This window comes from Triturus cristatus, chromosome 4_2 (genome assembly GCF_964204655.1).
Source record: "Triturus cristatus chromosome 4_2, aTriCri1.1, whole genome shotgun sequence".
NCBI lineage: Eukaryota > Metazoa > Chordata > Amphibia > Caudata > Salamandridae > Triturus > Triturus cristatus.
In genome coordinates, this window is record NC_140586.1 from 282,288,584 (window position 1) to 282,704,551 (window position 415,968).

At 45.7% G+C, this 415,968-nt stretch overlaps 1 protein-coding gene and 1 long non-coding RNA gene across 2 annotated transcripts; one reads left to right on the forward strand and one right to left on the reverse strand.

Moving 5' to 3' along the window:
* The first annotated feature begins 11,891 nt into the window (after positions 1-11,891).
* LOC146833638 (uncharacterized) lies at positions 11,892-102,839 on the forward strand. Its single transcript, XR_014960260.1, has 3 exons — positions 11,892-11,992; positions 99,432-99,773; positions 101,856-102,839. It is a non-coding gene; the product is annotated as an uncharacterized LOC146833638 (long non-coding RNA).
* An 18,329-nt stretch (positions 102,840-121,168) lies between these two features.
* Positions 121,169-248,810, reverse strand: LRRC52 (leucine rich repeat containing 52). Its single transcript, XM_085600081.1, has 2 exons — positions 247,807-248,810; positions 121,169-121,641 (listed from the first exon to the last, which is right to left on the reverse strand). Exons 1-2 carry the CDS (start codon positions 248,477-248,479, stop codon positions 121,322-121,324), a joined length of 993 nt encoding a protein of 330 aa, XP_085456207.1. The 5' UTR covers positions 248,480-248,810; the 3' UTR covers positions 121,169-121,321.
* Positions 248,811-415,968: the final 167,158 nt, after the last annotated feature.

The following is a 415,968-nucleotide window of genomic DNA, read 5'->3' on the forward strand; positions in this document are numbered from 1 at the left end:
GGTGTGTTTTGGGATTTTAGCGCACAGGATTTGTCGGTGGAGGTGGGAGTCCGACTGTTCATTAATAGATTTGTTACGAACTTGCTTCCTGAGATCGCGACATGGTTGCAGGCTTCGCAGAGTACTTGGACTACCTCCTTCCCTTCTGTAATACTGTGTGTGGCGCAGTACTATGAACACATGGAGAACGAAGAGAAAGAAAAGGTAGAGAAAAAGCATAAGGAGTTGAAGACGAAGGTGTTGTTGCAGCAGGCATCTATGGGGAATGGCAGGGGGACCTGGTACTTGTCCGGCTCGGCAACTTCATCGTACCAGTAGGAACGCTGCACCAGTAGGGCCGAATCAGTGTGCGTACTGTAAGGATGAGGGGCACTGGCTCAGTGAGTGTCCGGTGTCATTGCAGAATGTTGCGGCACCCAGAGGACGGAGTTCTCGTGGACGTGGCCATAGAGCAAGTGATCAGGTTGGGGTTCGAGAGGATGGGAAACAGGAGGGTCGCTCTGACCAGAACTATTTTGATGACCCTCGAGGGAGACAGTATTATCACAATGATTATGATCTGGACGAGGGGACAGGGATGTCTCACAGTTAGGACAGCCATGGACAGGGTGAGGGACCAGTTCAGATACCTGTAGATCAGCGCGGTCCTTATGTCGCCGTGGATTTGCAAGGCTCAGTTAAGAAATTCTTGGTAGATACAGGTGCAATGAATAGCTCTGTTTCTCATTCGCTGGTCCCCGGGGAAGCTCTGTCTGGCCAAAATAATGTTTTGGTAGGCTTTTCAGGCATACCAGTTGTGATCCCCATTTCCAAACCTCTTGCGTTGACTATCGGTCCTTTTACTGTGGATTCACAATTTTTATTGACATCCAATTGTGGTGAAAATGTAATGGGTCTAGATTTATTGAAGAAGTTGCATGCTGCAATTTTTTGTTTTCCGAAATGTGTCTATATGATGATGGGACCAAATGCGACCAGTTCCAAGCAGTGTCTGTCCAAAGATGCACCCCTTCCTGCTGAGTTTAAGGATGTGCCGCTCACTTTGTGGGTGACGGGTGATACGGATGTGGGACTCTTGCAGATCCCCCCTATTTCCATCAAAGTTAAGGACAAAGCTGTTTTACCCCTTATTCCCCAGTGCAAAATTCCTCAGGCAAGGAAGCGAGCTTTGTTACGCATTATTCAAGATCTGATTGAGTCTGGGGTAGTTGAGGAGACAGCTGCGAATGTGTGTAACAGCCCTATTCTTCCTATTCTCAAAAAGGTATCCCCAGCATCCCCCCGATGATACCTCAGCAAATGTTTATCTTTTTGTGATTGATTTGAGTGTATCAAACAAAATAGTGGTTCCTCAGTTACCGGTGGTCCCTGACATTACTGCCCTTCTCACAATGATTCCTTCCTCTGCAAAATGTTTCTCTGTCGTTGATTTGAAAAAGGAGTTCTTCAGTATACCAATTAAAACCGATAGTCGGTATTTATTTGGTTTTACACTAGCTGGCAGAAGTTTTAGATTCTGTCGCGCTCCTCAGGGCTATACTGAGAGCCCCAGTATATACAGTCAAGCCTTGAAAGCCCAATTGGATTCCCTCACGCTTTCTCCAGGTAATGTATTGCTCCAGTACATGGATGACATATTGATTGCTTCTGACACTGAGCAGGGATGCAAGGACCTTACGGTTAAGTTGTTTCTCCATTTGGCTCACCATGGACATAAGCTGTCCCTTTACAAATGTCAATATTGTCGACAGGAGGTCACCTATTTAGGTCACCGACTGTTGAAGGATGGTAGGAGATTGACACCTGAGCGCTTTAGCGCCATTGTTAAAATGCCCATCCCTAAAACCCAGAGGGATGTACGTGGCTTCATTGGCATCACTTCCTACTGTCGACATTGGATCCCAAAATACTCATTACTAATAAAGTGTTTGTTAGCACTAACCACTAAAGATGGGCTTGGGCCTTTGCCGTGGATGCATGAATGTCAGTAGTCTTTTGAGCAATTAAAGATTGCGCTCTGCTCCTGTGCTTGGCACGCCAGATTATGAGAAGCCGTTCGTGTTGTACATACACAAGACAGCTGGTTGTGCACTTTCTGTTTTAACACAGGCCTTTGGAGGTAAGCAACGGCTGTGTGCTTACTTTTCCGCTTTGTTTGACCCAGTCGCCAAGCACTCCCGAGCTGTCTAAGAACGGCCGCAGCAGGGGCCATCCCTATAAGGCAATTGGCTGGGCTCATACTTGATACTGACCTCACAGTCATGGTAACGCATGCTGTGGACACCCTCTTGAATAAGACCAAAATGCAGCACCTTACCAGTGCACGTCTGACCGGTTATGAGCTAACTCTTTTTGCTCCGCATATTACGATCAAAAGATGTGCCACTCTGAACCCTGCCACTTTACTACCACTCCGTTCTGAGAGCATGGAAACAGACATACATGATTGTCTTTTTCGGACAAAAGAAGAGACGAAGGGACGGGTAGACCTGACTGATGTTCCCTTATCTGATGCCCAAGGGGAACCATATGTCGATGGCTCTTGTTTCAAATTACCGGATGGCACTACCACTGCAGCATATGCACTCACTACAGTGCATACAGTAGTTGAGACATCAAGAGTTCCCTATCAGTCGACCCAAGCTGCAGAACTAGTGCCCTTATTAGAGTTTGTGAAATGAGCGAGGGATTGCTGTTAATATTTATACTGACAGCGAGTACTCCTTCGGGTTGCCCATAATTTTGGGCGTCTCTGGGCGGAGAGAGGATTTCTTACATCTCATGGAACACGCATTCAGAACAGGCCTTTTAGACATAGGCTTTTGTCTGCTCTGACACTTCCTAAGAAATTGGGCATAATAAAGTGCAGTGCCCACAAGGCAATTACTGATGATGTTGGAAGGGGAAATGCATTTGCAGATCAGACAGCTAAGGAGACAGCTCGAACAAAGATGAAAAGGATGTTTGTAGCGGGCCATGCCAGGTGGGTACCCAAGGCCACCATGTTTGAAGGCACTCTAGACAATGTGAAGGAGATACAGAGTGAGGCAACGATTGAGGAGTTGGCAGTATGGCAAGAGAGCATAGCACGCTTAGATGAGGATGGGTGTTGGACGGATAAGTCGGGAAAACAGAGATGGACGTTATCAGATGCATATGTCCTCCCTGTGGTCACTATGGCACACGGGCCAGCCCACATTAGTGCGAAGGGTATCTGCAAATTGTTAGATCCTGTATGGCAGAATGATGACATTCCCAAAGTTGCTGCTCACTTAGTAAAGCACTGTATGATATGCATGATGTATAACCCTGGAAAAGGCACCCCTACACCCCTTGGTAATTTTGCACTGCCTTCCTTCCCTTTCGAAGTTCTCCAGATGGATTTCATCAAAATGGAATGGGTCAAGAATCTGAAATATGTGTTAGTAGTCGTGTGTGCATTCAGTAAATGGATTGAGGCTTAAGCCACCAAAGAGAACACAGCCATGGCGACGGCGAAGGCACTCCTAAAGGAGTTCTTCCCACGTTTTGGTTTGCCCTTTTGATTTGGAGTGACAACGGAAGTCACTTCAATTCAAAGGTCATTCAGCTGGTGTACAACGGCCTGCATATCAAGCAGAAATTCCATGCTGCAAACCACCCCAGTCAGCGGCCTGGTTGAGAAGTACAACGGTAACCTCAAACTGAAACTGGTCAAGATCAAAGAGAACACAGGATTGCATTGGCCAGATGCTTTACCATTGGCCCTTTTGTCTACAAGAGCTATGGCACACTCTAGGACAGGATTGTCACCGTACGAGGTCATGTTTGGACACCCAGTGAATGTATGGGGCGTCCCACGACCTCGTCAATTTTCTGAAATAGAATAACCTTTACTTGTGGATTATTTATATGAGTTGACTAAAAATGTGTGCTCTAGTCACTCACAGATTCATGAAGCCTTGCCTCAAGCTCCAGAGGGGCCAGGCCACGACATTCGGCCCGTTGACTAGGTTCTAGTGAAGAACTTTCAAAGGAAGGGCAGTTTGGAGCCGCTTTGGAAGTGGCCTGTTCAGGTCATCCTCGCCACTCGCACGGCAGTGAAGGTGGACGTCCGGAAGAACCGGAACCATTCTAACAACTGCCGAAGAGTGCCCCTCCCGTTCTTGATGGGATTGGCGACTCTGAGACAGAGCAAGTACCTCGTTTTGTTCCCTTCTCAGATGCCCGACTGACATGGGAGCCCACAGAAGAGGAGAGCAACGCAGTTTTGAACGAGGCAGTACCACTTGAGATCAAGGCCATTCAGGAGCCCCAGCATGTTGGCCCATCTGTGCTTGAGCCCCGGTCCCTTGGCCCCTCTGTATCTGATCCCCTTTTTGAAGACCCCTCTGTCCCTGGAGCAGTCAGGTACAATTTGCGACCCGACAGAGAACCAGTGCACCAAAGGAAAAGTCAGATTCGCAGGGATGGACTTGACTAGTTAGGCCACAGTAGAATAGGGAGAGGTGACATTGGTGCATTGTTCGAACATTGAACAGGATTACTTGAGTGTGCTCTTTGTTTTGGAAAAGGAGTTCATCATCCTGTGCAGCGTGGGATTTCTCCAAAGAGTTAGGATCGCCTAGCTCTCCCGCTGGTGCTCAATAGCGCCAATACCTGATGAACAATAGTCTACCAGCGAGGCTCTGACGGACGCTGGGAACAATTGCCCTCTTCCTTGCTTTCTCAATAGTTGGCTCCATTGCATGTCCTTTCCTCAGATGTAAAATGTACCCCTTTGGTCACCTCATTATGGAGGAAGAACACATCTTTGCGACCCCACGTTTTAGGCAAGGTGGTTCTGGTCAGTCTAGCTGGTCTATCAAGAGTAATATGGTTTTGTAGCAATTATCCTGATCTTTTTGGTAACAGTACATGGAATAGTGTGGTTCCTTGAAAAGAAATATCCTGTGCACTCTTTGATTAGTACAACGCCCGCTCCCCCCGAGCACATGTTCGTTACTTTGGCTCCTCACAAGGGCGAGCACAGAAAAAAGAATGTTGATAATGTTTTCTTACAGGTGCTTCACCAGGCCCATGATACATCGAATGTAACTAATTGCTGGTTTGAAGACTGCTCCCTTCTGTGATCCATAAGAATGATATATTACTATCCATGCCATTCTCGTATTTCGGGAGTTGTGAGTCCTGATTTCAACTGTTTACTATAGTGTTTACTATGGTGTATACTCATTACCATTCAGACGCAATGAATATGACCTCTGCTGATTATGACACTGTGTTAGAATATATACAAGTTCATCAAGGGTTTACTCCAGGAGAGCAAGTGTCCCCTGATATATTGTCTCCGACAGCCTGTATGAACGTGTATGAGAACAAGAAAAATATGGCTTTGAAATGTAATTATGGATTTTCAGCACTTTAATGTCTCTGAATATTTTAAGTCTTTCCAGATGCACAATATAATTAAGGATGAAGCAATGCCGGTGACAGTAGTTAACACAACAGCCAGTTATTGTGTTCAAGGCAATGGGAATGTAACGTGGGAAGGAGTAATTCCAATTATACGTATAAGTTGAGCACGATTAATAGCCCACCTTTACTTCCACCCCAAAATGTTTGTTTTGTTTGTGGGTCCCAGGCTTATGTGTGGCTTCCTTGGGGGTGGTCTGGTATATGTTATGTCTCTTTCCTCCTTCCCCCGGTGTATATAGCACTGTCCACCTACCATAGGGATCACCGATTGCGGAGTAGGGTTGTCCATCTATCCCGTGTTAGAAGGGTCATCAATACAGAAGACATTGATCAGACAAACACTACTCTGCAGCAGTTTACTGATGCTATGAAGGGTATCGTTCCCTTGTGGGGCCCTATGTCCAATAGCCTTAATATTCGTCGCCTCACCAGGGGGGTGGAAGGAATAATTAACACTACGGCTGGAATTCTGACTAACATTACAGCTGAGCTCCAGGCTACGAGACTCGCTGCCCTTCAGAACAGGATGGAGTTAGACGTCATCCTTGCTGATCGGGGTATGTTCTGCCTCGTCATCGGCAGTAGTTGCTATGTATACATACCGGGCCACGCTCCAAATGTATATGCTACAATACAAAAGTTGCACAGGCTTGCATCTGACATTCAGCAAGAGAATGGTACCTGGACTTTCTCTGGTTGGTTATGGGGTTTAATAACATCCTGGGGATGGAAAATTCTTCTTGTTCTCATAGCCATAGCGGGTGTTATTTTTACATGTTGTCTATGCATACATTGCCTCCCGGCTTGCTGTGCTTATTGTGTTGGAAAGTTGACCCCCACTCCTAAGGCCTCAATACCTGATGCTAAGTCTTCGTCCATGATGGTGGAGGCTGTCCATGATTTGATGTCCATCGATGAGGGCATCTTTGAATATTAACAATATGGGAATTTTCATATTTTACTAATGCTTCACTTATTATGTGAGTAATGATACGCCTTCTAGCATTAGACAAAATTGTTAGCAAATGCTAACAGGAGATTCTGTTGGACTGAGAATGCGTCTAGCCGACTCCTTCTAGCATTATGCGAGTTAAGTTAGCATTTGCGGCACCATTTTGTATTCAGCTGCCATTTTGTACCATGATCAAAAATAAGCTCCTGTTTCATAATGTTTGCCTCAGCAGAAAAAGCAGTTTTGATTGTTTCTCTTCAGTATTATCCAAGGTTGAGTTCCGCTGCCTTAATGAATAAATTGTTCTCTCTCAGCATACCTTTCCTCTCGAGTAAGCCGTGCTCCACCCTAGAGAGACAACCAGGGGCAAAGTAACCTTGAAACTAAGATAGCATGTACCTGTTCTCAAGATAGTAGCTAGCCTTTCTGTACTCCCTTTGTACGTTAGTGCCCAGGCTGGAAAATTCCAGTCTGGGTGGGGTTTTAGAGGTGTTGGAAATGTATATTTTGTGTTACTCTGTGGACGGGGGTCTGTCCCTTGGCAGCTATCTAAGAAGGCTGGTCAGACTGGACTATGTTCGAGCAAATACTAATAAAATAACTTGGTTTGTATTCTCTACTGTCTGACCGACCCTTCATTTACATGGAAGGCTGAGAGGTGGTCACGAGAGACCTGGGTGGCCCTAATCGCGTCATTTCCTTCAGATGAAGGGTATATTCAGATCTCTGGAGTGATGCTAAATCCACTGATATTGGTAAATTAGTCATTGAATGAAAGTGTAAGTGCTGCTGCCACCCTCACTTAGTCAGCATTCTCTGTCACTGCTCTTGTAGTCACACTCTTTCTTTCATTTACTTAAGATACTAGAGAGAAGGTTCATATCCTGAAACATTTGTCATACGGACTCCTACGCATATATACTGAAGCCTTGCTGTAGTGTCATAATGACCGAGGGCTTTAATGTTGCCCATCTCTGTAACTCCTGCTACTGTCTCTGCAAGTAAGTATTGCTTCGATCGTATCCTACCAGCCCCTTCTGCTGTCACTCTGAGTACTCTGGTCACTGGATGAATCTCATGCTGATCTGCACATCATGTAGAATGCGGTCGTCCATTGCTGATTCAAATGCCAGTCCTTCTGCTGTCACCTTCACCGGGCTTGGCTGGAGCAGATAAACCCCAAAGTGAGTAGATGGAGATGTAAAGAATAAAATCTAATAGAGCAGCAAAGCACCAAAGGTATGGGAGGAGGGATTTCCAGCAGCAGCCTCAGTGCATGCGCAATAATCCTTGGTGTATTGTTTGTAGGCACCACAAATGAAGGGAAGGGCTCCAATCATTGTGCCCTCAGAGGATAAAGACTATACGCATCCTATTACACTTCTACCTTTACCTTCTATCTTCCTGTGAGAGAGTACCAGGCATCTGTTCAGGTGGAGGAACATGAGCTGCACACTGGTTGAGGGTGCAGGCATTGTCACCGGCTGGAGCTACAGGAGGCTGGTGAGAGGGGTGCAGCTTACACATTCATAGGTCTAAACCCAGTTCTATCTCTGGCTATTCTTGCCTCTTAATCGACTCCTGCAGAAGTTTATTGTGCTGCTGATGCTCACCATGTTATGTTGATTTGTATAGCTAACTAATCACCCGAGAGGGTATCCAGGCTCTTTAACAATAACGAATCTAATTTTGCATAACTTCAGCTCCTTTACAAACATGGCTGTAAACACTAATTCCAATGAGGAATTTATGATGCCGCATGGGCACGTTTAAATCTCAGAATCTTTGATCAACCCTCTTTCATTCAGAGAGAAAGAAAATTCGGCTGAGTGCAAGTGTGCATTTTTGTGCTTTCATTGCACAAAAAGCAATGGTATTAAAACTCATGTATCATGAATTATGGAAAATATTTACTGGTTGCCTGTGAAATATGGATTTTGTTTTTTGGTGGCCCCCAACCCACTCTGCATAGCTTTGTCCTTATCTAAGCTAGTAGCTTTATGCAGCATTGAAGTTATCTAAATTATGGAACAAAAATTGAATCATATTTGGCAGTATCATTTCCATCCATGTGAGCTAGAAACAATATTTTCAGTGAAGTATACACATTTTGGAAATTATATGGCAAACTCAGTAAATCCATAATTAAAAGTAGTAAACTTGGCAATCACATAATTGCATACATTTCCTGACCTGACCATTACTTATTGTTTTATTAAGAATTTATTTGTGACAAGTATACAAAACATAAGCATTATCATTCTATCCATTGCCCATTGTTGGCTGCACTTTATGCATACCATGTGTAAAACAGTCCGATATTGCCATCTTGGGGCTCTGGTGACATTTACAAACCACTTGGCCTCGTGGGTTATGATGTAATCAGACCCCCTCATTGGTAATATTGGACTATATTACACAGTTACTCATTTTGCATCCCCCACTCGCTCCCTAAATTTATGCATGACTTTAACCCATTCTGATATGTAAGTAGACAACCCTGAACTTTTTGATATCCAATTTTATTGGCGTTAACCCTGAACTTTAACCCCTTCGCTGCGGCGGGAATTCCGCCGCAGCGCTGGGGGGTGAGGGGGGCAGCGCGGTGGCGCTGTGCTCATGACGGAGCCACTCCGTCATGAGCCACGGTTGAGCTGTGCTCATGACGGAGTGGTTCTGTCATGACTCCGCCCAGTTGCATTGTCCCCCCGCACAGGCGGGGAAACAGCGCCGCGTGGGCGGAGCGGCCGCCAACGGTCGCGGCATGACGGAACCGCTCCGTCATGAGCACACGGCAACCGTGGCTCATGACGGAGTGGTTCCGTCATGAGCGGGGAAGGGGTTAAGGAAACAGTGTAATCAAGGTGCTGTCCTTGCATAATACCTACATGCCAACAATATTTGCATTCGATCTTCTCACTAGATACCGTGAGGAACATGGCCTAAGGTGAAATATCAATTGAATATGAGTGTTTTCAAGGTTTTATGAAGGCCAACATGTTAAGCATGTTCAACTACATTCTGATCTCCTGACCTTTTTGTAATGTTTTATTACATCAACCAAGGAAGGCATGGTCTAGCGGCTAAGCTGTCGATCTGGGGACTTTGGTTTGAATCCAGTATGGCACTTGACTGGAAATTGTGTAGTTCAGGGCAAATGACTTAATCTCAGTGTGCCTAAAATGCAAATGTGTAAGATAGTAGTGGAAATGCACAATAAAAATAGATTTAAACCTCCACTTGATGTAAACAATATTGTATTGTCTTACATTGGCTCCTATAATGTGCAATGCTCTGTTACACTAGGTATATGATATATAAATACCAATACATGCGTGTTTTTACACTGTGACTAGGAATCCCACTTATTATGCTCTGTGGATACCCCTTCCTTTTGAGCTCCTGGTGAACCCCCCTCATTTTGTGACAGCCAGATAGAAGCCTCTCACAATTTTCTTTATTGCAGTACATGCGGCACACCGTTGATGGGCTTCATATAAGTACTTCTCAACATCTGTGGGAGCACTTTCTGGTAATATTTAGGAAATCTCCCACACCCATCTTCTTGTTTACTGCAAGCATTTGTTTATTGGGCATCTTGTGTCACTTTTAGTAAGAAAAAACACCTTTCCAGTATGCATTCAGTGCTTTCTTTTCTCTGTGTCAGACAGACACACCAGGCACAGGACTAGGTTGGTACCAACAACCTCTCAGATAACTGATGCTCGCAAGTCTGATGTATGTTGTCTGAGCTCATGCAGTGCTCATTGTCTCAGGAAATGCTTCGACAAAGCCAATAGTTCTGTCTTTAATGTGCTAAAGCATGGAGATGCAGGATAGTACAAATGCTGTTTGCATGTTTTAGAAAATTAAAGTCAGACTTATTGGTTTTGCCAATGTGTGGTCTGATGCTGGCCTTGAGCAGGTCTCGACCCCATAGCTTGAAGTACAAGACACCCCCCCCCCCCCCCGCCCCCCGAAGTTCGGGCCTAGTTGTGTTGCAGGTGTTCCACTTACATTACAGAAGCCCCTAGAGCTTGAAAAATCTGAGGGAGGGGTTGCCATCACACCATGTATCCATTTTCCATGTCTCTTCTGATATTTCAGCTAAAACTGCTGGCACTGTTACTGTTAATGATAAATAACAATTTCGAGCATGCTGATTTGTTTTTCGAGTGAGTGTTAATATCAGCTTTCTAGTAGTGAGTTGCTGGTATGTCATTTGAAAGGCTGCCCCTCACCTTCTAGGCTGTTTAACCATTGATTGCAAACAGGAAAAAGGCAGTAGGCCATGGGTACATTTTATTTTCCATGTCAGAAGTTTGTCAAGTGGCACTATGACATATCATATTATCAGTCATTCTTAGCTTTTCTGCCATCTTCCTGTTGCATTGTGGGGCATGTAGTTTTGCTTTTAACAATGCCATTATAGACTAAATACTGCAGCATGATGAAGGCTGTTGGCTAAATCGACAGAATTGTACAAAGTTGTCACAAATGTCTTGCCAGCTATGCTTTAAAGTATAACAAAGTTCATTTAAAAAACTGCTTGTTGCACACGTAAAACTAAACTTACACTCTGCTCACATATTTTGTCAGAGTTCAGTGTGTTACTCACATTAAGCATCAAAACAAGCACTGGCAAAGCAAATTGTATTGTATTTTGTGTAGTGGAAAGTTTTATAACAGCCTTCACAACACAGCAAAGGTACAGCATCGGCAGCAGCAGCACAATCTTCTCTAACACAAAGAATAAGTAATGGACAGGTTTTAGTAGCAGTAGTAATATCACACACTGCACTCACACATACAGGATGGTTATAACACAGGTAGATAACACACTAAACAGGGAGTGGGAGGAGCTAGATGACTGCAGTACACCCTCTGTAAACATAAACATACAGAAGCAGTCAAACCTCTTATGGCATAACCAGACATTCATGTACTCATATAGGAAGAGGCGCTCTTACCATCCTAGTGTGGTACGTGTCAACAATGGCTTCCACATCTATCACTGGGAAGTATCTGGGAGTACTACAGCTCACAACTGGTTGTTCATTATCCAAGAGTACTACCGTTCACTACTGGTTGTACAGTCTCCTATATATGAATTCCCCAGTTTGGCTGGGGTTATGTCCCTTTTGTCAATATTTATGTTATTTCTTTGTTACATGGTCAGACCTGTATTAAAATGGTGTGTGGGTCACTTAAAAATGTTTTTTTACTCGTGTCTCTCTAAAACAAGCTTCAAACAGGAGGGTTTAGCTTCAGACTCTGCTTGTCTTTTCCATTGACATGTTACTGCACTCAAATATTGTCCCTAAGGGGTTAGGCGCTTTCCTTAGGACTATAGGTCTCGGTGATGTAGTGACCTGGGTCAGAGGGCACTAGGACCCTGCACCCGAACGTTGCGAGGGGACAGGAACCGGACACCACTTCCGGTCAGGGAGTGGGGAGGGCATTCCTGGACAGTGAGGGCACAGGCAAGGACGTGCATGCGGGCAGCAGCGAGAACAAGGAGAATAAAGTAACGTTTGCATCTGACCTGTCTTTGCGTGAATTTGTGGGCGAAGAACACGAAAGGTATCTCAAATCAAACATTGTGAAGCAGCCTCTGTTTCTGCATAGTCTTGAGTCCACCTTATGCTACTTTCTTCCACCACTAGACAGTCTCTGCCCCTTTATCACACTCTTACAGGTTCCTGCTTTCTGCATTTGTCACGCTTGTTCTATTTTTTCTCTTCCTCCTTCCCCACTTTTTGTATTTTTCACTTTCTTGCTTTGGTTTAAAGTCACATTGGGTCTTAGCATTAGTCCCTCTGACAAATAAAACATCCCTGAGCTCCTCCCTCGCAGCATGGAGGTTGTAGCCTGCACCATGACTAGGTTCATGGTCCGAGGACGCTTCCCAATGATGAAGCATGCCACCTTTGGTCCGTGGGGGAAACCGTCCTTAAAAGGGACGCCTCCTATATAGTCTGCCTTCTCCGTCTCTTTCTTTACCTTTTCCCTTCTTTTGCAGACCTGAGGGTCAACCTGTGTTTAGTGTTTTTCTGGGGAGATCACCCTCACTGGTCTTTAAACCTCCTCCCGCTCTATATTAGTGTATGCACCTTATTAAATCCTGCCACATATCATATTATAGTCGCTTTGCAAGCATACCTGAAAAAAACAACTTTTTTGACTGATTATGTGCAACTTTGTTACATTTTTTTACTTCACATATACATTGTTCTTCTGAGTTTTACGCTGAGGTAAATTGCCTTTCCATGACTTCATATCAATCTCTATTCAATTGACTGACTCTCCAGCTTTTTATTTTCCAAAAATACACAATTTCCCTTTTGTTTTCAGGACTGCTTCTCACAATCTTGTCTGACTTGTACCCTGATGAAGACCTCCTATGTGTAGAGGAACTTCTATCCTCCCTTTAACAGCTCAGAATGGCCTGTGCTTGGCGCCCCTGTGGGCCACATACATGGTTTGTGACACAACACCCAAGAGTAGCTATTAGCTTGTCAAAGTCAACAGTGCTTATCCTGGATCTTCCAATCCAATGTCTTTACCAATTACCTAAATCAGGCTATTAGATCCCAGCTTAGGATCGCTACACCAGACTAAGCAAAGCAGGATCATTGAGGATCTAGCCAACAAAGAGATTGCATCATTGGCCTGTAAACTCACAACCTCCTCCCACTCCCACTTCCTAATACTCAAAGAATCACTTTTGCAGAGGATCTCATACAATTCCAGAAATGTGTCAGCATTTGCATTTTTTAAGGAAGTCTAAAGATGGGCATGCCTAAAATTATGGCAGTCAGTGATGACCATGACAAAAAATGGAATTCAGTAGTTCTGCTTCAACTAGGCGTGGGCGAAATTTTGAATTCCACAGGTGGAATTTGGTAATTCGGCATTACTCTAGTAATGCCGAATTACTAATAAATCCCGCTGCTCTGCCGGTAGAATTAATCTGCAGTGTTTGGTTTTCAAACAGGGCTGGAAGAGGGAGCAGTCCCTCTATTTTTAAAAACCACGACTGTTAGAAATGGGGTCTCTAGTTGGCAGAGGTAGGTACCTTTGTCCAAATAGGGACCCTTGCTTCTAGTCAGGGTAAGGAGGATACACGCCTAAAATAAAGCTGCTCACCCCCTTGGTAGCTTGGCACGAGCAGACAGGCTTATCTCAGAGGCAGTGTGTAAAGCATTTGTGAACACATACAGTAATAAAGTGAAAACACTACAAATGGACACCACACCAGTTTAGAAAAATAAGTAATCTTTATCTAAGCCAAAACAAGACCAAACGACAAAAATCCACAATACAGTAATAAAAAATAAGACTTTCAATTGGCAGAAATAGTTTAGTGCAATACACGTTTTAAATGCGACGCTTTTCTCAAAAGTACCTTAGATGCGTCATGCAAAGCAAACAAAATGGCCGCAGGGAAGGTGATGCATCTGTTCCTTACACTCAGGGGAGGTGATGCGTCTGTTCCTTACTGCGGCGCAGGGGAGGGAATGCATCAGTTCCTTACTGCGTGGGGAGTGGATGCGTCTGTTTCTTACTGCGGACCCCAAATGATGCAACAGTCTTTGGCGCCTCGATGCGATGCGTCTATCCAGTACGATGCGTGTCTTCGTGCAGCCGCACGGCAGGCTTGCATCAGGATCGGTGTGACGCGATTTCTCGAGCTGCGGCAGGCGCTGCGACGGTTTCTTCAGTGATGCGTCAGGAAACCAGTGCGGATGCGACACTCTTCTTCAGTGTTGGATCGATTTCCAAGTTCCCAGCGACAAACAGTCTCCAGAGGTCCTAAACAGCAGCAGGCACCTCTTTGCAGGTTGGAATTCCCAGCAAGGGAATTCAGTGGAGCTGGTGGTGAAGCCTTTGTGTCGCTGAGACTTCAGAACAGGAGGCAAGCTCAATTTCAAGCCCTTGGAGATCTTTTCTACAAGCAGGTGACAAAGCAAACAGCAAAGTCCCTTTCTCCTTTCCTTTGCAGCAAGCAGCCAATGCAGGCCAATCCCAGACAGCAAACATCACTGGGGCAGTATTCCTCCTGCGCTTAACCGGCTCTTCTCCTTGGCAAAGCTTTCCTCTTGATTCCCCAGAAGTGATCTAAAAGTCTGGGGTCTGGGCCCCTCTTTTTATACACCAAAATCCTTTGTTCTCTGAAGGCAGCAAGTGTCTGTACCCAGCCAAAACCAGTTTTGTGGGGCACTTTGCAAGTGCACAACAACCTCCTTTGTCAGTGTGAGCCCTGTCTTCAGAGGAAGAGGTGTGGCGCCACGGCCAGGGCAACTGACTCCGGAATCTGGGGATCACGGTTCGATCCCCAGCGCTGGCAGCAGATTAGCCCAGCATCATGTGACTCTGGGCAATAGCTTGCTTAATCTTCCCGACAGCCCCCAGCGCCTAGAGACCTTTACGGGTGATTGTTCGCGCTTTACAAATGTGGATTATTATTCAGACATACCACAGGGGGTTGGAGCTCTCATTGTGGAAGGCGGGCACAGCCCTATTCAGGTGAAGATGCTACTCCTCCCACCACTCCATATGTAGACCAAGCGTATTCAGCCCAGCCCTGACCCTCAGACTTTTGGAGCCACAGCCCTCCTCCGGCCCCTGTCATCCAAAAGCCAGACATGCAATAAACAAACCTAGCAGAGGCACCCTGGATGGTTAGGCAAGAAAATACCCCTTTCTAAAAGTGGTATTTTCAAATGCAGAATGTAAAAATCACCCTCACTAAAGGCATACTAAACGTTATTTTCCTATCTTGTTCCCAGGGTCAGTTATGTTTATAAGATGTTATAAACAAACTCCTTATTCTGTCCTATGGGAACAGACAGCCTTGCAATAGTGAAAAACAAAATTGACAATATTTGACTATCAGGACATGCCACACACATCAGGGCATGTCCTACCTTTCACATACAATGAACCCTGCCCACAGGGGTACCCTGGGGCTACCTTAGGGGTGACTAATATGTAGAAAAGGGAAGTTTAGGGACTGGCAAGCGTGTTCACTTGCCAAGTCGACATGGCAGTCCTAGACTGCACACAGGCTCTGCAATGGCAGGCCTGGGTCATATTTTACAAGCTGCTACTGTGGGTGGCACAATCAGTGCTGCAAGCCCACCTGTAGAATTTGATTTACTGGCCCTGGGTACACATAGTGCACTGTACTAGGGTCTGACAAGTAAATCAAATATTCCAGTCATGGAATCACTAATCCATAACATCAATTTACAAAGAGAGCATATGCACTTTAGCACTGATCAGCAATAGTAAAGTGCCCAGAGTCATAAAACCACCTACAACAGGTCAGAAAAATACAGGAGTAAGGCAAAAAGTTCTGGGATGACGCTGCAAAAGGGCCAAGTCCAACAACAACAGATTAAACTTTAATCTGAAGTGATTTTTAAACATAGCGAGACAGCTCCGTCTTCTGGTCCTGTTAAAAAACCACTGACTGCATTGCTATGAATACCCCTCGACACCCATAAATACTCATAGTACATAAGGCTGATATACTCTGGGTATGTAAGGGCACTGAGGGGTATGCACATCACTATTCCATACTCTGTATTAATTACTAGAGGGTATGTAAGGGCATGACATGGGATGGTTACCCAGTGGAAAGTACTGTGGTATTTTAATCTCAGGATGTAATGTTCTTGTACGGGAAAGGAGTGAAGTAGGTAGATAATTTAGTGTGTTCCTATGGTATTGAATTAATTCATTTCTGGTGAAATGTAGTTGGCTAGCAAGTCTTTTCTTTGATGTGTCACCCAAGGAACAGATGCAGTCTCATCACCGACACGGAATCAATTTGGTTTTACATGGGAGCATCAAAAAACTAGAAATCAGGGGGCATATTTTTCAGTGTGTTGCATCGCCCTTGTGCCACACAAGTGGGTGGGGGCTGCAAGGGTGACCCAACACTAAAGTAAGATTTATCAAGACATGCAAGGCCACCTTGTGTGGCCCTGCATGGGTTGATAAACCTGGAGTTACGTAACACATCGCAAATAGCTGTGTTCCGTTACTTTGCCCCAGGGAGGCATCCCATGGGTGGAGCGTGGGTGTTACCTCGCATCTACCCATGGATTTTGGCCCATTCCCAGATTTACCAACACTGGTAAACCTGGGAATGCATCAAAATGCTACACCTGCCCAGGTGAGGTGTAACGAGGAGAAATATCTTTATTTTCCCTCGTTTTTTCCACTTTCTAGAAAGAGGAAGATGCTCAAAGAATTGTTTTTGTGCAGGAAGGTTTCCCTTCCTGCACAACAACAAACCTGTCTGCAATGCAGGCACCTGTGCACCATGGCGTAAGGGTGCCTGCACTGGCGCTAGGCAGCACATTGTGCTCCAGCGCAAGGAAAGGACAGGAATGCACTGTGTCATGTTAAATATGGTGCATTCCACAGGGTATGGCTTGCTAGTTAACATGGTGGCAGCGTTTTTACTCAGCTCCTGCCGCCCTGTGATGATTTGCATGCATCTTTGGCCAGACAGCAATCCCGGATGCCTCCTCCATGGCCTTAGGTGTCAAGATTACACCGGCTGCAGATTTGGCTGCAAAACTGGCCTCAGTCACGCTGTAGACTGGAGACAAATGGCAGCCACAACCTAGGTTCTCTGCCACGCTGAACCGTCGGCCCTAAACGGCATATGCCGTGTTGCCTCTTCACCAGTCCCCCTGCTCCTTGATGAGGACTGTCACCTAGCACTTGGACTGGTGCTGAAGCCATCGGGTGGAGACAGAGTCACTGCCCACCTTGAGGCCTAGTTTGCCTATTTGACCCTGCACCCTGCTGATGTGGGTCAGGCACGGCCCATTTGATTGTTGCCTCAGGCCGGAGTATAATTGCAACCGCAGCCCAATACACACTGCCTGCGGCCAAGATGGAGAATCCCTCCCTCCATCTGTTGCTGAATAGAGGTGAGGGAGACATAATTATGGAGGTGTGGGCGCTGCCGCTTTGCTCCACGTGACCTCTCTGAGTCATTCTCGGCGATCACAGACTTTCCTACTGGCGCTGGGGCCTGTTGCTACTGCACTCTTTCCTTGGGGGCCCTCTCTTTCTTCCCTCCCTCTCCTACCTGGCCAGGGTGCTGCGTAGACCTGCCTGATTTGTGCTTCATCGGAGGCGGTGAAACATGGCTCTGTGAGCTGAGGCTTTTCTTCTCCCCCTCTCACTCTTCTAGACTCCTTGCTGGGTGGTCACCTCGACCTGGTGGCACTGCGGCCATTTTCCTGCCCACTCTGCGGAGCACCAGATTCCACCCATGGTGGAGAGGGGCCACGGGGGTGAAGCGAACACGTCATTGATGCACCCCTACCATCGTCATTTTCCCTGTCACGCTGAGCTGGTCTGCAGGAGACTTTCTGTTGGTGTGGCTGCTCGTGCTGCCTGGTGGTGTAAGCGGGCCACCAGAACATTCCCACTGGATTGTGGAGTGCTATAAGATGTGTATTTGTAGATGGGTCGAGAAAAACCCCATCCGTCGACGCAATCCAAAATTGACCAATAGACTAGGTCTACCTCTGGAGCGATTGGGGCCACTGGGTAGCACCCTTCCGTGGGGACACCCACAGTGCAGGCAGACCTGGATATCATCCATAAAGCTATCCAAGACTCGAGAGAGGTGCTTGAGGCCAAGGTAGGTGAAGTCCAAGTAGATATCTCCCTATTCTGCCAAGATCCTCGCAATGTGGCTGGTCCAGTGGCGGAAGCTTAAACCAGGGTCTCCACAGTAGAAGATGAGGTCATGAACCTAAAACTCGAAGTTTCAAAGCTGCTCCCGATGATGGCCTCCCTGGAAAAGCGGGCTGAAGATGCCGAAAACCACTCATGGAGGAATAACCTGTGATTTATTGGCTTCCCTGAGGAGATAGAGACGTCAAGTGCGAATTGTTTGTCAGAAGAGTGGCTGTGGTCCTGGGTCCGCTCCTACAGACTGTCTCGCTGTTTTGTGGTGGAGAGGGCACATAGCTCCTTGGTGACCATCCCCAGGACCCCCTCCTCATCCTGTCATTGTCCGCATCCTTAATTATCTGGACCGCAACACCATTCTCCGCGAGGCCAGACAACACCATGACTTGAGCTTCCAAAACACTAAAATCATGGTTTTCTCAGACTATACATGTGCAGTCCAGCAGCGCTGACTCTCCTTAGAGGTCATCAAACAGAATATCTGTGCTCTTGGCCTCCAATACATTCTCCTCTTCCCCGCTAGGTTAAAATTGATCTACGACTCATCGACTTACTTCTTTGACACTCCGGAACAGGCTTGAAAGTGGGGGACAGAACAGAGAAAACTGCGACATCTCTGTGCCCTGGAGAACACTGGGGCACAGAAGGGAAATACCACCCGTAATCTAGTATCTAAGGGTCATATGTATCAAGCCTTTTTCCCGTTTGCAAACGGGCAGATTCTCAGAATCGGCCCGTTTGCGAATTGGAAAAAGCCTTTTGGGATGTATCATCCCAAAAGGCCATCGCAAAATAGAGAATTGTAAAATTTGCGATTCTCTATTTTGCGAATGTAATTAAGGAATTGTAAATTGTGATTCCTTAAATGCAATTCTGGAAGAACCAGAAATTTGCTATTTGGCCTTAAGGAATTGCAAATTACCACCAAGTTCAAGTTGGTGGTAATTTGCGATTTTCTTTAAAAAAGCACTTTTTTGATTTTTTTAAAGTGCCATATATCGCATATACATGCCCTTAAAGCATGTATGTGCGCAAAATGTGCACACATGCATATTTCAGGGGTGCAACGGGGTGTCCTTTTGGCACCCTTGCAGCCTTGAAATTGCATTCTCAATTTGTGATTCTCTAATTGGTAATCGCCAATTGAGAATGTCTTCCCATTCATTCCTATGTGCCTACAAGCCCATAGGAATGAATGGGAAGGTATTCCTTATTTGCAAAACTCAATTTGCAATTCGCAAATAAGGAATATGTAGGATTCACAATTTTTTTTGCTAATCCTACATACATTGCATTTTGCGATTCTCTAATTGCGATTAGCTAAAAATCACAATTTGAGAATCGCAAAACTCTTTTTTGATACATATGGCCCTAAGCTCCTCTCTCCCGGAAGAGACCCGCTCTCAAAAGGCACAAATTATTCCATGGAGAGGCTGTCCCTCACCGAGTCCGCAATGTGACGCTGGCTCCACCATAGGTCCTACTCCTGCTGCCCTGTTATCTGACACTCCAGACCTATTTAGATCCCTAGATGATGACACTGAGACACTCCTCTGATGCTTGACTTTTGGGAGACAGGGAACTGTTTTAGCAAAGCGACATGGACCAGCACAGTAGCTGTGATGCTTTCCTGATAAGTACATTCACTTGGGACGCTGTAGGGGTTTGTGTTGGGGGGGGAGGCTTTCCTTTTTTCTTACTTGTGTTATATATAATGTAACAACATGCATTGAGATTGTTGTCAGGCACTGTTATCCTTTTGAGGGGTGTTCAGGGACATTTGGATAGCCCCAGGCCATCTTTGACCATCATTATGTTTGGGATTAGGGTGACAGATACGTAAGGGGTGGAAGTGTGGGGTGGGAGGAGCTGGGGGGATGGATTGTTGTATTAGTTGTTTTTTTTTTTTCACACACAGCTACCGCATTCATTGTACACAACGCACAAGCGCTACAATACATTAGCTTTTGTGATTTCACTGCAAATGCCTTACTCCTGACTTCCACACTGTTCTCCCAAGAACTGTCGATCCCATAGACCCCTTTCCCATCCCCAATGGATAAAGCTTTGTTTTGGAATGTTAACGGTCTCCTAGACAGCATCAAATGATCAGCCATCTTGTGATACGTGAAATGCCTCCAGCCGGAGGTAGTTGTGCTTCAGGAAACTCCTTTGCTGGGCACGCAATGCTCCTTTCTTCCTCACTTTGGTTACAACTGGGTGTTACATGCGGGCTTCTCCCGAGGTTCTCAGGGAGTGGCTATTCTGCTGCATAAAGGATTTTTGCTGGTAATTTCTACATCCCATGTTGACCCCCAGGGGCGCTTTGTGGGGATTGAGGAACGGTTTGATGGCAGACCTTATAACTTTCTTTTGGTGTATGTCTCCCAACAGCTGCTCCAGCCCATGCTGCAGACGCAACAGGATTTCTTGCTAGCCTTTCGTCTGGTACTACACTGATGGTGGGAAACTTCAACACTGTTTCCAACCCAGTCTTAAATACGTCCGGGCTTCCCCGACCAGGCCATTGCTCGCGTTCCTCCCAGCTCTCAAGTTGGGCGAATTAACTAGGTCTTTATAATGCATGGAAGACATGACAACCCAGTATTCTGGCGTACACCCACAAATACACAGCGCCAAAATGCTGTTGTGCATTTACCAGATTTGACTCCCAGCCTCTGACATCCTTTGCCTGACACTGGTGCTGATTCTTCCTAGCTGCATGTCAGACCAGGCCCTCCTCCTCCTTGAGATGGGTCCTTTCCAGGAGCACCTGAGACCCACGTAGGGAGTTAACACTTGGTACCTTGGGAACCAGGAATGTATCGACTCTGCCAAAAAAAAAATAAGTCCTTCTTCGCACTAAATTGAAACACGGTTGCTTTTGCTGGAACTTTATCGGCCTCCAGAAAGCCCGCCCTCCGAGGTCTGATTAAGGGCTACATCTGGGGCAAAGAGACACAAACGCTGACACAGGTGACAGAACTGGCAGCCCTGATCTCAACGCATGTACGAACATGGCGATAAGTCTGACAACCTTCTCTATTGACTGGCAACCAAGGCCACGATGTCCAGAACTGTGCGGTCCATCTGCGATGCTGGGAGCCACCTTCACGAGCATACTACGCGGGTGGTGCAGGTTTTTGCGGATTACTACAGTGCCCTATATCTGTATGTGGTAACACCTATCATGCACGCGAACTGGAATCACTGCTACTAGCAGGGATCCAGCTGCCTGAATTCCCCCTTCTCTGGCCCAAGACCTCAATCAACTGATCACGGCAGAGAAGATCAACACAGCTCTGTCGGAGCTAGCCTCCGGTAAGGTACTAGGTCCTGATGGCTTCCCGACTGAATTCCTCAAACGTTTACGGTCTCTTATGCTCCCTCATCTCTTGACGTTATAAACGGAGGTGGCAGATCATTGATCATTTCGTCTGGATCCAGCCACTATTGTGGTGCTGCCCAAGACAGGTCAGTCCTCTGACCAATGATCCTTGTATAGACCAATCTCTCTCATCAACATTGACCTAAAGGTCTTTGTTAATATCAAGCCATTCCCCAGCTGATCCACCTAGACCAGAGTAGCTTTATGCCCCACAGGACTACCCACCTCTACATCGGTAGGGTCCAGTTGTCTCTATCCCAAGTGCATTATATCAGCAGTCCTAGGTCCCTGCTCCTCCTTGACTTTGAGAAGGCCTTTGATATCATTGCATGGAGCATCCTGGAGGCAGTGCTACAGAGAGCAGGCTTCAGGGCCTTTCTTCTGTAGACTTGTTGGCCTCCTCTACGGCAGGCCCACCACCACAGTTCGAATTAACGGTACCCTCTCACTATCCTTTCCGATTCATAGGGGCACCTGCCAGGGCTGCCCTCTCTCCCCATTTTATCCACTTTGGCAATTGAGCCTTTGGTGCGTCTTCTCAGGTGCGACGCCCGGGTTTAAGGGTGGTTCTAGAGAGGAGACCCAGAGGAACCTGTGGCTTTATATGCTGATGATCTTTTGCTATTTATTGCGGACCCACTATCCCCGGGCCCTCGATGCCCAAAGATTCTTCCCCTTTACAAGGGGGCCTTCGGACTTCGGATAAATGAAATTAAATCCCTTTTGGTGCAGGTAAAGGGTGATGCTGGCAGACAATATCTCTCGTCTACCGGAGCTGACGTGGAGTCTCAACCTGCGGCCCCTTATGACTGGACTGAATTGGGATTTACATCTATGGAGCTGACTGCCCTTGAACTCCCTGGGATGTGTAACATTGTTTAAAATGACGTGTCTCCCGCATTTCCTTTATGTCAATATGAATTTCCCTCATTCCATCCCATCCCCAGGTGATGGTATTCAAACACTGGCATTGAAAATTGTGCCCTTTCTCTGGGCGGGAGACCACCACCTTAGTTATGGGCAGATACTCTCCCTATGATGGGGAGCTGGGTATGACCGACCTATACGGTTACTATTTAGCAGCTCAAATCATGAAAATAAATAACTGGTTCAATGGGGGCTGGAACAGCCCTACTTATCGAACAGGACTGAATCTATTGTGCCCCGGTAGTCTCATGGGTCTGCTCTATGGGGACCCAGTCTCCCAGTCAATTCCTGACTGCACACAAGTGACCTTACTGTGTTGGAGGGCTGCGCTTCATCTCATCAAGTGGGACCACAAACTCACATGATTTACCCCGCTTTGGCAGGGAATGTGGTTGGCCCACATGGCAAGCCTTTAATGCTTCACACAATGGGATAAAATAGTTGTTCCTCACCCGGAAGACGTCTGGCATGGCGATACCCTGACATAATTTTGGGAAACACAGGATCATTATCAGCTTTCCCATACACAGTTCTGTCAGTATCGGCAGCTGCACCATGCCATGTATGAACATATACCCATTGGTGTGCACATTCTAGATTTCAACCCTCTTGAGGCCAAGACATTGATGAGGTGATTGAGCAAAGGCGAGATTTTTAGGACTTCCCAAATCCTCAACGCCCCTGACCGATTTCCAGGCTTGCGCCAGAGATGGGAAGTGTGGGTGGGAGAACTTGATGATGATGACTGGCAAGAGGCCGGACTGGCTCCAAGAGAAGTGGCATCTCTGCTCGCCTTCGCATGGTGCAGCTCAATTACCTACACCTCACTTACCTGACGCCCCAGCGGCTGCATCCAGCTGGCAGGGCTCCTCAGGCTTGCTGTGCATGACGTTCTCTACTGCAGGCTGATTGCTTTCACATGGTCTGAGCTTGTCCATCCCTGGTCCCCTTCTGGGAGGGGATAGGAAGAGAGATCTACATGGTTCAAGGTTACCCGATTCACTTCAACCCCAGAGTTGCACTATTGGGCCTTCTGGGAGAGGTTGGAGGGCTGGAGGACGGACACTCCTTTATTGGGGTAACCACACTGGTAGCTAAGTGAGACAACACCTCGTTGCGAGATTTGCGGAGCGGTGTGGATTGGTGTGTTCGCTATGAACGTCCGATTTATGCAGCACGAGGATGCCCGCAGACACATGACCAGATTTGGGGCAATTAGTGGGAGTACCATTGACTGGATGTGTGATCTGGATGTTCGGTATCTGATTTCTGTACTTACATTATGGAAAGGTGGACTTGTTTCTCTGTGTGTTTTATTTTTTTTTAAATCAATAAAATGTGGTTATCAAGAATACAGTGCATTCCTGACATTTCCCTTTTACGCAGCACAGCAAGGTGGTTATTGGCTATTCTTCAGGACCTAGCGAATGTCATTGTTTACTTGGTTCCACTCCTGATATTGTATAATGGGCAAGACAGTAAACGTGCATAGTAAACAAGTATGGGAGTGATCAGTCAGAATCAGTGAAGTGCCATCAGAGGCACACAGGTGACTTGTCTGCACAGTCATGTCCAGGACACAAAGGCCTTTACTTTGGTTTCTTACACAATGCTGATTAATATTGCTGCTGCCTTGCATTTCTTCACTGCTGACTAACTCTACTGCTCATGGCCAGTCCATTTCTCCTGCCTCTCATGATGTCACGTTTGGAGCCATAACATGTTAGAAATGCCATGGCTGAGTGCAATGGTCAAGTGTCTGCTTTACCTGTCTTACCACTTATACTCCCACACCAGCTCTGTGTTTTCCCAATGCAGACCTATCTATTAAATAGTCTCTGCAGAAGGGTTGCAAATGACCATATATATGAGCAGCTTCTGCTGAACTGTGTAGATGGCATTAGTGATGGAGTACACCTGTCACTGCAGCCCCATGGTTGGTCACACAGATACCTGGAGGTGACAAAGGCCTTAATCTGGACAGGATGTGGAGGGCGGATCGAAGCCCAGGTGCTGTCTGATTGACAACCGACATTTACAGGAGAGAAATCACCCAGGTACTCACAATCCTTCTTCAGTTTCAATTTACAGATACAGAACATCCAGCTTGGACAATTGTAAGGAAATCTTCATTCTTCTTCATGATGCAGTATATTTAATGAGCATCCTTTTATCCCAGAAAGCAATCATTTCAAGCCCTGTTTTAAAAGGGATGGATCAAGTGGGGCCATCAGTGTCCAGTCAAAGCATCATGGTCACGGCCTAGGTGAAGGCAGCCGGAGCTTGGAACACTTTTGTCGGTGCTAGGGGCAGATGGTAGCATGCCACAAACCCTAGGGTCAACATGCAATGTGGGTGCTGAAGAACCAGCTGCCTATTTGTCTATCACCACCAAGTGATGTTCAAAGGAGGGTGTACATTTATCATTAGACAATTGTGTCTATTTTTTTCCGGAGATTTATATAGCGCGAACTTGACCTGAAGGTATCCGGTATCATCGCTTTACATGAGCACCAGTTGCCTTACATATGGAAACATTCATTTTTGTTAGGCACAGGGAGATTAAGGGATTTGCCCAGAATCACAGAATGTTGAGCGTCATTGCCGAGACTGGAACCGGGTTCCCTAGATTTGAGCTCCACTACCCTAGCTGTTAGGCCACACCGTCTCTCCCAATTGTGAGCTGGGCTGTACACATAATTGTCCAGTAATGTATGCATTGCTCCCCGTCATGCTTTGGATTTCCAAGCACTTTACATAAACAGTAACTGCCCATCAGGGCGATAGCTGCCATGGCATATGCCTCAGCTGGATGGAGGCTGGCTGGACTCTGCCTGCTGTTCCATTGCCTGGGATGTTCTGTCAGTCTGCAGAGTGCGAGGCTCACTCTGCCCAGTCTGGCGCCTCTAAGATCCTCACTCTCAGTGAAGGGGAGACTGTCTCAATCACCCCTTCCCTTCTGCCTTCCAAAGGGTGTGTGGCTCACTGTACTTTTATTTATTTATTTATTGAGAGTTTTATATAGCACTGGCTCGATCCAGGGGTATCAGAGTGCTTTACAGTACATGGGCACAGAGATCACAGCATTAATACAGGGATTCGAGGTTGACATTGTCTATCTAGAGGGAGTAAAAAACAATGCAAAGTTGTAAAAAGTACAACATTATCCATTGGTGGCATAAGTGATGGAATAAACGCCGGGTCAGCCTGGTGTTTCAGCCTACAGCCGGAAGTGAGGATGTTTTGATTTCAGGTTGGGGCCTCTGCTCGTGTGGTTCTCAGGGGGGTGGAGGCTGGTTGGACCCTCCATGCGGTCCCTGCCCAAGGTAGGGTGTGATGCTCACTGTACCCAGCCAGGACCATTTGTTGTCCTTGCCCAAAGCAAAGGATGAGGTTCTATTGTGCCCATCCTTGTGTCTCTGGTGTCATGGCTCTCAGCAGCATGTGAAGCTGCATGGACCCTCTCTGCTGTCATGGCCCTCATGGGGGTTTGAGGCTCACAGTATCTAGCCTAGGGCCTTTAGTGTCAGGGTGCACAGTAGCGTTTGATGTTCACGCCTCTCTTCAACTTTCATAGGAAAGCCTACGGACTCTTGTGTCTCCTGGCACATATTTCACATGGATTTACTTAAGCACAATAGAACACGACCGGCAGAGCAGAAAGGATTCCACATCTGCTGGGACCTTGAGGTGCTCATCTTGATTTCAAATATAGTCAAGGTATGAATCATTATTTTAAATTGGTCTCCCTTCTGAGGCATGCCGTTTATTGGACAGGTAGGCGGGTGTGCCTATAGTTAATAAGCTACCAGTGATGCAACAGGTCTTGTAAATTCTGTGGGCTTTCTGGTGCAGCAGGCCCCTCAGGGTGTGGGTGCATGAGTTTGTCTTTCTGATTTAACAGGATCATCCATTGTGTGTCAAATGCATTGCATTTTTCAAGTGGTTACCCCTGTGGTTTAATGATGTTCTGAGATGTTCAGGGGTATGTGTATTTTTAGTTGGGGATGCATTGTAGAATGTTCTCATGACTGTTACTAAGGATGTATACCTATCCCTCCCATACATGCCAATCCATTCAGATTCAGGCAGGAGATTACCCATTTCAAGGCTAGTCTCCCGCCTCCCGACTCCTGTATGCAGGAACCCCATTCGGATTGCTGAATCATGATCTGCTGGAACCAACGCAAAAGTGAACTGTTGATGCCTGTCACGCACGCTCTGATCTCCCCCTCCAAGAATTACCTCTAAAGTTAATCGAATGTTAAGGCTTTGTACTTAGTTCTTGGAGCATGTGACAGGCCTCGACATTCGTGCCAACATTTTGGGGAAGGCAAGTGGGAGATTGTAAAAAAATAGTGGGGAGAACATAGCTTCCCCATGATTTATATGGAAACAGAGGCAAACTGTCTGAATCAGGTCTATTGGCATGAATGGTGGCAGATAATCAGCATTTTAATTTTGGCAGTTTTACATAGCGCATACAAAAATAGAGTTCCAAACTATGTTTTTGTTTGTGCTATGTTATGAAGCATCAAAAAATAATGTTGGCATGAGTGCCCTATAAAGTCAACAAAGGCTGGAATTGGGGAATTCAGACCCTCTTTAGCTCTCATGATGTCACAAGAGAGAGTATGAGTATGCACGATCCTTTCTAGCTTTCGCCTGCACAGGGCTTGCGAAATCTCTTGTACATAACCCCCCCTAAAAAAATGGGCTTTGAGTCCAGCCATTATTTTCCTTTGCTTACCATTGGTTCACTCCAACGTCACTCTCTTTTCCTTGCTTCTCATTGGGGGGCAGCTCCTCCTTCCTCTTTCTCTTCAGGTCTTCCATTCTTACACTTCAGTTCTTCCGCTGTTCCTTGGAGGTTGGACGGAGTACAGTTTCTGCCGGCGGCCAGTGTCCTTCCCAGGCCCGGTTCTAGAGGGTGGGCCAGGTGGGCCAGGCCCACCCAAGGGATACCCTGGCCCATCTTAGGCCATTCAGAATGAAAAAAACAAGCGTTTTTCACCCTAATGTTTCACGGGGGTGTGAAGCCCTGTGGGTTGTGCCTCATTGTTTATTTAAATATTAAAACCATTGACATAAGTTAGTTTCAGGCCTGTAGAGTGGTGTGAAATTCTGCAGGGATAGTAGCTGCTTCGATGTAGAAATCAACAGCACAGACATCCTGAACACTTTCACCCACTCACCCTAAAGAGGCTGCAGGCTTCCATCACAAGGTTCCTAGGGGCTGAAAACAGTGACATATCAGAAACGCTTTGCAAAGGATTTATCTTTTTCTCAGAAAAGTGGGTAAAAATGTGTGCACAATTAGGATATAGATTTACCTCGGGTATGTTTTATTTTCTTCCTGCTTTGAGGCTTTTACTAACTTGCAGCATTACATGAAAAATAAATAAATGGAAAAAGTTAGCAAAAGAAAAGTTTTATCTTGTCATTGTCTAAATGAAAGAACATTCTATGCATCAGTACATTTATTCATACAACATTCATATGTGTGTGGATGGTTAATGATTCCTTCTGCTGGGACCTATGGGCAGGGCTACTTGAATCATGTGATTGTGCGGATGCTGTGTTTTTTCTCATAGTTATGGATTTGCCACATAATCCGTTATCTGCTGCATAAACTGCAGATTTATAAAAATGTTTGTAGCTAATTGTTTGAAAATGACGATTCCATAGATATTATTGTATTGCTGATAAATGTACGAGCAACTCATTCTTCCGAGTAATGAGCCAGTTTATGCTAACTGGGTGTGTTCTTAACAGTATCAGTGATATTCTGACCATACCTTTTGTAAATGTACTTGTGAGTACCTATACTTGATGTACTTGAACGCAGTCTTTAATAAAAATAAGTTTAAAAAAATGTTTCTAGCTCAAACGCTACATAAAAAACCCAGCAGCATGTGTTGGCGCACAGGGAAAGGTCCTTTCAAAAGGTTGACTAGTCACCTTTCTGTTGCTTTTTGCAATAGTTAGGTGTTAAACTGCTACCAACGGGGTGCTTTCTATGCCTAGACAGTGTTAAGTGCAAAAATGTCATAATAATAAAATAATACTATCACAAAATGTGCCTCATCACGCCACATAATTTGCCTTTTCTTGCCACACCCTTAACCCCTAATTTAGCTTTCTCCTGACATATTATTCCAGTAGCCCTGCCTATGTGTAGCAGGTAAGACACTTTAAAGATTCTCAGCATGGTCATATCACGATTTCATTCTTACGAGGCCGATAAAATGGGTGTCTCATGGTCGGCTAATAGGAACACTTGTGGCAAAGTATGAGTTAGCAGATTTCACACAAAACACAAGTGGCTTTCAACAGACCTTAAAGTAATAGCTGCTAATGTGCTATAGCTACCAATTAGTTGGATTGGTTGATGGTGATTTAGAACCAGCTAAAACACATTTAAGAGTCAGAATCCTTAATTCTCCTTAATGAAGAACCACAAACCCATAATTTCTGTTAATCAATATTTGTTTATCTAAAATTTCATTGTAATTAATATTAGCATTTGTCTCTTCAAAAGTTTAGAATTTCTAGATCAATTTAGTTAAATCACAGAACATCATATTTACCTATTAGTATTCTGGCTATCTGGGTTTTCTCTAATTCATTTGCTCTGCATAACCGAATTTTGTCGTTAAGTTGTCCAAATAAGCATGACAGAGCTCAGAGTTCGAAAGTTCTTTGCTCAGCACGTTACAGTCCCAAAGATCGTCAAAGGACCAGAAGTCGGGCCAGCATCCGTCATCGCGTGTGGGGTCAAAGAGGGTGTGCAGTCATAGTAACTGCCGAATGTGAGAATACCCCTCCCTATTCTACTCCTCTTTTTATAATAAATTTCGGGATAACATGAAACATTTTTGGGCGGAGAATGATTTCTATTGGTTGGGGGCAAACGTACGATTTTTGGACAGTCCACGTTCACATGGATTTTGCTGATACGTTTCCGGTGATGATCCAATACTGATTGTTGCAAAGTTTCGTCTTCTATTTGTATGAGTCCATTGTTTTTTTATACCAGTTTCTAATGTCCGGGGTCTTGGCAGTCCACCAATATCCTATCCTTGACAGTGACAGGGTGTATAGAGGTCGTTAGGAAGTTCACGGAGCCAGCCGAGTCTACGCAGTAGACTTCACGCTTCACGAGACGGTGGCCACGTCTGAACTCGGTTTCTGCCGCCATTTTCTGATAGGCCCAAATGTCAACTTAAGCGAAACAAACACAAAAGGATAATTAATACAAAGAAATTATGCTTCTAATGTTATACCCTTACTAATCCCTTTATATATTAGTATTTTCCTAGCATATAGCGACATTTAAAGCAATATATTCACCTTTACGGTCCTCCACGAAGATGCAAACGTCACAAAAGCAACATAAATCATGCAATATCTAATTACCACATATATTACTATTAATATGCGTACATATTTTTGTTATTAGAGTTATTTTGCCATGCAAATAGCTAATTCCCACGTGTAATTTGTGTATGCAAATGGTTAATTATAATAAATCACAGCACACCATTAGTAAATTATTATTAGTAGGTTATTCAATTAATACTTTCATGCAAAATAGAGGAGGTATACAAAATTTTGCATTACCTGCTCCATCAATCCCCCCTTTGGTGATTTTTAACATCACCACACTACCTTTAAATTTAGAAAAAATGTAGTAAAAGAAATGAAATCAATTCTCTTAATTATTGTGTTAGTTCACATAACTGTTTCACCTGTCTCTTCTTCTCTTGTTTTTCTATACATATTGTCTTTCCACTCTTCTAATTCTACTTCTTCAAATTCCCTTTCTTTTCTTTCTTTCTCTTTGTTTCTTACAGTTTCTCTTTTTATGTGTTTTCGTAATTTTCTTTTCTTGTTACATAAACATCCTAGACTTAAAATGAATACTAAAATAATCACACATGTTACTGGAAATAATATTTTACCAGTAAAGGTACCACCTAGCTTTAGTAAAAAGTTCTTAATAGTAGAAAACCTTTTCCCAATCCTTTCCCAAATACCTTCAACCTCCTGTGGAATAATTTCCTCATGCAAATCAGTTATATTCTTAATGCATGTCTTCAAATCTTGACGTTCGTCGGGAATGTAAGTACAACAATGTTGAACTTTCAGCATTCCACAGACTCCACCCTCTTTAGCCAAAATTATATCAAGGGCAAGTCGATTTTGCATTACCATGGCACGCATGGCAACCATTTCAGTATTTACCAATAAAAATCCTCCAGCGGTGCTTGTTGACAAGCGATCCGCTACTGTTGATAGTTTTCTAATTTTGTGCGCATTCAGAGATATTCCCACTGCTGGTATCAATGCTCTAAAAATGTCTCCTACAATTTCTGACCAAGATTCTCTTTTTCTACGTGTTAGTTGACTACCTAACTCATGTGCACCATCTTTTCCTCTTCCCACATGGAATATCTTTGGGAAAACCAGGTCTAGATAACATGTGCCATACCAGTGATCTGGCAATCGATAATATGCTTTGTTCCCGCAGATAAAATATAGTCCAGGGAATACTGGATCATTTCCTCCTTTAAATTCCCATCCACCCATGATTCTATAAGTATCATGGCGATCACTTGTGCCTACAAAGTAACTATCATATGCAGTTTGATTCCTTCTAATACACAACTTTCCTTTTTGAGGCCAATCTAAAGACATTGTTGGGCTAGCTTCTCCTTTCAAATGTTTTTCTCTTTCAACATCCCAGACGGTCTTTTCTTCTTTTCCCTCAGGTACTTTCCTTTTTAATCTCCTTTCTTCAACCATATCCAAGAAAACTTTCTCTTCCTTCTTTAAACTGCAAGTTAGATTGTTTCTAAATATTGACTCTAATGTTAATTCTTTAGTTTCTAAGAAAAATTCTCCTAGCACTTTAGCAGGCTTAACTTTATTCAGCTTGTTAATTACAGGTACTTGTGAAAATACATTATCTACATCTGAAAAGTAATATTCTAATTTCCCTATCTTGTAAAACAAACTTGATAGTACACTACATGTTATTCCATATGTTACTGGGAGGTGATGGTAAGTCACTCCCTCAGATAAAGATGCCGGCAACTGCATGCAGATGTAACAATCCCTTACATCCATCGTCTTCACATATTCATATAGTAATTTTGAAAATATATTGTTAGAAAAATCAGTATAGACCTGTCTTTATGTAAATAATTTCCATCTATTTTAGTCGGATATACCTTCTGTATCTTTTCTATATTAGTTTTATTCTCACTATGTCCTTCTATTGTTTCTAGTGTAACCTTAAATGAAACCATTAACGCCAACGCACTCCACAGAAGCATTAGTAATCCTGTACAACAACAACACATTTTGAACCATCTTCTAAGGAACACACATTTAGATTTTCTACTTTCTGTGTTTGCCATTTCGAAAAATGATCAGTGTCTTTTGACTTAGCCTCTTCTACTTCACAACTAGTTTTGTCTAACCCAAGGCTCTAAGCACCTACTTGGTTCTTTTCAGTTTATGTCTTTTCCAGTAATTTATTGTTTCTTCATTTTGAACACTTTTTATCTTTTCAGTTTGGCATTTGATCGTCTTTCACTTTTCTTTCGTAATCTTGTTGCAGAATTTCCTGAACATCCGTCTCTTGTCGGACAAGATATCTCTCAGGATTTCCGATTCTTCGTCTTCCTCAACCACTCCTGGTACAGTCACCTCTAGATCCCCTTGACTGTCTGCCTCTTCTTTTACTTCAGGCAGTGCCACATATGACCATTCCGGCGACTTATACTTCTGGTTAGGTTTTCTTGTTCTCTTATTTTCTTCTGCTGTTGTTTGTTCCACGTCTTTCAATTTCTCTTGGCTAGACACTTCATTCACCTGTTCAGCCCTAGATGAATTTACTCGTGTCAATCTGTATCTTAATCTCTTTATCTTATTGGGCCAAATTTCATCCCTTGCTGGCCTTTTCAACTTACTTCCCTTTTCAGTTTCTCAGTTCTCTATGCTCTCTTTCTCAGGACCCTACCTTCTGGTACTTCTTCATCACTGTCCTCTGATTCAGTTCCAACTTGACTTTTACTTTCAGTAGTTCTTCTTTCCACCACTTCTTTTTTATTACCTACTTCTGTCCCTCCTCGAGGTTCTTCCACACAATCTTCCTGCTGACTAACCATCCCTTCTTCTACCCGGATGTGTGAGTTCCCTACAACTCCTCGGGGGTCTTCCGCAAAAATCTTTCCCTCACTCTCTGTATCTGATACCTTACAATCTAATTTTGTTACTTCAGGTGGAATTTCTCTTGAACTTTCATTCGGGACTGTCTTATCAAGAATTTCTTTTACAGTCCCTTCACTGTTTTTATTCTCATTCTTATGTGCTTGAACAGGTTCGGTGTCTGATTCTGAGCTGGTGTCAGAAATCTGTAACTTTCTTCTAAAAGGAAGGTTCTCTGGTGCAATAACTGGACTTTGTTCTGATTTCCCCCTTTCAGGAATTTGTCTCGTTCTTGTTTCTTCAGTATCTGATTCAGAGCTTGTATCTGATTCTTCAAAGTATTCCCCTTCCTTGTTATCCACTGGGTTTGGAATTCGCAAGGAGTGACTAGCATGAATCCAGTTCTTCACTCCTGCATATTTTACTGCTGTTGTCGTAGTCAAGATCACCTGACGTGGTTTTCCCCAATGTGGGACCAAACAGTTTTGTCTTCTGTGCACTTTTATTCTCACTCAGTCCCCTGGGCTCAAATCATGAGCTGGCTTCTTTTCAAGAGTGGTGGCATCCGATCCAACCTGATGGAACACAGAATGAACGGAATCAGCCAACCCCTTGCAATAATCCAACACCAAGTCATCAGATATAGGCAAAAGCTTGTTGACTGGTATGAAAACATGTTGCATTGTTCTTCCCATGACAATTTCATGGGGACTCAGACCTGTATTCCTATCTGGAATCGATCTAATAGTCATGAGTACCAGAGGCAAGACATCAGGCCATTTCAAACCTGTGGCTAAACACATTTTTCCCAGTCTGTTTTTAATGGTGCCATTTTCTTGTTCCACCACACCAGAAACCTCTGGGCAATAGGCACAATGTAGTTTCTGTTGTACATTCAATGCTTCACAAATTAACTTCATGATTTCATTATGGAAATGTTTAACTCTATCTGACTCGATCGTGACTGGAAAACGAAACCTAGGAATGAACTCTCTCAATAATAGCTTGGCTACTGTAATTCCATCACTTCTTCTTGTTGGGTATGCTTCCACCCATCGAGAGAACAGACAAACCATCACTAAAACATACCTCAACCTGTTACAAGGGGGCATTTCAATGAAGTCAATCTGCATTCTGGTGAAAGGCCCTCCTTCTCGACCTGTCGTTCCCAGACTTACCACTGTTTTTCTTCCAGGATTTAACTGCTGACGTATAAGACATCTCTGACAAAGACTTTCAGCTACAAGTCTAAATTTTGCGTTATACCATGTCTGTTTAAAAAGTCTGATCATTGCATCTCTTCCTACATGTGCTTGTCCATGATACATCCGTGCCATGGCAGACACCATGTTATCAGGCATAACTGGTCTTACATCCCGATAAACCCACACATGATCTGTTTCCCGTGGGGCACATCCTGCTTTTACCCATTGTCTCATTTCCTCATCTCCTGCTTCTTCCTGCAACTGCCTTACTTCTTCCCATGTATTCACAGTGTTAGTAAACAACAAGGGGCATGAATTCATTTCTCTTTCTCTTCTCCCATTAATGTAATTCTGATTTTGTGCGCAATATTGAGCCATATCGTTTGCAAACTGATTGCCAGCAGATACGTAGTCATTGGACTTTGTGTGGGCGGCACACTTCACAACAGCTAACTGCTTAGGCAGCTGTATCGCCTCAAGCAATTTTCCAACCACTTCAGCATTCCTCATAGGAGTTCCACTCAATGTCAAAAATCCTCTTTGGGACCAAATTTGGCCAAAGTCATGCCCTACACCGAAGCCATATTGACTATCGGTTATCACAGTCACTCTCACATTCTTTGCCAACTTACATGCTCTTGTCAAGGCAAATAGTTCAGCAACTTGGGCTGATTTTACTCCTTTCAGACATGATGCTTCTAATACAGCTGCTACTGTGCATACTGCATATGCTGCACTCAGAAATCCCTCATCTGTTCTCAAGCATGATCCATCCACAAACATCACATAGTCACTTTCTGTCAAAGGTACATCTTTTATATCAGGTCGGGGTTTGGTACAGAAGTCAAGCACTTCCAAACAGTCGTGATCCACATCATCTCTGACTTCCACATTCTCAGCATCAGGTAGTAACGTTGAAGGATTCACATTCAGACAACTGACCAGGCTCACATTCATTGCACCTAGGATGACTTTCTCATATTTAGTCAGACGACTATGCGTCATGAACTGAGTGCGGCTCCTTGTTAAAAGAATTGCCACATCGTGAGGTACAAACACTCTCACAGGATATCCCATCACAATTCCTTCACTCTGTTCCAAACTCTTGCAAGTGGCTGCTACAGCTTTCAAACAACCTGGCAATGCTACAGCTACAGGGTCTAATATAGCTGAGAAATATGCAATTGGTCTCCTTAGTTTTCCATGTTTCTGTATTAATACAGAAAGTGCACATCCATTTCTTTCGCTGCAATAGAGTTCAAACTCTTTCTCATAGTCAGGCATACCAAGTGCTGGTGCTTCACACAAACTGTCTCTCAATTGTTTAAATGCCGTTAATTCCTCTTTATTTAATTCAATGGGGTCTTTTACATCACTTCTCATCAAGAGTACCAAAGGTTTTGCAATCAGGGAAAAGTTACTTATCCACTGACGCCAATATCCAACCATTCCAAGAAACATTCTCACTTCTCTTTGCGTCATTGGGGCTCTCATTCCTTTTATTATCTTGATTCTATCTGCAGTTACTTTTCTCAGTCCCTTTTCAATTTTGTGGCCTAAATATTGTACTTCTTTCTGACAGAATTGCAATTTCGATGGGGATACTTTAAGTCCTCCATCTGCCAAATGATTTAGCAGTGCAATGGTATCCACTACACAAGCTTCTCGAGCTCTTGATGCCACAAGCAGGTCGTCTATGTATTGGACCAAAACTGAACTTTCAGGCATTTTTAAATCTTCTAGAGACTTTTTCAATATCTGATTGAATATTGAGGGACTCTCTGTGTACCCCTGTGTGATTCGGCACCATGCCAAAATACGTTCGCCAAACCGGTACGCAAAAATCTGTTGACTGTCAGGATGCAATGGAATGGAAAAGAAAGCATGACACAGATCAATTACGGTGTACCATTCTGCATCGTGAGGAATCTGATACAAAATCAGAGATGGATTTGGTACAATGGGACAACATGACACAACGATTTTGTTAATTTTTCTCAAGTCTTGCACTATTCTAAATGTTCTATTAGGCTTTTTCAGGCCCATAATTGGTGAATTACATGGACAGCTCATTATTTCTCTCAAAATACCTTGTTTGATCATTCTATCGATTATAGGAGTAACTCCTGCAATTATCTCGGGTGTCAACTTGTACTGGGGAATATATGGGTAGCTTACTCCCTCTTTTACAGCAACTTTTACAGGATCTACATTTTTCACTAATCCCACATCTTCTCCTGTGAAATCCCATACCTCCGCCTTTACTGTCTTTTTCAATTCTTGAGGCAGCTCTTCGGGGTTAAATACAGCAAATGCCTCGGTAATCTCAGGTTCCATATTGCCATAGTCATTTTATATAGTACATCTTCATCTGGAGTCTCAAATGCTATACCATCGGGAGTACAAAATATGGTGCAATTCATCTTGCACAGCAAATCTCTCCCTAGTAAATTTACAGGGCTTGAATCGCACACAACAAAGCGGTGCATTTCAGAAAATTTCCCTATGTTAACTTTTACTGGATCAGTGAGATATGTTTTTATCTGTCTGTTGGATACTCCAACTACTTGGATTGTTTCGCCCGAGCGAGGAAGATTTTAACATCAGCTGACCTAACAGTTGAATTTTTTCATCATTTACCTTTCCATCCACAAATGGGCCTGTCTGGTCTACTTCTAGAGTTGCGCCAAGTACACACTCCTCTTCCTCCCCTTTGCACCATCAATAACCTTCTTCTGACTCACTTTCATCGCGTCGTAGCCAATACTGCGAAACAGCACTAGCGCGCAGCAGCTTAGTTACCTGTTCTTCCTTGTAGAATCCTGTCTCATTACTGTATTTCTGATGATTTACGCTCTGTGGAAAAGGCGGTTTTGGCGCCTGATTCTGTTGGGGAACAACCTGCTGCTGTTGCTGCGGTTGACAACTCACCCCTTTCTGCACCTGTGAATTCAACGATGCATTATCACCATTAGCACTCGGGGGAAATTTACACTCGGATTTCCAATGCCCTATTCTTCCGCAATTATGACATGGCCATTCCTTTTTGGCTTTATCTATATTAAATTGTCCTTTACCTTTTCCAATATTCAATTTTGGTTTCATACCCGTACCAGTTGTCTGTTCAATCAATTGAGCTTCCTGTCTTTCTGCCACCTTTATTTGAGCCCACATGGCTTTTTCTTTTAGTTTACGCTGTTTTGCTTCAATTTCATCACTAAAATATTTAGCATGTCTTAGGACTTCATCGATCTTTTTATTTTGCCAATCTACTGTATGCTGTTTAATCATTTCACTTACTTCAGGTCGCAATCTGTACACAAATCGATATACAAAATGACTCAAATCCTTTTCACTCAAGTTTTCATCACCACTGTACTGTTTAAAGGCAAGGATTAACCTTTCATAGTAGGCATGTACTGATTCATTCGCTTCTTGATGAGTTCTATCAATTTTTACCCAATCAGTTTCTTTAGGAGGTACTTTATTTTTCAAAAAGGTAAATTACTTGTTCATATTTTCTCATTACTTCTGGATCAGGGGCACCTGTTTTCGGATCTCTAGGGCATTCTTGTGTTAGGCCAACTAATCATTACCTTACCTTCTGTCCATAAATCTGCTGGTACTATTATGTCAAAAAGACTATTCAAATCAATCCATAGAACTTTTGATAATTTTACGAACTTGTCTACCTGCCTATACCACTCGACTGGCCTTTCGCGCAGTCGTGGAAAATCAATAGTAAATGACAAAATATCTTGTCTAGTCCAGGGGAGATGTACATAGCCTCCACCCGGAATCTCTCTCATGGGACATTCAGTTACTACCTTTTCTTTTTCTCTTACTGGGAAAGCTGCAAACGTTTTATCCGTTGCATCGCCTCGTTTTTGAAACCATCTACTCTTCCATTTGTCTACATTGCCCCATTTTCTCAGTAATATGATTAAATCTTTAATCTGAATCATTTGTCCTGTCGTATTTAAATTTTCAATGTCTTTTTCAGAAAAAGTTTTTGTAATGACTTTACCTTTTCAAAATCAATTCCCATTTCATTTGCCACTTCTTCAAGTCTTTCATGTAAATTCCTGGCTCTCCACGTTATACTTTTGCATAGAAACATTAATTCTTCATCCTGATAGTTCTTTAATTTTTCCGTAGGAATACTTCCAACTATTAATTCCTCTATACTCTTTTTAATTTGGACACATCTAAAGGTCTACGCTCAGCATCTTTTTGTTATAAACTTCTTAGCCATTCACTTAATTCATCAGAAGTAGGACCTACAGGAATCATTTCATTTCATGTCTGTTCTAATCCTTTTGGTGATCCTGGTACTGATTCTGTCGTCATTATTGCTCTATTTACTAAACTCTGATTTACTGTCAAATTTTTAGGAGTACTTTGTTCAGAAATTCCTACCGTTTGTCCCCACTAATTTTCTCTCGTATCTCTTCTTTGTATTTAATTTTCCCTGTTTCCATTATAAGGAATTGTCAGACAATGCTCACTATCCTTTTGTTTATCAAAAATCGGCATTACAGGTCCTATTGTTACAGGAACAGTTACGGCTTCCATATTTTTAATTAATTCTCTAATCTTCTCAGTTAATTCGAAAGTAGTTCTAGCTAATTCAGCTGAATTTTCATTTGCCATTTTACTAACTTGAATATTTTCTGTTTCTCTGAAAGGATTATTTATTCCTACCTCATGTGGTACTGTTTCAAATTTTATATTCTGTGGCGAGTCTTTTACTGGGGCACTCTGTGTCAATGTGGAATTTGGTTGCTACGTGGGTGGATTTTTATAATACATGTCTTCCAGCACATCATCCTCCGACTCATGCACACCATACTTATAACTCTCTGATCCTGTATTATTTCTCTTTTCCGTACACTTTCTACTAGTGGTTTCTTCAACATTTCTAATAGGAAACAACCCATCAGTCATATTTGCACTTCGCCATCTTTTCATTCTATCATCATGATTCTCTTGTCCATATGATCTACCAAACATATATCTATACCTTTCGCCACTTTGTTGCCGTTCTCTGTCATACATCTCATCTTCCCATTCTGTCAATGCTTCAAACTGTGTAGGTCTAGGTCTCGGTTCTAATTTCATCATTCTTTCTCTCAAATTTCTCAAAACCGCTAAATTAAATGAACCAGGTTCTGGAAATGCCAAAACTCCATCTGCTGTATATTTTGCCCAATTGTCTAACCAAATACATGTATGATAACCATATTTCGTAATCATAAAAGATGCAGGTGATTTCGCTGGAGAGAGCAACTGTCCCTCTCTAGTCACAACCGGTTTGTCCTTTTTAAATAAGTTCTTGATTTTACCGAACCAGGACTTTTTCTCCTTCTCTGGTGGATCGTAATACATCATTTTCTCTTTTCTGTATCGCTAGATTGCTTCTACGACTGTTTTGATTGTTTTATCCAATCGTAGCACGACTCACACTAACGCACCAATCCTGAGCGTCTATGTCACTTTTGCAATTCTCCAATCTCAGCGCGACTCTCACTAACGCACCAATTCGGAGCGTCCATGTCACCCTGTAATTCTCCACTCCTAGCGCGGTGCACACTAACGCACCAATCCGGAGCGTCTACGTCTCTTACCGACTGTCAAATCCCAGCGCGGTCTTTCTGACGTCAGCTTTTCTTGCTGCTCCTGCTTTTGCTGACCCCTCCTTTACAAAATTTATCAGCAAACCTTTTACATTCACCTTTACTAAAATTCTGTTAGTAACGACATAAAAATGCCACCATTGTCTGTTTCGCTAACAAAGAATAGTCTTGACCTTTTTCACAAGAATTCCGTCTTTCCCGAGAGCAGCGCTTACCTCTGCCCTACTACGGAATCGTTACATCCGTTGATAAAGTAGCACTTCCCTCTACTTCACCCTTCTAACAAGCATTAGCTAACCGTTTCTCCAGAAATAAAACACCTGTTGGAGACCCAATGCTCCTGAGAATTTAAACCAGAGTTTCACAATTAACCTGAATGCTATTTCATTTACACACATTCATACGGAAAATGTAGTTCATTCACACAGAATCCTGTCTTTCCCGAGAGCAGCGCTTACCTCTGCCCTACTACAGAATTATTTCATTTGTTAATAAAGTAGCACATCCCTCTACTTTACCCTTCTTTCAAGCTTAGAGAACACCTATTACCTTTCCAGTGATAAGCGTAATCAGAGTGCCTTTTGGACTCCTGGTACTTAAGACCAAAATTTCACAGATGACCTTCGCTTCCATACACTTCTCTCATACAGAAAATGTCCCTAATGGCAACACACGACGATGTTACCGAATCGAACCCAGACAATGCGTCGTGCAATTTAAATCGTCACATGTTTTCCCCGTGTACCTACAGGGCAACAACAATCCCGTCTTTCTCGAGAGCAGCACTTACCTCTGCTCTACTACGGAATCATTACAAACTTCCGACTTCCTACATCCCAGAAGTCGTCAAACAACATGGAACGCAACGCGACTCAACATAGAGTGTTAATACATAAACCAATACTTATCCAACATCTGCAATCAAGAATCAATATTCTAAATAGGAAAATCAATAATCAAATCAATAAGCAATAATCACCAAACCAATGCAATAAAACCATCATTCTGCTACCAGAAAAACTGATCCAGCGCGACTGAGAGAGAGACGGAGAAAAAGAGAGCAAATTTACAGCTATCCTTCCTGCGTCGCAGACCCGACGTCACACTAGCTCATTCACACATGCATTCATTGGTGGGGCCCATAACACCAACACTCATACGTTTCCTCTCACAAGTCTGCACACAAGAGGGATGATGATTATGCGCTGGACATGTGGGTGGGGTACCTTATAACCTATAGTGAAAGAAAAGTTACTTTACAAAATATACATTAACATTCGCCACCTATAGATTCCTAATCCTAAACATCAAGGCACTCCGCCCACTTGGTCGACAGACCAATTAGTTGGATTGGTTGATGGTGATTTAGAACCAGCTAAAACACATTTAAGACTCAGAATCCTTAATTCTCTTTAATGAAGAACCACAAACCCATAATTTCTGTTAATCAATATTTGTTTATCTAAATTTCATTGTAATTAATATTAGCATTTGTCTCTTCAAAAGTTTAGAATTTCTAGATCAATTTAGTTAAATCACAGAACATCATATTTACCTATTCTGGCTATCTGGGTTTTCTCTAATTCATTTGCTCTGCATAACCGAATTTTGTCATTAAGTTGTCCAAATAAGCAGGACAGAGCTCAGAGTCCGAAAGTTCTTTGCTCAGCATGTTACAGTCCCAAAGATCGTCAAAGGACCAGAAGTCGTACCAGCATCCGTCATCGCCTGTGGGGTCAAAGAGGGTGTGCAGTCATAGTAACTGCTGAATGTGAGAATACCCCTCCCTATTCTACTACTCTTTTTATAATAAATTTCGGGATAACATGAAACATTTTTGGGGGGAGAATGATTTCTATTGGTTGGGGGCAAATGTCTGATTTTTGGACAGTCCACGTTCACATGTATTTTGCTGATACGTTTCCGGTGATGATCCAATACTGATTGTTGCAAAGTTTTGTCTTCTATTTGTTTGAGTCCATTGTTTTTTTATCCTCTTGAGTGCCCATGACGAGCTGGTCTCGTCATGGGCCGCGGTTGCGCTGTGCCCATGACGAGACCAGCTCGTCATAAACCCCGCCCGCTAATGCAACGGCCGGCACAGGGCGGGGAAAGGGGCGGGCACTCAAGGGGATTTATACCAGTTTCTAACGTCCGGGGTCTTGGCAGTCCACCAATATCCTATCCTTGACAGGGACAGGGTGTATAGAGGTTGTTAGGAAGTTCACGGAGCCAGCCGAGTCTGCGCAGTAGACTTCACGCTTCACGAGACGGTGGCCACGTCTGAACTCGGTTTCTGCCGCCATTTTCTGATAGGCCCAAATGTTAACTTAAGCGAAACAAACACAAAAGGATAATTAATACAAAGAAATGATGCTTCTAATGTTATACCCTTACTAATCCCTTTATATATTAGTATTTTCCTAGCATATAGCGACATTTAAAGCAATATATTCGCCTTTACGGTACTCCACGAAGAGGCAAACGTCTCAAAATCAACATAAATCATGCGATATCTAATTACCACACATATTACTATTAATATGCGTACATATTTTAGCTTTAAGAGTTATTTTGCCATGCAAATAGCTAATTACCACGTGTAATTTGTGTATGCAAATGGTTAATTATGATAAATCACATCACACCATTAGTGAATTATTATTAGTAGGTTATTCAATTAATACTTTCATGCAAAATAGAGGAGGTATACAACATTTTGCATTACCTGCTCCATCACGAGCACGACTTTTTTCAAGACAAGGAGCTCTGATGCTGTGTAAAAACTCCAAGTTAGATGTTTAAAATGCTATTTATCCTAGGGTGACCAGACGTCCCGGAATTGCCCGGACAGTCCCGGGTTTTCACCAGCTGTCCCGCAGATTTCGGCAATTTTGGCTCATGTCCCGATTTTTAGAGGGGGTCGACTGAAAATAGTGAGAGGCACTTTTTTTGGGTGTTCTAAAGCGCTGCTAGTTAGCAGCTGTTATGAGTAAGCAATATATTAGCCATGATGTTGGTTGTAGAAATTACATTTTATTTATTTTCTTAATGCATCTTCTGTTATCCAATGTTGAGGAGAGCTGTCATTCTGCACTATTCCGTGGATTAAAAATTGTAGTCCTTCTTCTGTTTTTAAAAAATGTCCCGGTTTTTGGTTCTCAAGATCTGGTCACCCTAGTTTATCCGTAAGTCCCTGAGATAGTTAACTTGGTCGTCTTCCTTCCGGAGAAGGTTCTGCTGTTGGAACCTAGCATTAGAGGGTTAACGGATGTGAGTGCTGTGTTTTTAAGCGCTTACTGCAGTCTTCTAATATACCGTTAGATGGCAGGCTAAGACTAAACATCACACGAGCCTCTGTTTAGAGTTGGACGTTGCTGAGGGTGACTTTCGAAGATGCCTTTATGCAGCTTCATATCTATTTGGAAGGATAGCTAGGGACAAAGCAAGGGTCATAGCTCGACTGAGAATCAAAGTAGCCCTAGAAAAAATTGTAATACAAATTGTAATTCAAGAGCCACTTTGTACAATCACAGGCAGCAAAGGAAGGCGCGCCTTCTTGCTAGGGTATTTGAAAGTGGAAATCTCCCCGCTCTAATCATTGCTGCCAAGTTCCCCAGTTCTATGCGAAAATACTTAGTCCACTTGTGGTTTATTTAACACACAATAGAACCAGGGCACCGTGTAGTGTTTCATTTGAGCTGTTGGATAGCGATGCGCCCACCAACAATTATTTTTGGTGGATCGGCATTGATTTTTCCTCAACAGATTTAACAGACACCGGAAAAACGCAAAAAGGAGAAAGAGAAAGACAGAAAAGCAGTGCCTAAGGAAGAAACACACACAAGCGCAGGCAGTGTCTGTTTGTGGAGAAAAGAGGCATGACATGGAATAAAGTCTCCCCAGGATATGTACTCAGCAACAGCACACCCTGTTGTGTAACATAAGCACCCGCCGCCCCTAGGGGTTGGTGGGCGCCCGACCACTAGGGGGGTTCCTCAGCAAAAGTGGTAGGTGGTGGGAGAAGGAGGAAGGCCCCATCCATGCACTTTGCAGGGGGCTCCCTCAAGTTTTGTTACGCCACTGAGCATACCTGACATTCCATGGGCTTTTGAGCAAAACATTGTGCCTTGGTACTTAGCGCCACATGTATGAAGCATTTTTGAGGTCGGAAACAGCTGATTGGGCTGTTTCCAAGTGCACATTTTTTTTTTACACATGTACAAAACATAAATTGCAATTCGGTAACACATTAGAAAGGGGCATGTTTAGGGCACCCCTTCCTAATACCGCATCTTAATGGTATGTACAAATGTTTTGCGACCGAAATGCGGTCATAAAACATTCACACTTACCACCAACTCAAAGTCGGTGGTAACCCATTCTCAAATGGGAAGCGGTCCCCAAGGGACCCCTTCTCCCTTTAAGAATGGATGAAAGAATGTTTTTAAGAGCAGGCAGTGGTCCCATTTTCCTTTAAGGAAAACGAGCTGCATCTAAAAATAAAAAAAAGATTACTTTATTTGAAAGCAATCACAGACATTGGGTTTACTGACCGGCAGGCCACTATCCCTGTGATTTTTGTGATTCCCATTGGGTCGCGATCTGAGACCTACCTCATTAATATTCACGAGGTAGGTCTATTTGCAACCCACTGGGAATCGCAAAAAGTGTAAAACACACTTTAGTATGTTAGCGTTTGAGATTATCAAATAGTGATTCGCAAAAATGTGCTAATTGGTAATCGCAAACATTAATGTTAGTACATCGGGACCTTACTCTTTACTAAATTAACCCCTGTCTACGAGTCCCAGAATTTAAAGAAAAAATACGGGACTGGATTAACTAGTCATGCATGGACCTAGGAAATTTTGCAGCTATGAATAATATTCTGAAAAACAGACAACCCAAATGCTAAATTTTTACTTAAGGATCTTTACTACTCAGATGCAATATTTCGTTTTTTTATCCGATACCTACTCCACTACTTGAAAGGATATTTATTGCTGTATACACAGTGTTATTCACTCCTCATAAACTCAACCCACCAACCTCCCTCTCAGGGATTTTTCGATCCACTCTCGTACCTCCTTTAGGGATCCAGGGTACCCCTTATACAATGCCGCTAATTTCGGCCAGGCACCTATATTATTGACCATGAGAGAATGGTTTATACAATTATTGGTGGGGCCGAGGTCACAACATCGAATTTTACCTTAAAAATGGGATGAACTGCAGGTAGGTAGGACAGGAGTGCAGTGAACTTCCCCACTTAGGAAATGTAGGCAATTTTTAGCAATTGCAAGATTGGACAGCACTGTTAATTTCATTGTCAAATCTCTGTCAAACATGCACTGGCCTTTGCTCCTACATTGCTCTCTCTTCTCCCTGCCACTTCTGCACACAGGTGGTGGCTAGTGACCTTTGAAAGAGGTGGAGCATAAAACATGCCTACAGTTTCAACATAGAGTGACGTAGGCAAGCTACGTTTCATCTAGGAGCATTTAGGATATTCTCCCTCTGAGAAAATGTTGGAAGAAATGTTAGATAATGCATTTTAAATCACAGTTTTCACATACAATTGCTAAAACATCATATTCTAGGAAAGGGCACTAGTGAAATAATCCAGCACTGTCAGGGTGTGCCAAGGAACCCTGACCCCTGCTCAAATTAAGAACTACGAGTGGCCACTTGTGGTGTTCTTTGGCTTAAAGATGAATTTTTCATTGGTGGTACAGACAGCATCATGAGTCAGCCACTCTTTTTGCCTCTTGTTCATAAAGAAGCTCAACACTGCGAAAGGCATGTATTAGTCTCTGGCAGAGCCGAACTTCCATGTAGCTGCACGCTTCAGCCACACATTTTGTGGGCGGTGAGTCCATCTGTGCATCCTTCCGGCAGTAGCGGCTGCTGTGCAGGCGTAGTGGGGGGATGGGGGTAGGGTGGGTCTAGGGACGAGAGACGAGGGGAAGGTGGGGGGAGGGAGGGGGAAAGGATAGCAAACATTTAAAAAGAAAACAAACTTACCTTCCACCTGCCTCCCGATGCACAGCACAGGATCCCAGACTCCGCTGCGGCCAATCCTGACGCTGCTTTCAAGTTAGAAAGCAGCGTCAGGATTCGCCTGAGCGCTGGAACTTTGCACTCCCAGGGAGACTGGGAGCCTGTGCTTTGCTGTCTCTAACCCAGCAATACAGCTGGGTTGGAGACAGCTCAGCGCGCATGTGGGTTTGACTGGCCTGAGACTGCCTGCCAAATCCACATGCACACTGACACCAGTGCTCCCCACCACTCCCTCTTTTGACTGCCCTGTGATGGCCCGCCCCCAGGACACAGCAAGTGCAAGTTGAAAAATAAAGTGATAAGCTTGTTTTATTATCGTTTTATATATCTGCTTTTGAGGCTGGCGGAGGGCGACGCTCCTCCGTGGTAGCAGAGGAGCCACCACTGCCTTCCGGAGCATCTAGCACTTAGTGAGCTGGCTGTCTTATGTGGCTTCAGGGAAGTGTCCTATTGTTGCATTTCATCACTTTCATTTGTTATCCTAACAATGACAGTCTCCAAAAGAGGGACCCCAGCTAGACTGAACATAGAAAAGCAAACAGTAATTCCAGCATGAAAGACATTCAAAAGTAGGGTGACAAGATGGCTCTGTATCTCCGGGTCACTGCTTTTTCATTGCTGGACTTTGTACTTCCATATCATGGTTAGAAGGTGTGTTGGTCAAATTGCCTCATTTATAAAGAACCCAGGCCTCAACTGCCAGAATGCATTGATATGTTAAATCAAAACCCAGCACTGGAAACGTTGTGTCTCAGTGACGTGGAGTCATCTGGTCACCCTATTCAAGAGGAAAAATCCTAGTCGGGGAAACAGACCTTTTAGCGGGATGAGAAGACTGCAAGATTTGTGGTCTGTGTTCTGGAACAGGTCCTAAAACAATAAATGGGGGAACTAATCAGCATACACAATACGCAATGCTTCATATAGGGTAATGTAACAGGAAGGTTATAAAAGCCCTATCATACCCTTCACTTTAAGGGGAACTGGCCCATTTTACAGCCAAAGCTGAGATACAAACAGTGTTAAATACATTGGGGATATCAATTTCAGTTGACTTACATGCACTTTCGGACCCACGCACCTCCAGACCATCACCTCACTTCCGGATTTCTGAAGGGCCCTCAAGACCTGGCTGTTTGAATAAGCCTCTGGGACCTGCAAGTGCCTGGATACCCTAACAAGTGATTAGCCGCGCTTTATAAATCCTGATTGATTGATATATACATAGTGTACGTCTACAGACCCAGGAGAAGGTCAGAGTCAGGGTTACAAGCGCATTGTGACCTCCCAAGTTGCACATGCGCTATGTAAATCAAGTGCAGTCTATAATTTCTATATGAATACCCAGAATGTACCCTTTTTTCCAACCCAAAATGCATTGCACTTTTCTGGGGTGTAATAACAGGTGGATGGAAAATGTGTTTTTTGTTTTGGAAATAAGAAGGTATCTAAATGCAAAATGAATTTGTCATGTTTTGTTTTAAAACTATCTAGGGAGAAAAAAGATGCACTAAGCATGTTTTAAATTTGTTTCCAAATTAGTGTTAATGGTAGTGATATATGGAGAATAAAAGCCATCCTCTGGTCGTTTTGATTTTTTTACAGCAGCTTTCAGAAAAGAGTTAGAAACAATTTCGAATCAACTATGCAAACGCAGAAATTCTTCGGAGAAACATGCACTGTTCTGGAAAGACAAGCAGTGACACATGAGTTTCATAGGAGAAACACCTTAAAAAAGGTTAAGAAAATAAAGGTGTTTCCTGTAAATGATATAAAAGGGTGAGATGGATTTTGAATGCTCGGATTTGGAAGATACTCTGGAGCTTCTGAGGAAATCATGCTTTTATAATCATGTAATTACTTGCTAACTTTAATCTAGAATGTCAGGTTTTAGGCTGAACAGGTAAGGGGTGAAGCTCTTGCAGAGTGGAGGTTGTATGCCCTGCACAAGAGTCTCTTTTCAGTATACCAAATGCTCCTTTATGCAGCCTGCTAGGTACATAGGAACCTCAGACTACAAGTCACTTACATCATCAAGGTGTGTCACACAAAAGCAAGGCACAGGCATTCCAGAAGTACTGGTTGCATTCTCCTGTGAACCTTCAAGTAAAACATAAATGCGCTCTGAACAGCGGAATAGGTGAGTGCACCCATTCAGGTTTTGCTCAGAGATGACCGTGACGTTGAGTACCAGGTTCACTAGAAATGGATCCATATAATGAATGCTAGCCTGTGCTGAGGTTTTTGTTCCTTTGCTTTTTGTCTTAGTATTGTGGTAGCACTTTGACAATCTATGTATTATCATTGTAATTGTTTTATATACTTACACTGTTATGAGCTGTGATTCGTATTCATCATGTTTCTATATATTTATAATGCTTTTGCACTGTGCACTTTTATGGTTCATTGAACCGAAATAAAGTTGATTGATGATGGATCGCTAGCCTGTGCTCCTGTGACAATGATATGATGGCTTTGTGAGCTGTGAGATTCAGCTCACGCTGGTTTGAGCTTCTCGCACGGTACAGTTGACTACTTCCACCAGTTCTGAGGTCAGATCATGGTGTCGTCATATCGCTGGATATCACGTCTCCGTATGGTGTCCCTCAGCAGTCTCCTAAATTCATAGACCAAAACAGTATACAACGTAGATCCAGGGAGGCCAGAAAATGGACCACGCGCAAACGCGACATGCATGAGCCTATGGATACCGGCATGGACAGAGCTGAGAGGGGCAACATATTCCACACTCATCAAGCCTGTAGACTGTAATCACCCAACCCTTGGTGCTTGGACCCTGTGAAAGCTGTTGGTAGCTCATTGTCATGTGAGATTATTGCCCCCTCATGCTTGGCAGCTGACCTAAAGAATTAAGGAGTGTTTTGGATCCGATTCCTCCTTGGATAGCAGGCTCCGTGCACTTTCAGTGTGGGTCCCCTTGTAAGTGTTGTTGAAAAGTTCAAGCCACTGAGCTAAGATTTGCTGAGCATTTGCATGCTGAATTTATTTTTGTATTTTATGTACTTATTTAATTTAATGTCTTCATTTGGGCGTGGCCAATAAATGCTTGTACTTTTTTAACCTCTTCAGTGCCACGCCCTTTCCCCGCCCTGTGCCGGGCGTTGCATTAGCGGGCGGGGTTCATGACGAGATAGTCTCGTCATGGGCACAGCGCAACCGCGCTCCATGACGAGACCATCTCGTCATGGGCACTGAAGCGGTTAATAATGAACCAAAACAGAAGCATGTTGAAGAACTAAAGGTACACAACCATAAAGAATCAAGGGCAGAGCAGCCTGAAAATTGTGGTGTTGGGGCCCTGGGGAACCATAGTTTCGGGGAGGGGCTTACAGATATGGTACATGGTTGTGGGGCGCTGGAGATTTATGGACAGAGGGCCTAATTTACAAGCCCATTGCGCCGCTGGTGCATCACTTTTTTTGACGCACCGGCGGCCGAGTGGGCCTGCCTATATTTACAAGGCCACATAAAGTCACCCTGCATGACTTTTCATGGTCTTGTAAATATTGGCCACTTTGCAAACATTACTCTGTGTAAAAGGGGCTTTTCATGGGTGTTGCTGTGGGTGTTCCTACACAACATCTATGGAACCTTTTATGTAACTATGACACCTACCCTGTAAAGCGCTCTGATACCCGCAAGGGTCTGGTTCGCGCGGTGGAGGCATAGGAGTGGTGCAACAAGGAGAAATACTTTTATTTCTCCTCGTTTTTTAGGTCGAGCCTAGCGTAAGACTGCGCACATTCGCAGTCTCGCTGGCGAGATTTAATGATTTAGGGTCAGTGTCAGTATCGGGTTTTAAGCCCCGCCCCTCTTTCCCATTGGCTGGCATCACCGTTTATGCTAAACGGCGGCCTGCCATTGGGAAAGAGCACTTGCACCGGTTCTACAACAACTCTGAGGAGAACCACCCTGTAAGGAAACCGGTATGCGCACCCAGATTAATAGGGGTGTGTGAGAATGGCTACTGGCAAAACGGCAGTCACTCGCAATCCAGGTAGATCTTTTCGTGACGAGGATGGCATGACTGTCTGCCCAGCCCTGCAGTCCTTTCCGAGGCAGAGCGTGGTATCTGTCAGATGCTCTAAGAGAACAACACATTTATATATCGCGCTTATACGAAGGAATGAGTACATCACAACCACGTTGTTTTGTTTATCTCTGTGCAAACCGAGCCTCACGGGTCTTTTAGGTGCGAATAACTTCATGTGTGTGCCGATTTTCGCCACAGATTCAGGTGCCCTGGCATGAAACGGGCTTTTCCGCCGCCTCATGTGGCCTGGCAGAGGCACCGGTCTTTATTTACCCCTCCCCCGCCCCAATTTCTTGTGCCAGTCTTGCCCTCAGTTGAATCAAATTTGTGTTTGCTGGCTGTTGCAACTGTACCTTATGCAGGGCTTTAAGTGGGATGAAAAAACTGGGAAGTCTCTCAAAGGGGCGTGGTCAATGTAATTAAGGGCGTAGCTTAAAAATATGTAAGCTAAAAATCTGTGTTTAGCATAGTGTGCCGCCCAACTTGTATTTTGCTGTTTCTGTCATTGCATCCAGATATATGATACAACAAATAGTGCCTGAAATTAAAAAATCGAAGTGCAGGTTCTTTGTACCAGAGTACCTGCTTGTTTCTGAGAAGTGCCGGTTGGTACTCTCCTATTAAAAGTATTGCATTTCTCTTGAGAAGTGCCCTTACTCACCCTCTCAAAATGAAAAAGTGCAGGTACTACCTACCGGACAGTGCCGGCCCATTTAAAGCACTGACAACAAGTAACATCGTACCTAACAACAAGTCAGGACTATTGGCTTTGTCAATGGTTGTTAGTTCCATACGATAAATAAGCAACAACTATAGCTTGTATATAATATTAAAAAAGCTTCCACTTAAAGCCCTGGTGATACCACAACAATGTTGCTGCACCTGAGTTTCAAAAAGAGAAGGGAAATCCGGAGAGAAAATGACTCTCTTTAAATAATTTCCCTTCCCCCACAACTCTCACCTGGCATGACGTCATGCCGTAACCTCTCCACTAGGAGAAGTAAGCAGTGTGAGCATGTGCACTTCGATATGCCTGATGTCAGTGCAGTCTGGAAAAAACACGGACCGCCTGTGCCAGGGCACAAAACAGAGCCCGATACAGAACCGTTTTGAGGCCTCCTTTAAACAAGCACTGGCATAGCCAATAGGTCTCGCCTTTGGGACCTTATAAGTGTTTAGTTATCCAGCACAATATCCTTGGTGCAACAACATCAAGTGCTGCATGGCTGAACACTTATAAGGTCCCAAAGGCGAGACCTGTTGGCTATGCCAATGCTTGTTGCTCTTTCTATGTGTGCTGTATTCTGTAGCACACATAGAAGTAGCAACATGCCAATAATGATTGTTTTTGTGCAGGAAGGTGATCCTTTCTGCACAAGAACAATCATGCTTGCAACGCAGGCACCTTTGCACCATGGCACAGGGGTGTCTGCATTGGTGCACGGCTGCTGTTTGTGCACCGGCGAGAAGGACAGGAATATGCTGTATCTTGTAGACATGGCACATTCCTGCCCTTTCATTTTTGTGCACAGCAGCACAGCAGGAAGGCTTGCTGCGCTGCCGTGCGTCAAAATAATGAGGCCCAGAGTGTCCAGTAGAGCCAAGCACGATGCACACTGGAAACACAATTTTCAAACTCACTGGAGGAGCATGGTTGCAGGGTCCAGGAGAAGAGCCCAGAATAAAGCCCCCTGGAGAACCAAAGATGGGTCATGCTGGAGAACAAAGGTCAGAGGACTTGTGAGAACAATGGTCAGAGGAGAGTGATGAGCAACTGAAAAAGGACCTGGAGGACTTTGGTCACAGAACATTAACACAGAACATTGGTGGACTTTGGAGAACGAGGTCTGGCCATCCTGAAGGTACCATTTCTAAGAGGGAGCCTACCCCTGCCTGTAATGCACACATCCAGCTAATGCAACACAAATAGACATTTTTAAAATATTTTATTTCATACAAGGCGTGCCTTACCTTACCCCCTCCGCTTCTGCTTGGGACTGTCAGCGCCTTGTCTAATATCACTTCAGCACAGTGTATCATACGGCAGAACTTCTATTAAGAGTAGATGTGGGGCAGCTGCAAGGAGGTGTGCCTAAATCAGGACACTGTGTGTTGCACTGCACAAGCGCGTCCAGTTGGACATAAGAAAATTAATCATATTTCTGCTACTCATGTACAACAAACACATGTGGTACCTCCGAATGGCCAGCTGCAGGGTTTCCTTGTGGTTATTCCAGCTGATAACCTACAAATGGCTCTCCTGGAGCGAGTTGCAGAAATGAGTTGTCGATATTGCTCCATATGGGCACAATTCGCATTGGGTAATACTACATATGGAGCTTTATGATCCTGTAAGGATGCAATTATGTATATTCAGGATTTGCAAAAACCTCCAAGGCTTTTTACCATTTGATACATTTTCTAATTGATCTGTAAAGATTTTATTTTTAGAATTATTAATCTTATTTTACTATATAAATGTGTATTTATATTGTATAACTCTTATTGCAATGGTTTTAAGTAACCTCGCAATTATTTAAATAAAACTTAAACTTAAACTCCAAGGCTACCCCAGAACACAGCTCAGGTTGCAAGCTTCCAAGTGTACATCTTGGAAAGTTCTGTTAATTCCATTTTTTTTGCTCAGGGTTTACTTCCACACTCTAAAATGGCAGCGCCTTTCTGCAAAAGCATAAATATATTATTTTTTCACCGAAGGATAAGAAAAATTCTCGGTTGAGAAATATATTCCTCTATTCCTTCACAAAGATTTAGGGCCGCTCATTCCCCTCCCCACTCTGGAAACGAATTTTGGGGCATATTAACAAGAAACAGGGAAAATTAACGCTAAGGGCGCTTAGCGTTAATGTTTTTAACGCCCGCTATCGCTGGATACTATTGCCGGTTATCGCGTTATTAACAACGCTAACCGCCTAGGCGATAAAAAATCCAGCGATAGCAGCATTTTGGGAGGTTATCGCTGGTAATGCAGCGATAAAACTGCAAGCATAGGGATATCCTTGTTGATAGCCCATGGTGGACTTAGCCAAGTAATCCACCTCCCATTGGATTACATGGCTAAGTCTGAAAATTAGCAGATGTAAAAAAGCAGCGTTAATCGTGGTTAGCGCTGCTTTTTTTGTCTCTAACAGGGTTAGCGTGAAGCTTGATAATAGTAGAAATGTCGCTTCGCGACATTTCTCCTATTATTTTGCTCTAGAACGCCCACTTTGTATCTCATTAGAGATGCAAAGGGAATCGTAGTGAAAAAGGGTGCTAACATGTGATTTTGCATGTTAGCACCCTGTTGTTGATATTTTTATCTCCGCTTCTTTGGCTTTTAAAACCAAAAAAGCGCAGATAAAGCCCTTGTTAATATGCCCCTTCTATTTTAACAATGCACAGTTGCATGCAGGATGCAATTGTGCACTGTCGAGTGCCAGCAACCGTGTGCAATGACAAATTGTTTTTGCGTTTTCTATTTACTGGGAAACCCTTTCTCTGAGGGAATATCTCATCCCCTACGCCTCCATGAGATTTAGGGATTGTTTAGGGCTAACCTCCAAACATTTTCAGGGAGGAAAGTGTCAGAGGGAACTTGTGAATGGCTACAAACTGACCTGTCTGTGGCATCACAAACTTTCAAGGCTGAATGAACCCCCTCGAAATGCTTTGAAACGCTCCTACTATTCACAATTTACTGCAGCTAGATCACCTTTTGTGGTAATACAGCAGCTGTAAATCCTGCCATTTGCAATCGTAAAACTACATTATGAGCGCAAATGTCTTTGTGAGTTGGGCACCGCACTTTATGCACAACAGAAAACATCAAGGTTAAAGAAAAATGTCAACATTAAACACCAGTAGTGCATTCAATAAGTATTTGCAAAGAGACTAGGGGGCAGATTTACTATTTTTTCACGTAGCACATTGCAGCAGCCGCAAATGCTGTGCTGCGCTACATGAAAAGGAGAGAGGGGGAGAGTGCCCTATATACTAAAATAAGGCACTCTCCTCCCCTCTCACTAGCGCTGATGCTGAAATCAGCTGTTGTGCGCCGCGGTGCACCTTTGCGCCATGGTGCAAGTGTGTCTCCGTGTGTCTAACATAGGTTTTGTACTGGAAGGAACCCTTCCAGTACAAAATACTATGTACAGACTCACTTTAACCATTTTCCCACTTTGTACGTGTGCTGTAAAGAGCAGCACACATGCAAAGTCGGAAAAGGGACGAGAAATGAAAGCATTTTTCCTTCCTTGCGGCTACTTGAAAAGGGCGCAGTTTTCTCACGCTAAACCCAATCTACTTTATTTCGTAAATTGGGTTTAGCGTGAGAAACCTTGGGTGGTTGCATGGGAACGCCCATGCACCACCCTTGGTATGCCCCACGGCGCAAAGTAATGCAAAGCAGCACTATGCACTACTTCACATTACTTTTCCGTTATTTCCAGCGCTAAACAAGTTTAGTGCTGGAAAGTAAACGCAAACACAGAACAAAATCTTAGTACATCTCCCCCAAGGGCTTCTTTTATCTTTCAGGTACCACAACCATGCTAATAACCTTAAACCATTACTGCTAACTGGTGTGTGATTTCTTTTTTTTTTCCTACACCACGTCCCCACTTAATATATTATCCGTAGAGAGGACAGTGTAAGGACAACTTTTTCAGGGGGCCTAGGCATGAAGAATGCCCAAGCCCATTAGTGACAGCATGATGGGCAGAAACATGTTTTGTGTGACTTAGGTGGTCATAATTACCCTCATTATTTTTAACATTCTGCTGAGGGGTCTTAATATATTTTTTTGCACTATCCACTAGCCAGTTTTAAATATTAGCCACCCAATCAAATTGCACATAAGCACTTCTGTGCGAGCCAGCATCCTGTCAAATAACCAACGTTTCATTTTTCCACAGCAAAAAGAGCTCCTGATGAGGTAATCTTAGACATTAGTCCGTGACAAGGAGCAGTGCCCTATGATGAAACATGCCACCTTGTTTGGATGAGGGTCCATCATTCTTTTAAAATAAGTTACCTCTGAAAACATCACTGTTTTGGGCTCCTAACATTCCTTGTTTTTTTCAGTCTCACAATACCCTATAGTAATATCACAGGATTCCCTGAATGCCATTCACTGAGCCAAGGTTACCCTGTAAGAGATTCACCAAGCAGAATGGGAAGGAAGGCATGTGTGTCGTTCACAGGGAAAAACAGGCAGGTTGGTTTGAATACTGGCCTTTGGATCACTTACTAGAAAGAGTAAGAATATTGGTCTGTGGAAAATTAACAGAGATGGTGAGGAAGGATCGCCCATGGGTCAATCAATCAGGGAATTGTAAGCGTGCTACTCACCCGTGAGGGTCTCAAGGTGCTGGGGGAGGGGGGCGCAGATCTGTTTAGCCAAAGAGCCAGGTCTTGAGGGTCTTCCTGAAGGTGTTCAGGGAGGGGGCTCGTCTGATGTCTGCCGGTAGCTCGTTCCAGGTCTTGGCTGCAATGTGATAGAAGGATCTTCCGCCTGCTCTGGCTCTGTGGATGCACGGGGTTTCGGCCAGTGCGAGGTTGGGAGGAAGATCGGAGGTTTCTTTTGGGTACGTGAAAGTTGATTCTGTCATTGAGGTATTGGGGTCCGTTGTTGTGTAGGCATTTGTAGGCATGAGTGAGGATTTTGAAAGTGACTCTTTTTTCCACAGGGAGCCAGTGGAGACTTCGTAGGTGTTGGCTGATGTGTTCGTGTTGGGGGAGGCCAAGGATGAGTCTGGCGGTGGTGTTCTGTATTGTCTGGAGTTTGCAAAGTAGGGACTTGTTGGTGCCGGCATAGAGTGCGTTTCCATAGTCCAGTCTGCTGGTGATGAGTGCATGAGTGATTGTCTTCCTTGACTCAGGGGGGACCCACTTGAAGGTCTTGCGGAGGATGCGGAGGGTGTTGAAGCAGTTGGAGGTGACGGCGTTGACCTGTTGGTTCATGGTGAGTGATGAGTCGAGTACAATGCCGAGGTTCTTGGCATGGTCCGAGGGTGTAGGTGGGCTTCCGAGGGTGGTCAGCCACCAGGTGCTGTCCCATGCAGAAGGGGTGGTACAGAGGACAAGGACTAATGTCTTCTCGGCGTTGAGCTTCAGGGCGCTGTTGGTCATCCAGACTGTGACGTCTTGCATTCCTTTCTGGAAGTTGAGTTTGGCAGTGATGGGGTCTTTGGTGAGGGAGAGGATGAGCTGGGTGTCATCGGCGTAGGATACGATGTTGAGGCCGTGTTGTCGGACGATGGATGCGAGGGGGACCATGTAGATGTTGAAGAAGATGGGGCTCAGGGATGAACCCTGTGGGACTCCGCAGGTGATTTTCGTGGGGTCGGAGAGGCAGGGCGGGAGTCTGATCCTTTGGCTTCTTCCGGTGAGGAATGATCGGATCCAGTCCAGGGCTGTTCCTTGTATGCCTGCTTTGTGTAGTCTGGCTACTAGTGTGCGGTGGGAGACGGTGTCGAAGGCCGCTAATAGGTTGAGTAGGATGAGGGCTGTGGAGTGGCCTTGGTCCAGGACGGTGCGGATGTCGTCTGTGGCGGCGAGTAGGGCGGTCTCTGTGCTGTGGTTGCTTCGGAATACGGAATGGGTCGAGGACGACGTTCTCTTCAATGAATCGTGTCAGTTTCCTGTTGACTGTTTTCTCTGCAACTTTGGCTGCGAAGGGGAGGAGCGAGATGGGCCGATAGTTCTTGATGTTGGTGGGGTCAGCTGTAGGCTTCTTGAGCAGGGGTCTGACTTCTGCGCGCTTCCAGTCGTCTGGGAAGGTGCCTATTTTGAAGGTGGTGTTGATGGTGTGTTGTAGTTCAGGTGCAATGGCGGCTGAGGCTCTGTGGTAGATGTGAAGGGGGCAGGGGTTGGTGGGGGCCCCCGAGTGGATGTTTTCCATGGTCGAGGCGGTGTCTTCTGCCGTGCTCGGTGTCCAGTTGGAGATGGTGGGCTGACTGGTGTTTCTGGGGGGCTGGGGGCCATCTGTGGTGCCTAGTGGATGGTCGATGAAGTTGTCGTAGAGGGTTTTCATCTTGAGGTGGAAATAGGTTCCAAGCTTGTCGCAGAGGTCTTGGGATTGGGTGATGTCTGTGGCTTCGCTGCGTGGGTTGGTGAATTCTTGAATGACACTGAAAAGTTCCTTGGAGTTAGCCAGGATTTTGTTGTGGATGAAGTTCCTCTTGGTGGCTCTGATCTGGTTGTGGTAGTCCGTCATGGCGTCCTTGTAGGTGGTGTGGTTTTCGGTTGTCTTGGAGTTTCTCCAGCTCTTCACCAGATGTCTGCAGGTGCCTCTGGCTTCTTCGAGAGCGGTGGTGAACCAGGCGGCTTTCCTGGGGCATTGTCTGTCGGGGTTGCGTAGCGGGGAGAGCTCGTCTGCACAGTTGAAGATCCAGGTGTGGAGTTCTCTGGCTGCGTCGTTTGCGTTGGGTGCCCAGGTGTGGTTGTCTTGGGTGAGGGTGGAGTTAAGTTGCTCGTCGGTAACCTTGCTCCAGTTCCTCCGTGGTGGGTGTGGGGCTGGATTTGGTGCCTTGTGTTAGTTGATGGCGAAGTGTACGCAGTGGTGGTCGGTCCATGGCGGCTGCGTTGTGTGGCTGAATTGGACGCTGTTTCCTGCCACGAAGATGGGGTCGAGGGTGTGTCCTGCTCGGTGGGTCGGTGTGCTGACGAGTTGTTTAAGTCCAATGCTGGCGAGGTTGTCACAAAGGATAGTGGAGTTGGGGTCGCTGGGGTTGTCGAGGTGGAAGTTCAGGTCTCCAATGAGTATGCAGTTTGTTGAGGCAATGGCGTGGGTTGCGATGAAGTTGGTGATGGTGGTGGCGAAGGGTGTTCGGGGGCCGGGGGGTCTGTAGACAAGGGTTCCTCGGAGTGTGGCTTTAGGGGTTGGTCTGGATCTGGAAGTGCAGGTGTTCGGCGGAGGGGAAGGTTTCGCTGGAGGTGGTGAGGCGGAGGGTGCTCTTGTGGGCGATGGTGAGTCCCCCTCCTGGGTTGTTGGGGCGGTCTTTCCTCTGGATCTTGTATGTGTCTGGGATGGCGGTGCTGATGTCAAGGGCAGAGGATGCATTGGTCCAGGTCTCTGTGAAGAAGGCGATGTCGGGCGAGAGAGTCAAGCAGGTTCCAGATTTCCATGGAGTGTTTGTGTATGGAGCGTACGTTGAGGAGGATGCATTTTGGGGTGTCGCCCGTGCTGGCGTCGGCTGTGTTGGAGGCCGGGGTGGCGGTGAGGGCCTGGAGGCAGGAGAATTGGTATTCGGCGAGGCCTGTTGGCATTCTCTAAGTCTTTCAGAGTTGAGTGCGAGGAGGGTGGTAGTGTCATAGTGATGGGTAGTGGGAGGTCTAGGGTTCCTGGCATTGGCCGCGGTCAGGTCACGGACGGGCGCAGACAGGCTTGTCTTTGGTGCGCCTTCGGCAAGCACGCTGCATGCGTCCGAGGCGCGACCGCCATTAAGTAGGGGAGGTGGGAGGGAGGAGAGGCTGGGAGGTGGGAGCGGGGGAATTCTGGGAGGGGAATTCTCGGGGGGATTTCCGGGGGGAGGGGCCGCAAGGGCAGCTGCGGTGAAAGGAACAGGCAGGCACTAGAAAATAAAAACAGTGGTGGAATTAGAGCAAGACACAGATGGGCACAATAACAGTGGCACAACAGGGAAAAATTAAGAAAAGAAACGGCTGAGAAAGGTTACGGTGGTTGCAGGCAGTCTGGTCCCAGTTGCAGCGGGCAGCAGGCGCAGGAGCGGGCAGCAGTCTCGAACCTCCCAAGGAGGAGGTCGGGGTCTGGAGGCAAGAGACGGCACAGCGGAGCTGCGGGGAGAGAATGGACCTAGAACAAGGGTCAATCACAGAGATGATTGGCAAGGGTTTTAATGCACCACGGAACAAACAGAGCGAAAGGTTATCCTGTACATCATTCACTAAGAAGAGCACTCTGGCAAGGGTTCTCATGAGCGATACATTTTGTTGAGGAAGATTTTTATGGAAAGGTTACAGTGGTTGCTGGCAGTCTGGTCCCAGTTGGAGCGGGCAGCAGGCGCAGGAGCGGGCAGCAGTCTCGAACCTCCCAAGGAGGAGGTCGGGGTCTGGAGGCACGAGACGGCACAGCGGAGCTGCGGGGAGAGAGTGGACCTAGAACGAGGGTCAATCACAGAGATGATTGGCAAGGGTTTTAATGCACCACGGAACAAACAGAGCGAAAGGTTATCCTGTACATCATTCACTAAGAAGAGCACTCTGGCAAGGGTTCTCATGAGCGATACATTTTGTTGAGGAAGATTTATATCTTGCTATGCATGCCATAACACGATTGACATATCGGGCAAACCTTGAGTAAGAGTAGACACTATATCTGTAACAGAGAGTAGCAGCTCTCACATCAGCAACTGATCCTTTATCGAAGGATGAGCTCCCCTTCAATCGGAAATCTGATCAGAGATCTTGGGCTGGAGGGTACAAGCAGTAGGTAGAAACATCATGTACCGTCAAGAAGAATCATTTTAACATGAGTAGAGAAGTCCCAGAAGGTTAGGTACAGGATCTGCGGTGGTGGGCAGTAACTGAGGAGGACAAACTGGGGAAGGGTCTACAATGGAACTAACAGCAGTGTTTGCAGTCCCCATATGTGATACATTGTTCTTCAGCATTCAGTTTGGTTGTTTGAGATGGGCAAAGAAGTCCTCATTATTGCTTATAGTTTAAAATAAAACCTTTATGATTTTGCAGTGATTCTTCTGTGCTATTGTATGCAGTGCACACACCAATATTCTAAACAGATACAAATGGATTGTTAAAACAATGAAACATCTCTCATGCCCTACCAGGAATGCAGGGAGTAGTTTACACGTATTCATGCAGCATGCATATTATTAGTTTAATAGTTCGGTTATGCCTGCTCTATAGAGGAAGCAAGCATTGCAGTGTGATTGAATCCCATGTCACAAATCTGCACATAGGGACTTTAACACAGAATGAGCTTGGTTTGGGGCATAATCTTTTGACTGCAGATCTCAATGATCTTGTCCTTTCTCTCTGTTGTCGATGAGCAGACGGTACACTTTTCCCCTCTCCGAGCTGTGTCTAGGTGTTGATTTTGCTAACACCTTCATTAAGTTGTGCTTATTTCCTTTTCGCTTGCATCAAGAGATCTGGGACACCCAACATCTCTGCCAAATGAAGATGAAGATGTGTACTTGATGGACTGTTTAATTATGGGAATTGGAACCGACACTGGCAGGGGTTTGAGCTCTGGGTCCCTCTCTCTCCCCATGGTTCAATTCCTTTTCTAATACCTTTTTTATGTTTGAATCTTTTATTGATTCCTCAAAACAAAAATTAATTAGGAATTGGTTGTGCATCTTATGTTGTGACATAATGATAATAACACAAATGGTATAATAAATTGCCAAAAAAGACAGAAAGAATGAAGAAAATAGAGTAGTAGAAGTAAATCTTTCTTAGCTAAACAAAGTGCTACCTAGGAACACACCGCAGGATGTGTTTTGGCTCTTATACACAATAACTCAGGTATAGGGAACCTTTATCAGCAAGTCCTAAAAAACGTTGAACAATCTCTTCGTTAACGAAAATTGGAATTATTCTACACACTGGCACATTGCATGGATTGGCATATTTGGGTCTAATTTTTGAGGACTGAATGAGGAAGTTTTCCACAAAGAATGTGACATACCACCAACTCCATAAATGCCAGCACTGTGTTTCACTAAGAAAGATTTTGAATAGAGCCCTGAAGAAGTCCATGAGGATGAAACACGTTGGCTATTGTGTTTAAGGAGACTAACAAAAAAAGAAGACTATGAATAAAGAATTTGCTTCAAAAAAATGTATTGGAGATTGTGAATTATATGTAACGTGTGTATGAATCTATAGAACAATTGGGCTGAAGTATCATGAACAAAAAGGGATACACATTGTTGAACAGTGGTGCTGATCCATTTGAATCTATTAATGCTTAAGGAGTGTTTTCTCCATTGAACGTTGAAAGGGGCTGATCTTCCGGTTCTGTGCACCATTTGAAGTATCTGACAACTTTTCCCACTGAGGTGGTAGGTGCGGTAGCATATTGCCTCGGCCCCTTTTTTGCATAAAATTGTTCAAAGAAGCAAGAAGGCTCTGCAATGTGTGGGATTGTAAGAAGACTACACCATTGAAGTCACACAAAATTAGTTCATTGACATTTTTAATATTTGCCATATTGATATGTGTCCTGATGTCATTCTCCCATATTACATCTGTAAATACATTTCAAAACTTTGTTTTAATATTCAGGTCACTTGAACCTCTTTCACAGGAGCCTGACTTAATAATATAGTCATCTAGATTTCTCCAAAAGCGTGCATATTTGAAGTTTACAACTCATAGGCATAAATTGTTCAGTTCCTCACAACGCCTTATGTAGACAATCTTGTCAAAGATAGATAATACCACCAGCCAGAAGTTTTTAATTTCCTCATAGTCGGCTTCACACTTAGTAGATTACCCTCATATTCAGAACAGTAGGACATAACACAACCCATTCTCTGTCAGGCCTGCTTTGGGTAGTTTGTATGGAGTCCTAGGTATATTATGGATTAAATAATCTGGTTTTCATAAGCATAGAAAACACTGTGGCCCAGATTTACTAAGGGCTTGTGTGCAGTAGCGGCTCCTAAGGCGGAAAAGCGTCACCCCACTGCACTTTGAGCAGTGGATAAAGGAAAAAAGTATACTAACACTGTTATTATCGTTTTATTTTTTTCAGTTTATGGGGCTTGGCTGTGTCACAGCCAGCAAGTGAAGGAGAGATGGGCACTTAAGGGCACATGACTGTTTGGCTGGCCGTCTGGGGCCGGCCAAACAGTCATGCTCACTTTGCATGTTCCCCACCAGGCTGTAATACACAGCCTGGTGGGGAACATGCACAGGCTCCCGCTGTCTGTCTGAATGCTGAACCACGACGCTCACCAATCACAATGCTGCATTGCAGTGTTGTGATTGGCTAGAGGAGCCTGTTTGTGCTTCCTGCTTCAAGCAGGAACAGAAGAGGATAACGAGAGGAGAGGCGACAGTCCGGCGGCAAGGTAAGTAATTTGTTTTATTTATTTTTCTATCCCCCGCCTCACCCATGCTACTCGTGGCAGCTGCGACTGCTTTTGTGGTCATTGTGTGATGCAAGTCATTACAAAGCAATGCAAGTCCTTAAATGAGACTTACAAAACTGTGCAAGGGTCTATATGTGCCACGATGCGTGACTTCGTAAATCAAAGTAACGCAACGCAGTAACTTGCGCTGTATTGCAATACATTTCGTTGTGATAGGTGTTCCATGGGTGGAGCATAGGTTTATGAAGCTATTGTAGATTTACTAAAGGAAGTAAACCTGGGATTGTCCCAAAATGGAGCGCCTACCGCAGAGAGGCATAATGAGAAGAAATATCTTTATTTTTCCCTCGTTACTTCCTGTTTCTATATTTGTTTTTGAGCAGAAAAAATCTTTGTGCACAAGAACAAACAATCCTGCTCCCAACGCTAGCACACTTGCAGCATTGTGCAAGGGTGCCTGCACTGGCACGAGGCAGCATACAGTGAGTGCGCCAACACTAGGAAAGAGCATCATATATTGGCCGATATGGTGCAGCTTACACACAACACAACGCAGCAAGTTGCTATGCTACGTGGTGTTGCATGAAGTATCAGTAAACCTACCCCTTTGTTTTTAAAAGTTGAGTGATATATTTCTTTATAATTTGAATGTCCACATATTCTTCGAGCCTTGATCCATTAATATATTTTTTCATTATTATTTTCTACATTTTTGAGGCTACACTATCTGTTTTGATAGTAGTTTCCTTTGTAGGTCTTAGCTGCGTGAGCATGCACCAGCATCATGAGCTCTCGCTTGAGAGACTCTTGTATTCTAAAATGGGCTTGGTACCAGCCCATCACTTACCATTCGTTCACAGCATTGTCACTCTTCGTTGCTTCCTTCTAATTGGTCAGCGTTGCCATGCATCAATCAATGCAATTAGTGTCCCCCCGCTGGCCATCAGCTACTCGCAATGTGATACAGGTACTATTTCTTTTTATTTAAAAAAGCGCTATGACGTGGTGAACACTTGGCCACCTCATAGCCCTTTTGTTTTTTTACTGTTCCCACCTACCCCCATCCTGGTTCTTCTCTCCTCTCCCACTCACCCTCCTATCACTGTTTCTTCTCCCGCTAACACCCTCCCTCCCTCTCTCTCACAGAAGTAAAAAGAAAATGCTATGAAGTGTCCAGCGCTGGCCGCTTCCTAGTTTTTTTTTTACTGTTACGTTACCCATTCGTACCCCCCGTTACCCACCCCCACCGAGTTAAGAAAAAAATAGCTAGACCTATTGGCTTTACCAATGCTTGTTTTATAATGATTTTCATAGTTTAAAAAATTGTCGAATTTAATATCATGTACAACATATCGTGCATGGATTTTAGAAAGGGCTTGCTGCCCTCACCTTCCATAAGGTCCTTTGCCAAATCTATATCTTTTTCTACCAACTGTTCCGAGTACATCTGTTGGTTATCCCTTCTGTTGAGAATATTCTGCCAAATATGAAGATGGTGAGAAGTTATGATTTAAATATTGCCTTTACTATTTAGTCTTCTAAGTAAATATGTAGCAACCCGAGTTATAAGAGTATTATTTTTAGATTGGGTGTTCAAAATGAGCCCCATTCTATAAGCTCTCTCTCAATTATACCCCATGGCGGGTCCAGACAGGGTCCTATGAGGTCTGAAACCACCATCGTTTTTGCTAACAAATTATGCTGTCTGGAAGCAGTTGAAGTCCACTGGTCAGATCCCTCCTCAAGGTTTGCCTTGTTTTAACTTTCATCCGTGTTTTTTTATTACTCCATGAGAATCTAGAGATTAAGTTGCTTTTAAACTTCTCTACAAGTTCGAATATTTGGGGTATCATTTTCAATAAGGCCAGTAATGATTTTGAGCTACTTTTAAAACCTTTTACAACCTGGGTTCAGCAGCGACATGACTCACTGGAAACTATTGAACTGAATTTGTAGTCTGTGCAGGCAGTGTATATCGCAGAGTTTTAGCTGTGCCCACTCCTGGCAGATTTGATTTTTACTGAGGAGAGCTGTGTTAGAGTGTTCAGCTGGGTTGTCCAGTAATATAATGGAAGATCTGACAGTCTGGTCAGGGGCTAACACATCTAAAGACATTTACGTTATTTTGAGCGTGTGCTTTCCATCTTGGGAAGAGTAACTTTGTACTTGGTGACAGCTGGTGCAACATAAAAGAAAACACCCCAAGAGGCTAATCAAGTATAGCTTAATTGTATGAATACTGCATTCTTCTTTTAGGTTTCACCTGCACAGCGCTTGCGCTGTGCTTGTGAAATCTATTGTTTTTAATATAAACTTAAAAGGGTCTTCCACCCCGCCCCCTCTCTTTCCTGGCATTTCATCGGTTCCTGTGCTTGCCACTTACGTTTCCTTCTTTTTCATTGGCTGTAGCCTATTTTCTTGCATTTAACAATGCTTGTTCCTCACCTGCTTCTCTTATTAGTTCCCTATAGCCAAAATACTGTTAACATCCACTTTGGTGTAACTATTTTTTCATAAAGTTTCACCTGTTTCCGCTTTTTCGTCTTTCAGCAGATTTACTTAATACAACTTATCACTGGGAGAGATTATGAGCTGTGCCCAGAATCACAAGATGATGCGCCACTGAGACTCAAACCGAGATCCTCAGCTCCTGGTTCAGCAGCGCTGGCCACTGCGCCACATCCTCTCCACTCTCATGATACTTGTCAGGGAGCTCTTTCCTTCGTCCCCGACAGGGGTTTGATAACAACTCATTATTCTTCACATAGGCAAAACAGATGCATTACCAATGCTTGTCTATCTATGGTAACCGGCCAGCAGATAACCATTTAGCACACCCTAGACCTGGCACTTTCTCTCCATTCCTTCGCTCTAGGTGTCTGTCACCAGCATCAAGCAGTTGCTTCACTACATTTTCTTGTTGATCAGTATGCATATGGAATAACTCTCTCCCTCCTGCCCACTACACTCCAGGTGCTAGGTCTGTGGGCAATCACTCCCTATCCATGATACACCACCAGTCGTTCCTCACGCAAAGCTGGCCTGCAGCCTCGCTGGACAGTGCTTCTTCCTCTACTAGAGCAATGGATAATGTTCAAAGGAACAACGTGCTTCGAAAATCAGCAACCTAGTTCCCCATCTATGCCTCCCTTAAGAGCTCATGACCAACCCAACAAGCATTGCATAGCCATATCCTAGTCCAAAACCTACTCCTATCCAAGAACAAGCTTTCTATCACTATTACAGATCTACCCTATATTTTTTGCGTAATGTCATACAAAATGGCTCTATCATGCACTATGCATTTCCTTGTTTATTTCCTCCTCAGTAGATGTATTCCAATATGCATTGTAGCATTTATGTATGGAGATGAAGCTCTTAAGTGGATAGCAAGCTACACCGTGTAGAGTGTGTGGTTGGGATGGTTTTATTTTTGTTTAAGAGTCTAAATGGAAAGCTTTTTCATGTTGTGTGTAATGACCATCCATGTGCAGGTATCATGTTATGTGATGTAGCGCCTGGCGATGTGATGGTTGAGGGTATATGAGAGACAGTGTGGTGTGGGAATCCGCAGGAAATTATATCCAGAAGTTTAAATTGAAACATTCAACCACAGGTAAGTAGAAAAGGTATTTATTCCAAGTTATATCCAAAATAAAAGGAGTCCACAGTAGCGTGACATCAAGCGCCCAGCAGAAGGCAGTACTGACCTAACTGCCATGTGCTGTACAATAAATAAACCCTTCAGTATTTCAAAGGGAAACATGCATCGGCATGCAGGCAGGAGGCAACTGCGCGCACAAGCATGTTTGAACATCAACAATGGAACCAGAGAAGCAAGTCTGCTCTGGGCCACCAGGGTTGGGGGCCGGTTTGGGGCCCCTGGGGTCCGATTTTGTTACAGGGCCAGTTTTGCAGCATAGCTGTCGGCCACAACAGGTCTTGGCAAACAGCTCAACCGCACCCCCAACCCCTTGGGGGGCCGGCCGAGCCCTTTGCCAGGGCCGGTTTGGGTTCCCAGTCCGGCCCTGGCAGAGGCGCGAGAGCAGTGACAAGACAGAAAGAGAAAGAACCTTGCTGTCGCGCCCGCAAGCCGCAGAGCACGAGATCAATGAAAGCAGGAAGGAGAAAAGACAAGATACATCTTCCCCTTTACAAAAAAAACAAAAAACAAAGAGAAGACCATCCAAGTCGCCAAAATGTGGTTGGAATCCTCAGGAAATTATATCCAGAAGTTTTCATTGAAACATCCAACCACAGATAAGTAGAAAAGGTATTTATTCCAAGTTACATCCCAAATACAAGGAGTCCACAGCAGCGTGACATCAAGCGCACGTCAGAAGGTAAAACTGACCTAACTGCCATGTGCTGTACAATAAATAAACCCTCCAGTATTTCAAAGGCAAGCATGCATCCGCGAGCAGACAGGAGAACGTTGCTGTCGCGCCCACAAGCCGCAGAGCACGAGAGCAATGAAAGTATAGGGAGAGGAGAGAAGACAAATTATGATTATAATAAGGATTGATTTATTTAGCCGCAAGGACAGCAGGTTGCTGTATGCCGTATACCAGGCAAGAATGGGGATTTGTGACGTAAGCAATAGCCATGCATCATTTTATATATGTATTTATTTAAAGGCTGAATGTAAAACACTCTGAACCCCTAATAGGGCTAAGATCGCTCTACATAAAGCAAGTATATATGTAAATAAACCTGGCCCAAATTTGGAGCGAGCTAGGGAAGTGGCTGTCCTCTGGTTCTTATCTCCTTTCAGTTTGGCAGGAGGCTCGGAAAGAGGAGTCTGGCGCGTGCCCGTGAGTGATCTGCCCGCTGGAGTGCATCTCAGCAGCCAGGAGTCAGAGTTCAAGTGTCCCGTCAGGGCGCTGAGAGATCTGGGTAACCGGAGAGGCGTAGTTGGACGAGATGCCCCGCCAATGGCTTCTTTTCCATGCCTCCGTGTCAGCCTTTGACACCTCGGTCGCGGCCTTGCTTTCTTTCAGCTGCGCGTGCCTGGATGATTTTCAGAGAGGCCAAGCTGGCGAGGATCGAATGCCGGGGGCAGGCTCGCGGCGTTCTCAAAGGCCTGCAAATACGGTGGCTGGCAGTGTACAAGAAACGCCTTCTCCGGTTTCCTAAAAGCGAAGACGGGGCTGAATACTACACAATGGTACTGAGCCCTAACAGAAATCATCACTACTTTTTACACATCGCACACGCACCTCAGATTTCTTTTTTCTTCCTGGGGCGTTGTTTTAACAGTGTAGCAAATACAGTAGCGCTAGGGCCCCTTTGCATGAGGGGCGGAATGCCCATCAATTGTATCACTGCCTCCTTTTCTCCACACACTGAGAGAAAGGAAACATTTTCTGGCTTGCAGTCAGGCCTCTAGCACGTCATACCTCTCTTTCCCTCACCCGCTAGCCTTTCCCTTCTCCAACACTGTATCCCCAGCGCTGTGTCCTCCTCCCCTTCATCATCAAGGGCAGGCAGTGCACAAGTCCTAAAAAGGAAATTGAGGGACCAAGTTAAGCAGTATACAAGTGATATCATGGCACATGACATCACAGCGCGTGACATCACGTCACGTGACATCGCACTTGGCATCCCAGGAAATGACATCACAGAAGGTAACTTCAGAACCCATGACCTCAGAGGATGTAACATCACAACAAGTGGAATCAGCTCTCAACTCACACATATGTATAGCTAGTCTATCATGAGTACATTTGAGCGCTATACAAGATTTAACAAATTAGATTTTACACCGGGGTTGTGTTAAAAAAGTGATGCAACCCTGTCGCAAAATCTGGGCCTCAACTTATACTTGTATTTTTTTTTAACTCTGCCACAAAGAAATGGGCAACAAGGAGAAATGTGTCAGTAAATCTGTTCTCCTAAATTGGTTTCAAAGTTTGAATCTTAAAATATCTTATGGGATCAAGGCACCTGCTGCAGAGATCATTGTGTGCCCAGTAAATATTAGGGAATAATAATAATAGTGGTAAGATTGCTCTGGAGGTTAACACAATTGCTGGAGAGATCTGTGTTTTGTATAGTCCCAGTTTTTAATCAAAGTAGCATTAAGGGTTAATGTGTCTCCTGCAGAATACATCATGGAACACGCGGATGACAGATTTTTATTGTATGTAGTAGTGGGTTACTGCTTTTAACACAGAGATCCTTTTATTTCTTGCAGTTCATACATTGTAATCCTTGTAATATAGCACAGTGAGCTATGATGGACATGCAACTGCTAAACCTTGTAACTCTTGCTGTCTTATGTAACATATCCTGTGCATTGATTTACACATTTACATGATTTTTTTAGTGTATAATAACAAGCCGTGCTCCTTTCTTTCCCTACACTTCATTTGCAACTTGGTGTGATGCTCCAGATAGTGCCCAGCCAGGATACTCGAACAACAGAGGGCCTGATGGCCTTGTAGGAGTTGTCATTTTTGCATATTAAATGCATCATAAATTGTGCTTATGCAAACCTAAATTGTGTTTACACTGTTTTCCATCTTGCTTCAACGTCATCGATTGTTACGTGTTAACTGTTGTTGTTCTTCGTGTTCTAGCAGTGGTAGCCGGCATCTACGGGGGAGTGCACACAAAAATATTGTTTAAAAAGACCACTAACACTTACTTGAAGATGAACACAACATCCTCTGCTCTGGACCACTTCTTCCAGGAACTGGATGCTGCAACTCCCTTTACCAGCCCTGGCGCTGCTCTCATTCAGTGCTCTTTGCACTCCACAGCGCTCGGGAAGCCTGCACTTGCTCTAACCCAGCTGTCTTAAGACAGCCGGGTTACAGATATTTAAAGTGTGCATTTGTGGCTGGCCGTAGCAAGACTGCAGGCCAAAAAGACATGTTCACTTTTAAGTGTGCATAGACAGCCCACCCTCCTCCCTGCTGATGTCACTCAGCATGTCCTGCCCCATCCTGATGCTCTTTTCGGGACGGGGGATGAAAAATAAAATGGTAATGAATTATCATTTTGTTTTTGATCTCTGGGGCTTTGGGGGTAATTTAAGTGGGGTGACACTCCTCTGCTCCAACGGAGGAGCCACCCCTGTTTTCTAAATAAAGAATTATGAGATTCACTGTAATAAACAGAGAATGTTCCCAGAAACTTTCTCCCACTGTACCTAGACAAGTACATTTTTACGGTCCCAGGCTAATGCTATAGAATGTAGGAATTGAATTGCTTGAGTAAGCTGTGAGATTGCCTTCAGATCCATTGCATTACTATCATGAGAGAAACTTCAAATGTATTTGGTGGTAAAATGTTTTTTCTTGACAGTTCCCAATTGGTGTAACTCCTGAGAACCCCTTATTGTATGAATGTGGCTGCCCGCGTTCCACGCAGGGGACCCTCATAAGCGGGTGGCCTCCTTAGTGCCACATGATGGCACACGATACAGCCTAGTGCTGAGGGACCCCCTCTGGGTCCACATGCCCCGCGTCATTTCCGGGCATGGGTGGGCGGGGAAATAGATATAAGTACCTCTCCTGCCCACCTGGCGTCCTCTTTTCACAGCGCTGACCTTGTGATCCAACCTCAACTGTGACAAAGCATCACATCAATAAGACAACCGAAACAGCGACTAAAAAACTCAAAAATGAATGTGGAGTAATGAGGCTATCGCCTCGGTATCCAAAAACTCACCGCTGTCAGATGGAATCTGACAGGCGAAAACAAGACACACTGGCGTCCTCTTTAGGCCGCTACTCTTCACGCCGTTCGGACGTGTCTCCCGGGAGCTGTACCTCCTTATGGTGAGTCAATTAAACCCATCTCCCCCCCACTTTGCTAATTAGACATGGCACCCAGCACACGGCCATTGCCGTGGCTGCGGTCCGCCAGGGTGGGGGTTTCGGTACAGCTCCCCGGGTCCACAGTGAGGCGTCTCCATCCCGGGTCACGGGTATCGGCCCTGGAGGACCTCCTGGCACTGACTTGATCGGCCTTGTTCCCCGCTGGAAACGCCATGTCCACCCCCGCCGGGGGGTCGTGTTACTCCCGCCGGGTACCCCGATGCTTGGGAAGTTTCAGGGATCCTGGGCCTCTGCTTGACTGGGGGGGGGCGCTAGTGCTGCTTGACAGATGTAACTGCTGGAAGTTTGTGCATACTTTGGCAGCTAAGGGAGGTGCAAGAGCGGGTAAAACCTTGAGCATATTGCCTGTGCTCAGGATCGTTTTTCTGAGAAAAAGGGGGTGGCGAATTGGTGAGCCTACTAGGGGGCGGGTGGTTGGTCCGGGCCCGTGGTCCGCTGATGGGTGTCCACTGGGGGGCAGCGCGGGGTACTGGGAGAGATGGCAGGCGAGGGTCCCGAACTTCACACTGGGGGCCCTGCTGTCACCAGCAGTATTGCCAGCCCACACATGTTGACTCACTGCCAGTGTTTTCGGGGTAATACTACACGGGCGAGATCAGCCTGCGGTGTCACACCCCTGGGCACAGACCTGTGCAGGCGGCGGTGAGGGTCATCCATGCACCCGGGGCTCCTCCTGGCTCGGTCACGCTGTATATATTGCATATCCTGGGCTCCATTTCGGGTCGGGCCAACGGGTCCTCCAGGCAGGACAGCGTCCCTTGCAGCCGGTTGTTAGACGGGCAACTGGAGGCGCCTGGAGTGCTTTTGAGAGAGGGGGTGGGTGCTTGTGCAGGCCGGCACAATCGAAGGGTGCGACGGGTTCCTACACATATTTGCTTGGGGTGTCCTGTCTATCAGGTTCTCCTAGGCCTTGGATTGATGTGGTTTGAATATGGCCTCACATGTACTCATGGGTCGCCCTGCTGGGAGTAAACGTGTTGAATTCCCCTCAATTGCTAGTCTTCTTTCCAGCTTACGTTTTTCAAGCCACGCCATAATTACACCGACCACACCCCTTTGAGAAAGTTAGTTCGAGGGCAGTTAATGATTGGAAAAAGACCTCAAGCTGGTGGATTCACCACTTTCCACCTTATTCGTCCTTCAGTCGTTTAACAACTCAAGAGTTCGTTCTCCTTCCCCAAGGGTCGAGCACAGCATTGGCGCCTCAAGCTATGTGGGCCATCGGGTGGCACTGCAGCACCCTTTTACCATTACTAAGCCTGAAAGAATATGAAATACTAGGGATATTCTAAGTATTGAATGTCCTTTTTGGGTGGGTGCCCCACGGTTTTACCAAGATCGTGCCAGAGGTGAACAGAATAGACCAATGCCATATTGGTTTCAAACAGTGCTTTCTGGTGGGGGATCATGGGTAAAACTTAAGCAGGTGGTCCACTTTAGTGATGGACAAAATTGTACACGTGTCAGTTTACTTTAAACGACCGGAAATATTGTCGCACCGCAAAGTTGATTATATATCTGGATACAAGGACAAAAGAGCCTTTTAAGCTACGTCAGCTTTCCAGACATGCAGCCCATTATGTCTCCTATAGCTACTGCTGTGCCCATAAGAGGGGCAAAAGGAATGTCAGAAAGAATTCTGTCTTATTCCATCCAGGACAATCTTGTATTAGTGCCCTCTCTTTCTTGATGCTCTTCCTCCACGGTTTGAAGAACCGGAAAAAACAATTGGACTGTGTAGGTTGCACATGCCCCCGGCTCTAAATGGCCAATTTTAAAGTAGAATAGGAGCTATCCACAGACATTCTACCTGCTCGTCTATCTGTCCAGAGGGAGATGGGTGCTCTGTAAGCATAGTTCTACTATATGCCAGGCAAGCTATGAGGAAATCAACCTTTACTGATGACGGGAATTCATCCGGAAAGCATTGCAGGGGATACCACGTGGCCAGAAACCTCTGGAAGTCAGTCTGTGCACAGGGCTGGGTGGTGGTGATATTAGGGTAGAGCACAGATAAGTGGCAGCTCGTAGTGTGGATGCCGCTAGCTAGGCACCCTGCATCCGCTCAGTCTGCCTTATCTTGCTGCCGGCAGGCAGCGCACCAATATTCAGTGGCTCAGACCATTTACGGGCTCTGTGTCCTGGGTGAGCCTCTGCTAGAGAGGAGGGCCCTGGTCACAGGACAAGGCATGTACCAGAATGCCTGTCCACTGGTTTCCCGTGTGTCCATCTATGGTACTTACGGGGAGAGGCCTTCTCTTGTGCGTAGAACCCTGTGCTTCTGGGGACGATCTGGGGCTCTGGAGATGGGGTTCATGGTAAGTGAGAAGTACACAGCGGTTAAGGATCAGTGTTCAGTATCCCCCAAGCTCTCCCTCGGTGCCAACTGATCAATTTTCGTATAACCATGGACTTTCCACAGAATCCTTAATCTCCAGCACGAATTGCAGATTGAAAGTAAATAAAGTCATAGCTGTTTATAGCTCAAACGAATCAACAGTAACTAAAACGCAATGACATGAGTTCATACGCAGTGGGAGGCCCTTTGCAAAGGTTTACTGGTCATTCTTTTGTCCCCTTGCCCAGTATTTATTTATTTAGATGTTAAACATGTTCTAAGGTGGGGAAATCTCTGGCAGTATTTCCATGTGTGAAAGTGCAAAATGACGAAGAAATAGTATCCCAAATTGTGCAATATTATCCAGATTAATGTGCTTTCTTGGGCATAGTTTAGTCAGCACCTATTGCAATAAATACTATTTGCTCCAAAGGCACACGTTGACCAGGGAAAATCAAGAGGGTAGATTTTAAGAATGCTTTAATAGATATTCGACTGTTGTTCACGTTAAGGGGTTGTCAAACGCCAGAGTTGTCCTCAATCACGTGGATGTCCGTACAAATGTGTGTAGTGAACATTAACACTAAGGATGGACTAAAAAATCATAGAATTATAAAAGTATAAATTACAACCTCGGTCGCCTATCCCTTAATTGGATTACATTGTGATATACAAGGATGACTATTACATTCATTCATCTACAGATCATTTAGTTGATATACAATTGGGAACTGAATACTGCAGAGGGAGGGACACAAACATATTTCACCCTGCCACAAAAAGTCACAGTGATACACACTTTACATATTCGACCCAGGCTTTAAATTTACAGCCTCTTTTGTTTTATACCACACTGTGAGAAAGTTACCCATGGACTTTAATAAGGTGCTGCAATGGCCTACTAATGCTATATTACAGCATCTAGTTTACCTGTGCTATATTGGACCGGGTAGTTTCTGGTGCTCGGCACTGTCATCTAATTGTCAACACCGGCGCTTGTGACAGCCTGCCACAAGCCAGCGCTGTCTGTCTATTTTAGAGATGACCACAACAGCAGGCATTGATTAATTCAATATACATTAAAATGACTGTTGCCTGTTGCCCAAACCATTCCTATAGCCTTGGGGGCCTGGAATAGACTGAATCGTCACACTTGCACAAGGTCAGGATTAGTAGTTGTGATGTTACTAGGTTTGACTGCACGGCAGGAGCACTGTGCGGTGCAACCTGAAGTGGCCACCTGTCGTGAGCCCTGGCATCTAGTTGCTCAAGTGTCAGGGTTAGTAGTTGGGATGTTATTATGATCGGCAGCACGGCAGGAGCAATGTGTGGTGCATGTTTGAGTGGCCACCTGACGCCGTCCTGGCATCTAGTTCTCGACAATTTTAGCACTTATCGTTTGCTATCTGTGAGGTCTGTAGGCACAGCTGGGCTGCTGTTAGGTCAACTATATTTGGGGTGTCGCGTGTCCTTTCCTGCCCGGGTCTCAAAATGGGTTGGCTTTTACTGGGCAGTGCTCCCTGCTGTAATCGGCGCGGAACCTAATGCATGTTTTATGAAGCCACGGCATAGCACAAGACCTTAGATTCAGCCTTCTATATACCTGCACGCCCATTTCCCACACTTCCACCCCCCTCCTCCCCAGGTGCTGCACCACAAGATGAGTGCTACCCTTCCCTAGGGTCCGGGTCCTCTTTGTAAGTTGGGGCTGGTTTTGGTGCGGGATATAAGGGGGAAAACTGTTTTTTCCATGAAGCAAACAATTAAGCTGGCATGTGAGCTCATCTTTATGGCAATTAGAGAGTGCACTGCTCATATGTGTCTTTATTTTTCTTGCATGGTACATGTCTGCGATAACTGGGAGTTGAACCATGCTACGATGGTGGCAACTTGGTCGCAGGAAGATGGACCAGACATTCCAGATGGAGTAGGGGCGGCAGCGGCGGCAAGTATGGGGAAAGCGCTAGGAGGATTACGGAGGTGCCAGCATGCAGGGGTTAAAGGCTACCGGGTCACGCATTCTTGCAGTTGGTATTGGTAAGGCAACCGGAATTTTAGGTTAGCAGGAAGCTGTATCTGGCATCTTAGTACATGCAGTTGCGTCTTGGGGAGGCTGCCCCCCAAGGTTCCCCCCAGTCAGGATCCGGAAGCAACGCGGGGAGACACAGCCTATAGGTCGACACAGAACCTACCTGCATTTAACTTGGCTAGCCTCCCCTCCCACTCCAAATAGCGGAGCGGCGTACAGTTCCCAATTTGTTGGCTATTTATTTATTTATTTATTTGCAGGTTTATATAGCGCTGGAATCGACTCCAACTGGAGTATCTCTGCGCTTCTGGCATAAGAATCCTATATCAAGAGTGGAGCATGCGGAAGGCATTAGATTGCATTTGTGAACAGCAGGGTTTTTAGTTGTTTCCTAAACACCAAATGTTCAGAACAGGAACGAATAGCTACAGGAAGACAGTTCCACAATTTAGGTCCCAACACTGAGAGTGCCTTACTTCCGTGCCTGGCTTTCTTAGCACGCGGCACTACCAGTGAGTGCCCATTACTGGATCTGAGCGTTCTAGATGGAATGTATGGGATAAATTTCTTTTCCAAATAAAGTGGGCCTTGTCTATTTAAGCTCTTGTGTATTAAACAGCAAGTTTTAAATTTTATCCTTTGACGGATAGGAAGCCAATGGAGTTCTTCTAACAGAGGCTTAGATGCTGTTCTTGGGGGGGCATTTAGAACAAGGCGAGCCGCGGTGTTTTGTATTACCTGAAGTCTATTCAGTACTCCCTCATTTGCAGAGAGTAAGAGACCATTACAATAGTCAATCCGACTCATGACAAGGGCCTGCACCAGCGTTTTCCTGAATTGTTCAGGCAGCAATGGAAAAACTTTACGCAGCAAGCTAATAGTGTGGAAGCATACGCCAGTGACATAGTTCGTATGTTGTTTCAATGACAAATCCTGGTCAAGGCGAACCCCCAGGTTTTTAACAATCTGTTTGGGCTCAGGTGCTATGCCTAGACCAGGAGGCCACCAGTCAGGGGTCCAAAGTATTTTTGCTTCACCAAACAGCATGACCTCCGTTTTATTTACATTACACTGTAGGTAGTTGGAGGACATCCAACATGCCACAGCTTCCATGCCAGCAGAGAAAGACCTCCTCAATTCCGGGGTAAGAGTCTTAAAAGGGAAGAGGAGCTGCGTATCGTCCGCGTAAGACACGGGGATGAAGCCAAATTTACGCATCACTCTCGCTAGGGGTGCCACGTAGATGTTGAAAAGTGTTGGGCTTAAACAAGAGCCCTGTGGCACCCCTTTCGAGACTTTCATCTCTGCTGAGCGATACGTACCCATGGTGACAGTCTGGGTACGATCAGAGAGGAAGCTTCCCAACCATGCCAGAGCTTTGTTCTTCACCCCCACGTTCGACAACCGGTCAGTAAGAATGTTATGTGACACGGTGTCGAACGCTGCTGACAAGTCCAGTAAGACCAAGATCACTGAGTAACCCTTATCCTGGAACATGTGCAGGTCGTCCATAACAGAAAGTAATGTAGACTCTGTACTGTGTTTCGGCCTAAAGCCAGATTGAGAGTGGTCAAGGCCGCCCACAGTTTCAATAAAGTTGGAAAGGAGTCTGTTGACATACTTTTCTGTAAGTTTCCCAAGAAAAGGTAACAGTGAAATTGGTCTCAGGTTGGATAGTTCAGACCAGGCAATGGTGGTATTTTTCCTGATGGGCCTGACAAGTGCACGTTTCCATTCTTTAGGGACAGACCCTGTACTCAGAGACAGATTAATAAGTTTGATGATAGTGGGACATAATGTGTCAAATAGAGAGGGTATTAATCTAGCTGGAATGGTATCGTCTGGACTACCACTTTTAATCTGTTTAACCAATACAGATAGCTCCTCATCAGTAATGGGGGGAAAGGAGTCCAGAGTGTGAATGCCATGATCAAACTCTGTATTTTGAAAGGCAGAAGCTACGTCTGCAACCATAACAGCATTGGATGCCACAATTTTCTCGTAAATAACATCAATTTTATTAGAGAAAAAAGAGGATATGTTGTTACAGAGCTGCTGAGATACAAGTTCGGTGCTTTCACACGCTACTGGTTTAACAAAAGAGTTAAGTACCTGGTAAAGAACCCTGGAAGAATTCCCTGCTGCCGTGATTTGAGAAGTTATATGTGTTTTCCTCGCACTCCGGATTGCTTTATGATAGCTAGATAGCGAAACCCAATAGAGCTTTCTATCGCTCTCCAAATGGGAGGATCTCCATCTTTTCTCCAGTTTTCTAGCTGCTTGTTTTAATATTTTCAGGTCATTGGAGAACCAAACTTCCTGTTTCTGAGTAGGCCGGGATTTGAAGCTCTTTATGGGGGCTATATTATCTATGGCTGCTCCAGACGCCGCTTCCAATTTACTCAAAACACTTTCCACATTGTCCAAACGAGTAATGGAGGGCTCAATAAAGTTGTTGGAAAAAGCTTCTTTATTAACTTTGTGCCACTGCCGACGGAAACAGGGAAGAGCAGTTGGTCTGTGCAAAGTGTTAGTAGAGTAGGAAGAATAAAATTCGATAATATAGTGGTCAGTCCAACTTACTTGAATGGGCGGAGAGCATGTGACTGCCGGAAATTTGGATAAAATCAAGTCTAATGTGTGTCCTGCCCGGTGAGTTGGTCCAGAGTTCCTTTGGGTTAGCCCAAGTAAGGATAGATCATTTAACACAGATTGTGCCTCTTTACAGTCTATCACATCACTGTGTATATTGAAATCCCCCACCAATAAAAAGTCCCTGTCAATAGCAATATGGGGGGCAAGAGCCTCAATTAACGTGTTGGAAAAATTAGTGCATGGACCTGGGGGGCGATATACTAAAGCACCCGTCTGGATGTTTTTAGGAGAATAGTGAAATTTAAAAACCAATATTTCAATGACTGGTGAGCTCAATTCAGCCAGAATGGTACAGTAGATGTCATGTTTATGTACAATGGCTATCCCCCCTCCTATCTTGCTCGGACGGTCCAGTCTAATTATTTTGTAACCTGAGGGAATTGCTAACGCAATTGCTGGATTAGAATGGGGTTTGAGCCAAGTTTCTGTAAGAAAGCAAAAATCAGGCTCACAGGTAGAAATTAGATCCCATACCTCAGACGTATGTTTAGAAAGGGATCTAATGTTACAGAGTAAGTTTTTCCTTCCGACAAAGGATTTACTTCCATTCATTTTAACGCTTGCAAAATGGGTATTTTTATTAAAACCAGTCTCCTGTGAAACTATACCAAATTGAGCTCGACAAAAGCGGCAAGAAAATGGGCTGTCTAACTGGAGACATCTTCCCATCATACACTCTTGAGGCTGATGTTGAATCTGGCCTATCGCAAGGAGTACCTGTGCTGAGTAGGTCGTCCTAGGAATCGGCGTAGATGGGTGGTCAGTGTTGTTTGGCCCCATAGCCCCTGGCCCCGTCCTGTCGCGGACGGGCGCAGACGGGCAGGTCTTTGGCTGGTCTTCGGCGCCGTCAATGGCGCCCCTCTGCGCGCAACCGCTGCGCGCTTCGACCTCCGAGGGGCTAAATAGCCCTGTGTGGATTGATGTTAGAGCGCTAACCGCTCGACAGTTCCGGTTTTACTGGGCGTGTCTTGCTCTTGTCTGCCCGCCCTCCGCTCAACGGTATTGGCTACCGAGTCGGACCAGGGCGGGTAGGCTGAAACACCGAGTCAAGACAGAAACCGGCCCCCGGAGCCCCACACAGTGCAGAAGGAACAATAGGCTGTCTACTAAATGATGTACAACACAGATGGAAATGTTGTAGCAGTGCGTGTAAGTAAAAACAACGCCGCAAGTGATATTAAAACGATTTTCTAAAAACGTATTAAACAATGCCAATAGCCAATAGCACGCTACACTGTTTGATGCTCAATGCTCCGTTCTGATAAGGGTTTACCTGACGCCAAGCGGGGTCGGGAGACACTGCCACTGTCCTCCCTTACCGCAAATGGCCGGTCCTCCTCGCCGCCTAAATAGCCCTGTGTGGATTGATGTTAGAGCGCTAACCGCTCGACAGTTCCGGTTTTACTGGGCGTGTCTTGCTCTTGTCTGCCCGCCCTCCGCTCAACGGTATTGGCTACCGAGTCGGACCAGGGCGGGTAGGCTGAAACACCGAGTCAAGACAGAAACCGGCCCCCGGAGCCCCACACAGTGCAGAAGGAACAATAGGCTGTCTACTAAATGATGTACAACACAGATGGAAATGTTGTAGCAGTGCGTGTAAGTAAAAACAACGCCGCAAGTGATATTAAAACGATTTTCTAAAAACGTATTAAACAATGCCAATAGCCAATAGCACGCTACACTGTTTGATGCTCAATGCTCCGTTCTGATAAGGGTTTACCTGACGCCAAGCGGGGTCGGGAGACACTGCCACTGTCCTCCCTTACCGCAAATGGCCGGTCCTCCTCGCCGCCTAAATAGCCCTGTGTGGATTGATGTTAGAGCGCTAACCGCTCGACAGTTCCGGTTTTACTGGGCGTGTCTTGCTCTTGTCTGCCCGCCCTCCGCTCAACGGTATTGGCTACCGAGTCGGACCAGGGCGGGTATGAAAGATCTTATGGGACACCCTTTCCAGGCTCATGATTTGTAACTATGCATGATGGGCCGTCAACTACATTATGTCATCTAAATCTATTAGTTTGGTGCAGCTGCAGCTCACCGAGATTTCGGTCAGGCGCAATTTGACTCCATCAACTGAAGGCATTTATTGACTCCTGGTAGTCTGTTGATCTCCTGCATATTCACTCCTAGGCTAGACGAAGGGAGTGCACAAGTTGGTACCGGATTCCCGTAGGGGAGCTGGCCACCAACTGTGCCCTGGCAAACACTTGCAGTACGCTAGTAACCAGTAATTGTTAGTGGTACCGATAACAAGTTCCAGGAACAGCGCTGTACAGGATTACCATCTGACTGGGGAAAGTGTCTAGATGCGGTGTGAGAGGATATCGCCCCTTCCGAGGTATGCTTCTACTACTAATTGATTTATGCATGGTGCAGGACAGAAGGTAAGTCAGAAGTACCTGATAGATCTTCAGTAGAGCGTGCAATGTGTCAGGCAATATTTGGTACCAATCAGTAAAAGGAAAGACCACAGCAGGCTCCAAAGTAGTCCGCACATTCTGACGGCAGCAAATTTATTGACCTGGCATGTAAACGGTCTCCTATTAACCTACATGAGGTAAAGGTCTTATCAAGGGGGGCATGCGCCGTATGGGGCAATGCGGCATTTAGCGTTAGACTCGGCCAGCAACAGTACGTCCAATTGGGGCTGGTGTATTGACTCACAGGCAGGCTGCCAAGCGAGCTGGACTAGGTACCTAGGTCACGCACATTAGGCAGTGGTGTCCAGTGGAATCACAGACATGGGGACTGCACCAGGACATGAAACTGCACATGTTAGATTCTGACGTAATGTTTCTGCACCACTTATATTGTTAACTGTGACAGGAATTCCCTAAAGCCTTTTGTGTAGAAGCACCAGTAGCTGGGCAGGCGCGTACTTTGGAGAGGAGAGCTACAAAGGTATAATAGCCTGTGGTGGCCAAGCTACCAAGACATTTTTACCCTCTCCTACTAACGGGTGCCCCTATGGCGAAACAGTGGTGGTGCTTGCTATTCGGGCAGAGGACGGGAGGTTCAAAGAGCTTTCCGGGGTCCCCATGGCTGCCAAATTATCAATGCACAGGAAGATAGAGGGTGACTACAATGGGCATTCTGTCAGCTTGCTGAATAGAATGTTTCCTATCACCAAGCAGAAGGGTGCCAGGGGGCATACCAGTTAATGGGCAGGCCTTTGTTCCTGGTGGAGGGAATTCATTATGGGGACACACCTTTGAAGTGGGTCCAAATTCTGGTTTAAGGATCCATGGTTACAGCCCAGTAAAGGCCTCGCTGTTGTCATCATTGAATAACTAAAAGGTACTACAGATAGGGAGCATATCAGCTACCCAGCGGATGTGTTTCAGAATAGGAACTGATACACATGATTGTAAGGCCTTATTGACGCATGTCATAGCAGTCCAGAGCACTACACAGAGGGTGAAGAATAGGCCAAGTCCCTTGTCGATTTATGCTTCCTTTTATTCGCCCGGGATTTGTGCTGGCAATGTCATTCAAATTTTGCAGCCAGAAACGGAAAAGGCAAAGAAATATCTGTGATTGTGCGAGGCGCACTCAGCAGTGAAGTAAGCTAAGTTTCAGCATAATCCTGGTATACCTTCAGCGAAAAACTTAGGGTTATGGGCTACACACGAATAGGCCCTTTCAGTCAGCTGGGGCGTGAGTGTGTCATACCTAAAAGGGTGCTGTTGCCTCGATAGTGCTGAAATAGAGGGGTTGGATCACAAATACGGACAAATACCAGAGCACATATTGCATTCATAGTTAAAAGGGTGCAGGAACATTGCTCACAGGTTTACTCCATGTCCTCAGATCCAAAAGCATTGCCTGTTACCAGTTGCTTCAGTTAAGCAAAATATCCTTGGGAGCTGTCAGCTAACAAGGGGGCTACTGTCCCAATTTCTGACCCAGGAAATCTGGACGTTGTGGTACTCCCATACAGGGGTGTAGTGAGAAGATCAAAACTGGCCCAAGCTTGGCAAAGGAGGGTATTCTGGTTGCATCAAACTGGGGGATATGTGGTATGGCCCAGTTGGTCTGGTTGCCTCCTAGCTGGCCCTTTGCCCTTCTGAAGAGGGTTACTTCCAGGTTCATGCTGACAGCACGCCCCTTACCAATTTCGGGTTGAACAGGTAATGAAGGCATGATTAAATATGTCAGGCAATGTGGGTCCTGGCAGGTGCTTTTGCAGTCACGCTTCTTTTGCAGGGGCAGCAAACTCAGCGTTTTGGGCGGGCTTGTCAGCGGAGCGCATCATGCAGGTGGGACGATGGGAATCCCAATGTTTTAAAAGGTATGTCCATCCATAGCCACCCAGGGGTGTGGCCGGAAGACAGGTTAAGTGTATTATGTAAAGGCACATTTTGAGTATACCAAGGGCACCCCTGTGATGCACCAGAGGTTTGATGGGGTGCAGTGTTATTGTGTAAATTACATGCAAGCTTGAGTAGTTGTATAGAATGGTGTGCAGTGCTCAATAAAGGGTGTTAGCAACCTAGCATTTCTTTATTTTTCCAGGATCAAAGGTCTGGAATTCAGGAAATGGAGGCATGGGGTTTTCCTTCACTGAGTTAATTTTGTTTGGCTTCCCAGGCATGCGCTGGAACAGCTTGCTGAAGAAGCTGTGGCACAGACTAGGGGGGGGTGTCTCCCCGCCCAACTTTGTGGTCATACACTTGGGAGGCAATGATTAGACTATCCTGGGTAAGAGGGCACTGCTGTAAGAAATGGAGTCCTCCATGTGTAAGTTAAGCAACCAATTGGGGCATATGAGTTATAGTGGCAGAGATAACCCCACGTTTATTGTGGCTAGGGGCCCGGTCAGGGGATGATGTGGAAACCTCACGCAGCAGAGTTAACAGTGCCATGGGCCTATTTACTGAACAAAAGGGGTTTGGCTTTATTAGGCACGGACTGCTGCATGCCAAGTCCACAGGGGGTTTGGTAGAGGATGGGGACCACCTGTCTAGAGTGGGCAAGGACTGGTCTAACTGTCTAGAGTGGGCATGGACTTGTTTGTGGGACCTGGGCAAGGCCCTAGAATCAGCAGGACGTAGGTAAGAATGCCTGCCTTGGTGGGGGGCCCTGGTTGTGACGGTGGCCACGCCCAGAGCTGTGGCAGAGTTACAGGGCGATCCAGAGGCTGAAAGGTACACAGGGGTACCCGCTTCAGGAGCACAAGGGTGCAAATGCCAAATATCCCCAGGAAGTCCTCGCGGTGGACCCAGGAGGAGTGGCGGCGCCCCACTAATCCTACAGGAACCTGAGCAACCAGGGGTTGCCTGGAACGCTCAGCCCCCTCAGGGGGCGTGAGTAGAGGGGTGGACTGGCAGTCCACCGGTGGGAGGGAGTATCCCCTCCCCCAAAATTGGTAAGCACCGATTGGCTAGGGCCACGATGCAACTTGGCTCATCAGGTGGGCAGGCGGTGGGAGGGGCTGCCTGCCCTTGGATCGCCCGTAAGCTAACCCACCAGGTTGCCATATTTTGGTATTCAAATAAACCTGCAGCAATTTTCTTCACTAAAATGGTGTCTTGTCTGTTTATTTCATCAGGAGATTGCTGTATGTGTGATGGGGAGTGTGTCGACGATATTGGCACTATATAGCTGCCCGTAGTCCATGCAGGGGACCCTCATAAGAGGGCGGCCACCTTAGTGCCACATGAGGGCACACAATACAGCCTAGTGCTGAGGGACCCCCCTCTGGGTCCTCGCGCCCTGTGTCATTTATGTATAAACAAAGAACAATGGTTCTGTCGGGAAATGAACGAAATAACTTAATAGGTACTGAATACACTCTTCAATTATCAAGGACACACACAAACCCAAAGAAACAGGACAGAATCCAAGTCACTTGATAGAATGATATTAATTAATGTATCGAAAGCACCAAAATATTTACAGGGTAAACCAACCAAAATACACATTCATAGTGAAACAATTGGTGAGACAGTGATAATTTGCACAGAACACGTCACATATAACGAATATGTACAATGGACAATACATAAACATAATAGACAAACAGGTCCTGTTTACAGTACATAGACCACTTTAGGGTTCGATTTCCTTGTTACATAAGTGGATTTGCACAGGACGCATAGGACAGGTAACGTCGACGTTTCGACCCAATGAAATTGTGCCAATTAGAATTCGGTCATGTAGCTCACCTGGGGAACCGACTTTATTAATAGGAAATAGATTCCTCTTGTCTCTAATGCAGATGGCCAACATACCTTAATCATTTTATGGGTGTTCGCGCTTCGGCGCCCGGCACGCCTATAATTGAGTATCTCCGTGTAATGAAATGCAATATGCCTCTGGGTTGGCCCGACTCTGTTTAAGAACGACGGGTATTTGATAGTCCTTTACCATAGTTACACTTCTCCTTATATTAAGTTGATGTGTACATAGACACCCCGCTTCTCGATTATTACCTTGTTTAAATTTCCCGGCTACATATATCTTAGTGCCTTTATCTTTTATGTCCACAGTACGTGGCGATTGTTGAGACAGCACCACTTCTCCTTCCAAATCAAATTTACCGTCCAACAGGTACGTGCTTCTTGCTTTCAAACGGGTACGTTACAATTATCCTTACACGCAGCCTGTTTAGTCTTCACAACAGCTCCTCCTCTTTAATTTCTTGCAGGAGTTGAACATTTTTCTCAATATTGATGTTGGCCATCTGCATTAGAGACAAGAGGAATCTATTTCCTATTAATAAAGTCGGTTCCCCAGGTGAGCTACATGACCGCATTTGGGAAATTAATTACTTCCTTTACATGTGACCGACACACTGCCCTGACACCTAAATCTTTGCGCTTACAGGTCCCCAACCTTTCTCGTCCTGATGAAGACCCCCTTTGATGCATACTAATTGGCACAATTTCATTGGGTCGAAACGTCGACGTTACCTGTCCTATGCGTCCTGTGCAAATCCACTTATGTAACAAGGAAATCGAACCCTAAAGTGGTCTATGTACTGTAAACAGGACCTGTTTGTCTATTATGTTTATGTATTGTCCATTGTACATATTCGTTATATGTGACGTGTTCTGTGCAATTATCACTGTCTCACCAATTGTTTCACTATGAATGTGTATTTTGGTTGGTTTACCCTGTAAATATTTTGGTGCTTTCGATACATTAATTAATATCATTCTATCAAGTGACTTGGATTCTGTCCTGTTTCTTTGGGTTTGTGTGTGTCCTTGATAATTGAAGAGTGTATTCAGTACCTATTAAGTTATTTCGTTCATTTCCCGACAGAACCATTGTTCTTTGTTTATACTATTACGCCCAGGTTCTGAGGGTTACTGGGTTGCCCCATTATCGTTAATGGCTGTGTCATTTATGGGCACAGGGGGCGGGAGACAGGTATAAGTACCTTTCCCACCCACCTGGCATCCTTTTTGACACTACCCTTCACGCCGTTTCCCTCCCTACCACTTACCCGGCGTACATTCAGCGGGTGGGGGTGGGAGAGGCATTTAACTTCTAATTTTGTGTTGCAGGCAGAGTTACAGGGCGATCCAGAGGCTGAAAGGTACACAGGGGTACCCTCTTCAGGAGCACAAGGGTGCAAATGCCAAATATCCCCAGGATGTCCTCGTGGTGGACCCGTTAGGAGCGATGGTGCCCCGCTAGTCCTATGGGCGGTTGTAAACCTGAGCAACCGGGGGTTGCCTGGAATGCTTCGCCCCCTCAGGGGGTGTGAGTAGAGGGGTGAACTGGTGGTCCACCGGTGGGAGGGGTTAACCCCTCCCCCCAAATTGGCAAGGACCGATTGGCTAGGGCCTCGGTGCAATTTGGCTCATCAGGTGGGCAGGCGGCGGAGGGGTTGCCTGCCCTTGGATCACCCGTAAGCTTACCCCCCATGTTGGCATATTTTGTTATGCAAATAAACCTGCAACAATTTTCTCCACGAAAAAAGGTGTCTTGTCTGTTTATTTCATCAGGAGATTGCTGTATGTGTGATGGGGAGTGTCTTGCCGATATTGGCACTATGTCTTTGTACAGGAGATAGTCTTCCCCACTTTTAGAGGGAAATCTATGCTGGATTTCACTTAGAACTGTAAGGGAGTTCTTTGTACCTATGATTTGTATTCTTTGCTACTAAAAGCTTCCTATAGCATATTCTATGTAATCTGGTTGTTAATTCTTATATAAAGCATTGAAATGACAATCTTTGCTGTCATTCTTACGAGAATGTTTCTCAACCGCTTCTGTATTTAATTGACTTAATAATTCAATTACCAGTGGTTTTCCAGTCAGGGAGCACCAAAGTCCATATCGGGAGGAGACAGCTCCCAGTCCTAGTCGTTGGCACTTCCCATGAGTCAATTTTTACTTTTTTATTTTTATTTATTTATGAATTTTCTATATTATAACAACCTTGAAAGAAATCATCATTATTTTCAAATCATTACAGAATACATAGCAGCAAGTTGCCACAGCATCATACAGTGCAGGAATGACAGTAAAGCGCGGCTCCTGGTACCAAAAAAATTATTTATGCAATAGGCACATTCGCATCCTACAAGAGATCACTATCCATTAGTTGTGGTTAACATATACGCAGTAAATGGACCCCAAATATCTTGTGGCCTGGACGCACTAGGCAGTTCTTCCGCATAGCAAGTCAGTTGATCACGACAGTATGCTATATCTCTCAACCAGTGTATTGTTTTGGGCGCTGGTCTACCATGCCAATGAAGAGAGACCCTGCGTTTTGCCAATAGACCGCTATGGCTACAAGTTTACGATTGATAGCTTTTAGTTTAAACACGTTTCCTAACAGGCATAATCATAGTACATTCTATTTTGTCACCCCCCATTTCCGTTAATGTCCCCGTGACATTCCACCAAAAGTCAGCTACCTTTTGACAGTACCATGCCAATTGTTGAAAATCAGCATTGTCGGCACCACATCTTTTACAACAGTGTGAGTCTCTCAGGCCATACTTGTGAAGTTGCGCCGGTGTATAGTACATTTGGTGTACATATTTATAGTGTATAAGCCTAAGATTTCCGTTTGCAGCAAGTTGACCCGTTAGTTTACAACATACTGCCCATTCATCCTCTGTCAGCGGTTGCGGCAAAATAGCGTTCCATTTACCGATAGGGCCTACACCAACAGCTACCTCATCCAACTGGGAAGCCTTATACAAACGAGTAACTAATTTACACCGAGTTTGTGCATTATATATAAGTTGCAAGGCATTCAGAGTTGGTGGCTCATCAGGGAAACATGGGTATAACTTCCACATTGCAGCACGTAGTCTGCTGTATATGAATGTCAGCATAACAGACCCTTCCCGGTCCCCTACAATACCTTGGAGGTCAATAAATTTCTCACCAGGATATATGTCACCCATAGTGTGTGTTCCTGCCTTATGCATAGCCTTTAGGGAACCCGTTTCACTCGTTACGGATATCGCCATATGATGAACCAGTGGCATCGCCGGTGCATACAATGGTAGCTTCTGCGCGCGCTTACCCAATTCATGCCATGCATGAGATGTGCATTGCACCGTATCTACTTCATCCTTTTCCAAAACAGTGGTGTTGTTAACAATCATAACTTTGAGTTGTACAGGGTGAACCGCCCCCGCTTCCACCGCAACATGTGGTGTATATGGCAGCGCATTTTGCCAGTAAAAGGCATATTGTGCTTGCGCACACAGATAATATAAATGCATATCTGGCACCGTAAACCCACCCATCTCAGTAACCGAATCCATCTGGATATTTGTTCCTCAAGCTGAGATATTGCTGTGCCATAATTTGTGCGTATAATGATCTGTGGGTCTTTATATATCCAAACACCCAAGTATTTTACTGGGTCTATACTCCATTCTAACGGGTAACCTAACTTCACTTGCATTGTGCTCTCTATGACGGATAGCACAACCGATTTGCTCCAATTAATTCCAAGGCCCGAGTGCCACTCGAATCGAATATATTCTCTAATGAGTTGTTCCAGGTATATTGCCGGCTCACGCACATACAAGACCATGTCGTCTGCGTATATGGATACCGCCAATGGCCTCTGGAGGAACCGCAGTGCCGCTTTCGCATGTTGCTGCCTCAGTATACAAGCTAGCGGCTTCAACACAACCGCAAATAATAACGGCGAGAGAGGACAGCCTTGTCTCGTTCCACGCCGAATAGGAAATATGTTGGATGTCCGCCCATTGATGCACACTCGGGCCACTGGAGCCATGTATAACAACTTGATCCAATTGGTGTAAATGTATGGCACTCCTATACGATGCAACACTGCGAACATATATCGTGATGAAATGGAATCAAAGGCCTTAGTGGCATCCAGTAGGACCGCTGCTGCAGATAGTGTGGGTTCTAGTAGATGCATTACTGCAAAAAGCGTCCTTAAATTATGCGCCGTAGAGCGTGTAGGGATAAACCCCGACTGGTCGGGTAAGACCATGACAGGTAACAGTAATTTCAGCCTGGTTGCTAGCACTTTTGCTAAAATCTTAACATCCATATTCATCAGTGACAACAGCCTATAAGATTCACATTTGTCAGGTGCTTTTCCTGCCTTCAATAAGGCTATAATCTGCGCCTCACAAAGCGAGTCTGGAAGCCGCTGTTGCTCGTAAGCGTCTTCAAACATAGCATGAAGATGCGGCACTAGTATGTTAATGTATTCCTCATAAAACTCAGCTGGGAGCCCGTCTGTGCCTGTAGCCTTGCCGTTAGGCAGAGCAACTATAGCATCACGTATTTCGTCGATCGTCAGTGGGTGCATCAAAAAGTCTTGTTCCCTCTTCGACAACAAAACCAAGGCTATATCGTCTAAGTATTGTGTCATGTCATCTTATTCAGCTGTTTGCCTACTTCTATACATGGATTTATAGTATTGTACAAACGATGCAAGAATGCTTGTTGTATCGCAATAAGTATTATCATCTTCTATAATCGATTGCACCATATAGTTTTTTGCCCTGGGCTCAGTTATCTTGGTGGCTAAGGCCCGTCCCGGTCTACCTCCCTCCCCGTTGTATCCAGCTGTCCAGTGCCTCGACATGTGCTTCATCTCTAGGTCCGCCAGATCATTATATTCAGTGATCTTTAATCGTATTGAAGCCAGTGTAGCACCATTCAACGTACTGTCATAATGTCGTTCTAGGCGTCCCAGTTCTTGTTCGAGCCTGGTCATGGATCTCCGTATTGATTTAAGTACCCCAGCTTGTAGGCCTATGCACGCTCCACGTATCGTTATTTTAAATGCTTCCCATAATGTGCCCAGACTTTGTACTGACCCAACATTTTCAGTAAAATACTTTTCTATGGCTTCCCCCACCCCTTCCCGGAAAACCTGATCTTGTAGGTCTGTGGAGTGCAATCTCCATTGGAACTGTGGTGGCGTATATGTTGGCATGAGCATTGTAAGCAACGTCGGGGAGTGATCGGAAAGTGTGTGAGGCAAGTGGGTAAGCTTAGTGATCCATGAGTTCACATCACTGGTAGTCAGTCAATAGTCGAGTCGTGACCATGACTGATGAGTGTATGAGTAACAGGTGCCCTGCCTCACCTCCGGGTGTCTTAACCTCCATACGTCTAGTAGTAACAAATCTTGCATGCCACTCTTAACGGCCTGTGCTGCTTTCTTCATTGCAGGGTCTGCATTAGAGTGCTGATCCAATGCAGGGTTTAGTATAACATTAAAATCACCCCCACAGATGATCGCAGCTGGTGGTAACCTATGTATTTTACTCCACAGTTCCTCATAGAATCTAGGGTCGTCTATATTAGGCCCATATATATTGATCATGGTCAACAGCATACCACACAGTTTCCCCTGCACTATTATATATTGTCCATTATCATCTATATCTTCATGCAAACACACAAACGGGAGATTTAAAAAAAAATTAAAATCATAACCCCTCTTGCATACGAGGAGTAGGAGGATGTCAATCGTATCTCTGCCCATCTAGTGGCCCCCGCTGCTGCAGTATGTTTAGTAAGGTGAGTTTCCTGCAGGAACGCCACTTGGACATTATGACGGTCCAGATAATTTATCACTTGCCTTGTCTTCTTCGGATTGTTAAGACCTCTGACATTCCACGTTATCCAGGTTATTTTGCCATCCCCAGTCCCCATCATTCCTACAGGATATCCATGTATGCATTATAAACACTGTATCGTATTTCACTCATGCATGCTGTCCTCAGTCCATGTATTCTGCTTTGCACATTCGTATATTTGAACAGTCCCAAAACAAACCCCCCCCTCCCACATCAGCATCCCAATTATGCTAAGGACCCCCATGACAGTAAACACAAAAAACAACCTATACCCACCAGCCTGTTGTGTGCGGCTAGTCCGCTCATAATGTATAGTCCCAACCATGAATTGTGTGGGTCGTACCCTCTTGGAGGACACTAGCCGCCCACCGACCCCCTCAATGTAGTAAGGGGGGGGTCAGGGCAAACACTTAGATTGTCACCCAGCTCATCCCATAACAATGTGTTTAGTTAACTTCACACAATATAGGACCCTGTATAATCACAGTGTCAATTCTATATGTGAACTCTGCATCTGAACTACCATCACATCCATTATGGCTCTCAACCCTGAACCCGTCCGCATATCAAGTATCGGATCCCAAGTGGTTGATACTTCGCATTTTTCAAACAGCTTTGGAAAAACATTGTAAACCGTGCACAAGTGGCCATAAAGGAGTTTTGTCATTGTGTCACCCACGGTATAACAGCTTTCTCAATGCTCACGAAACCCCCATCATGCGACCCTTCATCCGCATGGCCTTACCAATGTTCTGTCGTATGTTCAATCCGAGGTGACCCTGGCCACATAAACATTTCACTGCACCTTATCCCTTATACTGAATTGCTCATCCTTGGATCATGTGGCAATACCTTATATAGGGGTTCCAACAACGCAAGATTACAGAATTATGTTAACTCATGACCTTACATACAGATAAAAAAAAAATTATAAACAATAATACCAGTCTAGATAAGCAGGTAATCTTGCATATTAGTCTTCATTATCCGTGTCGTCCCTAGCCATTCTAGACGTTTCTTGTCGCTCCAGTTGTTTTATAAACTGCATAGCGTCTTTAGCGGTTGTGTAGATCCTGGGCTTACTACCATGTTGTATTTTGAGTCTCGCCAGGTACAGCATGGCGCATTGTCCTTTGATCGCTTGTAGTTTTTCTTGATGTGCTGGAATTCCCGCCGAGCCTGTTGCAACGCTGTCGTGAAATCCGGGAATAGTGCGATCTCCATCCCCTGGTACTTGGTAGCGCCCAATTCCCTTGCAAGGTGGAGCACCATGTCTCTGTCGCAATAATTGAGAAGTTTGGCAAATATCGGGCATGGGCTGCCCCCGGGACAGGGCGCGGAGCAAGGGAGCGATGTGCCCTCTTCACAACCAGCATGTTAGAAAAATGTTCTGCACCCAGCATAGTTTTGAGCATGTCTTCTACATAGAGCTCCATTTTACCCATGTTGGTGGACTCAGGTACCCCTGTAATACGTAGGTTATTACGCCGGGACCTGGCTTCCAGGTCCTTGTTCTTAGCCTGTATCACCGCTAGTAGCTTACCCATCTGTGTACAGAACTCTGTGATATTCTCTACTTTGTCTTCTGTGTTGGATATGCGTTGCTCCCCCTCTGTTATATGCACTCCATGCTTGTCCAGTTTTGCAGTCATAGTATCCATGCGGAAATTGAGATTGTCAATTTTGCTATCAATTGTATGTAGGCTCTGCTGCAAGGCCAGCATCATGCGTTCCAGTTTGTTGCTACTGCCGGCCTCTATATCCGTCTCAGTATCCGATGCGGCCTGCGTTCGTGATGTTTTAAGGCATTTGGATTCAAACGAAAGTTTGGACTGCAGCTTTTTATAAGGCTTGCCCATCTTCCTGTCTGCCACTCAACGCCGAGTGCCGCGTCACTCCCACTGGGTTGCAGGACTGGGACGCCCAACACGATCTCCGCGTCCATGCAGCAGCCAAAGGCTGGGCCGGTGATCTACAGTACTGTCGCCACTTGTTGGGATAGGAGTAACCCTCCACACCTCAGCCAAGCAGGTATAATGCAATTCTCCCAGAGTCACCACATTGATGTTAGTCCCTGTCATTCAGACCAAGGGACGTGTGAGCAGCTGTTCACTCTGCACTTTCTACGATATTAATTCAAGGCTAAATACTAAATAAGACTAATGGATTGCTAGGTCACAGATGCAATGTGCACACCCCTCGTTTTGTCCACCACCAAAAACGATGATTTCTCAGGTCGCTCTCCTGCTCCGTTATGACGTTGAGTGTGCAAGCTATTCCCAGATTTCTGACCCCGGACTCCAGCCGATCAGTTGATCTGCATCTTGCCTTCTCCACCGCGATAGCAGCATCGGAACTCACTCAGCGCCAGTGTCAATGAGAGTCTCCAAAATGACGGGCGCGATTCAAATGCCGAGGATCAAGGCCTCAGTTAAGCCGGCCAGCGGACATCTCCATCAGCAGTCAACATTGTCGACAGTAACGGCCCCGCAGTACCCAAACCATGTAATTTGCAGCAATTGCTCAGCATGGATATCGGGATGCTCCGCTCCGACCTCCCGGGCAGCGTGAGCGCTCAGCCAGCCGATAGTGAAGGCGCGCTGCTTCCCAAAAGCTCTACTACGGGAATCAGTTGTCCGATCTCCGCCTCTGCGCTTCACGCGCTGGGCCGGACCGCTGTCCCGGCTCTACAGTCGCTGGTCCTTGCTGGGAGTCTGTACGGCGGTCTAAGCTCAGCCGCGCCCAGTCCCCCAGCTCCCCGTACCTTTCAGCCTCTTCGTGTAGCACCGCCGATCAATAGCTATCGTACCTGCGGGTGCAGTCGGCCCGTCAGCAAAATTCGCAAAAAAAGAATGATCAACAAACATTGTTTATTAAGTTATATGTTTTGAAGACTTTGGTTCTTTAAACTGTTTATCATGTAATTCAGATTTTGGTGTTCTATAGCAACAGCCGGTTGGATATAGTGCGCAGAGGTCAAGTCGAAATACTTGATATATCTCTAACCAGCTGACCTGCCATTGAGTCTTCGCCTGACAAGCTCCCAAGAAGCAGAAAGGATTAAAACCACCACAAGATCCTCCCCCCCCCCTCTGATGGAAGAGAGAAGAAGATGATGTCTGTCCCTCTGTGACCCCAAGTGACTCATCCCTATTTTCATTTTGCTATGTTTTTAATGGACAAACCATCCTGACATCCTATATTACTTTAATAAAACCCTGTATCACAGTACTCCAGAGTCCTTCTTTGCTTCTCCATCACGCTACACGTGGTGTCAGAAGTGGGATCTGGTTATGCCACCATTATGGAGAATCTGATACAGCAGTTGATACGCGGCCAGGAGAAGCTGGAGTGGGCTGTGGAGAAGCAAATGTCCTCTGCCCAGGCTGACAGAGAGATGTGGAAAGATACCATGAGAAATCAGCCAGAAAATATGCAAAAGGTGGAAGATGACCAGTTACACCTGTCCGCTCACTTGCAAACCAGGGCTGGGACAGGCCCCAACGTGTCCCTTCAGAAATCCCAACCCGGTGAAGACCCGATGCATTCCTACTAAACTTTGAGAGGGCAGCCAGAGCGTCAGGGTGGCCCGAAGCTATCAGGTGGCCAATGCTAACAGGGACACTCCATACCACGAGATTAAGGGCATCATTCTCGACCATTTAGGGCTTGATGCGGAGGCCCACAGGGTGCGCTTCAGGATAGAACAGGGAACACCCATGGACAACACCAAAACCCTGTTCTTCAAACTGAAAACTGCAGCAGATTAATGGTTGAAGCCCCAAACCAGCACCAAAGAGGAGATCATGTCTCTGATTTATCTGGAACAATTTGTGGAAGCCTTACCCTTTCCCATCCAATGATGGCTTAAACAGCATACACATCGGGCTGTCGAACAGGCTGTAGAAATGGCCACGTCTTTTTACAGGGCCCAATCCCGTTCCTTATCCTGGGATTCCGAAAAAAACACACAACCATCAGGAACCCCTGTAAAAATTGAAAAAAAAATCCCGAGACCCGGCTCAGAACCCACGAAGTCCCATCCCTACCACCCGAGCCAGTTTCTGCCAAGGGCCCTCAGTGTTTCGAGTGTGGTGAATGGGGCCATATTGCCAGGACATGTCCCCGCAAAAGAACACAGGACGAGCCTATGGATATAAGCTGTATACCCTGTTCTAGTCTCGATACTGAAGAAATGGAACCCAGCTTTTATGTGAGTGTACTGGTGGAGGGCACAACCGTGAGAGCTTTGTTGGATTCAGGCTGTTGCCAGTATGTTATATTGCAGTCTCTGATCGTTCCCTTAACCATCCCAATTAAAGACACAGTGCCTATCAGATGTGTTCATGGAGACATCCTTGTTCATCCCTTGGTCCAGTTCCCTATTTCTCTACCCGATAGACAGGTCCCACAAGCCAGACTAGGGGTATTACCATTGCTCCCTGAACAAATGATTTTAGGGCAGGAGAATCCAGCTTTCTTGACCTTGTTGCGGGACAAAGTACAAGTCGTGAAACCCCAGGGCCCAGTTCGCCTGACTCTGCTCACCCAAGCCCCCTGGCTCTCAGACAGGAGTTTTAGATATAGCCAACAGCATGACCCTACCCTTCAGGCCGCATGGGGCTATGCCCGACAGACTGAAAACACACAAAACCCTACATACCCTTTTTTTGTATTAAAAATGAACTCCTATACAGAGTTGGGAACCCTGGGGATCCCCCACAACTAGTAGTTCCCCAGGCTTTCCGTGAACAGATCTTGTTCTATGCACACTCACATCTATTGGCAGGACACAGAGGGGCCCACAAGACTACACAAATGTTGCTGCAACACGTCTATTGGCCTGGGATCTTCTCACACGTCACTAAGTTTTGCCATGAGTGTGAGGTGTGACAAAAGAAACACCCTATAATCCCCCAGCTGTCCCCTTACAGCCACTTCCTGTTGTTGGTCAACCGTTCGAAAGGGTGGGCATGGACCTCATAGGGCCCTTGCCCTGAACCAAGCAAGGTAACCTTTATGCCTTAGTCTTTGTGGATTATGCCACACGGTATCTCAAGGCTTTCCCCTTGCGTGCCACCACCACCCTAAACATCAGTAATAAACTACTAGAACTGTTCTCTCAAGTTGGTTTCCCCCGTGAAATCCTCACGGACCAAGGGACCCCCTTTGTTTCAAAGTTAATGACCCAGATTTGCAAATCCCTGGATATATCACACATCAAAACCTGTTTACCACCCACAAACAGACGGCTTATGTGAGCGCTACAACGCCACCCTCAAGCTAACCTTAAAAAAGCTGTTATGTGTGGAAGGCAAAGAATGGGATATGCTCCTCCCTCTGGCCATATATGTTATCAGAAGCCAAACCCAAACCAGTCTGGGGTGCTCCCCTTTCAAGCTCCTTTATGGCCGAGAACCCCGTAGCCTACTAGAAATAACAAAAGAAGTATGGGAACAAGAGAGAGAAGCGGAAACAAGATCTTTCCTTGAATACACCTGAAGCCTACATACCAGGTTACATAAGCTCTGGGAATTTGCAGACGCCAATTTAGAGCAAGCACAAAGGAAGCAACAGGTCCTGTATGATAAGGGAAAGAAGTGGAGGCAACTAAAAGTAGGCGAGTGGGTCCTAGTTCTTTTGCCTTCTGCCCTGACAAAGGTGAAATCAGAATGGCAAGGCCCTTTTAAGATTGTAGAGAAGGTGGGGTTAACCTCATCGCATCCAGATCACACCCCGCCGTACACAACTCTACCATATCAACCTTCTAAAAAAATGGTTAGGTCCCCTCCCCAAAGACCTACACACCGTTTTCCTTGCCAGACTCCCCTTCTACCCTAAAACAGTTAGCGGTCAACCCTGAGCTCACACCAGTGCAGGAAAAATCCCTAATGGAAGCCCTTCATCCTTTTGCTTCCCTGTTTTCCGATCTACCCGGGCGAACCACTATGGCAGAACATTCTATTGACACCCAGCCAGAAAAAAAGATAAAACAAAAGCCCTATCGTATCCCTGCCGACCGGAGGGAGGCGATAAAACAGGAAGTTGAAAACATGCTCGCTCTGGGTATAATAAAACCCTCCCAAAGTGATTGGTCCTCCCCAATTGCGTTGGTACCTAAACCGGATGGTTCCGTCCAGTTTTGTATTGACTTTAGGGTGGTGAGCGCAATGTCCAAATGTGACTCCTATCCACTCCCGCGTGTAGATGAATTGATCGAGAGGCTAGGCGAGGCCCAGTACATTACGACACTCGACCTTACGAAAGGATATTGGCAGGTGCCCCTTAAACCACAGGACCAAGAAGAGACAGCCTTTTCTACCCCCACTGGTTTATATGAGTTTACAGTGTTGCCCTTTGGCCTCCACAGAGCACCTGCCACATTCCAAAGGCTTATGAATAGGCTTTCCTGTTTTCAGTTTCTATTTTTGGTAAATTCTGGTGGTGTTTTTTCAGTGTTTTCCAGTGATTTCAATACCTCAAAAAAACAGTGCTTTTCAGTGGTTACTAATTTTCGCGCCATAAAAAACAACTGAAACGGTGTTTTACCGGTGTTTATGGGACGCTTTGCTTTTATTATTGTTTGCTTTCTTAATTGGTGCATGGAATATAGACAGTCTATGTACAGTGTATATGAGGTTAAAATACATTTTTACAAGTCGAATTTATTGTAGTACACCATACAATATTTCTTCAGTCAATCTTTGGTCATTCGCACTCTCTCTTTCCTACCCATGTACACTTTTTTTTGGGAAAAGGCCCTCTCGACATTGGCACTTGAGACTGGCAACGCCAAAACAGACAGTACACAATTTGCCAACTCTGGCCACTGACGTAGCTTTCCATGCCAATACTGGTGCACCTCAAGGTTGACATTGTCTGGGCCAGGTTCTGAAACATATGAGTTGAACTGGGCGCATATGCCCTCAGAGGTGTTAAAGCGGTCAAAAATGAAGCTGTACTTCGCAAAGTTTGGCGAAAATTCCCCTTTACGGAAGGGATCTAACACTTGCGTAGAGTACCAAAGTGAGGCTTCATTGGCTTCAAACGCCATGGTTGGTGAAGGGACATTTCTATGCATCATAGCTACCCATTTCTCATGCATTCAGGGAGTTGCAACTGGGGGACACTTGTCTCCATATTTACAATATAAACACTGGAGATTAGTATCTCCACACTAACTTCAGTCTCTTGCATTGTCAATCCCAACACCGGGCACTGCCGCCTTAAAACATTATTTCACAATGTGGTCTCCAAGCAACACGCTCTAATGCTGATGCAACATTGGGGGTATAAGACCACAAACCCATTACAAATTATTTCACAAAAGGAGATGCTGCACTCCCAGGGACTTTTGCAAAATCCATTTATTCGATCAACAGTCTTGAAGCTAAAACCCTACGATGTGTGTCGACCGCTGCCATCTTCAAGTAAGTGGGGTTTATAGTAGGGGTGGGCGGAATTTGCGGAATTAACCTTCGCAAATTATCGCGAGAATGTTTAAAATTATCGCAAACAAGCAGAAATATCGCGAAGATGCGGAAGTTTTTTTCCGGCATGTTCGCGCGATTTTCTGCATGGTTGCGGGTCGCCAACTTACCCATGTGGCTGCTTGCGGGCGCGGCCATCTTGTTTTGAGTTGTTCTCGCGGTGCATGATCGCGAGAAGAAAGACGTGATCGCGCGACGCATGACGTCACTGCGGGCGCGAACTGTCGCGAGACAGCGCAAATGGCTAAAAACAATACAACATCTCATGGAGAACGCGACCGGATCAAGAAAACTTGTCGGCGAACGCAGGGATTCAGGTAAGGCGATCGCGCGCGCGCGAGAATGTATCATTTTACAGCGCGAGCAAGAAACAAATTATCGCCAAGCTGCGGAAACCGGAATTTTTGACATTTTCGCGCTCTCCGCGGAACGCAAAAATGTCAAATTATCGCAAATTCCGCGAACGGAACGGAAATTTTGCCCAGGCCTAGTTTATAGTAAGATCAACTTTCATGCTAATAACTTTTAACAGGCATTATTGGAAATGTGTCTTTATAGTTCCAGCACAGTGCTGAGCTATTTTAAACCTTTTCAGTTGTTTCCTTTATAGTAAAATCCTATGACCATTGCACTTTTCTTTGCTGTTCCAATCTGAAAAGATGAGCTGCTGGCCCCTTGACCATTTCTCCCAAAGCAATAATAGACCACATCAATGTCTTTGGTGCAAGGGACTGGTGCCCTCCATATTGCTCGTCAGATAAGGGTGAAGTTGCACTAGGCATATTTAGGGAATTACGACCGCGGAACACTGACTCATACATGCCAACATTTCAGAAGAGCAAAGAGGGAGATTTTTTAGAAAAAATCGGGAGAATGAGGCCTTGAATCGGGTTACTGTCATGTATGGGCTTTGGAAGTGTGCTGCTGCAGCATCGGACATTTGAAACGCAAATGCACGTTTTTTTCTTCATGGAGCGCAATGGCAGGCAGAGAGAGGGTGATGCAAGTATTGTAAACTGGCCTGGCAGGTTGCTGACAGTGCATACACCCCCGGGCACGCACACAGCTGCCCCTGAGTACTTCACAGGTCTTTTAAAGACCATTCGCTTGTTAACGAGGCTTTGTTGGTTTTTCACCCCTTCTAGAGCCCCCGCTTCGCCACTCTGACTATTGCTGGAAGAATTAACACGTTACACTTTATGTTATTACAACAAAAATAACCACAAAACTCACGAACACTAATGCTATGGACGCTCAAGAAATCGAGATAGTGTGGACCATCATGCCTGCAATTATCTTAATTGTCATCGCCCTCCCCGCCTTACGAATTTTATACTTAATAGATGAAATTAGCGACCCACACCTAACAGTCAAAGCAATTGGACATCAATGATACTGAAGCTACGAGTTTACAAACTATGAAGATTTAATATTTGACTCCTACATACTACCAACCCAAGAGCTCACTCCAGGACAATTCCGTCTTCTAGAGGTCGATAACCGAATAGTGGTTCCAATAGAGTCCCCGATTCGAATGCTTATCTCCGCAGAAGACGTGCTTCACTCCTGAGCAGTTCCATCCATGGGGGTAAAAACAGACGCCATCCCAGGACGACTCAATCAAACAACCTTTATTGCATCCCGCCCAGGGGTATTCTACGGGCAATGCTCAGAAATCTAGTATTAACATGCTGACTCCTCCCATTAATAACGCTAGCCAGCCAAAATCACTTAAAAAACAGCCCGCTGCCCCGACAACGGACTTATTTAATCATATTCACCCTCCTGCAAGCCTCCCTAATCATTGCCTTCTCTTCAACAGAGCTCACCCTATTTTACATCGCCTTCGAAGCTACCCTAATCCCAACACTGATTATCATCACACGCTGAGGGAATCAGACCGAACGATTAAATGCCGGCACGTACTTTCTATTTTATACTCTAGCAGGCTCTTTACCTCTATTAGTCGCACTCCTCACCATTCAAAACTCGGCATTATTTGAATTACTATAATCCTATCTCCACTAACAAAAGAAATATCATACCCGTTTATAATTCTAGCCTTATGAGGCGTAGTGCTAACGAGCCTAATCTGCATACGACAAACAGACCTTAAATCACTAATTGCATATTCATCTGTGGGGCCAGACAAAGTCCGGACAGCATTGGGGCTTTGCATCTAACGCTTTGGCTCCATCAAGTGGCCAAGTGGTGCAACAGCAAGGAAAATCAGTGACACTCGGTTTAAACCGAGTGCGCTGATTTTCAGCCGGTAGTGTACTGTCAGTTAGATTCGGTTTAAACCGAATTCCGGACAGCCTACTTATGAACAAGGTCTTATCGTCTCACCAGGCATAGTCCTCTGCCTACCTCGACGACATCATCATCTACAGCCCTACCTGGGAACTACATCTTCAACACTGTTGTGAGGTCCTACAGGCCCTGCAGTCTGCCGGGTTGCACATAAATGAAAAGAAGTCAAAGGCAGGCTTCCAAAAAGTCAAGTATCTGGGGTACATCCTGGGGAACGGGCTCATAGAGCCACAAGAAGAAAAAGTTAAAGTCATCATCCAAGCCCCTTTTCCCACCACCAAGAAAGAGGTCAGGGCATTTTTGGGGCTTCTTGGTTACTATAGGAGGTTCATTCCCCAATGCTCCGAGCTGGCCACTCCCTTTACAAACCTGTTACAAAAGGGAGTCAATATGAAGGACCTAACATATCCACCTCCCGAGGCACTGAGGACTTTTCTTCCACTAAAGGAAGCCATCACTTCCAGTCCCGTTTTGCGATCCCCTGATTTTTCTAGGCCTTTTTTGCTCCATGCAGATGCCTTGGAACATGGGGTCGAGGTGGTATTGTCACAGCTTTCCCCTGACGGGATCGAACACCCTATCCTATTTATAAGTTGTAAGCATTTCCCACAGGAGCAACAACATCCAATAAACGAGAAGGAATGTCTTGCACTGAAATGGGCTATAGACAAATTAAGGGCTCCCACTTCATCCTTTACACAGACCATGCCCCACTTCTCTGGATGAGCCGTAATAAGGGGTACAACCCAAGGATTCTGCGTTGGTTTCTTTCCCTACAACCCTTCTCCTTTGAAGTCCGCCACCGCAAAGGCTCTGACAACGGGAACGCAGACTCCCTTTCTAGTGTTCCACTGTTCCCCGATTGTGAACAGACTGGGGTAGGGGTGTGTGACGAACATCTGCCCTCTTCCCCCCTGTCCCCGGATACTACTACAGAAAGCTACCCCCCCTTACCTGACCCCGTGTCCTCTCCTCTGTTCACAGAATGTGACGCCAAGGACTATCCCTGGAATCGCGCCTGAAGAGTCTTTTTCGGATCCCGTGACTTGGTCAGGTGACCTAGTCATGCACAAAGCGGAAGACGGAGCGTTGTGCGAGCGTTCAGACGGAGGAACCCAATCGTGGAAGGAGCCATGGAGACTACAAGAGAGTGCCCAGACCTTTTTCATTGGCCCGGGACTCCTGGAACCGGAGGGAGAGATTCCGGAGAGGAGACAAAGTCGCTTCAAGAACACCGGACGTACAGACGACCTCGAACGGGAGCCGGACCCTCCCCGGTACCGCTCTGAGACCAGCCACGTCCCTGGAGGGGCGTGGCTTCACAAGGTACTGGGAAGGCTAGAAACTGTGTGGGGAAGGGGGACTAGAGCCGAAAAGGACTGGGCGGGTGGTGGTAGCTGAGAGTCCTGTCCCACTCGCGCTGCGATTTTCATGTTTCTGCGCTGTAGCTCTTACGCGCTGCTTCCCCAGACCTTAGCACTGAGATCGGCATTTAGAGCACACTGGTGATGGCAATTGGTGGCATCTCCCTTCACTCCCTGAACACTAGCACACGAGAATAGGAGACGAAACCATTACTTACGGGGCATATTTCTTTCTTTAATGGGTAACCGGCTGACCTGCCATTGAGTCTTCGCCTGACAAGCTCCAGAGAAGCAGAAAGAATTAAAACCACCACAAGAGCCCCCCCCCCCCGACGGAAGAGAGAAGAAGACGGTGTCTGTCCCTCTGTGACCCCAAGAGACTCATCCCTATTTTCATTTTGCTATGTTTTGAATGGACAAACAATCCTGACATCCTATATTATTTTAATAGAACCCCGTATCACAGTAGTCCAGAGTCCTTATTTGCTTCTCCATCACGCTACATGGTCACATAATCGGCTCCAGTAGAATAGAACATGGTATGGTTGAGAGGTCCTTGGATAGTGGTGGTGGTACATAGACAGAACATATTATAATGGGTTGGCCCTCAAAAGTACCAGTCACCATGACTTATCTTTTCCTATTGTCCATCCCAGTATGAGACAACAACACTGGTAGGTTCTTACACATCAGAATTGCCCCCCCCCCCACACCCCCTCCTCCCAGGAGCCCCATCAGAACCCAGAGTTGGCAGCAGGAATAAATCCATATCTACTTAAACAAGGGCAGTGCTCTCCTATGAGGTGCGTCTCTTGCAAGAAGAATATGTCTGCTGTATATTATTTAGCCGTGCTCAATACTGCCCCGCTTTCAAATATGTTGAAGAGGCTGTTTATGTTCCACGAAATGCAGCTGATTATATCTATTGGTCGCCTTTGAGAGAAATTATCCTCCATGTGTCTCTGGGTGATTAAAGTCTGTCTGCACTCTAGATTTTTACTTCCCTATATTGGGGCTGTGTCTTATCTGTATACCATTAAAAAAAAAATCCCACACTCCCATACTTCCAATTATGTAGCATCTGTTGTACCTTATGACCAAAGGTCAGCCAGCTTACTCAGGAACCAAGGAGAGATTAACCCCCTCCCCACCTTCTTCCTTGCCCGCCCCAAACAACCGACTAAAACCTATTGATCTATACTATGGTAAATTGTGTTACTTAAAATATTGTAATCTATTTGTCTCCTCTGGCAGTTGACTGGGGGTTCTCTTTTCTATTGCTCTGTCTACATCACCATGGATATCTATTGTTAAATCAATTATATTGTCACCCAGGGCTTTGAGTGGGATGAAAAAACTGTGGGGGGGGGTTTCTCAGAGGGGCGCGGCCAATGTAATTAAGGGTGTGGCTTAAAACCACATAAGCTAAAAATCTGTGCTTAGCATAGTGTGTTCCCGACTACATACCTCCCAACTTAAACAAAGATTTCACCGTGTGAAGAGTGTTGGGCCTTGGAGGGGTGGGGCCTCGTGCCGAGAAGTACCTAAGGGGCACTTTTGCCCCTGCCCCGACCTCAGCTCCCTCCTCCAAAAAAACCCCCAAAATACTTGCTGAGGCTGTCGCCGACTGCCTGGGGTGTTTTTGATGGAGCAGAGTACAGAAGATTTTGTGTGTACCCCGTTCAGACCAATCACCCCCCATAACAAAGTAATATATTAATTTTGTTTGCTGTGTATTAACCAAACACACACATTACATGTGGGAAATGCTCTGCATTAACAGGTTTGATTAGCATATTAATTAATGGTGTAAAATGCACGTTTAATCTATTTTGTGCATTTAAATAGTGTAATAGTGCATGTCTATGTTGTAGTGTACATTGTGCATTGCATGCTGCTTTTGCTTCATTTAAATGGCTTGCAGAGTGATGCTTTTCCGCTAGGTAACAGTTTTTAGGGGATAAATATTAGCCCTGGTGTGTGGGGGGACAGAAAACACTTATTTTCTGTGTATTCACATTTTCTTTGTGTGTGTTTATCGTAGTTTGGCTGGTGGCCAGTTTCAAGATGGCTTCGTTTTTCCCGGTTCTGCGCAGTAGAGAATGCTTGCATCATCTGGCTGGAGGAACCTCGTGCATGCACTGTGCTCCACTGAACTTTGCAACTCCGGCTGACTACGTTCGAGGCCATGCGGTAGTGGCTGAGAGCCAGAATGATAGCACGAGAACAGCTGAATGCCTGCCAAAGAGAAACAGTTGAATGCCTGCCAAAGAATGACCACGTGGAAACAGCTGAATCCCTGACACTGAACAGTTGAATCCCTGCCAATGAACCTTTGAATGCCTGCTATTGAACTGTGGACAGTCGAATTTGTATCTATCAGCTTGTCAAACATAAAGTTATTCACGGACATCCTGGGAGCGGAGAACTACATTGTTATTAATGGACATCCTGGGAGCTGAGAAATACATTGTTATGAACAGACATCCTGAGAGCTGAAAACTGCATTGTCATGACCAATCAGAGCAAGGGAAACGACAAGAGTTGAAACATTTGAGGGTAGAGAGCCAGCAAACACAGTATAAATATAAATATCAGACCAAAATTGGGGTTTAGTATCAGAGAAGGCGGAGGAGAAAAAGCTGCTTTGGAGAGATGCTGGGAGCTTGGAATTATGCCAGACTGTGCACTGATGACCCTTGTAGGTTTGAGATCATTGCGGGACACTAGCCTGGGTGAGAGAAGTCGTCGGGGAGGTCAAGGGTTTATTAAGTAAGTTGGGGTTTTAGTGCTGGGTAGGAAGGTTTTAGTGAAGGAAATCTTTAGAATTAAATGCATGTTTTTAACTATGGTTCACTGATCCTTCATTTTGGAACCCTCTGTCAGTTACATGACCATGGATTGATTTTTAACCATTTTGAGAATAATGAAATGAATGCAAACCTACATTTTCTCTTTCTGATTTTATTAAACAGTTTCTTGATTTATGTCCTGAAAAAATGACAATGCTCAAGTGAAAATTAATAGTGAGAGAATAAATGATAATTTCCTTTATGCAAATTAATTACATAAAATCTTTTAAATGATTTCAGGTGTTCGTGATTCTTTTAGAGTCAATTAATTATGCAATTCAATATATTGTTTTAGTGAGGTTAAGCTGGTCTTGACAATCACCATCAACCAATCCAACTAATTGGTCCATCGACCAAGTGGGTGGAGTGCCTTGATGTTAAATGCTAGGATTCTACAGATGCAGATGTACATAATGTATTTAATGTAAATATTTTCCTATAGGTAATAAGGTACCCCCCCACATGTCCAGCGCTTGAATTTCTCATCCCTCCTGTGTGTGCAGACTCATGAAAGGTGACGTGTGGGAGTTGGTGTTATGGGCCCCACCAATGAATGCGTGTATGAATGAGTGTGCGTGACGGCGGGTCTGCAGCGCAGGGAGGATATTGGTGTTGGAGTTGGTCTCGCGCTGAAACAGTTTTTCTGGTAGCAAGACAATGGTTTTTATTGTTTTGGTTTGGTGATTATTGCTTGTAAATAGCTTATTGATTATTGGTTATTGATATTGGTTTATGTACTAACACTCTATGGGGAGTCGTGTTGAGTTGTATGTTGTTTGCACGGCTTCTGGGATGTAGGAAGTCTGTAACGGTTCCGTAGTAGAGCAGAGGTAAGCACTGTTCTCGGGAAAGGCGGAATTGTTGTTATCCTGTAGGTACACAGGAGAAAACGTGTGACGATTGAAGTTGCACGACACATTGTCTGGGTTCAATTCGGTGACATCGCCGTGTGTTGCCATTAGAGACATTTTCTGTGTGAGAGAAGTGTGTATGATAGCTAAGGTTACCTGTGAAATTCTGGTCTTAGGTACCAGGGATCCAACTGGAATTCCGATAACGCTTATCACAGGAAAGGTAATAGGTACTCTCTGAGCTTGTTAGAAGGACAAAGCAGAGGTAAGCGCTGCTTTGTTAACGTATGTCATAATTCTGTAGTAGGACAGACTGTTCGCTGTTCTCGGGAAAGACAGGATTCTGTGTGAATGTACTACCTTTGCTTGTATGAAAGTGCGTGAATGTAAAGGCATTTGGGTTAATTGTGAAACTCTAGTTTTATTTCTCAGGAGCATTGGGTCTCCAACTATGTGTCTTAATTCTGGAGAAACGGTTAGCTAATGCTTGTTAGAAGGGTGAAGTAGAGGGATGTGCTACTTTATCAACGGAAGTAACGATTCCATAGTAGGGCAGAGGTAAGCGCTGCTATCGGGAAAGACGGAATTCTCGTGAGAAAGGTCTATTGCTATTCCTTGGTTAGCGAAGCGGACAATGGAGACGTTTTTATGTTGTTACTAACAGAATTGTAGAAATTGAAACAAAAACTTATCGAGTGGTTTTGTGAAGGAGGACTAGACAGGAGCAGGAGCTGCTGCAGCGGCTGCTGACGTCAGAACGACCGCGCTGGGATTGGACAGTCGGTCAGAAACGTAAAATGCCTCAGATTGGTGCGTTAGTGTGCGCCGCGCTAGGAGTGGAGAAATAGTGTGATGTAGACGCTCCGGATTGGTGCGTTAGTGAGAGTCGCGCTGGGATAGGTGGATGCAGAAGTGATGTAGAGCTTTCTGATTTGTTTATGAGTCAGTTTCCACAGTGGTTTTGGTTGGAAATGAAACAGCACAGAGGAAGCTGATTGGTAGAGATTTTGTGTTGCACTGACGTTTCTAGCTGAACGCGAAAACAAAAGTTAAGCGAAAATTTATTATATTGGTAAAGAGAAGAAGAAAGTTTCGCTGTTTGGAAAGGTATAAAGATTGTTTGTGAAAGACAAGCCTGCAGTAAAGCAGGAGTGGAGACTTTTCTCTCCCCCGGGAACGCATATATTTCACATGCTAACGAAGTATGGCTATCACACCTGCTTGTGGGTAGAGAATTGGGTGCGATATACAAAAGGAGATGGTGCGCTTGCATTTCCTCCAGAAGGTTCTTTTAACATAAAAGAAGCTTGAGCCTAAACCTAGACCTATGCAATTTGAAGCATTCATGGATTGGGAAGATGCAGTGTATGAGAAAGAACACCACAGATCAGGAAGAGGTTATGATTTTGGTTTGGATAAATATCAGAATGAGAATATTGAGGACAGAATATGTACATGGCAACAGGTGGATGTACCAAATGATTTGTTTGCTGTCAGGAGTATGGGAGGATCTACAGGAGGTGAAAAGAAAGAGGAAAAGAAGAATGTTCAAATTTCAGGCTGTAGGTACAGTTATACTAAAGATGAGTTGCTGGATGACATTCTGGGTAACAGACCACCTCCATATCAAGGGGAGCTTGCGACAGTGGTGCCAAAGGCACCGCCAGCAGAGACTACAAAAGTTTTCCAAACTGTTCCAGTCCCCATAGGGAATAGTGCAATAAATAGACAGGAATCTGTTCAAATTAATAGTATAGTAACAAAGCCAGAACTCCTTCCAATGAGCAGTACGATTATTTGGCAAGAAACACAAGTGATAAATAGGTCAAATCATGAAGAAGAAGAAAATGAGTAAGCAGTCAGGACTAGAAAAGTGTCTGAAAAATTTAAAGAACTGCCTATGAATATGGAAGCTTTAACAGTCCCAATGAATATAGATTCTGAAATTTCTGTTTGCAAAAGTGAGGAGAAAAAGGTAAAGCACCAGATGCAGGAGAAGGGAGTTAATGATGACAAGCCTCAAATAAATAATGATTCAGGGGATGAAATAATGGATGCATTGTTAACTGAGTGTCCGCCACTTTATGTGGTTCCCATTAAAAATACTGAAAATAGTGCACCAGTAAGTACTACAGTGGCTACTGCTTCTGTTGAACAGAGAGAAATGCAGAATGAGAGAAATGTGCAGACATTTCAGATTGACCCACTACCTGTTGATTCAGCACTGACAGTGATACCTCCAGGTGTTACTGCTTTAAATGTGACTGATTCAGTGCAAAAACTACCAGCTGCAGATGCACGGACAGTGCCTAGACAAATTATGACTATCCAAATCAATATGGTCCCTACTCAAAAGAGTCAAACAGCTGTAGAAGGAGTAAATATGTCAGGGTTTACTTTGGAATCTCAGAATTCACAGATTATTGAACAGAAACTACCCCAGACAGTCCAAGCATTGAAAGATGGGGGAGAAATTGTGTTTACAGCACTCACAGCCCAGGATAAAATAAATATACTTGGAGATGGGATTTTTCAAACATGGTTTGAGGAAGCAGTGGTAATTAAAAAGATAGAAAGCATGGGGGAACAAATTAACCCAGAGCCCGAAAAAGAGAAACAGCTTACTGGCACATGCATCAACAAAGACTTTTGCGATTCCTTAATTGCGATTTTTAAGGAATCGCAATTAAGGAATTTCAAAAGCCTATGCATGTAGGAATCGCTATAAAAATAGCGATTCCTACAAATTCCTTAATTGCGACTCGCAAATTGCGAGTCGCAATTAAGGAATGCCGTCCCATTCATTCCTATGGGCCTCCAGGCCCATAGGAATGAATTGGAGATTGCATGAGCAAATTGCGAGTACCAGTAGGTACTCGCAAATTGCTCATGCAATTTAAAGGGTGCAAGGGTGTCAAAATGACACCCTATTGCACCCCTGAAATTGATCTGTGCACATATGTTGCACACACACATGCTCTAAGGGCTTGTGTGTGCACAACATGAAACTTTGAAAAATGCACAAAAGTGCATTTTTCAAAGTTTTTGCAAATTACCATGAAGTTCAACTTCATGGTAATTTGCTCCCCCTATTAGCGAAATCGCTAATTTTTTAACTTTAATGCATTGCATTTAAGGAATCTCAATTTGGGATTCCTTAAGTGCAAGCGCAATTTAAGGAATCGCTATTTAGAGATTCCTTAAATTGCGATTTTTGCATTTGGGATGATGCATCCCAAATGCAAAAATACCGGTCGCAAAGGGGCAGATTCTGCTAATCTGCCCGTTTGCGACCAGTTTTCTCGTTGATGCATGTGGCCCTATGTGTTTTAAATTCAACATTTGAGCTTGAGGAAATTAACAGTCCTTGCTATTTAAATAATGAAAATATGAACCAGTGTCAGGAAAAATAATTAATTTCCCTGAGTAAGGAGACAAATACATGTGCAGTAACTACACATAGTAGATTGAATGATTTGGCTCAAAAATATGAAATTAATGTTTCAGGAAGTTTTCCATTTCAGAAAAGTTTCAGCGTACATATGGATGATGAAGCAAATAAGACCATGAGTTCTTCAGGAATACAATTGCACGTTGCAGAAACTAAATATATTTTTTAATGCAATGGGTTTGAGAAATTAGGAGACAAGTGCACAAGAAAACATGAGAAGAAAAAGAAACCACCAGACCTAGCTGGGAAACTGGATAAGAAAAAGAAACCACCAGATTTAGTTAAGGAAAATAATAAGCAGAATGAGGGAGAAGCTTGTGCTTGCCTATTGAGAAAAAGTAGGGATGTTGAGAAATGGAGAAGCAGGTGGAGAAAGAAGAAGAAACGAATAGTTGATAGGGGATCATTAGCATGTCCTGATGCTCACAGATGTGAAACTGACTATATTACCAGAGGGAATTGATTTGCAGATGAATTGGCAAATTATTGCACAAAACAGAACTGTTCTTTGAATCAGGCATGGGCGAAGGAGGACACTTTTTCCCAATATTTCATGCTTACTAACACAGTAGAAACATGGAAAAAAGTGAGGCAGTTGCAGGATCAGGCAAGCGATGAGGAAAAGAAAACATGGGTAAAAGAAGGTTGCACACAAAAAGAAGAGGATGATGTTTGGGTTTACCAAGATGAAAGAGCTGTTATGCCCGACAGTATGTTTGCCCATTTTGCACGCATGTATCATGGACAGGCACACACAGATAGGGAAACTCATTTCACCAACGAAGTTATCAGTCTGATCTGTGAAATACTGAGGACTAAACAGAAACTGCATTGTGCTTATTGTCCAGAAGCTTCTGGAGTTGGTGAGCAGGTGAATGGCACAATGAAAGTCAAATTAGCAAATATGTGTGATTCCACTGACTTGAAATGGCCGAATGTTTTGCCCCTAGTTCCAATCAGCATGAGAAGTACACCTGACAGAAGGACAGGTTTAAATCCCTACAAGATACTAGTGGGACGAGCAATGAGAGAAGCATATGTACCTGATCAACAAGATAGGCCACTGAGAAATAGACTGCAGATTTTGGATACAAGTTCACAATCAGGTGCTGAGCAACCAGAAGCTGTTAACAGAAGAGAAGCAGACTGTGAAACTGGTGATACTAGAATAACAGACTCTGTGAGTGTACAGCAAGGTGTAAGACTCAATGATTTTTCACATGACAACGATTTAGATGGTACTGCCGAACTAGGACAGAAAAAAAGTCAAGAGCAGAGGCAAGTACATGAAAAAGAGAGAACAGAAGACTCAGAAATCATACAGTTCAAGATAAGGGAAAGTGAAATACAAGCAGATACAGAGACTGAAAGCAAGGGAGAAGAAGGTTCAGAAATCCTGAGAGTTATCTTGTCTGACATTAGAGAAGAAACGGATGATCAGGAAATTCTGAACAAAGACTATGAACCTATGGAGAAGGATGATTCACACATGTGGTCCAACGGAGTAAAGAGACTCAAGTAGAAGATAGTGAGAAAAGGAACAACAGCTCTTGAAGATCAGAGCTCTGAAATGACAAACAAGTTAGAACAGGAGAAATTGAACAGGCCACCTGAGTGGACTTACATAGTCCTCCAAAACATAGAAGAAGTAGATTTAAGAAAGGAAAGGGACAGTGACAATGACAGTGAGCAGGACAAAGAAAACGACTTGAGGCCACCCTAACAGTGTTACAGAAAACACTTTTGGGTTTTAGCACACAAGACGAAGACGATTTTTCATGAACCATTTCCAAGTGGTTAAAATAAAAGAAGGGGCAAAGGACAGAAAGTCATTCAAGTGTGAAAACACACTTTGTACATACGGTACATATTTAGTAGATTTCATGTATAGGTTAACTTAGATACCATAGCGGATATGGACAGTCCTAAAAATAGATATAACATTTTTGCTTTGGGTGTAGGATGTGTTTATGTTGTACCATTTTACTAATGGTGCTGTTAACAATGTACCAATAGTTGCACAAGTAGATAGAACTGCACTTCACAAGGCTAAGTAAGTTTTAGATTTAGAACTAAAAATAATACTTTTGTCGAGAACAGGAGAAATGAGAAAGAAATATGCTGAGCTAACAAAATTATTAAGAAGAAGTGTCTGATCGAATAAAATTTAGTGGGATGAATGGGTGGTTTGGGATTTGGTGATGATGAAATCATCAAAGGGGGGATTGATGGAGCAGAGTACAGAAGATTTTGTGTGTACCCCGTTCAGACCAATCACCCCCCATAACAAAGTAATATATTAATTTTGTTTGCTGTGTATTAACCAAACACACACATTACATGTGGGAAATGCTCTGCATTAACAGGTTTGATTAACATATTAATTAATGGTGTAAAACGCATGTTTAATCTATTTTGTGCTTTTAAATAGTGTAATAGTGCATGTCTATGTTGTAGTGTACATTGTGCATTGCATGCTGCTTTTGCTTCATTTAAATGGCTTGCAGAGTGATGCTTTTCCGCTAGGTAACAGTTTTTAGGGGATAAATATTAGCCCTGGTGGGTAGGGGGACAGAAAACACTTATTTTCTGTGTATTCACATTTTCTTTGTGTGTTTATCGTAGTTTGGCTGGTGGCCAGTTTCAAGATGACTTCGTTTTTCCCGGTTCTGCGCAGTAGAGAATGCTTGCATCATCTGGCTGGAGGAACCTCGTGCATGCACTGTGCTCCACTGAACTTTGCAACTCCAGCTGACTATGTTCGAGGCCATGCGGTAGTGGCTGAGCGCCAGAATGATAGCACGAGAACAGCTGAATGCCTGCCAAAGAGAAAGATTCGAATGCCTGCCAAAGAATGACCACGTGGAAACAGCTGAATCCCTGACACTGAACAGTTGAATCCCTGCCAATGAACCTTTGAATGCCTGCTATTGAACTGTGAACAGTCAAATTTTTATCTATCAGCTTGTCAAACATAAAGTTATTCACGGACATCCTGGGAGCGGAGAACTACATTGTTATTAATGGACATCCTGGGAGCTGAGAAATACATTGTTATGAACGGACATCCTGAGAGCTGAAAACTTCATTGTCATGACCAATCAGAGCAAGGGAAACGACAAGAGTTGAAACATTTGAGGGTAGAGAGCCAGCAAACACAGTATAAATATCAGACCAAAATTGGGGTTTAGTATCAGAGATGGCGGAGGAGAAAAAGCTGCTTTGGAGAGATGCTGGGAGCTTGGAATTATGCCAGACTGTGCACTGATGACCCCTGTAGGTTCGAGATCGTTGCAGGACACTAGCCTGGGTGAGAGAAGTCGTCGAGGAGGTCAAGGGTTTATTAAGTAAGTTGGGGTTTTAGTGCTGGGTAGGAAGGTTTTAGTGTAGGAAATCTTTAGAATTAAATGCATGTTTTTAACTATGGTTCACTGATCCTTCATTTTGGAACCCTCTGTCAGTTACATGACCAAGGATTGATTTTTAACCATTTTGAGAATAATGAAATTAATGCAAACCTACATTTTCTCTTCATGATTTTATTAAACAGTTTCTTGATTTATGTCCTGAATAAATGGCAATGCTCAAGTGAAAATTAATAGTGAGAGAATAAATGATAATTTCCTTTATGCAAATTTATTACATAAAATCTTTTAAATGATTTCAGGTGTTCGTGATTCTTTTAGAGTCAATTAATTATGTAATTCAATATATTGTTGTAGTGAGGTTAAGCTGGTCTTGACAATCACCATCAACCAATCCAACTAATTGGTCCAATGACCAAGTGGGTGGAGTGCCTTGATGTTAAAGCTAGGATTCTACAGATGCAGATGTACATGATGTATTTAATGTAAATATTTTCCTATAGGTAAAGGTACCCCCTCCACATGTCCAGCGCTTGAATTTCTCATCCCTCCTATGTGTGCAGACTCGTGAATGGTGACATGTGTGAGTTGGTGTTATGGGCCCCACCAATGAATGCGTGTATGAATGAGTGTGCGTGACGGCGGGTCTGCGGCACAGGGAGGATATTGGTGTTGGAGTTGGTCTCGCGCTGCAACATTTTCACACTCCTTAATGGACGTTGGCACTTCAACGCCTCCAAAAAAGAGCTAAAAATCCAGTTTACAGTGGTTTTCAGCTCGTTTTCTCTGCCACCGTGAGGTATCGGCTCCTCACAGGGTGACTGTGTGAAGGGAGCCTATATCGTGTGTCACACGGTGGCACCACGTGAGTTGACAGGTCTGCAACTGGTATTTTGCTGCTCCTGTCATTGCATCCAGATATACGATACAACAAGTAACATTCCACCTACACCAAGCCAGGACTATTGGCTTTGTCAATGATTGTTAGTTGCATGAAATAAATAGGCAACAACTATGGCTTTGTTGTATATAATATTAAAAATGCTTCCGTTCTAAAATGATGAGACTCTGAAAGAACGAAAACGAGTCTCTATGAAGTTACATCAAATGCTTTCAGCAGTGATCTGCTGGAGAAGTAAGATTCTTTTTTCACCCTGAGGGTGAGGGTAAAAATCAAGTGCCCGATAGAGACCCATCTCAGCACCTGCTTTTTAGGACTGCTGGTGCTGAGCACCGGCAGGACCCGGGCCACTTAAAGCCCTGTTCTCACCTCAGTTTCTGCTATTCTGGTTACTGCAGTACTGTCATCTGTGTTGGGCTGTGCATCACAGGACAGGTCCCCTCTCCTCCATGGACTCACCGGCTGGCTCCAGTCCAGCCGTGGTCCGTGCAGGTAAGAGCGGTGTGGTGGTGGAGCAGGGTTGCTTGGGCATTCAACAGACGACCACGGGTGAAAATTAAATCATTCGTCTGTTGAAATCCTCACCACCTGGCTCTGCTCTTACCTGCATGGGCCGCGGAAGCTCCAGCTTCCCTACCAGTCATCCCGGCAGGATGGAGCTCCCCAGGCACACTGGTTGACGGCATGCGCTCTGCCAAGGCCCGGTCTTTTCTGCATCTGGCCTTGCGTCTGCTCTGGTGTTTAGGCCGCCTGACCAGATAGCATTGACTGCCGCTTGCAAATACTCCGCTTGGCATGGTTTGGCTATCTTGTCATCCTTTGTTAATATTTGCAGGATTTAGAGCCGTTAATGCCTCTAATTAAACACATCCGCCATCATGGCTATTTAACCATGACCCCCAATCTCGGACACTCTTGACTCAGCTTCAAAGGCATGATATCAGAATATTGTGACCAAAAGATCGTCCGACAGATTTATTGTACCATTCACAAAATATTGCCCCATTAGGGATACAAATATAAAATATATCACCAGCGGGACAATATTTTTTAAGTGATGTTTAAGAGATCATATTTTCAGCAGAAAATATTTTTGCTAAATGTGTTCTGAAATACAGTTGCTTTCAAACGATTATTTACTGGAGATAGGTACTGGACCGCCGGTGAGTTGGAACCAAGTAGAATGACAATGCACTATGCTCTGAGGGCTGCACAGAATCTCCAATCATTTGCACCTATTGCCACATTTTAAAAAACATCAACTATGAAAACCAATGCTCTGATCTGATTAGTGTTTCGCAGAAAGTAGACCCTTTCTTAAAAAGACCATGGGGCATATTAACAAGGACAAGCAATAATTATCGCTAAACGCGCTTAGCGTGTTTTCATTATCGCCGTCTATCGCTGGAATACATCGCCGTGTTAGCGGCGTACCAGCAATGCTTAGCTCACAGGCGATGTAAAATCCTGCGATAGACGGCGATAACTGGCAATAACGTTGGAAATGCAGCGATAATTGTACATCGCTACTGAACACCTTGCTAATAGGCAAGTGTGCACTTAATCATTCAATCCACCTCCCATGCAACTGATGGTTAAGTCAAGAATAAAGCAGGTGTTAAAATCCTGCGATAACTCCGCTTAGCTGGACTTTTTTGATCGCGTCGCGGGTCCGGGGCTGCATTGTAAATGGTGAGTAGTTGTGTCTGCGACTGTTTCCATGTAGGTTTAGGGAGGAACGCCCACTTTGCATGTCATTAGCGATATATATCGCTGAAATGGAAAGTGGAGAAGAGACGGCTGCTAACTCAAGGAAACACGCGTTAGCGTGTCCTTGATAATAGAGCGATATTTAAATTCCCGCTTTTCGGCCGAAAACAGCCGCTAAAGCGGCGAAATTGGGCTTGATAATATGCCCCCATATTGGTTGTGGGTCTGGACGGAGAAAGCTAATAGTGTCTATAGCTGACCCTTTACTGGTGAATTTCTTATAAATAAATGCATGCCGAGCTTTGAAGTTTACTTTGCAGCTGCCAAATTTCTCCAACGACCTGACGGAGTAAGGGCCGTCTATATGCCCACCCATCCAATCAGGATGGGCGGACATATAACCATTTTTTTTACTGTCTGTCACAGCCATGCAAACCCCGGCGGTGAAGGCCAGTAAAATGCAAATAATGATCCTCCGCCATGGGAGATGACTCCCATTGTGAGGGGGGCATAGTGTTTGGTGCAGAGGCTGTGTCATGCAGACACAGCTGTGCATCAAAGTGTAAAATGCATTGGCAGGAACTGTGGTGACAGCGGTTCCTCTCAATGCATTCTAAATTAATGCCTGCTTGGCGGTCATTCATAGATTTTGAGGGCCACCCTCCACCATGGAGACAGAGTAATTTAGTATGTCGCCATGGCGGAATGACGGGCTGTCTGTCAAACTATGAATCAGGCCCTAAGTTTCAATATGGCATTCTAACAGTGGCAGCCTTTGCACGCAAATGGTGACACTGAAATCCTGCTTCCAGCTGCTGGCCTAGGTGCACCTATGACTTACTTTGTAAACAAATGGTGTAGGGGGCAGAACTTTTCTTAGGAACCTGCAACCAGCACTACCAAAGGTTGGTTTCGTCAAATACTAAGTTGGCGATCTGCCCGCCATCATAATGACCCCCCTAACTCTGTTTAGTCTTACATCCAGCTCATGCCTCTTTAGTCTACCACTATTCACCTTCTTTCTTTTTGTATGTCACGCTTGCATGTTCTTTTCCATTCATTCTTTCTCTTAGTGTTACTCTTTTCCTGTCTCTGTCTTCCCTCTCCTTTTTCTCTGTTCTGACTTTTTCTGTCTTTCTGTGGTTGATGTCTGACAATGAGAAATAAATTCTGCCTCTAAAATAGAGTTCCGGTGCCCACCACCTGAACAAATGAACCACTGGGTGCACAGTCTCTGAGATGTCAGGAGCCAGGTGTCCACCTAATGCTGCCAATGCAAAAATGTCTGATTCCTCTTTTTAGGACTACGAAAATTAGGGCAGAGCCCATGTGGCATAGAAACCGTCTTCCCTTTTAGTCGTTTTTGCATAGCCAAGATATTTAACTCTTTCAGTGTTTGTTCAACAAAGTGTCTAAAAGTTGAAAAGTGAGCAATATAACTGCGTACTGGATTGATTGTAACATGACCAGGGCCACTGCAAATTATGTGGCAAGAGAGGACCAAATTATGCGTCAGGTTTACTAAATTATGCAGCAAGAAAATGCAAAGTATACGGCATAAAGTATCAGTCCATTATTTTGTCATTTAACACATCAATACTGTCTGGAGAACATTTACACCATATTATTATTAGTTTAACTCCCAAATTAACCAATATGCAACTGAAAGATGAACAGTCAACCTTCGTGAAGTGCCTTTAGCTGCACGGCAACAAGTGTTGCCGCATTTTTTGTAACTTTTTGTCTGTCTGAGCTAGAAGCCATATTTTTTGGGTTAAAATGTGCAAATTATGCAGCAGATGATGGATTATGTGGCAAATCCATTATTGTGTGTGAGACAAGTGGCCTTGAACATTAACCTGTGATTAATATCTTATTTTACTTTCTGTATACAAAAGAGGGTCCTTGTGTCATGAAAAGTAGCATTATCCAATCCCAATTTTTGTGATTTCATCATGTTTTAAAAAAAAATATTTGTCTGGTTTTAATTAACCGCAAATGAACATCGTTCTGATTCTGCAATCTTTATGCGGTATATATTCATTCTTTGGTAAAACAGATTGGGCCAAAAAGCAAAGAGGCCCCGATGGTTTGCAGAGCCCAGTTGAGGGAAGTGTCTGATGCACGTGGGTTTCTGCTTCTTACATGGTTAGTTTTTAAAGAACTGGAATCCATTTTTTAATCAGCTCTTGCAATAAAAATCATGTTCCTCTCACAGGAAGTCACCACTTCTTGCATTACTGCTTTATCTAAAATTAGTCCTATCACCATTGACCATATGCACTTGATTCTATTTTTGCAGGTCTAAAGGTTTCTAAACCTATTGTTTATATTATAAATGTTCTCGATGGTATTAAGAGTGTTTAAAACATTTAGTGTAAAGTTTGTGCACTTGCTTTGGGTGCTTGTAACCGGCAAGAAACTTTGATTGCTTGTGTGAAAAAGAGGGAGTAGGGACATGCAGAACCCCAAAAGCATGTGTCACTGGATGAATGAAGGAGATGTTCTCTAGAGTTTAAACTGTGAAACCTTGAGAGCTGAGTTCTAATCGTAGTTTTCCCATTTGTCTTAGCTGTGTGATCCTGGGCAAATCACTTTATCTCCTTGTGCTGCTGTTCCCCTATCTGCCAATAACTGGCAGCACTTAGAAGCAGGCCGAATCTAGCATTGTGAGTTGTAACAAGCCCAACTTGAGATCTTTGCAGGCTGTGTGTGTGAGTCCCTTAGAGCATGTTACCTACTGCCGCTGGCACAACAATAATATAAGCCATCCTGTGGCATGAAGTGATGCGGCAGAGGGCTGGAGAAGCGTATTTTGTGTCCAGTTCAACACATCGCAAAGTGCTTGCAGTGAAATTTAAAGGCCGCTCAGGGGCCTAAAGAATTCATGAGCCGGCTAGGATTACTGCAAGTTGAGCCCGTTGGCACACGCCAGGGAGTATCCCCGGGTGTTAATGAGAAGGCCTCCGCCAGCCATATTTAAGGCCAATCAGTGAAAATCATCGTGGGTTAAGCTCGCGATCCGTGATCGGATGTCTTCCTACTTCCGCTCTTCCCCTGCTGGCAATCTTGCGTGTGTCTGGGGCGCGTCACCTTTCCTGAGTCACGAGGCGATGTCACGTGACTCACGATCAGGGTTGGACTGTCCTACAGGGCAACCAGGCAGTGCCTGATGGGCTGGTCTGAACAGATCCGTGTGTGGACCGGTTTTTTAGCAGTTTGTGGGCCTGTTTTTATGACCAGTTGGGCCGGTTTTTACTGCTGATTCCCTGTATAGTACCATATTACTATAAACATTTCCTGCAGCAAACGCAAATTCATACAGACGTCCATACCGTGAAAAACAGCTATTCAGGGTGGCTCTACAAGTTTAAAACAGACTTGATTTGCAAATGTGGGACACTTCTTTTAGTTGCCCGGTTCCCTAATGGGTCCACATTTGTTATGGTGCCCCGGGCATATTTTGTGTCCCAGTCCAACCCTGCAGTCGACCTCAGTAATTCTGCTCAATTCAACCTGCCTGTGCCAGCCTACAGTAATTGTGCAGTCTACCAGTGTCAGTGAACTTAAGTTTGTGTATCTGTATGTGCAATACACCCAAGCTAACCCTGCTAGATCCTCGCCAGAGCTGGACTGGCCGTAGCGGGCACCAGGTGTTTCCCCGATGGGTCGCCACGGTGGGGGCCGGTTTTGTACTCCTGGGGGTCCGGTTTTGTTACCGGGGGCCGGTTTTATCAGCCCCCTGTTTCCACGCTCACTGACCCCCCACAACATCTCCCCCTTCGCGGCCCGTCCAACTCAATTGCCATGGCCGGTTTGCGTTCCCAGTCCGGCCCTGATCCTTGCCAGGTAGTCAGGAAAGCCAGAGTTTGTTGAAAGGTCATCTGGTGTTGCAAGCAGGAAGTCATACTAGTTACAGCAATAGATTTTTACCTCAAAGTTTTTAGAAAATGACACTTGAGTGTTCATACAGAATATTGTCTGAAGGGCCTTAATACAAAAGGGGGTGGGGGAGAGTGGTCTAACGAAATGCTGGTCCAGCATACCTAAACACAACAAGCATTGGCATAGCCAATAGGTCTCGCATTTGGGACCTTATAAGTGTTTAGCCATGCAACAGTTGCATAACTAAATACTTATAAGGTCCCAAAAGCGAGACCTATTGGCTATGCCATACGGCCGCAAAAGTGAAAGTGATCGCGATCAAACATCAAAGCGGTCGTGAAAGTGAATGCACTGTAGCTCTAGGCTGGCCTGGTACCACTTTTTGGAGCCCTCTCAATAAGTCTCGCCAGACCAGCGCATGCGCTGGGTCAGGCGAGACCTAAAAAGGGGCCAACAGGTCTCGGAAGAAAGGTTTATTTTGGAACTCAATGAGTCTTTTTGCAAGCTTCCTGAGTCTCCCAACGGATTCTTTATCTCTTTAGATAAAAAAAAATCCTCACCACATTTCGTGGAATGCTTCGTCATAGGGTCAAACGTGTCGTCCCAGGACTCCCTTTTGTGTTTAGGTACTGTCTAGGACCATGCCAAGAAAATAGAAAGTGTTAGGGTCAGCTCAGTAGTCAGTGTAGGAGCGTTTTTAATAAGAGGAAAGTAATGCTTAATATAGATGTGCTTAAGTTAGCATAACTAGGCTGCAGTCGACATCATTAGGCCTCAGCCAGCTTGCATTGACATTCACTCATATTTGCAAAAATAAATGTGCACTTTTATTTTATGTGAACAAGCCTGCTATCCACTTGCATGTCTCTGTGTTCTTTTCCATTTTACCAAACTAAGTCAAACAAAAACTCACTTCACAGTGTCTGTTTATAAAATACAATTGTATTAATTTGCCTCTGTAAAAGGAAGCCATTTTGAGGATGTTCCTGATGTTCCAATATCCCAGGCCCTTTTGCTAGGCTCGAACGAGAGAGCCAATCATGCTCTGAAAGTGTTATTGTCTGCTAAATCACGTAAAAGCACTGACATTTCCTTAAGTTCTTAAACTATTTTAGTATGCACCAAAGTAGATGTTTACTAGATTTAATTTGTTCGATGTATATTGTGTATTTGAACAGTCACTGATTAATTCACTTGTATCTTTGTTAATCCAACCAAATTATGTCATATCGCACCATCTCAAGCTTTTCTGCCTAAAATCCTGTGAAACGTGATGTTTTTGCGAGATGAGTCAGATGGTCTTTGCCTGTCTAAGTGTCCAGACTCTGTACTAGCCTGTTATTTGATCTATAGGCAGAGTCTTTTGGCTTACTTCCTAGGGTGCAGACTCAATGCTAGTCTGTTTAATGACTTTGTACTTAGAGATTTTTGCACATTCTTTGGAAGCAGACTCTATGCAAGTGCTCATGGTAAATTATACTATGGTTCTGGCTGTTAGCCTACTTTGGAGGGCAGCCTTATGTTGATCGTCTTGCATTATCAGATTCTGACTCATAAATTCAAATCACTGATTTGAACAACTTTTTGTCTTATGTAATTAACTTAATTTTGAATAAACCTGTATGGCTTTGACTTGAATTCTTGTATTGTGGACGTTTAATTTCATTGACACTAATACTTAATCTTATAAAGGCATACTAGGTATTACAAAGATTCAAATGGTCTTGATCATACACATCGACCCTTGTAAGGAATTAATTAGAATGTTGACATCAGCACATCTCCTTCAACACGTATTCAAGCACCCCATGCACTCTGCACATTTTGAAGATGGTGGATATCGCCTGCAAACACAACAGATGGTTACCAGGTATCCAAGGTGGAGGACGACCTAAGCTTCCAGGTTCAGAGGTGAACCAAAAGTGATGCCTGCCCTGACTGTATAAAATGACAAGCTAGAAAAGCGTCATTGCTTTTGGAACTTCATGAGCAGGTAGCTAATTATACCAGCATCTATACTTCCCCTTGCTCCTATGTTCTGTTGCTGCTCAAAAATATTTCTCCTTGTGACCAGTGTGAGTGCCAAATTTCAGTTCATCAGGGTTACTTTCGATCTTCAGTCAAGTAGGGGAACGTCTGTTGTGAACATATTAATTATATATCCTCTATGTATTTTTGCAGTCCATTGCACGGCTTCCTCTTTAGTGGTACCCTCACTTAAAGTGGGAATGTTTGGGCAGGCTGTTTAACTTAACACTTGATTCCACCTTAGACACTACCTTCCCCTTTCTCTCGTTCTTGCAGGCTCTTCTTCATCTCTAATTTCTACCTTTGTCAGTGTTTTTCTGTCTTTCGATGCTTCCATCTTTCTTGCTTGCGATTTTTCTCTCTCTCTTGCTCAAAGTCTGATAGGAAAAATAAGTGCCAGTCTGCAAAAATGAGTGCTGGTGAACTCCACCTGCAACCATTGGCTCAAAGCAAGCACTGCTTGTGTGCCAGCAACAAACACAGCTGGAGGCACGTGGTTGAAATTTTTCAGACCCATATCAGTGTACGTGAAGTACTGGAATGCCCAGGCAACAGTAGTTTGGTACGAGGTATTGTTTAACAATGAAATAATAGAAGAGGAATAACAAATACCTGTTGCATGGTCCACTTGATTAATTTAAGAATGGGTTCAAAGGGCTACTCCATGCTATTAAGGTGAAGGAAAAAGGAGAACAACAAGTTGAGAGCGGTTCCTCTCATTCTCACCTGAGAAGCGATGAGTGGGAAGTAGGCCGTCAAAGATCTTTAAATGTAAATCTATATTTACTCTCCCTAACTCCACATCTACTTACCTTGACAGTGTTGTGTAAATAGATATTGCCAATTTATGTAGAGGTGGAATTAAAAACAGCGAGTCTATACTTACCTGTGTATTCCTACCTCGACAATATAGCGATGGGATATTTTCGGTGAACGACAGTTTTGTAGGCTGATGTTTAGGACTTCAATATTCTGACACAGAACAGTTAGCCTGGAGTGGAGTTAAGAATGATGAATCTATACTTATCTATATATATATATATATTTATCTTGACAGTGTAGTGGTAGTTGATATTCTGCAGTCGATATTTTAGTAGTACACTAAGCTAACAAGTCTCACACACCTTAATTCCTGTCCTCTATTTGTAACAGCCTCTGACCCCTTTGGTCCTTACAGTCATCATGAAATGGATTCTTTGGGCTTCAACAAGGAATGTGTTGGTGCTTTTAATGGTTGAGACAGTCAACCCTCTTATTGCCGCATTCTGAGTTTAGAGGTTATAACATTTGCAAAAGCACCTCAATCCAAGCACGGCTTGTGTACAGTTTCAGGTGTGTTTTTACACTCGTTTGCAACTTCAGTGTTAAATTTTGCCAAATAACTTGCACACATTTTTGGTGCCTATTTTTTAACACTACTGCCCCAGCTAAACACTTTTACATGCACAATTTCCTCAGTGTAGGACATGGAGAAAATTGCATGACAAAACTCAAGTTATGAGCTGTATTTGCGCTCATCAATTAATAGGAGGAAAGTGTGAAATTGGGTGTAAAACCATGTGTACCAGATGTTCGACTTTGTGCACTGCTCAGGCTGAGGCTAGAAGTATCACAAGATAGATGTAATGTCTAGGAGTGGGGGATGCTTGTCCTTGTGCCTGGTTGGCTGAGATGTTGCACCGCATGTACTTTTGTTTTTGAAGGACCATGTTTCCAGAGTTTTTGTGAACTGAATACGCCTTAGCAAGGGTCTTATGGATAAGTTAGAGTCAGGTGGAAATGAAAAATCCTCCGATTTCTGGAGAAGTTGCAAAACCGAAAGGATCTCCAGAGGTGGAATTTTCTCCACTATACTATCACTAAGGTGGCATTAATTCCACTCGTGAATCCTCCTACGCATCTAGTTTATCTTCCAGAACACGTTACCACTACACTCTAAATCCAGTCTTTGGTTAGAACATGTTGCGTGGTGCTATGCCCCGCTTCTTAGCCCACCCCCAGCAGCACCAGTCTTTAGCACAGGTTCCGAGTGGGGTTTTAAGGTAAAATGCATTGTTTGGAAGTATGTGAGGGCATTTCCATGCAGGTGTGTGGTGTTTTGGGATAGGTGATTGCCGACCGTAATCTAGGCCTACTGCACTGAGAAATCATTAACACAACTTTTAACAAAACGTCTGGTGAGGTGTATATAAGTGGACAATTCAGGGCGATGCCGTGCCAAACGACACCCCACCGTCTTTGGAGCAAGCTTTCATTATCTTTAGTACGGTTCAAGAGCGACAATAAAAATGTGAAAAACTCGAAACAACCTTGTGGTGTCTTGGCACATGAAAATGTTACTCATTTTTATAGATTTAGTTTAGTTTACAAAAATACATTTATAAAATAGGACTGTGGGGGCAGGAGGGTGTAAAAGAAGGGGAAAGGCACTTAATGGAGACGGGTGGTCCTTCTCATGACGTGGCAGCTACACATAGGCATTGATGTAGACCTCAAAGTCTTCGTCCTTCGCGGTTTGTCGGGGCGGCTGCTGGCACACCTGCGTCTCCTCGTAGTCTTCGTCATCATCCTTCGACTTGCAGAGTCGATTGTAGAGGACGATGCACACCCCAGTGATCCAGGCCACCGCCGTCCCCGTGGAGAAGATGGCGAAGCCTATGAGCATGAGGAAGATGTAGTCCTTCTGGTAGAGGTTGGTGAAGCACATCAGGTCCAGGTTCTCTCCCATGGCGGACACCAGCACCCCCTGCACCTCCTGAGGGGAGCGGCAGGATATGGTGTCGGCATCTATGGATGACAAATGGGGAGGGGGAGGTGGCACCAAAGTGAGAAACGCAGATAATGGCAACGTATAGCATGTCACATTCTACAGACAACGAATTCACCCAACTTGAAACACCAAAATATATACTAACTAAACCTGCATATTTTCTGTTAGTTTTAATCAAATAGAGACATTTGGTTGAAGCCTGAGGTTCCAAACATGACTTCATCGGGCCTCACTGAGCTGCTGGGGCCCACCAGCACTCTTCTTTTGGGGTCTGATGCTTATTTATCTCAACAAACTTTGATGGAGAGCAAGTGAGAGAAAAACCCAGAAGTAGGGAAGAAGGAGGAAGACAAAGATGGAAAAACAGTGACAAAGAGAGAAAGCTGGGACCGGCAAGCATGAGATAAAGAGGCAGGGAGTGTCTGGTGGTGGATTAAAGAGGCATAATGTGAAATCAAGACTACGCATCCTTGGTGTTTGGCACCCTGACTTTCACTAGTGCAGAGGGCAGACTTTTGAACAAAACTTTGGGCTCTGACAAATTAAGCACTGAATCCCCTTCTACTATGCTGGTTTCACATGCATACCGCACGAAATTAAGCACAGGGGAAATTGTATCTTTTGGGAAAGTAATTTGAATATGAAGCCTTGTATTGCTACTGAGGGATGATGTTTATTTCAGCCTGAAAGACTGACGAAGGACCAGGAGAGGGGACAGCAACCAAAGTGCCCTGCTCGTAACTGCAAACAGGGCACCGGGGTAGGTGTGAACACCACAACAACACTTTTTTTTTTATAAACATGTATTGTAAACAGGAGGACCCCCTCTCTGGAGCAAGTCACCCAATTGTGTGCTATCCTAGGTTAAAGACCAGGATTCTCTTTATGAAATGCAGGAGAATTTCGCACTTGCCCCTGGGAAATGCAGGGTTGGGCATGTTTTTGAAGGCCAGGAGGGTGAAGGACATTTTCATTTAATTTCACCTTGGCCTACCATAAAGGCTGGGCAGAGATCTGCTTGTGGGCGTGCCCATGGATGTCATATAGAGGTCGCCAGGGGTTGCAGTTGCAACCGCTAGCTTGCCCCTTTTTGCGACCCCTGTCACTGCCTTTGTTATTCCTGGCCTCAGAGGTGGCAATATCAGCGCCAAGAACACAGGAGTGTCTCGCATTATCAGAGTCAGGCTCTTACCTTGTTTTCTGCTCGTTTTTATTACATTAATAGTGAATAATAGTTTATTGTTCACTATTAGGGAAATACAAAGTAGAGCAGCAAGATCTGGACCATCACAGGCATCTTAGATAAGAAAAATAAAATGGTTTTAATGTATGTTGTGTGTGTGCATGTGGGTGAGAGTGAGTTTGGGTGAGAGAGCGTGTATATGTGTGAGCATGTATGTTTGTTTATGGGATCGTGATGTCTGTGTGTGTGTGTGACAAAATAAGTGAGTGAGTCTAAGTGAGTAAAAGAGTGAGTGAAAGTGCGAATGAGTGATTCAGGGTGAAAGTGAGTTCACAAGAGTAGGTGACAATGAATGAGTGAATGAGTGCAAGTCAGGGCTAATGATAGAATGAGTGTGAATACTTGAATGTAAGTGAGCATATGTTGTTATGCTTGCAGATCTGCTGTTGAACCTGGCATGTTTCTTGGTTCATAGAAGTGCCTTGAAAAATGTTGGCACTGGAGTACTGGAGGCAATACTTGCATACTGGATACCCTGTGCACAGCGCTACTGCTGGCACTCTGTAGGTAAATTTGGGCATGGAGCACCCATGATAAAATGCCAGCGCTGGCCTCCTGGAGGAAATTCTTGGCTTAGTCGGCACTTGTGGCAAATTGCTTGTGATGGCACATTGGAGGAAATTCTTGGCATATGGAAAGACAACTGTGGCAAGGTCTTGGGGCCACCTATGACAAAATATGGTCCATGACATATTAGACATAACCTTTGACATAAGGGACCTCCATTGTGCAAGAGAAGCAGTATTAGGAACATTCTGGCACTGGCATATTGTATGTAATGTTTGGGCAAAAGGGGCAACCATGGCTAAATGCTGGTCCTAGCAATGGAGGTAATTTTTGACATAAGGGAGGACCCATCGGACATCTAAAAAACATAATTGGGTGAACTCATGTGGACTGTCAGATTTCAGTACCTTGGCTCACCGTGAAAGGACTTGAATATTTAGTGAGCGTTTTTTTAGAGCCTATGGCTTTTTAGCAAATGTTTGTGAAAATTGTGCATTAAATGCACTAGCATGGTCAATTTTTTACAAAATTTTCTCAGGGAAGAGAAACCCCTACCCTTTGTTCTCCCCTAGAAGAATATATAATATTAATTATGCAGTTATGTAACTCAAGCAATGTTAATTATTGTAATGTCTTCATGAAAATTAAGCACTGTGAAAAAAGTAACTGCCTAGCATAACTCAATGCGGTCAAGTGGAAGCTGGGATTGAGGCAAGGTTTTGTGCCATTCTCTCACTCCATGGTTATCTCCTTCTCCTGTTTCAGATGAAAGCTTAATGCTTTGTGTTTAATTATTTGAATTGCTAAATCAGTGCACTGTGTTAAATACATCCAGGCTTTACATGTTTCATAGAGATTGGTGATAGTAGTATTTTTGTGATGTTTTAATGCGGAAGCTAAAATGAAAACCTGAGTACCCAGACTTGGCCAGTGCACTGAGATCATTTGCTCCACATAGCTAAAAGTCATTATTCTTTGTCATTTATTTTTGAATTATTTCATCCACCCACTCCTCACCATCCAACTATTCATTCATTGAGCCATGCAGCCCTGTCTCCAATCTCCATCCATCCATTCAATGATTGGACAGGGTTCGATAATGAAAAATGTGTTGTGAAACACACCTTATTGACAATGTTTTCTGAGATTTCTCGGAGAAGGGAACCCCCCAATCCATCCTGCAGTAGTCAGGCTTGCTACATTTACTGCAGGGGCTAGTTGATAACATTTGCAGGTCTGCTTTTGCTTCCCAGTCCATTATTGACCCTGTAGCCAAAATTGGATTGGGACCAGAAATTGGCCCACACACAAAAAAAGTGGCCCTCATATGCGGATCATGACCTTTCAGTAAGCATTGCTCTTTTGGTATGAGGGGACTAATTTGGGGGAAAATCTTATGGTATAGAAAACCTTTTATAGCTTGTACTGCCAGTAACATTGGTCAGGACTGAAAACTCCATTATTCCACTGATTCAGACTCACTGGTCTTCTGACACTTATCTTTAGATTCATGAATCTCAATTAGCTTATGCCTGCCTTCATATCTCTTCCTTTCAATAGGACATATAGGTCCTGATCATTCCGGGGCAAAAGAAAGAGAATCACTGATATCTTTTCATCTTTATTGCTCCATATACCAACATAATCCATAAACATTTCTTACAACTTCATCATGGTTTTCAATCAATAAGATTTATGGACTTTCATATATGGGAAGTCCACTATTAAGGAGATTGGAAAGAGGAAAAAGATGTGAGCCCCATACCCCTTTCAAATGATACTAGAAAAAAATAACACAGAACACAGATAGAAAATGTATTTATCACCAGCTCAATCAAGAAGAAATTAGAGGAAGTGAATAAAAATAACATCTTGAATGGAATATCATATCTGCCCTTGAAAGACAAGAATAACTAATATGCTGATGGGCGATGAAAGGAGTTGGCACACCAGTCACAGGACTAAATGCTACATACTCCACCTATCAGGATAATCTGATATCATTACATGAAGAATCAACCACAGATCGAGGGACTAATTCAATCCCAGCAGACATTTCATACATACATTTAAACACTGCAAAATATATGACATATAATTAATAGTAACCACCAGAATCCATGCATGTCCTGTTAAAGGCAACAAATAATGAGCCAAACCTTTGTGTTCAAAGTCGATACTAGCTGGAAAAGTGACTGGAGAGGAGAGGGGAATACTGGATAAAATTACCGTTCCTCTGCGTTTCTTGTCTTTCCTTTTTTTTTTTTATTTTTTTTTTTTTTATTCATCATCATCAAGAGTAACATTTAATAATACATTTCATTATACAGTTTCATCAAAAAAGAAAAAAAAAATTGCCAAAAAAAAGACATAATTAGACCATGAATTGATGAAAAGCTAGCCAATTGCCCCCAATCAAAGAAGAAAATGTCATTATTTTAATCATTTTCAAGTCTATCTTTCCAATAAGCAATAGGGGCCCATATCCTTTTCCCCATTTGCTTTGTCTTACATCCTTTTTTATCGTACAAGGCTTTTTCTAATATATATACAGCTAATAATCGTGATAACCATTGTTGAAATGTTGGCGGATTAGGGTCTTTCCACATTGTTGCAACACAAAGTCGACTTAAAGTCATCGCTATATATATAAACTCATATTGGGGTATTTCTACACCATCCCTAGTTACCCCCAGAACCATAACTTCATTAGTTAAAATAATTTTAATCCCTAGTGCTCTATCCAAAAATTGCTCTATTGAATTCTTAAATAAATCCAAGGCGGGACATGCAGCAAACATATGTATAGTATCCGCCTGTGTTGCCTGGCATCTGGGGCAAACCACTCCCGTTGTTCCACCCCATTGAGCAATTCTATGTGGCGTGTAATAGAGCTCATACATAGTCTTATATTGCTGGACTTGTAAGGTGGCTACTCTTAGCACTGAATTTAATAGCTTGAGCGCTTTTTCAACCTCGTTCCCAGATAAATTCAATTTAATGTTCCATTTTTCTATAACCTTTGCACAATCGTCCTCCTTATGCCTGGTCAATTCCCCGTATACCTGGGATATTGAACAGCCCTTCTTATCTCTTAGGATTTCCATGATTTCTACTCTCCTATAGTTAGTATCCCCTCCCTGTTTTTTTAACAAAACTGATCTTATTTGAAGGTATTTAAAAAAATCCCTGCGATCTAAGCTATATAACTGTTGTGCTTGATCAAATGTTATGAGACCTGTTATACCCATAAGGTCACCTATCATTTTTACCCCCATCATATCCCAGCTCTTCATAACTTGATCATGAAATACCTCTGGCAACAGCTGGCTATTAAATAACGGGGTGTAATAGTTCATCCTCCCCATTTTCATTTTCTTCTTGACAGTTGACCATACTGCCATTGCCGCACCTAGAGTCTTGAACTTGACTTTTTTATAATAGCTACCTTCATTAAACGAAAGCAGCCACTTATTAGAGTCCTTGATCAATAGCTCATATATATCAGGAACGCTCTCTCCTACTCTCCACCGATCCTCCATACTTCCACCCACTAACCCTCTGATATATTGCAGGACAGTCGCCCAATAATAAACCCTATAATCGGGTGCCACAAGGCCCCCTCGCTCTCTCGGTAACAACAGAAATTTCAATGCTCGCCGCGTTTTGCCTTTAGCCCATATGAAGCGATTTGTCAGTCCTTCTATTTCACTAAACCAGTTATTATTAAATTTTAATGGAATAGTGCGAAACAGATATAGTACTTTAGGCAAAAATATCATTTTTATTAAGTTACATCTGCCTATTGTTGTTAAGTGTAGATTATTTAATCTATCTAAGTCCCCTTTAGCCTTTTTTATTACCGGCCCCAAATTCATTTCCACTACCTTTGAGAGATCTGAAGTTATTATTATCCCTAGGTAGGTAGCTGAGTCTGTAATTCTTTGATCCACCATCGTTACCTTTTTATTGATTACTATTTGAGTTTTGCTCTGGTTTAATTTATACCCCGAGAGCGCCCCGTAGGCCATTGCTTCCCTTTCTATTTCTAATAGCGCTACTGCTGGATCCGTAGATGTTATGGCTAGGTCGTCGGCATACCCTAAAATTTTTGTTTCAAAACAACGGGCAGAATGTTTTCATTTAGCTCTATCTTTCTTATGAAAGCGTCTATATAAAAAGCAAAGAGTAGCGGGGAGCAGGGGCACCCTTGCCTGGTACCCCGTCCAATCTTTATTATCCCGCTCTGCTCACTCATAATCCTTAATCTTATTGTGGGGTTCTTATATAGAGCTCTCAGAGCCCCAATGCAGACATCTCCTATGTTTGCCTTCCCTAAAGCCGCCCAGAGGAAGCCCCACGAGACCCTATCAAACGCTTTTTCAGCATCTAACAAAATTAAAGCAATAGGGTCTCGTGAGGTTGCCGTCCCGTCAAACAATGCACACACTCTTCTAATATGGTCCGCTGTACCCCTGCCTGGGATAAACCCATGTTGTCGGGGAGAAATAATCTTGCCTATAACTGCACTAAGGCGATTAGCTAATATCTTAGAGTAAACCTTAGTGTCACTGTTCATCAAACTTATAGGTCTGTATGACCCGGGATCGGTTGAAATTTTATTCTTTTTTAGGAATACCACCATAGTTGCTTCCCCCCAAGACTCGGGAGGTGTCTCCCCTCTTTGCGTAGCTACCATTAATTGATAGAGATCCTCTTCTATACTAGGGAGGAATCTTTTATAAAATTCAAGCGGTATAAGATCAGGACCCACAGCTTTCCCAGCAGGTAGATCTTTAATTGCTGCCCGTACCTCTTCTAGCGAAAAATTGACTTCCAACTCCGCTCTATCCTCCATTGTCAATTTCTCTACTTGCGCACTTTCTAAGTAATTCTCTATTTCACCACCTGCAGCGCCACTTTCAGGATTATATAGTTTCTGATAAAACTCTTGAAAAATAGAGCATATCCCCCTTGGTGTTGTCGCTGTTATCCCTGCCACAGAGTTAACCTGTAAAATTTCTCCTTTAGTGGCCGCCTGTCGTGTCCTAATAGCTAAAATACGCCCTATCTGTTCGCTAAACTCGTATTGGTCCTGTTTCCACGCCAGATATTTTCCGGCCGCTTTGACTGCGAGCAGCTCGCCCACAGCTGCCTTTGCTATTGCCACCCTTTGTAATATTCCAGCGACCTCTTGTTTGGCCTTAATTGCTTTGATTAATTCCTCTTCGATAGCAGCAACTGATCTCTGCTTGCCCTCCATTTCTTCTTTCTCTAGTTTATTTCGTTTTAATTAAAAGCTGATGGTCTCCCCCCTTATGCCAGCCTTCATAGCATCCCAAACTATTCTGGATGGAGCAGATCCTCTATTTACCTTTAGATATTCTTTTAGCCAGCTTTCCATTTGGGTAACATACTTAGAATCAAGCAGCAGAGCTCTCTCGAAGGTCCAGCTAGATCTCTCTTTTTGTTGATTTGAGATGGCAATATCTAATATCAAAGGACTATGATCTGATACCACCCGCGGTAATTTTCTAACCTTAGAAATCAATATCAATACTGGTGATACCAGAAAATAGTCCAGTCTAGCTAAAGATTTGTGTGGTGCAGAATAATAGGTGCTTCCCACTCCCCCAGTATTTTGCTGTTCCCATATATCCATCAGCCCATTATCCTGCATCATCTGTATTAATGCCCTATGACTTTTCTTTTTTCGACCTGTAAACCTAACTGGATCATTTTTCCACAGACCATGTAAGCCGTTAATATTCAAGTCTCCACAGACTATAATCGGCATAGGCCAGTTTGTCAATTGTGCGTTAATATGATCTAAGGCCTCTGGATCATCAACTGTTGGAGCATAGATAGAGCAAAGTGTAAAGCCAAACTCTTGCACCTTGCATTCTATTATGACCCATCGACCATAGGGATCTGCCTTCTTTTTTTTTACTGTCACCATGCCGCCCGTGCTAATACAGCCACCCCCCGCGTCCTAGACCCTTGCGTTGTACATATTAAAAGTTGATAACCTAATTGCTCTAGCAGGAATTTTTGAGATATCTCAATATGTGTCTCCTGTACACATACGATATCGGCGTGTATTGCCCTAAAATATTCTTTCAGCTCTCTCCGTATTTTAGCATCGTTCAGACCACTTATATTGATTGTGACTATCCGCATAAAGTTTGATTTTTTTTCCCCTTTTCCCACTTAATCCCCTCCTTCCCCCTCCTGTATAATTTCTTAATGATGATGTCGTTTTCTCTCTCTTTTCTCCCCCTAAATCCCCCCCTATTCCACCCTTCCTGCAGGGACTCCCCGTGGGGTAGCCCCTCCCTCCCTCCCCTCCACCCAGTGAGGCAAGCAGACCGATAGGTCTCTGTGATGGAGTCTGACTGTCAGCCTCCCTAAGCCTTAAGTCCTTTAACTTTTTTTTTTCCTTTCCTGGTGCATTATACAACAATATCGTCAGTTTCTTCTTCTGTTATTATACCCCTCCTTCATTTTCTTCCTTATTTGTTTTTTTTTGTTTTTTTGTCCTGCAACATATTCTTTCCCCCTCTTCATACAGTCTCCAAGGTCCATTGTGTTGACATCTTTCCCCCATCGCCAATATCTGCATAGATCTACATAACCATGAGGCCCATAATGTTTCTTATATATCCTGTTTCAGACAGTAGTACTAGTCTTTTTTAATGTATCCATATACGCCTTTGCTTGTACTTCAGAAGTGAATACTCTAACCGTGTTTTTATATATAATCTTCAGCCTGGCAGGGTTCATCAAGTAAGCCTGCAATCCCATTTTGTGGCATGGATCTAGCAACTCTCTCAATCTCCATCTCCTTTCCACTGTTGTATGACAGTAATCTGGGGTTGTAAAGAAGGATTGGCCGTCGAACGAGCATTTAGAGTTGGGACGGGCTTTAGCGTACACTTCCTCCCTTAATAAGAAGTTTCCAAAAAATATCAATATAGCTCTTGGTCTCTGTGGTCTCTGAGTTCCTCCCTGAGCCTGTATCTCTTTCCTCTTCATCATCATTGGGAATCGGTGTACTCTTTGTACTTCCTTCTCCCAGTCCCAGTGGCTCAGTTCTGGAAAGGCTCCTTTCAACATCTTCAATACATAGGCTCTCACATCATTCCCTTCCTTTCCTTCTTCAATACCCAGAACTCTTAGATTATTCCGCCGTTGGCGGTTTTCTAAGTCTTCCAATTTCCATTGGATGTCAGAGAGTTGCTGTTCGTGTCCTTTCGCCTTGGCTGTATCTTCTACATGTTGATCTTCCAGGGTGCTAATACGGTCCTCTAGATGGGATACCTTCGTTTTCGTGTCTGAGCAGATTTTGGCAATTCTTTTAATTGAGCCTTGTAGATTCCTGGTTGCAAGCCGATTTTTCCTCCCCTCAGTCTTCGTTGCCTCTTGGAGTTGTTTTATCGAATTTAATATCAACTGCAGCGGAGGAGCTTCCGTTTCTGACTCTCCGATACCCCCCTGCATCAGTGGCTCCGGATAAACCTCCTGAGTGGCTGAGTAATCCCATTTTAAATTTGTTGCGCTACCCCCTCCGCTAACTCGCCTTTGCCCACTTGACGCTTTTTCCTGTGACTGTGTATCTCTTTGTCGTTTTGAGAGCCTCTTTCTTCTAATGACTATGTCCTTTTCTTTAAGGGAGACTCTGCTGCTCCCCGAGCTAAGACCAAGACTGGCGTCTGTAGAGACCTCCTCATCGCTTCTTTCTAGCTCGGATGGAATATCTTCAGACCCATCAGTCACTGAAAAGAAATTGTCAACTGCATCTAAGTTATCCTCTGTGCCACTGGGGCCGCTGCTTGCGACAATCCCCTGAATCAAATTCTTAGTTAATAATGTTTCTGTATTTGACATGCCTGTTATACTCTCCGCACTAGTTATCTCTGATCCTGCTACTTCAGCTCCAGGGAGGCCTACTCGACCTTGTGCTTGATCTACAGGAACCACTGGGTCCGGCTCTGTACTGCCCTTGTCGTGCTCTTCTTCAATTTCACGAACATCCATAATCTCTCCCCACTGCGTCTCAGAGTTAATATCCCGTGTCTCAGGGACCCTTCGTGAATTTTCTTGTGTGTCTGCTTTACCTTTGCGGGCAGCCGTATTTTTTTCCCTCCTTCTCTTTTCCAGGGCCGGCACGGTTTTGTCATTTGCATTGGCTGCATTGACTATATTAGCTATGTTAACTGTAGTGTCTTGGCTGACAGGGGAGAAATACCCCGTGATGGGTTTAGTGCCTCCTATGTTCCCACCAGGATTTACAACACGGGCCATATGAATAGTACTTGTCAGGGTCCCTGAACCTGAGCCTGGCACCCAAACTTTCTTTCCCCTAGTGTTACTCCAGGTCCCCGTATTAAGTGTTGCACCCCCGCTCTCACCTGGGGTGTTCTCACCATTTTCAACGTCCTCGATAGTCTTGGCTTTCTCCACGTCCTTCTGGGGTGCCGGTGATTTATTATTTATCTGTTCCACATCCGGAGCTCTTCCTTTCCCCCCTCGCGTTACTTTTGGCGCCATCCTAGAAGTACTGCTGGGAGTACCGCAGGCTGTTCTTGGGTTGCTCGGATGGAACGCTGATTTGAAGACAGTGTCCCTGTCGTTAACACTGCCTGCAAGCTCCTCTCCAGGAGATACACTCCATGAGCTGTATTGACGATCTCTTGGTGCTCTGCTTGACCCCCTGGCTCCTACAGCAGTGGCAGCAATCCCGTCTCTCTCACCGTTTTCAACTTTGCTGACTCTGCTCTCTTCACTGCCCGCTACGCTTGCTCCTCTGTCTGCCCCGTCCGATATCAGCCTGACTCCCAGCCCGGCTCTCCAATCTCGGAGCTCTGCAAACAACATCGCTACCGCCGCCAGAAGTTCGTGGATCAGCCCCTTGACTGCAGACACGAGATCACCTGCGCTGAGGGCTGCTTCCATGGGGTATGTAGCCTTAATACACCATTTTAAGCCTCATTTCGTTTTTTTGGCATCGGGAGCGTTCTCTACTGCCGCTAGTCAGACGCCATCTTGCCCTCAGAACCCCGACCTGAAGCTATCCTGTATCGTTTCTTGTCTTTCCTAACCAGGATTTGCTCAGTAGATCTATGTGAATGAGAAGGAATTCCTGGGACAGTATTTTAGTGTTTGTAATATTTGTATAGAAATACTATACTACATTTTACTTGACAGAAAAAGATAATGAAAATGTAAATAACCGGTTACTGTCTTAAATTTATGTGAATTATATTTTTGTATGGAGCAATAAAGATGACAATATCTGAAGGGGTGGTAATCATTACATCGTTGAAATTGTCAGCAATAAATCATCAATTGAGAAGTAATGTCAAGAGAGGTAACAATGTTAAAATAATTTTTCAAGAAGAGTGCTTTTGTATTCTCTCATTTTAAAGGCCTACCCAATATGTATTAAAAAAAAACCCTTAGCATAGTCAAAAGGCTTTAGTGATAGGGTCTAATCACTGGCTCTCTAGTGGAACAAACGAAAAAAACATGCCACCAACATATACACACACACTATATATATATAAATATATATATGTATATATATATATTCACTGAAAAAACCATAGGTTTCACACACGTTATAGTTAGGAATTAGCATTTAAAAAACCTTGCAAATTCAGTGAAAAAACCATAGGTTTCACACATGCTATAGTTAGCTGGAGATTTTACTCATAAAAAACCAATGAAATTCCCCCGTTATAGTTAGTGCAGGCAACTATAACTCACGCGACCGCAATCCTCTGCTGATGCTAATACTGTATTTAGACACTTATTTGCCCATGTCTTCTTCCATTAAATTTTAGCTATACATATATTACAAATATTTTTTTTTCATAAAGACACATATGTCATCAGCAGAGGATTGCGGTCGCGTGAGTTATAGTTGCCTGCACTAACTATAACGGGGGAATTTCATTGGTTTTTTATGAGTAAAATCTCCAGCTAACTATAGCATGTGTGAAACCTATGGTTTTTTCACTGAATTTGCAAGGTTTTTTAAATGCTAATTCCTAACTATAACGTGTGTGAAACCTATGGTTTTTTCAGTGAATTTGTACGTTTTTTTAAATGCTAAGTTACTTTACGCCGTTCGTGGCGTGCGCGCCCACTTAACGCAGTTCGTTCCGTGCACGCACGGTGCGCTTCGCGCACCGCGCGCCCACTTTACGCAGTTAGTGCCGTGCACGCACGGTGGGCACGCGGTGCGCTACGCGCACCGCGTGCCCACGTTACGCTTGATGGGCCATGTACGCACGATGCGCTTCGCGCACCGTCCGCACATGGAGGACATATTATGCTCTTCGTTGTGAAAGGTAATATTTTAAATGTTCCTTATGCTTAATTAGGCATGCACAAAAGGTGCCCTCCGGGCACCTTTTGCACACGGGGTGGGGAAAGTGTGTATAGTTTTTTTTTTTTTTTAAACTTATTTTTACCGTACGCGTACGGTAAGCGTAATCGGCGTTTTTTCGAAAAAAAATAAAATTGAATTTTTTACATTGGGGGTTCTTTTGGGACACCTTAATCAAAGCTAGGTGGTTAGGAGCTGTATAAACAGCCCCTTTACATGTTATTTGCCTTTGTTTTTCCTCCCCCCCCTCAGAGTGCGAGAGAGAAAATGGCGGCCGCCGCTTCCTGGTTTCGACCGATTTGAATGTTTACTAAGAGCTAACAGCCAATCAGAATCGCGCTCGCGCACGGCACCGTACGCGTACGGTAAGCTTACCGTAAGCGCACGGTAAGCGCACCGTAAGCTGGCTCAGATATATATATTGATTTAAATGCTATTTTCTCAGGATCTACTGAACAGATTTACACCAGACCTACAAAAGGCACTTCCTTGACCTGTAGACTACCTCTCTGCCAAATTTCAAGTAACTCTGTTCGGCCGTTCGGGCTGTAGCTGTGTCTAAAGGTCCTATGGAAAAATGCATGGGAAAAACGCGTTTTGGGACCCCCTTTTTTCTCAGCCCCCGCTTGACGAATCCCCCCGAGACTTTCAGGGTAGGAGCGTAGCGTAGCGCCCCACCTATTTTGAAAATTTCGCGAGGATTCGTCGACCGGCGCCAAAGTTATTCCAAATAGAATGTTGCGGATTTCCTATGGAAACAGGGTCCTAACTATAACTATCTACTGGCGACCGCCAGTAGATAAGACACACACACGTATATATATATATATATATATATATATATATATATATATATATGTGTGTGTGTATATGTATGTTCATGTTGGTAGCCTGTTTTTTTCGTTTGTTCCACTACAGAGCCAGTGATTAGACCCTATCACTAAAGTCATCTCTTTACCTTGTTTGTAGGTTCATTTTCAATCCTCCTTTCTCCTTTGTTAGTGCTTTTCTATCACTGTTGTTCCACCTCCTTTTCTGTATTTCTATCACTTGCTCTGGTCACAGTCTCGTGATAAAAAATTAGCCTTTGTCTCCAAAAGTGACTGCTGGTGCCAACCACAGGCAATCAACTGCAGAAATTAAATACTGTGTGTTGGTGTTTTGAACTAAACAATGGTGATGTGTTCGGTGACGAAGAATGAAATGAGTTGCAGGCATTAGTACAACAGAATCAAAAGGGAAAGCGTTGCTGAAATAGTTTTTTTTTAAAGAGAGAAAGGTGCATACAATTTGAGTTGTTACAGCCTGCATTCCCCACCATTGTCTTCCATTTTGTACTGTACTTAACATGTTTTTTTAATTCCATGTTCCATTTTTCTACCTTAGAAAGATGAATACTTGAGTTTTCCCTGTCAAGAATAGAGCTTATAGGTTACACCAAAACACCCCAGCAGACTGCATATAAATCACGGTGCAGTCTTAACTAATACACAGAAGGCCGCAAACACTTCCAGCTTCACTCACTTTGAGTACATAATCAAACATTAGATTTTTCTGGCACATCCTAAATACTTTCTGCGGGGCCCTCGTTTGACTATGGTCACTAAAAGGCTCGTCTGCGTAGCCCTAAGGCCCAAGAGACATGTTGCTGAGGGCATCTGCTGACAAAGCCTGTCCAAAGTGGCAAATCTCCAAGACCCAGGAAAGGCACAGGTTTGCCTTCCTGTTTAATTCTGAATTAGTACATTGGTAGCACAGAAAGGATGCCTTGATTGGCCATGAATGGAAGTGTGTCCATTCACTGTGGGGACAAAAGAGACCTCCCTTGATTGGCTCCACGACTTCCCCTTGCAAGGAAAGTGTGAATCCGGCTGCTCAGAAGCAGCATCTCCCGAGGAGAGGCCCTTCTGTCTGGCTCCATGGCGGACAGGAGGAGGAGCATCACATGCTGTGCCAGTTGGGGCTGGGCCCATTGTGGGGCTGGCCCATTGTCATTCTGTACAGAATACAAATGGGCCTGTCAACAGTCTGTGCCAGCATGGGGAGGGGCTACTGCACCCTCTCAAGTACGGAGGATTAGGTGAGCTGGCCACAACACTGACAGAAGTGGGAGAGGGACCGGTACACATCTGACATCGGGTACCTATAGATGTTGATTCACCAAAATGCCAGGGGTAGCGGAAGTGACATCACACACCCTTTGACATTATTGACATCAAAGGAAGTAGCATCATATTATGACCTTTGGCCCTGAACCTTCCCGAGAGTGATGTGACTTGGCCTTAAACTGGGTGACATCACAATAATTGAGATCACTTAACGTTACATTATAACTTCGTTATTAATATAAAAATACAACGCACATGTCTCTTTTGAATCCACCTATATTAGGATGCTGACACAACATTTGAAAGTAGTGGAGTGTATGTAATACAATACTTGCCCTAAATTGTACTGAGTAAAGCGAAGTACCTAGAGCTCTTTTTAAAGTATCTGGGGTAAGGGGTTCTCGCCACTAGAATGAATTTTTTTAAATGGGTAATATAGTGCATTTTAAAGGAAGTTTTTTGACATAAATCTGCTAAAAAGCCATAGGCTATGAAAGGGAACTCGTAAAATATAGAAGTTCTTTCATGGTATGTCAAACCAATGAAACCTGTCGTATCATGTATCACAGGATTTGACCCCCTTTTTTGTTCAAGATTTGCTATGAGTACCCCATATGCCAAAATTAACCTCCATTTTGCCATGAGTGCCCACTTATGTAAACAATTAGATATATTACCCCAGTCCTGGAATTTTGCTATTAATGTTATCCATGTACCATAGGTGACTGTTATATCAAAATTCACCTCTAGCATGACAGGGCCAGCATTTTGCCATGTTTGTCCCCCTCCTATATGCCACAGCTGTCATATTTTATGCATGCCAAGAATCACCTCCAGCTCGCTAGTGCAAGCATTTTGCCATGCGTTTTCCATACCAAGAATTACCTCCAGTATGCTTTCACCATCCCTTTTCCATGGATGTCCCTCATATCAAGTATTATCTCTAGTGTGCCTGGACCCTGTCTGTTAATGATGTCTCCAGTATGCCTACTACAGTATTTTGCAAGGGCCAGAAGCAGACACACAAGCATACCACATTCTCACTCATGCTTATTTACATTCTCTAACTCACTCATTCTCACCTACTCACTCTGACTCTCAAGTTCCACTCATTCATTCCTACTCTTTTGCGCTCAGTCTTACACTAATTCACACATTGATACTCATTTTTACATGGATTAACTCTTAGCTACTCATTCACACTGACTTGCACTCACTCTTATTCTCACTCCATCATTCTCACTGACAATGAATCACTCAAACTCACTTACTGACACTTAATCTCATTTATTGCCACTCCTATCAATGGCTGCCACTTTCACTCACATATAGATCACACACTTGCACATAAACACTCCCTCTCTCAAACCAAAACTCCTCCACCTGCAAGCATGCAATGCATGTAAAACATTTCTTACTTACCTCATACTCCAGTTTTTATTACGCTAATAGTGAATACTGCCCATTCTCCTCCCTCTAGCTCTCCCTCTCTTCCTCTCTCCCCACACATTCATGGACTGTGTGATCCATTGACAACTAAAAATACCCCAAAAAAAGACAGCCAAAATAAAATCATTGCAGTGGTGAGGGGAAGGAGGCGAAACATCAAAAGGGGAAAGCAGAGGGAAAACAATGAGGACTCGTCGTCCAAATGCATGTTCTAGTAACCAAAAGGAGTCACTCTTTTTTCTGATACACATATTGTCACAACCTCGTATTGGAAAAAAAACATTTTTTTTCTTGAAATAACCCTCACCCACTAGGGTTACCCCTAGGTGGCATGCTTCATCATAGGGTTCTTCCCTAACCCGCTACGGAAATGGACGTGCTGCGACCGACGTGGGAGCACTGGTAGTATCTGTGCCTATCCAGATGGTAAAGGTGTGTAGGAGTGGGGGTTTATTATACATAGAAAAAGAGTTACAAAAAGACCCGGCTAGTGGGAAAAGTATTATATATTAGTACCCCTACTCAATAAGGTTAAAAAATGGGGACGATGAGAGACTTCCGGGGTGATGTCCCTAAATTTCTCTGGTCAACTAGTTTCAAGCCCTACCCCAAGGCTTTTCATCAGGACCTAAGGAAGTTACTCCCTGTTACCACTCCTTTAGTTGTAGAGATACCTTGTTCTCAAATGAATGCAGAAATAGATATAAAATTGTAAATATAAATATACAGCACCTAGTTGGTCTGTTTCTTTGATATCTACGAGGATATGAGAAGAGAGAAAATTGATAGAATACACGTCCCTTAGGCCTTATTACAGTTTTATGTTTTGTACATAGTGCACCATGGTGAGGTGATAGTGAAATAGTTCTCGCTGTTAAACGTGAACAAAATGTGAGGAATAGCGTGAGTAATATACATATAGGACACATACAACAACTAGACTACACACAGTCAATGTTTTATGCCGCACGGGATGGAGCGTGGCTTAGATAGGAAGAGGGCTAGGTCCCAGCTAAAAATGTACCTTCGGACTTATGGTCTGATTATGAGTTTGGCAGTGTGGGAGCGAGCCGCCATGCCACCGCCTCGCTTCCACACTGCTAAACTCGACCGCCAGCCAGATTAAAGGTTTCATCCTGATTTTGCAGGCGTCTTTTGGCGGTTCCACAGCGGTGCGGTGCTAAGGCTCATATGTGAAGCCCTACAGGAAAAGGGCGCCCTTTGTTTCCGCACTGCCACACTTTTTATGGCGGGCTTACCACCATGAAAACGACTTGCCGGTGCCGGAGGGTCACCGCCTGCATATGGGGAGCCTCTGACCGCCGTGCCACCACCAAGGGATCATGGATCCCTGGCGGTTGCGGCATACAGTCCGACCGCCACACTCATAATTAAACCCTTAGTCTTTCTTGGAGCTTTTCTCTTGTCAACGAGCTTGTAGGCTGGTCCTTGGGCTTTTCGGATCCGAAGTTCGCTTCGACAAAGGCAGCCTGCTGCAGTGCAACACCTCGTGAGCCTTTGGAAGTGTTTGTCCTCAACATCGATGGCAAAGAGCTCCAGAGCTTTTAGTGGGACAAACCAATGAGGTCATTCCGATTCGCGAGTCAGCAGCAGTGGCTTGACTCTTGATGTTGAGCTGTTCTCCTCCCGTAGGTTTTCCTGCAAAACTTTGCAGAATGTTTCCAAACTTTTAAATCTTGAAGTTTCTTGGTTTCTTTGGGGAAAATTAGTGTCCACTAGCTAGCTCAGTCCAAGCTTTCAGAGACTCTGGATTGCCTTTTGGAGGCTAGGACTCAATTTCTCATGATGCACCTGCATAGTTAATCGAAACTGCAACTGGTCAGCTGGGGTGATCCTCTCTTTGGACTTGCAGGTGACCTCTTCCAACTCTGCCCTATCTCTTGCTGATTACTGAGTCCACTCCTTTTCCTCTGAATCAGGCACACTCCTTTCTTTGTGGAGCCTTGAGGGTGCAGCAGGTGCAGTCCTTTTGAGTGCAAGCCTTCTGTGGTGCAGTCCTTGGTCCAGCAGGGTAGTCCCTCTTCTTCGTGTGTTCCAGGTAGTGTTCTTAGGAGCTCCTGCAGCTCTCCCATATTTATCCTACATTCTGGGTTGGCAAAAGGGGGCAACACCGCAACCAATAGAAGTGATGTAACCTTACTCTGATATGACCACTTCCTGCGAAGTGTGGCATATTTTGACCCATAACACACTGTTTTGCCAAAAATAAAAATAAAGGAAATCTCTCCTTGGTGTGTGTGTCTGTGTAACCCAATCCAAAGGTGTGACTACCATCTCACTATACTCCCCTTCCAACCCCTCTCCTAATCTAATTAGAGAGCTCCCATCTGGTGGGGATCAAGGAAGTGTGGGCAAGCTTGGGTCCTGTGACATCTATTCTCCTGCCTTTGAAGTCCAAAGTATCTCCTCTGCCCCCTTTCCTCTCCTTGTCTTCTCCAGGAAGGAAATCTCCTTCCACCAAATGGCTGTATTGTTTCAGCCTAGGCCTCTTCACACCTACTCAAGGGGCAGCTTGGCTCAGGCTATCTAAGGCTGACCAATACGAAGAGGCTGCTGCAGGGCTGTTTTAGATAACTCAAGGAAAGTTAAGTTCTAAAACTACTTTCCTGTCTGTAATAGTTACATTTAATCCAACTTTGACAAGTTGTTGTATTTAATGTGACCATTAATTTGATGCTTTGAGTTATATTGCTAGCCAGCTCCAATCAAACTTTAGACATTATTAAGTTTAATAAAGCCTTCCTATGTTAGCCTATGGAGCTAGCAGACCTACAATAGGGTAAACAACTTTGGCTGTTTTTCCTTACTAGGGCATACAAAACATACGCTATACTGTCCCTACTCTTTATGACAATGCACCCTACTCTTGGGGCACCTAGGGCATACCTTAGGGGTGATTTAAAAGTTATAAAAATTTAGTTTTGGACCTTGGAAGTACTTTTAATTCCAAAGTGGAATTTGCACATAGTTTTATTTTAAAATCAGCCTGCAAAGCAGGCCTGGCTTTAAAATGACACCTGACACCACAGCAGTGCCCACTTAAGAGCATTAAGTCCACCGGGATCTCTAAACCTACATGCTATACCATATACTAGGAACTTATGGGTAGGTTGTCTTGACCAATTATAATTATACCAATTACCATGTACCGTTGGAGGTCAGACCACTGCCCCTGGGCCTGGCTAGCAGAACCAAGGCACGTTCAGAGTCAGTAACCACCAGCACCAGTCAAACAAGTCAGGGCAAAAAGGATGACTTTGTTACAGTGAAGAGAATAGGTCACACCTTCGGGACCTATTGGCTTTGCCAATGGTGTTTAGCAAAACTGTCCAGTATGGCAAAAAAAGCATGTGTGTGTCTCCAAAATGATGTAGGCACTTATCTTCAGTTTAGTTACCGATCGATACTGGTTAAGTAATTAAAAAGAAAAAACTGTGGGGAAAAAAAGGGACGGGAGAAGCAACACGGGATAGAAGAAACATGGGGGGTTGAAGCAAAAGCAGCACGGATGGCACAGGTGGGGGAGGAGAGGCAACAGGTGAGAGAGCAACATGGAGCGGCTGGGGGAGAAGCACATGGGCGCGAAAGCAATTGGGGTATACACAGGAAAGCATGCACCATGGCGGCAGGCGAATAGAGAAGCACAGGGACAACGGAAAGCAACACAGAGTGTAGGAGGAGAGAAGTGCAGTGTGAGAGAAGTATCCCAAGAAGTATCCCAGGGAGAAAGCTAGAAAAAATATGCACTCTCATGGAGTGCTTAATTGAAAAACATTTACAGCTTGAAAAGCAAGCAGTGGAAGCATATAAGCCAGCTAATCAAAAGTTATGGTAAAGAGGACATGCTCCATATGAGGGACAAACATGGGATTGGCAAGCTGGGATGTAAATAAGAAGCAGGCTAATGAGAGTGACAGGAAAGCCAACTAATGGTAAGCAATGGCTCCAAGCCCCTGTATGCTCTTGGTAAGCTCACAATATATCTGTTGCACCAGCAACCACTCACGGATGACATTTGCGTGGGTTGACTCTTCCCATAGGAAGGTTGAGGTATTGATGGATTCCCTCTGCAGACTCACAGTACCTGTAGACTCCTGCAATAGTTGGCCTGGTGGCATTGGGGGGTCCACTGTTACCTGCAGGCCAAGGGGGTCGAGGCCTGTTCTGCTTCTAGAGTTCTGGCAGGAGCTTCTTCAATCAGCTCCCTGCCTGCTCCATCGTGGTGTACGGCTTCCCTGGGAGGCTGAGAGGGATGGAGCCGATGCTCACCAGCAGCCACAATGCCTTCCTGGGTAAGGAGGGCTATCACGTCTGAAAGCCTGAAGAAGCCTTTTAAAGACTTATGATCCAGTCCAGGTTTTCCATGTTCCACCCTGTAATTCCAAGATGGAGAAACACAGTTTTCTATAATCCTGTTTCCCATTCTGTTATGGCCAGCTCAAGTGAATCGCTATGTTATTTCCTAACCTCTTGGTACTCTAATTAAGGATGGTCTTTTTCTTTCATTGCGGCGCAGCAGTAATTTTGTGCAAGTTCTACAAAACTTTAGTCATGTATTTTCGTCCTTGATTTTTTCCTTGGAGAACTGGATCAATCTTCATTCTGAGTCTATCTGCAAACTCTCTTCGTTGGCTCTCGAAGCATCTTTCTTTGGCTTCCAACTTCCGAAAGGATTTTATGCCACTGGATTTTCCTTCAGTTTGCGACTCTTCCTGAGGACACATGCCTTCCACATGTTATTCAAATTATGGGAAGGCACAGTGGCTTCTAGAAGGAAGCGTCCTTGCGTTGGTTGGACTGCACCCCAGAAGTGGAACCGATGCCCGCATTCAGCTCCTGACAATGTCTCGCAACACACAGTGCATGAGCTGCCTAGCGGAAGACCTAAAATGGAGACAATGAAAATAAAAGCATAGTAGGAAGATCGAGTAAATAAGTACCTGGCTTGTTACACATAGGTTGCTCTCATGCCCTGGCAACAGTGTGAGATGGTACAAACTAGAAGGGGTTTACCCATCAACCACACTGTCACCATTGCAACTGACAACCTTCCACTACTCTTGCTGCTTAAATAAGGCAACACCAAGCCTTGCACAGACTCTCATGCTGAGGACAAAACCGAACCAATCACCCTCTTCTAGTGAGCAGTTCACGATTCAAACAGACACCTCTAATGAACACCCCAGCATCAGACTTCAGGCATCGAAAGCTGGCATGCATGCACTTTGGCCCCCGAAGTGCATTAGTGATAAGTGGCCTCAGAACTCTTCAAAACAATACAAAGCCTTGGTCAAACTTCCAGAGTAGCGGCCGGCATGGCTCGCGGAGGGGGTGGGATGTTGGATATTCGCAGTGGGAGGGATCCGCGGGTAAGTAGGGGGGTCGCGCGAGGAGGGGAGGATTCGTCATTTAAAAAAACCAAAAAACTTAAGTTTCCGCCGAGTCCCACCATCTTCACTGTTCGTGCTCTCCTGCTTTCCTGCCTCCGACAGGAACAGGAAGCAGGCAGCCAGGCTCCCCCTCCTAAGCCAATCACAACGCATTGGTCAGTATGGCACCCAGCCAGGGGCTAATGGCGTGGGCATGTTCTCCATGCAGACTGCAATGCAGCCTGCGTGGAGAGGGCAGAGTGTGCATGACTGGTTTGGGCGGCCCAACAGGGTCGACAAAACAGTCTTTGCCCACTCAGGAGTGCTGCAAACCACTCCCTCCGTGATCTGGACAAAGAGCAGAGCAGTCCCGGCCACCCGCCCGCCCGCCCCAATGCGCAAATCAAACATAAAATGGTAATAACTAAAAAGTTATTACCATTTTGTTTTGGCTGTCTCGTACTTCGAGAAAGCAGTGGGGCGACACTCCTCCACCCCAGTGAAGGAGCCGCCCCTGAACTTCCATTATAGGCCGCTAGAGCAAGTTAGCTCATTGAAATCTTACAGATAAACATCTGAGGAAGTTTGTTTAAGAAATTATGACAAAGTGAAATTTGTTTGTGTTATTAGTCCAATCCGGTTAGCTTTATCTACTATTAGTGCTTGGTGAAGACCAGATGAGCATGATCTATGTATAGTATAATCTCAAGAAACTTTACATTCTTTTTTGCATCACTGTATGTTAAGGTGGCCAGGGCTGGGCTGGCAGTGTGCTGGAACTCACCCCTGGTTGCTTGGATGTCTGCTCTAGCGAAGGCCTTATGCTCTTGACTCGACAAGGGAATGGCTTTGGTGTTTGCATCAATTCAGGACACATTGAAGGATACAGAGTGCAGAAACCTGCTCGGATTTGAGAATCTTATACGGCTAGAGGAGGCTGAGTACTGAGTGAGTGATGGTCCGTTGTGCGTGTGTGGGACGAGAGTATGCCGGTGTATGAGGGAGAACAGGAGCATTCTAAAAAGGGAGCAGGTAAATTCATGAATATTTTGTGAGAGTGTGAATTTATTTGCTTCTAGACGGAAGCACAGAAAAGCATTTCAAGGCAAAAAGTTCCATCAATACCCTGTTGCACGACTCACTAAAATCAGAAAACATCTGTAGTTGCTTGCAGGTGCCTCTTTGAAGCCTAACAGCTCAGATTGTTGTAATTGGGACTTCTGACCCATGCATGAGGCTTTAGGGCCAGTCCCCTACTGGTTTGTGGCTGTTCCTCTGCTGGGTTTGGGCTGATCCCTTGCTGGTTCAGGTCTGCTTTACCCCCTTTGTATTTACATTCCTCATTATTAGCATCTCTAAAATATGCTTCTAAAATTGCATTTTGCAGGACAACATCAGTGCTGCTGTTCCTCCCTCCCATTTAAATGTAAAAGAATGCTGCCCCTGACAGGTCTTTCAAACCATCCCATGGGCCGCTTGGGACTTCCTAGTTTACCTCTGCATAGGTTGCCTCCAGAGTTGCATCCAAATGAGAAGGGGTTTGTTAACTTCTTGGTCCTCCAAGGGTGTAGTCTCCAAGTTTGTCATTAGGGCAGCCAGTAAGGGTCGTGGAGTTAACTGCATGAGCATGTGGAAGAACCTCTTTTCCACCAGGAGAGCTGCGCTATGCTTCTGATACTGCCACAGTTACACTCCCTAGAGAGAGCGGTGGTGGATAGGGACTCTGAACATCCAGCAAGACTTTTGTAAACACTCTCCCACATTTGCAGCTGAAGGATTCTCTAGCAGTAATAAGCAGAAACAAACTAAAGATGGGAACCCACGGCGAAAAAACAAGACCATTGTTTTTGACTTTGCAACACTGACTTTAAAGTATTTTAACAAACAATAATAACAATTCTCTACATAGCCAAGAGCTATGTTAAGGCTGGGGGCGTCCTTGCAATCAACACTGCATTGCTCACAAGGAATAGCACCGGCAGGGGCGGAATGGCCAATATACGGCAATCAACCAGTGACCAATGGGCTGGTCTGACAGGTCAGTGTGTGGGCGGGTTTTGTGGTCTGGTGGGCCGGTTTTTTCTGAGGATTTCCTTGATATTCTATCTCTCAAAAAAGGACCCCCTGCTTTATAGGGAATCGTTCCTGGGACAGGGCAGCAACTGTAAATCAAAACATTTCCCCCGGCAACTTAGCTATATACAACTCACAGCAAGCATACAACAACGCTACACGCGGAACAGAAAGCAAATAGAAATCTCCTATAGTCACATATGTCTTTATTGATGCTTAATTGTTACACATTATTATGCATATAGCATCGTGAAAAATGATGATACAGTAGACATGATAGAGTTGCTGTCCATTTTTATACAGGCAGCAACTGTTGAAGTGAAGTAAAGTATTCCTGGCAGTTGGTTTGACAAAGTGATCAGCCTCAAGTGATCCTGCATTGTTGCAAATCCAGATGTCCAATAATTCTACCTGATCTTTGGTGTTGGCAATGGTGGTGGGTGAAGTTGTGAAACCATTCCTACTCCTTTTTAGTGACGTGCTCTTTCAGCGTGGTCAAGTTTGTGATCTTCAGGAATAGGGCAAGCAAGTGAAAAAGTGCTGACAGCAGCTTTGTTTTGCAGGAGAAAAACCCAAAAATATTTTAGCAGCAAAATTCTTCTTCTAAAAGGTTTTTGTTGAACTACTTCGGCCCAATACTTCCCCACTCACCATTGACACCAATTCCACAGCGGCAAAGTTGTGTAAAGTGTAGAAGGCCGTGAAGAACATAAGTTATGCACTTCACAAAACTTCCCAGACAAGGGTATAATGTTTATACTCTATTTCGCCTCGGCTCAAGTCCCCTGTGGCCAGAAGTGTATCATTATTAGGACTGAAATCCAAGCATAGCTCGAAAGATCTGTAAAAACCTTCCTTGTTTAATTCTTTTATTTTTGCCTGTCGTATGTTTTTGCACAATCAACTTGTCAAGCTGTGAATGCGCTCCATGTTTGTTTGGTAGGATGCAGGCTCTTCCAGCTAGGAGGCACGCAGAAAGTGAATCCAGAGTCATAGTTGAGCATGGTTACGGCTTCCTTATCCCAATCGTTAGGAAGGTCGACGGATAGAGGCAGTCAAGTATTATTAAGGCCATTATACCAGTTACTCCTGAGGCTAGAGAACTAACAGTCTCTCCCGTGTCAGATATGTGTGGTCACCCATGGCTGTGATCCATGCTTATTGCTTTGTGCAGTGTGTTGTGTCCCAAATTACTTGGTGTATTTGAGCCGATGAGGCAGTGGGCAAAATCAGTGGTATCCATTGAGGACAGTGTGCTGTTCTACACCAAGGGGCAATTCATTGGCAGTTTGCCTTTGTCCTTCTGCCTATGTGCTGGTCTGCTTGCATTTGTGCCCTAGGTTTGTGTTCAAATTGTAGCCGCCTGGTGAGGCTGCTCCCTCTAAAATCAGTGTTATTGCACCGCATGAAAAATCACCATCTACCTTTCCTGTTTTTCTTGAAAACTGACTGACAACCAAGATGTCTTGGCCTAAGAAGTCTGGATCCAATGTACAAAGTACCTTCATTGGTTAGAATGCCTCTCAATCCCCTGCCTCTCAAATCATATCCCCAAAAAGACACACAAGTGCCCAAAAATGCACCACATGCTTAACGGTGAAGAGGTTAGATTTAAAAGAAACGTTGTGCATTGATCAACTCTGATTTCCCATCAGTACCCTCAAAGTAAAACAAAAACTGGCCTCCTTTAGTCAGTAGCTTGTAATTTGTTTGGGCTTCACAGAGGCTCTGTGCATCGACCCAAATAACCATTTTGCTAGAAACAGACCCTTACTGTAACTGTGTCCCTCTTCAAGGTAATGAACAAGCCTACACTCTGGAAGACCTCCTGCTGCTGAGACCTGGCTTAGAGGAAAAGAAAGCAGATCTTGCCTGCAAGAAGAAAGAAAACCTCTGACCGCGAGGACAAACAGCAAGGCCCAGCTGAATAAAACTTGCATAGCGGATGATTAGATGTTGAGAGCCACCCAGGAGCCAACAGAAACTTGTAGCTAGAACAGCCATGAAGCCACTGCGAAACCCAGAGTTTGAAGATCAACAGATACATATTTCAGGATTTTAGGTCCATTGAGCCTTCACTGTCCCTGACCTGCCAGATAACCATGAGGAGTTTTTATCTGCTCAGATCCAGCCCAAAACACAGATTTTAATGTTCTTTTCTTGGGGGTGGTGTTGAATTGGCTGCAGCCAGTCACCCTGATTCTGCCAGCCTTAGCTCTTCTGGAGGCATTTGTGTTCAATATTATGGTTGCCCACTGACTCTAAATCACAGATCCCACTCTTAGCACCCCCACCTTCACACTGTTGTGTGTATATTCTACATCTGACAGTCAGCCTCCCTGCAATACTTTTGGACCAGTTGTGTATGCAACTGACGTCCTTTCACAAATAATTTTCTCAGTGCATTGGAACCCCCATGTTCTTATAGCTCTGTTTAACAGGAAACCAAGACCATTATGTGAACTTGTCATTTACACACTATTTTTGGAGTTGGGTGGGACCCTTGTTTCTCTTTTGACCATTGGTGTTTTTGATTTACTGGTTTAGGACTATTTTTGAAGGAAACTCAGTCATGTGAATTTAAACCCAATAAGTCATCCCACCTTGCACCTAAAGCTGGAAAATAACTAGGGACAGATGCTAGAAACTTCTCCCCCTCTCACTTGCTAGGAGTAAACAAGTTTTAATACAGCCAAGGACTTATGAAGGCTGGCCAGAATACCTGGAATTTCTCCACCTAGAACATTATTGGCCATGGAGGCCATTGTTATAAAAAAAATCTCAAGCAAAGTTAGCAGGTGTCTATTTTTTGTGTTCATCAGATACTGCCTATCTGTAAATTAAATCATGTTTATTTTGGAATCCATATTTCTGACAGGACATTAATTAGGTGTAATTTACTATGTCATGCTATATCTCATTTTCTAGCCCACTACCACCTCCTGCAGTACGCATGAACATCTTGCTCTTGCTACCAATGAAGAATTGATTGCCTGAAAGCATGAACTTGAATATCCAATTGGAGCACAGGTGTACCTGATATTCTGGGGCAAATGTATATCATAATGCTGACAAAAATATATACATGCACTAATATTGAATCCATAATAATGATTACCAGTTTCTTGTCAAAGTATGTACATGGATGTGTAGATTTACTATTCCAACTCCAAGTATACTTACCTTGACACTAAAGTTGAAATTTATACTGTGGAGTCTTAATATTGTGCACATTAGTATTAAACCATCAATAGTGTGACTCCACGCCCACTAGGACGCTGGTGTTAAGCAACACACAGATAAAACCCAGTACTGCATAGATAAAGGCTGGTATCCTCTGGCTGTCCCACAACACAAAAACAACATCACAATGGGAGATGGACATTTTACCATAAGTTACATCTCTGATGACATCATCCAAGCTTCTTTTGTACACCTTACTCTATAAATGGGTATGACATTAGATGTCTGAAAGTAAGTACAAAATAGCTTAGAATAATATGAAGCATCCATAATACCATCACACATACAAACAAGCTTGTGCTATGTGCAACATTGGCCCTATACCATACACTTTATGGGTAGCCGAGTTCATGTTGACTATGAATCACAGATGAAAGGGTAACCTATCCTGCACACGGTGTTCAATCTGTATACGGCTGTGCAGGGAAAACGAATTTCCTCCAGATATTGAAGCCCTGTTACATAACTGAACCTACATTGAGAAATGAAGTGGCTATAAGTAGAAAAGTGGCTACTGTTAACACTGTTTACTCTATGAAAAAAGTTCACTTTGTACCACACTGTTTGCAGAAAGTGATACTCTCATAAGAAATACACCACAGAGTATTAAAAAGTATCTACTAAGAACAGTGTACACTCTATGCAAAACTAGTCCTAAGAGTGACTATTCACTTAAATTAACCAAGGTCTGAAGGTGTAAAGATCAAACTACCTGCAGCCTTCATACTGTTGTGAAAACTCTACAGATAGCACATCACCTGAAGCAAAATAACCTGGTACACACAGTCTTCTTTGTTAAGTAGAAATGGTCATACTGAGACGATTCTGTTTAATAACTCTAGGCTGCTTACAATACTTAGAGGTATATGTACACGAACTGCCGCCAACTAGCGTTAGCGTTAGTTAGCAGCAGTTTTCCTAATGCGGCCTATCACTAAAAACTGTCAGAAATGTATTTGCAATACGTCGCTACATGGCGATAGTAACAGCTAGCCGCTGTGAAAACTGCTGCTAGCACTAGCATCAAGGCGATAAAGATTTTGCTGTTAGCAAGAGAAAAGGCCCAATAGTGGCAAAAACAGTCATGTTAGTCAACCCAACGTGACTTTTTTGCTTCTAGAGGCAAAAATAGCCTATAAGTCCACCTCTAATAAAAAATAGGAAATAAAACCTGTGGAATACAGAATGGAGCAGCCAGGGACAAGTGCAGCACAAATCAACAACCCCCTCAAGCCCCCCAACTGCCAGGACGACCAGCCAGAGTCCCAGGGGAAGAGGAAATGCAGATTCAGGACTACAGTTATGAAACAAGGTGCATCGCTGTGAAAAACCAGTGATGCATCACTTTTTATAGCGCCCTCCTTGCAACACCATGGCAGCCAAAACCTTGAAAACAGGACAGTCCCCGGGCCCCGGAGGTCTCACTGGGCCTGCGTCTGTGACATGGAGTGGGAGGCAAAGGTTCTGTGGAGTTGCTGGGCCGTGGCGGTAGACATTGAGGCGTTGGCGATCACCATTACCTGGTGGTGAAGTCTGGCAGGTCGCACGGAGACAGGTTGCTGACCAGTGTGAGAAGACTGCCTGGCGCACCTTGGAGCTGTGAAAGGTAGAGGCGATACTGTGCACTAACTTAGGGAGGTCTGCATTCCATACCAGGCGCCACCACTACACCGGGGTGCACGGAGGAGATGACCAATGGTGGGCCGCGCCTCTCTGCATCACAGGCTGGAGGATGCTGTGCTGGCCAGATGCTGTGGAGGGTGAAGCCCCTGAGCTGCGCCAAACTTGTGTGGCAGGAGCGCAGCAACTTTCCGCCTAAGAGGGCCCTGTTGCTTCATCTGCATCTGGAGGTTCCCCAGCGGACTTGACGGTGACTGCTGTACCCAGGCTTGTGAAATCCCACCTGGCTGAGGCTCCTGCTGATTGAGTCACAGATTTGGAGAGAGTGCAGCACATTGAGCCCCGGTGTCAATGTCCAGGTGAGGAGAAGGTGGGACGCGTAGCGGAGGAGGTCCAGGGGCGAATCAGGCCCAGGTCTAGCACATGTGGGTGATGCACACCATGCCCTGAGCAATCCCTGCACTGCGTCTGACCTACATCACCCAGGGCACAGCACAAGACTGGTGGGGGACTCCACTAACCAGCAAAAGTCGCTGAGATTGGCCATTGGTGGCGGGAGGTGCCAGGGGCATTGGCCGGTTCTGGCCCAGGCCCTTTGGATATGCAGCTTTATCCACCGTTACTCGCTGGGTAACGTGGAATCTGGTCACCACTGTTAGATCGGAAGAGGCAACCGGGTGGTGCTGCCTTTCCTTGCCCCCTGTTAGTATGCTATTGTGTGTACGGGGAACTAACCCTTAGTGGACTTCCTCTTCCCACAGCGCTGCGCCATCTAGTTGCTGCGGTTGCTGTTCCCATCTTCTGCTGCTGGTTCCTCGGACCCGGAGGTCAGACGTCCGAGTCTCTCCTCCACCCGCCGGCTCCTGCCTGCGGCTCATCCCTGGTGGTCCAGTGGTAGATGGTCGCTGCTCTGCAGCTTGACTGTCCTCCTGTCCATCTTTTCTGTTGTTCCTGTTCATCTTTCTGCTCTTCTCCATTGCTTTTCTACCTTTGTCTTTTTTTTTATCTATGCTTTGTTTGGCTTTGTTTTTCCTGTGCTTTTTTGCAGGTCCCTTTTCCTTATCCTCTCCCTCGTTGCCACTGTGAACCCCTGCATCCCCGTCCCCTCTAGTGTCCTTTCCTACGTGTCCCACCTCCCAGCTGTCCAGCCTGCCTGCAGCACTACCTAATGGCGGATGTTGTATGGCCATGCGCAGCAAGCATGCCACAGGTGCGCCGAAGGCAAGCCCGTCTGTGTCCGTCCGCCACTGTACCGTGCCGAGCACCAGGGACCCTACCTCTCGGACACTCCTCGCCCTCAACCCTGGACGCCATGAATACTCTTGCACCTTGCACCTGCCAAAACTGCAAACGCCCCTCCTGCCACATCCGCACACCAGTGTCTCTTACAGCCCAGCCTACCAACAGTGCACCCTACCGGCTCAACGGCATCATCGTTAACGTACAGTCCCTCCCCAAATACACCACAGAAATCTGGAACCTCCTCAACGCCACCTCTTCAGATAGCACCTTGAGCAACCTCTGCTCTCGACAAGCTATCGCCATCACCATTCCAGATAGCTACAAAATCACCCGCAAAGACCACCCCAACCGTCCAGGAGGAGGCATTGCCATCGTCTACAAAAGCACACTGTGACTGACCAGTTATTCTAATGACCCAACCGCAACAATGGAACACCTCCACTTCCAGATCCAGACCAACCCCAACACCACGTTCCGCGGCACCCTCGTCTACAAGCCCCACATGCCATGAACCCCCATTAACTGATGCCATTATAGACCTCATTGCACCCCAGGCTCTCCCACCTCCCTCATGGGGAACCTCACCAACATCGGACTTAAGCGGTTAGTCACTGCACCAACCCACATAGCCGGACACACACTCAAGCCCGTCTTCTCTGCCAGCGGGAACTTCAACTACAGCCACACTACAGAACTCTCCTGGACCGACCATTGTATACATCACGCCTTCACCACGCCCAATATACACAACCGCCATCATCGCCCCCCTGTCACAGCTGGATCAAGGCCACCTAAGAACTTCTCGTCAACTCCCTCAGCACCACCACTCCGCTAGTGCTTACAGACGCCAACACCGCAGAGCTCAACCTCCACCAATGGATCTCCGACGGCCCCAACACCCTGGCACCCCTCAAGAAAAGACCAGGCAAACAACACTCCAAGAAGGCCAACTGGTTTACTCCTACCCCCCACTAGCCCAGACGCACCTGCAGACGTCTCAAGTAGAGACAGAGCCACAACATCAATGAACTCCGCAGCACAGGGTGCCTGCATTGGCGCATTGCAGCCATTGTGCGCAAACGAAGGGGAAAAAGAGAAGGGGGCTTGATTCGGAGCCTCTAACGGCAGTTTAAGGCCACCAGTGCGTAATTTTCTTGATGTACTTGCAGCGTGAATCTTGCACCACATTGTGTAGTGTTTACAAAGTGACGCATCTAGGCTTATGTGTGACCTTGTGAAGCCATGTGCCACATTATACCTGCGTCTGATATGATGTGTGCAGGGTGGGCGTTCCCACGCAACAAAGCCTTGTAGAATTGGTGCAGTGAAGTCTCTCAGATTTCACTGTGACAATTCTAGGACACCACTGCGTCAAAACCTTGCGCCTGCCTCATGGCAGGCGTAAGGGTGATGCAGTCCCATAGGGTTAGGCTAACTCGATGCATTGCTGGAGTTGCGTCAACACAACTGTAGCAATGCGTGACTTTAGCACTGCCAGATAAGTCAAGTTTCCAGACGTGTCTGTCATTAATTGCAACATGGAGCGTCGTACATGGAATATGGCGCATCCATGGTGTCACAAGGAGGCTACGGTGAAAATTGTCGAAACACTCTTTTGTCGCAGTGATGTAACACTTTTCATGAAAGGGATCCAGGAATGCGCTCTATCTTATTGATAGATGCAAAAACAACAATTGATGGACAGAATGCAGAACAATGTCATACATTCACCCCAGTACAGAGATCTGGGCGTAAATCCATCGTTTTTTTGCTCACCATGCCGTTCCAGTTTGAACCCAGCAATATGCAAATCAGTCTTGACCCTGTGCCTCATGGGAACAGTCCAGCCCGAACTGCCAAGCCAGGTCCTCCCTGGACTGGAAACAAGCATCCTAGGACCGGTTTCGGGGTTTCACCCCTCTTCTGCCAGGATAGCTTGATTCCAGTGGCATGGAGAGCAAGGGACCCACGTCTGGGCATACCCTTCCCACTCGGGGTGACAAATGCAAAAACAACAATTGATGGACAGAATGCAGAACAATGTCATACATTCACCCCAGTACAGAGATCTGGGCCTAAATCCATCGTTTTTTGCTCACCATGCCGTTCCAGTTTGAACCCAGCAATATGCAAATCAGTCTTGACCCTGTGCCTCATGGGAACAGTCCAGCCCGAACTGCCAAGCCAGGTCCTCCCTGGACTGGAAACAAGCATCCTAGGACCGGTTTCGGGGTTTCACCCCTCTTCAGCCAGGATAGCTTGATTCCAGTGGCATGGAGAGCAAGGGACCCACGTCTGGGCATACCCTTCCCACTCTGGGTGACAAATGCAAAAACAACAATTGATGGACAGAATGCAGAACAATGTCACACATTCACCCCAGTACAGAGATCTGGGCCTAAATCCATCGTTTTTTTGCTCACCATGCCGTTCCAGTTTGAACCCAGCAATATGCAAATCAGTCTTGACCCTGTGCCTCATGGGAACAGTCCAGCCCGAACTGCCAAGCCAGGTCCTCCCTGGACTGGAAACAAGCATCCTAGGACCGGTTTCGGGGTTTCACCCCTCTTCAGCCAGGATAGCTTGATTCCAGTGGCATGGAGAGCGAGGGACCCACGTCTGGGCATACCCTTCCCACTCGGGGTGACAAATGCAAAAACAACAATTGATGGACAGAATGCAGAACAATGTCATACATTCACCCCAGTACAGAGATCTGGGCCTAAATTCATCGTTTTTTTACTCACCATGCCGTTCCAGTTTGAACCCAGCAATATGCCATTTAGTCTTGACTCTGTGCCTCATGGGAACAGTCCAGCCTGAACTGCCAAGCCAGGTCCTCCCTGGACTGGAAACAAGCATCCTAGGACCGGTTTCGGGGTTTCACCCCTCTTCAGCCAGGATAGCTTGATTCCAATGGCATGGAGAGCAAGGGACCCACGTCTGGGCATACCCTTCCCACTCGGGGTGACAAATGCAAAAACAACAATTGATGGACAGAATGCAGAACAATGTCATACATTCACCCCAGTACAGAGATCTGGGCCTAAATCCATCGCTTTTTTGCTCACCATGCCGTTACAGTTTGAACCCAGCAATATGCAAATCAGTCTTGACCCTGTGCCTCATGGGAACAGTCCAGCCCGAACTGCCAAGCCAGGTCCTCCCTGGACTGGAAACAAGCATCCTAGGACCGGTTTTGGGGTTTCACCCCTCTTCAGCCAGGATAGCTTGATTCCAGTGGCATGGAGAGCAAGGGACCCACGTCTGGGCATACCCTTCCCACGCGGGGTGACAAATGCAAAAACAACAATTGATGGACAGAATGCAGAACAATGTCATACATTCACCCCAGTACAGAGATCCGGGCCTAAATCCATCGTTTTTTTGCTCACCATGCCGTTCCAGTTTGAACCCAGCAATATGCAAATCAGTCTTGACCCTGTGCCTCATGGGAACAGTTCAGCCCAAACTGCCAAGCCAGGTCCTCCCTGGACTGGAAACAAGCATCCTAGGACCGGTTTCGGGGTTTCACCCCTCTTCAGCCAGGATAGCTTGATTCCAGTGGCATGGAGAGCAAGGGACCCACGTCTGGGCATACCCTTCCCACTTGGGGTGACAAATGCAAAAACAACAATTGATGGACAGAATGCAGAAAAATGTCATACATTCACCCCAGTACAGAGATCTGGGCCTATATCCATCAATTTTTTGCTTATTATCTTATTGATAGGGCGCATCCCTGTCCTTTTGTTTTGGCACAGGGCAGTGCAGCAATGTTCTTTGCAGTGCTGTTCAGCACCCAAACATCTAATATGTGGACCCAAGTGTTTGCACCAATTTCAAGACCAGCTATTTTCTGGTCTGTCTCTAATAGGACTTAGCGGCAGTTTTGGGGGGGTTATCGCCATATGGGAATTTCATTGTAAAAATCGCGAAGTGGGGTTAGCAGCAGTTTTTGCATGGGAATGCCCACCTTGCATCTCATTTTTGTTAAGTCCCACTAACAGAAGTGGTGGTCTTAAAATTTCACGTTTACGCCAGAAAAGTGCCGCTAACTGCAGTTAGCGGCAACTTGTAAATATAACCAAAAAAAGCTGCCATAGTGTCAAAAAATTGACGCTACGGAGGCGTTAAGTTCTTGAACGTATGCCCCTTAGTATGTAGTATGTAGAATATTTGCCCTGCTGTAAACAGTTTTCTGTAGTACTAAAAAAGTTGTGTGGAACATAATGACCACAAGTCATCAACTGTCACCTGCGCACAGAGTTACTCTTCAATACAAAGATTTATAACATGTGCAATACCTCTACACAGCTATTGTCCACTACAAGCACATGTGTTTTGTAACGCTTACACCAATTAGCTGGATACAGTCTGTACAAAATGAGGTAGAAAAGTTATATGGCAGTTACCCGCCACTATGTAAACTATAAAAAAACATACTTATTGAGATGTCATCAGTGATGTCAGAAATGTCAAAAAATTATGTCATAGAACATGTCATAAGTGAAGTAATATGTGAGGCCATAAGCAGTACAAGGCGGGGGCGCAAGTTATAGTTAGCTCTGAATTACTATGTTTTTTTTAGTTCAAAGCATTAAAGTTGTCACTGACATAGTCACCTAACTTAAATGGAACTTTAACCTTTGCTTTTTTACTCTCTCTCTCTCTCTATATATATATATATATGCATGGCCCATTAGAGATGAGATAAACTAAAAAATTTTTTAAAAAAATCATAAAAAAAAAAATTATCCACACTCTCTCCACCCCGTGTGCAAATGGTGCCCGAAGGGCATCATTTGTGCATGGCTTATAACATATACGAAAAATTAAAATATTACCTTTCAAAACGAAGTGCATCATATGTCCTCCATGTGCGCACGGTGCGCGAAGCGCATCGTGCGTACATGGCCCATCTAGCGTAACGTGGGCACGCGGTGCGCGTAGCGCACCGCGTGCCCACCGTGCGTGCACGGCACTAACTGCATAAAGTGGGCGCGCGGTGCGCGAAGCGCACCGTGCGCGCACGGAACGAACTGCGTGAAGTGGGCGCGCACGCCACGAATGGCGTAAAGTAACTTAGCATTTAAAAAACCGTACAAATTCACTGAAAAAACCATAGGTTTCACGCACGTTATAGCTAGGAATTAGCATTTAAAAAACCTTGCAAATTCACTGAAAAAACCATAGGTTTCACACATGTTATAGTTAGCGGAAATTTTACTGATAAAAAACCAATGAAATTCCCCCGTTATAGTTAGTGCAGGCAACTATGCAACTATAACTCACGCGACCGCAATATTCTGCTGATGACATATGTGTCTTTATGAAAAAAAAATATTTGTAATATATGTATAGCTAAAAATGTATGGAAGAAGACATGGGCAAATAAGTGTCTAAATACAGTATTAGCATCAGCAGAGGATTGCGGTCGCGTGAGTTAGAGTTGCCTGCACTAACTATAACGGGGGAATTTCATTGGTTTTTTATCAGTAAAATTTCCGCTAACTATAACATGTGTGAAACCTATGGTTTTTTCAGTGAATATATATATATATATATATATATATGTGTGTGTATATATATTACCTACTGGCATTTAAATCAATATATATATCTGTGGCAGCTTACGGTGCGCTTACCGTGCGCTTACGGTAAGCTTACCGGACGCGTACGGTGCCGTGCGCGAGCGCGATTCTGATTGGCTGTTAGATCTTAGTAAACATTCGAATCGGTCGAAACCAGGAAGCGGCGGCCGCCATTTTCTCTCTCGCACTCTGAGGGGGGGAGGAAAAACAAAGGTAGAAAACATGTAAAGGGGCAGCTTAGACAGCTCCTAACCACCTAGCCTTGATTAAGGTGTCCCAAAAGAACCCCCAAGGCAAAAAATTCAATTTAATTTTTTTTCGAAAAAACGGCGATTACGATTACCGTACGCGTACGGTAAAAATTAATTATAAAAAAAAAATTATCCACATTTTCCCGACCCCGTGTGCAAAAGGTGCTTGTAGGGCACCTTTTGTGCATGGCATTTCACTTATTGGAACATTTAATAGTTTACCTTTCACAACGAAGCGCATAATATGTCCTCCGTGTGCGGACGGTGCGCGAAGCGCATCGTGCATACATGGCCCATCCAGCGTAACGTCGGCACGCGGTGCGCGTAGCGCACCGCGTGCCCACCGTGCGTGCACGGCACTAACTGCGTAGAGTGGGCGCGCGGTGCGCGAAGCGCACCGCATGCTCACTGTGCGCGCACGTTGCGCGAAGCGCACCGTGCGCGCACGGAACGAACTGCGTTAAGTGGGCGCGCACGCCACGAACGGCGTAAGGTAACTTAGCACTTAAAAAAACGTACAAATTCACTCAAAAAACCATAGGTTTCACACTCGTTATAGTTAGGAATTAGCATTTAAAAAACCTTGCAAATTCACTGAAAAAACCATAGGTTTCACACATGTTATAGTTAGCTGGACATTTTACTCATAAAAAACCAATGAAATTCCCCCGTTATAGTTAGTGCAGGCAACTATAACTCACGCGACCGCAATCCTCTGCTGATGACATATGTGTCTTTATGAAAAAAAAATATTTGTAATATATGTATAGCTAAAATTTAATGGAAGAAGACATGGGCAAATAAGTGTCTAAATACAGTATTAGCATCAGCGGAGGATTGCGGTCGCGTGAGTTATAGTTGCCTGCACTAACTATAATGGGGGAATTTCATTGGTTTTTTATGAGTAAAATGTCCAGCTAACTATAACATGTGTGAAACCTATGGTTTTTTCAGTGAATTTGCAAGGTTTTTTAAATGCTAATTCCTAACTATAACGTGTGTGAAACCTATGGTTTTTTCAGTGAATATATATATGTATATATATATATATATATGTATGTATTACCTACTAGCAGTCGCCAGTAGGTAGTTATAGTTAGGACCTATTTTCCATAGGAAATCTGCAACATTCTATTTGGAATAACGTTGGCGTCGATTGATGAATCTTCGCAAAATTTTCCAAACTTTTGGCCAGCTCCGGTCCGCTCCTATCCTGAAAATTTCACGGTGATTCGTCAAGCGGGGGCTGAGAGAAAAGGGGGGTCCCAAAACACGTTTTCCCCATGCATTTTCCCATAGGACCTGTTGACGCAGCTACAGCCCGAAGTGCTGAACGGAATTACACCAAATTTGGCAAAGAGGTAGTCCTCAGTTCAGACTCGTGCCTTTTGCTTAAATGGTGTAAATCCGTTCAGTAGTTCCTGAGAAAATCAAAAGTAAAATCACATATATATCTGGGCGGAGCCTAACCACACATCTCATCGTGAGATCTGATTGGCTGTCAGCACTTCATCCAAGAAGTGTTGGCAGCCATCTTGGGACCAATATACATGATAGCAAGAACCTCATTAAAAAGCATTGCAGTTATTAGAAGGTTTTAAGACTTTAGTTACATTAAAAATCATTTGTTGATGGTACCATACTCATTTTAGGAATTGTGGAGTGTTCTAAGGTGATTTTACCATGTGAAAAAGCCTTCTGCTGTGATATCATGAATCATGTTTGAGAGAAAACTATTTTCTCATGCTTTTCCCACAGAGGTTTGGAAGGTGATCTTTAAGCTAAACTGAGAGCATATTTTCTGTAAATTCACATTATCTTTCTCAGTCATGTGAGAATGAAGTCTGACATTCTCAGTAAAACATGTACATCCAACAAGGGCAGAGACTGTCAGTTGATTCCTTTGTGTTCTACTGCAGCTTCCCAGAGTGTTCTAAAGAACAACTAGAGCGCTAACAGTCCTACTTATGAGAAACGTATGGCACACCTGAAGCCATCTTGGTTGGAATAAAGTGGTAACTCTTAAAACATTTAATTTAAAAAGGAACAAAATGAGGGGTTCATTTTGCTATAGAAAGTATGATTAGTGCTGCAGAAAGAAAAATTAGGGCACATTTTGAGTGACTTCTCAAATCTTCTTCTAATTCATTAAAAAATTCTGACATGCAGACTGAAACATGCACTTTCAATACCAGCAGCAGACTTCACTGGTGAGCAGTAGCTTTACTACAGTGATCTAATAAGCAACTAGAGTGCTAACATTCTGAATCTATGGCAAATGTGTGACACATCTGAATGCCTTCTTGATGGAATCAAAGTAAAAAAGCTGAAAGTATTTCCTACTGAGGAGACTGTAGTAAATGAGGAAATTATGAAACATCATAACAAATAAGTCTCCCAAAATGGCCACCAGAGACAAAAGAGCCCAAATGTAGCCCAAATATCACCCAGATGTAGCCCAAGTATAGCCCAATGACAGAATGTCCCAGAGTGTTCTAACGAACAACTAGAGCGCTAACAGTCTTACTTATGACAAAAGTATGGCACACCTGAAGCCATCTTGATTGGAATAAAGTGGTAAAACTTAAAACATTTAATTTTCAAAGGAACAACATGAGGGAGTTCATTTTGCCATAGAAATTATGAATAGTGCTGCAGAAAGAAAAATTAGGGCACATTTTGACTTCTCAAATCCTCTTCTATTTCATAACAAAAATTCTGACATGCAGACTGAAACATGCACTTTGAATACCAGCAGCAGACTTCCCTGGTGAGCAGTAGCTTTACTGCAGTGATCTAATGAGCAACTAGAGTGCTAACATTCAGAATTTATGGCAAATGTGTGACACATCTGAATGCCTTCTTGATGGAACCAAAGTAAAAAACTGAAAGTATTTCCTACTGAGGAGACTGCAGTAAATGAGGAAATTAGGAAACTTCATAACAAATAAATCTCCCAAGATGGCCACCAGAGACAAAAGAGCCCAAATATAGCCCAAATATCACCCAGATGTAGCCCAAGTATAGCCCAATGACAGAATGTCCCAGAGTGTTCTAACGAACAACTAGAGCGTTAACAGTCTTATTTATGACAAAAGTATGGCACACCTGAAGCCATCTTGATTGGAATAAAGTGGTAACACTTAAAACATTTAATTTACAAAGGAACAAAATGAGGAGGTTCATTTTGCCATAGAAATTATGATTAGTTCTGCAGAAAGAAAAATTAGGGCTCATTTTGACTTCTCAAATCCTCTTCTATTTCATAAAAAGATTCTGACATGCAGACTGAAACATGCACTTTGAATACCAGCAGCAGACTTCCCTGGTGAGCAGTAGTTTTACTACAGTGATCTAATGAGCACCTAGAGTGCTAACATTCAGAATTTATGGCAAATGTGTGACACATCTGAATGCCTTCTTGATGGAACCAAAATAAAAAACTGAAAGTATTCCCACTGAGGAGACTGCAGTAAATGAGGAAATTAGGAAACTTCATAACAAATAAATCTCCCAAGATGGCCACCAGAGACAAAAGAGCCCAAATGTAGCCCAAATATCACCCAGATGTAGCCCAAGTATAGCCCAATGACAGAATGTCCCAGAGTGTTCTTAATAACAACTAGAGCGCTTACTGTCTTACTTATGACAAAAGTATGGCACACCTGAAGCCATCTTGATTGGAATAAACTGGCAACACTTAAAACATTTAATTTAAAAAGGAACACAATGAGGTTCATTTTGCCATAGAAATTATGATTAGTGCTGAAGAAAGAAAAATTAGGGCACATTTTGAGTGACTTCTCAAATTCTCTTCTATTTCATTAAAAAATTCTGATATGCAGACTGAAACATGCACTTTTAATACCAGCAGCAGACTTCCGTGGTGAGCAGTAGCTTTACTACAGTGATCTAATGAGCAACTAGAGTGCTAACATTCAGAATTTATGGCAAATGTGTGACATATCTGAATACCTTCTTGATGGAATCAAAGTAAAAAACTGAAAGCATCTCCTACTGAGGAGACTGCAGTAAATGAGGAAATTAGGAAACTTCATAACAAATAAATCTCCCAAGATGGCCACCAGAGACAAAAGAGCCCACATGCTGCACAAATATCACCCAGATGTAGCCCACATGTAGCCCAATGACAGAAGTGTGGAAAACACTTATTTTTTGTGTATTTGCAGTTTTATATAGTGCAGACTTGTCAGGTATTGGAGTGCTTTACATGAGCATTGGTTACATCACACAAGATCAAATTCATTCTGGTTGTAGACATGGGGAGATTAAGTGATTTGACCAGAATCACAGAATGTTGAGCTGAAGCAGAAACTCCAACCTGGTTCCCCAGTTGCAAAGTCTGCAGCTCTGGAAGTAACACCACATCCTCTCCCCTAGGTGCAACATTTAATCAAGTGGTCAACTGGATAAAAAAACATAAAGATTACAAATAATTTAAAAGTTCTTTGTCGCTATTTGAAAACTCAGAAAATATGTCCTCATTTTAGTTTTTTAGAGCACTAACCATAATTTTGATGCAAATAAGACCCTCTCATATATGTACTTTCTAAAGGAAATACTCTAGGTATTACAGTTTTGATTACATCAAGATGATGTCAGGCGTTCCACACTTTTGTAATAAATATAGAATGTTAGCAATCTAGTTGTTCATTGGGATACTGTTGAGAGGCAGAGGCTAGGGGCACGGACTCTGAAAATTGAAGGCAGGTAGGAGAGTGCAGATGCAACAATTTGACCACACTGGGCAGGCAGGAAGGGCAGTGGCAGCACAACAGACTATGAAGGGCAGTGGAAAGGGGGGCAGGGGCAACAAACCAACAAAACAGGACTGGCAAAAGAGGCAGTGGCAATATAATAGACCATTGTGGGCAGAAGGAAGAGGCAGTGGTAGTACAACCATACATGCCAACAGACCCGTTTCAGCCAGGAAACGTCCAATGTTTTTAAGCTCAAATGGACTTTATTTGATCTGTCTCCTATCTACAATCTCCTCTTTTTCAATGTAACTCAAAGGGGAAAATCAATACCCCAGTTTTTTTTCAAAATCTCCCTCTTACCAAGTTCAAAATGTTCGCAAGTATGGTACATTGGATCATGGTAGGCAGGAGGAATTGGGGAGGGACATGGACTCGGATAACAGAGGACAGGAGGGACATGGAGAGGTGCACCAAACTGACCCTACAGGGCCGGCATCAGGGTTTGCAGCAGCACAATACACCACACAGCGCATGCCGGACGGGAGTGCAGCACAACAATCCATAGAAAGCAATAGGGAGGGGACAGGACCATGCACATGGACAACAGAGAACAGAGGGGAAAGAGGTAATGGTAGCTAGCTGACCATAATGGACAGACAGGAGAGAAAGCTGCAGCATAACAGACCATAAAGGGCAGGAGGGACGGATCAGGGGCATTACAATGGAACAGACAAGCCAGGAGGGAGGGAATAGGGGTCTGCACATGGAAACAGAGGGCTGGGGGCAAGGGGGCAGGGCAGGAGCAGCAAGATGACCATGGAGGTCAGGCAGGATGGGCACTAGAAACAAGACACACCATGGAGAGCAACAATGAGACTATGCTGGCATACACACAGACCATGGAGGGAAGGTGGGAGGGGGTCAGGGGCAGCTAGCTGACCACACAGGGAAGGTGGGAGGGGCCATGGAAGCACAGAAGACCATGCATGGCAAGCGGGAGGGTTAGTGGTAGCACAATGGCTATGATGGGCAAGAAGGAGGGTGCAGGGGTATGCACAAAGGACCATGGAGGATAGAAGGGAGGGTCAGGACCTGGGCACAGACAAGAGAGTTCAGGGGTAGGGGCCTCACAACAGACCGCGTGAGGCAGGCAGGAGGAGCAGTTGCAGCACAACAGACCAGGGAGGGCAGAAGGGTGTGGCAGTAAAATGGACCATCGAGGACAGGAGGAAGGGTATAGGGGCATGGCATGTGGACAGGCAAGGTGGAGGTGGCAGGGACAGGTTACAGTCATCTGACAATGCTAGGCAGGTGGGAGGGGAGTGGCAGCTCAACAGAACACTCAGAGTAGATAGGAGTCCATGGAACATGGTGGGCAAAAAAGATGGAGCAGGGGCATGCACAAAGACATCGGAGGGCAGGGGGGAGGAGAATAGGGGCAGCAAGCTTAGCACAGAGGCTAAGCAGGAGGTCAATGATGGACCATAGAATTGGGCAATGGAGGGCAGGAGGAGTGGACTGGTGCAGTAAAATAAAAAGTATTACACATCCGGCGGTGGATGTGTGTTTTATTAACCGTGAGGGGGGTTTCTTGCATAGTTTGGTCGAAATTTTGTCGAATCCCCTTTGAATGGCTTGGTGTGCGTGTATATTAAATGTGCCCGCCAATAGCTACCCATGTTTGTATAAATAAACGACAATGGTGTCTACTTGGAGAGTACCCACCGGCTGGGGCGCCGGGATTAGGCACGGTAGGGCGTCAGACACGTCAGAGCTTCACTAGCGGTGTAAATACATTCCACGTGGATTCATTGTATGCATAGTCACCTTTTAATGAATATCACGCAAATCGTCATGGTGATAGGTATGTACGATTTGTCCAGCATGTCCTAGGTGTTTCTATAAATATATTTTTTTTTTAAATAATGAAAAACAAAGGCCGGCCCCGGGGGATGGGGTCCCCTGGGCCATAACTGGCCTGAGGAGGGGGGCAACGCAGACCCCCTCCTAAATAATGTTTTGTTAAAAAAGGCCATGTCCCTGGGGTTGGGGTCCCTGGGGCCGATTAAGGCTTGGGGGGCCTCACGGGGCCCCCCTTCCAAATTAAAAAAATAAATAAATTAGGAGGCAGGCCCTGGGGGATGGGGTCCCCAGGGCCAATAAATTAGAAAAATAAGGGGGGCCACACAGCCACCCTTCTTAAAAAAATAAAAAAAATAAAAAACCGGCATCGCGCCGGAGGCCACGCCCCCTCCTTGCAGCACTCGGCAAACGCGCCCCCTGGCGAGTTGTAAGTTGGGCAATTAATTCCCCTTCAATACTGAAGGTCACTGAGGGCCAACTAGCCCAACAGGTATCTCCAATATGCGCCAGGGAGCTGCGTTGCAGGCAGGTGTTCTGAGGCCACGCCCCTTTTTACACCTCTCTGCAAAGCAGCTCTGTGGCTCTTACTGGAGGTACCTAGTGGGCTAGTTTGACCATAGGGGCCCTTAGGATTCAAGGGGACTTAATCTCTCAACTTAGAACGGCCACAGGGCGCGTTTACACAGTGGTGAACGGAGGGGACGGGGCCTGAGGTGACGTATGCAAACACGCCCTGTGGCGCGTTTTAAGTTGGGGAAATAATTCTCTTTCAATCCTTAGGGACCCTGGGGGTCAATTAGCCCACCAGGTGCTTCCAGTAAGTACCACTGTGCTGCGTTGCAGAGAGGTAGCGCAGGCCGTGCCCCTTTTTACACCTCTCTGCAATGACGCTTACTGGACGTACCTAGTGGGCTATTTTGCCCTTAGGGACCCTCAGGATTCAAGGGGACTTAATTTCCCAACTTAAAATGGCCACAGGGCGTGCTTACACAGTGGGGAAGGGAGGGGACGGGGCCTGAGGTGACGTGTGGAAACACGCCCTATGGCACGTTTTAAGTTGGGGATGTAATTCCCCTTTAATCCTGAGGGACCCTGGGGGCTAACTAGCCCACCAGGTGCTTCTAGTAAGTGCCACTGAGCTGCATTGCAGAGAGGTGGTCCAGGCCGTGCCACTTTTTACACCTCTCTGCAACGCAGCTCTGTGGCGCTTACTGGAGGTACCTAGTGGGCTAGTTGGACCCTAGGGACCCTCAGGATTCAAATGAATTTAATCTCCCAACTAAAAACGGCCACAGGGCGTGTTTACACAGTGGTGAAGGGAGGAGACGGGGCCTGAGTTAATGTGTGCAAACACGCCCTGTGGCACGTTTTAAGTTGGGGAAATAATTAACCTTCAATCCTGAGGGACCCTGGGGGCCAACTAGCCCACCAGGTTCTTCCAGTAAGCGCCACTGCGCTGCGTTGCAGAGAGGTGGTCCAGGCCGTGCCCCTTTTTACATCTCTCTGCAACGCAGCTCTGTGGTGCTTACTGGAGGTACCTAGTGGTCTAATTGGACCCTAGGGACCCTCAGGATTCAAGGGGACTTAATCTCCCAACTTAAAACGGCCACAGGGCGTGTTTACACAGTGGGGAAGAGAGGGGACGGGGCCTGAGGTGACGTGTGCAAACACGCCCTGTGGCGTGTTTTAAGAGGTAGTTTTAAACCCCCTGCCCTATTATATACTAGGGGCTTACAGAGGAGGTCATGCTAATCACAGGGGGACCCCAACGCATAGTGTTCCCTAGTGTATGTAGGTGTTTTCACTGTATTCTAAGTATCTTTTAACATAGCACTGGCTCTAGGACTGGTTAGTCAGACTCAGTTACCACCAGTATCCGTCTGAAAAAGTTGAGGGTACAGGATGATTTTGCAACAAGGCTTCTTTCTGCTCTTCTGTTTGTTCTTTCTGCACATTATCCTTCTTCCTGCACTTTTCTTCGTCTTTGAGGACTTCTGTTGCTTCTTTCTGCATTTCTTTTTTTTCTGTCTGAGCATTTTTTCTTCTTTCTATCTCTGCAGGCATAGTTAGAAATTAGCATTTAAAAAACCTTTGAAATTCACTGAAAAAACCATAGGTTTCAGGCACGTTATAGTTAGGAATTAGCATTTAAAAAAACCTTAGAAATTCACTGAAAAAAACATAGGTTTCAGGGGCGTTATAGTTAGCTGGACTTTTCACTCGTACAAAACCATTGAAATTCCCCTGTTATAGTTAGTTCAGTTAACTATAACTTGCGCACCCGCAATGCACTGCTGATGACATCACATATTACATCACTCATGACATGGTCAGTGACATCACTCATGCCATCACTGATGACATCTCAAATGACATCACTGATGACATCACTGATGACATCATCCTTTTAGAGTGGCAGACCTCCTCTCCCCCTAATATAACATGACATGGTCAGTGACATCACTCATGACATCACTGATGACATCTCAAATGTCATCACTGATGACATCACTGATGACATCATCCTTGTGATAGAGTGGCAGACCTCCTCTCACCCTAATATAACATTTGATACACACATTCAAAAATAGAAACTACAATTTTCAAAACAATGGACATAGCAATACCACTTACAACACACCAATTCAGTAATTCCAAGATCTACCCACATATCCACTCATTCACCAACAGTCCTATACAGTCACTCATACATGTACTCACTCATCATATGTACGTCATAGAGGTGTAAAAAGGGGCATGGCCTCAGAACACCTGTCTGCAGCGCAGCTCCCTGGCGCATACTGGAGATACCTATTGGGCTAGTTGGCCCTCAGGGACCCTCAGTATTGAAGGGGAATTAATTCCCCAACTTACAACTGGCCAGGGGGCGCGTTTGCAGAGTGCTGCAAGGAGGGGGTGTGGCCTCCGGCGCGATGCCGGACTTTCATTTATTTTATTTTTTTAAGAAGGAGGGCTGTGTGGCCCCCCTTCTTTTTCTAATTTATTGGCCCTGGGGACCCCATCCCCCAGGGCCTGCACCCTAATTATTTTTGTTAAAAAAATTAATTTGGCAGGGGGCCGTGTGGCCCCCCTCCCAAGGCCTTAATCGGCCCGGGGACCCCAACCCCCGGGTCATGGCCTTTTTTTTTTTTTTATTCTTTAGGAGGGGGGCTGCGTTGCCCCCCTCCTCAGGCCACTTATGGCCCCAGGGACCCCATCCCCCGGGGCCGGCCTTTGTTTTTCATTATTTTAAAAAATATATATTTATAGAAACACCTAGGACATGCTGGACAAACCGTATGTACCTATCACCATGACGATTTGCGTGATATTCATTAAAAGGCGACTATGCATACAATGAATCCATGTGGAATGTATTTACACCGCTAGTGAAGCACTGATGTGTCTGACGCCCTACCGTGCCTAATACCGGCGCCCCCGCCGGTGGGTACTCTCCAAGTAGACACCCTTGTTGTTTATTTATACAAACATGGGTAGCTATTGACGGGCACATTTAATACACACGCACACCAAGCCATTCAAAGGGGATTCGACAAAAATTCGACCAAACTATGCAAGAAACCCCCCTCACGGTTAACAAAACACACATCCACCGCCGGATGTGTAATACTTTTTATTTTACTCTCTGGAAAGGAGACGAACCTCACTTGAGAGTCACAGCGTGCTCCTGGCCGAGCCCAATGCTGTGTTACACCCACCAGTGCCCGCCGAGAGCCACGCACCTCTGAGTTGTATTCCACCAGCTTGTGCGTATGCTATGACACTCTCTAGCCCATGTGCACTGTAACACCACCCCGTGAATATGTCATGCCACACTTGCCTTCGCACGGGTTATATTGCCCCATCTAACGTGCCTTCCTCGAGGCCTATGTTATAACGCACAGCGCTATGCCATACATATTACAATCTGGGATCCATATCTTTGTCACAGTGCATATGCAACGTTACACTCCCCAGCACATATTTTATATTACAACTTTAGAGACTAGTTAGGTTACACAATACTGCCCTGTGCATATTACACTCCAAGGCGCATATCGCATAGCACGCGCTAGTGCCTGTGCTATCTCGTGCTCTCCAATGAATCTGTCGTTGCGCACAATGTATTGCATGTTATATTTCACGCCCCGGTTCATCTTATAACACAATTTTTTGGTGCATAGTTTATACCATATACTATATCTAGTTTTCATTTTCAAACGTGCTCTCAGGACTATGTTCTATATAACACTGCGTCCGCCTACCCTGTTCACGGGCATTACATTTTGCGATGGGGGTGGAGGGTCAGGGGGTGTTTCTGCCAAGTGAGCCCGGAGTCACAGTCACAAACGTCCTCTTCTTCCTGAATAAAAGTGAGATTATGCTGCATACTTGTTCATATTTTAAGTAGTTCGCACAGACACACATTTTAAAAACAATAAAGTTCCTAATACCCACCTTGTCTGAACAGTTAGCTTGCTGCCCCATCCACCTCCTCCCTATCCTCTGTTGTCTGAATCCATGGACTAGCCTCCTCCCTCCTGCCATGCATGGTCTAATGTGCTGCCACTGCCCTCCATTTAGCATGATGTACCAGTCCACTCCTCCTGCCCTCCATTGCCCAATTCTATGGCCCATCATTGACCTCCTGCTTAGCCTCTGTGCTTAGCTTGCTGCCCCTATTCTCCTGCCCCCTGCCCTCCGATGTCTTTGTGCATGCCCCTGCTCCATCCTTTTTGCCCACCATGTTCCATGGACCAGCCACTTCTGTTGAGCTGCCACTCCCCTCCCACCTGCCTAGCATTGTCAGATGACTGTAACCTGTCCCTGCCACCTCCACCCTGCCTGTCCACATGCCATGCCCCTATCCCCTTCCTCCTGTCCTCCATGGTCCATTTTACTGCCACACCCTTCTGCCCTCCCTGGTCTGTTGTGCTGCAACTGCTCCTCCTGCCTGCCCCGCGCGGTCTGTTGTGAGGCCCCTTTTCCTGAACTCTCTTGTCTGTGCCCAGGTCCTGACCCTCCCTTCTATCCTCCATGGTCCTTTGTGCATGCCCCTGCACCCTCCTTCTTGCCCATCATAGCCATTGTGCTGCCACTAACCCTCCCGCTTGCCATGCATGGTCTTCTGTGCTGCCATGGCCCCTCCCACCTTCCCTGTGTGGTCAGCTAGCTGCCCCTGACCCCCTCCCACCTTCCCTCCATGGTCTGTTTGTATGCCATCATAGTCTCACTGTTGCTCTCCATGGTGTGTCTTGTTTCTAGTGCCCATCCTGCCTGATCTCCATGGTCATCTTGCTGCTCCTGCCCTGCCCCCTTGCCCCCAGACCTCTGTTTCCATGTGCAGACACCTATTCCCTCCCTCCTGGCTTGTCTGTTCCATTGTAATGCCCCTGATACGTCCCTCCTACCCTTTATGGTCTGTTATGCTGCAGCTTTCTCTCTCTGTCTGTCCATTATGGTCAGCTAGCTACCATTGCCTCTTTCCCCTCTGTTCTCTGTTGTCCATGTGCATGGTCCTGTCCCCTCCCTATTGCTTTCTATGGATTGTTGTGCTGCACTCCCGTCCCGCATGCCCTGTGTGGTGTATTGTGCTGCTGCAAACCCTGATGCCTGCCCTGTAGGGTCAGTTTGGTGCGATGTCCCTCCTGTCCTCTGTCATCCGAGTCCATGTCCCTACCCCAATTCCTCCTGCCTACCATGATCCAATGTACCATACTTGCGAACATTTTGAACTTGGTAAGAGGGGGAGTTTGAAAACAAACTGGGATATTGATTTTCCCCTTTGAGTTACATTGAAAAAGAGGAGATTGTAGACAGGAGACAGATCAAATAAAGCCCATTTGAGCTTAAAAACATTGGACGTTTCCTGGCTGAAACGGGTCTGTTGGCATGTATGGTTGTACTACCACTGCCTCTTCCTTCTGCCCACAATGGTCTATTATATTGACACAGCCTCTCTTGCGAGTCCTGTATTGTTGGTTTGTTGCCCCTGCCCCCCTTTCCACTGCGCTCCATAGTCTGTTGTGCTGCCACTGCCCTTCCTGCCTGCCCAGTGTGGTCAAATTGTTGCCTCTGCACTCTCCTACCTGCCTTCAATTTTCAGAGTCCGTGCCCCTGGCCTCTGCCTCTCAACAGTATCCCAATGAACAACTAGATTGCTAACATTCTATATTTATTACAAAAGTGTGGAACGCCTGACGTCAACTTGATGTAATCATAACTGTAATACCTAGAGCATTTCCTTTAGAAATACATATATGAGAGGGTCTTATTTGCATCAGAATTATGGTTAGTGCTCTAAAAAACTAAAATGAGGACATATTTTCTGAGTTTTCAAATAGGGACAAAGAACTTTTAAATTATTTGTAATCTTTATGTTTTTTTATCCAGTTGACCACTTGATTAAAATGTTGCACTTAGGGGAGAGGATGTGGTGTTACTTCCAGAGCTGCAGACTTTGCAACTGGGAAACCAGGTTGGAGTTTCTGCTTCAGCTCAACATTCTGTGATTCTGGTCAAATCACTTAATCTCCCCATGTCTACAACCAAAATGAATTTGATCTTGTGTGATGTAACCAATGCTCATGTAAAGCACTCCAATAGTCTGCACTATATAAAACTGCAAATACACAAAAAATAAGTGTTTTGCACACTTCTGTCATTGAGCTACATGTGGGCTACATCTGGGTGATATTTGTTCTGCATTTGGGCTCTTTTGTCTCTGGTGGCCATCTTGGGAGATTTATTTGTTATGAAGTTTCCTAATTTCGTCATTTACTGCAGTCTCCTCAGTAGGAAATGCTTTCAGTTTTTTACTTTGATTCCATCAAGAAGGTATTCAGATATTTCACACATTTGCTGTAAATTCTGAATGTAGCACTCTAGTTGCTCATTAGATCACTGTAGTAAAGCTACTGCTCACCACGGAAGTCTGCTGCTGGTATTAAAAGTGCATGTTTCAGTCTGCATATCAGAATTTTTTAATGAAATAGAAGAGGATTTGAGAAGTCACTCAAAATGTGCCCTAATTTTTGTTTCTTCAGCACTAATCATAATTGCTATGGCAAAATGAACCCCCACATTGTGTTCCTTTTTACATTAAATGTTTTAAGTGTTACCACTTTATTCCAATCAAGATGGCTTCAGGTGTGCCATACTTTTGTCATAAGTAAGACTGTTAGCGCTCTAGTTGTTCGTTACAACACTCTGGAACATTCTGTCATTGGGCTATACTTGGGCTACATCTGGGTGATAATTGTGCTACATTTGGGCTCTTTTGTCTCTGGTGGCCATTTTGGGAGACTTATTTGTTATGAAGTTTCCTAATTTCCTCATTTACTACAGTCTCCTCAGTAGGAAATGCTTTCAGTTTTTTACTTTGATTCCATCAAGAAGGGATTCAGATGTGTCACACATTTGCCATAGATTCAGAATGTTAGCACTCTAGTTGCTTATTAGATCACTGTAGTAAAGCTACTGCTCACCAGGGAAGTCTGCTGCTGGTATTGCAAGTGCATGTCTCAGTCTGCATGTCAGAATATTTTAATGAAATAGAAGAGGATTTGAGAAGTCACTCAAAATGTGCCCTAATTTTTCTATCTGCAGCACTAATCACACTTTCTATGGCAAAATGAACCCCCTCATTTTGTTCCTTTTTTAATTAAATGTTTTAAGAGTTACCACTTTATTCCAATCAAGATGGCTTCAGGTGTGCAATACGTTTGTCATAAGTAGGACTGTTAGCGCTCTAGTTGTTCTTTAGAACACTCTGGGAAGCTGCAGTAGAACACAAAGGAATCAACTGACAGTCTCTGCCCTTGTTGGATGTACATGTTTTACTGAGAATGTCAGACTTTATTCTCACATGACTGAGAAAGATAATGTGAATTTACAGAAAATATGCTCTCAGTTTAGCTTAAAGATCACCTTCCAAACCTCTGTGGGAAAAGCATGAGAAAATAGTTTTCTCTCAAACATGATTCATGATATCACAGCAGAAGGCTTTTTCACATGGTAAAATCACCTTAGAACACACCACAATTCCTAAAATGAGTATTGTACCATCAACAAATGATTTACAATGTAACTAAAGTCTTAAAACCTTCTATTAACTGCAATGCTTTTTAATGAGGTGCTATCATGTATATTGGTCCCAAGATGGCTGCCAACACTTCTTGGATGAAGTACTGACAGCCAATCAGATCTCACGATGAGATGTGTTGTTAGGCTCCGCCCAGATATATCTATCTTTTTAACTCTAATTTTCTCAGGAACTACTGAACAGATTTACACCATTTAAGCAAAAGACACGAGTATGAACTGAGGACTACCTCTTTGCCAAATTTGGTGTAATTCCGTTCAGCAGTTCGGGCTGTAACTGCGTCAACAGGTCCTATGGGAAAATGCATGGGGAAAACGCATTTTGGGACCCCCCTTTTTTCTCAGCCCCCGCTTGACGAATCACCGTGAAATTTTCAGGATAGGAGCGGACCGGAGCTGGCCAAAAGTTTGGAAAATTTTGCGAAGGTTTGTCAATCGGCGCCAACGTTATTCCAAATAGAATGTTGCAGATTTCCTATGGAAAATAGGTCCTAACTATAACTACCTACTGACGACTGCCAGTAGGTAATACATACATATATATATATACATATATATATATATCTACACATTTAATCCAATGTGTCTGTTTGAAAGCGCACTCAGTAGACGATTAAAAAGTATGCCAGCTAAATTGCGTGTGAATGTCTCTTCTTTGCCTAACGCGTTTCAGTGCCCTTGCACCTTGATCACAGGCATTCGAGTTGCAGAGCGGTCATAATGAAAAGAACTGTCTTTGTTTGCATGCTCATTTATAGTAATGCCCTCTAGTGGGCGTCAACACTGGTTCGGTATTGTGTTGCATGCTGGACTTAGTAGTGTCTTTTCATTATGACCGTGCTGCAACTCGAATGCCTGTGATCAAGGTGCAAGGGCACCAACATATATATTCACTGAAAAAACCATAGGTTTCAGGGACGTTATAGTGAGTTGGACATTTCACTCATACAAAACCAGAGAAATTCCACCGTTATAGTTAGTTCAGCTAACTATAACTCGCGCCCCCCGCAATGCACTGCTGATGACGTCACATGCGCGAAGCGCACCGTGCGCGCACGGAACGAACTGCGTTAACTGGGCGCGCACGCCACGAATGGCGTAAAGTAACTTAGCATTTAAAAAACCTTGCAAATTCACTGAAAAAACCATAGGTTTCACACATGTTATAGTTAGCTGGACATTTTACTGATAAAAAACCAATGAAATTCCCCCGTTATAGTTACTGCAGGCAACTATAACTCACGCGACCGCAATCTTCTGCTGATGACATATGTGTCTTTATGAAAAAAAAATATTTGTAATATATGTAAAGCTAAAATTTAATGGAAGAAGACATGGGCAAATAAGTGTCTAAATACAGTATTAGCATCAGCAGAAGATTGCGGTCGCGTGAGTTATAGTTGCCTGCAGTAACTATAACGGGGGAATTTCATTGGTTTTTTATCAGTAAAATGTCCAGCTAACTATAACATGTGTGAAACCTATGGTTTTTTCAGTGAATATATATATATATATATATATATCTATATATAGAGAGAGAGAGAGTTTTGGTAATAATGTTAATATTAGGGGTTTTATATTTGTTCTAAATTAATGTTATGCAAATATGTAGTATGTTTGAAATAAAGTAGTTTCACTACTGTTCCCGCTATTTTGTTATCAGTGTTTTTGCCGCATTTCCACTGAAATCCCATGGGAATCCCATGGGATCACAGCAAAAACGGTTGATTTAAAAAGAAATGTCATGGTGTGGGGAGGAGGGTCCCTCTACAGGGTCCAGGGAGGCAGGATATCGCTAACCTGCCTCCATATATTATTTTAAAACTTCAGGACAGGGGACTAAGGGCCTGATTACGAGGCTGCTGGTATTTCACCACCAGACTCGAAGTGGCGCAGTAGTGGTTGTCCTGCGGCCGTCGTATTGGTATTCAGACAGTATATCAAGTTAGAAATGTTGACTTACACAAATATGGAGTTGGAAATATCATGACACAGAAATATCGACAACAAGAATATTGTGGTAAAGAATATCGAATTTAAGGTAAGAAATATTGTTTTCAAAAATATAGAAGTCATTATCATTTGCAAAAATATAGTTGTTTAAAATATCGATTTTTTAATTAGTGTTATGTATTTTAGGTTATATTTTAAATGGATGTGATATATGTTTTTTGTATAAATATTTTAATTACATTTGGGGGCCGATTCTGATAGCCGGTCGGACAGCTGTGCGTAGCCTTACCGTGCGACCGACACGTCCCCGGAGCCGGTCCAACCTGTAGAGTAAGTACGATGTGCATAACTGCCAAAAACACGACCGACACGTAGGCTGGGATTCAAGCTCCATTCTCCGTCCGAGCCGTAACTCCTAACGCTGAACCGAGTCGGCCGGAAGCAGTATCCATAGCAGTTTCCGGCATGACAAGTACGATGCGTACATCCTACGCGCCGGATGGGTCGTCACGTACAGCACGTCACAGCATCCGGAAAACAAGCATATCAGCTACGATTCGCGCCACAACTCAATACACGGCTATGAGACGGACCAGCTTGCAGCGGGTACAAGACGGAGCAACAAGCAGCGTGCACGACACGAACACATCATGAATCCCATCGCACAGGTCATACCAGTACTCTATATCTACGACCAGATCAGGAACTGACGCCAACAGCGCAGACGGTAAGTCAGACACCTACCACATAAACAAACGACACGTACCCGCAAAATGGCACACACACACAGGGGATCCACATCCTGGCCACTAACAACAGCCCACCATAGGGGTTGCATGGCCAACACCACTAACACCCCCACCCATAGGGCTCATGTTGCCCATCACTACTGCCACCCCCAGCCATAGGGCTTATGTTGCCCATCACTACAGCCACCACCACCCATAGGGGACCTGTTGCTCATCCCCCCTGCCACCCCCAGCCATAGGGCGTATGTTACTCATCACTACAGCCACCCCCAGCCATAGGGCTTATGTTGCCCATCACCCCTGCCACCCCCAGCCATAGGGCTTATGTTGCCCATCACTACAGCCACCCACAGCCATAGGGCTTATGTTGCACATCACTACTGCCACCCCCAGCCATAGGGCTTATGTTGCCCATCACCCCTGCCACCCCCACTCACAGGGGACCTGTTGCCCATCACTACAGCCACCCCCACCCATAGGGCTGATGTTGCCCATCACCCCTGTCACCCCCACTCACAGGGGACATGTTGCCCATCACCCCTGCCACCCCCACCCATATGGCTGATGTTGCCCATCACCCCTGCCACTCCCACTCACAGGGGACCTGTTGCCCATCACCCCTGCCACCCCCACCCATATGGCTGATGTTGCCCATCACCCCTTCCACCCCCACCCATAGGATGGGTGGTGCACAACACATCCAGCATACTCCAACATCAGGTATGTCCGCAAAATACATCCCCCTAACATCATGTCAACAGTGAGTAGTCTGTAACAAATGCCCACAACAGTGAATATGGCTACGAGCATACAATGTAAGTAACAACACATGTGTGACCAACACATGAGTGTGACATACACAAGGCAAGCATCACCATAACACTGTGGCAATGTACAAAGAACACCCCCTCACTGTGTAGAACAGAAGTTAAGTGGGGGCTTCCAAAATGCAGCAGATGTTGAGCATTGTGGTGATGGGGACTAAACCCCCCTCATCACAGTGACCAAAAGGTAAGTGTCATCATGGTCAAAGCTGCAAATTACAAACAGCATATATGATCCCTGCTCCCAACACATCAAACACGTCTGGGGAAAACTAGTGGTTGTGTCCCATACACACAGAGATGTGGTGAGGCCAACAGTGCTGTGAAAACATAACACACTCTCGGCCATGTGCAGACAAGCACCACACATGGGGGCTGACAATGCATACAGCGTACAATGACACAACAGCAAAAGTGACCATCACCAAGCATGCACACATCTCGAAAATAGACACACCAAGCAAAACCACATGTGTAGACTGTAGGTGTCAGATCCCAAACTCACATTCCATGCCAGCAATGGCACCTAACAACCAGGATGAATGTGCACAATGATGTGACATGACTCATAGGGACAACATGCAAAATCACAGAAACAGCATCCAGACAAAGGCCCACAATAGCAATACCAATGCAAACAGGCAAACTCACACTGCACATCTGACACAGCATGTGTGTGTGTGTGTGTGTGTCACAGTATCCCCAGGCAACTACACAACACATGAGGGGGCAGAACCACAGTGACATAGATGTGGGCACAGTGCCACACAAAAGTAAACCATCATTGGGACACCCTCAGTGGGCAATCAGGAATTGGGAGATGAGAGGGTGCACAACAGGCACATGTGACACAGGCTGGAATGAACACCAACTAACACAGCAAGAGTCTGACACACAACAGCACTACCCCCAGGGACCAGACATTGGGGTGACAAGCATGCATGACACCTCCACTGTGATGACAAAGGTAGATGTCGTACAAAGTGGGAAACCCAGACATGTGTCCTGTTCCACAAACGTACATCACACATACACAAACACAAATCACTCAGCATGGCCCCTCATCCATGAACAAACGGGACCTAGGGGACCATCCATGCAAACATTTACATCAGTCCACCCTCAACACCACACACCCTGAACTGCAACAATGTGCATCTGTGAAGCCCACATGGACAGGTGACATTGCACATGCACCCATGACAAACACAGGAATGTTGGGAGGAACTAAGGTGCACAGACTCATCACACAAGGACAGTTCACAACCCTGGGGAATGATAGACATACTGCACAGTATACGGTACATGGCCATGACCTCAAAGCACACGTAATCTTCAGAATACCTGCCACAGTCCCAGGACAATGCAGATGCCAAGGAGAACCACAAGGCACACATGCTGACACCTGCCAACATTACAGCCCTGAACCCGACAAGTGGGAGCAGTCACACACACATACACATGTCTCAACCACTGAAAGGTACCACCTAGGGACAGCTACATGATATTGCGAATAAACAAGTGCCTTTGGGAACCCTGACTGTGTCCCATCTGTGTCTGACAATATCATCACCACTCAGAACTGACAAATCCCAATGATGATACACCAATTAATAGTAGTGTGTCATGTACCCACACATCTGGTAGCCCATGGCAAAGTAGTGGGATGAACACAGTACCACTCAGCAAGCATCAACAACAGGGACATATCAAGGGAACACTGCCTGTGCATGAAAAGGGATGTGGACACACACACATGCTCATACAACACACACCATGGGCCCAGGCTAGGTCACGGGACAACACACTTGAGGGGACCCAACTCCTGTGGAAGCCCAGCTGTGCCAAACATATTCACAGCACGTCTCACTCATGTCAGCAGAACACTTGGTCAGTTAGCCATCAGTTACCACACAATGAAGGCTCTGGTCACAACAGCCTGGGTACGTGAGTTTCCCCTAAGTCATCTGCACATACTCAAAACATATGTCTAGCAAGTTGCACAGAGGACACAGTTGCTCCTATACCAATGATGCCCACACCTGTAGGTCCCGTGGTGATGCGCACAAAGTCTGTGAAATTGACAAATTGGACAATGGGAAACACATCATATGTGCATGGGTGCAAGCCGCAGATGTGACCATGCAAATTAAATGCACACAGAGATGTCCACAAATAGTTGATCATAACACATAGGTAGCTGCAAGGGATGACATGGATACCCACCAGAATAGGATACACATCTCATGGACCACATGGAGTACCTCACATCAACACATCAGTATTCAACATTGGAAACCAAGCATTACAGGTGCAAGGGCATGTAAAACAACATCAACATAATGTACAGCTAAATCAAGTTCACAGAGATAAAGAAAAAAGCTTTATTCAGCATATTAAAAGTTAAAAGTCTGTTCTAACAAAAGGCCAATGGCCAGTCCATGTCCAAATGCCAAGGAGTGAACTAGAGTGACAAATTTAGTATATAAAAATCTAAACGTCTGTTCAGACAAAAGGCCAATGGCCAGTCCATGTCCAAATGCCAAGGAGTGAAATAGAGTGACAAATTCCAGCTTATTAACAGTTAAACGTCTGTTCAAACAAAAGGCCAATGGCCAGTCCATGTCCAAATGCCAAGGATTTAACTAGAGTGACAACTGTCAACCCGTTGCTTGCCTGCACTGCTAAGGACAGGGGTCATTCCCTCGGAGGGGCATACATGGGGGCAGGCCAGGCACCGCAGGGACAGGATCAGGGCGCAGCAGAAGGAGGCAGTGAAGAGGTGGGGGATGCAGCCGAGACACTTGCAACTGCAGTGGAGCTGACTGAAGTGGTGGGTGCTGTCACAACTGTGGGGCACAAGTCAGATGGGTCGGGTGCTGGCACAACTCCAGTGGGCAGGTCAGATGGAGTGGATTGGCTCACCACTGCAGTGCCCAAGTCAGACGGGGTGGTCGTGGACTCCAAAGCAGTGCCTACATCCATGGGAGCAGAATGGGGGACAGGTGAGGTCGGAAGGGCAGGGGGGGTACACAGTCGCCACATCAGTGGCACTAACTGTCTGACCATGTGTGGAGGAGCAAGTGCTAGGGGGGGATGGCCTTAGCATTTTGGGGATGGTGTATCTGTGGGTGGGGGAACCCGGGGCAGGGAGTGGCGGGGGAACCTCTGGAGGGGTGGCCTGGGGGATGGAGGACGGAGACTTTGCCTTGGAGCTGCGTGGTGGCGGGGGGTCATGCTCTTCTGGTGCCGGGGGAATTGCGGGTGGGGGTCTCCGTCTGACTGCACCTGGGGGAGGTAGTCCAGGTGTGAGGGGCACTCCCTTCTGTGTGTGGGGACTTCCTCTTCCCCTTGTAATCAGGATCTGCAGGGTCGGTGGGGAAGAGGCCAAGGTCACAGAGGAAGAGCTTCTGGGGGGATGGGGTAGCAGGTGAGGCAAGGGAAGGGGGCTGGGAGGGAGAGGTCTCGGAGGACTGCGGAGTGGTTGTGGATGACTGTGTGTGTGTCTGCAAAACAGCCTCTGTGAGTGTGGAATCAGTCCCCTGCGCTTGCTTGTGTGCACGGCTAGACCTTGGTTTGGGTGTTTCTGTGCTTGGGACAGGTAGGGTGCTAGGAATCGTGGGTGGGGCAGGGGTAGGAGGGGTGCGGGACTGTTGGAGGAGGGAAACTGCTGCCGTCAGGGAGGAGGCCACGGACTGATTGGTCCTCTGTAGGGCAGACATGCCCGAGGAAATGCCCTCCATGAATGACACCAGTTGTGTCAACAGACCTGTGTGTGCATGGAGGACCTTCAGCATCGACATCTGCCCTACATGGATCTGTCGAAGTAAGTCCACAGACTCCTCACTCAGGGCAGCAGGGGACACAGGGGCAGGGGGTGCAGTGCCTGGCACAAAGGAGACATGCTCACGAACACGGGAGCCCACAGGGACCTCTGGGATAGGAGCCAATGGGAGGGGGGTGGTGGTGGTGGTGGTGGTGGTGGTGGTGGTGGTGGCGGTGGCGGGGCGGGGAAAGCCTCACTAGCTGGGGGTTGGTGGCTGCTGACACCCGCATTCACAAGGGAGTCATCCTCAGAGCTGCTGTGGCCCTCAGCTGGGGGTGATGGTGCTGATGACTCCTCTGTGTTGCTCCACTCGCCCTCCGTGCCACTGGGCCCACCCGACTCCTCTCCTTCTGTCCCTGTATGGCTCTGTGGCTCCTCCTGGTCCGTGGAGCTGTCCCCTCCTGTGGCCGTGGATGTATCTGGATAGGAATAGGAAGTAAGAGAACAACATCAGTCACCTGCACCGACTGCACACACCACAGTGAGTACATCACATCACAGGGCAAGCCCTGGCAACATCAGCTGAACACAGCTCAAAGTGCCAACACTGTTTAGGATCAGACAATTGTCATTCTCCACATCAACCATGGCACACATATCCCCCCTTGACTTTCACACATATGTCCGTTGCATGTTGGATGCTAACACCCCAATGTGCCAACATGCACCACCCACACATTAGTTGTACATGCAAGCGAACATGTAGGAGTATGTCACTATACACACAGCACATCTCTTGCTACTGACTCAGTACAGGTGTCCGGATGAAGGGATGGGCAGAGACTCATTTCACATGCTTGGGATGCATGCCAGCAACACACACTATGATGTACTCATATCCTGATGGACAATGCCACAATGGGGTGCATGGTGCACACTTGAACACAATGCAGGCTCACTCACAGCAAGTTAAATGCCATGGCACTGGGATGCCCTGAAAGTCAGTCAACACTGTCTCCTGTCACAGGGGGAGGGCATCCAGACACCAACAATATGCACTGACTCACAATCCTAGCTCAGGGGTAAAGCTAACTCTGCAGATGACCGGCACACTTGCCCATCCCATGCAAACAACATATCCAGGACCCAGAAGACACCACATCATTGTGCGCTGTCAGATGATCACACACCTATATGTCGCACAGGTCTTGTCTCTCACAGTCACATCGCAGATGTCATGCTGACCCTCTGAATCATGGACACCCCAGTTGTACGTAATAACAAGCCACACCCTAATGACACAGAGGCAGACACCTGAGGGCACATGTCACTAAGCACAACCTGCAATTTCATACACAGTAGTGGGATTACAGAGTGTTCCTAAATGCCCATGAGGGGGCATGACTGGCCAGGACTAAGTGAAACAGTGTTTGGCCCTGGACAGTAGTGAGGTGGCTAAGCAAGTGTGACATACTTGATATACATACTCCTGAGGCCCAAAAATTGGAGTCCCTGCTGCATGGGTTTGTTTGGAATACCCCAGCCACATGTTGCGAGTCAGACCAGCAATCTCAAGGGCACACACAGATCACATGTCAGATCTCAGGCATTGTGTAAACAATTGACCCACCCATGAAACACACAACAGATTCACGGGAACTGATGCTGACCGGTACCTGAAGCATAGCTGACTGCAGGGACACAGTGCCCTTGTGACACAAGCAACAGACTGTAGGGGCCACACCTGTGGAACAGATGATGAGGGTGCATCACACAATTGAGGGACCTGAGGTTTGGACTACAAGACCTACATAATGTGGAAGTGTGACCAGGACAAAAGACTGCTATTTGCATGTCAGACATAGTACACAGATCAGACATGGACTCACCCCCTTCCTGCTGCTGTCTGGCCTTCAGCTGCCTATCCAGGTCCCCGCTAGGATACGGAGCATGTGGGGAGTCAGGGTCCGGTGTCCACCCCTCCTGCATGGAGGTGACAGCTTCAGCTGGACTCTAGCTATCCTCCGGGTCCAGCCCCGAAGGTCCTGCCACCTCTTCTGGCAGTTGCGGATCCGGCGCTTGTAGACCCCCACAGAACGAACAGCATGGGCGATGGTCAGCCAGATCTCCTGCTTCTGGTGGGCATCAACCTGTGAGGAGGACAAAGTGAAAAGTACATTAACACACATGCCCCAGATTTGTGCAGCACACATTTGGATATACATGTCATCATCACAAAGGGAAATAAATTACACAGGTAGTGCAACCATGTGGAAGGAAAAACCACATGCATGTCTGACATGTTAACAATGCCTGGATAGTTTAAGCTTGCAATAATGCACTTTAGCAGCAGGAAAACTATTCATTACATGTATCTACACACTTTGGGAGATGAAAGTAGTCAGTGAGAATGCTTGCCACTGGTGTACACACTGCTAGTACTGCTAATCAGACAACATGCATAATTAGGAAGGCAATGGACTGCACACTCACCTGCTCCCCTGGTTTCCTATAGAGCTTTCTGTACTCTGGAAGGAGCCCGTCCAGCAGGGCCTGGTTCTCCTCCTCAGTAAAGGCTGGGGCCCTCTCCAGAGTACGTGCCATAGCAGGAGCCAGAGGATGCAGCAGTGGTAGCAGGGATGTGGTCCAGTAGCATGTAGTGCAGGCAAGTGAGCTCCCTGGGGGCCAGCCAGCCTTATATCTGTGCTGCAGAGGCAGACTCTGTGCCATGTGTCCCAAGTGATTGGTCCAACACGGTTGCATTCTATGAATCTGGACAATCCATTCAAAAGTACGAGTCGTAAACGCCTTCCACATCTTTCAAATCTTCACCTTCATGGAACAATTGAAATTGCAACATTGTTGTATGCATCCAACTGAATTTCCAGTGCACAACTCGTACAAGTTTAGAATCCGCATCCGTCTCCATGACAGTCCTGAGCCAATGGGTGCGCCCGGCTCGTTCAACTGACTGTACAACGCATATTTTGAATGTACACATGCACCCGTCTCCATACGATTCAATGGCCAAGGCGTACGCCTGTCTCGGACCATGCCTGTCTGACGCGTATGCATGATAGTCACCCGCGTCGGACCTCATTGCAGTCAATGACAAAGCGTACACACGGCTCAGACATGTCCCGTGCAATGTGTACGCATTGTCACCCGCGTCGAACCTCATTGCAGTCAATGACAAAGCGTACGCACGGCTCGGACATGACCCGTGCAATGCATACGCATTGTCACCCGCGTCGGACCTCATTGCAGTCAATGACAAAGCGTACGCAAGGCTCGGACATGACCCGTGCAATGCGTACGCATTGTCACCCGGGTCGGACCTCATTAGTGTGACTATTATACGGATACAACACACATATACTGGCCAGGGACACCTGTGCACACCTACCACACTACAGCATTGGCCACACAGTGTCCCATGGCATGTTAGGCTGCATTCCCTGGGTGTTTGGGGTGGCCACATCTGTTGGCACTTTGTGCAGCCACTCCCAGGCTGTACACGTGTGCATGGGGGCAGAATCCTTTGTGTGTTGTGCACATTACCACTGTGATGTGCAATTGGACAGTAATGGGCATGAGTCACGGACACAGTGTCAGGTCGGATATGTTTAGGACAGGTCACATACATCCTAAGTCCTGGGGGTGATGGCATGTGCGTCACAGTGAGACCTGTAGCCACAGTACTGATGTGCATCCACAGTCTATGCGCATGTTGTGCCTCAGATGTGTCTGATCAAATGTTACCAATGGGTGACTGTCTCCACATCCATGTGGTATATGCATCAACCTTGATGGGGTGTGTGTCCAAGAGACGTACATGTAGGGCCGGCAGGAACAACAGTGGCCACTACCTGTGGGACTTAAGCTTGCCTTGTGGGGTGTACGTGCTACGCCATGTCCATTGCTGTGTTGATGTGGCAATACAGGGAGCCTGGGGTTCTGCCTGGCAAAGATCTGTGATGCCTGGGAGACATGAGGCCTCAATTGTCACTGTGGTGTGTTTTTGGAACATTGCAGCGGCACATAGGTTGGGTGACACAGCCAGATGATTGGCCATTGCACTACATGGGACTCATGTGGACATGTAGAATTGAGATGTGAGGTGGTGGTCTTGTAGGTGACAGATGTGTCCATGTCCAACAGCACACACCTCAGTACAATGTGTAATGTCATGAACTAGCATGTGATAGTGATCGTGGTCATGGCCACATGGGTGGATGAACTGACAATCTTCCTTTGTGCATCTCTGTACTGCAGGGCACCAGCTGTCCATCGTCCATTCCCAGACCTTCCAACCATGCAGGAACGCGACTGCATCAGACGGTACCGCTTCACCAGGCCACTGATTGCGGAGTTGGCGGAGCAGTTGGCGCCACATCTGCTACCTGGCCAGACATACCCTACAGCACTGACCCCAGAGGTGAAGGTGATGGCAGCCCTGCACTTCTTTGCTACTGGTACCTTCCAGTACACTGTGGCTACTGCTGGTGGGATGTCGCAAACGATGTTTAGTCGGGTGCTACGTGATGTCTTGGAGGGGATGTTGCAATTCCTCGACCTGTATATCAAGTTCCCGAGCCCAGCAGAACTCCCTGAAATAAAGGATGCCTTTTATGCACTGGGGAGGATGCCGAATGTCATCGGATCTATTGATGGGACACATGTTGCCAGGATACCACCACAGGCACATGAGCAGGCATACCGGAACAGGAAGCACTACCATTCGATCAATGCTCTGGTGGTCTGTCTTGCTGACATGTGTATCACACATGTGTGTGAACGGTTCCCTGGTTCTGCGCACGATGCCTACATTATGAGGAGTTGTCGCATTGCAACGCTGATGTCACAGCTGCCAGATCAGCATGCCTGGCTTGTCGGTGTGTACTGACTGTTTCTCATTGTGTGTGTTTGTCAATGTTGTATTCCGCACTCCAACAAAACTCAGCTACTTGTTCATTTTTGTGTGTGTAGGTGACTCCGGATACCCCAACATGCCGTGGTTGCTGACACCCTTCAGGAACCCTGCGACACCAGCCGAGCTGCGCTACAATGAGGCACATGGTAGGAGCAGGAGGGTGATTGAGCGGACATTCAGCCTCCTGACAAGCTGCTTTCGATGCCTGGACAAGACCAGAGGGGCCCTCCCATATGAGCCTGCAAAGGTGTGCAAAATAATCCTTGTCTGCTGCATGCTAAACAAAATGTCGGTGCGGAAGGAGGTGCCTCTGATCCAGGATGACGATGACGACGACCAACGTCCGGCACCTGTGGAGGATCCCGGCCTGGGCCAAGATGCCAGTGATGATGAAGATGATGGTGACGTCCGCTCCCAGCTCATCAACAACTTCTTCACCTGAATGTGAGTTTCCAGGGCTGTTATGTGAATGTATGGAGGTAGCTTGGAATGTGTTGTGGCAGCTCTGTTGCGGTCTGAGTGTGTCTGTGTGCCACTTGACTGGATGCGTGCTGTGATGTGTCCATTCAGGTGGTGTGTACTCCACAATAGGGTAGTACTGCTAACTAGTGTTTGTGTAGGTGTCTTGCAACATGTTTTGGGCATGTGTATTGCATTTCTCTCCTGTTCTTCTGTGTTTTTGACTGTATCTTGTCTGTCCTTCCCAGGGTACTTTGCCTGTTGTGTGGTCAACTCTGACCCCCAACACCCAGAAGCCAACACCAGTGTGGAAGTTAACAATTCCCATCAACTGATGTACCACACATCCCTGGACTTCCATTCTCCAACACATTGGGAGCGTGTGTCCACTGTTACGTAGAATTACCGTGCAACTAGTGTGGAATAATATATATATAATAATTCTTTATTCGGTTTGTCACAAAGAAAACCATAAAAGAGAACAATCATGTACAGTAAGAAAGAAGAAACAACTGTCATTTGTTTAAGAAGAAGAGGAATTTTTTGCTTCTGGGAATCAATGTTTTTTCCTAATGCAGTTTGTTAAAGGTTTTTTCTATGGTTCATAATACATTTTAAAAAGTTTAGGACCAGGTAACAGACTTCTTCAGACTCTAAGGTTTGCAGTCTAAGGAAGGCCGGTCGATATTGTCTTAGGCCCCATCGCCTGCATAACGGAAGTATCCAAAATTTTCTGTGGGGTTGGTAAAATTTACAAAAGATAATGACGTGGATATTTGATTGAGTTGATATCACATCACAGGGACACGGAGGCAGATTTGAGTCCCAGGCCTTATTTAGAGGAAAAGCAACCAGTCTGAAAAAGAGGTTCAGTCTGAGCCTGGTGAGCAGCATCCTCTCATATGTTTTGGTATGCAGAGTAAGGTATGGTTGAATGCCAAAAGTTAGCTGGACTGTGTTCGCGTGAACCACTGAGGGTTTTGCAGCCTCAGTTGACAGTCTTAGTGTTTCCAGATGCCGTAGTGTAAGTTCCTTGAGCTCCTTTTTTGGGAGGGCAACAATCGATTCTGGGTGGAGATAGTATTTTTCAAGGCCCATATCTGTAAAAAAGTTTCTGATGTAGCGGAGCCATTTTAATCTAGAGGCGTGATCGAGTGACATTGTGTCAGCCACTATCGACTGTGATAGCGTATTAGCATCCGAAGTCCATATACGCCTCCACAAAAGCAATGGCTGGATTTTAAGGAGATCCTGCAAGTACGGAATTCCCAGTTCCATGTGGGAGGCGTAGGTTGGTGAGCCTTTTGGGGTAGCAAGAAGGAATCTTATAAATTGATTTTCAATTTTTTGTAAGGCTCCAACATCTATATGGCCCCAGACCCCTGCTCCATAGAGAGCAATCGCTTGGCACTTGGCGTTGTAAATTTTTAGCAGTTCTGCTGGCCGCCTCCTTCCCAATTTCCTCGAGAAGGACTGCAGGGCTGCTATTGAGCGCTTAAAAAGGTGGCATCTCGCTTCCACTGCTGGTTTCCAGGTTAGCTTATCATCAATCATGATCCCGAGGTATGGGTATTGTGTGGCGACATCCAATGGTTGGCTATCGAGAAAGATACTTTTTTTTCCTTTCTTCGCCCCCCCGTGATCATGACGAACGTTTTTTTAACATTAACCTTTAGATCCAAGGCGTTCATGAAGGTGGTATATCTATCTAGTGAGAGCTGGAGTTCGCGCGGCGTTCGGGCCAGGATGACAGCGTCATCCGCGTAGAGGAGCGCTGGAATCGGTCTCTGTTTCATTTTTGGGAGGTCCTGAGCCCCCCTCAGCATCTCCTCCTCCAGGCCATTTGTGTAGAGCGAGAAAAGGAAGGGGGCCAGAACACAGCCCTGCCTAACTCCTCGCTCCACGCCAAATGATGCCGTCAGCTCACCGTTCTTTCCGAACCGAACTCTAGCCGAGGCCCCGGAGTAGAGCTCTCTAAGAAGATCCAGCAGTGAGGGGTCCACGTTCATTGCTCTTAGGACTGTCCATAATTTGGAGTGTGCGACGCAGTCAAAAGCGGCAGACAGGTCCACATAGACCATGTATACCGTCGATTTCTTTGCATGCGTGTATTTGGCCATTATAAGGCTAAGGTTAAGTGCCTGCTCTACTGTCCCAAGGCCTTCTCTAAAGCCGAATTGTAGGTCCGAGATGATACCCTTTTCCTCACTCCACTGATGTAGTCTCTCCAGAATGACCCTCCCCACCAGTTTGCCAAGGGAGTCCAGGAGGGATATGGGACGATAGCATTTTGGGTCCTTAGTGTGGAATAAACATGTTGCTGATGTGTAATGAACCTGTGCTACACTTTGTAATGTGCGTTGTCTGTCTTCCCACATCTGCGTGACATCTGCTTACCTCAGCTGTGGACTTGTTACCACTGACTGGTCTTGGTGTTGTGTCTGTGCATGCCAATGTGTTTCAGGTCAACATCATTGTGTGGGATACGTAACATGGCCATGGTGAGTATGTTTTGTGTTGCCATAGTGGTGTGTCTCCCTCACATGTGTCACATCCCCATGACTCCCCTTACGTTGGTCACATTGTTGCAGTATTTGGCATGCACTGTGTTGTGTAGCAGATCGACATCTCCCTGAACATGACAAGTTGGAATCACAACAGAGGCAAGTACGGTGTACTGGTGAGTTTATTTGCAAACATGTGTGAGGGAAGTGCACAGGATGTTGGGTGCTGTACAGTGGTTTGGGAATCCAAAGTTCACATTTGAGTTGGAAGTGCTGGTAGCTGAAATGTCCAGAGTAAAGTCCACAGTCATCTGCTACATTGGCCCAACATGAACCCTCCATGTCATGTGGGCGAATTGTGTGCGATTGGACAAGGTGAACGGGTTGCGCACAAAGAACATTGTCCAGAACAGGCTTAGATGCCCTGGGGGATGTGCTGGGACATCTGCCTCTCACATGTCCTTCTTCCGACAACCCCTCTTCTTCCGGGGGGGGGGGGGATCCTCAGGTGCAGGCCTCTGCGGTGCAGGAGACTCTCCTCCAGTGTCCTCCTCCCTCCCTGTGGTGCTGGCAGATGGTGTTGCGACAGATGTTGTGGGCACACAGGGGGGTGTGGACAGGTTGGTGTTGATCTGGCAGAGGCATTGTAGTATGTCCCGATGCACCGCAGTAAGGGCATCCCACTTGGCCTCCATGCGGGCATGGTGGGCAACCTGCTCCTGTTGCATGTCCTTGAGGATCCCCACTACCTGGCCAAATCCTCCGGTGCTATCCTGGTACGCATTTAAGATGAGTGCCAGGTGGGGGTCATCATGCATCCAGACCCCTCTGCAAGGCGCGCCCTGTACCTCCCATCCCTCCCAGCACCCTTCTACACATGGGCAGGACCAGCGGCAGGACGCACCGGTGACACTGAGACCCCTTGGGTGGTGTTGCTGGTGGTGTTGGCTGTAGCTTCCAGGGGGTCCTGTGTCCCTGTGCTGTGGGTGTTGATTGTCCTTGGTCTGTCCGTGTTGGCGGAGGTGCCCTGTCGGTGTCCAGATGCTGGAGGCGTGGGTACAGGGGGGCAGATGTTGATGCTGCTGGTGCTGCATGATGGCTCACACCGGAGGGGCCAGGTTGGTCGTCGTCATCCGAAGAGGACAGTGAGCGAGTCAGACCAGAGAGCTCAGTGTCCACCAGAGTCTGAGACTGGGTATCCTCATCATTTGGTGCTGGGTGCCCAGCACCACCTGTGTTTGGAAGAGACACACAGTGTGATTTATGTTTCTACATGCATCGTTGGTTCACGAACATGATATTTTCTACTTTTCAAACAGGTGCCTGCCTGTACACTGCTTTTTCCCAGCTTGTCACAGACAGAGTTTGATATTGTTATTGGCCATTTCCCAGCATGGCCTTGTGCTCCCCACAACAGAGCACAGTGTTAGACATCTTGTCAGTCCCTTACCACTCCCTGTGAGGCGAGTATGGTTCAGTTTGATCTTTCTGGGCCATGTGGGTGGGTGTAGGTTGTCTGTGACTGCGACTCCCATCATACTGTTGGCTACACCCCCCTTCCCAGCATGCCCATACTTCCTCCCTCTTGACTCTGCTTCCCTGTGAGGGTGTGTGACAGCAATGGCAAGATGGCTGACTGTGAAATCCGGGTGTTTGTTAGGCTACAATTCCCAAGTGAGCCCCTGTGCTTCACATAGCAGCACCCAGTATGGGGTATCTTTTGCTGATATTTCAATGAGGTGTGTGTCAATGCATTGTACCCGGTGAGTTATGTGGAGTTTGTGTTGAGGGGGGGTGTCTCCCCATGCTGATTAGTATGGTCAGGGCTGTCAGTCCTCCTTCCCATCATGAAACGTGCTTCCATTGTAGGGCGTGCAAGTTGTCTTTCAGGATGTCAGTCAGTGGTGTCCTGCTTCTGATTTGCACACAGGCCCTAGCAGGGCCTTGTGCTCCCCACAGCAGGAGCCAGTGTCAGCCATCTTGTCAGTCATTTTCCACTCCCTGTGATATGGGCATGTTTCTGAGAGGTCTTGATGGGCCAATCAGGAGGGGGAGCATTATCTGTGACTACAGGCCCCGTCATGCTTTTGTCTACACTCACTTTACCTGCATCCCCACTATTCCTTCCTGACAGTCAGCTGCACTATAAGGTGGTGTGTTTGTGGTGTCAAACTGTCTGGCAGGGTGTATTTGGCTTAGTGCCACTGGCTTGCTCTATTTGTTTGTAGGTTGGTGCATGTCATGACACAGTTCCCCGTCACTATGAGGTGGCAGGTATTGTGTTTGTGTGACTGGCATACACATCTTGGGCTGATTATCTATTGGTTAGTGTAGCTTTGCTTGCGGTGCATGGTTTCACTGTCCCCTTGCCACACAATCTTGGGTATGTTGTTTGTGTACTCACCAGGCTCTGGGATGTCTGTTAGGCTATGGACGCTCTCTGGTGGTAGGATGTCCCGCACCTTCTCCTCCCAGGGCCTGAAGTAGACTGGTTTGGCAGGTGGGCCACCGCCGGTGCACTGACTCCGGGCGGATCTTTTTCGATGAGTTTCTTGACCCTCCTGTGCACGTCATACCACCTGTTCTGGATGTCATCCTTTGTGCGCCTTGCTGGTGCTTGTGCGTTCACCTTGTGCTAGGGATGATGGTAGTGATTGTAGTCCTTTATATAGTTGGAGTGGTGGGTGTGTCTTTGTCCCATTTGTTTGTTGGTATTTATTGGCTTTGTCATTGCTTGTTTGGTCCTTTTTTTGTCTTTTTTCCTTTGTGTTTTGTAGGCATGAAGGAGACGTTCATGTGACGGAAATGGACTCTGCTGTTGCCTCGTACGGGCTTCTCCGCCTCGTTCATGCTGCCTGTCTTCTGTGTTTTGGTACGCGTCGTTCGCGGCGGTCTCTATTGCTTGTGTGCCAGGTTGTCTGTTTATTTTGTTTTTAAAATCTTTTTGTTGTTAACATTTTGTTTGTTTTTAATTTTTAACTGACTGAAGTGAGAATAGTAAGTGTTACCCATCCGCAATCCAACACTTTCTCTACTGTTGCACTGATTGGAATGGGAATAGTACATTTTATCCCGCCACTATCCAACACTTTCCCTACTATTGCACTCACTGGAGTGGGAATAGTAGTTTTTACTCTGCCGCTATACAACACTTTCCCTACTGTTACACTTATTGGAGTGGGAATAGTAATTTTTACCCCTCTGCAATCCAATACTTTCCCTACTGTTGCACTTACTGGAGTGGGAATAGTAATGTTTACCCCTCTGCTAACCAACACTTTCCCTACTGTTGCACTCATAAGAGTGAGATTAGTAATTTTTACTCCTCCGCTATCCAACACTTTCCCTACTGTTACACTTATTGGAGTGGGAATAGCTATTTTTACCCCTCTGCTATCTAAAACTTTCCCTATTGTTGCATTCACTGAAGCGGGAAAATTAATTTTTACCCCTCCTCTGTCCAACACTTTCCCTACTGTTGCTCTCACTGGAGTGGGAATATTAATTTTTACCCCTCTGCTATCCAACACTTTCCCTACTGTTGCACTCATTGGAGTGGGAATAGTAATTTTTACCCGTCCGCTATCCAACACTTTCCCTACTGTTACACTCACTGGAGTGGGAATAGTAATTTTTACCCCTCCGCTATCCAACACTTTCCTTATTGTTGCACTCACTGGAGTGGGAATAGTAATTGTTACCATCTGCTATCCAACACTTTCCCTACAGTTGCACTGACTAGAGTGGGAAATTTAAGTTTAAAGATTTTTAAATAGTTTAATGTTTTAACTTATAATATAATGTTTTTTATGTTATGTTATATATACATATATATGTAAATTTTTATATATTTTTTAAATTATAAAATAAATTAAAATTAATAGTTTATTGTTTTAAATGAAATATATATAGCGTCCTGCTGTCGAAACGCGTCATGTTGGGCACTTGCTGTACGAATGTAGCTGAATAAGGATGCAATAAATCTGCACTGGAAACGCACGCTGTGGTCCGTGGCTTTTTAGATTTTTCTTAGGGGTTTTTACTTACATTTGATATCCTTTTCTAATAAGTGATGATTTTTGAGGAAAGGATAAAGTTCGTCATACTTGCACATAGTTGGTGGCACTTTATATTTATTTCAGATGATGTATCAAGACATGTAACAATAACGATCAGGCCATAACCACATCATTACAAGCATTTAGGCTGACATGTATGACTCCCGCTGGCTTATATCTGGATTATGTGGCACTATTTTGACACTGTTTTATTAGCGATATTTTTATCCTATTTATTAACAGTTTTTATAAATGTGTTACATCTTTTATCCATTTCCAGTGTTGATTTGCAAATATATTTATATATATATTTGCATTTATATCATGTTCGATTTTATAATTTGAACTAATTGCTATATGTTCTATATGATGTTTATTTATTTGTATTTATACAGAAATATTGCACACACATTCCAGCAATTTTCGATATATTTAAGAAATTTATGGCGATTGTTCAAGTGATTTCACGAAATCTGTCTTTTTACGAGTCTGTTGCCTGTGTCTATGATCATGTGACACAGGAAGTAAACTCACCTTGTATATTTAAATTGTATTGGCAATCTGTTACCAGTGTGTGATCAAGGTCCGGCTGTGCCCGAAACGTGTCACTAAGTGAAGGAGCAGAATAAAATCTTTCTGCCAGTAATCGGGGTCCGTTTTCCTCTGTTCGCCGCTGCTGCTGCTGCTCCTGTTTTGCAGCGGAGGTTCGAGGAGTTCGAGTAGTTGCTTATATATATAGCGCTGTCGAGTGTGCTCCCGTTGCTTCAGGGCACTTTGGTGACAATATATATATATATATATATATATATATATATATATATATATATATATATATATATATATATCCAAATGCACCTTGACGAAGCGGTATGGTTTGCGTATGGAATATTGAGGCGGTGACGACGCCAAGAATCCCCGACCCGCTTGGAAGGGTGCCTGCTTCGTCAAGGTGCATTTGGATTTATCAGTAAAAGGCACCCGCCGGCTGCATCTACTATGGCCCAGGATGGATGGTTCTTGCGGTGCGACCACCGAAATGGGAGGCTCCGCCACTGAATCGAGGGAAGGACCGCTGGTCCTGAAACCGTGGAACATTTTGGGTTGCAGCCAGGGTTTGTGGAGGGTGACCTCCGCACTTAGGAGAAACAAAAGGCAAAAAGAAAGGACACCAGCGAAGCAAGACACTGACTGAATGGTTCCTGCTATGAGGCTGAGCGCTCATGGAATGAACGGAGGAAGGATTGTTATCATCAAGGGAACTATTCCCTACAAGTAAGAAGGATATGGAAACTTTTTCCTTTCAAATAGATTAACAACTTTTCCTCAGTTATCCAAGATTTTAACATCTTAAATGTCGTAATTAAGGGGAAGGCCACACCGTGACTTGAACACCAAGATGAAGCATTATGGGTAATGGAGTCCGATTACGGATAGCACTGACAATGGAGATGCAAAGTTTGAACTCTGTGTTGAAATAATTGCACGATGCAATAAATATGGGAGTTCAGCTACTATATGTACTCTGATTGCCAAAGTGCGTGTATTTAAACAAAACATTAACATTGATGAAGGTTACTTTAAAACCGAAGGTGTGTGTGGTCCCCCCTCGCTGTTCACTACCACAGCATTCTTAAGGTGGGAACAGCTGAGCCTCTGGACTGCATATGATTAAGAGCGTTGTACGCTCGAAACGCGTAATGCTGCATTCTGTGACTGCTGTCCTTGAAAATTAAAGCTACATTTGACTTAATTCTCCGAATGGTGGGCTTCTACTTGCTGCAACTGCGGTATGGTTTGCGTATGGAATATATATATATATATATATATATATATATATATATATATATATATATATATATAAATTATTATGTATTTGTCTAAAAAATTTTAATTAAGTTTAGTTGTTATATTTGTTAAAATGTATATTGAATCTACTTTATTTTTTAAAATTAATTTTATTATTTAATATATTTAATATTTATTATTTTATTTTATATATATATGTAAACATCGATATTTTGTACAACTATATTTTTGACCTCGATTTTTTTGTTGTTGTTGATATTTTTGTACTGACCTGTTTAAGTATAGGGAGTCGATATTTTTGCATTCTATATTTTTACCTCAATATTTTTCACATCTATATTTTTGACATCGATATTCTGTCTGTGAACCCGTCATATTATGAGAGGCCATTCGGACCGCCACTGCTGTGCCGGCTGTGGCAGGGAACTGCTGTTCCATTGCGGTGGCACAGCAGACAGGGGTATCCCTTATGCAAGGTGGAACATATATATATGTTGTTATGTTATGTTATTGTATTTCTAAAGCGCTTGGTTACTGAGATGTAGTGTCCCCGGTCTAAGATGTCAGACTGCTATGGCTACAAAGATTAGGGTTGTTTAAAACAGCCAAGTTTACATTTTTTTCCAGAAGATCAGTTCAGAATGTTCCTGTCTTAAGTCAGGGGGGAGGGAATTCTACAATCTGGGGGCCAACAGGTTCAATGAGCAGCCTTCTAACCAGGCTCTTTTCACCCTTGGTACCGCGGGTAACCTGGCCTCAGAGGATCTTAGGCACTGATTTGGACGATCTGGCTTGATCACAGTGTGAAGATAACATGGGCCTCTGCTGTGGCAGAAGCAGAGGGCTTTGAATGTTACTCTGTTTTTAATTGGGAGCCAATGCAATTTTTTGAGCACTGGTCCCAAGGAGGAGCATCTGGGGATATTCAGGAGCACTCGAGCTACTACATTATAAAGATATATATATATATATTTATATATATATGTGTGTGTGTGTGTGTGTGTGTGTGTGTGTGTATATATATATATATATATACATATATATATATATATATATATATTCACTGAAAAAACCATAGGTTTCAGGCGCGTTATAGTTAGCTGGACATTTCACTCGTACAAAACCATTGAAATTCCTTGTTATAGTTAGTTCAGCTAACTATAACTCGCGCGCCCGCACTGCACTGCTGATGACGTCACATATTTCATCACTCATGACATGGTCAGTGACATCACTCATGACATCACTGATGACATCTCAAATGACATCACTGATGACATCACTGATGACATCATCCAGTGAATGTGTGTTTTTCTGAAAATTAAATATGTTTTATATATGTATATCTGAAGCTCGATGGAAGAATAAATGGGTAAATAAGTGTGTAAATGGATGATTTTTTTTGTAAAATTGATTGTATACCGGACTGATTAAGTGTATCTTAGTGAATACATGGGTTAGAGTAATGTTTAAATATGTAAATATCTGTATCAGTCTCTCACTTAGTGTATAATTGGCTGCATGGGTTGGTGAGTAGCTACATGAGTGTCTATATGGGTTATTAGTTGGTTTTTTGAGTATTAGTATGAGTGTCTGCATGGTACGGTGGGGGGTATTACTTAGCGCATAGATGCATGAATGAGTGACTCACTGTTTGTATGTGTTTTGAAGACAGCATGTGTGCAGGACTGTATGGGTGGATGAGTGTGTGTATGGATGTGTTAGTAAGTGAATGCCTGTCTCAATAGTGTCTTTATGAGTAACTACATATGTTTTAAACTAGTATATGTGAGTATTGGTGTATATAAGTGAGTATATGTGAGAGTGAGAGATTGGAAGAGTTCCTGTATAAATAAGTATGCGTTTCTATAAGTGATTGTTTAAGAGAGTAAGTATGCGTACGTTTCTGTAGAAGTAAGTGTAGTGGTGTGTGTATAATGGTAAATGCATGTTTGATTCTTTATTAGCATGAGTGACTATGTGTGTGAGTAACTCTATGAATGAGTGGCAGTGTGTAACAGGATGTATAGGTGTATGAGTACATATGATGAGTGAGTACATGTATGAGTGACTATATAGGATTGTTGGTGAATGAGTGAATGTGTATGTAGATCTTGGAATTACTGAATAGGTTGTTGTACCTGGTATTGGTATGTCCATTTGTTTGAAAATGTTAGTTTCTATTTTTAATGTGTGTATCAAAGGTTATATTAGGGTGAGAGGAGGTCTGCCACTCTATCACAAGGATGATGTCATCAGTGATGTCATCAGTGATGTCATTTGAGATGTCATCAGTGATGTCATGAGTGATGTCACTGACCATGTCATGAGTGATGTAATATGTGACGTCATCAGCAGTGCACTGTGGGGGCGCAAGTTATAATTATCTGAACTAACTATAACGGGGGAATTTCAATGGTTTTGTACGAGTGAAATGTCCAGCTAACTATAACACCCCTGAAAACTATGTTTTGTTCAGTGAATTTGTAAGGTTTTTTAAATGCTAATTCCTAACTATAACGTGCCTGAAACCTATGGTTTTTTCAGTGAATTTCAAAGGTTTTTTAAATGCTAATTTCTAACTTTAATGTAACTGAAACCTATGGTTTTTTTAAGTGAATTTCAAAGCTTTTTTAAATGCTAGTTACTAACAATGCCTACAGAGGTAGGACATGTGAAGAAAGAAGAAAAAACACACAGAAAGAAGAAAAAGAAATGCAGACAGAAGCAACAGAAGTCCTCAAAGATGAAGAAAAGTGCAGGAAGAAGGAAGATGTGCAGAAAGAACAAACAGAGGAGTAGAAAGAGGCCTTTGTTGTAAAATCATCCTGTACCCTCAAGTTTTTCAGATGGGTACTGGTGGTAACTGACTTTGATTAACCAGTCCTAGAGCCAGTGCTAAGCTAAAAGACACTTAGAATACAGTTAAAACACCTACATACACTAGGGAACACTATGCGTTGAGGTACCCCTAGTATTAGCATGACCTCCTCTGTAAGCCCCTAGCATATAATAGGGCAGGGGGATTAAAACTACCTCTTAAAACGCGCCACAGGGCAGATTTGCACACTGGTGAAGGGAGGGGGGGGGGGCTGAGCTGACGTGTGCAAACACGCCCTGTGGCCGTTTTAATTTAGAGGATAAAGTCCCCTTGCATCCTGAGTGTCACTTGGGTACAACTAGCCCATCAGGTATCTCTAGTTAGCACCACAGAGCTGCGTTGCATAAAAAATGGGCACGGCCTGGATCACCTCTCTGCAACGCAGTGCAGTAGCGCTTACCGGAAGCACCTGGTGGACTAGTTGGCCCCTCAATATTGAATGGGAATTATTTCCCCAACTTACAACGCACCATACGGCGTGTTTGCACACGACACCTCAGGCCCCGTCCCCTCCCTTCTCCACTGTGTAAACACGCCCTGTGGCCGTTTTAATTTGGGAGATTAACTCCCCTTGAATCCTGAGGGTTCCTTGGGGCAAATTAGCCCACTAGGTACGTCCAGTAAGCACCATTGCAGAGAGCTGTAAAAAGGGGCACAGCCTGCACCACCTTTCTTCACCGCAGCACAGTGGCGCTTACTGGAAGCATCTGGTGGGCTAGTTGGCCCCCAGGGTCCCTCAGGATTGAAGGGGAATTATTTCCCCAACCTAAAACGCGCCCCAGGGCGTGTTTGCACACGTCACCTCACGCCCCGTCCCCTCCCTTCACCATTGTGTAAATGCGTCCTGTGGCCGTTCTAACTTGAGAGATTAAGTCCCCTTGAATCTTAAGGGTCCCTAGGGTCAAACTAGCCCACTAGGTACCTCCAGTAAGCGCCACAGAGCTGTGTTCCAGAAAGGTGTAAAAAGGGGCATGGCCTCTGAACACCTGTCTGCAACGCAGCTCCCTGGCGCATACTGGAGATACCTGCTGGGCTAGTTGGCCCTCAGGGACCCTCAGTATTGAAAGAGAGTTAATCCCCCAACTTAAAACACGCCACGGGCGCGTTTGCACAGTGGTGAAGGAAGGGGGCGTGGCCTGAGGTGACATGTGTGCAAACACACCCTGTGGCGCGGTTTAAGTTGGGGAATTAATTCCTCCTCAATTCTGAGGCTCCCTGGAGGCCAACTAGCCCACCAGGTACCTCCAGTATCCGCCAGAGAGCTGCGTTGCAGACAGGTGTTCAGAGGCCATGCCCCTTTTTACAACACTCTGCAACGTAGCTCCGTGGCGTTTACTGGAGGTACCTGGTGGGCTAGTTGAGCCCCAGGGACCCTCAGGATTGAAGAGGAATTAATTCCCCAACTTAAAGTGCGCCACAGGGTGTGTTTGCACACATGTCACCTCAGGCCACGCCCCCTTCCTTCACCACTGTGCAAACGCGCCCCGTGGCGTGTTTTAAGTTGGGGAATTAACTCCCCTTGAATCCTGAGGGTCCCTGGGGTGCCACTAGCCCACCAGCTACCTTCAGTCAGCGCCACAGAGCTGCGTTGCAAAGAGGTGTAAAAAGGGGCGTGGCCTCAGAACACCTCTCTGCAACGCAGCCCCCTGGCGCATACTGGAGGTTCCTGGTGGGCTAGTTGGCCCCCAGGGACCCCCTGTATTCAAGCGGAATTCTTTCCCCATCTGCAAACGCGCCAGGGGGCGCGTTTGCAGAGTGCTCAAAGGAGGGGGCGTGGCCTCCGGTGCAATGCCAGTCCTTTTTTAAAAAAAATCTTTTAAGAAGGGGGGCTGTGTGGCCCCCCTTCTTTCCCTAATATTCTTGGCCCTGGGGACCCCATCCCCCAGGGCCTGCCCCCAAATTTATTTATTTTTAAAAAAAATTGGGAAGGGGGCTGTGTGGCCCCCCTCGCGAGGCCTTAATCGGCTCCGGGGACCCCATCCCCGGGACATGGCCTTTTAAAAAATATATATTCTTTTGGGGGGGGGGGCTGCGTTGCCCCCCTCCTCGGGCCACTTAAGGCCCCGGGTACCCCATCCCCCGGGGCCGGCATTTGTTTTTTAATTTTTTTTTAATTATTCAAATTTTGGGGAGGGGGCCACTTGTAGCTGGCTGGCCCTCTCCGTTGGGGACTGTGGGGGGGTCCACAATCCCCCCAGGGTCCCTGCGGGAGCCGCGCGTCCCTCAGGAGCCGGCATTGCTTTTCCACATGGGGAGCTGCTAAGATGCAGCTCCCCGTGTGGAAAAGCAATTTGGTTCGAACTTTGAAAGAGAGAGCAGGTTTCCATGCTCTCTCTTTCAAAATTCAAACAAAGTTTGCTATGGCAGGGCGGGAGCCGCGAGGCTCCCGCCCTGCCATAGCAAACTACAGTGTCCCGGGTGTGGGCACCCCGGGACATTGCAGGAGCCGGCCCTGGGGGGTGGCGGTCCCCAGGGCCATCACAGGTTTCAGGAGGGGGGCCGCGCGGCTCACCCTCCCACAAGCTACAGAGCCCCGGGGGTGGTGGTCCCTGGGGCTGGGGGGTCCGTCACGGACCCCCCTATTTAAATATTTGGAGCCCTGGGAAGGTGGCGGTCCCCGGGGCGTGTGGGGGGGCTTGAGCCCCTGTGCCCCCACAGCCGGTCGCTCCTCTCCACTGCTCTGCCTACCTGTCGCTGCCTGGCACCTGCCCACTCTGTAACTACCGCCTGACGCCACTTACCTGGTTCACGCCGCCGCCGCCTCCTGCCTGCTGCCTGCTGCTTCTCAGGTTCCGCCTGTCGCTTTCCTGCCGCTGCTGCCCCTCCTCGCCCGCTGACCTCCGACGCTGCCCCGGTCACTTCAGCTCTGTTTTTCCCGCCGTTTCCGCCGCCGCTGACCCGCTCTCCTCCTTCCTGCTCCCGCCTCCGCCTGCAGTCCCGCCTCCCCTCACTGCCCATTGGACAACCCGCTCCCGCCTCCCAGCTGACCCTCCCTCCCGGCTCCTTATTTATGACGCCCTCTGAGCGACCGCGCTGCGGACGCGCGCAGCGGGAGCGCCGATTGAGCGCCGATGGTGCGCCAAAGGTAAGCCCGTCTGCGCCCGTCCGCGCCTGGACCGCGCCCAGCGCCAGACCCCTGGCCCCCGCCAGCCCCCCCGCAGGACCTACAACTTCGCTACGCTCATCACACTCAAAACCGCCCGAGCCCCCGGATGCTACCGAGCGTCCCCGCGACGCACCCATGGACCCTTCGTCTGCCGATCCTGCAACTTCTCCTGCCTCCAAACAAGCATCACGCCCACCAAGACGGACAACAGCAACCACCTCAAGTGCATCCTGATCAACACCCGCTCCGTCCACAGACACGCCGTGGAACTCTGGAACCTCCTCGACACCGCATCTCCAGACGTCGCCTTCCTCACGGAAACCTGGATGAACGACTCCTCAGCCCCCGACATCGCCATAGCCATCCCGGACGGCTACAAGATCATCAGGTGGGATCGCAACAACCAGACCGGAGGGGGCATCGCCATCACTCACAAAAGCACCATTCGCATCTCGACTGACTCCACCGACGCATTCAACACCGCCGAATACCTGCACTTCCAGATCCACACCGACCCCAAGACTACCCTCAGAGGCACCCTGATCTACAGACCCCCGGGACCACGCGCACAGTTCTGCGAAGACATCACGGACTTCATCAGCCCTCACGCCCTCCCCTCCGCCGACTACATCCTCCTTGGGGACCTCAACTTCCACCTGGAGAACAACAACGACCGCAACACGACCACCCTGCTAGACAACCTCGCCAACCTCGGACTCCAGCAACTGGTCAACACCCCCACCCACTACGCCGGCCATATATATTTTTTAAAATGAAGCCCCGGGGGGTGGCGGTCCCCGGGTCCCCGGGGGGCCATGAGCCCCCCGCCATTCATTTCTTAAAGCCCCGGGGGATGGCGGTCCCCAGGGCTGGGGGGGCCTGAGAGCCCCCCAACTAATTTAAATAAGCCCTGGGGGATGGTGGTCCCGGGGCTGGGGGGCCTGAGAGCACCCCCACACCTAATTTAAAGAAGCCCCGGGGGTGGCGGTCCCCGGGGCTGGGGGGGCCTGAGAGCCCCCCACCTTATTTAAAGAAGCCCCGGGGTGGCGGTCCCCGGGGCTGGGGGGCCTGAGAGCCCCCCTTTACATAATAACTATTGCCCCCGGGATTTGCCCCCCCGGGGGCTAATTTCCAAAGATGGAATTTTGCCGGATTTTGCCGATTTAAAAAAAAAATATGTAAATATATTTTTGGCCTTGGGGGTCCTTGTGGGACCCCCTGAGCAGGCCTAGGGAGTCGGGGTGTTTCTACTCTGCCCCTTTTTTGCGTTTTGAGCATTTTTCCTTCTGTTTTCTTGGCTGCCAACACTTCCTGGTTTGGAGTGTTGAGAGCCAATTAGCATACAGCTCGTGCTCGACACCACCGCGCCCATAGATATATATGTGATTTTACTTTTGATTTTCTCAGGAACTACTGAACGGATTTACACCATTTAACCAAAAGGCACGACTATGAACCAAGGGCTACCTTTTTGCCAAATTTGGTGTAATTCTGTTCAGCAGTTCGGGCTGTAGCTGCGACTAAATGTTCCTATGGAAAACTGCATGGGGAAATCACGTTTTGGGACACCCCTTTTTTCTCGGCCCCCGCTTGATGAATCAATCTGAGACTTTCAGGATAGGAGCGGACCGGAGCTGGCCAAAAGTTTTGAAAATTTCGCGAAGATTCGTCAACCGGCGCCAAAGTTATTGGGAATAAAATGTTGCAGATTTCCTATGGAAAATAGGTCCTAACTATAACTACCTACTGGCGACCGCTAGTAGGTAATATATATATGTGTGTGTGTGTGTGTCTATATATATATATTTTTTTTTTTATGTGTAGCTAAAGTCCATTACATGAAAGCAGGACTCACTATCCAAGTTACCACATGTTAGAACATATTACTATTTTCGAAAGTGACTAACGTTAAAGTGCACCTAATATTTTTTATAGCAAATTATTAGGTGTATATTAGTGTGTTTTAATTTATCACTACAATAATTGTGCCTTACAGCAACTATATTCGTTTATGTAAAGAATGAGGCCAAGGACATAGGCTTTTGGGGAAAGGGTAATTGGGTGACCATATACTGCACTAAACCCTCTGCCAGGGATAATTACCTCGGAATTCCATGACCTCTAAGTGGCTACTGAACATTCCGATGACTTGAAATATGCTTATAATGTAAGACAGACGGTACACTATCCCCATATGTTGTGCAAAGCGGACTCCAACCCCAGATGAGGATCTAGTTTAGGCTATACACAAAACATATAATATAAAATTTAAAAAATCCTCGACATTTCGAGGTAATCCGCGGAAAAGTCAGAGCATTTGAGGGCAATATTGTGTTTAGCCCAACCCGGGATTAACCTGGAGAAGGAGGAGACAGACACATTTGAGTACAGGCAGTTTGAAAGATGAGGTAAGTGACAATCGGCACTCCTTTTCAAGAGCCTGCCGCGTCCAACAGTGCGCGGACGGGCTTTTCCGAGCAACACGTAATGTGTGAAAAGGACACAGGATGTTTTGCATCTCTCTGGGAACGATCTGAGCACAAGAGTTAAACTTTAATGCCGGGTGAAATTGCATCTGACAGACTGAACGGGGACAAATGTGCTGTAAGCTTCAATCACCTGCGGGGATGATGGAATCGGATGGGATTTGTTTTTCAATGGCCGGGACACCCATTGCATAGAATTTCAGGTTGCGGAAGGATTTTCACTGGCAGTCAATTAAGAGTAAAAGGGGCACGATTACAACTTTCCACGCCATCCTAAACAGCTTATGCACCTTCATACCAACATATTTGTTTTGTGCCATAAGAACGTGATAGCGGAAGTATTTTGAGCAGGGCACCAGTCCTATAAAAAGAAGTGGGGGGACTGACCAAGTAAGACAGTATGTAAATCACGCCATGACGTCACGACGTAGCGCTATAAAAGAAATAAAATAGCACTATTTAAATTATTTGTGTTAATACTGGGACAGACCAACCCATCTGACAGTCTTAGGGGCTGATTACGATGGTGTGACGTGAATTACCCACTGCCATATTACAATGGCAGTGGGTATCGTGGCGGACGGAAAGTCCGTCCGCCGCTTTTCCGCCAGTCGGCAATTGTTACAATTGCCAGCCAAGCGGAGCTGGAGCTCAAAAATGGTGGCGGTGACTTAGGATGTTGAGATTCCAGGGCCTTTCCCTGGCAGCGATGCCGCCATGGAAAGGCTGGCGGGGATTTGCTTTAAGGGCCTGTTGCGGGCCCCCGGGAGAGTGGGGGGGGTGCACTTGGGGGTACCTATGGAACTCCCCTACATGTCCATGCACAAGGTGACAGGCACCGCGCGGTGCCTGCCACATTGTGCATGGAAATGCACAACATGGCATTTTACCATTGCGGCGGGTGCTGCAGCCAGCAGTACTCGCCGCAATGTTGAAATTCCAGATGCGACCACCGCCGTGGCGGTCGCTTCAAGATCAAGGGTGCGGGACCGCCGCACGGCAGGCGGGCGGTCCCGTTCCCGCTAGGATGGCAGGTGGACTCAGGTCCGCCCGCCTTCCTAATAGACCCCATAATGTCTACATTTATATACAAGGACAGAACAAAGGCAAAAGCTTGCCTCTCAAGTACCTGTGAAGAGATAGCAAGCTGTGTGCCTTTGTTTACCTCTGTGGCATTTACAATTAAGTGTAGGTTCCAGGCGGCCCCTACTTAGCATATACAAATAGAAGGAGGCCGGATGGCCCCTTAACAGTGGCCCAGCTGGAAGTGAAAAACGGCTCTCTCACTGCTTGCACGTTGCTGCTGGAATGGAAAGCAGACAAGGTACAGGTGCTGCTGAACATGTCCCGGTGTCTTACACTGGGACAAGTTCAACATATTTCTGTGGGGATTAACTTCCTGGCAGGGGGGACGGCATTCACCCTTTGAAAATAGTGGGTGGACGCCATGTACCTGCGTGTACCCCCGACTCGTGCCCTGATTTTGAGGCATCTTATTGTGAATCAGAGACTTGGGCTGCCCTAGAGTAACTCCCACCACCAGTCGACTTATGCAAATCACACCATACCATTAGCACCCTACCTTTTTAGGTCAGCTGTGTGGAGTGCTGAAGACATCTTGGGGACATTCTGAAAGCTTCCCTGGGAATGCATTCTGACCATTGCTTATCATTGGCTTTGAGGTTTGCAACTCACATTTGATAGCTTTCTATTTGCTGGCTTTATATGCTTTAGGCTGTCCATCTTGAGTTTGTCCCCTCTGTGGCTCATACCCTGTTTACCTTATACTTCCACCAGTGTTTCATTTCTGTAAACATGCCTTTAAATCTTGTTCTTATTTTGTCACATTTGCTATGCATTCAAAGACAGAGGTCAGATGTCAGGCTCTGTCTTTTAAGAGAGATTTGTGTTTACTTTTCTTGCTGTGCCTTCAAAGTGAGAGGATTTATGTGAAAATCTTTCCAGGTACTGGGTAAAGAAACGTTTTTTTCTAGCACACAACAAGATGTAAAAGTCTGTAAATTAAGTGTGAAAATATTTCAGAAAATACCGAAATTACGAAAGCACATATGAAGCACATTTTTGGGGAATTGAGAAGTGTGGTGGAAAAAAATATGATGAAAACAAATCAGTACTCTAGATTATGCAATTTTCAGACATTATCATTCAAGCACTCTATAGTTTTATCTGTAAAACAGTATGTGCAAATGTAATTGTCATTTCAATTTAAATTGTGTTGTTTGCAATGGAAGTGATCTACTACACCATGCAGACTCCCCACAACACCACTCCACTCTACACCACTCCACTCTACAACACTCTACTCCACACTATAATCCGCCACTCTAAGCCACTCTACTCTACAACACTCTACTCCTCAACACTCCACTCCATGCCATTTCATACTAGGCCACTTTACCCCACTCTACACCACTCTACTCCACTCTGACACTTTACTTTACTCTATGCTCCTTCGCAATCTGCCTCACCACTCTATGACACTTTACTCAACCCTACTGCACTCCGCTCTAAGACATTGTCCTCCATTCTACGACACTCTACTCCACTCTATATGCTATGCCACTCCACTGTGCACTCTGCAACACTTTACTCCACTCTGCAACCCTTTACAAAACGCCCCTCCGCTCTACTACAAAACACTCTACTTCACTCTACAGCACTGTACTTTATGACACTTTTTGCCACTCTACTCCACAGTTCACCAACCCTCTCTACGCCACACTCTATCAGTGGTGTAACGAAACTTGAGGAGGCATACCTGCACAGTACATGAAGGGGGCCACCTCCGACCACACTCAGGAGCTCTGCTGACAGGGTACTGGGCTGAAGGGGCCCCATGGTGCTCAGGCCCCCTGCACTGCAGGGGCCTTTGTTATGCCCCTGTCCTCTATGCCATTAACTTTTAGCTATGGTAAACAGCAGCCATGCTAGTGTACCACATGGCTAACACATATTGGCAAAGCCAATAGCTCTTGCATTGGCGAGACCTATTATCTTTAACATTGCTTTTTTAACTTTAATTTTGATTTTATTACTCAAATTTCAAAGCTTCCTTATCTTGGCACTCTAGGCGAACGTGTACTGCGCCTCTGTGGACAGACACCCTCATATCTTGATAGGTCAGATACGGCCCTTGCTTAGACAGCACCATGGGCAGAAAGGGTCGTCTTGGCTGCTGCTGATGCATAAAACGATGCAACCGGGGGCCACATTTGTGTTCTCAGGCCATTTCCTGACTTTTCAAATCAGAGCAGTGACTGGCCTCTGAACACAAACACCTCCCCACCCACCCTCCTCCAATTCACCTGAATCACTCACTGGTGAGCTCCATCACACTGCTGCCCAGTTGCTTGTTTTAGGGATGCGGGTGCTGGTGTGTGGCAACAGGAGGTGAGGTAGACGGGAGGGGAAAGAAGGGGCTGATGAGCTGTTATAAGCATCCCCTGCATAATGTTAAACAAAGAATAAAAGCAGTTTGTACTGTGTCAATGGAGAACTTTGAAGATTGGCGGCTTAGGCTTAGGCCCAGCTCTGCCATGCCAAAAGCTGCCATGTTGATATCCCATTCCCTTTCTATGGTGACGTTACATTTTTATTCAAGATAAAACCATATTATTGGGCAGGGCCGGACTGGTAATTTCGGGCACCGGGCAATCCCCCGGTAGGCTGGTTGGGGTGGGGGCCCGTTTTTTCACACAGGCCGGTTTTGTTCTCGGTCCGTGACATGAGTCTGTCTGACTGTGTCTGTCTCAGTCTGACGGAGGTCAGACAGACTACTACTCCTACCTGTGGGGAAAAAGCACAACTGCAGTGGTGCACAGCACCGTCCGTGACCCAGTGCATGCAGCCAGCCTGAGCCAGGTGAATTTAATAATCAGGAGGAGTGCTAGGTACGCAGCGCGGAGATGTCTCCTCCGCGCCGTGTCTGCGCGCCACGCTTCCCTTAGGGTGGGGCTGGTGGGTCATCCCGCATGTGGTTGGGGCTCACGCAAGTGCGCGTGACTGCATCCCAGAGACGACCGGACTGAGTCAGAGAGCAGGGTCACCGTTGCGGCCAAATAATTAAATTATTTCAATTCTAGCCCGGGTAGCCCCCGTGTCAGCTGCCCGCAGCAGGTGAGTTTGTGACCACTAGGCAATCATCATGGGCAGTGGGCACTTGCTGGGCAGACCGGGCGTCGCGACCGGGCCGGGAATAAAGCAAAAGGTATAGGCCCGCCCCGGCCTGGTTCTAATCCCTGTGCTCAGTGGATTTGATTTGTTGTGAGCAGATGGGTGTTGTAGAAAGCACATTAACATAGTAACCTGTTGTAAATTACTGTTGCTCATCCTTTGCTACCTATGTAACATCTTAATATGAGTAGCTACACTGGTGCTACTACATGCTATATTGTTTTAAATATACCATAAGGCTTTGATAGAATGCTGCTAAAGAAGTCGCAGTACTCGCACCAAAGAGGACTGGTTGGAAAATCTAGGGCCCGATTCACAGAACTAACTTAAGACAAAATCCTAAACTTACTACTTTTGGTATTCACAGAAGTTAGGATTTTGTCTTAAGTTTCTCTTAAGACAAACTTAAGACAGACTTAAGACAGACTTAAGACAGACTTAAGATAAACTTAAGACAGACTTAAGACAGACTTAAGACAAACTTAAGACAGACTTAAGACAGACTTAAGACAGACTTAAGTTAGGATTTTGTCTTAAGTCTGTCTTAAGTCTGTCTTAAGTCTGTCTTAAGATTATCTTAAGTTTGTCTTAAGTCTGTCTTAAGTTTGTCTTAAGTTTGTCTTAAGTCTGTCTTAAGTTTGTCTTAAGAGAAACTTAAGACAAAATCCTAACTTCTGTGAATACCAAAAGTAGTAAGTTTAGGATTTAGTCTTAAGTTAGTTCTGTGAATCGGCCCCGAAGTCTGTGCTTGGCCTTCTGCGGCTTTGTGTCTGCCTACAGTCATGTTATTTTCAAGTTGTGTTACATATGCTACAACTAATCTCCGTGCTTTGCATTCCCAAGGCACAGGGAATTTAAGGGCAGATAAGAATTATTATAAACGAACACATGGTTTATTTTTCTCATTAGATGACTGTGTCCCCTTGTGTGTCTCTCCCTTGCTGATATTCCGGGAAGATAGTAAGTAACTTGAAAGAGCAGTGAAAGTAGGTAGGTGTGAACACTGCAGGGGCGACTGGGACCACCTGAAGACGTTGAAGTGGCAGATGGCACAGGGCAGTCAGTGGAGGAAAAGGCTGGCGAAGGGAGGAAGTTGGGACGAGAGGCACACCACCAGCCATATTACCTGGCACAACCCCAGAATAAAATGACATGTTTCTGCTTCCAGCTTTCGGCTTTGAAAGTCAGCATCAGGTAAGTACAGAAAGAAGATGCCTGTTGTCTTTTACTGTTGTATAAGGAATATAAGCTTTGCACCGTGCATTTATTTTCAGGGTTGTGTTAGCACATCCTGCAAGACGAATTGCTACAAAGTTTTCTTTTTATGCTGCTGGATTCAGAGCGGAGTGATTACAGGCGAATTTAGAACTGGGCTACTGTTTGGGTGCTGACCCTGCAGATTCAGGTTGTAGGCTGCCACTGTTTCAGGTGACCTGCCCCCTATGCTTTGTGCCCACCATATCTTCGCAGGCCATGGGCAGTGGGCACTGGCTGGGCAGGCTGGGTGTCGCGACAGGGCCAGGAATGAAGCAAGAGGTATAGGCCTGGTTCTAATCCCTGTGCGCAGTGGATTTGATTTGTTGTGAGTAGGGCGGAGCGAGGTCACGTCAGGTGGCTTGAGTTGCGCACCGTCTAAATCAAAAAATGTAATCATGATGATTGTCACTGTCAGGGACCGTGACAATCATTGTGATTAAAAAATGTTATTTGGTGCGTGCAACGTGGTACTTACGTAGGCAATAAAGTGAAGGCTGGCTGAGCAGGCGGGGTCAGGGAGACCACGATTGCGATGCTGTCCATTTTGAATAAACCCCTTTCCCTTACCCAAATCACAAAAAACAAAAACTCTCCAGCTTCCTTATTCAGTGAGCAGTAAGTGTGCACAGTTGGCACATAAATGAGCAAGAAACAAAACCATGTACCCCCTAAATTGGCCAGAAATAACGCTTGTTTAAAATCCTGATCGGTTGTAGCTGTGTTGCTTTGCGGCAGTACATAGTGCCCACCACTGGGATTTGACCCTCTTACAGTCCTCGTTTATGAATGCTGCAATTGTGTTGAGGGTTGTGTGCTGCCAGGCTTGCGGGCTGACTGATGCGTGAAAGGGCAAATATGTTCACCCCCCTGATTTACAAAAATGCGTTTAGTGGCAGTGGCACTAGCAACCCACCTGTTTCGTTTTGATCATTTTTATTTGTTGTTGTACCATAAAATGTTTTACTTTGATAATCACATCCCAGGGCCCCCATGCATGCTGCTAACCACCCACTTGCATACCGTGTCCAGTGCTTTAGAGGTCGTGCAATATAGATATGTGGACGTCACACCCAAGTGGTGAATGCATGTATATAGGTGTCTGCCTGTTGTGTAGTATAGGTGTGCGCATGTTGTGCACTGTATGTGTGTACATCTCATGTGCAGTATGTGTATGCATGTTGTGCAATATAGGTGTGTGAATGTCATGCACTATAGGTATGTGCATGTTATGTATGGTGGGTGATTGCATGTCATGTATGGTTGGTGTCTGCATGTTGTGTACTACATGAGTGTGCATGTTGTGCACTAAAGGTGTGTGCATGTTGTGCTCTGTAGGTATGTGCCTTTCATGATGTGTTCCCGTCAAGCACTGTAGATATGTGCATTTCGTACAAAATAGGTATGTGCAGCTTGCGCACTATAAGTGTGTAAGTGTCATCTACTGTGGCTTTGTGCACATCGTGTGGTGGAGTGCAAATCGTGGACTATTGATTTGTGCATGTCATGAACAAGTAGAGTCTGGATGTTGATCTATAGTAAGATTTTTATCAGCAGATATCTGACTAATAAGAATCCCCAATAGGAATGCTATGAGCACGGTGGTAACGTGAACTCAGACCTGGCTCGTGATGACCATCTGGGGCAATCGGGCACGCTTTGGTGGGACCTAAAAGCATGCACATGCTGTTTGCTGTGCTAACGCTAGCTCGAGCCACAACAGATCAGACCTGCGCAAAGCAATTTAGGTAGTGCAAACAGAAAGATTTACACAGTGGCAGCAAATGGCTTGTGTCTTTTTTTAGGTGCTCTCTGAAAGAATGTCTATGGGTACATATGACTGGGTGGGAAACCTGGTGCTCTTTAAGGTCATCATCTATTTATTGTGCTTTTAAAGTTGATACAATTGAATATGTAAAGAAAAATGTGCTGTAAAATTCACCATTTCGGTCTGTCTTTTTCCAAACTTTTCTTGGGGGAAGACCCCCCCCCCCCCAAACCCTCCTAGTAGTGGTCGGCCTCCCTCGCTGCGCTCGCTTGCTATGCGACGGACGGGGGCTGGTCTGGAAATATTTGCCAGGGCTGCTTTCAGTTCCCAGTCCGGCCCTGTTCTTGGGGTACAGAAAACTAGAGATACTCCAGAAAAATAGAGAGGGGCTTATTTACAAGCCCCTTGCGCCACCCCTACGCCAATTTTCCCATGTTAAAAATGACTCAAAATTGGCGCAAGGGGCTTGTAAATAAACCCCAGAGTCTTTGTAACGGTCTCACCCTACAAACTTGCATACCGTGTCACTTGTGCCGCAGGTACGTCACTTTTTCCCATTTTAAAAGTGACGCACAAGCGGCGCAAGGGGCTTGTAAATGAGCCAATGAGTGGATAGGCGAGCTGTTGTGAGGCAGATTCAACGTGAACTCATTTTCAAGTTGATCCTAATTGCATGTAACTTCTGATTTCTAATGTTGACTTCTTTTCTGTAGTACAAAAATTAAACAGCATTTCAAAACGCTATGGAGCACATTCACTAAATTTGAGCAACGGTGCTTTCCACTCATAGTATGACAACCTTCAGTGCTACAGTGGGGAAACACCCATTACAACGGCTCTCTTTTCACGCGCTGCCATCGCAACGCGACTTTCACATCGCAGGAGGCTTGACATCGCATGCTTTTAGAACGCATGCTAGTAATGCGCATATAAATTTACATCGCTAGCAATGACAACGCATGCTGCGATGACATGGGAGGTGGCTAGTGATGACGGATGTATGGAATTCAGCATGCACTCGGCAATGCTGAACTTTTAGAATGGGAGATGACGGATTGATTTGGATTCTTGTTTGATGACACGGGGAAAGACGACGGATTCTAGATTTATGGTTTAACTTTCAGGGGAGATGACATGGGGAAAGGAAAGGCAACGGATTTTATGTGACGGGTGACGTCACACTCTCTAGATTTATGGCATTCAGCGTGCACTCTGCAATGCTGAACCTCTGGGGAGTCTGTGGTTTTATGAGACCAAAACAAAACCGTGACAAAGCAAGAATTGCCAGAAGGCTGGCTGCCAAACGCCAGACCTACTGGCATTGCCAATGCTTGTTATCATTTTAGTGCAAAGGGCTCACAGACTCCATACCATGGTGATCTCGTATTATAACACTAACCACGAGAAGCAAGTGATTTCCCTGGGTTGGAACGGCATCTGGCTCCCAGGCTTCTGGAAGGAATCAGATACTCTACTGTTTAACAATCCTTTTTCGCAGAAATGTTATCCAGTGGGCTATTTGCTCCAGAAGATGAATCGATTCAGCATCATATTTTGCGTTATTGGCCACTGCGTAGAAGCGCTGGCACTTCAAATTGAACTCAGTAAATATAGCATATCCTAAATCATTTTGTTGTGGAGGAGAGTCACTACAGAGTGCGCGCATATGCATATACTAATTATTTCTTTATCGAAACTCACCTTAGAAAAAATACAAGCGTGACAAATGCAATTTACAGGAAACAGAACATCTGGAAGCCATCTAATAAATCTTCCCCGTCATTGCTGACAGAGCAGTATGGCCATGCACTGTAATGATTTGAATATACCATGGCATGCATTACCTTTAAATGTATTTAGATGTGTCATCACTTCACCCGCATAATTCTGATCCCTGCGCAACCCGTTGGCATAGGGTTCAGAATTTCTACAGACCTGATTATTCCCAGGAGCAATAAAATTAACCGCGCACCCCCACAATTTTTCCCTGGTACACTTGGTATTTTACAGCTTTCGACACGTGGGTGGGCAAATGCCTGCAAAAATACTGTGACACGCATGTTACGCCCTATTGTGGGCCAAAACTCATAATAGCTGTAGTTTATCACACCTATTACGTGTGGAGCTTAAAGGTATCAGATTTTACGAGGGGTCCATCATTAAATCCTTGAAATAGTTACACCCTATTCCATTTCAATTCCATATTACACCACATCAAACTCGTTTTGCTTCCGTGCCTCATTCTCGTGTCTGGAAGTTCGCACGTAAGCTGACTGTAAATAATTGAGATGAGGGAGTAGTGTTGTTTTTTCTGCCTTGTTTGCAGTGTGCTGATGTTATATTGCATGTAAGAACAACTGGAAGCGCATGCCTTGTGAATTAAAACGATACTCATTCCTAAAGGTTGCATTGCGCCCTCAGCACTTACCACGGTGCTGTGTATAGGTTTATATATATATATATTTATAGTCCACACTTTATTTCACTCTCAGTGACTGGAGCAGGCTGGCTGCCCACTACACCCGTGGGAAATTAGCACTGCCTGTCACATATTACACGACCACAATTTGTTGTATGTGGATTGCTCCTGGAGAACAGGTGGGTTACCTGCAGAAAGTGTGCATTCTCTTGCACATTTTTGTCATTGCTCGGTTGCCGTAGGAAGAAATGATCAGAAAGCTGTGTAATGAGGGGAAACACCCATTACAACGACTCCCTTTAGCTGAAACTGTGGTCGGGCTGGAAAAGCACACAAAAAAACGGGTTAAATAGTACATAAAGAATACATGGAGCGTAGTAATGGCGTGCGCTTTTACTGTGTGCGAAGTAATTGACTTCGCAATAGGTGGCACGGCATTGGCGTTGAAACGTCGTGCGTTGTGAAAACTGCCGGTGTGACAGTCTATGCGACGTGGAAGACGCGTGGTAAAAGCACGCGTTGAAAACGTCTGCGAGGTACGATCATACAACCCTACAGTGTGCGGCTGTTAAAAAACCATGACACAAGGCCATTTTTACAAAGAATTATGTGCAGATGATGTCATTGCCCGTAGTAAAAAAGCTGTTTAGCGCAATGCTAAGCACTGAACAATGACTAATGGTGGATCATTGCTGCCTCGCTCATTATGTGACTAGATGTACAACCTGTTGTAAAAATGTCATCACTATGACAATGCCCACTGGTAGGTCGCGTAAATTGTGTACTTTCAATAAAAAAGACTAACTATGCATAGGAAAATCATGCGATATTTTGCTGGACTCTTAATTGCGCCTAGTTTCATTGGTGCAACGATTTCGTGCAAAGCCAGGCCACAATATATAAATACTAAGGACTTTGCATGGTTCTTGCATTGTTCCTTCTATAATACACGCCCTTCTAAATAGATGACAAGGAGTTTGAGCTTCCGTGGCCTAAAGTTATTTTAGCTCTGTATTTGCACCAACTGTCAGCACAAAATCGCTATAGTGTGCAAAAGTTAATAGCCATGACCTCGTTTTTGCGCCGGCGTGCACCGCACAAACACCCTTGCAAAGTAAATCTGGGCCTATCTGTGTTGCTGAACCCCTGCTCCTAAAGCAGTTTCGTTCCATTTAAAAAGTTTATGGTGACACTTATTAAACTGAGACTCAAAGTAGGTAACATTTGCTCAAAAAACTTAACTAAACCCACATTATGAAGTTCAGAAAACAACACGTTTAGACAAAAAACTTGGGGGCATATTTACAAGCCCTGTGCATTGCCGGAACGTCACTTTTTGTGACGTTCCAGTGGCGCGCAGGGCTTAGCCATATCTACAAGGCCACGTAAAGCCATCCTCCGTGGCTTTTAATGGCCTTCTAGATATGGAGTAAGGCAAGTCGCTGCCTTGCCTTACTTTGCGTCAGAGAGGCTTTCCATGGGTGTTCCTGTGTGGGTGTTCTCACACAACACCCATGGACTTTGATGCTGCCCCAGATTTACAATAGACCGTAAACATGGGGCAACACCAAAAACTTGCACCTCCCTAAAGGAGGTGTAATGAGGAGAAATGCTTACATTTCTCCTTGTGTTTTCCTCTTTCCACATGTGCTGCATTCTGCAGCACACATAGAAAGAGGAAAACACCTCTTGTGAGTATTTTTGTGCAAGAAGGTGTCCCTTCCTGCACAAAAACAATAAAGCCAATAATGCAGCCACCCTTGAACCATGGTGCAAGAGTGCCTGCGTTAGTGCTAATTGTGCGCTGGCTGAAAGGACAGGAATGCATTGTATCATGTAAATACGGTGCATTCCTGCCCTTTCAAAGTGTCATAGGGCAAAATGACTTACAGTGCTACCCTACGCCAATTCTTTGTAAATATGCCTCTTGGGTCTTATTTAGGAGAGGCTTGTGCTGCCAGAGCGTCACTTTTTTCTGACACTCCGGCAGTGCAAGCCTCTCAATCATATCTATGAGGCAAAGCAAAGCGACTCTGCGTAGCTTTGCATGGCCTTATCGATATGGAGTAAGACAGAGCAGCACAGGTCGCTGCCTTGCCCTACTCTGTGCCAGGGAGGTGTTCCTTGGGCATTGAGGTGGGTTTTCCCACGCAACGCCCATGGATTTTGATGCTGCCACAGATTTAATCAAGCACGTAAACCTGGGCAGCAACAAAACCTTACGCCTCGACAGAGAAGGTGTAAGGAGGAGAAATATTTCAATTTCTCCTCATTTTTCCTCTTTTCCATGTGTGCTGCATTCTGCAATGCAGCACACATGGAAAGAGGAAAACCCATCTCGGGATTGTTTTTGTTCAGAAAGGTGCCCCTTCCTGCACAAAAACAATTCTGCATGCAATGCAGACACCCTTACACCATGGTGCAAGGGTGTGCCTGCGTTGGCGCTAGTCAGCAAATTGTGAGCTAGCGCAGAGGAAAAGGACAGGAATGCACTGTATTTCATTAAAACGGTGCCTTCCTGCCCTGACACATTGGCATAGGGCATGGCAGCAAGAAGACTTGCGGTGCTGCCCTACACCAATTCCCCATAAATGAGGCCCTAAGAGTTAGGTGCCTAATCATTTAGCAACAAAATAAAGTCAACCATTTTAACAATATAACACCCCCCCTTACCTCCTCCCCCAGACCGCACTAATACAATATCTTTCTGTGATTGTAACCTCATATAGGCCTACAGGGTTGAATGACTCCCTCTTTCTCCACGACATCTCTACACAGCCTAATGACTGATCTCTCGTAGCTAGTTCGTGAGCAGTGCAAAGCAACCATTATTTTAGGGCCTTGCTTGAGAGGGCAGCCGTCTGCTAGACCTATTGTTACCAAGTATTTAAAATATGTATAGAGTGCGGTTTTGGCATTGTCCAGAATAGCACTACTTTCTTACCCCACGCTGTTGACTGTTTGGTGCATCCTTCCACCACCTATGGAGCCCGTGCCTTGCAATGCGTTAGGAGCTATTTTACATCTCAATATTACTCTATTTTATAACAGATTATATTATAAATTTAATACAGATGTGTTGTTTACAGAAGATAATTATTTTTAATTGTTTCTTTTCACAAACGCAGGTTTTTAAAAATGTTTTAGTGAGGACTGGTGAGTGATGGGAATCCGTCCTTTTAAAAGGATTTTTTCTTTCATTTCTTTCTTTCATTTTTCTGTAATAATCAGATACGTCTAGTTGCTATTTCCTTTGCAGTTTCATTGCTTAGCAGACCCGTGGATATTTGTGTTGTTTATTCATATGTACTTGGGGAATATATCCATGCTAGGTCTATACATTTCTCCCTTAGACCATCCTTCATTTAGTAGTTTTTCTTGACTCAAAATACATGCCAGACTTGTTGGCTTTGCCTGTGCTTTTTGGTTCAGGAGGTGAATAGCTTCGGGTGTAGCACTTTGAGAAGCATTTATCTGTGGGAAAGGGATAGCCTGTACAAGCTACCTGCCTCAGAGAGTTCTCTTGGGTATTACCTCACGGCGGAGGCATCAAGCAGGGGGTAATTGTGGGACATATTATCAAGGGGCCGCAATAAAATTATCGCCGCTTTAGCGTCCGTTTTCTGGCAAAAAGCGGCGATAATTTTATCGCGTTATCATCAAGGACACGCTAGCGCGTGATTCCTTGACTTAGCGCCCGTTTGCCACATGCCTTGCCTCGCATCGATAATGAGATGCAAAGGAGGGGTGGCTGTGAAAACAACATGGGATAATATCGCGAAGGCAGCTTCGCGATATTATCAACGAGGGGTAGCGATATTTGAAATCGTGTTAAGTATGCCTTAACACAGGAATTTAACGTCTGTTAAATTCCTGACTAAGGCATACCTAACATGGGGGGTGGATTGTGTGGCTAAGACCACAGGCCCTATCATCAAGTATATCGCCGTTTTCCATGGAACATCGCTGGAAAACCAGCGATGTGCCATGGAAAACACCGCTATTGCTGGAATAATTATAGCCATTGTGCTATGCGTTGTTAATACAGCGCTAGCATGGCGATAATTTCCAGTGATAGCCGGCGATATAAATCCTCACGCTAAGAGCGGCCAGCGATAATTATCGCTGCCGCTTGATAATATGGCCCTGTGTGAGGGAGGGCGGTGATAGGTGTGAGCAGTCTGGCTTTTAGAAGACTACTTCACTATCACTTTCTCCTTCTTCGACTGGTTGCAGCTCCTGGTCTGCCCTGCTTTTGAGTTTCTTCTCTCCTGTCGGCACTTCGATGCCTGAATGTACAAAACCAAATATTCAGATGAAATAATATTCTAATTGGGCTTGGCCACTCAGTCACACCAGACTAAGAACACCGACGTCCCCACCACCAAGGCTTGGGATTAAAGGAAAATAACAACCAGAGACCGAGGCGGACGTGAAGAATGCTGTAGAATGGACCACGGACCGGACATGCGACATACTTAAAGAGAAGTACAGTGGGCGGATATTGAGCACGGACATTACCATAAAGAGGACAGATGGACAAGGAGAGAGATTCTGAATCCAGAAGAGGAACAATATGAGAAAGTTCAGGAGAGGAGTGCAACATTTCAGCAGCTTTGAGATGATAAATGATCCGATAAGGAACATGTGTAAGCTGCAAATGTGTATTATGTGTTGTGTTTTGTTACAGCATTTACGTAGAACCATGCACAGTCAAGTCTGTCTTGGGACACAGCCTGAAGACTTAGGACACTGGCTGACATTAAAGTGGTCACTGAGGGTGCATTTGGTCTTGTCTCATGGCAGTGCTTGCACAAAACCTGTGGTTCTCTCTCCCCAAAAATAAATATCACAATGGTCATCAGAGCTAGTAGAACTTGAGTAGTGCCAAGAAGAAAGCACTTTCACTGAAGTCTCGGTATTTTGGCAGGAAGAGCCTGAGCACCAGAATCAATACCAAGAAGTTCTGAATGTGAGAGGATTGTGTTGAGAAACCACAGACTTCATGCTAGCAGCTGCTGGTTGGCGTATTTGTTAACAATTCACCAAATCCATCTTTTGCACGCCTACCATCATTGCGGGATGTGGCTCCCATGCCACCCCAGGCGCATACCACAATGAATCAGTTTCTTGTGGGTGTTCAGTTTCTATTTTGCGCTGTATCGGACCTGTGGAGCAGGTGCGGCTTTTCATGGAAAAGATAAGCTCTTAGTTTCTCCAAGCATACAATCCTCAGCAAGCCCATTCAGTCTGCTCTCACGCCATGGCTGGATCCCGCCATTGAAGGTTATCATCTGAGAATTATTTATATCAAATTCTAAAGCTGTAATTCGAGGATCTACTTCTCCTTATTATGAGTGACAGGGTAATTTATTCTATAAACCCTTATTAAATCCCCTCTTTGTTTGCGGCTAGCTTCTGGTTACATACCAAGAAGAGGCTTGATGTTTTGCTCAGCTGTTATTTCCCCATTTGGATTCTGCACAAAATCTAACCTGTTACCCGGTGACTGCACCCATCCCTTGAAGGCAAGTGCTCTTTCTTTACTTACTTGACGGCCAATAGACTGATGTTTAATTGATTGGTGACAGGAACACTGCTTAGACTGTACCTACGGTTGCCACTTGCCCCCGTTTTACCCGCATATGATCCCATTGTGTATTCATGATGTGGATGCTTCCAGGATACAGAGGAGATCGCAGATGATCGGCAGACAGCAAAGTGCAGAAGAAGACACGAGGATCAAAGGCAAAGGAGCCTCTGTGCTCACAAATCTCAAATGGGCATCTAGTTTAAAAACTCTTGCTTGACTTCCAGAAATTGGCCTCAAAATGTTTCCAGAGTCATTGCGTACCCAGAAGATATGGTCTCGTAGTTATGTTGTCCGTTGTGGGAACACAAGATCTGGTCCTGAGTTCTCCACATGATGTAAGGTGTTCCAGTATCTTCTAAAAATTGGGGTTCTGGATAAGATTTAATCCCCAGGATCATGTGGTCCTTATGAATGTGTGAGGTAGGCATGCTAGGGAGTGAACGGAGTAGGTGAATAGCACGCATTATTCTGCTGATAGGTTCTGGTTTACGCTCTTTGGTTTGCACGGCTAGTTAAGGGGACTGTTGAAGGCTTGATGCATCAGCTGTAACTGGGGAGGACCTCAGGCTTGACAGAGCCCACAATCGTCCTGCAGAGCTTAATAGTATCAGAGAGTCTTTCACTACAGGACTATAGAGTCCTTCACTTTGGCTCTGGTGAATGCTTCACAATAACCTTAAGGAGTCCTTACCCACAACTCCAACAAGCCACCCTCTGTTGGGCCCACAATGTTTCACTGTTGTACCATGCCACTGAAAAGCCCATCGCTACTGCACTCAGAGGGTCGTAATAACAGGGCTGAGTTCTTCAGTAGTATAAAGTAGAACTGAAAAGGCCTTCGTTATCAGACAACAGCAGTGCAGTCCTTCAGAACTGTGCATTGCAGTGATGTAAATCTTTCCCGTTCACATCTAACTAAAGAATTATCATTACTAACCAAGGGGTGGAAAAGCCCATCCTGGAATCGGTGGTGGTAGGCCCTGCCTGTGACCCTGGAGAAGCACTGTTTTCTCCTGGCCTCCTGTTCTGTGCCAGGGAAGATACGCGGTTGCATACCGTGTTTCAGGAAGGTGTAAGACATTGTATTTTTAGGGGGAGTCGGGGGAGGTTCAGAAGTAGCAAATTGAAGTTCTTCCCAGAAAGCGTGGTAGATGCATAAAACTGCCTTCTGTCTGGGGTGGTGGTTGCAAAACCAGGAACGATTTTAGTGTGCTGTGGGAAAGAAAAGTGGAATCTACTGTAGCATGACAGGTATGCCAGGAGTGGCCTCTGAGTAGAGACACTGACAGGGCGTCAAGCAGGGGATATGCTGAACGGATGGGCCAAGAGCTCTTTATCTGCCCTCAATCCAGATCTATTAATCCTGGTAGAAAGAAAGGTCTTCTCTCTTGCCACGGCCTTGTGGCAGAGAGCCAGCCGACCATCAGCACCACCTTAATCTTCAAGAGCACCTTTAACTCCTGGGCAGGGCTCAACTACTGCCAGCATCAATGTTTGCTCTTATCGGTGGTGCATTTGCTCCTAACAGGCCCTCCAACTCTTGCGGTGGGTGTCTGCAATGAGCCGCGTCCTTGGTGTGTGTCTACATCAATGGTGCTTCCTGCTCTTGTTGAGGATGCACCAGCTGCGAGCAGCATCTCCATTTCTTGTTGGGCTGTGGCCAGCATCAGCAGCATTCCTGGGCTTGTTTGGGGGCGGTCTACCGTCAAAGGTACCTCTCTCTCAAGGTTCACATGCCACCTGCAGCAGTACCACTCTTGTTTGTAGCACCTGTTCCTGTCGGGATATTTCGTGGTTCTCATCCTGGTGACAGAGAACATTCGGCTGCTTTGACAGAAGGTGGTATGCGTGCGGGATGTGAAGTGAGACGATTCACTGAGGACATAAGTAGGGTGGGTCGCCACTCGGCCATTGTTTCATCAGACTACGTCTCTGGCTCACCGTTGCCCACGAGGTTATTTTTAATGCCAGCGCTGTAGTTATTCTCTGGAAGTTGAAAGGGCAGGTCCCGCCTTGCATTATATCTCCATTCCTTCCTTTTTCAACGTATGCTCAGCTCTTTCACAAAACCTGCTTTTTTTGTGACTAATTGTTCGCATTGCCTTCCTTCTTTTCCATTTGTTATATTGTGTGTTCCTTTGTTCGTAGATACTTGAATGCACAAATATTCTTCATTGTACAAGTCTCTGAGAGAAGGCCTCCAGGCCAGCCAGCCCCCTGCCTATGAAACACTGTACACTCCACTTCGTCTTCAGCTCTGACTTCATACTCACACTGTGCTTACAGGGCTGTCTCTGGTCCAGACCTATTTGTGTTTCGCATCCAGTTGCACAGCTGCTAAGGGGAGCACATTTTGCAGTGGATGTTTGATGACGAGGCTAAAAAAGGCATGGAACTGACACGTTTCAACCCCATCTCCTTCCTTGCCAACTCCACCCTCCCCCTAAAAACGTGTTCCATTGTGGTGTAGTGCTGTAGTCACGGCAGAGTGGTGCTCTTTATGCAGATGACTTGTCTCCTTGGGAGCAGGTTGCAGCACTAAAGCATACTATTTCCCTGCAATGCATTTCCTTCTGTCCCTCAAAGCCTTAATCCACACCACTCTTTGTCTGTGTTCCGGCCACCCTATCATGCTGTAGTATGGCCAACTTCCATAGCCGGTGGTGCAGACCTAGTTGACGCCTATGGACAGTGTGTCACAGTGTAGCCGCTCTCAGTAGGAGCAAGTGGTACCCAGGTGAGTTCTTTATAAATAAGGAAAACTTCCATTGCTCTTGTGTGCATTTATTTACAGAGAAATAACGGTAAAGGTACCTCTTTTGTGTGTACTTGAAGCTTTCAGTGCTGATGTCTTTGTAGACCTGTTCTGTGCGCAGCTGAAGCTTGCAGACTGATGCCCGCATTTTATGTTTTGCGTGCGAAGCTTGCAGCCAGGCCCGGACTGGCGATGCCGGGCACCGGGCAATCCCCCGGTAGGCTGCCAGGGGTGGGGGCCGGTTTTTTGGCCGGGGGCCGGTTTTGTTGCTGGGATGGGCGGGGGGCCTATTTTTGTGCACTCAGTACTGTTCAGTAGTCACTTTACTCACTACTGTACTCTGCTGCATCTCACTCTCTCCTCGGCTCGCTCCGTGGGGAAAAAAGCACAATTTAATCAATCTCTGCAGCAGTGCTGGATAAATAATGCATTGAGCAGCAGTGCCATGATTTTCGGAGGTGGGTCGGGTCTCGCGTGCGCGCGCGATGCGCAGATGTCTCCCTCCCCGCGTCTGCGCGACCTGCTCTTAGGTTTCAGTTCACCCACCTTAGGGGGGTGGGGCGGGCGCCGTGGCTGTTGGTGGTGACACATGCGCATTGGGGCTTGCACAATTAAAAGTGCGCGTGACCCCCTGATTCCAGAGCCCAGAGACTGAGACCGTGACAACGAGAGGCCCTCTCTCGCAGTTGCCACCCCTTAATTTAATTATTAATTATTTCTAGTTCTATCTCCCCCTGGCCCTGCCTGTCCCTGTGTCCCAGTGCTGCCCGCCGCCAGGTGAGCGGTGTTTGCATTTTTGCAAATTGCATTTGTAATCAGATAATGCACAGCAGAAGGTGTGCAGTAGGAGCGTGGGGTCAATGAGTAGGACCGAAGTATATGTAGGCAGGGAGCTGAATAAACATCGGCCATAAAACTGCTTGTTTCGCGCTGACCCGTTTAATAAGATGTTGTGTGTTTTCAACTAGATCAATATTCTTAGAAGCAGTTCCGTGTTACAGTTTGGAGAGGCATTATTCTAGTGCAGCACTTTTGAAGTCAGTACTAGTTTGTTACACTAGGCATTCTTGCCTTTTTTTGTTGTACAGGAATGCAGTTGTGTTGATGACATTACCTCTTTTGGTACAGTATTACCTGTGGGCGTTACTTCGGCTGAAGTTCACTGTTTCAAGTTGAGCCAATTTTTGAAATTACAAAACGTTTTTAAACATGTTTGGGCGGGAGACATACATATTTAGGGACTGCAAAAGAACAGTTCATCCTACTTAATTGATCTAAAAAATTATTGAAAAATATTAAATGATATGACCCGTGATACAGTTTGTAAATTTTAACGCTTCACTACATGTTTCCTAGAAATTACAAATATGGCCCAACTAAGAGACACAGAGTTCCATTTAATGTACCATTCAGTCCGATTACAGTAATGCCTCATTGTCTCCATTTCAAATGATCCATGGAACGTGATTCGACTGTTGTGTGAGTACAAATAATTGATTTTCAATGGCACCTGCGACTCAAGACCGGGCTGGAGCGGGCCAGAAATTTCAAAAGCAAAAGGGGCCTAAGGAAGTAAGGGGCAAGGGGGCTACTACTAGACACAGGCCCGGGTTCCGCAACGTAGTGGCACTGCACCGGCTTTTGTTTGTTGCTGTTGCTTGCCTAATATGAATGTGAGCAGGGAGCGAGGTGGTGGCTGGCCTCAGGCCTGGCACTGCAGCCAGCACGGGTTTATGATTATCGCCTACTGCCTGACACGCGACGCTGCTCCCTGACACTAAAAGCCGCAGGACTGGGTGACTGTCCAGCGCTGATTGACAGTCTAGTTCACGGTGCGATGTGCATCCCCTGTCTCATTCCTCTCCTTTCTTTTATTTGCTCCCCTGTGAAATGGATCCAAAAAAAAAAAAACACTTTTGCTGGAAATGTCGTATTTTTCTGTTATTTTATTTCCAAGGTGCAGCTTCGGGAATAAAAGGTTAAAATATGATAAAATAACTAAATAAAGTAAGACAGAGTGGTAGCAAGCTGGCCAGATTGATTTTATTAACACCCAAACACATTAGCGTCACTTTTACAGAGTTTGCCAGTGAAGCGCTATTTTTGTTTTCTTGTCTTTGTTTTTCCTGGGCTTGCACCTAGTGCACCAATCCTGGAGGTGCTGCAATGTGTGGATTGGAGAAAAGAAATGTGTACTGCGGCTCTGCGTCCAGGGATGTGGTCTTTTTTACCCTACTGCTTACATTTTGTAAGGATATAAGCAATGGACGTTAAAATGGGTCAATTCAGGGCCTTGTTGTCATGTCCTCAACTTTTCAGGCAAAAGCACTCACTGATTTCTGAATAGTGAGTGTAAAAGCGCTAAGCTAACCATTTTGTTCCTGCTTACATTTCACATGGTTTGCTAATTTTGCATTCCCTTTGAGTGTTTGCTTTTCCAGGATGTTGTTACTATTTTTTGTAGGCCACATATTGCTCTTGTGTAGTGCGTCATTTAAATTGAGCCACATCCAGGTGTTTATAGCCGGCAACAATTGGGTTGTAATTGAAGGTAGTGTGAGTTTTTCTCAGTGGGGCAGTATGGTTTTCAGTGGGGGAGAGGATGTGGCACTATGGCCAGAGCTGCTGAATTTGGAACTGGTGAACCAGGTTCAGCCTTAATAACCAGTCCATTAGACCACTCTCCTGAGTGAGCACAACCCATGCTAGACCTTAGAAGGCTTCGCAAGACCTTAGAAGCTCTGGTGTCTTAGCACCAGCAGGCGGATCCTAGCAGTGGCAAGTGTGGTTTAACCTTCAAGGCTTGTCCACCACAATCCATACTGAAGTTCACCTCCAGTCTTGCGGGCAGGCCTATGAAGCAGCACACCCTAGAACAGTGACTGTCATTGAGGTCACAGGACCCTTGAAGGGCCAGCTCTAGGGCAGTGCGACCGGTGTGACCGCACCGGGTGCTGACTTTGGGTGGAGGCATTATGTTTGCAAGTATATTAAGATTTTAAAAGCGCTTGCTGCCTCCTTCCTGGCCTCCAGCAATTTTCGGCATCAATAAAAATGGCATGATGAATCTGGTGTTGAATGTTCTTCCTAGAGAGAGATCTGCATATTGTTTAGTGGAAGTTTTGACTTATGGAAAGGTAGCTCAGAGTGTTAATGTGCCTGCTGCAAAGAACATGTACCATGCAGATCACAAAGTGCACATAATGTAAATAGGTCAGTGGGCTACTGCTTTTGTCAGAGAGATCCTATTGTTACTTGCAGTTAATAAGTTAAAATCCTAACATACAACAGTGAGCTATTAATGCAAAGGGCACCACCAGTGCTAAGGCCGTCCCTGCCCTTGAGGGCAGTCTTCCTCACTGACCTGCCTGTGCCTGAGGCTGCGAGCAAGACTCCGGCTATGCTAGCAGGCTGCACCACTACCTACCAGGCCCGGTTCTAGAGGGTGGGCCAGGCCCACCAAACATGAGCCTCCTTAGCCCTCGCAGTCGCAGTGAATCTGCCACCGATGTACAACAACAATAAAAACTGTTAACTTGTGATTTACAATCCTGCTGCAGAGCAACCATTTGTCGGTTGGTAGTTCGTAAATGCAGATAAACTGAATTTTATGGGAATAGCTCAGTGGGTTACTACCTCTGTCACAGATATCCTTGTGTTACTTGCAGTTCAGAAGTTAACATAAGACAGTGACCAATGAACTGTCATCAAAAAACTGCATACAAACTTCGCTTTTTTTGTGTTGTGATGTAGTTAGAACTTCTCCATTCTTTCATTATTCTAATGTTACTAATAATAGTTTGTTTGGGCAGTTATACATTTTTATCAGTAAAGCCAACCCTGACCACTGGAGTACTCTTTAAATCCTGACGTTGTGCTTCTCCGAGTCCCGACCAAATCCCCGTAAAATATACTGCCCACCAGAATGGATGAAGTGATTTCTACACCTTGTAATCCTCATTAGTTTATGAGACATTTCGCGTAAACTGATTTTGATTTATTGTCTCTGTATAATGTGTGCTGCTGTTATGTAAAGTACTGTGACACCTTACACTGATATGAGTAGTGCTATACAACGAATGGAATGGGTATGAGAGAGGGTCAATGGAGAGATAAGGGGCACTAGTGGAGGGTGGCAGTGAGGGAATACCAGAAAGAGGTCATGGGGTGGGGGGAGCTACGGAGAGATGAAGGGTGTGGGTGGCAGACAGTGAGGGAGGGTGGCAGTGAGGGAGTCAGAGGAGGAGGTCACGGGGTGGGGGGGAAACTACAGACAGATGAGGGGCGCTGGTGGAGGGAGCGGTGAGGGAATCTGAGTAGGTCATGGGGTGGGGGGCTACAGAGAAATGAGGGGCACTAGTGGAGGATGGAAGTGAGGGAATCTGAGGAGGAGGTCATGGGGTGGGGGGGCTACAGAGAAATGAGGGGCACTAGTGGAGGATGGCAGTGAGGGAATCCGATGAGGGGGTCATGGGGTGGGGGGAAACTACGGAGTGATGAGGGGTGCTGGTGAAGGTTGGCAGTGAGGGAATCTGAGGAGGAGGTCATGGGGTGTGGGAGCTACGGAGAGATGAGGGGCACTGGTGGAGGGTGGTAGTTAGGGTGTCTGAGGAGGAGGCCATGAGGGGGAGTGGCTACGGAGAGATGCTTTATTTTAGCACTATTTACAAAACTCAGGATATAAAAATCATTTAATGTTTGCACATTGTCTTGTACACTTTTTACTCTGAACCTTTGCACAATTGTTTGAAGTTAAGTGCGTTTTTAAATGTCTTTATGCTATTTTATATGAAGAATAAATTGGTTATAGTTAAATTCATGTTTTGTGCTCGACATTTCATTTTTTAGTGTTCTCTGTAGGAATGTCTGTGTTTTATGACTGTGTATCTTGGTGCTCCTTAAGGTAATCATTTACTATGCTTTAAAAGTTAATACAATCCAATATGTAATGAAAAATGTGTTGAAAAATACTTTTTTTTTTTGGCCTTTCTGTCTCCCAAATTTCTTGTGTGGGGGGGACAAGTTCAACCCCCCCAAACTCCCCCTAATAGTGGTTGCTCACTGCGCTTGCTCGCTACACACCATGTGGGGGCTGGTCTCACTTTTATTTCTCTCTGATTTACTACTCGTGCCTATTTTTGGTGCTCTCTGAAAGAATGTCTATGGGTACATATGACTGGGTGGGTAACCTGGTGCTCTTGAAGGTCATCATCTACTATTTACTGTGGTTTGAAAGTTGATACAATTGAATATGTAATGAAAAATGTGCTGTAAAATTCACCATTTTGGTCGGTTGTTTTCCAAACCCCCCTAGTAGCGGTCGGGCTCGCTCGCTGCGCTCGCTCGCTACGCGCTGGACGGAGGCTGGTCTGCCAAATTTGACGGGGGCTGGTCTGCCAAATGTTGCCAGGGCTGATTTCAGTTCCCAGTCCGGCCCTGCTTGCAGCCTATGCCCATGACATACATGGGAGGTGTGGGCCAATTAAGTTTGCTGACTAATGTGATGTGGTACTTGTGTGGTATATGTGACTGAAGCTTGCACTGCTCTTGCCCACATGGTACTTGTGATTGACTTCTGCAGTCTGATGCCCATATGATATATTTTCTGTGTGTATTATTGAAGCCTGCATTACTGATGAACACGTGATGCCTGTTCTTTGTGTACTGTTGCACTGCTGATGCTTAAATGGTCCCTCTACTATGTGTCTTAATAAAGCTTGAGAACTTATTTTTTCTATGCAAAACCAAAGCCACTGGAATTTAATTTTACTGGTTTTGCCATTGTTTTACTTAGAGCTAGAGAACAGCACAATTTCTCCTCAGAAAAGTGCCCCGACTCTGACCTTTGGAGGTGATGATAAAAGCCCAAATCTCTCGAAGGTAGAAGCTGAGGGGAAAGTCTCTGCCTTGTTGAAAACTGGAGTCAAATATTTTTGTCTATGTCATATTAAAGTCGTTTTGCCAGTCAACCCTGTCTGGCCCACCATTAGTCTCTCTTACCACAGATACAGCCAGGAAGAGCTCTGTTACACATGCTGGACTGATCTTCCTATGTTCATTTGCAAATCGTGGTTGGCCAGCCACAAGTTCCCTTGGTTTATTTGTAGACTTTGAACCTTCTATATTTTGCATCTTGCGGGACCTAGCAGCATCTCTGTCTTCACCCAATAGACCATGAAGTCTTCTATCTGGACTGTCTGAGGTGCCAAGTGTATGATATGCCATATGGGTCTTGACTCTCAAATCATGTCTAACATATCACACTGAAGAGCCTTAAACATCATGGCATACTTCCCTGTTTATTGGACCCCTTTGAGTGATGCATGTGCTTGGCTGAGAAAGTCATATTTTAATTAACAGTAGGTTTACAATAAATCACTCTGAGCTTTGGTTGAGAAGCAACTGATGCTTACATTTTGTGTACCACAGCGAGAATTTGGTGACCCACAGGTTGTTGATGAACCATGGCTAAAGAGTGAAATTTCTTGATAAAGGGCTCTGGGGCCTTCCTATTATGTTCATATTGCCATAGAGGCCATGAGTTTACGACAACTCAAGAACCAATGAAAGTTGTTAGTAGCTTGGTGTTGCCAGGTTTGCCACTGTTGCTTGATCATCTTCAAACCTCACCTGAGAACAAATGTTATTAGGTTAAAACTGGTCATCAGCTACTGTGCTAGTGTTGATGACACCCAGAAGAATACGAGCTGACAAAGGGATTAAGGGATGAAGTAACCTCGGCCTCACCTCCGCCCAAGACCCACATGAAATATATATGGTATGATGTCCACACACCCAAAATAGAATTTGTAACTGTATCATTACGGTATAGAGGTATTTTTTCCCTCTTACCATGCATGCATCCCGCTGTGGCCATTTGAGAGTCAGTCCAACCTGGAATCAGGAGTCAGGATGTCGACTTTGATGGAGCTGCACTAAAGTAATGGCGCTATTTGAGAAACAGCACCAAATAAGAGTAGCTCATACTAACTTCAGGTGAGGAAAAAAAAGCCATTTCATCCAGCGCTGGGAAGGTGGTGCTCACAGGTGCTGCTAGCAGGAAAGAAATGAAGATACTCACACATAACCCAGTGTAGGAGGGAGAGTGTGGCGCAGTGGCCAGAGCAGGTCACTCCAGCGCGCGGGGCTCACGGTCCGATTCTCCGGCGCCGATGGTAGCTCAGCTCAGCACCATGTGAATCTGGGCAAGAGCTCACTTGATCTCCCCGATGGCCCCCAGCACCTTGAAACCATAAGGGTTGATATGTTTCTGCTGTACAAATATGGATTATTATTATGATTCAAGCACTGAATATACATTGATACTGCTAGGATGGCATACTGAAATCAGCGAACACTGATCTACTTGCTAATGATAGCCAGGATCCAGAGAGAAGAAAGATTGCATCCTGATGATTCTTCTGCTCATCATGCTACATGAATGAGAATTCCTCGTGGCCTCATTTCCATCACTGATTAATCACATGATCTAGTAAAGGAGGATACTGAGATCACCGCACCTCCACCCAAAAGGGAGATCAGGCCACTAAGCCTTTAAGTCAAAAAGCAAACACACACGCGTCAGCCAAATTGGGCCTCAACAGTGCGTTGTACCTTGATTCTAAAGGCACAGAATGTGTGGGAACCACATCTGGGCAAAGTTGCTCAACTTTGGAAGGCTCAGTCGTAAACAAATGGTTGATAAAAAAAATGTTTTAACTAAGGTGCCAATTTAACTGCAACGGAGTATCTATCCTGCCAAGATAATGGTCAGCCCGCCAAGTTTATATGCGGGTGGACCTTAGGTTTAATCATGATGGAGACTACTCCACCTCACCATGATAAAATCCCTCCGACGGCCCTACGGAGTAAGGGCCCTCGGATGCAGACTAGGGGTGGGCGGAATTTGCGAAATTAACTTTCGCAAATTATCGCGAAAATGTTTAAAATTATCGCAAACAAGCGGAAATATCGCGAAGATGCGGAAGTTTTTTTCCCGCATGTTCGCGAGATTTTCTGCATGGTTGCAGGTCGCCAACTTACCCATGTGGTTGCTTGCGGGCGCGGCCATCTTGTTTTGAGTTGTCTCGCGGTGCATGATCGCGAGAAGAAAGACGTGATCGCGCGACGCATGACGTCACTGCGGGCGCGAACTGTCGCGAGACAGCGCAAATGGCTAAAAACAATACAACATCTCATGGAGAACGCGACCGGATCAAGAAAACTTGTCGGCGAACGCAGGGATTCAGGTAAGTCGATCGCCCGCGCGCCAGAATGTATTATTTTACAGCGCGAGCAAGAAACAAATTATCGCCAAGCTGCGGAAACCGGAAATTTTGTCATTTTCGCGCTCTCCGCGGAACGCGAAAATGTCAAATTATCGCAATTTCCGCGAACGGAACAAAATTTTCGCCCAGGCCTAATGCAGACCTCTAATTCCATCCACCAAATTTAGATGGGCAGAATTAGAGGTCAGTTTTCACTGCCTGTCATTGCCAGGAAAATCCAGTCATTAAGTGCAGCGAAACCTGCTAAATGCTCTCCTCGGTGTGGGAGGAGACTCTCACGGTGAGAGGAGCATTTTTATTTTTTTTAAATAAAGGAAACGGTTTGGTGAGCACTCTGTCATGTTAACAGATCCGTGCACCAAAATGTAAATAACATTGTCAGGAACCACCTTGATGGTGGTGCCTGCCAATGCTTTAGAAATGACCACCAGCTTAGCGCTCATTTCTAAATTTGGCGGGTGGCACCTCTGTCAGGCCAACAGAGGGCTGCCTGCCAAAAAATAAATCACGCCCTCAGTCTTATTTCTAAACTGCTTTACATTTTGTGGGCAGCAGTTGTATTTACCTGGACAGCATTCAAATACCTCACTTATAAGTGGATATCAATTTTTTCAATCACCTGAAGTTTAGACACGTTTGGCAAGTGCAGCGCAGGGTTATACAGCCATTTTCCCAGAATTGCCTAATCACATTGAGGGGACTGGAGTTTCCTTCTGTGGACAGCTTCAACACCTCAGCAGATTTCTTGGCCTTACTTGTCCAGTGCGGGAAGTGTGATGGGTGTAAAGGATAACTCTTTTCGCTACTGGGCAGTGGCTCCTTCACACTGTAGAGTTGAGATGGGGCACCTGTTTAAGTCCACTCCCCATGTCCGAAACAGTAGACAACCCAGGTTTCACAAACGAGCATAACTCCACTGGATGGTTACCCTAGGAAAAGACAATTCAAATATTCCCTGATTGCTCGCTTTTCTTCTCTCCATTTGCTTTTCATAAGGATTTTTTCATAGGCATATCAAGTTGATGCTGTTTTTACTTGGAAATACTAGGCCCACATTTTATTACTTAGAGCCTTAATGCAAGTATCTTTGAACTTCTCCCCCTGAGTTAACTTTACCGTGGGCTTCCTTACCTCAGTGAATGATGTTTGTGGATATTCTGAGGAAACCCTGAGGTTCTATTGTGAAATGGGTAAATTATCGGGTGAACTAGCAATTCCGGTTCGGATTCATCTAGTAATTCCTATTGCTCTTTGCAGTTTCCTAGTGAAATTTTTGGCTGTTTTGAACAACTACTAGCTCTGGAAGAACAAGACAGATATGTGGCGTTTTCCATGAGCCCTCGTGATTACGATGGGCCCGGTACCTTATTATAACAGGCCCATCAGATTAAAGGACAAGTAGTATTGAGGACTTTAATATTTTATTTTCCTGAGAATTACTTTAGAAATAACAGTGCCGTCTCTCCATTGAGAGAATGCAGACACGTTCAGAGTATCTTTTTCACCTCCATAGGATGGTGGTGGTAACTTCTACAGAAGTTGTGCCTCAGTCCAAGACAGTATACTCGCTTACTATGGCGTTAACTCTTGGAGAAAACCAGTGTCCCTGGCATGCAGGGAAAGTCAGTGTTTGTGAGCCAGTGGATTCTGAGGGTAGAGATAATATGGATTCTTTAGGCGCAATCCTTGGCCTGCTTCTTCTAGGAACTAAGGGGCAAATCATGATGCCAGTGGGACCTCCACCGACAGGCTGTCCGCGGCAGTCCCACTGACAGACAGCCCTTCGGGTCGATCGCCGCATTAGCGGAATCATGATCCTGAATGGAGGCAGTGCCTGCTCAGGCATCGCCGTCAGGATCACAATCCCGACGGCCTGATTCGGTCCCACCGCCATGAAAAGGTTGTCAGAAAGGGATTTTGGGGGCCCGAGCAGGGCACCCGTTCCCTGTGGGCCTCTGCTAAGTGGCCAGAGGGGCACATATGTTGTGCCCCAAACATCCATGCACCGTGTGCCAGGCACCACATGGCACACGGTGCCTGGCACATGGTGCATGGATGTTTGTAAAATGCCTTTTTCTACTGCAGCCCTTTTCCGGGATGCAGCACCAGCTGCAGTAGAAAAAGGCAGTTTCTGACCGCCTACATGGCAATCTGATCAAAATATGGTGGGTGGAACTGCTGAATCCTTGCCGGCTGGTCTCAATCCTGCATCGATGGCGGTCGGACGTTCATCCGACTGCCATCGTAATGCACGACTAAGTATCGTGCCAGGTCAGAAAGGTTGCTTCTCTCATGCTTGGTGAAGCTAGGCAATGTGGTAATTTGGTTAGACCAATGACATTGTTAGTTGTGAAAGTCTTCCCGGATCATGGTGCCAAAAACATGAGATGCATAATCAGTACTTAATTTGTAAAACAAAATAGGTACAGGGGCCACATTTTTTTCTTAGGACCACTGCTGAATGCCAGGATTGCCAAGGCAGTCTAGTTTTTTATTCCACTCCATTCCACTTTCTTTATGTTTATTTATCTCACTCTTAACCCGTTAACCGCGGCGTAAAATCCGCCGCGGTGCGGGTGAAATCGTGCGAGGGCAGGGCCGCGTCGGCCAACGGACGTGCGCCGCACTACGGAGGTAGTGCTCGCGACGGCCGTTGGCCAACGCACGCATCGAAGGGCTTAAATGTTGTTTTTCATCGCTGTTTACTCTCTTTGTCACTGTTTTCCTTCTTTCGTGTCCCCCTGTGGCTAATGTTACTGTTTTCCTATGTCAATTTTTCCTTCTTTCTCTCTTTTGATCTGGATCAAAGTCTGATGATGAAAAATAAGTCCTGGTCCCCAAAATTGAGTGCTGGTGCCCACCACCTGCACAAATTAAACACAGTCAAAAGATCAGACTTTTTCCTTGTGTATGTGAAATGTTATGTTCTGAAGTCGTCTGCACAAATCAGACCGAAGAACCACTCACATCATCATCCAGTAGCCTGGCACGGAGACAATGCTCCACCATCGGTGGAGCCACTGTCCCCATATACAAACTTCCTAACAGACAAGCCCACCCAATCACTCTCTCTCTCACACACACACACACGCACACTCTCTCTCTCTCACACACAATGTTTCTCTCTCTCGTACACATACACTCTTTTCTCTTACTCCCCCACACAATACCCACTTTCTCCATCACTCTTCCTGTAATGCCGGTCTCTATTTCCCTTCCCCTAGCCTCAACACTTACTTTTTCTGCCTTTCTCGCTATTTTGGGTGATGGCGTGGGAAGACAGCACGGATATTTGCTAATTACAGGATGAACAAACGAAGACCAGCTCTCAAAAGGAGACGCTGTCACCTGAACATCGATGGACTCCTGGTAGTACCACAGAGGTGTCTTGTAAATGTGCGTGCAAGTCAACAAAGAGCGAAACTACTTTTAGAAGTTTTCCGTTTCCAGGTGAGGTAAACAGCAGGTATTGTCTCGATGTTAAATGCAGTGCATTGTGAGCCTTCGATGGTCTTGCTGAAAGAAGCCAGGCCTGTCCCCGGCCTTTCTTCTCATAGCAGTGGTGGGAGATGCTTTGGGAAGGGTAAGAGCCGAAAGAAAGCCTCTGCCCCTGCGTGGCCGGCAAAGATCGAACGACCAACGCGGATCCCTTTTCAAGGCCAGGGTTAGACTAAGACAGAAAATAAAGTGGCCCCATTAGCAAATCAGATAAAATCATGCCCCCACCTGAAAATCGGGACAGTTTTGAACTTATAAAGATGTACTGAACGGGTGTTTTGTATGGCATGGGAGACTGCACGCCTTTGTGCTTTCTGCGTGAATGTTTTTGGAAATTCTAGGGAAATCTACAGTAAAAGACGTCACATCAGATCATAAAAAAGGCCTACACAAACCAAAAAAGATGGCCCGAGCACAGTTCTATAGGACCAGCTCTTCTTGCACAGCCAGATTGCCCTATTGACCAGTCTGCCCCTGATCAAGGCTAATCGCGGCTCTTTCTCTAGGGACCCTATGGGGCAGATTTCAGCGGCGGTCCATGCAGGTAAGCACGGTGAGGCGGGAGGGTGCAGAGTCGACAGACAACTGAATAGGGAAAATTAAATAAATAAAGAATTCCTATTCGGTCATCTGTCAAATCCCGCCCCCGCCCGCTCCCCCGCGCTTACCTGCACCGACCGCTGCTGGCAGATTTGTTACTTTTTTGCACAGTGCAGCACCCGCAAATGTTGCACTGCATGAAAAGGAGATAGACAAATTTACTGAAATATGGAACTCTCCTCCCCTTTCCCTAGTGCCGGCACTGAAATCAGCTGCAGTGCACCATGGAGACACCTTTGTGCCACGGTGCAATGATGTCTCCGTGAGTCTAGCATAGGTTTTGTACTGGAAGGGTACCCTGCCAGTACAAAATACTATGCATAGACTTAAACCATTTTCCTTCTTTGTATGCCTGCTGTACAGTGCAGCACAGGTACAAAATCGGAAAATGAATGAGAAATAAAAGCATTTCTCCTTCCTTGCACCTACTTCAAAAGGGCGCAGTTTTCTGACGCTAAACCCTGTCCACTTTATTTAGTAAAGTGGATTTAGCATCAGAAACCTTAGGTGGTTGCATGGGAGCGCCCATGCTCCACCCATGGTATGCCCCCTTTCTTATTTCTTACGCAAACAAGTTTACCGCTGGAAAGTAAATCGGAAAAAAAAAATTGCGTCACTTTTGTGATGCAAACAAGGCATAAAATCTTAGTAAATCTACCCTCAAGAGTTTCCAGTTATCTAGGCCTCAGGAAAAATACCTCAACACTATGCTGTATAAGCTCCCTTAAGACAGTAAGAATTTTATCCACTCACTGTAGTTAAACAAGCATTGAAAATGCAACCGGTCTCGCCTTTGATTAAGTTAAAGCCATTTGCTTTGCTAATGGTATTCTATAGCAAAGCAAATGGCTTTAACTTAATCAAAGGCGAGACCTATTGCATTTTTAATGCTTGTTTATCTCTGTTTTGCTTTCATACCACCTTCCTACTATGTAATGCAATTTCCGTCTGTTTTTACAGTGTGTATGTAAAGCGCTCTGATACCTACAGGTCAAGCTAGCGCTATAGAAAACTTAAAAAAAATAAAAAATACCTCTGCTCTCACTCACAGTGTGCACGCAAGAGAGGTATGAGACCTCTGCTGTCACTCACTGTGTGCACGCAGAGAGAGGTATGAGACCTCTGTTGTCACTGCTGTACTGGACAAAGAGACAAATCAGTGACGTGTGCTGTCCCTCATTAATACATAGAGAGAGGAGGTGAGACCCATGTATGGAGTGGTGCAAGTCATTTTCTCGACCCATCCCCACACAGTCTACACACATACACCATCCAGTTAGTACCTCCTCCCTAGCATCCTTGCCCCCCCACCCCATCCCCCCGTGACTCCTCCAGCCGACCTGCCGCTCTACCCCAGGTTTTCGTAGAAAAGGGCTGGCCCTTCCGAGGGCTGAATAAACCTGCTCCGCGGAAGGACGGGTCCCTGGGCACCACAACGGGCTCCTCTCCGCCAGGCTTGAAAGCTCCGAGGCATGACTGGCTGTCTCTCATGCGCTATAATTCCCTGTCATTAAAGATGGCTGCCACACCACATAAAGGGCCGGCGGCGGCTGATTCACACTCGAGCTCTCTCAGGAAGCTCGGGGTGTCTCTGTTTGTGTGTCTTTGCTGCTTCTGTGCACATATTCTAGCCGTGTCTGCCTGAGGGTGTACAAGGCAGGCCCTCTGTGTATCCTCTTAGTCACTCGCCAGCTTTCTGTTTACTCCCTCCTCCCCAAGCTTCCTCTCTTTAATTTTTCTTTTTTCTTTTTGTAACTTTTTGTATCTTTGGTTTTTGGGTTCTTGAGATGTACTTTTCACCTCCTCACTGGAAAAGTCCTGAACTTGATTTCAGGGTGTGCATGCCAGGTAGAGAAATGTGTACATAAAATGATATAGTGTCCTCGTGCTGGGTCCTCGCCTTTCAAGTAAGAACGGCAGGTTCCTTGTGAGCAAATAGGGTCTTTCTCCCTTTGCAAAGCCCGTCTCACTGTGGCCGCCTTCGCATCCTTGTGACTAAAACTGTTAAGACATCAACCTACATTCCCTGGTAAACTCTAGTGCGCCCGTCAATAAAAACAAGGAAACAAGGAAAAAACGCATGCAAAGAAAAAGCGCTCGCCAGTCAGCCACTGTTTATTTTTGCATCGCGCTGTCACTTTAAGCGCGATGCAAAAATAAACATGCGGCCTGCTTTCCTTCTGCCATGAAAGGTTTCTTGTCTTAATGGGGCCATGTGTTTGAAACACATGGCCCCATAAAGATAAGAAAGCTTTTACCACAACGTAAACCAAGCGAGCCAGTCCAACTGGGACGGCTCTAAAAGAGAAAACTGTACGTCACTGGAAGCTCTTTTCCAATGGCTGGCCACCGTTTAGCATAAACGGTGACGCCAGCCAATGGAAAAGAGGGGCGGGGCTTAAACCCGGCTAGTGAAATCTACCCTAACTCACTAAATCTCGCCAGCGAGACTGTGCATGTCTGCGCAGCCGACGCCAGGCGAGACCTAAGAAGCAAAACTATTGGGTTTCATGCTGAACAACATAAGATGCTCCTTCTTGGCTAACACAAAAAATTATGTTATGGGATCCCAGTAATAATTGACGATGCTAACATAGTCAAAGTATTGGTCCTAAGTAGAATAGACGACTACGGCAAAACTCAAATAAGTGCCCTCTATAATTCAATCACGTACAAAACATTCCATCTGCACAAAACAAAAGCCAGACGGAAATGCAAGACCTCTAAAGGCACACTCTTGTGTAAGAGTAAGATAGTACGGAACATGCAGCTTTCAAGGTTTATGAAGTACAGTACCATGAAGCAAGATTTCTTGGGAGCTACCGGGTAACTCTGGAACTCCCTGCCTCTTGCTATTGGAAAGGCATCCATAGTCAAAATCATCTAAGCTAAACCCACCACTTCTTATTTAAGACAGTCTCACAAGAGAGGGGTTCCTTTCCAGGACAACTCACACCCATTTTTCTTATGAGGGTCCCTTTGAACTGCGCCTTTTGCATATGGGTCTCGTAAGATTACGCAAGGCACATATTGGTACAAAAAATTATTTTACTGCATAGTATTAGATCATGTTGTAAATGTATAAATTGTACCGCTTTTTCAAATAACAATCTAAAATGTGACTACTTCAAATAGGTTTTCCATTCTACCTACTGGCCCTGAAAGCAGCCAAATTCTTGAATGATTATTTAAACTGAACACCTGTCCAATGAATGCACTACTGTTTCCTTCTTGCGCTATGAAAACTGACACCATGTCATATAGATATTCCTGTGTGCATTGCATCTAGGTGATGGTGCTGGGCACACGATGGTACAGTGTACTCTACTTGACTACGGAGCTCTTGTGCCTTTGAAGGGCAATGTCATGTTGTATATGAGCCCCACTGGTAGGCTGCTATTGCTGTGCAGTGCTACAATGTCCGTGAGGCTTGGTTCACGATTTACAAAACTACAGAAATAGCTAAACAAATTCTTGAGATGATGGGATGGAATAAATTATTACACCCGCAAACTCCACCCCAGTTGTGGCTGAGAGTACTGCTCATCTCAATCCAACCCCCGCCTCCCACCCCCTCTAACTAGGCTCTGACCCGTGGTTCTTTCTTTTGTCGTGGCTACATGTGCTTTGTCTGTTCATCACCTAGAACCCACCAAGCACTTGATGGAGGCTTCCATGCTTCCGGGCTCTATTTTGATTGGATGTCCATGACAGGGTAAAAGGAACTACAACATAAGATGAAGAGGCAGAAATTATTTTTTTAAGTACAGGTGATGTACACTTGGCAGGGCGATATACGAAGTACATTTCACCCTGTCCAGAACCAATGAAATATCAGGTATCCTACATGCGGCAGCATGTTTCACCCTGAAGAAAATTCATCGCAATACCCTCATCCTGAGGGAAATCCACTGGCTCCCTATGCCGGCTGACACCATCTTCAAAACCAGCTGTGTCATTTACAAAGTCATCATGACCAGCCTACCCAGCTCACAAGCTCAACATGTAGTGGTGGCAGGCATGTCCCGAGGGTGGTAGGGAGGGTGGGACATAAAATAAATAAATCAATAAATTAAAACAACTTAACTGCAAGCGCAACATCCTTCTCCACCTTGATGGCCTTCTCACCTCAAGGCAGGCAGGCAGACTCCAAACTCCATTAACTAATCCTAGCGCTGCTCTCACCAGCATGAGAGCAGTGCTAGTATTGGTGGGAGCGGTCTCACTTGGCCCTCCAGAGCGCTCTGGAGGCTTTGGCTTTCACTAACCTAGCTGTCTTGGGACAGCTAGGTTAGAGAGGTTTAAAGTGTGCATGTGTGGCAAACCATTGCCAGACAGCCAGCCAAAAAGACACGAGCACTTTAAAGTGAAAGTGCCCTGCTCTCTTTGCTGCAGTCATTCAGCAGCAGCCCACCCCCCGTCCTGACGTTCTGTTGGGGCGGGGAGAAGAAAAATGAAATGGTAATGAGTTACAATGTTATTTTTCTCTCTGGGGGCTTTTCAGTGGGGTGACCCTCCTCCGCTCACACGCAGGAGCCATCCCTGTCAACATATCTGGTGGCTCTTGATACACCTGCAGCCAAAATACCATTAGACTGGAGAGAAAGAAGTTTACAAAAGAAAAAGACAAGGGAACAAGTCTTTTTCATCTGTGCACCTACGAAGACACTGACACCGAGACATGGAATGTACTGAAACATCAGGTCTTCTTGAACACTGAGAAATATACCCAAAAAGAGGAGGGCATGCACAACAGAACAGCACTAGGTCATCCCCAGCCCATCACTGTTTTTAATGGAGGTGGATTACAAGGCAGCTTGGACAAGGAGGCAGACACTGGAGCAGGGAAACACATAAGCAGAGTGAAAAGTGATACAAAGGTAATTCAGAGACACTGGGACTTGAGGTACAGAGATATGATCACACAAACACTAGGACAGGGAGTCTCCAACACTGGGTCATGGATATGTAAACACTAAGCTATGATTACATGGTGTGGAATTTAAACCATAACCGTATGTCCATCGCTCGCCATGATTGGCCCGTTGTCTCCAGGTCCACAATTAATGTGCCTACAAATTCCAGAATCCAGATCCTAGTAATCCTAGCTCTGTTTTCCAGATCTGATAGTTCGAGACCCGGAGATGCCATACTCTATTTCAGTGAGTGCTGATGCGCAGTCGGTGAAACTGCTGCAAAGACAGAGCAGAGATGCTCAACCCATGCAGCACCACGGAGGGAGCAGCCACCGGTCCCAATCAAGCAGGTCCAGGCCTTCTCTGGATCCTTCTTCCCAACTCTTACTGCCCTATCTCCAAAGCCGCAAGCCCAGGGCAAGAGGCCCCCCAGACATTTCATAGCACCTTCACTTGAGTACGAGACTGAGATCCTCAAAGTATAGTAGTATGCCAAGCCAGATAATCTGATACTAAGTCAAAGGAACACATAGTGAGGATAGGAGAAGTTGACCCTGGGTCCTGTATGCACCAGAACCAGGAAAGAGAGAGACTCTCTGAGAAACGGTGGAGAAAGGGTGGAAGTCACTGGACAAGCAACTCAGATATATGCACGCTCTAGTCAGCTCAGAACAAATGTGGATACGCTCTACCAAAAATACAAGTGCTAAGACGCTGCACCAGTGAAAGATGAACGCTAACCTAATACCAGTAATATAAAACAATAGATCACTTCCCTTGCACTAAGAAGACATGCATTTCCGTAAGAGGAACAAGCACACATATATACACATACAAACACTCACATGCTGATACTTGCACACCAGCTCTACAATTTGTTTTAGGAAAGCCTGTAACAAACGGCTCTGTCTTCTAACAAACTAAACTTCACCAGCTACCACAAACTCTTCCGCTGAGCTCTCTGAAATCCCTCTTCTCTCCAACAGACTTTGGGGATGATTTATCAAGATTTCATGCAAAGCAGGATAGCAAGATACCTTGCTGCACTGCGCAAAAGGGAGAGAGCCGAAATGCACCATATTTAACATTATTGGTGCATTCATGTCCTCTCCTTGTGCTGGCGCACAATGTACTGCGTTGCACCAATGCAGGCACCACAGCGCTGTGGTGCAAGGGTGCCTGCGTTCTAGTCAGGATTGTTTTTGTGCAGGAAGGGGCACCTTCCTGCAAAAAAACAATTCTCAAAGGCATTTTCCTCTATCTAAGTGTGCTACAGAAATAAAGATATTTCTCCATGTTGCTCCTCCCCAGGGAAGGTGTAGCATTTCAACGCATTCCAAGGTTTACCAGTCCTGGTAGATGTGTGAATGCGCCCAAATCCATGGTTGGCTGCATGGGAACACCCACACTCCACCCATGGAACGACTTCCCAGGACAGAGTAACGCAAGATAGCGACTTGCTCTGCCTTGCGTTACTCCAGATTTACCCACAACAGGACCACGCAAGGTGGGCTTGAGTGGCTTTATGACTCTCATTCTAGGTTTGTGCCTATTTTTTTTCACACTGAGGCAGTCAAACGTCACACAAGATGGCATGCAGGCAACAATACCTGCCTTGGCCTCTGTATAAATCCCACACTATTTGCCTAATAACAGAGAAGATGGCTCTTCAGGTCCCTGGTGTGCCTGTCTACTACATTCCAGACTGCCACACAAATTACGCCAAATTATCTTTAGGAAGAAACTGACTACATTGTGGCTAGATGTCCTCTGGTGCAGCCAGAGTGCTTATTAATGCTATCACACCTCTTTTTTTGTGTTGCTAAAATGTGGTCAAGAATCCCCGAGAAGCAACGGTTCAAAGCGGAGTCAGTGCTCCCCCATAAGATGGCTGCCGTAATGCATTAAACAGTCACCTTGGATCTCAAAGCATGATCTGGATGGTCTCTCAGGGCAACACTATGTGGTTGTTGGTTTTTTCTATACTTGTCATGAAATCCTTCACGCTGAAAGGCCTCTGGAGTTTCAAGTGTTCCGGAGAATGCCTGGGATTGGCAACAGATTGCTACTTACTTTATAGCTGCTTCTGTATCGCAAGACTTGTTCACTTCCAGTTGAACGCGTGCCTACTCAATAGCTCCCTCACATATTCCTTACAATACTCGCACAGTGGGGTGCCAGACCTACACTGCAGGGGGGCGGGTTAGGATGGCGTTAAAAAAAATGTATGACATAAATATTCTTCCTTAATTATTGTTTACAAAAACATTGTCCCATTAGGTGTAAAATTTCTATAATGAACTCAAATGGGGTGATTTTTGGTAAAAGATATTAAGGACACAATACTTCCTTTTCACACCTAGTTTCAAGTGTACCCGCTCACTCTGCGGATATGGAGTCAAAGTCCAAGAAGTGAAGAATCCTCCTGGAGCTCTGTGGAACCACAACTGTTCAGAGCCATGGCTCTGACATGTCTTTATCTATACTAGTGAAAAGGCTGCAAATGAGCTGGTGGTGTTTACCTGCCCGTAATGAGTACATGGTTATGCTACCAAGGAACTCTAGGTTAGGTTATGATCATGGGAACTCCGACGTAAAGGTGCTTTCTTAACTTGGGCAAAGTATGGTGAATATAGAGTGCAGCACATGCGGCTATGGCAAGTAGTGACGACACGGCTTTGTGTAGAGGGGCCTATTTCACAATAGGAAGTGGAAGCATGCCCATGATCTAGGTATGAATCTGAGCAGAAGGAGGATATATCTACTGCTTGGGGAAGTGATTTGGGGGTGACTTAAGCTGTAAGACATTGGTCATGCACATGGAATTCATTATGGCCGAACCCTTCAACTATATCTGCCCTTGGACCCCAGCAAATCCCTCGCCGAGCAGCTAATGAAGCATCAACCACACATCACAGTCACTGTTAGCTTGTTTCACAATTGTTCTTTTGATTTCTCTGTACCAACACCTTGGTGACACCACCTTATTAGGGATGTGTCTAGATCTTTGACCTGTTTCTAGATTATGATATTGTGTTTACTACCTGTTTTTATGTTTTGCCATTTCTGATCTATCTGTCCTAACACTGAGATGAGCCTGTACTGCTCTAGACTATGCGCTATATAAAACTTTTCGATAAATAAGAGGCTACCAAAGGAATTAGATCATAGACAGGGTTGGCACTGTCGGATTAATCACTATTTATTTAGTAGGTATGAATTACTTCCATTAGTCAACATCTCTACAACACTTACAGGAAATTAAAATTCAGCAGCTCATATTTATCAAAACTTGTGTTACACACTGCCAGAGCTGGTCGCCATCAACACCTAAGACATTTATCACTATATCTGAATAATTAAAATCAGTGAAATGTCTGGTTGGCATAATTACATTAAAGGGCACCGTTTTGAACCATTAATTCAAATGTTACTCGTAGTTTTAAAAAATTGATGGGCTTTGTGTTAAGGATTGTTGGCGTTAGAGCCGTGATTCAGAAGAATCATTGAGGGTAGATGGAAAAAATATAAACTATTGGAAGTGAACCAAACACATGGAAAGTGTGTAGACTAAGTGAGCAAAAAATATCAGGGTAGCATAGGAGTACTGACAGAAGGCCATCTCTCTTCTTTGGATGAAGGAGAGGGCGCATGTCCTATTTGAGAGCAAGGCCTGGATCATCTCTAGTTGGTGTTGCAAGGGGTATGATGGTCTGGAGGGCAACCAATGCATAACTTCCACAATGTTACTTGCACCATCCTAAACCTACGTCACCTTTACCTTACACTCAAATGACATCCTACGCTACAACCTTGCATCACTCTACTACTAAGCCCACAATTCCCTACTCCACTGCCTTCTCCCCACATGACCATCTGCATCACCATCCTAAATGCTGCTCCACCACTTGCACCCCATCCCCCTATACTAGCACACACGCAACCACAAAACCAAATCATACACCACTGACCTCCATCCAAAATCAGTATCCTTACTCTACCTCACCACTTATAACCTCCACTACCACCTACATTCTACAACACCTACACCAACAACTGCACCTTAAACAAAAAACTGCAATTTACTCTCATACATCGCCTTCACACTACGCCACCACCTAAATGCTACACACGTTGCTTTATGTTATCTTAGACATAATCATATAGTGCACATTCTGACATTAGAATGGCATTGCAGGTCCATCAGGTCAGGTATCCCCTCGCCTTGATTTTGAGGATTCCGACTAAATTGGAATCTGGGTGGGTTTATGAGCTTTGTCCTCAGTAATGTATTTGTGGTAAGGGTGTTTTATTAATTATTAGATCAGCAGGTTATAGGGTGTAATAGGTGTGGCAGAGGTTTTGCCAAAAATATTTAGCTTGCCCTTTCTCCAGCATGTTTTGATTCGAGTACATTAAGTGAAGTTAGTAGGGTTGTTGAGAATAGATTATCGCATTCAGGCTTTGCTTGGCTGTGTTACATTGGTTTAAAGGCATTTGTTTAATATGTTCTGTTGATAGTTGTCCTGTGATGTATTGCTTGCATAGGGTATTCACGGGTGTGATCACAGTGTCAAACCGACTATATAGCATATCTGAGCAGTGTTGGATGTTGGTAGGGTGCTCCACCTAACATATTGTGTTATATGTTTTGTGTGTGTTATTTATAAGTATTTAGTGTTGGTGTGATCATGTTGATGCATTGTGCAAAATTGGATGTGTTTGATGTATTCTGTCAAATGTGTTGTGTTGGATGTTTGTATGTGCTATTTTGTTGAAACGTGCTGTTGTCAGCACGTGGATACCCAAATATACAATATACCTGTGCCATGTTGGATGATTGTGGAGTATTCTGTGTAGGTACTGGGCTGCAGTTAAGTGTTTTGGGCGCAAAATGAAAGCTATGAAGGCAGCATATCTGTGCTATGAAAGGTGACTTTAAAGTCCTCTCTCTAAAGTGTTCTGCTGGGTGTTGATCCAACCACCACTAAAATGTAAGCAATGCCTGAAGTATACTCACAGGTGAAAAGAACAGAGCATGTACACCATCACCAACACTCAATATCGCCCAAATTCTAAAGCACATCACCCACACTGTACATCATCTAAACACCATACCTTTACTTCTTACATCACCTCTACCTCTACCCCCCACAGCAACCCTCAACACCACTTCACCATCCCCCTACATCCTACACTGTCACCACCACAACAATTATACTGTAGTCTACCACCTAAACCTGACACTGACAACTCAACAATTTCATCTCTTTGCTCCACATACATGCACTCGATACCCGCAATACCCTGCACTGCAACCTGCTACTCCACCATCTGTACCCACACTATCTTCAGCAAATTTCACCACCATTGCCTACACCCTACACCACCGCCTGGTCTCTAAATCTTGAATGTCCAGTGCAGTCTAGGAGGATTGGATATACACACACATACACCACTACTTACCCGTTACACCACCTGATCCACCGGCTGATCCCTATAACATAATGTAATAATATATACCCTACACAACAACCAAAACCCTATGCTTACACATGACCTACAATCTACGTCTCCACCTTACACAATACAACAACCTGCTGCACCTACAGCCCACACCACCGACACCCTACACTACATCTTACATTTTACATCCCACATCATCGCCCTCTAAACCACTGCCTTAACCTTACCTTATCACCTACACTGCCATCTACACAACCTACAACCTGCACCCCAACTGCACCTTTATCTTACACCACCCACAACCAACACTACAATCTTAATACTACACCACCTAAACCCCCAACCATCACCTAATGCCACCCACACCATACACACAAGATCACCTTCATCTTATACTTCCTACAACATACACTACCAGTACATTTACATTAGCATCTACATTGCCTACATGCTATGCCCTACACTACCTGTGCCATGAATTACCTACAGCACAGATTGCCATGTTCACTATATACACCCTCCACCTAAACCCTATAACCATTATCCTGCAGTCTATACATTACATGATTTACTCCCTATTCTGTCTACACCACCAAACTATACATCATTAACCTCTTTACACCATCTACACTCTATAACATAACCTACAATTAAGCTACCTACACCTTACTCAACCTTCTTTCTACATCCCCCACAACATACACCACCTAACACATCATGACTGTCACACTCCACACATACTACTCCAAACATGCATACTACACATACACCACTATATACTGTACATGCACATACACCACCACAAAACCAACGCTATGACATACAGTACCATCACCATAACACACACCAGCACATACACTCCACTTTCACTTTTTCTTTTAGTGTGTTCAAGGGCCATTTAATCCTTTCATTTTCAACCGCATCAAGTTTACCTGTCCTGGATTTGTTCATCAGCAATTGTGTAGTAGCTGAGCTGCCAGTGATCAGCTGAGGTTTAGGGCTAGGTGGGGAGAAGGTTTAAGGTGCATTTCCAGGTACAGCACAAGCATCGGTACACACTTCCAACATACACAAAACAGGTACATCACTGACAGCAGAACATGCCTCCCTCATACACAGAACGGGTACAGCGCAGGCAGCAGAACGCTTACTGTGCAGATCAGGAAAAGCACAAGCAGAAGAAACAGGTTTCCATCCACTGGCCCCACTGCTCATCCTGCCTCATTGCCTCCCTATTCCACCTCACTGCTATTTGTGTTTCATTAGCTGCTCACATTCCCTCACTACTCACTGCTTCACTGATCCCATGGCCATAGTCACCGCTGCATTCACTGGTCTCACTGCCTCACCCTGCCCATCCACAGAGCCTCATTGCCATGCCTCAAAAATCAATCTCACCCTCCTTCAATCACTGCTCAATGCAGTATTCAGTGCTCTCGCTGCCTCCAGTGGTCTTATTCTCTTTGTTTGCCCTGCTCATTCACTGTTCACCCTGCCTTACTCACTGCTCAACCCACCTCATTTCTGCACACTACAGGTGGGTGATCCACTGAAGGTTCAAGCCAGATGCCTGGATGTAGCTCAGCTTGATGACCTCCTGCCTGCTCGAACCCAAAACGAGCCAAGCCTTCCATGCTCGAACCACATTCCCGAAGGCCCACAAGTGTCTCCCTGCTGCCTGTACAGCTGATGAGGTGCCGACCAGCAGGACTGTCTCTGCATTATTGCCAAAGCTTTCTGCACTTGATAGTACACCACTGGGATTCAGGTGGGATAACTGGGAAGATACTATGGAGTGCTGTGATACCCTGTTCTAAAGTCTATGCATGATCAGCAGGGCCGGCACTAAATAGGATTGACCAGGACAGCGCCCTCGGCGGAAAGAACATTTGGTGTTTGTTGTGGGGGGGGGGGGTTGCGACACTGCCATTGTGATGTCACGGCAGGAGGTGTGAGGAAGATGGGAGGGGGAAGTGGGTTGAGGGGGTGCTAACAATTATGCTGAGGTACATTAAGGGCTGATTACAGAGTCTGACTTGCATCAGCTTGATTTAGCACCTAACACATTTATTTAGTTATCACGGTGTACTAATATAGCTCCAGAAAAAAACACAAAGCCTTGTCCTTCCATGTTAAATGGGATTTGCAGGTGAATCTTTTGATGGCTCTGCTCATTTGTTGGGCCTTAGAGCCGAGCCAAGCCTCAGGCTTGGTTGCGGCTTGGCTCTCTGTATAAATTTCCTGGCACACCAACCTAAAATGCTCACTGCAACATCCCCAGGTCTCACTTCCTCCCTACTCACCCTCCCTTTGACACTTTTCTCTGTAACATACACTAATCTCTTCCTCTTCTTATTAGTTACCTTGTCAAATATTCACTATTTTTAATGCATTTGTAAGGTGTGTTAATGCGTTAGGAGAGACCTCACAGTACTTTGGGTGGCAGAGAGGAGAACACGGGCTGGTGCGCAAGAAAGTGACCATTTTAAATAAAAATAAAGAAATTGTGTTATTTTAATGTTAAAATGCAAGTACTTTCTTTGCAAAAGTGTATCCAGACCTATTTTAGCCTATACGGGTCAAGAGTGTGTGAGGCAGGGGTGAAGCAGCTGAAATTGGGCAGGTGTGTATGGGATCATGAGGGTGATGCAGGTGTGCGAGAGGAGGTTGGTAGTACCTTAGAATGGGCAGGGACGTGGGCAGCCGGGTAATGATTTAGGTCAGTTGCTGTGGGGCCAGCTGGGTAGAAATGGAGTTGGGGACAGGGGTTTTTGTTAGCACCGGGGCTGGCTTTAGTGCTGGTGGCACCCAGTGCGACACTCGTTTTTTGGCACACCCATCTATGACCTCCTCCATGGGTTACCTCACTACCAACCTCCAACAGTGCCCCTCATCTCTCCATAAACCCTTTTCCACATACATTACATTTGTTTTAACGTGCTGGTCGGGGTTGGTTGTACTAATAAGAATGTATATCTACCCAAATTGACCCTTCTTAGCAACATTAGTAAATGAAACTGAAAGACTGGGTTGAGGATCATAACATCCTGTCCTTTATTATGCAGTTTACATGTAGCTCTTTGATGCAACTTCATAAGCTACTATTTAATGTGAGGATTGCAACTTCTGAACTGCTGTAACAAAAGCATCTGTGTGTTAAGAGTTGTAACCCACTGAGCTATCCACATAAAATACAGTTCAGTGATCTGCATGGTACACGTTCTTTGCAGTAGGCATATCTGAGGTCAGCGCCAGTTGAACCACCCTAAAGCCGGCTCTGGTGGGCAGAGGTTTATATTGACTGAGGTGGAAACACTTCGGTTCTGAGTGAAGTGGAGAAGAGGGAGGCAGCTAGTGGGTTGTAACAGTAATGGTAGGCAAGTAGTGAATATGGTGAAGTCAAAGATGAAGTGACCTGGTGGTTAATAAATAAGGTGTGGGCTGAGGTGTGATGTGGAAGGTAGTGTCTGGAGTGTGGGCCTGGGAATGGTGGTCAGACAGGTAGATATGGATAAGGTGTGTGTGTTGGTGGTTAGGTGTTTGAGAGAGGTGGGGAAAGGTGAGTAGTGACAACGGTGAGTGCAGGGCATAGGTGGCAGGTGGATAGAGAATAAGGTGGGGAGGGGGTGGGAGCAGGTGAGTAGAGGCAGGTGTTAAAGGCGAGTAGTGGCTACGGTGGGATGAAGGGGGCAGGTGGTTAGTGAATGAGATGGGGCTGGTGTATAGTTTTTAGGAAATGTGCAAGCCTTTCAAACTTGATAAGTCATGCTGTATAAGTGTTTTGCAAGGTGTGGGAGACTGCATGCAATTTTACTTGCTGTAGGCATTGGTTGTGGTGAAATCAAGGAAGTCAGAAGTAAAACAGCCCACCAGACCATAAAACAGGCCCACAAAGTCAAAAAGCCAGCCCACACACTGACCAGCGAGACCAGCCATTCAGGCATGGCCAAACTGCCCCATTGGCCAGTCTGACCTTGGACACAGAAAAAAGTTTATTAATATTGGTGGAATAGAGTGTTATTGATATATCTGCATATGAGACAACTCAGTGAGAATCCCATTCATTAAAATGTCAATGCTTTGTGCTGGATGAGCACTTGCACCTGAATTATGACATATTCTTCCCGATCATACCACTGTGCCCATGGATCGCCCTTCAGAAAATCTTTGGCAGCTTACAATGGATGGAGACCAATGCAGCTAGAGTGGTGGCAAAAGATGAGTGTCAACAACATAATTTGTTCCCCACAATCGAGTGTTTGCTTAGCATGGAGGAGGGGCGGTATATTAGACTCTGAATGCAGTGCACCAGACTATGCAGAATGAGGGTGCAGAACAGGGAAAACCATGGCCGTGCTGGGCATCATGCGTTTCCCTGAGAGGCTGGACAGGTGGGAGGGGGGGGGGGGGTAGGTTTTGTTACTGGGGCCGATTTTCAAGCAGTGCAGCAGTTTTGAAAGCACCCACTGCAGAGTTCCTTATATATTCAGTAGTTTTCAGGTAACAATAAAGGTGTCAAGATAAGTGATTAATGTACCTGCTAAAGAGAGATGGACTTTTTGTCTAATGGGAGTTTTGACTTGAGGTAGGGCAGAGGGTTAATATGCCTGATGCTAAGGACGTGTACCATGCAGATAGCAGAACAGTATTTTATGTGCGTAGGACACTGGGTTGCTGCTTTTGTCACGGAGACCCTTTTTTACCATGCAGTTCATAAGTTACAATCATAATCTAGCGCAGTGAGCTATGAAGTGTCATGAAAGAGCTTCATGCAAACTACATGGTACAGGGTAGAAAATTATGGTTTTTTCCGAGTCTTTCATTATCCTAATGTTGCTGAAAAGGGTTTGTTTGAGTAGAAATAAATTCTTAATAGTAAAGCTAACCCTAACCACTGTTATGTTCTGAATCCTGTGTGTGTGCTTCTCCAGATCAAGCACTCAAAATTTGGCTGCTTTGAGTTCTGAGTCCCGCCCTGGGGAGAACCCAAAGATTGGGTGATAAAAGCTTGTTAATGGTCCTATGTGTTCAAAGAAGTGCCAGAGAAGTAAAGGATGCCCGCGCACAGCCAGATGCAGAGCTGGCTTCTGGGCGCTGACCTGGAAGGGGGGGCACTGACCTGAAATGGGGGGGGGGGGGGCTGCTGGGTTTAGCATAATGTAAGATTTAAAAGCACCTGCTGCAAACTCCCTTGGATGTCTAGTGGCAGTTTTGACTGGTCTTAATGTAGCGTGGGGGGTTAATATACCTGCTGCAAAGAACAGGTCTGTATTTTACGTGGATGGCTAAGTGGATTGGTAAAGTCAGACTTTTCCAGCACTTTAAAACAAATTAAACGTATGTGAGATAGGGGCTATGGAGAAATGAGGGGCACTTTTGCGGGGTGGTAGTGAGGGAATCTGAGGGGAGGTCATGGGGGGGGGGGGGGGCAAAATGTTTATCACACCGCGCAGCACCAGCGCTAAAGCTGGCCATGTCCGCCAACCAAGGACTCACTCACTTGAAAGTATGAGATTGTCCGGGTACAGCCGGGCTCAGAGCTCCTTCACTCGCTCTCTTGCATACTCAGCTGAGAAGTAGAGGACGCTCTCTGGGAGGCAATCACAGACCATGTCTCCTTCACTCATTAAGGTACGGTTTAGTGCAAAGGTCACCACCCAGTAACTCCCACTCACTCCCCCCGGGGGCTGAAGACTGCTTGCGCTGCGGCCAGGCACGGGCAGTCACCCTGCTGGGAGGCAGAGGGTCCTTTCTTTGACCCAGGCACAGACAATCACTCATTACCTCACATGGGAAGCAGAGAGTGCTCTAATGCAGACAGTCACTCACCTAGGAAGCAAAGGGTGCTTAGGCGCAGACATTTACTCACCTGGAAGTCGAAGGTGCTCGTGTGCTGGCTGGCACGTACTCACTCACCGGGGAAGTAGAAGGTGCTTTCTTGGCCCAGGCATAGACAATCTATTCTTATTTCACACAGGAAACAGTGTGTGCTCCAGTGCACCCAGGAGCAGACAGTCACTCACCTGTAAGAAGAGGATGCTACTGTGCTGACACTCACTCACCTGGTAAGTAAAGGGTGCTCGTGTGCTGACACTCACTCACTCACCTGGGAAGTAGAGGCTGCTGGCCTCCAGCCATGAGCTCAGCTCTCTCAGAGGGCAGTAGCAGTGCCAGGGGTTGGAGCCCAGACCCAGGGTGCGCAGGTTGGGCAGCTGGCTGACGGTGCTGGCGTCCAGGAAGGTGAGGCCGCTGCGGCTGAGGTCCAGCTCCCGCAGGCCCGTGTTGTTGGCGAAGGCGCCCTTCTCCACCTCCACCAGGCCGGGGTTGTCGGAGAGCTTGAGCACCACCAGGCTCACCAGGAGGCTGAAGGTGGAGACCGACACGCGGCTCAGATTGTTGAAGCTCAGGTCCAGGTAGACGAGCGGCAGGCTCAGGAAGGTAGCCTCCAGCGACTCGCCCAGTTCGTTGCCGCTGCAGTCCAGGTACACCAGGTCCATGAGGATGTTGAGGGACACGGAGGGCAGCGAGGACAGCCGGTTGCCCGCCAGCACCAGCTGCCGCGTGTCCAGCGGGATGCCGGGCGGAAAGCTGTCGAGGCCATTCCGGGTGCAGTTCACGAGCAGGTGCTGGTCGCAGTCGCACGCCGTGGGGCAGCCCTCCGCCGGACGGCCCAGGGCCGCGAGGAGCAGCAGCAGCGCCCCCAGGGGCCTCCGGGCACGATGAGGCGACATGGGCTGAGACCTAGCTCTCTGCTGCGGTCCATGCGTGTCCCTGGCCATGAGTCCTACCCGACGACAGTGGGCTGCCCGCCATGAGTCAACACAGGCCCGGCCCTTTTTAAAGAACCCACAAAGAAATACAGAAGTCGCAGGACTGGCATGCTAATAAGGCGGCAGTATAACCCGCACTCTCTCTCTCTGTCTCTTTGTTTAGTGCTCCTGTCTCATATTGGGTTGCACAAAGCTCACCGGCCCTCCCGCCTCCCCACGGCCTCCCCACCGGTGTGGCTGCCTCCGATGGTTTAACACCTGCATGGCAGCGCCGTGGAATGTGTCCCCGCTGGTCGCCACGGCGGCTGCCAGCCGACACCGTTGTGACGTCACCGCCGCCACGAGCGCCGGCTCAGGTGGAGCGCGAGCACACCCGTGGGGGCCCACGTGGATGGCTTGGCGAGAAAGGGGGGCACCAGGGCGCTCTCCATTAGGGAAAGTCGCCCGTCAATGAAGGCGTCTTATATTCTCAGTCTCAGCTGTCACTGTCAACAAACAGGTGCAGAGCAAATTACACGTGCAGCTAGGTCTAGACTTCAAGGAGCTTGAGTTAAGATATTTGCCACTTACGAATGTTTTCTTGTGACGCCAGTGATTCAGCACCTCAGGGGGCATTTGAAATTTTCGATGATGAAGCCTGAATAGATTTGGTGAAAATGATGTTTAAACAAGATTGATGGTTGAAGAAAGTGACATGGGCTGTTGTTTCTAGTTACGTTTTCCAGAGACAACTAGGACATAACTGGGAGTACTGGTAATGGATATGGTGCCCATGCATGCCACCATTTGGGAACAAGTAAGATATATGTTTAAAAATGAGAATCAAAGAAATTAGATTTTCCCAATAACTTGCTTTGAAGTGCAGGATTTTTTTTAAGTGTGAGAAAGCTAAAATACAGCTGTCAAGTTTGAAGTTAAAATTCATGTTTATTTAGACCGTAGGTCTTTCAACTTTCTCACCAATTTACAATCATAATCACAATATATATATAATTTTTCATTTTATACAGGTATAATTTGCCGTAATTACATTTCATCTAATAAATCCCTTTTTTAAAAAACAATCATATTTAAAATTGTGCTCACAAGTATGAATACCTAGCCTTATCCAGACCACATAAATTACTAAAAAAAACCTCTTATTTTACACTAAAATGACCTTTTTGACTGTAAACATAAATCTCCCTATGGCACATGCTACATCCAGATAGCGGATATAAATGAAATGTTCTACAGCTTGCATGTGACTCCTAATTCCATATGAAAAAAAATTCTGGGAGTAAAAGCTGTCTCCTCTGAGGTAAAACTTTAAACAGTCTAACAAAATGTGCAAAATGTCGCATTTGGTGTTCAGATCACAAGTGTAGTTCCCTCCTGGTTGGATCATTTTCAATTTTACCTTGTCATTAATTTGACAGGAATTAATTCCAATTCTTATTCTTAATAGTTCACTTCTAAGCCAACAATTTGGTAATATATCCACATACGGAATCCACTCTTTTTTCTGCCAAGATTTTAACACAAATGGTACCGATTTTTTCCCCCTCAAGTACTGCTGATCATATACATATTCACAGGACAGGTCTTTACCTAATGTACTTAAATCACTGTTTGAAGTTTCAATTTGTAGGTCCTGTTGCCCCAGCTTCATCTTTATATACCTACAGACTGTCACCAGATTTTTCCGTACACTAGTTTTGGCCCATTTCAGTTCACTTTGCAGGATTTAATTTTTACACCACTGGGAGACTTTCTGTTCTTCCCCCACTCTCAATCTTTTCCAGAATCTTTTAAGAGCCATTTGGGCAAGTATGTTCCATGATATCATGCCTGTTTCCATTCCTACCGCTTGAATCGTGGGAGACCTGGGTAGGGACAATAAGCTCTTTAAACATTTCCCCTCCTCAGCCTTCCACCTGTTTTTGCCACTAATATATAGCAGCTCAGCTGCGGATTGAAACTGCGGGGGTATCATAGCTACATAGGCTTTTGAAACAGGTCTATATGACATTTCTCCAAAATCCTTATTGATTTTTTCAAACCACTCACCAAGGCCAAAGCCCTGGCCTTCAGGGCTTCCATATGGGTATTCCATTTCAGGGACCTCTCAAATCAGACCGCTAAGTGCTTGTATTTATGAACTAATTCTAGCCTAGCTGGGCCTAAATTCCATCTAAATTTAATTTCTTTTTTCCCAAAGCATAGCACCCTGGTTTTATCAATATTTACCACTCATTTTTTATGGCTACAATATTCCTTAAACACATTTTACTTCCTTTGCAGAACTATCTCTGTTTGATCTAAAATTACGAGGCCGTCGGCATACAGAAGACATGCTGTGTGTTTACCATTTACTCAGGGGCTAAAAACTTTGCCTATTGCCAATACAGAGGGCAGATCAGCTACAAATAAAGAGAAGAGTAAAATGGCCAATACGTACCCCTGCTTTAACCCATTATTAATTCGTATTTTTTATGTCAACGTTCTCTCAGTATCCCTAATGACCTGAGCCCAATTACTCTTATGTAATTCCTGAATTAGCCTCAGAAGGCCATTTGGAATGTCATGTTTTATCAAAGCTTCCCAAAGGCAAAGTTTCAAAGTTTCAAAGTTTGCTTTATTCGGTTAAAATTTTAAAACCATCAAAGCACAGAACAGCAATCATGAAACAGGCAAATGCATTACAGAAAAAATTATTATCACAAATAATAAATACAATACAATTTGGCGCAACGTACAATAAAAATAAGTCTTTGAATTAATTAATTCATTTAGTTAAAAAAGAACATACTAAAATTTCATTATACCCTAAAAAAGGATTTCATCTACAACGGCATGATAGGCACAATGATCATTATCAAGTAACTATATCAACTGGGCCCTATTTCTAGCTCTTAGGGCGCCCACTATAAAGCAAGCAACCCCAAAACAAACCAAAGGAGACTCCAACATTTGTAAATAAGCCAAAGCAGGCCTAACTTGCTTAAATTGACAATTCTTTAAGATCGGCAAGATGTATTTTCTTCGCTGAGAAGAGTAAAATTTGCAAAAAAATAACATGTGCAACACATTTTGTTCAGAAATGTTGTCACAAGGACAGGGCCCCAGGGTTCCCTCTTTAAAAAATCCTTTTGGGTATGCCAAGAGCCAGGGGAGCAAACCATGCTTAAATCTTATTAACAGGAACATGTGAAAAGGTTTGTTAATGTAGGTTAGGTAAGGCTGGATCTCGCTCCCTAAACTCAACATAACAAACCTCCTAACTGTCGGTTTCCCCAGCTCATCTCCTTCCCTTGACGACAATGCTCTAGCCAAAAATTGGGTCTTAATGGCCTTGATTTGCTCTTTACTAATCACACAAGGACTAGAGAACAATTCAGAACACCCAAGTGAATTCAGATTGTTTTTAATGTAGCTTAACCAAGGGATAGACAAGGCTTTTTCCAAGGACAGGCAATCCTGAATAATTTGTTGGTTTAGGTTTGGTGGCTGTTGTGCCCAAACCCTCAACCAACCTAGTAGCGGGGCCACCGCTATATGATCAGTAACATATCCCATCCCTAGGTCCTCATGGATATTAAAAGTAGGAGCAGAGGGGGGAAGAGACAACAATTTCCGAAAGAAATTATTTTCTACTACTTGGATGTTAGGAGAAGCCTTGTAACCCCAGACCTCACTTCCGTAAAGTGCCATGGGCAAACACTTCGCACTATAGATTTTTAGAAGAGCGGGGAGTGGTTTACAGCCTAAGCGCTTAGCGAAGCCCAACAAAGCGCCTGTAGCTCTAGCTAGGTTGTTCTTTTTTTGAGCACGTTGCATGACCCAAGATGATCTGTCGTCGAATTCTACCCCTAAATATGGGAACGTCTGAACTTTGGTTAATTCCTGCCCATTGCAAAAAAATTTCACCCTTTTTGCTCTCCCCGAGCCAATCGACATAGAATGTGATTTTTTAAAATTTATTAATAAGTCTAAAGAGACCATAAAATCATAAAATCCATTTAAGAGAGCTTGTAATCCTCTCGCGGTTCTAGCCAACAAAACTGTATCATCCGCGTATAGTAAAGCAGGAATCATTTTGGAACCGGCTTTAGGGGTGTCTTTACTAACCGTGGTTAAGACCGGTCCCAAATTATTAATGTAAAGCGAGAAAAGTAGGGGTGCAAGAATACACCCCTGTCTTACTCCACGCTTTACCTGCCAGGCATCAGTCTGGCTTCCGTCATCACTGTAACGAACGACTGCGGTAGTGTCCTCATGGATTACAGCCAGGAAAGAAATCAAAACTGGGTCAAGCCCCAAAACGGCTAATAAGGCCCATAGTTTTTGCCGATTTACAAGGTCGAAAGCGGTAGACAAATCCATAAAAGCTAAATGGAGGTCCCCCTGCTTAGCGACTGTGTATTTTCCTATGATAAGATGTAAATTGAGGCATTGGCCCACTGTGCCCCTTCCCTGTCTGAACCCATATTGTAGGTCGGAGATTATGGATTGCTCCTCCAGCCACACAGTTAAACGAGCAAGGACAACTTTACCCATGATTTTCATGGCAGAGTCGAGGAGTGAAATAGGCCGGTAACAAGCCGGGTCTTCCCTTGAACCTTTTTTAAAAAGAGGGACAATAACGGCTTTAGCCCATGATCTAGGGGCACCGGCCTCAGAAGCAGCGTTAAAAACACAAGTTAAAAGTTTCGCCCAAAGCCTTGAGTCAGCCCTGTAAAGGTCCGCTGGAACTCCATCCGGACCTGGGGCTTTACCTGACGCCATGGCCTCAATGGCCTCCAGGACTTCCTCCTCCTTAAAAAGGATTCTTGATGCTAAAGTGTAATCCGCATAATTTATAGGGTTTGCTTCTTGTATCTCCGAATAGAGACCACTGAAATGGGCCACCCATTTGTCTGGCGGGATAAGACATTCTTTATTGGTGTTCTCCATCTCATTAAAGAGGGGACTATTTATCACCTTCCAAAACTGGCTACTATTTTTCTGGATGCTTGCGTCTGTCAAATCATCCCATGCCTTGGACTTTAACTCGCTTTTCCTATCCTTTATTGCTTTTTTATAACGTTTTCTAGCCTCAGTTATCTTACTGGGGGTGTTCCCAGGTTCTTTAAGTGCCAGTAAGAGAGCAGAGTGAGCGCTAGAACAGGCATGGTCAAACCAGTTTTTAAATTTCCTAGGTTTTGGTTTCCCATGGGAGATGAGATTCCCCTCAACATGTTTAGTAATTCTGTCGAAAGCGCCCAGAATAACCTTCGGTTGAGCCGATGGGGAAAGACACAAGCTAAAATCCTCTATTTTACTTTCATATAAATTAACGAGGAAGTCGGCCGGGGTAATGACATCCCATCTCAATCGTCTACCCTGACTTGTAGGCTCAAGATTTAAATTAGAAATCAAAGGCAGGAGAACATCTGTCCTCAATGCCTTGACTTTAATTTCCAGAGTTAGTGGGTTGTGGTTACTTAGGGCGTTTTGCATAACACGAAAAGTGCCCAAAAGGTTCAGCATGTTACGTGGTACAAAAATATAGTCAATTGTACTACAGTGGCCTTGGCCAGTAAAAGTATGAACCGGGACCAACAAATCTTGAACAGGCATGTAAAGGTAATAGGACGATACCATGTTCTCTAAAAAGATCCCGCCTTTAGAGTGCTCAAAATGGATCACCTCTTGTGGGCAAAAATCTATATGGTTGTTTAAGAAACAGTTAAGATGACATAAATGGATATTAAAATCGCCAAAAAGTAAAAGAAAATAAGGTTTATCATTCAATGCATCATACTCGTCTAGGAAACTGAATAGTGCTTTAAGATGTTCTAACTCATCCGACCTGGTAAATGAGTTGTAAAAATTAACCACCAAAAATGATGGTAGATTAACACATTCCATTTTCACTGCTAAGATGTGAGGAGAGTTAGTTACTAATAACTCAATATTATAACGAAGCTTTAGGCTAAATAATAACAGGAGCCCCCCTCGTGGTCTCCCCATAACAGAGGGCGTAGCATATTTAATAAAAGATTGGTAACCATCCATGAAAAAAGGATCTGTGGCCTCCCATGTTTCTTGTAAGGCAATTAAATGATGTGTGGAGAGAAAAGCCAACCAACTTTGATCACCTCGTTTGGAGCGAAGACCAGCTATGTTCCAAGATAAAGCAGAAATTGAATCTATTGCTGGAGTGCCCATTACGCGCCCTTGTTCATTTGTTAAACTGTTGTCCAGATTAGGTAAAAAAGGTAATGGAGCAACCTCTACTCCGTTCGAAGGTAAATCCACGCCCACATTATCAAAATTAAAAATGGGCGCTGTTCCTCTCTTAACTACAGCCTCTGTCTGTAAAGGTAAGTTATTAACTGTCGAAGCAGTGAAAGTAACATTATTAGCCACAGCAGGTGACCTAGCAGATAAAGGCCCAGAAGAATTAGAAGAAACTGTACTAAAAACATCATTATTTATATAAACTCCATTATCACTGAGTCAATCATTTATGTCTAAAGTACTAAGGGCTTCAAATCTGTTTGTTAATAACAAAGAGTTGCTAGCAGGGGCATGCTGAGGGGGGCGCTCTCTCGGTCTGACCGGTCCTGCAGAGGGTGGTGGGTAAAAGAAGCCCAGTGGAAGAATGTTAATGTGATCCTGATGAATTCTAAAAGACCCTGCTTGTCTTAAAATGTGATCAACTATGTCAGGGGAACTGAAGTTCACCACAACGCAGTCGCCCCTCAGAGACTTATTAGATTTCCCCACCCACGGAACCCTTCTCACCATTTTAAAACAATCAAAGAGATGACTCCCCAAAACTGTCTTCCCAGCCAAAAAATGAAGGGTTTTATTTTTCAAAGAGGACCAATGCTCTTCTTTACCATCACAAGTTTTTGGAACATTGGCCAAGATAACCGTATAAGGGCAAGCCTCTGGTGGCAAGTTTAGTGAACGTTCCTTGTGTATCAACTGTCCCTGTACTCTTCGACTTTCGATAAGATCCCTCGATCCCGGGCTAGCACCATTAATTCTCAGGGCAGGTGGTAATGGGATTGTGGGACCTACAACAGTAGTTGCCATGGAGTCAACCATATCAGACACTCTAGAAGTGACTTCACCAAGGGGAAGTAAATCAGAAGGGTTAGACCTTAACACCGGGGCACATTGACCAGCAATATGGCGTTCGATAAGAATAAGTCTATTATCAATCTCACTAAGTCTATCCAAGACTGGCGATATACATCTACTCAATCGTTCGTCCAACTGCTTGATCACGTCAGCTAACATGTCTCTCAGATTGACAGTACCCCCCTGAGCAATAGACTCCATAACGCCAATTCCTGAATGAGGGGTAGCCTCAATCACTGGGCTGCCTACCGGGGGAGCCGACCCCTCACCAGGATCTTTATTTCTGGGTTGCTTAGCATAGTGGCGGTTTCCATTAGGGGCATGAGTGGCTTTTCTCTTGCCCTTGGAGACTTTAACAGGAGCAACAGAGGGGGTTTTTAATTGCCTGGTGCGTAAGACTGGGGGAGAAAGGGAAGGACTAGACACATTCAACAAAGATTGAACGCTGGGGTGACAGGACTCTAATGCAGGCCCAGAAGAAATAGAGTGAGATACCATAGTGGGAGCAGTCAGCAAGGGCTGAGTAAAGGGCTCTAGTGACAACCTTTTTCCACGATCTCAATTTCTTTAGAGACGGCATGTTCGGCTTTTTTTAAAAAGGCATCTAAAGTCCCAGACCCTCCCACTGTTGAGCCCTTACTGTAATTTTTAGCCATGGCTTGCACTGAAACATATGACACAAGGAACTTATGACCACAACTCACACAACATACCAAACCATCACAGGCCAGGCCTTGCAGTAGACTGTATATAACAACGCCTAGTCACCGTATGAAGTTCGTGCTGGATAAGGGGGGTGGCCCAGCTCAGCTCTGTCCAGCCCCGGGCGGCCACAGACGGCCCGCCCTCTGCCCGGCGTCGCCCGCGCGCGTCCCGCGACGCGGGGGCTGAGTTCGAATTTAAACGCCTCCGTGCGTGAAACTGACGAAAGCGGACTTCCGCCGCTAAGGCTCCTGGGGGCTGTAGTCCCTCCCACGCTCTGCGGCCGCTATGTGGTGAGAATGCGGCGGCGGCAGGAGGGCAACAGCAACAACACCGGGACCAGGAGGGCAACAGCAGCAGCACCGGGACCAGGTAGGCAAAGGACAGCAAGTGTGGCAGCAAACCGCAAAGTTCTAAGAGCGCCCACTCTGCCGGGGCTGAGCTCGATTTTAAACGCCTCCGTGCGTGAAACTGACGAAAGCGGACTTCCGCCGCTAAGGCTCCTGGGGGCTGTAGTCCCTCCCACGCTCTGCGGCCGCTATGTGGTGAGAATGCGGCGGCGGCAGGAGGGCAACAGCAACAACACCGGGACCAGGAGGGCAACAGCAGCAGCACCGGGACCAGGTAGGCAAAGGACAGCAAGTGTGGCAGCAAACCGCAAAGTTCTAAGAGCGATTCCTGCCTACCAAATCAAAGGCTGCGTGGAAATCTATGAAACAGCAGAATAAATCCCCCCTCTGCTCGACAGATTTCTGCACAATGGACCAGAGTGCTAAGCAATAGTCAATTGTAGAGTGCCATTCCTTGAAGCCCCCCGTTCTGGGGGCACAATATGATTCAGATCGACCCATTCCTTTAGCATTCCCAAGATAATGTTTGCAAATACTTTTTCTCCCACGTCTAGAAGATTGATCAATCCATAGTTCTGGTTTTAGACCGAAACATTCTAACGAAACTACCCTGTTGGTGTTACTGACTTTATTAAACTTTCTCTGGATAATGATAAGGCAGTGTCTTTAGTGCTGCTGGACTTGTCCGCAGCCTTTTCCACTGTAGCACATCATAGACTATTGCAGAGATTGACTGAAATCGGCATCGTATGGCCGGCCTTTCAGTGTTTTTCCAGACTTATAGAACAGCGCACCCAAACCGTGAATCTGGTTATTTTCCGCTCTGGAGCTAAAACTCTTAATAAGGGGGCTTCTCAGGGCTCATGTCTCAGCCCCATATTATTTAACATATACATGGCCCCCCTTGCAGAGATCATCACAGAACACAGCTTTGTCCCTTTTTCATATGCGGATGATACGCCACTCCTGTTTTCGTTTGACAATAACTCGGACGCAACTACACAGCTCTTTGCAGAGGGTTTGCGTGCAATCTCCAACTGGATGATGAAGAACTTCCTCCAGTTAAATGCCATTATAACCGAAGTCCTCCTGTTTGGCAAAGCACAATTTCTTTGGTCCCCTGAGTGGTGGTCAGCAGGATAAGGCCCTGCTCCTATCCCCACTACCAAGGCTAAAAACATAGGAGTATACCTGGACCTTTCCTTATCAATGAAGGACCAGGTGGCTGTCATCTCAGGCAGCTGTTTCGGTATGCTAAAGCTTCTCCGGAGAGCGTTTTATCTTCTCCCCCTATCGGTGCGCAACACCCTGCTCCAAGCTCTGGTAGTCAGTTGTTTGTACTATTGTAATGCACTACTGGGAAAGGCAAATGAGACGGTGCTAAACAGGTTGCAAGTGGTTCAGAACACTGCAGCTCGGTTGGCTCTGAATCAACCATTCAGGGTTCCCTCCCGGCCGTTACTGAAAGGCCTTCACTGCCCCGCGTCTCTGGAACTCGCTCCCCAGTGCCTTACGTATGTGCCCTAACTTGCTTAAATTCAGAAAACTATTAAAAACAGAACTTTTTAAAGAATGATTGCCCTCACTACCTCCTCGCTTCTATCTGCTGCTAGCGCGCCGATACCCCTGCTGGGGTGAGTCCAGCACTCTACAAATCCCTCATTAATTCATTCATAGTTCTTGTGGGAGGGGGGTTATATCTCCCCTTTTATGGATGGGTCTGATAATTGCAACACTCAAATTTTCAGGGATCTGCCCTGTATCTTGAAATCTCAGAAAACCTCCTAAACAAGAATTCTGCCCACCACACTGGGCACATTTTTATAATAACAGCAGGGAGGTTATCAGGTCCGGCAGCTCTAGTTAGGGTTAGATTTGCAATAATGCTTCAAATATTACATAATGTGAAATGAGACCTCATGTCCTCATCCTCTTCTTCCCAATGGGTTGCTTTTTTTTTCACTGACTCTACTTATTTGCCATATATTGCCTCCAAATATTCCTCCCATGCCTCTTCTTCCACCACACAGTTCATCATAATTACTTATTTATTTATTTGGTGTTTTATGTGTTTTTTCCTGACCCGTCCTGTATTAATTTCCCAAAATATTTTGTGTTTTTGGTGTCTATTGCTTCCAGCAGATTTCCCGAACACCGCTTTCTATGGGCTCTTTTCTGGTCCCAGATTAGAGTTTTATACACTCTCCGTGTCATCAGGGCATTATAACTTTCCATTTCATATCTTACTTGAAGGTTTCTTTCTCCTTTCCTTATTTGCACCTTTAATTTTGTGCATTCCTCAGTAAACCATATATTTCTCTTGCATCGATTGCTCGGAGTCTTCTCATTCCTAGTCCCCTTCCCTTTTAAATCTACCCTAAGCTACTATACTACCTGACTGATTATGTTTTCATACCACTCTAAATGTTTTACAGGGGCATCCTTCAGTATTGTATTTTGCTGAAAGTTAATTAATTTTTCCATACATTCATCTGTTGTTCTAGTGGTGAGAAACGCGCGTCGGCGCTTACTGTGTCATTCTATTGAACTGAAGCACTTCTTTATGTTATTTGTTATTCTGTGTGTTTGCTTCACTGTTTTTGTATTTTTGTGTACTACTATGTGACATTCTTTGAATTGTTTTTCTCCTGCTTATTCGTCTTGCCTCAGTGTGTTAAGGACCCCTTTGGTTCTATTTTTGTACTGTGAGATACGAGTTATTGTATAATTTACTATAAAAAAAATAAAACACATTTTTGTTCTAGTTGTGGCCTACTCACTATCTGGAGTGCCCTCTAAGTACTAAATATATTGTATGTATTCATACCTTATTTTTATATTTTTGATATTAAATAAACTAAAAACTCTCATAATTTCTGTGGTCAAAATGAGGTTTGTTCTTAATTTGTTGGATACATTACCAATACAAAAGTAATAGGGGGAGCCCTTGTTGTTCTCTAATTAGCATTTCCCCTGCCTTCCTCCCCCTTATATTTTGACTTCAGGGGCCCTCAACTGTTTATTTATGTTCTAGTGGTGAGACACTTTGGGTAGTCCATCTGCACTGGAATCACTGTATCTCTCAATCTCCTTTTAGCTCTAACTAATTCTAGTTTAAGGGGGTAGTGATCACTTCCCTCCCCAGGCACCACTTGCAAATCCCTTATTTTGTCAAAGTTCCAGGCGTGCATAAATATATTATCGATTGGGCATAATTGCTGCTCAACCTTAAATGTCTGACGTGCTGGAAAGTCAGCCTCCATCCTACCATTCAGACAAGACAATCTACTCGAGCCAAGGTACTTTCCCAATACCATATCTCGTTTTGACCATTTAGTTTTGGGGAAGTTTGCCACCTTTATATTGTATGAGCGTAATATTTCTTTGAACCAGATATCCACGTTATTTGGGTTTAATTTATGGTTAAAATCCCCCAACAGCATCAGTGTATTTTTATGGTGGTTTTCACATAGGCATTCCACATTTCCATTTAACTTTCCCATTTCAGACCTATACTTCTCAGGCCCCACCTTTGTATGTATGCGTTCACTATTATCATGCTTTTATTCTTAGGGTATGGATCCTGAATGTCCACTTTGCAGGCCACCAGCCATTTGCATCTTACTTCTAGAGGTGTCACCTTTCTAGCTGAACAAAACCGTTGATTATGGGGGTTACATTGCACAGCCATGTTTCTTGCAGACACACAATCTCGTAGAGATCTATTAACTTCTTGAAACTTTCTAGTTTTGATATTCTACTAAACCCATTAATATTCCATGAAGGAACCCCAAGGCTGTGCGACTTCCTAGCATCACAAACTATTTCACTCAGCCACCCCTCTTCACCCAAGGCTGATATAGAAGGAGTCACATATCTATTTTCATGGCTCATGTCTCTTCAAACTTTAGCAGACCCAGCACATGACACATTAATTTCGATATCACCCTTTTCCTTAATTGCCTGATCAATTAGTCTAACTTGCCTTTGTCCAAGTCCCGCATGATGTCTCAGGAATAATTTTCCATGATTGCCTAATATTGTCACTTCTGATTCTGGGACTGACCTAATCCCTTCCTTTGATATCTCAATTTCCGCTTTTATTAATGTTGATTTTACCAACCCTGAATACATCACAACTTTTGTGTCCTCATTTCCCTTTTTATTTTGCATGAAACCCACTTTCCTAAGGTCTTTTGCCCCTATTTCTTTTAGGCTGGCACATTTAGAGAGGGATAGTAATAGCTGGGACCAATTTAGAGGGTAAAACTTTCTCGCTTGTTTCCCCACTTTCCCATAATGTGATCGTTCAAAGTATAGCCACAAATTACTTCTATCCCTGTTTTCTTCATCTAGGGGTCCGTCACTGGCCTTGCCCAAATCCCTACTACCCAGCACTTCCAGTTTCCTACTATTTGCCCTTTATTCCCCTGGGTTTTCCTTTCTACTTAGTCTACTCAATCCACCCACCTGTTTAAGAGCACTACTCTCTTTCTTGCTCCAGGATTGTGGGACCACCTCCCTTGATCGACCGTGCAAACTCTTTCCTTCACCTTCGTATCATCCCCGGCTTTCAGACTCATTGGAGATACTTGGAGGGGATGGTGGGGGGAGGGGTTCACTTGTTCTTTTGCAGATCTATTATTCCCTCTGACAATGACGACATCCTTTTTTTACTCCATACTCTTGTCCCGCACCTCCTGTTCTCTCTTATCTTTACCAGAGGCCATGCCGCAGTACTCTATATTTCCCCCAGCATTCCCCCCCACCATTTGTGACCCTTCACTAACCAGAGTGGAAAAGAGCCGAGGTGATGAGGACAGCCTTGGTTTGAAGGAGAGTTCAATTTGGCTTGGGGGCACTTGGTGACTTAAAATGGGTTAACTTGAATCCAACAAACTCCGACTAATGTTTCCAACATCAATTTGTTGCCCTTCTCTAATTAGACCAGGATCTGACAATAGGTCTTTTCTTTTAAAATGCTTGACCACATAATCCTTAATTTTTTTATTTGGTGTTTTATATAGCGCGAACATGACCCTGAGTAGGGTATCAGAGCGCTTTACATTTGCATATCAAGAACAGTTATGTTACCAAGTCATCAGTAGTTGTACATTGATTTTGAGAAACACATTAAAGCATAATATACATATATACAAGGCCACAAAGAGGTTAATGTTCGATGAGAGGTAGCATGTGTATGATCATGGAGGATCAATGATAATGGCGAGTCTGCAGACTTACACTCCTCCCTTCTCACTTTGCAGGTGTCGTACTTTAATATTCGGGACCGCGTAGGGGACAGGGCCCTACCCCTGTCTATCTTGGTATTAGCAAACCGCAAATGGTAAATGCGGCATGTACGAGTGCTTTATATATCGTTCTAGCTATGAATGCACTGTGTACACGTTATTCTGCTTCACTACACGGGTTCCATTTTGGAAGCAGTGGCCATCTTGTCATTGCCCTCACATAGGCTATAATGGAGTAAATACGGGCCTTACAGTACATGGGCTTCTCCTCTGACTTCTCTGTGACCTGGGCAGCTGGCTCTGCTGCCCCAGGTCAAACTGGTCTCACGAGCTCCCCTTCCTCCGTCCACCTGTGATTAGCATCAGGGCTTGACCCGTCATAAAACCCTTTCATTCTACACAATCCTCCGGCTAATCTCTTTCACACCTGCTTGTTCCTGCTTTATGACTTGTTTCCCAAAACAGGAGATGCTCGTGTTTATTGGGGGGTCTATTGACATCCGATGTGGGATCTGAACCTTACTGTGTAAATCATTGTGGGCTGGCCGAACTGGAATGTGGGATGGTCATCATGACTCTGCTTTTTCGTTTGTAATGTATACTTGTAATGGCCATATCATAAACCTAGGAATGTATGCTTGAGGCAAGAAAAAGGGTATTTAAGATGAAGTCCGTTCCTATGATTTTCAGCAGTCTCCTGAGAACATACACGCTGTTGTACTTCTAGGATACCTGTAATTGGTCTGCAGCCAATAAACGAATCTTTGACTTCACCCAGAAGACTCTGTGTTTCTGTAGGTCTGGAACAGGGTGAACCCAGAAGTCATAGGGTGTGTGCCCCTGCACCGCTGGGACTAAAATACCCAGTACTTCAGTTTGGCGCCCAACTCGGGACGATTTCAGCGGTACCAGTCCAAGCCAGAGGTTCGTGAGGAGCTTCGTGTGGAAATTCCGGAGGAAGGCCGCCACTTCATCGACCCCTGCATGTCGACGTGGTCCGAAAGTCTTTTCTGCGAGGTTCTCCGCGTCCCGACGGCTACGAAGGACTGCTGCCCTGATTAATCGACCTGTTTTGGACCCTTGACGAGTTTGAGAGAGCGAAACAATCGAGAGAGTCTTCTGGTGACGTCATCGATCGGCAATATTCAGTTAAGTATAAGTGGAGCGTCTCCCATTTGTTTTTGGTATCCTTCGGGATCGTTTGATTTGGTAATTTGGTAATTTGGAGTTTGCAAACGCCAAAGCCAGAGGACTCGTGTATTCACGAGACTATCGTAATCGATAATCCTTTGACGTTTGGATCTAGACTAGTGAGCGAAGATGCCTGGTTCTGGAATATTTGGTAGATTATTCTGTTTGGGTTGTGGAAAAGATTTCCAGCTAGAGGAATCATGTCCGGTTCCTCCGGTTGGAACTCCAACTTATGAGCTCTATGTAAAACATGGTGTAGGCCCCATTGCATATAACGAAGTGTGGATCCACTACACTAGGAAAGACGGTGTTTTAAAATGGCCCCAAAATGGTAGTTTCGATACCGATATTTTAGATAATTTGGAAATTAAATTGTTTAAGAAGAAAGCCCGGCCGGCGATATTTGACTCTTTCCGCTTATGGCGAAAGGAAGCCAAACAAAAGGAAATTAAGCTAGCGAAAAAGAATAAAAGAGAGAGAGGTATGACAGTAATGCAAGCAGCTGTACAATTTAAAGACAATGAGGAGGAACAGATGAATGAGCAATTGCACAGGCAGCGTAAGTTAGGGATTGACAAATGTTACCCAGCTTTACCACATTCTAAGCAGAATGAGTTAGAAGAAAAGGAGAAAGATCCCCTGATGTCGCATTTGCTGAGTTCGCCACCCCCGTATGCTGAAAATGCCATGGCACCTCCCCAGCTTGTGAATATGCCACCTCCAGTGAATATACTGCAAGCCTTGCCGCTACCGCCAGTTGCTTTGCAGCCGGCTCCTATCCATATAGCGCAGCCCTCTCAAGGGCCGCCAGCTGTGTTCCCGACTGCCCCCGCGCTTCCTGCGACTTTGCCTAATTCAGCAGCTGCCTCCCCTGACATTCTTCCTTGCACCACTCCAGTACCTGTTTCTACATCCTCTTTTCTTCCCTCTGTTTTTCCCCCTGTTTCCGCCTCAACTTCTCCTTCAGCGCGACAGCGCTTAGCTAATGTGGTTACTACATTAATGTCGCCTCTCTTTGAGTCATCTGGTGCGACTCCTGGTTTACAGCGTAAGCAATTGCGTAGCCAATTGCCTAACCCTGATGAGAAAAAGGTAATAGACAGCATGGCGCGTAGATGGATTGTTTTCCCTGCATTGTATGATGTGGAATCAGTTGTCAACGTTTTCCATCAGTGGGATGCCCCAAAACAGAGATATGTGTTTGAGAAAATGTGCGAAATTCTCTGTGAAGAATTGGAAGATAGTGGTAAAAATCCGAGCCCGCAGGAGTTGTGTAGAGTGAGGTTCGATTTTGGAACTGGTATAATTGTGGACCGCGAAGTAGATAAAGCCGTTGCGGTTGTATTGTCCTTCAGGAATGATGATTGTCAACAGTCATTGTTTGAACAAGATGTCCTTGTGGGGAAAAAGGTAAAAGCGCGACAATACCCCATGAGAGAAGTTCCCCCGGTATGGAAGGAAGCAGTTGCAGCTGATGCTAACGCCGGTATTGCCGCTGCGCCAGCGCATTTCCAGCGTGTTTGGGTGCATGTTCCATGGAAAAGATCTGAGGTGTTAGCGCTTAAGCAGTCATTGCCTGATCCCCGTAAAAACCCAGCAGGTTATTATAAAGAGTTGTCACAGACGGCAGGGTCATGCGTTATGAATCTGGCCGACATAGATATGTTGTTTGGTAATGTTGTTCCACAGCCTCTATGGGGATCAATTCGTAATGCAGATCACGATGCAGAACTAGGGGATACATGGGCTAACATCGTTGCTGCTGATGCTAGACAAACTGGTGGCACGAAACCAGAACCTTTAGTAGCTGAACTGCCTGGTAGAATCATCACGTATATGAAGACAATAATGCCCGCGATGCGCGTAAATTGGGACAAGTTATCTGCATGCAAGCAGAAGAAAGATGAGACAGTGTCAGACTTCTTTACTAGGTTTGAAGAAACATTTATTGACCACAGTGGGCAGGATATGAGTACTGAGGGTGGCCAACGGTTATTTGTGGATAAGTTTGTGCAGAATTTACTTCCTGACCTGTGTAAAAAGTTGAAAGACTCAGAGAGTTCTTGGGCTGTTTCTTCTTCAGCGCAAATACTGGCTACTGCACAGTATTATGAAAATAGAGATAAAGACGAGAAAGATAGAACAGAGAAGAAAACGAAGGAACTAAAGACAAAGGTCCTTTTACAGCAGGCTTACCCACCACGAGGAGGTCAGAACAATTATAGACAACCCCAAGGTGTCTATCACCAACCCCAACAGTTTCAGAACAACCAGCAAATGAATGGGTATTATCAACCACGTGTCCCTGTAGGTCCCAACCAATGTTCATACTGCAAAGAGGAAGGTCATTATAAATATAGTTGCCCTAAATTAATGCAGCGGAACGGTAATGCGTATGGCGCAAGAGGTAGGGGTGGTCAGCAAGCTCCTAGAGGCAGAGGGCGTGGAAGTGTTCCCCAGAACGCGCGTCCTCTTCCGCCCCAAAGCGCCATTAATAGCTTTGATCAGCAAGCTAACGCGACTGGTAATACGGCCCAGTATTATAATAATGATTATTATGCAGAGGATGGCAATGCAGAAAATAATGATTACTAGGACAGCCATAGACAGAGAGAGGGAGTTGTTTCAGTGCCAGTGGATCAGAGTGGACCGTATGTTGAGGTGACTACAGCAAATGTGAAGGAGCCTTTTCTGCTAGACACTGGTGCTGCAAAGAGTTCAATCATGCATTCAAAACTCCCTGGCGCACCTTTGTCTGGCGATATAAATGTTTCAGTAGGTTTTTCTGGCGCCCCAGTTAGGAACCCGATTTCTAGTCCCATGTCACTTTCTGTTGGGCCTTGCGAGCTGAAAGCACCCCTGATTCTGAAAACAGGTTGTGGTGAGAATTTGTTGGGATTAGATTTGTTGAAAAGATTGCACGCTACACTGTATTGTTCTCCTTCAGGAGTACAACTTACATTAGGCAAGAAAGTGATTTCCCCAATGTACTTGTCTAAAAATACAATGCCGCCTGAATTGTCATCCCTTCCGGATGCCCTTTGGGCTACTGGTCCCAATGATGTGGGCCTCTTGGAGATACCGCCATATGTGGTGACTTTAAAGGCTAATGTCAGACTGCCACGTATTCCCCAGTACAAGATCTCTAATGAAGGGCAGAAAGCATTGTTAGACATTGTCAGCGACTTGATTAATAAAGGTGTGATTGAGGAGACAAGAGGCAACGTTTGCAATAGTCCGATTTTACCTGTCTTAAAACGAACGGACCCTTCACAGCCACCTGTTTACAGATTTGTGATCGATCTCAGAGAGGTTAATAAGATTGTTGTGCCACAGTTTCCGGTTGTCCCTGGTATAACTGCCTTGTTAACGATGATTCCAGCCTCTGCTGCATGGTTTTCAGTGATTGATTTAAAGAATGCTTTCTTTAGTATCCCAATTGCAGAAGAGAGCAGAGATATTTTTGGCTTTAGTCTGGGAGGCCGAAGCTTCCGCTTCAAACGCGCTCCCCAGGGCTACTGTGAAAGTCCATCAATATACAGTCAGGCTTTGAAAGCGCAGCTTGATGCACTTGTTTTACCTAGTGGCGCTATCCTGATTCAGTACGTGGACGATTTACTAATCGCTGCGGATACTGAAAAGATTTGTAAAAAAGCCACATTGTCATTGTTGCGCCATTTATCTGCTTTCCATCACAAAGTGTCTCTCTCTAAGCTGCAATATTGTCGACAAGAAGTGACCTACTTAGGTCATCTCTTATCGAAGGAGGGAAGGAAACTGACCCCAGAAAGAATTCAAGCCATTGCACAGTTGAGTGTGCCGAAAACACAGAGAGAAGTGCGTGCTTTCTTGGGCATCACTTCATACTGTAGGCATTGGATCCCTAGTTTTTCTTTGTTGGCAAAACCTTTAGTAGCCTTAACATGCAAAGACACACCGAATCCTATCCCATGGTCTGAAGAGTGCCAGAAAAGTTTTGTGGAATTGCGTAATGCATTGTGTTCGGCTCCTGTGTTGGGTACCCCTGACTACAGTAAGCCTTTTACATTGTATGTTCACGAGAAAAATGGATGTGCGTTGTCAGTGTTAACACAGCCTTTTGGCGACAGACCGCGCCCATGCGCATATTTTTCATCAACCTTGGACCCTGTAGCGAGGGCATTGCCAAGCTGTCTGAGAGCGACAGCTGCTGCAGCAATGTCTATCCGACAATCTGCTGGTTTGGTAATGGACAATACATTGATCGTTATGGTTCCACATGCTGTAGACACATTACTAAATAGGACCAAGACACAACACTTGACTAGTGCGCGATTATCAGGCTATGAGCTTACACTGTTAGCAAATCACATACACATAAAGAGATGCAACACACTGAATCCGGCTACGTTATTGCCAAATCCAGCAGACCTAGATGAGATTGAGCAACATGACTGTCTGTTCAGGACAGAAGAAGAGACGAAAGGGAGAGTAGATCTAAAAGATACTCCCCTGACTGAGTGTGATGGTACTTTATGGGTGGATGGTTCATGTTTCAAACTCCCTAATGGTGACACGACTGCTGCATATGCTATCACGACTTTACACACGGTCGTGGATACTGCACGAGTGCCACATAATTCGGCCCAAGCAGCAGAATTAATCGCCCTCACGAGAGCATGTGTGTTATCTGAAGGAATGAGAGTGAATATATACACAGATAGCCAGTACGCCTTTGGCGTGGCTCATAATTTTGGGCGTTTGTGGAAAGAGCGTGGGTTCCTGACGTCGCATGGAGCTAAAATTCAGAATGGCAAGTTGGTGAATGATCTCCTTGAGTCACTGACCCTACCGTTGCAAGTTGCGATCATGAAATGCAGTGCGCACAGGAAAGTCACAGATGATGTTGGACGTGGGAATGCGTTTGCCGATGAGACGGCGAAAGAAACAGCACAGAATGTGAAGACTAGAATGTATGTTGCAGGCCCCGCAAGATGGGTTGACGATGTTGGGATGTGTGAAAACACAATAGAGAGTGTGAAGTCGCTTCAAGCTGAAGCCACAGAGAAAGAGTTAAGCAAGTGGAGAGAAAGTATGGGTAAGTTGGATGAGAATGGTTGTTGGATTGATCTGACAGAACATAGGCGATGGTTGTTACCTGACGCATATGTGCTCCCAGTGGTTACTATGGCACATGGAATGGCACACATCAGTACGAAAGGAATTTGTAAGTTGTTGGCTCCAGTATGGCAGAATGCTGGGATTCCCAAGTGTGCAGAGAATGTGGTCAAGAATTGCATGGTATGTCTGAAGTATAACCCTGGTAGGGGAACCCCAACTCCAGCTGGTCACTTTGCACCCCCATCATGTCCATTCGAAGTTTTGCAGCTGGACTTTATTCACATGGAAAGATGCAACAACCTGAAATATGTACTGGTGGTTGTTTGTGCTTTCTCAAAATGGATAGAGGCTTATCCTCTGAAAGATAACACTGCCCTATCCACAGCCAAAGCCCTTGTGAAGGAATTTTTCCCTAGGTTTGGGATGCCAAGAATGGTGTGGTGTGATAATGGAAGTGAGTTTGTGGGTAAAGTGATGAAGAATGTATGTGAAGGGCTAGGGATAAAGCAGAAGTTCCATGCTGCAAATCACCCCCAATCAGCTGGACTAGTAGAACGCTACAATGGAGCCTTAAAGCTCAAGCTGGCCAAAATCCAGGCGAGCACCGGTCTTAAATGGCCTGACGCTCTGCCTTTAGCACTCCTGTCCACCAGAATGACCATACACTCACGAGTGGGACTTAGCCCTTACGAGGTCGTCTTTGGCCGCCCGGCCAACGTATGGGGTGTACCGAGGCCTACGAAGTTTAGTGAGATTGAGCATCCAGTACTACTCGATTACCTGTATGATTTGACTGTTAAACTGCGTGTTTTGCACCAACAGGTACATGATGCTCTTCCCCAAGCTTCTGAACCTCCCGGACACCCCATCAACCCTGGCTCGTGGGTCCTGATCCGAAATTTCCAGCGCAAGAGCAACGACGAGCCTCGCTGAATCGGCCCTCACCTTGTACTTCTGTCGACAAGGTCAGCGGTGCGAGTAAAAGGGAAGAAACACTGGATCCATGGTACCCACTGCAAAGTAGTCCCCTTGCCTCTGCCATATGACCAGTGGGTCCAGGAGGGTATCGCCGACTCTGAGACAGACACTGTGCCTCGTTTTGTACCATTCAGTGACGCACGCCTAAAAGACATAGTTTCAGACCAAGAGAGTGACAATATTCTGCAAGAAGCTGTGCCACCATCAAATCGACTGGACACCACTGAGCCTGAACTTTTGTTTCAAGACCAAACAGCACCTGGCCGTCTCCGCTATAATTTGAGACCAAGACCCATGGACAAATAAAGATTTCCTTACTATTTCCTTTTTGACATTTTTGCTCTCCCATCTGAAGGACTTTCTTGATTTTTGTTTTTCGAACCACCATCCGGGTTCTGCCGCAGGGTCGCGGTGCCAAGACTTTGGGGTACAGGCCGAAGACGCTAGGTCAACGGTTCTGGTTGGTCTAGGGCGTTTCCCTGGACTGACAGGCGTACTCCTTAGCAGAAGAAACTCATCCGCCGCGAGCGGCCCGATTAGAGGATGGAGTTTTTTAAGATGGAGAGACCCGTTGAGGAAATGAACTTCAAAGCAAGGATGTGTAGAATTGTAAAAACTAAATGTTTTGTATTTTTGTGCTTTTTTACACTGTGTAGTATCATGATGTTTATTGTAGGATTTGTGTTCTTCTCCGCTCAAAAGCCCATTGAACCCACTGAACAGCCTATACCTCTTTCTACTGCCTCCTCTCACTCTTTTCACCCTTTGCCTGAGCACGAACAGACCAGACGATCAGAGTTTGTAAATAACTCGTTTATCCAGCTCTTGCACCAGCACCAACTGGTAATGAATATGACTAATTGCTGGGTGTGCGGGTTAATGCCACATACCATTAACAAAGGTATTCCTTATTTGGTGCTGCCGTATAGTTACAATGGATCGTCATGGGCATTCCAGACCATGTTTCTCTATGCTCTAGATACGTACTCCCCTCGCCAACCGCGTTCCATTAGACCTATCACCAGTAATAAGGCTTTGATGAAAGGAGTTGCCGATATGAGTAGGGATATTGATGCATACTCATCCATTCCCAAAGAAGAGCTGAGACCTTATGTAGGATGGAACGCGACGGGGTATAGTATTAGTCTGGGTGAAAGACAGCGAAAAATCTCATCTCCAATCTGGGTCGTACCCCACATGGGTCGGTTCTGCTTACAGGGTAATGGTCAGAATCCTAGAGCTCAACTGGGAAGAAGTGACTGTACTGAAACGTACACTTTCCCGTCACAGTTCTCCCCTGCGTTTTTGGCTGCCAAAGGCACATATTTCATCTGTAATGACCGAGCATATACATGGCTGCCCCCTGATTTCTCGGGCACATGTTATATTGCGAACTTGCTACCGCCTACATTTACTGCTGCCTCTGACTATCACAAGACCAGAGTTGTGAGAGGTGTGATTAGTAAGGAGGATACTGCCGGTCAGGAAGCGGGAGACTTCTTCTTGGGTTTCCTGCCGTTTTGGGGACCTATGGTGAATAGTAGGAACCTGAGACAGCTGACACGTGTGGTTGAATCCACTATAAATGTAACGGCTGGTGCCCTTGGTAATCTGACAGCTGAGCTCCAAGCGGATCGCCTTATGACTTTGCAGAACCGCATGGTTCTAGACGTTATTCTTGCAGACCGCGGTGGGGTATGCAAGGTCATCCAATCCAGTTGTTGCATTTTCATACCAGATAACGCTCCAACAGTATATCAAGCCATCTCCAAACTCCATAAAATATCTGAATCCATACACGTGGATAAGGGAGACTGGTCACTGGTGGGGTGGTTCTGGGAATTGATATCTGCCTGGGGTTGGAAAGTTCTGATGGTCATTGGAATGATCTTAGCCATTCTTTTCCTGTTCTGTCTGTGTATACAGTGTGCTCCTACGATATGTGGCCTCTGTGCTACCTTATGTGTAAGGAAACCTGTATCGAGGGACGAGCTAAGTAATAGGATGATGCTACAGCAACATCTCCATGACTTCGTGAACATCGACCTAGACTCGGATTAAGATGAGTATAGTGATTGCCTATGTAAGGGCAAAAGGAGGGTCTGTCGTACTTTAATATTCGGGACCGCGTAGGGGACAGGGCCCTACCCCTGTCTATCTTGGTATTAGCAAACCGCACATGGTAAATGCGGCATGTACGAGTGCTTTATATATCGTTCTAGCTATGAATGCACTGTGTACACGTTATTCTGCTTCACTACGCGGGTTCCATTTTGGAAGCAGTGGCCATCTTGTCATTGCCCTCACATAGGCTATAATGGAGTAAATACGGGCCTTACAGTACATGGGCTTCTCCTCTGACTTCTCTGTGACCTGGGCAGCTGGCTCTGCTGCCCCAGGTCAAACTGGTCTCACGAGATCCCCTTCCTCCGTCCACCTGTGATTAGCATCAGGGCTTGACCCGTCATAAAACCCTTTCATTCTACACAATCCTCCGGCTAATCTCTTTCACACCTGCTTGTTCCTGCTTTATGACTTGTTTCCCAAAACAGGAGATGCTCGTGTTTATTGGGGGGTCTATTGACATCCGATGTGGGATCTGAACCTTACTGTGTAAATCATTGTGGGCTGGCCGAACTGGAATGTGGGATGGTCATCATGACTCTGCTTTTTCGTTTGTAATGTATACTTGTAATGGCCATATCATAAACCTAGGAATGTATGCTTGAGGCAAGAAAAAGGGTATTTAAGATGAAGTCCGTTCCTATGATTTTCAGCAGTCTCCTGAGAACATACACGCTGTTGTACTTCTAGGATACCTGTAATTGGTCTGCAGCCAATAAACGAATCTTTGACTTCACCCAGAAGACTCTGTGTTTCTGTAGGTCTGGAACAGGGTGAACCCAGAAGTCATAGGGTGTGTGCCCCTGCACCGCTGGGACTAAAATACCCAGTACTTCACAGGGGGCTGCTATTTGGAAGTTGCTTGCTCGTATTCCAATGCATTGACTTTTCACCTCTTTCCTAGGAACTGCCTCACTCTCTTCTGGAGGTCCATTACCCATTTTGGTGCTGGAGTTCATCTGCAGACGGCTACCTTGCCCCCTTATGAGGTTTGCCTCTCACAACGCTGCCATGCTGAGGAGGACAAGTCAGGCACCTTACTAGCTCACCTGCTACGCGATACGCCCCCTCGGTAACAATACCAGAGGTGTCACTGCCGGATGGCTCGGTGGCGCACTCACAGGCGGCAATAAACAAGGCCTTTAAGGACTACTATGAGCAGCTATATAGTGCGCCAGTATCGGCGCCGCCAGAACAAGTAAACAGGTTCTTGGACGGCTTACATTACCCTAAACTGACGAGGGCGGCTCGGACAGAGCCGGAGGGTCCCATTAATAGGACTGAAATTAAAGAGGCCATAGGGGAACTCCCACGCAACAAGACCCCGGGTTCAGATGGGCTGCCGGCTGAATTTCATTCCACCTACACAGGCAAACTGGCCCCTCAACTCGAATGCTTATATAAGGCAGCACAAGAAACTAACAAGCTCCCATTGACAACTACGCAGGCTCTAGTTATATTCCTCCCCAAGCCAAATAGGGACCCACGTGATATGGCGGGATATCGCCCCTTGTCTCTCCTCTCCACAGAGTACAAGATACTTAGCAAAATACTGGCCCGTCGACTCCTTCCCTACCTTCCTAAATTAATCCATCTGGACCAATGCGGCTTCGTTCCGGGCCGCAATACGTCCCTTAATATACATCGCTTGCATTGCATTATGGGGGCGGCAGCCAAACTATCTTACAGAAAGGGATGCATCTCCCTCGATCTCCAACAAGCGTTTGACACAATACACTGGGAATATATGTTTGTAGCCCTGAGCAAATTTGGCATACCACCTAAATATATACAATGGGTCAAACTCTTGTACGCTGCCCCTACTGCCCGAGTTTGTACGGGATCCCATATTTCTGACCCATACCCGGTGGCGAGAGGAACTAGACAGGGTTGCCCCCTCTCACCAATCCTGTTTGTCCTGGCCCTAGAACCCCTCCTCCTAAAACTCCGAGTGGAAGCAGATGAGAAGGGGATCCCTTTAGGGGGGACTCAACATGTAGTATCAGCCTATGCTGACGACCTAATACTATACCTCCATGATTTAATGAGCGACATTGAGCCCATCCTCTCTATCTTTAGACAATCTGAGATCATCTCTGAACTAGCAATCAATGCTGCGAAATCACATGCCTTTTACATGGCATACAAAGAAAACCCTGAACCTATTCTCTTTGGCACAATAAATCTGAACGTTGTACCACTCACTTTTAAATACTTGGGTATACAAATAAATAGAAAATCTCAAGACCTATTAGAAGGCAACCTCATGAAAACTATCCACTCGCTAAAAACCCAGATCACATTCTGGACGTCACTTCCTCTTTCAGTAATGGGGAGAATAGCTATATCCAAGATGGTCCCACTCCCTAGACTGCTATGCTATTTTACTAACCTGCCGCTCCTAGTTCCACACAGCTCCTTTCACATATTGGACGCCCTACTTGTGGACCTCATATGGGGGAAGGGTCGTAGGAGAATCAGCCTGGTTAAACTCAGGTTGGAACCTGAGCAGGGATGTCTGGGGGCCCCTGATTTCCGAGCATACTACATAGCCAGTCAGTTGCAGTGGTTGTCGTATTGGCTGGCCAGGTGAAATGAAATTGATTGCACGCCGCAGAATCTGGCCCGGGGTTCGCTACACTCACTACTCCTGCCGGGCGGCCGGATGCCTCCCGCGGCCCCACGTTTACTTAATGTAGCCCTTATCTACTGGAAACGGTCTCTGCAATACACACTAACATTTTTACCCCATCCTCCGCCAATATCCCGCTACTAGGTTTACCAACTAACATGGGACTGATCACTAACCATCGTATTCTCCCCTGGACAAAGGAGGGGGTGGAGACAGTAGGTAGCTTATTCACAGATGGCGTACTAGCGGATCATAATAATTTTGCCCTAACCCAGGGAGTCCCCCAGACATTGTTCCTACTCCATGCCGCTATCACACACTATGTCAAAAAACATTGGTCCCCTAATGGGGAAGAACCCCCAAAACATGAACTGGAGCATGCAATACACTTAATGGGTAGGGGAAGACACCTGGTTTGTTGGCTCTACAGGGGCAGCCGGGCACATGCAGGTATTTCACTTGGACCCCTGCGCACGAAATGGGAAAGAGACATCGGGCGAAACCTCACTGATAAGGAATGGGCGTATGCCCTAGAGTTTACCAGGAAGGTGTCCCGAAATGTTAAATTCAAATACATCCAATACATGGTTTTACATAGGGCATATCTCACGCCACACCGTATTAACTGCATATATACAGATGCCCAGCTTAGTTGCCCTAGATGTGGGACAGCAGATGCGGGCTTACCTCACATGCTATGGAACTGCTCAAAACTGGGGAGGTTCTGGGCCAAAATAAGAGTCATATTGCAGGATATAACAGGCACATCGGCATGGGATGCAGCAGAAAGCTGCCTTATGGGCCTCCACCCCCACCCAACAAATCAGAAAACACAATATAGATTTGCTGATATGGCCATATTATTGGAAAAGAGGGCCATCACCATGAGGTGGAAGTGTTCCTTTCCTCCTCAACTACACTCGTGGCACACGGAGATGGTCCAGTGGGGAGCGGCGGGGAGCGCCACGCTTCGACGAGAAGAACACAGGTGGCAGCGCAAAATACCCATCTCCATGGAGTGGGACCACATATTGGATTCATTCAAAGCTATAGACTTAACAGAACTTAACAGTACTCAGACTGTGTAAAGTATTCACATGTTACTATGCGGGACCAGAACACTTCCATCTAGAAATATGCTCACATTCCAGACAACTCAGTTCATATATAGACACTACCAATAAAGATGCTATCTGCTGAAGCACTGTACAGCACAGTATAAGTTAAGACGTATAAGGGTGGTCCTAACAGGGGGGTGGAGGGAGGGGGGCATGTTTTTGACAAGTTAGAGTTTGAAATGAGTACTGACGATATGGTCAATACTATTAGTCTGTTATTTATACGAATGTCAATAGTGTACATGTTTGAGTGCAACTGACTTCATAGTAGCCAACTACAGTAATGACAATGCAGAGACGGCTGAGATTGTAGTTCTCGGGTGACCTACTCTTGTATGATCTGACAATGACTTATAACCGACTCTACAAATGAAAATGACATGTGTATATGTACTGACAATAACTATAAAGTCAATAAAATTGTGTGTTGAAAAAAAAAGGAGGTTTGCCTCTCCCTGGTGCTATCCCACTATGATATTATTCTCTTTGCCTGGGTGCCTTCACCACCCTTATTAAACAAACACTTACCCCTGCTGCACCTGTTAGTTCGAGGTGCTGTGCCACACTTCTGCCACCGCTGCCACCTGACCTTCTCTGATGATGGGCTCGTCCTATGAATCCTCCGTCCAATCCAAATTTTATACAGGTGATCCCCAATCACAAACTGGTGAACCCCCCTCGGCGTGCGGGCATGCGGACAGGTGGTGGGGGTTGTCGACTATCCTCATTCGGCTCTGGTTCGGCCCCTCAGGCTTTTGGTTGCGCTCTTCTTTGCACACTTTTGCCCGATTTAGCACTTTGCTCCTTATTGAGCTCCTTGCTAATCTCCCTCGGTGTAGCGGTGTGGTGTTGGGCAGCCAAGAGCACAGCAGAGACACACGCTCCTGCACGTCGACGCGTAAGGCAGCAGCAGAGGAAGTAAAAAAAACAATTCTAAAAAGTGATGTTGATTTATAATCTGTAGTCTCCAACCTAATGGGAAGTATTGGCATGCATGGGCGTCTTTCATTTGCCATTAGGTACCCCTGGCCACAACATGGATACTTCAAACCCCAATGAGTACGGTACACTTTGAAAATAAGGAAAGGTACATGTATTTTGCATTCTATAACCCTAGGCACGGGACACCAACTTCCACCCACGTAAAAAAGTACTACCAGGGCAGACTCAATCTCATAAGTATGAGGGAACTTCTTGTTAAAATTATAATTCCTGGATAGAGCATGGATCCAGATATGAGAATACCTTAGGGTAAACCTGTGGGATTTCTCTTTATTATTAGGTACTCTGGGTATGATTTAAAATTAAAACGCAAAGGGGATGTTTGTGGATAATATGACCGTCACATCTAATCTCCTGCCAACATGTTTCTTCCTACAAATCAGCCTACAAAAAGGTTTCAGGCACTCACCAGGGCAAATTAGAATGAAGGATTCCTATGTAACTAGTAAAGCACACCTACATGCAGGTGAGAGAGACATTTCCTACCTTTACCATATGGATATGGTAGCCTGGGAGATAAAACTCATGAATATTTATCATAACTGACACAACCAGTTTATTGGTGAAATCAAATAGTGATCCCTATTAGTGTCACTGCAAATCAAAAGACACAAGGCAAACGTGAGATTGTGATTCTCTGGAAATAAAAACAACTCATGCGTACATTCATGCATCCTGACTTACCCAACTGTGGGGAGGTGCTTACAACCTGGTCAGAGGCTGGGGTGGAGTGGGTGGACACTCCTGGAGTCACACACTTAACAGAACATGATAAAATAGAACGTAACTGTTGAAAATGGCCCTTTTTGCAAGGTTATCCTCAAAAATTTTGCTTCTTCCTCCTATCTTTTCATGACCTGTTTGTGTTGGTTTTATGACTCTGGGCACTTTACCACTGCTAATCAGTGCTAAAGTGCCTATGCCCTCTGTGTAAATTGTATTATGGATTGGTGTTTCCATGATTGGACATTTGATTTACTTGTTAGTCCCTAGTAAATTGCACTGAGTGTGCCAGGTCCTGTAAATCAAATGCTACTAGTGGGCCTGCAGCACTGATTGTGCCACCCACGTGAGTAGCCCTGAAAAGGTACCTCAGAACTGCCATTACAGAGTCTGCGCGCAGTTTGTTACTGCCATGTCGACTTGGCCAGTGCACACACTTGCCAGTCCCTAACCTTCCCTTTTCTTACATGTCAGGCACCCCTAAGGTAGGCCCAAGGTACCCCTGTGGGCAGGGTGCAGTGTATGTGAAAGGTAGGACATGCCCTGGTGTGTGTGGCATGTCCTGATAGTGAATTACAGCCAATTTTGTTTTTCACTTTTGCAAGGCTACCTGTTCCCCATAGGACAGAATGGGAAGGTTGTTTATAACATCTTGTAAACATAACTGGCCCAGGGAATTAGGTAGGAAAATAAAATTTAGTATGCCTGAACTCAGAATCTAAAGATGCATATTTTAGTGAAGGTGATTTTTACATTCTGTGTTTGGAAATACCACTTTTAGAAAGCAGGTATTTTCTTGCTCAGTCATCCCGTATGCCTCTGCTGGAATGTGGATTGCCTGTCTGGGTTTTGGATGACAGAAGGCTGGGGAGCAGGAGTGGCGCCAGATAGTCTAGGTGGGGTCAGGAAAGGGCTGAATAGACCTGGGCTGCAATGGGGGAAGGGGGAAGAGATTTCCTTGCACCTTCAAAGGGCCTGGTCTGCCCCTGACAATGTCGTCTCCACCTCCTGCCAGGAAATCCCACCAGAGAAGGCAGCACTGGTTCTGGCTGGGCACAGAGACTCTCTGCCTAAGGGATCAAAGGATTTTGAGATATAAATATTGGGGCCCATACCCCTGTACTTTAGAACTCTTTTGGACCAAGAAGACTGCCAAGAAGAAGAGCCGGAGAAGCTGTGAGGAGGGACTACACTTTGCTGTGTGCTTTGCTGTGTTGGCCTGCAGTGGCTGCTTCTGTCCTGGGCAGTGAAAGGACTGGACGGGACTTTCTGCAATCTACTTTGTGAGTTTCTCCAAGGGCTTGAGGTAGAGCTTGCCCCATGTTCAAGAAGTCTCAGGAACAGCAAAGACTTCAAGCTCTTCTGCCCTCATCACTGGGGACTGTGTGTTTTGTGCTGCAACAGAAGAAAGCAAACTGACGACGTCTACAACGCCGCTGCGACTCCGTGTTCTGAAGGCACAGTAGAGGGCACCGTTACAACGTGGCACCGTGACCCTGGTCTCACCGACGCTGCCTGCTGACGCTGCCACCAAGCCGCTGCTCGTACCGCGACCTGTGGGCACCACACTCCTCATCGGCTTGCTGCACGACGACGCCTTGGCACCGCAGATTGCCCCGCCTCAACGCCGCAATGCAACCCTGGTCTCACCGAAGGTGCCTGCTGACGCCACCACTGAGCTGCTGCTTGCACCCCGACCTGTGGGCACCGCACTCCGCACCGCCTCGCTTCACGACGACACCTTGGTATCTTCGATGATGCTTCATGCCGAAATCGACGCTGCTGCTTGCACCTTGGTTCGAGGGCACCGCTCGTAAAGTTACACGACACACCGCCCTCATCCCGCACCGCAGCTTTGGCCTACCAACACTGGCGCTATCAACTTCAGTTCAACAGCCGATAACAGCGCTTCAGCAACGATGACAACGCTGCTTGCACCGTCACCTGCCAGCACCGTGACGAGCACCGTCTTCATCTCGCACCGCGACCCTGGCATCACCGACGACGCCATTTGACACTGACACCGAGCCGCTGCTCGTAAGCGCCACCTGACGGCACCGCACACCGCACAGCTGCGCTTCGCACCGCAGCACACGATGCCTGCCGACGCCAGAGCTCCTGACTCCAACCAAGAGGAGATCGACCTGCAACGCGTGTGACTTCGAGGGCCCCGACGACTCCTGCACCGACCTCTGGAAACGACGCCTGCGGTCGCCGTGTTTTCGGAAGCTCAACGAGAGGTCGCCGACGCCCTTAATTTCTAAAAGGTACTGTTTGCGGGTCTTTCCGACACCGTAGCTGACCCGCGCCGGTCAGCCAGAATTGTTTGGATTTGTTTGCTCACGACGCCGTGATAGCCCCGGACGGAGCTATCGACATCAAGGAACTGTTTTTAAGGCGTATTTTGTTAACTGTGGATTTTTAAGTACTGTATTGTGGATTTTGATCGTTTTTTCTGGTCTTGTCTTAAGTATATAAAAATATTGGATATTTTTCTAAACTGGTGTGGTGTCCTTTTGTAGTGCTTACACTGTATTACTGTTGGTTATGTGCAAATGCTTTACACACTGCCTCTAAGATAAGCCTGACTGCTTGTGCCAAGCTACCAAGGGGGTGAGCTGGGGTTATTTTAGGAGTGTAACTCCCTTATCCTGACTAGAGTGGTGGTTTCTGCCTGGCTTTGGCACATGCCCTAGCCTGCCAAAAATCCCATTTCTAACAGTAACTGTCAGAGAAAAGTTAGTCACTGTGCAAGGCAGCACACTCACAATATATTAGTAATACTTTATGTAAAAATAGTGGCAGGAGGATAGTAAAAAGAAAATCTGAACAACAGTATTTTCAAGAAAATTCATATCAAACATGTGGCATATAAGTTTTTTCATTGTAAGTAACTCTGTTGGTGAGGAGAAATATCCGTACTTTACCCACAATATCAATCACCAAAATATGTTGCAGGGCCCCTTGATCATTGCGTGATTCTGTTCAATTGGGCCCAGGTATATCCTCATGTATTCCCTTCTTATCAGTCCTCAGCCTATAAATTTATCGTTGTTCATATAGTAAGAGTAGCGTGATCATATCTGAGTGACGTGGCTGCAGTAGTTTAATAATTTAGCTATGTTACCTTAGAGCCTCCTATCTTCATGCTCGCTATGAGACGTTTCCCTCACCCTAGTGTATTATTTGACTGTTACGATTGTATTTTGATCTGTTGGCCCAGAATGACTCCTTCTCGATAATCTTGTCATTTGCTCTAGATGCCTCATCTTTCTCGCTCAATTGTAAAGCGCTTTGATGCCCCCTGGGGCCATATTTGCACTATATAAAACGTTTAAAATAAATAAATAAACATACCATTCAATATCGTCCGCAGAGTGCTTTTTTACAGAAAATGTCTTGTAAGCTTAGTGCTATCTTTCTTACACCTAATTGTGCTCAGATGTTCGCTGAGCGTGGTTCTTATATTTACTGTTGTCATCCTGATGTAGAGAAGGTTGCATGGACATTGAATCATGTAATCACATTATGGGAGTTACAGTTGGTAAACCCTTGCAATTGCCATGGCCATGTAAATCCGAGGTCGAATTTTTCGACTTTTAGTAAAGTGACACACACTGCTGTTCCCACAGGGAAAATGGGCCCTCATAGGGGCCAATTTCCAAATGGTTGATGGCATAGTATTCTTGTCTTGTTTCGTTTTAGTTCATGTATGTACCAGAAAGTCACATAAACTCCAACTTTTCTGGAAGGAGAATATAGGTTTGTCAATTTTTAGACTTTTGTGTTCTTCAATGTTTAGTGACTGCTTTTTTTGAGTTCAAGCGAGCTAGCGTAAAAGGTTTTTATACAAATTAGATTCTCTGTATCTTTCCTTATCTGAGGAGTAAGTAACTGTACCATGTTATTATTGGCTGCCCTTCTCCTGGCTTTTCTGAAAAATCGATCAGGTAATGTTTTATAGTGGGCCTCTTCATAAGTTTCTCAGTATGTTTGTCATATCTTCTCATATCTGTACAATTTCATCTGAGGCATAAAAACTAGCCTACTGGCAGATTCTCCCTCAGTAAATGGGAATGGAAACTTTCAAATGGCAGCAGGCTATTTCTACTGGCAGCTTTATAAAATACCTCAGTTTCAAGTTGTGCCACCTTCTGGGTAAATCCCCAGGTTCAGGAAGGCCAGCTTATGTTGTCTAATCGTTATAGTGAAGTTTAAACAGGGATCAAGGGCCTTCAGCCATTCTAAAAAAGTCCCAAAAAAATCACTTCCTACTTTGTGCCTTTTAAGATAAGGACATTCTTGTCAATGCACTGTTTCTTTAGGACGAGGTGCTCTTTAAAAGGGTTGTGGTCATTATAGATTAATTCTGTCTCAAATGAGTGTATGTACAGACATGCCAGACTGGGCGCAAAGGTACTTTTTATGGAAGTACCATGGGTCTGTATAAAGTAGTCCCCTTCATATTCAAAAAAGTTTATGGTTAAAGCAAGGTGAGCCCAATCAAGAATAAATACTGGGGAGTAAGCAAATCCCATTGGATATCCTTAAGGAGTCTTTCAGTAACTGATAAAGAGTTTTCCTTAGGAATACTTATATACAAAGGTACGACATCAACGCTTACCAAGAGTTCTTTATCAGGATCAAATTCAAAATTCTTCAGAACATACGAAAAATCTACTGCCCTTCTACAATGTTAGTAGATGGGATCTGAGTCAAAACCCATGGGTAGTTGCATGGGAACGCCCATGTACCTACACCCATGGTATCTCCCCTTGATGAAAGACAGGGCAAGGTAGAGCAAAGCGCTATTTTGTGTTAATGTAGGGCTACTTTTGAGAGCAAAATATACTTTGCACTGGAAAGTAAATCCCAAAATCAATACTTTGCACCAGTTTGAATAACTTTTGCAAAAACCTGGCACAAAGTGTTGATTAATTTGGCCCCAATTGTTGCATTGTGGTCGATTAAGTGTAACTCGACTTGAAGCATTGATGTATATATAAGGTGTTTCTGGGTCGATTTCCTAATATACAGTTGTAAAAATCCAGAGACAAAATACTGCTTTATAATATATTGTTTGGTTTAGTGGCTTGTCGGTGAGTAAGAAGCACTATATACATGTAATTACACTACATTACAACACTTAACCAAAAATACCTTGATTACTATATTACTGTGTGCTGCAGAAATGGTTACTATTGTAGCTGTCAATGCCATTGCACTCACACCAAACCTTCACTCAGGACCCAAATACAGATGCAAACAACCAGAAGTAAAAAAAAAAAAAATAAATAACCTTAAATATGAGTTTAGCCATTGGCAGATAAACTGATACACTGCATCACAGTCCCTCTAATAGGCCGCTCCATCTGGAGGTGAGATGTGAAATTCAACCTATTGAAAAAAGGAATTCATTGTCTGTGAACTATGCAGACCGGGAGAGTCCAGGAATGACCCAGCCCAGACATTAAAAATGATGGACTCTGAAAAGAGAGTCATTATCTGTCAACATTAGTGTGTTGAAGTCAGTGGTTGAAGTGCATTAAAAAAAAGTATGGGAACTGTAAAGCTGCGTGCAACAGGGGCGGGGTGAGTGAGTGTGGGGACGTGGTCAAAGGTGTGGTTTAAAAAAACTAATATTTTGTAGCTATTTTTTGGTCTGTCACCTTCAGGTAACGATGTATAAAATAATGCAGAGCTTAAATGAAAATTAAATGCAAGTTATGTTAATCAGTGGGAAATACACTGTTGTACATTATGAAACCTCTGTTAGTTAATGCTCTGCACCACACAGCCACAGGACTGAATCCTGGTTGGTGTAGTTGAGAATACAGATGTGTATGTTTAGTGCTACAAGGTCCCAGTTTGTGACAGAAAGTACTGTGAACATGTAAGTCATTATTTTAAACTTGCATTACACAACACAGTATAGGATAGGCTACTACAAAATGCGCAAAAAGTTTAAGATAAAAAAAGTGCTTCCAGAATATAGTGCAGATTTTTTTATAAGTGTCTTTTAAAAGCACACACTTCACAGCTTAACTGGCAGCTCCCTCACAATACCGCTCAAAAAAATAAGGGCCTGATTTAGATTTCGGCAGACGGGTTGCTCCGTCACAATGGTGTCAGATATCCCGTCTGCCGAAATATAAACCCCATAGGATATCATGGGATTTATATTTCGGCAGACGGGATATCCATCAGGGTTGTGATGGAGTAACCCATCTGCCAAGATCTAAATCAGGCCCTAAATCTGAGTCATCAGGACGCTTCAAGGGTTTCCATCAATTAAAGTTAACACCGGCTTCCAAGCAGCCTTTACATTTGCATATTGACCAGTTGCTCACATTTACACTTCTTTCAGGGAAGCAGGCACCCGGGCAAGAAGGTTTGTTCAGCTGTCTGCCCCTCCTCGGTTTCACAGCACAGGAGACTTTCTGCCTTACACTTCAGCGGAAGCATTTCATCTGTCACAAGTAACCATTCCGGGACGGTTATCTTTTCACAAAAAGTAGGGGAACTGTTTTTCTAAAATTAAAAAAGTAGGGGCACATCGTGCCCCTCACACCACGCCTCACTTCGGCCACTGGTTCAAGTTCAGCAAGGGCTTCAACATCAACTCCCCCTTGTTGAAAAGACATATATTATTTGTCAACAAGGCACACCATGATGAAGAGGAGGAAAAGAGCCCCCTTAACCCCTACAGGCATTAGCTCCGCAAAGATTCATTCACTGCTTATGAGAGGCTGTTGCCTTCATCCAGGGCAGTCCGTGTCACTGTACCTGCACCTCGTAGGCGAGAGAAGCTGCTGCGACTAGGCAGGATCCTGGCTGCAGATCACAATACCTGTTGGAAACAGAATCTGTCAGTAGGATGACAAACCGTCCGTAAATTTCACAGACCGTCTGTAATTTGGATCTCACCTCCGTTGTCCATGAGGATCCCATTTACGGACACCTTTTGTCCGTAATTTGGGCCTTGCAGGGAGCAGAGCTGATTCCCTGTCAGAGGCCTCAGCTCCCTGATGGGGCCGCCTCGCACTCCACCTCGGAGCACAAGAGCAACCTCACCCCGCCCATTGTCATGGTGTCTGCAGGCTGATTGTCACATGCAGAATGACAATGGACCGGTCTGGGCTATTACAGCATGTGGTGACCTCCTCCTGCCACGGTCTAGGGCAGGGCATTCTATTAGGGTTAGATGGAAGAAATGTACAAAAACAAATGTACAAAAACGCCCATGTTGCTATGTGCCAGTTCATGAAAAGAAGCCGGCGCAAAATAAGTTAAAAAGAAGAGGTTATATTTGTAACACCGTCTCATCACTTCAGAGCTGAAGCATTTTTAATATTATATACAACGAAGCCATAGTTGCTGTCTTTTTATTTATTTTATGCAACTGACATCCATTGACAAAGCCAACAGTCATGGCTTGTTGTAGGTCTAATGTTACTGGATGCAATGATAGAAACAGCAAAATACCAGTTGGGTGGCACATTATGCTCAGCACATATTTTTATCTTAGGTGTTTTAAGCCACGCCCTTAATTACATCAGACACGCCCCTTGGAAAACCCCCCAGTTTTTTCATCCCACTTAAAGCCCTGGAAACAACAGCATGTCACAGTCACCTCACATCCTGGCACTGTGCATCATGCACAACTCATGACTTCCAAGTTTTCAGATTGCCTATGTGTAGGGGATAGTGAACCCTCCCCCACCCCACCCCTTGCTTTAGGAACTACAGGGAGGGTGAAGTTCTTGATGGCCCTCTTCTGTCTGCAACTCAGTAGACAAAGACTCAGCTCATAATTCATGTAAAAAGGTGGGTAAGTGAGTAAGTGAAGCAATGGGTAAATGGCTGGATGGATTAGTGAAAGGATGAATGGATGAGTGAAAGAGTGAATGGATGGATAATGAGAGAAAGGATGGATGGATGAGTGAGCAGAAGGTTGGGTGAGGGTAAATAGATGGATTTATGGGTGGAAGGGTAGATGGATGAGTAAAAGGGTGGATGGATCAGTGAAAGGATGGATAGATGAGTGAAAGTGTGGATGATGGGCGAGTGAATGGGTGGATGGATGAGAGAAATGATGGATGGATTGATGAATTGATAAGTGAAAGGGCGAATGAATGGATGGATGGATGAGTGAAAGGGTGGATGTAAAGATGGACGAGTGAGTGAGAGGGAGGGTAGATGGACAAAAGGATGGATTGATGAGTGAAAGGGTGGATGATGGATGAGTGAAAGGATGCATGAGTGATAGGGTCAATGGATGGATTCATGGGTGGATGAGTAAATGGATGGGTGGGTGGATGGGTGAAGGGTGGATGGAAGGATGGGTGGCTAAGTAAAAGGGGAATGGAGAGAGAAAGGGAGGATGGATGGATGAGTAAAAGCATGGATGAATGATAGGTGGAATGGATGGGCGAATAAATGAAAAGAAGAATGTAAAGCTATGTGAGTGAAAGAATGCATACATGAGTGAAAGGGAGGATGGAGAGCTGGAAGAAAGGATGGATGGATGAGTGAAAGGGTGAATGGGTGGATGGATGATTGAATGGGTGGATGGATGAGTAAGTGAAAGGATGGCTGGATGGGTGAAAGGGTAAATGGTTGGATGGATGGATGAGTGAATGGATGGATGGGTGGAAGGATGGATGGATGAGGGATGGATGAGTGAAAGGGTGGATGGAGGGATGGATGAGTGAAATGATGGATGGAAAGATAGATGACGGATAGGTTTGCAAATAGTTGAAATGTTTGGATATGGATGGGCACACAGATGGAAAGACAGAATGAATGATGAAAGACTGAATGATGGATGAAAGAATTAATAGATGACAGAATGTACATTGGAAATGGTGGATATCAGGGGTTTGGTGGAAGGGGGAAAGGCTAGATCCTTGGACAAGAGAGCTCTTCTGGGGAGGGTTTGATGACTTACTTTGCTTTCTTGGTGCCATAAGAGCTTTAGTTCAAAGTGGGAGGTATTTAAAATTTCTGGCTACTCCCTTGCCTCTGTGTAACTATTCTGTATTTGCTGTGTGCTTATGTGAGGAATCTATCCATCATACAAATGGCAATTTGAGTGACACCCAACTGCTACTTGTATGTTACACTAGTAATTGTAAATATTTGCATGTTTTGTTTTAGGTGTATGGTTTTAGGGAGAGCCTCATACTGCGATGAGCTGTGCTTGAGATTTATATTGTGTTTCTAGCAATAGGCAAGGCGTCGAAAATAAACTATGTAATAGTGTATCAACAGTGCCTTCTTTAAGAAAGCTGCAGGGGAAAGCACCTTTGTGACTTCCATCAGCTAGTGCAACTCTCTGCGAAGCCCCCATAAGCAAAGTCAGATTCCATATTTTGCTGAAACACCCATAATGCGTTTCCTAGAGTGGGTACATCACAGCAATCCTCCCTTTCGTTCACCTATGCGTGCTGCTTTACATCTCACAATGGCACTCAGGTATAAGATGCTAGTAACAAAGTCTATCCGAGCGGAGCTTCCTGAAGACTTCTCTCACCAAACACGCCTGCTCAGAACCATGAGTTGTACACAAAACATCAGACTGGACAACCCAGTGCAGTAACCATATAAATAGATAATTATCATATCAAATACCACAAAAAGACCTGCACAGTTGCTCAAAGCTGCACGCATACCGAAAAACCGTGAAGTGCACAATTATCTCAACCTAATATAAACCTATTTTGACTTGTACTTAAATGGTTGTCTATTTACTAACTTATAAACTTTTGTGCAACTTCCTCTGATGTGTTTGTAAAACTTACCTGTTGTACTGAATTTTGACCTTCTGTCATGAATTTTTGTCCTGAATTTTGAACCTTTGTCCTGAATTTATACACTTCCAGTCCTGAATTTGCACCCATGCCAGTTGGTCACCCTATCTGGCAGGTTCCCAAGACATTCCAGCACTGCCTCCCATTCTTCTTCCTCAAACAGACTTTTAGACAGGAATGATGTTTATCCCTGGCATGACCAACTGTAAGTATGTGCAGCATCTGAGTAGATGGTTGTGTGTCGTTACAGGGGCAACATAAGAACAGAAATAATGGCGTCTTTCACAAGCGAATGAGAGCAGCCAGAGGAATAGTCGAAGTATCATAGACCTTATATTACATAGAAAGGTAGTTAGCTATAAGCAGGGCCACTGGAATTAAGTGAATGGGCAGCTTCAGCGATTTTTGCATGATTGTGGATTTGCCGCATTTGCCCCATAATTCATCATCTGCCACATAATCTGCAGATTTTAACACAAAAAAGATTGTTTCTATCTCAAACAGTTCAAGTGGAAGGCACTTTGCAAAGGTTGACTGATCACCTTTCTGTAGCTTATTGCTATATTTGTGTGTTAAACTGGTACTAATGAGGTGCAACTAATGCCCAGATAATATGAACAATACAATCACTAAAGGTATGCCACATAATTTGGCGTTTCTTGCCACATAATTTGCTCAACCCTGCCGCATAATTTGGTTCTTCCCTGCTCCATAATTCCAGTGGACCTGGTTATGAGAGAAAAGTATTGGGGCAGCGTTTCACTTCTGGGTGTGGTTTGGGCCTCTTGTGAGTGAGAATGGACCTTAGCATGCTGTAACAAAGGTGATAGTCAATCGTGTAGTAGATAGTAGGTAGTTTGCAGTGATTTAATGAAGTTTTGAGAGTTCGTTTGGTAATGGGTAGGAAGACATGTAACAAGGGAAGTGAAAAGAGAGAGGCCAGGTACCAAGCTGTTCAGCTCTCAATTCACCTTGTAGCACCAACTTTGAACATATACCTGACATCATCATATTTTGGGTTTCTGTCTGGTAAGCATATATTGGCCAGTGCCTACCCGGAGGGAAGGATGTTACCTGGTTGGTCCAGGATGGCCAATACTTGGGTCATATGAAGGAGTGAAAGAGAACTGAGTATGTTCGGTTGAGGGATCGCAAGACCCTGAATACGCTGACCAAACACACTTTGCTATAAACTTGGAGGTATTCTGTGTAGCTCCTGATAAAGGGAGTCCTTCCCAGTAAAACAGTGGGCTGACATAGATGATTAGCAAGTAATGAATGAAATGTTACCACGTCTGAGTTTTGTAATTCAATTTCACTTTAGTGATTTAAGCACGTGGCAAAACTGTATGGGATAAAGTTGCTTGCATAAATTCAACCAATGATAAGCTTCATGCAGGAGCAGCTCGTGTCAGGGAAAAGAGGCGGGGCAGATGGGGGTGACAGAGGAAAAGAAAAAGAGAACAACAAAAAAATGAACTTACCTGCCGCCCTCCAGCATCGTGCTCTTTTGTCTCCATTGCAGGCAGGCACAGGCTCCCAGACTGCCCTGCTGCCAATCTTGAAGCTGCTCTCATGCATGACAGCAGCTTCAGGATTGGCCTGAGCACCGCAAATTTGCGCTCCCAGATAGACTGGGAGTCTGTGTCTGACAGTTGCGGCTCGCAGAGGGAGTGCTGCGGGGTGGTGGGGCTGGCAAGGGCCCGGGGGGGTAGTGGAGTCGGACATACGACGGCAAGGAGCAAAGCAAGTAAATAAATAAATAAAACTATTTACCTTGCGCTCGCTGCATCGCCGAATTGGTGATGCAGCGAGCACAAGGTAAATAGTTTTATTTTTATTTACTTACTTTACTTCTTGCCGTCATATGGCCAACTCCAGTACCCCCCACACCCTTCCTCTCCCCGCCCCGCAGCACTCCCTCTGCGAGCCGCCACTGGTGTCTGCCCTCCCCAATCCAGCAGCACAGCTCGGGTTGGAGAGAGCTTCTGTGCTCATGGTGGTTTGGCTGGACTAAGACGGCTGGGCAAACCGTCATGGGCACTGAAGGCAATGCCCAGTACTGTCACCCCCTTGGCCCCGCCCCCAAGACCCGACACACAGAAGAAAAATAAATGATAAGAAAACGGGTTTTAAACCTGTTTTATTATAATTTTATTTTTCATGTTTTTGAAAGTGCTGGCGGGGGCGATGCTCCTCCGCCATAGCGGAGGATTCGTCACTGACCTGAACCCACAGAAAACCCATACTTGTCCTGGTATCCCCATGCTCAGGAAACGCAGAAGAACAATGTTGGGGGTCAAACCCTGGTCGAGACTGGAGGGGATATATTCCGATAAAGGAAAAGATTGGGAGCTGGTGAGACATTACCATTCAGAAATCCATGCCGCACAGGCCTCCTATTATGAAAACAAAATCCTGGGTGCAGCTTATTCACCTTGTGAAATGTTCAGAATTACAAAGCCACTATTAGAGCCCGCTTCCAGTGGCCCCATTCCCGACCTTTCAATGGCGAGATGTAATGACCTTGCTTTAAAAAATATATATAGATGACATTTATCAGACATTTCAAGACCCTGCGGGAGACCAAGAGCGAGATCCCTCCAGAGATAGGGAGGAAGATTGGGCATAGAGACTTACGGAATTTCCATGTATCTCCCAAGAGGATTTTGTGCAACTCTTTATGAAAGTCAAATCAGGGTTGCCACTCGACCCTGCTGCACCCCACTTTCTGCTAAAAGCAGCTAATATCCTCTTACCAGTTTTTGAAGAGATGGCCAACCTCTCCCGAAAGAAGGGAATCATATGGAAACACAATGTTGGTGAACGCTATATTAAAAAAAAACAACATCGACCCAAGCTGTCCAGAGAATTTGCAACCTATCTCCCTTCTTCCAGGACTGAGTAAGGTGCTGGAAAAACATCGCACCTTTCACACTTCATAGAAGCCAACAATATACTGCCCACACCCAGACAGGGTTCTGACCCAAGCATAGCACCGAAACTGCCCTTTTGGTGTTTGGGAAGGAGGTAAAATTGAAACTGGATCTAGGAGGGCCTGTAGCTATCATCCTCCTGGATCTAAGTGCCGCCTTCGATTATTAAGAAGGTTTGGAATGCAGGAGTTTCAGACCAGGCCCTTAAAAGGTTCAGCTTGTTTCTAGGGGGCAGATATTTTCAGGTCTTTGACAAACTTGCTTCTCAGACATTTTCCCTTCAAGGTGTGGGGTTACACAGGGGTCATCCTGTCAGGCTTGCTCCGCCTCTGGCCTGTTTTATGGCGGAGGCGGAGTGGTGCGGGCATAAAGCCGGCCTGTACCAGCGGAAGAGCGCTTTGCGCTTTAGCAGGCGCGTGCATCTCTTCCGCTTCAAGTTCACTTACCTGTTCCTTCTGGGTCACGACAAATCGTGATTTCGGCAGCTCCTTCTGACTCCTATTGTTTGGTTGGCGTTCTACATCAAAAGGTGCTCTGGTCTCCTACTTCAGTCTGCATCCTGCAAAAGACAAAGAAAGAAAATACAAGAGAAAAATTAAAGTATCTATGCCAGCGGTAATGGGGTAACACGCTGTTGCACCTTGCTCACTATATATATGCTGTATTACTTATCTGATCATAGTCCTCACGGCTTTGGAGATTTCATTTTCGTTGTGTGCATTGTTGAGGAAGCTGTAATAGAGAAAACTGCTTATTAGTGTCTTCTGAGGTTATAAGGAGATGTATAATACATAGCCCTGCATATTTTTGCATGTTTCTTTTGTTCAAATAAGAGGAATAATTCAAGTAGTAATTACCGCCTTCTGTTCATGTTATGGATTTTTGACCTTTTTTGGCTATCCTTGTTTCCCTGCTATATCCTGATTTTAGGTGGGTGTTTACACTGTTACATTCATTTTGACCCCTCTGCTTATTCTACTGTGCAGGGTATGCATAATATTTCTCTTTATTTTTTTTTTACATTGCACACTGCTCCTGTAAATACAATGACTGAATTATATATGGAAGAGGGGAGTTTAACAGGTAGCAACTGAAATTATAACATAGGTACCATTAGACATAAGTTGTGTTTTATATAAGAATACTGTGTCAGGTTCCTCCGTTCCGATGTCCTCAGGGTTATGCCGATGCTCTAAAGGGGCCCACCTCTGGACAACCCCAAGTCCGGCATGTAAGTGAACACGGACTGTTGGGGTAATCGAGCGGGGGAAGGAAAGGGTAGGGACTGCGGGGAGGGAGATCTGAAAAGTAAAGAAAAGAAAAACACCATATGAGCTCCGTGTCTGTAATAACTCTGTATGAACTGTTTACACGAAAACCAGCATTACATACACTGTCTCGCCCAGCTCACTTGAAAAGCAAAGAAGGTGCGGCCTAACTTATAGGGGAGAGCAAGAGGCAGTGGCAAGGATGCTTCAGGCAACTAGTATAAAACAAAAGAAACAAAGACCACACAAATCGGATCGACACTTCAGTGATAATAACACATGGAACACGACATGTCTCAGTCTCTTCACTCGCATATACCCACTTGTGTATGAAGCACTATTCTCATGCCCAGCGGGGATGGCACCACCCCTTCTTGATGAGGCTCTCTCCTATATCTAATAGACGGAACACAAGAAAAGAAACAAAAATGAGGACTGGCTGCTGGTACGTGACTTGCTACACGCCCTGGCTTCTGCCAGTTAGTGGGTTATGCCAGTATCAACTATGCATCATCAATGCCACACAAGATAATTCACGCACACTGGCAGTATGTCTTTACTGCCCCGAAATGCAGTCTATGAACGATATGACTGTTGCCAATAGTGTTTGTTTGGTAGTGTGATCTCTAGCCACTCGGGGAAAGTCAGGGCTGAGAATCACTCACGCTCTTTCATCCCCCCTCCTTGCTTGAGCTCCGGAACGGACCTCCTTCAAACGGAGTGATCATGAGGCCCTTCTGGAGGGGTGCGGAGCTTCAATACCAGAAACGCTCCTCTGCATGAGACCCTCGAGTTATGGTCTCCTCCAACAGAGGGGCGAGCTGGCTCGAGGGTATTGAAAACCCAAACGCTCCTCTCCGTGAGACCCTCTGTTTCCGGGTCTCGGTCCTCGGAGGAGCGAAGGTAGGAAATAGCTACAACACGCCTACCTCGTTAGTCTGGTTGTCAAAGAGAGGGTGCGCAGCCCTCTCGCTGCCCGGTTCTTCGGTACTACGGTGCTTCTCTCCAGTACAACGGTGCTTCTCTCCACGCGTCTAGCCCGGAAGAATTATCGGCTCCGAAGGAGTCGACCTTTGCCCTTTTGACATCCGCGACGGGCGTTGCGCGAGTCACATGAAACGTCTCTCGCAACGCCCGCCGGGACGGGTAGTCTCGGGACAGACGCGTTCTGAGCCGCCGCGTTTGGATTTCACGGCAGTTGGTGCGCTGCCGATCGAGATCCTGACATACTGGCACACTACCCTAATATTCTTATTCTGTTCTTAACGTTCAGGGAAAACAGGACTACCTTCAAAACCTACCTTCCTCCCTGAAATGCACTGTGGGACATTTGTAATTTCTCTTCCCTTGTTTCCCCTCGTACCCCATCTTACCAGTCTTGCTTTGACTCTGTGGGGCATGTTTGGTGGGTGAGGGATGTTGGGATTTTTTCCTCCGAAACTGCGTATCACTCCTGCGGAAACTACAGGTGAGATCTAATACATCCTTGAGTCCCACATTGTTCAACCTATACATGCGGCCCTTGGACAATATTGTATTGTCTTTTGGGATCTCATTGGTGTCCTATGCGGATGACACCCAGCTAGTGATCTCCCTTATCTCGGATGGCAAATTCACCGTTTTCTTCCTTGGAACTTGCCTTGAGATGGTAGCTAGCTGGTTGGACATGTCTTGTCTCAAGCTCAATGGAAATAAAATCGAGATGATGATATTGGGAAACAATGTTAACCTTCCCTTACCTCCTGGCTGGCCAGACCTTCTAGGGCCTCCAGCTATCCCTAAAACAGCTGTTAAAAGTCTGAGGGTAAAGCTTGATTCAACCCTTTCCATGGTGACCCAACCAGCTAAACTCTCAGTCAGCTGCTATGGGATCCTCAGAATAATGCAGAAAATTCTGCACCTGATACCACCCTCTCCCTAGGAGGCTATTAGTCTAGGCTTTGATTCTTTGTTGCCTGGTCTTCGGAAACTCCTTTTACCTGGGAGCTGCTAAAGTTGTGATTGATAAACTTCAGGTGGTGCAGAATGCTGCGGCATTGACCCTGCTAAACATTCCTGAACACCATTCGGCATGTCAGGCCCTGGCCGACCTCCATTGGCTCCCGGTTATGCAGAGCTTCAAGTTCAAGGCACTGTGCCTCTCACAAAGAGCCTTTTGAGATCAAGGCCCTTCAATCTCCCCACAGCTGGCTGCTCCTTATAAACCTGGCTGAGCTCTCAGATCCTCTCACACTCTTATGGCTGTAGTCCCTCCTGTGAAGAGGGCTTGAAAGGTAGGAAGATCCTTTGGATACAATGTGTCAAAACCCTGGAAATCCCTGCCCCTTTCTATGCGAACAATGAATAATGAACTGTCTTTCAGAAAATAGCTTAAAACTTTTCTGTTCGTGAACTAACCCTAACCCTCACGGAGCTTGCGCCTACAGTCCGTGTAGCGCAATCAGCTCTGTAATGCCTCCCAGTCGCCATGCGCTTTATAAATTCCCATAAGATAAAATAATTATCATGTTTTTGGAAACAATTGTTAAATTTTATACAAACAACATGTTCAGTGCAATCTTCTGTCCAGCCAGTCAAGATGAGTAAAGTCTGGCACCCAACAATGTAAACCTTAGGATCCGTAGATGTTACAAATATGTAGTTGTGCTATTTTCAGACTGCCCAGTGGGGATATGTCTGATCAAAAGACAGGTACCCATTTTGCATGCAGCTGACCCAGTTTATTGCCAAAGGGCCCCCTGAACCAATAGAAAAACCCATATAAATGTGGTATTCCCAGGCTAAGGAGACCCAAATGACCAATACTAGAAGTCATGTCTTTGCAGGGATAAATTATCTGTGAGGGAGATTGGATGCTATTACCTTGAAATAAATGTGGCAAACATCATGTTCAATGCAATCGTGCAATGGGCCAATCAGGGCGAAGGAGGTTTGTCACCCAGTGATAGAACCCTTAGGATGTGTAGATGTTAAAAATGAATGGTTGTGGTATGTCTCCATACAGGCCTGGGGTGATACAAGTGACTAAAATACAAGGGTCTGTAGTTGCTTTCTTAATTTCCAAAATGCAGGGCACCCAGTTTGTCACCTTGGGCACCGTGAACCCATTGAAAAACCATACATCTGATAACCCCATTCTCAGAAGACCCAGTGGACAAAGGTGAGAGCCAAGATTTAGCACAGATATAATCCTACACGAGAGAGACTGGATAGAATTATTATGTTGTTGTTTTTTTTTTTAGAGTTTTATATAGGGTGAAAATTACCCTTTCGGGTGACAGAGTGCTTTACAAGAATAACTAAGTTGGTATGATACAAACAGCAGGCAATATACATAAACCTGGTGTGGGTCATGTTGACAATAGTTACATAAGCAAGCAGTAAAGAAAGATAGGAATACATATTCATTCGTAAATATTGAGATGGACAAAAGTCTGATGAGTGTCTTGGCGGTGTGTAGATAAATGGGAAATGGAGGAAACAGCGCAGATACGGAGGTAAGGCATGATTAAATGGAATGACAGGCAGGCATGAGAGCGTAGCACATGAGGAGAGGAAGGTATGGCCTCAATGTGAGAGGAATTTGTTAGATAGTAGAATTTTTACTTCTTTCCTGAAGATAGATGTGGATGGGATACATCTGATCTCCGGAGGGCAATGCCAGAAAAGGATCGATTGGAGGTTTTCTTTTTGTTGAATTTTTGTGGCTTAAGTAGTAGGGAGATTGCACTTCTGAAAGATCTGTTTCCGACCCATAAGGTCAGTTTCTTGGTCAGGTAAGAGGAGATGCTGTGCATCATTTTATGATTCATACAGGCAATTTTCAGTTGGATCCTGAGCCTCATAGGGTAGACATTTCAGAGATTGGGGGTCAGGGATGATATGATCGCTGTTTTTTGAGCCAGTGATGAGCCTAACTGCTGTGTTCAGAGTATCCTTCAATGGGGCAAGTTTGATTTTTGAGAGGCCTACAAGGGTAGCACTACCATAGTTTAATTTCGATATCACAAGTGCTTACACTGCTGCTTTGAGGTCTGCCGCTGAGAGGAAAGGTTTTAATTTCCTTATTATATGTAGTTGATGGTTAGCTCATTAGATGGTGGCACTGATGTGCTTTTGCATGGAGAGGGCATTGTTAAAAATTATTCATAGGGATTTAGCTGAGTCAATGATATGTGGAGTACAGCTCAAGTCAGTTTAGATGTGGGAGCTAGCATTTGATACTAGGGGCGATGGAGGGCAGTGAGATCAATAAGAATTCTGTTTTGGGCATTGAGTTTGAGGGGATTACGATTCAGACAATGTTGCGTTTTTGTTAAGGTGTTATTGAGGGTGCTGATGTCATCAGAAGAGGCGATTTTCATGTACAGTTCAGTATAATCTGAATACATTTGGGAGATATGAGCAAGTTTGAGGATTTCGGTTAGGGGCTCCATGTATAGGTTAAACAGTTCAGGGAGAGACTAGAGCATTGTGGTACACTCAGCATCTCCGGTGACTGATTGGAAAGAGCGTAGTTGAGAACGCACTGAGATCTGGTGTGAAGGGTGAGGAAAACCATTTTAACACAGTACCAGAGAGATCCATCCTGTGTTCCAATAAGGTCAACAGAGTTACATGGTTGACTGTGTCGCACGCAGTTAATAGGTCAAGTAGTATTAGTAGACAACATTTGTTCTGATCGAGTGAGTGTAGAGCATCATCAACAATGTGGACCAATGTGGTTTCGGTGCTATGTCCTGGTCGGGAACCAAATTAACATTGATCGAGGACTTTGAATTGTGCGATGTAACTGTAAAGCTGTAAGTGAGGCATTGATGATCATAGTCCATGGGGGGAGTAGGAAGTGAATGGACTTGTTGAGGAATTTGGAGGGAAGGGGAACAATGAAGTGGTCAGAGTATTTCAGAGAGGTCAATAGTTTTAAGATGTCACTTCCGTAGAAGGTTTGAAAGCTAGACTAGGTGGCATTGTTTTTAAGTGTGTGGGAAGGGCTTCTCGGGCATTCTTCATGATCGATTTGGGGTTCACACGGTAGGAGTTTCATAGCATTTTGTATATCAGTGGGGATTAGCATAGTTTTCTCAGCAAAGAAGGAGGCAAAAGCTTCACAGTTAGGTGGGGTTATGTTACTGAGGATGGGGATTGCGTTTCCAATTAGATTGGTTTTTTACAATTTCTAACTGTTTTTTGAGTCGATTTATTGTTGTACCCAGTTGATTTTAGAAGAATGCGGCTTTGGAGTTCCTGATGTGCCTATTGTAGGTGTTCCGCTCCGTCTTTGTGTGAGAAGTGTGAGATTGGACATAGAGGAGGTATGTCTTCATGCTCTCTCAGCAAGTCTAAGGCATCAACATTCCTCGTTGAGGTTACAGTTGTACCAGGGGTTAGATTTTGTGGGTGGAACTTTCTTTAGCTGTTTGGAGGCAGTGGTGTCCATGATTTCTGAGATGGAATTGAAGCAGTGATCAGTGAGGTTATGAGCGTCTTAAATGAATGAGGGCGGATGCCGGCTGCAGTTACTAAAACCCGAAATCGTGAGTGGATTAATGTTATGTCTATGACCCAATGTTTGGCTTTCACAGGTTGGCCCCTAGCGATAATTGTCGTATCAGAAATGAAGAAGGTGATGAAATGGTGGTCAGATCAGTCACAAGGTAGGATAGATTCGATTTGTATGGTGTTCTCTGTTGCAATGAATAAGTCTAAAGTCGCCCCTCTTTTGTGTGTCGTACTGTTGCAGGCTTGGATAAGGTCCTGGAGGAAGGATTTAAAACTATTCACAAGAGGGTCGCTGGAGTTGTTCCAGTGAATGTTCAAGTCGCCAAGAAAAATCTGGTTGCTATGCTCTTCGTTGTTGCAGGAGATTATCCCAATGATTTGTTTGATGATTGGAATGTGAAGTTGTGTCCAGGAGTTTGGTAAAACGTGTGAAAAGAAAACATTGAGTTGTCATTGGTGGTGATGTCAATACTAAGGTATTCCCAGAAGGGCAGTGATGGAGAATGTGCTTGGTTCATAGAAAGTGTGTTGTTGAGTATTAGGATGTTAAGATCAAAGTTAAGTATAAGTTCGGCTATGTTAGCTACGTGTTTTACAGCTGAACGAGAGTTGAGTAATGAGCATGTTTTCATGTTCAGAATGTGATATTGGCCAGCCAGAAAGGGCAAAGAAGGTCTGGCTTGCACCAATAGACTCCTTAGATGATACAAAATTAGAAATGTATTATTTTTTTAGTTTACAAGTTTGATATCTGCCTTCGAATGAACAATGTTTCTGCACAATGTTGTAATATGCGCTAATATTACGTAATTGATGTACAGACTACATTCCCAAGGAAATCCCACACATATTTGGTATTGTAAGGCTTCGGCTATTCAGGGACACATTTCCTTGGTTAGTGTTCTGGGATTTATGTTTGTCTATTTGATAAATGCAAAAAAAGATTGAGGAAATGTGATTTAAAAAAAACTATCTCCACATTTTTCATTATATCTTCAGGCTGCAATGAAATTAGATGTATGTTTTTCACCAATACATAGCCCTGATTGTTCTAAAAAGATGTAGTTTGCATGGGTGCACAGAGACAAATGAAACATGTCCTTGAACAACCTAATGTTGATTTTTTTTTTAAACCCCTGCACAGAGGTGCGTAAACACACCAGTGAAAAGGTTAACGGTCAATGGAACTTTAAAGAGAAAAGAGTTTCTCCTTAAGGCGGAAGCTTGCTGTGGACCATTGTGTACAGTTAGGTGCATACTCAGTGATAAAGCAAGCCGCATAATGTGGATGGGAATCCTATGTTCTTAAAAAGAAACATCAGACTAAAAGAATGAACCCAGAATGTTGTAAAAATGATCAAATTGCAACAAGGCAATTATACAATGTCTATTTATAAGGTGTAGGGTGCCTCAGGTAGGTTTGCTATTACAACTCCCCTAATAATGGCTTTGCAGACTTTTTCCAGACTCCAGGTGCCTCTGGTAAGTGACCTGAAATCCCCCTGTCATTCTCCATCATCCTCACTTCTTAACTAAATGAAGTGTCCTGGGCCAGGCTCCATAAGACAGTATCTTCTTCAGCCTTCTTCAGGCTGATGATTGATAGGGAAGAAGAAGCTGATCGCCTTACTCTTGAGGGGAAAATCTTCCATCTTTGGACTTGTCACTCTCTCCTGGAGTCTGTTACACCTGCGATTAATGAAACGTACTCCTTCAGATGGAGGCGTCTGATTATAAGGGCTCAGCCTCATTATCCAGAAAGCCCGCTATGCACTGACGGCCAACAAATGGCAGATGTGAGATACACACATACCAGTAACTCAGTATAATATACAAATTCCGGAAACTTAGTGTTTTTTATGCTCCCCTTCAGTAAAAAGGAAATTGAAGTGATCTGATAAAATGTTTAATGTTGAACATTGAAAAGTGCTGCCATGTTGTGGTAGATGTTAACGGGTGCTTGGGATAATCCCAAAGACTCCTGACAAACCTCATAGCCGGTGGGTTATGACGCCCCACCTAGTCTGTACCAACATTAAATGTAAATTCTGCCAGCACCAGCAGTGAAAATGTTTCTCACACAAAAAGAACACAGGCAGCAGTTCTGCAAGCATTGAACAGGCACAGTATTGGTGCAGTGCTAGTAATCTTACAACACAAAAGGACAGACACAGTACGAGCAGCAGCGGTACAAGCTTTCCCTCAGACACAGAACAGCAAAAGAAAAGATAACAGTGAACCACGAGCAATGCAGGCCTATCCCACAGACGACAAAAAGCCAGGCAGAGGCCTACTGGGGAGGCTTCTTGACCCCAATATCATCTGCAAGCAGGCGTGAAGTTGGAAGAGGCCGGCTAAGAGGCCCTTCTGTCTATGACAGTGTGTGTCAGAGTGAGGGTGGGAGTAGGGGCTTTACTACACCATCATCCGGCTCCAACACTGTATGCGGAAGGGAGGATGGGGGCAGCAGCTGTGGGGCAGGGGCCTACTGGTGGTTTCTTTGGCACCCCCGGAACACTAGTGGAGACTCTGAACCCCCTAGAACACTTGCCATCCATCAGAACCTCTCTGTGACCAATCCAGGCCCCTAGACTTCTTCTGCCCCCTGGGAGTCGGCAGGCCTCTACTCAGTTCTCGTGCAGAGCTGGGGACCAAAACACAGCAGAAGATACACCCCAGGTTGGAACTCACTCAACTGAGATCTTCTAGTGGCCCTCAGTCACTGTCAGGAGACATTCAAACCCACACTGCTGGCTCTAACCAAAACCACTTTGCCAAAGCTTAAATTCTGTCAAATTAACCTGCCATCAGCCCACCACATGTCAACCTCTGCTGACTCCTAAAGTACCCAGAAGATCCAAGCCAGCCACAAGAGATCCCCACCATGTTTTACAAAGTGCCATTTTGAGTTACGTCACTGATACCACTGGGATAACTTGGGGGTGGGGGGAATCATGTGTCGGCTTCAACAGCCATCTCAGCTGTTCATCCTCCCGAAGTGAATACATCGAGAAAGAGTGCATTCATACCGCTGATATCTAACACTGTTCTTTGAAGTCATATTGCGATGTCAGAAAGCTCGTTTCGGAAAGAAATACGACCATTTAAACCGGGCATCGTTTCATAGCAAATTACAAGAAGGCACCTGGAATCTAGTGTAAACAAAACGGAACATATTAAATGTGTGTTATAAACTTCAAAATGCATAATTTACACGAATGCAGAGGAAATTAGCTGAGTCATTTATTTCGACTTACGTTTTTAAAAAGTCGTTGAATTCTGCGAAAGGTTCTAGAGAATTTGGGAGTTCCGGGTCTGCAGAAATGACCATGGCTACTTCCACAGCTCTTCTCTGGAGATTTCTATCACAGTGTTGGGAAGATGCACAAACACAAACTTTTGGGCTATCTGCAACCAATCCAAATATATTTTCCATTCCTAAATGCACATAAAATGTCATTAGAAAACGTTAGAGGAAGTGCATTTAGGGTCAAAAGTGATACAGAAACCAAATTTTCACGAGGAGTAGGCGGAAAGATATCTGCACATGGCAAATACTTTTCAATATATAGATAAAAAAGGGGAATTACATGTTTTATCGAACATTTGCCGTAACCATAAAACAGCACATTTCCTGCTTGCAGACAAACTGCAATGCTGAGTTGGGGGGTGGCGGGTGCACTCTGACAAATTTAGTTTTCTTTAGCTCCCCACATACATTTTTCTGGAGTTTTAGTGTTCCAAAACTAAAATAAACATATAGAAAATATATAGAAATCGGAGTACCTATGCTACAAATATTAGATTTACTATTTTTGGTGTAGTAAAACTAGGAAAACTGTAAGAGAAGTGGACGTAAGCGCTGGAAGTAGCTGAATGCATTGTATAGCCTTGCGTTGCCAAAGGCTTGCTTCCATTGCTCATTATGCAGGGGAGCCATCTTTGGGTGTAATGGTGGTGTCTTAAAGGGGCCATCCAGTGTATGGAAAAAACTGATCTCTGCCCAGTCCTGTATCTCTAACAATCACCAACATTAGGAATTCTAGAATGTTTGTTATGATGATGTCACATGACATCATTTACCAGGTGGTCTGTTTTTTAAAGGACATACAAGATTGAAGGGCATTAGAGCACTTTGCAATAGAACCAGACCATGTTACACATTCATCTCATGAGCTGAGTAAGGGATTTGAACTTGGCTTCCCATGTTCCAAGGTCCCCAACTTTAGGCATTTGATAGACCTTAGCGAAATTTAAATGACACTGGCACATTTCGCGTAATTGTGGGAATTTCATGTTATGCTTTTTCGAGAAACTCCCAAAATGATGGCAGTGCACCACTTCATGTAATTGCCTGGCAGTCGCTATATATATTTACCGAAAAAGCACTCGAACAGAACATGATCTGGTTGTCGTTCATGGAGCTTTTGTTGAATGCGTCCTCACGTCAAAAATTGACACAACTGGATGCATTTCGTGAAAAATATGGCAGATTTGGATTTTGCGTAATTGTGCCGAAAGTTTGAGTACCTTCACATCAGAAAATGATGTGAATTTTGCACAGACCTAACAGTACGCCACTTCCACCCATATATGCACATTGCAGCATTGTACTCTTCAAAGGACCAAGTTATATCAGAAAAAAAGTAAAGCAAAAGTTGCTTCCAAAGTAGTTCTTTTGTTTTGACAGGAAGTGACATTTAAAGCAGTGACAGCATGCATCCGGGCGTTGCTGTCAACTTACCTCCTTCCCATTACTCGCTGTCTCTTTTTCAGAGTACTTTTTTCCTAGCAAATACTGTGCAAGCCACTAGGCAAGATATTTACAAGCAGAGAACACCATTATTGCAATCAGTTGCTCTACCATTGCCAACTTTGCTACAAGCAAATTAAGGATCAGCAAGGTTGTAAGGGAAAGATAGGTTTCTAGGAGAGAAGGGATTGTAGGGGGGAGGAGAAGTGGAGGGTGGGTTGATTAGGCAATCAGTATGGGAGAGGGGGGGTTATTTGTGAGGTTGGTAGGGGAGGGATGGAATATTATGGAATACGCATAATATTGATAGAAATGTAAGGTACGTTTTCACCGTGATTGGGTAGTAAGCGAATAATACGAGGGGTGGGTCGGTGGGGGGAAGTACAGGATGACCAATAGGTTATAATTGTGGGGGGTCAAGAAAGGTGAGTAGAGAGAGTGAAAATAAGACAGTATAAGCAATAGAGAGGCAGGGAAAAGAGGTATGAACGAGAGGAGAAAACAGAAAGCATTTAGTGGAAATCGATAATGATTCAGGAAAAATTGCAAACGGTTCGGAAAACGGTAGAGAAAGAATTATTACCGAATACATATTAGGATACAATGTAAATAGCAATATAAAGGTAAAGTTTAGATGGGATATAGTACTATATAAATTGTTGAGGGTTTAGACGTGCACCAGCCTATAGTGGATAAAGGGTAAGTAGGTTGTCGTGTGCCTCGGAGGTATCACTCTCTGAGCCGGGGAGTGTTATGAAACAGGATCCAACAAGCATTATCTACCATAAGATAACGTCCCTCTGGGCGCAACGGGGAAGATCGCGTAAGCGAAATGCAGATAAGTTGATGAGGTTCAATCAAAATCTTGTGCCAAGAGTTGCAAGTGTTACTTTATTTCTTTTATAAAGATAGATTCAATTCATTTCAACGGTGTTGAACAATATCCAGATGCGATTTCAAAGTCAGTTCAAATATGATCCCAATGCATTTCGGGCTCAATGGAGGCCCTTCATCAGGGGAATCTAAATAATAAAATAAGCTAGTGTCAAATGAGGGTCCACGACAATAATAACATTATATTCATGTTAACTGGTGGTTGGTTTCTGGTGCCCATGTTAGAGAAAAAGAAAGATTAACCGACTGTGATCAATCAACTCTGTGGTTACATGCATAGTAAGCTCTGTGAGGGTGGTAAAATGAGCAGACAACATTGTTCTAGATATCCCTTCTGGTTATGGAAGATATTCAGTCGTTGTGCATAAAGAATACAAAACACGAGTGCAGTTAAACGAAGAAATAATAACGGCGAGTATAAGACAAAACGGTGAAAATGGAAGGTTAAAAAGAAGTGCGCGGAATGTGTCACCCGGGGGTGAGTGTGAAACGCCAAAAGGTGGACTCGTGAACCTGGAATAATCGGGAGTGAATCGGGGTTGACCCTATTGCAGCACTCTTTTTAGATGCTGAAAAAGCCTTCGATAGGGTAGCCTGGGAATAGCTTTGGGCAGTTCTAAGATGGAGTGGTATAGGAGAAGGTTATATAACAGCTATTCAAGCTCTATATAAAAGACCTACTGCCAGAATTAGAGTGAATAGAGGGTTTACAGATGTAGCTAAAATTTTTAGAGGGACAAGACAGGGCTGCCCCTCGTCCCCACTCCTATTTGCATTATTTCTTGAACCTTTGTTAAGACATCTGGAGAGAAATGATGGGATTCGCCCAATGGTTGTGAATGGCAGAACAGTAAAAATTCTTGCATATGCTGATGATGTGGCTATACTAACCCTTGACCCTGAGATGGCTATAATGGAGGTAGAACGTGAAGCCACTAAGTTTGGACAACTGTCAGGCTATAGTTTGAATAAATCAAAGACACTGATAGTTAAGAATAACTACACCTTATGTGCCGATCCCAGGGTGGTTCCATCAGCTATGTATCTTGGTATAGTAATTACAGCTAACATTGACGTTATTGTTGAGGTAAATATGACCCCTGTCCTGGCTAAAGTAAAAGTGGACTTAGATAGAGTAAATAACCTGCATCTCTCCTTAGTTGGGGTCACTAATATGGTGAAAATGTCGATTCTGCCTAAATTTCTCTATTTATTTAGAGCAATACCACTATTTTTTGAGTGTAAATGGTTTAATATGCTGGAGGGTATTCTTAATAGGTTTATATGGGCGCACGGGAAAACGCGCAGAGCATATAGATATATGTCTCTACCTAGAGAAAGAGGAGGATGGGGAGTACCGGATTTTAGATTGTATTATATGGCAACTGCCCTTCAATACATGCAGGGTTTAATTGGAGGAGGGGGGATCTTGCAGAAAATCACTTCCTTATCGACGGATGTTTATGCAGTTTTACTGGGCCAAGAGACAGAAAATCGTCTATTACAACATATTGATTTTGGGAGTCTTAAAAGAAAACAGTTCAAAACCTTAGTGGCGGCTATTAAAGTATGGAATGCTTTCTTGAAAAAAATGGGGCTGGGTAGATTTCATAGGTACGTTAGACTATACAATAATAGATCCTTACCCGCTGAAATCTTTTCAGATTCAGTTATGTCCGGCTGGGATCAAAAAGGTATTAAGCAAATTGGGGACTTAATAGATTCAGGGGGAATAGTACAGTTTAGCGTATTGGCAAGGACATTCGATTGAAGTAACAGGGATTTCTTTAAATATCTTCAGATAAGGAGCTTTCTGGGTAACAAACAGGGCGGTGTAGCAGGGTTCCAAACCAACGACTTTCTTGAGATTCTAATTACGGGTGGACAACATACAATTAGATCAGCGTATGCTTTATTAGTCCAAACTAAAGTGGACGACCTGGATAAATATAAACATAAGTGGATGGAGAAACTTCAATGTGAAACTAATGATTTTCAGGAGTCGTTGGATTTGGGATGCACTATACTGTGTTCGGCTCCCCTGCAATCGCAACATTATAAAACATTGTTTTCATTGTATTATACACCAGATAGAATAGCTAAATGGGGTGGTACGAACGGGACTACCTGCCCTCGTTGCAGCTCAGCTAATGCAGATATAATACATATGTTCGCTACCTGTCCTCAATTATATACGTTAATCAGGGATATTGAGAACTTTTTGGCTCAGGCATTAGGCTTGCAGATATTACTAAACCCCATGTTGATATTGTTGGGAATAGGTCGGATTGAGAATACTAGGAATGTTGATAAAGAATTCCTGTTTATGATTATGGCTGTTTACAGATTAACTTTAGCTAGGGCCTGGCTTGATAAAACCCCCCCGCCCATGCAAACATGGTTGGCGAACTTAATTTCTACATTTAATTTAGAAAAATCTATATATGCCAGGAAGGGAAGAGCAGGGAGAGCTTTAGGTGTAAGAATTTGGATTCCATTAGCACATTGGAGGGAAGGGATAGGGTAAAGAGTGGAGGGTTCAGGGGGTTTATTGAATTCTTGAATCATTAAGTCTAATTATGATATGATGTGTTTCATTTTATGGATAATTCCCAATGTTAAATAAGATATTTTGGTTGGCGAAAATATGTATTGATGAATATAAATGTGCAATGTGGAAAATAAAATAAAAATATATATAAATTTTTTTTAAAAAGTAAGCTCTGTGAGGGTGGTAAAATGAGCAGACAACATTGTTCTAGATATCCCTTCTGGTTATGGAAGGTAAGACTTGTATTTACCTCAGCGAATTACCGGGTCTAAGATATTTTACTTCACAACGCCTCTTTTATTTGCGCACTAACCACCTTGTGGTCATTCAACCCCGATTCACTCCCGATTATTCCAGGTTCACGAGTCCACCTTTTGGCGTTTCACACTCATCCCCGGGTGACACATTCCGCGCACTTCTTTTTAACCTTCGATTTTCACCGTTTTGTCTTATACTCGCCGTTATTATTTCTTCTCCACAGCGTCCGTTTAACTGCACTCGCGTTTTGTATTCTTTATGCACTACGACTGAATATCTTCCATAACCAGAAGGGATATCTAGAACAATGTCGTCTGCTCATTTTACCACCCACACAGAGCTTACTATGCATGTAACCACAGAGTTGATTAATCACAGTCGGTTAATCTTTCTTTTTCTCTAACATGGGCACCAGAAACCAACCACCAGTTAACATGAATATAATGTTATTATTGTCGTGGACCCTCATTTGACACTAGCTTATTTTATTATTTAGATTCCCCTGGTGAAGGGCCCCCATTGAGCCCGAAATGCATTGGGATCATATTTGAACTGACTTTGAAATCGCATCTGGATATTGTTCAACACCGTTGAAATTAATTGAATCTATCTTTATGTAAGAAATAAAGTAACACTTGCAACTCTTGGCACAAGATTTTGATTGAACCTCATTAATTTATCTGAATTTCGCTTACACGATCTTCCCCGTTGCGCCCAGAGGGACGTTATCTTATGGTAGATAACACTTGTTGGATCCTGTTTCATAACACTCCCCGGCTCAGAGAGTGATACCTCCGAGGCACACGACAACCTACTTACCCTTTATCCACTATAGGCTGGTGCACGTCTAAACCCTCAACAATTTATCTTTCGCATCTGACCAATCAAACTGTTGCACAGCCCACCACAATCGGATCAGCATGGCTTACGACGATATAGCCAGACTTACAGACTTACGAGCCGACACGTTTGCTTTTGCAGACGAAGACGCTTCAAAAATCTATGCACTGATCAATAAGGAAACCACACCTACAATCATCAAAAAAAACAAAGAGAACAACTTACGACAACTCTTGTATCTCAGTAAGAGAGAAATCAACCATCGGCTACACTAGCACCTTGATTAAATACCATCGAGCCCAGCGGATTCCAAGAGGTCTTAAGAGTCCCATTGAAACCACTTTTATGCAGAAACAGTCCCAAATTTGTAGAACGATGGTACGCCATACTCAATAAATGTACCTTAGACTTAATCTTACTCATCATTGAAGAACTTTTGAGAGTCTTGGAAGAACTGAACAAAGAAATTGCACAATCTAAATCAGAACTCCAAGGGATGATTGAACCTAAAAAATGGCAGAAAATCTTGGAAGACATTAATCTACAACTCAACAAATACACAGAAGAAATCAGTGAAATAAAAGTCCGCAAATATAAGCGAGACACCATTGATTATAATATGGGAGAGGTATATTCTTGGGCGGAGATCTATGCAAAACGCCGACAGAACAAGCCCTTCAACCCTAATACAGAAACGGACACGTCTTCTTCGGAAGGAGAAGGCCGGTCCGTGATTCAAACAATTACTACTGTGCAACCATCCACCACTGCTTCAACTCAACCTAATGCTGGTTCGCCTTTTTTAGAGGTAGGCCAAAAAGGCACAGAAGACCCAGGAGGGGTAAAAGACACCGACCAAATAACACCCAGTCCAAAGGTCCAGCCAACAACGGGCCGACGGAACAAGGGGAAGAAACCTTGAACCCCGAACAATTGGTCATCAACATTTCCTCTTATCGCCTGAATGAAATAGAGTTACAAACGCTTCAAAAAGGAACCTTTTACGTACCTACCCATCACACTAACAAACTAGAACTAGATGTAAGCCTATTCAAGCTAATGCGGAACCTGAGATTACGTCATTTTTTTGAAAACGTAGTACAAACCCCAAACAGGGAAGAAGACTACCAGCTCAAGAATCTCAGAATCAAGAGCACCTTCCAATTACCAGTCTCCCACAAAACCTTGGATTCCTTTGAGAACTTGATCAAAAACGACATACAGAAATTCAATTTCAAAAGACGACCGAAATTACAAAATTTGACCAACAAAGAACATGCCACATTAAAAAATCTGGCCAACAATCCCAACATAATCTGTCAAAAAGCAGATAAGGGCGGCGCCCTCGTGATAATAGACACTGATTTCTATCAAACCCAAGTAGACCTACACGTGAACGATCGTGATACATACATGGGACTTCCACAGAATCCCACAGACAAATTTCAGAAACAGTTACAAGACATACTGAACAAAGCTGTAGATACAGGGGTTATCAATGAGAGGACTAATACATATTTGACATCATCTCATCCAAAAACACCAACCCTGTACATGCTCCCCAAAATCCATAAGGATCTCAACAACCCCCTGTTTCGTCCCATAGTGTCCACCAGGGGAAGCATACATGAGTCAGTTGGAAAATTTCTAGATGCACACCTACAGCAGTTTGTGGTAAACATGAACACCTATGTTAAGGATACCACTGACTTTTTGACAAAAATCAAACAATTGGAACTTCCAACCGATGAAGAAATATGGCTATGTACCATCGACGTTAAATCTCTCTATACCTCCATCCCTCATAACCTCGGGATAGATGCAATAGATGAAACACTCCGGCAATCAGAATTGGATCACGATTTCCAAGTGTTTATCATGGAATTACTCACCTTTACATTGTACCAAAGCTACTTCAGGTGGAAAGATGTATACTATTTACAATTAACCGGCACTTCAATGGGCAATTGTGCTACACCGGCATATGCGAATATCTTCATGCACGTTTTTAAAAACCAACACATTCTCAGCCTTGACACCTGGAAGAAACACGCATGGTTGTCGATGACATCTTTGTATTATGGCGTGGTACGTTTGCCACCCTAAAATCAGCCCTGGAAAACTTGAACACAATCAATGATCGTATACAATTCACCTTCGACATTCATAACACTTCCATAGCCTATCTGGATGTACTCCTGACAAAACAAGGCAATAAACTTACCACCACCATGTTCAGAAAATCAACTGACCGCAACAACTTTCTACATTACAAAAGTTTCCATCAACCGTCATTGAAAAATCATTTACCTTTTTCACAACTACTCAGGGTAAAGAGGATAGTATCAGACGATTCGGAATTGCAGTCACAGATGAAGAAAATGATTTGCCGGTTTCAAGACCGCGGATATCCGCATGAAATTTTACTAAATGCCATTACCAAAGATTCCAACACAACTCGTGATGCTCTGCTACAACCTCCGAATCGCATCGACCAGCAACGTATGGTGGTAGTATCTCGGTATTCCACCATGAGTCATCGTTATAAACAATCAATCAAGAAACATTTGCCTTTATTGTCCTTAGAAACTGACTTCAATGAGATCTTTCATGAGTTACCAATGTTTGCATATACTAGGAGTAAAAACATCCAAGAACTGATCAGACCTACCATCAAATCACATACCCCAGAGTATCGGGGGACCATCCCCTGTTATAATTGTAGCAACTGTCACAATATCATCAAGGGCAACAAGATCATGCATCCCATGAGAGGTACTCCTGTCAAGCTACACGTCAAGTCACCTGTGACACAGCTAATGTGATCTATCTACTGAAATGCCCATGTGGACTCGTCTACGTGGGCAAGACGGAAAGGAAAATCAAAACTCACATACATGAACATAAAAGCAACATACGCACTCATAACACCAAGTCAACTGTTGCTGCACACTTTTTTGATAACCATCATAACATAGCACAACTGAAGTTTATCATTTTGGAAACCGTTGAAAAAACTGAAGGCAGAGACAACAACACTTTTCTCTTACAAAGAGAGAACTTTTGGATATATAAGCTTGAATCCCTGAAACCTAAGGGTCTCAATGACCGCATTGAATTTGCGTGCTATTTATTATCTGTGCAGTTTCCATCCCTCAATTCCTTGTGGCAGTCTTTTCATTCTATGCACTTTTTTGACATTATTATATAATATTATTATATCTTTTTCCCCTTGAAAGTATTCAGTCTCCATTTGCATTTCCTTTATTATCTTCATCTCCAACCTCTCAGCGCTTTTATTTTTTTCCATTTTTATTCTCATTTTATTCTTTTCTTATTATTTCATTATCTTTTCCATTCACTCCCAACACATCTTTATATGGCCCAACACTGGCTCTAAACTAACGTACTGCACCTTACGCGCTCTAGTCTTTTTCTAAACCATTGTAGTCCGTCTTCGAATCCCTTTAACTATCAACAATCGCGTCTCTTCGGTAAACCCGATGCACGCCTAGAACTAACCGCATGTAGACACAGAAGGTAAGACTAGTATTTACCTCAGCGCATTTCCGGGTCTAAGATATTTTACTTCACAACGCCTCTTTTATTTGCGCACTAACCACCTTGTGGTCATTCAACCCCGATTCACTCCCGATTATTCCAGGTTCACGAGTCCACCTTTTGCCGTTTCACATTCACCCCCGTTGACACATTCCGCGCACTTCTTTTTAACCTTCGATTTTCGCCGTTTTGTCTTATACTCGCAGTTATTATTTCTTCTCCACAGCGTCCGTTTAACTGCACTCGCGTTTTGTATTCTTTATGCACTACGACTGAATATTTTCCATAACCAGAAGGGATATCGAGAACAATGTCGTCTGCTCATTTTACCACCCTCACAGAGCTTACTATGCATGTAACCACAGAGTTGATTGATCACAGTCGGTTAATCTTTCTTTTTCTCTAACATGGGCACCAGAAACCAACCACCAGTTAACATGAATATAATGTTATTATTGTCGAGGACCCTCATTTGACACTAGCTTATTTTATTATTTCAATTCCCCTGATGAAGGGCCCCCATTGAGCCCGAAATGCATTGGGATCATATATGAACTAACTTTGAAATCGCATCTGGATATTGTTCAACACCGTTGAAATGAATTGAATCTATCTTTATGAAAGAAATAAAGTAACACTTGCAACTCTTGGCACAAGATTTTGATTAAACCTCATCAACTTATCTGAATTTCGCTTACGCGATCTTCCCCGTTGCGCCCAGAGGGACGTTATCTTATGGTAGATAACGCTTGTTGGATAAAGTACTATATCCCATCTAAACTTTACCTTACTATCAAGTGCCTCTTATTGTCAATTGCGATTTACATTACTATTTTCATTGTATCCTAATATGTATTCGGTATTAATTCTTGCTCTAACGTTTTCCTAACCGGTTGCAATTTTTCCTGAATCATTATCGATTTCCACTAAATGCTTTCTGTTTTCTCCTCTTGTTCATACCTCTTTTCCCTGCCTCTCTATTACTTATACTGTCTTATTTTCGCTCTCTCTACTCACCTTTCTTGGCCCCCCACAATTATAACCTATTGGTCATCCTGTGCTTCCCCCCACCGCCCCACCCCTCGTATTATTCGCTTACTACACAATCACGGTGAAAACCTACCTTACATTTCTATCAATATTATGCGTATTCCATAATGCCCCATCCCTCCCCTACCAACCTCACAAATAACCCCCCCGTCTCTCATACTGATTGCCTAATCAACCCACCCTCCACTTCTCCTTCCCCCTACAATCCCTTTTCTCTTTCCGTCTCTCCAGTTCCTCTGCCCCTCACACCGTACTTAGTCTTGCCTTTTTTCTGTCTGCCACGGGGATACACTACACAGCCTTCTCTTCACTTTGTCTAAAATAACATATGTTTGTACAGCCCTGAAGAAGCCCCAGGCCGGATGGCCGTGTAAGGGGTGAAACACTACAAAATGAACTGTGGTCCAATTGGAATTTTTTCCTAGAAAATAAGACAAACCTATCTTGCACTTACAACCTTGCTGAACTTTATCCACATTAGGAGGTTAGGGGTTTCCCCCTGTCAAGGGCAAGTATCAACACAAGAATTTCCGCTCAATACTCGGCCAGTAAGGGATCGGGACCCTTCACCCCTCAATTCACAAAACCAAGCAAAATAAGGAGTTTAAGGCCCGCCAGAATTCAAGCTTCATGCCCCAATCCAGCACACCTTTTACACGTATATACACTGACACATGCACATACATACTTAATTTTCTATATGTTCTTTGTTCCTGCGCTCTACTGGCATAGTAAAATGTTAACAGAAGTTACCAATAATTACCACTCTCAGTTCTGCTCATTTGGTTCACCCTAAAAGAATGAACGGCTGAGTCAGCCACTGAGGGATTCAAACCTGAGACCTTCAGATTGAATTCAGTTTACCACAATGAAACATTAACCACTGAGCTTTCTTAACAGCTTCATCTGCTGGCAAGGTGTGCTTGGGGTGCTAAGGCACTTGCTGTCAACATGGGTCTGTATCCGGCAACTCTGGGGGCATAGTACTACTGGCAAGTTAGATCATGTAGTTCCTTCACATGCCTCAGCGGTGTGTGTATTCAACTGGTCAGAAATCTGAAGCATCACAAAGTATCCAAGAGTGTTAAGGTGAATTTTGAGCTGTTTGTAAAAAGAAGGCCATATAATTAAAACCTTGCATGAACTGCTGGTTAAAGTTCTTATACTCATAAGAAAGACAGCGCTTGAAGGAAGGACGCGGCTTATGATGGGACACTCTGTGAGCTGATTGGATGAAGATGTTTATCTCCTTTCCAGGTAGTTTTTAGGAAAGGTAGTCTTTTATCAGGTGTTGAAGGTTGCTGGAGTTAAAAATAAAGGAAGAAAGTACAGCATAATCCTCCCCTCCGGTCCCGACATAGAATTACTGCTAAAGCACCTTAAACCTTTATTCTTATAAGATTGGCTAAATGAATGCCATTGATTATGCTACGTTTTTGGCAATTGTATCGGACATTCGCATAGCCTAGTAGAACTGTGGCAATTAATGACTATTGTTAAGTTTCAAAAATTCAGTTTTGTATTATGTTCAATACCAATTGTCATTGTTACTATTAATATACACAAACATGTACAGATGTGATATGCTATATGTCATATAATGGACGAGGTATTTTCCTTGCCTATTGAAGAGGTCAACTTATTTTATAGCAATCAATTTCTGTAGGTTCTTCTCACTCGCATCATAATATTCAATTCCTTCACTTTTTTCTGTGTTGTTTATAGTGGTTGAAAAAAAAGAACAACTTTATACTTATATATACCTTTTGATAACAGGTGGACAGAGTGTATCTTTGTGATGGATTGTGGAGTTTGGCATTAAGGTGTGCTTGCATCTGACACCTACTCCGAGACCCACCAATCACAAAACCTCAGCCACACTTGCCTTTGTCCCCAGCCCTGGTAGCTCAAACCAATCAGTTTGGAAGATGTGATGTTGCACAACATTAAAGAGGCCGCATAATCATACCCAAATTCCTGCAGCATATTGGATCATGTAATTGAGCATGGTGCTTTAAGTGGGCTGAGGGAATGTGATGACCCACACGCACCTGTACCTCATACACCTTCTGTCATTCTGGGTGCACAGTGTGCGTTTGAGGTGACAAGAGGCGAACAAGGTGAGGAGGTTTTTACACGTGGTCACACTATCTGGTCGTCATCTTGTGGAGACATGATTTGACTGAAACATGTATCCAGACAGCGTAAGTCTTTGTAATAATTGTTTATAAATACTTGCTTAATTTGACGTGGCTGATTTTTGTTGATGGGGATTTGATGAACCCCTACCAGTTCACAGCACAGGAGGTTGTTTAGTTGCATAAACTACAGCCGACACGTGTTTCATCCTTAGGACTTTCTCAAGGCTCTGGAAGAATAGACATTTGTAGAATGACAATCAGTGATTGCCATTGGAGACTTCGTTGGTGATCTGAAGTTGTACTCTTAGTTTTATATTGCCAAGAAGTAAAGCTAGACAGAATTTAGACAGAATCTGCATTGGCCACAGAGGTGAGGTACTAGTAGCTCTACAGTTAGCTGTAAGTAGCTCTCCTTTGTGCAGGCCAGGCTACTAAATTAGAAGTTTTTGCTTGGTTGAATTGAAAAGCATGTATTCGAGATGAAAATATGTGTATTTTGAGAACTCGAAAGCTAATGTTTGAGGAAAAATGGTTGGATTTCCAAACTATTTTTAATGCTAATATTTAAATCATGAATCATGAGGCATTGGTGACACTTATTATGAATACGATTACTCAGGTGCCAGGGGCATTGCAGCTATGGTGGTCATGTATTAACCATGTAGAGGCCCTCCAAATTCATAGAGCCTTTTTACAATACTTCTGGCAATGCTGCCTGATTCAATGAGGTTATCTAGGCTGGTATTTTTGCATGTGGTAATGTAATCGTGTCTTATGTCTTTTCATTGATCATAAGTACCTCTTGTTACAGAAAAGGTAGGCGACCCCTGTCCTAGACAGTCCCATTCCTACTGAGTGCGTCACCTTTTCATCCTTTCCACCACAAGTGTACAATCGCACAGCAACATCAGAAAAAAACATTCATATATGTATGCCCTAGGAGCAAGCAGTGCATACTGTTCGGATGGTGACTGTAACATGGTTAACATGTTTCATGCAGACATCACATCAGCATAGAGGTGTCAAGTTCAAATCCCAGTGGATGTTGACTCAGCCCAAATTCCTTCTTGAGTTGATATTATGATAAACATTGGTTTGGCTGTTAGTTTCACAAATCATCCCTTAGGCCACAAATCAATATGAAAGTGCCAGAAAGCACTATATCAAATCTTTTTTAACTGTGATACGTCTGAAAGTAGTGTGGTTCACCGACATCTGCAAAAATACTGCCTGGCATTGATTAAAGAACAATATTGCTTTTCAATCCAGGTGCTCAAATCCTTACCATGGGGAACAGTGATACACTTCATTGAGTATGTCCTTAGAAAGGATCAGATCTAGGTTGGTTATGAAATTTGAAGGTTTCTATGTAAAATATTGAGGTCAATAATATTGCCCTGCACCTATATTTACTCCAGAATATCTCCTACCAACATATTTTTCTTAAAGAAATGTTAGTAGTCACTATTGTGGAGTTTTGGTTAACAAAAAACTTCATATTGTGATAGATCATAAACTTGAAGCAGTTTTGTTTATTTGTCGTACTTATTTTCTCGGTGTAAGGAAATGGGTTCTGCCCAAGTCCACTGAACAAGGGAGGGAGCCCAGACCTCTCCAGCCAACACAGGAAGAGGCTTCCCTTCGAACATTTGGTAGGAAAGGTCCAGACAGTGATGTAAGTGAGGGGCAGAGCTCTGGCACCAATAGAAAATGTGACTAGTGACTCCAGGGTGATGCCATTTGCATTGAAGAATTGCCATTGGTCGGGGGAGCCTGGATGCTTCCTGTTCCATTCTCAACGTAAGCAGAGATGACAGTAAGTTTTTTTCTTTTTTGAATATCCCCTAACCACCACACCTCGCCCCGCTCGATCTGTGCAGCCCGCTACTGCATGTGTGAGAAACACAGAGCAGCCTGAACTGCTAAAACGTGGGTGAAAAGGTGACGGTGGCACACAGTGCTTAATCTGAGCTGGTTGTTTCCAGTGGTTATCGGCACGGGCACTTAATTGTCAACACCGGCGCTTGTGGCAGGCACAAGGTGGCGCTTTCTAAGATGACTACAACAACAGTCAATTATTAATTCAGTATACATTAAAAATTACTATTACTTGCCGTCCAAATATTCCTATAGATTTGGGGGGCCTTAAATAGTCCGAATTGTCACACTTGTAGGAGTATGACAGTTAGTAGTTGTGTTATTACTACCAGTGGCATTATGGTAGAGGCAATGTGTGGTGCAAGCTGCAGTGGCCTCCTGACGAGAGCCCTGGATTTGTACAAATTATATAACAAACCACTCAGGAGAGTTTTCTTTTCTTTTTTTTCTGTCCTATGGTTTACATCTCCCGATCTGGATGGCGTTGATTGGAGAAAGCCTGTCAACGGAGCAAGACACCCTTAACCTGCACCAGAGTATACTGTGTGTTTCTCAAAGAGAGTGACTATAAGGGCAACAAGCCTTACATAAACAAAAATAAATCAATTTAAAGCCTATCCTTCTGTCCAGTCGTGTCTGACAAACACGTACACTGTGCTTATTTCTCACCAGGTACAACAACTTTAGCAGCTGCTCCCCACGGTATGATGACCATCCAGGATGCATCTTGTGAAGTTGTAATTTAAAAAAAATGCAAAGCAGCCGAATAAATTACCAACAAAGCAATCAGCTATCCTGGAACATTTTGGAGTATCAGCATAGTGGCGGGATTAGCAGGCATCCAACGAGAAGAACATGTCAGGAGGCAAGGCATCATGAGTCAACTTAACAGAACAAATTTTCAGGCCAACATCACTAATCACAATATAAACAGCTACATTAGAAAAACACAGTGCTCTGAATGTTCAAAGTTTGTTGGGGAAAAACTCACTCAGTGATTTTATCTATGGTCGTGAGGAAAGGAGATATGAGGCCCCAAATGTGATGACTTAACTGAACCACATTCAAGACCAATCCTGTCTATTACAACAATTACAAGAACAACAACAGATATATCCAGTGTTCCAAACGTCCAAAGCCTGTCAGTAGACAATCCACTTAGCGGCAGTGAGGAAGAGCTGTACGAGGCCCAAAAAACAGCTCTCTACAAATGTACAGCTCCCTTTATGACTTGGCCCTGTTACTTGAATTAGTGGGCCTCTCTAGAAATTACCCGCAACTTGACCAACCACAAAAGTCATTCCTTCCATGAATGTTGCTGGTCCAGTCAAGTCTGAATGAACCGATGACATCATACCTCCAGTATATCCAGTTTTAACAGTGATGGGCGCCATCAGCTTCACGCTACCTTGAATGTCGAACACACTGATCGACCAAACTCACCTACTTTCTGAATAAGTAACCTTATTAAGTAGCATTAATACAGACCTCAAATCAATTCCGGCTAATATGAAACATTTAATAAATATTGAATCAATGTACAGAGTAATAAGTCAGCTCGCACAATATTTAAGACTGCACTAATTCTAACACGTCTGAGAGATATCTCTCGATCAAGGAAATGTTATTATTTTAATGGGCCTTGTTTTAACACAGTGATTTTATTATAATGTCTGTGTTATTTATGCTGCTTATATGATTTTAAGTAATCACATAATAAATCTTTGATTGATTGACATTGAATCAATGTTAAAAAGTTATGAACCCAACATTTCAAATTTAGCCCATTTCAAGGACATTATTGATTTAATTCAGCTATTGTCAGGGAAATTCGTCAATTAACAAAACAACGGTAAAGCTCTAGCTCCTCAGTCAGCCTCTTAAAGAACGTGGGCGAACATAATTACATCTAAACAAACCCTAATTACCACAACACTATCACCTGTGGTCACTGAGGGAACTCAGCTTATACAGGCTGCCGGCATATCGCTTGATAGAACCGTTGTGCCTCCAATCTCAACCAATAAAACAACCACTGGTGAAGTACCAGGCTGCATAAATGAATCAACAACTGAACTCAAGCCTTATCTTGGTAGGAGGCGTTTAAAGAAATTATGGAAACTGAATATAACAATTGTGGCTAAGAAACCTTCAGACATTCCAACTAAAGATGTAAGAGTCCAGTTGCTACTGCATCCGTAAATATACCACCACTGATAACACAAAACAACTACATGTCATCTTTAACTCTGCCAGGGGTAACCTGGAACTCACAAAAATGGATTCACTTCCAATTTACAAGTCTGAGGAGAACAACAACATTTTAACCATAAAATAGACTAAGGTTACTTGGTCGCTTTCCCGAAACCTCATGGTATTGATCCTAGTAGGCTGTTAAGAGTACAGTATCTACAGCATCACTATGAGGATGACAATATCACGAGAACAACTTCGGCAGCAGGTACCATTGCCTCTAAAATCTGGACCAGGCGGGCCGACTTAGAGGCATGGGGGATTAAAGAGGCACAGGTGGCAAAACCAAAATACCCTCACACACTGCGAGTAACAGCCCCAAACCACAGCCTCTCTTGACTTCACTGAATAAGAATTGTCACTTTAAAGGACCAGAAAAAACTCAAACCCTCCAGTAAATTTGACAATCTTTACTAGTAAGATTGGGACGGGAGACTGTCCTTTGGTCATTAATATCTGTCCAGACGGGAGGCAAGGTTAGAAAGTTAAAATTGTATTCCTAAGAATAGAATTCAAGATCGCCAGAGTCTAACAAACTCTTAGTCTGTTCTTGGAACATTGCTGAAATCGAGAAGCACATTATCAATAACTTAGTAACATACTTTTCTAAACATCACGTGATCTGCTCCCAGCAATTATGGAATGTACACCCTTTCACTTGTCTAATTTTACAGCATTCTTAGTGCCAGCCACCAAAAGTTCGCCAGGCAGATCTAGTGGCGGTTTAGTCACCCTAGTCAAACATAGACTTCAGATGAAAACTTCTGCTCTTAGGACTAATACCAACAAATATTTTACCAGTTTGCTGAGGCCTAAAACAGGAATCGTTTCCTCATTATAAACGTGCACTTTTCTCCTCCCTTTTAATAACAAACAGGATCAAATATCGATCATTGCTTGACAACCCCGAGGAATTTATTATAGATAATGCTAATTCTCCTATAATCTTGACAGGAGATTTTAATCAATATCTGTTATTTCAAACCAATTATAAGTCATCAGCAGAAGAGCTACCCAGACGAAGAATATAACTTTCCACCAACCTCGACATCAAGCACTAACAGAAACCCCAATACTGCTGAGAGACAAGCACTCACCCGTTTACATGATATGGGCAACAGATCATTAAACGGAAAAATAGAGACCGATAGGCCAGCCAGCACAACCAACATTCAGTGCAGGAACTAGGAAAACAATACCTGATTCCACCTTTACTCACTACTCCCATTTCCATCTATGTGAGAGCTATGAGACTGCACACTGACATGAAAGCGACTATAATCTGCAGGAAGTTACAATATTTTCCCAAGCACAACCAATTCTTTCAAAGTACTTAATCAATAGGCAGCAATTTAACATCCATAAACAATAGAATTATACGATGGATTGGTGACTTAAACTTAAAACTATTACAGCTGTGCAAGAAAAAAAATGTAATCAAAAAAGTGAATGACAGGAAAATATCGACTATGGAAGCAGACTATTGACTTTTGTTTATTGCACAAACCCCTCAGTCTCTCAGTGGGTCTTCACCTCCTTGATATTGTGCGTAGAGTCCGAGACAGATCCCCATCCCAGCACACCTCAATCCTCCCCATGCAGTCCACACCAACCCGTCCTTCAGTTCCATCCATGTGCCCCAGATTCTTTCGAACTTCCAGAGACATCCCCCTGCCTGGTATATTTGCCGCTCAGCTCCCATGCACCAGTCCATACCTTCCTCCCATTTCCGCTGCGTCTGCAATGTCTTCGCTCCCCAATATTTGCAGAGGTCATGACGGGCCACCATCAACGCCAAGTTACTAAAAAGCTGAGCGTATCTATCTATCTAGGGATTGCTCCCCCAGATTCCTAGGGCGATCAATTGTGGTGTGAGCCGTATCTAATGGCCCAGTGTCTCTGCTATTCATGCAGCAATCTGTTCCCTATACTCCCGCAATCCCCAGATATTCCCAAGGTGTGTGAATCAGGGTGCCCCTGCCCAACAAGCAGCGTAGGCAGAGGTCATCAGTCGGCCTACCCATCCGAACAGGCGGGTCCCCATGTAGTATGCCATGTGGAATATTTTTAACTGAATCAGTCAAAATCCTGCCCTAATTGCTACTTTGCTCAGGTAGCTGCCTGCCAACTCCAATCATCGTCCTCAAGTCTGCCAGATCCCTCTCCCATTTCTCCCTGAGTGAATCCAACGGTAGAAGACTATTTTTGAGTAGTGCAGAATACATTTGGGATATCGCATGCCCTGTATTCCATAAGAGATTCCTTCTCTATGGTGCCTTGGAGGGCCCCACCCTTCTCTAGGATGTGTTTCATTTGCTGATACCTTAGTACCTGACTCCCTGTGAGTACTTATTCTTTCTGCAGGTCAGCAAATGGGATTAGTGCCCCATCTTCACAAACATTACCCAGTTTGGAGATGCCCAGAAGATCCCACTTTCCATGGTCCTCCAACCTAAGCAGCCCACCCAAGCGGTCCGAGTCCCACAGTAGGGTCTCCAGCGCCAATTTCCCAAACCAACTGGGCCTCTGTGTACCCCGCTTCCACACGGTCACCACCAACATCGTAGGGGAGGGGGGCAACCCTCTCCCTCCATACAGACTCCGCAGGTAATGTTCTGGGGCCATTGCCACTCTGTCCGCTTGCAAAGAGGGCTCCCGCTGGACTGAAAAGGCCCATTAATTTATTTCTAACAGCTGGGTGGTCCAATAAGAAATTCGGAGGTTTAGTAGGGCAATACCCCCGTCTACCTGAAGTCTAGTCAGCAGTGACAAGCGAGAGATCCCGCCATCCCACAGTAACCCCCTAGTGATTCCATCAACCTTCTGAAAGAATTTGTCTGAGATCAGGAAGGGAGTATTCTGCAGCAAATACTAAAATTTCAGCAGATAAATAATTTAGTAAAGGACCGTCCAGCCCAGAAGGGACAGAGGAAGCTTTCACCACCTCTCTACATAGTGGTGCTAAGCCTCAAAGACCCTCATCAGATATTTTTCCAGAAACAGATCACGATCAGGAGTCACAAAAATATCCAAGCACCGGAGCCCTTCAGTCACCCACTGAAACGGGTAGTCTAGTGTGTTGTTTGGGTCCTCCCTCCCTATGGGAACCCTACAGATTTGTGCCAATTAACTCGAAGTCCTGAAATTGCACCTAAAAGTTCTAGGATATGTAGGCTTCTTGGCTTGGAGTTTGGTGGGTCTGCCAGATATAAATGTTGTCGTTTGTGTACAGAGAAATGACATCATCCCATTCATGGGCCATGGGGGGGCCTCTGATCTGTGCATCCTTGCAGATCCAAACAGCTATGGCTCCAAGGCTACCGCAAACAATAGTGGTGACAACAGGCATCCTTGTCTGATGCCCCTGGAAAGTTTAAAGCTACTGCACCACAAGTCATTGACCCGGACTTTTGCCACAGGGTCTGTATTAAGAAGCCACACCCAGGAGAGGTAGGTAGTAGGCACCAAACCCCATTTTATTAAGCACCACCAGCATGTATGGCCATTACAATGAATCAAAGGCCTTCTAAGCGTTGAGGGCGAGAAGGATCCCTGCTTCCCCAAGTCTAGTATTGCACGCCAAACCGCCCATCAAGCGCCGTAAATTGTGTCTGGTGGCTCTTTATGTCATAAACCTAGACTTGTCTGGGACGACTAGGAAGTCCACAACAGTGGTTGCCATTATTTTCACCAAACCTTTGTCTCCACGTTGATTAGGGAGACTGGCCTGTAGGAGGGCAGTGTTCCACAGGTTTACACTCCTTGTAAATTAGGGCAATCATTGCCTGTCTAAGATCTGGCCATAGTGCACTCTGATCCCTTGCCTTGAAGAACATTTTGAGCATTGGTTTCACCTTTTTGTATTTTATGCATTAAAAAAATTCTGGTAGAAAGCCATTGGGGCCAGGGGTCTCACCACTCCTAAGCGGCGATATGGCTTCCACCACCTCACCCTCAGTGACATCTGCTTCAAGTAGGTCCCTCTGGTCGGGGCTAAGGAGGGGGTCGGGAGGTCAGCAATGAAAGCTTTCATCTCCCGCTCCCTCGTCAGCCGTGGCCTGCACCCTGTAGAGTCCCTCCAAGTAATCAGCAAAGGTGTGTGCAATTCCCAGGGGGCTCTGCCGCAGCTCCCAACTGCCTGTACTAACTTTTATCCCTCCTCCTTTTTAGCCAGCCAGGCCAGGAGGTTCCCTGCTTTGTTGACTACCTCATATAGTATGCCCTGCGCAGCTTGAAACTGGGCCCTGGCTTCCTGGCGAACCAGGTGCAGGTATTCTCGCCTCACCTCCTCTATTCTGTGCACAAGTTCCCTTGATGGCAAATTGATGTAGTTATCTTCCAGTTGTACTAATGTCTCCTCAAGCAATTTGCACTCTTCCTCCCTCTTGCCCTCTACGTGTGCTATTATTTGTCCCCTAAGTACAGCTTTGTAGATCTCCCACATGGCCACCTCAGATTGTACAAAGCCCTTGTTTTAAGTGAAGTACTGTTCCATGGCATTGACCAGCAGTCGCCTAGTGGTATAAGCCTTGTGCTCCCAGTTGTCTAACTGCCATGCCTCCCTCAACCCTGGGAGGCCCATTTGAAACTCTGTGGTCAGGGGCGAGTAATCAGGGATCCCTCGTGGAAGAAAGGTTGTGTAACTGAATCTGCCCATCTGGTGCTTAGGCACCGGGAGGTAGTCCAACATTGACATGGATCCCATAGAGTTGGCTGTGTAAGAGTACTGTCATTGTCCATGATGCGTTTCTCTACAGAGATCAGCCAGTCTCAATGCCTCTGTGAAGGTAGTAAGTCATATATCTGTCCCGGGTCACTCCACTGTTTTTGTAACCCTATCTAGGTCCCCTTGTAGCATCAAATTAAAATTGCCACCAATAATTTTCGGCGCATCCGGGGTTCCCGCCATCCAGGCGTTTCAGGCTCTCAGTCTGCAGACCAGGGGGAAAGTACCAAGAGCTCCATAGCAGATCCGCACCATAATACCGCCCGTATATTGCCACTTGACATTCATTCTCATTGACACATGTCTTGTGGACCTCCAGTGGGAGAGATCTACGTGCTAGGATTCCCACTCCCCGAGAGCCCCTGAAGAATCCTGCATGTACCAGCAGGACGTATATACCTTGGCCCAAGGACCCACATTTGTTACCCACAAGATGTGTCTCCTGAAGCAGAACCACGTTGGGGTAGGTTCTTACCACCCCTCTCTTAAGTTTATCCCCCAGACCATTCACATTCCAGGAGAGGATCTTCAGGGCTTGGTCTCTGTTCAGGCCCACTTGAGTTGTGCTCCCTATAATGTGCCTTAATCACCACCCACTCTATCAGTCTCTATTTGCCAAGACTCACACCCTAACACACATGCCCTCAAACAAACTTGACCCCCCCTCATAAATCCCCCCACTCAATCGCCTCGTAATGGAGGCTCAAAACTACCCCCCTACCCAAAGCCTGAGAGGTCTGTCGCCCCAGTGTCATAACTATAACCAGATATAAAGACCTAGAAGTTAGTCTCTAAATGTGAGTTGTAAACTGTTACTAACTCTAGGAGAGGGGGGCTTGCCATCAGGACCATCAATTGGCCGCCATCAGGTGCGCCACAAGCATACGTCTAACTAGATGTGGCAACAGTCTTACCAGACCCCTGAGTCAAACTAGGATCACTGTCATTATATCAATATATCTGAGTCACTTCATGCAGGTCCTCCTAGCCTTCGTTCCATTGGGAGCCTGCAGAGCTGGCCCCGATCCTTCTGCAGACCGTGTTAGCTACGCCCACCTGTTGCTAGTGGAGAGGGGGCGGTCCTTGAGCAACGCCGCCATCTCCCTTGCCCTCTGTCTGATATTTTGTTGGGGCCACTTTTGACCTGTGGCGTGGCCAACGCCGGGACCTAGGTACTCACCAGCTATCGTGTCTCTGGGAGTCCCATACATCCGGCCTTGTACAGCCCCTGCTCTCCAACCATGTACACGCTTCAGATGCTGTATTGAAAAAGTGGGAGCAGACCTGATCTATAATCCACAGTCTGGTAAAGGAGTGCATAATTTAAGCTCAACATGTATAACTGCAGTTTCATAGTTATGAATGACTCTCTCTGGAGTTGGTCTACTTGGGTATAGTCCGGGTATATATTTACTGGTCCCCCCTCCACTTGCCAAGGCCCTTGTGTGCGGGCGCATTGCAAAATTTTGTCCCTGTCCCGTTAGCTTACTGGGCAAACGAGAGGAAATTAACAAACTTCCATCACACAGGATTCCGCCCTGGCTGCTCTACCATTGCTAATATTGCTGCTTTGACATGATTAGCAAAAATGCCCTCAACAGGTACGGCACATTGTGTGCTTGCTACATACGTTGCTTGAAAAAGTAAATCACTTTCACCTATGGACCAAGCCGCGGCGTAGGAATGGGATGCGGGCCGCCCCGGGTGTCATCAATGAGGGGGGTGACAAAATGGTGGAGAGCGTATGGATAAGGAAGGGGAGGAGGTGCTTCTTTCCGCCGAAGTCTGTCTCTGCAATTTGACTCGAGGGGGGGGGGGGGGGGGGTGACAAGAACTTTTCTGCACCGGGTACCCCCTGACCTTGCTACGCCACTGAGCAGCGGAACTGGGGAAGTGGCCCTTCATTGCTTCAGTTCACCACGAAATTGCAGGAAGAAGCGTGGCTACAAATCAAATTAACTTACAAAAGCATCCTGTAGCCTAAAATATCAACACCGAATGGATTAAACCAAGGCTGTGTTTTGGCTCCTTTCTTGTTTTCTTTACATTTCTGACCTACTTGTGCAACTGGACAATACAGATGCTCTATACACCAAAGCTAGAAAAACAGGCAATCACGCATTTAGCCTATGCAGCTGACCAGGTATGTTTTTTCACTGACAGTCAAAGGCCTTCAGTACCAACAATCAAAACTTCATGAATGCAATGTAACAAACAGACTGATGGTCAACCATTCAAACTTTAAAGTAATGTGTTTCCGGGAAATATAGCAAGCAGCAATCATGTAAAATTGGTAACGTAAAGATTGACAAATTAAGGAGCTTTGAGTATCCAGTGTAACCATTGACAACAAAAAGCTGAAATAGACAACACACATTCAAATCAAGAATCGAAAGACAGAAATCATTGCTAAATCCATCAAAAGGTTTTTAAGGATCTATGGATGAAGGGAGATAGATCAGTCAATCACTGTGTTAAATGCAGAAATTATACCATCACTCTTTTATAGATCACCTGTTTTAGCACTAAAATAACTGATATGAACACTATCTATATGCAAGCCATCAGATCATTGCTTAATCTACGGTCTGCGACTCCACAAAGTAAACTACGCCAGGATTTAAATCTATCATCACAGTGGGTGTATTACACGGCAGCCAAACTAAATCATATCTGCGAATGCAGTCGTGCGAATGCCGACACACTTTAAAAAAAGATCATAGAAATGTTAAAAATAAAGATCGTTAAGAAAAGAGGATTGCATCTTTCGCTACAAATAACAACAATTGAAGAACAAAAACTACTGCAACTAACTAATCTTGTTGAGATGCGAAGAACTATACGCAAGACATTAATAAAGAAAACACGCTTGGAAAATAGACATGAGGAAGCCCTATTAACATCTAGACCTGGTTTTAGACTCCTATGTTACTTTAAGACAACCGTACATCAGCTCAAATGTGGAAGGCTCTGTAAAAATGAAATTCTAAAGATTCAGACTATTGTATATACCAGTCCTCTAATTTGAAGGATCATGGAATATCCGCTGTGCTGGTAACAGTGGATACAGGCTGTGTGGCCACAAGAAAGAATCTATTGGTCACATCATATTCCTGTGTCCAAAATGACTACACTTATGAAATGAATACTTACTAGGACATTTTTCGAGAATCCAATGTGAGGACAATGGATGAGGGCATTAAATTGTGTTTTAATACACAATCCAATTTCTTTATTAGCAAAATTATGAAATTTCTTAACCAAGCATATTTTCATCTTAAACAAACCGAGATGTTACACATTTAACCTATCTGTTAATTTCTTTTTTAATGTGTATCATTTTATCTTGTATCTTAATCACTGTTTTGTATGTTATGTACTTTTAAGAGGGCATTACCGTTTATATTTCGAATTACTGTAATCACTGATTAATACAGTAAACCTATACACAGATACATTAAACAGATACATTAAACAACACTCACAAATACCAAAAAATTCAGTGGACCAGTTTTCCTACAAGTGCAACTAAAGAGATACTATCAAAATAGGACACTGAATTGTAAATGAGCACGGGTGTATCACACCACAGTGCAAGAGAAAAACCATCAGGGATTTATTATTTTTAGTTCCAGCACCCTAATTATGTAATTCATTTTCTGCAAAGGTATAATCCTTTAAGAATCATTTTGAATTCAAAAGGTTGGTGAAGTCATTGCCTTTTCCCACCTGAACAAATCAGAAATGACTGGCCAATCTCTCGAACAATCAAGCATGACAGGAACCCTCAATTATATACTAGAAGAATGAGGTAATACTACTTTTTATATCACAAAATAAGAATAATTGGATTTTTAGTGCATATTAGCATCCATGATGGAACACTGGTAGTTGGCCAGCCTACCAGAATGCTTCCTTTTCAGGCTATAGCAGTTGTTGCAGGCCAGCAAAGGAAGCATCCTGCAGCCTTTAATTGTCCCGCCTTCCTCCAATGTGCTGTATTCAGGAAGCGCTGCAGGATCAGGAGTTTTCTGTTACCGGGAGAGAGAGAAAAACATGGCTCCATTATCTCATGGCTCTCCCTCAGCCTCTTCAGAAGCAGTTTGTTTACACATTGCTGTCTGGGCTCCTCTCTTTGGTTTTGCTGAAAAGGCCGAAAAAACAAACAATGCATACAAACGTTTTTCAACTTTTTTGGCTGTGTATTACAACATATTTTAAAAAGCTATGGGCCTGATTACGAGTCAGGTGGAACGGTATCTCGCCGTTGGCTGGTATTTCTAAGCTACAAATGGCCAGGGCCTGCAAAAGCTGGACCCAGCAATTCCAGGTCTTCGGTCCAAGGGCGTCTCCTCCGCTAAGGCAGAGGGGCGTGCTTTGAGACACTTTCAGGAGGAAGAGTGTCTATTCACTCAGCTTCCCTCTGAAAAAACAAGTTTTCATACACAGTGGGTTTCAGGCATGGATGTCCATTGGTCTGATTTCATGAGTGTCTCCTGAAGTCATATTAACATTTTAGTCACCCGCCCAATGTATTTTGGGAATGGTAGTTTCATTTTTAACACGCTACGCAGTGTTTTAAGTGGGCAAGTTCATGTTTCGACTGAGTCCTCTCTTCTGTCCTTAACAATGCTGTCTCAGCAAAAGACATGTGGAAGCCAAAAAATAATAAAAAGCTGAGTGTTGGGCTTGGATAGTGTAGCTGACTAAAGTCACAGTGGAAGGGATAAGGGGAAGGATGGAGTAGGATGCGAAGGAGGCGGATGATGAGCAGTAAGAGGGTAAGGGTCAGGAGGTGGACCAGAGCCACAAGGGCAAGGGCAAACAGAGCAACGAGGACAAAGACGGAAAGAACCAGGCCCAGGGAGACCTAATCCACAAGGACAAAGGTTAACAATGCCAGAAGGGGCCAGAACAAATAGACAAGCAGGAGCAAGACAAGGAAGAACAGGACTAGGGGTACCAGCACCAGGGTGAGAAAAATCAAGAGGGCCGGGAGGATGTGGAATAGGGGGATCAGTACCTTATGGACAAGGGGCCAATGGAACTGAGGGACCAGGGGTAAAAGAAACAGAAGGCTCTAGACCATAACGACAAGGAGGGCTGGAGCGCATCGACCAGGACCAGAGGGACGAGTTCGAACGGGGCCAGGAGTAGCTGATCCAGGTTGATAGACCAAAAAGGACCAGTAACAAGACACCAATGGTAAGGAAGACCAGAGACAGGGGGACCAAGACCATAGAGATGAGATCAAAGAGGATCAAGGACCCAGAACCAAATTAATCAGAAAGATCAAGACTAGAAAGGACCAGGGCTAGTAAGACCAGAAAACCCTATATCTGCAAGTGGACTAGTTTATAAAGACCAATTGTAGAAGGACCAGAAGCAAGAGGATCAAGTCTAGTGGGCACAAAACCCGAAAGACAGCATGGACTGTGAGGACCAGGAATAGGAAAACCAGTGCTAGGCAAACCAGATGGAGAGTGAGGAAGACTAGGTGAAAAGAACCTAGAGAATTAGGAGAATATGGCCAGGCAATCAGAGCCAGTAGGACAAGAGCTAAGAGGACCAGGGCAAGCAAGATCAGTGGGACCACAACCAAGGGGAAAAGGAAGATCAAGTCACAAGTGCCCAGGAGAATTAGGAGCTGGAATACCAAAATAATTAAGACCAGACGGAAAAGGAGGGTCAGGATGACAGGAGCTAGGATGCCTAAGCTGGGTGGCTAAGAACAGGATGACCTGAACAAGGAGGATCAGGACTAAGTGGACATGTTAACGAAGAAACCAGAATGACTGGTACAGGAGGAAATGGGCCAAGAGTATAATGGGAAGATGGAGGTGGACCAAGAGAACTAGTCAGATCAGGAGCATGTGGAAATGGCTATTAGGATCAGATGGGGAAGATTAGGTGGACTAGAAGGATCAGGATAAGAAAGCCCAGGATCAGAGCTAGGAGAGCCAGAGGAGCCAGAACCAAGGATGCAGGGTACCAAGCAAAGCAGGAGGACTAGGAATTGGGGTATCAGGCTGGTGAGGACCAGGGGGACCAGGACAGCCCGAGACACGATGTGATGCAATCTTTTTATCGTTTATCCATTATTTGTCTTGTTGGGTTTTGGAATATTGCATTCGTGCTTTGGGGCATGGCACGATACAAGCCTGCATGCAACACTTGAGCCTGGACCGTTTGTTGAATTAACAAATGAAAAATCAAGTACAAAAATGGTGTGCATTCTTCCCCTTGTACTGGATTCTTATGCTTAAAAATTGCCCCACAGATTGATTGCACCCAACAAGACAAATAATGGATAAATGATAAAAAGATTGCATCACATTAAAGGCTGACTGAAAACATCTTGAGTAAAAGTTCGCAAAAATGAACTGACGAGTATTCTACCGAGAATTAGACACTGGTCGTTTATTTTTATAAAAATTTATTTTTTGATGATGGTATTATTTGTCAACAAAAATGCAGTTTCTTTCATGCTTAATTTAGTGAGTAAAGGCATTGGATATGTTTTTAGAACGGTAAATAGGAAGGTTGGGAATAGTATTTTTTCATTGTTTATTCTGGTCACATGCAAGTTTTGAATAGGACGGGGAGGTTTGAACAGAACGGTTACATCTGGGAAAGTTTGACTTGGATCAGACTGCAATGCGCACTTGAACCGTTGGCTTCACAGAGTTGAAAGGGTGAATACAATGTAGGTCACTGCATTTGAGAGTTTCTGAGTTTTATTGTAGAGTTTTGCAGTCCAGTTTTATTGTAACACCAAAAACTGCTTTGATTAACACAGGGGATTTTGTTATGTTAGCATTTATAATTTAAGATGTGTAATTGTTTGTAATGTTAGCACGCAGCGAAGGAAAAGGGGTTGGGCAATGAAACGGGTGACATTTGGACGGATTATCATTGCTTGATGTATTTTAGTAAATGCTGGTGACTTTTTCTGATTAATTGTAAGGAAAAGAATTTGTACATGGAGTTAAGTGACTATGAATTTAAGTTTCACACAAGCTTGTGTAGATGACTCATGTTCATTCATGTTTTACATTAGAGTTACCCCTGAAGAAGTGTTTATACAGCTTACAATTAATTGGGTTCATATGAATGTGGCCACCCTGATGGAACTGTGGATTACTACGTGCTTTTGAATATAGCCACGGATGGGCAATTCTTTTGCATTTGAAAAAAATAGTAATCCTTCAGCCTTTGATGTGAATGAAACTAGATGAATTGTGGTTAAAACGAACAGATTTCAACATCGTTAAAATGGATTATTGGCATTAAATGATTGAGAACTTTGGAATATTACACAAATTCAACTGTGCAACTTGTATGGGAGCGGCATGGCGCTCCTTATGTTTTGGAATATTGCATTCGTGTTTTGGGGCATGGCACGATACAAGCCTGCACGCAACACTTGAGCCTGGAGCGTTTGTTGAATTAACAAATGAAAAATTAAGTACAAAAATGATGTGCATTCTCCCACTTGTACTGGATTCCCTGCTGAATAGCACATGCCCTCTGCTATTTAGCCAGTGGCCAGGTAAATAGTGAAGTTTCCTTGTTTTTTGCACAGCTGCGAGCCAAACATTACAGAATCGCTACTATTTAGCAAATGAATGGGTAAATAGTGAAGTATATCTGCTATTTTAAAGGCCCCCTGACAAATAGTAAGCAATTTTTACTATTTTGTGAACAGCCAAGCAAATATCAGAGAAAACTCACTATTTACAACCACTACCTTTTTAATATTGTTCTTAATATCTGCAACAGGAAGACCTCCTGTGGCAGAGAGAGGAAGAGACCAAAAGGCTCATTCAGCCTGGTGGGTATCTTAGTGACAAAGTGTAATTTTACAGCTTTTTATTGCCATCTCTGTGAGTGTTATTGTAGATATTCATGATTAACGGGTTTTTCAATTATTATGTTTATTGTGACGTATGTTTATGGGCTAACTTATGCATGTATAAAGAATTTTTACTTTCCTAATTTAAAAAAATACCAAAATTTGTCAGTAAAGACTGGGCTTCAACTTTATTAAGGTAGAGTTTGCTTCTGAAATGCAAAATAACAATGATTGAAACATGCAGGAAGTTTCTTTGTTGAGGCCGTTACTTTCTTTTTTGCTTGACAAGATCTGCCATGCCTTGCACAGTGGTCGCAGGTAGGGAACATCAGTGGTGGTGGCCATGAGCAAAACTGGGATGGGCTATAACCACTGTGACCAGCGGATGAGTGGCTGACCGGCTCAAGGGTTTCTGATACCAGGGGCGGCTCCTCCGTGTGAGCAGAGGACTGTCGCCCCACTTTAAATTACCCCCAAAGCCATCAGAGATTATTAACAAAATGTTAATTCGTTACCTTTTTATTTTTCATTCCCCCGATCCCTAACAGAGTGACATCAGTAGGGAGGAGGGTGAGCTGTCTATGCACTGTTTAAAGCGCGCATGGTTTTTTTGCCGTCGGTCTTGCGACGGCCAGCCACACATGCACACTTTAAACATCTCTAACTCTGCTGCCTTAAGACAGCTGGGTTACAGCAAGTGCAGACTTCCAGACCAGTGTGGAGCACCGAGAAAGGCCACTCCCTCTAATCAGGGCACTGCTCTCATGTTGCATGAGAGCAGCACCAGGATTGGTCAAGGGAGTTGCAGCATCCAGTTCCTGCAACAGGTGGTCCAGAGCGGAGGACGTCGAGTTAGTCTTCAGGTAAGTGTTAGTGGTTTTTTTCTTAATATCATTTTTGTGCGTGCACGTATGCCTGCTCCCACCCCCTGTAGATGCCAGCCATCAAAAAGCTGCTGGGTCGCGCACCTCTAGATGAAGCGCGGGAACTGTGAGTTTGGTGGAAGCTCATCCAACTTACGGCAGGGCTTCAAGTCCGCTGAATTCTAAATAGCCCCACATGTACTGATTGAGATAGGAGGGATTGATGGTGTTTCCATGGATTATAATTTACAGCACATTAAAAGGAATATTTCAAGCCTCCTCAGAATTCAATGAGCACGGTCTTTGACCTTGCTCTACGTCCTCATGCAACTCCTCTATCACTTGTAATATTTTTCTAAAGAACAGCAGGGTTCACTTTGTCCCTTTTATAATCTGACAATAAACTACATATAGTTTATTAGCTCATTGTGTTTTCAACACACATTTTAAGAAAAAAGTTTACCAAACTTTAAAGCTGATTTAAAAGAATTGCTCTAGTATTTTGATTAGTGGCACTTTTGAATTATAGGGTTCTTTTACAGAACCAAATGCTATAATTTGCATCATGTAATTCTCATAAAGCCAGCATGTAACGTGAAACAACACAAACAAATTGTGTGATATATCTATATACAATTAAATACATTTATATGCACAAGTAATACATACCTGAGAATGTTGTAGCATCGCTGTTCCACAGTTGAGAGCACCAGCAGTTCGGTTCCAGAGCTGCTAAGATTTAAGTTTGCCTATGTGTGACATTTCCCGTTCTGCAGGGTGATTATGTGTGACACTTTAATACCACGTGTGGAACTTTGAGTGGCACTTTATCATAAGTCGAATAAGATAGGTGTGTCCATGCCAACGGCAGCACTCCTAAAGCAATTGCACAATAATCTATGTCACTTTGCTAACATGGCAGCCATGGAAACATTTGCGGTGTCACAGAAACCAACTCTGTACACAAGTCATTTTTAGGCATTATGGCCAACGTGAAAAGACCCTTGCACACCTGCACTGTTCGCTGCCACTCTGCATGCAGAGTCTCATGTGAGACTATCTGTACCACTATATTTTGAAACCCAGTCATTCCTTTTCAAAGACACTCTCAACGTCTTCCACATACTGAGTTTGGAAGGGCCTGTCACATTTTCCATGCCAAAGAATCATTGCGTATTGTGACGGCTTTAAGTGGGATGAAAAAACTAGTGGCGGATGGAATTAAGAGCTTAAAAAATACATAAACTAACAAGCATTTGCAGTGCAATAGGTCTCGCATTCACGCAAGTTTGAGCTATTGGTATTGTCAATGACAATGCCTTCTATTTATGTTTTGGGGTTTTAAACATATATAAAAGGCATTGTCATTTACAATGCTAATAGCTTAAACTCTTGTAAATGCAAGACCTATTGCATTACAATAAAGAGCCTTCTCGACCACTTGTTAGATTGTAAATTTCAGAGGAAGAGACCGGCCTACGATGTCTTCAAAGTAGTGATAAATAGTGCAGTAAAGAAGATGTGTAAGTGTTGTAAATTACACAGACACAAAGTGTGAAGTGAGAGTTACATATGATCGGAGCTATAAACACTAACAAAGCGCTCCAACACCTTTCACTCTGTGACTACACTGTCAAGGCTCAAGAGGAAGAGTGGGAGGGGGGGCTATTTCCTTCCTTCTGAATTTGATTTGAGTGTGCAGTGTGACATTGCATAATGTCATTGCTATGTTTGGCCTATGCCACCCTGGCATCACCTCCTGGTGCAGAGCGGGCTGTGCTTTATGGCAGGCATGGAGGGATGGTCTCGGCTGCAGCTCCGGCCTCGGACAGTGCCACTGCTATTACTAGTGAGCGAGAGGCGCAGAGGTGGTGGTATTGGTGGTGGTGGTGGTATTGGTTATTAGTGGTACTGGTGGTGGCGGTATTGGTGCTGGCGGTATTGGTGGTGCTGATATTGGTGGTGGCATTGGTGGTATTGGTGGTGGCGGTATTAGTATTGGTGGTATTGGTGGTTGTGGTACTGGGATTGGTGGAGGTACTGGTGGTGGTAGTATTGGTGGTGGTGGTATTGGTGGTGATGGTATTGGTAGTGGTGGTATTGGTAGTGGGGTATTGGTGGTGGTGGTATTCGTACTAGTGGTATTGGTACAGGTGGTACTGGTGGTGGTGGCATTGGTGGTGGCAGTGGCGGCTGGTGACATTTGAAAGTGGTAAGGCGTAAAAGTTGCGTGTGGTGCACTGTCGAGCGAGCGTTGCGAGCGAGCCCGAACATATCAAGGGGGTTCGGCGGGGTTCTCCCCCCAAGGAAATTTTGAAAAAAGAGCGGCCACATTTTCAAGGATATTCCAGAAAGCAAGAACACAAAAGACCATGTAGCCAAAAGTGGTAAAAAATTACAACAGGGCAAGTAAGTTTAAGCCAGGCTCTTGCAGATGCCATGTGCGGAACTGTGCCCAATAGCTGGTGCAAGCAGGGAGAAAATAAATGTATGTCAATGCCAGCTCAATCCGCCCTTGCATATCAGGGCTGCCTGTGGACTACTGTCTTGGAGAGTTTGGTGTTGACCGGAACTGAGAAACACTGGCGGACTGTTTTGTGAGTCCCCATGCTATGAGACCACAGCGTGATGTAGGTCGGAACCAACAAACAAAGGCACAGACATCTGTGTTGCAGTGTTGTTGGGAAGAGATTAGAAAGTGGAGTTGGCTGATCAGAGCAAAGGAAAACAGGCAGACCGACCTATCTGTAAGGTTTAGCACTGCATAGTCAGTGCTTCATGCAAGACTAATTAATTACAGTGGCAGCAAAGTATGCTTGGATCGGGTTTGCAAGTACTGGCACAGCAGTCTGTGAGTCAGAGTGCTGTGATCTCAGCAGAGGCAGAGCTGCCGCTGATTGGTGTAAAACTGTACAGCAAAGCACAGACTGCTGGCCATTGCTGAACACATCAATAGTGTGCAGTATAGTGCAGCGCAGCAAAGCAAGTAAAACACCACAAAGTATAGTATAGCAAAGCACAGCACAATCCAGCAAGCCTCAGAACTGTGCAGTAAACATAAGACTGGTATAAAAAGCACAGTGCACAAAGTTACCGCACAATACAGTACAGAAAACTATAGCAGTGCAATACAGTGCAACATAGCACACAAAAGCATAAATCCGGACATCCGATTCAATACGGGAAACCTCATGGCACTCGATTAGAGCAGTGAACATCAAAGCAGGATATAACGTAACATAACAATACAAAGATACATTAAAGTACAACACTGTACACAGTGCAATGCGATGCAAAACCACAGCGCTTAATAGAGCACAGCACTGTGCAGCACTGCGCACAACATGCGTTCACAGGACAGCACAGAACACAGCAGAACGGCGTAAAAAAAAAGCACAACAGAGCACAGGACATGCGCAGACACACTCATGCAGCTCAACCCCTGCAGGCCATACCGCAGAACAACTAACACTCGACCCCATACTAGACAGCTAGGTACCAGGTGGTCTTCTACAGCACTCGCACTACACAAAATCTAGACTCCCTTCCCTAAAGAACTAACCCCGAAGGGCTGCACTACAGGACAGCTATATCCAAACGCCCCACTCTACAGTACAACTTGACAGGAGCCTCCGGACTACAGCACAACTACCAACTGTGTACCTGCAGTGGAAACAAACTCATTATCCTTGCACCTCTGTTAGTCACCGGGCCCTGGTACTACAGCATAGGTAGACCCTACTCTACCGCACAATGAACCCACTGCACTATAGTGCAAATGGAGCCAGGGTTCCCACACTAAACAATGCGTAACCAGCCGCACTGGGAACCGAAAATAGTGGTTGAGCGGTCTGTGAGTCAGAGTGCTGTGATCTCAATCGTGGCAGAGCAGCGTTGTCTGGTGTTCTGCAATGTGCCTTGCTGGGAGGGTGTGGTGTATTACAGATCAGAACGAAAGAGCAATGGCAGTGCTACCCTGTTTGCACGTGCCTGCCTGGGAGAGTCAAGAGGTACTACCGTTCAGGAATGACATTCTGTAGGTCCCTGTGGGGGGAACAATATGGGTCAGGCCAGAGTATTTGCGGAGCTGGTTACGAGTTTCAGTGCTAGCCTGGAGCTCCTTCATACCCACAGCAAAGGCCATATCCTCGCCCTCCTCAGTGCTATACTATACTAGATGGCATCCAGGCAGTGGACTGAGTGCTCGTCATCCTGGACTGTTATTGAACCCTTCTGTCACCCTTTGCTACCAAGGCACAAATCAACAGAGTATGTGAGAGACTGCGGCTAGACAGCACGAGCAGTTCTAGCCCCTCCGCTGTCATCCAACCTCCTCCTGGGACCTATGACTCTCATTTTGGTTTCCAGTCCGGCCTCACGCACATGTAAAACAATATGTAAATAAGACACTGGAATCACTGACTTACATCTATCAATCTCAACGATGATCAGGATTCTTTTGGTGACGAAAGAAATAAAATCAATGAATCCAACCGAGCATGAGCCACGAGCAGTAGTAGGAGGTGTGTCGTGTGTGTGGCGTGGTCTGCTGCGACGAGGTCACGGTCGTCATCATGAACGAAATGGCCAATCACTGTCTGCATGGCTTCACATAAGCCACTGTGATTGGTCATATGTTTTCACCAAGTGCCGCCCACGCGCGACACCCAATGCCTATTATGCCTCAGACTGCGAGGTGAACGTGTGCCTCTCAGCCAATCCAGACGCTGCTCCAGCAGCGCCAGGATTGGCTTGAGCAGGCATACTCCCCCGCACATTAGGAGACCGGGGGCTGCGGCATAAAGCAACCCTCGCTCTCCTAATGTGCAGGCTAGTGCGCATGTTCGGGCTGGTTGTAAAAATGACCAGCCCAAAACCGAACATGCGCACTATTGCTGCTGCGCTTAGTGCGCTAGACCGTCACGTCACCACCCTTGCTTATTGTCGTCACTGACTCACTGTCAGTCAAACCCTGAGTGCTGCCGCAGTCCCACCCCCTTCAGCTTCCTGATTGCCTCGGGCGTGGCCCGGTGACCGGCCGGCCAGGAATTCAATTAACGTGAGTTATTGTAACTTAGAAGTGGAACGACGTTGTAAACGATGTTGGGGCCATGTGGCATTAGTGGAGCAATGCCCCAGTACCCCAATGGACGCACCACCACTGGGTGGTGGTGGTGGTATTGGTGGTGGTGGTATTGGTAATGTTATTGGTGGCATTGGTCACACCCCTCCCTACCATTAATGACCCTATTCAACCCCCCTGGTCAAAACACAAACATAATCTCAATGATAAGGACCTCTCCCCTATCAATACACGCTCTGCTCTTCTATACCAAGGACTGGAATCGCATCCTCCCTCTCTCAATGCAGGAAGCTGCAATACCTCTCTCACACAGATCTTCTCTCGTATGGAACAGAAACTAGACTCCCTGGCGAATGACATAACACACCTAAGACTTGACATCGCAAGACAGGCTAAGCTTTCAAGCTTTCTCTCACCCGAGAGTGAATGTTTACCTTCACACTCAGGCTCTTCTTCCACAGCCTCTAATCACATCCCCTGGCCCAACACTCCCCAATGTTGTCTATCCCACAGACCCCATTGTGCCCTCCGCACCCTGTCTGATCTAGAAGCCGCTACTCTCAGCGAATCCTACCTTACTAGGTCCCAAACTAGGTTTCCTATACCCCCTCCTCTATCCCAGTTATTGTGAGCTCAAATAGAATCCCGATAACTTTAACCGAGCACAGAACGCCAACTCAATTGACCACCATCCAAACACTACCTTACTCTAAAGAAAAGCCAAACTCTCTCTCTTGCATGCTTCTAAAGTGTAGGTCAGCTGCCAAACACTCTACAGATATAGCGGATTCGATTCTTAGGGAAGAAATAGATATAATTTCCCTCATGTAGTCAAGGCTAAATGAACATGCCTCCCTATACTTGACCTGCTAAGCCCTCCTGGGTACACCATCATTAGACAACACAGACCTAAAAGATCTGGTGGAGGTCTAGCCATAATTCACAAATTAGGAGTACAACTCATCACTTTAAGTAAGACAGATTACTTGTCCTTCGAATACCTTGGCGCTAAACTTATAAGCAAAGACTCCCATCTTATCAAATTCCACACCATCTACCACCCTTCGGATGATCGAGCCCTCTTCACAGAAGAGCTATCTGACCTAATTACTATGTTCTCCTTAACTGACATGAAAGATATGTTCCTGGGTGATTTCAACATTCATTGGAACAATCCAGATGACACCTTAGTCTGACTACTGACGAACCTTCTTGAAATTCACGATCTAAACCAACTCTGCAATAAACCAACACACACCAAAGGCACCACTCTAGATGCGATTATCACTAATATTGACCTGATCTCCATCAGCTCTATCTCTCCTATTGACTGGTCTGAACACCATCTAATCCTTTTCAATATCAATACCCCAGTCATACCCCTACTTGATGTCTTTAAGAAACCGAAACTGCTATCCAGAAATATAAAAAAATCCCCTATTCTTGAACTTGAATCTAAGATTCGTGAACAACTACAACGTCCCCCCCTCGAGTACACTGCTGAAGAACTCACTAGACACTACAACACAGCGATCTTGGATGTTCTCGATCAACTGGCCCCGCCTAAACTAAAACAACTGAGATCTATAAAATCCAAATCGTGGTTTAATGCTGATTTAAACTGCGAAAGAAGACTGTGTTGCAGGGATTCTGCTTATACACAGAACTATGCTTAGAACCCCAGGACCTCAGTGAATTGTGGTGTACCAGAAACTCACCTCAGAACCCAGAACCCAGTATCCGGCTAGCATAAGTGTCCCATTCGTTATCCAAGATTTAGCTCAGAGATCCCAATGAATAGACAACCCAGAACAAGCGACTCAGGGTACTCTCAGGAATGGTGGGAATCGGAAATACCTGTTCGTATATTATTCTCACATCAGTCCACAACAATAATCAACAGAGACACATTTGTAAATAAAAGGGGTTTATTTTTATAGACCACGTGTCCTAAGATGCAGTACTTTGGCTAATACAAGCAGACAAATGATTAATATCAAAACCAGCAACATAGTTACAATACCATAGAATATAAAAGGGGTGATCATATTATAATGACAGTGGATACTACCACCTTCCCTTGACTAAGAAGCTAATATTATTATTATGCTAATAGAAGGTCTCTTAGGCTTGAATAGGGGACCCCATACCTCAAAGATCAGCTTAGTGAAATCACATCACAGGAGCATCAGGAGACTTCTCGCAGGAAGGCTCGTCTTCGGTCTGAATAATAAACATGATGTCTGTGATATTAAAAGCACCAACTTTCAGGTATGTGCAGCTGCGCGTGTGTTATGGCTAAATAGTGGGTCGATCAACCTAGAGTGAAAAACATGCATTGTGTAATATTCCAGACTGTTTGTCACACCATGTACAGACCAAGGTCGCTGCGCAGAGCTTGGGATGGTAACAACAGATTGCTCTCGTGTGAGGCAAGTCTCGAGTCAGCAGTTTATTTAAGAAATAACATGTAAACGCAGTGTCGTGTGCAAAAGCAGAAAGATGGCATTCTAACATCTAACGTGGTTATGCTAACTTAACAATGTATGTGCGTATTCAGGAAGAACTCACTACACGCCCCCTTGATCGAAGCACTATTGAATAGGCAAGAAAAGAGAGAACGCAGAGTTCAGTTTCGTCAGAGCAGAACAAGGCGTAACCAATGCAGAGTTTCAGAATGCGCCAAAGTCCGAAACTACAAAAAATATAAACCAGGGTTTTTTTTGAAAGAAAAAAATAAGGAAGTGAAAAAAAAAAAAAAAAAAAAACTCAAAACGACCATCGGGAAAAAAAAGAGAAAGAAAAGAAGAAATGTTGCGCTAGAGTGCTGTCCAGTAGCACAGGCGCAAAGGACAACTGTCCAGTTAATCCATGAATGTATAGGCAGCATATGTGGCCACTGCTTCCAACAAAAAATCGTTTGCAGGTCCACTGAAAGTCTCAGCCATCCAATCCATCAACGAAAAGGAACATACGTGTTCTTCAACCATCGGAGCCTCTAGCACGATCAGAGGGCACCCGGAATGTTCCTCCAAATAGCTCACAGCCAAGAAGTTGTAGGCAGCTGTTGAGATGTCCCAATTACCCAGGATACCATGCGCCGCACCACAGGCCATAATCCGGACACCAGAACAGGCCAACTCGTGAGACACTAAGGGCCTCATCAGTCGATCGAAATCCGGCACCGGAGACACCAGGTTGGTCAAGCACAAATCCAAAGGCCATTCAAAGGGACAATCCAGGCAGTGAAATACAGGCTGCACGCAGGTGAAGTAGGAATACCTGAAGGATAATCCATATGCCAGGCTTAAGGTCGCCAACGGCAGAGTTCCATAAAAGTCAAGCATCCTATCACGAAGAAGATGCAGGCGGGACAGGCGCTCGTGTGGCACAGATGGAGCATCCATTCCGTAGTATGAAAAGTAAAAGCAGCACACCTGCCACCAGCGCCAGAAGCAGCGGAACACCTCCAAAGATGCTTGAGAAAAGTGAATGAAAAAATGCCGGAATCACACCAAAAATAGTTTTGAAAGAGGTCACGAGACCCGAGCCCACAAGTTTAAAAAAATGAGCCAGGCCGGTCGTGGACGAGGCATTAAAAATAGTTTGGATCAAAGTGCCGAAATGTAGGGGGAGGTCAGTATTCAGAAGCGCCTGTACCTCAGTGCGCGTATTAGCAACGTGAAGGACAAATGTTTCACGAGAGGAAGTCAATGGCACCTCTTTTTGGGACAATAAAGCTCTTATTCTGCTCAACTTGTTGAACTCCGCTTTCAAGGTTGGAATCGAAGGCCAGATTGAAACATCCAGCTGCCCATGCGGGGGTGGAAAGAGAACATTATTGCAGCAGACAACTTTCTGCGAGACAGTTACTATGTACGGGATTCCCACTAACATCCCGCAGCAAGCTTCATTATTCAAAATTAAATAACTACCATTTGCAAGCAACGTGAAAGAAGGCGTAATCACAGGCACTGGGATACCTCGTAGGACGCAGGCTAAGTTCGGGGCTTGTACATTGCATGCGCCGTGTAATTGAATGTGCCTACATACCAAGGAATGGTCTGGTGTCGTGGTACATTCCTCGCCTTTCAAATAAACCTCAGTTCCGTCCCTAGTACATCTATACGTAAAGGGGAGGGACCAAACCTCATGTATGAAAGCGGTGCCCAGCGGTTCATATCTACCCAAAGCATAATGTTTCATACAAGAAGTGAACTTAAAAAGCGCGAAAGGGAGAGTTATCAATCCGTGGACTAACCACGTAGCTGAATTGATCTCCGCTACAGAAAAAGGCAATTGTTCTAATTTTTCAATATGTAACAATGAATATGTAGCATCCTTCATGGACATAAATCGCTGCTTGTCAGTAAGGTTAAAGGGAAGAAATAACGATGTAGTGTTAAGATAGTCCCAAGGGACTCTCCCCGCCTTTAACGTCTGCAATGTCCATGCAAACTGCATAACAGAACGCAACTGGTTTTGACCATGATATAACACAGACATATCATCATGCACAATATCAACCACAGAAGAAACAATATTATCTAATGTATAAATCCTAGAAGAGAGAGTGCTAATGCTATTATCGATAACAGCTAAAACCTTCTCCATGTTTGCTTGGTCAATAGCTCTCAACCTGGAAGCTGCCTCAATCTGCGACAACTTCCAGACTTCGTTGTAAATAGCATACGCCCACCTTTTTGTTCTGCTACCCACAGGACCCTTAACAAAATCATTCAAATCTATTTTGTCATGTAATTGTGATAAATGAACTTTGACAGACGCCAAGGTGGAATGTCGCAGCCAAGATTGGCATAACTTGCCCACAGAGTATGTAGTTACAGTATGAGACGACTCAAACCGAGGATCTACGCGTTCCTGAGTATACCCCGGTTTCAGTCCCAAAAAGCGACGTTGACAGGCGTCTGAACTGCTTTGCCAAACTAACCAACCCTCACTATGAAATTTCGAAATGTTGAAAGATGTATTTGAAACTAAGGATTGCAAAGCAGTAAGGGATAGATCTGTGTGGTTATCCCAATTGGGATAAGCGCCCAAATCCGGCACAGAAGGTGTCTTTAATTGTTTAGAAGTAGCCAATCCAAAACAGGTGGTTTGGAAGATGGATGAATTTAAAAATAAAATATGATTTGGTATAAGACAAGCACGATGCAAAGCCTCTGTACCCTGTACCTGCCACGGCTTGGAACCCCAAACCGACTTTAGATCAATAGTAGCCTTCCATACATCATAACCTTTCATTGACAACTCGTCCATAAAGGACTTAGAATAAAGTAGCTTTGTGTGTGTCAGTCTAACCTTTGCGGCAGACTCAGGCAGCACCTTAAAATAAAACGCTGCCGGGTCGGAAACACTGAAATCAGTAAAATAAGAATACTTGTTAACTAGTGTTTGTGAACTTCCGAACTCGGGAGTAGGACAGTGCTCCCATTGGGTAAAATTTACAAAATTTCTAAATGTATTTGCTTTATGCAGGAAATTATTGCCATAATGTTGAAAACAATACTGTTCCGCATAATTAGCCGCATTTTCATATAAATCTTCAGCATCAAAAGCGGCATAATATTTCAAATCAGAAAACAGTCATTCAATGGCGTGTACATCCCAATCATCAGAACGTATGTTCTGCCTAACCACATCACCCATAGAAACTCGAAATACATTAGGTACATTAATGACCTCTGTAGGCCCATGAATTTGGAATTTAACAGCATCCCATGCGATTCCATCCAAGACGGGCCAGGCAGTAATATTCACAGAAGTCTGGTCCCTCTTCATGATGTGGGACGAGGAGTGGGGGGCCAAAGTTCCATTGATAAGTCTAATTGTCGATCTCTCACTCAGATAGTGGCCATCCACAAGACGGAAAAAAACTATTATAAATCCAATTGACATAAACAAAAAAATAGTGAAAAGTATCAACCAGATGTATGTCCAAGGGGCAATCAAAAAATGTCTCTTAAACCAGCTGAAAAAAACAGCAATGTTTGATGGGGGGCTTGAGGGTAATGAGTTAGTGTCAAAGGAGAAACGGGACTGGCCAAGTGCTGTAGATTGTAAAACAGGTGAGGGACCACGTGTAGGATAAGCGTACTCAGTCTCTTCGGGCAAACCACCAGCCGATGGTATTAACAAGGGATCAGTAACAGATTGCATCTCGATGGCAACCTCAGGGAAGGTGTTAGAAGCAAGAGTTAACATTGAATTTCTTTGCATCGTCTGGCATGAAACTGCTGGAGTCACACTAAGAAGTATCGGCCACTCGCTGAAGTTTGACATTGTCAATAGAGATGTACCTGTTTTCTTTGCGACCAGGAAGTGGAGGTAAAATGACTGTTCTTGTACCCTGCACTCCAAGCACTGGAACTGGTGCACGATAAGAGGGGCCGAACTCCTTCTTGTTCTCCACCTTCTCACGGACCAGATCACCAACTCGGGGTAGCCAGCCGACTACCGGAATCTGAACTTCAGCTTCAGATGTGGAGGGCAAATGTTCCTTCGAAAGAGTGTCTCTGGCTTCTTGTAGAGTCTGTAAAACAGCACAGTGATCATCTACGTCAAAGGGTGCGGTCGACGCCGCCATGTCTAGACCATCAAGGTCTGGGACAAACATTCTGATTCCGAAGAGCATCATGTACGGGGTCCGCCCACCCAGAGACCTTCTAGGGAGATTATTAAGTGCACGTTGGACGTTATACAAATGGGCTAGCCAGTTCCGGCCTGTGCCTAAAACACGTGCTGTCAATGATTGCTTTAAGTCACGGTTCATTCGCTCCACCACACTATTACCCTCAGGTCGGTAGGGGGACGAAAATTTGACTAGGACCCCCAAATTTCTCATAGCCTCCTTGTAAGCCTTAGAGGCGAACGCAGGGCCCTGATCAGAATGGAAGGTACCACACGCAAAAGTTCCCACAAAGACACGCAAATCCCTGATGACAGTCCGCGAGTCAGCATTCCTTTGTGGCCATACCCATAGAAAACGTGTGCACGAATCCACTGCAACCAAGATGTACTTGTACGCAGTATCAGAGGAAAAAGGACCGCAGTGATCTAAATAAACACAACCAAATGGCTTATTAGAGATGTACAGCTGTGTCTGTGGTGGCCGCGCAACAGTAGAATGTTTAATCTGTTGGCAAATGTCACAATCAAGAACATAAGCACGCGCTTGTTTATATAAACCAAACCACCAGTAACGTTGTTGTAGCAGAGATATTGTAGCTGACACACCGGCGTGGGCAGACGCCAACCCCTCATGTGCAGCCAAGATCAGTGCTGGCCTGCAGTCCGCGTTGGGAATAATTCTGTCACCAACGTCGTTAATCCTCACTAATGGGACATTATCAGGACTTAAATGGTAAATGTAACGAGAAGGAAAACCCTTCGGGTAATCGCCTCCCTTTTCTGTAGCAGCAATAGCTGCCAAGATGTCATCATCAATCTTACTTTTTGATCTGGTAACTGCTGCCACTAAGTATGTAGCCACTGCTGTTTTTGCTGCCTCGTCAGCCAAGCTGTTGCCGACAGCATGGACACCAAGTCGCTGGTGACCAAGAGTGTGAATAACATTCACGAGAGGGAGACGGTCTTTAAAGTCTGCCACTCGAACCCAAAGCGTTTTATGCTTAATTGTGCCACCTTTTGTGTCTCGATAGTCATTCTGAGACCAGAAGTGTAAATTGTCATTGTAGGACTGGACACAGTAGAAGGAATCACTCACTATAAGAGTAGTGACCCGGGGATCAGCAAACTCCAGTGCAAGCACCAGAGCCCGAAGCTCCGCCAATTGCGCGGTACAATCACCCAATGACTGCGTATGCACTGCATCAGATTGGAATTCACCATTTACGAATGTACCTACGACAATTGCGCAAGCCGCTGAATAAGCGTGCTTCGATCCAATCGCGGGCTGCGCAGACCCGTCAGTGTATATGACACAATGGTATTCTTCGAGCGGGCGCAAAGACAGAGGTGCCAGATGAACGAATTCATACTGCAAGAACTCTTGAGTCTGTAATGAGGCATCAAAGATGTAAGTGACGTCTGGCGACGTCAGTGTTGTGGCCCATTGTATCCACCGAGGATGCAAAGCTTTAGAATTTGGTACACTTGCCTTTGTCACTGCCTCTAAGGCAGGATAGGGTGTTACAACCAGAATCTGTTTCCCATGCGACAGTGCGCGTTCCTTAAGGATCGCCATCTGTACAGCAGTCAGAACTTTTTCGACCGCAGAAAAACGTAATTCAGCAGAGGTGTACAAGTAGGATTTGTACGCAATGGGGACTGTATCGCCCTCATTAAACGTCAAATACGTGAAACCCACGGCGCCTGGCACTATTCTTATCACCAGGTTAGTGCGGTTATCACGTGTCAACAAATATTGTGAAGCAAGAAGATCAGTCTGTAAAGACTGTAAAATTTTAGAATGTTCCAGCTGCCAGCTAGACTTCGAAAATGTGGGTTGTACCAAGGCGTAAAGCGGCTTGATACGCTGGGCATAATCAGGAATGTACGTACGGCCGAAATTCAGAAAGCCCAGCAGAGATTGTAATTTCTTTAGCGTCGTTGGCGCACTCAAGCATGCGCACTTTTCCAGAAAGTGGGGAGCTAACCCCTTTCCTTCATTATTGAGCTCGTAGCCCAAAAACAACACTGTATATTCCGCGATGTGTGACTTCGCAAAATTGAATTTGTAGCCATAGTCAGCAAAACTCACTACAATATTGACGACTCGAGACAGATGCGGCAACAGCTCATCATCCGTGAGGTAGATATCGTCAACATAGGAGTATGCTTCGGGGTCTATTCTTTCTAAGAGAGAAACCACGCGAGCGGAAAAGACGCCAGGGCTATTTTTGTAGCCCATGGCTAATCTCGTAAACTGTTTTTGTTTTCCGCCCGAAGTAAACGCTGTCCACTGGCTACTCAGTGTGGACAGGTTATGGCTAAAGAAGCCATTGGAAATGTCAAGTGTCGTTTTAAACCTCTTACGCACGAGACTGTCGACTAAAGCCGAGCTATGTGTATTTTGTACCGCGCAGGTCCGGCAATGGGAGTTTAGGTGCCGGTAATCCAAAACTAAACGGTACGAGCCGTCAGGCTTCGTTACAGTGAATAAAGGGTTATTCATAGGGGACACACAAGTTTCAATAACACCCTGATATTCCAATTGTTCAAGGATCGCCGCGACGTGGGGTCTAGCTTCACGACGCATGGGATATTGGGGCTGAGGCTGGGGCATAGACCGTAATGGAATCTCATGGCAGGGGGACAACCGGTCCCAACCCACTTGAGTACGATATACCGCTGGCGCAAGCGCCAGCGCCCACTCACCAGCGTACATTTCAGCTTGTTCCTTAGGCACCGTGTGCGCAAAGGACGGGAGGATTTTCTCCTCCCCTCTAGGAGCTTCCAAAATGAAGGCTGGGGGCCAATCTGCCTCCGCTAGGAGGATATCATAGGTGGTGGTCAGATTATCCCAAAAAATCCCTTTTATGGTACGTTGTATGTCACCCTCAATTAATAAGACTATTTCATAAAGTCTATCAGGGGGAGCCACTCTGGTGTCAGCTGTTTCAACAGTAACCAAAACATCAGTTGCTGTCGCCGCCAGAAATGGACGCAGAGCTTGACGGACTATGGTAATTTCCGCCGCGCTGTCTAGTAGCGTCAGCGCCCATGTCCGGTTCTGAAGCTGTGTCCGCACTATCTGAGGCATATTTTGCCGTCAGAGCCGCCACTTTCTTCTTCTGAAACGGGGGTCTTTGTCGAGCAAACTCGTCCTGCTTGCCTTTACCCTCAGTCTGTCGGGGTTGGTCACGCTGTTGTGGAGCACCCCGACCTTTGCCACCGCCTCCGCCACCAGACTGTGTAGCCGATGTTTCCTGTGAAGAACGAGGAGAACGCGGTTCAGAAACCTGAAATCTATCAGGAGACTTAATAGTAGCACGATCTCGCAGATCATAAGTGCGTTCACTACTTGACTGTACGGGAGAGGCAGGCCGAGAGCCCTGTTTCTGCTGCTGCTTGCCCTGTTGTTTAAACTGCCACTTTTGTTTTGGAAAAATGGGTCGTTCATCCTTACCAGAAGTTCCTGCCTTACCCTGCTGCTTAGAATCGGTATTTTTGATTACAGGCTTAACTCCTAAAGAGCTACGACCCAAATCACGATATGCTTCTGAAATTATTTTTGCAAATTCCTGCGGTTTGTCCTCTTCAGCAACTTTCTTTAGTTCATTACGAACCTGAAAGTGCAACGCATCACCCTTAAGGTTTCCCATTATCATGGTAGCCACCAGGCCAAAATCTCCGAGGAGCCGCATCCCTAATTCTATCGCAGACTCCGCTCCATGGTCCTCTTGAACACGTTTGATAACGGAGGGCAGCTGCAACATAGACGGAGTGCCAAAGCACTGCGCGTACGTTGCAGCAAAAACCTTACCCCAAGAAACACAATCATCCATGTGGGGAACTAAGTCTTTAGGCAAACTAATGGTGAGGATCCTGTGTTTCTCCACAGGAGTTGTATGCGGATAAACCGCTTCTATTTGGTCAAATTTTTCAGCAAGCCAAAAGGGATAATCATCCCTCGTGAGGGGGCGCTTGCCTACAACAGAATTAACCATAACAGGACTAATGACCACCGCGTGACGATCACCAGGTTGTCCCGCACCAACAGGCGCCCCCGCCTGTACAGTGCGCGACACATACTGCACTAACGCCCTATATACTGTTATAAGGGCAGTGTGTAGTACACGCAATTCATCCACCGTCACCGTGAGGTAACGGGGATGAGGCGTAAATCCGGCTAGTACCGGCCAAGTGGCCCCCGCAATTTATAAAGGGCCCATTCTCGGCGGTATAACCACATGGGGGAGGGCGCCATTAAACCAAATCTGATGTTGCCAAGCAGATATTGGTATCTCCTGTGTCCTATACGGTGCATAGGCAGCAGGCACTGCAGAGGCAGTGTATGAATGAAATGTATTATCATTTCCACTGACTGCCGGAATCGTCACCCAAGAGTAGAATAACTCAAAGGGATGAGCCGCATCGGCTCCCACCACAAAGATGACGTCCATGCCCGCGTCCGGCACTCCATACTGCGTCAAATGACGTTTCAGTGCCGCACGACTATGCGCCGCAATATTTATCGCCATTAGGACAAGCTACACTTCAAATATTCAGTAGCACAAGGGTTCAATAACCTTTTTAATAATCAAGCTTGAAGGAACCTATATCAATAGAACTAGGTAGGTTTAAAATCCGTCAGACTTGTTATCCGGAAACAAGAATGAGGGTGCTGTGGACTAAATGTAAGCACTACTAAGGCTTTTCAACTCATAGACCAAACGTTAGGTGCGCCATGTTGCAGGGATTCTGCTTATACACAGAACTATGCTTAGAACCCCAGGACCTCAGTGAATTGTGGTGTACCAGAAACTCACCTCAGAACCCAGAACCCAGTATCCGGCTAGCATAAGTGTCCCATTCGTTATCCAAGATTTAGCTCAGAGATCCCAATGAATAGACAACCCAGAACAAGCGACTCAGGGTACTCTCAGGAATGGTGGGAATCGGAAATACCTGTTCGTATATTATTCTCACATCAGTCCACAACAATAATCAACAGAGACACGTTTGTAAATAAAAGGGGTTTATTTTTATAGACCACGTGTCCTAAGATGCAGTACTTTGGCTAATACAAGCAGACAAATGATTAATATCAAAACCAGCAACATAGTTACAATACCATAGAATATAAAAGGGGTGATCATATTATAATGACAGTGGATACTACCACCTTCCCTTGACTAAGAAGCTAATATTATTATTATGCTAATAGAAGGTCTCTTAGGCTTGAATAGGGGACCCCATACCTCAAAGATCAGCTTAGTGAAATCACATCACAGGAGCATCAGGAGACTTCTCGCAGGAAGGCTCGTCTTCGGTCTGAATAATAAACATGATGTCTGTGATATTAAAAGCACCAACTTTCAGGTATGTGCAGCTGCGCGTGTGTTATGGCTAAATAGTGGGTCGATCAACCTAGAGTGAAAAACATGCATTGTGTAATATTCCAGACTGTTTGTCACACCATGTACAGACCAAGGTCGCTGCGCAGAGCTTGGGATGGTAACAACAGATTGCTCTCGTGTGAGGCAAGTCTCGAGTCAGCAGTTTATTTAAGAAATAACATGTAAACGCAGTGTCGTGTGCAAAAGCAGAAAGATGGCATTCTAACATCTAACGTGGTTATGCTAACTTAACAATGTATGTGCGTATTCAGGAAGAACTCACTACAACTGCTCAGACAAGCTGAAAGGACATGGAGACAAAACCCCTCGACAAAACATCTAGCATTACTAAGAAAGACCAGGCTCTCATACAAGAAACACATCTTTAGAGAAAAAGCCTCCTTCCGCAACCAATTGGACCTTGCTAAGAATCGACCCAGGGAGCTCTTTACCATCGTCAAACGCCAAACCACGCCTTGACCCCTCAAATTATAATCGCCACAAATGAACGCTGCAAAGAAATTGCTAGCTTTTTCTCACACATAGTTGCCAAAATTGAGCAATCTTTTTGCAAGTCTCTACTCTCTCCTACGTCCTCACCACCTGCAGCAACCCACCTACCTTCACGGCAGCTCCACCGCCATATCCCACTTGTGACCAAACAACACCCAATGATACTAAAGGCTACCTTAGTCACTTCAAACTGTAAAATAAAGCCAAATGGGCTGACTTCAAACCCTTGACTGAATCAGAAGTCTTCAATATAATCAAAACGTTGAAGCCTTCAGCTCACACCCTGGGCCCCCTCCCATCCACGATGGTAAAAAATCTCAAACACATCATTGCCCCGTTCTGGACTCTAATCATCAGCTCGGAGCACATGTGAGGCCTCAGCCGATTGACAAAACGACTGAAGGGTCAATCATAAAGGAGGACTCACATGAGGAGTTCGCTACACTACAAGTTTACCTTGCAAGCTGGTATGAGAGACATAAGCTGTTTGAGGTCTACAAGAATGGTGTGTTCAACACTGGTGCTGTGACGAAGTGTCTGGCCCTGAAGAATTTGCCAAAATTTTGTGGCAAAGAAACATGTTGGCATTTGGTTTTGGTCTGCAAGGTTAGCAACCAGCCTATTTTTTTATTTGACAGATCACACTCTGTGAATAATAAAGTAATTGTGAAAAAGGTGTGTCTGTCAATTTTAATCACTTTTTGTCACAACGTGGAGTGCGACTATTTATCACTCTACTGCACTAACACGGTTTATTCTTTTGTTTGGACACTTTTTCTTTGGGACAAAAATGACCGCCTATGATGAGAATAGGGGGCCTATCTGGTGAGTACCTACCAGTTACCCTGTTGGTGTTGCGCCAGTGAGGGGTCATTTTGTCCCTCTCACTTTTTTTTACATTATTTCTGGTGTATTGAATGGATTGAGAATTTTGTAAACTAGTTTTCAGTCACCATTCACTTTCTTGGGGACTGTGGGCCTGATTCACAGAACTAACTTAAGACAAAATCCTAAACTTACGACTTTTGGTATTCACAGAAGTTAGGATTTTGTCTTAAGTTTGTCTTAAGACAAACTTAAGACAGACTTAAGACAGACTTAAGACAAACTTAAAGACTTAAGACAGACTTAAGACAGACTTAAGACAAACTTAAGACAGACTTAAGACAGACTTAAGACAGACTTAAGTTAGGATTTAGTCTTAAGTCTGTCTTAAGTCTGTCTTAAGTCTGTCTTAAGTCTGTCTTAAGTCTGTCTTAAGTCTGTCTTAAGTTTGTCTTAAGTCTTTAAGTTTGTCTTAAGACAAACTTAAGACAGACTTAAGACAAACTTAAAGACTTAAGACAGACTTAAGACAGACTTAAGACAAACTTAAAGACTTAAGACAGACTTAAGACAGACTTAAGACAAACTTAAGACAGACTTAAGACAGACTTAAGACAGACTTAAGTTAGGATTTAGTCTTAAGTCTGTCATAAGTCTGTCTTAAGTCTGTCTTAAGTTTGTCTTAAGACAAACTTAAGACAAAATCCTAACTTCTGTGAATACCAAAGTAGTAAGTTTAGGATTTTGTCTTAAGTTAGTTCTGTGAATCGGCCCCTGTCTGTTGGGAAAAGTATTTTTTTTAAATAAGGCAATAAGTGTTGCACACTACCATATATGAGGAGTTTTTCGCAGAATACAAATAGAAGCGACATATACACTTCATTTATAAATAATTAGCCTTAGAGACCGGGTTTAGTGTGTTTATGATTTTTGAGTGGAGGGCGACCCGTAGTCTCTGTTTCCCTCTGTGCTCCTATTGGAATAGATGATTCTCATTGTTGCCAATATCTTTGTGGCAGGGTTTTTAAAAAAATGTATTAGTTGAGGCTCAGATTTTGCATCAGGATTGCCCCACTTTTTTAGCACAACCCTCAACGCAAAATCTCATTTGTTAAATCTCATAATGTGCTTAAATATACTCATGATCTACCTGATAAACATATGTGTGAGGTCTTAATATCTGGTGTCACTTCTTATGTCACTTCCTATGATATCACGTGCAATGTTGCGCGTCGTGACATCATGCGCTGTGATGGTACGCTTCATGCTTTCACTTGCATACTACCTAACTTTTTTAGTGCCCCCACTTCTTTTTTTAGGACTTGTGCCCTGATCCAGAAATATATAATATAATATAAGTAACATTACACCTACAACAAGCCAGGACTATTGGCTTTGCTTTCAACAGTGCGAAAATAAAGTAAATAGTTAAGTAAAACTATTGCAAAGAATATGACGTGTAAATACGGTTATTTACAAAGAAGTGGGTAACATAATCATTTGTTAATCAAGTGGAACATACTGATTTTACACTACTTCTGTTGCTTCTGTAACAAAAAATGCAACTAATGTATTTTACCTCAAACTTAGTCCCATCTTTCATATTTGAAAAGCAGGAAACAATGCAGTTTGTTAAATGTTAACACATCAAAAATAATGTAAACTCATTTTGGTCTGTTTTGTTCCCAGTGCAAAGCGTTACGTTCTATGGACCTAGATATATGAGGACCTGGGTTTGTAACTGGCAGGGGCTTCTCTGTCACAAGACTGCCCACACGGGAAACTCACAATACCATTTTGGGAGGGAGGGGTGGGGGGGAAGCAGGCCGCAGACCAAGAATTGTGTGTAAAAGGCCGCTTTATTGGAAACAGGTGCACATTACAATTTTATAAAACCTTGGCCGAAACGCCTTCCAAAACTAAACCTCACTAAATATAACAAACCTAACCCCGCCCCCGCCCCCTCCCCTAAATTCCTTCGAGCCCGCCCCCGCCCGTACATTACAACATTACAACAATATAAAACATTACATTCCTGTATAACCCCCCCCAACAATTTAAAAATACAAACCATCCGTTAACCAAACTCCCCTGCCTGCCCCTTTACAGCTATCGGCCCCCAAACTGTATAACCGAACTAAAATTACCAACCTAACCTTTCCCTGTCGATAACCCAACTCAATAACATAACTCCACCAACCTCCGGTAAAACTGTCCAAAATTCACCATAACCCCCGCACCGCACCTGCTCCAAGCGACAAAATACAAACGTATCAAACCCCCTGTACACCTGTCCCCAGGAAAAACGGCCCGAAAAACCACAGGAGAAAAGGGAAAGCAAAAACTACAAAAAATTCAAAAAAGAAAAAACGGGCCGAACCAAAAAGTGTTTTTTGTGGGTGGGAAAGGGTGGGAACAAAAAACACGCCACTAGCCTAGCTCCTAGCCACCAGGTCACCAAACCTAAAATGGTGGCCGGGAGCAGGCGCCCAAAGTATTTATAATTGGGCTACATTTGGTAAGAAAAAGGAGCCCAAATTCGAAAATTGGCCGCGCGGAGCCAGCCACGCCCCCCCACACGCCCCCTCCCAAACTGCCCGGGGGTGTGGACTCCCTACGGTCGCCTGCTCCCCCCAAGCCCCCCATAGCTCACGGCGTAGCACGTTCACCTTCTCACATCACAATGTAGTGTTTTAGGCGCAGGTGTTTTATCTCGAAAGAACACATGTTGAACTTTTCTCTGTCTGCTTTTAGATTCAAGTAGCTTCTAGAATAAAAGGCAAAGACCACGAACATCCCAGCAGCCTCCCATTAGCTCCCTCTCCTCTTCATCCTCGTGTTGCTCTTCGTCTTCGTCGGGACTCACAGCCACAGTCTCACCTGAGGTGACGGACTGCAATTGTCTTCTATCCTCCTCGCTGCCTACCGTCTGATTGGGTATAATCTGTCCTCCATAGCAGTAGGGGGCGGGAGCTAGCCCACTGTACGTGACCGGCTCGCGGTCCTGTGCGAAAGCCGCAGAGCGGGCAGTACAGGAACTTCACCACGTGCCCGGGAGACGTGGCCAGCATGTCCAGGATACAGTCACCGCAGACATGGGCGCACTCCATCATCCTTGGCATCGGGTCGCTCCCCTCAAAGTAAACCTCACACAGTGGGCATAATTCCGGCGGAAGGTCGGGCCCACTCTGGCGGTGGCATTCCCTGATAACCCCTCCCGCCTCCTGCAGGAGTTCCAAGATCCGGGTGTTCACTGTCCCGCTGCTTTCTGAAGGGGTCCTGCAGAAAGGGCACACAATCTTGCCCCCTGGTCGGAGGAAGGGATTCCTTGGGCATTCCTCGCAGAAGGTGTGGTGGCAGGGCAAGGCCTTGGGTTGCCTGATCGCCAAGTCGTACTCGCTGTAGCAGACTGGGCAGGAGAGGGCTTCTGCTGCAGCACAGGACATCACAGTAGACAGGCGCGCGTGAACAAGAGTGCACAGCAAATCCAGTGTAAATTGGGACCTACTGTTGTCCTTGAGAGGGAGCCACAAGAATCTTCTAGAGCAAGTGTAAATTAAACCGCGAGAGTTGTCACCCCCTTGTAAAATGGCTGGCAGCAGCCTCCGCCCATGCTCCCACCTCTCTGAACGTGTGCTTTGCCGTCTACAATTGCACCAAGAAAACACAAGACGCGTACTCGACAAACCGTAAAGCTTGTATTTTAGGGCTGCGGAACCGATTGAAATCCATAATCCGTATATTGTATCCGTGTGCATTATCCTTCGTGTGCAAAATATACATACGTTGCTTCGGACACCTGTAAAGTCGGGCCTCAGGCCCGCATCACGACAATGACTGAGACGGACACCAGGATCTGTACTGTGGTAACTGGCCACGAGCACGTGCACTCGGGCCCTTTTATTGGCGGGGCCACGTCACTCGTGACACCCGTGATGGATGGGTGTGGGGTGCAGTGTGTCCAGCCCTCGAGGGAGTGGCTGGGATTACAGCTTCCTGTTGAAACACTAGAACGTGTCTCGCAGGACACTACATTCCTCCCCAACTTTATTGAAGGACAAAACAAAAGAGTCAAGTCCAACCTGCTGGGAAAAACACAGTTGAGGAAATACCACAGGGTCCATCAGCTTCTCGAGTCAGGTGGCAGGACGACATCAGACGTTGGCTGGTGGCCTTGGCTTGCAGCAGAACCTTCTCCGCGGGCACTCGTAGTTTAACCTGAGGGACTCAGGGCACGACCGCTGGCTTGGAGACGTCCGCTGCCTACCGTCCGTTCGCTGACAATGACGGGTCTTGCATGGCTTCCTCTTGGCTGACGTCGGTGATGGTCTGTGGTGAGATCTACTAGTTCTTTTGGTGGGCTGCGTCATGATCATGGACGGGGTCTAATGTGAGAGTTCACGGAGGTGTTGCTGGACCGACTGTCCCTGTGGAACGCTTGGCTGTGATCGGTACCCTGTCGGTGGGGCAATGTCTCTTCTCGCTCTCCCGCCTGGGGAGGCCCGTCGTCGGGGTTGCTGCGGGACTGTAGGAAGGCTGCGCTGGAGCCACTGCTTGTGTGCCGTCTGGGGGCAGCTGCAGGACCGCCGAGGAGCCGTCGCTTGGTCGCACGCACAACCCTCACGGGTGGATGAGTCTTGGCCAGGACTTGCACTCGCTGCCGCGGTTCCGGTATGGGCCAGGTTCACAGGAGGTATCGGGTTCCATTTAGTCGGCTTGTGTGGCAACGGTTAAGGACTCCAGTCCATCGGTACTCAGGGAGTGGTGCTTGACGCATGTGCCGATGGCTGGCGTGGGTGACGGTTGCCAGCCATGTGATGATTTGGAATGACAGGTGTTGGTGATTTGCTGGGAGAGTTCGGATGTTAGGATGGACCTGGGCAGCCACGTGCTTCCGCCTGGCTGACGTTGAGTGTCCATGGCGGCTTAACACGTAGAGTGTGTTGGTCCTCTCTTGCCTGGCTTGGGGGCCACTGCCGACTCCATCTTGAGGCGGTGTGAGGACGGACACTCAGGGCAAATCTTCACCCATGGCATCTGCGGACAGGAGCAGGGATGCCCCTCGACTTGGACAGCCGACGCTTGGGAGTGGCCGTTCACCTGAAGACGTGTTGTGGAGAGCCGCGGTTTGCGACTGCTGCGGCTTACGTTCGGTTCTCCTGTGAGGCTGTGTCCAGGGACGGTGGTCCGCCTTGGTGGCTGTCAGATGTGTCAGGGTGAGCTCTTGGCTTGCTGTGAGTCCCCGGTCGTCTCCTTTTTCCGGTCTATTCAGTCTACCTGTGTCTTCCGGGTGTTCAGGGTGACAGGGCTGTCACTCTTCTTTCTTCGAGGGCGTTGTGCTTTGACCTCGAGGCGGCGCTGTCATGGCGCCGGCTTCTGCCTTCGCTCCGGCGCGCTCCTTGCTTGCTGGGCGACGTGACGTCCAGTCGCGTGTCGCTGGCGTTGGAGCGCCTGTTGCTGTGGCGGCCGCCACGTGGAGTGTGCGACTCCTTCCTTGCCTGTCGTGGGTCACCGCCGACTCCATCTTGAGGCTGTGTTAAGGAGGACACTGTGTCACGGACACTGTGACGCTTTCGGGCCGCTGCGGGTGCGACTCCTCTTTTGCCTGTTGTGGGTCACCGCCGACGCCATCTTGAGGCAGTGTTGAGGAGGACCCTGTGTTGCTTTCTGCCCTCTGTGGGCTTCGCTGGTGCAGTGGGGACATGGTCGCTCTCTGTGCTGCGCTCAGCTGTGTTTCGTTGCGGAGATGCTTCTATCTCCCGGGCGGCTGCCCGCGATGTCGGATTCACGGGTGTGGGCTTCTGCGTGCTTCGGACCACGTGCGCTCGGTCTTCGCCTTGGGCGTTCCCTTCTGGCACTGGTGTGCCTGTGGTGTGGTCGGCGGTCGTGCCTGTTGGCCAGAAGAGGCGGGTGACGCGACCTCTTCTCTGGTGTTGGGCAGCTACTGGTGGTGCGTGCTCTGCACCAGTCTTTCTTGTGCTATTGCTGGAGGCAGCTCCCTTGAGACGTCGCTGTCTTGGCTGGCCGTCCACTCTTGTTGGTGGTTGTATGTAGCTACAAGCTACTTGCCGCTCTTGGCAGGGTTCGTCAATTTCTCTCTATACTTTGCAGAGGTGGCAGGTTGTGCTCTAGCATAGGTGATGCTGGTTTGTGCTGGTGCAGCTTGGGGCACCTTGAGGCTCTTGAGTGCGGCAGGGGCCTAGGGCTTTGCTGTCCTTACTTGCAGGGTGCAGAGGTGCACTCCTCGAGCATTCTCCTCCGAGGGCGCGTCTTGCAGTGCCTGGAACGGTCCGTCAGCGCCCTGGGTGTGAGCAGTCCGGTCTCTTGGTGGTGGCGGTGCGCACTCCTGGATCTGCTGGCTACTGTTGTAGGCTGGTGAGCTGGACGCTGTGCTATGATATGCGGACGTCGGTAGCGGTGAGCAGCCAGTGTGTTGGACCGCTCTTTGGATGCGCGGGTGTGGATCCCCCTGCTGGGATCAGCTAGCGACCTCCTGTTGCTGATCTAGCCACCTCCCTCAGGGTAGTAGAGTGTCTGGGCTTCGCCTCCGGCGCAATCTGGGCTGACGGTCGTGGGGCACAGCTGGTTATCCGCTCTGCCCCGGCAACATGTCTGTCCTTCAACACGTTGCACCTGGGGGGGCCCTCAGGTCGCGCTGCAGTCTCCTTGGTGGCTTGCTCTGGGTTCTGCAGATTTGGGCTTCGGGGAGCTTGTGGTGATGTGCAGCCTTTTTGGGGTGGCGCGCCATGCACTCCGTCTCTCTATGTGCTTCGGGGTTTTGCCGTTCTGCTGGGTTTTGCTGCTCTTGGCACTTTCTTGTGCTGAGGCCGCTGTGTTGAGGCAGTCCTGTGGCCTTGGTATTCTCTGGCGAGGTGCAGGTTTGGAATCTCCCCTTGGGCATGGATTGTGAAAAACGCTCCTGAGCAGCCGTTAGATGGTGCTGCAGTCACCTGTGCTATGGTTCTTTTGCCGTATATGTGTCTGCTCCTCTTTTTTTTGTGTGAGAACCTAGGCTGGGAGCTCCTGTCTGGGCCTGCTCAGCGTAGCTGCAGGGGAGTGTGTTTCCCTTGCCTTCACCGGGTGGCAGCACCATGTCTGGTAATCCGTTTCGAGGCTGCAGTTGCTCAGGCAGTTTGCTGCAGGCTACGGAGGGTCGAGAAGGCAGGTGCAATATGTCCTACTGGCCACTAGGTGGCAGCATAGCGCTTCCTTCCAGCGCGGTGATTGCAGCGGCCACTAGGTGGCGCTGATGGCAGCTCCCTGGAAGCTTCTGCGCTTCGCCGGTGCTGAGGACTGCTTCGTTGTCCCCGGCTGCTGGAGGTCCCGTGAGTTGTGCAGTCATGGTGCAGGCGTGCGCCGAAAGAAGACAGGATGGCACTGCTGCGGTAGGGCGGCGCGCTGGTGTGGAGTCACTTTAGTGCCACGTTTCAGTTATGCAGGCATGGTGCAGGCGTGCGCCGAAAGAAGACAGGATGGCACTGCTGCGGTAGGGCGGCGCTCTGGTGTGGAGTCACTTTAGTGCCGCGTTTCTCAGGGGTTGGAAAACTTGCCGCTCCCGCCCCTTTTGTTGTTGCCGGTGCCTCTCTGCACATGCGGCCACTCGTACCTCTCGCATACACCTTTATGTTGCCAGGCTGCGCTGGACGTGCGCGTCATGGTGGGGTGGCCAGGGTCCCTATGTTGAAGTGACGCTCCAGCTTTCAGGCCGGCATGTGTTGGTCTCCTCCTACACGGGTGGGCTCCCGCTTCAGAAGGGGGAGGGTCGGTAAGCTGGTGGCGGAGGTATGCCACGGCGCGGCTCACTAGCTGCTCCCTCCCGGCGGCGCTGACGGGGCGGCCCTCTCCACTGCGTGCGAGGTGGCGCGGAGGTCTTGTCAGCCCTTCGGAGGTCAGCGCCTGGATTCGGGCTCGTCTCGCTGACTGGTGAACTGGCAGGTAGGGTGACACGGGCAATCTCTCGGGGATTACTGGGCTCTGCAGGCACGCTGGTGAACGGGGTGGCCACACTCACCGCAATTGCCAGTCCGTCCTTCAGGAAGTGGTAGGGCGTGAGGCATGGCTGCACTCCGGACGACGCTCCGTGGGCTGTAGGGAGCGGTGTCGCGCCCGGTCACTGCGGCAGGATGTTCGGCGCTTCGGGGCTGCACGGAGGTGTCCGGAGGTGTCTCTCGACTGTTGCTCCTTGGGTGACCTGTGAGGCAGCTTCCTCGGTGCGACTGCGGGCAACACACGGTCGGTGCAGGGCTATCGTGTTCTCCCCCGGGCTTTGGGCAGTTGATGAGAACGGCGCCCTTCCTCTTCAAGATTAAGGGCCGGCCATCGTGCACGCGGGGTTATCGACCCGCCTCGTCGCCATTGTAAAGTCGGGCCTCAGGCCCGCATCACGACAATGACTGAGACGGACACCAGGATCTGTACTGTGGTAACTGGCCACGAGCACGTGCACTCGGGCCCTTTTATTGGCGGGGCCACGTCACTCGTGACACCCGTGATGGATGGGTGTGGGGTGCAGTGTGTCCAGCCCTCGAGGGAGTGGCTGGGATTACAGCTTCCTGTTGAAACACTAGAACGTGTCTCGCAGGACACTACATTCCTCCCCAACTTTATTGAAGGACAAAACAAAAGAGTCAAGTCCAACCTGCTGGGAAAAACACAGTTGAGGAAATACCACAGGGTCCATCAGCTTCTCGAGTCAGGTGGCAGGACGACATCAGACGTTGGCTGGTGGCCTTGGCTTGCAGCAGAACCTTCTCCGCGGGCACTCGTAGTTTAACCTGAGGGACTCAGGGCACGACCGCTGGCTTGGAGACGTCCGCTGCCTACCGTCCGTTCGCTGACAATGACGGGTCTTGCATGGCTTCCTCTTGGCTGACGTCGGTGATGGTCTGTGGTGAGATCTACTAGTTCTTTTGGTGGGCTGCGTCATGATCATGGACGGGGTCTAATGTGAGAGTTCACGGAGGTGTTGCTGGACCGACTGTCCCTGTGGAACGCTTGGCTGTGATCGGTACCCTGTCGGTGGGGCAATGTCTCTTCTCGCTCTCCCGCCTGGGGAGGCCCGTCGTCGGGGTTGCTGCGGGACTGTAGGAAGGCTGCGCTGGAGCCACTGCTTGTGTGCCGTCTGGGGGCAGCTGCAGGACCGCCGAGGAGCCGTCGCTTGGTCGCACGCACAACCCTCACGGGTGGATGAGTCTTGGCCAGGACTTGCACTCGCTGCCGCGGTTCCGGTGTGGGCCAGGTTCACAGGAGGTATCGGGTTCCATTTAGTCGGCTTGTGTGGCAACGGTTAAGGACTCCAGTCCATCGGTACTCAGGGAGTGGTGCTTGACGCATGTGCCGATGGCTGGCGTGGGTGACGGTTGCCAGCCATGTGATGATTCGGAATGACAGGTGTTGGTGATTTGCTGGGAGAGTTCGGATGTTAGGATGGACCTGGGCAGCCACGTGCTTCCGCCTTGCTGACGTTGAGTGTCCATGGCGGCTTAACACGTAGAGTGTGTTGGTCCTCTCTTGCCTGGCTTGGGGGCCACTGCCGACTCCATCTTGAGGCGGTGTGAGGACGGACACTCAGGGCAAATCTTCACCCATGGCATCTGCGGACAGGAGCAGGGATGCCCCTCGACTTGGACAGCCGACGCTTGGGAGTGGCCGTTCACCTGAAGACGTGTTGTGGAGAGCCGCGGTTTGCGACTGCTGCGGCTTACGTTCGGTTCTCCTGTGAGGCTGTGTCCAGGGACGGTGGTCCGCCTTGGTGGCTGTCAGATGTGTCAGGGTGAGCTCTTGGCTTGCTGTGAGTCCCCGGTCGTCTCCTTTTTCCGGTCTATTCAGTCTACCTGTGTCTTCCGGGTGTTCAGGGTGACAGGGCTGTCACTCTTCTTTCTTCGAGGGCGTTGTGCTTTGACCTCGAGGCGGCGCTGTCATGGCGCCGGCTTCTGCCTTCGCTCCGGCGCGCTCCTTGCTTGCTGGGCGACGTGACGTCCAGTCGCGTGTCGCTGGCGTTGGAGCGCCTGTTGCTGTGGCGGCCGCCACGTGGAGTGTGCGACTCCTTCCTTGCCTGTCGTGGGTCACCGCCGACTCCATCTTGAGGCTGTGTTGAGGAGGACACTGTGTCACGGACACTGTGACGCTTTCGGGCCGCTGCGGGTGCGACTCCTCTTTTGCCTGTTGTGGGTCACCGCCGACGCCATCTTGAGGCAGTGTTGAGGAGGACCCTGTGTTGCTTTTCTGCCCTCTGCGGGCTTCGCTGGTGCAGTGGGGACATGGTCGCTCTCTGTGCTGCGCTCAGCTGTGTTTCGTTGCGGAGATGCTTCTATCTCCCGGGCGGCTGCCCGCGATGTCGGATTCACGGGTGTGGGCTTCTGCGTGCTTCGGACCACGTGCGCTCGGTCTTCGCCTTGGGCGTTCCCTTCTGGCACTGGTGTGCCTGTGGTGTGGTCGGCGGTCGTGCCTGTTGGCCAGAAGAGGCGGGTGACGCGACCTCTTCTCTGGTGTTGGGCAGCTACTGGTGGTGCGTGCTCTGCACCAGTCTTTCTTGTGCTATTGCTGGAGGCAGCTCCCTTGAGACGTCGCTGTCTTGGCTGGCCGTCCACTCTTGTTGGTGGTTGTGTGTAGCTACAAGCTACTTGCCGCTCTTGGCAGGGTTCGTCAATTTCTCTCTATACTTTGCAGAGGTGGCAGGTTGTGCTCTAGCATAGGTGATGCTGGTTTGTGCTGGTGCAGCTTGGGGCACCTTGAGGCTCTTGAGTGCGGCAGGGGCCTAGGGCTTTGCTGTCCTTACTTGCAGGGTGCAGAGGTGCACTCCTCGAGCATTCTCCTCCGAGGGCGCGTCTTGCAGTGCCTGGAACGGTCCGTCAGCGCCCTGGGTGTGAGCAGTCCGGTCTCTTGGTGGTGGCGGTGCGCACTCCTGGATCTGCTGGCTACTGTTGTAGGCTGGTGAGCTGGACGCTGTGCTATGATATGCGGACGTCGGTAGCGGTGAGCAGCCAGTGTGTTGGACCGCTCTTTGGATGCGCGGGTGTGGATCCCCCTGCTGGGATCAGCTAGCGACCTCCTGTTGCTGATCTAGCCACCTCCCTCAGGGTAGTAGAGTGTCTGGGCTTCGCCTCCGGCGCAATCTGGGCTGACGGTCGTGGGGCACAGCTGGTTATCCGCTCTGCCCCGGCAACATGTCTGTCCTTCAACACGTTGCACCTGGGGGGGCCCTCAGGTCGCGCTGCAGTCTCCTTGGTGGCTTGCTCTGGGTTCTGCAGATTTGGGCTTCGGGGAGCTTGTGGTGATGTGCAGCCTTTTTGGGGTGGCGCGCCATGCACTCCGTCTCTCTATGTGCTTCGGGGTTTTGCCGTTCTGCTGGGTTTTGCTGCTCTTGGCACTTTCTTGTGCTGAGGCCGCTGTGTTGAGGCAGTCCTGGGGCCTTGGTATTCTCTGGCGAGGTGCAGGTTTGGAATCTCCCCTTGGGCATGGATTGTGAAAAACGCTCCTGAGCAGCCGTTAGATGGTGCTGCAGTCACCTGTGCTATGGTTCTTTTGCCGTATATGTGTCTGCTCCTCTTTTTTTTGTGTGAGAACCTAGGCTGGGAGCTCCTGTCTGGGCCTGCTCAGCGTAGCTGCAGGGGAGTGTGTTTCCCTTGCCTTCACCGGGTGGCAGCACCATGTCTGGTAATCCGTTTCGAGGCTGCAGTTGCTCAGGCAGTTTACTGCAGGCTACGGAGGGTCGAGAAGGCAGGTGCAATATGTCCTACTGGCCACTAGGTGGCAGCATAGCGCTTCCTTCCAGCGCGGTGATTGCAGCGGCCACTAGGTGGCGCTGATGGCAGCTCCCTGGAAGCTTCTGCGCTTCGCCGGTGCTGAGGACTGCTTCGTTGTCCCCGGCTGCTGGAGGTCCCGTGAGTTGTGCAGTCATGGTGCAGGCGTGCGCCGAAAGAAGACAGGATGGCACTGCTGCGGTAGGGCGGCGCGCTGGTGTGGAGTCACTTTAGTGCCGCGTTTCAGTTATGCAGGCATGGTGCAGGCGTGCGCCGAAAGAAGACAGGATGGCACTGCTGCGGTAGGGCGGCGCTCTGGTGTGGAGTCACTTTAGTGCCGCGTTTCTCAGGGGTTGGAAAACTTGCCGCTCCCGCCCCTTTTGTTGTTGCCGGTGCCTCTCTGCACATGCGGCCACTCGTACCTCTCGCATACACCTTTATGTTGCCAGGCTGCGCTGGACGTGCGCGTCATGGTGGGGTGGCCAGGGTCCCTATGTTGAAGTGACGCTCCAGCCTCCAGGCCGGCATGTGTTGGTCTCCTCCTACACGGGTGGGCTCCCGCTTCAGAAGGGGGGGGTCGGTAAGCTGGTGGCAGAGGTATGCCACGGCGCGGCTCACTAGCTGCTCCCTCCCGGCGGCGCTGACGGGGCGGCCCTCTCCACTGCGTGCGAGGTGGCGCGGAGGTCTTGTCAGCCCTTCGGAGGTCAGCGCCTGGATTCGGGCTCGTCTCGCTGACTGGTGAACTGGCAGGTAGGGTGACACGGGCAATCTCTCGGGGATTACTGGGCTCTGCAGGCACGCTGGTGAACGGGGTGGCCACACTCACCGCAATTGCCAGTCCGTCCTTCAGGAAGTGGTAGGGAGTGAGGCATGGCTGCACTCCGGACGACGCTCCGTGGGCTGTAGGGAGCGGTGTCGCGCCCGGTCACTGCGGCAGGATGTTCGGCGCTTCGGGGCTGCACGGAGGTGTCCGGAGGTGTCTCTCGACTGTTGCTCCTTGGGTGACCTGTGAGGCAGCTTCCTCGGTGCGACTGCGGGCAACACACGGTCGGTGCAGGGCTATCGTGTTCTCCCCCGGGCTTTGGGCAGTTGATGAGAACGGCGCCCTTCCTCTTCAAGATTAAGGGCCGGCCATCGTGCACGCGGGGTTATCGACCCGCCTCGTCGCCATTGTAAAGTCGGGCCTCAGGCCCGCATCACGACAATGACTGAGACGGACACCAGGATCTGTACTGTGGTAACTGGCCAAGAGCACGTGCACTCGGGCCCTTTTATTGGCGGGGCCACGTCACTCGTGACACCCGTGATGGATGGGTGTGGGGTGCAGTGTGTCCAGCCCTCGAGGGAGTGGCTGGGATTACAGCTTCCTGTTGAAACACTAGAACGTGTCTCGCAGGACACTACAACACCTACATACGATGTCATTAAGGGGGATATTTATACACGGGAGTTTGGAATGGAAGGAGTACAATGTTAATTAATCCGCCTCGGTCCCAGGTAGATTTCGGGCCCTCACTAGTTACAACAGGGGCTACTTTAGTTAGTGAAAATCAACAAGGAAATCCACAGTTGCTCCAAGGAGCGCGGTTGCATATTGCATTTTTCCAACTGGTGGGAAAGGGCCTAGTTTTCGTGAGACGGAAAAGTTTGAAAGTTGAGTACGCGTCATGTGTTTTCTTAGTGCAATTGTAGACGGCAAAGCACACGTTCACGGATACAATATACGGATTATGGATTTCAATCGGTTCAATAGAAACGTGCTTAAATCGCACATAGAAACGTGCTTAAATTTACAGTCGCTTCCCGGTCAGGTACTGGAAAGTTTCTCTCTCATTACATCAGAAATTAAGAGAGAGCTGTTCCGTAAAACGACGGGCACAAATCAAACAAAAAAGGGTTGGTTTAATTCTGCAACAAGGCGCTCACATCAACTATTGAAGAAAGCTCTTACTAAAACTGTCAGGGATAGCGAGGAAGTGAGAAGATTGAGAAAATGTTATAAGCAAGCACTAAAATCCTGCAAGGTTGATATCAAGAAGGAATTATGGGCCAAGCTGCATCAGAGTAGCTCTCTTAAGGACTCGGCCACCTTCTGGAAAATAGTTAGAACTCCCTTTTTGACTGATCAACAAGAGACCCCAAGGATCGAGGTAGCAGTGGGTGAGGCAGCATGGGTTGACCATTTCTCAAGGATCTTTGGTCTCTCGGATGATTCTATGCCAGAGCCCCCCCCAGATAGTGCAGGGATACGGCTTACCCAAAACTACAGTAGGTCTCCTCCCACCCCTAATTCTAACCTTCATTTTGGCCACGATGAGGTACTTATGGCGTTGCAGGCCTCTAAATGTGGCAAAGCCCCAGGTCCTGATGGGGTCCCTGTGGACCTATTCAAAAACAACTTAGAACTATGGTCCCCAATTCTCACTAGGGTCTTCGAAGCAGCCACTAAAATCGGCCCACCAGAGTCCTGGACAACTTCTATTCTTCTTCCTATCTTTAAGAAGGGCGACCGTAATAGTCCTGCCTGTTACCGACCCATTTCCCTCTTGGATTCTACCGGCAAGGTGATGGGTCGGCTGCTTCTTAAAAGACTCCAGGATTGGGCTGAAAGCAATCAAGTGGTTTCCGACCTACAGTACGGCTTTCGAGAGGGACTTGGGACAGTGGAGCAGGCACTAAACCTTTCCCTACTGATAGGTAAATACGTTGGGGCTAAAAAGGGGAGGTTGCATTTTGCATACGTCGACTTATCGGCGGCATTCGATTGCGTTTCCCATAGTAAGTTATGGAAACTCCTTTTGGCTATGGGGATAGATCCTCTTCTGGTGAATTTTATTCGGAATCTCTATTCAGGGGCCTCAGCTAAAGTACGGTACGGTCTGGGGGGGGAAGTCACAGCATCATTTCCAGTACTTAAGGGTGTCAGACAGGGATGCGTTTTGGCCCCCTTTCTTTTTAATCTATATACAAACGGTTTAGAAGCTGCGATGTTGGCAGGAAGCCAGGACCTACCAGCGATTGGTCACCGTTCGATACCCGCGTTGCTTTACGCGGATGACGCGGTGATCATGGCCAGGACCCCACGCCAACTCCAACTTCTCCTCGATAGATATTGTGACTTCATGGCAGCCCTCGACTTAAAAGTAAACATAAAGAAAACGTTTGCCATGCACATGGGGAAACGCCTTAGACATTCCGGCTGTATCCAGATAAACAATACCACCCTGGAGACTGTTACTGCATACCCCTACTTAGGTATTCTGATAGACAATACCTCTAGTTGGGGTCCCACCCTCCAGGCCAGAAAGTTGGGGCTCCTCAGGACTACAACAGCTTTGGTCACATTCGCACAAAAACTAGGCCAGCGCCCTTCCCGGGAGTTGATTCAGATTTATGGGGCCAAGTGCCGTCCAGTGGCAATGTATGGGGCAGGGGTCTGGGGTTACATCGACACGGAACCTATCCAAAAAATAGAAAATGCTTTCTTGCGGTACCTTTTGGCCGCCCCCAAAAGTTCACCAATTTACGGTTGCCACATGGAGTTGGGGGAAGATTACATTTCGGATCTTATTGCAATCCAACCAATTCTTTTATGGCATCGTCTTTGGGTTACTCCAGAATGCAAACTGACTCGGCAGCTCATCTCTGACTGTCTCACCTTAGAAGGTTGGAAAAATATCTCGTGGCTGCTGTATGTTTATAAATTTCTGAAAGATGTAAACCTGGAATCTCTTTTCATACTTCCTGAGTCTTCAGCGGACATTTCACGCAAAAATTTGAAAACCGCATGCTTATCTCATCTACGTGAGCTGCGCCTAACATCAGAGATCTCAAAGCCCACAAATCTCCATCTTGCCGCTGTACAAGTCTCATTAGGAATTCAGCCATATTTACTAACCAGTGCCACCCATTATGAAAAATATCTTTTAACACGATTCCGGTTTAACACTTTCTATCGGTTGATTACCTTCCCGAAGACAAAAGATTGGTCCAGAAAATTAATTCCGTGTCCCTGTGATGGCCATTCTGAACAATCATTATTGCATGTAGTCCTATTTTGTAGTTATTATGATTTTCCACGTCATAAGTGGATTTTACCTTTACTAAAAGTCATAGGCTTACGCCAGTGTCGTCCGGCCCTTCTTGCATTACAACGTTTGGACACTGAGCATAGCATCTTTTTAATATCCAGTTTTCTAAAAGCTTGCGTTAAATATCGTGAAAACTATGACCTTTCTTAATTCGCCAGATTGTAATGAATTAAAAGTAATTATGTGTTATATACCTGTTGTATTTACAATCAATGCATATTAACTTTTTCATGATTTACTTGAATATTTTTAATCTCAAAACTTTGTTTTTAATTCTTGTATACTTTTATGGTTACAAATTTTGTATCCGAATAAAGTTTTAATTGATTGATTGATTGACACGGGCAATCTCTCGGGGATTACTGGGCTCTGCAGGCACGCTGGTGAACGGGGTGGCCACACTCACCGCAATTGCCAGTCCGTCCTTCAGGAAGTGGTAGGGAGTGAGGCATGGCTGCACTCCGGACGTGGCTCCGTGGGCTGTAGGGAGCGGTGTCGCGCCCGGTCACTGCGGCAGGATGTTCGGCGCTTCGGGGCTGCACGGAGGTGTCCGGAGGTGTCTCTCGACTGTTGCTCCTTGGGTGACCTGTGAGGCAGCTTCCTCGGTGCGACTGCGGGCAACACACGGTCGGTGCAGGGCTATCGTGTTCTCCCCCGGGCTTTGGGCAGTTGATGAGAACGGCGCCCTTCCTCTTCAAGATTAAGGGCCGGCCATCGTGCACGCGGGGTTATCGACCCGCCTCGTCGCCATTGTAAAGTCGCGCCTCAGGCCCGCATCACGACAATGACTGAGACGGACACCAGGATCTGTACTGTGGTAACTGGCCACGAGCACGTGCACTCGGGCCCTTTTATTGGCGGGGCCACGTCACTCGTGACACCCGTGATGGATGGGTGTGGGGTGCAGTGTGTCCAGCCCTCGAGGGAGTGGCTGGGATTACAGCTTCCTGTTGAAACACTAGAACGTGTCTCGCAGGACACTACAACACCTACATACGATGTCATTAAGGGGGATATTTATACACGGGAGTTTGGAATGGAAGGAGTACAATGTTAATTAATCCGCCTCGGTCCCAGGTAGATTTCGGGCCCTCACTAGTTACTTTAGTTAGTGAAAATCAACAAGGAAATCCACAGTTGCTCCAAGGAGCGCGGTTGCATATTGCATTTTTCCAACTGGTGGGAAAGGGCCTAGTTTTCGTGAGACGGAAAAGTTTGAAAGTTGAGTACGCGTCATGTGTTTTCTTAGTGCAATTGTAGACGGCAAAGCACACGTTCACGGATACAATATACGGATTATGGATTTCAATCGGTTCCGCAGCCCTAAAATACAAGTTTAACGGTTTGCCTAGCGTTAATGTGCAAACAGCGGGGATAAAAAAACTAATAATTCACAGGAATAATTCCATAGCCATGAATTATTTGAGATGGTTACAGGGGAAGTTCAAGCAGTGAAAACCCCTAGCCTGGTTATTATGTGCAGTATACTGTTAAACGAGCAGCAGTTTAGAATATAATGAAAATGAACCACAAGATGGCGCCGTTGGACCACGATGCAGCACTCGTCATATTATATATATTTAAACAAGTTTCGGCAAAGCCAAAAATGTTTGATCTGTGTGGCATACGGACTTGGCGCACAAACCCAACAGAAACGTCAAACGCACTAAAGCACAGACAAAAGCATCTGGATGATGGATGTTATGAAAAACAAGCACTGAAATTGCACTAGATCTTGCATTTGCTTGATTTAGAGCTATTGGTGTTGTAAATGACAATGGGCCAGATGTATCAACATTGTATTTTGCGAGTCCTTAATAGCAAATTTGACCGATTCGCTATTATAGACTCGCAAAATGCAATGCAAGTAGGTTGCGTAAATAAAATTGCGATTCCTATGCATTCCTTATTTGCGACTCGCAAATCGCGACTCGCAAATAAGGAATGTCTTCCCATTCATTCCTATGTAGGAAAGAATGGGAATTGCCTTCACAATTTGCGAGTACCCAATAGATACTCGCAAATTGCGCATGCAATTTCAAGGGTGCCAAATGGACCCCCTGTTGCACCCCTGAAATATGCATGTGTGCACATGTAGAGCACATACATGCCCTAAGGGCATATGTACGCCACATGGCACCTAGAAAAATCAAAAAAGTTAATTTGTCTTGGAATTTGCAAATTAGTAATTTGCCATTCCTTAAAGCCAGGTCGCAATTTTTTTTTTGCTTCCTGCATTGCATTTAAGGAATTGCAAATTTCGATTCCTTAAATGTATTCGCAAAATAGGTAATCGCAAAAATTGTGATTCCCTATTTTGCGAATGACTGTTGAGAAGATACATCCCAAAAGGCTTTTTACCGTTCACAAACGGGCCAATTCTGCGAATAGGCCCGTTTGCGAACAGTAAACGCTGGTTACATCTGGCCCAATGTCTTTTACCCATGTTTTATGCCGTTTTGTAACTGTATTGTAGTTGTATTTATATAGCGCTTACTACCGCTGACAAAGCGTTGAAGTGCTTTTCGGCAAGTAGCACGCTACTCCAAAACCCAAAAGGATTAGGGGTGGATTAGTAATGGGAAATATGAGTTAATTGGAGCAGTGGACATGTGAGTCTGTTAGTTGGATTGAATTGGATAATGGAGGGATAAAAGAGGGAAGAGTCTAGAAAGTGTTATTTGGAGATCGTAGTAGTAAGATGAGGTTTGGAATAAGTAAAAAGGAGAGATGGAGGGAAGAGTCTCTAAAAAGGGATTAGGGAGATCATAGTTGTAAAAGATGTTTCGGACGAGACAAATGAGGGGTATATGAGGGAAGAATTTAGAAAGGGTTTAAGAAAGGGTTTAAGAAAGGGTTTAAGAATGAGGTTTGGGGTGAGCCAGGGGGAATAGAGGAGGAAAGAGTAGAAAGGGTTATTTTGTAGATGACAGCAGTAGAATGAGGTTTGGGATGAGTCAGATTGGGGGTAGAGGATATATTAAGAGAGGTATAGGGTGGGGCATAGTAGTGCATTGGAGAGAGTGAAAGGTTGTTTTTTCTTTGCATACGGGCACGCCTCATGTATAAGCATAAGGGCAGCAGGGCACAATCCCTGGTAACACTAGCATCAATTCGAGATGGGCATAGATCAGACACACACACACAACCACACAGCAGGACTACAACATGCAGAAAATAAAACACAACTGCAGCGCCAGTGCGACACATCTATTAGTACCATCTGCAAGGAAGATGCTGCAGGCTGTAACAACTGCACCACAGTCACAGACAAACAGCATATCATACAATAACTGACAAACATAACAACATGGAGTAAGGCACACCCAACAAAAATAAATAGCAGCAGCAGTTGTCGAGTTATGACTCCTTTGACTAACACAACAATATGCTTTTTAACTGAAATGTTGTAGTAAGTGGTATATTTATAAGTACAGTAAAGCTACAACTCTGTGCATAACTATTGCTAATCTGAGCCATGTTTAAGAAATATATCAATATTGGTCGAATACTTGATACAATTTAAAACTAATTGCTACTCACCTCAATTTTTTAAACTTTATTAACAGAGAAACTTACAAAGCACATTTAATCCGAAGACAAATAGCTTTAGTTTCTAATGCAGAGTGGGGGTTTGTGCCTGATATTCAAAACAGATTTAAACTTTACACAAACGCGCACACGTGCCAGACTCGCACACTGGCAACAATGCACATTGTTCTCGATGTATACGATAGTCGCAGACTCTGATCTGCTACAGTCCTGAAAATTTGCACAAACGCTGGTGTAGGACTTGGCCTTTTTGGTTAAAGTTCCCTAAACCTTTTGCTTTCCCCCTAGACCGTTTTCCTGACATTGAGATGCCAATTTAGATGCTTGGCGTACTTTGCCACTGCTGATCAGTGTCAAAGTACAAGCGTTCCCTATTAAAAATGTAATGTTGATTGGTTGGCCATGATTGGTATGTTTGCCTTTCTAGTAAAGTCCCTAGTGATGTGCACTGTGTGTGCCAGGGCTAGTAATGCAAAGGCGCGCGGAGAAGGGAACTCAGGCCTGCTATATAGGGCCAGCGCGCAGAGTGCTAAGTTAGCATGTTGTCCTGACAAGTGCAACCACTTGTCAGGCTTGACTTTCCCTTTTACATGCGCATGGGGCACCCCTGTGGTAGGTCCCAGGTAACCTCTGGGCAGGGTGCAGTGTAGGTAAAAGGCAGAACATATACTGAGATGTGTGCTATTTTCTGACACTGAAAAACACTCCATTTCGTTTTTCACTACTGAAAGGCCATTCTGCCCATAGGACAGAATAGGGGAGGCTGGGTGTTGTGTTTGTTAGCCTAGTTTCCTGTCAGTTTATAATGGAGAGGTGAAGTTTAGTATGTATGACCTCACAGTGTCATAACACATCTTTCTGTGAAGGTGGTTTAGTCACTGTATGTTCAGAAACCACTCTTTTAGAAAGTGGCTACGTTTTGTGTTCTAGTCATTTCTGTGTGTCTCTGCTGAAATGTTGATTGTCTGTCTGGATCTGAAAGGTGAGAGGAGCTTGGAGAGGTCTTGACCCAGGGAGGGGTTTGAGATGGCACCAGGCTGCCCTGCATCTGGAGAGTAGGGGGAGGAGAAGCCCGGGATGTGAAAAGGCCTGGGCTGGTGCTATAAACCAATTGACCCATCTCTTGCTGAGTGATTAAGGATCCAGACCCCCAGTATCAAAGAGAGAGAGGTGGCACTGGGAGGGAGACACCCAGAACTGATTTTGGGAGGGGTCAGAGACCCCTGAGCACAAACGAACTTCAAAGACAGTAAGGGGTATAACTATGAGAGCTGAAACCCCTGAACGTTGGAATGAAACAGATATGGATTGAGACTGAAAAGGCTTGGACCCATTCTGTGGTCAAGAGGAACCTCTGCTAAAGAAGGAGCAACTGAAGAGACTGCTGTGGAAAGACCAATTTTTGCTTCGTGATCTGGGGCTGGTCTGCAGTTTGCTGTTCTAACTAAGGGAGAGGCTGTTGGGACTGTGCTTGGAGGCGCTGGGTCCCCCTGCTTGAAGAAGACTGTGCTTTGTGCTGTGTCTTGCATCCCCAAGGGCCCGAGGTGAGCTGGCTCCCTGTTTGGAAATACAGGATCATAAAAGTTTCCGGAGAAGTCCCAAGCAACGTGGTGTGCGCGTGCTTTTGCAGCTTGAGACCCTCAGAAGCTGTGCCTTGTGATCATGGGCACGCAGGAGTAAGCTAAGTCTCGGACACGCTGGGTGCGTGTCGTGGTGCAGGCCAAGGCATTGGTGAAGAGCGCCTGGTCGTGGTGTGCTCGGGGGGATGAAGTGAGACTCGGACGCGCAGAGTGCGTGTCGTGGTGCAGCCAGGGCATTGGTGAAGAGCACCTGTGCATCGTGTGCACCAAAAGAAGAAGTGAGTCTCAGACACGTAGAGTGCGTGTCGTGGTGCAGCCAGGGCATTGGGGAAGAGCGCCTGGACATTGTGTGCACCGGGAGAAGAGGTGAGACTTGGACCCGCAGAGTGCGTGTCGTGGTGCAGCCAGGGCGTTGGTGAAGAGCGCCTGGGCATCGTGCGCACCAAAAGAAAAAGTGAGTCTCGGACGCGCGGAGTGTATGTCGTGGTGCAGCCAGGGCGTTGGTGAAGAGCGCCTGGACATCGTGTGCACTGGGAGAAGAGGTGAGACTCGGACGCGCAGGGTGCGTGTCGAGGTGCAAGCGAGGCATTGGTGAAGAGCGCCGGGTCGTCGTGAGCACCAGAGAAGAGGCGAGTCTCGGACGCGAGGTGTGCGTGTCGAAGTGCAATCTGAGGCGCTGGTGAGGAGTGCCTGGGTAGGGTGTGCACCGAATTGGAAGTAAAGTCTCCACAGTGCTGAGGACGGATCTCGGTGTTGACTGAGACAGCCGGAAGGAGGGCCAAGTCATTGGGCCCTCGGAGTAAACCAGCAGCGGCCCAGACCGGCAGCCCCAGAAGAGCTGAGCCGCCGGCCCAAGTCTGCCGCACCCTGTTACGGAGTTCTGGATCAAGGCCCAAGTCGCTGACGTCAGAGAGGAGAGTGAGGTTGCGCCCCCCCAGGTAACGTGGATCAACACCTTGGGTGGGGTGCGGACCCAGAGGGTCACTCTCTCGGCCTCTTGCTTCTGTCAGCTGCGCGAGACTTTGCTTCAGCTCGGATCTCGGCCCGTGCTGACCCAAGGATGAGCAGTACTGGGGCCGGAGTGGGAAGCAGTACTTTGGTGTCATCATTTGATCCATAACAGGGGCACTGTTAATGGAGCACCTAAAACTGTCGTATTACACTTTGCATTATTGCTGCTAACGAACTATCCAACTTTCGTATGACGCCTGACCTCATTTGTGCCTGACGAACAACATGCGGGGTGCGCTACGCACTGCGTTATTTTTCCCTTGCAGATTACCTGATTGTAACGTGGCACATTGCATTATTTCTTCAGTGCACAGTATCTGATTATAACGTGGCACAGTGTATTATTTCTTCATTGCACCGTACAGGATTGTAGCGAGACGCATTGCTTTGTTTCTTACTGGTACAGGGCATGCTGGTGGTGATACGCATTGCATAATTCCTTCAATTGCAAAGTACAGGTCTGTGGCGCTAAGTATGGCATTGTTTCTCTGATGCACAGTATAAGAGAATATCGTTACGCATTGCAGTATTTGTTTCCTTTTGCAACGTGTGTGATTCTAACAATACGACTTGCCTAACCTTTTGGAAACGGTTAGAAGTGAGCTTAACTGTTGGTTAGAAGTGGCTGTTGGGATTAGAATCTACCACCCCACCGGAAATAATATACCCTTTCTTATATGTTGATTTTGGATCGTGTGGTCGTATCATATAATTTCTTATATAAAGATTATACTCATTTTATCAAAACTCGTGTGGAGTCTATTTGTGGTGACATCATTGGGTTACTGTGAGCGTGGTTGCACATTCTGTAGTCGTGCCTTGGAGATAAGCCTGGCTGCTCATTCCAAGCTACTAAGGGGTTGAGCAGGGCTATCTCAGACAGTGTCCTGTTTTAGCCTAATGTTGAAGCGAGGGTTGGGGACGCCCGCCTCCAGCATTTGGTGGCGGCAGTAAGCGATAAGGACCCCCACTTCCAACAGCTGGCATCCAGTAGTCCACAGATTTGTCTAACACACAATGATGAAATCATGCATAATACTGTTTAGTGTTCACGGTGCACCTTAAGGCACTCATTTACTTGCACCATGAGGCACTCATTTTCTTGGTTTCTACAGCTTTGCAATAATGCACATTTTCTTTCCTTTTTTTAACCACTTCTTTTTAACTGTAGGACTCTTCTAATGAATTACTCACACTGCAAGTGCCCTACGTGGGAGGGAGGTCTGTCTCTAGGACCGAAACCTGCAACATGCAGACTTCTTCAGCAGGGGCAATAAACGTGATGATTTACCTATGATTGCAGGCAGTGATGGAGGTGTGAAACATACAGCTCAACAGTATGTGCATTAACCAATCACGCTTTGTGAATGGTTTTAGAACTGGTGACCTGCAGCCTACACATTTCTGGCTGCAGTCATTATATTTGCCACTGAACTATTTCACCAGGGTTAGAGTCGGAGGGCGGTAGATTACAATACTCTGCATTAGGTGCTTCGCCCTCTGCTTATATCTCACTCATATTTTACCTGTAGTACACAAACCTTTTGTATTTTCCCTCTGCTCTCTTTTTATTCCAATTACTTTCACCTTTCTTTCCTTTTCTGACCTTTGTTTTATGCCACTTCCCTTTGTCTGCAGCCTCTCCTTTCACCTTACCCCTGGTTGCTACCTTTTGCTGATTCCTCTAATTCCTTTCCTTAAACTGCATTATATTCTTTTCCTCCCATTTTGCATTGTCCACTGTGTTCCACATTGATTCATCGTCACTTCCTACTCTGAATGTTTTTCTTCTTTGTGATTTCTCTTCATCCTTCTCTCCTTTTTTTCCACCTCTTCTTTACACGGTTCTTTTCCTTGTGTTTTTTTCTTTCATGTTTGCCCTCCCATTGTCTCTGTTTTTAATTGATGCTCTTTCACTTTTTTCTTCCATCCTTGTTCCTGTTTTAGCCCCCTATTATATGTGTATTTCCTTTTCTCCCCACCTTCCTTTCTGCCTTCTGTGCATTGGACACAGGTTCTAGTGAAGTAACAAGAGCAGCCAAATGACCTTCACGAATGGGGCAGGTGCTTGTGGTGAAAGGGCTCCCTTTACAAATTCAATGAACACTTTTGTTAGCCAATGGCTGCTGATTAGGCTTCCCGAAGCTCTGCCTTTTTCGTAGATGCCAAGGATGAGTAGAGGTGGAGCTGCAGGTTGAAGGTGAGGCCAAGCATTGGTCTACCTTAAGCACACTTCAGTGCAGCGCCCTCACACCTCTTTGTGCCTCCCCCGCTGGCGCTCCAGGCCGGAGACAGCACTCTGTGAAAGGCATCACTACACAAAGACCGTGTCTGGAGCGCAGCCTGGAGCACATTTGTAATGTAAATGTATTCAAATTTGCCTTTCCTTATCAGGCAAGGTTGCTGCCGCGGTCCTCGTATTTTTGCGGATATGGGCAACTTTAAAGGCAGGATGACAGTGTAAAAAAAACTCCCAGTGCAGAGATAAACAGTTTCAAAGTAACCAAACACCAAAATAAATCTGAAGAAAAAAACATCAGTAATTGGAAATTGCAATCACTGGGAGGTGTAGTCTGGTGGTAATAGCAGCCAGCCTGTGAGATTCTAAGGGGCATATTATCAAGCCAGGCGATAAAATTATGTTAGACGTCCTTCACATTTAACATGGGCTTCAATTGGAATTCCATAGAGCATATTATCAAGCCCATCATCGCCGCTTTAGCGGAAGCGGTGATAATTTTATCGCCTGGCTTGATAATATGCCCCCAAAATTGTAAAACAAGAATAACTGAATTTCCAGAAACAAAACTTCTAGTAGTAGGATGAACCCAAAACATCAGAAATAAAACTGTCTTTCTCCAGAATTGATAATCTGTTTATATTCCAGTTCAGCGCAAATTCGCAGCCACAAATCATGTGAAAAATATAGTTTTAAATCAGCTGTGCGCGAGACAAAAACAATAATTTCATACAAAGAAAAGCAGCTGTAAAGTACAATGTATTTTTAAAGGAGGCGATGAGGTAAATATTATACATCTCACTAATGGAAAATACTAATTTATTTCATTTTTAGCTGTTTTCATTAGATCTCTGCTTTTTAAAAATAAATATGGAGGAGGAATTCGACCCTACCTGAATGCGCCACAATGGCGATAGGCGAAGGGAAATACTTGCCTGCCTGGAAGGGTCCGGGGTGCTGCACTGCCCTCGGGACATGCTCTAGTGCGCCAGGTTCCCCCAGTCTGACAGCAGGTGGGGAGGGGGCGAAAAGTCCCGGCCATCCATGCCATGTGGGGGAAGTCCAGTGAGGTGCACCAGCTCCAGGTACACCAACTGAGAGAAGAGTAACCCGAAATGGGGGGTAGAAATGTCCAGGCTCCGATGGATCCCTTGAGGAGGTGCGCAGTGCCAGGCGGTGCTGCCACAGCTTCTACCAGTCGGTCGGGTCGAGCAGCAAAGGTGAGGTGTGACTGAATAGGAGTTGTAACAAATGTATGCATTTATGGTACAAGAAGAAAGTACAGACATAGTATTAGAGTTACAAAAAAAGAAAACGTTCTACATAGGCTTACCCTTAGGAAGGTGTGCACAACAGGAAGCAAGGAAGCAAATATTGATGTGTATAGCGAACTAATCACCCAAGAGGGTATCCAGGTGCTTGGGTAGGTGTGCAGGTTTGTGATCCCTAAGGTGCTTATACGAAGAGCCACGTCTTCAGCTTCTTGCTGAACTCAAGAAGTGAGGAGGATTCTCCGTTGTGTTGAGGTAGGTCAATCCATGTCTTGGGTGTGATGTATGAGAAGGAGCAACCTCCAGTTTTATTTTTGCGGATGCGGGGAATGTGCAAGTGATTGAAGCAGAGCAAAAGTGCCTAGTGGTTTAGTTAAAGTGTGTGCGGCTGTTCAGGTATTCTGGTCCTGTGTTGTGTAGGGCTTTGTATGTGTGCGTGAGAAGTTTGAATGGGCTGTGCTTGTGAATAAGTAGACCGTGAAGCTTCCTGAGGTGCGGTGTGATAGGGGTGCGGCATTGGAGCTCAAGTAAGAGTCTTTCAGTGGTGTTCTGGATGGTCTGGATTCTGTGTAGAAGTGGTTTGGAGATTCCAGCGTAGATAGTGTTGCCGTAATTCATCTTGCTGGTAATGAGTGCTTCTTTGGCGGTTCGTCTGGTGTTCTGAGACAACGATTTGAAGATTTTTCGCAGCATGCATAGGATGTGGAAGCAGGAGGTGCACATTAAATTGACTTGAGAAGTCATATTGAGGTTGTCGTCTAGGATGATCCCTAGATGAGGGGGGGCGAGGCCAGCTGCTGATGGAGTAGGAGCCTTCCTCGAAAGGCTCCGCTGGCCGATCCCCATTCAGTGCCATCCTGTAAATAATATTGCCGGCGGGGGGCCATTTACCCCTCTCCATGACCCCCAGTACACTGGGGGCGCGAAATTGCAGTTTTTGACAGCGCTGCGAGCCGGCAAGCTCGAAAATTGAGCCTGCGAAAGCCACCCGGCTTGTATCCAAAATGGCGCCATCCCTCAAGGGCTGAGCTGCGGAGAAGGCTCAGACGCCAGCTGAGGGACGTGGCACGACCGGAGGCTGTGGAGGGAGCGGACCGCTCCTGCTGATTTCCCGGGCAAGGCAGCGAGGTGATGCTTAGACCCGGACGGGAGATCGGAGGATGACCCCAGTTGAGAGCCCGGCGTGGTGGATCTCCGGAGTGGAGAATAGAGAGGTGGCTGCCGACAGGGTTGTGGCTTGAGACGGATAACTGGGAATCCGGAGGTCCACTGCGTACATGGTGATGACCTCACGCTGTACCCGCTAGCTGTGAAATCCTGTAGACGGGAAGTGGCGAGGAACCTACCGTGGGCCTTCACTGACAGTGTCACGGCCCAGGGCCTAAGACTGTGACAGCGAGGATGCCCAATCCCCGTGGAGGCCCAAGGTCGCTGAGGACTGAGCATAGCTGGAGGAGGTGAGCGGACGCTGCAGGGGCCCCGGGCCAACGGATTCCCCTCCCCTTGAGGAGGTACCGGGGGCGAGGACTTCACAGTACAGCAAAGGACAAAACAACAGAGAGACCAACCCAGTCTAGTAGGGAGTAGTGGGACCAGATACAGCACGGGGTGAACGGAACCAAATACCCCACAGCGGGATAAAGCAGGCTGAGAGCGCACTAACAGAGGGGACGAAGGACTAAATGGTGGACATAGTAGCCCCGCTACGAGAGCCCAGGAAAAGCCTAATCACCCAACGGTTATACTTAGCGAGCCTCAGAACCCCACTGGCTGAACTGGATAACAGGCCACACTATGGCACACTTCAGAGAAGGACCCCGACCTGGTGATGAAGGAGGTTGTGGGGGCCATTGATCCCTTGTAAGAATCAAGGCACATATAGGCGGGTCAGCACAGTGGGTAGACTTGGGACTGCCACAGGCCGCAAATCTTCCTGGACTCTGGGCCTGCTTGAGTGGGGGAAGTAATGCATATCGGAGGATAAGAGGAGTTGCACTGGGAGCGGTGTGAGCTACTTAGAGGGGGACCCATGGGAGGACGCACACAACTGTCTCCTGTGTGCTCTCCTTGGCTATCGAAGGAGAGAGAGTTGTCCAGCCTGATATTTTAGAGACGCCGGTCCTCCACACCGAGAGACGAGGATGGGGAAAATGAGCTGACACAGGGAGGCCGACCCCTGTCCCAAAATCTGACAGACTCGGAAGATATTACACAAGAAAGAACCCAACGGCGGAATTTTCAAGTCTACATCTCACTCATAGTTTAGTGAAATAGGAAGTCCAGTGCAAAAAACCTCCGGCCCCTGCCGCTGTTCAGTGCCACTGTATTCCAGATCCTTGATCATCAAAGCATTTGGAGGTGCACCAGGTAAAGAAGTCCATTCACGTATATTTTGACAAATTATTTATTTTTCCATCAATTTTTCTTGTTTCACATACATGGTCCAGCCAACGCATTTCATTCCATAAACAATCGTAACTTCATCAAGGCTTAATATCTTGTGAAAGTGTGTATTATCCAAGTTAGGCAAGTCTCTTACAGACTGAGGAGGTTGTTACTTATCAGGGTAACGTTCAGGGGGACATCGCATTGCCCCATGAGAAACCTGATTTGATGAAGTTCAGATTGTTTGTGGAACAAAACGCATTGGCTGGGCAATTAATGTGAAACAAGAAAAATTTATGGAAAAATAAAGAATTTGTCAAAATATACGTGAAAGGACTTCTTTACCTGGTGCACCTCCAAATGCTTTAATGATACAGACTCAGAGGAGAGTTCGGTACCAGCCCCCACCCACGTGACACAGTTAGATGAACCAACAGTGCCAACGCTCCAGGATATTCTCCAAGCCATAGCTGCCGCGAGTCTCGCGGTGGAAAATAAAATAGACACAGTTCGGGAAGAAAAGGGCGTACTCACAGCTGATCATCGGCAATTGGCTGCGAGAGTAACCACAACCTAGACAAATATTGAAGTCTTGAAACCAGTTGTACATATGACTACAGACAGGTTGAAGGCGGTGGAGGCCCAGGTGAAGATCCTGACAATGAGAGCCAAAGACGCTGAGAATCGGTTGCGTCGAAACAATGTGCATCTTACTGGTTTGGCGGAGAAAATTGAAGGGACGGGACATGGTAACCTTCCTGGAGAAGTGGTTCAGGGAAAAGGTGGCAACAGAAGGACTATCCCCCTTTTTTGAGCTGGAGAGAGGACATAGAGTGCCTGCGAGGCCCCCTCTTCCTGGGGGACCACCGCGTCCTGTAGTGGCATGATTGTTATTCTACAAGGACAGAGACCATTTACTTGCACAGGCCTGGAAGAAAGAACCTCTGGTAGTAGATAACAGCACTGTCTGACTCTTTCCTGATTTTTCCAGAGAAGTCCAATGACAAAGGGCGTCCTACCTGGCGGTCAAGAAGAAGCTGCGACAGATGGAGGTCCACTACGCTATGATCTTCCTGGCCCGACTGCGAGTTCTGACCCCATTAGGCACTGTCTTCTTTATTTCCACGCAGGAGGCATGGGATTGGATGGAAGGCCAGGCAACTGGGAGAGCCTCTCAGGAGCAGCGGAAGATCAGAGACATCCAACCACGAAGGGGTCGTAGTAAATCCTTGGCTGCCCTTTCCAGAACTGAGAAGCAGCGAGAACGGGAACAGGTCATGGTGGTGGTGGCATCTTTGAGCGCGCCTGGTTCCAGTGGCGCCGCTACTCCTGCGAGGGAAGACGCATGGGACTCAGACTCAGATATTAGCACCAGCACGATGGAAGGCGCTAGCCAGGAGCTGCCGGTGGTCACTCCGGCCATAGCAGATGAAATAATGTGACTATCACAAAGGCCGCAAGTATTAACCAGAATGGGGAGTAGAGGGGGTAAAAGCTCCCATGAAAAATCACTCGTTGTTGGGGGGGGGGAGGGAGGGGTGGTTTAGGGGGAAAACACAACCCCTGGCTGGGGAAAATTTACAGACTGTCCTATACACAGGATGGGTGAGAGGGTGGCGGGGCTACACCGTCGGATACACCAGATAAGAGGAGAGCCTACTACACCCCATACATTCCATACTTTGATATGGTTTTTCGAAAGTTTGGATCAGGAGGGTTTGCTTGCTTGTCCTAGGGAATGGGAGTTGGGGTTGTTATGTATTTATGTTAAAGGGGATTGCGGATCTCGCAGATCAGGCATTGATAAAGCGGGGGCCTACACCGCATCCTCGCCAGCAGATATCGGAGGCGGTGGGCCGTCAGAGCTCAGTGGGGAATACATATGATGTACACAGATGGCTAATCACCAATCATACAAGATAATTTCCTGGAACATTAGAGGGATGCATACTATGGCAAGCCCACACAAAATTCTGTCCTATTTGAATAGAAGGGGAGTCCATATTGCACTTTTACAGGAGTCTCACCTGACTGTAAAGGAGGGGGAGGCACTCAGACGAAGATGGCGAGGTCAATTGTATTACACATCAACATATCGTACACCACCTTTGCTAGGGGAGTTTTGATCTGGGTCAGAGTAGGTGTCCCGTTTCAATGTACTAGGGAGACGATAGACCCAGAGGGTTGATATGTAGTGGTAAGAGGCAGGCTGGATGGTCGTGACATAGCGATTGTGAGTATATATGGCCATAATACAGACTTGGGGACGTTCTTGTCCAGGATCACAGGCGCTCTTGCGACCTACCTACCTGGTTCCGTTATTCTTTTAGGGGACTTTAATTGTATAGCGGATTCCCAGAGGGATCGCTCACATCCACCTCTGAGAGATGCCCCTATAACTAGAGTGGCCAGGGATTTCAGGGAAGGCAGGACAGATGGGACTTAATTGACTCCTGGAGGCACCTGAATCCAGAGGGCAGGGATTATTCTTTTCACATTTCGGTGCACGACCTACAGGTTAAGCTCAATACCTTTTTGTTCTCCCGGGATATACACGCCCAGATACAGATAGTGGAATACTTAACACGTATTCTATCTGATCATAATCCAACCCTACTACATTTGAAGTGGGGAGAGATGCATCAGAGAATACCAACATTGGAGACTCAAGCCCGAGGCACTTGAGGATCAGGTGTTCCTGGAGGAGATCAGGGAGTGTATAGGGAGTTATTTCACTGCAAATGCAAACACGACTAACTTCCGACTGAAGGAGTGGGACGCCTTTAAGGTTGTGTTGAGGGACAAATGCATGGCGACCTCTATAAGAGTCAGGCGCACCTTGGAGGCTGACCTTGGGACGGCAGACAGGGCATTGCGCGTAATAGAGAAGCTATGACCGAGGCACCCAGAGCTGGGTACAGTCCTATTAGATGCCAAGGAGGAGATGGCCAAACAAACTGAGAGGCTGTGCAGTTACGATTACAAGCAGTACATGGAGAGCACACATGCGGAGAGGGACAGAACTGGACCCCTGCTGGCTTCGTTGGCTAACCCAGCCCGGAGGGGTGCACCGATACTGGCTGTGGAGGACACAGGAGGGCATATACTATATAGGCAGGAGGACATAAACAGAAGATTCCTAGAATTCTACACCACTTTATATGGGTCAAGATCTGGGCAGGGGAGTGACGCAATCGGGGAGTACTTGAAATCGAGTCTGCTTACTGCCCTAGATACCGAGGAGGCAGAGGCCTTAGGAGCCCCCATTAATGTACAAGAAATAAGAGCAGCAATTAAGGGATTGGCTAAAGGTAAAACGCCCGGAACAAATGGCATTCCCATAGAACTTTACGCTGTATATGTTGAGGAACTGGCACCCAAATTAGAGGAAGTATATGGGGCAGCCCTGGAGGAAGGCCAACTCCCGGGTTCTACCCGGGAAGCGCTGATTTTCCCACTTCTTAAGTCTGGTAAGATCCCCACGGAGTGTGAAGCTTATAGGCCATTGTCGATGCTAAATTTAGATTTTAGAATACTATGTAAAATATTTACCATCAGACTCCAATCGTTTATGTCCACCCCAGTGCATCAAGACCAGCCAGGATTCATCCCAGGGCGCAACACTGCACTCAACATTAGACGACTCATGCCCCTTATGACAAGAGGAGGGGTAGGGAGGGAGGAAGAGGTGGTCTTAGGGTAGACATGGAAAAGGCCTTTGATAGCCTTGAGTGTGGATTTTTATATGGCGACCTAGACAAAATGGGAATGGGGCAGGGCTTCTCTGATTGGGTTAGACTACTATACAAGAGACCAACGGCAAGAATTCGATCTGGACGGATGATCTCAGAGAGCTGCAGGGTTGAGCGGGGGACTCGGCAGGAATAACCCCCCTCCCCAGTCCTCTTTGCCCGGAAAACAACCTTTACATCGCGGTGATTACATCGCGATGCCATTACAACGCGGTCATTACAACGACCACGTTGTAACCACGCAATGCTATTACTACGTCATTACATCGACTTGCAGTGGATGGCGCACTAACATAAGGAATAGTATAGTTTACTATTCCAACACCTTCCCTACTGAAGTGTAGGCTGGAGTTGGAATAGTAAATTATACATTTCTAATGTTAGCGCGCCATCTACTGCAAGTCGATGTAATGACTTGCGTAGTAATGGCATTGCGTGGTAACAACGCGGTCGTTGTAACGACCGCGTTGTAATACCACGCGATGTAATGACTCGCGTAGTAACAAGTCATATTCTCTTTGCCCTTGCTATGGAGCCTTTGGCCTCCCTGGGCCGCACTGGAAGGCACTACCAAGGGATACGATTGAGGACTAAACACTATATTGCCCTTTATGCAGATGATCTGCTACTCTTCCTTGGGAATGTGCAGAAGGACTTACCAGGGGCTAAAGCTTTGATGGGAGAGTTCAGATAAATGTCTGGATCGAAAATTAATTGCCGAAAGTCCAAATTGTTTCCATTGACGGCCGCTGGGGCCCCCATGGCGGAACTGGGTGCTCCTACATGGGAACCCTACTGCCTAGAATATATAGGGGTGAAACGGTACCATGCCCAAGCTGACATATTTGGGGGAAACTTAGGTATGGCTCTGAGGTCCTTGAAGGCCAATATGGAGTTTTAAGGGACTCCCACTATCTCTGGCAGGGAGAGTGGCCCTCCTGAAGATGGTGGCATTACTAAGACTGTTATACTTCTTTACGACACTTCCAATATGGATACCCCCCAAAATGGCATGCAGACTTACACTCTATAATTACGTCCTTCCTGTGGGGCATGGGTCGGTGGAGAGTCGCTCTTAGAACGATGCATTGCTCAACACAGGAGGGGGGACTAGCGCTTCCTCATTTTGAACAATACTACTTAGCGGCCCAACTGCAGTGGGGGGCGATTTGGATAGGAGACCTTCAATCCCAGACTCGAGAGGTAGACCAACTTACTCCAGGCTTAGGAACATATGGAAGCTACTTTTGGGTAGGGATAGAGATACACCTGAGGACTCTGATGTGATAATACTGGCCAGACGTTGTTGGAGACAAGTTCTCCGTAAGACACAGACCAGATTCCCATACTCACCTGACTTTCCCATAACCATACTCAGGGTGCTTCCTCGTGGTGCAGCTTGGGTGGGACTAAAGGACTGGGAAGCGGCGGGGGCGACAAGACTAGGAGATCTGTATAGTGAGGGGGGAACTCATGCCATTTGAGGACTTCAGGAAGGGGTGTGACCTACCCCAGGGAAATATTTTACTGCATGCAGGGCTGGTTGCAGCTATTAGAGCGCATTGGAGATTGGGACGTGCTGAGCCCCCACCACACGCCACTAGACCACGAGGACTAAAATCAACTTGTAGCCTTACATATTTACTGGTACAGGATGACTGCTGGAGATTCGCCGGGGGGGAGGGAAAAGGGGAGTTGGGTTTTAGAGTAGATAATGGGACGTGTATTAGCACCAGCAACAAAAAATCATAATTGTAGATCCGATGCAAGCAATGATCGATATGATGTAACCTACTGTTGAATTGATAATTGAAATCTAATGGATACCACTTGTATTACCTGAAATCCCATTAATATGTTTTAAAACAAAATAGGATGATCCCTAGATTTCTTGCGTGGACTGTGGGTTAGGGTCCTAGCTCCGACGGCCACCAGGTGGAGTCCCGTGGGGAGGTCTTGTTGCCGAAGGCCAGTACTTCAGTCTTGTTGGAGCTGCAGGCAATTGGTTTGCATCCAGCCCCCTACCATGGTCGTGAAGGTGGTTCTGGAGGTGCTCACTTTGTCTGTCAGGGAGAGGATGAATTAGATGTCATCAGTGTAGGAGATGGTGATATCTTGTGATTTGAGGAGAGGGGAAATAGAAATTGGTCTTAAGAGGCAAAGAAGGGCAGAGAGGGGGGAAAATGGGTGCAGTGTCGGCAAACATGGTCAGGGTGGGCAGCAGGGCAGGGAGGAAGACATGGGGGTAGAAAGAAAAAAGAAAGGACAGAGAAGAGGAAACAGAAAGTTTTGGGAGGATTAAAGGAGGACGCAGAGATTGCAGCAACGTGGGATGCTAAGAAATTGTTTACACTTTACAGCAAATGTTTGGAAGAAGAGCAAGGAAACCACAAGCAAGAAAAGCAAACAAGTTTCAGCGTTCCAGGCATACAACAGTTTTCATGCTAGGGTGCTTGTAAATTATGAACAAGAACAGAGCAATAACAAGAGAGAACAAGCATTTGCAATGCAATAGGTCTCGCATTCACGTGAGTTAGAGCTATTGGCATTGTAATTGACAATTACTTTTATTTATGTTTTGGTTTTTAAAACATAAATAAAAGGCCTTGTCATTTACAATGCCAATAGCTCTAAATCTCGCAATTGCGAGACCTATTGCATTGCAAATGCGTTTTACAAAATGTGACGTTTACTGCACACATTTTAAACATTCTGCCTCCACCAAATGATGCTGCAGGACGCCCGGGATATAACGTATGCTGTCTGCAGAGACAAAGACATGTGGTTTGTGTGATACGCAACCCAACCCAAGCCTAGCTGAATGCAGTGTGGTTTATCAGAGCCATATATTTTAGCGTGCGCGGTTCTGCTTCAGTCCGTTATTTGAAGCGGAGGGATGTGCCACTCAAAAATGAACGCAGATGGAAACAAACGTATACACTGCCGAAGAGCGACACAGACAAAATCGCAAACACTCTGGTACTATGTAAAGCTGAAACCAAAGGCATGCGCCTCGCCACAAAGAGAATGCCCAAATGCCGTTCACGGCAAAACTACAAAGAATGCAGGACCCCAGGCTCGACAAGCGGCTCACATCTCCTCGCCTATGCAAAAAAAAGAATAGTAAATAAAAACCACAGAAAGAAGAGCAAGTTGGGCGCGAAGAGACTTACTCAAGTTCGGCAGAAAGGATCGGCGATAAGTTTGATGATGTCTCAAAATTAAAAGACTGCATGTCATGGCTCAATACGTGTTTTTGTTTTTTTAAATCTTAATTTATACTTGTTTTCCATCCAATATAAATATGCCAAAGCTGGTTTAAGATAGTGAGTCGATATCATAGGCTTCAATTTAAGAAACAAATATTTTATTAAAGTGATGTCACCCTACTATACATAGATACTAGTAGCCACTGGGGAATACAAGTCCCTGCAGTTGTTTAACAAAGGGGGATTTCTTTTTCAGCGGCTGTGTTGTGAAAAGCTAAATGCAGTCTCTCAAATTGAAGGTATCCAATGTCGGGAGCTGGACGACACAATATCTTGTACTGTGTGGAGGGAGCATCATTATTTTTTGGGAAAAGCAAAGACTAGCAAGACAGCTAAAGCTATCTTTAGGCCAGATATAAAAAAGCAATCATAAGAGTGAACAGTTATTTTCTCTTTTAGCCTGCAATTGTACTTTCGTTGATGACATTTCTAGAAAAAAAACACTCACTTCATTGCACAGTGTGTTTTGCCATTCTATGAGAAACAAAATACAGTTTTTACTTTTTTCTCAGACAGCCATCAAATAAGAAAAATTCTGTATTTTTAAAAGAGCAACAATTTGGTCCCAGGGTGACAGGTGTGGTAAGATGAAGGTCAACTCTTTAAGCTTTCTCTGAGTTTTTTATTTTTTTATTTTTTTTTAAAACCTTTATTAATGTCAGTCTGGAACACAGCTATTCAGCCGACATCCCGGAGGTTCGGCAGCCAATTAAGTACAACACATGGAAGTGTCCACAGCTCTGGTACAGGAAAAAACAAAGGTTCCATTTTTTTGAAAACAACCTAAAGTAAATAACACAAGCAAGGCAGTATACACAATGAACTCGTGCCAGTTCCCGATGGGGGCGCGGCCCCATTCCCAAAGTCAGAACAAAGCCACCGGTCGGGTGGATGAGGGAGAAGCAGAGGCGCTAACATTCTAGCATATAATCATCATAAACATCCCAAGTTGGAAGTGAGGCTAGGGGGAAAGTTGCTCCTCTAACGGTTCAGTGGCCGGGGGCAGACATATATCACCCCTATACTGGTTCCATCGCCCCCATATCTTATGCCATTTCTTAGGCCGCCCCCGGGCACTATACACCGTTTTCTCCCTAAACATGCTCCAGTCCATATTTTCCATCCATGCTTCCATAGCGGGAGGTCTCTGAGAACCCCACAGTCGCGCAATATCACGCTTCGCCACCATATTTCCTAGGGTCACCCATTGAGTCTGCGCCGCATCATAGTCAGTAGGACCCCAGACATTCAAAAGACAGCGCCGTGCCTCTGGCAGCAGTGCAATACCCGTGACCTCCTGCATCACATCATGAATTCGCTTCCAGAACTCCGTGATCACACCACATTCCCATATGATATGTAGGAAGGTTCCCACCATCCCACAGCCCCTCTTACATAAGCCATCCTCGGAGAAACCCATATGAATCAGTCGGGGGCCCCGTGACATAGACTCTATGAAGTATCTTAAGCTGCACCAGCCTTAGTCGTGCCGGGATCGCGACCTCCTTAGGAGAGGAGATGGCATACTGCCAGTCCTCATCATCCAGTTCAAGGCCATCCCTAGTCCACTGATCACGCACCCCCAGGAGGAGGTCAGTCCGGACATTAACAAGCTTCTTGTAAATTAAGGAGATTGTACTCTCCGGCATATGGCCATCCAGGATCCGATCCTCCAAGGGAGAGGACTCAGGCACAGTCTCCCCCTCGACGAGGACGGACCGCAGAGCGTGGTGTACCTGGGCATACCGGAAATATTCCGTACCCTCCAGATCGTACTCCGTCCGTAGCTCGTCAAACGATTTCACTCGTCCCTTAACCAGCAGGTCCCCCACCCTGGATATCCCAATCAGGTCCCATTTCTCGAACCCCTTCGTGTGCCAAAGTTTCCCCAACATATCAGAGTCAAACAGCGGAGTAGCGAGGGTAAGCCTATCCTTCCAACCCAGCGAGTTCGTAACAGCCTTCCACACATGCACCGCCGTCTTGGTTGGCCCCGTGAGGGACCCATCCATTGACCTGGAGTAGAGTGCTCTAAAGTAATTACCCCCGCGCAACAACCACCGATCCATAGCGAAGCCGGGGCTCAGCGCCGGACCGTAGACTCCATGGTTGATCGCACTCAACTGAGTGGCCCAATAATATCTTCTAGTGTCAGGAAGCGCGATACCCCCATCGTACCACGGAACGGTCAGCTTTGCAATAGCTATACGCGGTCGGCCCTCCCACAGCAATGAGCGCTGGAGGCTCTCGACCTCCCGAAAATAGCTGGCCGGGACCAGCTCCAGGGTATTCTGCAGGGCATAGAGAAAGCGGGGAAGAGACATCATTTTGAACAGCGCGGCACGGCCTAGGAGGGAAAGCGGCAACCACCGCCAACCCGCCACATTCCGCCGCAGGCGCGTCAATGGAGGGAGCAGGTTTCTCTCATATCGAACAATTGGATCGGTGGAGATATAGATCCCTAGATACAAAAAGCCCTCCTGGGCGATCTGGATCGAGCAATTCCGCGGGAGAACAGGGACGTCTCCACTTAGGGCATACAGATACGACTTCCCCCAGTTAATGGTGAGACCCGAGTTCCTACCAAAGGAAGTCAAAATGTCACAGACTACTATGAGAGACTTCCTGGGTGAAGTGAGGTATAGCAAAATGTCGTCGGCATAGAGAGAAATGCGGTCCTCATGATCTGGTGACCATCGGATCCCCCTTATGTCCGGATGCCATCGTATCCATGCCGCCAGCGGTTCAAGAGCGAGAGCAAACAACAACGGCGACAGGGGACAACCCTGCCTGGTGCCCCTCCCCAGCTCGAACGGGCAGGATGCCCTACCATTGACCGCGACTTTAGCCAAGGGTCCTTCATACAGTAGTCTCACCCAGCCAACAAAGCCAGGTCCAAAGCCGAATTTTGCAAGTGCAGCCTTAGATATGCCCACTCAACCGTGTCAAAAGCCATCGTGGCGTCAAGTGCAGCCACAATGGTCGACTCCCGCAGCGTCCCCGTCCTTGCGAGCACGCTGTGGAGGCGCCTAAGGTTCAACGCAGTGTTACGGTGCGGGATGAAACCGGATTGGTCCGGCTGGATCAGGTCCCCGATCACCCTGATCAAACGGTTGGCCAGTATTTTAGCGAGGATTTTCGGCTCGGCATTAAGTAGCGAAATCGGCCTATAAGAGCTGCATTTATTCCTGGGCTTGCCATCTTTGTGTATGACCACGATTGTCGCCAGGCGTTGGTCGAATGGAAGACATCCTATCTCCCGCGCCTCTACAAACATAGCCCGCAGGTGTGGAGCGATCTTGTCCGGCCGGAGTTTATACAATTCAATTGGCAGGCCATTCGGGCCCGAGGCCTTGCCCGGGCGCAGTGAACGAATAGCACCCGCGACTTCGTCAGCTGTGATGTCACCATCTAGATCTTCCCTGTCTATGTCAGAGAGGCAAGGCAGAGCCAGATCGCGCAGAAGTTCACACGAGTCCTCCACCGGCCTGTCCGACACAGAGGTATAGACCGTGCGGAAATAGTCAGCGAAGCACTGGACTACGCCATCCGGTTCAGTGACAATAACGCCACCCTCTGTTACTAGTTCTGGCACCACACGATTAACCCGCTCTTTTTTATCCAGCCACGCTATTAATTTCCCGGCCTTGTCCCCAACATCATACAGTCGCCCCTGCTGCTCCCTACTCAGGGCTTTGGCCGCATTCGTCACCAGGGCCTTATACTCCGACTGCTTTAGGCTCAATTTATGCAGCGTTGCTGCCGTAACCTCCTCCTCCAAAACCAACTCTAGAGCCGCTATCTCAGCCTCGATCTGTGCGACCTCCGCATCCCTCCGACGTTTGGCTGCTGCTATCAAGGAAAGGGCCTCTCCTCTCAGCACAGTTTTAAACGCTTCCCACAAAGACACCGCAGACGTGACCGAGCCTAGATTTTCCTGGAAGTAGAGTTCGACCGCCTTCAGCACCGCGCTACGAGTCCTAGGGTCACGGAGCTACCAGGGGTTAATCGGAGCCACCCTGCCCACCACTCCTCGACCAACATCCATACAGATCCACACCGGCGAATGGTCAGAAATACCCCTAGCCATGTGCCTAGCCTCGGACACAAAGGAGGCGTGTGCAGCCAAAGTAAGAACATAATCAATTCTAGAGAGACTGCCATGCGCCCCGGAGTGGAAAGTGTACTGCCGCTGAGTGGGATGCAGCAGTCTCCAACAGTCAACCAGACCAAGGGTATCCACACTTTCTCTGAGTTTTAAGTAGATTTCGGATTTCACAACTAACTCAAGCCACATCTAGGAGTGTTTTTGGGCTAAAAGATGCTGATGGATTTACCCCCTTATCCCTAACAGAAGACATCCTGGTGAGTCTAAAACCCGGACCAGCTCGTCTGTAAGCAGATATTGCTTCTAGGTGAAATAGTCCAACCATATGTCCTCATTTTCCAAAGTAGTTTTTAGGTCTCGCCTGAGCCAGCGCTTCAGCGCTGCTCTCGCGAGAGCTTTTGTAAACGGGGGATTTGAAAGTGCAAACTAGTGCTTTCAGGCTGCCAACTACAGTGCATGTGCGCCGGGTGCGCGCACCATTTGGCAGCCTGCGTGATCATTTCGCGGCCGCTTTGATGTTCTCAGTGAGCCGCGCGGCCACTGAGAACATCAAAGCAGCCGCGAAAGTGCTCACCATTTGCCACCCCCTCCCTTATCCCACTTCCTGCTTGTTGACAGAGGCAACCAATGCAGTGTCTTAAGGCCTCCGATGCAGAGGAGTGACTTGTTTAAGTTAAATGTTTCCAAGGTCTCTACCGTTGTATCCTTTGCTTTTAAGCGGCCGTTTTCATTATGAATTCTACTTATTCCAGTCTTTCATATTGTATTCTACTCAGTCCAGTCTTTGTACGAAAAAACTGGGCAACTTTAGTAGCGATGTGTATCCACTCGATTTCAAGCTCGGCCCCTCCGTGACTTCTGTGCAGGTCTAATGTGACCCGTTATATCTTGGGTAAGCTTTATATATATTTTTTTGTATAAAGGTCCTTGTGGTACAGAAAGTGTATTCTGAGTTTAATTGTCATTTTTTGACTTTATTGAAACTAAAGAGCTACGTTGTCATCAGTCATAGCTGAATTTTCTAATTTAGAAATGAGGTAGAACAAGCTGGGGCATCCATGAAGTAGCGATATTCTTTTGCTCTGGGCGCCCTTAAGCCTAGAGTTGGGAATTTAGCTTGTGCTGACTTTCTTTTTTGCTTACTTAAGAGTGTCTTGCTGCGAAAGCAAGACATCCCTTTTGAGTAGTTTTGCTTTGTCCGACAGTTCATTTAGCTCACCCTGGCACCCATTGCACTTCCTAATATTGACCTATTGCGAACTGCAGCTGGGGTGAGGTGGGGTTTGAGGTTAGTTTGTTGGGCTTCATGCTCACTGCATGTTCTGCGTGAAATATTGTAGTCCTAAAAATCTTTTGTGCTTGCGCCTCATTTTCAAATTGCGCATTTGGAGCGTGTAGGAAAGAGGCGGTCCATTTAAAGCTGGGTATTATCTGTTCCACCATGACTGAAGTGTGCATCCACAAGCAATAACCGGCTGCGTTCTGTGTTGCCGTCCTGCGGCGTCCTGTGTTTTTTCTGAATGGATCTAGGTAAGCTTCATATGTGATGTGCCAGTGGGCCTTCTATCTTGTCTGAAGCTTGTCCAGTGTCCGCTTGGACAGCTAGAAGTGCGCTGATCAGGTTTGTTGAGTGACTAATCGAGCAGATTGCCAGACGTTCTGGTTAGCCTTCGATTAGTGTTGCTGAACACCTAAGTCTCGTGTCTCCATTGCTGTGGTTAACTGTGTGCTGTTCTTGCTCAGTGTAGCGGAATTGCTGGCAGATGCATTTCTTGATGTATGTGCATCGACATAAATGATGGGTTGGTAGAGGGCGTAGCTGCGACCCCTGGCTCAGAAGGGACTGGGCAGTGCAAAGAACAGAAATCAAATACGACTGAAGAAATCATGCACACGTTCTGTAGCTGTAATCTAGCAGCTAACTACCATGGCAGCATCCCTGGTGTGCCATAGGTGGCAGTAAAAGATCCAGGGACTAGCACCACGTGGCGCTCTGCTCAGTCAACATGCTACCTTCGGCTTCTGTGAGCAGAGTCACTACTTTAATGTCAAGTTTTAAGGGTCACCTCGTCTTCGGGCTCGAAACCATTTTAATTAAAGTACTTTCGGCTGCAATTTTGAAATACTTCCTGCCTGTTTAATAGTTAATGCACTGGACTGTTCGTATTACCCTGTCACTCTTGTGTATGTGCCCTCTGCCACTATATGCACAGGTAATACCACTGCTCTCAAGTGTGAACAATATTAGGTTACTTTTAAAGGCTTCCCACAATTATAAGAGTCTAAAATTATGACCAGTTTTGTTGGTTGTAATCGATCTTTTCTCTTCAGAATTGTTTTTCCAATCGGTGTTATCTGATACTGAAGAGTTGTTGGCTTTTGCTTGTGAAGATATAGTGCTTTTTGGAGGAATCGCACAAGCACTGTTGGGTATCTAAAATAAACTGCAAGGTTTTTGGCTGGCTCAGTAGAACAGTGTGCTTATTCCCTAGCATAACCGACTGTTTAGGTTCTAAATAGGAGGTGCTGGCGAGAGCTGCCCCTGTAGGTTCACTGGCAGTGACAATAGGAAGCAACTTCGACTCCCTGTAAACTTGGACTAACAAGCATTGGCATTGCCAATAGGTCTTGCTTTTGGGACCTTGTAAGTATTTAGTTATGCAACTGTTGCATGGCTAAACACTTATAAGGTTCCAAAAGCGAGACCTATTGGCTATGCCAATGCTTGTTTATTGTAGCGTAGCACTCTTGCTTTATCTTTCTAAAACGGGAGAGGACTTGGCCTAACGGCTAGGGTGGTTGACCTCGAATCGGGGAACCGAGTTCGAGTCTCGGCAATGACGCTGAACATCCTGTGATTTTGGGCAAATCCCTTAATCTCTCTGTGCCTAACAAAAATGAATGTGTCCTCATGTAACGCATCTGGTGCTATGTAAAGTGCTCTGATACCAGATACCGGGTCAAGTTCGCGCTATATAAAAGTACTAAAAAGTTATCTTTTCAAGAGTTTGCAAGATGTTGTGCTGTTGTGTTTACATCTATGCCAACGTTGTTTTGCAGAGTTAAACATTGTTCGTTACTAAGTTATATGTTGTCTTTGGGGCTAAATATGAAAGTGATATTGAGTGGCGAAGAGGGTTGCAGGGCCTTGCTGATGCTCCGATACTTTCTGATATCGAAAATATCCTGGTGAGGATGCAACATGCAACAAGGCGCTATCTATCTCGAAGGCAACCTGGAATCTGTATTTTAGTCGCTTGTTCTCTTCCCTGGAAAAGCTGGCTCCCCTTTGACCCTGGTGACCTATCGCGTCCTTAGTGTCTGTAGGGGCTTATCTGATCCCCTACCCCCTTGTACAGATGGAGGGAGGGGGGCCGGTAGAGCAGGGGGTGCGGGGAAAGCGGTAACACGCAATGGAGAAGAGGGGGCTAAATAAGATGGAGAGAGAGAGGTGGACAGCGAGACAGAGACAGCACATAGAAGAAAGAACAATATACACAGAAGACGAAATATGTGCAGGCAGACAGCTGGGGAGGAAATGGAAAGAATGAGTAAAAGAAAAAAGAAGTAGAATTAATAGACAGTGGTTGGGAGAAACAGAGAGATGGAGACAGAAAGATTGAGAGAGAAAGAAATGGAGGGAAATATGAAAAAAAAAGCTGCGAGAGATATAGAGAGGCCAGAGAACGAGGCAGGGGAGAGTGAATGGTACAAACAAACAGAAAGTGGAACGAGAGGAAGAAGAGGGCAATGCATGTAATGGAATACGTGGCAGGAGGGAGAGAATGGGAGAATGGGAGAGGATGTGGTCCGGCTGCGCTGCCAACTCCTGAATGTGTAATGTAAATATGGTGCTATGTAAAGCGCTCCAATACCTTCGGGTCGAGTTGGCGCTATATAAATATGCAACAAAAAAAACAAGACAAGCCCGGCAGAGTGTTGCGCGCACTTGGCGGGGGCGGGGGAGCGCATTCCAGGCGAGGGAGCGGACCCTTTGAAGTTAGATTGCCAAACGGATTGCATGGCGGCACGATGCACGTGATTGTGCGCGTGCTCGCCATGCAATGCACTTTTGGGAGCCCCTTACTAGAGTCTCACTGAGCGATCGCTTACGCGATAGCCAGCGAGATCTAAAAAGGAAAGCAACAGGTGTCTACATGGCGGTAAAAGGCGCCACATTCTTCCAGTCCAACACTTAATAAACAAAGATCAAATGATAATACCAAATGCTCTGCTGTCTCTGTTAGCTTCTGCTGCTGCTGCTGCTTTTTATAAAAGGAACTGCACGGATACCGGCTGAAACATAGCCATAGACGAAAGACTAGAGAAACAGACACCTGACTTGCCCACTATCATCAGATAGCAAATATGACAGTCGTTTTCAGCTTCAAAGTAGAAAAACACAAGCGCTCTGAAACATGCGGAAACATGAAGCACGGCGTCCCTGAAGTGGGCACTGTGCTCATCAAGATAAACATGCTACGCTCATCGATACAAAGCATGCAACAAATAGAAAAGGGCTCGGTCTTCCGAGCCAGCCTCTTGCGTAAAGATGCTGAAACATGAAGCATGGCGTCCGTGAAGCAGACGCCATGCTCAGTTTCAGAGTAAAAAAAGCATACTGAAACTAGAAGCGCATGGATAACCAGAAGAGTGTGTTTCAGTGTTTTGCTCGCTGTGAATGGGGGCGTTCCATGACAGTCAGCAATTGAGAAAAAAGGTGGGACAAGCAGGAACCATTATCTAATTAGAAGCAATGTTTTTTAACCTGTTGCGTGCGCGCGTTGGCCTACGGCCATCGCGAGCACTACCTCGGTAGTGCTGCGCACGTCCGTTGGGCGACGCGGCCCCGCCCACTCAATAATACTCCCACACCGCGGCGGAATTTGCGCTGCGGTTAAGGAGTTAAGGACCCTGACAAAAGCCAATCAGAAGCTTGAGGTGGGTTTTAAGCCTCCTGAATTACTACAGATTATCAAGAGACAGCGCATGCACTGCATAGGCTCGACCTAAAAAGATTGCTTTATTTTCTTTGGCATCTATTTTTCAGAGGCTTTTGTCAGCTTTCACTACCCACTGCTACCAGGCAAACTTTTTGACTAATTTCAAATGTGAAATAGTCCTCATGCATTGAAGTGGAGATGGAAGAACACAAGAAACAGCCAATGAAAAAAAAACAATGTGACTAAAGCACTACTGTGGGCTGATCCAAAATGAGATTAACCATTTATGGAAAGTTCTGGAGCAGCAGTTTTTGCTGTTTCTAGGAAACATAAGTAACTGGTCATAATGTTGAGTAATTTAATGGTACTCAATGTATACATTTTTGGAAGGATGAAAGACTGAGTGGGCCTTGCTGGGTTTCAAACGTGTGACCTGAAGATCTCACCATTTGCCAATTACAAGATCTTAATATGGAAAGCTAATTTTCCAGATAAATATTTTAAAGTACATATTTTTATTCAGAATTGTATGCACACATGTTGATCCCTGGTTGCACTCTGTGCAGGGCTCTCTCTTCAGCTGACTGAGCAGAACCTACGGCTTGGTTGGTGTAGCACAGTGCAAGGCTCAACCACCCTAGGAAAGAAGAATCATTTTCACTAGGCTGAGCACAGAGCTTACTATAGGCAGCAACCTTACCTGATTGGACAGGAGCATACGTACTGAAGTCCATGCACGTTTTCTACAGAACGCTTGTAGGTCTATCGCTGCAAATGAAAACAATTTACTTGAGATCTCGTCTTGTTAGGTGGTGGGATCAGGGGTTATTAGACATGGGTGGAGCCCTTTTAGTGTCTGCTGGGAAGTTGCCAAGTTGAAACAAAGTCCAAGGACCTGTGATGTCCCTAGAATATGTGTGCCAGCGATTTTCACCAGACTTGCTACATTTTCTATAAAAGTACCAACACTTATCAGCAGGATTCCTGAACTTTTATGGTCAGTACCAGAGCCCAGCATCAGATTTGCTATATTTTTAACAGAACCCGTATTCCTCAGCAAGGGTACCAACATTTATTTAGAAGATTCTAACACTTCTCACAAGGGCTAATGTCTACAATCACAGAAAACAAACACTTCAGCAGGGCTGCTACAAAAGCCATGGACTCTCCCAACACTTCTCAGTAGGCCCGATATTGGTCCATCTTTGGTGTAGGTAGAACACCTATGTTTCACGCTCACCTTGAAACCCCAATGAATAAAATGCAGTCAGTAGTGTGGCTACCTTTGATGCAGGAGGTGCAGTGGCACCAGGGCCCGTAGCCCCGAGCTGCCCTTTAAACACTGAAAATGCTGTATTTTGCTACCCTAACAGTGGTCGAAAGGGTTATTTTCCTTGCTTGCTCCAGGGCCAATGGCATCCATGCTAAGCTATTGCATCCAGTGTCTTCTGTAGAACAGCACTAATAAGTATAACCACCCATTCTGCTGCCATACTTCTTGGTTTGCTGGGCAAGGAACTCCACAGAGCAGAGAAGATACAGGTTGTGGGGGCAGCAGGTTGAAAAAGGACATTGATTAGATCTCCGTGTCTAGGGTTTGGCAACTGAGAGCCCCTGAGGGAGAGGAGACAGTCTAAGTAGAAACATGGCATTTGCATTCCCACAATTCCTTGCACAATTTATCACTCTGGGTTTAATTACAAACTCAGAAAAAACATTCTTTGGCGGGATTAGAACTGAAGAAAATGACAATGCCCAAATCCTTGCCATGTTGCTGTCCTTGCTGAAACTACTGAAGCAGCACAACCCTCCTTTAACCACTGTCTCTTTTTTACCCTGAAATGTAATTAATACTAATAATAAAAGTGGAAATTGTCTGGGAGAAAATTCTAGCAGGGCTGGAAGATACCTCCTCATGTTAGCTAGAAAGAGCAAGGGTCTATGGGATTTAAGAAAAAGTATTGGGCTTGCATGAGTCGGAGAGCAAAATATGTTCCCAGTAACTTACTAAGTGCTTCGTCTCTTCTGGCTAGAGTTTGATCCATGATACAAATAGGGCTTATTGACTAGGGCCCACCTGTGTTTGGGAGCCTTTAGTTGCGTGAAAAGGGCTTGGGAAGCTAAACTTGTGGTCAAAATGTTGATCTTCTGCATAGTAGTAGCTAAAATCTGGAGCCTAAAAGATTGTGTCAGGTTGCTCAGATTGTCAACCATCAGTGTTTAATTTGTAAAAATGTAAGTGCCAGGGCACTTCTTTGGAGGCCAATGCAGCTCGCACCACCCATTGCCCCTGCTAGCGTTGTCAGTGAGAGTACCAGCATAACTACTAACCATCACACTCCTGTAAGTGAGAAAATTCAGACTATTCCAGCTCCCCAATGCTCTAAGAAAGCTTGGGTGGCAGGTGTTGTTCATTTTAAGGCATACTGGCTTATTAAAAACCATGTGGCAGCTGGCATAAGAGACGGTGGTGGTAATCAAGTGTGGGTGCCGAGCACCGGACACCACTGTCTCAAATTAAGCATGGTAAACCATCATTGCTCTTCCACTTCCTTACTTACCCAGGAGGTGTATTTTTACAGCATCAGGCAATATCCATGACTTTAAAAAGGTGCATGGCCACAGCTGCTGTTGGTGCTATTTTACACATTCAACAGCATCTCTGGCCTTCACATGTTGCCATATGGATTGCTGGGCATTCAATGACCCCCCCCCCCCCTCCCCCATTTTAGAATTCATGCACACAGCTTTAGCTACCACTCTGGATAGGTTGGTGTTGTGTAGCTGCCTATATATTTTAGTCCTTTTATCCCATAACAGGACTATCCAGGTATATCCTTGGTGTAATGATATCTGAGAGGGTCTCCCTGTAATATGCACTAGTGGAGTGCCCCCATCACAGTCTCCTCTACCTCCATCAAATTCAATAGTACCAGATATCATGTACAACACTTAGAAAATGAAGAAACTGAAGCATTATTCTGCCAAGGAAAAAAAAATCTATCTAGGGATTAGAAGAATGCCCCTCGCCTCACAGAAACCTGAAGGCCAAAACGTAATCTCAAAAGTTACAGGGATAGTTAGGCTCTGGTTTCACTCGTACAAAACTAGTGAAACTCAGCAGTTATAGTTAACTGAGCTAGCTGTAACTCGCACCCACACAATTCACTGCTTATGACCTCACATATTACATCACTCAAGACATTGTCAGTGACTTCACTCATGACATCACTAATGACATCTCAAATGACATCACTCATGACATCATCCAGTGACTGTGAGTGTTTTTAAAAATGTTATGAGTGTTAAATATATATCCCAAGGTGTATTGGTGAATCAGTGAATGTATGAGTGCCTGTATGGATGATTCCGTGGGTGTGTGAGTGACTGTATAAGTGAGTGATTAAGTGTCTCAGTGAATGTATGGGTGAGTGACTGGTTGTGTGAATGTTTGTATCAGTGTGTTCGTTGATGTCTAAGTGGCTGTATGGGTGTGTGAGTGGGTATGTCAGTGGCTGTATGGGTGATTGATTGGTTGTCTGAGTACCTGTATGGGTGTCCTGAGTTTCTGCATGGGTGGGTGAGGGTGTGTGTGACTTCCTGTATGGATGAGTGAGTGGGTGTTAGTGGCTGTATGGGTTAGTGAGTGTGTGTATGAGGGACTGTATGTGTGAGTGAGTGTCTGTAGGGCTGGGTGGGTGAGTGATTGGATGTGACAGTGGTATATGGGTGAGTAACTGGGTATGTGAGAGTGATGGGGTATATAAGTGACTGTATGGGTGAGTGAGTGAATGTGAGAGTGGCTGTATGGGTGAGTGCTTGCTTGTGTCAGTGACTATAGGTTAGTGAGTATGCGTTAGTTTATGTATGAGTAAGTAAGGGTGTGTGTGTAACTGTATAGGTGAGTATTTGGCTGAGTGATTGTATGGGTGAGTGAGTAGGTGAGTGAATGAGTAGCTGTATGGGTGGCTGACTGTGAGTGGCTGTATGGATGTATGAGTGGATATATCAGTGTCTATATTAGTGAGTGAGTGGGTGTATGAATGGCTGTATGGGTGAGTGAGTGGATGCTTGTGTAGATCTATGAATCCGTGAGTGGATGTGTAAGTACTGGTATGAGTCTGTGAATGGTTGTGTGGGAGTGAGTGTATGAAAGGTTCTATGGGGGTGTGAGTGGGTGCGTTAGTGATTTTGTGGATGATGTCATCAGCGATGTCATCAGTAATGTCATTTGAGATGTCATCAGTGATGTTAAGAAAATGGAAGGTGCACTCGTTGTGAAGTCAATACACATGGATGACAATCTGTCCAGAAGGTGCTTCTTTTTATTCAAGTTAATCTTTAAAAACTGGCACATAGCCAATGCGTTTCGTTCCCGATTTTTTTGCCAGAGGGAACTTCATCAGGGCTCTTCTGTGTAAAGCTGGTCTGTAACAGTGACAGGTAGTTAAAGTTGGATTTTGAACCTTAACCCCTTCAGTGCCACGCCCTTTCCCCCTCCTGTGCCCGGCGTTGCATTAGTGGGTGGGGTTCATGACGAGAAAGTCTCATCATGGGCACAGCGCGACCGTGCTCCATGACGAGACTATCTCGTCATGGGCACAGAAGAGGTTAAACAGCAAAATTGGCCTCAATAGTAATATATATTATAGAGTCTAATACCTCAGGTATATAATGTAATCCAAGAATGATAGAAGAAGGAGATCCAGTAAATGCTGTACCATCCAGGAATTTTATTGAAGTGACGACATATTGTATGTACTATTAGTGCAGTGTAATCTCCAAGGGCAGCATGATAACCGGCAACGTCGTCGTCATTTCAATAAAATTCCTGGATGGTACAGCGTTTACTGGATCTTCTATAATTCTTGGATTACATTATATACCTGAGGTATTAGACTCTACAATATATATTACTATTGAGACCAATTTTGCTGTTTAAGGTTCAAAATCCAACTTTAACTACCTGTCACTGCTACAGACCAGCTTCACACAGAAGAGCCCTGACGAAGTTCACTCTGGAAAAAAAATCGGGAATGAAACGCATTGGCTGTGTGCCACTTTTTAAAGATTAACTTGAATAAAAAGAAGCACCTTTTGAACAGATTGTCATCCATGTGTATTGACTTCACAACGAGTGCACCTTCCATTTTCTTCCTGAAAACTTGGCGATTTTTGACACCTCCGGACGGCGGGTGTGGGGAATGCTTGCTCCATTTTATCAAATTTATTGTACATGTGGTCTGGATGTGCTTGACCTTGGTCTGCCGTTTGCCCTTTTCCTGTTTGTCATGAGTGATGTCACTGACCATGTCATGAGTGACGCCATATGTGCGGTCATAAGCGGTACATTGCGGGGGCGCTAGTTATAGTTAGCTCTGCTAACACTAACTGCTGAATTTCATTAGTTTTGTTTGAGTGGAACTTGAGCCTAACTATAACCTCTCTGTAACCTTTGTTGTTTTTAGTGAATTTCTATGGGTTTTTACGTATTAATGGCATTTGCAGAGTGGTGGAGAAAGGGGGCGGGGCCTCTGACCAGCTCTCAGGAATCCCACTGTGTAGGACTTACCGAAAGTACCAGGAGGGCTTCTTGGCCATCCCGTCAGCATCCAAGAGGCTTAATTCCCCAACCAGTAGTGACCCAGGAGACACATTTGCAGAGTGGTGGAGAAAGGGGGTGTGGTCTCCGAAGATTCTACAAATTTGCCTACTGGCACACTGGCACACTGATGGTTGGGGAAAGAAGACTTCATCCCCTAACCAGTAGTGTGCCAGGAGGCGCGTTTTCAGAGTGGTGGACAATGGAGGCGTAGGCTCCAAAGACCGCTCAGCAATCCCGTTGTGTGGGAGTTACTGGAGGTAACGGGAGGGCTTATGGGCACCCAAGGACCCTCTGGATCCAAGGGGACTTAATCCCCCAACAGGCAGTGCACCAGGAGGCAGATTTGCAGAGTGGTGGTGAAGGGGGCGTGGCCTCCAGCAACTTGTTTTAAAAATTTCTTTTTTTAAAGGAGGGGGGCTGTGTGGCCCCCCTTACCTGAGACATTTTTGGCTCCGGAGGCCCAATCCCCCAGGGCCAGGCCTTTTTTCAATGGGTAAGTGCCATTTTTGGCCGCGGGTCACCAGCCCCCGGTGCCCAGTCTTTTCTTTTTAAAATGTTTTTAGAATAATTTATAGGAAGGGGGCCGATTACGGCCCCAGGGACCCCATCCCCTGGGGCCCAGCCTTTTTATTGATTTTAATTTTATTGCAAATAATGGGAGGTGCTGCGCGACCACCCTCCAGGGTCAATTTCGGCCCCGGGGACCCCATCCTCTCCGGTCAGCCCCTTTTTTGTCTTTTATTAAAAAAAAGGGAGGGGGCAGCGTGGCCCCCCTCCTGGGCTGATTTCAGCCTCAGGGACCCCATCCCCCGGGGCCTGGCCTCTTCGTTGGGGACCACGGGGGACACTCAAGGCCCTCGCTGTCCATGCCAGCTCCCTGCATCCTGCGGGAGTAAGTGGTGGAATAAGGGGGTGTGGCCTCTGACAATGTCTCAGCAATCCTGCTGTGTGGGACTTACCGGAGGTAACAGGAGGAGTAGTTGGCCCCCCCCAAAAATAGAAAGTGGACAAACTGTAATGACTACGGAACCACCTATTCCATCCAACCACCAAGTGAAGCCCATGATGTGCAGTCATTGGTGTGAACAGCGATGAAGCAAGATGGTCTCCCTGCACCACCAGTCAAGAGGTTGAGGTACCTGGGTGCCCATAGAGAGCTGGGCAAGCCAGGCAAGGCTCGAGGCTAGCTTGTGCCAAATGCCTGACTCTGCCTTTGGTCTCGTGGGACTAGCACACCAAAATAGAGCCGGACCACTGAAGCATGGTCAGCACATAATGAAGACCACTGAAGCATGGACAGCAAGGACAGTGTACCACCAATGCATGGCCAGCAAGGAAAGAATACCACTGATGCATGGTAATTAAGGAAAGCATATCACTGAAGCATGGTCAGCAAGGAAAGCATACCACTGATACATGGGATGCTTGTTTCCAATCCTGGGAGGACCTGGCCTGGCAGTTCGGGCTGGACTGTTCCGATTGGGCGCAGGATCAAGACTGTTGCATATGGCTGGGTCCAAACTGGAATGGCATGTTGACAGTGGTGGCTGGTCTATAGGGGCGCCGGGGCAACGCCTCACAAAAGCATCGGGCAGCAGGTGAACAGGAATGTAAGCAGACGAATTGACAGCTTACAATTTGTCTGTTTACATTTCCGGGCCGGCCTGTGCCTCATGGGTGAAAGTGCGCATGTCAACGCACAGCGCACGCAGGAGAGAGGCGAGCAGGAGTACAGAAGACGGTCTGCGCATATGAGAGAGGAGCGTTGCTCCTCACTCACATTAACAAACCATTAGGAATGCCGCGCATGCCCAGTGTAGTGCAGGCGTCTGAAGATAGGCTCCTGCTTGGGCGGTGATGTGTTTTGCGCAAAGTCGCCCCATGCCCTATCAAATGCCAGGACAGAGTAAACAAGGGTCAGCCACCCCCCCCCCCGCATCCAGTCTCCTAATTGGCAGTTAGTATTTCCTGTTGCAGCAAAAGAAAAGAGCGGGGAGAAGTTACTTCCACCACCACGTTGCAGAGGAGAGGAGACGTGATGATGCGACGCGGGACCGGAGGAGATGCCTGGTAGGTTTTATTAATTGTTCATTCATTTATTAAATTAACCCCCACCCCTCCTCCTCGTGCGTACCACCCCCCAGTCATGCCGACTGTGCCTGACACCGAAGGGAGACTTTAGTTCACAGCCGTTTTTAGGTCTCTCCTGGCGAAAAGCAGCGCATGCGCTGCTCTAGTCAGAGAGACCTTTTGGAATCGATTCTCCGCCGTGGGCTCATGCACGCGCCTGCATGGACAAAGATGGCTGCTCTCGCCATCTGTCCATTGCAGACAGCATGCGAGAGTCCGTGGGACAGTGGACAGTTCGCCGCCATCTTGTTCACACCGGCTTCCTTCAACTCTGGCTCCGGCGTACTTTCACACAGCATACACACGGATGAGTAGGATTGTGCCTGCAGTGGCCGGGGTCTTGCTGTCTGGGGTCTGGCAGTTGCGAGGCATAATTATTTACTTTAACGATTGACAGTATACACGCCGGATGCTTTAACGGGGTTAGAGCAGATGTCTGGATTGCTCTGGTAGGTTGTTTCAGACGTCTAGTGTGTGCCTCTGGTTCTAGGGGTCACAGGGCGATTTGTCAAAAAACACTTTTGTTCACAGCAAACAAAGTCGAGATGGCTTTGCAAACCCTCGGGTTATTGGGGGGAAAACACAAAAGGAAAAACAAAAACAACTAGAACGTTTAAAAGACCAACTTTGTGAGATCCTTAAAAATATTGTATTTGTTTTATTTGGTGCTGCCTTAAGTCCTGGGCTGTGGCATGTCTTACCCTATTCTATTTACGATACCTACTGGACATGGCAGGAGTGTTTTTATTTTGTCAGAACAGAACTTGCTGTGCTGTTGTTTCTGGGTGGTGTACTGGCTCCCTTCAATGCTCGCCAGAAGAGACACCTTCAGACTGGTTGAGCACAGGCAGCCTTTACTGTCAACAAACATTCACCAATTCCAGATTGCTTAGCGGGGCAGGCAGTGGACAGCAGACTCATCCACTGTAAAAAGGGTTGCGGGGAGTCAGGGGCAGAGTGGGCGGTACAGGACATCAGAACACGGTATTAAACCGAGAACACATCAGTCGTGCACCAAACTGCCCTAAGGATGGACGCGACCCCTACACAAGGGTACCTTTCTCATTTTGCACTTTGACTGGCATCTGATAGGGGTGTTGTATTAAACTTTTCACCCATACAGACCGTCTTACATCATACTGGAATATCCTGACCATCAAATGCCCTGTAAGATATTCCTTCCCGTCGTAAATGAGTCACACAGGGAAGATGGCTCAGCGAGTTGCACGGGCGCCTGGCATCTGCTGCGACCCACAGTTCGAGTCCCGGCAGTGTCATTTTAGCCTCTCATCCTTCCACGGAGTTCCTCTAAACGAGACTACAGTAATGCTTTCATAGTATGGTTGAAAAGACAAAATGGGTGGCAGTGAGCACTATACAAAAACACTTACTGTTAATTTTGTCACGCGCCAGTCAGTGTTCTCTCTTGTGATTGCCGGATTCTGTACTTAGAAGAAACACTGAAACGCTCCTCCAAATCAGAATAAGTCTAAACAGAGGGCCGCTTTGATTTTAGATGCTAAAGCGAGACGTGTCCATGTTACTTAGACACTAGTCCTTCAGCAGTTAAGAAACACGCATTAAAAATGCAATAGGTCTCGCTTTGCATTAAGTTAAAGCCATATGCTTTGCTATACAATACCATTAGCAAAGCAAATGGCTTTAACTTAATCAAAGGCGAGACCTATTGCATTTTCAATGCTTGTTTCCTCATGCTATCTCGTCTACTTTAATAAATGTACATCCCTTTTCTAGTCGGTTCGGTTGTATTGTTAGAAAACACAATCCTACTCCGAAATGTGGAATATACTAAAAAGGCCCCGTTTACATTTTGTTTAGAGCTGGTTCCCAGGAGGAACTCTGTTCTGCTCACGTGCCAGTGGCCGGTGTTCAGCCCCCCAGATGTGCTAAGTGCGGGGACACATGACCCAGATTTATCACTTGAAAACCCAGACAATCAAAACACATTGTGAACGGGCTGAAGCCCAGTTCTAGTCCCGGGGCATGTGTAATGCCCTCCCTTTGAGACAACAGACTCCCCTCCAGTGTAAATGAGACGGAAGGTGAGTGTGCCTGCTGCCTCTCATTTTTTATCGAAAAAGTGTCTTCTTGGTGCCTCAGTCTGTGTTTTCTTGTCCCCGGACCCATGTTTTTCCATAGCAGTATAGGGCTTTTGCTTCCGCCATGCTTAAACACACTGGGGCAGATTTATGACGTCTGGCGCATCTCTGCTAATCAGCAGAGATGCGCCAGAAGAGTTGCGATTCATCTGCCCACCCGTGCGCCACCATTGATGCGCTGCATTTACAATGCAGCGCACCGTGGCACTCGGATGGGCAGATGCGTGACGCATCTCCTGTCGGAAAGGCGGTGCACTGCTGGAGTTGCGTCGCAAGCACGACGCAGCTCCAGCAAGGCTCGGGGGTGCCCTATCCCTTACATGCTGCGTCAATCCTTACGCCTGCTTCAAGCAGGCGCAGGGTTTTGACGCAGCAAGGCCTTAAAAGTGACTGAGTGAAATCTTGTAGATTTCACTCAGCCACTTTTAGGAGGCATTCCTGCGCTGGAACGCCCCCCCCCCCCTGCTCCAGAACGCCTACATGTGGCGCAGGGCTTTACAACGTGACGCATCTGCCAGATGCGTCACGTTGTAAATACCCCACAGCATGGCGCAGGATTTGCGCCGCCGCTGCGTCACAAAAGTGACGCAACGGCGGCGTAAATGAGGCGCAAGGGGCTCATAAATCTGCCCCACTGACCGTAAAGGAGGAATGTCTTACTGCTCTGGAATGTGAGAAAGCTGTAGGGACCTTCCAAGTCCAGGGATTTACAATGCTCAGGCTGCAGAAAGTCTGATAAAATAATTCACTTCACACGATGGCACCACTTGAAGCAAAGCCCTGATTGCACATGCTACTTAATTTATACTGGGCGGCGACATGCTTCTTTTCTTAGTAAAATAACTCAAGTGTGATTAACTCCCCTGTGGACCTCTGGGAGGGGGGATTGAGTCAGCGTGACAAGGGGGAAATAAATGCTTTCACCCTATCCACTTAATTAGCCAGAAGCCAAAACAGATTTAACAATATACAAATTATTTTTGTCAGTAAGATCTTCGAGCGGGAGAGGGGAGCGGTTTTAATGGTTTCCTTACTCATATCTCAGATGTGTAAAAACTTAGATAATATAGAAATGTGTGTGCATGTGTGTACGTTTTACTTGACACTAATATGTCTCATGTAAGCTTGGTCATGGACAACAGCCCTCCATGTGCATTTGGACCTGTAAATGTACGTATCTCTCTGCATCTTACCTACAGTTAATTGTAAGTATTTGACCTTAGCAGGCTTGGATGCACTGCGAGCCCCCACTTATTAATGAAATAGAAAGAAATACTTACATATTGTAATGTGATATTCCTCATACTAACCCTAGACAGCGTTGAAGCGCGTTGTTGCTCCTGGCCAGAGGACTGTGGTATTAGTTGTACATACTATTGTTAGCATTCGTGTATCGCTTTCTATTCCTAATGATGCACTGAAGCGCATCGTGGACGCCTAGCAGACAACTCTGTGTGATGTTTACTCCTTTAATGTGACAGAATGGCTATGATGCATTGTGCCATACTTGCTAACCCCACTGATTTAAGCACTATGCTAATTACTAATGCTTTTTTGTGGCAACTCTCTGCTAGATTTTGTCGAGTTAGTCTACTGCGTATTTAAAGGGAAGCTGTGGGTTCAACCTGTTAAAAGTTGTATCCAGTGTCCAGGGTATGTTACAAATTTATACTGAATAAGTTGCTACCTACGTCATTATCATATGAAATCTCTTATTTGATGTCATAACTGCAATTTCGCTATTGCATTATTCAGCTTCTTGCTTTATCAAATTGGCTTGAAAATGCACCATTTGCCCCCTCTTTTTTCAAAATTTTCCTGGGGGAGAACCCCTCCAAACCCCTCTTATGATGGTTGAGCTCACTCACTACCCTTGCTTGCCAGAGGGCACTCATCCAGAACATTTACGCCTCACCACTTTCACAGATCACCAGCCGCCACTGCATGTTGAGCAAAAAAACGATGGATTTAGGCCCAGATCTCTGTACTGGGGTGAATGTATGACATTGTTGTGCATTCTGTCCATCAATTGTTCTTTTTGCATTTGTCACCCCGTGTGGGACGGGTATGCCCAGACGTGGGTCACGTGCTCTCCATGCCACTGGAGTCAAGCTATCCTGGCTGATGAGGGCTGAAAGCCTGAAACCGGTCCTAGGATGCTTGTTTCCAGTCCAGGGAGGACCTGCCCTGGCAGTTCGGGCTGGACTGTTCCCATTGGGTGCAGGGTCCAGTCTGATTTGCATATGGCTGGGTCCAAACTGGAATGGCATGGTGAGCAAAAGAGCAAAAAAAACGATGGATTTAGGACCAGACCTCTGTACTGGGGTGAATATATGACATTGTTCTGCATTCTGTCCATCAATTGTTCTTTTTGCATTTATGAATGGTGAGCAGGGAAAGCGAACCACTAGTGCATGGTCAGCAAGGAAAGCATACCGTTGAATTACAGCACGTGACCTAGTCCCATTCACAAAGGCTGGCCCTCTGCTGCACCAGGGTAGACTACTCCCCCTCTGCATATAGTACCGCCGGTAGCATAAGCCACAGACACATGGGTCTGTCTGAACAGAACCCAAATGCATAAACTACATTGTATAATGTCTATTTCACATGGGAACGCCAAGCCTCTACTTTATTTAATGGAAGAATAACCAACCAAGAAGCGAATCCCTTCCAATGTAGATTCAACAGTATTATGCAGGTATCTACCTGCTCACTTGAGGGACTGGCTGATTCGCACGTCATCTTAAAGCACCTACATACGTGCAGCCCACGCTTAGGGTTATATGGGGTGAGTGTTACCAGCCATAAATGTACAACAAGAAAACACTGCCCGCAGCGGAGTAACACGCTATTTGACCTATCCGTTACTCCTATTCCCCCCTCCGCCTCAGGCCTAAGTTCAGGTACAGATCTCGATCTGAGCAGCCACGGTCGGTAGTGGGAGTAGCTGCCGGGCGGTGACGTGGGGAGGGGGAGGGGCAGGGTGGGGGGTAGTAAACTATGGATTACGGAGGTTTACAGGTAAGTAAACATATAAATTAATAAAACGAATTTCGTTGCTTGTACTGCATCGCATTTAGGGATGCAGTGCGCGCAAAGAAATTCGTTTTATTAATTTATATATTTACTTACCTGTAAACCTCAGTTATCCATAGTTTACTACCCCCCACCCTGCCCCTCCCCCTCCCCACATCACCGCCCGGCAGCTACTCCCACTACCGATCGCGGCTGCTTCCCAGGGCCATGGCCACCGCCTCAGGGGGTCCAGGCACCGCTCCCTGGGCCCACAGCTGGGACAGGCACTGGGTGCAGCCGCGGGGCGGGGAGAGAGGCAGCTCACGCGTCCCATCCCATGGAATAACGAAATGAAAGCCTTAGAATAATATATATATAGATAGATATATTTTTGGTTGCCTGCCTTAAATGTCACAGCTGATATACAATCAAACTCGATTCAGCTAGGGAGGTTGCAAGCTCCAGCTGTAATTGCTGCAACTTCCTCTTCTGTGGTTTCAGTTTCTGCTCGGCTTGCTTCATATCCGAAAAAAGTGAAGAGAAAGAGAAACAAGGACTGAAAACTTGATGAAAGAAACGACAGCTACAAGTCCATCTTCCAGAGGGGGCTGAGGGGGTGAGAGTAATTCACGCAGGTGCGGGGGTCTCGAAGAAGCAAGGGGCATCAACAGGCGAGGAGATGGGGGGGGGGCAAACAAACCAGTTGATGGGCTCCGAGGAGGGGTGAGGAACTCCGTACAGGAGGAAAAGCGGGAGGGAAAGAATGAGATCATAGAGCAACAAGCACAACGCGGTCCCGAAAGTGAAAGAGGATCTCTTGTCTTTATGGGGCCATGTGTTTAAACACATGGCCCCATAAAGATAAGAATCCTTTTACGACGCAAGGAAGGCAGACGAGCCCGTCCAAATGGGACGGCTCAAAAAGCCAAACGAAAACGTCACTACCAGCTCTTTTCCAATGGCTGGCCACCGTTTAGCATAAACGGTGACGCCGGCCAATGGAAAAGAGGGCGGGGTTTAATGCCCTTTACAGAAAATACCCCAAATCATTAAATCTCGCCAGCGAGACTGTGCATGTGCACAGCCCACATCAGGCGAGACCTAAAAAGGAGATCCACACCAATGTTAAACAAGCATTAAAAATGCAATAGGTCTCGCCTTTAATTAAGTTAAAGCCATTTGCTTTGCTATACAATACCATTAGCAAAGCAAATGGCTTTAACTTAATAAAAGGCGAGACTTATTGCATTTTCAATGCTTGTTTGTTGTTGTGGTGAGTTGAGTCAAGGCTGGATAGCAAGTATTTCAAGTTTGACGGTGGGAGAGGGGTACTCGTGTCAGCCTTTCAAGATGGAAAGAGTGCAGAGTGGAACGGTTTCGTTGGAGAGGAGGGGGGTATTAGAGCATTTCATACCCAAGGGCAGAGGTTTATTACAACCAGCCAACACTTCACAGTCGGGGGCTGTTCCGTTTGCACTTCATGCATCAGCATAGTTGTGGTTGTTACAGTTCTGCGCTTTAAAGTTGCAACATCGAAGCATTGGGAATCGAAAGAGTGGGATGACACGAGGCATCACTGGGAATGCAGGATTGTTACTACCCTGTACTTATGAGCAGGCGGGGTAGTGGGTTGTCAGCCCAGAACTCAAGCATGGGGTGGAGGGTTTGTTGCTGTCGATCACTACAGATCTGGTCTTTGCCACTGGCTTTACCAGTCTAGAGCTGCCAATGCCCCGCATGGGATGGACAATGCCTACCACGACACCACAGCTGTCTGCTTCTCACTGGCGAATGACCCTATAATCAGCACCCCACAATGATTCCAACATTCTATGCTGCCCCCTTAAACAGATGCTTCCTCACCCCTGAAAAACACTGTCAACAGCCCCCCCTCAGATATTAGCACCCCACATCTAACTTTTAACCCACCCTTCCAAGATTCACCAATCACACAAATAATTTGCTGCAGCCCTACCTGCAGCCACGGAGGGCAGTACTTCAGGCACCCCCACATTCCATCGAGTGAGAGCACCACAGCCCCCTTTTCAGAAAGACATTCACCTAAGGAAAGAATAAACCCTGCCACCACCCCCTTTCCAAAGGAACACCCCAGAAATCTCACGGGAATCTACAATAACAACATACAAAGGGCATCCGTGAGCAGAATAGGAAGGGGCGGTCTGTATGGGCGGAACCAGTTTTTGAACATTGCCTTTCTGGTCATGCAGCCTTTTAAAGATCGAGGTGGGGGTGGGGAACCACTTTTTGAATGATGTCTAAGCGTTTCTGGGCAGCAGTCCTTAACATATTTTTGGCAAGCTGGGTGCAATAAAAACATATTTAAATCAGCCCGCACGAAAAGAAGCAAGTGATGTGGAACTGCAACACAGTATGCCAAAAGGGTAAAACGACAAGAACTGTACCAAGCTCGCGAAAAGGATTGGCTATGCCCACTGTTAGTTTAAAAAAGCAAAACAGAAAGTGTACAAGCACTAACCACACAAATTAAAGAACTGTGTGTGTCCTGTAATCTGCATCATCTCGGGCTGAGACACACAACCAGGGAGGGGGGGTGGCCCATAAAGGTTCATCAAAGGCGACTAAAGTTCACGGACTGTTAGTGTCACAGGAAACAACCACCTATTAAACGTGATTTAACAAGAGCATGGCGCTGCGCCACCACAAGGTGCCACCTGGGCTGGGCGCCACCAAGGAGGTGCTCCTCCTCACATGCAAGAGAACCTCTCAACAATGAGCCTACTTTCAATAAAATACACAAAAATGTCTATGCATGAACGTTGTGGCAATGTTAAAATGACTTATTTCTCAAGATGACGTAGCTACTAACTAGACGAAGTCTATTTTGGATGCTACCCATTCATCCATAGTTTCTCTGTTTTATTTTGTGTATACGAAATTTGATAGCGCACGTGAGACTAAAACAACTCCAGAGCTCTTTCGCCAGCCAAGACCTAAAAAATAAGCTTTGCTTGAGTTTTATTTTAAGACCAAGATCTTCATAAAACGGTGAGTACACTTTTTAAGAAAAATACTTTTCACTTTCAGAAACTTCAATGTTATCCTATGGGGGAATCCAACAATGTGGTTTTATTGGTAATTACGCAACTTACAGTTTCAGTCTTCAGGGGTTAAGATCAGCAGAGGGCAAGGTTCAGGTGGGCACAAAGTCTGCACCACCCACGGGTCAGGGGCAGCAGAGTGCAGAGGTCAAATTCGAAGAAATGCCCAATGCGGTGGGGGCGCCTGGAGCCACACTGCTTGGTAGGGCCAATATTTGGAGGTAGAGCAAGCGCAGGACCAAACATAAACCACCAGCAGCATAGGGGCGGCTAGGTGCAGGGTGGAAACACCGCATTAGGCACCCAATGCTTTAAAGTGAGGAATCTCTGTTTGATAAACAGGCTGCAGGCATCGAACCGGAGGTTGCACAGAGGAAACCATCAACAGAAGCGGCAAGTTGAGGTATTGGGGGTCATAGGAGCACTGTTAGTTCTGTTGACCAGAGCCCTGAAGCTTCGGGTGCAGGGGAGTCCTTTGACGTTGGATTCTTCTCACCAGAGCTGGTCGGGGAGAGCCTCTAGATTCAGTTTGCAGGCATCGTCGTGAAGTCCAGGAGGGGTCAGCAAACGTTGGACTTGGACTCAAAATCGTTGGGGAACCTTTTCTTGATCAGTGGGCCTTCTGGATAAAGGCCGGAGGCGTTAGGTGCAAGCTGGTCAAGGATCACGGATCCGGAGGGCACCAGAGTTCTTGGTGTAGTTTTCTTTGTTGACAGAGCCATTGTCCTCAGAAGTTCTGGTCTTCTTCAGAGGCATGCAGTCCTCCCAGGGTTATTGGAGGTTGCTGACTGCTGAACAGGGGTCGTTTCTTTGCAGGATATTCTAGGGCTACAGACAGGCCAGTAGGGCTGGGGCCAAGTCAGTAGGCGTCTTCAGTTACTACTGCACTGCACCTTGTTCGTCCTTTTTCTTCTTTAGTGGGCAAGAACTCGTTTTCAGGTCTGGGGAGCTACCTAAATACTACATTTAAGAGCATTTTAGGGGAGTAGCAGGTAGGGTTAGGTAGGGCCAAAGGGCATCTGACCTGGGGTGACTACACCCTCAATTATGCCGCCCTCCTGTGGGAGAGGGCATAGGCCTAGCCCTGATAGGAGAGGCTTCCCCATCCTCAAGGTGGTGGAACTGAAAGATGTGCTTCACCTCGTCTCCCCCACCTTAGGGGTGGAGTTGGCAGAGGTGGGCACCCCTTCTATTCTTCTACGTTTTCCTGCCAGGTTTCCAGGGGTGTAAACTGGGGGCTGCCATCTGCTGCTAACAGCAGAGGCTGGGGGTCACATTACAAAGGCAACAGGCCTTTAAAGCTTTCCTCTCAAGCACTGTGCCCAACTTGGGGGAGGAGGTGTGACACATCCGCCCAGATTGTGCATTGTTTTTGATCCAAGAGAACAGAGGCTCTCGCCCAGGGATCCAGAAACATGTCTGGTGGTGGCAGGTTGCTTATAGGCACCTCTGAGGGGACCACTGGGTACTGGTTCAATATATCACACACTGGCATCAGTGTGGGTTTATTGAAAGGAGTAGGTTGGTGCCAAACACTCCTGGTGCTGGGGGAACTCGAGTTGTCGAGTTTCCAACCCATGTACTCTCTATGGCGTCCATGGCACTTACAATATCTAAGAATAGCCTTATATATTTAAGGGGCATAATTGCTCATGCAGATATACCCACACCAGTGGTATAGGGCACCCTGCCTTAGGGCTGAAAGGCCTTCTAGAGGGGTGACGTACCTATACTTTAGGCAGTGCTAGTTGGCATGGCACACAGGCAGTGTGCCATGTCGACGTTGTTGTTTTTTCTGCACCAGGCCATGCATGCTGCAGTGGCAGTCTGCATGGGCTAGGTGAGGGGTCCCTAGGGGACCCTCTTCAGTCCAAATGCCCTAGATACCCAGGTACCATTTACTAGGGACTTAGAGGGGCCTGATGGGTTAATTGTGGAATCGTTTTTAGGAAAGAAGCACTGGCACAGGGGACCTAGTTGGCAGGGACCCTAGGCACTACAATCGAAACCACATCAAATACCGAGCAAAAAGTGGGGGATAACTGTCAAAAGGGGCACTTTCTCACACACCCCAGCAAAAGTGCCCAAGTACCAGGGCAAAGCCAAACACAAGGAAGCCACAGAGAAGCCCAGGCAAAAACCAAAGTACGAACCAAACTCCAAGACCCCCAAAGTAGAGGAAGGATGGACAATGCAGCCAACCACAGACATTACCCAGGCAGAAGCCCCAAGCCAAGCTTGGAGCACAAGGGCCCACTCTAATATCCTACTCCAGCTGACTCACCACCGAGAAATGGGGAACCAGAAGCCCAAGAGATTGACAGAGGTAGGGAACCAAAGATGGATCTGAGCCCTCTTCGAGGAGAGCAGAATGGAAACAGACACATTCAAATTGCAACTGCCAGCGAAGCCAGCATTGGAGCCTGGACCAAGAATAAGCAACAGACAGTCCTAAGTATAGAAGAGCCCCAAACCAAAAAGGGCAAGCAGGGACTGTAGGTAGGCAAAGGAGGGAGATGGATCCCCTATTGATCAAGTAAAGAGCTTTGATTACCTGGGAGTTAGGTTCTTGGACAAACTTAGTTGGGACTTACAGCTACAAAAAATTAACTCCCTTTTGTCCCATAGGCGAGCGGGGATTGTCAGGAAATACAGAACATTACCCAATAGAGCAGTTTCCCCAGCTGTTGAGGTGTATATATTGGTAGCTATGGGTGGAGCGCTATATGGGCAGAAATATGGGGCTCAGATGATACCTCTAGACTTAACATCAGAGAAAATAGGTTCATAAGGTCCCTAGTGAAAGGACCAGGCAGCACTCCATAATACCATTAAGTTGTATTTAAACCTTAAAAAAATAGATCACGTTGCCCTCCTCAAAATTCTGATCTATTGGGCTAGAATTTGGACAATTAAAGAGCTGGCCACTTAAAAAGCCACCTTGCAGGAGTTAATTCTTTTAGATAAGAATTGCATTACATCTTGGCTGAGAGCCATGAGATCTTAATGTAATCAACTAAACTTAGCTATCATGTGGGAAAGCTCCAACATAATGGACAGAAACTCAGCCAAATGGATAAAGGGAGTCTTTTGGGAATCTGTCCTTCAAATAACTTGGCGTGAAATGAGGTCTGAAGGGTTGGTGGACAAATTTCTGAGTCATAAATGCTCTCCACAATTCGAACCATTCCTCGATAGAATTATCCCAGCAGAGGCCATGTCCCTGTATATTTGCTTCCGAATTGGCAAATTGCCACTAAGGTCTTTTACTGCAAGGTGGGAAGAACAAGGGGTAGGACCAGAGGGTTGTCCTTTTTTCCCCAACACCGCTGAAACTGAGATACATTTTCATTGTTTTGCCAAAGGTAAAAAGTCCCAAGAGCAAGATGGATACTATCTCTTTGTCGCAACTTGGAAGTTAAACAACGTGCAGTAGCTCTACGTTTACTAAAAACGGGCACAATGTAAGAAACTGGCTCTATATATACTACACCAAAATGAGGTATAGTGTGCATAGAGTCCAAGTCTCCCCAGAGGTAGGCAGAGGTTAAAGTTAGATAGAACCTTACTCTCTGTTTGTGGGAGAGTGGTCGAGCAGTAAGGCAGTATCAGAGGACAGTGTTAAGCATTTGATGTACACACTCAGTCAGCAAATGAATTCACACACTCAATAACTGAACTCTAGGCTAATTGTGTTTGTATAAAATATATACTGTTGTTTTATTTTTAGAACCAAGCAAGCCTGGCACAGGTAAGCATTAAATAATTGTCAGTAATAAGTTACTGGATATGGAACAGTTTGAAAATGCAATAGCAATTGTACTTTGTTTGATTTACAGGGGATGCAGTAGATTGCAACATTTAGCAAATACAGTACATAGAAAATGAATAGGCTTTTTCAGTAAATTACAGGTAAGTTACTTTTCTAACTCAGTGCTGGATACCTAGATTCAGCACTTGGACATTTCCTGGAACCAGGTAAGTAATTACGTTTTGGTTATTCACATGATTTTTAAAGAATATTTTAAGATTTCAAACCTCCACACTTAGTCGTTTTTGGAGAAAAATTGTCCATGTTATCCTATGGAGGAAAAACAGGTTATCGGTTCACAGGTAAGTAATCGACTGTGGGAGTTACGGTTCTGGGGTTAGACTCAGGGGTCCCCCAGGGTCAGTGATGCACTTTTGTTTCACCCTCAGCGCCACTAGGGCAACCGGGTGCAGAGTGTTGAAGCCCAATGTTATCCAATGGGGGATAGGGGGCCACCCAGCTGTGGGAGCAAAGCTCCTAGGGTTAAGGTCAGGGCAAATGGGGAAACAAGTAGGCACAAAAAGCGCACCCACAGCGGCACTGGGGCGGCCGGGTGCAGAGTGCTGTTTCGACGTCAGGAGCCCTGTTGTTTTCTATAGAGAACCTCCGGTTTGTAAAAGCACTGCAGGCAGGGAAATGAAGGACTTCTGGGTGTGACCACCACTTGGAGAGGTAAGTTGGGAAGTTAATGGTTGGTTAGGCACCGTCGGATTGGGCACACAAGGCCGTGGGGCGTGGAGTGCAGGGGTGCCTTTTGGGGTCGGATCTTCTTACCAGCTCCTGGTCGCGGTTAGGGGGGCCTTCTGGATTTCGACTGCAGGCATCGGCTTGAGGCAGGTCAGGGGTTGCCGGATCTCGGGTCAGGATCGCCGGTGTGATCTCCTCGTGGTGTTTTTCCACTCGAGCTCGGGCCTGGTTCGGCAGGTGCAGAGTGGGCTGGATTTGCGGTCTCTAGCTGCTGCCAGGGATTGCTGTTGAACAAATCCGGTGTTCACGGGAGAAGCAGTCTTTGGAAGTGAAGGCAGGCAGGTCCTCCAGGGTTTTTGAGGTTGCTGGTTGCAGGACACACCGGGATTTTGCAGGAGCAGGTTGGAGGGTAGACAGGCCGGTAGGGCTGGGGCTAAGTCAGTGGGCATCTTCCTCTTGTTAGCTGCTGCACAGTTGTTCGGTTCTTCTTCTTCTTTTCTTCTTGTTTCTTGGCTGGATCTGAGGAAGCAATGTTCAGGGTGCCCCCTAAATACTAGATTTAGGGGTGTTACAGGTAGGTGAAGGGCAGGGACAAATGGGTCCCTTCCCTGGGGTGGGCACACCCCCAATTCTGCCACACTCCAGTGGGAGGGGGGCAGGAGCCTGTCCCTGGTTGGCTGGGTCACCCCATCCTCAAGACGGCGGGGACTCGAGGTTGTGCTTCACCTCGCCTCCCCCACCTGAGGGGTGGAGTTGGCAGAGGTGGGCACACCTCTCTCCCTCACTTGTTTTTTCCGCCGGTTCTCCCGTCCAAAGTGGGAGGTAGAACCAGTGGGGACCAGTTGCTGAAAGCATCAAATGGCCTGGAGAGGCTCACAAAGGCGGCATGCCTTTGAACCTTCTCCTTCGTGAACCATGCCCATCCTGGGGGAGGAGACTCGTCACCTCGTCCCAGGATGTGCATTGTTTCAGGCCCCAGAGAATAGCAGGCTCTCGACCCAGGAGTCCAGAAACATGTCTGTTGATGGCAGCCTAAGCAGCCACTCAGTTGGGACACTGGAGGTGGGTTAGTTTTCAGGTGGCATCTCTGAGATGCTCTCTGTGTGCATTTTTCATTAAATTCCACACTGGCATCAGTGTGGGTTTAATATGCTGAGAAGTTTGATACCAAACTTCCTAGTTTTTATTGTAGCCATGATGGTGCTGTGGAATTCGTACTGACAAACTCCCAGCACCATATACTCTTAATTGCAACACTGCACTTACGATGCCCAAGAATAGACTTGGGCACTGTAGGGGCACAGGCCTCATGCCCTTGTGCCGTCACCACTGGCATAGTGCACCCAGCTGGAGGAGTGGCTGACCTAGGCCAGGGCAGTGCTTTATCGGCATGGCACACAGGGATGTGTGACATGTCGACTTTTCACTTGTTCTGCACCAAATCACGCAGCCTGCAAAGGCAGTGTGTGTGAGTGTAGTGGTACAGGACCTATAAGAGTGGCACAATAAGTGGTACCAGTTACCAGGGGCTGACCTGTGGCCATATATGCCAATTGGGTTTGTTTTGGGGAAAGAACACAGGCCCTGGGAACCTGATTGGCAGGGACCCAGGGCACACCAAGTATAAGTGCATCAGTAGTCTGGCAAAAAGTGTGGGGGGGGGTACTGCAACAGAAACCCACTTTTCTACACACAACTATAGTCATCTTATTTTCCCTATAAAGGTTCCTAAAGTGGGCTTGTTCTCTTTGTGCAGCTGCACTGAAGGATGGGACCTGAGGTCACACAACTGAATGTAAAAATGATCCTGAGCCATTGTTTGCACTTGACTAGTAACCTTTCAAAAGAGAAAATGTTTCCTGCGTAATGAATTAAGAAATGTTTCATGCTTAACATGCACTTTAGATTGTTTGGCTTCATCCTAGCTCCTAGGATTTTTTAAATTGCTGTCTTTTAATGTTTGTGATTTTATACCTAGATTTTGTATTTTGTGCTACTATTTTAGAGATACTGGTTTTGCTTTTTATTTCTTTTTAATGTGATGATTCTTTGATGCTGATGATGTATGTACTTGTACGGTCATATATGGCCAAAATAAAGTAAATTAAAATAAACAGAAGGAACCCCCAAACAGACACCCCAGCAAACCCAGAGGCAGGTTGGCTATAGCAGTTACCAGGTCCATCCAATATGCAAGATTTGCGGAAACACCAAAGATCCACTTTGTTTTACTCAAGCATTTAGCCAATGAATGCAGCTGAAATATCTGGATGAAACTGCATTGACAAATGAGCAAATATCGGGGTACTAGGTGCAGTATTCCTGATACCCCATAAAATACTTCATTTTTCTGGTTACCCTTCGAGATCTACCAATGATCCTGTGGTTCCTTGCCTCACAAAGTTACTGATACTTCCTGATTTACAGCCATCTTCTAATGGGCCACAAAAGGCTAGGCTACATACAACCATACTACCAAGCTTCAAACACTTCCCTGAATTACACAAGGTTCAAATCAGGGCGCGGTGCACACTTATCTGAGTCCAAAGATGGGTCAAGCAGCGTATGGACATGACAGAGTGGATGCACACCCGTGTCCAAGCACCCATGGAGACCGCTACACTCAGATCATTGCATACATTCATCCTTGGGGGTCTTGACCTGCCATGCAAAGCTCAACTATGGATGTTTCTCTCTTTGTAGCACACACCGAGCTACAAACATCAAAGTGTCTTTCTTCAATTAACAGAGTCAATGCAGTTTTTAATAAATGGACATAACGCAGAAGTAACATGCCTGCTATTTCAGGTGCTGGGACATATGTACACCTTACTTATATGTGTGAAACGGGAGTTAGGGTGTGCAAACTTGTGAATTGAAGAGATTTGCAACTTCACTTTTTTTTTTTAATCTGCGAATTTTGACAAGTTCGAAGATGATGATTACAAATAAAAGAGCGGGAGTTTCTTTGGCCTCAATGGCAGTGGGAAGGCTTCACGATGCTGCAAGTGGAATTGCCCTGGAAATATAACTCTGTCCTGACTCCTAAATCCTCCAAATGCATGACACCTTCCCAGAGCTCCAGGATCCGGCCTTCTTCCACCAAAGCCACGGTCGCTGCCCTGCAGGCTGCCCTGCCGCCATCACACCTCTTTCCCGGTTTTCCAGTTGCAGCTGTTCCGCTCCTCATTCTGGGACTTCCGGTCCCTGA

What these genes read in the sequence shown, in the direction of transcription:
- LRRC52 (XM_085600081.1), bottom strand. Translation starts at nt 248,479, where the DNA reads ATGGCCAGGGACACGCATGGACCGCAGCAGAGAGCTAGGTCTCAGCCC. An exon ending in CAGCAGCCTCTACTTCCCAG is followed by an intron (nt 121,642 to 247,806) that starts GTGAGTGAGTGA and finishes TGTCATCCATAG; the next exon opens with ATGCCGACACCATATCCTGC.